This window comes from Tamandua tetradactyla, chromosome 13 (genome assembly GCF_023851605.1).
Source record: "Tamandua tetradactyla isolate mTamTet1 chromosome 13, mTamTet1.pri, whole genome shotgun sequence".
Taxonomy (NCBI): Eukaryota; Metazoa; Chordata; class Mammalia; order Pilosa; family Myrmecophagidae; genus Tamandua; species Tamandua tetradactyla.
Window position 1 is genome coordinate 24,287,690 of NC_135339.1, and position 423,397 is coordinate 24,711,086.

Consider the following 423,397-nt stretch of genomic DNA (forward strand, 5'->3'; position numbering starts at 1 on the left):
TCATAGGGTGATCTAATGGTTATGATATGTGGCTTAATACAGGAGGGGTAGAATGATTATAATATGAGAGTCCCAAATGAGTATATGCCATGAGAATGAATTAACAGGCCTGCATATATTTAGAATAATAGATTCATTTTTGCAGGACCTTTGTGCTGATATTCTGTACACTCTGTGGAACAGAACTCTCTATTTTCTTACCATATTTGATCATGTGTGTGAATTTATTAAACTATAGAAATGAAATGTATTGATAATATAAAAATCATGGAAATATTATTTTCATGAAGTTTCATAAATTAGCTTTAACTATCCATTTGCTATTTTGGAATAACGCAATCACTTTTCTCTTGAAAAATACTTCTTTCCACAAAAGCCCCCCTTAAGACTAAGAGAGAGAGGAGATTTTAGTTTTCCGAATTTTCTTACAAGAGAATGTAATTGCTGTTGTTTATTATTATGAGTTTGTTCATTCTCACACCTCCTTTTAAAATCTGGAGCAGGAAAACAGGATCATTTTAAATTTTGGGAAACCTTCTTGCACTTTTAGCTTAAATAATAAAGTTAAAACACACAAGCAATCTTAATGTATCATTTGATCTAATGATATTCTTTAAAGTTTGACTGATACGATACTTTGGGGCCAAGAATATCTAAATAATGAAATGGAGTTTTGAGTTTGTTTAATCCTTCCACACATGCCAGAGTAGTAAAATGATTGGCTTCTCCAGGTGAGACTATTATGCCGCTCACCCAAAAGGCATTTATTGCCCAACAGTGGAAACAGAGCTCAGGAATGAGACCCTCATTCAACAGCTGCACAGTCATCCTCTATTGGACATCTGTGACATTCCTGGAGCAGCTTCACGTACAATCATTTCCCATCCATCTATATTTATCCCAACTGCATTTTATTTATTTACCCATGCCATGCCATTTCCCCTTCCCTCCTGTCTCCTCCCTCCCACTTACTAGGATCACCATGGGTTTTTGTTTTGATTTTCATTTTCTGCACCCTAGCCAAATCATGCTGTGAATCAGGACTATATCCACCCACCCTCAGCTGCCCCTCCACCCCCCCCCCTCCATTGCCAACTCCACTTTATCCTTTGAGAAGTTTTACTGGAATTGCCTTTCCCCTATTTTTTCAAGTATGAAAGTTAGACATACATCCTTCAATACTGAAATTTAATCCTGTGCCTATCCGATAGAACCACAGTACATAGAAGGGGGAAAAAAGTGCACAAACCTGAAACAGGAGGGTTTGCCAAAGGCTTTCTTCCTACCTACTTGCCAAAATATATCATCTTTTTTCTACCAAGATGATATTACTGATGCGCCACAAGTGGACTATGTAATTTGAGGATCCACTGACTAAGATGGGTACTAATAATCCAGAGCTAACAATGAATCTACGAAAATGTCAATTATTTTCTCACAGAGAAAAACTTTTTCATGTCCCCAAAGGACACATCTCATAACAGTTGGTTGGCCAGGCCCCAAAAGGAGAGAAAGTATGGCTAGTTCAACAAAAAGTCATCTTCATACTTGAAAAAAAAAAAAGTATATATGATACACACACACACACAAACACACACACACACGAAGGAAACGAGCTAACATTCATTGTGTACCTGCTATATACCAGAGACTGTGCCAATCACTCTAGAGATATTACATTTATGAACGATGTCAAATTAGACTCAAAATACTTAAAAACATTGTTACTTTTGTGAATAAAAAGTTGAAGACACAGGCTTCAGTCAGATCTTGCAAATTGCCAGAGTATGCCAAGCCCCAATCAACAGTATACCCTCAGCTCTAAGACTCCATAAAAGTTTTACTTAATAAGTTTATTTTTTCAGAAACTTAAGGCTCCCAGATCGTTACTCTGTCAGATAAGCCCTGAAGCCCAGAAGTACCAATGTTTCCAAGGACATGAACCAGTTTCATTCCTCTATCCCGTTATGTCAACACCCCTTTCCAGTGCAAAGAAGCTGAAATGATCATTGCTCACATATCCCTGAAGATCGAGAGAATGATCAAATGAGAGAGAGGAGGTGTAACTGAGAAATTAGAATTTAACGAATGTTTATAAGTACTGCCTCATTATATAGATATTTATTTTTAGTTTCTACTGTATCAGAATAGCCAGAAGGAAATACCTGAAATTATTGAACTATAATCCAGTAGACTTGATCTTCGAAAATGATTGTATAACTGTATAGCTTTTCTCAAGTGACTATGTGACTGTAAAAGCCTTGTGACTGACAATCCCTTTATCCAGTGTATGGGGTTGGTGAGTAATAAAGACATGCATGAAAAAAAAAATAAAAATAGGTCTGGAATATGGGGAAAAATATCCCTACATAAATTATGGACAATAGTTATAGTACTACTTTATTAATTTTTCATCAGTTGTAACAAATGTAACTATTGTTTAAAAAGATAGTAGAATTACAACAAATGTGATCTCATCAATTAACAAGTTTTCCACACCAATGCAAGTATTGGTGGTAGGGCGGTGTATAGTAATCCTGTATTTTATGCATGATTGTTCTGTAAAACCACGACTACTCTAATAAAAAAAATTTTTTTCAGTTGAAGCCACAACCTAAATGGTTAAATAAACTAGAGACTAACCCTACAACAGAATATTATGCAATTATTTTTAAAATGAATTATCCTATCTGTACTTTTTCAAAGTAATAATGCAAATATATACTATAAATAATTTTTATATATAGGACAGATATAGCAATAGATGATGGAAATGGATGGATGGATTGATAGATTTCTGGAAGAATAAAGAAAAGTATTACCTATAGGAGGTTTTCAGGGATAGCTACCCTTTTAAGTGGATTACACTTTTTCCCTCCTGCATGTTATTTTTATATTTATAAAAACATGGTCAACTAAATAGGTCCAGAATTGTTTTCTGTGCTAATCTTTAAAAGTCAGTTTTTTGTTTTTGTTTTTGTTTTTTTAGCTAAAACTAATCAAAACAGATTCTCTAGAGCATGTAACCCTAACCATTTCCCTACTAAAAAGTGTCCTGAATTCAGCTCCCAAATATGCCTAAACTCAATAGAGTATTTGCCTAAATATTCCAGAATAACCAAGGTAGGTTGTGCATACAGTTCATAGACCTGAGCAAGAAGACATGAAATGACTCTGCTTAGAGATCTGGAAGCTGTGTTTCATGGTTCACTGATAATGTGAATTATTATTCAAGTTAGATCAGCAGTTCTTATATATCAGGAAAAAGTATATGAACAAGAAGGGCAAGAAGAAAAGGTTTAGCCCTCAAATATTTATCATAAGCCACCCCAAGACCTGTTTTCTGGCTATGTTGGCTTCACTATTTTAATGATGTTATTATTCCCACTGTAACCAGTGCCCTGCTGGTGATGGCGCTAAATGATCCCCGATCCAGGTTCGATAGTCTTGAGCTAAAAGAATTTAGAGACAAGAAGACAGTAGGAATAAGTAGTAAAGTTTGTTAAAAAGAGAACTTGATCAAAAGAAGAGAATGTACACGTTAAAGACGTTAACATGGACATGCCCAAGGGAGGGGCACACACTGAGTGGAGTGGGTTAGCTTGTTTTATAGAAAAGTTTGGTTGGTAGCAGGTTTCCATAGTAACCTCTGATTACTTAGTGTCTTCTTTGTTCTAGGAGAAGATAGCTAGCAAATTTTGTGGATGTTGTAACATACCTAAAATTTGTCTTTGGGCAAATGGTTAACAATCTTTATGACCCTATGCTTTCTATCATTAACTAAGAATTTCCTTTGGGCTTTTATGGTCTGGGGAGGATTCAATAGATTTCAAGGTTTGGGAGCTTTAGGGAAATGTTTGTGCCAGGAAGTTTGCAGCTAAAATTTGCAGTTTGCATTAGTTTCTTTGGAGCTAGATAAGAAACAAGGAACTTGCAGTTGTCTGTTAACTCTTTCAGAGCTGAATATGAAACCAAGGACTTAAAATTATCCTATTTTATCCTGCTTTGCCACATCTCTACACCTACCCATCTGCACACACTTTCCCATGACTTCCTAGTTTCAGTTATTTACATGTCTTTTTTCTATCAGTTTCTCTGGATCAGAAACGTTTCTAGTGAGTGTATGTGGACACAACTACTCTTTAACCCAACACATATCTTTTATATTTATCTTTATTCTCTCTTCATTAAACACACACACACATTTTTCCCTTCCTCATTTTTTTCTCTCCTTGCCTTCCCCCAGCATTCTCATCTCCCCTCTTCTAATAAAGACTGCACTTCCACTCTGGACCTTAGACAGACTTATATACTCCCTCTTAAAGTTTTTGTTTGATAGAGGGCTTTGTGTCCTGGTCTCCAAAGGATGACCGACCCTGTATTCATCTATAATTCGATGACCCTTACAATCTAGCATCCTTCTAGATCAAGAATATCCATTCTGCAAGTTTTTTTTTCAATCAAGAGCAGAGAGCACCAGGAAAATACTGAGCTGAGAAGGGCAAGTCTTGTCCAAATAGGACTGTCTTTGTTCATGTTTCTTAGGCTCTAAGAAGTTGGCAGAAAACTTTTAATGCTGTCCTTTCTGGGTTAAATTGCTTTGTGGCCTCCTATAAACTTCTACTCTTTACTAGGCCTTTGGAATGAGGAAGTCTTTTTTTCTTTAAAATGATTCAAAGGGGCAAGACACTAATTTTGCATTCAAACAAGCCATACCTCCTAAGTGCATAGGAATTCAGCTCCTATTCATATGGAACCCAGTATCTCTTCCAGAGTATTCAAAAGTGCCAAAAGATAATAGGAACTCTCTGATGGGGCTGAACTATAACAAAATTCCAAAAGGGTAAAGCTTGTCTTCACTCTTCTCTTATGTCACCTCAGTGCCTCCTCCCAGATACCTACTCTCTACACAATGAACCTTCCAACATCCAGTCTTTTGTCCTCCTGTCCCTATGGCCACTGTCCTACCCGCTTTTCAAAGACTAGTGCAGCCTCTTTTGAGAGTAAATGTCTAGGTAAAATTATATATTCCCTCTTCAGTAGTCTCATAATTTGTTGTTTGACTTTCTGTTCCAGCCTATTATGGTATTGAATGTGAGCAGATGAGACTGTCAAATCTGTCACACCCACAGATTACCAGATCTATATGATTAGGCTAATTTGGCTGGCTGGGCCACCAGTCCCTCTTCTTTTATCAGCATTCCACATGTATTTTTGTCCCAGAATTATTTATGTTATTATCTTTCCCCTACAGAGTTTTAGGTTAGAGTTGTCAATCTGACAAATTAATTTAAGTCATTAGAGGACAATTTTTCCTCTTCTACACAACATTTAATAGAAGCCTTCAATGCTGATATACAAAATTATGTCACAAAATGTGGCAAGACTAAAGAAAAAGTCATTTTGGGGTGAGATAATCCCCTAATAGTCTTTGAAAACCAATCACATGCATAACACATTTGTCTGCCTACTTCAAGGTCAGAGACATCTTTAAATTATGCTGGGGATTGCCCAAATTTCAGTTCCTCTGGTTAATTCACTGTCAAAATACTGTATTCATTCTTAATTCTGACCTAATGTGTATAAACTTCATCGCAAAAACAAATAATGAGTCTGCTCTATAAGTTGCACTTGGTGGGAGGCAGGGGGTGGAAGAAACCGTGGGTGAAAGACTGGTCATTGCCAGTTAACAACAGGTGTGAAGGCTGCTCTTTAAATTTAGCCATGTCACCTGACGTCTTTTCTCAGCCATCATTTATGGCAACCACTGCTGATTTGGAAAGGACCAAGGAAAGGATGACAGAAAGGGTCACATTTATTAAAAGGCAGAGAGAGAAAGAGTCTTGTTCTCTTTCATTTAATGCAAACTAGCCTAAGGAATTAAAAACAATATGAGACTTGGAAAGTTTAAAGCCAGCTTAAAAGAGTGAAAAGGGGGAGGAAAATTATTCAAAGAGATAATAATCATTAGCAAATAATTCTTAATTAGGCATTTAAGAAACTATTCCAGCTGCCAAAAGTCAGGGGAAAATTATTTAAAATGTGGGCGGAAGATCAGAAAATAACTGTGTCAGGCGATATATAGTAAGAGAAATTTTCCAAAAGTCACACTCCCTAGATTACTTCTTTCTTTCTCTTAAATGCTCATTTATCCATACTAACCTTGACCTTTAAATGGAACCAGTTCTTTACGTAACTTTGCAATCCAACATTTGCATATCACTCAAAACAAGGATGACTGCAAGATTTTGGAATTAACTCAGAGCATCAACATAAATTTAAAACACACTACCAATGCAATGATCACCCTTTTCAGTATTACTAAAAATACATGGAAACAAACTGTAGTTTCTTTGCTGTCAATGAGTACTAAGGTACATTTCGATTTAAATAATTTCTGTTTATTTACCTGGAGTATAAACTGAATTTCAGTCTCAGAAAATTATAAGAAGGCATCATCATGTTCCTTCCTTCATGCCCTGCTTTACTAAAGTGTATATGTTAGTCTGAAATGGGGCCCTTTGGTTTATCCAGCCTCACGGGGAATAATTCAATTAATAGGCCTGTTAAAATTTAACCAGGGTTCATTGCATCTATTGATGCTACTACTTTAACATCCTGAAGCAATTAGGCCTATTATCTATTCGATCAAAACATGTTGTTTATCATCAAGAAGATAACATTTTCATATAATTCCACTAGTTTATTAATTCAGAACAGTATGCAAAGGAGTCCTAACTCACAGTTCTTTGTTTGGAAATACTTTCCAAGATATAGAACTAATTTAAGAGGATTTGAGAATGACTGTAAAGATTTTATAGTTCTTCACAACCTACTTTTGCAGTCTTCTTATCAATTTTGTGTTTTGGAAGGTGAAATTAAATAAACGAAGACAAATAACTTCTTGTTCACCAACATGGATTCTTCTCCCAGAAATAGTCCTGGGAAATTAATGAATCCTGTTAAATTAAATATTATATATAGGCTAATAATGACTGCTCATTATTGGACAATTTTGAAAAGTAAAACCCCAGACAGTCATTTCTGGAATGTATTATTTAGGATGGTAATCCTCAATCTTTAACTAGCAACACAACAGAAAAAGATATAAAATGTCAATATAAAGAAAAGAAATAAAAGTAGTAGTAATAATAAAAAACAACAACAACAAACAAACCAACAAGCAAACAAAAACAAAAAAAAACCCTATAGCTCAGATGCAGCTTCATTCAGTATTTTAACATGATTACTTTACAATTAGGTATTATTGTGCTGTCCATTTTTGAGTTTTTGTATCTAGTCCTGTTGCACAATCTGTATCCCTTCAGCTTCAATTACCCATTGTCTTACCCTGTTTCTAACTCCTGCTGAACTCTGTTACCAATGACATATTTCAAGTTTATTCTCGAATGTCCGTTCACAACAGTGGGACCATACAGTATTTGTCCTTTAGTTTTTGGCTGGATTCACTCAGCATAATATTCTCTAGTCCATCCATGTTATTACATGGTTCACAAGTTTATCTTGTCTTAAAGCTGCATAATATTCCATCGTATGTATATACCACAGTTTGTTTAGCCACTCTTCTGTTGATGGAGATTTTGGCTGTTTCCATCTCTTTGCAATTGTAAATAACGCTGCTATAAACATTGGTGTGCAAATGTCCGTTTGTGTCTTTGCCCTTAAGTCCTTTGAGTAGATACCTAGCAATGGTATTGCTGGGTCGTATGGCAATTCTATATTCAGCTTTTTGAGGAACCGCCAAACTGCCTTCCACAGTGGTTGCACCCTTTGACATTCCCACCAACAGTGAATAAGTGTGCCTCTTTCTCCGCATCCTCTCCAGCACTTGTCATTTTCTGTTTTGTTGATAATGGCCATTCTGTGGGTGTGAGATGATATCTCATTGTGGTTTTGATTTGCATTTCTCTAATGGCCAGGGACATTGAGCATCTCTTCATGTGCCTCTTGGCCATCCGTATTTCTTCTTCTGGTAGGTGTCTGTTTAAGTCTTTTTCCCATTTTGTAATTGGGTTGGCTGTCTTTTTGTTGTTGAGTTGAATAATCTCTTTATAAATTCTGGATACTAGACCCTTATCTGATATGTCATTTCCAAATATTGTCTCCCATTGTGTAGGCTGTCTTTCTACTTTCTTGATGAAGTTCTCTGATGCACAAAAGTGTTTAATTTTGAGAAGCTCCCATTTATTTATTTCCTTCTTCAGTGTTCTTGCTTTAGGTTTAAGGTCCATAAAACCACCTCCAGTTGTAAGATCCATAAGATATCTCCCAACATTTTCCTCTAACTGTTTTATGGTCTTAGACCTAATGTTTAGATCTTTGATCCATTTTGAGTTAACTTTTGTATAGGGTGTGAGAGATGGGTCTTCTTTCATTCTTTTGCATATGGATATCCAGTTCTCTAGGCACCATTTATTGAAGAGACTGTTCTGTCCCAGGTGAGTTGGCTTGACTGCCTTATCAAAGATCAAATGTCCATAGATGAGAGGGTCTATATCTGAGCACTCTATTCGATTCCATTGGTCGATATATCTATCTTTATGCCAATACCATGCTGTTTTGACCACTGTGGCTTCATAATACGCCTTAAAGTCAGGCAGCGCGAGACCTCCAGCTTCGTTTTTTTTCCTCAAGATGTTTTTAGCAATTCGGGGTACCCTGCCCTTCCAGATAAATTTGCTTATTGGTTTTTCTATTTCTGAAAAATATGTTGTTGGGATTTTGATTGGTATTGCATTGAATCTGTAAATCAATTTAGGTAGGATTGACATCTTAACTATATTTAGTCTTCCAATCCATGAACACGGTACACCCTTCCATCTATTTAGGTCTTCTGTGATTTCTTTTAACAGTTTTTTGTAGTTTTCTTTATATAGGTTTTTTGTCTCTTTAGTTAAATTTATTCCTAGGTATTTTATTCTTTTAGTTGCGATTGTAAATGGGATTCGTTTCTTGATTTCTACCTCTCAGCTTGTTCATTACTAGTGTATAGAAAAGCTACAGATTTTTGAATGTTGATCTTGTAGCCTGCTACTTTGCTGTACTCATTTATTAGCTCTAGTAATTTTGTTGTGGATTTTTCTGGGTTTTCTACATATAGTATCATATCGTCTGCAAACAGTGATAGTTTTACTTCTTCCTTTCCAATTTTGATGCCTTGTATTTCTTTTTCTTGCCTAATTGCTCTGGCTAGAACTTCCAACACAATGTTGAATAATAGTGGTGATAGTGGACATCCTTGTCTTGTTCCTGATCTTAGGGGGGAAAGTTTTCAATTTTTCCCCATTGAGGATGATATTAGCTGTGGGTTTTTCATATATTCCCTCTATCATTTTAAGGAAGTTCCCTTGTATTCCTATCTTTTGAAGTGTTTTCAGCAGGAAAGGATGTTGAATCTTGTCAAATGCCTTCTCTGCATCAATTGAGATGATCATGTGATTTTTCTGCTTTGATTTGTTGATATGGTGTATTACATTAATTGATTTTCTTATGTTGAACCATCCTTGCATACCTGGGATGAATCCTACTTGGTCATGATGTATAATTCTTTTAATGTGTTGCTGGATACGATTTGCTAGAATTTTATTGAGGATTTTTGCATCTGTATTCATTAGAGAGATTGGTCTGTAGTTTTCTTTTTTTGTAATATCTTTGCCTGGTTTTGGTATGAGGGTGATGTTGGCTTCATAGAATGAATTAGGTAGTTTTCCCTCCACTTCGATTATGTTGAAGAGTTTGAGGAGAGTAGGTACTAATTCTTTCTGGAATGTTTGATAGAATTCACATGTGAAGCCGTCTGGTCCTGGACTTTTCTTTTTAGGGAGGTTTTGAATAACTAATTCAATCTCTTTACTTGTGATTGGTTTGTTGAGGTCGTCTATTTCTTCTTGAGTCAAAGTTGGTTGTTCATGTCTTTCCAGGAACCTGTCCATTTCTTCTAAATTGTTGTATTTATTAGCGTAAAGTTGTTCATAGTATCCTGTTATTACCTCCTTTATTTCTGTGAGGTCAGTAGTTATGTCTCCTCTTTCATTTCTAATCTTATTTATTTGCATCCTCTCTCTTCTTCTTTTTGTCAATCTTGCTAAGGGCCCATCAATCTTGTTGATTTTCTCATAGAACCAACTTCTGGTCTTATTGATTTTCTCTATTGTTTTCATGTTTTCAATTTCATTTATTTCTGCTCTAATCTTTGTTATTTCTTTCCTTTTGCTTGCTTTGGGATTAGTTTGCTGTTTTTCTCCAGTTCTTCCAAGTGGACAGTTAATTCCTGCATTTTTGCCTTTTCTTCTTTTCTGATAAAGGCATTTAGGGCAATAAATTTCCCTCTTAGCACTGCCTTTGCTGCGTCCCATAAGTTTTGATATGTTGTGTCTTCATTTTCATTTGCCTCTAGGTATTTACTAATTTCTCTTGCAATTTCTTCTTTGACCCACTTGTTGTTTAAGAGTGTGTTGTTGAGCCTCCATGTATTTATGAATTTTCTGGCACTCCGCCTATTATTGATTTCCAACTTCATTCCTTTATGATCCGAGAAAGTGTTGTGTATGATTTCAATCTTTTTAAATTTGTTAAGACTTGCTTTGTGACCCAGCATATGGTCTATCTTTGAGAATGATCCATGAGCACTTGAAAAAAAGGTGTATCCTGCTGTTGTGGGATGTAATGTCCTATAAATGTCTGTTAAGTCAAGTTCATTTATAGTAATATTCAGGTTCTCTATTTCTTTATTGATCCTCTGTGTAGATGTTCTGTCCATTGATGAGAGTGGTGAATTGAAGTCTCCAACTATTATGGTATATGTGTCTATTTCCCTTTTCAGTGTTTGCAGTGTATTCCTCACGTATTTTGGGGCATTCTGGTTCGGTGCGTAAATATTTATGATTGTTATGTCTTCTTGTTTAATTGTTCCTTTTATTAGTATATAGTGTCCTTCTTTGTCTCTTTTAACTGTTTTACATTTGAAGTCTAATTTGTTGGATATTAGTATAGCCACTCCTGCTCTTTTCTGGTTGTTGTTTGCATGAAATATCTTTTCCCAACCTTTCACTTTCAACCTATATTTATCTTTGGGTCTAAGATGTGTTTCCTGTAGACAGCATATAGAAGGATCCTGTTTTTTAATCCATTCTGCCAGTCTATGTCTTTTAATTGGGGAATTCAGTCCATTGACATTTAGAGTTATTACTGTTTGGATAATATTTTCCTCTACCATTTTGCCTTTTGTATTATATATATCATATCTGTCTTTCCTTCTTTCTACACTTTTCTCCATGTCTCTCTCTTCTGTCTTTTTGTATCTGACTCTAGTGCTTCCTTTAGTATTTCTTGCAAAGCTGGTCTCTTGGTCACAAATTCTCTTAGTGACTTTTTGTCTGAGAATGTTTTAAATTCTCCCTCATTTTTGAAGGACAATTTTGCTGGATATAGGAGTCTTGGCTGGCAGTTTTTCTCTTTTAGTAACTTAAATATATCATCCCACTGTCTTCTAGCTTCCATGGTTTCTGCTGAGAAATCTACACATAGTCTTATTGGGTTTCCCTTGTATGTGACGGATTGTTTTTCTCTCGCTGCCTTCAAGATCCTCTCTTTCTCTTTGACCTCTGACATTCTAACTAGTAAGTGTCTTGGGGAACGCCTATTTGTGTCTAATCTCTTTGGGGTGCGCTGCACTTCTTGGATCTGTAATTTTAGGTCTTTCATAAGAGTTGGGAAATTTTCAGTGATAATTTCTTCCATTAGTTTTTCTCCTCCTTTTCCCTTCTCTTCTCCTTCTGGGATACCCACTACACGTATATTTGTACGGTTCACATTGTCCTTGAGTTCCCTGATACCTTGTTCAAATTTTTCCATTCTTTTCCGGATAGTTTCTGTTTCTTTTTGGAGTTCAGATGTTTCATCCTCCAAATCACTAATTCTATCTTCTGTTTCTTTAAATCTGTCATTGTAGGTATCCATTGTTTTTTCCATCTTTTCTACTTTATCTTTCACTTCCATAAGTTCTGTGATTTGTTTTTTCAGTTTTTCTATTTCTTCTTTATGTTCAGCCCATGTCTTCTTCATGTCCTCCCTCAATTTATCGATTTCGTTTTTGAAGAGGTTTTCCATTTCTGTTCGTATATTCAGCATTAGTTGTTTCAGCTCCTGTATCTCATTTGAACTATTGGTTTCTTCGTTTGACTGGGCCATATGTTCAATTTTCTGAGCGTGATCCGTTATCTTCTGCTGGCGTCTGGGCATTTAGTCAGATTTCCCCGGGTGTTCGACCCACAGGTTGAAAGATTTTTCTGCGCAGTCTCTGGGTTCTGTTCTTCCTATCCTGCCCAGTAGGTGGCACTCGTGGCACACGCCTGTCTGTGGTTCCACCAGCGAAAGTTGCTGTGGGTCCCTCAACTCTGGAAAACTCTCGCCGTAGGGGAGGTTCGGCAACCGAAGCGTCTTGGAAGAATGCCAGCCGGCCCGGGGTTCCAAACGCGGGGAGGGTCGCCGGCTGTCGCAGCACAGGAGAGCGTCCGGCCAAATTAGCTAGTCGGCCCGGGGCACCAAGCGTGGCGGGAGGGCGCCAGCTGTCGCAGCCCGGGAGAGTGCACTGCTCCCAGCCGACGGGGGAGTCACGTGTTTGGAAGGGATCCCCCGGTCACTGTTCTCCGCAGTCTGGGGATTTCCGACCCAACTATCTCAGTTGTTCCGGGGGGCCTCGTGTGGTGGGGGCACCAGCCGCCGCGGCCTAAGGGGACCGCCTGTCCAATTCTACCAGCTGGCCTGGGAAGGTGGAAGGGAGGGACTCCGGTCGCTTGCTGTCCCACCCAGGAAAGCCCGTGCCCCTTGGTGATCTCACCGGAGCTGGTTCTCCCAGATAGTCAGCCGTTCCAGGATGGGGTACGCTGTCCCTTTGATTTCCCTCGTGGCTCCGGGAGCTGCTCTGTATTATCTCCACTCCCCCAGTAGTTGTTCTGGAGGAGGAAAGGTGAGGGCGGCAAGGCTGTCGAGGCTGGTGGCGGAGGAGCACGGTGAAGGCGGGGAAGAGGGCACCGTGTTGGTTGGAGAGCAGCCGGAGCAGGATTCCATCTTGGCAGATACATTTTTTCCTCTTCTTCTTTTATTTTTTATTCATATATATTATATATTCACATACCATATAATCATTCAAAGTGTACAATCGATGGTTCACAATATTATCAAATAGCTATGGATTTTTCACAATCAACTTTTTTCTTTTTTGTGAAAAATAACATATGTTCAAAAAAGCAATAAATTTCAAAGCACATCACAACAATTAGTTGTAGAACAGATTTCAGAGTTTGGTATGGATTACAGTTCCACAAGTTTTGCCTTCAGCTGCTCTAAGATACTGGAGACTAAAAGAAACATCAATATAATGATTTAGCAATTACTCATTTGTTAAACCCTACCTTCTAACTCCACCATCCCCTTTGATCTTTCTCCCATTCTTTTTTTACCTTTTAAGGGTAATTAGGCTATGCCAATTCTAGCATTTTCATGTTGGAAGGGGCTGTCAATAGTATGGGATGGGGGTACGAAACTAGTTGATGTTCTGGAGAGGCTGGCCCCTCTGCATTCAGGACTTATCTGTTCAGGGGACCCATCTGGAGGTTGTAGGTTCCTGAAATGTTACCCTAGTGCATGGAACCTTTGTGCAATTTTATATAATGCCCTAGGCATTCTTTAGGATTGGCAGGAATGGTTTTGTTTGGAGTTTGGCAAGCTATGATAGGTAGCAATGTCTACTGAAGTTTGCGTTAAGAGGGACCCCCAGAGTAGCATCTCGACTGTATTTAAACTTTCTCAGCCGCTAATCCTTTACTTGTTACACTTCTTTCCCCTCTTTTGGTCAGGATGGCATTGTGGATCCCATGGTGCCAGGACCAGGCTCATCCCTGGGAGTCATATCCCATGTCATCAGGGAGACTTTCACCCCTGGATGTCATGTCCCACTTAGTGGGGAGGGCAATGTTTTCACTTGCAGAGTTGGACTTAGAGAGAGTGAGGCCACATCTGAGCAACAAAAGAGGTCCTCTGGAGGTGACTCTTAGGCATACCTATAGGTAGGCTAAGCTTCTCCACTACATACATAAGCTTCACAAGAGCAAGCCTCAAGATCAAGGGCTTGGCCCATTAATTTGGTTGTCCCTAATGTTTGACACAGTATCCGGGGTTTCCACAGTGGTAAAGTTTAATAGTTCCATATTTTTCTCCCGTCCCTCAAGGAAATTTGCCACATCTTGGCAGATAAACTTTTAACACATGCTCATGACAAATGATAGCTCACTAAAAGGTGTTTGAATTAATAAGATGGACTTTGGTTAATGCACAATTCCAAGTGCTTTAGCTGTAATTGTATTTTGCCCTGAAATCTTCCTATCTTAAAAGATCTGAAATATATCTCACATGTAATAAAAGAGTTTCTTCTGCAACTGCAATAATGGCTACCCCTGAGTTCCAGGAAATTCATTATTGCAATAAACAATGCAACTTGTTGGTTGTGTTACCAAGTGTGCCAGTTTGAAACTGTTGTGTACCCCAGAAAAGCCATGTTTTTTAATCCTCATTCAAAATTGTTGGGTGGAATCTTTTCAATTAAGTTGTTTCCATGGAGATGTGACCAGCCAATTGTTAATGGGACCTTTTGATTAGATGGTTTCCATGGAGATATGTCTCTGCCCATTCAAGGTGGTGTGGCTTACTGGAGTCTTTTAAGAGGGAACCATTTTGTAAAGAGCTGACAGAGCCCACACAGCCAGAGGCCTTTGGAGACGCAGAAGGAAAATGCCCCCAGGGAAGTCCTTTGAAATAAGAACCCTCATGAACCTTCCCAGCTGACAGAGGTGTTCTGGACCTTGGTTTTTTTTTTATTCAAGATATCTTTTTCTGGATGCCTTAGCTTGGGCATTTTAATGGTTTTAGAACTGTAAACTTGTAACAATATATTCTCTGTAAAAGTCATTCCATTTCTGGTTTATTGCATTCTGGCAGCTTTAGCCAAACTAAAACACCAAGCTAAAAAAATAAAGTGTCTGGCCTCACCGAGCTTACCTTACAGTGATAAGAAAAGCATGAGGTACATGGGAGCCTTATAGGAGAGTATCTAACCCAAATTTGAGGTTCTGGGTAGTCTCATGGGAAGTAGCATTTTGAGAGACCTGAAAAATTAGGAGAAGTAAATGTCAGAAGGAAAGTAGTAAGATGTGGTATCAGAGAGACAACAGGGGCAAATTATATAGGATCTTTTAAACCATATTGAGGAATGTGGGTTTTACCCAAAGAGCAAAGCAGAGTATTCAAGGGTTTTAAATGGAAGAGATTAGAGGATATATTAGAGACTTGAAGAACTGAAAACAGGGAAAGGAATTAGGTGATCTAGGAAAGAAATATCAGTGGTATGGGTATGATATTTGCCATGAAAATGGAAAGAGAGAGTAATTTGGGAAACACTGTGGGCATGAAGTGGAATCAAAAGGTATTAGAGACTGAGAGGATTGGAGGGAAGTAAAAGAAAGAAAGGTATCAAGGAATATTTCTAGGTATCATGCTTAGCCAATGAGGTGGATACTGATAACATATCCTGTAAAAGAAACATAGGATAAAAAAAAGATTTGTTGGGGTAAGGTGATGAGTTCATTTGTTAAAATGTATGTCAGGTGTTTTGAGACATCCAAGTGGCACTATTCATCAGGCAGTTAGACATTTGAGGCTGAAGTTCCTGAAGGACATCTGGGCTATAGAAATAGATGTGGGAGTCATCAGCAGATAGATAGATGGTAATTGAAGCCATGGCAGTGGATGATATTACCCAGGGTGAGCATGCAGATGAAAAGAAGACCTAAGAAATTAGTTTCCATATAATGTGCTTTACATATAATACGTGCTTTAAAAGTATTTGATTTGGGTAAATGAATGAATGAACAAAAACTTGAGTCAATAAAAAATAGAAGACATTTTTAACACTTGCATAGGAATTTTTCAGGTTACTTATACTCATTGGCCTGAGACAGTTTATGGATAGGAATTGTTCTGGGTTTCTGAAGAGCTTTTTTTTTTTAAAATTCATCTGCAAGATTCTTATTTTATTACAATGACAATATGTGTAAAGTTCCTAAACTAAGTAGTAGTACTTTAGAAAGAAGCAAATTGGCATACCTGTAACAGTTCCTTGAACATACATAACTGATGCTCAATAAATATTTGTTCAATGATATTTTGGGAATGAATGACTAAGTACATGAGTAAAATACATATTCCTATCTTCTCACAATAGGGAAAGTTCCAGTACCTCTACTACACTACTCTTTTGTATGGTGAGGTATTATAAGAACATGGTAATTCAATCCCTTAGACCATTTGATCAAAGAAGTACATTCTGAACTAGTAAGGCTGCCTGGATATATTGACAGAGAGCTGGAGTGATGTACTGAACAAAGGACTCGTACCTAGAATTTATAAAGAACTCTTAGAAATCAATTAAAACAGCAGCACCCTAATTGGAAAATAGGCAAAAGATTTAAATATACTTGACAAATGAGGATATCCAGTAGTCAGTGAACAAATGGAAAGGTGCTTGATTTCATTACCCATTAATGAAATGCAAATTAAAAATCACAATGCAATGGTACTTCAAGCCCACCAAAATGGATAAAAAGGAAAATATGAAAAATGCCAAGTTTTGGCAACGATATGGAAAATTACAAACATCCTATGTTACTAGTGCGAGTACAAATTGATACAATCACTGTATCAGTCATAATCCAGTCAGGAGATAAAAACCAGACCAGACATTTGAATAGAAAGAATTTAATACAAATAATTGTTCATAGGGCCCCTTCTCTGTTTCCAAGTTTTAATCTTACCAATCTTTGTTTTCTCAGCCCTAGGGGTTATAGTAGCATCCTGCAGTTGCTACCTCCATGATTCATTAGAGCTTTCTTTTACGTTTTCAGCTACCTAGTCAACATCTTTATATCTAATAAATAGTTCTTTATAATAAATTACCTCTGTTCAAGCAACTGGTCTGGTTTTTGTCTCCTGACTGGTACAGAATTAATACTGGGAGTGATCCAGGAAGCAATATGGGACTTAAAGATTGTTTTTTAATTAAGTCTTTGAGCTTGAATGCAGTGCTGAGCTCCTTGCCAATAGCAAATGGGATGCTAATAATCAATGACATGCAGTATATATTTACATTTATATCAAATTATCACCCATGATTTAATATGACTAATGGCCTACTGAGGCATATGTCTTGGGGCCCTGAATGGCAGCTGTTATTAATGATGACTGCTAGACTCACCCTGTGGCCTGGGACGAAGATGTCTAAAGATGCAGGTTCTCATGTTACTGGGAGTGGAACTGGGCACCGGGAGTTTTAAGATTAAAATTGTGTGAGTCTTATCCTGGTAGCCAGCAGTGACCTTCCCCCACACAATAGTGGCAGGTCAGACCTGGAGATCTTTCTGGGAACCCTCTCTGTGTATATGACAGAGAAAAATGAGCTACTAGATTAAAAGCAAAAGTTTCTGTTAGAAACACAAAAATATAGAGATTTAAAGATGGAGACAGCACATTGGAATATTCTTTAATTGGACCTCGAAAATTTAAGAGGACCCAGAGAGGTTGATGATTTGGCCAGAATAACAAACTAATTTAGTTGCAGAGCTAGGATGAGTAAAGCCATCATCAAGTACTGAGGACTTACTAAGTTTCAGGCATTGTGCTGAGCTGAGTATTTTTATATGTATTTGTTCATTTAACCAATTTCCTCCTCTGACATAAGTTAATAATCCTCTTTTACAGATTAGGAAATTGAAGCTAAGTAATTTATCCAAATTCACTGTCCAAACCCAGGAATCAAGGACTCTAGCACTTACACTCTTAAGCATTAATGTCCTCTGCCATTCTAGAAGCCAGCATTCTTGAAATGCAGTCCAATAAAATACTTTTAAAGCTACAACTCAGCATCGATATTTCCCCCTAGGCATTTGGTTTGCAATGGAAAAGAAGCAACATAGAAGGTAAAAGGAAAAAAAATAACTTGGAGATTTCTCTAATTCAGTTGCTCAGTGCAGAGTGAGGATAGTTGAGGTCTAAGCAGGTAACCGATTTTCCCAAAACTACAAAGCTATTTAGTGGCAAAGGTAGGATCCAACTTACTAATTAGGAAGCAGTTCCTTTTCACTGTTATCAGAGAATCTGCCTCTCCCACATTCTTTCAGGGGTGGGTGCTGGTGTGAGGTCCAAAGTTCTTACCGACTCTTTAAGTGGACTGGCTGCCACCAGAACAAGCAGGATTGGTCATTCAATGTACACAACTTCTATTTCCTGGTCTGTATTCAGTACCACATCCCATTTTACACCTTAAGAGAATAGGCAGCTACTACGTCATACTGTGCTGAAAAATGGCCTCTATTTTCAAACTGCTTTGCCTTAATGTCTAAAGCACTCACACTGCATGCTCCTTTAGGTTGAACCATTGGAAACATCTGTCACAATGCCAATGGAAGTAAAATTGAAAGGAAATTCTTAATAACTTAGCTGGCGTTAGTTTCTGTAATTAGCACTCATCTCTTAGAAGAGTCCTGAAGGAGTAGGATTATAGAGAGATTAGGATTTTCATGGCAGGATCAAGTGGGATAGGATGACCTAAAAGGTGTGTGGTAGGTTAGGGTAGGAACTACAGTGAGTTGTCATGGCCATATGAAGGCATTGAGCAAATGGAGAAAGGAAGTGAAAGTCAGGAATTTGTACAGATGGGGGGGAGGGAATGGAGTACCTTTGTGAAAATTAGGAAAAGGGGCCCCTTCGGCACAGTCGGAGAGTGGAGCACAGACTAGATTTCTAGCCTCACTCCCCGTCTTGTACGTTGAACAACCATTTCTGGCAGCTTTGTGTAAATCACATACATCACAATTTCACTGCCCATCACCCCTGCTGTTTTCACTCCTTCTCCAAGATAGCCATGGAAGAAAAAAAAGAAAGGAACTATTCACAGTGCCTGGTTGCAAGCCCTCACAGAAGCCCCTACTCTGAGCCCCCTGCTCTGTGCAGTCACTGTCTTCAAGACATCTAACTCAATGAATTAGATAGTATTATTATGAATTAGATATTATTATTCCAATTTTACAAATGAGAAAAATTATGGGCCAAAGTCATTTCCTTAAGGCACACAATTAAGAAACCATTTCAAAGTGGCTAAGTACTGTGTACAGAGCTGAGACTCAAACTGAGATCTGACTCATGCTTATCCTCGTTTCGCTCTACTTCACTCCTTCATAGAAACTCCTTCCTAGAGTTTGTGGAGTTGCACACTCTCAGTTATGCCGACCCTATGCTTTACTACACTGCATTGACCTTCAATGGACTACTTTATCACAGGTAAGCTGTTGGCTGCTTGTTTGTAAGTGGGCCATCTGGCAGGCAGCAAAGATGCCCCTTTGACAAGGTCATGAAAAGGTTAAGTCTGGATTCAAAAGTATTTCTTTAAAATCCTCAAGAAAAAAAATACTATTTGTGATATTGAGTACTAGCTATCAGCAAGGTGTTATGCTGGATGCTATGTAAATATAACATTGTAACAGTATTTTATTTAATCCTCACAATATCCCTAGGAGGAAAATACTATTTTAGGCTGCATTTTTCAGATGAGAAAACTGTAACATTGAGAAGTAGCTTGCTAAAGATTTCCGAGCATGTAAGTAGTGGCGCCAAGATATGAGTCCAGGCTTTTTCACACCAAGATCCACATATTTAACAACATACTACACTACTTCCCATGGTATGGAACAATGTAGGACACCATGAAGATCTCAGAATATATCCTGTAGAACCTTAGATTATTAGTTGAAAGTAATCACTCTGAGCCCATAAGGGGTAACTTCAGGATAAAAATAGGAATTTTTTTTAAAAAGAGATTTTTTTTAATAACTTGATTTGTTGATTTTTTCAGGTATGATTTAGTGTACTAGATGGTCAACACCTTTGGGTTGTTGTCATATCTTTGATTTTTTGTTTCTTTCATTCATTCATTTATTGCTAAATAAATAATATTGACTTTCTACAATGGAGAAGGCACTGCAGTGCCTAACACTGAACTTGGTATATTATAAAATTTCCCAATAAATATTTATTAAATTATTGGTTAGAGAAGGCAGTAGCTTTATACCTGAAGTTCACTAGATATAGTCTTATAGAAATTAATCATTAATGCTTTTGATGATTTCATCACCAAATGCTAACTAAGACCATATTCCGATGGGTAGAGGGGGTTGGAATCTAGACTCAATAACCACTTGTGAATTTATAGTAGTCAACAAATGTTATTAACCTTTCTGGCAACTAAGTAAATTGAAGATAACGACTTGTGTTTGTTTTTTCTCTCAGACTTTAAAAGTTCTCTCTACTAAATGCAATAGGCTAAATGCAATTAAAAATTTGTAGCTCAGTTTATTCACTACTGTCCTCAACTCAGTTTTTAAAAAGTACAGGAAATCCTTTTAGATATAACAAGTCAACTCACAGTTTGCACTTTAGGATTCTTCTGTTACCATCGTGTTTGACTTAGAGTACCCTTGGTGAACTTAAACAAACATATGGTATCCAGACAGTTTTGAGGAAGTGCATTTCCAGCTCTCTGCAACAAAACCCACAATCTGATGTCTATAATGTCACCACTCTGCTGAAGAAATATATAATGAGAAAAGTAAGAAAACAAAATAATTATTCTGACATCCATTTCTCAAAAGCCCATAAAGGATGCTAAAGTCTATCTAGAAATTGTCTCAAAGGTAATAATCAAAATATTTCCATAGTCTTCTGTGACATAGTTGAAAGTATATCAGAAATGGTTTTGAAGACCTAGATTTTAAACCCAGATCTACTACTGTGCAATCTGTGTGCCCTTGGGCCAGTCTCTGAACCTCTCCTTCAACATCTGTAAAGTGAGAATACTCACCTCTCTGGGCTGTTCCAAAGGTTAAAAAAAAAAAAAAGGGAGAAGATAATGTACAAAAAGGTACGTAAAATTCTTTTTTAGTTAGCTAAAACAGGAAATATTATGTTAAAGATGCTTTAATATAAAGATGCTTTTTCATCTAATTTGTTTTTTTTTTAACTAAGAAAAGCATTATGAATACATAAGTTCTTTGTTCATTTGGTTCCCACCTTTCTGATTTGCTGATTTATATGAAGAGTTTCATCATTAAGCAAATTCAAGTATAAGTTGTACATCCCTTCTAGCAGAGCAAAATAGCCATTTCTTTGAAAATACATGTATGCCTGAGAAAGACCCATGTGTCAACTTCTATAATAAGAAATTGTATTGCATTGTAATGAGAATTGTATTGGATCTCTTAGAATCTTTTTCATATGGGTAAAAGCTTCTGGTCCTTTTATCCAACTATACATGGTTAAGCAACAGATGTCTTAAATGTAGAACAAACAATGGCCCCACTTTTGCTTCTATTTTCTCTTCTCCTCCCTTGATCTATTCTTAGAGCTTGGAATGGACTGTACCACCCCTAGATTGATACAATGGACAAACCAACCCACTGAAAAACTGAGTTCTCCAGCTTGCTGATTCACACCTTCTTTGAGCAAAGAAATGGTTGTTTTTAACTTGTAAGGTCTTTCTTTCCACTAGTAATGAGCTTCAGTCAACCAAGACCCTTTTTACATCAAATAAGTAAATACTTAAATAACTGAAAAATGACAAAGTCAGAAAAGAATTTTAGTTTTTTCCCTTAGGTAAGCCAATATAAGAATTAATCTGCCCATCTATAATAAAAAGTTAACCCAACTTACTGTTGGTTAGTTTCTAACAGCATTAGGCTGCCATTTTTTGATAAAGTTCAGTAATTTAGTCCTGCAGCTTAATGGCAGCAGGATCAATGGACAAGGAGTTAGAAAGCTTGGACTCTATTTTCACTTCTAGTTCTGGCTCATTACCATTACTTTGTCCTGACCATCTTCTATTATTGCTTGGAATCTCAATTCTATTAGGAATGCAGAATGATCTGGAAAAACCACTCTGTAAGCTAGCAACTTTAAGAGGATGCAGCAATCCTATTTCTGCATACCATTGTGGCCTTGGCAAGAAATTGCATAATTTGGTGGCTCTGAGTCTTTTTCTGTAAAAATATGATAAATTATTTGCTCCTCTTTCCCCCCAGTACACTCACAAAAAAGCAGTAATGAGGAAGGAAATTGTATCAATGCTATAAACAAATTTTGATTGACCTAGTCTGGTGCTATGTAAAGTGAAATTATCCATTTCATTATTTTTACTGTCATTTTTAGGTACTTAGTGCTCCCTGAATTTGAGCCAAATTAATTCTATTTGGAAAAGTTTACTAAGGATAAAACTGTTGTTCTTTGCAGACTCTTTGCAGACATAAAATAGGCTATGGAGAATGTTTTAAGGAAACAAAATTATTCCACAAAACGTGATTACTGACAGCTAAAAATTCTGGTTTCACGTTACCACTCCCAATCATTGTAACACAAGAGACAGCTTATTAATTCAGAGACTGTCTAGCACCATGTTGTCTAGGAAGGCGTGAGGAATGAAGATACCACTCAGTTGGTCCTAGCTATTATAGCACTTTTACAAAGTGGCTGTTAAAGATATATAGGTAGTGAGGGGTCTTAAAATGTAACAATGGTTGACAGACAGCTTCTAATCTGTTTTTACTCATCTATCTCAGGTGGATAATAGGAAGATAGATAGATAACAAATGATATTCTATCCAAGTGCTAAAGGACTTAGCATCCTTACAACGTCCACTTAAAATTCTGAAAATTGTGATGGTAATATATTTTGTTGTCAGTCTCTTTGCCATGTTGGAGTACCATCAGATCCAAAGTTTGGACAATGAAGGAAAACTTTCTCCATTCAAGATACAAAACGTTATTAATTCAAAGACAGGTTTGAAACTGAAAAATAAACTTATGGGGGATAAAAAATAAATGTATGGAGTAAAAGGAATAGAGAAACACAAGCACCACAAATCCTACCCAAGTAAAGACCTAAGATTGGATGGAACTGGGAACTGTTAGAGATCCTGGTAGGCAGGTCAGATCTGTAGATGTCTGGCAACAAGTACCAGGGGTTAGTCACTAGGAAACAGGAATCCAAATCAGGAAATCCAGTTACTTCAGTTAGAGATGACACCTATGGAAACCTGGAAACTTCTTAAGGATGCATCTTCATTCATTCATCTGACAAGTGTATAGGCCAGCATAGTTGGACAGAAGTAAGCAAGGGGAAGAGTAGTAAATGAGGTGACAGACGTAAGGGGAGAGACACCAGTTATATTGGGCCCTGTAGACCGTTATAAGGACTTTAGCTTCTACTTTGAGTGAGATGAGAAACTACTAGAGAGTACTGAGCAGATGAGAAGCACACATTGATTTCTGTTGTAAAGGATCTGTCAGATCATTGTTTTGAGACTAAGCTACAGGGATCAAGGATGGAAGCAAGACCAGTTAGGACACTATTACAACAATCCAATAAGAGAGAATGGTAGCTTAGACTGGTAGTAGTCAAGGCAGTGAGAAGTGAAAAAATGTGGTTATATTTTGATGGTAGCTCCAACAGGATGTGCTAAAAAGCTTGAAATAAGACATTAGAGAAAGAAAAGAGTCAAAGATGACACCCATTTGGTGTGACCTGAAGAACTATTAAAATGGCAATGCTGTTTATTAACATGGAGAAGACTGTAGGAGGAATCTTAATCTCCTTTGCAACCTCTTAGCCTAGTACATTTCCGGAGACATGGAAGTATTTGGCAAAAGTTGATAATCTAAGATGAAATCTAGTGTCTGTGTATTTGGGATCAGAGCTGTTCTAGACATAAGACTGACTTGATGGAGTTTCTAAAGTGGGGCTTGGTTCCAGAATCTAGAGCCAGGTGGTGTCCTAGAGCTGGCTCATATTAGCTAAAATTTTCAGGAATATTGCAAGCAAAGTATAAAACACATCCATTATGTAAAATTAAATTATGTAAACTTAGAGCTAGTAAGTTATTTTAAAAACAAGGTAAAAATAGTCAAAACTTATCATTTCCTAATTATTTTATTCTATTTTACTATTGTCTGTGCTTTTGAGGTTATTTACACTTACTGTTTCTATACAGTAGAAATACTATATAATGATGTGACTTCATGTATTTCTTCCCAACTTTGTGTTCTGTGCATTCAGTGATGTTGTCAGTAGCTTTAAATGGGCCATTGTTCTAGTGTGCTAGCTGCCAGGATGCAATATACCAAAACGGAATGGCTTTTAAAAAGGGGAATTTAATAAGTTGCTAGTTTTCAGTTCTAAGGCCGAGAAAATGTCCCAATTAAACCAAGTCTATAGAGATGTCCAATCAAAGGCATCCAGGGAAAGATACCTTGGTTCAAGAAGGCCAATGAAGTTCATAGTTTCTCTCTCAAGTGGAAGGGCACATGGCGAACAGAGTCAGAGTTTCTCTCATCTGGAAGGACACACGGCGAACACAGCGTCATCTGCTAGTTTTCTCTCCTGGCTTCCTGTTTCATGAAGCTCCCCAGGAGGCATTTTCCTTTTTCATCTCCGAAGGTCGCTGGCTGGTGGACTCTGCTTCTCATGGCTATGTCATTCTGCTCTGCCCTCTCTGAATTTCTCATTCTTCAAAATGTTTCCTCTTTTATAGGACTCCAGAAACTTATTAAGACCCACCCAAATGGGTGGAGACATGTCATCACCTAATCCAGTTTAACAACCACTCTTGATTAAATCACATCTCCAGGGAGATTATCTAATTAGAGAGTCAAACATACAATATTGAATAGGAATTATTCTGCCATTATGAAATGGAATTTTGATTAAAACATGGCTTTTCTACGGTCCATACATCCTTTCAAACCAGCACAGCCATGGTAGGAGTATTTGCACACAGAAATTGGCAAATTCTACAAATGAGTCTCCATCCCATTCCCAAAAAGCTAGCTGTTAATCATTTACCAGCATGTCACTGGTGAAATCTATAGATAGGAATATAGTGGCCCCTTTTGAAGGCAATGATGAGCAATGTAAGGAATGAGCAGCCTCTTACATATTTTGTAATTATATACAGGTATACATACCCCACTCAAGTATTTCAGAACAGTAATAGAAGAGGCCTTCCCTGTTCAGGGCAGAGAGGGTTGGGGACTGAGGAAATTGTAGTAGAACACAGACACGCACGGAATTCCACATAATGAAAGAAAGACCTTAATTATTTTATTTTTGTTTTTATTTTATTGTATTTTATTTTTGCATGGGCGGGCTCCAGGAATTGAACCTGGGTCTCTGGCATGGCAGGCAAGAACTCTGCCTGCTGAGCCACCGTGGCCTACCAGAACTTAATTACTGATCAATTTACGAATGTGGAATTACTGGGTCAAAGATAGGAACATTTTAATGATTTCTGGGTTTATCAAGCCAGTAGTGATGTATGAAAGCACCTGCTCATAATACTTTTGCTTATTTGATATGATTGTTATTTAATATGATTTACTAATTTCCTAAGTGAAAACTAAAACTTTATTATTGCTTTAGTTTATATTTCTTTGACTATTAGTGAAACTGAATATTGTTCCCTACATGTTTATTCAGTAAAATTATGCTATCTCTTTGAGGCATAGTGTACTCTTATCAATTTGTGTGATCTCTTTATATTAAAGAGATACTAAACCTTTATATTTAGTAATTTTTGCAGATATTTTCCCATTATGCTAATGTTTATTCATTTTGGTTATTTTTTTAATCTGTTCATATTTTCCTTTGACTTTTTTATTGTCTCTAAGTATAAAAATAATTTCCCTCCAGAGGCTTATTACATTCTCAATTCTAATTTCTTCTGATTTTTCCATAGTTTAATATTTTATACCCACTCTTTATTCTTCTGGAATTAAATATATATAATGACAAGATGATCTAAAGTATTTCTTTCCAAACTGATAACCATTTTGGAATAGTCCCTCCTTTGCCTACCATTTATGAAATCCCTTGTATCGCACATTAAATTCCTGTGTATAATGGGATTATTTACACAGTAGGTCATTTTTTAACTTGCACTACCCTGTTTTAATATAGCAGTTTTGATATATTATCTTACTCAATAGTTAGTACTTTTTCATAATTAAAAAACTCTCTTCTATTATTTGCATTCTAATATTCTCCCATATCAAATTTAAAAAATCACTAATCTAGTAAAAAGATTTTGATAGTAGCAAAAGTCCTTTGTTCTTTGATGGAATGATAGTTCTTTCCCCAATATTGCTAATTAGGTTAACAATGAGGAAAGAAGTGCAGAAAGTTGATTTCTGTTATTGAATCCTGCAATATTGTTTGAAACATTTCCAATGTCTCAGAGCCTGATGGAAAAATAATAGACTTAAAAGTGACATAAACATCTATGCACAGTTCTCCCTAGGAAGCTATTTTATGATTTGGAAGAAGAAATATTTCTCTTTGAAGTAAATAAATACAAAGAGTATTGAAAATATAAATTTACGTGCCTTTGACTATATTATATATCTTGCAATAAACCTTTCACAGTGCTCCTGAAACTTAAGTGAAGTATGGTGAACAATTTAATAATAGAGCTACTCACTCATTGTCTCATGTCAAGTTATTTTCCATATACATTAATTTGCCTAAGTATGACATAAACCCTCCCAGAAGTTAAGAAGAGGTCTTCTTTCTCAAATACATTTTTTCTTCAAAAATTATAAAATTGTTAGAAACCATTTATAATTTGAGAAAACTTAGGACTTTTTACAGTCTATTTATGGCAAATATTTCTTGGTTCTTTAAAAAGTGAAAATTAAATTCCAATTGTCATATGATAAACAACTGAGCTTTCAAGCATTTAGAAGGTTATCTACAGGACTCCACAATCTGTCATCTTCTCTTTAATATATGAGTATATATAACTCAGATGAAAGGTACCAGAAACACTCAATTTGAAATATTTTCTTGGGGTTCTATTGCAATGCTTTAGAGTCTCATCCACAGTTATCCCAAACAGTGTTAAAATTCTTTGTTATGTGACAAAGGCATTAGGTCTCCAAAAATAACCAGGAAACCATACTTGCCTGATAACAACAGAGCTATTCTTCAAAAATGGGAAGCCCAAGGTAGGGTGTTCTACATCTTTTTATCAAACGATTCTATCAAAGACATAAAGATATTTCATTATAGTCTTATTTTCCATTATAATTGGCTCCCAATTGAAAAGGAGGCAACCATGTTGGAAAAGAATGTCAAGAGTCTAAGAGCTATTAATTTATATGTTCCTGTTTGTATTTTATCAGTTTTTGAGCTGTAATTTCATTTTCTCTTTCTTTTTTGCATGGGCAGGCACCGGGAATTGAACCCAGGTCTCCTGGCATGGCAGGTAAGAACTCTGCCACAGCGCCACCATCCCCTGCCCTCTCATTTGCTTTTATAAACTCTTGCTTATAAGACATGTATCTTCCATTTTTGATTGTCATGCCTCTTTAAACTAAATTTTCATACATTTTCTGGATCTTTGTTAGAAATAAATTTTCTATTGCTGAGCCTTGCTTTTTTATCTTGCTTCCTCATAAATGGTGTCTGCTGTGGAATTAGGTTTACTCATGCAGTTGAGTAACCACACCCTCATAATTAGAAATGTGGGAGTCATTCAGGGAGTGGTACAGTCCGCACCAAGATATTATGCTACAGGCATTTATTTAAACACTGTTTTTGAATGAATCTGGAAACTAGCCAAGAGATTTTTCAAACACTAGAGGCGTGATGCATACTGTTCATCTCAATGACATTACTAAGATTGAATTTTGGTAAGAAATATGTCACGGCTACAAAAATACTACTGTCTGTTTTCAGCAGCTCTACAAAAGCCTATTTCCCCTCTCCCTGACCCTAACCAATAACTTGCAGTTGTTCAAATCATACAGGGAAAACTCAGAACAAGAGATTCTGAGGAGAAAGTGATAAAGATTCAGTCTACTTGGAGATTTATTGCATTTTTGGAAAACAATCAAGAGCTTTTAAGAGCTATATCCAACAACAGGGTGGTTAAATAATCTGTAATTAATCTACACAAAAAATAGTCATTTAAAATAATGGCATAAATCTATCTTTATTGACATGGAAAGATATTTATGATGCATAAATTGTTGAAAGGAAGTTACAAAACAAATGATCACACTTTTCTTTACAATGAGAAAAAAGAAAAATAGAGCTTGTGTGCATGCCAGGGAATACATATATCAAAAAGATAGTGTCTGGGTTTTGAACTCAAGGTAACTTTAATTTCCTTCATACTTTTTTTGTATTTCATGAATTTTTACAATGAGCATTCATTACTTTCATCACCTGAAGAAAAAACAAGAAGGATATTTCTATATAAAAAAATAATAATAATATGCCATGTTTGGTTATGAGAAAACAGACAGGCTCTCTCATTTGCTCCACCTTTCAGTTCTGCCTGTCTCTGATTGGCTAACCACTACATATAGGTTCTCTTCACCAGGTGGGAAACATGGTTGTCCCCAGTTCCAAGTCAAAAGTGTACCCAAAATGAACTCCAGTAGATAGAAACAATCTTTCCTATTAACTCCAATAGAAAAGTCATAGGGCAGACTGATGGCTTGACTTAGGTCAGGAACCAAAAGAGTGCCACCGTAGTGGGCAGGGGGAGATAGGGGAGGCAAACTTCTGATTGGACAAGTCTTGGTCACATGACATCCCTTATGGCCAGGGAGGAGAAAGAGACCACACTGAGTTGGTTCCCAATACAAAAGAGTAGATTTAACATCTGGAGAAGAGAGAAAGGGATGCTGGAAAGACTAAATAACAGATATCCATTACAGTATTTATTCTAACTCTCATAATGAGTATGACATTCTTAAAACAGTTCACTCAGCGTTTTTCAGTGTTTGGAAACTGGCAGTCACCGTTCAGTAGCTAAACCACAATACTTAATCGTTCATTCAATTACTATCCATCAAGTGCCTACTATGTGCCCAAAAAGCTATATTCTATTGGGATGAGCAGTGAACAAAAAACTCTGTCCTCATGGAGCTTACATTTTCAGACATCACTAACAACTCTAAAAAAAAAAAAATGAGAATGGAATTGGGCTCTGGCTGGAAATTTTGTTGGAGTAATTGCAATAAAAGAAAATACATGTTGGCTTTCATACAACCGTTTTCACTTGACCGTGAACAAAATAATGGGATCCTACTCTTGCAAGAAACCAAGCTGAGATGAGTCATGAAATTTAGAGACAAGTGAGAAGAGTACAATTTTGTGCCTTGATAGTAATGGAAAACGATATTTCCGGAGACACCCCAAATTGTTCTGCAGCATCCTTTAGCTTTAAACTTCTGTGTTACCAAACCTGACCTCATGGTGCTGCTGAGCAAACCAATCCTGTGGTCATGTTTTATTTGAAGCAAAACATATTTTTACAGTTGGCTCAGCAATGGGAAAACTTCCTGTTGCAGGTTAGTTAGTTAAGGTACATGGTTTGGAATAAGATAAGCATTTTGTGTCTTTTTTTAGTGCTATTTCCTTGATACAGCAAACACCTAACTCTGAATTTAGCAAGTTTTGGCAAATGCATCTTTATGCTGCTTCTTCTTCTTTTTAAATCTTTAAGCATATAGCAATTATAATTCCCTAATACAGTGACTCTCACCTTTGGCTGTATATTAGAATCATCTTTTAGAAAATACTGGTATGGGCATGGAGGGTAGGAGCTAAGCAATAAGATCCTTTAAAAAGCACCCTAGTTTATTTTAATATACAGCTAAGGCTGAGACCTGCCTAAAGAATAGGGTTATGTCCAGGAGAGGGAAAAGTAAAGATGAATATTTTGAGCCTAGAACACTTGAATATGTTCATTTCATTGCCAGTCTGATTGTCATCAGTGAGTTTCTTGAACTCTTACCGGTTTATCCACTTTTAAAAGAGGAACAAATGATCTTATGTCCACTTATCCATCCATCTTCCTTCCTTTCATTGCTTTTTTCGAAAGGGTTATAGTTATTATGAAGCAGGTATTTGCTCAAATTGAGGAAAATGCAATCAAAGGAGAACAAGGAGACTCAACATGAAGATAATTGATTAATCTAGGTGGAGAGGGAGAAAGGCAGATTTACACTTGTGAGATATTCAACCATTTAGCAGTCTCCATGAATGAATCATCATGGCCTAAGGAATACATTGCTACTAATAATTACTGAGTACTTATTTAAGCCAGGCACAATTAGTGATTTACAAACATTATTTCATTCAATCCTCACAACAACCCCATTTACTATGATTTTTCCCATTTTCCTGATGAGAAAAATGAAGCTCAGAAAATTTATGTACCTTGCCTAAGTAGCAGAGCTTTAAGTAGTGAGGCTGAGATTTGAACGCTGTGCTTTCCTTACTCTAAACCCACGTTCTTAATCATAATACAATCCACTGTCCTAATTTCCTATTAGAGATTATATAGCTATAGCCATCTGGTTAGGAGGCTTCAGTATTTTAAGTCTTCTGTACTTTTTTAAAAAGTACTTTTATTGATAAATCTTAACATACAAACATTCCACACGTGGTTTACAACCAGTGGCTCATATCATCACATAGCTGTGCATTCATCACCATAATCATTTTTCAGAATGTTTGCATCACTCCAGAAAAAGAAATAAAAAGAAAAAAGACTCATGCATACCATACCCCTTATCCCTCCATCTCTTTGGCCACTAGTATTTCCATCAACCCAAATTATTTTAACTTTTGTCCCCCCAATTATTTGTTCATTCTCCATCCATATTTTTTATTCATCTGTCCATACCCTAGACAAAAGGAGCATCAGACACAGGGTTTTCATAATCACACAGTCATATTTTAAAAGCCATATTGTTATACATTGTCTTCCAGAATCAAGGCTATTGGAACACAGCTCAACAGTTTTAGAGATTACATCCCTCTGGCCTCACCAATACACCATAATCAAAAAAAGGGATATCTAAATAATGTATAAGAATAACCTCCAGGATAGCTTCTTGACTATGTTTGAAATCTCTCAGCCAGTAAAATTTTATTTTGTCTCATTTCTCTCTTCCCCCTTTCTGTCAAGAGTGCTCTCTCAATTCCTTACACTGTGTCCTGGAGCATCCCAGGATTTTTGTGCCATGCTGCCAGGAAGATTTAAACCCCTGGGAGTCTTGTCCCATGGGGCGGGGGGTGGGAAGGGCAGTGAGCTCACTTGCTGTGTTAGCTTAGAGAGAGAGGCCACATCTGACCAACAAAAGAGGTTCTCTGGGGGTGACTCTTAGGCCCAATTTTAAGTAGGCTTAACTTATCCTTTGCAGGAATAAGTTTCATAGGGGCGAACCCTAAGATCAAGAGCTCTCTGCTTATTAACTTGGTTGTCTCTACTGCTTGCAAGAATATCAGAAATTCTCCAAATGGGGAAGTTGACACACTTCCTCCTTTCTCCTCAGTGCCCCAAGGTGACCTTGCAAATACTTTTATTTATACATTTAATCACCATCGTTGTCTACTCTAGGCATTCCTAAGTTATGCCATCTCAGCCTTTATCCTCTGTTTTACCTTCTGATATGTGCTCCCAGCCCTTCTCCCTCAACCATACACTCAACTTCCTTCAGTGTACTAACATTATTGTGCTACAATCAGGTAGTATTGCGCTATCCATTTCCGAATTTTTACAATCAGTCCTGTTGTGCAATCTGTATTCCTTTAACACCAATTGCCCAATCTCTACCTTATTTCTATCTCCTGATAACCCGTGTTCTTAACTTCAATTCTCCAAGTTGGCTCATGTTAGTTCACATTAGTGAGACCATATACAAATTGTCCTTTTGTTTCTGGCTATCTTCTGCACTTTTTGCAACTACTCTGGGCCTTTTGCAATGCATCTGTCACAGGTAATTTGCAAAACTCTAATGGTGATTCAGTGCCCTAGTAGGTAATTACAAATAGGAAGCAATTTGTAGCTGCTGAGTGTGTGTCAGAGAGTTAAGGGTTGGATCCTCTAGTATGGAATAAATGGGAAGCAGAAAGCAAAACCCATCAAGATAGAATGTGTAAATTAATTACAATTAAAACTATTGTCAAATTAATTGCTCTTATTTAAAATTAAAACATAAAAGTTAAAATAAAAAGTTATGCAATTTTAAAAGCTTCTTCTTTTGTATTGTGAAATAAATACACAATCCACTTCTAGGTATAAAGACAAAATTATTGGAAACAGGTATTCAAACCAAAATCTGTACATGGATGTTCATAGTAGCCCTATTCACGATAGCCCAAAGATGGGAACAACTCATCACCAGGAGAATAGATAAATAGATTATGTTAAATCTATTTATTCCATACAATGGAATAATATTCAGCCATAAAAAGAAATGGAATGCTGACACATGTTCCAACATGGATGAACATCAAAAGCATTATGCTAAGTGAAAGAAGCCAGACACAAAAGGTCATATATTATATGTTTTTATTTATATAAAATACCCAGAATAGGTAAATCCATAGAGACTGGAAACAAATTAATGATTGTCAGGAGCTAGGGGGAGGAAGGAGTGGGGAATAAATGCTTAAAAAGTACAGGGGGGGTAAGGGGTATGGTACGTATAGTTTTTTTTTTCTCTATTATCATTTTATTTCTTTTTCTGTTGTCCTTTTATTTCTTTTTCTAAATTGATGCAAATGTACTTAGAAATGATGAATATGCAACTATGTGATGATATTAAGAACTACTGATTGTATATGCAGAATGGAATGATATCTAAATGTTTTGTTTGTTAATTTTTTTTTAATTAATAAAAAAGTTAAAAAAAAAAGTACAGGGGTTTCCTTTTGAAGTGATAGGAACATTTCGGAACTAGATAGTGGTGATGGTTGTACAGCTTTGTGAGTTTACTAAATGCCACTGAATTGTACACGTTAAAATGGTTGATTTTATATTATGTGACTTTTACCTCGAAATAAAGTAAATGCACACACATACACACAGAAAATATGAAGATGGTCTAAGCATTGTTAGCTTAGTAGGGATGTCAGGTGTATTGAGCTTTAGGAGGAGATTCAATTTGTATGAGGGGAAAACTATACTATTATGTGATAGGGCAGTAATTGATTTTTAGGATTTTTTTTTTAATGAAATTTCTTCTGGTAATACCAACACTTTTCTGCATAGCACGTGGAATGAGGCGACTCCAGCAGGAGATGATAGTGAGTCAGTGAGACAGATTTGGCCCACAAAATATTTCCATAGCCTTTGAGAGCCTACATGCATCCAATGTAGGTGTCTATTCAACCTCTCGATTTAAAACTTTTCTCTGTTTAAAAATTCACCACCCATAACCTTGGAGTCAACATATTTCCATGATATTGAACTTCTGTACATATATTGGGAGGTTTAAAAAAAAATCAGTGATTCAGGAAAAAAGGAAAATAATTTCTGGTAATAAGCTTCAGGAGATACAAGTATGCAGATGTGGAACTTGCTTTGGTGACCTCTTGAAATGCATATACATGAATATTTTCAATAAATGTAGGAAACTTTAAACCAAGAGGACCATTGTCCTTAGTGGAATACTATGTAACAGTGCTGCCCACTGTGTCAGAAAACCCAGAGTCATACCCCCTAAACTGATACTGTCACTGCCCTTCCCTGTATTGTAGCTGAATCTAGCTATGGGGCTAAAAAGATATCACAGCATAACAGAAGCCTCTAGCAACTGCAACGGATGTAGAGCATTGCTTATCACCAGTAGGGTGCCCAAGAACCACCTGGAGAGCTTTTAAAGCACAGATTACTATCTCCCACCATACTTACCTGATTAAGAATCTCCCACCTTACTTACTCTAATAAATATAATATGTAAACCCATAGACATAAAATACAGAATATAAGTTACTAGGATATAGAATGAGGCTAAAGAATGGAGAGTGGCTGCTTAATATGTGCAGAATGTTTAACTAGGTCAAACTTAAATGTTTGGAAATGGATAGAGGTGATGGTAGCATGATATTGCGAGTAGAATTAACAGTACTGAATGATGTGTGCGTGTCATAGAAAGGGGAACTTTAGAGTCATGCATGTCACTAGAAGGAAAGTTGGAGGTTAAAACATGGGGATGCATAACAGTGAATCTTGTGGTGGACAATGACTGTGATTAACTGTACAAATGTAAAAAATTTCTTTCATGGACTAGAACAAATGTACAACACTATTACAATGATCTAATAATAGAGGGGTATATGGGAACAAATGTAACTATTGCAAACTATGGACTATAGTTAACAGTAGTATTTTGTTTTTTGTATACTGTGTGGCAGGGTCACATTTCATTATTTTTCCATGTGAGTAACCTGTTATCACAGCACCGGTTTTTGAAAATTTTTGTTTGTTTGTTTGTTTTTGTTGGTTTCCTTTGTTTGTTTGTTTTGGGAAGTGCATGGGCTCAGAATCGAACCCAGGTCTCCCACATGGCAGGCAAGAATACTACCACTGAACTACCCTTGCACCCCCAACAGTAATATCTTAATATTTTTTCATTAATAATAACAAATGTATCACACAAATACAATAGGTCAAAATTGGTGGGGGATGAAAGATGATAGACAGATTGGGGTTTATTTTTTAATTTTTATTTCTTTTCTGGAGTAATGAAAATGTTCTAAAATTGATCATGGTGATGTATGCACAAATATGTGACAATACTGTGAGCCAATGGTCATATACTTCAGATGGCTTATATGGTGTGTGAATGTCTCAATAAAATTGCATTAACAAATTTAATAGAAAATAGAATGGAAAAATTCTGAACTCTATCATAATAACACAGATCTGATAGCTATAGAAGATAGACTCTGGAGAAAATGAAAACTGGCAACTGGAGTATATCCTTGGTTGGACAGAAGCATGATTCTTAGAATAGTAAGAAGCTATAAAGCAGATTATGGGAAGATGGCAGAGTAGGAAGCTCTAGGACTCAGTCCTTCCACTAAAAACTATTAAACAGGTAAGAACTGTCTGAAACTACTATTTTGAAGCTCCAGAGGCCAGAATAACACTTTACAGTATCCAGGGAAGACAAGAGGAAGAGTTGGTAAGTTACAGTAAATTACTCTCTCTGCATGGTGTCTACCAGGGCCATCCCCCATTCCTGTGGCAGGCCACAGTGGAGTCCAGCCCCTTTCAAACTTTTTTTACCAGGACATTTTACAGCAGGACTCAGTAAATATAAACATATGTATAATGAAAAGAAGAGTTTCACAAAAAATACTTACACATGCGATACATCCTCTTTTCTATTTCATTAAAAAAATGCTGATCACAGAACCATTACATCAATATCATGATGGAATGGGCTGCAACTGCAACTAGTAAAACACTGCCCTGGATCAATTTCTCTACAACTTTAAAGTACATTTAAATCACCTGGGGAGCTGGTAAAAATACAGATTCTATTTCGTTGGACTGGGTTGGGGCTTGAGATTCTGCATTTCCAACAGGCACTCAAGGGTCACTATGCTACTGGTCAATGTACTACACTTCAAATAACAAGGTCTGGGTCATAAATTAGAGTGCAAATAGTTAATTACATATTCGATGTCTCTTCTTGTCCCAAACCTATCTCTCCTTATGATAGCGAACTTTAGAAGATATTGCAGCTACACTAGTGGCCCTGTCGAGATGTAGCGGACTGTGAATTGTCCTTAACATCACTGCTACAGTTTACAGAAATCCTGGTAAGACTTGGAGTTCAAACCATCAAACCTATATGGGTGCAATTACGCATCAATTCTCAACAGATTGTTAAAGATTAGTATATTCATGAGAACCCAAAAGAAATTTTTGCTTTTTTTCATCTACCTGACCTAATCCTGGATCAGGCTAGCCTTATTCGCTCCTGGTTAAATCCCAGAATCAAAAACAAAAAACAAAAAGACTAATTTAACTCATTTGGCTCTAGAAGAATGATATCTGTCTTGTATGACATGATTAAATAAGTGAGGAAGTTTAAAGAAGATGGTATAGGAGAGGTCAGGGTTTTGCCAACATGAAGTTGGCTGGTCCTGTTGGGTGATCATCGCCTCGGTGAATTCGTAGGTTAGGATCTGATCTTTAGTCTTGCAGGCTCGAAAACCTGGTAAGTCAGTGAAAAAATGGTATCAAGACTCTCAGAGAGCTGTCTCATGTTAATCTAGCTCATTGAAACTAATGTATAAAATCAGAATGCTGGATTACTTACTCTACAGTGAAAAGAGTAACTGCTGAGAGGAACGACAATTATGCCCTGTCTCTTTCTGTAGGAGCTTTACGTGGGAAGACAAATTATAACTACCAGGTTGCTTGGTGAGCATGGAATAAGAGAAAGAGAAGTTTGATAAATATGTCAAATGTTTATTCATCATCTCTGTAATAGGAACTTTACCTGCTTAAGGATATCTTTTACCTTGGCCAGCTTTTGGACGGGCCTTGCCAGTGCCTGAAGTCTCTAAGAGACTTCTGTAGTTGATCCATCCACACTCTGAATCTTTTTAACCATATTAGTATATTTAGTCAGAGCATCAGGTATTTTAAGCTTGTGGACATTCTGTGACTTTTAGGTATTTTTGCATATTTCCACTCTAATCCACAATTACATATTATTTATACAGTCTCTCAGAGGGTGTTTTGATTTGTCAAAGCTGCTGGAATGCAATACACCAAAAATGGGTTGGCTTTTTCAAGAGGGTTTTATTAGGTTACAAGTTTACAGTTCTAAGGCCATGAAAATGTCCAAATTAAGGCATGAAGAAAAAGATACCTTCTCTCAGGAAGGGCTGCTGGCATCCAGGGTTCCTCCATCCCCTGGGAAGGCACATGGCAATGTTTGCTGGTCCTTCTCTCCAAAATGTCTCTGAGCTTCTGTGGGCATTTTTCTTCTGGGTTCTGTTTTCAATGGCTGTCTCCAAATGTCTCTGGGCGTTTCTCTCTCAGTGTCTTTGAGTTTTCTGAGTTTCATGTGTCTTTTGCACTTTCATAAAGGACTCCAGCAAGGGGATTAAGACCCACCTTGAATGAGCTGGGTCACATTTCAATGGAAACAACCTAACAAAATGGCCCCACCCAACAACAGGCCTGTCTCCAAAGGGATGGATTAAGAGAACACTGCCTTTTATGGGGTACATAACAGCTTCAAACCAGCACAGAGGACAATTTATTTCCTTTTTTTTTTTTTTTTAAGGAAATCACATTTGCCCCCTTTAATCCCTTTAATAGTTTTAACCTATTGGGCTATTCGTGTTAAGGAAATAATCATTCTTTCCCTGTTCAATATAAATATTTTCCATTCTTTCAAAATTTTATTTTCACAAAACAAATACATTACTTTTTTATTGAAATTTTTTTTTTTAATTTTATTAGAGAAGATCTGGGTTTACAGAACAATGATGAATAAAATACAGGATTACCATACCCCACCACCCCACCACTAACACTTGTATTGATGTGGAAAGTTTGTTACGATTGATGGTAACACTTTTTAAAATAATTCTACAATTTTTTAACAGAAGTTATATTTGTTACAATTGATAAAAGCAGTACTATAACTATTGTCAATAGTTTATATAGAGGTATTTTTTCCTCCATATTCCCAATCTATTATTATTATTTTCATGCATGTCTTTATTACTCTTCTATCCATACACTGGATAAAGGGAGCATCAGTCACAAGACTGATGCCCTTTTTTTTTAAGTGTTCTTTACTGTGAAACACAACATATATCAAAGAAAAGAAAGAAAAAGCATGGATGGAGGTGGTTGAAGGATACATCGACTGAGAAGTAGAATGGTGAACTGTGATGCAGACAAATATTTGAATATTTTGCTGCTACAGAAAGGAACGAAGTCTGAGGTGAATGAACCTGGGGGACGTTATGTGATGCAAAATAAGCCAGAAATAAAAGAGCAAATATTGTATAGTTTCATTTAGAAAATACTTACAGGAAAATTGGGGCCTGGAATGTAAGCTCTCATAGCAGTAATATTTACTCTGGAACTGTAATTGTTATTTCTAGATTTTGAGAGGCTGTTGTATACATGTAATACCTGGTATTTTCCTGGAACTATGGGGTACCTGTGTGATGCCTAAGACTCAGAGCAGGAGTTCTACAGTCCTGAAGGTCAGCAAGTGTTAAAGAAATTGAAGAAGAATCTTCAGAGATAAGAATGAAACGATCGGATCAGGACTTAAGTAAATCAGAATATACAGGCAAGGAAGACATTGTCCTTATTTTAGAACTACATCTACTATATGAGATCAAAGGAAGAGAGGTTTGTTTTGTCCAGAACCTAAAATTTTGGTAGCACATAATCTAACTCAACCTGTCTGGATAGATCATTTAAACAACCCAAACACAAAGAGCCCAGAATGGGAATCAGGGCTTGTAATTCTCTATAATTTAATGTAATGCCCAGACACATCCCAGGGTATGTTGAGCAGATAACTAAAAAGTATTGGCAAAGTCCCATGAGGGATGGGAGAGAAAATATGGAACTATTAAACTTTACCACCAGGAAAACCCTGATATTGTCTCAGACATTAGGGACTCCCAAGTCAATAGACCAAACCCTTGACCTTAAGGCTTGCTCTTGTGAAGCTTATTTATGTAGCAGAGACACTTAGCCTACCTATAGGTGTGCCTAAGGGTTATTTCCAGAGGACCTCTTTTATTGCTTAAATATTGTCTCTCTCTCTCTTTAAGCCCAACTCTGCAAGTGAAATCATTACCCTCCCCCACACTATGTGGGACATGACATCCAGGAGTGAAACTCTCCCTGGCAACGTAGGATATGACTCCCAGGGATGAGCCTGACCCTGGCACTGTGGGATCGACAATGTGTTCCTGACCAAAAGAGGGAAAAGAATTTTAATAAATAAGGTATCAGTGGCTGAGAAAGTTCAAATAGAGTCAAGAGGCTACTCGCATGCAGGTTTCAGCTAGATATTGCTACTGTTATAGTTTGCCAAACACCAACCAAAACCATTTCTGCCAACCCTAAAAAACACTTAGGGCTTTTTCTGAGATCCTACAAAGGTCCATGCACTATGATTACTTTCCAGAAATCTATAAGCTCCAGGTGGGTTCCTAAGGCAGGTGAGTCCTGAAACCCAGATGGAACAGCCTCTCCAGAACATTAACTAGTTCCACCCCCCTATTCCATATTATTGACAGCCCTTTCCAACATGAAAAAATAAGAATGGGCATAACCCAAATACCCCTAAAGACTGGGAGAAAAATCAAAGGAGAAGTTAGGATTTAACAAATGAATATGACTGCTGAATCATTATATTGATATTTCTTTTAATCTCTACTGTATTGCAGCTAGAAGGAAAAACCAAAATTGTGGAATTGTAACACATAAACTCTGAAATCTGTTCTACAACCAATTGTTGGAGTGTACTTTGAAATGTATTGCTTTTTTGTATATATGTTATTTTTCACACACACACACAAAAGGCTTGGTAAAGTCCCTGGAGGGATGGGAGAAAACACTAAGCTTTAGCATTGGGGAAACCCCTGAAACTGTCTCAAACATTAGGGACTCCCAAGTCAATAGGCCAAGCCCTTGATTTTGAGGCTTGCTCTTGTTCAGCTTATTTATGTAGCTGTGCTGATTTGAATCTATTATGTTCCTCAGAAAAGCCATGTTTTAATCCTGACCCAATCTCGTGAGGGCAGCCATTTCTTTTAATCCTGGTTCAATACTGTAGCATGGAAACCTTTGATTAGATAATCTCCACAGAGATGTAGCAGGCCCATTGTGGGTGTGACCTTTTGATTAGATGGAGATATGCCCTCCCATTCCAGGTGGGTCTTGATTAGTTTATTGGAATCCTTTAAAAGAGGAAACATTTTGGAGAGAGACAGGAAAGACAGAAATTACAAAGCTGACAGAAACTTCAAAGCAGAGCTGGCACAGATGCCGACACTTGGAGAACAGTGTTTCTCCAACAGAAAAGAGACGCAATGTTTGGAGATAATTGGAGCCCAGCAGATGTCGCCATGAAATGTTAAGCAAGCCAGAACTTGGAGAGAGCCAAGGGAAGCCAAGAGATGAAAGCCAGCCCCCGAGAACCAAAGGGAGGAACCCCCACAGAAACAGAGGTGGAAAGCTACAGAGCCCAGAAGCAAAGGACCAGCAAGGGACCAGCATTGCCTTCCCAGCTGACAGAGGTGATCCAGACACATTGGCCTTTCTTGAATTGAGGTATCTTTCCTTGGATGCCTTAGTTTGGACATTTTCATAGGCTTAGTAAATGTGCAACTTCAGTGGCTAGGAGAGATTAAAAAAAATCATTTCTGATTTTGTTTATTTGCATCCTCTCTCTTTTTAGGGACATTTACATAGCTTTGTAAAGGTAAATAATACTAAAAGGATTGTAACAAGAAACAGTGAAACCCTGCCCATCCTCTCCCAATACTATCCCCACAACCAGCAGTACAGAGAAAGCCATTTTCAGGTTTAAAAATTATTTCTACTTATACTTACCTTCACCCATGTTTCTAAATAATATATTCATGCTGTTATTTCTTGAGTTTTCACTTTTAGACCTTATTTACTGTTGGAAGAGGATTTCTGTTTTTATAAAAAAGAAGGATTTAGAAATTTTATACCTAAACCTACGCATTTGCTTCTCCTTCTAAACTCTCAATTTAATTATATTATAATGATTTATTAGTGTTTATAGTTTTAGGATTTTATAAATTGTATTCATTGCCAAGCCATGAGGTATACTAGGAAAGCATTTGCTTTTTCTGTATAATTTCTTGGTTTTCCTGAAGATAATGATTGCCTTATTTTTTCTTTTTGTTAACTCTTTTTAAAAAAATAACCTTCAAGTGTTTGAACAGTTTTAGATGTACACAAAAATTACAAAGATAGTACAGAAAGTTCCCACATACTCCACACTCAGTTTTATTAGGTTAAGGTTTTACATTAGTATATTTGTTATAGTTAATGAAGTAATAGTGCTACACTATTATTAACTAAAGTTCATACTTTATTCAGATTCTCTTAGAGTTACCTACTGTCCTTTTTCTGTTCCAACATCTGATCCAGAATACCATATGACATTTAGTTGTCATGTGTCAGGCTGCTCTTGGCTATGATAGTTTCTCATACTTGTTTTTTGATAACCTTGACAGTTTTAAGGAGTTCTGGTCAGGTGTTTTGTAGAATGTCACTAAACTGGGATTTCTTTAATATTTTTCTCATTGCTAGGCTCTGCTTTGGGGAAAAAGACCACAAGAGGTAAATTGCAATTTTCATCATATCATATCAAATGCACATACTATCCACATGAATTGTCAGAGTTGACCTCAGCTTTGATCATTTTGCTGAGATAGTGTTTAAGTGTTTATCAGGTTTCTCCACTGTAAGTTACTCCTTGTTCCATCCCACCACCCATTCCATGCTGAACTCTTTGGAGGAAGTCACTGTGTGGATGCAGCCCACACCTAAGGAGAGTTAGGCCCTGCCTCCTTGAGAGTGTACTATCTACCTACATTATTAGGAATTCTTCTGCGCAGGAAATTTGCCTATTCTCCCATCTATTTATTTGATTATTTGTTTATATCAGTATGGATTCATGGATACTTATTTTATACTTTGAGTTATTGGTGGCCTTATTTTTCATTTGCTTAACTTTCTATGTATTTGTCTTTAATTCTTCCCCCCAAATCTGATAGAACTGTAAAACACCTCTAAATATGGTCATTACATTACTTTCAACGTAGCTGCTTTGTTTTGCTTTATCTCCCTTAAGGCATTCCTTCTAGAGCCCTATGCTCTTTTCCTATTTGGATTTAATGCTCTTTCTAGCCCCACTGTATGATTATTGCCTGGGATTTGCCTTTACAGTTTTCCTCGAGATTCTCTGTAGTTTCTTCTTCACAAGAGTTCTTATTTCTGGGATATTTTTTCTTCTTTATTGATTTCATTTTTCATTTTGAGAGAGGATATCCTCCAGTAGGTTCCTGAGAAAAGATATAGAGGAGATAAATTTTTTCAGTCCTTGAAGTCTGAAAATGTCATTATTCTACTGTTCCACTAGACCAATATTATTAATGATTTTTGTTACATTATTTATTTGGTAATTTCTTCCACTCCATTTTCTCTATTCTCTTCTAATCATATGTTGGACCTCCTGGATTGATTTTCTTATCTTTCTTCTCCTATTGTCCATCTCTTTCTTTTTGTATTACCTTCTAGGAAATTCTCTTACATCTTTAATTTATCATGTTTAATTTGCCAGAGTTATATTTATTGTTTTTCAAATGTTCCTTTTTTAAAGCATCCTGTTCTTATTTCATGAATAACTATCTTCTCTGTCCTGACTGATATTAATTTTTAAAAATTAATTAAAAATAAAATATTGATTAAAATTAAAATTAAATTAATATTAAAATTAAAATATTAATTAAAATTAATATTTAGTTTTTAAAATAAATATTTAAAAATATTAACTAAAATTTAACTAAAATAGTAATTAAAATTAATATTTAGTTTTTAAAATAAATATTTAAAAAATATTTTCTTTGACTCCCTGTACTATTTTTGTTTCTTCTAAATTCCTTTTCTCTGTGTCTTTGTCTTTCTTGTTAAACGTTAGACTTTCTTCAATTTTCTGGTGATCTTTTCTATCCATTCATATTTAATAGGAAGGGACTGAAAAACCTGATTACAAGTTTATCATACATGAGTGAGTCTTTTTACCTGGTAGGCTTTCCTATGAAGTGAGAGGTTGGGGAAGTCTTCAGACTGACTGTTAACATTCGGGGAGTTGATAGGGGAATGATGTCTCAGGAGTCAGGAAACTTTCACTTAATCCCTTTTAAAGTTCTATGCCTCATCTGTGCCCCCTGCCTTGCCTAATATCTCTGGGCTTACACCCTTAAGTTCACTTCCTCAAGGGGATATTGCTAAAATGGAGGAGGGGTAATCACTGACTCTGCCAGGGGGACAAAGGGGATCTGTGTATCTAACACTTTTTATATACAGGTTATCAACCTATCTACCTGTTCTTAGCTCCTCTTCACCCACAGATGTACTGGTACCTCCAATTACTAAGTCTTTTTCGCTTCTCCAGCACAATGAGCTTGCTTCTTTAGGCTCCTCTTTTGGCAATATGTAGATTTCAATTTCTCTTTCTCTGTTTTATCAAATTAGTGTCCACTCTTTCATCCACTTTGCATCAGCATGGACTCTCTCCTTTCCATCTTCATCCATATCTAATAGATCATCAGAACTTTTTTCTTTTTACTGACATAGATGTCCAAGATACATTACGTGAAAAAAGCAAATGGCAATATATATCATATGATCACATTTTTGTAAATATTTCAAAGAGATACATGCTTATATAAGCATTCTTAAATAAATTCACTTCTAAATTAATAGAAAACCTTTGGTTAATAATACTACCTTTTGTGTTACCTCTTGGGAGGCTGTGGTGGTAAAGGAAATTTGAAAGTTTATGACGGTTACTTTTGAAAAAGTTTTCATGTTCATGTACTACTCTTTAAAAATCAACTTTGAGTTATAATTTACATACAATAAAATTCACCCTTTCAAAGCATATAGTTCAGTATGTTTTGACAAATGTATATACCTGTATTATGAATGGTATAATAAAAACATAGAACATTTCTTAATATAATTTCCTTGTGCCTTTAAAGTCAATACCCCACCAGCACTCTCAGCACCAGGCACTCACTCACCTGCTCTCTCACTATAGTTTAATTTTGCCTGTTCTAGAACTTTATATAAATGTTATCATATAGTAGGTACTCTTTCATACCTGGCTTTTGTTGTTCAGTGTAACATTTTTAAAATTCATTCTTGCTGTTTCATACATCAGCAGTTCTTTCCTTTTAATTGCTGAGTACATCAGAACCTTTTGATTCCATCTCCTTAATAGCAATGAAATTCACCCCCATTCTCCATTCCCACTGTCGTTGATCTAGTATAGTATATCATTTCTCTCTTCAACGTTCCAACAAAAGTCTAGTGTTCCTCCCTGTTTCTAATCTTTATCTATCTCCACTGCTCTCCAAATTTTCTTTCTGAAACATAGAAATGAAATTTTCACTTCTCTGTATAAAATTACTTGAAGGGCATCCCATTATTTATGAGAGTTAATAAATTTCAAACTCTCCCATCACAATTTTATCCTCAAAATCTGGATCCCACATACATTTCCAGTCTCATTCCTTGCCATGATCCCCAATGCAGTACCATGGTCATGCAGCAAAGCAAACTACTAGTCATTTTCTGGACACATATTCAAGACTTTTCAGAACTCCTTTGCTTCTCCTAAATGGCTTTCCTTTTTCTTCTTTCTGGCAAAGTACTGCTTATCCATCCAAGCTCAAATCAAACATTGCCTCTAAAAAGCCTATCCTAATCCCAAGAATAAGTCATTCTATCCTCTATACTTCCATAGCACTTCCCACATATCTCTATTATAGTCTTTCATAGTGTGTTGTATTTGTTTATGAGTCTGTTTTTCAAAAGACTTGTTCTAGTCATCTTTGTATCCTCCTTTTCCCTACCTACCCTCCACCCCGCCATATACAGCATGAAACCTGGAACACAGTAACAGACAGCTAACATTTATTTAGCACTTAGGCTCTTAATAAATATTTATTGAAAAAATGAAGGCAACATAAGACCAATAGGAGGAAGTCCAAGAGAGTTTCTGCCTTTAGGGTATCCTGTAGTCCTAATTATAGGGTTTTACAAAGAAACATACTTGGAGGCCCATGGTGTGCATTTTCTTAATTGTGACTAATGACAAGACAGGCACATAAATTTCAGACAGCTATAAAACTTATGCTGGCTTCACTGCAAGGCATTTTGAAACTGGCCAGAATATTATTTCCAGAAAATAGGAATTTTATCTCTATCTCTCTATTTACGGTCCTATCCTTAGTGTCTGGTGCATAGTAAAGTGTTTGGATTAATCAGGGGTCCCAAAAGAAAACAGATGGCACATTCAAACTAGGATAATTTGAGGAAAAGTCATTTATAAAGATATAGATAGAGTATAGGGGAACCACAAATGATATTGACGTAACCTGGGGCTTATAACAGTGAGAAGATGTTAACAACCACCCTACATTTAAAGGGAAAGATTGCAGAGAGCAGACTACTTGCCTTGAAAAGAAAAATGGCTTTCAATCATGGCCACATGAGTGCTGCAATCATGGCCATCTGAGTGCTGGAATGGCTACCCCCTTGAGGGTACCCTCTGCCCAAAACACAATGTTCGGAGGGGTGTGAAAAACTCAGGCTAAAGTGAGTTGGCATTAATGTAGAAGGAATCAAATATAGTTTAGAGTCAAGAAGCAGGAGTCTCTGAGCCAAGCCTGGCAAATATGTGGCGGACATGGCCATTCATCCCTTCCACATTCCCCAACATGGCCCCCAAGGCAGACTTCATTATTGTTCTCTTTTCTAGAAAATACTCTATAATTTAATTTCTCGGCACAGTGTTCCCAGACAATCACTACCAGTAAATTTCTATTACCTGGTATGATACCAATTTGCCTCACTGGCTCTCATCAAATAAAGAATATAGTAGAGGGGCGGGCCGCGGTGGCTCAGCGGGCAAAGTGCTTGCCTGCCATGCCGGAGGACCTCGGTTCGATTCCCGGCCCCAGCCCATGTAAAAAACAAACAAACAAACAAAATACAATAAAACAAGAAAATGTTTAAAGATGTTTCCCTTTCTTCCTTCCTTCCTTCCTTCTCTCTGTCTTTCCTTCCCTTCCTCCCTAAAAAAAAAAAAAAAAAAAAAAAAAAAAAGAATATAGTAGAGTCTTTTCACTTTGAAGTAGGTCCCTAGCCATCATCTGGAAAATAAAGAGGTTGGATCATCTCCCAGGAAGAAGGGAATGCAGAGTGCCAGGCTAAGCAGAGTTTGGGGACCCCAGTGACCCAGGCTAGGGTTCAAGTTAAGATTCTGGTTTAAGGGAGGAAACAGGAATACAAATCAGCAATCAAGTAAAATTCTAAAGACTAACAAAATGTGAGTTGAGAGAAAGGAATATAGTAGACATATAGGACATGTTTATGAAAGCAAGATGATTTCAGACTCAACTGCTAGTGGAAATATTTCTTTTTTTTTTTAGGATCAGAAGTATAATTTTATTAATGTTACTTGTACATAATCCATTATAAGATAAACAAATAGATAAAAATTGTTTAACAGGAGTTAATTTTTTAATACCACTTTAAATTCAATTTACAATAGCATTGATAATATTGTGTTCTTTAAGGCCCATTTGTTCTCAGGATAGAAGAACATATTAAAGCTACTATCCATGTCATGGTTTCTTCTGTTTGTATCTTATTACAATAAAATTGGCACTTTACTCATAAATATTCATAAGCCTAATAATTATTAGTTGCCTTCCAATAGTTTAATCAACAAATTATTTTCAACTTGCTTTTATGACTAGTGAGAAAGCTTTTGCTCTGTGTGTTATGCAGCCTATGGAGTAGAAAATGAATAAAATCCAGTTTAGATTATTTGGGGAGCATTTTTCTCAGAAAATTGAATTTAATTCCAGACCTTTCCTCATTCGTGGTATTATGTGGAAATGACATTTCTAATATATTACTAGACATGGTATGTCTTGGCTCAGAAATTTAGTGTGAACAAACTACAACTGTTAGAAAATCTTAGGTACCTGCACCTGAGTAGGCCAAGGTAGGGAAAAGAGTAATAAGGTGCTTTGTTCTTAAAAAAAATTTCTAAATTAAGCCAAAAGATTTGCCTGTGAATGTTAAATTAAGACAAGCATACATTATCATAATAATAATACCATTTACTATTTACTATGCTCTATATTTTAAATATGTTCCCATTAATCTGTGTAACAACTCTTTAAGGTAGAAATAATTATAATTACTGCACAGATGAGGAAATGGAAGTTCAGAGTAATAAAGCAAATAAGCTTTATTGCAGGTTTAGGGTTTCAGTCCAAGTTTATTTGGCTCTAAAACCTGTACCATTTCTAATACTTCAGCTGCCTATGCTATTCTTTGAGACTGTGATTTCAACCAACCTCAAGTCTTGGATTCCTCAGGGTCATCAGAAATGATGAGACAAGCAAATTTAATATGGTAAGGCCATAGGAAGACAGTATTAGTATCTGTACGAAGAGTAGCATGGTTAGGACTAACCAGAATGTTTTATTCATCTTACATGCTTTCATGTCAATTATAGTGCCTGCCATACTCAAAGTACTTTCTAAGAGAAACTGCCACACTCACTAATGACAGAACAATCTATACATCATATTATGTTACTCTTCCACATTTCACCTCCTTAGTGATGTGGCCCAGGGTCAAGCATCTCTCTTAAGAGCTGCCAGTCCTTAGACTAGCTTAGGCTTCCCATGCAGACTGGTGTGAAAAACGAATTGAGCCATTGTCTACGATTTTCTCACTCAGTACTGGCAAACATAGACTCTCAGGTCAGGGTAGAATTGGAGCCATGGTGGATTATGGTGAACTGAAGTTGTAATGAAGCAGAACTATGAGATAAATTAGATAAACAAGTGTATAATTTGGACCTAACAAGAAATAGATGGCACATGCAAATTAAGACAAGTTGCAGAGGGTTTATCTATAAATAAATGAATTACTAATGTGAGGGCGAGGTGTTGTGGACCACAGATGAGGCATCAAGGAAGCTACTACCACCCCTAGATCTAAAGGGACGAGGGGGCGAGGGGAAGGAAAGGTTGGAAGTGGAAAATCATGTCAAAGGTGCCATCTTGGGAGGAGCAGTGCCTTTTGGATGATGGATACAGCCTGCTTACAGTGACCTTGCGGGGGGGGGGGGGGCAGGAGAACATGTGCATTGTCCTCATTCTGTTGATATAATCCATACAGGCCAGGCTTCTAGAAAAGTGAGCATGGCAGAGAAGGGTGAAGACTGGATCTCAAAGGGCAAACTAAAGATATTTTGGGCATAACAAGATAAAAAGAAAAATTAAAACAATGCATAGCGGGAGGAGAAAGAGTAGACAGGTAGAGAGAAAAAGGTGTTATGAGAAAGAGAACATGTTGCCCACAAATGAGACTGAACAGGTAGTTGATGCTGATTCCTAGAGCTGACTTGGATTCTGATGGCTTTCCAGCTTGAAATCCAGTTCCAGTTTTAGTCTCACTATAATCTTACAACAGACCCCTTCCTTAAAAATGGTTCATGAGTAAATTTCTGTTTCTTGCAACTTTAGAAGCCTAATAAAATGTTGGTACAATGAGAATAGGAATTCTGCAAATAAAGACATTTGAGACAGATAGGCCACTTACTGGGAAAAAAATTTTAACAGTCTCCTCACCTTTTAGTAAGGTGTCCAAATTTAAAAATAAAGGTGTCAGTGTCATGAAAACCACCTCTGTCAAAATTGAGAAATTATAAAACTGACCCAATTAAATGGGTTCTCATGGATTATGGAAAACACAGACTGCTCTTTCAGAAAGAATCACAGGCCATCCTGTAGAAAATTAAGACAATAGCACATTTTTCTTTAGTTATTCCCTCCCTTCCCTTGATCTTTTTATTGAGGTAAAATTTGTATACTAAAGTGCACATATTTAAAGTGTATAATTTGATCAGTTTTGACATATGCATTCATCTGTGAAATCATCATCACAATTAAGATAACAAATATTTCCCTACCCACAAAGGTTTCTCTGTAAATCTTCAACTACAAAGGAATTCTTTGTAATTTATCCATCCCTCTATGACCATCCCCAGGCAACCACTGAACTATTTCCTGTCACTATAGATAAATTTGCATTTCTGAGATTTTTATATAGATGGAATAAACAGTATGAATTTTTTTTGTCAAGGTTTTTCCACTCAGCATGACCATACTGAGATTAATGTACATTGTTGCACATATCAATAGTTCTTTCCTTTTTATGTTTGGGCCGTATTCCTTTATGAATATACCTCCATTTATTTCCCCATTCATGTACTGATGGACATTTGGGCTGTTTTCACTTTTGGCTATTATAGTCCTGTCAACTTTAAGGTAGGAATAGGAATAATTTTCTGGATGGCAAGAGATGTTAAAAACAAAGGCTTATAGGACCCGGGTTCGATTCCTGGTGCCTGCCCATGTTAAAAAGCAAAGGCTTTGGGGTGCATGGGGGCAGAGTGATAGAATGCTCACCTGCCATGCTGGAGATCCAGGCCCATGGACCTCCCCACTCCCCCAGCCCCCAAAAGCAATGGCTTTGATAAATGGAAACTCAAAGCACCAGACCTAGAGTCAGAGGATGTGAGTCAGTCATTTACTGACTGTGGGACTTAGGCCAATAACTGTAAACTTGCTGAGCCTTCATTCTCTCATCTATAAAAGAAGATTAATAATACCTGCCTCCCAGGATTGTTGTGAGGATTAAATAAGACAATTACACGAAGCACTGTCAGACATGTAACCTTTCATTCAAATAATAGGCTGTGAACATTGAGAAGTTAAGGAAGAATCCTTTTTACTTTTTGAGGCCTCTTTTATGAACCCTTGTAATAAAGCTTTGCCCAAATATAATGGTTTTAGACAAAAAAGGTAAAATATGTCAGTCATTAATGTCTCTTTGGGGTAAAAGCCTTCTTTGGGGCAAGATCCATTTCTTTTCCTATGCTTCCATATTATTATTGTTATTATGTTGTATGCTGTATGTGAGTATCCTATTATTGCAGCACCATTTGTTGAATTTTTGTTTGTTTGTTTTGCTTGTTTGTTTTTCGGGAAGTTCATGAACCAGGAATCGAACCTGGGTCTCCTGCATAGCAGGCTAGAATTCTACCACTGACCAACCCTTGCACTCCTCATATTATGTTTTAAATGCTTTTTTATTGTTAAATATATATATATACAAAGAAAAGAAAGTAAAAACAATGATTTTCAAAGTGTTTACAGAACAGATTTCCGAGTTTGTTATAGGCCATGATTACATTATTTCAGATTTTTCCTTCTAGCTGCTCCACAACACTGAGGCCTAAAAGAAATATAATAAAGTGATTCAGCAGTCATACTCATTTGTGAAATCCCATTTTCTCTGTTATACCTCCTCCTTCTCCTTTGATTCTTCTCCTAATCTCCCTGGCAACGTGGGATTGAGAAAGCCTTCTGGACCAAAAGGGCAAGAGAGAAATGAGACAAAATAAAGCTTCAGTGGCTGAGATGTTTCAAACAGAGTTGAGAGGTTATCCTGGAGTATATTCCTATTTATTCTGTAGATATCCCTTTTTAGTTTATGGTGTATTGGAGTGGCAGGAGTGAAGTACCTGAAATTCTTGAGCTGTGTTCCAGTAGCCTTGCTTCTTGAAGATGATTGTATATGATATAGCTTTTACAATATAATTATGTGATTGTGAAAACTTATGTCTGATGCTCCTTTTATCCAGGGCATGGACAGATAAGTGAAAAAATAAGGACAAAAATAAATAAATAATAGTGGGGGAAAGGGGTAAAAAAAAAAAAAAGTGGTGTTCTAGTTTGCAAGCTGCCAGAATATGATATATCAGGAAGAGAATGGCTTTTAGAAAGGGGAATTTATTAAGTTGCACATTTACAGTTCTAAGGCTGTGAAAATATCCAAATTAAAGCAAGTCTATAGAAATGTCCAATAGAAGGCATCCAGGGAAGGATACCTTGGTTCAAGAAGGCTGATGATGTTCAGGGTTTCTCTCTCAACTGGAAAAGCACATGGTGAACATGGCAGTGTCTTCTAGCCTTCTCTCTAGGCTTCTCGTTTCATGAAGCTCCTCCCGGGGCGTTTTCCTTTTTCATGTTCAAAGGTCTGTGGCTGCATAGTTTCTAAAGCTTTTTCCTAAATGGTTCCCTCTTAGAGAGCCCCAGTAAGCAAACCCCACCTTGAATGGGTGGAGACACATCTCCAGGGAAATCATCTAATCAAAAGTTACCACCAACAATTGGGTGGGTTACATGTCCATGGGAACAATCAAAAAGCTCTCGCCCAGCAATATTGAATGAGTATTAAAGGACACAGGTTTTCTGGGGTCCACAACACATTCAAACTGGCACAAGTGGGTAAATTGTGGTCAATGAGAGGGAGGGGTAAGGGGTATGGGATGTATAAGTTTTTTCTTTTTATTTCTTTTTCTGGAGTGATGCAAATGTTCTAAAAATAACCACGGTGTTGAATACAAAACTATGTAATGATATTGTGAGCCACTGATTGTATACTTTGGATGGACTGTATGTATGTGAAGATATCGCAATAAAAACAGTTTTTTTAAAAAGTTTTGGTAGAGGGTTCCTAGTCAGATAAATCCTGACTCTCAGAAGGACAAGCCTCTCCAGGATTATCAGTTAACTACATCCCCCTATCCTTTAGTGTGGGGACCCCTTTTCAACATGAGAAAGTCAGAATGGGCATTGCCCAAAGATCCCTACAGATGGGAGAAGGATTAAAGGAGAATGAAGTGTTATAAAAGAGAAAATGGGATCTAATAAACAAGTATTTTTTTTGTTAGATCAATATATTATTGAATATAATGATCTGAATCATTATATTATTATTCCTTTTAGCCTCCAGTGTTTTGGTGCAGCTAGAAGGGAAAATTTGAAATAGTGGAATGGTAGCTCATGACAAACTCTGGGATCTATTCCCTAGCTACTTGCTGAAGTGTGCTTTGAAAATTATTGCTTTTTTCCTGTCTCTGCTTTGTATATATGTTATATTTTACAATTAAAAAAACATTTACAAAATAACAATCTTGCAATCATTTAATTTGCTGAACCTTTTTTTTTTTTCTGTATGGGAAGGCACCCAGAATCGAAGCCGGGTCTCTGGCATGGCAGGCGAGAACTCTGCCTGCTGAGCCACCATGGCCCACACTAATTTGTTGAACTTTTAAATGAATCAATAGACAAAGAAAAGCCTAATTTTTTTCATTTAATGTTATAAATATAACCACTAGAAGAATTTAACAAGATAAATCAAAGGGAAATGGAGATAAGGGAAATCAAGAAGTAATTTGGGAGTGCTAAATTTCATATCTTTCATAGTTAGTAGCTAATAATATTGTCCAAAGATGATATATCAAGAAAATGGAGATATAAACGATTTTGTTGTTTTTTGTTTTTAAAATTTTATTAGAGAAGTTGTAGGTTTACAGAAAAATCATGCAAAAAATACAGAGTTCTTATATATTCCCTTTCACATAATGTTCCCTATTATTAAAATTTTGTATTAGTACGGTATCTTTATTACAATTAATGACAATTATTATAATTGTATTACAGCTATAGCCTCTAGTTTACATTAGGATTCATTGTTTATGTTGTACAGTCCTATGCCTCTATAAAAATTTATTCAGTTATTAGGACTTTGCTGCATATCATTTAATATTCATAAGAGAGAAACTATTAATAGTGCTTTCCTCTTAGGATGTGAGATCATGATAAACAGATGATTTTAATTTACTATATTAGCTTTAGATTTTTTAAATAAATAAAAAGTCCCAGATAAGTTAAAGCCCAGATCCTTCATTATTAACATATTTTTGTGTGTTTTTAAACTTTATATAACTAGCAATGTTTTACATGGACTTTTGAACTATACATTTTTAAAATACAATATTATGCTCCAGAGATTTATTCAAGTAGTTACATTTAGTGCTGTATACATATCTACTGTATGAATAAATCACAGTAGTTGTATTCTTTTGCTAGTGGGTATTAGCTATTTATACTATTATAGAAATACCATTTTTGCTATTGCAAAAAATACTGCAATGCACATGTGCTCGTTTTCTCTAAGAGATCTACATAGAAATGTCTTATCATGTAGTTTATATTAACTTTATGGGACAGTTTTTAATTTAAGCCTTTAATCTAGCTGGAATTTATTGTTGTGCATGCTGAAGGTAGGTATCTAATTTTACCTTTTTCCATACGGAAAAAAATATGAAAAATTTCCATCTTTTCCATATTAAACTGAAACATTTCAGATATGTATCTTTCTAACAAAGTACTTAAAAATATAAACACAGTGCCATCATCACACCTAACACATTAACTGTAATTCTTTAATATTATTTAATCCCTCATCCATGTTGAAAATTTCCCAAATGTATTTTTACAGTTCCTTTGTTCAAATCAGGATTCAAAGTCAACACTGCATTTGGTTGATACATCTCTAAACCTCAATCTATTACATTTCCTCCTCCCCCAACTTTTTTTTATTAGAGTTATAAGTCCACAGAAAAATCATGCAACGGTACAAAATTCCCATATACTTCCCTTTCACACCCACAGTTTTCCCTATTAAGACTAGCCCACTATTTATATTAGGGTTCACTCTCTGTTGTACAATTCTATGGTTTTTGTGAGTATGTGATTTTTTTATATGCAACTTAAGATTTTTTTTGTAATTTGTGTAAATTACATTTAAAAAGTTGTGCCTCTATTACCATCAACCATTACCAAAACTTTTCCATTACCCCAAACAGAAACTGTATACCAATTAAATATTAACTACCCATCCCTCACCCCTACGTGGACGCTGGTAACATGTATTCTAGTTCCTGACTTTATGAATTTACATATTCTGCTTATTTCAGATAAGTAAAGCCATGTAAAATTTGTCCATTTGTCTCTGGCTTCTTTCATTCAACATGATGTCTTCAAGCTTCATCCATGTCATAGCATGCATCAGAGCTTCATTCTTTTTTAGGTCCTAATAATATTCCATTGTATCAACATAGCACGTTTTGTTTATCCATTCATCTGTTAATGCACACTTGGGTTGCCTCTATCTCTTTTCAATTGTGAATAATGTCACTATGAACATCAGTGTGCAAATATATGGTCAGGTACCTGCTTTCAATTCTTTTGTTTATACACCTAGAAGTAGGGTTGCAGGGTGATTTGGTAATTCTATACTTAACTTTCTGAGGAACTGCCAAGCTGTCTTCCACAGTAACCTTACCATTTTACATTACTACCAACAAGGTATGAGGGTTCCTATTTCTCCCAATCCTCTTCAACACTTGTTATTTTCTGGGTTTTTTTTTTTTTTTATTTATAATTAAGGCATTTTTTAAAAAGTGAGGTTTTAACTGAAAAATCTTTACATGCCATTAAAAAAATATTTACATCTTTGGATGGTCTAAAAGAGCTAAACTGTCCACCCGAAGTCTATACAGCAGGGACCTGTTTTCAGCAGGTAAGCCTATTTACAAGTAAGAATCTCTTACTCTTGTAACATTGTCCATTTTTGTTTTAAGAGAATATAAATCCCTATCCCCCACAGAGTCTATTTGTAAGGCCTCTGTGACCCCATAGAAATATGAACCTATCTCTACTAGAGAACTAGTTATGTTGTACTCTAAACACACATATACACATTGCCTCCCATTAGGCTGTAAGTGTCTTGAGGGAAGGGGTTACGGCACATTCACTTTTGTCCACAGTGACGCACAGCAGGCATTCAGTAATTTTTTTGCATGGATGCTAAATGAAATGATTTTACAATATTGCTACTGTTTACATTTCAAACATTCCCACCATAAATTAAAAATTAAAATGTCAAATTGCTATTAAGTATGCTACGGTTTCTAAAATACTATAGTTTCCAAAAGCTTCTGGACTTTTAAAAATGTAAACAAACATTCTTGAGTTACTAGTTTTCAGAATAGTGAAACAAATACTGCGTTTTCCTGGGAATGGAAAATTTGTTTGGTAGTTACTTCATTCTTTTTCTCTTTTTCAAAAGTGCATCTTGTAAGGCCATCTGCTTTTCTCTGAAGGAACACTTATTTTTTGATTGTACATTCTGGCTATACCACATCATCATGAAGTTCTCCTGTCCTGTCTTTTCTTCTCTTTATTTGTGGAACGGGAAAATGGATTCATTTTGGTTTCCTTCCTCACAAAGTCTTTCTGGTCTGTCTTACCAGCCATTGCAGTTGCTAGTCTTGTCTCCCTGTGAGACTCTGGCTTTTTACCAAGGTGCTCAATGTCCCAAAGTGAAAGTAACTTGCCCCTGGGCTCCTCATCACTGTCTATTTCGATATATTTCCTCTTTTCAGCTTTCCCAGGGGCAGCACTGAGTTCTTTCCTCATTTGAGCCATGCGGATTTTCTGGAAGTCTTCCTGAGTTAAAACCTGACTAGTGCAGCTTTGGCTTTCCACTCTTCCACGGGCATGCTATTCAGCTTCTTGGAAATTTCTTGCCGTTTATTACAAGAGTGGTGCAAGTCCACCCATTCACCGTCAGCATCCTCCTTCTTACTGAGACTGGCACTTTCCCACTCATCTTCATCATTTTCAGCATTCTCTTCCTCTTTCTCAACTTTCAGAACTTCTGCTCCTGGAATGTAATCTTTAGCATCTAATTCTCCATATTCTTGCACCCTTGCTTCAACTGAGGCTTCTGTAGGCTTACCCTTGAATTTCTTTTGTAACATCTGAGGATTTAGTGTTCGGAAGAGCTGAATCAAAGTTCTAGCAGACATCATCACATTCTTATCTTTGTGTGTTTTATACTGGGCCAGGTCTGCATTCATGCAAGAGGACATCGAGCTGTTATCTCTTTTATAGCATTGATTCCTACTGTCATGACTTTGCCAGAGTTCTTGTTGGTAACAAAATTGTTGGTCACAGTCATGAGCAATGACTGAATGATGTCTGGGGGTACCAGGTGACGATATGCTTGTGCAGCAAACAGAAGGATCTTTGTTACTTCTCTGCACAAAGGGATAGAAGTTAAAGAGAAAAAGCTCATGAATTCCCACCAATCTCGAGATAAGGTTCATGAGCATCATCTTCACTTCAAACCTCTCCTTAGAGGTCTCTAGTTGCTTTAGTAATTTTTCTGCAAAATCTTGGGGCTCAGGAATCAAATGAATAGCCAAAAAGTTAAACACATTTGGCTTTTTCTTCTTCTTTTGTTTCATCACCTTTTCCAAACTTTTCTTGTGTTTGGAGCTTTTCTTCCCCGTGGCACACTGCACTAGCAGGTCTCTTGCTGTTGGTCCCTCATCTTTGGATTCTGAGTCACTGTCCTTTTTCACCTCTTCATCTTTCCCTAGGAAGAGTGTCAGAGCAGCAACTAATATCTTGGTGATTTTGGAGAAACATGCAGTTGTGATAACATTAACAGTTTTGGCATCATTCCAGAAGTTTCTTGTGTAGAGTTCAGTCATCACATCCAAAGATATTTTGGCTGCAGTTGCTTTGCTGTCTCTTAACATGGTGTACATGGAATTCTGCAATACTATATTCACTTTATTGTTCTTGTGTTTTGCATTTATATTCTTGATATCAGTCACAGTAGGAGTGTATAAAGTCTTTCACAGAAGTTTACCATGGCAACGCAGAAGTTCAAAGAAGAGTTCTAGTTGATGGATTGATGAGATTCTTATTTCTCAGTAAGATCAAAGCTTTGCAAAATGTCATTTGAAGATCTGGATCCAAGACAGTATCACTGTAAGAGAGCAGAGCTTTCAGATCTTGAGGAAAGTTACACAGATGTTCTAGGTAGCAGTGACCCATTTGTGCCATAAACATCACTAGTTCTGCCAGTTCTTTGCTGGGTTTATTTGGTTGTAATTTGAAAATCTCCACATTGGATTTGTAGTGATTACATAGCTGCAGAAACTCCTCGATGTAAGCCGGTGGGTCCCGCTTGATCAGATTTTGCAACTGCGGCAGATTATTGGGCAGCTTGTTGTTATTCTTGCTGGACATGTTGACTGCAGACTGGCTCAGCAGCGAGGTTTCTGTTGTTTTTTTTTTTCAATAGTAGTCATTCTAGTAGGTTTGAGATGGTCTCCCACTGGGCTTTTGCTTTGCATTTCCCAGATGGTTAATGATGTTGAGCATTTTTTCAAGTATTTATGGGCTATTTTGAGTAATGTGTATTCAAGTCTTTTCCCCATTTTTAATTGGGTTGTTTTTTTCTGTTATTGTGTTGTAGGAGTTCTTTATATTTCTGGATATTAAACTTCTCCGACATGTGGCTTCCAAATATTTTTTCCCATTCTGTAGGTTGCCTTTTTACCATCCTACAACTTTTTACACCACACACTTACTGAAAAAAAAACCTGGATCTTTTGTTTTATAAAACTTCCCACTTTCTGAATTTGGTTGAATGCATCCTTATGGCTTAACAGTCACCTATCCACCACATTTCCTATAACTAGCAACTTAACTTAATTGCTCTATTAGATTTAGGTTTAATCCTTCTGGGAAGAATACTTTTTATGTTGTTCTATGTACTTCCTATTTCATCACATTAGGAAGCACGTAATTTCAGGTTGTTTCATTTTAAAAAGTTAATAGATATTATTTTTTAGAACAGTTTTAGAATTGAGCTGATAGTATACAAAGTTCTCATATAGCCCCCCCATATCATCCACACAGTTTTCCCTATTATTAACATTTGACATTAGTGTACCATTATGTGGTACAGTTGTTATAATTAATAAATCAATCATTACTAGAGTCTATAGTTTATTAAATTTCCTTACTTTTTACCTAACATTCTTTTTCTATTCAAGGATCCCAGGATTGTCCCACTTCAAAAATTTTGACCAGTAGGTTCAAGTTTTTATAGGCAGATGGGTCCATTATAAAGTTCCCCATTGTGATGGTTAAGTTCATGTATCATCTTGGCTAGATCATGGTATCAAGCAAGTACAGGCCTGAGTGTTACTGTGAGTGTATTTCATGGATTAAATCATTAGTCAGTTGATTACATCTAGAGAACTGGTGATTTCAGCAGTCAGAAAGATGAATTTCTATCTATACTGCAGCCAGCCAGCTTCTCCAGGGAAATCACTGAAACCTTCATCAGAGTTCCCAGTTTGTGGTTTGCCCTACGTAATTCTAACCTGCCAATCTGCACAGTTATGTGGGTCTACTCCTATAATAAATCTCTTAATATTTACATACATCATTGTATATATCCTGTTGGTTCTGTTTCTCTGGAGAACCCTGACTACTCATCAACCTTTCTCTTAATAGTTTCAGTAACCATTAGTGATCATTACCCAGGTCCATTACGTCATTAGGAGGTGCAAAATCGTGATTCTTAAAATTCTATAATTTATTCTGCAATTATTAGCTGGAATTTTCCTATAAAGAACTTTCCCTTCCCAGCTATTTGGTCAGTTTGAAATACTGTACATTTAGCTTGCATAGATTTTAATGGTTCTAAATATTAATGATTCTAACATACCTATGTAGTATTGTGAAAAATTCCAATTACTTTTTTTCTTTTTTTAAAATTTTTTTATTAATTAAAAAAATTACAAGAAACACAAACATTCCCAACACATACACTCAGCAATTCACAATATCATCACATAGTTGCATATTCATCATCATGATCATTTCCCAGAACATTGCTTCAATTCAGAAAAAGAAATAAAAAGACAACAGAAAAATAAAACAAAAACAGAAAAAAAAATTTTTACATACCACATCTCTTACCGCTCCCTTTCATTGATCACTAGCATTTCAAACTAAATTTATTTTAACATTTGTTCCCCATATTATTTATTTTTATTCCATATGTTCTACTCATCTGTTGACAAGGTAGATAAAAGGAGCATCAGACACAAGGTTTTCACAATCACACAGTCACATTGTGAAAGCTATATCATTATACAATCATCATCAAGAAACATGGCTACTGGAATACAGCTCTATGTTTTCAGGCAGTTCCCTCCATCCTCTCCATTACACCTTGGATAACAAGGTGATATCTACTTAATGTGTAAGAATACAGCTGCATAATATTCCATCTTATGTAAATACCACAGTTTGTTTAGTCAACCATCTGTTGATGGACATTTTGGCTGCCTCCATCTTTTGGTAATTGTAAATAATGCTGCTATTAACATTGGTGTGTAAATGTCCATTTGTGTCCTTGCCCTCATGTCCTTTGAGTAGAGACAGCATACAGATGGGTCTTGTTTTTGAATCCATTCTGCCAGACTATGTCTTTTGATTGGAGAGTTTAATCCATTAACATTCAATGTTATTACTGCATGGGTAGTACTTTCTTCTACTATTTTGCCTTCTGGATTTTATATGTCATATCTAATTTTCCTTCTTTTTATCTTTACTAATAGTCTTCCTTTCTAAACTCTTCTCCACACCTCTCTCTTCTGTCTTTGTATCTGTCTCTAGTGCTCCCTTTAGTATTTCTTGCAGAGCTGGTCTCTTGGTCACAAATTCTCTCAGTGATTTTTTTGTCTGAAAATGTTTTAATTTCTCCCTCATTTTTGAAGGACAATTTTGCTGGATATAGAATTCTTGGTTGGCAGTTTTTCTCTTTTAATAATTTAAATATATTATCCCGCTGTCTTCTCGCCTCCATGGTTTCTGCTGAGAGATCTGCGCATAGTCTTATTGGGTTTCCGTTGTATGTGATGGATTGCTTTTCTCTTGCTGCTTTCAAGATTCTTTCTCTTTGACCTCTGACATCCTGATTGGTAAATGTCTTGGAGTATGTCTATTTGGATCTATTCTCTTTGGGGTATGCTGCACTTCTTGGATCTGTAATTTTAAGTCTTTCATACGAGTTGGGAAATTTTCAGTGATAATTTCCTCCATTAGTTTTTCTCCTCCTTTTCCCTTCTCTTCTCCTTCTGGGACACCCACAACACATATATTCATGCGCTTCATATTGTCTTTCAGTTCCCTGAGTCCCTGCTCATATTTTTCCATTTTTTCCCCTATATTTTCTTTTTCTTGCCGGATTTCAGATGTTCCATCCTCCAGTTCGGAAATCCTATGCTCTGTCTCTTGAAATCTACCATTGTAGGTTTCCATTTTCTTTTCAATCTCTTCTACCTTGCCTTTCATTCCCATAAGTTCTGTGATTTGTTTTTTCAGACTTTCAATTTCTTCTTTTTGTTCATTCCTTGTCTTCTTTATATCCTCCCTCAATTCATTGATTTCATTTTTGATGAGGTTTTCCATGTCTGTTTGTATATTCTGAATTAATTGTTTCAGCTCCTGTATGTCCTTTGAATTGAAAAATATGGAACACTTCACGAATTTGCGTGTCATCCTCGCACAGGGGCCATGCTAATCTTCTCTGTAGCATTCCAATTTTAGTATATGTGCTGCCGAAGTGAGCACTCCAATTACTTTTAACATTTCACAATAATACTAAGAGAATGTTTTTTATTCCTAGTCAAAATCAATTTCTGCCATCTATACACGCTGCCCAAAAACATGTTGAAAGGCTAATTAGAAAGTTATTTTAAAAGAAGACAACTAAATTATTTTGTATTGTGCCAAAAAATTCCAGGTACTTGACTGACATTAGTAGTTAGTCCTCACAGGTTTTTAAAACTTAGTTATAATAAATAGTGCAAGATATGGGAAAAAACACCATTACAGTTCATAGCTGAGAAAACAGACCCAGAGAGTTGAAGGAAGTGGCCTGAGGGAACTCAGCAATATAATTAAGCCTATTAATGAGAATTAGCAATAAAAATATGAGACAATAATTCCTTTTACAAAAGTATGACATGTTAGTTGATTTCCTTCTCCCATTTACAATCTACTTGTGTAAAACAAACTTAATTTTCTAAAAGTTAAAACATTGCATAATATTGGAACTGTAGAAAAAATGAATAAATAACTGGTAATCAGATAATCATGGTTAGTAGTCAAAAATTATTTCCAATAATATACAGTGGCCTCCTGGGATCTAATTAACAAAATATTCCCCATTATTCACTATCTATTTATTTTGCTTACAAATCTAAATAATATAATTGTTTAGAAATTAAGAGAACTGCACGATTTGAATTTTTAAAGAATCCTGTAAGATGGGGCCTTTGGCTCCTACTTAAGGGAACTTTTCACATTACCCACCAAATGGACATATACTAGAAAATATGGCTTTAAAATTGGAGCATATAGTCAGCTGAACGTTCTGGATTTACCTGATATGTGCTTATGAGCTGCTGAGGTAATAGCTGAGGGGAATTTAGAAGAGATTATGAGTACTGGTTGTAGCCTGAGACCAAATGCAAGAATGAGGAACTTCCTCTTCTAAGTTTCCCCTTAGGACAAAAAGTCCACGAAAACCTTGGGAAAACCATTTCCCAAACATGCATAGAGAAACAGATTAGCAACGAACTGTGGTAACCATAGAGGTGTCCCTCGCAGATGTCCCTTCACGGGAACCTGCTGCTAGGAGCATAGCTGATGGACAGCTGACATATTTTCAGCTCTAATGAGTTCACCTCTGGCCTTTCTTCCCCTGAGCTGCTACTAGCTAAAGACTCAGCACAGCAGAATTCCTTTTAATTGGCAGCTTTGGCTCAGAGACTTCCCATTGGACTGGTTGAGATTTTCTCAGGATAGCTCTGTGGTCTGAGGTTCTTTCTACCCAATCCTGACTGTCACAGGTATTAGACCTGCATCACTTCTCCCTGTTAATTCCTGCTCCCTATCCCTTTATTTTCATAAGCATTGCCTCCAATAAATCTCTTAGAGCAAATCCCATCTTGGTGTCTGTTTCTAGGCGGATACAAACCAACACAGAAATAAAAGTTTAGTGAGGACAATTTAACAGGAAGATGTAATAATTATAAATATATATGTACGTAACAGGAGAGCCCCCAAAGATATGAAAAAAATACTGACAGATTTGAAGGGAGAAACTCATGACTTTAACGTACCACTCTCAATAATGGATAGAATATCTAGTCAGAAGACCAATAAGGAAGTACAGGACTTGAATGATGTACTAATTCAACTAAAATTATCCAATATATGTAGAACACTCCACCCAACAAAAAGAGATTTTTTTTTATGAATTTAATGCAAAAATTCTCAAATTCACATGGTTCATTCTCCAGGATAGCTCATATAACGGTCTCAATAAATTAAAAAATATTGAAATCATACAATGTATATACTCTGACACAACACAATGAAGCTAAAAATCAATAACAGAGCAAGAAATGGAAAATTCACAAACATGTGGAAATCAAACAACATACTCTTTTTTTTTTCTGAGAAGTTTGCTTTAATAGAAGTGAACATTTAATTTTTTCCCCACAGTAATCAGAGCAAACATTTTATCACTGTTACCCTTGGTATATCAAACAGAATTCCAAGAATGTAAGAAAGTCTAACTTGGAAATATTACATGGAAAAAGGCTAAATTAATAAATACATTAACTTTCTTTTAGTTGTATTCTTACAAGTATACATTGACATCTACTTATCTGAGAACAGCACTACTGGTTTTAAGTTGCTTTTTTTTTCCTTCCAGAGGAAATACAGAATGGCAGGATTACCTTTGGAACAAATTAAGAAGATAATAAAAGAATAACTTCTACATATATTTTTAAAGGGCAATAAACAGATAAGTATATAATTGTGGAAAATATACTTTTATTTATTTATTTTTAATCAAAATATAATGCATTGTCACTACTATCTGTTCTGGGAAAAACAAACCCAAGGTTTCCATTTTCTCTTTCAACCATCAGAGTATTTTTAAAAGTAAACTTGGCTGGGGTGAGCTGTATGGGGGGAGGGGTTGCGAGTGTAGTTCAGTGGTAGAATTCTCGCCCGTTATGCAGGCAAGAATTCTACCACTGAACTACGGTTCGATTCCAGGCCCATACACTTCCCCAAACAAATGAGAAATCAAACCAAACAAAAAAATTCAACAAATGGTGCTACAGTACAGGGATACACACCTGGAAAAAGAATGAAATGTGACCCCCACGATACAGCATACAAAGCAAAAAAAAAAAAAAAAGTAAACATGGGTTGAGTTCAACAATGTATGCATATTCTGGGTTATTATCGAGACCCGCTAAATATTTAGTATCAAAGTTTTATATCAAAACAGGTTCTCTGATGATTTATCATGCTAGTTAGAAATCTGAAGGAGTAATAGATTGTATAACATAAACAGACATACAATATAAAAGGAAATAAATAATACATTTTGATCCTGGATATTTCCCTTAGAATAATTCCTTCCATAAATAAGGTGTTATTTATATATATATAATATATATATAGCCTCATTAACTGGTCTTGGATCATAGAGAAAGTTAAGGATATAGATGAAAAAAATCCAGATTACATTTTTTTTTAGTCTATTATCACCGTAGATTCCAAAAAAAAATTCTTCAAAAGGATGCTCAAAACAGATTAAGATGTTGTCATAGTCAGGGACATGTGTCAACTTGGCCAAGTTGTGGTACCTGTTTGTCTGGTTGGGCAAGTGCTGGCCTGTCTGTTGCAATGAGAACATTTCACAAAATTAGATCATGATCATGTCAGCTGCATCCAAAGCTGATTCCATTTGTAATCAGCCAAAGGGGAGTGTCTTCTGCAATGAGTGATGCTTAATCTAATCACAGGAAGCCTTTTAAGGAGGATTCAGAAGAGACAGGCTTCATTCCTGCTTCAGCTGGCGAGCCTTTCCTGTGGAGTTCATCCAGACCCTACATCGGAGTTGTCGGCTTCACAGCCTGCCCTGTGGATTTTGGACTCTGCATTCCCATGGTCACGTGAGACACTTGTATAAATTTTATATTTGCGAGTGTTCCCTGTTGATTCTGTTTCTCTAGAGAACCCTAACTAATTCAAATGTGTTTAAATACATACATTTACCAAGGCTTAGAATATAAATTACAAAATTATTTGCAGCAGCAATAGTCTTTTCAAAATGACTCAAACAAACTATTGAATATGAAACATCAAAAGGACTATTAAGGATCATTTTCAAAATTATATCTAGAAATACAGGAAAATGTGTTTTCCTCATAATAAAGTTCAATAAATATTCTTTCTGAATTCTATAAAGACTAAAAGATGTTATTGGTTTATTTGGTTCCCATAAGTTAAAATTTTGATTGCTTTTATGTAAATTCCTTCAAATACTTACCTATGCTCAAAGAAGTTTTTATTAAATATCTTTTCATTGGACTAAGAAAGTATATCATCTCTATTTTCTTTCCAGAAACGTGCTTTTTTGTTGGTTTTAATTAGTATACATAATTTTCTAGCAAATAAACATGACTTAAAATTTAAGGTTCAAAGTAATTCTAGAAAAAGGCAGATATAGAATGATCTGTTTCTCTAAATTCCCCTTATTTACAAGGTCTAGTCTCCACTTGTGGTTTCCTTTCTATACTCACTCACCACACTGTCAATAAAAAATAACCATGGTCCAGGTTTACCTATGTCGAAGACTTCAAAGTTTCAAAACACTACAAAGTCATTAATACCTGTTTTAGTTTGCTAGCTGCTGGGATGCAATATATCAGAAATGGAACGGCTTTTAAAAAGGGGAATTTAATAAGTTGTTAGTTTACAGTTCTAAGGCATGAAAATGTCCAAATTAAAGCAAGTCTATAAAAACATCCCAATTGATAGAAGGGGGCCAAGATGGCAGCTTAGCGAGGTGTGGGATTTAGCTCGTCCTCCAGAACAGCTAATTAATAGCCAGGAACAGTAAAGAACAACTTCTGGGGCCACGTCAGTGACTGGAGACACAGCGTACCCCAGTCTGGACCAGCTGGACTGGCTGCGAGCCCCCACAGAACTGTGAGTCCCCTGAGCCATGGCAGCTGGAGCCTCTTCCCCAGAGGCTGCTTCCCAGGGGGAAAGGAAAGAGCGTTTACCAGAAGCAGGGGCTGAACACAACCAAATGCCAATTTTGGAAATAATTAACAAATTCTGACTGCTAAAAATAGGCTCCCAGCTCAGCTGAACCTTGAGCAAAAGTGGAGGTTGCTAGTTTTTGCCCTGGCATGGAGGGGGCAGGGCTGATGGAAAAAAAGAAAAAAACAGAGTTTTTTTTGGATTTGAAAAGGTCTGGGCCTTGAAGGAAAGGAGGGGGCACATAGGACCTGGAGATACACAGAGCAACATACCAACTTAAGCTCTTGATTCACAAACTGGAGGAACAGGGCTCCTGCTGTGAAAAAGATTTTTCTCTTTCATTTTGGTGGCTGTGTTTCTACAGCTTGACTGCTCTTTGGATACAGCTGCAAGGCTTCTTAGGCTCCACTGCCTCAGGTATAGGCAGAATTAAGCTTGTTTGAGTGTTTATCTGGAGTCTGTGCCTTCTCCAGGAGAGGGGTGGGGCTGAGCTCAGGTGGAATCCCTCCCTCAAGGAGTTCAGACCCCAGGGTCTGGAAAAGTGAAGTGATTAAAACCAGACTACAACCTCTCCTCTGTCTCCACCATGCCCCCAGCAGGGAGAATCTGCTGAAGTTAAGCGTACCACATCACTTTATGCTGGTGGGACTTGCAGGCCGATAAGCACCACATACTGGGCAGGATAGGAAAAACGGAGAGCCCAGAGGTTTCATAGGAAAGCCTCTCAGGGCGGGCCACGGTGGCTCAGCAGGCAAGAATGCTTGCCTGCCATGCCTGAGGACCCGGGTTCGACTCCCAGTGCCTGCCCTTGTTTAAAAAAAAAACAAAAAAAACAAAGGAAAGCCTCTCAATCTGTTGGGTCTCACCCTCAGGGAAAACTAATGCAGGTGACTCTTTCCTCCTGACAGGAGGCCAGTTTGGTCTGGGAAAATGTGGCTGGAGTCTATAATACCTAGGTAGACCCTCCTAAGGGGGGAAAAAGGCACCATACAGGCAGGGTAAGAAACAAGAAAATAAGAGCTGAAAAATTCTGATCTGTTAAACAAAACCTAAGCTAGAGGTCCAGAAGAAGCTGAACTGAATGTCAACAGATAGACAGCAAAGTCATCCAGCGAGAAAATTCTAGGTAAAAAAAAGTTAAAACAATCTCCAGAATAAACTAATTAAGGCAATTAAATGCCTAGATGCCAGCAAAAAATAAAGAATCATATGAGGAAAATTGAAGGTAAGGCCCAAAGGAACAAACCAACAATTCAAATGAGATAAAGGAGTTGAAACAATTAATTCAGAATGTTTGAGCAGACCTGGAAAACCTCAACAAAAATAAAATCCGTGAATTGAGGGAGGATATAAAGAAGGCAAGGAATGAACAAAAAGAAGAAATCAACAGCCTGAAAAAACAAATCACAGAACATATGGAAATGAAAGGCACAGTAGAAGAAATGAAAAGCACAATGGAAACCTACAATGTCAGATTTCAAGAGGCAGAAGATGGGATTAGCGAACTGGAGGACAGGACATCTGAAATCCAACTAGCAAAAGAAAATAGAGGGAAAAGAATGGAAAAATATGAGCAGGGACTCAAAGAATTGAATGCCAACATGAAACACATGAATATACATATTGTTGGTGTCCCAGAAGGAGAAGAGAAGGGAAAAGGGGGAGATAAACCAATGGAGGAAATTATCACTGAAAATTTCCCAACTCTTATGAAAGACTTACAATTACAGATCGAAGAAGTGCAGCATACCCCAAGCAGAACTGATCCAAATAGACGTACTCCAAGACACTTACTAATCAGAATGTCAGATGTCAAAGAGAAAGAGAGAATCTAGAAAGCAGCAAGAGAAAAGCAATCCATCACATACAAGGGAAGCACAATAAGACTATACATAGATTTCTCAGCAGAAACCATGGAACTGAGGAGACAGTGGGATGATATATTTAAGATACTAAAAGAGAAAAACTGCCAACCAAGAATTCTATATCCAGTAAAATTGTCCTTAAAAATAAGGGGGAAATTAAAACATTTTCAGGTGAAAAAATCACTGAGAGAATTTGTGACCAGACACCAGCTCTGCAAGAAATACTAAAGGGAGCACTAGAGACAGATATGAAAGTCAGGAAACAGAGGTGTGGAGAATAATGTAGAAATGAAGACTATCAGTAAAGGTAAAAAGAAGAAAAATTAGATATTACATATAAAATCCAAAAGGCAAAATGGTAGAAGAAAGTACTGCCCTTACAGTAACAACACTAAATATTAATGGATTAATCTCCCCAGTCAAAAGACATAGACTGGCAGACTGGATTAAAAAACAGGACCTATCTATATGCTGTCTACAGGAAATGCATCTTAGACCCAAGGATAAACATAGGTTGAAAGTGATAGGTTGGGAAAAAATATTTTATGCAAATAACAATCAGAGAAGAGCAGGAGTAGCTATACTAATATCCAACAAATTAGACTTCAACTGTAAAACAGTTAAAAGAGACAAAGAAGGACATGATGTATTAATAGAAGAAATAATTCAACAAGAAGATATAATGATCATAAATATTTATGCACCAAGCCAGAATGCTCCAAAATACATGAGGCAAACACTGAAAAGAGAAATTGACACATCTACCATAATAGTTGGAGAGTTCAAACCCACACTCTCATCAATGAACAGAACATCTAGACAGAGTATCAATAAAGAAACAGAGAGTTTGAATAATACAATAAATGAGCTAAACTTAACAGACATTTTATAGAACATTACACCCCACAATAGCAGGATATACCTTTTTCTCAAATGTTCATAGATCATTCTCAAGGATAAACCATATGCTGGATCACAAAGCAAGTCTCAATAAATTTAAAAAGATTGAAATCTTGTATACAAAACACTTTCTCAGATCGTAAAGGAGTGACATTGGAAATCAATAATAGGCAGAGTGCCAGAAAATGCACAATATGTGGAGGCTCAGCAACACATTCTTAAACAACCTGTGGGTCAAGGAAGAAAATACAAGAGAAATCAGTAAATATCTCGAGGCAAATTAAAATGAAAACATGAGATATCAAAATTTATGGGATGCAGCAAAGGCAGTGCTAAGAGGGAAATTTATTGCCCTGAATGCCTATATCAAAAAAGAAAAAAGAGCAAAAATAAAGGAATTAACTCTCCACGTGGAAGAACTAGAGAAAGAACAGCAAAGTAACCCCAAAGCAAGCAAAAGGAAAGAAATAACAAAGATTAGAGCAGAAATAAATGAAATTGAGAACATGAAAACAATTGAGAAAATCAACAAAACCAGAAGTTAGTTCTATGAGAAAATCAATAAGATTGATGGATACTTAGTGAGGTTGACAAAAAGAAGAAGAGAGAGGATGCAAATAAGTAAAATTAGAAATGGAAGAGGAAACATAACCACTGACCCCACAGAAATAAAGGAAGTAATGAGAGGATACTATGAACAAGTTTATGCTAATAAACTCAACAATGTAGATGAAATGGACTACTTCCTAGAAAGGCATAAACAACTAACATTGATTCAAGAAGAATATAAGACCTCAACAAACCAATCACAAGCAAAGAAATTGAATCAGTCATTAAGAAGCTCCTGAAAAAGAAAAGTTCAGGACCAGGTGGCTTCACATGTAATTCTACCAAACATTCAAGAAAGAATTAGTACTTCCGGGCCAAGATGGTGGCTTAGCAATATGCGTGTTTTAGTTCGTTCTCCAGAACAACTACTAAATAACCAGAAACAATACAGAACAGCTCCTGGGGTCACATCAGTGACCGGACACACAGAGTACCCCAGTCTGGACCAGCTGGACCGGCTGCGAGCCCCACAGAACCGTGAGTTCCCTAAGCCATGGTGGCCAACGCCCCTCCCACACAGGCTGCTTCCCAGAGGGGAAAGGAAAGAGACTTTACCAGTAGCAGGGGCTGAGCCCAACCAAATGCCAATTATGGAATTAATTGACAAATTCTGACTACCAAAAATTGGCCCCCTATTTTTGCTCAGGTGAACCTGGTCAAAGCAAAAATGAGAGGTTGCTCATTTTTGCCAAGGAGGCAAAAAAATTTTGCCTAGCACCAAGGGGCAGGGATGACAGAAAAAGGAAAAAAAAAGGAAGCAGAGGTTTTTGTGCCTGTGTTTCTACAAGGCTTGACTGCCTTTGGAGACAGTGGCAGGACTTCTCAGGCTGCAACGGCCCCAGGCATAGGCAGAAACAAGCTTGTTTGAGGGCTTGTCTGGAGCCTGTGCCTTCCCCAGGGGAGGGGTGAAGCCCAACTCAGGTGGATTCCCTCCCTCAAGGAATTCAGACACCAGGACTTGGTAATTTGAAGCCATTAAAACCAGTCTACAACCTCTCCTCTGTCTCCACTACACCCCCAACAGGGAGAATCTGCCATAGTTAAAGGTACTGCATCATCTTATGGTGGTGGCACCTGCAGGCAGACAAGCACCACATACTGGGCAGGATAAGAAAAACAGAGCCCAGAGACTTCACAGGAAAGTCTGTCAACCTGCTGGGTCTCACCCTCAGGGAAAACCAACACAGGTGACTCTTTCCTCCTGATAGGAGGCCAGTTTGGTCTGGGAAAATCCGGCTGGGGTCTATAATACCTACACAGACCCTCCTGGGGGTGGGGGATGGGGGTGGGGAGGCACCATACAAGCAGGGCAAGAAACAAGAAAACAAGAACTGAAAAATTCTCCTCTGTTAAACAAAACCTAAGCTAGAGGTCCAGGATAAGTGGAACTGAATGTCAAAGAACAGAGAAACAACAAATTCATCCAGCAAGAAAATCCTAGGTAAAAGAAGTGAATGCAATCTCCAGAATAAACTAATTAAGGTAATTAAATGCCTAGACGCCAGCAAAAAATAACAAATCACACTAGGAAAATTGAAGATATGGCCCAGTCAAAGGAACAATCCAACAATTCAAATGAGATACAGGAGCTGAAACAATTAATTCAGAATATATGAACAGACATGGAAAACCTCATCAAAAATGAAATCAATGAATTGATGGAGGATATAAAGAAGGCAAGGAGTGAACAAAAAGAAGAAATTGAAAGTCTGAAAAAACAAATCACAGAACTTATGGGAATGAAAGGCACAGTAGAAGAGATGGAAAAAACAATGGAAACCTACAATGGTAGATTTTGAGGGGCAGAACATAGGATTAGTGAACTGGAGGACGGAACATCTGAAATCCAACAAGAAAAAGAAAATATAGGGGAAAAAAATGGAAAAATATGAGCAGGGATTCAAGGAATTGAAGGACAATATGTAGCACACGAATATATGTGTTGTGGGTGTCCCAGAAGGAGAAGAGAAGGGAAAAGGAGGAGAAAAACTAACAGAGGAAATTATCACTGAAAATTTCCCAACTCTTATGAAAGATTTAAAATTACAGATCCAAGAAATGCAGCGTACTCCAAAGACAATAGATCCAAATAGACGTACTCCAAGACATTTATTAATCAGAATGTCGGAAGTCAAAGAGAAAGAGAGAATCTTGAAAGCAGCAAGAGAAAAGCAATCCATCACATACAAGGGAATCCCAATAAGACTATGTGTAGATTTCTCAGCAGAAACCATGGAGGCGAGAAGACAGTGGGATGATATATTTAAATTATTAAAAGAGAAAAACTGCCAACCAAGAATTCTATATCCAGCAAAACTGTCCTTCAAAAATGAGGGAGAAATTAAAACATTTTCAGACAAAAAAATCACTGAGAGAATTTGTGACCAAGAGACCAGCTCTGCAAGAAATGCTAAAGGGAGCACTAGAGACAGATACGAAAAGACAGAAGAGAGAAGTGTGGAGAAGAATGTAAAAAGGAAGACTATGAGTAAAGGTAAAAAGAAGGAAAATTAGAAGGACATATAAAAGCCAAAAAGCAAAATCATAGAGGTGGGTACTACCCAGGCAGTAATAACAATGTATGTTGATGGATTAAGCTTCCTAATTGGGGGACATGGACTGGCAGAATGGATTAGGGAACGGGACACATCTATATGCTGTCTCTACTCAAAGGACATGCAGACAAGGACACAAATGGACATTTGCACTCCAATGTTTATAGCAGCATTATTTACAATTACCAAGAGATGGAAACAGCCAAAATGTCCATCAACAGATGGGTGGCTAAACAAACTGCAGTATATAGATACAATGGAATATTATGCAGCTGTAAGACAGCATAAAGTTATGAAGTATGTAACAACATGCATGGACCTTAAGGACATTATGCTGAGTGAGATTAGCCAGAAACAAAAGGACAAATACTGTATGGTCTCACTGATATGAACATCAGTTCATTAGTGAATAAACTTGGAGAATTTCATTGGTAGCAGAGAACATCAGGAGATAGAAATAGGGTGAGATATTGGGTATTTGGAGCTGAAGGGATGCAGATTGTGCAACAGGACTGAATGTAAAAACTCAGAAATGGACAGCACAATACTACCTAACTGTGATACAATTATGTTAAAACACTGAGTGAAGCTGAATGTGAGAATGATAGAGGGAGGAGGGCTGGGGGCACAAATGAAATCAGAAAGAAAGTTAGACGATAAAGATTGAGATGGTATAATCTAGGAGTGCCTAGAGTATATTATGACAGTGACTAAATGTACAAATTTTTAAAATGTTTTTTATCTGTTACTGAGTACTTTATTGTATTAAAATAGAAAAGCCTACATTGATATTTTCCTTTGAAATTCTAATAACAGGTTACCACCTAGTAGAAAACATAGACATAGGAGGGTTTGAATTATAATAAAATTTTCTGAGGATCTTTAAAACTTTTTTGTTTGTTTTAAGAAAAGTATGTTTGTAACCATGGCTTTAACATTTCTACATCTTACTGTTGGTTTATGTACTCTATATGAAAGGTGAATTGTTCCATACTTCCTTTCTTCTTGACAACTTTTAGTCCTTATTTCTAAAGATTTGGGTTAAGGTTTCAGTGCTATCCCTCAGATTTTGGCACCTTTTCTCACTACTGATGTTAAACTGTTAGATAATATAAGATTATAAATTATCTTCTTATTAATGGAAAATTATTTGGCATGACATGGGTTGATCTAACTTTCCCTATTTTTAAAACCACAAAATGTTAAATTTGTTTTAGTACTTTAAAATGTTTTTGCATGAGGAAGAACAAAGGAATGTCATTACTGCAGGGTGCTGAAAATAGATGGTAATTAATAGTTTAAAATTTCAACTTATGTGTGAGACTAAAGCAAAAAATGTTTATTTGGCACAAAATTTATATTTTGACTAGTGCATTTCCTAATATATCTTATGTGGATAGCTTGGCTGAACAACACAAGTACATGGAACCTTGCGTAGGACATGAGATTTTGTTGGTTTGTCCAGAGTGATGCCACGATGAATCCCAGTGATTTGATCAGTGAGCGGAAAAGTATTTGCAAAGTCCCCTTGAGGAAATGGTGAGAAGGGGGAAATTCAACTTCCCCAAGTGGAGAATTCTTGATATTGTCACAGGCAGTGGGGACAACCAAAGCAATAGGCCGAGCCCCCAGTCTTGGGGTTTGTTCATATGAAACTTAACCACACAAAGGATAGGTCAAGCCTACTTAAAATTAGGCCTAAGAGTCACCCCCAAGAGAACCTCTTTTGTTGCTCAGCTGTGGTGTCTCTCTCTCAGCCAACACGACAAGCAAATTCATTGCTCTCCCTGCCTCTACATGGGACATGACTCCCAGGCATGTGGACCTTCATGGTAACATGGGACAGATATCCTAGCATGAGCTGGGACTCAGCATTAAGGGTTTGAGAAAACCTTCTCGACTGAAAGGGGGAAGAGACAAATGAGACAAAATAAAGTGTCAATGGCTGAGAGATTCCGAACAGAGTTGAGAGGTTATCCTGTAGGTTATTCTTATGCATTATATAGATATCACCTTTTTAGTTAAGGTATAATGGAGAGGCTGTAGGGATCTCTGTAGTGCTGTGTTCCAGTAGTCATGTTTCTTGAAGATGATCATATAATGACATAGCTTTTGCAATGTGACTGTGTGATTGTGAAAACCTTGCATCTGATGCTTCTTTTATCTACCTTATGGACAAATAAGTAGAACATATAGATTAAAAACTAAATAAATAATAGGGGGAACAAGTGTTAAAATAAATTTAGTAAATTGAAATGCTAGTGATCAATGAAAGGGTGGGGTAAGGAGTATATAGTATGTTTGAATTTTTTTTTCTGTTTTCTTTTCATTTCTTTTTCTGAATTGATGCAAGTGTTCTAGGAAATGATCATGATAACGAATACACATCTATGTGATAAAAAAGAATGTTCATATTGTATGTTGATTGGTTTTATTAATAAAAATTTTTTAAAAGTTAAAAAAAAAAAATTAAAGCATCCAAATTAAGGCACCAAGAACACATTACCTTCATTATAAGAAAGGCCAGTGAAGTTCAGAATTTCTCTCTCAAATGAGAAGGGAGAAGGTGAACATGGTGACATCTACCAGCTTTCTCTCCAGGCTTTTTATTTCATGAAGTGCCCCTAGGAACCAGACATAGTCGTTCATCTCCAAAGGTCTCTGGTGGAGTGGGCTCTGGCTCTCATCATTTCATGGCTCTAAAAAAGGGACTCTCTCCAAAATGTTTCCCCTTTTAAAGGATTCCTGTAAACCAATTAAGATCCATGTGGAATGGGTGGAGTCACATCTCCTTCTATTCAAAAGTTCAGACCCATGATTGGGTAAGCCATATCTCTATGGAGATAATCTAATCAGGTTTCCAACCTATAGTGCTGGATAGGGATTAAAAGAAATATTACGCTCACAAGATTGGATCAGGATTAAAACATTGCTTTTCTAGGATACATAAATCCTTTCGATGTGGCACAATACCTGGTTTTAATAAGATATAAGTATTTGCACTATGTAACTTTTTCTATTGGAAAAGAAAAACACATTTTTATTTTACTATCTAAATCAAATCCAAGCTCCATTATGAATTCTTAATATTTAAAATATCTTTTTTTTTTTTTTTGGCATGAGTAGGCTCCAGGAATTGAACCTGGGTCTCCGGCATGGTAGGTGGGAAGTCTGCCCCTGAGCCACTGTTACCCACCTTAAATGGACATTCTTAAAGAAAGGTAAGGCTGTTTAAGGGCTGAACTAGTTTAATATACAATTAAGGGCTATTTATTCTGTTATTGTTTTTTTCTCTTTTTCTCCTTTTTAAATCCCCATGCTAAATCCCTGGTTTCTCATGGATTTGATCATAATTTAACATTTAAAAATTAATTTCTGAAACTTCTGTGCTAATATTTAGATTTCAGGAAGGAATCAGACAAAATCAATTACCTCCATTTATTGTTCGAACAGAAGATAAAATAGCTTACTAACTGATAATGTGTTATGAATGTCGCTATGGCACACAATTTGCTGTGATTTTCTTATTAGGCTACAAGTACAGTATTTTTTATGAATGACAACACAGCATTTCTGACTTGTAACATGAAATTCCAGCTCCAGAGAATATACTGTGTGACATAAAAAAGTCTGATTGTAACTGTAAAGTAACAACCTTTCCTCTGAAAAACATGAACGAAATCCATTGGGAAATCAGGGAGATGGGTTTTATCAGGTTTTCTTCCTTTCCTTCTGTGGTTTTGTTTCTCAAGACATACAGGTGGTTCCAAAAGAATCCAGCCCTTATTACAAAATGGCACAGCTATTTTTTCCTTTTCTTTTTCTCTCTCTTTTTCTCATGGTTCCTTTCATTCACGTTCACTATTCCCAGATTGTCATCCACTTGATAGAGAGGCTAGCGCTGGCTGGCCTTGCCAAGTCTGTGTTGAAGCAGAATCATGGGCATCTGCGGCTTGTTCCTGTTTCTGGTAATATTGAGAAGCCCTTCTATTCTCTTCCTCTTGGAGTTTCTTTGCTAGTTCCAAATCACTGATTCCTTCTGGGATTTGTTCCCAATTGATACCTTGGCTCTGCTGTTCTTGTTGTAGAGATAATACCATAAGATAGTCCTGATCTATCTGATCTTTTTGTCCTTTATATAGTTTCAGGATCTGAAGGAGGCTGCAGATGAAATTCTGAGTCACAGAAAATTCCATTACCATCTACATTGTGTAGACTTTCCCAAACAACTTTTTCTTTACTGAGAAATCCCTGGTCTTAAACAACATACTTTTAACTAATGGGTGAAAAAGGAAAGCAGAAGTGAAATTAGGAAATATCTTGAGGTAAATGAAAATGAAAATACAACATACCAAAATTTATGGGATGCAACAAAGGCCTTTCTGAGAAGTAAATTTATAGCAATAAATGCTTATATTAAAAAAGAAGACTGGGGATGAAAGGGTACTTCAATGGTAGAATTCTCGCCTGCCATGTGGTAGTCCTGGGTTCAATTCTCAGACTATGCATTTCCCCAAAAAACAAAAAAGAAGCAAGCAAACAACAACAACAACAACAAAAAATTCAACAAACGGTGCTGCAATAATGGCATGGGAAATGAATGAAATGTGACCCCACCATATAGCATACACACACACACACAGAAAAAAAAAGGAAGAGGACGACTTCAAATAAGAGACTTAACCTTGAAACTGGAAGAAATAGGGAAAAAAGAGAAAACTGAACCCAAAGCAACAAGAAAGAAGGAAATAACAAACATCAGAGGAGAAAAAAATGAAATAGAAAACAAAACAAAAAAACAAAAAACAGAGAGAATAAACAAAACCCAAAGTTGGTTCTTCGAAAAGATGAATAAAATTGACAAACCTTTAGCTAGACTGACAAAGAAAAAGAGAGGGAACAAATAACAAAAAGCAGAAATGAAAAGGGGGACATTACTACCAACCCCATTGAAATAAAAAAGATTTGTAAGAGGATATTCTGAACAACTGCACACCAATAAATTAGATAGCCTAGACTGAAATGGAGAAATTCTTAAAAACATATAAACTACTTCCATTGACTCAGAAAGAAATTGAATGTCTCAACAAAACAATTACTAGTAAGGAGATTAAAACCGAATTTAAAAACCTCCCAACAAAGAAAAGTTCAGGACCAGATGGTTCATAGGTGACTTCTACCAAACATTCCATGAAGACTTAACTCCAATTCTGCACAAAACCTCCAAAAAATTGAAGAGGAAGGAATGCTTCCTAACTCGTTCTACAAGGCCAAGATACACTGAAAACAAAACCAGATAAAGATACCACAGGAAAAGAAAACTACAGACCAATATCTCTCATGAATATAGTTATAAAAATCCTTACAAGATAAGAAAATCAATTAATGCAACATACCACATTAACCAAATGAAGAGGAAAAGACACATGATCATCTCAATTGATACAGAAAAGGCATGTGACAAAATACAGTAACTTTTCTTGCTAAAAACTCTTAGAACACTTGGAATAGAAGGAAACTTCGTCAACATGATAAAGGGCATATATGAAAAGCACACAGCTAAATTCTACTTTATAGTGAAAGACTGAAAACTTTCCCTCTAAGATCAGGAACCTGGCAAGGAGGTCCACTCAGTCACCACTGTATAACATTGTACTGGAAGTTCTTGCCAGAGCAATTAGGAAAGAAAAAGAAAATTTAAAAAGCATCCAAATTGGAAAGGAAGAAGAAAATTTTCCCCATTTCAGATGATATGTTTTTTATACAGGCTATCCTGAAAATCCACAACAAAACTCCTAGAGCTAATAAATGAATTCAGCAAAGTGGTGGGATACAAGATCAACATCCCCAGTCAGTAATGTTTCTAAACACAAGCAATGAACAATCAGAAGAAATCCAAAAAAGAACTCCATTCACAATGGCAACTAAAAGAATAAAATATTAGGAATATATCTAACCAAGGATGTAGAGGTCCTGTACACAGAAAGCTACAAAACATTGCTAAAAGAAATTAAAGAAGACCTAAATAAATGAAAGTAAATTCTATGTTCATGGATTGGAGACTAATATTGTCAGTTCTGCCCAAAGCAATTTATAGATTCATTGTAATCCCGATCAAAATACCAATAACTTTCTTTGCAGAAACAGAAAGGCCCTGAATAGCTAAACCCATCTTGAAAAATAAGAATGAAGTTGGAGGATTCACATTTCCCTATCTTAAAACTTATTACAAAGCCACAGTAACCAAACATTATGGTACTGGACAGATATGAAGAACAATGAATAAGATCTGAGAGCTCAGAAATCAACCCTAACATTTACAGCCAACTGATTTTTGACAGGGTGTCAAAAACCCTCAACTGGTAAAGAACAATCTTCAAAAAAATGATGTTGTGAAAACTGGCTCCCATTAGCATAAGAAAGAAAGAGTACCCCTACCTCACACCATATATAAAAATCAACTCAGAATGGATCAGAGACATAAATTTAAGGGCTAGAACTACCAAACTCCTAGAAGAAAAGATAGGGAAGCATCTCTAGGACCCTGTGTTAGTTAATGGTTTCTTAGACTTTATACTCAGAGCACAAGCAACAATTGAAAAAGTAGACATATGGAACCTCATCAAAATTACAATTTTTGTTCTTAAAAGAACTTTACCATGAAAGTAAAACAACAACCTACACAATGGGAGAAAGTATTTGGAAACCACATATCTGATAAAAGATTACTATCCAGAAATATATAAAGAAATCCTCCAACTCAACAACAAAAAGACAAATAACCTAATTTTAAAAATGGGCTAAGGACTTGAGCAGACATCTCTCCAAAGAAGATACACAAGTGGCTAGAAAGCATATGAAAAGATATTCATCATCATTAGCCAGCAGAGAAATACATATAAAAACCACAGAGATACCATTTCACACTCATTGGAATAGCTGCTATTAAAAAAACAAAAATGGAAAATAATAAATGTTGTAGAGGATGCAGAAAAAGAAGAACACTCATTCATTGCTGGTGGCAATGTAAAATGGTGCAGCCACAGTAGAAGACAGTTTGGCAGGTCCATAGAAAGCTAAGTATAAAATGACCATATGACCTGGCAATTCCACTTTTAGGTATATACCCAAAAGAATTGAAAGCAGGGACTTGAACAGATATTTGCCCACTGATGGTCATAGAGGCATTATTCACAATTTCCAAAAGATGGTAGCAACCCGAGTGTCGATCAACAGATGAAAGCATAAATAAAATGTAGTATACACATACAATAGAATATTATCCAGCCATAAGAAGGAATGAAGTCCTAATGTACATGACAACATGGATGAACCTTGAAGACATCATTTTCGGTGAAATAAGACAGAACCAAAAAACAAATATTTTATGATCTCACTCATTTGCAACACTTAGAACATGGAAACTCCTGGAGTCAGAATCTAGAATATAGGTGCGGTGGTGTTATGGGAATCCTGCATGAGAGTGCTGTAAATCCACAATTTATCTAATTAAAAAAATTAAATTAAAAAAGCTTAGCCTAATAGGCAAAACTCTCAACTGTTGATAGTAAATATAAACAAGAAGGCTCATCTACCCACTATGTAAGTAACATTGTTATTTTGAGTGTGATTATGTATGGAAAAGATTTCCTTCTAAAACTCATGTACTTGTTAGTAAAAAGGAATTAAGTATTCAAATTCTACTTTCCCACTTGTTCTTAGCTATTATGTTGGCTGGGAGATAGTAAGAATCCACTGTTTTTTTTTTTTGCACATGGGCAGGCACCAGGAATTGAACCTGGGTCTCTGGCTTGGCAGGCATGAACTCTGCTTGCTGAGCCACCATGGCCCACCCCAGAATCCACATTTTAATGTGTGGTTAATTCTATCAGAAGTAGAAGCAGGAAGTAAAAGAAGGAAGAAGTCATTCATAGGGTGAGGTTTACTAACATTTGTCCTTCAAACAGCAGCAATCCTATAACTTTGACATGTTTTCTTTTTAGTGCTAAGCACATATAAATGGAAACAACAAGTGTTGGACATCCCCAAAGCCAACTGATTACTGGGCCTAATTCACCCACCTAGTGACTCAAATATTATTCTATACCATGTTGAGAAAGCTGTGGATTTCTTGGGTATTTCTAAGAGAAAATATAAAGTCATTTTCACTTGGCTTTGTAAAAAATCATATGATAATCATCAAGAATAATGAAAGGAAGGTTTTTTAGGGTGAAAAAATAAGGGTTATCATTATATATTTTTGGCTTAATTTTATGTCTCTCACTGTCATGGTCAGGTTCATGTGTCAACTTGGCCAAGTGGTGGTACCTGTTTGTCTGCTTGGGCAAGTGCTGGCCTGCTCTGTTGCAATGAGGACATTTCATGGAATTAAATCATGATCACGTCAGCTGCATCCACAGCTGATTCCATTTGTAATCAGCCAAGGGGAGTGTCTTCTGCAATGAGTGATGCTTAATCTAATCACTGGAAGCCTTTTAAGGAGGATTAAGAAGAGACAGGCTCTCTTCCTTCCTACTTTGGCTGGCGACCCTCTCCTGTGGAGTTCGTCCAGACTCTCCATCGGAATTGTTGTCTTCACAGCCTGCCCTGTGGACTTTGAACTCTGCAACCACAGTCACTTTTATAAATTTTATATTTGCAAGCTTTCCCTGTTGATTCTGTTTCTCAAGAGAATGCTAACCAATACACTCACCTTGGAAAATATCCAAGACTTATTAGAAAACTTAATCTACATTACATTGTTGAAAATAATATTTTCATATCATAGGAAAATAGGTCCTCTTTAAAATTTTTAGATTTATATATGTTACTAGGATTAATTTTAAAAAAGGACTATTCAACAAAGTGAACCCTAATTAATTATTCTATAGATTACAGATTAATTCTAATAATTATCAACTGTAACAAAGTGTGCTGTTTAAAGGATTATGTGCCCTGGAAAAGCCATGCTTTAATCTTGATCCAATCATGTGGAGGCAAGCCTTTCTTTTAATCCCAATTCAGCACTTTAGTTTGGAGATTTGATTAGATTATCCCCATGGAGATGTGGCTTGCCTAATTGTGGGTATTAATTAGAGGGAGATGTGACTCCACCCATTCCACATGGGTCTTGATTAGCTTACTGGAGGAAACATTTTGGAGACAGCCCCTTTTTTAGAGCCATGAAAGTGATGAGAGCCCATGCCCTCAGAGACCTTTGGAGATGAAGAAGGACTACATCCTGGGGGAGGTTCATGAAACAAGAAGCCTGGAGAGAAAGCGAGCAGACATCACCATGCTTGCTATGTGCTTTTTCAGTTGAGAGAGAAACCCTGAATTTCATCAGTCTTTTTTGAGTGAAGGTAACCTCTTGTTGGTGCCTTAATTTGGACATTTCTATAGACTTGCTTTAATTGGGACATTTTCACTACTTTAGAACTGTAAACTTGCAACTTAATAAATTCCCCTTTTTAAAAGCTGTTCTGTTTCTGGTATGTTACATTCTGGTAGCTAGCAAACTAGAACAGATTTTGGTCCCAGAGAAGTGAGGTGCTGCTGCAATTTGCAAATACCAGACATGTTGGAACAGTTTTTTAAATGGATAAGGGGAAGGTTCTGAAAAAGTTGTGAGGAGCTTGATAAGAGTAGGCCTAAAATGCTTTGAAGAGACTGTTGGTAAAAATGTGGACTGTAGGGATGCCTCTGGCGAGCTCTAATCAGAAATGAGGCGTGTATATTGCAATCCAAAAGGTAGGCATTGTGTTTTCAAAAGCAGATTATCTGGCAAAACTGACTAGTAGCTTTGGGTGGAAGGCAGATTTTAAAAGCCATGAGCATGGACATTTAGCAGAAGAGGTTTCTGAATTAAATGTGGAAAGTGTTGTCTGGTTTTTTCTTCCAGCTTATAGTGAAATGCGACAGGAAAGAAATAAGCTAAGAACTGAACTCTTGGATACAAAGAAACTAGAAATTGATGTTCTGGAAAAACCTAAGCTTCCAGGAAGGGAGACCACAGAGAATAGTGCCTCACATGAGAATTTAACCAAATGTGGAATCAGTCAGCCATTTCAGAAAAAGCCAGGACTGGAAATGGAGTTATCCAGGAAATATTTGTGGAAACTCCTGCTGTCTGATGGACATGATCCTTGCTTATTACATAGAAAGCCAACAAGTGTGCTGTGGAACCTGTATAAAGAAAGCCACTGCCAGTCTGGTCTGGGGGGCTCAGAAAAGGGATAAGTGTAGGTAAAATAACTTCAGAGGCAGAACTATGGGAGCTAAAGTCTAAAGTCAAGAAACCTCTGGCTAGGAAAGGGAACTCACCAAGCAGTTGGAGAGGGTGAGTTTGCCCCAAAGAAAGAGGATGGGCCTTCCACTTCGTTGCAGTGGAACAATGGTTCTGCCTCAGGCCTTGTAGAGTATGGAACATGTTCCTAGGCAGAGAGCCTGGGATTAGAACTGATGTTTGGAGAGGGTGGAAGTGAGGAAAAGGTAGTTTCTCCAATGTCTCCTAAGCTTGCATTCAGAGAGAGGCGAGCCACTGAGTAGGCCCTTGGAAAAGGTGGGTTTGACACTTTCTAAAGCCTTGAAGATAAATGACTTTCAGACTTTGAAATCTAATGGAGTTTGCCCTACAGGTTTTCGAAACTGCTTAGGTCCAGTGGCCTCTGTTTTTCCTTATGTAAATGGGAATATGTATCCTTTGACAGTCCCTCCTTTGTATGTTGGCAGCAAATAACTTATTCTAAGTTTTACAGGTCCAGATCCAGAGAACAATTTCAACTTAGGATAGGCCATGCCTGTAACTAACTTTGAGACTTTGTGCTGGTTTAACCTGGTATTGTATTTCTATTGTTATTGAAATGGTTTAAGGATTTCTGATATTGTGATGGAATGAATGTTTTTTGTATAAGGGAAAAAAATATCTTTTTTAGGGTCCAGAGGGTGGAATGTGCTTGTTTGAAAGGATTATGTACCCTAGAAAAGCCATTTTTAATCCTGATCCAATTTTGTGGGAGCAACATTTTCTTTTAATCCCTATTCAATAATGTAGGTTGGAGACTGGGATTAGATTATCTCCATGGAGATGTGACTTACCCAATTGTGCGTATTAATTAGAGGGAGATGTGACTTCACCCATTCCAAGTAGGTCTTGATTAGTTTACTGGAATCCTTTAAAAGAGGAAGCATTTTGAAGAAAGCTTCAGAATGAAGAGAGCTGTGAGGAAAGCCAGTGCAGCCAGAGACCTTTGGAGATAAAGAAGGAAAATGCCCCTGGGGGAAGTTTCATGAAACAAGAAGTTGGGACAGAAAGCTAACAGATGCTGCCATGTTTGCCTTGTGCCTTTCCAGTTGAGAGAGAAATACTCAAGGTCTACAGCCTTCTTAAACCAAAATATCTTTCCCTGGATGCCTTAGATTGGACATTTCTATAGCCTTGCTTTAGTTGTGACATTTTCAGGGTGTTAGAACTGTGGACTTGTAACTTAATAAATTACCCCTTTTAAAAGCCGTTCTGTTAATTCTTGATATTCTCACAAGCAGTGGGAACAACCAAAGCAATAGGCTGGGCCCCCAAACTTGGGGTTTGTTCATATGAAACTTAACCCCACAAAGGATAGTCTAAGCCTATGTAAAATTAGGCCTACGAGAACTTCTTTTGTTACTCAGATGTGACCTCTCTCTCTCAGCTAACATGACAAGCAAACTCAGTGCCCTCCCCCTCTCTACGTGGGACATGACTCCCAGGGGTGTGGACCTTCCTGATAATGTGGGACAGAAATCCCAGAACGAGCTGGGACTCAGCATCAAGGGATTGAGAAAGCCTTGATCAAAAGGGGGAAGAGAGAAATGAGACAGAATAAAGTGTCAATGGCTAAGAAATTCCAAATAGAGTTGAGAGGTTATCCTGGAGGTTATTCTTATGCACTATATAGATATCACCATTTTAGTTAAGGTATAATGGAGAGGCTGGAGGGAAATGCCTGAAAATGTAGAGCTGTGTTCTAATAGCCATGTTTCTTGAAGATGATTTTGTAATGATATAGCTTTCACGATGTGACTGTTCTAGTTTGCTAGCTGCCAGAATGCAATATACCAGAAACAGAATGACTTTTTAAAAGGGGAATTTAATAAGTTGCTAGTTTACAGTTCTAAGGCTGAGAAAATGTCCCAATTAAAACAAGTCTGTAGAAATGTCCAATCAAAGGCATCTATCCAGGGAAAGATACCTTGGTTCAAGAAGGCCGATGAAGTTCAGGGTTTCTCTCCCAAGTGAGAAGGCACATGGTGAACACAGTCACAATTTCTTCCCTGGCTGGAAGGGCACATGGCGAACATGGTGTCATCTGCTAGCTTTCTCTCCTGGCTTCCTGTTTCATGCAGCTCCCCAGGAGGTGTTTTCCTTCTTCATCTTCAAAGGCCGCTGGCTGGTAGACTCTCTGCTTTTTGTGGCTATGACGTTCTGCTCTGTCAGAATCTCCTTCTTTCTCCAAACTGTTTCCTTTTGTAGGACTCCAGAAACTTATCAAGACCCACCCAAATGGGTGGAGACATGTTGTCACCTAATCCTGCTTAACAACCACTCTTGATTAAGTCACATCTCCAGGGAGATGATCTGATTACAGTTTCAAACATACAGTATTGAGTAGGGATTATTCTGCCTTTATGAAATGGGATTTAAATTAAAATATGGCTTTTCTAGGGGACTTACATCCTTTCAAACCAGCACAGTGACTGTGTGACTGTGAAAACCTTATATCTGACAGCCAACCCAATTACAAAATGGGAAAAAGACTTAAACAGACACCTACCAGAAGAAGAAATACGGATGGCCAAGAGGCACATGAAGAGATGCTCAATGTCCCTGGCCATTAGAGAAATGCAAATCAAAACCACAATGAGATATCATCTCACACCCACCAGAATGGCCATTATCAACAAAACAGAAAATGACAAGTGCTGGAGAGGATGCGGAGAAAGAGGCACACTTATCCACTGTTGGTGGGAATGTCAAAGGGTGCAACCACTGTGGAAGGCAGTTTGGCGGTTCCTCAAAAAGCTGAATATAGAATTGCCATACGACCCAGCAATACCATTGCTAGGTATCTACTCAAAGGACTTAAGGGCAAAGACACAAACGGACATTTGCACACCAATGTTTATAGCAGCGTTATTTACAATTGCAAAGAGATGGAAACAGCCAAAATGTCCATCAACAGAAGAGTGGCTAAACAAACTGTGGTATATACATACGATGGAATATTATGCAGCTTTAAGACAAGATAAACTTATGAACCATGTAATAACATGGATGGACCTAGAGAATATTATGCTGAGTGAATCCAGCCAAAAACTAAAGGACAAATACTGTATGGTCCCACTGATGTGAACGGACATTCGAGAATAAACTTGAAATATGTCATTGGTAACAGAGTTCAGCAGGAGTTAGAAACATGGTAAGACAATGGGTAATTGAAGCTGAAGGTATACAGACTGTGCAACAGGACTAGATACAAAAACTCAAAAATGGACAGCACAATAATACCTAATTGTAAAGTAATCATGTTAAAATACTGAATGAAGCTGCATCTGAGCTATAGGGTTTTTTTTGTTTTTGTTTGCTTGTTGGTTTGTTTGTTGTTGTTGTTTTTTACTATTACTACTACTTTTATTTCTTTTCTTTATATTAACATTTTATATCTTTTTCTGTTGTGTTGCTAGTTCCTCTAAACCGATGCAAATGTACTAAGAAACAATGATCATGCATCTATGTGATGATGTTAAGAATTACTGAGTGCATATGTAGAATGGTATGATTTCTAAATGTTGTGTTAATTTCTTTTTTTTTTCTTTCCGTTAATAAAAAAATTAAAAAAAAAGAAAACCTTATATCTGATGCTCCTTTTATCTACCTTATCAACAGACAAGTAAAAGATATGGATTAAAAATAAATAATAGGGGGAACAATTGTTAAAATAAATTTAGTAGATTGAAATGCTAATGATCAATGAAAGGAAGGGACAAGGGGTAAGGTATGTATGAATTTTTTTGTTTCTTTTTATTTCTTTTTCTGAATTGATGCAAATGTTCTAAGAAATGATCATGATGATGAATATACAACTATGTGATGATATTGTGAGTTACTGATTATATATCAAGAATGGAATGATTGTATGGTAAGAATGTTTATCTTTATATGTTGTTATGTTTGGTTAATTAATTAATAAAAAAGCTGTTCTTTTTCTGGTAAATTGCATTCTGGAAGTTGGCAAACTAGGACACAAACGTACCACACTAATGCAAAGTGCTAATAATAATAATAGGTATGTGAGGGGGGTATATGGGAACTCTGATTTTTATGTAAACTTATAATTGCTCTAATAAAAATAAATTAATTAAAAAATATATCTCCCCTTTCCCCAGAGTAACTGTGAATTGTGACTCTGGGTTGACAGAGAAGTAAATGTGACAAAAATATTAATGTTGGATCCTTAGTATTTTAAATGCATTAAGGGATAAAAATTAGTGAATTTCCAGAGATAATGCTGCCTGGGGTTTGTTATATTGGGAGGGTATGTGGTGAGAACATGTCAAATTGTCCTACTATAAAGAGTTCCTCTATATCACTAAAAAGAACTTAAAAAACAAAAGCAACGAAATAAACAAAAACCTATCAGTGCAACAGAAAAATGTGCAAAGGATATAAACAGACAGTTTGAGAAAAGAGTCTTAAACATATAAAAAGAAACTCGATTTCCCTCAAAATAAGAAACAAAAATTAAAACTACACTGAGATATCACTTTTCACTTAATTAGTTTGGTAAATATGCAGAGGTTGGTAATGTACTGATTTGATTTGCTAATGCTGCCAGAAAACAATATACCAGAAATGGATTGGCTTTTACAAAGGGGATTTATTAGGTTACAAATTTGCAGTTTTAAGGTGGTGAAAATGCCCAAACTAGGGCATCCAGATAAAGATAACCTTCACTCTGAAGAAAAGGCCAATGTCATCTGGGATTTCTCTGTCACATGCGAAGTCACATGATGACATCTGCTTTCCTTCTTTCCTGGTTTCTGGTTTCACATGGCTCTGATTCCAGGGGCCTTCTCTGCAAGTGACTATGGGTCCTCACTTAGCTTCTCTGGGACAATCTTAACTTAGCATCTCCAAACAACTGTCACTTGGTTCTATCTCTCTGTTCTGTGTTGGCTCTGAGTTCTTTCTCTCTCCACAAGTTCCTTTAAGGACTCCAGTAAACTAATTAAGAACCACCTTGAATGGGTGGGGTCACAAATCTATCTAGTAAAAGATTCCACCCACAACTGGGTGGGTCACATCTCCATGGAAACAACCTAATCAAAAAATTCCACCCAAACAATAGGTCTATCCCCATAAGATTGGATTTGGATTAAAAGAAGGTGGCTTTTTGAGTACATAACAGTTTCAAACCAGCACATACACTGTGCTGGGGAGGGTATGGGTAACCTGGCATTCTTATCCATTGCTGATGGGAGTATAATATAGTAATTTGGTAAAATCTATCAAAATCACAAAATATAGGTACCCTTTTAAGTTAAACATGGAGATGGGCCACCCTGATTTCCCTTCAAAGATCTTTGTTTTCCCAGTTGCTGGGAGTTGTTAGTAGACAGCCTTCAACTGTCAGCCCCTTTAGGTTTTGCCTCAGCTGCAAATCTGCCTCAACCAAGAACACACCACTCTGGGGCAGCCCATACCCGAAGACTTATGGACAAGGGAATTATCATGACCTGCCCATTCTCACCAATGGCCCCGCAGCTTTTCTAGGTTAGCTGAGGCTGCATGGTGCACTGCTCTTGATCTTCCTTCTCCCACTGCCTAATCTTGCATCTACCTTTTCCCTTCCACAAATGTTGAGCCCAAGGGCACTCCTTAAGAAAACATTCTGAGTTATACATTTCTGTTTCAGCACTTGTTTCCCAGAAAACACAATCTGTGGAACTTTTGTCCCCACAACATCACTTATGGGAATTTATCCCAGATTATTCACAAATAGATAAAATGATGTATATTCAAGTTTATTTGCTGCAGATTATCTGTAAGAGTAAAAACTGGAGACAACCTAAATGTCTGATTAAATAAAGTAACTGATTAAAGGCATAACTGTTTAACAGAATACCATGTAGGTATATAAAACTGAGGAAGCCCCTTACATAATGATATGAACACATCTCCAAAGTATATGTGTGTGTGTCTGCATGTGCAAGAAGGATGCACAAAAACTAATGTCATTTGGGTACCTCAGGGACAAAGGTGGAAGGGAGACTTCTCATTATATAAATCTTTGTACTTTCTGAATTTTAAACCATGTGGATATGTAACCAAATTATTAGAAAAAAATTTACTAGTTGAATTATTTGACTTTTAAAACTATATCTTAAAACTACATGTGCATATCTGTGATAAAATAAAAATTAAATTTAAAAAGGACTAATCAATTAATTTTAGAGGAACCTTTAGATGATGCTTATAGAAGATGAAAAACTAATTACCTGCAATAATTTAAAGAAACTGAAACGATACAAACATTACTTTTTCTCCTCTTTTAATCTTGACCCATCTGAATAATTGACTCAATTAGTAAGTTTCTAAAAATTTAGAATCAAAATTTAGAATCAAATATGAAAAGTTCCTGCAACTGGGATTAGGAAATATCTACTTTTCTTCTTAACGGCAATATAAACTCAGCTAAAATGATTAAAAATAACTATCACCTGACTCTAACAATGATAGTGGAAATAACATGACTAAAAACAATTAAAAGATTAATGATGAATGTTCTAACCCATTTTGGAAGGAAATATATATCGGGGACTCTTCTTTTTCTTTATTTATAAATACAATTTCAAACTTGCAGAAAAGTTACAAGATTAGTACAAAGAACTCCTGAATATAATTTATTCAGATTTACCAATTATTAGCATTTTGCTGCTTTGCTTAATATTTCTTTCTCTCTTTTTTGATATTCAGTTTTTTTGAACTTTTTTAGAGTTAGGTTGCTTACATCATGTCCCTTTACCTCTTCGTATTTCAGTGTGTATTTCCTAAGGAAAAAAAACATTCCTTTACCTAACCACCACACAGTTATTAAATGTAGATGATACTTTTATCTAATCTATTGTCCATATTCAAATTTTGTCAGTTGATCTAATAAATTATTTACAGCATTTCCTCACTCCAATATCAAATCATGTAGTGACTTCAGTTGTCAAATCTCCTTAGTTCCTTTTAATATGAAAGTTTCTCAGCTTGTTTTTTTTTTTTTTTGCCCTTCATGTCAGTTATTTCATAGTGTGTTCCTTATTATGGGTTTGTTGCTATTTCCTTAAGATTAGATTCAAGAGATTGTTGTGTCCTTCGCAGGGTATCAAATGTGGAGGCACATAGTCACATCATCACTAGATCAAAATGCTGACTCATTTCTCCACGGTGTAGCTTCATTTTCCTCTTGCGACTAATACACAGTCTGTGGAGAGGTACTTTTGAGAACATGAAAATATCCTGATTCTCATCAAACTTTCCCTCCTAGATTTAGCATTCACTAATGATGCTCGCCAAACCAATCTTTACAATGAAAGATGCAAAATGGTGCTTTCTCTAACTTCATCACTCTCTCCATATTTCTCAGTGAACATTATACTCTAAGGAACAACCTTCCCTTTCCTTCCATTTAACCACCCAATTTTCTATCCAACATTTATATATCTATCTATGTCTATCTATCTATATCTATCTGTTATGGTCTTCATCATCACTATCATCATCTATTTATCATTGGAATAGACTAATTTTACTCTATGGGTAATAATTTATAACTATTCTTACTTATTTTGAAACCCTATCCCAGATTTGGTCAGGGAGAGGTCCTTCAAGGTGGCTCCTTTTGAAATGCCCCTATTTTTTTTCTAAGCATATCTTTACATTCTGGCACAAGATATTTCAGGTCATCTTGTACGTTCCTGCCCCAGCGCTAAGTTCCGCCATTTATCTAAGAATTTTTGGTTCTATAAATCAAGATCTGAACAGGTTTTGTTTATTTTTGTAGCTAGTTTCAATCATAAAATAAGGAAGAATATATTTCAATTTTCTAAAATCATGATATTCACAGCTGATTTAACCATTTCCTTTTTTTCCCCCTTGTGGTAAGATAATGGAAAGAAAGCTTTAAGCTTTTTTTTTTTTTAATTCTTCTATTATACTTGAATATAATTAATTCTGGCCACAATCATTAGGAAAGAACACTCACTGCAACAGCAAGTATAGATCATAAGCCTCTAGATATTGAGAGACTAAATGTACAAATGGAGAGGGTGGTGTGATGGTGGCTCAGTGGCAGAATTCTCGCCTGCCATGCTGGAGACCCGGGTTTGATTCCTGCTGCCTGCCCATGGGGAAAAAAAAAAGTACAAATGGAGAATGACCAGGAAACTTTCACGCACTATCAGTGACAACCAGGCCGAACTTTCTGACCTACTACCTGCAATAATCAGTCCAGGAAGCAGGCCACTACTATCTACAGGAACCATCCCAGGAAGTCAAACCACAATTGCTGTAATTATATATCCAAAATAGTGAGGACTTGATCAATTACTGACAGCTTCCCTAATTTTTGCCTCTGCTTTCCTAAGGAAAAAAAGCCAGTAAAAGCCAAATATGTTTCCCTAACCAATCACATTCGATGCCCTGCTTCTAGTTCACCCTCCTCCAGCTTCCCCATACCAGAAGCCTCCAATCAGGGCATACTTGAAGTTTTCCCTTTTGTCCATCCAAAGCTTTCCAACTCCTCTACTTGTCTTTGAGTCTGCCAAATATAAGTGATGGTGGCTGACTCTTTTACTATAGCAGGCTCTCAATAAACAACTTTTGTTTGTTCTCGTTTGGGTATTCTTTATTTTCAGAATAGCTATTTGAGCATAATATATCCTGAGAAGAAATATGTGATAGAAGAATACATAGGTTTTGAAATATTATAAAGTAATATATGGACTTCTGGAGATAAGTATAATGAAACACAGGCCATCTCATTGAGTTCGTTTTAATGAAACTGAATCAAAGTTCTATAGAATGATACTTTTCACAGTCAGATGTTAGTTGAAAAAGATGTTTTGCTTTTCACAGCGGGTGTTATATGTTGGACACTGCTGAGGCTATTCCTCACATTACTATTTTTAGATGATAAAGGCAGATGAACTACAAATACACTTGAAATAAGCCCATTTCTATTTTAGCTGAATGAAACTAAATATGTACACTGTCTCTTGATAACACAGCACTTACAACAGTAATATACTCTTGAAATACTGAGGAAAAGTAAATAAAGGGACCACACTTTATGCATTATAGTCCTTGGAGCAAAGACGAAATCCATTTCTTTGTCGCATATAATTAGTACTCTCAAGCACATCTGTGCATGGGAATCACCTGAGATACCTTTTCAAAATCCAAATTCCGGGCAGGCAGTGGTGGCACAGTGGCAGAGTTCTTGCTGGGTTTGATTTCTGATACCTGCCCATGCAAAAAAAAAAGAAAAGAAAAAAAAAATCCGAATTCCAGAGCTCTGCTCCACTGAAATAGCTTATCTTATGATCCAAAAATCTGTATTTTTTAAATCTCTCTTGAAAATTCTGAGACATTTCATGATCACATTGTTTCAGAACTATTGAAAATGGCAGACCAAACATACATGTTGCTCAGGGCAGGAACTGTAAGTTATAAATTTTTAGTAGCCAGCACTTGCTATGAACTTGAATGTTGTAGGCATTCAATACATGCCTGTGAAAGGAATTTATATTCCAAATGTTACTGGTCACCAGGAGAGACTTAATGTTAACTTGTGCAGGGGATATAAACTCCCTGTTAATCATATTATACAGTCACGTGCCAGGGAGCCAATTTGTATAGGAGCCTGAAAGACTATACTGGATATGTAGACCAATTTCTAATATAGAATATAGCTGTGCTTGGTTATGACTCTTAATTCTGTTAATTTACTGTATCCTTGAAAAGTGAGGAAACCAATCTCACGTTTATAAGATTGGTCTAGTCTGTAATCTTCTCTGTTTTGTTCCTCTTTCCACTTAATGTTCTACTTGTGTGCCAAAATGGTTAGATAAAAAATACAATAGTAGTAATATTTGTATGATTTAAAATAGTGGTTCTTAAAGTATGGTCCAAGAACTCCTTCCTTGGGGTTCCATGAAACCTTTTCAGATGAGCCACAATGTTAACATTATTCTCCTAATAATGATAATCCATTATTTGCCTTTATCACTCTCATTCTTTTTTAATAGATATATTTTATTTACCTGTAAAATTATACATCAACTAGCCAAACTGCTGTATTACTATGATGCAAAAACAAAACTTTTATCTACAAGTATAGTAATGAACAAATTAGAGGTAGTGTAGAGAAATCAATGAAGCAGGGTCATGATAGCTTAGCCCTTCCATCTGAACAATTCAGTGAGGCCTCCCAAATCCCATGAGTACTCCAGCACACATCTTTATATTTTTCTTCCTATTCTTGAGGCTATATCCTAAAGATATACAAACTATTATATTCTATTTCTCTATAGTCAGACAGCTCATCTTTGATGTTGTCCAGAACAGCCAAGGCAATCTGGACTGTTACTGAGTTTTTGAAACCTCTGATTAGACTCAAAACACCTACAAGCATAACACCTTCCCCAATTACCCAAGGAAAACCAGGATAAAGTCAGATACACAGCTCTCAAGTCAGTTCTGGAAGGAAAAATGTAATGCAGCCTGTGCCAAAATTGAGATTGTATCATATACCCACCTTCACCCTTATCTTCAAACATCTTCAGGCTGGACATTAATGGAGTGATTTGGGAACAAATCCATGTTGTGTGGGGTATTGAAATATTTAAGTTTGCTGTATTGCGTTGTGGCTTTCCCCAGCACTCCCCAACGTGGCCTCCAAATCACTGGTGGGAGAATTTTGCTGGAATTGGATCTGGGGCTGCAGTGATTCCGCTCCGCTGTTCTGGAACTGATTGTTCCAGGCCTGGTTGTTTCAGGCTTGGTTATTATTCCAGGCTTGGGCGTACCACATCTGGCTGTTCCAGGAATGGTTGCTCCAAGACTGGCTGTTCCAGGAATAATAAGGCTGTTCCAAACAAACAAAAGTCAGTTTGTTCCAGGTCTGGTTTCTTCCACACTGGAAAGCTACCAGAAGTGTTTGCCAAGCACCCCTGGGGACAGGAAGAGTAGAATTCCAGATATTCTGTAGGTGCTGTGCCCTTCTGCGCCAAACTGCTGCCATTCTTTGACCAGTTGGTGTTTTTCTGCCACCTTTTACATTTCATTCTCTGGTTCTGAAACCAGGTCTTAACCTGTTTGTAGCTGAGGTCTAGAATGTTGAAAAGTTCTTGCATCTGCTGGAGGCTGAGGTATTTCTGTCTTTGAAATCTATCATTGAGTATACATAGCTGAGCCTGAGAGAACACGGTTCTGATCTTCTGTTACTTGACCTGGCCCTCATCTTCCTTCTTCCCTGGACTCTTCTCCTCAGAAGCAGGTAGTTCGACTCTGGGACTGGTGGAAGAGTCAGGGCTATCTTGAATAAGCAGAAGGAAGGAGGAGGAGATATGGTCTCTGACTGGTGCACCTTAGCAGATGACATTTGTAAGGATGCATAATTCTCTTCAGCCTCATAAATCTCAGGCATTGGTGAAGACTTGCTAGAATTGTCTGTTTCGGGGCAAGGAAAGCTTTGGGGAGAAGCTAGACCAATAGTCAAGGAGCCCAATGCAGCAGGAGTTCTCTCGTTCTTTCTTGAATGTACATATTTAATATGTTGTGATAGCATACTACATATAGTCTATAATAGACATGAAAATCTATTATAGAAAAGATACGAAAATCAGCTACCTTCTATTGCCAGACATTAAATAATTTTCAAGAACACAAAACCATGCTGCACTTTGAAATAGCTATTTTTCATAAAAATGACATTTGTGTCAATGTGCAATGGGTTTATTATTGTTAATTTTGAATGATTAAACATTTAAAAGTTTTCAGTTTAAATTCTGAATACACCAAATATTGATACATAAAACCCAAAATAAATAAAAGTTCTTTGGAGCCCTTAATAATTTTTTTAATTGCATATTATTTATTGACTAAAGAATCCTGTTTTGGCAGTTTAACAAACTTGTTTGTGCTCAAACTATAGCAGGTTGCTGGGTCACATTAAACCTAATGCTCTAATACTGACAGAGGTCTGGCTTACAAATATGCTTTTCTTGTTTGCTTTGTTTTGTTACTAACTGTTCATTTTATTTGATATTCTATTATTAATGGTAAGGTCTGTGATTATATTCATTTGTAAATTGCTTGATGGTAAAATAAATAATGAAGAAATATTTAACAAGGGATGTATTTAACAAAAAAACAATAGTGAATGGAAAGAATGTATGGATGGAAAAGAGATTCTAAGGTCATGGTGAGATGAATGCAGCACTTCCCCTTCATTCCTTCCTTCCTTCCCTCCTTCCCTCCCTCCCTCCCTTCTTCCTTCCCTCCTCTCTCTCTCTCTTTTTTTTAAACAGTTTTAGTCACACACCATACAATCCATCCTAAGCGTACAATCAATGGCTCTTAATATAATCACATAGTTATGCATTCACCACCACTGTCAATATGAGAATATTCTCATTTCTTCCCCCCAAAAAACCCTTACCCTTTACATCCTCCTATTATTGACATTTACTTTTGGTATAGTGCCTTTGTTATAATTAATAAAAGAATATGACAATGTTACTGTTAAATATAGACTTCAGTTTGCATTGTTTTTTTCCCTATATACCACTCTATTATTAACAATTTGTAATAGTGACATACCTTTGTTTTTACTTAGTTCATGTAAGAACTTTCTTATATTTGTGCAATTAACCATCATTCTAGGTTTTCCTAAGTTTCACAGTCCCAATTTTTATCCTCTAGCTTTCCTTCTGGTGATATATGTGATCCTAGCTTCCTCTTTCAACCATATTCAAATTCAAGCTTTTTTAATTACACATACAGTACTGTGCTACCATCACGCAGTATGTGCTATTTCCAAACATTTACAATCAACCTATTTATTAGTACTCCTAAAGCATCAATTGCCCAATCTCTGCCCTCTTTCTATCTCCTGATAACCTGTGTTCTCAAATTTAACTCTCAGAGTTTGCTCCCTTAATAATTTTTAAGAGTGTAAAGGGGTCCTGAGACCAGTTTGAGAACTGATGATTTATAAAATGTTTTTACGTGTTATTTAATAATTTGAATTATTGCTGTTTATTATTATATAGACAAATATTGCCTGAAATTAGGATTGAATTTCATCAATTCTTAAAAATTGGATTTTTGACCTAATTTGCTTTTTTGTTTTGAGAAACAGGTGACTTACCTACTATGTGAGGTTTTTTTAAGCCTCCAAAGTGTTCCATCGAAATCCATAACTTGAAATTCCCATCATCAGGGTGATGCTGCCTGGGAAGAACAACCTGTTAAGTGTCTATTAACACACAGAAGTTAGGTAATGTAATTTTTCATTCTTACACTGTTCTTATGTTAGCTGGGAGAATCCCCTGAGGAGAAATGGAGATAATAGTTGATTTCGTTTATTTCACAGTTTAACCCAGTACTAGTTTTGCCTGCCTTCTTCAGCTTCCATGCTGTAACCTTTTTTTTTTTCTAGTTTTACTAAGTAAATCCTTGAAGAAAATTTTATTTTAAAGTTCCCTGGCATGGTAATTTCATCCCATTTCCATAAGAGAAGAGAGGTTCCTTTCCATCCCACTTCTGATAGCAACGTCTGGGGAGGGGGGGGACTGTTATGAGGAGTTTAGAGACTCAACTCTCCAGTATTACTTTACAAATAAAGCGCTTGAAAAACACATATGGTAGAGGAAGTGGAGAGGAGAAAATTGGGAAATTTTACCAGAGGAAGCCTAAATTAACATAGACGCAGTTCTAACGAAACAGTTACCAAATGACTGTTCAGTGTTGTTTTCACTAATAAGGCTGTTAAAAGACTCATACCAGAAAGGGGACACCACAGGAAAAGCGAAGGACTTCTGGAAACTCTCACCTTCCCGCCGAACAGCCATGGGGGCGGAGCCTTGGAGGGGACGGGGCGAGGTAACTCCCCGCCCCTCCCGGCTCCCGTTTCTCAGTGCCCCTCCCACATGCTTTTCGCCACGATCCCGACAGGCTCAGCGACTAGGAGAGTCACGTGAGGGTGGGCGGTGGCGGTCGAGGCTTATCCCTGCAGTTGCTTACTCTCTGTGGTTATCAGAGCGGGGATCCTCTCAGTAGGAACCTACTGGATCTCGATCGCGGACGGGTGAGTCTTGGAGTCTGAAGGGTGGGAGGAGACAGCCGTTTAGGGAAAGAGAGAGAATGGGGAAACAGCTTCGGAGACCTCAGCTCCGGGGCCAGCTGTTTGTCCGTGATCCGGCGATTTCTCAGGTCCCGCGGGATGGCCGTCTCTCCTTAATGCGCGCAGCTCGGGAGTTGAGAAGAGTCCTCAGTCTTATCTGCTTTGCGTCCTCCACTTTTCTTCACCTCATCCTGCCTCTTCTCTGTGTCCAGGGAGAACTGCTCTCAGTGCCGAGTTCTCATCAGCAGGGTTCACTAAACGCCTACATCGGTCTGCTCACGGGTGACCAGCAGACAGGGGCATCCCTGACTCGGTCCCCCTAGGACTCGGTTGTTGGGGACTCTTTCCCCACAGAGGGGAAGGATGGGGTTGGAAGTGAGTGGGAGAGTTTACAGTTGGAGCTCTGATGGGGAGGAATATTAATCACTGAAACGAAAAGAGAAGTGGAAAATCAGTTAGGACCCGAAGGAACGATACTGAGGGCCGGCTTCTCGGACTGTTCAGGTTTTATCCTTACTAGCGCCTGCCGGTTCTCGTATTCCTTCCATCAAGTTTCCTTCTCACCATCTCATCCTGACCCACCATACGATGTTTTGAGAATAAATCAGGTTTATTGACTCATGTGAACGTTGGCAGAAAAGTTTAAAATGGGCTGTTCAAGTCGCCATCTCTGTAATCTTATGGCATGTGGTGTTTACCATATGCCATAAGATTGCCTAAAAAAATAATGTCGGTGTTAGTAAATGTAAGTACAATAAAGTGTTACAGCTATCGGACTAAATGTTTTATTCTTTCTGTGATGCCTGGAAAGACCCACTTTCTTTCTGTTCTTTTATGAATAGATGTTTCTGTTACACTCTGTTGGGTAGCTTCTTTATATTAAAATTGTGTGGAAGTGATCTAGCAGTATAAGAAGAGTTTGCAAATAAGGTGAAACAAGTTTGGTGTTGATAGCTGTAAGAGAGTTCAGGTTTCACTGAGCCATATGATAGATTAATAAAATGTCAGCATCTTGAGATATAGGTGTTTGTCAGGATGACCAATCCGCTCTTTCCGGTATGGATAAGGACAAGTAATGAGCTTGTTGAGTATTGCCTGAACCTAAAAACGTTTTAGAACCAACTGCCACTTCTCTGTGAGAAGGTAGCTTGGCCCTTACTCTTTGTCTCCCCCATTGCCCCCATAGGTCCCGGACCATATCTTCTACTTGAGGACATCACTTTGGCCACCTAATTATATCCAGAAAGTGTCATGGACTCTTTCAAATGTCTTTTCTGAATGTCATAAAACAAAGTAACATTAACAAAAAGCAAATACTAAGGAATGTGTTGTGTACTTGAAGGGAAAGGGGAAGAGTGATAGAAACTAATAAAGCAAGAGAACAGAAGCATGTGTTTCTGTGTTCCTTGATACTCTTTTGAGCATATACTACTTTCAGTAGACTATTGCCATCTCCAAGGGGTGCATCCTGAGACTGAATTTCCCAAATTTGAGAAAAGACAAAGTTTTGTAATTTCTTCCATAATAAAGTGTTATGTCAAATAATTGTAACTGAAAAATGTAGTTGACCTCTTCAGATCTTATATTATTCAGAACTATGGGACTAAAATAACTGATAAAGTTATTAACAAAATTTTTCCACTTTTAATCTTTAAAGTTGATTTTACCTCTTGAGCATTTTTACAGTAGCTGCAGCACTTGCCTGAACATTTACCTTTTTAAATTTCTGTATAGAGTAGAATTGTTTAATGTGTTCCTTTTTTGATGAGAACCAATTTTGAAAAAGGTTTACTCATAACTGTATTCCCTGCCCAAATGAAAATAGCTTTATTTTGTGTACCAAGGGGAAAAGTTCATTCTTTTAAGATAGATACTCTGTTTGCTCTGATAAATTATGGGAATATCATTAATTCTTTTAAGACATTAAATATTAATATCTGAGCATGTTTGAGAAGAAAAAGCGTAGTGTTTTAAAATGTTTTATTTTTTCTTTTGTAAAAGTAGTATTGCTTATTTTTGAAAAATGGAAACAGAAAATATAATATTGAAAATTGAAATCCAAATTTCTCTTTTCCTCTACCACCAGACAACCACTGGTTCCTCTGGCATATTTGGGAATCAGGTGGAAGATTAGTTAAGACTCTGTATTCGGACTCTCTGGGAAAGATGGCACTAATAGCATTAGGCTTTCTACTATCCCAGAAAACTAGTGTATGGGAGTCTTATTTATCCTGTTTTGGTTTATTGCCCATCTTATAAGGCATCTGTGGCCAGGGAGATGGAATAATTTGTTTAGCCACACTTGGATCTTGTACCCATCCTGGACTAGGGACTAAGGGATACAGTTTCAAACCACATGGATATAAGGGTGGGTGACATGTATGTCTAAAGAAAGATTTAGGTGTTATTTTCCAGAGAAGGAAGAATGGTTGCTGAACTGGTAACAACAACAGCTGTATACTAAAATAATTTTACATCTTTTTCTAACTGTCCTATAAATATGTGGGTATGATAAGGTAGAAAGTCATACTTTCAAATTTACAAGACAGTTACAAAAATAATACAAAATCCATTCAGAGAATTCCAGCATACTCCTACACCCCGATATTCAGATTCGCCAATTTTTAAAAAACATTTTTTACTTTATAATAAAGCATATATACAAAGCAAAGAAAGAAAAAAGCAATAGTTGTCAAAGCACTGTTCATCAAGTAGTTATAGGACAGATCCCAGAGTTTGTCATGGGCTACTATACCATCATCTCAGATTTTCCCTTCTAGATGCTGCCGAATATAGAAGGCTAGAAGAAATAAATATTTTTTGTGTGTGATCAGAATCAACTTTTTGTGAAAAATAACATATGTACAGAAAAGAAATAAATTTCAAAACACAGCACAACAATTAGTTATAGAACAGATTTCAGAGTTTGGTATGGGTTATAATTCCACAATTTTGGGGTTTTACTTCTAGCTGCCCTAAGATACTGGAGACTAAAAGATATCAATTTAGTGATTCAGCAGTCATATTCGTTTGTTAAACTCTACCTTCTCTGTATAACTCCACCATTACCTTTGATCTTTCTCCCATTCTTTAGGGGTATGTGGGCTGTGCCCATTCTAACTTTTCATATTGGAAGGATCTGTCAATAATACAGTATAATAGGGAGGTGGAACTAGCTGATGTTCTGGAGGGGCTGGCCACTTTAGATTGTAGGACTTAACTGGTCCAGGGACCCATGTGGAGGCTGTAGCTTTCTGGAAAGTTACCTTAGTTTATGGAACCTTTGTAGAATCTTATATTATTGCCCTTGATGTTCTTTAGGATTGGCTGAAAGGTTTTGGTTGGGGTTTGGCAAGTTGTCATAGGTAGCAATGTCTAACTGAAGTTTGCCTAAGAGCAACCTCCACAGTAGCCTCTCAACTCTTTTTGAACTCTTTCAGCCATTGATACCTTATTTATTATATTTCTTTTCCCCTTTTGGTCAGGATGGCATTGTTGATCCCACAGTGCCACGGCCAGACACATCCCTGGGTATCATCTCCCACGCTGCCAGGGAGACTTTCACCCCTGTAAGTAATGTCCCATATAGGGGGGAGGGCCATGATTTCACCTGCAGAGTTGGGCTTAGAGAGAGTGAGACCACATCTGAGCAACAAGAGAGTCCTCCAGGTATACCTAAAGGTAGATTAAGGTTTTCCGCTGCATACGTAAACTCCACAAGAGCAAGCCTCAAGATCGAGGGCTTGGCCTATTGATTTGGGTGTCCCTAATGTTTGCAACAGTGGCAGGTTCCCTGGTGTTAAAGTTTAATAGTTCCATATTTTTTCTCCCATCCCTCAAGGTACTTTGCCAATACTTTTGGATTACCTGCTTAATATATTCTGGGATATATCCAGCATTATATTAAACTATGCGGGATTAAAGGCCCTCAGTTTTATCCTGGGCTCCCTGTTTCAATTCTTTAAATGAGCTGTCTAGACAGATTGAGTTAGATTACGTTGTGCTGGTCTGAATCTGTGGTGGACCCCAGAAAAACCATGCCCTTTGATCCTCTTTCAGTATTGCTGAGTGGGAGCATTTTGATTGTTTCCATGAAAATGTGACCCACCCAATTGGGGGTGGTAACTTTTGATTAGATGATTTCCATGGAAGTGTGTCTCCACCACTGAAGGTGGAGTTGCTTGCTGGAATCCTTTAAAAGAGGAAACGTTTTGGAGAGAGTCCCTTTTGGTAGAGCCATGTGAAAGCCAGCAGATGCTGTCATGTTCGCCATGTTCCCTTCCAGCTGAGAGAGAAACGTTGAACATCGTTGGCCTTCTTGAACCAAGGTATCATTCCCCAGATGCCTTAAATTGGACATGTCTGTGGACTTGTTTTAATTGGGACATTTTTTCTCGGCCTTGGAACTGTAAACTAGCAACTCATTAAATTCCCCCTTTTAAAAGCCATTCTGTTTCTGGTATATTGCATTCTGGCAGCTAGCAAACTAGAACATAGGTGCTACAGAAAATGTAGGTTCTGAACAAAATAAACCTTTCTTCCTCTAGTCTCAAAGAGTAGGTGAGGTTCTAAAATATAGACAGATGTCTTCCTTACCCCTGTGTTCTGAATTCCTTCAGTCCCAACCTGACTTTGTTCTTATCTCTGAGTACCAGATTATGCATATATTTATATAACATTTTATACATACATAAAACAGCCTCTCACAATCCAGAAATAATAATTACCCCTCTGGACTTAATGTGACTGCTGTAAGAGCTTACAATCTAGGCCCCTGTTTTCTTATAAGCGTTTTCTAAAGGAGACCATTCAATAATTGCTCTTTTGTTTCTGGCTTATTTTGCCTCACCAAATGTGCCACAGGTTCATTCACAATGTTGCATGCCTCACAACTTTGTTTTTTTTTGTGGCAGCACAATATTTGATTATATGTATATGCCATGATTCGGTAATCTTCTCAGTCAGTGTCTTTTAGCCACCTGAATTCATTAGGCATCATGTGTAATGTCCAAAGTCCGTAGTCCATCAACACTGTCAGTTTTAGATAATTTCATTTTCCCAAGAGAAGGATAACCAATAAACACACCCTCACCAAAATAAGAAATCTAAACCTCCCCTTAACTCTTGACTCTCCCCGCATTATTTACCCCTGGTGTTGCTGTGGTACTGCTGATGTTTTCCTGTTAAACATAGCCCATAGCATGCAATAGCAGTGTTACCCGTATACCCTAAACTTAAACACTCTTTGTACAAGAATCATCCCTTTGAAGTAGTTCATGCAAGAACTTGTTCATATTTATATTTGGGGTGTTAATCAGTGGGACAAATAGGTCTATACAACCCCTTTCAATCATGTTCACCTTCAATATTGTAATATTACTTATAGACCCTCTGGTGAATGCCTTCACTTCTATCAATTTCCTCACATTTGAGTTTAACCTCATTAGCTAATTTTACCCATCTCTAGCTTTTATGTATCTCTAAGTCCTCTATATTCTGTATTATAAGCCTTCAATTTTACCTTTACTGTGATCATAAAAGTGGAGTCACACAGTATCTATCCTTTTGTATCTGGCTTATTTCACTCAGAATTGTGTCCTCAAGACTCATCCATTTTGTCATGTGCTTCAGGACATCATTTCATCTAACTGCTGCATAATATTCCATCAGATGTATATACCACATTTTGTTAATCCACTCGTCTGTTGCTGGGTTTTGCATTGTTTCCACTTTTTGGCAGTTGTGAATAATCTGCTAAGAACATCATTGTGCCAATGTCTGTTTGTGTCACTGCTTTCAGCTCTTCTGGGTATATACCAAGTAGTGCTATTGCCAGGTCATAGGGCAACTTAATATTTAGTTTAAGAAACTGCCGAACTGTCTTCCATAGTGGCTGTACAATCCCACCAGCAGTGCATAAGTATCCCAATTTTTCCACATCCTCTCCATCATTTGTAATTTTCTTTTTATTTCATCGCAGCCATTCTTATGAGATAAAATCTCATTGTAGTCTCCATCTGCATTTCCCTTTTAGCTAATGAGAATGAGCATCTCTTCATGTACTTTTGAACCATTGTATTTGCTCTTCAGAAAAATGCCTGTTCATATCTTTAGCCCATTTTATAATTGGGTTGTTTGTTCTTTTGTTGTTGAGTTGTGTGATTTCTTTTTGTATACAGGATATCAAACCTTTGTCTGATGTGTGATTTCCAAATATTTTCTCCCATTGAGTTGGCTGTTTCTTCACCTTTTTGACAAAGTATTTTGAGGTGCAGAAGCCTTTGATTTTGAGGAGTTCCCATTTATCTATTTTTTCTTTTGTTAATTGTGCTTTGGTGTAACGTTTAGGAAGCTACCTTCTGTTACTAGGTCTTGAAGATGTTTCCCTACATTTTCTTCTAGAAAGTTTATGGTTCTAGTTCTTATATTTAAGTGTTTGTTCCACTTTGAATTAATCTCTGTATAGGTTGTAAGGTAAGGGTCCTCTTTTATTCTTTTGGCTATTGATATCCAGTTCTCCCATGCCCGTTTATTGAAAAGACTATTTTGTTCCAGTTCAGTGTATTTGGGGACCTCAACAAAAATCAGTTGACCATAAACTTGGTCTATTTCTGCACTCTCAATTCTATTCCTTTGATCAATACTTCTTTCTTTGTGCCAGTACCATGCTATTTTGATCACTGGGGCTTTATAATAAGTTTTAAAATCAGGTAGTATTAATCCTTCCACTTCATTCTTTTTTAGGATACTTTTAGCTATTCGGTGTCTCTTTCCCTTCCAGGTGAATTTGTTAACTAGCTTTTCCGAATCTTCAAAGTAAGTTATTGGAATTTTGATTGGTACTGCATTGTATTTGTAGATCAATTTTGGTAGAATTGACATCTTAACTATATGTAACCTTCCTATCCATGAGCAAGGAACATTTTCCCACCTATTTAGATCTTCTTTGATTTTTTAAACAACATTATGTAGTTTTCTGTGTATAAGTCCTTTACATCCATAGTTAAGTTCATTCCTGGGTTTTTTATTCTTTTAGTTGCTATTTTAAATGGGATTTTTTCTTAACTGGGTCCTCAGTTAGGTCATTGCTTGTGTATAGAAATGTTACTGATTTTTGCACATTAATTTTATATCCCCACCTTGCTGAATTTGTCTGTTCGCTCAAGTAACTTTGTTGTAAATTTGTCAGGATTTTCCAAGTGTAGTATCATGTCATCTGCAAATAATGAAAGTTTTCCTTCCTCCTTTCCAATTTGGATGCCTTTTATTTCTTTTTCCTGCCCAATGGCTCTAGCTAGAACTTTTAGTACAATGTTGGTAGTAGTGGTGACAGAGGGCATCATTGTCTCATTTCCAGTCTTAGGGGGAAAGTGTTCAGTCTCTCTCGATTGAATATGATGCTTGCTATGGATTATCAGATACACCCTTTATCATATTGAGGAAGTTACCTTTGATTCCTATCTTTTGGAGTGTTTTTAGCAGAAAAGGATGTTGAATTTTGTCGGATGCTTTTTCAGCATCAGTTGATGATCATGTGATTTTTCCCTTTCAGTTTGTTAATGTGCTGTATTATATTAATTGTTTTTCTTGTGTTGAAACTTCCTTGCATTCCTGGTAAAAACCCTACTCGATTATCATGTATAATTCTTTTAATGTATTGCTGGATTTGATTTGCTAGTATTTTATTGAGAATTTTTGCATCTTGTCACATTTGTTGTATCATTCCTTCTGTCTTATGTGTTTATCAATTCATTTTCTGAATATATCAGGTTCCCTGAACACGTAATACTGCCATGTATATTTTCCAAGAAGAAGAATACTCACGTAAACCATCTTAAGTACAGTTCCCAAGTTCAAGAAACTTTACATTGATATAAAGCTTACTGTTTATCTTCCAATTTTTTCTTATGGGCCATCAGTGTGCTTTAGAGTCTTCTCTCTTTCCTATTAAATCCTATCCAGGATCATGTATTGCATTTATTTGTCATTGTCTGTTTAATTCTTTGTTTTTCAATTGTGGAAACATATAGATAGCATAAACTTTCCCATCTCAACCACTTTAATCACATTTACTATATTGCAATACATTCCACATCCCATTACTAAAACTCCTCCATTTCCCTAAACAGAAACACTGAACCATTATGCATTAACTCCCCATTCCCCCTGCTCCTCTCTTCTGGCAACCCTGTACTCTACTTTCTGTCTGTGTGAGTTTGCATATTCTCAAGTATTTTTTTTGTAATTACTATGGGGCTTCAATTTAGCATCCTTAGTCTATAATAATCTCATTTGCTTTGATACCAATTTAACTTCAATAGTATACACAATCTATTCTTATTTCCCTCTATACCTCCACCTTATCAAAATTCTTGACAAAGTTCTTGTCAAAATTACATATTTATATGAGTCCCAAACTACTGATTTCTGATTACATTTTATGCATTTGCCGTTTAGATCCTGTAGAAGTAAACGGTAGAATTACTAACCAAAAATACAATGCTACTGGAATTTATATTTATCCAATTTTGTTACCTTCACTGGGGAGCTTTATTTCTTCCTGCTTCAGTGTATTGTCTACTCTCTTTTCCTTTCAACCTGCAGACCAGTGTGTAGATTTCCTGTTTTTGTTTGTCTTGTAGTGTGACAGATTTCCTGTTTTTGTTTATGTGGGAATGTCTTAACCTCTCCCTCTTTTTTTTTGCATGGGATCTCCCTCATTTTTGATAGATAGTTTTGCTGGTACAGAATTCTTGGTTAGCAATTTTTTGTTTGAGTACTTTAAATATATCATCACACTGCCTTCTTGCCTCCATGGAGAAAGTGGCACTTAATCTTATTGAGGCTCCCTTGTATGTGACATTTTGCTTCTCTCTTGTGGCTTTTAGAATCCTCTATTTTTGCATTTGACAGTTTGATTATAACATGCCACAGTGTGGAACTATTTGGAGTGCTTTGAGCATCTCAGATGTGTATATTCATGTCTTTTGTTGAATTTAGAGTGTATTCAGTCGTTTCTTTGGTTAGTTTCTCTGCCACATTCTTCTATGATGTGTTTATTGGTATGCTTGACGGTGCCCCTCAGGTTTCTCAGACTCTGTTTACTTTTCTTCATTTGTTCTTACTTCTGCTCCTCAGACTGAATTAATTCAATCATCTTATCTTCATGTTCACTCTTTCTTCTGTCAGCTCCAATCTGCTGTTAAAGCCCTCTAGAGAATTTTAAATTTGTGTTACTGTGGTCTTCAGCTCTGTTTTATTCCTTTTAATAATTCGTATCTCTCTGTCAATATACTCTTTGTGTTCATCCATCATTTCCCTGAATTACTTTATTTGTCCATGTTTTAATATTTATTTTATTTTATTATTATTATCTTTTTGCACGGGCAGGCACCAGGAAACGAACCCGGGGTCTCCAGCATGACAGACAAGAACTCTGCCTGCTGAGCCACTGTGGCCTGCCCTATCCATGTTTTTCTTTAGCTCTTTGAGCATATTTTAAAAAGTCTTTGTCTGGTATGGTCCAGGTCTGACCCTCTTCATTGGTTGTTTCCACTGCTTTAATTTTCTTCTTTGCCTGGGTCATCACTTCCTATTTCTTTGTATATGTTGTAATCTTTTGTTAACTTTTGGACATTTTGATATTTTAATGTGTTATTGCTGCAATTTAGATTCTGGGGCATCTGTTCCTTCTTGTTTCCAGCTACTGTTATGACATAGCTTTCCCTGAAGGCCAGGAGCTAACAAAAAAAAAAAAGAAAACACCTTTCCCAGTCTTTGCAAATTAACCTATTCAAGTGCTCTCTTTCAGAGCTTATCTATACAATGAGTGTAGAGAACACCTTGAGGCCAAAGCATAAGAGACTACACTAATCCTTTCTACACATGTTCATGTCTCAGGCGTGCATATGTGGCCTTTGGAATTATCTCCATCCTCACCCCAGTCCCATTTATAAGATATAAATGTCTCTCTTTCCTTGGAAACAGTTTCCCCATGGTCCTAGACGCTGCGTTCTGTGTCCTACAGCCAGAAAGCCTTTGTTTCAGACAGCCACTTGACTTCTTTTTCCACAGCATTATGGAGAAAATAGAATGTTTTAAATATTTGAATATATGCAGTTGATATGATGAACTGGTTTGTTTTCTTAATTATTTAATGTTTAAACACATGTGAGTGTAAAAGCCACTCCATTTTGAGCATTGTATGAAAGTTATTCACTATAATTGTCACTAATTGCTGTTACTGGGTGTTAATTTTAAAACTATAGTCATCATTTTTGTCTGTTTTTTGTATCTTTATGGATTATTCTCATAGTTTGTTATATTTTAAGAAAAAATATGATCAAAATAATATATTGTTTGTTTCACTATTTTGCTTTCAATGAAAAGAAATGGTAGCTCAATTCAATGAACATTAGAATTTTCAGTTGCTAGCACTAGCAGTAGAGGCTTTAGTTTAGACAGTTCTCTGTTCTAAAACCCAACTCCATCACTTCTTGACCTTGAACAAGTTACTCAATCCCTCTGAATTTGAATTTATTCTGTTCACAAAATGGAAATGATAATGCCTTTTTAATGAGGGGGTCTTCTGAACTAATTAATGTATAAGGGCCTGATATGTAGTAGGTTCTAAATAAATGTAATTGTTAATAACAATAACAAAAATAATATCTAAAAGGAATTTATTTTCCCAATTTTAGAATGTTTAGCCTGGATGTTTAAAATATATAGCTGCCTGAGGAATTAACTAGATTGTTCTTCATTCAGTTTGTCCTGATTTTAGCAGACTTTAAAATTTTATGTTGAATATATATTAATAAACTAGAAAACTTTGTTTAGACTATGTATTTCTCAGTAGAATACCCAACTATTTGAAGAATGCTTAATCCAAATATAATAACTGCCAGCCTGGAAAAATGTATTTGAAGCAGTTTTATTTGAACCCTAAGCTCAGTAAACTTTAACAGTAAGTGGACCATAGTATGTTCCTTCACGTTCAAATCAGAATTCATGGTGACTTCTGGTACTAAACACAGCTTATCAAATAATGGACTTGTTTTTAATTGTAAGGGTAAGTTTAGGGTAATACTTATGTGACTGAGATGCAATGCTTTGAGAACACCATATGCTGTATACTTGTAGGTGGAAAAGATAGCAGTTCAGAATGGTATTTGGAAAAAAAAATTCCAAATTTTTTTTGGGATTGGACAACTGTGAGAAGTGGTTGACATTAAATATAATTTAGCACCTTACATTGAGAAGTTAAATATTACCACATTATGCTTAGTCTTGTTCATAAGAAAAGGAATAGCTAGAAATTTATTAATCTTTTGTTTCCCCCAAATTAACAGGATGGTAAGTTTTTTGCAAATTGTAAACTTGAACTAGCTAAATAGTGTTGTATTCAAGTTTGGCTTTACTAACTATAAGAATACTGAACTTTAATGTAAGCTTTGAGAAATATATTGTCATCCTTCATGTCAAGCATACAAATGCTTGCATTTCTCTCCAAAGCGATTGAATGTCAGTCATTTAAAACTTAAGTACCTAGCCTAGTAACCCTGTTTGTTCTGAATTGGTCAGTTACTTGTTGTCTGTTATAAACGTTATTGATAATTTAGGTTTTGCTTTTTGAGTTGCTCATTGTGTATGAAAATTCAATCAGCAAGTTATTTTTTTCTCCTTTTAAATACGAAATAAAAAGTCTTTGATTGCCTGTAATAGATACAATTGGCATTCTGTAACGTGGCACATAAAGAGTATTAGAATCTAGCTCTAATCTATCTGTTAAACCTTAATTTATCGATCTCTACCTTCTTTTTCATTCCTTCTCTCATGTTCTATTGTAATGCAAAAAGCTATGTCTTTTTAAATTTTCTCTTTTTATGCCTTTGGTTTACTTGGAATGCTTCTCAGCCATCCTTCTATCTTTCAACTATTGAGCTATTATTCATCTTTAAACTGTTTAATGAGTTATTGTTCAATTTGCAAAATCTCCCTCCATCCACAGGTGATTATTTTCCCTGGTGGTTCCCATAATAATTCATTTTTACTTTTTTGTTTGCTGTTTTTCTGACTTTGTGGAGCAGTTATATGTATCTTCTATGAGACTGAGTGATTCTTGAAGCCATAACTGGGTTTTATGTACAAGACACGGTGCCTGTCTTAGATACAAGTTCAGAGTGCCTCTAGTGAATGAATTAGTAAATAAGATATTTCATCTGTTGTAAAAGTAAGAGTAGAAAAATTATGTGATGCAATTAATATCAAGTCTATACTCTGTGTGTAACTTTTATCTGTCTGATGCCTTTAGAAATCTTGCCTGGACAATCTAGAAAATTCCGTACATGCATTCTGTATACACCAACAACATATTTCATGTGTCTAATGTGTACCAAGCTCTGTGTAAGGCATGGAAAGAGAGATGGAAAATATATACCATTCTTCAAAGGACTCTGTTCTAGTTTGCTAGCTGCCGGAATGCAACACACCAGAGATGGATTGGCTTTTAATAAAAGGGGATTTATTTTGTTGGTTCTTCAGAGGAAAGGCAGCTAACTTTCCACTGAGGTTCTTTCTTACGTGGAAGGCACAGAATGGTCTCTGCAGGTCTTCTCTCCAGGCCCCTGGGTTCCAACAACTTTCCCGGGGTGACTTCTTTCCGCATCTCCAAAGGTCTGGGCTGAGCTGCCAGTGCTGAGATGAGGAATGCCGAGCTGCTTAGCTGTGCTACATTGCTATCTCTCATTTACGCACCAGCCAATTAAGTCACACGTCACTCATTGCAGCAGACACGCCTCCTAGCCGACTGCAGATGTAATTAGCAACAGATGAGGTTCACGTATCATTGGCTTATGTCCCAGTAACAAGATTAGGTATGCTCACCTGGCCAAGTTGACAACTGAATCTAACTAACACAAACTCATAGTCTAGTGGTAGAGACAGACAAATGAATTGATGATTACAAATTAAATTTAAACTTACTAAAATTAAAATATTAAAAATTCTGTTCCTTGGTTTCATTAGACACATTTCAAGCGCTTACTAGCTACATATGGCTAGTGGCTACTCTATTAGACAACACAGATATAAAACATTTCCATTATCATAGAAAGTTCTATTTATAAAGCTGTTATAGACTATTATAAATAAACTTAAATCTGTATTCTGTGGTTCCAAATTGTGCTGGTTTGAAAGGATGTATGTCCCCTAGAAAAGCCATGTTTTAATTTAAATCCCATTTCATAAAGATAGAATCATCCTTATTCAATACTGAATGTTTGAAACTATAATCAGATCATCTTCCTGGAAATGTGATTTAATCAAGAGTGGTTGTTAAACTGGATTAGGTGATGACATGTGTCTTGCCCATTTGGTTGGGTCTTGATTAGTTTCTGAGGTCCTATAAAAGAGGAAACATGTTGGAGAATTAAGGAAATTCAGAGAGAGCAGAGCAGAACGACATAGCAGGAGAAGCAAAGTACACCAGCCAGCGACCTTTGAAGATGAAGAAGGAAAATACCTCTCGGGGAGCTTCATGAAACAGGAAGCCAGGAGAGGAAGCTAGCAGATGATGCCATGTTCACCATGTGCCCTTCCAGATGAGAGAGGAACCCTGACCATATTCACCATGTGCCTTTCCAGATGAGAGAGAAACTCTGACTGTGTTCGCCATGTACCTTCTCACTTGAGAGAGAAACCCTGAATTCATCAACCTTCTTAAACCAAGTTATCTTTCCCTGGATCCCTTTGATTGGACATTTCTATAGACTTGTAAGTGGGACATTTTCTCAGCCTTAGAACTGTAAACTAGCAACTTATTAAATTCCCCTCTTTAAAAGCCGTTCTGTTTCTGGTGTATTGCATTCTGGCAGCTAGCAGACTAGAACACATATGATGGTTAATTTTCATTTCAACCATGTTCCTTCCTTTTTATAATAAAGTTTAAATTAATCAGTTTCAGAATTTGATTTTCAACATCAGCATTGCTGGGCATAACTTGGGTATTTGATATCATCTAACTTTCTACCCTAGTAATTCCTGAAACGGTCATGAAACATAGAGGTTGAGAGCAGTAGGTTTAAGATCAGAGAAATTTGGTTCTGTCATACTGTTGGCTGGAGCCTTAGTCAAATTTTTTAAAAATTTGACTTTGATTTCTTTCTCAGTCAAATGGGAGTAATAAAAGGACTTATCTCAAAGGATTATTAAGAATTAAATAAGATAGTGGATATCAGGCACTTAGCATTTAAAGAGTTTAACAAATCAATTGTTAGGAAAAAAAAAATTTTGAGACAGTTGAGGAAATTTGAATATGGGCTGATATTATATCATATGAAGGAATTATTATTAAATTTGATAAGTGTTTTTCTCTCTTCCCCCTTTTGGTCAAGAAGTGGTTTTCAGTCTCATGATGCCTGGCTCAAGCCTGGCAATCATGCTTCACATTGCCAGGGAGATTTATACCTCTGGGATACATATTCCACTTAGTGGGGAGGGCAGTGAGTTCACCTGCTGAGTTGTGAGATGTGGAATTTAGTTCGTCCTCTGAGGCAGTTAGTAAAGAGCCAGGAACTGTATGGAACAACTGTTTGGGGGACTTCAGTGATGGGCACACATTGTGTACCAGCCTGGAACCAGTGGAATGGCTGAGATGCCACGCAGAACTGTAAGACTCCCAAGCTGTGGAGGCTGGTGCCCTTCCCCCACAGACATGGCAGGCTGGTTCCTGAGAGAAAAAGAAACAGATTTTACTAGTTGCAAGGAAGGTAGCTCATTGCAGCTTCAATTGCAGAATTAACAAATTTGAACTGTTGAAAACAAGCCCTGAGCACTGATAAACCTGGAGTAAGCACTAAAGGATCCAGGAGTTTTCGTCCTGGCAGAGAAGGGGTGGGGCTGGTGGAAAAAAAACAACGAAAAACAGTAGAGGCTTTTTGAGTTGAGCAAGCATAAAATACTGGAAAAGGACTGGGTCCCAAGAAAAGGGGAACACGTAGAGCCTGGGATCACATAGGGCTGTGTACTAATTCTGGCTCTAGATTAGCAAACTCTGGGGGCTGGGGTCTAGCTCTGAAAAGGCTTTTTTTTTTCTTTTTTACCTTTTAACTTAATTTTGTAGTTTAGCATAAATAGGGAGACATAGATAAATAGATATGTAAATATTGGCAAAATATTAATTGTTCAATCTGGTTAATGTGCATATGGTAGTCATAGTGATATTATTTGAATTTTTCTATGTACTTGAAAGCTTTAAAATACATGATAAAGGTTTGATTTTATTATTGTTCTTTTCTGGAAAAGAAATTATTGTTCTACTTTTAGTTTTAAAATTTCTCTCAATCATAAACACTTCTTGTTTAAATGTGAAACCAGATGCTGCATCTTTCCTATATTTTTAAAACTATTTTTATGTAATTAGTGGGCATTTTAAGAATTGATTTTTATGTCATCATGACCAATGGAATATGTGTTCTACATATATATATACACCTCAGTTCTGAAGGAGCAATTCAACTGTCAAAGCTTTGGCATGACTTCCATTATTCTTTTAGCCAAGAAGTATTAATTTCATGGTCTATGGGAAAATGGCTTCTAATTCATTAATAATTTCTTGACTGCATATATTCTTTAGACTCAGATGAAAGTTATTGATCAACTCCTAAGTACTATGTATACTGTATCAAGATTCAAGAAGTCCTATTTTTTGAATGAGAGGGTAGATTGCCGAATCTTTAGTGTTCCTTTGGGAAACTTGGGATTTTACTATAAAAAAATCAAACATCTTAAATTTATGCATCTGGACTTCCGGAGAAGATGGCGGCTTAGTAAGACGCACGGGTCTTAGTTCCTCCTCCAGAAAAGCAACTAAAGAAACAGAAACAATACGAAACAGCTCCCGGAGTCACGACAGAGACCAAAAAGACAGCGTACCCCATTCTGGAACGGCTGAACGGGCAGGGAGAATCTGCTGCGGTGAGATACCCAAGGGGCGCGCGTTTTCCCGGCCGGGGCGGCTGGCGACTGGGGTCCCCTCCACGCACGTGGCTCCCCGGTCTGACTGGGAACGTTGGATAGTGGGGCCCTCCCGTCACGCTTGGCGTCTCGGGTCAGCTGGGCAATTTGGACTGGCACTCCCCCAAGCCACGGCGGCCAGCGACCCCTGCCTCCACGTGCGGTTTCCCGGGCCGACTGCCCCGCAGACAGACGAGTGCCACAAGTGCCACCTACTGGGCAAGAAAAGAAAAACAGAGCCCAGAGATTCCACAGAAAAACCTTTCAACCAGCTGGGTCCCACACCCAGGGAAATCTGATCAAATGCCCAGACACCAGCAGAAAATAATGGATGACGCTCGGAAAATTGAAGATATGGCCCAGTCAAAGGAACAAACCAATAGTTCAAATGAGATACAAGAGCTGAGACAACTAATGCTGAATATAGGAACAGAAATGGAAAAACTCTTCAAAAACCAAATCAATAAATTGAGGGAGGACATGAAGAAGACATGGGCTGAACAAAAAGAAGAAATAGAAAATCTGAAAAAACAAATCACAGAACTTGTGGGAGTGAAGGACAAAGAAGAAAAAATGGAAAAAACAATGGATACCTACAATGGTAGATCTAAAGAGACAGAAGCTACAATTAGTGAACTGGAGGATGGAACATCTGAATTCCAAAAAGAAACAGAAACTATAGGGAAAAGAATGGAAAAACTTGAGCAGGGAATCAGGGAACTGAATGACAATATGAAGTGCACAAATATACGTGTTGTGGGTGTCCCAGAAGGAGAAGAGAAGGGAAAAGGAGGAGAAAAACTAATGGAAGAAATTATCACTGAAAATTTCCCAACTCTTATGAAAGACCTAAAATTACAGATCCAAGAAGTGCAGCGCACCCCAAAGAGATTAGACCCAAATAGGCATTCTCCAAGACACTTACTAGTTAGAATGTCAGAGGTCAAAGAGAAAGAGAGGATCTTGAAAGCAGCAAGAGAAAAACAATCTGTTACATACAAGGGAAACCCAATAAGACTATGTGTAGATTTCTCAGCAGAAACCATGGAAGCTAGAAGACACTGGGATGATATATTTAAATTACTAAAAGAGAAAAACTGCCAACCAAGACTCCTATATCCAGCAAAATTGTCCTTCAAAAATGAAGGAGAAATTAAAACATTTATAGACAAAAAGTCACTGAGAGAATTTGTGACCAAGAGACCAGCTCTGCAAGAAATACTAAAGGGAGCACTAGAGTCAGGTACGAAAAGACAGAAGAGAGAGGTATGGAGTAAAGTATAGAAAGAAGGAAAATCAGATATGATATATATAATACAAAAGCCAAAATGGTAGAGGAAAATATTATCCAAACAGTAATAACACTAAAAGTTAACGGACTGAATTTCCCAATCAAAAGACATAGAATGGCAGAATGGATTACGACCCAGCAATACCACTGCTAGGTATCTACTCAAAGGACTTAAGGGCAAAGACACAGACGGACATTTGCACACCAGTGTTTATAGCAGCATTATCTACAATTGCAAAGAGATGGAAACAGCCAAAATGTCCATCAACAGACGAGTGGCTAAACAAACTGTGGCGTATACCTACAATGGAATATTATGCAGCTTTAAGACAGACTAAACTTATGAAGCATGTAATAACATGGATGGACCTAGAGAACATTATGCTGAGTGAGTCTAGCCAAAAACTAAAGGACAAATACTGTATGGTCCCACTGATGTGAACCGACATTCGAGAATCAGCTTGGAATATATCATTGGTAACAGAGACCAGCAGGAGTTAGAAACAGGGTAAGATAATGGGTAATTGGAGCTGTTGGGATACAGACTGTGCAACAGGACTAGATACAAAAACTCAAAAATGGACAGCACAATAATACCTAAGTGTAATGTAACTAGGTTGGAACACTGAATGAAGCTGCACCTGAAATATGGTTTTTTGTTTGTTTGTTTGTTTGTGTGTTTGTATCTTTTGTTTTTGTTTTTTTCTTTTTCCTTTTTATATATATATATATTTTTTATTAGTATTATTATTTTAATTCTCTTCTGTATATTAACATTCTATATCTTTTTCTGCTGTTTTGCTAGTTCTTTTCCTAAATCGATGCAAATGTACTAAGAAATGATGATCATACATCTATGTGATGATACTAAGAATTACTGAGTGCATGTGTAGAATGGAATGATTTCTAAATGTTGTGTTAATTTCTTTTCTTTTTTTTGATTAATAAAAAAAAAATTTATGCATCTGGATTTTTTTTAACAGTTTTGTTCAAGCACCATATAATCCATCCAAAGTGGATAGTGAGTGGCTTTTGGTAAAATCACAGAGTTGTACATTTATCACCACAATCAATTTCAGAACGTTTTGAAGGCTCCAGAAACAAAAATCACATACCATTTATACCCCCATATTATTGACACTTAGTATTGGTATGGTACCTTTGTTACAATTTATGAAAGAATATTATAATATTACTGTTAACTACATTCCATATTTTGCATTAGTTGTAGTTTTTCCCCATATAGCACCCTATTATTTACACCTTGTAATAGTGACACACATTTGTTCTTGTTCATAGAAGAACATTATTATATTTGTACTATTAACTACAGTCATCATCCATAACAATTCACTGTGCTATACAGTCCCATGTTTTATCCTCTAACTTTCTTTCTGGTGATGTATACACTTTCAACCATAATCACAGCCGTAATTCAGTGTTGTAAATTACGTTCTCAATAGTGTGCTACCATCGCCTCTATTCATTTCCAAACACTTAAAATCAAGTTTATTAAAAATTCTGCACAAATTAAACATCAGCTCCCCATTCTCTACACTCATTCTATCTCCTGGTAACCTGTCCTCTAGATTTTTAACTCCATAAGGTAAAAGAACTAGCCACATAAGACAGTAAACATATTATAAGGTCTGTATATTTTAAAGAGTTGAGTACTCTGGTATTTGTGAATACATAAATAGACCAGTGAAATAGAATAGACAACCCACAAATAAACCCCAGTATGTGTACGGACATTTGATACCTGAAAGAAAATCACAGGGGCAAAATGGGCCTTTTAAATAACAGCTTTATTGAGATATAATTCACACACCATAAAATTCACTCTTTTAAAGACTGCAGAGAACCTTAAAGATAAAGAGAACCACTTTCAGAATGGTGGAATATGGACATCTGAAAATCAGTTCCTTTGTAAAAACAGTGAGAATGCTGGCAAAAAATGTCCAGATCAACCTGCCCCAATCCTATTCCCTTCTTCAGCTCCACAGTTGCCATAGAAACTGACAGTCTCACCACTGTGGGAGCTATAAAAATCAGCAGCCTCCCAGTCATTGGTAGAGACAGAACAGTTTTGGAGCTCCCCAAAATCCCATTCACTGATAATTGTTATTATATGATTTGTGTGGTAGCTAGTTGGAACACTCCATTCTCAGAGCTTGATTTTATTTAGCCTGCTTTAACACTCACTCTGTGTGAATATCCCTACCTCCAGGGCATTTCTGAAAACAATCAATGGCAATTGTTTTATATTATACATGCCTGAGGCAGTGTTACCAGTTGAGGCACATGAGATTGACCAAAACCATAAAAGGAAAAACTGGGGAAGAATAAGATACCCATCAGGAATTTTGATAAAGCTCCCAGCATATCGCTGGGAATGTAGAAGACCAGGCACATGTGCAGGGTTGCACAGATATCCAGAAAAACCTGAGAAGGTCCTGTATCTCATTTCTGGCTGACCTACAGACTGCAGAAACAGCAAGGGAAGACTAAGGCAGAGTTTGAAACTGCCTGCCTGAGCAATGAAGGTATGCCTAGTACATAACGCAAAGAATTCTTGACGAAGGATAGGATACTTATTGGTTCAAGGTATTTAAAGAAATTTCTGTCCAGTCATTACTCGACCACTAAATTAATCAAGCAGAGACTCCAGTAGCTACACATGACAAAAAATGGAAACTTTACAGAATTATTACAGGAGAATCCTAAAAAACAGACAGCAACAACAACAAGCAAACATGGGGGAGGGGTATGAAATCTAATTTACAGAGATGCCACATTGTGTATTTTTTTAATGTCCTGTTTTAAAGCAAAATTATGAAATATGCAAAGAAAAGGGAAAAGTGTGATCCATGCACAGGGAAAAAAGCATTCAATAGAAACTGTTCCTGAGGATGTCCAGATGTTGCACTAACTAAACAAAGCCTTTAATAAGTGATTACATTTATGTTTGAAGAACTAAAGGAAACCATGTCTAAAAAAATTAAAGGAATATTATATGAGAATGATACTTTCAAGTAAAGAATACCTATCAAGAGACAAATATTATAAAAAAGAACCAAAGAGAAATTCTGGAGTTGAAAAGTACAATAACAAATCAAAATTTCACTAGAGGGGCTCAACAACCTATTTGAACTGGCAAAGAATCACTGAATTAGGCCAGTCAGGTGAGATTAGGCAGTTTGGAAACAGAGAAACAGAAATCTGTGGGTTTCCATCAGACATTATGCATAATAGAAATCCCAGAAGGAGAGTAGAGAGAAAGGAGCAGAAGAAATAGTTGATGAAATAATGACTGAAATCTTCACAAATTTGATGAAAAACATTAACACATCCAAGAAGTGCAATGATTTACAAGTAAGATACACTCCAAGACTTCCATTTGTAGATACATCATTGTTGCACTTGTTAAAAGACAAAAAAATAATCCTAAAAGCTTCAAGAGAAGTGATTCATCACACATAAAGAACACTCAATATTAACAGCCAGTTTATCTTCAGAAACTATGGAAAGTAATGGGTTGAATACTCAAAGTACGATAAAAGACTGTCAACCAACATCTCTTTATCCAACAAAACAATACATCAAAAATAAAGGAGCAGTTAAGATAGTCAAATATAAACAAAAACTGAGAAAATCACTACCAAGAAATGTGTTGCCCGTACAGTAAGTGCTAAAGGAAGTTCTTGAGACTGATATGAAAGGACATTAGGCAATATCTCAAATCCACATGAAGAAATACAGAGCCATATTTAATTATGAAATTAAATTCATAAATTTAAAGACATTAAATATATTTTTGTTTGTTGCTCCTTTTCTTCTCTTTCTGCATAAAGAGACAACTGATTAAAGCAATAATTAACTGTGTTAATAAGCTTATAATGTATAAATATTATATTTTATGACAGTAGTACAAAAGAGGGAAGGATTGGAGCTATATGGAAGCAAAATTTTTGTGTAGTATCAAACTCAGTTTCTATTAATCTGAATAGATTGTAGAATCAATAAAATGATTCTTTTTTTAAAAAAATAGTTTTATTTAAGAAAACAAACAATATACTTAGAACCACCAAAAACTGATATTTTAGCTTAATCATAGGCATAATTAAATAAAGTATCCATATAATCATTGTAAAACCTGTGTTTGTGGAGTAAGTTTCACAAACCAATTTAAAATTAAGGCAACAAGGAAAAATCTACATACAGCATAAATTTCAGATAGGAAAGTTCTTTTTTTTAAAATTTTATTACATAATATAACATATATGCAAAGCAACGAAAGAGCAAAGCAAAGAAAGAAAAAAGTAGTAGTTTTCAAAGCACTGTTCAACAAGTAGTTACAGGACAGATCCCAGAGTTTATTATAGGCTACCATATCATCATCTCAGGTTTTTCCTTCGAGCTGCTCCAAAACATTGAAGGCTAGAAAGAATATTTTTTTATCATTACAATTGACTTTTTTTTTGTGTGTGTGAAAAAATATATACAAAAAAATCCCAATCAATTTCAAAGCACAGCACAACAAATAGTTGTAGGACAGAGTTCAGAGTTTGGTATGGGTTACAATTCCACAGTTTTGAGGTTTTTCTTTCTAGCTGCTCCAAGACACTGGAGTCTAAAATACCAATATGATGATTCAGCAATCATACTCAGTTGTTAAACCCTACCTTCTCTGTATGGTTCCACCATCACCTTTCATCTTTCTCCTAGTTCTTTAACGGTATTTGGGCTGTGCCCATTCTAGCTTTTTCATGTTGAAAGGGGTGTGGTTGAAAGAGGCTATTTGATCCACTTTGAGTTAATTTTGTATAGGGTGTAAGATAGGGGTCCTCTCATTCTCTTGTCTATTGGTATCCAGTTCTTCCATGACCAATTATTGAAAAGACTGTTTTGTCCCAGTTCAGAGGATTTCTGGACCTTGTCAAAAATCAGTTGATCATAGATTTGGTGGTCCATTTCTACACACTCAGTTTGATTCCATTGGTCAGTGCTTCTGTCTTTGTGCCAGTACCATGCTGTTTTGACCACTGTGGCTTTATAATAGGTTTTTTTTTTGTTTTTTTATATATATAATAGGTTTTAAAGTCAGGAAGTGTTAATCCTCCTACTTCATTCTTCTTTTTTAGTTCCCCGAACTTTTAGCTGTTTGGGGGTCTCTTTCCCTTCCAGATGAATTTGGCAACTTAGCTTTTCCAGATCTTCAAAGTACGTTGTTGGAATTTTGATTAGTGATGTGTTGAATCTGTAGATCAATTTGGGGAGAAGTGACATCTTAACTGTATTTAGCCTTCCTGTCCATGAGCAGTGAGTGTATTTCCACCTGTTTAGATCTCCTTTTAGATCTACTTTGATATCTTTTAGCAATGCTATGTAGTTTTCTGTGTACAAATCCTTTATGTCCCTAGTTAGGTTCGTTCCTAAGTATTTGATACTTTTAGCTGCTATTTTGAATGGATTTTTTTTTCCCTTTAACTGACTTCTCAGCTAGCTCATTGCTTGTGTATAGAAATGTGATTTCTGCACATTAATTTATATATCCCGCCACCTTGCTTTATTTGTTTATTAGCTCAAGTAACTTTGCTGTAGATTTCTCTCATAAACGGATACTCTGAGCTCAGGGAGGGTGGGGTGAGGCTGTGTGACACTACGAGAGGGAGGGTTGGGGGCAGGGGTAACCTAGGTATGGATGTTAGTGCCTGCCATCTTTATGCACTGGTAACAGCCTGCAGGAAACAAGGAGGGAGAGGTAGTGCTCGGGAGGGGTGCAGGAAAGGTGGGTTACGCTGCACTTGGGGTGGAGGGGTGGGGCTGGTATGTCACTGGAGGCTGGGAGGGGCTCCTGGAGCATGGGGAATTGGAGCGGGTGGGGGGTTCAGGTGCGTGGGGTGTGGGGTGAGTCGTCGGTCATGCAGTTATGCTGGTGAGCATAGCATGCCCAAGGAATGCGGCCTGGCTTGCTTCCTAGTTCCATGTACCTATCCGTGCCCTCCAGCGGGTTCCGCTCCTCCGTGCCTCCATGCCTCCACACCAGGTTCCAGCCCTCTGCCTCTTAGTTCCTTGGCCTCTGCAACCAGGGCTGCTGCATGTGGTGCAGAAGGCTCTCCCAGGTCAGCCGCACTTCCAAATTGCTTCCTCAGTCGCCCTTCTCTCCCTTCTCTAACTTTTCCGTGGAGCAGGGCTTATCTCAAGCTCTCTTCCTGATTCTTATGTGTTCTTTTCTCCTTGCTCCTGTGGCATACTGTGGAGTGCATGGAACACCCCATAGTCCTCAACCCCTGGGGAATTTTAGTGGCAACATTCCCACATGCAGTTTTCCAGTTAGTTCCATAATGCAGTATCTCCCCACAGACAGCTTCTCGTGGACCCCAAAGGTACCTTTCCAAAGAATTCTCCAAGTTTGGCACCTCCCTGTAGACTGTTTCTTTCCGTATCCCAGAGGACAGTGTAACAATTTCCACTGGCATGATACCTTAGCAGATTTCTCTGACATTTAGGGCTATGCCCTTACCATTGAGATCTGGATCTCCATCTTGATGAACTGGCCATCTTACAGATGTGTTCCTTTGTTGGTGCTCTACACTAGCCCTACAAGTTGTGGCTGTTTCCTAGATCTGCTCTGTCTCTATCCTTTAGTAGTTAGTCCCCTATAGTAATTAGTAATTCCTTATATTAAACTTTCTCTTTTCAAATTGCCATGTGGTTGCTGTCTCCTTAGGTTTAAAATTAGTACTGTCTTCATAAAGACTGTTGTGAGAATTAAGTGAATAATACATACAGTGTTTAAAATAGTATCTTCCATAGAGTAAGTACTTAGTGTTTGTTGGCGATGTTGATGTCATTATCGTTATCATCTTTATCACTGTTTCCACCACTAGCTAATAGTAACATTTCTACTTTTTGTCCACAGAATGTTTCGCCTTAAGTCACTTTCTTCATTGGCAGTACTGGCTTTGGAGTCTCGGTGGTTTCATGGAGGGTCACAGCCTACCCAGATCAGGCGACGATTAATGATGGCAGCTTTCCTGGGAGCTTCTGCAGTAACTGCAAGCACTGGTCTCCTGTGGAAGAGGTGAGTGTTACTGAGCATCTTATTCCTGCATGTACTTTTATTCTCCCAGTTGTCCCTTATCAGAAGGAGTTCGTGTCTGGCTTAACTTTGTCATCACCTTTTGTGTGTGTGTGTGTGAAAAATAACATATATACCAAGAAGCAATAAATTTCAAAGTACAGCACAACAATTATTTGTAGAACAGATTTCAGAATTTGGTATGGGTTGCAATTCCACAATTTTAGGTTTTTACTCCTAGCTGCTCTAAGATACTGAAAATTAAAGAAATATCAACATAATGATTCAGCAGTCATACTCACTTGTTAAACCCTGTCTTCTCTGTATAACTCCACCATCACCTTTGATCTTTCTCCCACTCTTTAGGGGTATTTGGGCTATACCCATTCTAACTTTTTCATGTTGCAATGGGCTGTTGATAATATGGGTTGGGGGATAGAACTAGTTGATACCCTGGAGAGGCTGGGCCCTTGAAATAGATTGTTAATTATAATTACTAGGGCATCCACAATTCGATTCCTTTGTTCAGTACTTCTATCTTTGTGCCAGTAACATGCTGTTTTGACCACTGTGGCTTTATAATAAGTTTTAAAGTCAGGAAGTGTTAATCCTCCCACTTTGTTCTTCTTTAGGATGCTTTTAGCTATTCAGGGTCTCTTTCACTTCCAGATAAACTTGGTAACTTGCTTTTCCAAGTCTTTAAAGTAGGTTGTTGTAATTTTGATTGGTGCTGCGTTGTATCTGTAAATCAATTTGGGTAGAAGTGACAACTATATTTAACCTTCCTGTTCATATGCAGGGAATGTCTTTCCACTTTTAGTTCTTCTTTGAGTTTTTTTAGTTCTGTGTACAAGTCCTTTATATCCCTAGTTGAGTTCATTCCTAGGTACTTGGTTCTTTTAGTAGCCATTTTGAATGTGGTTTTTTCCTTAACTGACTCCTCGGTGAAGTCATTGCTGTGTAGAGAGATGTTACTCATTTTTGCACATTAATTTTATATCCTGCCACCTTGCTGAATTTGTTTATTAGTTCAGGTAACTTTATTGTAGATTTTTCAGGATTTTCCAAGTGTAATAATCAGGTCATCTGCAAATAATGAAAATTTTACTTCCCCCTTTCCAATTTGGATGGCTTTTATTTCTTTGTCCTGCCTGGTGGCTCTAGCTAGAACATCTAGTACAATGCTGAATAATAGTGGTGACAGAGGGCATCCTTGTCTCGTTCCCGATCTTAGGGGGAAAGCTTTCAGTCTCTTTCCATTGAGTATGATGCTTGCTATGGGTTTGTCATATATGCCTTTTATCATATTGAGGAAGTTACCTTTGATTCCTATCTTTTGGAGTGTTTTTATCAGAAAAGGATGTTGAATTTTGTTGGATGCTTTTTCAGCATGAGTTGAGAAGATCATGTAATTTTTTCCGTTTTGATTTTTTAATGTGCTGTATTACATTGATTTTCTTGTCTTGAATCATCCTTGCATTCCTGGTATAAACCCCACTTGGTTGTGGTGTATAATTCTTTTAATGTGTTGTTGGATTCAATTTGCTACTATTTTGTTGAGAATTTTTGCATCTATGTCCATTAGAGAGACTGGCCTGTAGTTTTTGTTTCTTATAGCATCTTTACCCAGTTTTGGTATCAAAATGATGTTAGCTTCATAAAATGAGTTAGGTGGTATTCCTTTTTCTTCCGTGTTTTGGAAAAGTTTGAGCAGGATTGGTGTTAGTTCTTTTTGGAATGTTTGATGAAATTCCCCTGTGAAGCCACCTGGCCCTGGGCTTTTCTTTTCTTTTGATGACTATTTGAATCTCTTTATTTGTGATTGGTTTGTTGAGATCTTCTATTTCTTCCTGAATCAGTGTAGCTTATGTGTGTTCAGGAATTTGTCTATTTCATCTAAGTTGTCTATTTTGTTGGCATATAGTTGTTCATAGTATTGTCTTATCATTTCTTTTATTTCTTCAGGTCTGGTAACGACCCCCTTCTCATTTCTGATTTTGTTTATTTACATCCTCTCTCTTTTTTTTCTTTGTCAGCCTTGCTAGTGGCCCATTGATTTTCTCAAAGACCCAACTTTTGGTTTTATTGATTCTTCTATTCATTTAACTCTGCTTTAATGTTTGCTATTTCTCTTCTTCTATTTGCTTTGGGGTTAGTTTGCTGTTGTTTCTCAAATTCCTCCAGGTGAGCAGTTAAGTCCTCAATTTTTGCTCTTTCTTGTTTTTTAATATAGTCATTTAGGGCAATAAATTTCCCTCTCAGCACAGCCTTTGCCCCATCCCATAAGTTCTGATATATTGTATTCTTGTTTTAATTCATCTGCAGATAGCTACTGATTCCTTCAGCAATTTCTTTTTTGACCCACTGTTTGTTTAAGATTGTGTTATTTAATCTCCATATATTTGTGAATGTTCTTGTTCTTTGGTGGTTATTGATATCCAGCTTCATTCCATTGTGATCAAAGAAAGTGCTTTGAATAACTTCAATATTTTTAAAGACCAGTTTTGTGCCCCAGCATATGGTCTGTCCTGGAGGATATTCCATGACCACTAGAGAAGAATGTATATCCTGGTGTTTTGGGGTGCAATGACTTATATATGTCTGCTAGATCTAATTCATTTTTTGTTTAACTTCTCTATTTCTTATTAATCCTCTGTGTGGTTGTTCTGTGTATAGAAGAGAGTGGTTGTTCTAGTTTGCTAGCTGCCGGAATGCAATATACCAGAAACGGAACGGCTTTTAAAAGGAAAATTTAATGAGTTGCTAGTTTACAGTTCTAAGGCCGAGAAAATGTCCCAATTAAAACAAGTCTAAAGAAATGTCCAATCAAAGGCATCTAGGGAAAGATACCTTGGTTCAAGAAGGCCAATGAAGTTCACGGTTTCTCTCTCAAGTGAGATGGCACATGGCGAACACAGTCAGGGCTTCTCTCTCAGCTGGAAGGGCACATGGTGAACACGGCGTCATCTGCTAGCTTTCTCTCCTGGCTTCCTATTTCATGAAGCTCCCCGGGAGGCATCTTCCTTCTTCATCTCCAAAGGTCGCTGACTGGTGGACTCTCTGCTTTGTAGTGTTGCTCTCTCTGAGTCTCTCTGAATCTCCAAAATGTTTCCTCTTTTATAGGACTTCAGAAACTAATCAAGACCCACTCAAATGGGTGGAGACATGTCATCCCCTAATCCAGTTTAACAACCATTCTTAACTAAATCACATCAACCAGGGAAATGATCTCATTACAGTTTCAAATATACAGTATTGAATAGGGATTATTCTACCTTTAAGAAATGAGATTTATATTAAAACATGGCTTTTCTTAGGGGGCATACTTCCTTTCAAACCAGCACAGTGGTGTATTGAAGTCTTCTACTATCATTGTTGAACATCTATTGCTCCCTTCAGTTTTGCCAGTGTCTGTCTCATGTACTTTGTTTTTATTATTATTATTTTTTTTTAATTTTTAATTTAATTAATTTATTTATTACATGGGCAGGCACCGGGAATCGAACCCGGGTCCTCTGGTATCGCAGGCAAGCATTCCTACCTGCTGAGCCACCGTGGCCCGCCCTGTATCATGTACTTTGGATCTCCTTGAATGGGAGCATAAACATTTAAGATTGTTATTTCCTCTTGGTGAAGTGCCCTTTTATTAATATATAGTGTCCTTCTTTGTGTCTTTTGATGTGTTAACATCTAAAGTCTGTTTTGTCCGATATTAATATAGCAACTCCTGCTTTCTTTTTGTTACAACTTGTGTGCAACAGCTTTTCCATTCATTCATTTTCAATCTATTTGTTTCCTTGTGTCTAAGATAAGTCTCTTGTAAATTGCATATACTTGGATTATATTTCTTAATCCATTCTGACAATCTGTATATTTTAGCTGCCAAGTTTACTCTGTTAACATTCAAAGTTATTACTGAAAAGGCCTTTCTTGAATCTTCCATCTTATCCTTTGGCTGTATATCCAAATGAGTTTGAAATTACAATTATCTCAAAGTATACAGTAATTACCTATAAATGAAACACTGATAGAAGAACACGATATATATTTAAAGACTTTAACATAATAGGATTATCTTTTTCTAGCTTTTTAAACTATATATGTGTGTATAAAGCAGACGCATTTCTCAAAGTCAGCATAAGATGAAACAGTATACAGTATCCTTTCTGGATATAATTAAATTTTTAGAGGCAACCCAGTTCAAGAGGGAGTAAAAAGTTGATTTCCTCATGAAATAAACTAGATAAAGAAAAATTAAGACCAGTGCTAAAGATTTGTACTATACATTTGTTCTTTCCTATCCTTTAAAAAAAATTTTTTTAAGTACCAAAAAACACAAAGCAAATGCAAATATTCCTATTTTGATCATTCCATTCTACATATATAATCAGTAATTCATAATATCATCACATAGTTGCATATTCTTCATCATAATCATTTCTTGGAACATTAGCATCTATTCACAAAAATAAATAAAATGAAAACAGAAAAAAAATGTATGCATACCATACCCCTTACGCCTCCCTTTCATTGATCACTAGCATTTCAAACTAAATTTATTTTAACATTCATTCCCCCTATTATTTATTTTTATTCCGTATGTTCTACTCCTCTGTTGACAAGGTAGATAAAAGGAGCATCAGACACAAAGTTTTCACAATCACATAGTCACATTGTGAAAGCTCTATCATTATACAATCATCATCAAGAAACATGGCTACTGGAAGACAGCTCTACATTTTCGGGCAGTTCCCTCCGGCCTCTCCATTACATGTTGAATAACAAGGTGATATCTACTTAATGCATAAGAATACCCTCCAGGATAATCTCTTGACTCTGTTTGAATCTCTCAGCCATTGACACTTTGTCTCATTTCACTCTTCCCCCTTTTGGTTGAGAAGGTCTCCTCAATCCCTTGATGCTGAGTCTCAGCTCATTCTAGGATTTCTGTCCCACGTTGCCAGGAAGGTCCACATCCCTGGAAGTCATGTCCCATGTAGACAGGGGGAGGGTGGTGAGTCTGCTTGTTCTGTTGGCTGGAGAGAGAGGCCACATCTGAGCAAAAAAGTGGTTCTCTTGAGGGTGAGTCTTAGGCCTAATTTTGAGTAGGCTTGACCTATCCTTTGTGGGGTTAAGTTTCATATGAACAACCCCCAAGACTGGGGGCTCAGCCTATAGCTTTGGTTGTCCACACTGCTTGTGAGAATATCAAGGATTCAACTTGGGGAGGTTGAATTTGATAACTTAGCTTTTCCAGATCTTCAAAGTAGGTTGTTGGAATTTTGATTAGTAATGTGTTGAATCTGTAGATCAGTTTGGGGAGAAGTGACATCTTAACTATATTTAGCCTTCCTGTCCATGAGCAGTGAATGTATTTCCACCTGTTTAGATCTCCTTTTAGATCTACTTTGATATCTTTTAGCAATGTTATGTAGTTTTCTGTGTACAAATCCTTTACGTCCCTAGTTCTCACCATTCCCTGAAGGGGACTTTGAAAATACTTTTCCACTCACTGATCAAATCTCTGGGATTCATCAGGGCATCACTCTGGACAAACCAACAAAATCTCATGTCCTATCCAAGGTTCTGTGTACTTTTGTTGTTCAACCAACTATCTACATAAGTTATGTTAGGAAATGCACTAGTCAAAATATAAATTTTGTACCAAATAAACATTTTTTGCTTGAGCCTCACACATAAGTTGAAATTTTAAACTATTAATTACCATCTATTTTCAGCACCGTGCAGTAATGACATTCCTTTGTTCTTCCTTGTGCAAAAACATTTTTTATATTTGCACATTTGGTCACTATCATTATACACTCTAGGCATTCCTAGGTTATACCATCTCAATCTTTATCATCTATCTTTCTTTCTGATTTCACTTGTGCCCCCAACCCTCCTCCCTCTATCATTCTCACGTTCAGCTTCATTCAGTATTTTAACATAATTGTATTACAGTTAGGTAGTATTGTGCTGTCCATTTCTGAGTTTTTACATTCAGTCCTGTTGCACAATCTGTATCCCTTAGCTCCAATTACCCAATATCTTACCTATTTCTATCTCCTGATGGTCCGTATTACCAACAAAATATTCCAAGTTTATTCACCAATGTCAGTTCATATCAGTGACACCATCCAGTATTTGTCCTTTTGTTTTTGGTTAATCTCACTCAGTATAATGTCCTTAAGGTCCGTCCATGTTGTTACATACTTCATAACTTTATTCTGTCTTACAGCTGCATAATATTCCATTGTATGTATATGCCACAGTTTGTTTAGCCACCCGTCCATTGATGGACATTTTGGCTGTTTCCATTTCTTGGTAATTGCAAATAATGCTGCTATAAACACTGGAGTGCAAATGTTCATTTGTGTCCTTGCCCTCATGTCCTTTGAGTAGAGACAGCATATAGATGGATCCTATTTTTTAATCCATTCTGCCAGTCTATGTCTTTTGTTTGGGGAGTTTAATCCATTAACATTTCGTGTTATTACTGTATGGGTAGTACTTTCTTCTGCCATTTTGCCTTTTGGATTTTATATGTCATATCTAATTTTCCTTCTTGTTACCTTTACTCATAGTCTTCCTTTCTGCACTTTTCTCCACACCTCTCTCTTCTGTCTTTTTGTATCTGTCTCTAGTGCTTCCTTTAATACTTCTTGCAGAGCTGATCTCTTGGTCACAAATTCTCTCAGTGATTTTATGCCTGAAAATGTTTTAATTTCTCCCTTATTTTTGAAGGACAATTTTGCTGAATATAGAATTCTTGGTTGGCAGTTTTTCTCTTTGGTAATTTAAATGTATCATTCTACTGTCTTCTCGCCTCCATGGTTTCTGCTGAGAAGTCTTTGTATAGTCTTATTGGGTTCCCTTGTATGTAATGGATTGCTTTTCTCTTGCTCCTTTCAAGATTCTCTCTTTCTCTTTGACCTCTGACATTCTGATTAGTAAGTATCTTGGAGTACATCTATTTGGATCTGTTCTGTTTGGGGTATGCTGCACTTCTTGGATCTGTAATTTTAAGTCTTTCATAAGAGTTGGGAAATTTTCAGTGATAATTTCCTCCATTAGTTTTCCTCCTCCTTTTCCCTTCTCTTCTCCTTCTGGGACACCCACAACATGTATATTTGTGCACTTTATATTGTCATTCAGTTCCCTGAGTCCCTGCTCATATTTTTCCATTATTTTCCCTATATTTTTCTTTTTCTTGTCGGATTTCAGATGTACCGTCCTCCAGTCCACTAATCCTATGTTCTGCCTCTCGAAATCTACCATTCTACGTTTCCATTGTTTTTTTCGTCTCTTCTACGTGCCTTTCATTGCCATAAGTTCTGTGATTTGTTTTTTCAGACTTTCAATTTCTTCTTTTTGTCATTACTTGCCTTCTTTACAACCTCCCTCAATTCACTGATTTCATTTTTGATGAGGTTTTCCATGTCTGTTCGTATATTCTGAATTAATTGTTTCAGCTCCTGTATCTCATTTGAACTATTGGTTTGTTCCTTTGACTGGGCCATATCGTCAATTTTCCTAGTGTAATTTGTTATATTTTGCTGGCGTCTAGGCATTTAATTACCTTAATCAGTTTATTCTGGAGTTTGCATTCACTTCTTTTGCCTAGGGTTTTCTTGCTGGATGAATTTGTTATCTGTTCTTTGACATTCAGTTCAGCTTTTTCTGGACCTCTAGCTTAGGTTTTGTTTAACAGAGGATAATTTTTCAGTTCTTGTTTTCCTGTTTCTTGCCCTGCTTTTATGGTGCCTTTCCCCCCCCACCCTTAAGATGGTCTGCGTAGGTAGTATAGACCCCAGCCGGAAGTTCCCAGACCAAACTGGCCTCCTATCAGGAGGAAAGAGTTACCTGTGTTGGTTTTCCCTGAGGGTGAGACCCAGCAGGTTGACAGACTTTCCTGTGAAGTCTCTGGGCTCTGTTTTTCTTATCCTGCCCAGTATGTGGTGCTTGTCTGCCTGCAGGTCCCACCAACATAAAATGATGTGGTACCTTTAACGTTGGCAGACTCTCCCTGCTGGAGGAGTGGTGGAGACAGAAGAGAGGTTGTAGGTCATTTTAATGCCTTCAAATTACCAAGCCCTGGTGTCTGAATTCCTTAAAGGTGGGATTCCACCTGAGTTGGGCTTCATCGCTGCCCCAGGGAAGGCACAGGCTCCAGACAAGCCCTCAAAGGAGCTTGTTTCTGCCTATGCCTGGGGCAGTTGCAGCCTAAGAAGTCCTGCTGCTGTATTCAAAGGCAGTCAAGCCTTTATAGAAACACAGCCACAAAAACCTCTGTTCCTTTTTTTACCTTTTTCCTTCAGCCCTGCCCCTTTGGTGCTGGGGCAAAAATGAGCATCCTCTGCTTTGACCAGGTTCACCTGAGCTGGGGGCCTATTTTTAGTTGTCAGAATTTGTTAATTAATTCCACCACTGGCTTTTGGTTGGGCTCGGCCCCTGCTGCTGGTAAAGTGTCTTTCCTTTCCTGTGTGGGAAGCAGACTGTGGGGGAGGGCGCCGGCCTCCGTGGCTTGGAGAACTCGTGGTTCTGGGGAGGCTCGCAACTGGTCCAGCTGGTCTAGACTGGGGTATGCTGTGTGTGTGGTCACTGATGTGGCCCCGGGAGCCTTTCTGCACTCTTTCTGGTTATTTAGTAGTTGTTCTGGGGGACAAACTAAAATGCGCACATTGTAAGCCACCATCTTGGCCCGGGTCTTTTTCCTATCTTTTTAATGTATAATTTGAGTACTCTGGGTATATGTGAATCAAAATGCTTGCAATCAAGATTGTGAACGCCTATCTCTAGGGTAGTATGTAATTCAGTAGAAGACTAGCGTAAAAAAAGAGGTAGTATAGTTGAAGAGAAGACATTTGTCCATCAAGTTATACATATTGGCTTAATAAAAGGTACATTATTCAAAAGTCTCAGTGGGCCCAGATACTAACTTGAGCCTGAAAATGATGTTAAATTATTTATTACGATTATAGTTAAGCATGTTCAAGGGCTGTTACTGGATCGTACCTTAAGGTTAAACACTGAAAAGAAATGATTGTTACAAAACATGCAAAACACTGTATTTTGTAGAATATAAATACATATACACTATTTTTAGAGTTGGGGCAAGAGAAGCGGTCCAATTTGTGTAAGAGCACTTAATGTACCCCATTAGCTGTGTGAATCACAGATTTTTATTTATTCTTCTGCAAATACAACATTGATTTCCAGCTATAATTATTTTTTAAGGTAAACCATAAGTCAATTGAAAAAGAAGTCGTGGCCTTGAGCTATAAAGCATCATACTTCTAACACACTGATAGAAAAACCTAGAATATCACTGTAACGATATTAATCATTGTTGGCCTTCAGCAATAAATAGATTCAGCTTTTTTGTGACTACTCCAAATATGCTTTGCATCACCTAATGCACTGCTAGTACATAGTCTCAAAGTCCAAGTCATTCCCATAATAGGGATCTTCAATAATTAGTTGTTTTTGTGAATCATATCTCTCTGGTAGTTCAATTTTTGCTTTGCAGTTTTTGACTTCACTACCTTTTCTATTTAGATCTCTCAAGTTGCTATCATCCATGCGCAGTATGTAATCAAATGCGGCAAAGTCATCTTTGGTAACCTGTCTTGCTTTATCTGCTGTTTTTATGCCATGATTTCTTAGGCAGCTTACAGCTCTTGGATCTGGTAACCAGCCCACGTTCCAGGCAGAAACAGTACCACTGTCAGTGATCCTATTATCTGAAATATTTTGATCAGTTACAAGTTTTCTGAAAACCACTTCTACAATGGGTGACCTTCAGATATTACCCTGACATACAAACAACACTGACTTGGACAGCTCTTCTGCCATCTTCTGAGCCGCAAAGAGAGGCAGAGTCAGGCTTATATGCATTTATTCTATTTGGAGTTCGTTGGGCTTCTTTGACTTGCCTATTTATGTCCTTTTTAAGTATTGGGAAGTTTTCCCCTGTTATATCCTCAACTAATCTTCCTAGCCCATTACTCTTCTCTTCTCCTTCAGGGACACCAATGATTCTTATAGTTGTGCACTTTGTTTTGTCTATCATCTGCCTGAGATCCAATTCATATTTTTCCATCTTTTTTGCCATTTGCTGTTTTGAGTGTTCGAAATCAGTTGTTATGTCCTCTAGGTTATTTATTCTTTCTTCTGCCTCTTCAAATCTGCTGTTTTGTGTTCCAACTCTATTTTTATTTTGTCTACAGCATCTTTAATCTCTGTGATATCTGCTATTTTTCTATTTATTCTTTCATATTCCCCTTTATGCTCTTCTAGTATCTTCTTGATCTCCTTTATGTCATTAGCCATCACATGCATGTGTCATTAGCCATCACATGCATTTTATTTAGTAGAGTTATATGAACATCTTTGATTAGTTGTTTCAGAGTCTGTGTCTCCTCTGGTGTTTTAATTTGTTAGGCTGAAGACTATCTTTCTGTATCATGATACGCTTAGTGATCTTCTATTATCTTTGTGGCATGTAAATATCTTGATTGGTTTGCTTTGGAAGTTGAATTCCTTCAGTAGTCTAAAGCTTTGTATTTGTGGGATGGATGTGGAGTAGGATGCCAGGAACGGGGTGTGGCAGAACAGTAAAATTATGTATTGATATCAATAAGTCAGTGCATGAATACATGGGCACCCAGTGGCAGGGAGGCTGTGGCTCTGCAGGTGCATGGGTCTGGCGGCCCTGGTGTGCGCTGGTCTGGGGTGGGATCCCTATGTGAGTGTGTGCAGAGCTTGGGCAGTGAGTCAGGGTTACTTCTGTGTGGGCCGAGTGTGGGTGTGGCTCTGCTGCACAGGTCAGCACTTGCCTGGAGCAGGGGGGCGTGACTGTGGGCTACACACATGCCCGGATCTGGGAGGACTGTAAACCAATGTACCCATGTGCAGAGCCCAAAGGGGGCGGGGTGGGGTTGTTCAGCTCTGTGGGCTGGGGGGTGGGTGTAGTCTGGATTGAAAATGAGTGCCCATGGTCTTTATGCACTGGTGACAGCATGCAGGGGCCAGGGACAGGGAGGTGGATGTCGAGAGGAGCGGATCAAGACTCCACTTGCACTAGGAAGGTGGCTTGGGTTGGGGCAGGCTTGTGCGTGTTTGGGGTGGGGGTGTGGGGTAGGTACATGCTGGATGGTCTGCAGACGGGGCTGCTTGGAGCATAGGGAGGGAGTATGGATGATGTCAGTTAGGTATGTGAGGTGTAGGGGAAGTTGTGGGTTGTTGGGCTTTGCCAGTGATGGTAGCGTGTTCAATGGATGTGGCTTGGCTTACTTCCTAGTCCCTGTCTCCCAGTCCGAGCACTCCTGATGTCTCCTGTCTTCCGTTTGGAAAGGTGCGTGTTAGGCTGTTTGCACCACCTCGATAGTCTCCAGTTCTCTGCATCTCAATTCTTCAGGTTTTGCAACCAGGGCCTCCTTATGTGGTGTAGAAGACCCTCCCGCGTCATTTATACCCTGGAATTTTCATCTCAGTCGCTCAGTCCCTTCTCTAGCTGTTCCTTGGACCAAATGTGAAGTTAACCTATTGTATTCCTCCATCTTCCCAGAACTCTGTAGTAATTTTTCAAAGGTACAATAGTTGGTTGATGTTTTTTTAAATATGAATTGTCTGGTACAAGATTTATCTGAAAGTTTAAAAAAATATAAACAAACAATTCAGGACATAATGTTATAAAATGCTTTTTTTTCCTATACGTACGAAAAATGTGTCTAGTACTATCTCCTGTACAAAAAATGTGTCTACTACTGTCTCCTTTCAATTTTTAAAAAGTTCGCATTCAAAGGCAAAAATAGATGTTAAATTTAATTGTGAAAGCAGTAAACCCATTAGAATCTCTAGGTAACACCACCCAGATTGCAGGCTTGTTGGAGAAAGTAACTTAATTTTTTTCATCTTAAACTCTTGACATCTAAGTCATTGCCTTTTGCTTAGCAAAAGGCAATATGTATTTACTGCATCGACTTGACCAGGAGGAATTAGTGTGTTAATCCAGAATGGGACAGGATTGCTAAAAGTGGAATTGAAAGAAATATTCCTGTATTATTTGATCTCAGTTTCCTTTGCATTTTTCCTTTCTCTGTAGTGTAAAGAGGCTGGAGGTAATGTATGGTTTTCTAAGATTGGCATGTTAGTTAATTTCTTACTAATATTTTAATAATCCATATGGCTATGAATATGGCTGTATCCTTACAGTGTAATTTAGGGAATATTTGAAATATTTCCTTGAGCAAAAATTTATCTATTTTATAGTTGATTTTAGAAGGCTTCTAGAGCCTCTTAAAGTTTTATAGACAACGTAATGATTTGTATTTTAGAGAACAAATGGCAAGTAAATGATTTGTATGAAAATAGCAAAGAAGAAAGTTAGTGACAGAAGATAGAAAGGATTGGTGGAAAACATTATTAAATTTACTGCAAGCGAAATATTTATAGGCAGATACATAAAAAGACTATTCTGTTAAATCAGATGGATGCAGCATAGTTACAGAATAAGCAATTTAAATACCTTGCTCTTCATGTCTTTTTCTTCATACTGAGGTTATTAAACAAAATAAAAAGAAAAAAATCTTCCTATCCGGTGCATTAAGATGCTTGACAGCGTTCTTAGCCAGTACCACCCCCTAGTTGTGACAACCAAAAATGTATTCAGTCTTTGCCAAATGTACCTTGGATGGCAATATTAATTGCTATTGGGATGTTAGCATTTAAAGAAAAGTATAGTAACTACATGGTCTTTTGCTTTCCTTTGTGGTATATCCTGTATGAAACAAACTTTATGTGAACCTAGCCTTAAGAACTACAAAATTTCTATTTTTCTTCCAGTTGCTTTTTGGATTTTTGTCTTGAATATTTGCTTCTATATATATTTTCTTTTATAATGTATTATATCATAAATCATATTTCATTAAAAATGATGTTGCCATCTTGTTTTTAGCATTGGCCTATCTAGGAAGTACTTAGGCCTCATGTCATATATTGTTGTAATTTTAACTACTTTACCTTCTTCAGATATTTTTTTTCCTTTTGGCATTAGCTAAAAGTTTCAAATAATGTTAAATAATAATGGTTTAATGAACACTTTTGCAACACACTGGTTAAATGGCTTGGCATCAATATTTTACTATGTAACGATAAATTTGCTGTTGGCAAGTTGCCTGTCATGATTAAGTAATACCTTTTAGACCTGGCTTGCTTGTATTTTTATTGGAAATGACTGCTGAGTTTTCTCAGAAACCTTTTTAGTATCTGTAGATTTAATCTTAGAAGTTCTCTCCATTAATTTTTGGCATAATGATTTTTTTAATCGTTCTCTACTTTTGAGCTTTCCTTATATTCCTAGAATAAACTCTGCTAAATTGTGGTTTTATTTTTAATGTATGGCTAGATTATATATGTTAGTATTCTAATTAGAATTTTTGTGTCTGTATTCATTAATGAAATTAGTTTGTGGTTTTCTTGTTTCTGTATTAGATTTTAATATGGTTATACTAGCTTATTTTTTATGACATGGATTAATATAAATACATTAGCTGTTTGACCTTTAAAGTTTACATTGAATTTAGCTGTAATTTTACATAGATTTATAATTTATTCTCTGGTTTTTAGATAATTTCCAGTCTCTTCTATGATTATCAGTCTGTTTCTAGTTTCTTTCAAAGTTAATTGTCTTGTGCAAATAATTCATACCTCAGTTTTGAATTTCTTACCTTTTAGGGTTTTTTTGAGAATAAAGTGTGGTAAGTATGTAAAGTGTTCAGCACTTAGCAAGCATTCAAATGTTAGCTATTTTATTGGGAATATTTAGTGAATGAGAAAAAAAGGGGAGATTTTTAGGATATCAGACTAGAAAGGTTGGTTGAACCAGGCTTATAAACAACCCTTTATAGTGTACTGAAGGTTTTTACCTGTTCTTAAATAAATTTTGGTAATTGGCATTTGCTGAATGTTTTCATTTCACTCCTTAAATGTGTAAAAGCAACTTTTTATTGTTATCATTCTATAAAAATTAGCTGGCAGAAATGAAAACTCCTAATTTCTTAAAATTAGACTACCAGTAAGTAGCGTTAGATATGTTTCAAATCATGAAATTCCTCTCATACTGTTGCAATTCACATTATATTTTACTTCATATTAGTCTTCACCATTTAAAAGTGTATGTTGCTTATACAACATTTAAAGACTTTACTGTGCCATTTGTGCACTCTTTATGGAAAAAATATTTAAAAAGTAGAATGGTTTAAAGGCTAGAAGGAGGAAGAAGAAGAGAGAGCACAGCTGAAAATGTTTGAGAAACTCATTAATAAATCTCACAGGCCTTACCCAGGAACAGAAAGTTTTATTAATGGCTAATCTGATCCTAAATGATCCATTCGAGCCTGATCAGAAGCTTGCCTGGAGTTCCAGTTGTGAGCAGATTGAAAAAGAGACAGAAACTGGCTAGAGGGAATTCCTTTCACAGAGCATCCTTACAAGACGGTTCCTGCTAATAGGCAATTTTTCTCATTTCTGTTTTTTAGCACTCCAATGCTGACTTGGTTTTTGTTCCATTTCTAGCGTGGTTATGTGCCTTCCCGTCAATATTGTGAGCTCCCAACTCCCATTCTTCCTATAGATTGTATTTGCTTTTAAAACGTTACTGTTCTACTATAAGCTTTACATAATTTACAGTTGTTGTTCAGGGAAATAAGCTCCAAACAGCAGATACATCATTCACTCATGCATTTATTCGTTCAACTTGTATTAGATGCCGTGGACACTGCTTGTGTAAAACAAGATTTTCTTTAAAAGACAGTTTCTGCTCTCAAGAAATTCACTCTATATGGTATATTAAGCATTATGTTGATATTCATAGACTTTCTAAGGGACTTGAAAATTTGACAATGGAAGTGCATTTGAGTTGATTTTTAAGGATGAGCAAAAAATCACCAGTGGAGTAGAGAGAAAAAATATATAGTGAGATCTGAATGTGAAAGGCATAGAAGAGTGAGAGTATGATATATTTGGAAAAAGACATTTGGTTTGATATAGCATGAAACACAAGTGTGTGAAAAGAAGCAAGGTATTTAAACCTGTTTCCTCATTAGTAAAAAGGGACTGCTAATAGTATCTACCTTACACAGGCCTGACTTTATCATGCAGTATTCAAGGCACTTTACATTACCGACTCCACACTTTTTAAGAGTTACATATAGGTCTTATTACTATTACCATTTTACTATTTTCCTAGGCTGCTTAAAGCAGATACTGTGAAATGCATTGGCTTAAACATTGGGAATTTATTTGCTTAAGGTTAGAGTCTGGGAAAATGTCCAAATCAAGGCATCAGCAAGGCTGTGCCTTCTATCTGAAGACCGGCTGCCAGTGGTCCTTGGCTCCTCTGCCAGATGGCAAGGCGCATGATGGTGTGTGCTGATCTCTCCCTTCTACTCCAGGTTTTGTTTATTTCAGCTTTTTCCTTTGGTAACTTTTTCTTTCCATATTCATCCCATTTATAAAGGACTCCAGTAAAAGGATTAAGACACACCCTTGGCTATGCCTTAACTAAAGTAACTTCATCAAAAGATCCTACTTAGAATTGGTTTAAGCCCACAGGAATGGATTAGCTTTAAGAACATGATTTTCTGGGGCACGTGCAGTTCCAACCTACCACACTCAATCACGGATAGGTAAAGTAATTTGCCTTTTGCCATACCAAAAGTTTGGTCGACTTAGGAATGCTTTATGTGTGTTGGTGAGGTGGGGGGCTGTTTCTCATCTCTAAAGTGGGGATAATAATAGTATCTGTCTCGGAGTTGTTATGAAGATTATGAGTTAATATTTGTTAAATGTTTAAAACAGCACCTAGCACATAAGTTTACAAAATAAATTAAATCTTGTTTGAAAATGTTTGACATGTAATAGTTAACATTTACTGATAGCTAAGTAATATTGTGTATAATATTGGGGGGACTGTAGTGAGAGAGTATTTGGAGAAAAGACTGGTTTTCCAGAGAAATTGGGATCATCATATTAAAAAAACCTTACATACTATGCTGAGGAATTGAGATTTTAATCTCTAGGCTGTGGTGAGCCAAGAGATTCTTAAGCAAAAGAGTATAAATAGACACATTTTAAGAGAGATAAATATAGCAACAACCAGGGTGATAAACTAGAGTGGGAAGAAGCTTCTGGCAGAGACTAAAGTTGTACAGCTAGGGTAAGAGTAATCCAAGTTTGAGGAGAGTACAGGAATCTTAGAAAGAGTGAATAGGCTCAGAAAGAAATTCCTGTCAGATGGACAAGAAATGTGTGTGTGTGTGTGTGTGTGTGTGCACATGTGTGTGCATTTGATAGAGACAAAGACCCTAGACCATGGGGCTAAGAGAGAAGGAGGGAGGGAGAGAAGTAGGAAATTTGTCCTTGAACTTCGGTAAATAGTACATGCTTAGCAACTTCTTTAGGGATACTTTCCTACAATGGAATTACTGGGCCTCATTAGGTACATTTAGAATCACCTTTTTGCCTCATCTAACATCAAACAACAACAACAACAAACTACTTGAAGAAGTTAAGTTATTTGAAGGTTTGGATGTTTGAGACATTATCATACATTTTCTTCCCCAAAGTCTATTTGTTTATAAGATTCAAAGTCTATTTGTTTATAAGATTCAGCTTAAACATCAAATGAGCAGGTTAAGTTATTTTATTTTTCTTAATTTGTACTTTGTTGCGTTTTGAAATATTACCTCCAGAGAGCGATTAAGAAAATGGTTTGGAGTATTATGCAGGGGAAACAAATTCACATTTTTATTGGTACAGCATTTGAAGTTTTTGAATCTCATCCTCAGAGAGATCTAATTTGCTCAGATTCATCCGAAAACATGTTGACAGCATATCCCTAATATTGTAATTTTTCTAATGCACATGCTTTTTTTTTTTCTAATTTCATAACAAAAAAATATACCAACTTCCAGGATTTTAGTGCTGTAAGATTTTTAGTCTTATGCCTCTGGGGAAGTTATAATGAGATGAATTCTGATGATAATTGTTTCTCAAGTCTTGAAACAAAACAGAACACATTGAAATTTCTTATTCTTATCCAAAGATCAAGATCAATAGCAAAACTCCATAAAATAAAATGTGTTATCTTGTCATATATATATAGGGTTTGCCATTTAATTTATTATTATTATCTTAATGGTTCACAATATCATCATATAGCTGTGCATTTATCACCACAGTTGACTCTCTTTTATTTTCTGTGAAAAATAACATATTTATAAAAAAGCAAGAATTTTCAAAGCACATCACAACAGTTACTTGTAGAACAGATTTCAGAATTTGGTGTGGGTTGCAATTCCACAATTTTAGGTTTTTACTTCTAGCCATGTACCCTCTAATTGAATTCTTAAATAAGCAGTACAAAATTTTTTCCTAGGAAAGGATATTGGAAATTCTGTTGAAGTCGGGTACTATGTAATGTTTAATTTTTATATAATTACTTTAAAATTATCTAAATTAGAAAAAAGCAGAACCTTATTCTAAAAAAATCTTATAAGTAAAGTGAAAAATAGGATTCCCTCTTTTCCATTCTCAAGCCCTTATTTTTCATTCTTTCTTTTTTTTTTATTAATTAATGGAAAAAAAGAAATTAACCCAATATTTAGAAATCATACCATTCTACATATGCAATCAGTAATTCTTAACATCATCACATAGATGCATGATCATCGTTTCTTAGTACATTTGCATCGGTTTAGAAGAACTAGCAACACAATCGAAAAAGATATAGAATGTTAATATAGAGAAAAAAAATAAAAATAATAGTAAGAACAAAACAAAAACCTATAGCTCGGATTCAGCTTCATTCAGTATTTTAACATGATTACTTTACAATTAGGTATTATTGTGCTGTCCATTTTTGAGTTTTTGTATCTAGTCCTGTTGCACAGTCTGTATCCCATCAGCTCCAATTATCCATTATCTTACCTGGTTTCTAACTGCTGCTGAACTCTGTTACCAATGACATATTCCAAGTTTATTCTCGAGTGTCGATTCACATCATTGGGACCATACAGTATTTGTCTTTTAGTTTTTGGCTAGACTCACTCAGCATAATGTTCTCTAGGTCCATCCATGTTATTAAATGCTTCATAAGTTTATTCTGTCTTAAAGCTGCATAATATTCCATCGTATGTATATACCACAGTTTGTTTAGCCACTCTTCTGTTGATGGACATTTTGGCTGTTTCCATCTCTTTGCAATTGTAAATAACGCTGCTATAAACATTGGTGTGCAAATGTCCGTTTGAGTTTTTGCCCTTAATTCCTTTGAGTAGATTCCCAGCAATGGTATTGCTGGGTCGTATGGCAATTCTATATTCAGCTTTTTGAGGAACCGCCAAACTGCCTTCCACAGTGGTTGCACCATTTGACATTCCCACCAACGGTAGATAAGTGTGCCTCTTTCACCGCATCCTCTCCAGCACTTGTCATTTTCTGTTTTGTTGATAATGGCCATTCTGGTGGGTGTGAGATGATATCTCATTGTGGTTTTGATTTGCATTTCTCTAATGGCCAGGGACATTGAGCATCTCTTCATGTGCCTTTTGGCCATTTGTATTTCCTCCTCTGAGAGGTGTGTATTCAAGTCTTTTTCCCATTTTGTAATTGGGTTGGCTGTCTTTTTGTTGTTGAGTTGAACAATCTCTTTATAAATTCTGGATACTAGACCTTTATCTGATATATCGTTTCCAAATATTGTTTCCCATTGTGTAGGCTGTCTTTCTACTTTCTTGATGAAGTTCTTTGATGCACAAAAGTGTTTAATTTTGAGCAGTTCCCATTTATTTATTTCCTTCTTCAGTGCTCTTGCTTTAGGTTTATGGTCCATAAAACTGCCTCCAATTGTAAGATTCATAAGATATCTCCCTACATTTTCCTCTGTTTTATGGTCTTAGACCTAATGTTTAGATCTTTGATCCATTTTGAGTTAACTTTTGTGTAGGGTGTGAGAGATGGGTCTTCTTTCATTCTTTTGCATATGGATATCCAGTTCTCTAGGCACCATTTATTGAAGAGACTGTTCTGTCCCAGGTGAGTTGGCTTGACTGCCTTATCAAACATCAAATGTCCATAGATGAGAGGGTCTATATCTGAGCACTCTATTCGATTCCATTGGTCGATATATCTATCTTTATGCCAATACCATGCTGTTTTGACCACTGTGGCTTCATAATATGCCTTAAAGTCAGGCAGCGCGAGACCTCCAGCTTCGTTTTTTTTCCTCAAGATGTTTTTAGCAATTCGGGGCACCCTGCCCTTCCAGATAAATTTGCTTATTGGTTTTTCTATTTCTGAAAAATAAGTTGTTGGGATTTTGATTGGTATTGCATTGAATCTGTAAATCAATTTAGGTAGGATTGACATCTTAACTATATTTAGTCTTCCAATCCATGAACACGGTATGCCCTTCCATCTATTTAGGTCTTCTGTGATTTCTTTTAGCAGTTTTTTTTTTTTTTTTTATTAATTAAAAAAAGAATTAACAAAACAATTAGAAATCATTCCAATCTACATGTACAGTCAGTAATTCTTAATAACATCACATAGTTGCATATTCATCATTTCTTAGTACATTTGCATCGATTTAGAAAAAGAAATAAAAAGACAACAGAATAAGAATTAAAACAATAATAGAAAGAAAAAAAACAAAAAAAACAAAAACAAAAAACCTATACCTCACATGCAGCTTCATTCAGTGTTTTAACATAATTGCATTACAATTGGGTAGTATTGTGCTGTCCATTTCTGAGTTTTTATATCCAGTCCCGTTGTACAGTCTGTATCCCTTCATCTCCAATTATCCCTTCTCTTTTTTTTTTTTTTTTTAATTAACGGAAAAAAAGAAATTAACCCAACATTTAGAGATCATACCATTCTACACATGCAATCATTAATTCTTAACATCATCACATAGATGCATGATCATCATTTCTTAGTACATTTGCATTGGTTTAGAAGAACTAGCAACATAACCGAAAAAGATATAGAATGTTAATATAGAGAAAAAAATAAAAGTAATAATAGTAAAATCAAAACAAAACAAAACAAAACAAAACAAAACAAAAACCTATAGCTCAGATGCAGCTTTATTCAGTGTTTTAACATGATTACTTTACAATTAGGTATTATTGTGCTGTCCATTTTTGAGTTTTTGTATCTAGTCCTGTTGCACAGTCTGTATCCCTTCAGCTTCAATTACCCATTGTCTTACCCTGTTTCTAACTCCTGCTGAACTCTGTTACCAATGACATATTTCAAGTTTATTCTCGAATGTCCGTTCACATCAGTGGGACCATACAGTATTTGTCCTTTAGTTTTTGGCTGGATTCACTCAGCATAATATTCTCTAGGTCCATCCATGTTATTACATGGTTCATAAGTTTATCTTGTCTTAAAGCTGCATAATATTCCATCGTATGTATATACCACAGTTTGTTTAGCCACTCTTCTGTTGATGGAGATTTTGGCTGTTTCCATCTCTTTGCAATTGTAAATAATGCTGCTATAAACATTGGTGTGCAAATGTCCGTTTGTGTCTTTGCCCTTAAGTCCTTTGAGTAGATGCCTAGCAATGGTATTGCTGGGTCGTATGGCAATTCTATATTCAGCTTTTTGAGGAACCGCCAAACTGCCTTCCACAGTGGTTGCACCCTTTGACATTCCCACCAACAGTGGATAAGTGTGCCTCTTTCTCCGCATCCTCTCCAGCACTTGTCCTTTTCTGTTTTGTTGATAATGGCCATTCTGGTGGGTGTGAGATGATATCTCATTGTGGTTTTGATTTGCATTTCTCTAATGGCCAGGGACATTGAGCATCTCTTCATGTGCCTCTTGGCCATCCGTATTTCCTCTTCTGAGATGTGTCTGTTCAAGTCTTTTTCCCATTTTGTAATTGGGTTGGCTGTCTTTTTGTTGTTGAGATGAACAATCTCTTTATAAATTCTGGATACTAGACCTTTATCTGATATATCATTTCCAAATATTGTCTCCCATTGTGAAGGCTGTCTTTCTACTTTCTTGATGAAGTTCTTTGATGCACAAAAGTGTTTAATTTTGAGGAGTTCCCATTTATTTATTTCCTTCTTCAGTGCTCTTGCTTTAGGTTTAAGGTCCATAAAACCGCCTCCAGTTGTAAGATCCATAAGATATCTCCCAACATTTTCCTCTAACTGTTTTATGGTCTTAGACCTAATGTTTAGATCTTTGATCCATTTTGAGTTAACTTTTGTATAGGGTGTGAGAGATGGGTCTTCTTTCATTCTTTTGCATATGGATATCCAGTTCTCTAGGCACCATTTATTGAAGAGACTGCTCTGTCCCAGGTGAGTTGGCTTGACTGCCTTATCAAACATCAAATGTCCATAGATGAGAGGGTCTATATCTGAGCACTCTATTCGATTCCATTGGTCGATATATCTATCTTTATGCCAATACCATGCTGTTTTGACCACTGTGGCTTCATAATATGCCTTAAAGTCAGGCAGCGCGAGACCTCCAGCTTCGTTTTTTTTCCTCAAGATGTTTTTAGCAATTCGGGGCACCCTGCCCTTCCAGATAAATTTGCTTATTGGTTTTTCTATTTCTGAAAAATAAGTTGTTGGGATTTTGATTGGTATTGCATTGAATCTGTAAATCAATTTAGGTAGGATTGACATCTTAACTATATTTAGTCTTCCAATCCATGAACACGGTATGCCCTTCCATCTATTTAGGTCTTCTGTGATTTCTTTTAGCAGTTTTTTGTAGTTTTCTTTATATAGGTTTTTTGTCTCTTTAGTTAAATTTATTCCTAGGTATTTTATTCTTTTAGTTGCGATTGTAAATGGGATGCGTTTCTTGATTTCCCCCTCCACTTGTTCATTGCTAGTGTATAGAAATGCTACAGATTTTTGAATGTTGATCTTGTAACCTGCTACTTTGCTGTACTCATTTATTAGCTCCAGTAGTTTTGTTGTGGATTTTTCCGGGTTTTCGACGTATAGTATCATATCGTCTGCAAACAGTGATAGTTTTACTTCTTCCTTTCCAATTTTGATGCCTTGTATTTCTTTTTCTTGTCTAATTGCTCTGGCTAGAACCTCCAACACAATGTTGAATAATAGTGGTGATAGTGGACATCCTTGTCTTGTTCCTGATCTTAGGGGGAAAGTTTTCAATTTTTCCCCATTGAGGATGATATTAGCTGTGGGTTTTTCATATATTCCCTCTATCATTTTAAGGAAGTTCCCTTGTATTCCTATCCTTTGAAGTGTTTTCAATAGGAAAGGATGTTGAATCTTGTCAAATGCCTTCTCTGCATCAATTGAGATGATCATGTGATTTTTCTGCTTAGATTTGTTGATATGGTGTATTACATTAATTGATTTTCTTATGTTGAACCATCCTTATATACCTGGGATGAATCCTACTTGGTCATGATGTATAATTCTTTTAATGTGTTGTTGGAGACGATTTGCTAGAATTTTATTGAGGATTTTTTCATCTATATTCATTAGAGAGATTGGCCTGTAGTTTTCTTTTTTTGTAATATCTTTGCCTGGTTTTGGTATGAGGGTGATGTTGGCTTCATAGAATGAATTAGGTAGTTTTCCCTCCACTTCGATTTTTTTGAAGAGTTTGAGGAGAGTTGGTACTAATTCTTTCTGGAATGTTTGATAGAATTCAGATGTGAAGCCATCTGGTCCTGGACTTTTCTTTTTAGGAAGCTTTTGAATGACTAATTCAATTTCTTTACTTGTGATTGGTTTGTTGAGGTCATCTATGTCTTCTTGAGTCAAAGTTGGTTGTTCATATCTTTCCAGGAACCCGTCCATTTCCTCTAAATTGTTGTATTTATTAGCGTAAAGTTGTTCATAGTATCCTGTTATTACCTCCTTTATTTCTGTGAGGTCAGTAGTTATGTCTCCTCTTCCATTTCTGATCTTATTTATTTGCATCCTCTCTCTTCTTCTTTTTGTCAATCTTGCTAAGGGCCCATCAATCTTATTGATTTTCTCTTAGAACCAACTTCTGGCCTTATTGATTTTCTCTATTGTTTTCATGTTTTCAATTTCATTTATTTCTGCTCTAATCTTTGTTATTTCTTTCCTTTTGCTTGCTTTGGGATTAATTTGCTGTTCTTTCTCCAGTTCTTCCAAGTGGACGGTTAATTCCTGCATTTTACCTTTTCTTCTTTTCTGATATAGGCATTTAGGGCAATATTTCCCTCTTAGCACTGCCTTTGTTGCGTCCCGTAAGTTTTGATGTGTTGTGTTTTCATTTTCATTCGCCTCGAGGTATTTGCTAATTTCTCTAGCAATTTCTTCTTTGACCCAGTCGTTGTTTAAGAGTGTGTTGTTGAACCTCCACATATTTGTGAATTTTCTGGCACTCCGCCTATTATTGATTTCCAATTTCATTCCTTTATGATCTGAGAAAGTGTTGTGTATGATTTCAATCTTTTAAAATTTGTTAAGACTTGCTTTGTGACCCAGCATATGGTCTATCTTTGAGAATGATCCATGAGCACTTGAGAAAAAGGTGTATCCTGCTGTTGTGGGATGTAATGTCCTATAAATGTCTGTTAAGTCTAGCTCATTTATAGTAATATTCAGATTCTCTATTTCTTTATTGATCCTCTGTCTAGATGTTCTGTCCATTGATGAGAGTGGTGAATTGAAGTCTCCAACTATTATGGTATATGAATCTATTTCCCTTTTCAGTGTTTGCAGTGTATTCCTCACATATTTTGGGGCATTCTGGTTCGGTGCGTAAATATTTATGATTGTTATGTCTTCTTGTTTAATTGTTCCTTTTATTAGTAGATAGTGTCCTTCTTTGTCTCTTTTAACTGTTTTACATTTGAAGTCTAATTTGTTGGATATTAGTATAGCCACTCCTGCTCTTTTCTGGTTGTTATTTGCATGAAATATCTTTTCCCAACCTTTCACTTTCAACCTATGTTTATCTTTGGGTCTAAGATGTGTTTCCTGTAGACAGCATTTAGAAGGATCCTGTTTTTTAATCCATTCTGCCAATCTGTGTCTTTTGATTGGGGAATTCAGTCCATTAACATTTAGTGTTATTACTATTTGGATAATATTTTCCTCTACCATTTTGCCTTTTGTATTATGTACATCATAGCTGACTTTCCTTCTTTCTACACTCTTCTCCATGCCTCTCTTTTCTGTCTTTTTGTATCTGACTCTAGTGCTCCCTTTAGTATTTCCTGCAGAGCTAGTCTCTTGGTCACAAATTCTCTCAGTGACTTTTTGTCTGAGAATGTTTTAATTTCTCCATCATTTTTGAAGGATAATTTTGCTGGATATAGGAGTCTTGGTTGGCAGTTTTTCTCTTTTACTAATTTAAATATATCATCCCACTGTCTTCTAGTTTCCATGGTTTCTGCTGAGAAATCTACACATAGTCTTATTGGGTTTCCCTTGTATGTGATGGATTGTTTTTCTCTTGCTGCTTTCAAGATCCTCTCTTTCTCTTTGACCTCTGACATTCTAACTAGTAAGTGTCTTGGAGAACGCCTATTTGGGTCTTATCTCTTTGGGGTGTGCTGTACTTCTTGGAGCTGTCATTTTAGGTCTTTCATAAGAGTTGGGAAGTTTTCAGTGATAATTTCTTCCCTTAGTGTTTCTCTTCCTTTTCCCTTCTCTTCTCCTTCTGGAACACCCACAACACGTATATTTGTGCGGTTCATATTGTCCTTGAGTTCCCTGATACCCTGTTCAAATTTTTCCGTTCTGTTCCCGATAGTTTCTGTTTCTTTTTGGAATTCAGATGTTCCATCCTCCAAATCACTAATTCTATCTTCTGTCTCTTTAAATCTATCATTGTAGGTATCCATTGTTTTTTCCATCTTTTCTACTTTATCCTTCACTTCCATAAGTTCTGTGATTTGTTTTTTCAGTTTTTCTATTTCATCTTTTTGTTCAGCCCATGTCTTCTTCATGCCCTCCCTCAATTTATCGATTTCATTTTTGAAGAGGTTTTCCATTTCTGTTCGTATATTCAGCATTAGTTGTCTCAGCTCTTGTATCTCATTTGAACTATTGGTTTGTTCCTTTGACTGGGCCATATTCTCAATCTTCTGAGCGTGGACCGTTATCTTCTGCTGCTGGCGTCTGGGCATTTAGTCAGATTTCCCTGGGTGTCGGACCCAACAAGGTTATAAGATTTTTCTGTGAAATCTCTGGGTTCTGTTTTTCTTATCCTGCCCAGTAGGTGGCGCTCGTGGCACATGTTTGTCTCACGTGTTTGGATGGGATCCCCCTGGTCACCAATCTCCGCGGCCTGGGGATTTCCGATCCAATTCTCTCCGTTGGTTCGGGGGGCCGCGTGTGGTGGGGGCGTCAGCCGCCGCGGCTTGAGGGGACCCTGTGGCTGGTCGCCGGCCGCAGCGGGCCCGGGGAATTCGCCACCGGACCAGGAAGTCGCCCACGGGGGAGGGGCGTCGGTCATCGGCCGCTGCGGCCTGTGGAATTCCCCACCAGACCAGGAAGCCGTCCGCGGAGGAGGGTCACCGCGGCTAGGGTAGCCCTCTGATCCGAGACTCGTAGCCGGACCAGGAAGCCGCCCACAAAAGAGGGGCGCCGGCCTCCTCGGCTTGGGAAACTTGCCTCTCCGAGACTCTCAGCTGGCCCGGGAAGGAGGGAGGGAGGAGCTCCGGCCGCCACAGCTGCCGCTGCTCGGGAAATCGCGCACCGCTCAGGAATCCCACCGCAGCCGAGTCTCGCAGTCAGACTAGCCAGTCCAGACTGGGGTACGCTGTGTGTCCATTCCCTGTCGTGGCCCCGGGAGCTGTTCTGCACTGTTTCAGTTCACCTAGTAGTTGCTTTGGAGGAGGAACTAAGACGCACGTACCTTACTAAGCCACCATCTTGGCCCCCTCTCAAGCCCTTATTTTTAACAAATGATAAATACACATTTAGTGTGTGCCCTTGTAAACAGTTTTCACATATATGTACATATACATGTAGACCCTTTTGAAATGCATATTTGCCATGATGCTTTGGATGGACAGATAAACAAAATGTATAAATAAATGTCATTTTAATATATCTGTTAGAACTTTAACCACTTGAGAAATTATTTTGCAGCTTTTTGTTTGCAAGACTATCCAAAATTATACTAACTACACAAGTAATAGTAAATCAGTTCCTTTGAATCCCTTTCTGTATTAAGTGAACTTATTCCTTTTTCTTTAAGCACATACACGTGCACATACATCCAGATATACATACGTACATATAATTTTGGACATGAGTCATACCTTTATTTCAAAATGAATTCATTTACGGTACAAGTATTTATTGAGTACTTGCTATGTGCCAGGCACAGACCCCTCACTTACTTTCTCCATGTAAGGCGCTTGCGTTAGGCTTGGAGGTAAAAACATAGGATCTAGTACCTTGTTAATAACCTTATCTAGTATGAACCATAAGACATTGCTGATATTTGACAGCTTTTGATCTGTAACAGCAATGCCATTTTGTTCAGCCTAATATTTGGAGAGCAAGATAGATTTTAGTCAAACTTAAGTAAAAACTCTAAACTACTATTGTGGTTCAGACACTAAATGATATAGGACTTTGAAGAAGTAAAGGCATTACCCAGACTGAGGAAGTTGGGAGATTCTTCATAGAATATATGCCAGTTTCAATCTCTAATCAGCCAGATGCCTTTCGTGAACATTCAGTTTTTGCTTGCTCTGGATAACTGAGTGAACCTGGAAATCCCAGCAGATCAGTTGTCTTCAGGTAGAATTTTTGACAAGTTCAATTGCTGTTTGCAAGAGTGCTTATTTGGTTAAAATGATGGACTTTCATGATTAACCTAGATTTCTGTTTTGAATTTCCAGGGCCCATGCAGAATCTCCACCATCAGTAAACAACTTAAAGACTGAACTTGGTGATAAAGGGAAGACTAAAGATGAAGAAGTTTATAACCAAGAAAAAAAGCCTGCAGATACTTGTCTTGAGCCTTATCCAGAAGAGAAAAAGAAGAAACGTTCTGGATTCAGAGACAGAAAAGTATGAACACCATCTTAGAAGTTAATTAGAACCATAGTTAATCCTAAAGTAAAACAATTCTGTTGAGTCTTTTTTTAAAAAAATTTTTGTTATGAAATATAACTTATTCAAAAAAGTAATACATTTCAAAGTACATTGTAGCAAATAGTTATAGAACAGATTTTAGTCTGGTATGAGTTACTGTTCTGCAATTTAATGTTTTTCCTTCTAGCTGCTCCAAGGCACTGGAGACTAAAAGAAGTATCAATATAATGATTCAGCACTGATTCTCTTTTGTTAAATCCTAACTTCTCTGTTATAACTCCTCCTTCTCTTTTGATCCTTCTCCCAGTCTTTAGGGTTATTTGGGCTCTGCCCATTCTAAGTATTTTTTTCTTATTTGTGAAAAATAACATACATACAAAAATTTCAAAGCACATAGCAGCAGTTAGTTGTAGAACAAATTTCAGAGATTGGTATGGGTTATAATTCCACAGTTTTAGGTTTTTACTTCTAGCTGCTCTAAGATACTGGAGATTAAAAGAAATATCAATATAATGATTCAGCAATCATACTCATTTGTTAAACCTTATCTTCTCTGTATAACTCCACCACCACCTTTGAACTTTCTCTCACTCTTTGGTTAGTTGGGCTATGGCCATTCTAACCTTTTCGTGTTGGAAGGGGCTGTTGATAATATAAGATAGGGGATAGAACTAGTTGATGTTCTGGAGAGGCTGGCCCCTCTGCTCTTCAGGACTTACCTGGTGTGGGGACCCATCTGGAGGTTGTAGGGTTCTGAAAAGTTACCCTAGTGCATGGATCCTTTCTAGAATCTTATAGAACACCCTGAGTGTTCTTTATAATTGGTAGGAATGGTTTTGGTTGGGGGTTGGCAAGTTATGATAGGTAACAATGTCTTACTGAAGAGTGTGTAACCTGGTTACATGTGTTAACCAGGTTAGCCTCTATTTTATTTGAACTCTCTTAACCACTGATACCTTATTGGTTACACTTCTTTTCCCCCTTTTGGTCAGGATGGCGTTGTTGATCCCATGGTTCCAGGGCCAGGCTCATCCCTGAGAATCATTTCCCACATTGCCAGGGAGACTTTGACCCCTGGATGTTATGTCCCACATAGGTGGGAGGGCAGTGGTTTCATTTGCAGAATTAGGCTTAGAGAGAGAGGCCACATCTGAGCAACAAGAAAGGTCCTCCAGAAATAACTCTTAGGCATACCTATAGGTAGGCTAAGCTTCTCTGTTACATACATAAGCTTCACAAGAGCAAACCTCCAGATCAAAGGCTTGATCTGTTGACATGGGGTGTCCCTAATGTTTGTCATAGTATCAGGGGTTTCCCTAGAGGTAAAGTTCAATAGTTCCATAATTTTTCTCCCATCCCTCAAGGGACTTTGCCAATGCTTTTTGATTATCTGCTTAATATGCTCTGAGATGTATCCAGGCATTACATTAAGCTATACAGGATTAAAGGCCCTCATTCTTATTCTGGGCTCACTGTGTTTAGTCTCTTTAAATGATCTATCCAGATAGAGTTGAGTTAAATTATGCATCACAGAAAATTTAGGTTCTGGACAAAATAAACCTTTTTTCCTTTAGTCTCAAAGAGTAGATGAGGTTCTAAAATAGAGACAATATTAATATCTTCCTTATGCTGTAGTATGAATTTCCTTAATCCTGACCTGATCTTCATTCTTATCTCTAAATACCAGGCTATACATATATAAAGCAGACTCTTTTATCATGTATTTCAGATGGTCCATATTCATTTCCAAGTTATTAATCTCTTTGCTATTTTTCGTCATGTTCTAAACCAAAGATACTCTTTGCATGTGAAGTTAAAGGAGGTGGTTAAAGGGGCCTAGGATTGATAACCAAGATTAGCATATTCTTTCTTAGTTTTTTCAGTTCAACTGCCTAAAGTGATTCTTGCTTTCTGAATTTTTGCTATGCTAAATTTTATCATAAATGTTAAATTGAGTCTTTGTAGTATTTCTCATTTATGATACCAGGTTGTAAAGGAAGAATAAAATCTCTTTGGAAATATGAATAATAGTACAAACACATACTTTGACGACAGCATAAACTTAAATGATTGTCAAAACTTTATTCTTTAACACAATCTGCTGTTATGTAGCTTTACTTTAGAGAAGTTTCAATTCTACTATGATAATGCCTATGATATTGGGCATTTGAGTTCAGCAGACATAAGTAGTGAAAAATTAAAAGAATGAATTTTTTAGACAGTTTCTTGTTAAAGTTCAAATTCAGGAAATTGCTGACAGTTGCTCGACTATAGCTGAATGGTACACCAAGGTAATTCATTATTTTGGTGTTGTGTGTGTGTGGTGCACATTAGCAAGAAGAGTTCCTTTGGGAAATTTGAATCCTCTAAGGTTTTTTTGTCTGTTTCTATGAAGTTATTAATCTGTTTTCTCATTTCCCAAATCCATTGCTGATAAAGGTGAATTTAACAAAAGTTACGTATCTCAAATTAATCATTAACTGTCTCAATATTTCCTTCCATAAGGATACGTTTATTTATTCTTTTGCCCTGAGTTAATTAGAAGAGAGTGCAACTTTACCTTGTGCTAGCAGTTTCATTTACAGTCAAACTTTCTATTTTGCAAAGTATAGCAAAACTAACGGAAATTTAAACATTTATTTTTGAACCTACTTCCATTTTTTACACTTACCTCCTGCTCAGCAGATGACCATTCCTCATATTTCATAGGAAAAAAAAACTGTCAATGCAATTCCCTTCATTTTTAACCCCCATAGCTATAAAGCCTGTCAATGTCTATGTGTGAAATAATTCTTATTTCTTTCACTTAAGCACTTAAGTTTCAGAGGAAGAACAGTCTTCTTTCTGTTCAAGGATAACGATCCCACATGTCAATTCCATCTTGTCTCTTCAAGAACCGTGTTCCATCACATATTCTTTCTTTTTTTCTGTTTTACAATCACCTTCTCTCCCCCCTCCTTTCCTCCCTCCCTCTGTTTCATGTTGTTGGATCTTCACAACTTATCTTGCTTATCTCTTAACTGCTCATTCATTCCTTTTTTCTCATTAATTCTTTATGCTATATTCAGGGTTAATACTTCAGTTAACTATCTTCCAGTTCACAAATTACTTTTTAATGCATATATTCTAGAATTTATGCCATTTATTTTTTAGTTTTGGTAATAATATTTTTGATTTCCAGAATGTCTAGTTGGTTTTTGTTTTTCTTTATATTTTAATTTGTGCATGTGTGTGCATTGTTTTTCTTCCTTCAGATTTTTGAGAATTTGAATCATATTCATTTCAAAGTCATTTTTATGTTTGCCTCAGTATTTTGTTTATGTCAGAAGGGACTCCACCTCCTGCTTATTGACTTTGTGCTTATATAACATTTCCCCCTCAGATTTAGACTTTGAGTGTGCAGTCTCATTTTGTATGGGAGCTTGTTGGGTTTTTGTTTTGTTTTGCTTTGTTTTGTGCTTAGTTTTTCCTATTTTGGATTTTATGGCTGTTTTAATAACCCACTAGGTCTCCTTGTCCAGAATCAAATCTACTAATTAGAAGCTTTGGGCTTCTCTCTCATTATACTGCAGAATCAGTTGCTTAGTCTACAGGTAGTTTGGCCCAGATTCTGGTGGCTACACTATAGATGATTCATTTGACCGTATAGAATTTATATGAGCAATATCCCTAGGCAACAACTGGTTAAAACTTCTTTACCCTCCTTTTATAGTCAAGAAGAGCTCTTTGCTAGCTCCTGGTTTTATGGAGTGAACCTGGCTCTGGGTCCATGCTTCATTTGTATACTGGTTTGAAAGAATGTATGGACCCTCGAAAAGCCGTGTTTTAATCAAAATCCCATTTCGTAAAGGCAGAATAATCCCTATTCAATACTGTATGTTTGAAACTGTAATCAGACCGTCTCCCTGGAGGTGTGATTTAATCAAGAGTGGTTGTTAAGCTGGATGAGCTGACGACATGTTTCCCCATTTGGGTGGGTATTGATAAGTTTCTGGATTCCTATAAAAGAGGATACATTTTGGAGAATGAAGAGATTCAGTGAGAGCAGAGAATGCTGCAGCACCATTAAGCACAGAGTCCATCAGCCAGTGCTTTTGAGATGAAGAAGGAAGACACCTCCCAGGGAGCTTCATGAAACTGGAAGCCAGGAGAGAAAGCTAGCAGATGATGTTATGCTCGCCATGTGCCCTTCCAGCTGAGGGAAAAACCGTGGCTGTGTGAACTTCACCATGTGCCCTTCCAGATGAGAGAGGAACCCTGACCGTGTTCACCATGTGCCTTTCCAGATGAGAGAGAAATTCTGTGTTCACCATGTGTCCTTCCACTTGAGAGAGAAACCCTGAACTTCACTGGCCTTCTTGAACCAAGGTATCTTTCCCTGGATGCTGTAGGTTAGACATTTCTATAGACTTGCTTTAACTGGGACATTTTCTCAACCTTAGAACTGTTAACTAGGAACCTATTAAATTCCCCTTTTTAAAAGCCATTCCATTTCTGGTATATTGCATTCTGGCAGCAATATAGAACACACTATTGTGTGTGTGTGTGTGTGCACACTAGAACACTCATCATCCCTCAGACTATGAGCCCCTGAACTGCTTTCCCTATTTTCAGACTGGACCCTGCAGCCCCAAACTTCAATTCTTCCTACCACAGTACACTGCTATTCATTCTCTGAAAACAAAAATGGTTATCTTACTTGGAACTGATTTTGCTTTTTTAATTTTCCCAATTTATGTTTTGCCAATCATTTCTATATATTTGGAGTGCAGAAGGCATAACACAAAATTCTAACATGATTTGAAGCCTCACTGTCGTTTATCTAGTTTTCAGGTATAAAATTGTGCTTTAAATTGTGATATTCATTTACAGAAAAGTGTTGCTTCTTCTTAGACTCTTGCTCTGTACGGTTCTCCTTGTTCATTATTTTTATATTTCTGGTATTTTGCCTGCACTGTTGTTTCTGAGCTGTCAGTTTGTTTGAGATACCTTCATTTTAAAAAGCCAAATTATTTTATTTAATACAATTAAACAGAATGTTTAATTACTTTTCATTATTTCATTTTAAAAAGTCAAATTATGTGGTTCACTACAGTTGTAAATAATGTAATATGATTGATGAGAAGACATGAATACTGAAAGATATAAAACATGCTATATATATATAACATTACTGAGCATTTCCTATGTGCCAGATACCATATATATTTTCATCTAATCTTTATTTGACAGATGAGGACACTGAGGCTTGGAGCATTTAAGTCATTTGTATAATGTCATTCAGCTGGTTATCAATAAAGGGAGGATTCAAACTTAGATCTAACTCCAAAGCCCTTGCTCATTGCATTGCTACTTCTAATATGACATATTTTGATTACAAGGCTTTGCTCAAGGTATAGCCTAGGTGAGATAATATTATGCCATGTCAATGATTTAAAAAAATATATTTTTATTGAGAAATTTTCACACACATAAATTCCATACGTGGTGTACAGTCAGTGTCTCACAATATCTTCACATAGTTGTGATATCATGATATGTGTGATCATGATATCACAACTGTGATTAATCATGACAATTTTTAGAACATTTGCATTACTCCAGAAAAAGAAATAAAAAGAAAAGAGAGAAAGCTCATAAATCAATCCACCTTACTCCTCCCTCTCATTGACCACTGATATTTCCATTTACTGAATTTATTTTACCCTTTATCACCCCTATTATTTATTAATTTATCCATATTTTTTTACTCATCTGCCCATAGCTTGGATAAAAGGCACATCAGATACAAGGTTTTCACAATCACACTGTCACATTGTAAACGTTGGATCTTTATACAGTCATCTTCAAGAGTCAAGGCTGCTAGAGCACAGCTCAGCAGTTTCAGCTACTTCCCTCTATAAACAAAAAAAGGATATTTGTATAATGAATTAGTGTAAGCTCCAGGATAATCTGTTGACTCTGTTTGAAATTTTTCAGCCACTGAAACTTTATTTAGTATCATTTCTCCCTTCCCCCTTTTGGTCAAGAAGACTTTCTCAATCCCTTAATGCTGGGTCCTTGCTCATCCTAGGCTTTCTCTCCCACATTGCCAGGGAGATTTACACTCCTGGGAGTCATATCCCACATGGTGGGGAGGACAGTGGGTTCACCTGCTGAGTTGGCTTAGAAAGAGAGGCCACATTTGAGCAGCAAAAGAGGTTCTCTGGGAGTGAGTCTTAGGCCTAACATAGGTCTTATTCCTTTGCAGGAATAAGTTTCATAGGGATGAACCCCAAGATCAAGGGCTCAACCTGTTGATTTGGTTGTCCCCACTGCTTGGGAAAATATCAGGAATTCTCCAAATAGGAAAGTTGAATATTTCCTCCTTTCTCCCTCAGTTCCCCAAGGGGACTTTGTAAAAACTTCTTTATTCACTGCTCAAATTACTCTGGGATATATCAGGTCATCACATTAACCTGGATAAACTAAAAAAATCTCATGCCGTATTCAAGATTCCATGTACTTATAATATTCAACTAACCTGACCATACAAGTTAAATTAGGGAATACACTACCCAAAATATAGATTTTGCACCAAATAAACACTTCTCCCTTTATTCTCATACAGAAGTTGAAGTTTTAAAATATGGACAATATCATCCTTTATCCAGTCTTCTGATATACCTTAGTCCTGCCCAGATCAACTTCATTCATATCTCTACTCAAAGTCTCATCCCTTTATTAACTTTTTAAACAGTTCCTGTATGAGGTACTGCTGACTTTCATAGCTTCAGAGCTGTAACTCTGAATCTCATATATCATATAAATACCTGAAGTTTCTGGGAACTACCAGGTTATATACAGACAGCTTAGTATCTCAGCATCTTGGAATTTAGAATTAACAGTTATGCCTCCTGAATATATATGCATGCCAGTGATCTTAGAATTCCTAAATGTGCTCCTGAGCCCTGACTTATCACTTTTTCTGTTTTGGTAGAGATTACTAGCTGTCCACTGAATCTATGAGTGATTTGAGCCACTTCCAGGCCCAGCTCACCAGTCTTCCATGAGGAGTTTTCTGTCCCTTTCTCCCTTTACCTGAATGCTGGATTTCTGATGACTTAGAATTGACTTTGGAAGCAACATGTTGGCAAAGTTGTTTTTTTTTTTGTATGCTGTATTGCAGGGTCATATTTCATTCTTTTTCCATGTGAGTATCCCGTTATTGCAGCACCATTTGTTGAATTTTTGTTTGTTTGTTTTTGTTGGTTTCTTTTTTGTTTGTTTGGGAAGTGCATGGGCCGGAAATAGCTCCCACATGGCAGGCGAAAATTCTACCACTGAACTACCCTCACATCACCAGAGTTGCTTTTAACTTGGGTTCCTGAAAGACCTTATGACTTCTTGCCAACCTGGAACACCCACCCTGTACTGAATTTGAGCAAGAAATACACTTTCATTTTATTTGAGCCATTGCAATTTGGGGGCCTGTTTGTGATAGCGATGTACCCTAACAAACTTGTTTTAAAAGAGAGGCCAAGAATCAAGATGATTAAAGGATTTTTCAACATGGAAGAAATTTAGAAGAAATATTCAAAAACAGGCATTTACTATCAATGAGAGACTATAAATGGAAAAACATGTTCTTTAATTACATTGGGATTGAATTCATATGACATTTAAGAATGTCAGTATAGGAACTCTTGTTGTGTGTTATTAATTTCCCTGCCAAAAATTAATTTGCTTTTTACTTAAAGAGACCAGTATCATAGAACTTGGAATTACCTAGAACTCTAAGATGTCATTCTATGACAGATAGTCATTATTATGGATGACCACACATTGACTAGAGAAAAATGAGGAGTCCTCAATTTTCATGGAAGACGCTGTTTGATTATAGATAAAGCAATAAGACATACTCATTCTTCCCTCATCCTCTAGCCTATTTGTGTAGACCAACTGAATTAAACAATTAAAACATATGCTTTTGGAGCAGAGGTCTGCTCTTCATGGGTGCAGGGGACTAGAAAGCAGGTAGAAATACCAATTGCTCATCTCTTCTAGTCTCCCACCTTTCTTCAAATACTAGAATACTCCCTTGGGGAATTGTAATTGGAAATGGAAACAGTGGTAGTCACTCCTCTTGAACCATGGCATAACTGCTTCTGGGCCCAGAAAATCAGTAGCTCATCTAATGGGGATGCCAAGGAGTAGAGTGTTGAAGCACTGTCTTAGTAAAAGCAAGATTATCATCACAATCATTAACACAAACCTGAGTCTAGACTCAATCTTTTTATATTCTTTTCCCTTGCTCTGCCATTAAAAATGAGGAAGAGAGTTATCACTCAGTGCTTGTTCATTTCACCTAAGATTGTCAGATCACTTTTTTCAAATTCTGTTTTTCTTCCTAAAAAAGATTTTGTATAGTTGCAAAATTTTACTTTTCCTTCCTCAAACTCCTAAGTACAAAATAGGGTCTTACTTTCTTTTTTTTTTTACACATAAGTTAAAGTTTTAAAATACAAATTAGCATCTATTTTCACCACCTTGCAATATCGACATTCCTTTCTTCTTCCTCATGCAAAAACATATTTTAATTTGTACACTTAGCCACTATCAGTGTACATCTAGGCATTCCTAGTTTATACTATCTCAGTCTTTATCATCTATCTTTCCTTCTGATTTCGTTTGTGCCCCCAGCCCTCCTCCCACTATCATTCTCACATTCAGCTTCATTCAGTATACTGACATTATTGTATTGCATTAGATAGTATTGTGCTATCCATTTCTGAATTTTTGTAATCAGTCCTGTTGCGCAATCTGTATCCCGTCAGCTCCAATTACCCTATTTCTATCTCCTGATGGTCTCTGTTCTTAACTGAAATTCTCCAAGTTCATTCACTAATGTTAGTTCCTATCAGTGAGACCATACAGTATTTGTCCTTTTGTTTCTGGCTAATCTCACTCCGTGTAATGTTCTCAAGGTCCATCCATGTTGTTACATACTTCATAAATTTATTCTGTTTTATAGCTGCGTAATAGTCTGTCATTTGTCTATACCACAACTTGTTTAGCCACTTGTGTGTTGATGGATATTTTGGCTGTTTCCACCTCTTGGCAATTGTAAATAATGCTGCTATAAACATTGCTGTGCAAATGTCCATTTGTGTTCTTGCCTTCATGTCCCCTGAGTAGATACCTAGCAATGGTATTGCTGAATCATATGGCAATTCTATACTTAGCTTCCTGAGGAACCACCAAACTGCCTTCCACAGTGGTTGTACGATTTTACATTCCCATAAACAATGGATAAGTGTGCCTCTTTCTCCACAACCTCTAGTTACTTTTATTAGGTCTGCGACTTTGTTTTTGAAATAAAGTTGAGTAATAATTAAGTAAAAGATGAAAGCATTTGTTAAACACAAGATTTTGGCTTAGTTGCTTTATGAGTTTCACATCCCCTATTTCTTAGGTGAGATAATCATGACAAATTGATCTTTATACTATTGTTTTTTTTTTTATCTTCCACCTCCTATCATAGGTAACTGTCTGCCTTACAGGACAGTCTTTTTTCATTTTGGAATATTTTTACTATTAAAAGGTTTTCTTTATTTGGCAAAAATCTTGCCTGTATCTTTTACTCATGGGTCTAGTTCTATTCAGCATCATACAGAATTCCTGAAATTTTTAAAGAAATGTTTTATCATGAAATAAAACACAGATACAGAGAAATCGAGATATAGAAAGCTTAATGGATTATATGGAAACACCCTTGGTAATCTGAATCTCCTCCCTCCCCCCCCCAAAAAACCATAAAACTGATTTTTATAATAATCATCTTCTTTCATAGAAATTATCTCCTTTCATTTTTATATAATTTTGCCACAAAAAGAATCCTTGGATGCTGTTGTTTAATCTTGCCCATTTTTTTTTGATGACATGTCTTTAAGCTTCTTTTAATCTCTAGGTTTTGCCTCCATCACTTTGTTTTCCTTACAGTTTATTTGTCTAAAACCCAGGCCATTTAATCTTTAGAGTTTCCCACAGACTGTGTTTTACTGATGCATATGCTCAGTACAGTTCAGCATGTTCCTCTGTTCTTTGTATTTCCTACAAATTGTCAGCTAGATCCTGAAACTCTGTCAGACTCAGGTTTGATAACCTTTGGCAAGAGTATAGATGATTTGTATTATTTTTTCCATGAGGCACCTATGTCTAGTTGCCTTTCTTTGTATGATACTAGCAGCAATGAATGTTTAGTGCATAGATCTGTTAATTCAGGTTGCAGAATGGTAATATTCTAATTTTATCATATTGTTTTCATTTATTTATTAGAATACCTTATAAAGAAACACTTCCCCTCAGCTACTATTCGGCTATTCTTTGTACAGTTCATTTAGAAAAAATAATGTCTGAATTTTGATACAACTATAGTCTTATCAAAGGCAGCTATCTCAACATAATCATGTTTAATAAAACTATCTTAACATCAGGATGCCCAAGAAAGTTTTGTTAAGTAAATATTTGAATGATCTATCATGATTCCCTTCTGAGTAAATCTTTTTTTTTCTGTGCTATATATCCTCAAATTTTTCCCAGTTTTCTGTGTATCTTAGCTTTCAAATCTTTGTTACCTTGGTTGCTGTATTCTTGACCCTTTAACACTTTGTAAGTGTTCCTTTCAAATAAACCTCTAAAATGAGGCCACTTCATATCAATTGATATGGAATAATCTCCAGGGTACATCTATACTATAGATACACATTTTGATATATATCTATATATAGATATAGATATAGATATCTATAGTATAGATACCTATAGTATTTCTATACTAGATTATACCAGCATGGTAGTGCCATTAAGGCTGTTGCTTGTCTTGATCTTTTGTTTCAAACTTAAATTTTATAGCCATGTAAAGCCATGGTTATAGTAATGATATAGTAAAATGCACATATAATGGCTCAAATTGTGACCAAATTAATAATAATTCAGCAGCATGACTCAGTGACTCTCATAATAATCAAGGAATCTGATTTTCAGTCTTAAAAGTACTGACTTACCTATTTTTTTCTTGGATACAACTGACTTTCTTTTTAGTTCATAGTAGTTATGGTTTATACCTTAAAGGTTCTAAACTATATATTTTGTTGTTGTTCAGAGGAAGAGCAAGTATGCAGATGGCTTAAAGAAAGGTATTCTCCTGTAGCCAGTATTATCCAGCAGATAGTTCTAGTCTTATATAGAAGAATATCTTGAATTTAAAGCTTGTAGCTAAGACACAAGGTTGCTAAGGGGTTGAAGAGTGTTTACTACCTGCCAAATCTTTTGATGAAATCTCCTCTGAAATCAGGATTCAAATTACAATGCAAACTAGCATTGAAAAGATTATTCATTGTACATGCATAGTTACAAATTGCATTCCATTCTCACTTGCTAAAAGCACATCTGGTGGTGAGAGTGAGACCATTGATAAACACCTGTTGCCGATGACTTAAAAGTGACCATCTAGCTAGATCTGACAGTTATAATGATATCTTTGTTAATGTGGCAGATTAAAAACTTTGATAATCTTTTTTTATGTTTTAGTGAATTGCTTCACAGACATTGATAGGTTTTAGGTTTCATTAACTTGACCTGTTTCTGTTTACAATTTTCAATGAATTATTTATAAGACTCTTTATTTGGGAATGTCTCAACATAAAAAAATTCAGTATGAATGAAATCTTTTTCTCCAAAATAACATTTAGTTGTATCTTGTATATTCCATGCACATAATGGCGGCTTGGATGCCAGATAAAGGAATGAGATTTTCTATTAACCTGACAAAGTTTTAATTAAATGTGTACCATTTTTGCTTTTGCTGCTTGTTCTAGTTTGCTAGCTGCCGAAATGCAACACACCAGAGATGGATTGGCTTTTAATAAATGGGGATTTATTTTATTGGTTCTTCAGAGGAAAGGCAGCTAACTTTCCACTGAGGTTCTTTCTTACGTGGAAGGCACACGATGGTCTCTGCTGGTCTTCTCTCCAGGCCCCTGGGTTCCAACAACTTTCCCCGGGGTGATTTCTTTCTCCATTTCCAAAGGCCTGGGCTGAGCTGCAAGTGCTGAGATGAGGAATGCCAAGCTGCTAGCAGTGCTACCTTGCAATCTCCCATTTAAGCACCAGCCAATTAAGTCAGACGTCACTCATTGCAGCAGACATGCCTCCTAGCTGACTGCAGATGTAATTGGCAACAGATGAGGTTCACGCACCATTGGCTTATGTCCTCAGCAACAAGACTAGGTATGCTCACCTGGCCAAGTTGACAACTGAATCTAACTAACACACTGCTGTTCAAATATTTGCTAGTGTACTTTTCAACGCTACTTTTTAAAAAATTTGCTGTATGTAGAGGATCTCTGCAGTTTTCTAAATTTGATAATGTAAGGTAAAAGTTTTAGTGCTTCCCACCTGTTTTCATGATATGTGGTTTTATTTTTCATGCTGGTGTTTAATATGCTTTGTCTTTGAAGGACTACTGGCTATTCAGATAAATGAAATTGCATCTGTTTTGCTTTAGGATTTGGAAAGTTGCATAGACATAAGAACTATAAAGTCCCATTTAGAACTTGCTATTTAACGACCTGTAGGTTACAATATATATGGCTTTGCATCTGTCATAAGACCTTTTGAGGATTCTCTTATGGCATTTTTCAATTTTGCTGGCTTCGGTGATTTGAGAAATTGGAAAGCTCTTCAAAAAATTTTAAACTAAAGTTACATGAACATTGCCTTGAACGTGGCATATTGCAGAAAAGAGTCAACAACATTTGAAATTCAAATTTATTTTTATCAATTTTTTATTGTATAATATAATATATATACAAAGCAAAGAAAGAAAAAAGTAATAATTTTCAAAGCACATTTTAACAAGTAGTTGCAGAATAGATCCCAGAGTTTGACGTGGGCTACCATTCTGTCATCTCAGATTTTTTTCCTTCTAGCTGCTCCAAAACACTAGAGGCTAGAAGGAACTTTAATATAGTGGTTCAGCAGCCATACTTGTTTGTCAAATCCCATTTTCTCTGTTATACTGTCTCCTTCTCCTTTAATCTTTCTCCCAATCTATAGGGATCTTTGGAGAATGCCCGTTCTGACTTTTTCATGTTGAGAAGGGGTGCCTACACTACAGAATCGGGAGATGTAATGAATTGATAATCCTGAAGAGAGACTGGTCCCTCTGGGTTTCAGGATTTTTCTGACCTAGGATCCCTCTGGAAATTATATATTCCAGGAAGACAAACCTAGTGCGTGAAATCTTTCGAGCCCTGGTTGTTCTTAATAGTCAACAGGAGTGATGTTGATTGGGATGTAGCAAACCATGGCAATTAACACTGTCTAACCAAATCTTGTATAACAGCAGCTTCTAGAACAACCTCTTGACTCCATTTTCACCCCTGAATGGCTTGTACCAAATAGAGATAGAGGGGAGGGCAGCAATTTTCCTTGCAGGGTTTGGTTTAGAGAGAATGAGACCACATGTGAGCAGTAGTCAGGCTTCCTGGAAGCAGTTCTTTTATTTATTTATTTTTTACATGGGCAGGCACCAGGAATCGAACCTGTGTCCTTTGGTGTGGCAGGCAAGCGTTCTTGCCGCTTAGCCACTGTGGCCCTGGAAGCAATTCTTAAACCTCCTTATGGGTATTCTTAGCTTCTCCCCTACAGAAATAAGTTTCATAAAAGCAAGGCTCAAAATCCAGGGCTTGGTCTATTTTCTTGGTGTCCCCAGTGGTTGAGCAGGTACCTGTGATTTCCCAGATGAGAAAGTTTAATAGTTCCATAGATATTTTTACCCCTTCAGATCCTCAAGGGACTCTCCCAGTACTTTTTATCTATTTATTTTTATTTTAACATTTTACTTTGAAATACTTTCAAACTTATAGTACAATTACAAAAATAATACAAACCCCATACAGAGAACTCCAACATACCCCTGTCACCCCAGAAATCCAGATCCACCAATTTTAACATTTTGCCACATTGGCCATATCATTCTATATCTGTGTGTTTATCTGTCTTATCTATTTATGGGTCCTTTTTCTGAACACTTTAGGATAGGTTATATATATCATGTCCTTGAACACTTATATACTACTCTTCAGAAAAATGTCTGTTCATATTCTCTGCCCATTTTTTAGTCATAAATAATATGCTTTTTTAAAACATTTTTTAATTGGGAAATTTAACATATACAAAAAAGCAATAACTTTCCATTTTAACAAATAGTTATAGAAAAAATTTTAAAGTTTGGTATGGGTTACAGTTCTAAGATTTTTTTTTTTCTCTTCTAGCTGCTCCAAGACACTGGAGACCAAAAGAAATATCAATATAATGATTCAGCAAATCCTATCTTCTCTGTTATAAAATATATATGAAAAATAACATATACAAGTATAAAAATAAATTTCAAAGTACATTGCAACAACTAGTTGTAGAATTGATTTCACAGTTTGGTATGGATTATAATTCCACAGTTTTAGGTTTTTACTTCTAGCTGCTCTAAGATACTGGAAACTAAAAGAAATATCAATTTAATAATTCAGCAGTCATACTCATTTGTTAAACCCTATCTTTTCTGTTTAACTCCACCATCACCTTTGATCTTTCTCCCACTCTTTAAGGGTATTTGGGCTATGCTCATGATAACTTTTTCATGTTGGAAGGACCTGACAATAATATGGGATGGGAGGTGGAACTAGTTGATTTTCTAAAAAGACTGGCCCCTCTGCATTTCAGGACTTATCTAGTCCAGGGACCCACCTGGAGGTTGTAGGTTTCTGGAAAGTTACCCTAGTGCCTGGAACCTTTGTAGAATCTTTTATAATGCCCTAGGTATTCTTTAGGATTGGCAGGAATGGTTTTTGGTTGGTGTTTGGCAAACTAGGATAGGTATCAATGTCTAACTGAAGCTTGCATAATAGTGACCTCCAGAGTAGCCTCTTGACTCTATTTGAAGTCTCTCAACCATCAATACCTTATTTGTTGCACTTCTTTTCCCCCTTGTGGTCAGGATGGCATTGTTGATCCCACAGTGCTGGGGCCATGCTCATCCCTTGGAGTCATCTCCTATGCTGCCAGGGTGACTTTTACCCCAGGATGTCATGTCTCACATTGGGTGGGGAGGCAGTGAGTTTACTTGGAGAGCTTGGCTTAGAGAGAGAGAGAGGCCACAGCTGAGCAACAAAAGAAGTCCTCCAGATGTGACTTTAGGCATGCCTAATGGTAGGTTAAGCTTATCTGCTACATCCTTAAGTTTCATAAGAGCAAGCCTCAAGATCAAGGGCTTGGCCTATTGATTTGGGTGTCCCTGATGTTTGACACAGTATCCGGGGTTTCCACAGTGATAAAGTTTAATAGTTCCGTATTTTTTCTTCAAGGGCTTTGCCAATACTTTTTGATTATCTGCTTAATATACTCTGGGATGTATCCAGGCATTATATTAGGCTATACAGGATAAAAATCTCTCCTTCTTATTCTGCCTGCCCATTCTATAACTGGGTTGCTTTTTCTTTTGTTTTTGAGCTGTATATTTTCTTTATATATACAGAATATCAAGCTTTTATCTGATATGTGATTTCCAAATATTTTCTCTCACTGAATTGGCTGCTTCTTCACCTTTTAACAAAGTCTTTTGAGGCACAGAAGCTCTTGATCTTAAGGAGTTTCCATTTGTCTTTTTTTCTTTTGCTGCTTGTGCTTTTGGTGTAAAGTTTAAGAAGCTGCCTCCTATTACTAGATCTTGAGGATGTTTCCCTGCATTTTCTTCATTTTATGGTACTGTCTCTTACATAGGTCTTTAACCCATTTTGAATTAATTTTTGTATAGGGCATAAGATAAGAGTCCCCTTTCTTTCTTTTGGCTCTTGATACCCAATTCTCTTATGCCTGTTTATTTGAAAGACTATTCTGTCCCAGTTCATTGAATTTTGGGGTCTTATCGAACTTCAAGTGACCATAAATTTGGTGGTCTATCTCTGCAGTCTTGACTTTGTTCCACTGATTGTTACTTGTATCTTTGTGACAATACCATGGTGTTTTGACTACTGTGGCTTTATAGTAAGCTTTAAAGTCAGGACCTGATAGTCATCCCACTTCACTTTTCTTTTTTAGATTATCTTTAGCTATTCGGAGTCTCTTTCCCTTCCATATAAATTTGATAACCAGCTTTTCCAAGTTGTTAAAAAATGGATTTTGATTGGTATTGCATTGAAACTGTAGATCAATTTGAGTAGAATTGATATCTTAACAACATTCAACCTTCCTATCCATGAGCGTGGAATGTCTTGCCATCTGTTTAGGTCATTTTTTAGGCAAATTTTGGTAATTAGGCTTATTCCTAGATCCTGATTCTTCTGGTTGCTATTTTGAATGGAATTTTTTTTCTTAATTGTTGCCTCAGATAAGTCATTTCTTGTGTTTAGAGTTTAACACTAACAGTACTGATTTTTGTACATTAATCTTGTATCCTGCCACTTTGCTGAATTTATTAGCTTAGGTTGCTTTGCTGTACGTTTTTCAGGGCTTTCTAAGTATAGGAGCATGTCATTTCCAAATAATGAAAGTTTTACTTCTTCCTTTCCTATTTAGATGCCTTTTATTTCTTTCTCCTGTCTAATTGCTCCAGCTAGAGCTTCTAATCCAATGTTGAATAATAGTGATGACAATGAACATTCTTGTCTCATTCCCAGTCTTAGGGGGAATGCTTTCAGTTTTTCACCATTGAGTATGATGCTGGCTATGGGTTTTCCATATATGCCCTTTATGATATTGAGAAAGTTTTCTTTGACTCCTAACTTTTGAAGTGTTTTTATCAGGAAAGGATGTTGTATTTTGTCGAATGCTTTTTCATCATCAATCAGTATGATCATGTGATTTTTCCCTTTCTGTTTGTTAATGTGCTGTATTACGTTGATTGGTTTTCCTATGTTGGACCACCTTTGCATTCCTGGTATAAATCGAACTTAGTGATGATGTATAATTCTTTTAATGTATTGTTGGATTCATTTTGCTAGTGTATGTTTAAGAATTTAGCAGCTGTGTTCATTAGTTCATTGATCTGTAGTTTCCTTTCTTATAGCATCTTTATCCAATTTTGGTATTAGAGTGATGTTAACGTCATAAAACGAGTTAAGTAGCATTCCTTTTTCCTCAGTGTTTTAGAAGAATTTGAGCAGTATTGGTTTTAATTCTTTTTGGAATGTTTGATAAAATTCACCCATGAAGCCGTCTGGTCCTGGGCTTTTCTTTTTGGGAAGATTTTTGGTAACTGATTGAATCTCTCTACTTGTAATTGGTTTCTTGAGATCTTCTGTTTCTTTTCGAGTCAGTATAAGTAATTCACGTGTTTCCAGGAATTTGTTCATTTCATGTATGATATCTAGTTTGGTGGCAAGTAGTTGTTCATAATATTATCTTATGATTTTTAAAATTTCTTCATGATCTGTGGTAATGAGACCTATCTCATTTCTGATTTTATTTATTTGCATCATTTCTCTTTTTTTCTTTGTTAGTCTAGCTAGGGGTCCATCAATTTTTTTGATTTTCCTCAAAGAACCAACTTTTGATGGTGTTGATTCTTTCTATTATTTTATTGTTCTGCAGTTTGTTTCTGTTTTAATCTTTGTTATTTCTTTTCTCTTATTTACTTTGGGGTTAGTTTGCTACTCTTTCTCTGAATTTTCCAGGTAAGCAGTTGAATCCTCAAATTTTGTTAGTTCTTGTTTTTTAATATAGATATTTAGAGCAATAAATTTCCCTCTTGACATTGTCTTTGCTGCGTCCTGTAAGTTTTGATATGTTGTATTCTCATCACCATTTGTCTCTAGATATTCACCTATTTCTCTACCAAGTTCTTCCCTGAACCACTGATTATTTAAGAGTGTTTTGTTTACTCTCCATATATTTGTGAAAGCTCTGGTTCTTTGGTAACTGTTAATTTCCAGCTTTGTTCCATTGTGACCAGACAAAATGCTTTGGATCATTTCAATCTTTTTAAATTTATAAAGACTCTGTGTGTCCCAGCATATCATCTATCCTGGATCATATGTGTGTTAGAGAAGTATGTATATTCTGGTGTTTTAGGTTGTAATGATCTATATATGTCTTTTAGGTGTAATTCATTTGTTTTATGTTCTCTGTTTCCTTGTTGGTCCTGTCTGGTTGTTCTGTTTCTAATGGAGAGTAGTGTATTGAAGTCTCCCACTATTCCTGTTGATATGTCTAAAGCTCCCTTCGGCTCTTCCAGTGTTTTGCCTCATGTACTTTAGAGCTCCTTGATTGGGAGCATATACCTTTATGATTGCTATTTCCTCTTGGTGAATCTTCCCTTTTATTAATATGGAGTATCCTTCTTTTTCTATTATTATGTCTTTTCATTTAAAATCTATTTTGTCTGATATTAATATTGCTACTCCTGCTTTGTTTTGGTTACAACTTGTGTGGAACATTTGTTTCCATCTTTTAACTTTCAAGCTAATTGTGTCCTTGAGTCTAAGATGTGTCTCTTATAAACAGCATATAGATGGATTATGTTTTTTAATCCATTCTCCCAGTCTGTACCTTTTAATTGATGTGTTTAATCCATTAACATTCAAAGTAATTACTGTAAAAGCAGTTCTTGACTCTACCATCTTATCCTGTAGTTTTTATTTGTCGAATCTGTATATTCTTTTCCTTCTCTTTTTATCCTTTAAACTACTGTTAACTCGTATTCTTCAATTCTCTGCTTTCCTCCAGATCTACCTCTCCCGTCCTTTTTTTCAGCTGACAGGCCTCCCTTTAGTATTTCTTGTAGGTCAGGTCTCTTGTTGACTAGTTCCCTCAATTTTTGTTTGTTTTTGAAGATTTTAATCTCTCCCTCAATTTTAAAGGATAACTTGGATGAAGAATGCTTGGCTGAAGGTGCTTCTTGTTCAGAATCTTAAATATGTCATACCACCTGCCTTCTTGCTTCCATGGTACCTGTTGAGTAGCCTTAAGTCATTCTTATGTATTTTCCCTTTTATGTAGTAGATTGCTTTTCTTGTGTTACTTTCAGGACTTTCTCCTTCTCTTCAACATTTGACAGTTTGATTAGTATGTGTCTTGGAGCATGCCTATTTGGATTTATTCTATTTGGAGTTCATTGGTCCTCTTTGATTTGCATACTTATGTCTTTTATAAGGGTCAGGAAGTTTTTCCTTATTATGTATTCAACTAACTTTCTCAGTCCTTTACTCTTCTCTTCTTCTTGTACACCAATGATGGTTGTATTTGTGCGCCTCTTATTGTCCATCATTTCTCTAAGAGCCAGTTGCATTTCTTCCATCTTTCTTGTCATTTTTTCTTCCATGTGCTCTAGTTCAATTGTTCTGTCTTCTAGCTCACTTATTCTTCCTTCTGTTTCTTTAAATATGCTATCATGTATCTCTTGTATATTTCTGATTTGTTCTACTCTATCTTTTATTTCTGTGAGATCTGCCCTTTTTGTTTATTTGTCCAAAATTATTCTTTATGCTCTTCTAGTATCTTCCTAATGTCTATAAATACTCTTGAATAGTTCCACATTCTATGTCCCCTCTGAAGTTTTGATTTTATCATTTGGCTGGGCCATTTCTTGGATCTTAATGGACTTTATGATTTTCTGTTGTGTTTAAGGCATTTGGTTATCTTAATAAGGTTATGTTGCAGAATGGTTTCCTTTGCTGTTCTAAAGTTTTGTATTTACTAGGTTTTATGTTGAGGTTTTCCTTTTACACTTGGTTTGTAAGTAATTTCCCAACAAACCAAGGTCTGGAGTTCATGTAGAGGTGTAATTTTTGTTGATGGTCTATTAAAAACTAGGCTGAGGTACACAGGTACTTTAGTGGCCGAATGCCCCCCCACCATGCGGGAGACCCAGGTTTGACTCCTGACCCCATGCACCCCCCAAAAAAATTTAAGTTAATAAAAATATGAAAAAAATACCAACAACCACAAAACACACTTCACCAGTATTAGGTCCCAGTGTCAGAGGAAGACATGCCAAGATATATTGAAGATAAACTCAGCCTAGTGTCCACAGAAGGGAAAAAATTAAAATTAAAGAAAAAGTAAATAAATGCAATAAAATAAAATATAATTTAAAAATTAAAAATAATAAATAAAAAGAAGTCAATAATTTTAAATATATAAAATATATATAAGTAAAAAATAAAAAATAGCAATACTACTACTATTAAAGAATACATACATAGAAAAGATATATTGAGGGGTAAAAGAGAAAAAAGACAAAAGAATAAAGAGAATTAAAGACCTAGGGAGAAGGTGGGCCACAGTGTCTTAGCAGGCAGCATTCTTGCCTGCCATTCTGGAGACCCAGGTTTGATTCCCAGTGTCTGCCCATATTTAAAAAAAAAAAACTATGGAGATATGGAGTTGGCTTGCCTGCACTTACTGTATCCCTCCAGTAGGCAGCACTCCTGAGGCATCTCCTCTCTGCTGGGGAGGTGGCGTGTACAGCAGGAGACTACTCTGGCCACGGCAGCTGTATGGCTAGGCCCGTCATCTGGGTCACGGGACCCAACCAGCACCTGGGGTCAGGGGGAAGCAGCCGACCCACAGTACTACGCCCAATGGGACAGCTATTCGCTGTCCCCAGTAATGACCACACCCAGCACCTGAGGGCGCATCTTCATGCGGAGAACTGGCAGGCCTCTGCAATCCCTGTGAGTGTTGCTGGCTGTGGATCTGAACCAGGAGGCCTTCCCACCCAGCAGCTGGGGCAAGCTGGAGAAGGGAGGTCAGCCCCACCTGAACTGCACTTTCCTGTGTGCCACCACTGGCCCCTGCTGGGGGTCTCTGCCAGTATGCCCCATCCCGCACTCCCTGTCCCATTCCCCTGCCTCACTCCTCCCCAAATCCCCCTGAACACCCTGCCCAATCATTCACCCTCTAGGATGGCAGTCCTAGTCATTCTCTCCCTGTCCCCTATATAGTCCCATGGGGCAAAGGTGGCTTCCATCTGCCCAGCTCTGACATCTTCCTGGAAGTCTCCTCAAGTTTTTTTTTTTAATATTTAAAAAATCCCATTAGAGAAAAAAAAATGATACAATAAAATTCTACAAAAAAATAAGATGGGAAATAAATGACAATGAGCATTGCTTTGATGTAGTAATACTCTCTGCATTTCCAATTTTAGGTGATGGAATATGAGAATAGGATTCGTGCCTACTCCACACCAGATAAAATCTTCCGCTATTTTGCCACCTTGAAAGTAATCAATGAGCCTGGTGAAACTGAAGTTTTTATGACTCCACAAGATTTCGTACGATCCATAACACCCAATGAAAAACAACCAGAGAGTAAGTTGCTTAGGTGAAAAATGAGCTTGTGATACTTATTTTGTTATATGCTCCTTTGTTTCTTTCCGTTGTTTTGCCTGCGTGTTATAGGTCCATACAATAAATATATTCACTGTGTAGCTATTGAATGCCAGGCATTATGTTAGGCCATAGACATAAAAGAACAGAGCCTGCAGTCCCAAACGACAATCCTCAGTCAGGTTAAGAGGTTGAAAAGATTGTGCCCCTCTGGCTCAGAATCAGTACATATAGCAAGAATGTTCCTGAAGACAATGCATTATAAAAGTGACTACTATCAAGTTATTCTTTATTGGGGAGGGTAGAAAAATTAACAGGTGATTTCAAGAATGTAATCATTTGTAAAAGAATATTATGCAGAAGGTGCTATGGCAATACAAAGAAGAAGTACTTAGATCAATTTAGATTAGAGAATGCTTTCTAGAGATTACATCTAAGTGTGAGTAAACATTAGACAAGCAAAGATTAATGGGAAAGATGTCCCATGTAGAAAAACAACCTGAATAAACAAGGTATGTGGAAAGAAAATAAAGAGCTTAATATTACAAATTAAGGGTAACAATTTAAGAATGTATATGTACAGAAGCAGGAAATTAAGAAGGAACCAGTTCTTTCAGGATGTATAGGGAACCCTTTCCAGAGGAAGTGGCATTTGAGTTGAGTTTTGAAAAATGAATAGTAGTGCACCAGATATAGGAGAGTGTGCTGATTTGAAACTATTATGTACCCCAGTAAAACCGTGTTCTTTTAATCCTAATACAATTTTGTGGGGGCAGACTTTTTGTTTGAGTGGCATTTTTTTTTATTAAGTTGTTTTCCATGGAGATGTGACCCACCAAGTTGTGGGTGGGACCTTTTGATTAGATGGTTTATGTGGAGTTGTATCTCTGCTCATTCAAGGTGGGTCTTAATCCACTTATTGGAGTCCTTTAAGGGGAACCATTTTAGAAAAAGCTCAGAGACAACACAGACAGAAATGTTTGGATTTGCAGAAAGAAAATACCCCTGGGAAAGCCAAGAGAGAAAGCTAGCAGGCATCACCATATGCCTTCCCATGTTATAGAGAAACACCAAACGCCATCAGCCTTTTGGTCAGTCAAGGCATCCTTCTCTGGATCCTTAGTTTGGACATTTTTATGGCCTTAGAGCTATAAACTTGTAACTTAATAAATCTCCTTTATAATAGCCAGCCCATTTCTGGTATATTGCATTCTGGCACCTTTAGCAAACTAAAACAGAAGGAAAAGGCATTAGGCAGAGTGAGTAAATTATATGGTCAAAGATACAGACGCATGAAATACCACAGTTTAAGCTTTGGGAACAAAACAGGCCATTTTCTAACCAGGGAGTCTATAATGTTTTCCCCACATTTATTAGCCTTTAAATATTTCTAGGAGAAATAAAAATTCTAGGTAGTACCATTAATTATTCTAAATGTATGAAATTTGCTGTATATTTAAAAATTTTTGGCTATGGAAATTTTCAGCGATAAAATAGAGAAAATAATATAATCAATCTATATGTAGCCACCGCTCAGCTTCAACAGTTATCAACAGATGGCCAGTCTTAGTTCATCTGTATATGTTCCTACCCCAGATTATTTAAAATCAGTCCAAGACATTATATTTTGATCTTTAAATATTTCTGTTTGTCTCACTGAAAGGACTTAAGAAAAGCATTTCCAGAATACCATGGTTACAGTTTTTTAAAACGTGTCATATCTTAATATTGGAGATCCAGTCACTGTTCACATTTCCCTGTGTAAAAATTGTTTTTTCAAATCAACCTCCAAACATGGCCACTCATTACATTTGTTTGAGGTGATTTTTTTTTAAAAAAAACACTTTTATTGAGAAATCTTCACACACATACAGTCCATACATGGTGTATACTCAGTGGCTTACAGTGTCATCATATAGTTGTGTGTTCATCACCATTTTTAGAACACTTACATCATTCCAGAAAAAGAAATTAAAAAAAAGAAAAGAGAAAACTCATATATCCCATACCCCTTACCTCTCCCTCTCATTGACCACTAGTATTTCAATCTGCCCAATTTATTTTACCCCTTATTCCCCTTATTATTTATTTAGTTTTTAATCTATATGTTTTTACTCATCTGTCCATACCCTGAATAAAAGGAGCATCAGATAGAAGGTTTTCACAATCATATAGTCACACTGTAAAAACTATATTGTTATACAGTTGTCTTCAAGCATCAAGGCTACTTGAATACAGCTCAGCAATTTCAGGTACTTCCCTCCAGTTACTCCAATACACCAAGACTAAAAAGGGATGTCTATATAATGCATAAGAATAACATCCAGGGTAACAATCTCTTGACTCTGAAATCCCTCAGCCCCTGAAACTTTATTTTGTCTCATTTCTCTCTTCCCCCTTTTGGTCCAGAAGTCTTTCTAAATCCCATAATGAGGGTCTCAGCTCATCCTGGGAGTTCTCTCCTGTGTTGCCAGGGAGATTTACACCCGTGGACGTGATGTCCCATGTTTTGGGGAGGGCAGTGAGTTCGCCTACCAAATTGGCTTAGAGAGAGAGGCCACATCTGAGCAATAAAAGAGGTTTTCTGGGGTTGACTCTTAGACATAATAATAGGTAGGCTTAGCTTATTCTTTGCAGGAATAAGTTTCATAGGGGCGAAACCCAGAATCAAGGGCTCAGCCTGTTGATTTGGTTGTCCCCACTGCTTGAGAGAATATCAGGAATTCCCCAAATGGGGAACTTGAATATTTCCTTCTTTCTCCCTAGTCCTCCAAGGAGACTTTGGAAGTACTTTTTTATTCACTACCCACATTACTCTGGGATATATTGGGTCATCATACTAACCTGGACAAATCAACAAGATCTTATTTCCTATTCAAGATTCCATGTACTTATGGTGTTCAACTAAGCTGACCATACAAATTAAATTAGGTAATGCACTACACAAAATATAAATTTTGGGGGAGGCGGGGATGAGGGTTATTCAGTGGTAGAATTCTCGCCTGCCATGTGGGAGACCGCGGGGTTTTCTTTGTTTTTTGTTTTGGTTTTTTTTATTTATTTACATACCAATGTACAAACACATTCTTACCATATGATCATTCTATTCTGCATATATAATCAGTAACTCACAATATCATCACATAGTTGTATATTCATCATCATGATCATTTCTTAGAACATTTGCATCAATTCAGAAAAAGAAATAAAAAACAGAAAAATATTCATACATACCGTATCCCTTACCCCTCCCTTTCATTGATCACTAGCATTTCAATCTACTAAATTTAACATTTGTTCCCCCATTATTTATTTATTTTTAATCCATATATTTTACTCATCTGTAGATAAAAGGAGCATCAGACACAAGGTTTTCACAATTACGCAGTCACATTGCGAAAGCTATATCATTATATAATCATCTTCAAAGAACGTGGCTACTGGAACACAGCTCTACATTTTCAGGCAGTTCCCTCCAGCCTCTCCATTACACCTTAACTAAAAAGGTGATATCTATATTATGCATAAGAATAACCTTCAGGATAACCTTTCGACTCTGTTTGGAATGTCTCAGCCATTGACACTTTATTTCATCTCATTTCTCTCTTCTCCCTTTTGGTCGAGAAGGTTTTCTCAATCCCTTGATGCTGAGTCCCAGCTTATTCTAGGATTTCTGTTCCACATTGCCAGGAAGGTCTACACCCCTGGGAGTCATGTCCCACATAGAGAGAGGGAGGGCAGTGAGTTTGCTTGTCATGTTGGCTGAGAGAGAGAGGCCACATCTGAGCAACAAAAAAGGTTCTCTTGGGGGTGACTCTTAGGCCTAATTTTAAGTAGGCTTAGCCTATCCTTTGCAGGGTTGAGTTTTATATGAACAAACCCCAAGATTGGAGGCTGAGCCTGTTGCTTTGGTTGTCCCCATTGCTTGTGAGAATATCAAGAATTCTCCACTTGGGGAAGTTGAATTTTTCCCCTTTGGGAGACCCGGGTTTGATTCCTGGCCCATGAACTTCCCAAACCAACAAAAACTAACAAACAAAAATTTCAGCAAAATGGAGCTGCAATAATGGGATACTTACATGGAAAAGGAATGAAATGTGACCCTGCCATACAGCATACAAAAAAAAAAAATTATGTATGTATGTATGTATAAATTTTAAACCAAATAAACATCTCTCCCTTTGGTCTCACACAGAAGTTGAAGTTTTAAGATATGGACAATATCATCCTTCACCCTGTATTCTGATATACCTTAATCTTATCCAGATCAGTTTTATTCATATGTCTAGTTGAAGTCTGATCCCTTTTTCACCTTTTTAAACAGTTCCTATATGGGGTAATGTTGACTTTCCTAGCCTCAGAGTTCTAACTCTGAGTCTCAGGTGTCACATAAATACCCAAAGTTTCTGGGAACAACCAGGGTATGTACAAACAGCTCATTATCTCAGAATTTAGAAACAACAGTTGCAACTTGTGAATATATGTGACTGCTGTAAGAGCTTACAATCTAGGACCCTTTACAGTAGGCCCCAACCTGATAACCCATCCTCTTGACTTCAGTCACCAGATTTGTATATTCTAGTTAGTACCCGTGAGTGAGGCATGATAATATTGTCTTTTAGTTTCTGACATTTCATTCAACATGCAGTCCTTTAGGTTCATTCTCCTAGTTGTGCGCCTCACAACTTCATTCCTTCTTGCGGCTACTCAATAGTCCCTTGTATGTATACACTAAGGTTTCCTCTATCTTCCCTCAGTCATTGTACCCTTAGGCCACCTCCATCCATTGCAAATTGTGAACACTGCCGCCATAAACACCAGTGTTCAAATGTCCATTTGTGTCCCCACATTCAGTTCTTCCAGGTATATGGGGAGCAACTGGGTGGCAGGATTTCATGGTAGGCTCACTCCCAGTCTCCTGTGAAACCACCACACTGACTGCCTTCTGGAGGGGCTGCTCCTCTCAGTTTCCCTACCAACAGTGAATAGGTACACATCTTTCTCTGGATTTTCTCTAGTACTTATTTCTCTCTGTTCATTTTTTAAATGGTTTTGTTTGCACATCATACAATCCAACTTATATAAATAGACGTGCCTTCACTGCTATAATCTGTGTGAAGACATTTCCTTTTCTTTCACAAAGAATCCATGCCCCTTCTGCATGCCCCCCACCTGTTGACATTTAGTTTTGGCATAATGCCTTTGTTACATTCAGTGGAAGCATGCTGCAATGTTACTGTTGACTATAGACCTTAGCTTGCATTAATTGTACTTTATCCTGCTTACCATCCATTTTCAACACCTTGATCATTGACATTCATTTGTTCTCCCTCATACCAAAACGTTTTTTATATTTGTACATGTAATCACCATCATTGACCACTCTAGGCATTCCTAAGTTATACTGTCTCAGTCTTTATCTCTGTATTTCCTTCTGGTTTCATTCGTGCCCCTAGCCCTTCTTTCTTAATCATACTCACACTCAGGTTCATTCAGTGTACTTATATTATTGTGCTACCATCAGGTAGTATTGTGCTTTTCATTTCTGAATTTTTACAATCAGTCCTTTTGCATAATCTGTATCCCTTCAGCACCAAATGCCCAATCTCTACATTATTTCTATCTTCTGATACCTGTGTTCTTTTTTTTTTTCCAATGTTCTAATGATACCTGTGTTCTTAACTTCAGTTCTCACAGTCTACTCATTAATGTTAGTTCTTAACCATATAGTATTTGTCTTTTTGTTTCCGGTTAATTTCACTCAGCATATTGTCCTCAAGGTTCATCCGCGTTGTTACATGCTTCATGACTTTATTCTGTACAGTTGCTTAATATTCCATCGTGTACAGTTGCTTAATATTCCATACATATATATACCGTAGCTTGTTTAGCCACTCCTCCATTGAAGGACATATGTACTGTTTCTGTCTCTTGGCAGTCGTAAATAATGTTTCTATAAACATTGGTGTGCAAATGTCCATTTGTTTCCTTGCCTTCAGTTCCTCTGAGTATATATCTAGTAGTGGGATTGCTGAATCATATGGCAGTTCTATAGTTAGCTTCCTGAGAAACTGCCAAACTACCTTCCAGGGGTGCTGGCCTGTGCTGCTTGTGAGATTTACAATCCTGTGTGGGATCTCAGCTGTTCTACCTGGTCCAGACTGGTGTACAGTATCTCTCCATTCACTGATATCCCCCCAGCAGTTCCATACAGTTCCTGTCAATTTGCTGGCTTCTTTCTGAGATGATTCTTAAATTTTTCTTAATCAAAATAGTTTTTCTCTTTTTATTTTTCTTGCCATTTATACATGATACATATTAGGTCTCACATCTCTTAGCTGACCTTTAGGCTCAGGTTATTGCTTTACCAATTAGCTGTGCAAAAATGGAGCCTGGCAGGACCAAACTTCAGCTACACTATGTATTTCTTGCTCTCTGCTTTGGGGCATCTCTCCTGCTACAGCATGGGACACCTGCAGGAACTCACTCAGCCATGTTGCACATGTACACATTTAGAGGTACAAAGTAGTTAACACCCTTTTTTGGGAATTGGTGGGTGGATTCTCCTGTATGGACAATTCTAAGGCACATATACATGGTTTCTCAGTGGGTCCCAAGGGGAATGGAACCCCAGTTGTCTATAGTGGTTACCAGATCAGTAAGATACTTTGAACTGGCTTTCCCTCCTTCTCTGTTTCACTTTTCCCAGTCCTCCTATATTGTTTCCCTGCTTCTTTGGAAACCTAAACTAGACACCATTTATTTTTGGTGAGAATGTAGGTGATTTGTATTATGCAATCTCCTACATACTAGATTTAACTGATTGTGTTCCTATGGTGTTATTTAACATGTTCCTTTATCTTTTTTAATTAGCCCATGTAAAAAATACATAGAAAGTAACTGAAAGGAAATATACCAAAAAGTTCACTCTCTGAATATTGAAAGTATAAGCAACTAGTATATTTTCTTTTGTGCATTTCTTTGTATTCTAATAGACTTCATATCCTTTAAGTGTTCTGCGTTTGAGACCTGTTATCAGATATCTGATACTTATATCTGATATTGCAGATATCTTCTCCCAATCTGTGGCCTATCTTTTTTACTTTGTTTATGGTAATTTCTAATTTGTTGAGGATGTCAATATTAGTATTTTCAAATGTGTCAGTCTTCTCCTTGATAATTTATGCTGCTTCCTTTAATAGCTTTAAGAGGTATAATTAACATAAAATAAACAGCACATATTTGATGAGTTTTGACATATGTATATGCCAGTGAAAAATCACCACAATAAAGATTTCAAATAATTACATTATCCCCAAAAGTTTCTTTATACCCCTTTGCATCTCTCCTTCCACTTTTTCCTGCTGTGCAATTCCCAGAGAACCATTAATCTGCTTTCTGTCTTCCATATCTTTGATGAGTTTCTATCTTTTTCTTTATCAGTTTTGAAGAGAAGGTTGTTGAAATGTCTACCTGTAATTATAGATTTGTCTGTTCATCCTTTCAGTTCTATCAGTTTTTGCTTCATGTATTCTGAAGCTCTCTTAATAGGCGCATGCACAATTAGGATTATCCTGTCGTCTTAGGTGAATTGACCCTTTAATCATTAGGTAATTAATTGATCCACTTTATTCCATTATATTTTCTCCTCTGAAGTCTACATTGTTTAAATCCACATTTCTTTAGATTGGTTGATTTTCATATCTTTTTCCCCTCCTGTTACTTTTAACTTCCCTATATCATTATATTTAAAGCAGATTTCTTTTTTCTTTCCTTTAAATATTTTTATTGATAAATCATCACACATATACATTCCTTACAGGGTGCATAATTAGTGGCTTACAGTATCATCACATAGTTGTGTATCCATCACCATGATCATTTTTTTGAACATTTGCATCACACCAGAAAAAGAAATAAGAAAAAAGAAAAAACTCATACGTGCCATATCCCTTACCCCTCCCTCTCATTGACCACTAGTCTTCCATCTACCCAATTTATTTTACCCTTTGTCCCCCTATTATTTATTTATTTTATCCATATTTTTTTACTCATCTGTCCATATCCTGCATAAAAGGAGCATCAGACACAAGGTTTTCACAATCATATAGTCAAACTGTAAAAGCTGTATCTCTATAATTTCTTCAAGAATCAAGCAACAGTCTCAGCTACTTCCCTCCAGCCACTCCAATACACCATAAACTAAAGGGAATATGTATATAATGCAGAAGAATAACCTCCAGGATAACCTCTCGACTCTTTTTGAAATCCCTCAGCCTCTGAAACTTTAGTTTCATTTCTCTCTTCCCCCTTTTGGTCAAGAAGGATTTCTCAATCTCTTGATGCTGGTCCCAGCTCATCCTGGGATTTCTATCCCATGTTTCCAGGGAGATTTTCTCCCTTTTTTTTTGTATCCTGTATGGTGGGGGTCACATTTCATCTTTTTTCCATGTTACTATCCCATTGTTGCAGCACCATTTGTTGAATTTTTAGGGGCAGGTGGTAGTGCATGGGCCAGGAATCGAACCCGGGTCTCCCGCATGGCAGGTGAGAATTCTACCACTGAACCACCCTTGCACCTCCAATGCCAGGGAGATTTACACCCCTGGGAGTCATGTCCTACATAAGAGAGAGGGCAATGAGTTCACTTGCCAATTGGCTCAGAGAGAGAGGCCACATCTGAGCAACAAAAGAGGTTCTCTGACGGTGACTCTTAGGCCTAATTTTGAGTAGGCTTAGCCTATCCTTTGCAGGAATAAGTTTCACAGGGGTGAAACTCAAGATCCAGGGCTCAACCTATAAATTTGATTGTCCCTACCTCTTGAGAGAATATCAGGAATTCTCCAAATGGGGAAGTTGAATATTTCCTCCTTTCTCCCCAATCACCCAAGGGTCTTTGCAAATACTTTTTTATTCACTGCCCAAATTACTCTGAGATAAATCGGGGCATCACACCAACCTGGACCAACCAACAAAACTCTTGCCTTATTCAAGATTCCATGTACTTATAGTGTTTAACTAAACTGACCATACAAGTTAAATTAGGAACTGCAACCCAGAATATAAATTTTGCACCAAATAAACATCCTCCCTTTAGTCTCACACAGAAGTTGAAGTTTTAAAATATGGACGATATCATCCTTTACCCTTTAATCTGATTTATCTTAGTCCTATTGTTAGAACAAATTGGGGTGGTTCGGTCCAACACTCATAACCATGCGGCAAGCTGAGTTTGAAAGGGGTTTATTGTAAAGGAGGGAGGGGGACAGATGACGGGGAAGAGGATGTGGGGGGAGGAAAGGGTAAAGGAGCACTTTCTTCAAGAGCCTGAGGAAAATGTCCACCTACGTTGTGATGTGTTTCTACCATGCATGGAAGGCGAGCATTCTACCACAGAACCACCCGTGCACCCTTTTTTCTTTTTTTTTTGCTCTGTTCATTTTAAAACTGTTTTATTCACACATCATACAATCCACCCTGAGTATATAGACATGACTTCACCACCATAATTTATATGAAGAGTATTCCTTTTCTTCCACAAGGAATCCATACTCCTTCCCAATGCCCTCCCCCTGTTGACATTTAGTTTTAGCATAATACCTTTGTTATATTCAGTGGACCTTCTGGTTACATGCATGCCCCCCGCCCAGCCCTTCTCTCTCAATTATACTCATATTCAGCTTCATTCAGCATTAAAGTAGATTTCAGATTTCATGTGGCAACATACGTAGTTGAATTTTACTTTTTTTCAATATAATAGTTTCTAACTTTCAACTTGTATATTTTGATGATTTATGTGAAATGAAATTATTGATGTTTTGGATTTAGATCTACCATTTTATTGTTTGTTTTCTATTTCTTTCTGCTGTTTATCTTCTTCTTTTCCTTCTTTTGAATTATTTGAATCTTTTCACATTGCAATTAAATAAATTTTTAAAAGAAAAGTTGTAGGTTTACAGAAAAATCTGTCTAAAAACATTTAGTTCCATGTACCCCCTCAAACACACCATTTGACCTCTTACTACATCTTTATTTTTTTATTAAAGATGTTGTAGGTTTACAGAAAAATCATGCAGAAAATACAGAATTCCCAATACTACCCCCCACACGGTTTTCCCTCTTATTAACACTTTGCATTAGTGTAGTTCCTTTGTTAACAATTGATGAAAGAATATTATTATAATTGTAATATTAACTATAGTTCATAGTTTATGTTATGGTTTGTTGATGGTGTTGTACAGTCCTATGTTGTTGCTTTAAAAGATTTTTTTATTCTAGTAGCATATATACTACCAAAAATTTCTCCCATCCACAATCAAATCTATAATTTGATTATAATTAATGTGGTGTTAATTACATTTACAATGTTGTGCCACCATTATCACCTCCATTACCAAAACTTTTCCGTCTCCCCAAACAGAAATTCTGTACCTCTTAAGCTTTAACTGCCTGTTCCCTGTCCCCATCCTAGCCCCTGGTAACCTGTATTCTAGATTCTGACTCTATGAATTTGCTTATTCTAATTATTTAATGTCCATGAGATCATACAGTTTTTGTCCTTTTGTGTCTGACTTATTTCACCCAGTATGATGTCTTTATGGTTCATCCATGATGGCGCATGTATTAGAACTTCATTCTTTTTTGACGACTGAATAATATTCCATTTATGTGTATAACATTTTGTTTATCCATTTGGCAGCTAATGGGCATTTCAGTTGCATCCATCTTTTGACAATTGTGAATAATAACACTGTGAACATTGTTGTGCAAATATCTATTTGAGATCCTGCTTTCAGTTCGCTTGGGAATATCCCCAGGAATAGGATGACTGGGAATTCTTAGCATTCTGATTAACCACCAAACTATTTTCCAAAGCTGTTGCACCATTTTACATTCCCATCAAAAATGTATGAGTGCTCCTATTTATCCACATCTGCCCTAACACGTCTTATTTTGTTTTCTTTTTAATAATACCCATCCTGATGGGTTTGAAGGGTATCTCATCATTTTGATCTGCATTTTCCTGATGAATAATGATGTTGAGCATCTTTTCATGTATTTTTTGCCCTTTTGTGTATCTTCTTTGGAAAAAAAATCTATTCAAGTCTTTTCCCATTTGTTAATTGGGTTGTTTGTGTTTTTGTCTTTAAGTTATAGGATTTCTTTATATACTCTGGATACTAAACCCTTACTGGATATATGGTTATCAAATGTTTTCTCCTGTCTGTAAGTTGACTTTTTACTTTTGTGATGAAGTCCTACAGTGCACAGGGTTTTAATTTTCATGAGGTCCCATTAATCTATTTTTTTATTTCGTGCTGGTGCTTTTGGTATAAGGTCTAAAAAGCATTGCCTAAAACAAGGTCCTAAGATGCTTCTTTGTTTTTTTCTAGTAATTTTAGTGTTCTGATTCTTATATTTAGGTCTTTGATCCATTTTGAGTTGATTTTTTAATAGGGTATGAGGGTAGGGGTCCACCTTCATTCTTTTAAATATGGATCTCTAATTTCTCCAGCATCATTTGTTGAAGAAACTATTCTTCCCCCATTGGGTGGACTTATGAAAAATCAATTGACCATAGATGTAAGGGTTGATTTCTGAAGTCTAAGTTCTATTTCATTGGTCTATATATCTCTCCTTGTGCTAATACCAGGTTGTTTTGATTGCTTTAGCTTTCTACTAAGTTTTTTTTTTTTTTAACTTTTTTATTGTATAGTATAACATATATACAAAGCAAAGAAATAAAAAGCAATAGTTTTCAAAACACTCTTCAACAGGTAGTTACAGGACAGATCCCAGAGTTTGTTGTGGGCTACCATATGTTCCTCTCATATTTTTCCTTATACTTGCTCCAGAATGTAGGAAGCTAGAGGGCTTAAATATTTTTTTATCATCACAATAGACTTTTTTCCTTCTTTTTTGTTTTTTGTGAAAAATAACATATATACAAAGAAGCTATAGATTTCAAAGCACAGTACCACAATTAGTTGCAGCACAGTACCACAATTAGTTGCAGAACATATTTCAGGGTTTGACGTGGGTTATAACTCCACAATTTTAGGTTTTTACTTCTATCTGCTCTAAATTACTGGAGACTAAAAGAGATATCGATTTAATGATTCAGCATTCATATTCATTTGTTAAATCCTGTCTTCTCTGTATAACTCCACTCTCATCTTTGATCTTTCCATCCCTTTCTTTAGGAGTGTTTGGGTTATGACCATTCTAACGTTTTCATATCGAAAGGTTCTGTCACTAATATGGGGTAGGAAGATGGAACTACCTGATGCTCTGGAGAAGCTGGGCTAGGTTTCAGGACTTATCTGGACCAGGGACCCATCTGAAGTTTATAAGTTACTCTAGTGCCTGGAACCCTTATGAAATCTTAATATATTGCCCTAGGTGCTCTTTAGGATTGGCTGGAATGGTCCTGGTTAGGGGTTAGCAGGTTATGATAGGTAGCAAGGTCTACCTGAAGCTTGTGTAAGAGCAGCCTCCAGAGTAGCCTCTTGACTCTATTTGAACTCTCTCTGCCACTGATACTTTATTAATTATACTTCTTTTCCCCTTTTGGTCAGGAGGGAATTGTTGATCCCATGGTGCTAGGACTGGATTCATCCCTGGGAGTCCTCTCCCATGTCACCAGGGAGACTTTCACCCCTGGATGTCAATTGACCACGTAGAAGGGAGGACAGTGATTTCACTTGCAGAGTTGAGCTTAGAGAGACTGAGGCCACATCTGAGCCACAAAAGAGGTCCTTCAGAAGTCACTCTATAGGTAGTCTAAGCTTCTCCACTACTTACATAAGCGTCACAAGAGTAAGCCTGATGATCGAGGTCATGGCCTATTGATTTGGGTATCCCTAAAGTTTGACACAGTATCAGGGAATTCCCTGATGGTAAGGTTTAATAGTTCCATATTATTTCTTCCCTCCCTCATGGGACTTTGCCAATACTTTTTGATTATCTGCTTAATATACTGTAGGATGTTTCCAGGCATATCAATAATCTATACAGGATTAAAGGACATCTTTCTTATTCTGTGCTTCCTGTGTTTCATTTGTTCAAATGAGCTATACAGATAGATTGAATTAGATTATGCAGTACAGAAAATTTCAGTTCCAGATTAAATGAATCTTTGGGTAAAATTGATATTTATTAGCTCTGTAGCTTTGTTGTGGAAAATCCTGAAAAATTCACAACAAAGCTACCAGAGCTAATAAATGTGAGCTAGCCAAGTGGTGGTGTTCAAGATCCAACATTAAAAAATAAGTAATGTCTCTATATACTAGAAATGAACAATCTAAACAGGAATCAAGAATAAAATTCCATTTATAATATCAACTAAAAGAATCAAATATCTAAGAACAAATTTAAACGAGGATGTAAAGGACTTATAACTAGAAAACTACAAAACACTGCTGAAGGAAATCAAAGACGTAAATAAATGGAAGGACATCCTTTGTGCATGAATTGAAATACCACTGTTAACATATCAGTTCTACCCAGAGTGATCTGTAGAGTCAATGCAATCCCAGTTAAACTCCCAATAGCCTTCATTGCAGAAATGGAAAAGTCAATCATCAAATTTATATGAAAGGGCAAGGGGCCCTGAATAGACAAAATCATCATGAAAAAGAAGAACACATCTGGAAGATTCACACTTCCTGATTTAAAAACTTAGTAGCAACAATGTGAATGAACATGTGGGCCAAACGTGGTGAGACAAAATAAGCCAGAAACAAAAGAACAACAATGGTATGGTTACCTTTAGAAAATCCTTGTAAGAAAACAGGGGCCTAGATTGTAAGCTTTTAGAGCAGACACGTTAAGTCCGAGTGGTGATTATTATTTCTTGGTAAGGAAGACAGTGTCTATATTTTAGAACCACACATACTCTTTGAGACCAATGGAAGAAAAGTTCCTTTACATCCTTGGTTAAATTTCTTCTTAGATATTTGATTCTTTTAGTTGATATTGTAAATGGGATTTATTCTTTTTTTTTTTTATTAATTAACGGAAAAAAGAAAAAAAAGAAATTAACCCAACATTTAGAAATCATACCATTCTACATATGCAATCAGTAATTCTTAACATCATCACATAGATGCATGATCATCGTTTCTTAGTACATTTGCATCGGTTTAGAAGAACTAGCAACACAACAGAAAAAGATATAGAATGTTAATATAGAGAAAAAAATAAAAGTAATAATAATAGTAAAAAAAAAAAAGCAAAAAAAACCAATCAGACAGACAAAAACAAACAAAAAACAAAAAACACAACAACAACAACAACAAAAACCTATAGCTCAGATGCAGCTTCATTCAGTGTTTTAACGTGATTACTTTACAATTAGGTATTATTGTGTTGTCCATTTTAGTGTTTTTGTATCTAGTCCTGCTGCACAGTCTGTATCCCTTCAGCTCCAATTGCCCATTATCTTACCCTGTTTCTAACTCCTGCTGGACTCTGTTACCAATGACGTATTCCAAGTTTATTCTCGAATGTCGGTTCACATCAGTGGGACCATACAGTATTTGTCTTTTAGTTTTTGGCTAGACTCACTCAGCATAATGTTCTCTAGGTCCATCCATGTTATTACATGCTTCATAAGTTTATCCTGTCTTAAAGCTGCATAGTATTCCATCGTATGTATATACCACAGTTTGTTTAGCCACTCGTCTGTTGATGGACATTTTGGCTGTTTCCATCTCTTTGCAATTGTAAATAACGCTGCTATAAACATTGGTGTGCAAATGTCCGTTTGAGTTTTTGCCCTTAATTCCTTTGAGTATATTCCCAGCAATGGTATTGCTGGGTCGTATGGCAATTCTATATTCAGCTTTTTGAGGAACCGCCAAACTGCCTTCCACAGTGGTTGCACCATTTGACATTCCCACCAACAGTGGATAAGTGTGCCTCTTTCTCCGCGTCCTCTCCAGCACTTGTCATTTTCTGTTTTGTTGATAATGGCCGTTCTGGTGGGTGTGAGATGATATCTCATTGTGGTTTTGATTTGCATTTCTCTAATGGCGAGGGACATTGAGCATCTCTTCATGTGCCTTTTGGCTGTTTGTATTTCCTCTTCTGATAGGTGTCTGTTCAAGTCTTTTTCCCATTTTGTAATTGGGTTGGCTGTCTTTTTGTTGTTGAGTTGAACAATCTCTTTATAAATTCTGGATACTAGACCTTTATCTGATATGTCATTTCCAAATATTGTCTCCCATTGTGTATATAATCAGAAATGATTATATAAAATCTTTCTACTTTCTTTTTTTTTTTGGCCATATTTTTATTTACTACATATACTATAAACATATACAATACATGCTACCAAAAACAAAAAAAAAAGTCTTTTAAAATTTAACTGTCAAGAAAGTGTATACTGTTATAATACAATGGCACATGTTCAGATCTTATTTCAAACTGGTTTGCTTATCACCCATTTAAAACCATTAATAGTGAAATGTTACTTAAGGATAATTAAAGTTATCTATTTGCATTATTAACAATAAACAATTCCAACAAATTAATAAGAATTAATGATGTCAAATATTAGTATCCCAAAACTGGGTATTTGCAGAAATGATTATATAAAATATAGCAGCCAATTTCAGTTTACTTTGCTCTGTGACAATGTACATATGCACTTTTTTTTTATTAATTAAAAAAAGAATTAACAAATACAATCAGTAATTCTTAATAACATCACATAGTTGCATATTCATCATTTCCTAGTACATTTGCATCGATTTAGAAAAAGAAATAAAAAGACAACAGAATAAGAATTAAAACAATAATAGAAAGGACAAAAACAAACAAAAAACAAAAAACACAACAACAGCAACAAAAAAAACCTATACCTCACATGCAGCTTCATTCAGTGTTTTAACATAATTGCATTACAATTGGGTAGTATTGTGCTGTCCATTTCTGAGTTTTTATATCCAGTCCCGTTGTACAGTGTGTATCCCTTCAGCTCCAATTACCCGTTCTTTTTTTTTTTTTTAATTAACCCAACATTTAGAGATCATACCATTCTACATATGCAATCAGTAATTCTTAACAGCATCACATAGATGCATGATCATCATTTCTTAGTACATTTGCATTGGTTTAGAAGAACTAGCAACATAACCGAAAAAGATATAGAATGTTAGTATAGAGAAAAAAAATAAAAGTAATAATAGTAAAATCAAAACAAAACAAAACAAAACCTATAGCTCAGATGCAGCTTCATTCAGTGTTTTAACCTGATTACTTTACAATTAGGTATTATTGTGCTGTCCATTTTTGAGTTTTTGTATCTAGTCCTGTTACACCGTCTGTATCCCTTCAACTCCAATTGGCCATTATCTTACCCTGTTTCTACCTCCTGCTGGACTCTGATATCAAGGACATATTCCAAATTTATTCTCGAATGTCTGTTCACATCAGTGGGACCATACAGTATTTGTCCTTTAGTTTTTGGCTAGACTCACTCAGCATAATGTTCTCTAGGTCCATCCATGTTATTACATGCTTCATAAGTTTATCCTGTCTTAAAGCTGCATAGTATTCCATCGTATGTATATACCACAGTTTGTTTAACCACTCTTCTGTTGATGGAGATTTCGGCTGTTTCCATCTCTTTGCAATTGTAAATAACGCTGCTATAAACATTGGTGTGCAAATGTCCGTTTGTGTCTTTGCCCTTAAGTCCTTTGAGTATATTCCCAGCAATGGTATTGCTGGGTCGTATGGCAATTCTATATTCAGCTTTTTGAGGAACCGCCAAACTGCCTTCCACAGTGGTTGCACCATTTGACATTCCCACCAACAGTGGATAAGTGTGCCTCTTTCTCCGCATCCTCTCCAGCACTTGTCATTTTCTCATGTGTTTTGTTTCCTTCATTCCGTTAATGCGGTGTCATACATTAATTCATTTTGAACCACCCACCATATGTGTGATAAATCTCACTTGATTATGTGTATGATCTTTTTTTTAATATATTGTATGGTGGAGTCATATTTCATCATTTTTCCATGTGAGTATCCCGTTATTGCAGCACCATTTGTTGAATTTTTATTTTGTTTATTTTTTTTGCTTGTTTATTTGTTTGTTTTTTTAGGGGGGGGGGGCGTTCATAGACCAGGAATCAAACCCGGGTCTCCTGTATGGCAGGCGAGAATTCCACCACTTAACTACCCTTGCACCTCGTGTGATCTTTTTAACATGGTGTTAGAATTGATTTGCTAATATTTTGTTGAGGATTTTCCATCTATATTCATAAAGGACATTGGTCTGTGATTTTCTTTTCCTGTGGTACTTTATCTGGTTTGGTATTAAGGGGATGTTGCCCTCATGAAATAAGTTACAGAGTGTTCCCTTCTCTTCACTCTTTTGGAGAAGTTTGAGCAGGATTGGTGTTAATTATTGTTGGAAGGTTAAATTTACCTGTGAAGCCATCTGGTTATTTATTGGAAGATTTCAGTAATTCAGTTTTTTTACTTGTAATTGGTCTATTGATAGTTTCTATTTATTCTTGAATCAGTGTTGGTAGTTCGTATATTTCTAGGAATTTGTCCATTTCATCTGGGTTATCTAATTTGTTGGTGTATGGTTGTTCATAATATCCATTTCTAACCCTTTCTATTTCTGTGTGATCGATAGTAATAGCTCCCTTTTCATTTCAGGTTTTAGTTATTTGCATCATTTATTTATTTTTTTGGAAGTTGAGCTGAAGGTTTGTTCATTTTATTCAACTTTTCGTAGAACCAACTTTGTTTTTATTGCCTATTTTGTTTTTTATTTTCTGTTTAAGTTATCTCTGTTCTAATCTGTTAATTCTTTCCTTCTTCTCACCTTGGATTTAGTTTGCTTTCTTTTTCAAGATCCTCCAGTTGTAAGGTTAGGTCTCTGATTTGAGATCTTTATTCTTTTTTAATTTTAATTTATGATTTTTATTTTATTTTTTCTTTGTTGAAAGATCTTACATTTATTTAATAAGCCAAATATTCTCGAAGAACGATGTGGAGAAAATTGGCCCTCTGGCCTAACAGACAGTAAGGACATAGTATGAATCTATAACAATTTTAACAGTGGACTACCGGCGCAGGAATAAAGAAAATGGCTCGTAGAACAGGAAAGAGCTCAGAAACAGACCCAAACATATTCAGAAACATGGCATATAAAGATGGCATTACAGGTCATGGAGAACAGAAGGACTGTTCGATACATAAGCTTTGAATAACCAATTATTCATAAGGAAAAAACAATAAATTCCTACCTCATCTCTTGCACATACACATACCCCCCTCCCCCCAATTTACACACAATCAATTCTTGATGAATTAAACACTTAAATGTGAAAAGGCAACATTGTGAACAGTCACAAATCGGCTATTTTACAGTACAGGAACTTAATGATGAATAAACATGAAAAGTGAATGACTTGATCAGAGGTCAGGAAAATACCATTTTTACATATACTACATTGTTAAAAAATTTTTAAATCATGTAATACCAAATGTTGATAAAGACTTTAATGGAAAGATTGCTCAAACAAATGTCTTGTTGGGAAACAGCATGGTGTTATCTTGTAGCTAACTGTGTCCCAATAACTCTACTCCTATGAATCAAATCAGCACAAAAGTACTAGGGGACACAGTCAAGGTTATTCAAGGAAGTACTGTTTCTCTCAACAAAAGTTACAAACCAGATATTGACTGATGGGAAAATGGATATGTAAATATTGGTGTGCTCATAGTGGAAAGATGTACTGCAAGACCAATCATATAAGCAAACATGAAAATGAATGATAAACTTAAAAAAAACAAGTTGAATAAGATTTCTCATTGTCACTATATGTATAGAGCTTTAAAACTATAAAATAAAACTGTTATTTAGAGATCTATTCATGCGTTGTTAAAATAAAAGGCAAAATGACAGCAAACAAAATAATGGTGGGGTTGAGAGGAAAGGAGATAAGACAGAAGCGCATGTATATGTAATTGGTAACTTTCAAGGTCTTTAGTAGTAGTGGGTTTATGGAAGTTAATTTTTTTATGCTTCATACCTTGCATGTTCTATCCAATTATATATGAAGTATTTCCTAAGATTTAAAAAGCTCTTTGGAAGAGGCCTATCTTCTAGTGACTCAGTGAAAGGTGGGAAAAAAGCCATTTTCTTTAGTCTAAGGCAGAAGTCAGCAAACATTCTGTACAAGGCAGATAGTCACTACTTTCAGATTGAGAGCCAGGTAGTCTGTCTGTTACAACTACTCAACTCTGCCCTTGTACTCGACCCAATATATCAATGAATAGTGTGGTTGTGCTCCAATGAACTTTATTTACAAAACCATGCAGATGGCTGGATTGGTTTGCTCACACCTGAGCTAAGGTAATTTTTTAAACTTTAGGCTGCACTATTTGTGGTCCCACTTCTTAAACTTGAACAAGGTAGAGACTAAATGCAAGCTATTTATCAATTCAGTTTTATTTCCATTTTAGCAATGAGTATAGTCTCCTTGCCTTAGGAAAAGTCTCCACCAATTCTGTGTCTTCCCAAAATATAAACCTGTGAATATATTTAAGGCCAAGTAATTCAGACAGTTTTTTTTCCCGTCAAGTGCATTATTTAGATAGTTTCAAATAAAGTCTACTAAACTAAGTAGTCACCAGAGGATCAGAAGTGATTGGAATGAAATATAGCTGTGAAAAAACAATATCCATCTTTTAAAATCAGCAAAATAAAAAAGCCATTAGATATTTAGTTACCTCTTTGTAGTGTACAGGTCCGCAAAGATCCTGTATTCTGCTGGAGTAGAAACTATCATGCCCACCCGCCATGGTTCAGGACTAAGATCCTTTATATTCTTTACCTTGATTATGATTAAAAGCTTTCTTTTCTAATAATGTAATTTCTTGACTTTTTAATATGTAAAATTCCAGTGACCAAATCCCAAAATAAAAATAGATTTACCATCAATGAATTCAATTTTTTGTAAGTTTTAGCCTTTTGGAAAAACTTACAGAAGTAGATATAATAAAGTACTTTTTTTTGCCCAGTTAAGCTAATAATAACCATTTTGAAGTTTTATACAAATACCATTTGTATCTGAACATTTCTCCAAGTAGTTTAATACTAGTTCAAATCCAAAAGTCTTAAAAATCCATCTGAATTCATTTTAAACACAAAAGACCATTCCATATTTCCTACCAAAGGTAAGCTAGCAAATAATTTCATGGAACTTCATCTTATTTTTCATGATCAGTCTATTCCCTGTTTTGAAAAGTCTTTTAAAATGTTATCTGAGAATTTCTTTAGTTTATGATCACAGCTGTTTGTTCAGCTTATATACTGAAAATTCTGATAATCACTGAGAAACAAAATCTACAATTAGTGCAAAAAGGGTGGACTATATTTTAAGTCATTCCTCCTAACGAATGATAAATAGAACTAAGGCTACTAAATGCCAAATTTTATGTAAATATAATTTCCTACTTTGCTTTCTGAACGATAGCAGATACAAAAATAGTTTAACATTAGGTTAATGAGGTTTATAGCACATATCGTTAGTCATATTTTAACTGCAAAAATGTTTTAGCCACACTTAGAAAAGCATACTTAAATACAACTGTATCTTTCTAAAGGCACAATGCAAGGATATTTATTTTTTTCCTTGTAAGTAGAATCCATGCCCTAAGATTTAAGAAATGAATACATTTCAAAAATACTGGCTGATGCATGGGGAATTCCACTTTTGCCAATTTAGCAGAGCTTCATCCCCGCATAGAAGGCAGGGGGACAAGCTGCAGTACCTTCATGGCTTCTTCTTTGCCTTACTCTTCTCTGGTTTTCCTTTCTGCTTATCCTTTCCTGGCTCATCCTTCTCGCCAGCCATGTACACACTAGCTCCTTCTTCTTCATTTTTGCCCTGAGAACTGTCAGCTATTTTATAGTCCTCAAGGAGTGCATGTCCTGTTTGTTTTGCAGTCTTCTTCACCATTGCTTTGACACCGATGTATTGATATTATAGGCCGTCAAGCCGATATTGAAGGCAGAATCCACTACGTCATGTGTAGTTTCTCCTGCATTGTGCCCATATTTGTATGTGACAGTTTGTGCAGTTTCTGCAGAAACATTGTTAACGATGCGTTTGGCTGCACATTCCAATCCCTGTCAGACAGACCTTGAACACTACTTTCTGCCATGGCCGTTGCACCATCCAGGGGAGACTTCCCATCTTTGTCTATTTTAAGAGATAATGGAGCAAGTTTACTTCCATGCTTCTTGACGTGTGGCGCTTGTTATTTTTCAACACAATTTCCTACAGTGCAAACTCCATCAACCAGAAATTGACTGGCTTTTGGTTCTTCTCCTGTAGCCTGCTTTGCTAGATGAAGTTCCCTGGTCACAGCTGGACTAACTCCCACTGGCTTTTCTTCTGGTTAAATACATTCTCAGAGTTTAGAAGCACCTTTCTGGATTGCTTTGCCAGTAAATTCAGCACCTTTAACTAAACCCCAAGTTACCCAGGAAGCACCTGACAAAATGTTTTGAGCCTCTTTCTCACTCCATTCAGGTAATTCCTTTGCTTTTTCTTTTAACACTGGTTCACAGGGTACAACGTTATTCAGATTAGCTTCTTCATTTGAAGTGTTTTTAGCCTTTTTTCCCACGTTTTTCTTTAAGATGCACATCCTTACTGCCTAGGTCCAATGAAAGACCCAACTGTCTCACATCAGTGCCAGGTGCTTCCTGCTGTTGGTCAGAGTAGCATCATCTTGCTCCTCCAGGGATGTGGAATTTGCTTTCTCCTTCTGCCCTGTTCCAGTTGACCTGGAGCCTAAGGTTGACATTTGTCTTGAAAGATCCTCAAAGAGTTCTCTATCATCTTCAGGTAATTCAGATGACAAGACAACCCCCACAAAGCATCCTGATGCTTGTAACATTGTATCAGGAAACATGTAGGCTCCCACAGTACATTTCAGTACTGGAGACCTATCAGGAAGGAACTAGAGGGTACAACCAGTCACAAACCTGAAGAAATCCAGGAGGACAATTTAGAACTGTATCAAGAGAATTATCTAAGAACCTCACAATTTGAAGGTATCCAGGATATGATGGAGTGCAAAAAAAATCTGTACTCCATTTGGTATCAAAATCAACTCATCTGTATCTAGCCCCAGAGTCTCAAGAGGAGGTGGCTGGGAATGATTCCTAAAAGTCTTCCCCCACTGATGAATATTTGCCAGAATCTGTACCATAGAACCCAGTGTAGTGATCCCCAGCAGCCTGAGGCTTGTAAGCAGGAGGTGCTTCTGCTGAACAACTATGAGATGGTAAAGACAGAGGCCCAGGCCCAGGCCCCAACCCCCTACTTGTATTTGAAGTGCTTCCATTTACTTCAGAGTTCTGAGAAAGTGAACTGAAGGACTGAGATTCAGATAGCTTTTCTGACAATTTTCGGGGGAAATTTTGGATATAATTTGGGCACCTCCTGAAGATCATTCCATAGAGATGTGGCTGACCTTTCTCCAGAATCTCCAACCTGGTGCGCACATTCTGTAGTGTTTCCTTCATTTTCTGTTGCATCTGTCAAGCAGACTCCCACCCAGGTCCTGTGTGCTCAGGCTCCGTGGTAGAAATGCTGATTCCTCTGAGCAGGTGTCCTATTCCTTGCTTATAGTAGTTTTTTGCCTCTTCCTTCTGACCTGATTTGTCTATATTTAATCCTCTGTTAACAAATAAAAAGGCCTTCTGGTATGCCTCTCTCGTGATCTTAATTTCAGCGCCTTCTCCATTTTGTGGCATTTGCTCCATTTCGGTTCAGCTGCTGCTCTTGCCTAATTAATTTTTTTAAAGAGAAGTTAAGTTGCAGGTTTACAGGAAAATCACATAGAAAATACATTTCCAAGTATTCCTATCCCACACACAGTTTCTTTTTTTTAGAAATTTTTTTGTGGGTTTACAGAAAAATCATGCATAAAATACTAAGTTCCCATATCCTCCCTATTATTGACGCCTTGCATTATTGTGAAAACAGTTGTTACAATTCATGAAAGAATGTTTTTATAATGGTACTATTAACTACAGTCCATAATTTACAGTGGGGTTCACTCTTTGTGTTGCATTCTTCTATTTTTAATTTTTCTGTTTCAATTTTTATTCTAGTAACATATATACAACCTAAAATTTCTCCTTTTAACCACATTCACATATATAATTGATTGCTGTTACATTCACAATGTTGTGCTACTGTCACTACTATCCATTACCAAAACTTTATGATCCTGTGATAATCTATATTCTAGGTTTTGACTCTTGGAGTCTGTGTATTGTAATTATTTCATGTCAGTGAAATCATACAGTATTTGTCCTTTTGTTTGACTTATTTCACTCAACATGGTGTCTTCAAGGTTTATCTGTGTTGTTACAGGAAAAGGAACTTCATTCCTTTTTATGGCTGAATAACATTCCATTGTATGTATATATCACATATTATTTATCAGTTCATTGGTTGATGGGCACTTGGGTTCCTTCTATCTTATGGCAGTCATGAATATGCCGCTTTGTATATTGATGGACAAATATGTATTCGAGTCCCTGCTTTTAATTATTTTGGGTATATACCAAACTTTACCTTTCCATATATTTGTGAATTTTCCATATCTCTCTCTGTTATTGATTTCTATCTTCATAACATTATGGTCAGAGAAAATATATTGTATGATTTTGATATTTTTTAATTTATGAATACTTGTTTTGTGACTTGGCATATAGTCTATCCTAGAGAATGACCCGTGTGCACTAGAGAAGAGCGTGCATTCTTCTGCTGTTGAGTAAAGTATTCTATATATGTCTGTTAGGTCTAGCTGGTTTAGAGTGTCATTCAACTCTTATATTCCCTTATTGATCTTTTGTCTAGATATTCTATCCATTATTGAAAGTGGCATATTAAAATCTTCCATTATTAATGTAGAACTGTCTATTTCTCCCTTCATATCTGTCAATATTTGCTTCATATATTTTGGGACTCTGGTTTTAGTTGCATGTGTATAATTTTTATGTCTTCTCATTGAATTGACCTCTTTATCAGTATTTAGTATCCTCTTTGTCCCAGATAACATTATTTTACTTTATCTCCTAGCTTTCTTTTTGTTATTACCTTACTTGCATGGTATATTTTTTTCCATCCTTTCACTTTCATGCCTTTGAATTTAAGGTAAGTCTCTTATAAACAGCATATAGTTGGACTGAGCTTTTTTTATCCATTCTGCCAGTCTCTGCCTTTTGGCTGTGGAGTTTAAGCCATTTACATTTAAAGTAACTGATAATGCAGGACTTTCTTTGGCCATTTTGCTATTTTTTGTTTGTAAATCTTATATTTTTTGACCATCATTAATCTTTTAATGCCTACTTCTGTATTGATTTGGCTTTTTATATTGTACCATTTTGATACCCTTCTCATTTCTTTCTTGAAAATATTTTTCATGTATTTTCTTTTTCTTTATCATGCAGTTAAAATTTAACATCCTAAATCTATAGAAATCATATTTAATTTGATACCAACTTATCTTCAGTAATGTGCAGATGCACTGTTCCTATACCCCTACTTTTTTTTGCATTTGTTACAAATTATGTCTTTGTACATTATATGTTTTGAGCCTGAAATACATCATTACTTTTTATGCATTGGATTTTAGAACCTATAAGAAGTAAAAAGTGGAGTTAACATACAAAAAAATAGAATACAATGGTTCTGGCATTTAGAGTTACCCATATGTTACATTTATTAGAAGTCTTTGTTGTTTTTTTTTTTATGCCACTTTGATTCACTGTTTAGTATCCTTTCCGTTCAGTCTGAAGAACTCCTTTTAGTATTTCCTGTTGGGAGGTCTAATGGTGACACATTCCCTCAGCTTTTGTGTACCTGATATGTCTTAATCTCTTCCACCTTTTTGAAAGGTTTTCTTGCTGGAAATAAAATTCTTGGTTGGTATTTTGGTTTGCTAAAGCTGATGAGATACAATATACAGAAAAATGGTTGGCTTTTAATGATGGGGTTTTATTAACTTATACATTTACTGGTCTAGGGCCATAAAAATGACTCAATTAAGGCATCAACAGGACAATACTATCTCTGAAGACAGGCTGCTGGCATCTAAGATACCTCTGTCATGTGGGAAGGCACATGGTAATGTCTGCTGGTCCTCTACTTCTGAGTTTCCTTACTTCCAATTTCTGTCTTCTGTGGCTTCCTCTCTGAGCTCCTGTGCGTCTCCTTTTCTCTCAGCTTTTCTGGGCCCTTTTTCTGTAAGCTTCTCTTAATTTCATCTCTTTGCTTCTGTGTTTTACCCTCTTATAAAGGAATCCAGTAAGCGGATTAAGACCTACCTTGAATGAGGTGGGTCACATCTCAGTTGAAATAACCTAATCAAAAGGTCTTAACTACAATAGGTCTGCATCCACAGGAATGAATTAAAAGAACATGGCCTTTTCTGGGATACATAAGAGTTTCAGTCTACCACAGTTGGCAGTTTTACTTTCAGCACTTTAAATATCTTGTCCCAATGCCTTCTTACTTCCATGGTTTCTAATGAGAAATTCTGCTTAATCTTACTGAGACTTCCTTGTACATAACACATTGTTTTTCTCTTGCAGCTTTTAGAGCTCTCTCGTTTTCCCTAGTCTTCAACAATTTGACTACTGTATGTGTGGGCTCCCTTCAGAGTAGGGCCACAATGGGAGTACAGGTTGGCGTCACATTACCCTGCTGGGGGATGGGAGGGGTCCAGAAAGGGTGTCACAAGCTTCTCTTACCTTGTTTAAAGCTGAGTTTTCTTGACTCAGCACTTTCCCATTTACTTCAACCCGTTAACTGTTTTCTGGAATTTTGAAGAAAATGTCCATGATAGTTTTTTGCTAGTTGTTCAGTTCTGGGGACTGGCACCTTGTTGGCTGTAATGTTTTCCAACTTTTAATAGTGTTTTGGCCCTTCTTTGGCTTATATTTATTATAATATGCTCTATCCTATATTTCTTATCCCATCAACTTGCAACTGTATTTCTTCGCTCCTCTTATTTATTTATTTAATTTTCGGGTTCATGGTCCAGGAACTGAACCCAGGTCTCCTGCATGGAACACAGGCATTCTAACCACTGACCCACCCATGTACCCTTAGCTCCACATTTTGTAAGATGAAATTGTTGTTCTTAAATTTCCCTTTACTTCTCCATTTGCCGTCTGTTCTGTCTTTATGACCATAATATCTTCTTAAATATCTGCAAGGTTACAAATTACAATTGTTTTAAAATTTTCCAATTTTTCCCGAATTATCACTGCTTCTTTTGCTGTCAGTGGTTCAGTTTATTCCAGGCAGGCTTCTAGAAGATGAAGCACATTTCACAGGAAGGAGAATGTATAAACAAATGTATGGAGCAGAAGTACAAAAAGTCTCCTCTTAGAGCAATGATGATCTGACTTTTGTAATACTATGGGCATAATGAGATAAGGACCTAAACTAGCCTGAATACAGTGAGAACCGAAAGAAGAGAACTGAATAATTATACAAACAAAATACATATAATCGAGAACTAATTTCTCTGCTCTCAAAATTCCCGGAGCATACTCTTATTGAACTAATTGTATTCTCCATTCTCCCTTGTAATGTTAATTATCATAGCCATATGTCTTAAACTAAATTATAACTCCTTAAGGCAGAGACTGTGTCCTAATCCTTCATTCTTTTACTAAGATTTATTGATCAAACACTGTTCCAAGTAAGGGGGATAAAGCCGAGAACAGGGACAAATAAAAAAGAACCCTGCCCTCGAGGACACGTAATATATTTACTTAAGTATCTTTCACAGTGCTCAGAATTCAGGGCTCATTATTCCCAAGGTCAGTATTTATTATTTAACCCAACTTTAAAAGGTAGTATCAAGATGGGCTATTTGTTTCTGTTTAGTTGTGTTGCATAATTTCTTTTAGTATTGAACTCTTTTCACTTTAATTTGATGCAAAAAAATTATTATGCATTCAGATTAAACTAATATCTCTCCCTTTAGAGATTATAGTAGAGAACCTTGATGTAAAGAAAAGAGAACTCCAGGGGCTCTTCTGTTAACTAGTTGTGTAATTTGCACATGCAACTTTTACCTTCTTTATCCTCTTAGAGCTTCATTTTCTCATTTGTAAAATAAAAAGTTTGATATCTTTTAGCAGTGACATGTTGATTCTGAGAAGTGTGACAAAATTTTTGTTCTTGTGACCTTTGAATAAATGTTGTGGGGATACCATCTAGTAGAGTTAATTGAACAATTGGAAGCAAAACTGAGATCCTGCATTTTATACATTTCACTTAAGTTATGTTCAATAACTATATATTTGTTTCTTCTTTTACAGACTTGGGCCTGGATCAGTATATAATAAAACGCTTTGATGGAAAGGTGAGAGAAGTATGACATTTGTATATATATCCTGTTGTTAGCTAAGATTATTTAAAATTTCTCTAGAATTATATGTGAGAGATACCTGAATACCTTCTGTTTATCTTATCAAAAAAAGCATATTGTTTAGTGTGAAGAGGCCTGCCTATAGGTGCCTGCAAATGCTTTTAAAGAAAGAATCAGGCAGAAGATTCTTCTATATTTTTACATATAAGGTAATTCTTATGGGTTCCCAGCTCTGTATCTTAAGGGCTATTTCAGTGTATATTGACATTTGAATGTTATCTCAGAAAAACTGTGATAAAGCTTCCCAATATTACCTTTGAATTTCTTATAAAAACACCTGTCTAATTTGATCTTCCCCAGACTTTCTGATAGTATGTACCAGTAATCATAACTAGAAATTATAAAGGTCTTTATTAGGGCTTATGAAATAGTTGTGAAGACTACCCAGATTACATATGTTTGCTTATGATTCTTTATTTCATACTTGAATAAATCATGTAATATATCATTCTTAAGTATAGAAAATGAAACTTTGAACTTTATTATCTCATAAAGCAGTCAAACATGTTTTTCCATTTCAGGCTGAATTCTCCAAAAGGAAAAAGAAAATATTACACAGGGTCAGAAAGAAAAGTAAAGGGTCAATTTTAAAGACAAGAAAGAAAAAGCAACAGAAAGAAGAAAGAGTCAGGCATGACTCTCCAAAGTTTAAAAAGGAAATCAGAAGGAAAATCATGGAGTGGATGGAAAAGGCAGGATCACAAAAAGAGGGTCTGTTTGGGTAAAGGTCAGGGTTAGTGGTCACTGATTTTGCAGGAATGTGTCATTGCCTGCATCATTTCCTAAAACTACATATACGGGTAAAGTGAACAGATGTATGCTAAGATCTTTTACACAAGTGGAAGCATGAATAAGATTTGAGAGGTCACAGTCAAGGTTACCTGCTTAAATGTTACCTTTCCCATTCATTTGGAGCAGTGACTAAAATGCCTCCATTTGTGAGTATCCTCTTTTTAAAGTCACATATTCTAAAATAATTTTGAAAAAGAAAGGGCATTAGCCTAGATGTTAGGTTCACAGTCCAGACTTTGCTTTGGGTCAGCCGCCTCTTCTCTCTGATCTTTGGTGTTTCTGCTTTATATACTTTCAAAATACTATATCCACTTGAGAGGTTTACTCAGACACTAATGTCAGGGTCTGATTTCAGACTTTTTAGCAAGTCAGGCCCCTATTTTATCTTTGTGTCACTCAGAGAATAGCATAGGCCTGGCACACAGGAGTAACCAATAAATATTTGGTGACATGCAAGGAATCAGTCAACTAGTCAATCACATATTCCTTGGAAATATGACTCATTCAGTCAATAATATCTTACAGCGAAATCAGTTTAAAAATTATTGTTTGGAGAAGGATCCATAGTTAGCACTAGAATTAAGTCCTCTGCTGTATGTAGATAACCCGAAAATACATTAAAGAAGCTGAATATGTGCAAACTGAACAGCAGATTTACATGCTATAAAGGGAATTTCCATTCCTAGAGCTCTGCCAAATATAAACTCCCTAACAGCAACTCATCTTTCATACATACTTTTTATTTTTTTCCTGTTTTAGCCAAGTATCCACTTGATGCTAAAAATTCCCAGGTTTGGCATGACCAATGAATTCCATTTTTGCTTCAATTGCCTTAAATTTATGAGTGCTACCTTTCCTATTATTATTGCCATTTGTATTTTTAAGTTTTTGCTTTTTTTTATGAAACAGAAGCAGTTAAATGCAATAAAACATTAAAGAATTTGAGTACTACTTTGTGGAGACAACAATGGCAGTGTTTCTGTGTTTGGAAGGCGGAGGCTATAAATATTTATTTGTGCCCTCTGAGGCATAAAATTCTGAAATTGGAGTATGAAAGGCAATATTTAGGATATCAATGTATAGTGTTGAAAGTATAACTTATATAGAAGTCAGGCATATGAAAGTTGACTTTATGATAAGGAGAATAGGTTCTAAAAAGAGAGAAAATGAAATGGGGGTGGGCTCACATAGGAGGTATAGAATTGGACCATTGACATTGAGCCAGCTTGTCCCCTAGCAAGGAGTGAACAGTCCACATCTCCCTTTCATCCACATTATGATATGCATGTTGAATCTCTTAAGTAGGTTCTTCATCTAAATTCTATATAATTCCTATGAAATTCATTCTAGAGGTCTTGTTTTGGAGCTAAGGTTAGGCTTCTTAAAGAGAAGTTTTAAACTGAGTTCACTTCTGGTTTATGTCTTTATAAATTTTATGAAATAGGAAACTTCTTAGAATCTTAGATAATACCGTAGGTGTTCTTTAGGGTTGGTAGAAATGGTTTTGGTTGGGGTTTGGCAAATGATGATAAATAGCAATATCTAGCTGTAGCTTCCAGAGTAGCCTCTTGACTCTATTTTTTTTTTTTCAGGTCTTTTAAAAAAAATTTAATTTTTTTTGTTATCTTGGTTCTATTTGAACTCTCTCAGTCATTGATACCTTATTTGTTATCATTCTTTTCCCCTTTTGGTCAGGAAGGCATTGTTACTTGCACAGTGCCAGCGCCAAGGTCATCCCTGGGAGTCATATCCCCACATTGCCAGGGAATCTTTCACCCCAGGATATCCCATGTAGAGAGGGGAGTAATTGCTTTGATTTTTAAATAGATAATTTTCTGTTTTAAAATGTTTTTCCCCACTTGGAAGATAAAGTAGTTATGAACTGCTTAGAGAAAGAATTATTTACTTCTATCATCTTAGCCCCTATTGTTTCAATTTTTTGTTGTTGTTCTTTATTTAATCAAGGTGACATAAAAGTTTGAAATTAAATAAAGGAGTTAGCATGATTTTAAAAAGACAGTTTTTTTTAAGTGAGGGGGCATTGTCTAAAACAATATGGAAGGAGATGGTCAACATACATGTCAATAAATGTATTGGTCTGATAAGACATAAAATCTTTGTCATCTAGGCAGATTACACAGATGGTTAAAAAGCTTTTATAGCGTCTCACTAAGAGCAAACAAATGTTTCAATTTTTTTAACACATCATTTAACAAAGTCCATTTGACCAGAAGCAAATTCATAGATAACACTAGCTTATCTTATTGCCTTCCAGTTGAATTATACTTTTGCCTTTTTGTCATGCAAAGCAAGAACAAATGTAGACATAGTGTTACATTTTCCTGGAGTGTGTTTTCATTTGTATTTGAATTTCATAGAACCTCCAGCTGTAATGTAGGGGGAAAAATGGCCCAGCTAATATTGACAGATAATTGGCTAATTATTTTTTGCTTTGATACCTGTTATCTTTTCTCCTGTTTCTTTTAGCTGAGTAAAAAAATTCCCTTGAGAAGTAAAATAAATACTCCTATTGCACCTGACAGTGAAACTGAATTTGATTAAGTAGCTTTTGAGTTTTGGAGAGACATGTATTCTCCTTATGACTTGTTAAGCCATTTCATGAATTTTGGATTATTTCTTTAATGAAAACTGTATTTTTTCTGGATTTAATTTTTTATCATCTAGTAATTGTCGTATAAAACAAAGCAATAGATTCTAAGTGGAGCCTTTATCCTCCATAGTTATCAAATGTTTCTTTCATTTAATCATTTAGTTGCTGTCTTTTATTGATTGTGGTTTATCTCAGGTGGTTTGTATCCACCTTGATTATCCCATTTTCTCTTACCTGTTCTCTTTTCCTCAGCAAACAAAAGATAGAAATTGTTTTGTGTGTTCTGTTCTTATTGCATGTTATAGGTATTTTTTTCCAAATTAAAAACAAAAATGTGTACTTTAAAAGCCACAGTATAAAATACATAGTCGAAGTAAAATGTTTTATTAAGCAAGGAATATCAACCTGTAGAACTTCAGCATAATCTCATCTCTCTTCTAAAAACTTTGCAGTTCATACTGTATTTTTAAGTAAAAATGAATTGCTCATTGAAATAGTTGCCCATTATTATCATTCCACCATTTATTTCTTTTTCAGAGGATGGGTTTGTTAAACTTTCCTGCTATTGAATCACCCTTTCTCCCAATCTCTCTCTGAGGCTTTGGATTCTGTTTTTATGTTATTTGTAATTACAGTCCACTTAGACTCTTGATGATCACTCCAATTTGCAGAAAAGAATTAACATATATTTTTCTTTCCATCTCCTTTATGATTCTTACAGCAATATTTTATCACATGGAACAGGAAAACATATAACATATTATATCAAATGGAAATGAAATATTATTCATATTCAGGTGAAAAAGATAAGGGTATGGTCAAAACCTAGAAAGGGAAGTATTGATTATGGTGTTTATAATGGAAAAGATGATCAGAGAGGAAAATTATGAAATCCAAAATCAAAGCTTTAATAAATAACCAAAGGCTTTTAATTGCTTATCAGATAACAGTTCTTAAAAAAATTGATAAATGAATTTTAAAATTCTATTCTCTTTTGTGGAAAGGCTTGTTCCACCCAATGTGGGAACATTTTTCCTGTGATATAATAATGTCAGTGCTTTAGTCAACTTGTGTCTATTTATTTCATATCACAGATAAGATATGAAACTGGAATAAGATCAAATATAGTATTACTCATTGACTTGTGTAGTGAGCTGTGTGAGGGAGTCCCTGCCCTATGGGAGCAAAATGTGTTGCAGATCACGGAATTGTAAATTAGGACAGAAGAGACTGAAATTCTTATGGAGAAGGGGTTAATGAATCTCTGCCTTACTTGACCTGCTTAAATTCTGCTTAAATTTATATAGAAGATTTGATATCCTTATGATATGTAATTCTACATTGTTAATTAGGAACATATCTCTCTTTCTTTTGACTTTCAGAGACTTGAAACCAGACAAGTCCGAATTCTTGATTAATTAATATATTTATTCAGGTTTTTCTGTCAATGAATATGAATATATAGATAGAATTTTGTTATTTTTGCTTGTGACCCATGTTTTCATTTGTCCTTTCAGTCCCATTTTTAATGTAGGGTGTATGACCTGTGTTCTTTTTCTTTTACAATAAGGAAATTCTTCCTTTTTAAAAAGTATAGAAATTCCAAAAGAATGCATAAAGTATTTCAATTTCTTGAAGCCAGAAATTCTCACTATTTCATAGTTTTATGTTATTTTGGGGATGACAATTTAGTCCTTTTGAAAAGGCCCATTAATATGTTCACTCATTGATTGTTGTCAGTTTATTTTTCATGCTTAAAGTGAAATCGCTGAATGAAAAATACTTTCCCTGTTTGTCTCCTGAGAGAATTAGTACCACTAATAATGAAAAAAAAAAAAAAGTTGAGGCTTACTAAGTGCCTGGCACTCTTTTAACTGCTTACATATAATAGCTCATTTAATCCACACAGCCATTCTCTTAGGTTACTATTTTTATTGGCATTTTATAGATTAATAAACTAAGGTACAGAAAAGTTAATTAGCCAGTAAGTGGTAGAGCCAGGATTCCAAATTGGTAATTCGCTTCCTTGCTTCCAGGGTCTACACTCTTAACCACTGTGATACCTTTTATATACCCAAGATTTTTACCTATATGATCTATTTCTAAATTGAAATTTCTCTTGTCAGACAACTTTAATTTTACTACCTAATGCAGCCAAAAACTTGATGTTTCACTTTCTTTTAGGTAAGAGTTATTGAACTTGATTTTTTTTTGCTTTAATAAATTATAGCTAAAGCCCCATATATAAGAAGGATACACATTTTAATACCTGATTTTAGAATGTCAACAGCACTGTTATTCTCTCCATTATTTTCTCATGTACCATGAGCACCAATTGACATTTTGAAAAGAGCTGTCTTTTTTTTCCCTTTAAGGCATCACTCTTAAATCACTGTCCTATGTACTTGAAAAATTCTATGTTTGCTGAGTACAATCAGGGTAATAGAAAAACTGTCTTTTCTATTACAAATTAAACAATTTACTTTTTCAACTTGATTAATTTGTATGTTAAATGTATCAGTGTTTGAATGGAGCTATTCATTATAGTCATTCTTTATGTGAGCCAAAGTTTAGAATGTAATTAAATTACCAAGGTGAACTCAGTTACTGATTCAACATTTCAGGAAATCCTTTGACACTTTGCTGGAATTTTCTGTTTTTATTTTTAGTCTCAGATTTCCCCATCTTCCCTCTTTCCATTCCAAAGGTCTTTCAATTACTTCCACAGCATTTACTCATCCTTCTCTCTTCTTACAAATCAGTGGTTTTAGTTCTTTCTTACATATCATAACCCTAAGAAAATATGACTTAAATGCCTGAAATGTTTTCCAAAGACTTTTCATTTTGATCACTCAATATTTAACAGGATGTGAATAATTGGTAGATGTTATAAAGTATGCCAAATTGCATATGAAAAACACAACCCTGTAGATTGCTGTACTTCTTAGTGTATGATGGAACAAAATGAAAACTGTGGACTTCAGATATAGTCAAACCTATGTTCAAATATGGACTGTGCTGCATACTTGATGGGTACTCTTGAGCACCAGACTACATAACCATTCAGTTTCAATTACCTTCTCAGACAAATCGAGATAATAGGTAAAGTATGTGGCTCTATAAATTATATCTATTTTGTATGATTTTAGCCCTTTACTCAATTTATGAAAGGAGTTAGCTGCTATCATATATATTATTTTCTTTCTTGGTTTGTATAAAATGCTACAGAACAGTGTACTTCTGCCTAATTGCTTTCTGGTTTCCTTTCAGATTCAGTCAGCTATAAAAATTTCTGTGCTATCTCTATAATAAGCAATTAATTAGCTAGTCAGTTAACTGACGAGAGATCTCTGCTTTGATTTCTCATATCTGAGCTGTCCTGTGTTCATAGAGATTCACTCCTGTGCTGTCAGATCCTTTGGGCATCTGTCACATCAATCCTCGTAAATTACCAATAGCATATATATATATATTTTGTCAAGAACTTTTACCATATTATTAAACTTGGTTTGAGAAGGATGGTTTCAGGGCAGATTTTATGTCATAGTCAGTGAAGTTTATTTATTGGAAAAAAAAAGTAAAACCATCTAATATTTGAAGATATTTTGGAGTGGTACCTAGCTAAATTAGCTAACCTTAGCTGCTTCATCAAATACCGGCCTCCATGCTGGCTGGCCTTTTTTTACGAATAGGGATAGCACTTTATTTAGTGCAGTGTAATTTTGGAGGAGGCCTATTTCCAAATAGTCATTCTAAACTCTTCCTTAGAGCAGTTACTAGTCTTCTGACTTATTCCAAGTTTGTTTGCCGATATGTTAATATGGATGGTTAAGCAACTGATTTTCCATGGAGTTAAAAAAATTATAGTCATGAAATGATAGTAAGGGATATTATTTATAGGAAAGCTTCATTAAAGAACTTCTTTGACTACCCATGAAAAAATTGAAATGCCTTGTTTCCTTTTTCTTAATACACAAGTTTTGTTTTTACAGAAATATGACTTTTTCTATAACTGTATGTTTCATTTTGAGGAGGTTAGGAATTGAGTTCGTTTTTTGTTTTTACTGTGCCAAGTTGATAAAATCCAGAATTTTCTATATATTCTCATTTCCTATTTCCAAGTGTTTGCCAATTTTATTACAGGTCTTAATTAGTCCTTTATTTGTTTGTTGTAATGTTTTGTGATATGTGTATTTGATTTGGGGGGTTTTGTTCTTGTAATCAGACGATGTCAATTTTTTTTTCCTTTCTCTCATCTTCTGATCAGGATTTCTGGCAGGTACTGACTCAGCAGCATGTGCTTTAAATTAATTAATGCTCCAAAATCCATAGTAATGCTTCAGGGACAAAAGTTCAGTGCATGTTCTTGTTCTTCCCCTGCTCCCTTCAGAATGGTTCTGTTCCTGTCACTTTAAATTAACATACTTCATCTTTAATATGACAATTCAAACATTGCACAAGTCCTTGAGAATATAGTATCTGGCATAATTTAAAAGTAAGTTTTAAACATTAGAAGTTACACAAAAGGTCAAGAAACTTTATTTTAATCACTATGTTCTATAAAGGATATTCATTAATTGGTTGTTTAAATAGTCTTACTTGCATGCCATGCCTAGTTGAACTATAACAGCAATGATGAGACAACAGTAACTTCGATTGAAAAATCAATAGGTTTTTTCCTTTTGCAAGTTCTTACTCTGTCAATACAGATAAGCAATTGCTTATTTGCACTTTGCTCAATAATATGGCTTATGGGGAAACAAATGGGACATTTAGAAAGATTTTGTTAATTTGCTTTTTTGAGCTAATCAACAACTTTAACTGGGGAAAAAAGCAAACACATGGAGAAAATCATGAAAACAAACATAGAGGTTGTATACTGGCAAAGCAGAATTCCAAGGACACTCCTAAGAAGTACTTTTTAAGTTATCTTCGAAGGCTTGGACTCTTTAATTTTAGTTTATGAATTATTAAAACTTATTAATTAAAAAACATTACATTTCTGATGGTTGGCAGTTTTAATCCAAATATAAAACTGTATTATAGACATATTTTGGTTTAAAAGAATTTAATTAATGAAGATCAAAGTGCTCTTTATTTTTATCATTCTTTTTTTTCTGTTCCTTTTTTTTTTTAATGGGATGTATTTTTAGTAGTTCCCTTACCAAACAGGTTGCACAGAGAGGAAGGAAATGGCATATATATCGCTGAGTAAAATCACAATAGATTATCTTCCTAAATACTTTTACCTTCAATTGCATTCTGAAACAAAACCAACAGATACTTAAGCAATTATACCAAAATAATTTCTTGGTAATTCATTATCAGTGTTTCTAATCCTGGAGATTTTATTTTAGAATGTGGCACAACCAAAGAATGCTAAGGAGAGTAAATCAAATGGGATGTTAACATCTGTGATTGAGGGGGACCACTTCTAGTTCTCTATTGTAATCCTATGCATGAGGCAACAGAAAACTCTTGCTCTTTTGATAATTGTTTAAGGCTTAAAGAGTTAAAATGACTGGCCTTAGGTGGGTCCCCTTTACAGACAGGTGGAAATTGTTAAATGTTTAGAAGTCTCTGGCATCTGCTGTACAGCATTGAGTAATCAAACATATAGGTGACACGCTATTGAAGGTAGTATCCTTTGTTGATCAAGGATTCTGCATCAAGTTTTACTTGATATTCTTAAGGATATCTTGTGAATATGTCTTTTATATTAAAAAGAAATAAACTTTGTCCTTAGAATAGGTAGTGCAGGAATTGTTTATCTTTATTTTATATTATAAATATCAGTCGTTTTGTTGATGCCAGTGTGAATCCTTCATACTTCCAGAGGTCAGTAAATAGATACTTTCTAGAAGAGGACTTTCTTGCTTGCTTCCTTATAGTTATTTGTCCTTTGCATGCCAAGTTCCTATTGCCTGTGGAAAGTCTGGAATCATTTTGTTTTACTGGTAGCATAGAGTGCTGTTCTGCAGATACAGCTTCTTAATGGTGGCAAATACTTATCATATTGCTGTGAGGAGCATCCATAATGCCTCTTTCCAGTCCCTGAGTTCCACCACTTAGATGTCTGCTGATTTAAGTTTGATTATTCAAGTATGAAAAAAGAAATAATAATGTAATCAAGCATGCCAAAGGAGGGCATAGTTTCTTGGTTGTCCCAAGCATGCTGACTTGTATTAAGATATCTTTGAACACATTTTCATTTTAGATTTTGTTGAATTTAAATTTTGGTTCAACTGAACTATTTTGATTTATCTCTGTGGATTTGAAGACATAAACATTTTTTGTCTATCATAATGTCATAAACATTACATTTTTAACACCTTCATGTTTAGCATTTTCACCATAAAACAAGAGTTAGAATTCACTTTGACATGAGGACTTGGCTTCAGGCTAATTTCCTTATTATTCTAGCAAAAACACTCTGGCATGCTTTAAGGTTATAGAAATCAGGTTTTATGAAAGCTGCTCAAAATAATTTATTTCTCCTTTTTTTCTGTTAATTGGGTTCTCAACTTAGCCTAAATTTCTACTGATACCCTTGGCTTGCAGAGAATGTATGAGGACAGTTCTTGCTATGCATGTATCTCTTTGGCCTGATGTATTTTTTTAAATTCTAAACTTGAGTAATTGTCAGAGATTAGTCTAACACTTATTAAGAAGACTGTAAAGAACCATTAAATTCTTGAAGTGATGCCCTTTGAAAATTTTTAAAGTGTGCATTTGAACAAGTCAAGCCATTAAAAACAATTAGGTGTATTTTTTTATTGACTTCGACCTTCCTCTTCAACTGCAGATGAACTTACCTAATAGAAGCTAAGCCCCAAGGTTAATATTTTTAAATGGTGCGCTGTGTTTTCCTTTAAAAATATCAATTCCCTGCTAACATTTTTGAAAATTGTGAACAATATAGATACCGATTGTATTCTTCTACCTTTGATATAATTTAGCATATAATGGTTACTAGCATGGGCTCTGGAGTTCATGGCCTGGCCTGTGGCTTACTAGCACTGTCATCTTGAGCTACTTATTTAACTTCTCTAAACCTCAGTTTTCTCAAGTCTCAATTGCAGATATTACTTACCTCATGGAGTTGTAGTGAGGACTCTTATTAAAGAGAGATAATGCAAATGTAAAGCAGGAACAGTGCCTGCCATAAAATGTGCAAACTTTAATTTTTGCTATATCTTTAATTGTCATTAGCATTCAAGAAATACCTATAAATGTTTGATTTCATTGAGTAAAAAATTCTTTAAAGAATTTCCTAGGAGTTGACATTTACTATAACTGTAAATAAAGAGTGTGGACAGAGATTCTTAGGGAGAGGCTTTTATCTTTGGTCTTATGATGCATAGTTTTTCTTATAATAATGTTTTCCAAATGAAACAAGGTAAATTACTATTTTGCTATTTCTCAAAATTTATTCCTGAGGCTGTTTTTACGTTAAACTATAGGGAAGTCTGTTTTTATAAGCCCTGTGACTAAAACAAAGACCGTTGTTGCTAAACTTAGGGACAGTCTTTTCAGCACTGATCTGTTTGGGTGGCCAAAGCTCAAATTTAAATTCTTCGATTTAGGTAACAGATAATAACATTAATATAGAGACTCTGCCATAGTCCAGAGCTGCTTTGAAGCAAGTATGGAGGCGTAATTTGGTAGAAAATAATAGAGTTGAAGATTTCCCCCTCCTAGGATTTTGGTAATACCTCATCAGGTACTGAGGACTGAAAGAAATCATTTAAAAAGTTTTATCATTTCCTTGGAAGTTAATGCTATGCCAGTAAGTAGACGTTTGAATTTTTATTATTAGCTTTAATCACATCTTCTGCTATTCTATTTTGAGAGTTCAGCTTTAATTGAACACATTGCAAAAGGGATTTAGTCAAAAAGACCAAAGCCCATGTCATCATCAGACTCCTTGGATTCTTCTTTCTTTGCTCCACTCTCTTCTCCTCAGCTGGCGCAGCAGCAGTGGAGGGGGCAGGGCCTTCTGCTGTTGTAGCACTTGCTGCTGCTGGGGCAGGTCCACCCGCCCCTGTTTTGCAGATGAGGCTTCCATTGTTGACCTTGGCCAGGACATTTATAAACAAGCCAGGCCAGAAATTTCAACATTTAAACAGCTTTAATGACAGCATTGATGTTAGCCTCGTGACAGTGACATCATCATGGTAGAGGATAAAGACCAAGTAGATGCAGGTGAACTTGGAGACAGCGGAGTCCATGGTGTGGGCCAGTGCTGTACAGGTGGCTGCCGGAGGTGTTGACTAGTCACCAGATGATGTGAGAACCTTAGCGGCAGCTGAGGAAAATTACCTTTTTTTTTTTTAAAGCATTTTCATTTGTATCCATTTTATCTATAGCCATCTAGTTAATGAAATAGGGAAACATTTGCCTTCTAGGTGTTTGGAATTGTTCTCAGAACCTAAGGTGGTAAGAATTGGGACTGAAAAGAGAATTGCTTTCTAGCAGAGTGAACTGTATCGTATCTTAAGCATTCACCTTCCACAGTTTGTCTCACAGTAATTTATGTTTGTCTCAAATGTAGTTTACCTTCAAAAAGATTGAAAGAAAATCTAACTTAGAAGAGGAAATTATGAACTGCTCTAAGTTAAAAATATCTCAGTTTAATTTTTATCTGACATAACCCCAAATTCTACCTTTCAGGGTAGAATTGGGGTAGGAGTGGAAGGGTAACACACATTTTAAACTGTGCAACATTTGGTGTTTGATTGGGAGTAGTGTGAGTGTTTAAGATTGATCTTTCCAAGGCTTTGGTATCTATCTATGCACCAGCTACATAATGAATTGAGCATTAATTGCATGGGAAAATTGCTGAATTTTCTCTAACTCTCCTACACTCTGCCAAAACCCAGCCCTAGGTAGAAATATTGTTATTTGGAAATGATATGCCAAAATTGCAATTTCTGAAAGAAGCTTATTGTTTGTTATCATTAATTTGTTTTTGAAGTACAGTCTCAAATATTACTTGAGGAATTTAGGTTAACTTTGAAATCTATTTCAGCAATATAGAGACATTTTAATATTAATCCAATGATTTCAACCTTATAAAGGAGGACATCATAATTTAAATAGTAAATCTGTGTTCTTTATCAGATTTTCCATACCCCAGAGGTGTTTTGAGGTCTAGATGATATGCAAGCATCTATTTTATGGGCATATCCCATAAACTTCTATTAAATAGAAAAACTTTATTTAGAACTTTACAACTTGAAAAGTGGGTCAAAGATATAATGAGATTTCAGTCCTAGATGAATTGTTTCTCTTTGAATCCCAGTTGAGTCCCAGAAGACAAAAATATTGGCCCTATTTTGATCACGCTATAACTAGTTAGGATTCACTGTTGGAGCACAGTGAGTACTCATGAATTCTAATAATGTCTAGAAATTCCTTTCAGGGCTCCTGATGACACTTGCAACATTAGCAGGTTGTTTTATCAGTTTATGTAATTGGTCAAAAATCCAAGTATGGCTGCTTTAACGTAGAGCCATCCTGGTGAAACAATTCAGCTCTTAGACACATTGTGATGTGTCGCAATTACGTGTTTGTGTTTTGCTATGACAGGTTTACTTCTAAGTCTTTCTGCTTATCTAAAGAAGAAGATTCAGGATATGGTGCAGTTGATATAAATAGCAGAACCCTTATATACGTTTTATTTATTTGCCTTTATCTTGAGGTTAGTAATTTGAATGTCTTAGTGATATACTGAGTCTATACTGTGTTTTGAAATTTGAAATGATAAATATTTAAGACTAGATCATGTAGGTGGGTAATAAAACAATTATATTTTGTTCATTTAAGTCAGTTTACATTGCTCTGAAATATTTTGCATAGTTTCGTGCTTTAAGTGGGGTAACATTTCAGTATGTTGAATAGAAATGCTATTTAGATCTTTGATGGGCATTCTGTTTTAACACCCTTTACTTCAGAGATTCAACTGATTGGAATAAAGTTTGATGACATGTAACTTCAAAGCGGCATAAAATAGCATAATGCTCTGTAAGGTATCTGTAGTTATGATCTCTTTTTAAAATACCCAGTTCTGCTTTAATTTTCAGTGAAACAAGTATTGCTAGAGTCTTCTTATCTCAGTAAAACTTTAATATGAAACAATTTTCTTTGACGCTCTTGCCTTTTTTTTTTAACCTAGCCTCACATTATTTGCCCTTACAGTGGAATTGGAATGTATTTTCTTTCATGACTTGTCTATGCAGAAATTTATTTCTTATAGTTTATTATATTAAATTCTTGAATTAAATACAAATTTTTAGGACAGATTTGCTAGTAAAAATTATATAGTAATATGTGTTCATTATTAAAAAAAATAATGAACACCTCTGACACAGTGAGAGAAAATGAATATTATCATCTGTCTAATGAGGAAGATTATATTTTCCTTAGAACTTGCCTCTAGATCTTTCCTGAAGTATATAAATGGTGTTTACTTAGGGGAAAAAAAAAGACTTAAAATTTAGTTGAAGATTAAACATTATCCAAAAGATTAAGTGAAGTAATATTTTATTTCATATTTTTGATTTGCAAAATTAAACATTAGTAAAACTTTCAGAGTGAGAAAAAATACCAAAAAACTCCCCACTTTCCTTTCCTTCAGTCCTAATTGTCCATTTTTATCATGCTTTAGGGCTTTTTAAAATGTATTCATTATCAGACTAAATTTCCTTGTGTCCCATCATTAGTTGGTTTGAGAATATTGTATATGATATCAGGACTTTGATTTAAGTTTGATTAGTACTTAGACTTTTTTTATAGTATTTTCTTTAAAAAGCTCAAGTACTATGTCAGTATTGCAGGACAAAGTGCCAGCTAAGAGGCCTCCATAGAACACAAAAGAGTATTTCTAGTAACTAAAGTTCCCATTTGCTCCAAAATTTTTGCTTTTTTATTTGATTCTGCTTCTAGTTTAAATAATTTGAGATTATATTTGATGATTTTATGAAAACTTTGGTGCCTTTGTGATTTAATACATTTTTGAATTTTGTAAGAACCTTTTTGTGAGTTTTAGATACTCATAAACCCAGCCACAAACTGTTATAAATAGATGTATAATTCTAAATGTACCCAAACCATTCTGAAGTATCATGTTCTTAAGACCACTTTTAATAAGATGCCTCTGAAAACATACGATTGACATCTCTCCTTTTCTCCTCTTCTTAATCCCAACTCCAGAAGCATGGAGAAAAATTGTAGATCTTTACTAAAAATTCTAAAGCTACTTAAGGCTTGACTGCACAGAGCACATCACAAAGGAAGACATAATTAATGATAGTGATAACTAAGCCTAAATCATGACCCCAAATGTTCACCCTCACAACCTGCCTTTTAACCACTTATATAATTCTTTATTTACTTATACTTTAAAAAAAAAATCATATACCTTACTAGAAATCAAAAGACCTCGAGAGAAAAATGAGCTGTTAAAGGCAGAAAATACCATGGAGGATTATATCTACACTTACCTGGTCAATTGATTTTTAACAAAGGTGCCAAAATAATTCAATGGAAAGGAAAGTGTTTTCAAACAATGGTTTTGAAGCAACTGGATATATGTATATAATGAACCTCAAACTATATACAGAATTCTCTCAAAATGAATCATGGACCTAAATGTAAAATCTAAAACTATAATACTTCTAGAGAAAAAAATAAGATTATCTTCATGAACTGGAAATAGGCAAAGATTTATTAGACAACATAAGGATGGAATAACTGTAAAAGCAAAAGACAGTATTGACTTTATGAAAATTTAAAACTTCTGATTGTTAAAATAAAAAAGACAAGTCATAGGCTGACAGAAAATATTTTTAATACATATATTTTACTGTATTCTGTATTGCTGCTTAACAAATCCAAAGCTTATTGGCTTAAAACAACAATAATTATTTGTCGTCTCTTATGGTTTCTGTAGATCAGAAATTTCAGGAGTGGTTTGTCCAGATGGCTTCTGACTTAGCCTCATTCATGAGGTTGCAGTCAGATGTTGGCTGGGACCTCAGTCATCTAGCTTGACTGAGACTGAAGGGTTCAGTTCCAAGATGGTGTACTTAAATGACTGATGACGTAGTACTGGCAGATGATGGGAAACTTTGATCCTCTTCCTAGATGCCTTTCCACAGGCCTCCTTGATTGTTCTCTTCAAATAGCAGCTGGTTTCCAATGCCTTTTATGACCTAGCCTCAGAAATCTTATGCCAGCTCTTCAGGTGTATTTTACTGGTCACATAGACCAATGCTGATTCATTGTGGAAGGGGACTATATGAGGGTGTGACTACCAAGAGACAGGAATTATTGGGATCATCTTGGAGACTGGACATCGACAAAAACTTTATATCCAGAATATGTAATGAACTTGTACAGATCAATAATAAAAAGAAAAGCAACCCAATTAAAAATGGACAAAATAGGTTGACTTCCAGGAAGATAGCCGACTAGAACAGTTGAGATTAGCCCTGTTCCACGGAAAAGTTAGAGAAGGGACAGGAGGGTAACCAAGGCGGCAATTCAGGAGTGCAGCTGACCTAGGAGAGCCTTCTGCACCATGTGTGGCAGCCCTGCTTGCAGAGGCCGAGGAGCTGAGAGGCAGAAAGCTGGGGCCTGGCATGGAGGCATGGAGTGGCGGAGCCCGTGGGAGTGCACAGACTGGTACAAGGACTAGGAAGTAAGCCAGGCTGTGTTTCTTGGGTGCGCTATCCTCACCGGTGCACCTCTGAAACCAGAAACTCACCCCATGCCCTACGCACCTGAGCCCCCTCACCCACTCCCATTCTCTGCGCGCCAGCCACCTTCACCCCACCAACCCCCAGTGCATGTACCTGCCCCCCCCCACCCCAAGTGCAACCCAGCCCACCTCTCCAACACACCTACCAAGCACTACTTCCCCCTCCCTGTTCCCTGCACACTGTTACCAGTACATAAAGGTTCCGGGCACTAACCTCCATGCCTAGGCTACCCCTGTCCCCCCACCCATAGTGTTGCACAGCCTAACCCCTCTCTCCCTGAGCTCAGCGCATCCATTTATGGCACTCCCAGGCCCACGCATGTGCACAGGCCCCCAGTCACATCATTCAGCTCTGGGAACTGCACATTATAGCAGTCCTAGAACTGTGCATGCACACAGCCCTCAACCTCACTTCCCAGCTCTGAGAAAGTGCCCACCTACAAAGCTGATTCATTCTGCCCCCAATCCACAAAGGTGTAACACCAACCTGCTGCCTCATCTCTATGCATGTGCACAAAGAGCCCTGTGCCTTAGACCAGCGCATGTCAAGGTTATGTCCCCCAGCACCTGCACAGCTACATCCTCCCCAGCCACTGGGCGCCCATGTTCACAATCACCATCATAACATCCCCAACCTGCACCCATACCTGCCCTGAAACAAATGATGGAACTGAGCGTTCCATGCCATGCCCTACTCCCTGCTGTACCACCATCCTGCAAACACAAGGCCTTAGACTACTGAAAGAAATCAACTCCCAAAGAAATTCAATCAAGAAATCTACATGCAATGAAGGCAGCAGCAGATCACTAACCATATCACAATGCAGACAGATATAGCCCTACCTACTGACCAAATTAAAATACCTGAGGAGACACAAATGTTGGAACAACTAATCAAAGATGTTCATACCACTCTACTTAATAAAATAGGCAGGATAGCAAATGACATAAAGGAGATCAAGAAGACAGTAGCAGAGCACAAAAAGGAATTTGAAAGAATAAATAGAAAAATAGTGGAAATCACAGAGATTAAAGACTGTTAATCAAATAAAAAACATACTAGAGGCACACAACACCAGGTTTGAAGAGACAGAAGAAAGAATAAATGATATAGGGGACAGGATAATTGACTTTGAAGACTCAAAACAGCAAATGGCAAAAAAAAAAAAAAAAGGAAAAAACTGAATGGAAACTCAGGGAAATGAGAGACAAAACAAAGTGCACAAATAAAAGAATCATTGGTGTCCCTGAAGGAGAAGAGAGGAGTAAAAGGCTAGAAAGAGTAGTGGAGAATATAATGGGGGGAAACTTCCCAACCCTCATAAAGGACATAAATATACAAGGCAAAGAAACCCAAACAGCATAAATCCAAAAATAGGCCTTCCCCAAGGCACATACTAATCAGTCTGTCAAATGTTGAAGAGAGGCAAAATATCCTGAAAGCGGCAAGAAAAAAACAATCTACTACATACAAGGGAAACCAAATAAGCCTGAGTTCAGACTATTCAATTAGCACCCTGGAGGCAAGAAGGCAGTGGTATGATATATTCAAGATCCTGAAAGAGAAAGTCTTCCAGCAGGAATTCTGTACCCAGCCGAACTGTTCTTTAAAATTGAGGAAGAGATTAAAACTTTCATGGACAAAGAAGTCCTGAAAGAATTTGTCAACAAGAGACAGGCCCTACAAGAAATACTAAAGGGAGTTCTGCCAGCTGAAAAAAAAAGACAGGAGAAGGTGTCTGGAGGAGGCACAGAATTCAAGAGTACCACTAAGGGTAATTTAAAGAATACAAAGAGAAAGAGGGAAAAGAATATATAGATCTGACAAATAAAATAAAAATGATAAGATGGTGGAATCAAGATGTAACTTTTCAGTAATAACTTTGAATGTTAATGGACTAAACTTGCCAATTAAAAGATACAGACAGGCAGAATGGATTAAGAAGCATAATCCAGCTATATGCTGCTTACAAAAGACTCATCTTAGACACAAGGATACAAATAGATTAAAAGTGAAAGGATGGAAAAAGATTTTCCATGCAAGTTGTAACCAAAAGAAAGCAGGAATAGCTATACTAATATAAGACAAAATATTTAAATGTAAAGACATCAAGAGAGACAAGGACACTATATATTAACTAAAGGGTCAGTTCACCAAGAAGATATAACAATCATAAATGTTTATGATCTCAATGAAGGAGCTCCAAAGTACATGAGACAGACATTGGCAAAACTGAAGGGAGCAATAGATATTCCAACAATAATAGTAGGAGATTTCAATACACCACTCTCCTCTATAGATAGACCAACCAGACAGAACATCAACAAGAAAATAAAGAAGTTAAATAACTTGATAAATGAATTAGACCTAGCAGACATATATAGGTCATTGCAGCCCAAAGCACAAGGTTATACATTCTTCTCTAGTGCTCATGGAACATTCTCCAGGATAGATCATATGCTGGAGCACAAAACAGGTCTTTATAAATTTAAAAATATTGAAATTATTCAAAGCAGTTTCTCTGATCACAATGGGATGAAGCTAGATCTCAATAGCCACCAAAGAATGAGAACATTCACAAATATATGGAGATTAAATAACACAGTCTTAAATATCAGTGGGTCAAAGAAGAAATTGCTAGAGAAGTTAGCAGCTGTCTGGAGATTAATGAAAATGAGAATACAACTTATCAGAACTTATGGGATGCAGCAAAGACAGTGCTGAGAGGGAATAATATTGCCCTAAATGACTATATTAAAAAACAAGAAAGAGCAAAAATCAAGGACTTAATAGCAAACCTGGAGGAACTTGAGAAAGAACAAACAAACTAACCCCAAAGCAAACAGGAGAAGAGAAATAAAAAAGATTAAAGCAGAGATATATGAATGGGAGAACAAAAGAACAATAGAATCTATAAAACCAAAAGTTAGTTCTTTGAGAAAATCAATAAAATCAATGGGCCACTAGCAAGACTGACAAAGAAAATAGAGAGAGGACGCAAATAAACAAAATCAGAAATGAGAAGGGGTGTGTTATCACAGACCCTGAAGAAATAAAAGAAATCGTAAGAGAATATTTTGAACAACTAATTGCCAACAAACTAGGCAACTTAGATGAAATGGACAAGTTCCTGGAGACACACAAACAAGCTAAACTGACTCAGGAAGAAAATAGAAGATCTCAGTAGTCACAAGTAAAGAGATTCAATCAGTCATCAAAAATCTTCCTACAAAGAAAAGCCCAGGGCCAGATGACTTCACAGGGGAATTTTATCAAACATTCCAGAAAGAACTAACACCAGTCCTGCTCAAACCTTTCCAAAAAATTGAGGAAAAAGGAACTCTACCTAACTCATTTTATGAAGCTAATATCATTTTAATACCAAAACCAGGTAAAGATGCTTTAAGAAAGGAAAACTACAGCCCAATCTCCCTAATGAGCATAGATGCCAAAATTCTCAATAAAATATTAGCAAATCAAATCCAACAACACATTAAAAGAATTATGTACCATGACCAAGTAGGGTTTATACCAGGAATGAAAGGATAGTTCAACATGAAAAAATCAATGTTTACAGCACATTAACAAATCAACAGGGAAAAGTCACTTGATCATCACGATATATGTTGAAAAAACATTCGACAAACTTCACCACACTTTTCTGATTAAAAAAATAAAACAATCCAAAAGATAGGAATCAAAGATATCTACCTCAATATGATAAAGGGAATATATGAAAAAACAATAGCCAGTACCATACTCAATGGGAAGAGACTGACTGCGGATATCATCTGCAAATAATGATCATTTGCAGATGATATGATCCTATACTTTGAAGATCCTGAGAAATCTACAATAAAGTTACTTAAACTAATGAAGTCAGCAAAGTGGCAGGATATAAAATTGATGTTCAGAAATCAGTAACATTTCTATACACAAGCAATGAGCTAGCTGAGGAGTCAGTTAAGGTAAAAAGTCCATTCAAAATAGCAGCTAAAAGAATCAGATACTTAGGAATGAACCTAACTAGGGACATAAAGGATTTGTACACAGAAAACTATATAACGTTGCTAAAAGAAATCAAAAGAGATCTAAATAGGTGGAAAGACATTCGCTGCTCGTGGATAGGAAGGCCAAATATAGTTAAGATGTCACTTCTCCCCAAATTGATCTACGATTCAACACATTACTAATCAAAATTCCAACAACCTACTTTGAAGATTTGGAAAAGCTAAGTTACCACATTCATCTGGAAGGGAAAGAGGCCCCAAATTGCTAAAAGCATCCTAAAAAAGAAGAATGAAGTGGGAGGATTAACACTTTCTGACTTTAAAACGTATTATAAAACCACAGTGGTCAAAACAGCATGGTACTGGCACAAAGACAGAAGCACTGACCAGTGGAATCGAATCAAGAGTGAAGAAATAGACCACCAAATCTATGGCCGATTAATTTTTGGCAAGACCTCCAAATCCTCTGAACTGGGACAAAATAATCTTTTCAATAATTGGTCATGGAAGAACTGGATATCAATAGCCAAGAGAATGAAAGTGAACCCCTATCTTACACCTTACACAAAAATTAACTCAAAGTAGATCCAACACCTAAATTTAAGAACTAGCACCATAAAGCTTCTAGAAGAAAATGTAGGGAAATGTCTTGAAGACCTAGTAAGAGGAGGTAGCTTCCTAAATTTTACATCCAAAGCACAATCAACAAAAGAAAAAATAGATAAATGGTAACTCCTCAAAATCAAATGCTTCTGCTCCTCCAAAGACTTTGTCAAAAAGGTAAAGAGGCAGCCAACTCAATGGGAGAAAATATTTGGAAATCACATATCAGACAAAGGTTTGATTTCCTGTATATGCAAAGAAATCACACAACAACAAAAGAACAAACAATCCAATTGTAAAATGGGCTAAAGAAATGAATAGACATTTTTCTGAAGAGCAAATAAGATGACTCAAAAGCATATGAAGAGATATTTTCACTGGCTATAAGGGAAATGCAGATCAAGTCTATAATGAGATACCATCTCACACTTATAAGAATGGCTGCTATTAAACAATCACCATGTGCAGTGGTACAGCCAGTATGGAAGACTGTTTGGTGGTTCCTTGGGAAACTATTAAATATCAGGTTGCCCTATGACCCAGCAATCGCATTACTTGGTATGTACCCAGAAGAGCTGAAAACAATGACACCAACAGACATTTTAATACTAATGTTCATGGCAGCATTATTCACAGTCACCAAAAGATGGAAACAAACCAGATGCCCATTAACAGATGAGTGGATCAACAAAATGTGGTATATACATATGATGGAACATTATGCAGCAGTAAGACAAAATGACATCTTCAAGCACATGACAAAGTGGATGAGCCTTGAGGACATAATGCTGAGTGAAATTAGCCAAACGCAAAACTTTTATGACCAGCATAAAGACATAATCAGAGCCTTATAATACAGAATATTGGGGACTTAGAAATACATAGAAGCTAGAGATGAGTGAACCATTAGGTAACAAGTTTGAACTCCAATGTAAGGGAATAGATAGGAGCGAAGGTGATTCTCTAGTGGGTCTAGAAGTAGAAGATGAACAAGATTGAAAAGGATTATATAGACCATGGTGTCCCACTGACTCATACTAGAAATATGAATGAGTTCTTGTAAGAATTATCAAAGATATGATTCTTGTATTAAGAATGTTTATGTCGACAGTATGGGGGAAAACTGCTATTGCATGCAGTGAGCTGTGTTCAAAAGGAAACTATCAGCACTACCGCAGCAATCGCAGAGGTAAACAATGGGGTGAGAGGCAAGAGTTAAGAGGAGGTTTAGGTGTCCTATTAGGTGAGGGTGTGTTTATTGGTTTTCTGTCTCTTGGGAACAGTGAAGTTATCTAAAATTGAGAATGTTGATGACTGTGGACTTTGGAGCCTCTGCATGCTGCCAAATGAAAGCAGGTGGCTGAAGGACGCACTGATGGGAAAGTCAAATGGTGAACTATGGTGTATACTTATGAATGAAGACTGTGCTGCTGCAAAAAGGAACAATGTCGTGGGGCATGCACCGATTTGAATGAACATGGGACATTTGGTGAGACAAAATAAGCCAGAAACAAAAAACGAACAATGGTATGGTCACCTTTAGAAAATGCTTATAAGAAAACAGGGGCCTAGATTGTAAGCTTTTAGAGCAGACACATAAAGTCTGGAGTGGTGTTTATTATTTCTGGGTTTTGAGAGGCTGTTTTATATATATAGCCTAATATTTAGAAATGAGAATGAAACGGAAAATGTTGGGATTAACGTTATTCAGAACATAGGGATAAGGAAGACAGTGTTTATATTTTAGAGCCACACATACTTTTTGAGACCAATGGAAGAAAGGTTTATTTGATCTGGAACTGAAATTTTCTGTAGTGCATAGTATAATTCAACCTATCTGTATAGCTCATTTGAACAAAAAACACAGGAAGCACAGAATAAGAAAGAGGTCATTTAATCCTGTATATACTATTTTAATGCCTGGAAATATCCTAGAGTATATTAAGCTGATAATCAAAAAGTATTGGCAAAGTCCCCTGAGGGATGTGAGAAAGAATATAGAACTATTAAACCTTACCATCAGGGAATCCCCTGATACTGTGTCAAACTTTAGGAACACCCAGATCAATAAGCCATACCCTCGATCATGCGGCTTACTCTTGTGAAGCTTATTGTTCTCGTTTGCTAGCTGCCAGAAAGCAATATACCAGGAATGGCTTTTAAAAGGGAGGATTTAATGAGTTGCTAGTTTACAGTTCTAAGGCCCAGAAAATGTCCCGATTAAAACAAGTCTGTAGAAATGTCGAATCAAAGGCATCCATCCAGGGAAACACACCTTGGGTTCAAGAAGGCCGATGAAGTTCAGGGTTTCTCTCTCAAGTGAGAAGGCACATGGCAAACACAGTCAGGGCTTCTCATTCAGCTGGAAGAGCACATGGGAACACAGCGTCATCTGCTAGCTTTCTCTCCTGGCTTCTGGTTTCATCAAGCTCCCCAGGAGGCATTCCTTCTTCATCTCCAAAGGTCGCTGCCTCGTGGACTCTCTGCTTTGTAGTGCTGCAGCATTCACTGCTCTCTCTGAATCTCCTTTATTCTCCAAAATGTTTCCTCTTTTATAGGACTCCAGAAACTTATCAAGACCCACCCAAATGGGTAGAGTCATGTCGTCACCTAATCTAGTTTAACAACCACTCTTGATTAAACCACATCTCCAGGGAGATGATCTGGTTACAGTTTCAAACATACAAAATGGAATGGGGATTGTTCTACCTTTATGAAATGGGATTTTGATTAAAACATGGCTTTTCTAATGTACATGCATCCTTTCAAACCAGTGCACTTATGTAGGTAGCATAGAAGCTTAGACTACCTATAGGCATGCCTGAGAGTTACTTCTGGAGGACTTCTGTTGTTGCTCAGATGTGGCCTCAGTCTCTCTAAGCCCAACTCTGCAAGTAAAATCATTGCTCTTCCACTACGTGGGACATGACATCCAAGGGTGAAAGTCTCCCTGGCACCATGGGAGAGGACTCCCAGGGATGAATACAGACCTGGCACCATGGGATGAACAATTCCATCCTGACCAAAAGGAGGAATAGAAGTATAATTAATTAAGTATCAGTGGCAGAGAAAGTTCAGATAGAGTTGAGAGGCTACTCTGGAGGTTGCTCTTACACAAGCAAGACCTTGCTACCTGTCATAACCTGCCAACCCCCAACCAGGACCATTCCAGCCAATCCTAAAGAAGACCTAGGGCAATATAAGATTCCACAAGGGTTCCAGGCAGTAGAATAACTTTCAGAAACCTACAACCTCCAAATGGGTCCCTGGTCCAGATAAGTCTTGAAGCCTAGCCCAGCCTCTCTAGAACATCTGATAGTTCTATCTCCCTACCCCATATTAGTGACAGACCCTTCCAATATAAAAAATTTAGAATTGCCATAGCCCAAACAACCCTGAAGAGAGGTACAGAAGAATCAAAGGTGATGGTGGAATTATACATAGAAGATAGGACTTAGCAAATGAATATGAATGCTGAATCATTAAATTGACATCTCTTTTAGTCTCCAATATTTTAGAGCAGCTAGAAGTAAAAACCTAAAATTGTGAAATTGTGACCCATGCCGAACTCTGAAATATGTTCTACAACTAATTGTGGTGCTGTGCTTGGAAATTTTTAGCTTTTTTGCATATATGTTATTGTTCACAAAAACGAGAAAAAAGTCTATTGTGTTCATAAAAAAGTATTTAAGCTCTCTAGTCTCCTATATTCTGGAGCAGCTAGAAGGAAAGATATGGGAGGATCATATGGTAGCCCATGACAAACTCTGGAATCTAATCTGTAACCACTTTTTGAAGAGTGCTTTGAAAACTATTCTTTTTTATTGCTTTTCTTTGTATATATGTTATACTATAGAATAAAAAAAGTTTTAAAAAATCTGGTATAAGTCTATTATGATCAGACAAGATAGATTCTAATATCAAAACACTACTAGAGATAAAGAGGGTTTCTTCATAATGATAAAAGGTTAAATTCATCAGGAATGTATGTATGTATGTTTCCAATAACGTGACCTTAAAATATATAAATCAAAAATTGACAAAATTTCAAGAAAAAGAGGCGAATCCACAATCAGAGTGGGAAATTTTAATATTCTTCTTTCAATAATAGGTAAAATACAAACAAAAAAATCAGTAAAGTTATAAAAGATTTTAACAACATTTTTTGTTTCAAACATCCCAATGGACGTGTATAGAACACTATATCCAGCAGTTGCAGAATACATACTCTTTTTGAACACACATGGAACAATTACTAAAATTGACCAAAAGCTGGGACATAAAGCAAGTGTCCATTAACTGTAAAGAACTGAAATCATGCAGAGTATGCTTTCTAAAAACAACATATTGTAAATAAAACATCTCAAAACATGAAAAAAAAAAAAAAAACACCAGTGTGGTAGTGGTATAAGGATAGAAATATAATCAGTGAAATAGAATTGAGAAAGTCCAGAAATAAACCCATAAATCTATGATCAATCTATTTTTTCATAAGGAAAGAATAGTCTCTTCAACAAATGGAGCTGGAACAACTGGGTATTATTCTCATGCAAAAGAATAATTTGGTCTCTTACACCCTATGCAAACAACTCAGAATTGGATCAACTCCCTAAATATGAGCTAAAATCTTAAAACTCTTAGAAGAAACATAGGGATAAGTTTTCCTGATCTTCAATTTGGGGAAGATTTCTTAGGAACCCAGAAGAACACACAACAAAAGGAAAAATATAAAAATTGGACTTCATCAAAATTTAGGCTTTATGCATCAGAGGACACTTCAACAAAGTGAAAAGACAACCCAGAGAGTGGGAGAAAATATTTCCAATCATGTATCTAATAAGAGTATAGTATTCTAAACTGTTACAACTCAACAGCAAAAAGACAACCCAATTAAAAAATGGGCAAAGGCCTTGATTAGACATTTCTTCAAAGTTATACAAATGACCAACAAGCACATGAGAAGATGCTTAACATCATTAGTCAATAGGGAAATGCAAATCAAAACGATAATGAGTGACCACCTCACACCCATTAGGATGGCTACAATCAAATTAGTGTGCTCAAGTATGGAGAAATTGTAACCCTCATAAATTGCTGGTGGGAATGTAGCAGCTGTGGAAAACAGTTTGATGGTTCTTCAAATAGTTTAACTTAGAATTACCATATGACCCAGCAGTTCCACTCCTAGGCATATAGCCAAAAGAATTGAAAACAGGTGTTCAAACAGTAATTTGGACCCAAATGTTCATAGGAGTACTATTCACAATAGGCAAAATGTGGAAACAGCCATGAATGAATAAACAAAATATTGTACATGCATCCACTGAAATATTATTCAGTTCTACACAAGAGTGAAATGCTGACACATGCTACAATATGGATGAAGCTTAAAAACATTTTGCTACAGTGAAGGAAGCTAGACGCAGAAGACCACGTATTTTATGATTCCATTTATATTAAATATCCAGAATAGCAAATCCATAGAAACAGCAAATTAGCAATGACCAGAAGCTGGGGAGTGACTCTTAAAGGGTATGGGCTTTCTTTTTGGTGATGAAAATGTTCTAAAACTAGATAGTGATGATAGTTGCCCAATGCTGTGGATATACTGAATGCCATTGAATTGTACAATTGAAAATGGTTAAAGTGGCAGTTTTTTATGTGTGTTTTGCCACAATAAATAGTTACAACAATAATAAACCACAAAAGGAAAAGGAGGAGAAGGACAAAGAAAGGCTTTTCCAAATTACTGGACACCCAGGAAACATAAAAATTAAATGCAGTGTCTGATCGTGGATTAGCTCCTGTACTTGGGAAAGTGTAGCTAAAAAGAACATTTTTTGAATAGTTGACTAAATTTTAAAATGGATTGTAGATTAGGTAATAGTGTATCGGGGTTTTTGGTTTTGATTAATGTGTAGTATGTTATATGAGAGAATGTTTTTGGTCTTAGGAGATACCTACTGAAGTATTTATGTGTGAAGGAATATCATGTCTCCAACTTACTTTTTTTGTGTGTTTTTGGCATGGGCGGGCTCCGGGAATCGAACCCAGGTCTCCAGCATGGCAGGTGGGAATTCTGCCACTGAGCTACCATGCACCACCCTCCCACTTACTTTTAAAATGGTGCAGGAAGAATAAAAACATACATGAAGCAAATGGAGTAAATATGTAAACTATTGATGAATCTAGGTAAAAAGCATATGGGGGAATTTCTTATACTAATCTTTCAAATTTCTATGAGTTTGAAATTATATAAACATTAGAAGTTACAACAAAATTAGATTTGTCTTTTCATTATCTTATAAGCAGCAGCATGGTCCAGGTGATTGTTAGAAAAGTAATGTTAGGTTTTCTTCTTTGGCTTAGCTGCTCCATTTCACTCTGCCCTTAGATTTTTGTCTTTTATGCAAGTTCTGGCTCCCGATGTATTATTTATTTTAATTCCTTATAGCAATATTTCCATAATATCAGTTCATAATTATTAGGTAGTACTCAGCTTCTATACACAATTATTGTCTGGAAAATAATGGAGTGCATTAAGGGGTCTGTTCTCATTTTGTGTATTTTTCCTACTCACATTTATTTTTGTAGTATCTTGTATAATGTAAAAAAGCATATAATCATTTTTTTTATTTTCAGTAATTTAAATATTAGCTTCCCATTAAAAGGCTTTGCTGCTTTAGTCCTCATCCAGTAGTATTGGTTTTGTATGTTTAATCTCTTGGTAGAAGATCAAGTGTGATATGACGTCTAACCCTAATTAGAACATACTGGACTATGTGCTTATTTTTTGTTGTGCCTTCTGTCAGCCACAAATGAAGTGACAAAAGCCCTTTCCTAAGTAGATTCCACCATCAAAATCTAGTACTGCTTTGTTGACATTCAACTATGAACATCTGCCTGTCTAAGGTTACTATCATACAACTATCCAGCAGAGGTTGTGGGTTAACTAAGAAAACTATGCAAACTGCCCTCATGAGATTCCCTTGGTACTCGTGTTTTCAATTGGTTAACCAGTTTTCTTTCCTTTGTGGTATATGATGGGATCGCCACTAGACAGAGGTAACCTATTGGACAGTTGTGTACCTGGATGCTGGTGTGGTGATGCTTGTCAGTTTAGTTTTCATAAAATGACTCCTGAAGTTGTGCCTGCAATCTTGTCTCTTATTTTGTGCTTGCATGACATGATTACTTTGATTGCGCTTTGTTTATTTGGGTTCTTGAAACTTATTTCTTTACCCAGAATAATTCCTTGAATATCTTTGGTTGGGCCAGAACTTTTGAAATTCAGTTCCCAGTCTAACATTTGGTGGATCCTTTTTGGTTTTTTAAAATATCTTTGAGATCTCCACTAAATTTATGGTTTATCTAGGAATTCAAAAAACTAGATAAGTTTGCTTAAGCACCCAAGAAGAACCCAACTGCCAGACAGACCATTTCCAAAGCTGGGAATTAACTCTCTATGTAAGTTTTATGGATTAGAGGAAAGGAATAAATGTACTCACAGTAAAAGCTAAGTTTTGGGAGACAGTTTCTTCAAATGGCTGAAATTTAGGTGTCTCCACCAAGCCAATGGTAGATATGATTAAATTAAATCATGCCTCCAACTTGGCATGCAAGTCTGATTTGGAATTATATTTCAGATATACTGTTTACTCTGCATACTGTTCTGTGTTCCAAAATGAAGATTCTTAGGGACATAGGTAAAAATTAAAATTAGTATCTCAAAAATTAGTTTTCTAAGCTTTTTTTGGGACCTTGGAAATAGTAGCTTACCTCCTTTCTGATCACGAGCAATGTTTTTCTTGGGCGATTAGAATCGATTTCCTTTAGGTTTTTCTTTTTTTTTTTTTTTTAACTACTCTATGTGTCTCTATAGAAGAAGATGGATAGTTTTAAAATAATACCAAAAAAAGCAACCTAAAATAGACCTATATATAAGTGGTAACAGCTCATAAAATTGAAACTATTTTCCAATTTTTATATTAAACCAGTGCTTAAATAAAGTATTTTATAATTTTCATCACCTTGAAAACTTTAAAGGATCCATTGATTGGGAATGGCCCACTGAGAAATGCTTATGATGAATAGCATAAAACTGTCAGATAAATGATGGCTCATCACTTACTATTTATTTTCTAATTCAGTTATATCTTCTTTTTGTCTTTTGGTGGGACAACACATTTGATAGAAAATTTCCCAAGAACGAGAAAAATTTGCTGATGAAGGCAGTATATTCTACACCCTTGGAGAATGTGGGCTCATATCCTTTTCAGACTACATTTTTCTTACAACTGTTCTTTCTAGTGAGTATAAACTTTTCCTTTTATTTGTTTGTGGGAAAATAAGTTGATTGGAGGAAACAGGACAAGACATGTTGGTAGAACTATAGAGCTAATTGATTACAAATTACATAAAATTTCATTTGTTTTGAATTATTTTTAACATGTCTGGAACCACCTGAGAAGGAAGGAGTAAGAAAACTTAAAGTATCAAGGTAAAGTTTAAAAAAAACTCAACTATGAAGTTCCAGCTGTTTTTAACTGGAGCTTTGTCTTCTGTCAAGATGAATTATATAATGCCTGCTCTTGTAGCCTTCATTAATAATACTATTACTACTACTTCCCCAGCAAGTTGCATGTTGATCTAGTATTTTCTCCACTAATATTCATTCTTGAATCTTAGAGGAATATTTTTGAAATATCAAAATGAAAATTTGAGAAATTTTAGATCACTGATAAATTTCTGATTTTTTTAAAAGTTAAACAGCTGTGTTGATTAGTATACTACTGGTGTTTCTAAATTTTTTTTCACACTGAAGGGTGTAGCTTTTTTAACTATATAGAAAAAGAAAATAAAATAAATGTTAATAGCTCTCTGCAATCTGTTAAAAGATACCTTTTTTCTGTCTGGGCATATCAAACAAAGTGACCATCACTCTTTCCCTTCCACCAAATCAGTCATCTCTAAAGATAAAGATAAGACAGCTTATAAAAATGACATATACCGTTCCTGTCACAGCGGTGATCACAGCTGTAAGGATTGACAGGAAAATGAAGAAATAAAAACTAATAGGCCTTACCAAAGCTGTCTCTGGGGCAGTGTTTGAATAAATTTGTGTGGTACACCAGTGCTTTGGCAATATAAACATAAATTGATTTACTATGAGGACCCAAAATAGTAAACTAAGTTAAATCACACTTATGATCTTAAATAGTATATTGTTAGAATTAATTATTACTGTGTAGGGCATGGGTTTTTGAAACAGATTTTGGTTCAAATCCTGGCCCAACCACTTCTTAGCTTTGTGTTTTGAGGCAAGTTACTGAATTCTGTTCTTCTCTTTCATCCATAAAATGAAGATGGCACTGATATGAGATCATGCATATGAAGTACCTAATTCATTTAGTAGGTGTGCTGTTTATCTTGGATTTTGTTCTTGAAACTCTGTCAAAACATTTGATTTCATGTCTGATTTAAAAGATCTGTAACTCTCATCATAAAAAACATCAGAATTAGTGGGGATTTTTTAAATTTTATTGTGACTTAGATAGAATTTACATTAAATAAGCGTAATGTGGCAGAAAGAGTATGCATTTAAGTGAAGAGACCAGCTAGGACAACTGCAGTGATATATAATATATACTTTGGCAACAGTCCCAGTAAATGATGAACCGAAATGAAGTGTTAACCTGTTTCTATTACTTAGTCCTATTATCTTCGTAACTTTCTGAGTGCCAGAAGGACCAAACAAAACAGAACCTTTAGAATACCTGGCAAATTGTGCAGCTCTCTTAACTCAACCATTTAAAAATATGTTCAGAAAATGTCACATTGATATGTTGAGTTCTGGGAACCATTCCAAGCAACTCTGACGAACCAGGCACCTTTACTTCCTGGTGCTTAGCTTCTAGTTTGTAATGTGGTGAGTGGTTTATAAAAATGCTTAATTTTACTGCATCATTTACTTTATGTATTTGTCAGAAATGAAGAAAACAATAAGAATATGATTTGAAAATTTTCTTTTTATCATGATTTTGAGCATTCTGATTACAATATGCATTCAGTGTTTCTCAGCTTTGGCATTATTAATATTTGGGGCAGGATAATACATTGTTGTGGGGAACTGTCTTGTGTATCATAGAATGTTTAGCAATAGCCCTAGTTTCTATCCACTAGATACCATTTGCAACCCACCCCTACCCTACCGATTGTGACAACCAGAAATGTCCCCCAACTTTGACAGATGTCCCCAGGGGTATCCATGGGGGAAGGAAGTGCACAATCATCCCTGATTGAGACTCATTGTTATAATGTGGTTTTCAGTAGTGTTTCTTTTTTATATATGCTGTGCCTTGGTATCATTTTCTTCATGTTTCTTGTTTTAGGGTTTGTTGAGTTTCTTCAATCTATGGGCTTATAGCTTACATATAAGCTTGGTTCATTTTTAGCCATTATTTCTTTAAATATTTTTTCTGTGCTCCATCCTCCCTGCCTTCGAGCACTCAGATTATACAGCTATTGTATTTTCTTCACATCAGTCCTATCCTCTTTTTACTTTTGAGGAATTTGAGTAATACAGAGACTTAAAGAACTTTCCCAGAGTCCAATAACTAGTAAGCAGGTGATTCAGGATTAGAACCCCCAGGCAGACCCCAGCATCTGGACTCTTATTTCTTGGCTTTACTGCTGTGGTCAGATTTTTAGTAGTGATAAGCCATAACTTACTTTAGTAAGCCTCATCTTTCTAAGTCTGGGCTATGTGAAAGATGGTCATAAATTTTCCTATAGATAATAGGCAGTCAAGCATCCTTGCAATCTGAATGTTCCACACTAGATTGTGTGCTTTATCTAACAAGCCATGGGGAAAGATCCTACAGAAGTTACACTGACATCACTTCTTTTCCATCTCCAAGTTGCTGCTTGGACCACAGTAAACAAAATGTTTTGTGCATCTCCGTCCTTGTAGGTGCCAGAGATTATTACAGTCTAGGTGCACTAAATGGTTCATAAGTCATCCCACAAGAGGAAATACAATTCCCTAAGCATCAAAAGTTTTAACAAGGGTGGCCTGGCACCAAAAATTTACATATGCATATTCATTCATGTTCACTTTGGTGAACATCAGGGGCCATTCTTGAGATTTCAAACATTGAGCCAGAGCAATATAAACGGCATCTGAGGTTGTGTTTTCTTTCAAAGTTAATGGTCTCAGTGGTGGTCTAGAAATTGCCATGATTTTGAAGAAGCTCTTCCCTAATGGACAGACACTTAGAACCTCAAAGTACTTTAAAAACTCTACTGTGTTGTCTAAAATAAAATTTGACAACTATGTATAGTAAATTACTCATTTTCTTTCCAAATTTATAATTCTGTCTCTTGAAAATAAAATTAAGAAACTCTGCTTTTCTTATTCAACTTCGTTATTTGGAGAATTTCTGATATTCTCTCAAGTAGTGGGGACAAGCAAATCAATAGGCTGAGCCCTTGATCTTGAGGTTCGCTCCTGTGAAACATTCCTGCAACAGATAGACTGAGCCTACTTAAAATTATGCCTAAGAGTCACCCCCAGAGAACCTCTTTTGCTTCTCAGATGTGGCCTCTCTCTCTAAGCCAAATTGGTAGGTGAACTCACTGCCCTCCCCACTATATGGAACATGATTCCCAGGGGTGTAAATCTCCCTGGCAATATGGGACAGAACTCCCAGCATGAGCCAGAACCTAGCATCATGGGATTGAAAAATCCTTGACCAAAAGGGGGAAGAGAGAAATGAGACAAAATAAAAATAAAAATAAAAATAAAAATAAAAAATCGGTTGATTTTAAACAGTGTCCAGAGGTTATCCTGGAGGTTATTCTTATGCATTATATAGATATCCCTTTTTAATTTATGGTGTATTGGAGTGGCTGAAGGAAAGTACCTGAAACTGTTCAGCTGTGTTCCAGTAGCCTTGATTCTTGAAGACGATTGTATAACAATATAGCTTTTACAATGCAACTGTGTGATTGTGAAAACCTTATGTCTCATGCTTCTTTTATCCGGGAATTGGACAGATGGTAAAAAGTGTATGGACAAAAAAATACTAATAGGGAAGATAAGCAGTAAAGTAAATTGGGTAGATTGAAATATTAGTGGTCAATGATAGGGGAGGAGCAAGGGGTATGGGATATATGAGTTTTTTATTTTTTATTTTTATTTCTTTTTCTGGAATGATGCAAATGTTCTAAAAAAATTGTCGTGGTGATGAATACACAACTATGTGATATTTTGAGCCATTGATTGTACACCATGTATGGACTGTATGTGTGTGAAGATTTGTCAATAAAAAAATTTTTTTAAATGCTGCTTTTCTAAAGAAAGTATATTATGCAATATAGTTTCTCCTGTTAGAGTTAATTCTTCCTATTTGAACTTTTTGGAAGTTTGAATTTTAGTGGAACAAATGTTTATTAGGCACATATTGAGAATAACAAATTTGGCAGAAATATCTTTGCTTACAATAAGCGGTGGCATAATTTCCTCATCTTCTCTGTACCTGTGGACATAGCCTCTAATTTAAATAATGGGGGCTGTCGTGGTCAGATTCATGTGTCATCTTGGCCAGGTGGTGGTATGCAGTTGTCTGGTTGGGCAAGTGCTGGCCTGTCTGTTGCTATGAGGACATTTCATGGACTTAAATCATGATCACGTTGGCTGCATCCATAGCTAATTGCATTTGTAATCAGCTAAAGGGAGTGTCCGCTGCAATGAGCGATACTTAATCTAATCATCAGAAAGCTTTTAAGGAGGATTCAGAAACGACAGTTACTCTTCCTACTTCAGCCAGCCAGCCTCTTCTGTGGAGTACGTCCAGACCCTTTATCAGAGCTGCCAGCTTCCCAGCCTGCCCTGTGAATTTTGAACTCTACATTCCCACTGTATGTGTATATATATATGAGACAGCTTTATAAATTTTATATCTACAGATATCTCCTGTTGATTCTGTTTCTCTAGAGAACCCTAGCTAATACACAGGCCTTCCTTGGCCAACCTAAAATTTTAAATATATTTTATCCCTTCTTCCACATACATACACACTTCTAAATCCCTTTCCTGCCTTTTTTATTTGCTCCTTTGTACTTATTCCTGTTTACTTTTCTATATAATTTATTTATCTTGTTTATCTTGTTTATCTGTCTCCCCACCTAGAATGTAAACAACATGAACAGTGATCATGAGTTCATGATGATATTGACTATAGATATTTACTGTATATAAGACATAGGCCAGTGTAACAAAGCAAGAATATAATATGTATTTTCTTTCATCTTCTCCAAGAGAAAGTTTAGCAAACATAAGATTTGACTTTGCTACTTAGATTCTAAATTAAGATCAGTTCTTGTAGCTATTGATTTTTTCTGTCTACAGACAGTACAAGTGGAGCATAACATCTGATTTAAGTAGAATATCAGATATTAATAAAGTTTGGGGGCAGATCTAATTAACTCTGGCATAATTCAGTGTATTCTCGTTTGATTCCTTCTAGATTTGGAGGAATCAGTGGAGAAATTGAATTACGTAGATTTTCACTATAGCTGCATTTGGTTATACTGAAATTAAATCATGTCCTCATTGTGGTATATTTTCCTCACAAATATACAAAACCTCTTGAGAAATTATAAAAGCATGAGAGTGGAAGCTTAACATTTTTTTTCTACCTTACTAAGGTCAAGAGCCAGTCACAAAGAATGTGACTTGAGAATGATGCTGATCAATAATATTCCTTCCAGTGAAAATGTTATAGAAGTTATAAATAAAAATAATTTTTCAGGTTGAGTGATCTATTGAAAAAGATGGTATATCTTCTTGACAGATTTAAGGCAGTTATAAATCTTTTTTAACTGGAACATCAGAATTGGGGATTCTGATTACAGAGAATTTTTGGCTTTACAGATATGTAAATTTATAAAATTTACAAATTTTACAGAGAAAATTTGGTTTAAATTTAGCTTTTAAACCAATATATTAATATATATATATTAAGGCTACGAATATATATTCTTATATTCGTAGCCTTATCTTGGCTATCTATATTGAAAGGATGGAGCTCCAGAAACTGTGTGCTCCTAACTAGATTTCTATAACATTTTAAGTCAATATTCTCAGAATTTAAAAAAACTGAAAATGGATCTATTCAAATAAAACACAAGTATTAAAAGGCCAATAACAGAAATTCATTCCCTTACAGGTATAAAATTATGAAATTTTCCTGAATATAACATATAAAATATATATAAAAATAATATATATATTTCATGTTTGAAGAATATCTGCCATTGCTAAATTGACATTGTAAAGAGAAAGACAACCGGATGAAAGGCTAATCTTTTCCAGTGTTATTCTTGAGTCTAAGACCTGCTTAGAATTTTGGAAATATTCATTTGCATGCTATGTATATATATATCATTGTGTTGTTTACTAGGAACTTCCTTCTCTAGAATAACCTGTTTTTATAGTAAAGTCATTGTTTATTTTTATTAAAAATTCATATTTTTTAAAGTAATGGTTTTAAATGAAAGTATTTATAGATGATATTAAATTCAATTTTCAGCAAGATGAATTTGAAACACAATTCCTTTTCAGTAGCCACAGCTGTTATACTAAGTTGAAGCATTTAAATCTTTGTTTCAATAACCACACAAGAATTTTAGTCCAAATGAGCAAAAAACAAGTGATAATGGCATTTAAACTTGGTTAAATCTGCTTGTGACTACACTGGAAGTGTCAAATATTTTCTTTCTCTGCAAAAGGAAATTTCTCCTTTGGCAACACTTGCTTGGGATTAATTCTGAGGATTAGTAAGGCCAGGGAGAGAAAAGAGGCTCGATAGGCAAATTGTGGTTTTTAAAGAAAATAAGATCTGGGGTGGTGTGAAAGTGGCTCAGTGGCAGAATTCTTGCCTGCTACGCTGGAGACCCAAGTTCGATTCCTGGTGCCAGCCCATGAAAAAAAAATAATAGTAAGATCCAAATGTATTGTGACTGTTATATTCAGGAAAATTTCGTAATTTTATACCTGTAAGAGAATGAGTTTCTGTTATTGGCCTTTTAATACTTGTGTTTTATTTGAATAGATCCATTTTCAGGTTTTTTTAAATTTTGATTGAACTGTGGTGCCCCATAGCAGTTCCAGATACATTTGCATGAAAATGCTTGCTAATTCAAAAGATTCTCAAATTGATGAATGTTGAGGCAATAGATATGGAATCACTAGATAATATCTTGAGGGTAGGAAGTAGGAACTATGTCATATGGCTTTGTATCCCCAAAGTACCTCACACTGTATCCTGCTAATGGTAGTCATTCTAAAAATATTTAAATGAAAGGATGGGGCCTCTCTGAGTCCTTATTATGTAGAAAAGAGATACAGCCACCTAGGCATCTCTGTAGCCCTGATTACACTGTCGGGTGAACCTTGGTATACTTTTCTGCCAAACTTAGCCTTCCCTTCATTTCCCTAGAACAGATTGTAGAAATTTCCCTGATCCCAGCCCCTTACAAGTCTTCTAACTTCTTTCCTACCTATTTCAGGCTTTACCCTGTCCTGATTTGGTTCTGCTAACTGTTGAGATGGCTCTGTAGAAATTTAACCCTTAATAGTTGTTTGATGATGATGATGCTTATGATGTGTGGGCATCTGTGTATCTATGATACAAGTATCCTCAGCATCTTGACTTGTATTTAAAATTAATTTACAGTGATAGTTATTCTATATATATATATATATATAAAGAATATATATATATATATACACACACATGCACAGAGACATGACAAAAGCTAGAAAATTAATTAGAATAGCTAAAATTTTCTGTTTGGACACAGTTGAAAATCCAGATAGATTTTGGGTGAATGTCAAACCCTGTCACATATAAAGAAGGACCTTCAAATTAGTACAGGGAATTATAGTTAGTAATATAGTTATAAAAAATGTGTTATCATCATCATTTAAACAATCCAAACACAAGGAGTCCAGAAAACGAAGGAGAGCCATTAATCCTGTATAGCTTAATGTAATACCTGGATACATTCCAGAGTATATTAAGCAGATAATCAAAAAGTACTGACAAAGTCCCTTGAGGGATGGGAGAAAAAATTTGGAGCAATTAAACTTCATCACTGGGGAAACCCCAGATACTGTGTCAAACTTTAGGGACACCCAAATCAATAGGCCAAGCACTTAATCTTGAGGTGTGCTCTTGTGAAGCTTATGCATGTAGCAGAGAAACTTAGCCTGCCTATAGGTATGTTCTAAGAGTCATGTCCAAAGGACCTTTTTTGTTGCTCAGTTGTGGCCTCTCTCTAAGCCCAACTCTGCAAGTGAAACCTATATGCAATGATAATAAGGCCATAGTAACTGTTTCATATAGTTTTATTGTTAAGTGATTTTCAAGTATAAGCAAGACTGGGTCAGTATGACTTTTAAGATTGCTCTGAGAACATATATTACATTTGTAGGTGTTTTTCTTCCTTCTCAGAATTTGTTAGAGTAGAAGCATGGTTCTTCTATACAGATTCTTCCAGTAAGTGCTGCAAGAATAGCAATCTAACTGCCCCCTCCCCAGCAGTCCTATTTTAATGGAGTTCTGGCTCCCCTATGACTAACTGTAGACCAGTAAGTTATAGATTTTTCATGGGTTTTTCTAGGAGCTTTACAAAATGTAAACATCATGGTGATACCTTGCATCCTGGACAGCTATACCCCTGGCCTACTATAAAGTTAAAATGGTCTAGACATGGGCTCAGTCCCTGAAATAACAAGAGATGGTCTTTCCTCATAAAGGTCTGAAGGACTCATATAGGATATAGTTGATTACCTCTTTGAAAAAGCAATTTGTTGTTCCTCTCTCATTTGACTTCTGAATTCGTAGTATTTCTAAAACCATCTGTACAGTCAGAATTAACTATTAAAATTGACATTTAGATTTACTTGACTGTTTAGTATTGGTGAGAGCATAAATTATTGACACCATCTTTCTAGAATCTGTATTTGTTTCTGCTCACCCTACATTCAAAAAAAAAAAATCAATATTACCTTTCACATAACACAACAAAATTAGGTAAAAAATGAAAACTCCTTAGTGGAAATAAGTTCATACTAAATTATGACTGACCTATAGGTTTCCTTATTAATCCTAGAAATATTTTCAAGAAGATCCTTGTAAATCAAGAAAAGTCCTTATGTGGTAGCGGTTTATGCAGTAGAAGTGGTTACACTATGATTAAATCCTTGAAAATATGAATATGATATATTTTGAATCCTCAGAATCATTTAAAAAATTGATGGACAAAGGGCTTGATATTGAGTACCTTTATAAATTGCTTACTAAAACTTAATTTCCTCTGCCATTTTTTTTTCTTTTCCTCTACTATTTTTTTATGCTGTAGTTCACATCGAAATCACGAGTCCAAAGAGAAACTTTTGGGATGAAACTGATGTCTTTTCCTTTGGCTCTTTCACTTCCATCCTGTCCAGGAAGTAATGTATACATACACACATAGATAGATAGACATATATGGGCATGTATTCACACACTCACTGTGTGCAGAGCAGCTGCAGTCTATGCCTTCTAAGAAGTGGAAGGCATATAAATAGTGTTTTAAAATATATCTTAAATCATATATATAAAGGAGTATTTTCCCCCTCAAAATAGTCCCCTTCCCTTCCCATTATTTGGTTCTTCACTAACACACATATACACACAATTTAGTCAAGGATTGCATAGTAAAGCAAAAGAAAAGAAGTCAACTTTCTTCAGCTTCCAAAATTGTTCCAACCAATCATTGGCTTATGAGTTTTTTATAAGAGATTTCGAAAAGACTTCCCAATTCTGTTTATGTACTCAGTGTCTCTAAGGATGCTCCCAAATGTGGCTGAAATTTCTCAATAAAGCCATTTGTCTTCCTGTTCATCCATCTTCCTGCCTTTTACCTATAGTATTGAGGACTTCGCATTTACTTCAAATTATTAGGGATTGGTAGTTACATGGAAGGGGCTGGATGAAAGCTATGAAAAATGTGCCTGGAAGTAGAACCAGAAATGAGGGAGAGACTGATGGGTTTTAAATTAAGAATGACTTTTATGTTCTAGAGACTTAAGTTGGGAAATTTGTGAACTATATAGATCCTCTTGACCTAAATAGGAAAAAAAGGCCTAGAGAAAATAATTTATCCCCAGCCTCACTAACCCACAAATATGGCTAAAGACATCGAACATTCTTAACAACCAGTGCTTTTACAAAAAGGAAAAAGAGTGCTGTTTATTGGGTACAGTGGATGAAAAAGAGAGTGACGTAAACTGCCTTATTCCTCCTTTCTTCCACCTGTGGTCTTAGGCATTATAAACTTGTGATCCAGGTTCTTTAACCTGATAGTGAAGATTTGGCTAGTGATGGTTATTAATAGTGTTTTCTCTTGAACCATGACTTTAATTCTGCTGGGTTTCTATTAGCAGATGCCTTTTCAAAAGTGAAAGTCATAGGATCAAGTTGGGCTACTGAATTATCCATTCAATAGAGTGCATGCCACAGCAATCCCACCTCAGGACCTAGGTTCACTGCTCTGATGGGATTTGTCCTGGGGTAACTTTCCCCAGAAAACAGACTCTGAAATGGGAATTTGTATATAGGATGTTTATTGGGAAGTGCTGTCAGTCAGGAACAACATTGTGAAGGGGCAAAGGAAGCAGGATTCAGAAGAGACAAGTGAATTATCATGCAGTTATAACCAAGACTCAGCTAGATCCCATGGGAACTCTGGAGAGGGATATCACCATTGAGGCAGGAGGGCTACTGTCACCTCTATCCATTTCCAAATGTTTAAGTTTGACCTTCTTAAAAATCTGCACATATTAAGCAACCACTCCCCATTCTCTAGCCTTATTCTATATCCTGGTCTATGAGTCTATATCTATGTCTACGAGTTTACATATTACATTAGTTCATATCAGTGAAATCATACAATATTTGACCTTTTGAAATATTTGATTTCAGACAATATTTGAAATCATACAACATACAACACAAAAGGTCATATGTCCTCAAGGGTCATCCATGTTGTTGCATGCTTCAGGACTTCATTCCTTCTTACTGCTGAATAATATTCCATCCTATGTGTATATCACATTTTATTTATCCATTTATCGTTTGATCCATCATTTGGCAGTTGTGAGAAATGCTGCTTTTAACATCATGTACAAATGTCTGTTCACATCCTTGTGTTCAGATCTACTGGCTATATGCCAAGTAGCAGGATTGCTGGGTCATAAGGCAACTCTATTCTTAGCTTTCTGAGGACCTGCCAAATAATCCTCCCCAGTGCCTATGTCATTTTATATTCTCACCAGCAGTGAATAAGTGTTCCTCTTTCTCCATATCCTCTCTTGCACTTGTAGTTTTCTGGGTTTTGTTGTTGTTGTTGTTGTCTTATAATGCCCATTCTAATAGGTATGAATTGATAACTTATGGTGGTTTTGATTTACATTTCTCTAGTAACTAGTGAAGCTGAGCATCTTTTCATGTGCTGTTTAGCCATTTGTATTTTCTATCTGGAAAACTATTCATATTTTTTGCCCATTTTTTTAATTGGATTGTTGGTCTTTTTATTGTTGAGTTGTAGAATTTCTTTAAATATTCTCAATATCGAACCGTTATCAAATTTGTGGTTTCCCAATATTTTTTCCCATTGGATTGGCTGCCTTTTCACCCTTTTGACAAAGGCCTTTGAAGCACAGAAGTATTTAGTTTTGAAAAGGTCCCATATATCTATTTTTTTCTTTCCTTGCTTATCCTTTGGATGTAGAGTCTAAGAAACCATTACCTATCACAAGATCTGAAGATGCTTCTCTACATTTTTCTAGGAGTTTTATAGTACTGGCTTTTATATTTAGGTGTTTGATCCATTTTTTTTTATAAAGAAGTAAAATCTTTATTTAAAGTACATTTCTCATGCTTGCTTCGGCAGCACATATACTAAAATTGGAACGATACAGAGATTAGCATGGCCCCTGCACGAGGATGACATGCAAATTCGTGAAGCCTTCCATATTTAAAAAAAAAGAAAAGAAAAAGAAAAAAATAATAAAGTACGTTTCTCTGGTGCATAAAAATTGTTTCTCTAAAGTGCAAAGTGCCCTTTATTCACCTCTTGCAAAATAATTCAATTTTACAAAACTAAAAGGCTATTTCTCTTTATACATTTACTTTTTTCTTAGAAAAACAATCCAATGCTGCTATAAACTGACTTTAATCATTATAAGGTGTAACTCTGTCTCTCTCTTGGTAAGATAACTATAAACATGAATAAAAGAGGCAAGGAATTTTAAATCATTAACTTTCTTTATATATTGTTAACTGACAAAAGAAGTCTGATGTAGGATAGTTGTCTTCCACGTAACTTTTTTGTTTAAGATAATCAGAATTTACCAAAAAATAATTAAAAGATCCAGTTCCGAGGACTCAGTAACCTCTTATGACATTAAGAAGTAATTTTCTTTTTGAGGATTTATTTAAAATATTAACAATTCTAGTACCTAATTGAACAAGATGATATTGGCCCCATAGCTGACCTATGACGTCTATTGAAAGCTCTAATAGGCTTTGTGCCTTTCATTAAGAAACCTCATATTCTGAACATAGGCATGCTTTAATTTAAGTAAACATTAATATTTAGTCTGAAATCTGAGAACCAAGCCATGAAATAAAAGTCACAATAGGATTTTCTTCTTTTCCAATGATCCACTATATTAATTCCTCCTTATTAAACATACCTTCCAGACAGGTAAAATTATATTTGCTAAAATCCAGAACAAAACTATATAATACTTTCAAAACTCATATTTGAAAAGCAGGTCAGACCTTCCTAGCAACGTGGGAAAGAAATCCTAGAATGAGCTGGAACTCAGCATCAAGGGATTGAGAAAACCTTCTTGACCAAAAGGGGGAAGAGTGAAATGTGACAAAATAAAGTGTCAGTGGCTGAGAGATTCCAAACAGAGTCCAGAGGTTATCCTGGAGGTTATTCTTACGCATTAAATAGATATCACCTGTTTAGTGAATGTGTAATGGAGAACTGCCTGAAAATGTGAGCTGTGCTCCGGTGGCCATGTTTCTTGAAGATAATTGTATGATGATATGGCTGTCGCAGTGTGACTGTGTGGTTGTGAGAACTATGTGTCTAATGCTCCTTTTGTCTACCTTATTGATGGACAAATAAAACATATGGATTAAAAATAAATAATGGGGGAACAAATGTTAAAATAAATTTAGTAGATTGAAATGCTGGTGATTGGTGAAGGGGAGGGGTAACGGATATGGTATGTATGAATTTTTTTCCGTTTTTTTTTTTATTTCTTTTTCTGAATTGATGCAGATGTTCTAAGAAATGATCATGATGATGAATATACAACTATGTGATGATAGTGTGAGTTATTGATTATATAACAAGAACGGAATGATCATATGATAAGATTGTTTATGTTTGTATGTGGTTATATATCATAAATAAAAAATAAATTAATTAAAAAAAAAAGAAAAGCAAGTCACAATGTTGTATCTAAGTTTCATAGAAGACCCCAATGATCATTAGGAAACTTGCCACCATCCAGTTTTTCTAACCCAAGTAGATCCAAACTTAGGGGAATAATGTGGCTCCGTTCTGCTGCTGCTCTGAAAATACTTGATCAAAACAAAGCTTAAAGTGGCAGGTATTCCAAGATAAGAGTTCATTTGTATATCCCGTATATACTGGCAATGCTCGGGTTTTCCCAGAAATTCCCATACATCTAAAATGTTGGGTAAACCACCACATTTGGTCATTCTTGATCCCTTAAATTTTTATCTCCTGCAAATATAACTGTAGCTAACTCGAGTCTCTTGTATTTTCTTTAAATCCACTTTTAACTAATTGATTAATTCCTTAGCATACCCTCTGGTGCTCTCTGAATGTGAAGTCATAAGGCAAAGTTCATTTCCTGACAAACATGCACACACAGAAGGTTTCTCATCATTTTGATCCTTGGAAAAGGAATAATCTCTTGACTTTTTAATATCACATATAAGTTTTTCAACACTATAGCTATGAAATATCCTTCTTCATGACCTGTAATAATCTCATAACTTCTTGCTCTCTTCTTTAAGTAGCTATAGTATGGAGGAATACCTTCCTGTAGAATTATCACATATGGGCTGTACAAAGTTAAATAAGAACACACCCCTTTAGCCTTCTCTTGCAGGTTGTTTAGATCCAATCCATCAGTAATCCAGGTGATTAAAGAGAACATACTGCCATCTTCTTGGTGAATATTTTCAGATGATCTGATCTTAGAATGAATGGATTCAGTTGTATCTTCATTGATCAGGTCAACACAATCTCGAGCTCAGAGGGGTTCTGAGAATGGCTTTCCAAGGCACTCTTAGCCACACAAGATTCAAAGAAAGTGTTCAGTGCTTTCCAAAAAACAAAGCCACAGGAATGGGGTTTGTGCTCCACTAATAAAGATAAGGAGCAGGAAATGAGAGAAAGCAAAACTGTACTTCCACCTCCCAGTCATTCTCTGACTGGTAGCACTGAGCCACTGCCATGTTGCACCTTGCGACAGAGACAAGCTCTGCAAGCAAGAGTTACTGTTTCTTCACTCTGGGCTCTTTCACTATTGCACGGCTTCAGATCCAGCCTCCAAATTGCTACCTGACTCCCCTTTGATCCATTTTGACTTAACTTTTATATAGGGTATGAGACAGGGGTCCTCTCTCTCTTTTTTTTTTTCTTTCTTTGTGTGTGTGTGTGTGTGTGTGTGTGTGTGTATCCAGTTCTCCCAACACCATTAATTGAAGAGACTGCTTTGTCCCATTGAGTGGACTTGGGAGTCTTGTCAAAAATCAATTGAGAGAGGAGGTAGGGCCAAGATGGCGGCTTAGTAAGGTACATGCGTCTTAGTTCCTCCTCCAAGGCAACTACTAGGTGAACAGAAACAGTGCAGAACAGCTCCCGGAGCCACGGCAGGGAATGGACACACAGCGTACCCCAGTCTGGACTGGCTAGTCTGACTGCGAGACTCGGCTGCGGTGAGATCCCCGAGCGGCGCGCGACCCCCCGAGCAGCGGCACCTGTGGCGGCCGGAGCTCCTCCCTCCCTCCTTCCCAGGCCGGCTGAGAGTCTCGGAGAGGCAAGTTTCCCAAGCCGCGGCGGCCGACACCCCTCTTTTGAGGGCGGCTTCCTGGTCCGGCTACGAGTCTCGGATCAGAGGTCTACCCAAGCCGTGGTGGCCCTCCCCTGCGGACGGCTTTCTGGTCCGATGGCGAATTCCCCAGGCCGCGGCGGCCTGCGACCGACGCCCCTCCCCCGCAGGCGGCTTCCTGGTCCAGTAGTGAATTCCCCGGGCCCGCTGCGGCCGGCGACCGACACCCCTGTGGGGAGAGGAGGGAATTTCCGACCGTGGCAGGGACTGGGTCCAACCAAACACCAATAGGCAAATTAATAAAAGAACCACAGGATCCCCTCAAGCCGCGGCGGCTGACGCCCCCACCATGCGCGGCCCCCCGAACCAACGGAGAGAATTGGATCGGAAATCCCCAGGCCGCGGAGAACGGTGACCGGGGGGATCCCTTCCAAACACGTGAGACAAACGTGTGCTATGAGCGCCACCTACTGGACAGGATAAGAAAATCAGAACCCAGAGATTTCACAGAAAAATCTTACAACCTTGTTGGGTCCGACACCCAGGGAAATCTGACTAAATGCCCAGACGCCAGCAGCAGAAGATAACGGTCCACGCTCAGAAGATTGAGAATATGGCCCAGTCAAAGGAACAAACCAATAGTTCAAATGAGATACAAGAGTTGAGACAACTAATGCTGAATATACGAACAGAAATGGAAAACCTCTTCAAAAAGGAAATCGAGAAATTGAGGGAGGACATGAAGAAGACATGGGCTGAACAAAAAGAAGAAATAGAAAAACTGAAAAAACAAATCACAGAACTTATGGAAGTGAAGGATAAAGTAGAAAAGATGGAAAAAACAATGGATACCTACAATGATAGATTTAAAGAGACAGAAGATAGAATTAGTGATTTGGAGGATGGAACATCTGAATTCCAAAAAGAAACAGAAACTATCGGGAAAAGAATGGAAAAATTTGAACAGGGTATCAGGGAACTCAAGGACAATATGAACCGCACAAATACACGTGTTGTGGGTGTTCCAGAAGGAGAAGAGAAGGGAAAAGGAGGAGAAAAACTAATGGAAGAAATTATCACTGAAAACTTCCCAACTCTTATGAAAGACCTAAAATTACAGATCCAAGAAGTGCAGTGCACCCCAAAGAGATTAGACCCAAATAGGCGTTCTCCAAGACACTTACTAGTTAGAATGTCAGAGGTCAAAGAGAAAGAGAGGATCTTGAAAGCAGCAAGAGAACAACAATCCATCACATACAAGGGAAACCCAATAAGACTATGTGTAGATTTCTCAGCAGAAACCATGGAAGCTAAAAGACAGTGGGATGATATATTTAAATTAGTAAAAGAGAAAAACTGCCAACCAAGACTCCTATATCCAGCAAAATTATCCTTCAAAAATGAGGGAGAAATTAAAACATTTACAGACAAAAAGTCACTGAGAGAATTTGTGACCAAGAGACCAGCTCTGCAAGAAATACTAAAGGGAGCACTAGAGTCAGATACAAAAAGACAGAAGAGAGAGGTATGGAGAAGAATGTAGAAAGAAGGAAAATCAGATATGATATATATAATACAAAAGGCAAAATGTTAGAGGAAAATATTATCCAATCAGTAATAACACTAAATGTTAATGGACTGAATTCCCCAATCAAAACACATAGATTGGCAGAATGGATTAAAAAACAGGATCCTTCTATATACTGTCTACAGGAAACACATCTTAGACCCAAAGATAAAGTTAGGTTGAAAGTGAAAGGTTGGGAAAAGATATTTCATGCAAATAACAATCAGAAAAGAGCAAGAGTGGCTATACTAATATCCAACAAATTAGACTTCAAATGTAAAACAGTTAAAAGGGACAAAGAAGGACACTATCTACTAATAAAAGGAACAATTAAACAAGAAGACATAACAATCATAAATACTTACGCACCGAACCAGAATGCCCCAAAATATGTGAGGAATACACTGCAAACACTGAAAAGGGAAATAGACTCATATACCATAATAGTTGGAGACTTCAATTCACCACTCTCATCAATGGACAGAACATCTAGACAGAGGATCAATAAAGAAATAGAGAATCTGAATATTACTATAAATGAGCTAGACTTAACAGACTTTTATAGGACATTACATCCCACATCAGCAGGATACACCTTTTTCTCAAGTGCTCATGGATCATTCTCAAAGATAGACCATATGCTGGGTCACAAAGCAAGTCTTAACAAATTTAAAAAGATTGAAATCATACACAACACTTTCTCGGATCATAAAGGAATGAAGTTGCAAATCAATAATAGGCGGAGTGCCAGAAAATTCACAAATACCTGGAGGCTCAACAACACACTCTTAAACAACGACTGGGTCAAAGAAGAAATTGCTAGAGAAATTAGCAAATACCTCGAGGCGAATGAAAATGAAAACACAACATTTCAAAACTTATGGGATGCAGCAAAGGCAGTGCTAAGAGGGAAATTTATTGCCCTAAATGCCTATATCAGAAAAGAAGAAAAGGCAAAAATGCAGGAATTAACTGCCCACTTGGAAGAAGTGGAGAAAGAACAGCAAACTAATCCCAAAGCAAGCAAAAGGAAAGAAATAACAAAGATTAGAGGAGAAATAAATGAAATTGAAAACATGAAAACAATAGAGAAAATCAATAAGGCCAGAAGTTGGTTCTGTGAGAAAAACAATAAGATTGATGGGCCCTTAGCAAGACTGACAAAAAGAAGAAGAGAGAGGATGCAAATAAATAAGATCAGAAATGGAAGAGGAGACATAACTACTGACCTCACAGAAATAAAGGAGGTAATAACAGGATACTATGAACAACTTTACGCTAATAAATACAACAATTTAGAGGAAATGGACGGGTTCCTGGAAAGATATGAACAACCAACTTTGACTCAAGAAGACATAGATGACCTCAAAAAACCAATCACAAGTAAAGAAATTGAATTAGTCATTTAAAAGCTTCCTAAAAAGAAAAGTCTAGGACCAGACGCTTCACATGTGAATTCTATCAAACATTCCAGAAAGAATTAGTACCAACTCTCCTCAAACTCTTCAAAAAAATCGAAGCGGAGGGAAGACTACCTAATTCATTCTATGAAGCCAACATCACCCTCATACCAAAACCAGGCAAAGATATTACAAAAAAAGAAAACTACAGGCCAATCTCTCTAATGAATATAGATGAAAAAATCCTCAATAAAATTCTAGCAAATCGTATCTACAACACATTAAAAGAATTATACATCACGACCAAGTAGGATTCATCCCAGGTATGCAAGGATGGTTCAACATAAGAAAATCAATTAATGTAATACACCATATCAACAAATCAAAGCAGAAAAATCACATGATCATCTCAATTGATGCAGAGAAGGCATTTGACAAGATTCAGCATCCTTTCCTATTGAAAACACTTCAAAAGATAGGAATACAAGGGAACTTCCTTAAAATGATAGAGGGAATATATGAAAAACCCACAGCTAATATCATCCTCAATGGGGAAAAATTGAAAACTTTCCCCCTAAGATCAGGAACAAGACAAGGATGTCCACTATCACCACTATTATTCAACATTGTGTTGGAGGTTCTAGCCAGAGCAATTAGACAAGAAAAAGAAATACAAGGCATCAAAATTGGAAAGGAAGAAGTAAAACTATCACTGTTTGCAGACGATGTGATACTATACGTCGAAAACCCGGAAAAATCCACAACAAAACTACTAGAGCTAATAAATGAGTACAGCAAAGTAGCAGGTTACAAGATCAACATTCAAAAATCTGTAGCATTTCTATACACTAGCAATGAACAAGTGGAGGGGGAAATCAAGAAATGAATCCCATTTACAATTGCAACTAAAAGAATAAAATACCTAGGAATAAATTTAACTAAAGAGACAAAAAACCTATATAAAGAAAACTACAAAAAAACTGCTAAAAGAATCACAGAAAACCTAAATAGATGGAAGGGCATACCGTGTTCATGGATTGGAAGACTAAATATAGTTAAGATGTCAATCCTAGCTAAATTGATTTACAGATTCAATGCAATACCAATCAAAATCCCAACAACTTATTTTTCAGAAATAGAAAAACCAATAAGCAAATTTATCTGGAAGGGCAGGGTGCCCCGAATTGCTAAAAACATCTTGAGGGAAAAAAACGAAGCTGGAGGTCTTGCACTGCCTGACTTTAAGGCATATTATCAAGCCACAGTGGTCAAAACAGCATGGTATTGGCATAAAGATAGATATATTGACCAATGGAATCGAATAGAGTGCTCAGATATAGACCCTCTCATCTACGGACATTTGATCTTTGATAAGGCAGTCAAGCCAACTCACCTGGGACAGAACAGTCTCTTCAATAAATGGTGCCTAGAGAACTGGATATCCATATGCGAAAGAATGAAAGAAGACCCATATCTCACACCCTACACAAAAGTTAACTCAAAATGGATCAAAGATCTAAACATTAGGTCTGAGACCATAAAGCAGTTAGAGGAAAATGTAGGGAGATATCTTATGAATCTTACAATTGGAGGCGGTTTTATGGACCTTAAACCTAAAGCAAGAGCACTGAAGAAGGAAATAAATAAATGGGAACTCCTCAAAATTAAACACTTTTGTGCATAGAAGAACTTCATCAAGAAAGTAGAAAGACAGCCTACACAATGGGAGACAATATTTGGAAATGACATATCAGATAAAGGTCTAGTATCCAGAATTTATAAAGAGATTGTTCAACTCAACAACAAAAAGACAGCCAACCCAATTACAAAATGGGAAAAAGACTTGAATAGACACCTCTCAGAAGTGGAAATGCAAATGGCCAAAAGGCACATGAAGAGATGCTCAATGTCCCTGGCCATTAGAGAAATGCAAATCAAAACCACAATGAGATATCATCTCACACCCACCAGAATGGCCATTATCAACAAAACAGAAAATGACAAGTGCTGGAGAGGATGCGGAGAAAGAGGCACACTTATCCACTGTTGGTGGGAATGTCAAATGGTGCAACCACTTTGGAAGGCAGTTTGGCGGTTCCTCAGAAAACTGAATATAGAATTGCCATACGACCCAGCAATACCATTGCTGGGAATCTACTCAAAGGAATTGAGGGCAAAAACTCAAACGGACATTTGCACACCAATGTTTATAGCAGCGTTATTTACAATTGCAAAGAGATGGAAACAGCCAAAATGTCCATCAACAGACGAGTGGCTAAACAAACTGTGGTATATACATACGATGGAATATTATGCAGCTTTAAGACAGGATAAACTTATGAAGCATGTAATAACATGGATGGACCTAGAGAACATTATGCTGAGTGAGTCTAGCCAAAAACTAAAAGACAAATACTGTATGGTCCCAATGATGTGAATCGACATTCGAGAATAAACTTGGAATATGTCATTGGTAACAGAGTCCAGCAGGAGTTAGAAACAGGGTAAGATAATGGGTAATTGGAGCTGTTGGGATACAGACTGTGCAACAGGACTAGATACAAAAACTCAAAAATGGACAGCACAATAATACCTAATTGTAAAGTAATCATGTTAAAACACTGAATGAAGCTGCATCCGAGCTATAGGTTTCTGTTTTGTTTTGTTTTGTTTTGTTTTGTTCTGTTTTTACTATTATTACTTTTATTTTTTTCTCTATATTAACATTCTATATCTTTTTCGGTTGTGTTGCTAGTTCTTCTAAACCAATGGAAAGGTACTAAGAAACGATGATCATGCATCTATGTGATGATGTTAAGAATTACTGATTGCATATATAGAATGGTATGATTTCTAAATGTTGGGTTAATTTCTTTTTTTCCATTAATTAATTAAAAAAAAATCAATTGACCATAGATCTGAGGGTGCATTTCTAAACTTACTTCAATTCCATTGAGCAGTATTCTATCTTTATACTGGTACCATACTGTTTTGACCACTGTGGCTTTATAATATGCTTCAAAGTCAGGAAATGTGATTGTTTCCACTTCATTCTTCTTTTTCAAGATGTTTTTGGCTATTCGAGATTCCTTACCTTTACAAATAAATTTAATAATTAGCTTTTCCATTTCTTCAAAGTAAGCTATTGGAATTTTTATGGCATTGAATCTGTAGATCAATTTGGGTAGAATTGACATCTTAACAACATTTAGCTTCCTAATCCATGGACACAGAATGTTCTTCCATTTATTTAAGTTTTCTTTGTTTCTATTAGCAATGTTTATAATTTTCTGTGACAAGTCCTTTACATCCTTGGTTAAGTTTATTACTAGATATTTGATTAATTTAGTTGCCATTGTAAATGGGATTTTTTTCTGGATTTTTTCCTCAGATAGCTCATTGCTAATGTATAGAAACACCACTGATTTTTACATGCTCATCTTATATCCTGCTACTTGTTGAACTTGTTTATTAGCTAAGTTACTTTGTCATGTTTTTTTTCAGGTTTTTCTAAATATAGGATCATGCCTTTTGCAAATAGTGAAAGTTTTTCTTCTTCCTTTCCAACTTGGATGCCTTCTATTTCTTTTTCTTCCCTAATTACTCTAGCTAGAACGTCTAGCACAATGCTGAATAATAGTAGTGGTCGTGGGCATCTATATCTTCTTCCCAGTCTTTAAAGGGGGAAAAGTTTCCTCTCTCACTGTGAAATATGATGTTAACTGAAAATTTTTCCTGTATACTCTTTATCATATTGAGGAAATATCCTTCTATTTCTGTCTTTCAAAGAGCTTTTATCAAGAAAGGATGGTGGATTTTGTCAAATGCCTTTTCTGTGTCAATCAAAATGATCATGTGAGTTTTTCCCTTTTGTTTGGTGGTTTTTTTTAAAATGTTTTTTCCCTTTTGATTTGTTAATGTAGTATATTACATTAATTGGTTTACTTGTGTTGAACCACTCTTGTATGCCTGAAATAAAACCCACTTGGTCATGATGTATGGATTCTACTTGCAAGTATTTTGTTGAGGATTTTTGTGTCTATATTCATTAGAGAGATTCGTCTGTAATTTTCTCTTCTTGTAATATTTTTAACAGGCTTTGGTGTTATGGTAATATTGGCTTTATAGAATACGTAAGATAGCGTTCCCTCCTCCTCTTCAATTGTTTGAAAGAGTCTGAGCAGGAAAGGTATTAATTCTTCTTGGAATATTTGGTAAAATTCACACATAAACCCATCCAGTCCTGGGCTTTTCCTTTTTGAGAGCTTTTTGATGACTGATTCAAACTCTGTACTTGTGATTAATTTGTCAAGGTCTTCTGTTTCTTCTCTAGTCAGTGTAGATTGTTTGTGTGGTTCTAGGAAGTTGTCCATTTCATCTAAGTTGTCTAGTTTATTAGCATACAGTTGTTCATAGTATCCTCATGATCTTTTTTACTTCTCTCATTTCTGATTTTATTTGCATCTTCTCTCTTTTTGTCTTTGTCAGTCTAGCTAAGGGTTTATTGATTTTCTTGATTCTCTGTTTCTTTATTCTCCATTTCATTTATTTCCACTATTATCCTTTTTATTTCTTTCCTCATGCTTGCTTTGGGTTAGTTGGCTGTTCTTTCTCTAATTTCTCCAGTTGTTTGGTTAGGTCATTGGTTTTAGCTCTTTATTCCTTTTTAATGCAGACATTTCCCTCTCATCATTGCATTCACTGCATCCCAAAAGTTTTGATATGTTATGTTCTTGCTTTCATTTGTCTAGAAATATTTACAGACTTCCATTGCAGTTCCTTCTTTTGTCAACTGATTGCTTAAGAGTGTATTGTTTGACCTCCATATATTTGTGAAATTTCTGATTCTTTAGTTTTTATTGATTTCCAGCTTCAATGCCATTATGATCAGAGAAGATACTTTGTGTAATTTCAGTCCTTTTAAAATTAAGACCTTTTGTATCCCAGTATGTATATGGTCTATCCTGGAGAATGTTCCATGAGCACTTGAGAAGAATGATGTCCTGCTGTTTTGGGATGTTATGTTATATTAATAATACCAGTGTCAGAGGTGGTTGGGAAGTTAAAATAATTCTGATAAATTATGTCTACTGCCATTATTATGGTATTAATAATGATTATTTAAGCTTAGGCCTTTTTACTGCCATTTCTTAGTTTACCTCATTTTCTCTGCCTTTATTTTGACTGATTTTTGTGCTGTTGCCTGAAGAACTTCCTCCATCAGGGGTTGGCACATTTTTCTTAAAGGGACAGATAAATATTTTAGGCTTACAAGCCTTAAAGTCTCTGTCACAACTACTCGACTCTGCCTTTATACCCCCAAAACAGCCATAGACAATTCATCTGTTCCAGTAAAACTTCATTTACACAAACAGGTAGCCAGCCAGCAGGCCAAGTACCAACTCTTGCTCAGTAATTTCACTGTTTCTTGTAGAATTTTATTAGGAAGGGTATGTTGCTTATGCAGTTTCAAAGTTCTTACATGTCTGATAGTATTTCTTGCTACTGTTGTAGGCAGTTACTTCATTTTGTATGGAACAATTACAATTGTTCCTCTTAAGACTCAAGAGAACTTGCTCTGTGGTATTCAGATGTTGCAGGCAATATTGATACAACTTAATATTTTCTTTGTGATAATTTTTTTCCTGTATGAATGGCAGAAGGATTTTTTTCTTTATCCTTGAAATTCTGCATTTCCCCAGGGGAACTTTTTTCTATTCTGCTATGTTACAGGAACAAGACTGAGAATAACTAGATGAATGCATTTTCACTTCATGAATTTTAATACGGATTATCTCAATGTCTTATTTACCCACTAAAGAAATTTTCTAGATACCATATTCCAAAAGTTAGTGATAACAGTTTCTTAGCATTTTATCATTTCAGATTGCCTATCATATAGAATACTAGATAAAGAACTATTTTAAATGGCAGAATGCTGATCATTATGCAGTTTGGACCCTCTAAGTAGAGTTAATGAGAGTATACAGCTGCACAGCCACAGAAACTTATTTAGGAAGCAGTCTCATTTACCCTGACATGCACATACTGAATCACTAAATGGCAAGAAACTAAAACTTACTTTATAGTAAAAAAATATATGGGAACATTGTACCTCTTACATAATGTTTCTGTAAACCTTCAACTGCTCTAATTTTTAAAAAATTTTTAAAGTAATTAAAGTGTTTTTCATTGGAATTCTAATGCAGCCAACAGAAATAATCTTAATTTTTAAGTTTATTTCTTAATACTTCTATAACCAATTGAATTTTTCCCATTTGCCGCTCCTGAGCTTGCATTTCAGGAATAGGTATTTACCTGACTTCAGGGGTGAGTGCCAAAGTTATTCTCATCATTAGTGTTGACTTTAGGTGCCAAACACCAATGGTGAGTATTTTAGCCAATAGACAGTTCTATAAAACAAAGATGAGGCCATGCCTGAAGATAGGACTTCTGATTTGCAGCCCAAAGTACAATAGTCACTGAGCTACTGTTAATTCACCTTTGCTTTGCAGTTATCTGCATATAAAAACTAAATATAAAATATATAGATTTATAAAATGAAATATTTCCTGACTTGTGATTATCTTTTATCATTCCTTAAGACTTTTTGTTTTTCAAATATTTTGCAGCCAAATATTAGCCTGTTTATTATCATGGCATTTATTGTAAAACTATTGGAAAATGCTAAAAAGGAAAAATAGACTTTCAAACGGTATCTGTAAAATAGTTACTAATAGAAATGAAGTCAGACTTCAATAAGACAGCTAGGTAAATGAAAAGTAATTCAGTCTGCTGTTTTTATGTGTGTTTAAAATAATTCTTAATATATTTTCACCTTGTGTAACTCCCTTCTCTGAAGTAAAATCCTCCCAAGAAAATGTACTTCAACTACATTGTCTAGAACCAGGGAAATTTTTTTCCCTTCTATGTGAAGGACAGTTTTTTTCCTAACCACCATACCTTAAAACATTCAGAAGAATTAACGGAGGGGCATTTTTTGACGTGTAGTCTGTAGGTTTTTCCTCCCCTTCCCCCAAGAATAATGTTATAGAAAACAAGGCACTAGGCCCTCATATAGGAATAATGCTATTCCATTAGTCTGTTCCTTCATGAATTATAAGAAATGTACCATACTAATGTGAGGTGTTAATAATAGAGAGGAGGGTATATGGAAATGCATGATTTTTCTCTAAACCTTAAACTTCTCTAATTTAAAAAAAAAAAAAAAGTAGTCTTCTTATGTCTAGAAAATAAATCATGTCCAAAATTGCCTATACTTAGGATAGGCATTGACCATCTAAAGGTGAGGACCCCATAGGATGGCTATTGATTTTATGTTGAAGTTTTAGAAGTAAGTTCTGAGAAAACTTAAGAGAGACATCATATATGTGAAGAAGCAGGTGTATTTCCATTTCTCTAGAAAATAAAACCGGGACAGTTTATGGGAGTTACATAGAAATAGAATTTTGGCTCTGCGTGAGAAAAAATCTCAATTAATATGGCCAAAAATATATTAGGCTTCAAAAGTGGTGATCTTCCTCTCATTAGAAATAATCAAACAGAGTTCTGTGGTCATCCTTCAAATTCAGTAGGAGGTTCATCATGGAAGAGAAGATCATATTCTAAAGTCCTTTTAAGAGTTCTCTGATATTATATCATAATTTCCTCATTTGTCCTACAGCATCGTTTTCAAACAAGAATGATACAGATAGAAATTCTTTAACAGGAGAACAAAGCCAACAGAAATAAGAAAATTGTTTAGAATCCAGTGTTCATTTTTTTTTCATTCATTCATCAATACTACTAGAAAATACTACTACTATAAAATACAGCAAATGACTCATTATACTGTTGGAAGAGCCAAAAATAGAGCCCTCATCTTGTGCATTTTCTCTTAAAGAATAAAATGTGAAATACCCCATGAAAGTCTCAAGACAGCTAGTATTGTTGCTGTTTGATTGATTTACTTATTACACCTAGAAAAGATACCTTTCTGTAACCACTAAAGCAAAGTAGAAAAGTCTGCCATGCCTCGGAAAACAGTCTAGTGTTGTAATTGTTTGTATTATTAATGTTAGAATATTAGAAAAATGGATTCTTAACCAGAACAGACTAAATGTAGCTTCATTTCCTAGTACAAAAGATTGCCATGGAAATCTATGTAAAATATATATATTAATGTATCTTTGTTTAGAATCTCATGGTTGTTTAATCAGTTCCAACATATGTTAAGATCATTTTTGGAATCATTACATAAAAGGTAAATGATGCTATTTTCAGCTAGGGGAAAAGCCTCACTGTTCACTCTATAAGTAGCCTAGAATTCAAAAGAATTCTTTCAGATGGATTTGTGCTTTGAATGGAAATAGGTTTTGAGTTAGTATAAACTCAGAGGAGTAAGTTGTCTATCTCTAAGGATGCCGTAAAACTTTCTAGAACAAAAAGATTCAGAAATTACACTGAAGCCTCCATTTAAGAGGAGACAGGGAAGTTTTCAAGAGAATTACCTGGCAGCATATTCCAGTGTTTCCCTTAAAGCAAGCTGATTTTCTGTTTGTTGGCATGCTCGTTTGTTTGACATCTTCTGACATGATCAACAGATAAGATTGAATAAGTTGAAAGAGCTGCTTTTGGAAGGACCTGCCAAGGCCTAAATGAGAATGTACAAGGCTGCCACCCTGACTTGCCTCATCAGTGACCAGAATATAGGAGTTCAGGCTCTAGAATGTCAGTACATATAATTTTGTAGACACTCTGAATAGCTCCACATAAAACAAATATTCTACTTGAAAGTAACTAAGCCAGATTAGAAGAAGGTATAGAAACCTCAAGAAGTACAGGGTATGTTTTGTTTGGTAAAATGAATTCAGTCGTAGTTATAGAAGGAAATATTAAACATGATTTCCATGAGTAATTCTTTCAGTCATTTAAATGTTCTAGACATGCGCCTTCAAGAAACTCACAGGACAGGAAGAATATAAGATCTGAAACCAGAAGGAAAGATAAAGGACACTAAGACTGAGATGGTATAATTTAGGAATGCCTAGAGTGCACAATGATGATGATTAAATGTACAAATTTAAAAATGTTTTTGCATGAGGAAGAACAAATGAATGTCAGTATTGCAGGGTGTTGAAAATAGATGGTATATAGGAAAAAGTACGATCAATATATGCTAGGGTCTGTAGTCAACAGTAACATTGTAATATGCTTCCACTGAATGTAACTACATGTCAATAGGCAGGGGGATTAGAAAAGGGATGTGGATTCTTTGTGAAAGAAAAGGAAATGTCTTCAGATAGTATATGGTGGCAAAGGCATGTCTATGCACTTAGGCTGGATTGTATGATGTGTGATAAAACCATTTAAAAATGAACAGAGAGAAACGAGTGCTACAGAAAATGCAGAGAAAGAGATGTTCCTATTCACTGTTGGTAGGGAAATGAGAAGTACAAGTATCCCTTGCAGTGTGGTGGTTCCACAGGAGGCTAGGGGTGGGTTTGCCATATAATCCTGAAACCTGGTTACTCAGTATGTACCTGGAGGAGCTGAGTGTGGGGACAGGAATTGACATTTGCACACTGGTGTTTCTGGCAGCAGTGTCTGTGATCCACAGTGAATGGAGGTGGCCTAAAGGTACAATGACCATGTAAAGAGAGGGAACTATGGTATATATATACAATGGACTACTGAGCAGCAGCAAGAAGGAATGAGGTTGTGAGGCATGCAACTAGGTGAATGAACCTTAAGAGCTGTATGTTGAATGAAATGTCAGGAACAGAAAGATAAATATGATCATGTCTCATCATATTGACTAACTGTAATATAAAAATTTGGTGAAGTCAAGTCAAGAGCATGGGATATCAGGTTGGGGCATATTGTAAAGGATCCTAGATTGTAAGCTCTTACAACAGTCACATGTTCAGGAGGTGTAACTGTTAATTCTAAATTCTGAAATACTGAGTTGTTGTATATAACATGGTCTTTCCCAGAGACTTGTGGTATTTATGTGACACCTGAGACTCAGAGTTAGAGCTCTGAAGCTGTGAAAGTCAGCAGTACCCCATACAAGAACTGTTTAAAAAGTTGAAAAAGTGATCAGACATCGAGTAGAGATATGAATGAAGCTGATCTAGGTAAGACCAAGGTATATCAGAAGACTGGGTAAAGGATGATATCATCGATATTTTAAAAATTCGACTTATGTGTGATACTAAAAGGAAAGCTGTTTATTTGGTGCACAGTTTGTACTTTGAGTGCATTTCCTAATTTATCTTGTATGGTCAGTTTAGTTGAACACTATAAGTACATGGAATCTTGAATAGGGCATGAGATTTTGTTGATTTGTCCAGATTAGTGTGATGCCCTAATAAATACCAAAGTGATTTGGACACTGAATAAAGAAGTTTTTGCAAAGTCTCCTTGGGGGAATGGGAAGAAGGGGAGAAATATTCAGTTTCCCCATTTGGAGAATTTCAGATATTCTTCCAATTAGCGGGGACAACCACATCAACAGGCCGAGCCCTCATCTTGGGGTTCACTCCTATGAAACTTATTCCTGCAAGGGATAGGCTAAGCCTACTTAAAACTAGGCCTAAGAGTCACCCCCAGAGAACCTTCTTTGTTGCTCAAATGAGCAACTTGGGACTCTCAGCTTTTACAGGAATGACACAACCAGTGAGTCGTGTTTTGTTGTTATTTCTAGGTTAAAACATATCAGAATAAAGAGTATATTTTTGTTATTAAAAGTACCTCATTACTCACATTGGGCCGTGTAGCATAGTAAAAATCTGGAGGGCTCTGGAGACCTAGGTTCACTTCCCAGTTCTGCCACATATCAGCTGTGTGAACTAGACATTTAACTGCTTTGAATCCCAATTTCCTCTTCTATTCAAAAAATAAAGAAACAAAAACCTTTAGGAATGAGTACAAAATCAGTTAATATATAATTCTAAATTATCTAGCTTACTTGCTTAGCATATAATAACTTCTCAGTAAAAGATAGCATTCAAATAGGAAAAATTTTAGAATGACGACTATACAAAAATCTAATCCTAGTTGTATCCCTTCCCAACAATTGTAGCTATGGCCTAAATATAAGCAAACCCATTGAAAGCCAGTATCAAAGGTGGTAGACATTGGAACAGACAGGCATATGATTCACCCAGACACCTAAAAGCCAGGATTTACAGCCTAGCTGCTTAGCCAGCAGAAAATGAAAGGAAAGCCCAGAAGATGTTGCTATTGAACACGCATGAACAAGATGGCAGTGTGGACTCTTTAATTATGCCACGCACACAAAGCCCATTTTCATTCTTTTACCTACATATAATCTGTAATTTTTTGGTAAGAATTGCACTAACTGAAAATTTAATTCAGTGGTATTAGGATATATAGTATATTTTATTTTGATTTATATTTGAGAACTATATAAATTTGAAGTACCAAAGAAAGGAAGGCGATAATGATGTAGTTGACTTTACCAGAAACATTCAGCATAGTAAGGAAGGGGCTGCTAAGTTTATCCCATTGTACCACATTAGTTATATTTTAATTGATCTAAGAGCATTGAAGAAGTCCTGAAGAGCTTTCAGCATTCACCAAAAGGAAAGAAAATATACTGGATTGTCAAGCTTTGCATTTTTCCATTCATTTTTAAATGTCAGCTTAATTTTGACATTTAAGTGTACTTTGCTTAGTAATTCGTGAACCTAACTGACATGGCTGAAATAGGCTAGGAGAGAGCTTTGGAAGCATTCTATAATTAGTTAGCACTATGCTTTTCTAACTTACCGCAGAACTATAGTGGTCATGAATAAACTAGTATGATATAATAATCTATTGGCAAAATGATGTCCAGAGAACTCCTGATTGTGCTTACATTGGAGAAACTAGAAAGAAGAAAGTAGAAAGCTAGCTTTTTTTAAGACAAGACAGAGACTTAGGTTTTCCATTTTCTTATTTTCCAACAATACAGCTCACCTCAGAAAGAATTTCTTGTCCAGATAAATAATATAATATTGAAGCAACAAGGCAACAGTATTAATATTACATAGCTAAGAGGTTGTCTTAAAAAAGCAAACCTGGGGTGCTTAAGAAAGAAATAGACAAGTGCTATCTATACTGGCCACAATTAAATTCTCTGTTGGTTTTAAAGAATACTGCTAAAAGGTTTTGTAACTTTGATATTATAGTGTTTAACCATCTGTTTCCTTTAAATTTTTGTAAGAATCTTTTTTTGCTTTTTGCCAATGCATTCTAAATATTTTTCTCCTCTCTCCTTTCCTTCCTCCCTTCCTCCTTCCCTCCCTCTTTTCCTTCCTCCCTTCTTTCTACTTGCAGCTCCTCAGAGAAATTTTGAAATTGCCTTCAAGATGTTTGACTTGAATGGCGATGGAGAAGTAGACATGGAGGAGTTTGAACAGGTAAGTTATCCTGGGGAGTACCTTTAAACTTAAACATTAATATTGGACATGTTGTCATTTGCCTTGGTTTGGGTCAATAAACTTATAATCTTTCCATATTTTTGAAACATCTAATGTATCATCTTTCAAAATTATCCTCACTTTCAACAGGCGGGTATTTTTTTTTCACTCTGAAAATAGGAATTGTTTGAGCAAATGATTAAAATCAAGGTTTCTCTGATTCCCCAACATAAATTAGACTATTATGCCTCCAGCTGGGAGGCTAAGTTATAGCTATTATACCTATATGACTATATATTCATTGAATATTTATCACACAGCTCTTATGTGCCAGGCAGTTTCAGGATATAATGATGAATGGCATATACTCTTAAAAGCATTTCTATAAAAGAAGGAAAAATGGTACCGCACTTTTAACTGTAATATGTTCCAGCCATGCATGTATAATGCTTCTTCTGAATCCTAGAAAGAAATTACATTATTAAAAGACTTCTATAAAAGAAGGAGAAATGGTACTACAATTTTGACTGTGGTAGGTTCCAGTCATTCATGTATAATGCTGCTTTTGAATCTTAGAAAGAGATTACATTCTTAAAGGGATTTCTATAAAAGAAGGAAAAATGGTACTGCATCTTTGACTGTAGTAAGTTCCAGCCATGCATGTATAATGCTTCTTCTAAATCCTAGGAAGTGATTACATTTCCATAGAACTTCTGCCATTGAGGGGGCCATGGTACTCCAGATATAATTCCTATGTTTGCCAGAAGTAGTTTCAAAACAGGAAAAAAAAATTTATGTAAAATAAAGAATTTTTCTATTCCCAAAATGAGCAAAGGCACAAGTATTCCAGGAAATGGGAAAAAATACTAGGTATAATATACCTATAAAATAAGTAACTGCACACAGACAAGTTTTTCAGAATACTTATAGACATTTATTCATATGTGCACCCTGAATCTATCTAATAGCTTCACTTTGCGATGATCCTACATTTTACTGTATCACCAGGCAGCCTCAGATGACTGTAAATAGAACTAATTTATTCTGCTATTTTTGTTACATTTGCTTTACCTTCAGTCTTTCACAGTCCATTTTAGTTATAAAGAAAGATTTGAACTAGGGCAGTCCTGTTTATAGCCCTGGAATGAGAAGAATTATCACCTTAGGTTTGTCAAATTTTGAAAAACAGAGCATTTCCCCATTGAGTTCCTTTCTTTGGCTCATGCATTCTTCTGAGAACACTTTTTTTTTTGTCTTCCTTTCAATTTGTCTGAGTAATTGTTCAGTCTACCACATTAGACCTAGACAGTAACTCCAGTCTAAAAGTACTTATCGGTATTTTTAAGAAGTGTGTGTTTCCCCTAAGTTGTCTAATGTATTGGCATAATGTTGTTAAAAATATTCCCCTATTAATTCTTTTAATGATTGCAGTCTGTAATGAAATCCCCTCTTGATAAATTGTGTTCTTTCTCTTTTTTCTCTCCCACAGATTTGATTTGTTGTATTTTCATTATCATTCTGTTTGAAATATTTCCTATTTTCCCATGTGATTTTCTTTGTGATCCATGGATTATTTAGGAATATATTGTTAAATTTCCAAATATTTGGGATTTTTTTCAGATATCTTATTGCTATTCATTTCTTATTAAATTCCATTGTGCTCAGAAAACATGTTCTGCATGATTTTAATTCTTTTAAATTTATTGAGACTGGTTTTATTGGCCAGAATATAATCTATGTTGATAAACATATGTCTTTATAAACAGCGTGTATTCTGCCATTGTTGAGCGTAGTATTCTATAAATGTCAAGTAGGTTTTATTGACCAAGTAAGTTGGTGATAGTGTTGTTCAGATAGTCTGTGTTCCTCCTGATTTCCTTTAACTTAGTTGTCCCTGCAATTATTGAAAGAGGGGTTGTTAAAATCCCCAGCTATGATTAAGGAATTTTCCCCTTTATGTCTATCTTCATGTATTATTGTTCCACTAATTCTTATTGGTTCTGATAAAGGATACTGAGTGTTTGAATCATTGTTCCCAAATATATTTTGTATTGTTTTTATTTGTCTGCTTTCAAAATTTTTTCTTTGTCTTTGGTTTTCAGAAGTTTGATTATGATATGCCTCAGTGTGGTTTCTTTTTATGCTTCTTGGGATTTGATGAGCTGCTGAAGTCTATGCATTTATATTTTCTATCAAATTTGAAGAATTTTGGCCACTATTCAAAAACATTGTTGTCCCGTTCTCTCTCACTTCTCTTTCTGGAACTCCAGTACCACAAATATTAGACCCTCTGATATTGTCTCACAAGTCCCTGAGATCTGTTCTTCCCACTCCCCACCCCAAATCTTTTTTCTCCCTGTCTTTCAGGCCGTATAATTGCTGTTGATTTTTTCTCATTTTTACTGACTCTTTCTTCAGCCATATCCACTCTGCTGTTAAGCTCGTCCAGTGAATTTTATTTTAGATATTGCCTTTTTCAGTTCTTAAAACTTCCATTTAGTTTTTTAAACAGTTTTCTTTCTCTTCTGAAATTCCTCTTTTCCTTCTTTTAAGCATGTTTTATGTACTCAAGCAAATGCTTTCAACTTCTTATCTACTAAATCCAACCTCTGAATAATCTCAGAATTGGTCTTCATTGATTGTGTTTTCTCCTGAGAATGACACATATTGCCCATTTCTTCATATGTGAAGTAGTTTGGAATATAATCTGAATATTGTGAGGACATGCTGTAGAAACTCTGGATTTTGTTATATTCATCTGAAGAGTATTGTTTTTTTATATTAAAATACATAAAACAACTTTACTAATAATTACTTATTAAATAATTTTAAATATCTTATAACTGACAAAAACAAAGCAAAACTTGGGTTAAAATTCTCAACTATTATTTATTATTGTTATTATAGCAGTTATTTAAACAGTTGAGAATTTTTTTCAACCTGATTTCCTATATTAATGTAAATTCATAAATATCATTCCCTAAACAAAGCAAGTACTGCCTTGGACTGGAAAGCCTGTATTTTACAGATAACACACATATTTCTGAACATTTTAGTGCAGAAATATTAAATAATGGTGATGCAAAATTAAACACCTCTGTCCCTTCTTTAGCCCAGATTGGCTTCAGTACCCTCAGCTGATCATGCTATTTTCAAATTCATCTCTTTAAAATATGATTCTAGTTAATTTAAATCAATATAGATGAGAAAAAATTGCTTATGCTTTACCACAAGTTGACTTTTTCAGTTGGAATGGTGAGATTTTTCTGAAAAACATAACTCCTCTCTTCACTTTCACTGCTAGTGTTTCAACACTCAGCTGGGATTTGTGACATGAGGTGGAGGCATTTGTTACCAAACCTGTTACCCACCAAAATAGTTTGTGTTAGTTTTTCTTTTTAAACAAACTCATGGCTGTTCAAAAAGAAAATGTAAATTGTGACCTTTCAGATGTAGGGTTCTTTTCCTTTTTATTTTTATTTTTGACTTCTGCAATGTAATTTCACCAAGTTTTTTAAGTTACTAACTTTATTAACCAGTAATAATCCTTATTTTAAAGTAGAAAATAAAAATTCTCCCAATGGGCAAGAAGCATGGCTTACGTTGCTCAAAATTATCTCTGACAGTGCTAAAATTTAACTATTTTGAGTCAGTGTCAACAGAAATACAACTCAAATTATTAACTTAATATATAGTGGTAAATATTTTGAAAAAAGCAGAATGGTTTTGTAGTTATGATTTTTAGAAATATTCTCTCCTTCTTCATATATTTCCCTGCCATGATAGTGTTAAAATATATCTAAATTCTCTTCAAACATCAAGGATTAAGAGCAAAACATTCCACTAGAATTCAGATATTTTTTCACATGGCCAATATACTTTTTCTAAGGTACTCTAAAAACTTAGGAAGACACTAAAAGAAAAAATTTTTTCTTGCATACTAATCTTTTAGGCATACTTCCCCTCAAACTTTTCTAAATTAAATATTATTGGAAGTGGTTTTACTAAAATTCATTTTCCATGGTATGGTCCTTAGGTTATTTTTCTTTTTTTGAGCCACTCCTTTATTTTCAACTTGCAGAGCAGGCAAACATCTGCTTTTGGTTTCTATGGAAAATGGATTCCTGCAGCTGTGGTTAGACATTCTTGTTCCACCAACCTTTTATGGTGTTGTAGTACAGTGATTTAGGTGAGAAAGAACAAGGTATTCTTCCATGATGGATCTGGTATGGTAATAAGAAACTGGGATCTAAAGGGACCCAGGGAATTGAAAGACTGGAAGGTACACCAGGAGTAATATAGTGTGTTTTGTACAAATTATATGCTGTCCTACTGACTTTTTTCCATCAGAGCTCTTGTAGATCAACAGGAAGAATCTTCTACTGCATGAGACAAGTAGGAACCGTCCTACAAACTACTTTAATTGCTTCAGGATGTGTTGGAGGATGTTAAATAAACTTGAAATCTTGACAGCTGAAAGGTTTTCTTTTCATTCTTCTGAGCTAATTTCCTCAAGTAGAAATAGCTTTGAAGTAAATGCATCAATATGCCCAACATAAAATGAGAAGCTGGAATGTAGTGAACTTTCAGTCCATAAGTGACAAAGTTTACTTTCAGTCAGAGCTCCAACTCCATAACAAGCTTGATATTCCACTTTTGATAAAACATAAACTGGAAATTGTCTTCTGATTTTCATCCTTTTTTTGGAGCACAAGCAAAAATAGATCTTGCAAGCTAAATAACTTATAAACAAAATTTGCTTCCTGAGGAGCTAGATATTCTTATGTAGCTTCAACACAGTCTTGAAATTCATATGACAATCATCCTTTTGGTTTCTGAAACACAGAAAGCCATGCAGACTATGGCCATCTACAGGCATCTAAAGGAACAGAGGATTGCTTGGAAGCAGGAGGCTATTTAGAATTTTCTAAATTCATTAAGAGTAAGTCAGGTGCTTTTCTGGAAATTACTATAAACTATGGACAAAACGCAATTACTTAAAGATGCTAGAGAATATTTAGAGATACGCGAGAGTGATCAAGGGCAGATAGTGCAGGGGAATTGAGACTTGGAAGAAGGGAGTGACATTGGATGAGTTTCCACTCTATAGAGCTTTTATCCTAAAGTGAGTCCCATTCTGCACTGTAAGGACTGGTTAAAACTCTAACAGAAAACCCTCAATTTTTCTGACTTAAAAAACCAGAGCACAGAATATCAGACAATTAGAGTCACTGGGAAGTCAGAAGGTAATGGAGTGCAGGGGGAGGGGAGGTAAGCCCCAAAAGGAGAGAAACTGAGAGGGGGAGCCCCAAATTCAATTTATAAATTCCAGCTAAGTACAGTCAACCTAATCACCTACTAAAACAAAAACAATACTTGGCCTTTCCAGGGCCTACATGTCTTTATGAGGAGTAGGGTGAAGTGTTGGGGCTGCAGCCCTGGCTGGATCGACTGCGGACCATGAGGTAAGTGTAGATTCTGGAGGGAATCTGCTTCAGCTGGAGCCTATACTGCCAGGCAGCAGCATTGTGAGCTAGAATGAAGCAGAAACCAGAAAGCAGCCCCAAGATGGTCATGGGTGAACTAAGACTGAACTGAGATGTTTCAAGAAAAAGGCCTTAAGACATTTTTCTCTCAAGAAAATTATAAAGATTATTCCATGGCTCCAAGAACTATGTATTTTATGTAACAGACATATAGGAGAAAATTTGAATGCCTCGGGCAAGTACTGTGAAAAACGAGCTTGCAGTTAGTTCAGCAGGTCAAGCAAAGGAAAAAGTTAAAACCACATTTGAAATGGTTCTTCTTTCAAAACCAAGAGTTCTCTATTCTCATTTCTCACAGAGAGAACAGAGAAATTATGTAGGCATGTTGGTTATGTATGTAAAAATTACTGCAAATTCCAAAGTTGTTGGAATAAATAAAAATGACTGCAGTACTTGAATATGAAAAACATGTGAATGAAGAAGTTACTGAATTCCTAAAGTGTTTGCAGAATTCTGCTAAGAATTGTGCACGAAATTTTAATATGCTTTCTGATAATGCTGGCCTCTTCACAGAGCAAATTTTAAGAGCTTGTATTGAAAAAGTAAAAAAAAATTCAGAATATCTTCCCAGAAGTTTCCAGCATAATAGGAATCTTCCCATTTAAGATTCAGTGCTGCTGCCTGGCAGTATAGGCTCCGGCTGAAGCAGATGCCGTCCAGAATCTACACTTAACTCATGGTCCGCAGTCGATCCAGCCAGGGCTGCAGCCCCAACACTTCACCCTACTCCTCATAAAGACATGCAGGCCCTGGAAAGGCCAAGTATTGTTTTTGTTTTAGTAGGTGAAACAAAATGGGAAGAAATGGTATTAAAATTAGATAAAATTCTTCTTGCATTGAGCAACATAAAATACTGAAAACGGTATTTCCCTCAATGCCTGCAAAGTTGCAACTCTGAAAGATAATATATCTACCTTGAAACACCAGAACAAACAGCTGCAGCTATGCATGATTAATTTAGTAAAATCCAAATCCAGAGAAGCTTGTTTTAAGATAGCCCCCTTAGATACCTCTAGCTAGTCATTCTTTTTTTTTATTTTTTTATTTTTTTTAATTTTTTTTATTAATCAAAAAAAAAGAAAAGAAATTAACACAACATTTAGAAATCATTCCATTCTACAAATGCACTCAGTAATTCTTAGTATCATCACATAGATGTATGATCATCATTTCTTAGTATATTTGAATCGATTTAGGAAAAGAACTAGCAAAACAGCAGAAAAAGATATAGAATGTTAATATAGAGAAGAGAATTAAAATAATAATACTAATAAATATATATATATATAAAAAGGAAAAAGAAAAAAAAACAAAAACAAAAGATACAAACAAACAAACAAACAAAAAACTATATTTCAGGTGCAGCTTCATTCAGTGTTCCAACATAGTTACATTACACTTAGGTATTATTGTGCTGTCCATTTTTGAGTTTTTGTATCTAGTCCTGTTGCACAGTCTGTATCCCATCAGCTCCAATTACCCATTATCTTACCCTGTTTCTAACTCCTGCTGGTCTCTGTTACCAATGATATATTCCAAGCTGATTCTCGAATGTCGGTTCACATCAGTGGGACCATACAGTATTTGTCCTTTAGTTTTTGGCTAGACTCACTCAGCATAATGTTCTCTAGGTCCATCCATGTTATTACATGCTTCATAAGTTTAGTCTGTCTTAAAGCTGCATAATATTCCATCGTAGGTATACGCCACAGTTTGTTTAGCCACTCGTCTGTTGATGGACATTTTGGCTGTTTCCGTCTCTTTGCAATTGTAGATAATGCTGCTATAAACACTGGTGTGCAAATGTCCGTCTGTGTCTTTGCCCTTAAGTCCTTTGAGTAGATACCTAGCAGTGGTATTGCTGGGTCGTAATCCATTCTGCCAGTCTATGTCTTTTGATTGGGAAATTCAGTCCATTAACTTTTAGTGTTATTACTTTTGGATAATATTTTCCTCTACCATTTTGGCTTTTGTATTATATATATCATATCTGATTTTCCCACTTTCTACACTTTACTCCATACCTCTCTCTTCTGTCTTTTCGTATCTGACTCTAGTGCTCCCTTTAGTATTTCTTGCAGAGCTGGTCTCTTGGTCACAAATTCTCTCAGTGACTTTTTGTCTATAAATGTTTTAATTTCTCCTTCATTTTTGAAGGACAATTTTGCTGGATATAGAAGTCTTGGTTGGCAGTTTTTCTCTTTTAGTAATTTAAATATATCATCCCAGTGTCTTCTAGCTTCCATGGTTTCTGCTGAGAAATCTACACATAGTCTTATTGGGTTTCCCTTGTATGTGACAGATTGTTTTTCTCTTGCTGCTTTCAAGATCCTCTCTTTCTCTTTGACCTCTGACATTCTAACTAGTAAGTGTCTTGGAGAACGCCTATTTGGGTCTATTCTCTTTGGGGTGCGCTGCACTTCTTGGATCTGTAAATTTAGGTCTTTCATAAGAGTTGGGAAATTTTCAGTGATAATTTCTTCCATTAGTTTTTCTCCTCCTTTTCCTTTCTCTTCTCCTTCTGGGACACCCACAACACGTATATTTGTGCGCTTCATATTGTCATTCAGTTCCCTGATCCCCTGCTCAAGTTTTTCCATTCTTTTCCTTATAGTTTCTGTTTCTTTTTGGAATTCAGATGTTCCATCCTCCAGTTCACTAATTGTAGCTTCTGTCTCTTTAGATCTACCATTGTAGGTATCCATTGTTTTTTCCATTTTTTCTTCTTTGTCCTTCACTCCCATAAGTTCTGTGATTTGTTTTTTCAGATTTTCTATTTCTTCTTTTTGTTCAGCCCATGTCTTCTTCATGTCCTCCCTCAATTTATTGATTTGGTTTTTGAAGAGTTTTTCCATTTCTGTTCGTATATTCAGCATTAGTTGTCTCAGCTCCTGTATCTCATTTGAACTATTGGTTTGTTCCTTTGACTGGGCCATATCTTCAATTTTCCGAGTGTCATCCATTATTTTCTGCTGGTGTCTGGGCATTTGATCAGATTTCCCTGGGTGTGGGACCCGGCTGGTTGAAAGGTTTTTCTGTGAAATCTCTGGGCTCTGTTTTTCTTTTCCTGCCCAGTAGGTGGCGCTCGTCTGTCTGCGGGTCCCACCAGTAAAAGATGCTGTGGCTCCTTTAACTTGCCAATCCGAATCTCGCAGTCGGCCCGGGAAACCGCGCGTGGAGGGGGGGTCGCCGGCCGCCGCGGCTTGGGGGAGTGCTGGTCCAAATTGCCCAGCTGGCCCGAGACGCCAAGCATGGCAGGAGGGCCCCGCTATCCAATGTTCCCAGTCAGACCGGGGAGCCACGTGCGTGGAGGGGACCCCAGTCGCCAGCCGCCCCGGCCGGGAAAACGCACGCTCCTCGGGTATCTCACCGCAGCGGATTCTCCCTGCCCGTTCAGCCGTTCCAGAATGGGGTACGCTGTCTTTTTGGTCTCTGTCGTGGCTCCGGGAGCTGTTTCGTATTGTTTCTGTTTCTTTAGTTGCTGTTCTGGAGGTGGAACTAAGACCCGCGCGTCTTACTAAGCCGCCATCTTCTCCGGAAGTCTTCCTCATCTAAATTTTTATAGTGAATCTATATCACTTCTGGCCTGCATGCGGGGCTGGGCCTGGCCCCAACTGCCCCACGCCGCCCCAGCCCGCAGAGCACGAGGGTCCAGGGCTAGCTCATCCTGGTCAATCCGGGCGCCACCTGCTCGCCTGCGCACTCAGTCATTCTTTACCTTATTAAATAATCATAGACGAGGCTATGAGGAACCAGTAAGAAAGCTATAGATTTTCAAACATTCAAACTTTGCTCTGATTTCTAAACAATTTTTTTCTCAGGTGGAATTGCAGTATATTTATCAAGATGATTAAAGAAATTTAATTAGAATCAGTACAAGAATCTCACACATCATCACATATCTTCAAAGTTAATATAGCATAAAGCAAACTAACAAGTAATACTACTCTTTCAATTTTCTTTTTTCAAATTACTTTGCTAAAAACTATTAATCAGCTCTAAATAGTATGTTTTCTCTGACCTTTCTATCACACAGATCCTTTTCCTTAATCCATTTTATAGCAGATCATAAAACAGAACTAATCTAGCAAATGGAATTTTTTAAAATATGTATCTTATAACCATTTGGGCTACTTTCACCCAAGACCATGACAGAAATCCTTTTTAGTTTCAAAGTAGGAGAAGTCATAGCTATCAATTGTGAGAAGAAAAAAAATGAAATTTTGAGACCATGTATTTATATATTTTTCTTTTGGTTTTCTCCACAGCACATAGTAGGCATTCAAATGACTTGTTGAATTAATGTTTTGATTCAATCTTATGTCACATCCTTAACAACAGTTATCTAAATAAAAAGGTTTTAAGAAAATATTTTCTAACTGAAAGATTCTTAACAGTCAGCTCTTAAAACAGTCACATCTGTTCCCAAGTTGTAGCTGTTATTTCTAAATTCTGAGATACTAAGCTTTTTATATATAACCTAGTCATTTCATGAAACTTTGGGTATTTGTGTGATACCTGAGAAACAGAGCTAGAATTCTGTTGCTATGAAAGTCAGCATTACCCATAAAGCAACTTTTAAAACTACTGAAAAAAGTAATCAGACATAAATTAGATATATGAATGAAGCTGACCTGGGTAGAACTCAGGTAAATCAGACTAAAGGGTAAAGGATTATTACTCTATTTTAAAACTTCAACTTCTGTATAAGACCAAAGAAGTGATGTTTAATTCAGTGCAAAATTTATATTTTTGGTATCACACTGTCTAATTTAACTTGCATGGTCATCTTATTCAAACACCGTAATTACAGGGAGCCATGAATAGGGAGTGAAATCTTGTTTGTATGGTTTGCTGTAATGCCCCAATACATCCCAGAGTAATCAGGGCAGAAGATTAAAAAGTATTTACACTATGCGATGATATTGAGAATTACTGATTATATATGTAGAACAGAATGATACGTTAATGTTTTTGTTTGTTTGTTCTTAATTTTTTTAATTAATAAATAAAAAGAAAAGAAAAGAAAAGAAAAAAAGTATTTGCAGAGTCCCTTTGGGAGACTGGGGGAAAAGGTGGAAATATTAAGTTTCCCCACCTGGGGAAGACCTGATATTCTCACAAGCATTGGGGACTGCCAATTTGATAGGACAAGCCCTCAACCTTGGAGATTGTCCTGATGAAACTTATTCCTGCAAAAGAGAAGCTAAGCCTATTTATGATTATGCGTAAGAGTCACCCCAGAAAACCTCTTTTGTTGCTCAGATGCGGCACCTCTCTCTAAGCCAATTCCACAAATGAACTTACTGCCCTTCTCTTTACATAGGACATGACTCCCAGGACTGTAAATCTTCCTAGAAAAGTGGGACATGACTCCTGGGAATCAGCCTGACCCTGGCATAATGGGAATGAAAAAGTCCCCTTGACCAAAAAACGGAAGACAAATGAAACAAAATAAAGTTTCAGTGGCTGAGAGATTGAAAGAGTCAAAAGGTCTTTCTGGAGGTTACTCATATGTAATATATAGATATCCCTTTTCAGCTTTTGGTGTATTAGAGTAACTAGAGGAAAATATCTGAAACTATTGCACTGTAATCCAATAGCCTTGATTCTTTTTTTTTTTCTTTTTAATATTTATTGACAGATTTTCACACACAAGCAGTCCATACATAGTATACAATCAGCGGCTCACGGTATCATCAAATTCATATATTCATCACCATGATCATTTTCAGAACGTTTGCATCACTTCAAAAAAATAAATAACTCATACTTCCCATACCCCTTACCCCCTTCTCACTGACCAGGGGTATTTCAATCTACTCAATTTATTTTACCCCTTATACCTCCTATTATTTATTTATTTTTATCCAAATTTTTTTACTCATCTGTCTATACCCTACATAAAAGGAGCATCACACACAAGGTTTTCACAATCACACAGTCACATTGTAAAATCTATATGGTTATCAATCATATTTAAGAATCAAGGCTACTGAAACACAGCTCAACAGTTTCAAGTACTTCCCTCAGTTGCTCCAATACACCATAAGATTAAAAAGGGTATCTATATAATGCATAAGAATAACCTCCAGGATAACCTCTTGACTCTGTTTTGATTCTCTCAGCCACTGAAACTTTATTTTGTCTCATTTCTCTCTTCCCCCTTTTGGTCAAGAAGGCTTTCTTAATCCCATGATGCTAGGTCCCAGCTTTGCAAATACTTCTTTTCTCACTATCCAAATTACTCTGGAATATATCAGGGCATCACACTAACCTAGACAAACCAACGAGATCTTATGCCCTATTCAAGACTCCGTGTACTTATGGTGTTCAACTAAGCTGACCATGCAAGTTAAATTAGGTAATGCACCACCCGAAATATAAATTTTATACCAAATAAACATCTCTCTCTTTGGTCTCACACAGAAGTTGAAGTTTTAAAGTATGGACAAAATCATCCTTTACCCAGTCTTCTGACCTACCCCAGTCCTATCCAGATCAGCTTCATTCATATCTTTAGTCAAAGTCTGATCACTTTTTCAACTTTTTAAATAATTTTTTTTAAAAAAAATCCTATATGGGGTACTGCTGATTTTCATATCTTCAGAGCTCTAACTCTGAGTTTCAGGTGTCATGTAAGTACCCGAAGCTCTAGAAAGGACCTGGTTATATATACACACAGCTCAGTATCTCAGAATTTACAAATAGCAGTTAACTCCTGAATATATGTGACTGCTGTAAAAGCTTACAATCTGAGACTCTTCACAATAAGCCCCAACCTGATAACCCATGCTCCCGACTTCAACTCACGGAGTTTGTATGTTATAGTTTGTATGAGTGAGGCATGATAATATTTGTCTTTTTGTTTCTGACATTTCATTCAGCACGCAGTCCTTAAGATTCAGTCACGTAGTTGCATGCCTCACAACTTCATGCCTTCTTGGGCCGCTCAGTAATCCATTGTGCATATATACCACATTCCCCTTTCCTTTCCTCAGCCTCCTGTGGAACCACCACACTGCCTTCCAAGGGGCTGCACCTCTCAGTTTCCCACCAACAATGAATAATGACATCTCTTTCTTTGCATTTTCTCTAAAACTTGTTTTGCTCTGTCATTTTTGTACAGTTTTATTCACATATCATACAATCCAGCCTAAGTAAATAGACATACCTTGCCACAATAATCTATATATGAAGACATTTCTTTTTCTTCCACAAAAAATCCATATCCCTCCCCCATCTTCCCCCCAACCCCCACCTGTTGACATTTAGTTTTGGCATGATGCCCTTGTTACATTCAGTGGAAGCATATTACAATGTTACTGTTGACTATAAAACCTAGTTTGCATTGATTGTGCTTTTTCCTGTATACCATTCCATTTTCAACACCTTGCAACGTTGAGATTCATTTGTTCTCCCTCATGCAAAAACGTTTTTATATTTGTATATTTAATCACCATCATTGTCCACTCTAGTCATTCCTAAGTTATGCCATATCAGTCTTTATCCTCTGTCTTTCCTTCTAGTTTCATACGTGCCCCCCAGCCCTTCTCCTTCAATCATAATTCACATTCAGCTTCATTCAGCGTACTTACATTATTGTGCTACAATCAGGTTGTATTGTTCAATAGCCTTTGTTCTTGAAAATGATTGAATAACTGTAGAGCTTTTAAGGTGTGAACATGTGAGTGTGAAAACCTTACGACTGATACTCCCTTTATCCAGTATATGGACAGATGAGTAAGAAAATAAAAGACAAAAAGATAAATAAGCAATAGTGGGATATGGACATTGTTGGATATTTTGGATGTTCTTTTTTACTTTTATTTTTATTTTCATTCTTTATTGTTTTTGGTGTAATGAAAATGTTAAAAAAAATCTGTAACGATAAATTCACAGCTTTATAATGATACTGTGAGTCACTGATGTACACTTTACATTATTATATCTCATTTTAGAATAAGCATTGAGAGAAAAAGAATAGGAGAATAGTGTAAATATTGGAAAAGAAAATAAAGAATTTGGGAAATTTTCCCCTTAAAAAAAGCTCAATCACACCCACATGCATACACAAAAATCTGGTGGTATATACTTAAAAAGAGCTTGTAATGAAAGAACATGAGTGGTTAATAATAGTGTACACTTAAATGGGACAGTATTTAGACAGTACTGTTGGTAATCATTAATGAAGATGTGCTAACATTAATTTTTCTTAAAAGCACTCCTTTTTCCCCAATCATTTACATACATACTTACTGTCAGCATCAAACTTTTGCTGCTAACATGCACAATTCCAAGGAAGAAAAAATTTTAATGCTATCATAGGAAGGATATAAGTTATAATATTTATAACCACATGCAAAATCTAAGTTATGGCAGATCCTAATGCTGATGCCCAATACTGGTTCACCAGTGTTGGAAAATTCTTGAGTTTTCACACTCTGACAGGCAAAATAAATTGTGTATTGCCTTCAAATAGAAGCATTGTTCTCATTATCTTATATTTCAAGTCTAAAAAACTTCAAACTTAAAGTAACTTAAAAATCCAATGCATATCTTATCTTTCATCCCTCCATATTCTTGAGAAATAGATGTCCACTAATCTTGTTTATGATAAAACATGAGCCCTGGGTGTGGAGGCAGGAAAGAAAACATAGCTACAAAATTTATGATCTTATCCTAGAGACATTTGAGATAGGAGGAGACAATGTACTTGAACCTTAAATTTTTCCAATGAGAAAATTAAGGCCCAAAGAGGATTAAGTGACTTACCTAAATTCTTTTACTGCAGATTAGCAAAGTCAGACCCCATTTTTCCTAACTTTTCATCTAATGTCTTTCCATTGTACTGTTCCATCATGTAGAGAGCTTTGAAGACATAACATTTCCTCTTCATAATGCACACTATTTGACCAATAGATTAAATGGCTTAAGAATAACTGAATACTAAACAAGCTGTGGTATATACACACGATGGAACATTATGCAGCTGTAAAACAGAATAAAGTTATGAACTGTGTAACATGGATGGACCTTAAGGACATTATGCTGAGTTAGATTACCCAGAAACAAAAGGGCTAATACTGTACCGTCTCACTGATATGAACTAACATTAATGAATGAACTTGGATAATTTCAGCTAAGAACAGAGGTCATCAGAAGATAGAAATAGGGTAGATATTGGGTAATTGGAACTGAAGGGATACAAATTGTGCAACGGGACTGATTTTAAAAATTCGGAAAAGGATAGCACAATACTACCTAACTGTAATACAATATGTTAGAACACTGAATGAAGCTGAATGTGAGAATGATAGAGGGAGGAAGCCTTGGGGCACAAATGAAATCAGAAGGAAAGATAGACAATAAAGGCTGAGATGGTATGATCTAGGAATGCCTAGAGTGTGTAATGATAGTGACTAAACGTGCGAATTTTTAAATGTTTTGCATGAGGAAGAATAAAGGAATATCAATAATGCAGGGTGTTGAAAACATATGGTAATATTTTAAAACTTTAACTTATGTGTGAGACTTTAGCAAAAAATGTTTATTTGTACAAAATTTACATTTTGACTACTGCATTTCCTAATATGACTTATGTGGACAGCTTAATTGAACACCATAAGTACATGGAACCTTGAGTAGGACATGAGATTTTGTAGGTTTGTCCAGAGTGATGCCTCGATAAATCCCAGAAGGATTTGAACAGTGAATAAAAAAGTATTTGTAAAGTCCCCATGAGGTAATAGTGAGAAGGGAGGAAAATTCACCTTCCCCAAGTGGAGAATTCTTGATATTGTCACAAGCAGTGGGGACAACCAAAGCAATAGGCTGAGCCCCCAATCTTGGGGTTTGTTCATGTGAAACTTAGCCTTGCAAAGGATAGGCTAAGCCTACTTAAAATTAGGCCTAAGAGTCACCCCCAAGAGAACCTCTTTTGTTACTCAGATGTGGCCTCTCTCTCTCAGCCAACACGGCAAGCAAACTCAGTGCTCTCCCCGCCTCTACATGGGACATGACTCCCAGGGGTGTAGACTCCTGGCAACGTGGGACAGAAATCCTAGAATGAGCTGAGACTCAGCACCAAGGGATTGAGAAAACTTTCTCAACTGAGAGAGGGAAGAGCAAAATGAGACAAAATTAAGTGTCAATGGCTGGGAAATTCCAAACAGAGTTAAGAGGTTATCCTGGAGGTTATTCTTACGCATTAAGTAGATATCACCTTGTTATTCAAGATGTAGAGGAGAGGCTGGAGGGAACTGCCTGAAAATGTAGAGCTGTGTTCCAGTAGCCGTGTTTCTTGAAGATGATTGTATAGTGATATAGCTTCGTAATGTGACTGTGTGATTGTAAAAACCTTGTGTCTGATGCTTCTTTTACCTACCTTGTGAACAGATGAGTAAAACATATGGATTAAAAATAAATAAATAAAACTGGGGAACAAATGTTAAAATTAATTTAGTAGATTGAAATGCTAGTGATCAATGAAAGGGAGGGGTAAGAGGTATGGTATGTATGAAATTTTCCTGTTTTCTTTTTATTTCTTTTTCTGAATTGATGCCATTGTTCTAAGAAATGATCATGGTGATGAATATACAACTATGTGATGAAAGAAAAAAAAGAATGTTCATATTGTATGTTTATTGGTTTTATTAATAAAAATTTAAAAAAAAGAATAACTGAATAGCTGCTACAAGAGATAATGTGTTCTTGTTGAAGCATAGTTAATTCTCTGATAATAGCTCCGGTGAATTATCCATTGCAAAGTCATCATCTCTCATTTTTTTCATCTTTGAGACTACAAAACCCACATTCATTCCTCTATACTTTACTGCTTTCTGTAGAACTTTTTACTATTAGAGTACTTATCTCAAAATGACATATTATTGTCATCTAAATGCAAATATGTGTTTATTAATAGATAGTGTTTCCTTGAGGACAGAACTAAGTAATTCTTTTTTGTATTCCTTAGTGAGTGACGCATAGTTTATAATTGGTATATATTTGTCAAATTGGATTTTTTTAAGGATAAATAGATTTTGTAAGTTTTATCAAAACTTTGAATTGTATTTTGAAATATCTATTTCATTGTTCTCTTTTAGTTCATAATAATTGATGTAATATGCATGTGTAGAGAAAAATTAAATTCTTTGCATGTCGATATAATATACTATTTGTCTTCACCAAACTAATCTCAGCCTTACTTATTTTAATTCTGAAAAGATGACAGATTTATTTTTTAATCAATATGATGGCATAATTAATCATATTATAATAGCTACCACCTGTTGAATGCTCTTTCTTTGGAAAACTCTTCACTCGAGAAACATTTGTATACATTATCTCCTATCCTCACCACAACCCTGTAAATATGAGTAATATTGTCCCCATTTTGCATAAAGAAACTGAGACTCAGAGAGGTCGAATAACTTGCTCAAGTAGACATAGCTAGTAAGTAGTGGATTAGAACAGATCTTTCCTGACTTGAAAGCTTTGGTTCTTTCTACTTCATCCAGTATTGGGTTGAAACATTGCCCAGTAAGTTACAAATATATAAAAATTTTGTGTCAAAGTACATTTTGCAGTTTTTGGTTAAACCACTTTCATAAATATTTTTGGCATTTCAGGGACTTAACAAAATAGGAGTTCATTTTGTTAGCCACATAAACTCTAAAATCGGAGATCAATAGTCAGTTCTCCTCCAAGCATTGATTCAGGTATTCAACCTTTTTACGTCTTGTGACCCTGCCAGATTAGTCATGTGGTTTCCAAGGTAGCCACAGAAGGAGAAATAATGTGGAGGATTTTACTTGGGAGATTTTTTTTTATGGTCTAGACCTGAAGTGACACATATTACCTCAACTTGCATTCTGTTCATTAAACTTCAGTTCTGTGGTCATAGGTAATTGCAAGGAAGGGCAGGTAATAGAATCTAGTTGGTGTCCAGGAAGAAGAAATGATGTTGACAACTAGCTAACTAGTCTCTGACACGGAATACTTAATATAGAAAGAAATACTGTATATCAGTAAGAAAAAGAGATCTTCCCCTGTCCCTGTAGAAAATTGGCAAAGGTACTACACAAAAGAATAAATAGAAATGACTAATAATCATGTGAAAAGACACTTCATTTAGAAAAAAATAAATCAAAGAACTGCAAATTAAAAACAGTGAAATATCAGTATTGATTTATCTGATTGGCCCATTCAAAGATAATGGCAAGTGCTAGCTAGAGTCTGGGAAAATAGGCACACTCATAAATTGTTGGATATGTAAATTGGTTCAACCTCTCTAGGGAGTTATTTGGGAATATATATCACTGTTTTAAATGTGCATATCCTTTGATCTACCAATTCTTCTAAAAGTTTATTCTAAGGAAATAAGTGGACAAGAACACAAAGAAGTGTAAATTTAGATGTCTGTTACAACTTTGTTAATAATACTAAAATATAGGAAACAAATTAAATGTCCTTCAGTTAAAGATTGATTAAGTCCCATGCAATAGAATTACTATGCAGCCATTAAAGAATACAAAGTGTGTGTGTGTGTGTGTGTGTGTGTGTGTGTATAAAGATTGAAAGAAGTCACATGGTTAAGTGAAAAAAATGGGTTACAAAGTAAAACCCTTTTATCTAAAATGCCTGTGCTTCCGTACATACATACATATAAATGAACATATTTTTTACATATAGATAAACAAGGCTGAAATTATATGAAGTGCTATCAATTATCTGGAGGGTGGGATTGTGGAAAGTTATCACTTCCTATGTTTGCCTTTTTATTATAATAAACAGGTTAATTTTTTTTAACTTTTTTATGAAATATAACATATACATAAAAACAATAAATTTCAAAGTACATTGTAACAAGCAGTTATAGAACAGATTTCAGAGTTTGGTATGGGTTATAGTTCCACAATTTTAGGTTTTTCCTCTAGCTGTTCCAAGACACTGGAGACTAAAAGAAATATCTATATAATGATTCAGCAGTCATACTCCTTTGTTGAATCCTATCTTCTCTAACTCCTCCTTCTCCTTTAATACTTCTCCAGATATTTAGGGGTATTTGAGCTCTGCCCATTCTAATTTTCTCAATATTAGCTGATTAATTTTTATTATTAAAAAATTGCTATCTTATAAAAATAAATCCCTTTAAATTTTCTTAAACCTTTTTTATGGTTCCCGTAAATAAACCAGTAAATAAAACATTTAATTAAGGTAAATCGATTGTTACAAATCTTAAGTTTTTAAGGTTTTTTAAATTTGGCACTTAAAAATCATCTCTCACAAAGATATATGTATTGTCCTTTAATACTTATCCTTAGGTGTGCTAATTTAAATTATTCTCAATAGTTTTTCTTAGCCTGGTAAACAGGTAGAAATGACAACAGAAACTAGTTATTAAAAAAAAACGACAGCAATCATAGACTTGCCTCAAAAAGTTCAGTTATATAGTTAGACCACTGTTGCTAGTCCCAAAAATTATCCTTTCTGAAAATTCACTTCAAATACACTCAGAGATTGAACTAATTCCCCATCTTTTCTTGGAGAATTATTTCATGGTAACGTTGCATTTAATGTATCATTCTAATAAATGTGTTACATCAGTTAAATGTCAGGTATTTACCTAGAGCATCTCTTAAATATCAGGTATTTGCCTAGAGCTGTGCTGCCCCTCTTGTTCCAACTGGAGAGTCAGTAGTGAGAAATATGAAAAATTTTAATGCTTCATGAGATATGGAAGATAATGTTGTGCAGTTCTCCTAGTTGGGTGAGAGTGGTTTTGAATCTCAAAAACAAAAGCATAAAATTTTATATTTTGGGTAACACGTTACCTAATTTAACTTGTATGGTCAGTTTAGTTGAACACCATAAGTACATGGAATCTTGAATAGGGCATGAGATTTTGTTGGTTTGTCCAACTTAGTGTGATGCCCCAATATATCCCAAAGTGATTTGGGCAGTGAATAAAGAAATATTTACAAAGTGCCCTTGGGAGACTGGGGAGAAAGAAGGAAATATTCAACTTCCCCATTTAAAGAATTTCTTATATTCTCAAAAGCATTGGGGACAACCAAATCAATAAGTTGAGCCCTCAATTTTGGGATTCGCTCCTATGAAGCTTATTCCTGCAATGGATAGGCTAAACCTACTCAAAATTATGCATAATAGTCACCCCCAGAGAACTTCTTCCATTGCTCAGATGTGGCCTTTCTCTCTAAGCCAACTCAGCAGGTGAACTCACTACCCTCCCCTACTATGTGGGACATGATTCCCAGGAGTGTAAATCTCCCTGGCAACATGGGACAGAACTCCCCAGGTGAGCCAGGACCTGGTATCATGAGATTGAGAAGGTGTTCTTGACCAAAAGGGGGACGAGAGAAACGAAACAAAATAAAGTTTCAGTGGCTGAGAGATTTCAAACAGAGTCAAGAGGTTATCCTGGAGGTTATTCTTTTGCATTGTTTAGATATCCCTTTTTAGTTTGTGGTGTATTGGAGTGGCTGGAGGAAAGTACCTGAAACTGCTGAGCTGTGTTCCAATAGCCTTGATTCTTGAAGATGATTGTGTAACTGTGTAGCTTTTACAGTGTCACTGTGTGTTTGTGATTGTGTCTGATGCTCCTTTTATCGAGAGTATGGACAGATGATTAAAAAAATGTGGATAAAAAGAAATGAATGATGGGGATAAGGGGTAAAGTAAATGCAGTAGATTGAAACACTAGTGGGCTGTAAGAGGGAGGGGTAAGAGGTATGGGACGTATGAATTTTTCTTTTTATTTTTTTTCCTGGAGTGATGCAAATGTTTTAAAAAATGATCATGATGATAAATGCACAACTATGATGATATTGTGAGTCACTGTTTGAACACCATGTATGGGCTGTATGTGTGTGAAGAATTTTAAAAAACAAAACATAAAAGCAAATGCATACTCTCTTTTGATGAGCATCCCAATTATAAAGTTGTTAGGTTGCCTGTGTTAGATTGTGGTTCTATTACTTGCTAGCCCCATGTTCTTCAGCAAGTTACTTAACTCTGTGTGCCTCAGTCTCCTCATCTGTAAAATGAGAAAAATAACAGAAGTTACCTCACAGGATTGTTGTGACCATTAAAGGAGATCATTGTAGCACAGTAGAGGTAGATAGTAAACCGTCCATAAAGTCAATTATTCTTCCTTTGCTGTATTTTCTCACTTCGTAATTTTTTTTAACTTTGTGGGGTTTGCTTCTGCATTAGGTTCAGAGCATAATTCGTTCCCAGACCAGCATGGGTATGCGTCACAGAGATCGTTCTACTACTGGGAACACACTCAAGTCTGGCCTGTGTTCAGCCTTAACAACCTACTTTTTTGGAGCTGATCTCAAGGGGAAGCTGACAATCAAAAACTTCCTAGAATTTCAGCGTAAACTCCAGCATGATGTTCTGAAACTAGAAGTAAGTATTTCTTGCACATAGAGCCATAGGGTAGGAGAGACTGTTTCTATAGGCATTATTTCAGTTTATCTCCAACTATGGAAACTGATTGATTTGAACCTTATCTGTGATCTGTAATCTGACAGCGGGTAGGAAATAACATGTTCTGTGAAAATGTCATGAAGTAAGGTGATTCTAGAACTGAAAGCCAAAAAAGTCTAAATTGAAAATCTTAGTTCTCTTTGAATATTCAGCCTGGGGAGGAAGAAATTGAAATGTCAGAGCTCCTCTCAACCTGAGCATGTTTCTGCAGTTTTATGTATGTGGTATGGAAAGTGCCTGGAAGTGGAGGTTCGGGGGTTCATAGGTCATTTCTGTGAAATTTTACAAAGGCAGTAGCAGCTGGAAACACAAAATGTCAGAACAAATGAATGAATAAAGAAATAAGGTCCGTCAGAGTTGCAAAGCTATCTTATCTTACCATGTTTGGAGATGTGTAAGTTTTCTTTTCCACTTAAAGTTCATACTGTCAATCTATTCAGTCCTTGGGCACAATTCTCTAAAAACATAACAGTTTTCTATATATGTATCTATTGAATTAGATGTATTTTGGGTTAACTGGCCACTGAGTCTGTTCTATTCAAAACATTTATCCAGCACCTTATGTGCACTTTGATATAGAGACAGATTATGGAGTCTCTAATTTCATGAATTTAAAAAAAAATACATCCCCTACTTTAATATCACTTGAAATTTCAAAACATTAACTACTGTGACAAAATGCACAAGAAAATATTAGAGGAGCAGTGGTTTATTTTCAAACTATATATTGAAACTTCTGTATTCCCTGTCTTTCTCCAAAATTCTGCTGTACTACTCCCACCTCTTCTGCCCACCTAACCCAGCTAAGACAGTTTGAAATGCCACAACTAAATTCCAGTCATTGATAAGAATACTATTTAATATTTATATGCTAGGAGAGGAACAGAAGTATAGATAATACTAAAAAATCAGATCAGACTTTGAAGTATGCTTTTGTACTTGTTTTTGGACTTGATGTAATTAATATTCAGAGAATTTACCTCAAAAAACAAAGTACTGAATCTCTGTAATTAATCTCCACAATTAATCCAAACTCCTTGAATAGGCCTCTAACTCCCATAATAAGTAGCATTTTATATACAGTAAAAGTTCAGTAAATGCTTAATAAATTGAAAAGTGTTACTGTTTCCCTATTCCAACTCCAGCAAGTACTGTTGGATAGATAGCTCTCTCTTTCTAGTAGAGCACAAAGCTAAGCATCAGGGAAGTTGCTTACAGAAAGGTGGTTAAGAGTTTGGATTTCAAAGGTTTTCTCTACCACATATTAAATAATATGAAATAGTGATACATCAACCTAGCAGATCACCTAGAAAGATTTTAAACAACAACTAAGCAAAAGAGATTATCTGGGCAACTATCAGTTAACAAAAAAATTGGCCTTAAGTTAATCATAACATCTCAGTTTCTAAATATTCTAGTTAGCGGAAGTTTTGCTTTTGTCTAGTTGTCCATAGAAGGCTTTATCTTCACCATACCCATGGTACTCTGGTTCTTGTCACTCACCTTACCACAGTAAACTGTTGTAGGTAATAAGAGTTCAAGATAAAACCTCACAGAATGGAATCCAAAATTAAGACTTAGAGTTCTAGAGTTTTATTTGGAAATGCTTTTGTTACTATTTTCACTCAATAAAAAGCAGATACTTCTCAGGCACTGAACGTCACTTTGTTCACTGCTTTGTGTTCGCTAATTTGAATTGTTTGTTTTTTATATTTAAAATACACTAGAGATACTACAAAAGAATAGAAAATTGTGTAGCTCTTACCTTTGTGAAGTTTGCATTCTTAAAGGACTATTCAGATATACTCCAAGAAGAAGGAAGTAGATATCATCCAACAATTTTTGTGTAGGAATTTGCAGTAGTATTCAAGACAGATACATTGAATACAAGCTTGCATACCTGGAATGGTCCTGTCTGGAAACACTGTAACATAATTTGGGAATGTAAATTATTTTATTATATAATTACAATTCAACACAGAGTATAGAGTCATAAATTATAGTTAAAGAATGAAGCACAAGATAGGGTGTACTTTTATAAACTTTGAACAATACAGGATCATCCAGAGGACTGAGCAGGTGACAGCCTAACACTGATTAATGGAAAAACAAGAGGGAGTCTTGAGAGACAGAGGCATTTGTCTTCTATCCTGAGATATTATACAGCTGAAAGTCTGCTAAGCATATTTAATATATTGTCAATGAGATAGAAAAATATAATGCAGGTTAGAGATTTCATGCATGTGTGCCTGCATATAACCTATACCCAAATACAAAAGAAAAAAGATGTAAAAGGCATTTCTGTGTAAGATACTTATTCTAGAAAGCCTTCCTGGTTTTTTTTTTTTAATTTTTATTGAGAAATCTTCATGTGCAATACAGTCCATACATGATGTACAATCAGTGGCTTACAATATCATCACATATTTGGGTATTCATCACCATGATCATATTTTAGAACATATTCCAGAAAAAACTCACACATCCCATACCCCTTACCCCTCCCTTTCATTGACCAGTAGTATTTCAGTTTACCCATTTTTTTTGCTCCTTATCCCCCCCCATCATTTATTTGTTTTTATCCATATCTTTAAACTTATCCATCCATACCCTGGATAAAAGGAGCATCAGACTCAAGGTTTTCACAATCACACAGTCACATTGCAAAAGGTGTATCATTATACAATCATCTTCAAGAATCAAGACTACTGGAACACAGTTCAACAGTTTCAGGTACTTCCCTCTTGCCACCAATACACCATAAACTAAAAAGGAAAACTGTATAATGCGTAAGAATAACTTCCCAGATAACTTTCCACTCTGTTGGAAATCTCTCAGCCATTGAAACTTTATTTTGTCTCATTTCTCTCTTCCTCCTTTTGGTCAAGAAGGCTCTCTCATTGCCACGATGCCAGGTCTCGGCTCAGCCCAAGAATCCTGTACCATGTTGCCAGGGAGATTTACACCCCTGGGAGTCATGTACCACATAGAGGGAAGGGCAGTAAGTTCACCTGCTAAGTTGGCTTAGAGAGAAAGGCCACATGTGAGCAACAAAAAAGGTTCTCCAGGGGTGACTCTTAGACATAATTTTAAGTAGGCTTAGCCTATCCTTTGCAAGAATAAGTTTCATATGGGCAAATCCAGGATCAAGGGCTCAGCCTATTGAATTGATTGTTCCCACTACTTGCAAGAGTATCAGGAATTCCCTGGATGGGGAAGTTTAATATTTCTTCCTTTCTCCCCAGTCCCCCAAGGCGACTTTACAAGTACTTTTTTATTCTCTGCCAGAGAATAAAAATTTCTCTGGGAAGTATAGAGCCCTCCTGTTTTTGATAGTGACTTAGGATCATCTATAGGCTTTGGGCCAAGATGTGCCAAGAGTATTTCTGTGAGCCAGTCAAAAACTGAACTATTTGGAGATAGATAACTCTTCGTGTAGACTCCTTTATGAAAGAACCCAGTTTAACATGTAAAAAGTATTATGTAAATTAAATTTTTATTAACCCTGAATCTGGTCTTCCCCAGAGAATGACCAGGTCCAGTGAATAAGGGCCTTCTTATTGATAACTCTTATTTTTTAAGTTTCATCAATCAGTTCTGTGTATTCACAGCCAGATTTGTAGTTCTTTGAGGAAGTGTGGATAGTGGAAAGAACATAGCTTTGGTGCTGATGAGGCCTTGGTTAAAATTTTTGTTTCACCACTTACTGACTTTGTGACATAAGATGAGTTATTTAGCCTCTTGGAGCTTGGTTCCTCATTTGTAAAATAGGGTGATGATTAATTGACATATTATATGCCTAACACCTCAGAATATTACTCCTTTAATAAGTGTTTGTTTTAGTTTCCTGGGTTGCTTAAAGCATATACTATGAATCAGGTTGCCTTTAAACAATGGAAATGTATTAGCTTACACTTTTGAGACTGAGAAAAATGTCCACTTCGAGGTGATGCTTTCTTTCGGAAGACTGGCTGCTGACAATCTTTGACTCCTCTGCCACATGGCAAGGCACATGGTAGCATCTGTTGGTCTCTCCCTTCTCTTTGGGTTTCATTGCTTTTAGCTTCATCCCTCTATGGCTTTCTCTCTTTCTCTGAATTTCATTCTCTTATAAAGGACTCCAGAATGAGGATTAAAACCCACCCTGGGCCATGCTTTCACAGAAATAACTTCATCAAAAGGTCCTACTTACAATAGGTTTATACTCGCAGGAATGGGTTAGCTTTAAGAATATGACTTTCTGGGGTACATACAATTCCAAACCACAGTGTTTTTTACATCTCCTCTCATATGCCCACTCACCTGGTATGGTGATAGGCACACAGTAGGCAACAAAACGGGTCATCTCAGATGAATTATTGAAATGCCTTACTTTCATTTTGAAATAGTTTTCTGATAAAATATTGTGAAAGTGGCAGCAACTTTTCTTTGTATAAAACTCTTTTAATTTCACTTTTCAAAGTTAAGTAATTTCTCCCCTCACTGAGCATGAAATATAATCTCATCATCACGGCCAGGATTGAAAATGATTAATATTATCATAATAACTTTCCTATGAGTTTTATATTCCATCATTCTTTCTATCTCTCTCTTATTAGTTTTATTTCATTACTTAGTTATCTGTTTTAAAATTTCAGATCAAGGAGATTTATTGTTCCATTTAGGTGTTTCTATCTTTCTTCTCATCACAATAGCTTTGAAAGTAAATTGAATGCTATTTAGCTGTCAGGTTTAATTTCTAGAGAGTGCAGAGAAGAGGGAGAAATCCTACTATGCGCCAGGCACTTTACCTTTATTAAGTGCTGCCTTTATTTTCATTCTTGCCAATTCTGTAGGGTTTGGCAGAATTATACCCATATTAGAGCTGTAGAAACTGAAATCCAAAGAGATAAAAGTCACTTGCTCCAAGTCACAGAGCTATCAAATATCAGAGCCAGGATTCCAACTCAGGTCTGCTACATATTGCCTTTCAGACTGACTTATTTCTACTAAGTTATTATTTGTAGTCTGAGATGAAGTTTCTGTGCCTGCTTTATTTGGGACTCCAAAGAAAAATAGAATTTTCTGAATTTAGGGAAAGGAAAATATCAAACACCTTGAATATGTTGTCTTCCTTTCTCAGAACCACCTTTTCCCAGTCCCTTTACCACTTAAGTTGAGGTTTATAACTGTGCAAAGAAATACCTAGACTAGCAATTTAATTTCTTCTCTTGAAAAATCACTAGCTAGTTAGATTAAAAAAAATAATAATGCCCCCCCAAATCACTAGCTAGTTAGATTTAAAAAAATAATAATGCCCCTAATTGTGGTCAGATTTTTTTTATTCTACCTTTTCTCTCTATTTGGGAACTCAAAAAAAAAACCATGGATTTGAAGGAATGACTTAAGAATGGTTTTAAAACTCTCTTTTGAGATTATTAAAAATTCCATCTAAGGCTACCAATAATTACTGAGCTGAGTTCCTTGGAGACAGGTGCCAAGTCTAATTCCAGTTACATATTCATTGATTTCTTGACGGCAAGTAGGATGTCAGTCAAAAATGAAAGGTGATAGAGAATCTTTGGAAGATTATGGTTAATTTTAATTTGGGGGAGAAGAAAAAAAAGACCTGTTATTATAGCAAAGAAAAGTAAAACTACTTTATGCAAGAAGGAAGAATCCAACTCCAAAATATACAACAAGGAAATTGAAACAGTATCATCTAATAGAATTCTAATCCATAGCATGATCCTCTTTATACGTTTTGGGGTTGACATTCTTATTGCATATCACATTTTAAGAAGGTATCAGTATCAGTTATCTGCAGGCAAGTAACATGTGGTTCAACGAATAACGAATGAGTCTTTATATTCCCAAGTAAAAAATATTATAGTTAACAAAATTAATTCAGTCAGGTCGAAAGATACAAGGAAGACATAAAGAGCCATGCTACTTATTCTCATCTGTTAATAAGAGAAAAGCAAAAAAGTAAGACATTTAAGCTTATAATAGTGTTAATTAAAGTTAAATATTAAACAACTTTGAATAGAATTATAACTATAACTAGATTAAAAATTACTAGGGAGATTCTAGAATCACCTACGCTGTAAATATTAAAGCTGGCAACTTTGTACCCCTCTGTAATGGATTGAATTGTGTACCCTAGTTTGGACATGTTCTTCATCTTAGTCTGTATTCTGGTACGTATGAACCCATTGTAAATAAAATCTTGGCAAGGTGTTATTTCAGTTAAAGTGAGACTCAACTGAATCACACTGGGCTTTAATCCAGATTACTTGGAGTTGTTTATAAAGATTGTAAATCAAACAGAGAGAAGCCACAGGAGCAGCCAGAAGTTAGAAGTCAACAGAACCAGTAGGAAAAAGGAGAAGACATTGCCATGTTATTGCCACATGACAGAAAATCCAGAAGCCCCAAAGATTACTGGCCAGCCAAAGGTACGGACCCCAGGAGGAAACAGGCCTTCTAGCTTCTGAAACCTTGAGGCAGTAAATTCTTGTTGTTAAGTCAGCCCATTGTATGACATTTGTTTGAGCAGCTAGTAAACTAAAATACCTGCTGTCATGGTTTGAACTTATATGTACCCTAGAAAAACATGTTTTAAAATTTAACCCATGCCTGTGAGGGTGAACCTATGTAAGTAATACCTTTTGAAGAATTTACTTCAAGAAAGGGGTGTTTGGCCCAGCCCAATCAGGATGAGTCTTAATCTTTTTACTGGAGTCCTTTATAAGTGAAATAAAAACAGATATCAAAACGAGAAAGCCACAGGAATTAAAAAGCTAATATCAGCAAAACCCAGTAAAGAAGGAAGAAACCAGAAGAGACTACCTTGTGCCAGAGGAGCCAAAGATTACCAGCAGTCAGCCCCAGAATGCCATAGTCTTCAGAGAGAAAGCATAGCCTTAATAATGTCTTGATTTGGACTTTCTTTTAGCCTCAAAATCATAAGCTTAAGTCCCATTGTTTAATCCATTTCATGGCATTTGCTTAAGCAGCCTAGGAAACTAAAAAATCTAATAAATAAAAGTAGTAGCCAACATTTCTTGTGAGCTTACCATGTGCCAGGCACTATTCTCAGTGCTTTATGTCCATTATTTTATTTAATCTTCACAACTCTATGAGGTTGATATAATAAATATTCACATTTAACAAATGAGAAACTGAGGGACAAAGAAGTTAAATAACTAGCCCAAAGTCTCAGTCATAACAGATGAGCAAATGGTGGAGCTGAGATTTTATTCCAGGCAGTCTCACTCTAAAGTCTACTCATAATTACTAACTTAACTTACACTAGCTTTCCAGGAGCTGTGCTAAGTACTTGTAATACAAAAATTAATGAAACATTTTCCCTGCTCCCAAGGAGCTTATAAAAATGAAATGCATGAACCAGAAATTCTTGCTGTAAGTCTATACTAGAGATATGTATATGGTGGCATGACAGTATACAGGAAAAATGTAATCATCAGGCTGATGTTGGAGGGCAAGGGACTGTTCAGGGAAATTTTCCCAAAGGAGGCAACATTTCAGTCAACTCTTAACTCTGAAATTCATTCTGTCTAGAGAATAAGGTGGTTAATATTCATTTGATCTTTGTTCTGGTGGTAGAAGAGATAAGAAGTGGCCAGGGAACACTGAGAGACACTGGGACTAGAGCCAGGAGAGGGGTGACAGAGAAAGTGACCTTTCTTATTGGGTTTATCCCAAACCACCCTTAAATTGACATGGCTTTTAAAGTTTTTTTGTTGGTAACATAACCCAAAGGTGGGTCTACAGAGATCATTAGGAAACAGGAACAGCAGGGGGAGATAAGAGAAAACAAAATTTCTCTGTGTTTCTCTAAGACCTGTTAGGCATATTGGCAGATCACATTTAGACTCTGAAGGCTTATAATCAGGGAGGTTAGGCTAAATAATATCTGGGATATCATCGAGGTTCCATGTAAATAGGGTTTTTCATTTTTATCCCCTCTTATATCCATCTTTAGCTGCAGATGCCTTTTAGAGTTACAGTCTTGGGAATTTATGGAAGTTTTTACAAAAAGAATTAGGGCTAATCACGACTCTGCTAATGGTAGACAGAAACTTTTTATTTTCTTATTTCCCTTCTTTTAACTAATTTGGTTTCAAGTCTATTAGATACCATTTTTTTTCTTTCTTAGAGGAAAAGGAGATGTTTAAAAATTAGCTTTAGCTTCTTAGCTTGCCATACAGCCTTAGAGGAGTCTAGACAGTGTCTTATGAACAGAGCCAGCTTGCAGTAATTTGTGAATAAATAATACATTGCAGCCTTGAATCAAACTCTGAACAAATACCATTTTAGAGTCTCAGTTATTACCCTCTGAATTCAGTTAACAGCACAAAATAATTATTTTTCAAGACTTTTTCATTTCTCATTATTTTTCTTGCTAGTAAATACCTTTCTCTTCCCACCCAACCTCTCCATAGTTGCTTTGTATCAATCTAACAATATTAGCAGTAATGATTTTTTTATTGATGCTACTTGGACTAATGAAATATGAACTACTGCAATCATTTCTTTAAAAAAAGCTTCCTCAAAAAAGTAGTACTAAAAAGTCTCTTTGGGTTACCCCTTTTCTTTACCAGTGTTTCCTTGAGATCTGGTAGCCAATTTTACTTCACAGAAAAATATGCAAAAATAAAAAATTAAACTACTAGTCATTTATCCCATAAAAATTATTGAATGTTTCTAAAGACAATGTGCCAGGCATTGTCTTTAATGTTAAAAAAATTAGTAAGCCCTTGTACAGACATTAGGGATATCCAAATCAAAAGGGTAAGCCCTTGATCTTGAGGCTTGCTCTTGTGAAGCTTATGTATGTAGCAGAGAAGCTTAGCCTACCTAGAGGTATGGCTAAGAGTTACTTCTGGAGGACCTCTTTTGTTGCTTAGATGTGGCCTCTCTCTAAGCCCAACTCTGCAAGTGAAGTCATTACCCTCCCCACTACATGGTAAGTGACATCTGGGGGTGAAAGTCTCCCTGGTGCTGTAGAAGGTGACTCCCAGGGATGAGCCTGGCCCTGACACCATGGGATCAACAATGCCATCCTGACCAAAAGGGGGGAAACAAGTGTGACAAATAAGGTATCAGTGGCTGAGAGAGTTCAAATAGAGTTGAGAGGCTACTCTGGAGGTCACTCTTATGCATGCTTAGACATTGCTACCTGTCATAGCTTGCCAACCCCCAACCAAAACTATTCCTGCCAATCCTAAAGAACACCAGGGGTGTTATATAAGATCCTACAAAGGTTCCATGCATTAGGGTAACATTACAGAAACCTACAACATCCTGATGGTTCCCCGAACCAGATAAGTCCTGAAATGCAGAGGGGCCAGCCCTTCTGGTACATCAACTAATTCCATCTTCCCCCGCCATCCCATATTATTGACAGCCCCTTCCAACTTGAAAAAGTTAGAATGACCATAGCCCAAATACTCCTTAAAAGTGGGAGAAAGATCAAAGGTGATGGTAGAGTTAATACAGAGAAGGTAGGGTTCAACAAATGAGTATGATTGCTGAATCATTATATTGATATTTCTTTTAGTCTCCAGTATCTTAGAGTAGCTAGAAGTAAAAATCTAAAATCGTGGAATTGTAACCCATACCAAACTATGAAATCTGTTCTACAGCTAATTGTTGCAGTGTGCTTTGAAATTTATTGATTTTTGAATATATTATTTTTCACAAAAAAGAAAAAAGTCACTTGTGATGATAAATACACAGTTAAATGATGATATTGTGAACCATTAAAAATAATAATAATTTAAAAATTAGTAAACCCTTCTTCCTGAAATTGACGTATAATCAGGCTGAGAAATTAGACAACTATTACAGTATAGGAAGAAAAGTACAATGATAGAGGTATGCACAGATTGCTCTGGTAATAACAAAATACATGGGAGGGGCAATCAAACCTGGGATGGGAGAGACTTTCTGAGGGAGATAGGAAGGAGAAAGTCAAGGAAGAATTTCCAAAGGCATTGTGTTAGCAGATGCTAGAGTCTTGAAACAGAAGAAGGAGATATCTGTGCAAAATGGAAACAAAAATGCATTCTAGGGAAAGAGAGCAGCAAGTGCAAAGAAGAGAAGAAAAAAAGAACAATGGTGCTTCCTGGGAAACAAAAACAGTTTGGAATGACTGAAGCATAAGGTTCTAGTAGAAGGCAGTAACCATGTCATGAAGTGCTTTGAATGCCATAGGGGAGAACTTGGACACTTTATCCTAAAAAGGATCCAATGAAAGTTTTAAAGAAGGAAGTGGTATGATCAGATTTACATTTTTAGAAAGACCACTTTAGCAGCACTGTATAGTATAGATTAGCAAAGAGGAAAAGCCTAGAAGATAGTTAATAAAGTTGTCAAAGTAGAAAATAATGGGGAAAGCTTAGGAAATGGAAGAGAAAGAAAGGAGAAAGTTTGAAAGGCTTAAACAGGATTTAGCAATTGGTGAAAAAAAAAAAAAAAGTTCCAGGTAATGCTCTTCACTGAGATAGAGAACACTGGAAGAGAAATAGTAGGATTGCAGTAAAAAATGTTGACTTCCCTTTGGACATCTTGGTAGCTTTGTCCAAAAGAAACTGGATATATGGAATTCAAGACTGGTGATATAGTTGAAGATATGCATATGGGGCTTTCAGCACTTAGGGGTCTGTTGATGTAGTGTGAAGTGATGAGCTCACTCAAAGAAAGTGTGCGTTTATAGGAAGAAGAAAAGAAAGCCAGGGACAGATTAGAGTAAGAGGATCCCATCAAGGAGTCTTGAGAGGGATGACCCTGAGAGGCTCCACCAGATCACCCTCATATCCAAGTAGAGAAGAGTCTAACACAAGAACAAGGAAACTAGGTGGGCCATGGTGGCTCAACAGGCAGAGTTCTTGCCTGCCATGCCAGAGACCCAGGTTCGATTCCCTGTGCCTGCCCATGCAAAAAAAAAAAAAAAAGAGTAAGGGAACCGAGGGTATTCGTGGGGTTAAGTTTTGGAGAGACAGCTATTTAAAAAGAGGTCCTTCTATTCACCTTTTGTGATGAAGAAGATTCCTCTTAATTTCTAGGATTCTTTTTTTTTTTTTTCAGGGAGTGGGTTTGATCCGTTTTATGCTATGCTCCATGATTTATTGCTGCCACCAGTGGCAGAAGTATTGGGCATGTTAAACATCATTTTACAGCCAAAACAATGTGTTGTGTTTTAGTTTCCATGCTTGTAATCTGTTCCTTCAGTTTGAGGAAAATGTCTTTTAAGATCACTTTGAAATTTGGTATGTATTATTTCTTGTAGTTTTTTCTGTGATATTTTGTAATCAACCTAGGAAATTTCCTCTATAACATAATAGTGTGTTAAAACATAACAGATTTACTTTTTTACTCCAGATTTAAGGTATTTTACTCACAGTATGGCACTATCTAAAAACACTTGAATAATGCATCACTTATTGACAGTCCTCTCTCTGGATATCTGAAATGTGATTTTTTTTTTTTTTGCCTAATTTTGAACCTTTTAGGAGAAACTAGTTGCTGTTTGGTTATCCTCACATGATTTCCAATTATTCACTTAGGTTTAAACTCTTATCCATTTGATTCTAACCAACGAAATGAGAAACTCTGCTGTTCATCAGGAATTCCCTTATCAGCTTAAATTTAATTAGATTTTGCAGAGAACTTCTAGCAGTTCTCATTAAGTAAATGTGTATTAAATTGAATCATTGACTGAGGCTGGTTTTAAAATTTGGATCTACCGTTAGGCTGGGAGTCCTCCTCCAGATTGTTCCAGTGCTCAGGAAATTCTGTACCTCTTTGTTTACAGATCTTATGTTATTCTGGCTTCAAGAGCCCTTGAGTGATTTTGCTTTCCTCCACCAGGAAAGGTTAACTAAAATTCGCCTTGTATCATATCTCCACAGCTTGTCTTAAAGATTATTATGAAATATTCTGTACTAACTATGGATTTGAATTGTTTTATATAGTTCATTTTTAATATATATCTTTATGCTCTGACAGGGTTATGATAGCTGGGGAAACAGTCTCTCAATTTTCTCTCTTCTAAGTACGTGTAACCTCACATGTTATAAGTGTGGTTTTGCATTCAGTTTTTGCCACAAGAGAATAAATTGTTGGGCTGGTTGGGCTGGTGAGTGTACCAAGTCCATTTATTTGAACCTGCCCTGCAATCATTAATTCACCAAAGCTAATCAGATTTACGTATACATTCTCAACTGTGCCCAGGAGCCTACTCTGTCTGGTAAAACATATTATCAAACTTGCATAATAGGGTATAATGGGGCCTTCCAGTCCTCTTTAAACTTGCTTTACAGGGGTCATCCAGAAAAGCTCACCTTCCCACTGAGGTTTTTCTGTCATCATCAGGACCATCTGTCAGAGGGTCTTATAGAGCAGATCCTCTGAGCAGAGTAAAATTATGTGATTTTAGTAAATGAATACCGGTGGGCCATAATTAGTTTATGTCAAACCCTAATTACTAGATAGCCTCAAATAGTTGAAATACCTACCTCTCTTTGCCAGTGTTAGCTGGTGCGTTTTTCCTCATTTTGTATTACACAGCTGCATGATTTTAACATGTTCAATTGGTTGGTTCTGATCTAAGCATAATGATTAACTTCCTCTCCACCACCAAACTTAATACAGTGCTATAATTTTGGCCTCATGTTTATGTGGCAATCTTCTCTGATATTGCAAAGCCATGAATAACATGTATCCTCCTTCGGTCATTTGAGGCTCATTATTACCTCCCAGCTACGTGACAGCCAGAAGGATAAAGGTGGGTTTTTAAATTGTAGTAAAGATATGGAATTGAGAATGGCCAACTATTATTAATAACTTCTCTTTCTATGTGAAATATAGCTCCCCAAATAAAATACCCTTGAAAGTAGGGGATCTCTGCTGTGTTTGGGAGCTACAGGAAACTCTGGGAGCAACTTCTTTAAAGTTGCACTGCTCTGTTACATTGGCTATTCAAACTGATGTATTAACTGTTCTAAGTCCCCAGAAGGGAAGGCATCAAAAGCAATTTAAGGATTTATGGAAGTATAATTTCAAACATAACAAGAGCCTGCTAGCCCACAGCAACAGACAGACTTGCCAGACAGAAATAAGGAATTGGCTGAATTTCTTTCATTAAAAGCTTAGTGTAAGTAGTGTGAAAGCCACATAACCACAGGCTTTGCAAGTAGTTATAGTCACATTCAGATAAATGTTTATGTAACAGGAAAAGACCTGGTTAGGCACTGGTAGCTTCAGTTGTTCCCCATTCCTGCAATCATTGTCAGTGTCATCATCTCATCTGACCCACCTCCACCACCATTCCAGCCTAAGTTACAGTTATCTTTTGCCCTGGACTACTTCAGACTTCTAACTAATCTCGCTAGACCACTTCTGCCTTCCCCATTATTCTTAGAATAAAGACTTTAATCCATACCAGAGGCTCTGAATCATTTAGCCCCTACTTCCTTCTCCAGATTCATCTCATACCCTAATGGCTTGCCATTATGTTCTAGTACCTACCTCAGCACCTGGCACAAACCATGTGTTCAGGAAATAGTGCTGAATAAATAAATGATTCATCAGATATGGATGAAAGCCTGACAGATAGCCCTGTTTATGCTCACTGCCTCTCTCCCTCTGTGGCATCATTATAGAGACCCTTTGGATATCTGCCCAACTTCCAACAGTTTCCTCTTATCCAGGACTTTTCCCATGCTACCTCCCAAACATGGGTGTGGGCTCCTGTGAGCCATGTTTGTACATTGTGACTCAGTCCCATTTTCCCCTTTACCCCCTTCAACTAATTGGACCAGGAGTAGATTCCCAACCCAGGTTGGACCAGTTGCAATCTCTGCACAAGAAATTTGAAATTGGTCTTCTGGTAGTTGAACCTATATAACATGTGAACTCCAGAACTCCGAGATAACTATCTTCTGCCTTGTGTGTAGACCCAAGAAACATAGGAGAAGAAAGGCTAACGAAAAACAAGGACCGAAATACCTCTCCTATCTCTAGGCTGCCTTCATCTCCTCATGTTCCTAAATTCCTTTTTTGCTTAAATCAGCTTGAGTTGGTTTCTATTATGTGCAACCAAAAAGAAAGTGTACTACAGCTAGAGAAATGAAAAATGACCTCAAAACATGTCCAGACTATATGGAAGAAGACCCCGTGGTCACCGAACACAAAGTGAATATGAGCTCACTTCAGCTGATTTTCAGGTGCCTTATAGTCTATCCTAGTCAATTTAGATTATTCTGATTAACTGCCATGTTGAGGAACTTGTGTGCTAAAGCTTGAAACATTACCAAATAGCTATTTCAAAAACTAGGAAGGTACCACAAAATAGAAAAAAGATACTTTCAATGGCTCAAGTTGCTCTAAAGGCTAAAGAAGAAAACTAATGTTTAAGAAAATATATTATATATATTAGTCTGGTAACTTAAGAACAAAACAAAATGTCAGTGCTGAGGGATTTAACACATGCCTGATTTCATTGTTTCTATTTGGTATGCTACAAACTCTAAATGGCCAGCCAGGGACAGTTGAACCTATTGTTAACTTGGAATACAAAAGAAATCCTGCAAGTTCTCTTTCTGGCTATTTTTTACCACCCTTATCATAAATAGATTTGATGACCTTTCTCTGTTTTCCTGTTCTCACGGGGGAAAAATCTCTTTATATAGGAAGAATGATATTGAAGCAGACTTAACGTTAGATTACCTTTCAATCAACTATGCTTACTCACCATTTCATCCTACTTTCTCCATTGAAGCTTCAGTTCTGTGGGTTCTTATATCATGACGCATATGTTTCTAAGCCTCAGTCTCCCAATCTTTCTTGCATTTTTTTTTACAGTTTGTCAGCCAACTTAATCTGAAACCTAAATTCTATATATTAAGTTTGATTGTCTAACTCTCCATTTCCTGTTCCTTAAAAAATGGCAGTTTCCAATATAATGTTTAGTGTATTGAAAATATTAATCCTTCCATAGTACCTTATGAGCATAATTCATTGCCTGCTCAAAGGCTTTCTGAATGTTCACAAGAAAAATGAGTGATAAGACTAGGCCAGTCAAAGAAGGGGTTAGTGATTGCAAGATTTGAGGTCTGGAGAGAGAGAATATAATGTGTTACTAATTTTCACATAGTACCCCAAAACTGTAGTTTATTTGTTTTTAGTGTTTTCCAGGTAAGTTAGAAGTTTGAGAATATACAACTTAATACTTAGCTCAGCCCACAGGTAAAGGAGGATATATAACCTTAACTATTTTATTCTAGTATCTAGTTTTTCTCAAACTATTCAGCTTTTGTGGACCATAGAAAGTGTTGTCATGATGGATTCCTTGAACACAGCCTTTTTTCTACCTGAGCCACAACTGATTTTTTCGTATCTTTTATCTATGACCTTGTCCCTATAGAAAACTTCAAGCAACTATTTTAATGATGCTATCTCCTCCTACTAACAGTTGAATTTATAATTACTGCTTTTCTTTTTGTGTGTGTGTTTTTAGGAATATGTATACTTATGTACATACGTGATCTTAATGAAGTCAGCTTCTAATCCTGGACTTGATAAATGCTTCACAGTGTCTCAGAATTTTTATCATGGCTGTAATCATGCCTCTAAAGAGAGAGAGAGAGAAATTTAAAAATCCAACAGACTGTGTTGTGGTCTTGGCTTTTGCGAATTCACTCTTCAGATTTCAGGTTCCTCTTATGTAAATGGAGGCAATAGCTATTCTATCTCATTCAAAGGTTATTATGAGGCTCACGTGAGAGAATACAAAGCATTTTGTATCATTATCCTTCAACCTTTTTGTTATTTGTTGTCCATATTTGGTAATTGCAAATTTATAGTTTATTCTTACAGCTCGTATTTCCATAAATGTTTGTAGACATTTAGTTTCTATAGAAAAAGGGAGTGTATAATTCAACTTTCCATGACCTAAGTATAGTTCCACACTTATTCATCTCTTTTCCTTCTCTTTTCATAAACATGAAAAATGTTCATCTGAAGAATGAAAAAGAGAGGGTTAAGAGAATAACTGAGTTGTAATTTTTCTTTCCTTTCTCAATTTTTATTCTATTTTGACTTTGTAGAAGACAGAAAGTGTTTCTCTTAAAATGGACTTAACAGAAGCAAGTATAACCCCCAAATTATTATTATTTATGGCTAGTATTTATTGATATTAGTAATATCATTATTCATAGCAGCTAGCATTTATTGAGTTCTTAGTATGTGCCAGGCATTGTACTACCATTTTCCATTGAATCCAAAACACTGACATTGGTAAGATGCATCATTATTTTATATACCACTAAGAAAGTAAAAAAAAAAAATGCTGTCAAGTAAACCATGACAAAAATGCTTTCTTTCCTGGAAAATATGTAATTAATACCTATTAAAAGATATCCTTTAGGCTTAGATTTTTATTATATATAATTCTTGTTCATACATAAAAGGATAGTAAAGAAAGGCTAAATAAATTAGTTTAAGTAATTCTGAAGCTACTTCACATTCTGAGTCCAACTCTTCTGAATTGCTGTTTGATTCAGAATCATATGTCTGTGTTTTTCCATAAAATGTCCTCTGGGCCATTGAGAGCATTGGCCTTGCACCATTTCTTAAAACAATACTCCAGTTGTGTCTAGGATTTTTCCTCCAAGTCACTGACATCCATTTTGCAAGTTTTGACATGCTTACATAGGCAATGACAACAATGTCACAATTGCTACCTAGCCTATAGAAGTTGTAAAAAATATACCTGTTTTAGAGATCTTAAAATGCAAAAAAAGAATAAATAAGTACATCTTAGAGAAGTTAATTAGTTGATTGTTTCACAGGTATTATGCAATTTAACCCTCACAGTAATCCCAAGAGGCATGCACTGTTATCATGCCCACTTTATAGATGAGGAGACCAAGGCTCAGAGAGGTTAGACCAATGCCCAGGAGTATATAGTTGGTTAGTGATCAAGAAAAAAAACCGAGCTCAGGTCTATCTGACTGCAAATGCTATGTTCTTGCCACTATTCTATACTGGCTTCCTTTATAGTCTCAGAATAAGATACGGATGCAGGAAGAATATTCTGTCATTCCAGAGAGCCAGGAGGAGTATCTAGAGCAGATAAAAAGTATTTCCCAGAGCTGTAGAAAGAAATTCCAGGGAAGTTCCAGGACTTACTCCATCCACCAAAACAGCTATTAAACAGGTGGGAACTGTCTGAAACAACTATTCTGGGGCTCAAGAATCCAGAATAACACTATACATGATCCAAAGTAGAACAGGAGGAAGAGGCTGATAAACTATGGTAAAGAGCAGTAAGTTGCTCTCTCTAAGCAGCAAGCCACCTTGCGGTCCAGAATGTAAAGGGCTTGTACACAGGAGACTACAAATTATTGCTAAAACAAATTAAAGAAAACCTAAATAAATGTAAGGATATTCCATGTTCATGGATTGGAAAACGAAATATTGTTAAGATGTCAGTTCTACCCAAACTAATTTACAGATACAACATAATCCCAATCAAAATTCAACAGCCTGAAAGAAGATCCATATCTCACACCCTATACAAAAATTAACTCAAAATGGATCAAAGAAAAAGAAAAAAAATTAAAAAAAAAAAATAAAAAAATAAAAAAAAAATGGATCAAAGACCTAAACATTAGATCTAAGACCAAAAACATTTTAGAAGAAAATGCAGGGAAATATCTTATCAGTCTTACAATAGGAGGCGGTTTCCTAGAAACCTTACACCCAAAGCACGAGCATTGAAGAAAGAAAAAAAGAAATGGGAACTCCTCGAAATTAAACACTTTTGTGCATCAAAGATCTTCATCAAGAAAGTAAAAAGATAGCCTACACAATGGAAGACAATATTTGGAAATGATATATCAGATAAAGGTCTAGTACCCAAAATATATAAAGAGATTGTTCAATTCAACAACAAAAAGACAACTCAATTACAAAATGGGCAAAAGACATGAACAGACACTTCTCAAAAGAGCACATACAGATAGCCAAAAGGCACATGAAAAGATGCTTAACTTCCCTGGCTATTAGGGAAATGCAAATCAAAACCACAATGAGATATCATCTCACACCCACCAGAATGGCCATTATCAACAAAACAGAAAATGACAAGTGCTGGAGAGGATGTGGAGAAAGAGGCACCCTTATCCACTGTTGGTGGGAATGTCAAATGGTACAACTGCTGTGCAAGACAGTGTGGTGGTTCCTCAGGAAGCTAAGTATAGAATTGCCATATGATCCAGCAATACCATTGCTAGATATCTACTCAGAGAACATGAGGGCAAGAACACAAACGGACATTTGCATACCAGTGTTTACAGCAGCATTATTTACAATTGCTGTAAATTGTAAATAGAGATGGAAAAAAAAAAGATGGAAACAGCGTAAATGTCCATCAACAGACAAGTGGCTAAGCAAGCTGTGGTATATACATATGATGGAATATTATGCAGTTGTAAGATAGAATAAAGTCATGAAGAATGTAACAACGTGGATGGACCTTAAGGACATTATGCTGAGTGAGATTAGCCAGAAACAAAAGGACAAACACGGCATGGGCTCACTGATATGAGCTGACATTAGCGAATGAACTTGGAAAATTTCAGTTGGTAACAGAGACCATCAGGAGATAGAAATACAGTAGATATTGGGTAATTGGAGTTGAAGGGATACAGATTGTGCAACAGGACTGATTTTAAAAATTCAGAAATGGATAGCACAGTACTACCTAACTGGAATGCAATAATGTTAGAACATTGAATGAAGCTGAATGTGAGAATCATAGTGGAAGGAGGCCTGGGGGCACAAATGAATCAGAAGGAAAGATAGACAATAAAGGCTGAGATGGTATAACCTAGGAATGCCTAGAGTGTATAATGGTAGTGACTAAAATGTGCAAATTTAAAAATGTTTCTGCATGAGGAAGAACAAAGGAATGTCAATAATGCAGGGTGTTGAAAATAGATGGTAATTAATATTCTAAAACTTTGTGTGTGTGAGGTAAGCAAAAAATGTTTACTTGTTACAAAGTTTATATTTTGACTACTGCATTTCCTAATATAACTTATGTGAACACCTTAATCGAACACCATAGTACTTGGAACCTTGTGTAGGGCATGAGATTTTGTAAGTTTGTCCAGAGTGATGTCCAGATAAATCCCAGAGTGATTTGAACGGTGAATAGGGAAGTATTTGCAGAGTCCCCTTAGGGGAATGGTGAGAAAGGGGGTCAATTCAACTTCCTCAAGTGGAGTATTCTTGATACTCTTGCAGGCAGTGGGGACAGCCAAAGCAATAGACCGAGCCTCCAATCTTGGGGTTTGTTCATATGAAACTTAATCCTGCAAAGGATAGGCTGAGCCTTCTTAAAATTAGGCCTAGGAGTCACCCCCAAGAGAACCTCTTCTGTTACTCAGATGTGGCCTCTCTCTTTTGGCCGACACAGCATAGGCCTAAGAGTCACCCCCAAGAGAACCTCTTCTGTTACTCAGATGTAGCCTCTCTCTTTCGGCCAACACAGCAAGCAAACTCATGTTTGAGTCCCTCTCTATGTGGGACATGACTCCCAGGGGTGTAGACCTTCCTGGCAATGTGGGATAGAAAAATCCTATAATGAGCTGGAACTCAGCATCAAGGGACTGAGAAAATCGTCTTGACCAAAAGGGGAAAGAGCGAAATGAGACAAAATAAAGTGTCAGTGGCTGAGAGATTCTAAACAGAGTCTAAAGGTCATCCTGGAGGTTATTCTTACGCATTAAATAGATATCCCCTTGTTAGTCAAGATGTAATGGAGAGGCTGTAGGGAACTGCCTGAAAATGTGGAGCTGTGCTCTGGTAGCCATGTTTCTTGAAAATAATTGTATGATGATATGGCTGTCGCAGTGTGACTGTGTGGTTGTGAGAGCCTTGTGTCTGATGCTCCTTTGGTCTACCTTATCGATGGACAAGTAAAACATATGGATTAAAAATAAATAAATAATGGGGGAAGAAATGTTGAAATAAATTTACTAGACTGAAATGCTGGTGATCGGTGGAGGGGAGGGGTAAGGGGTATGGTATGTATGAAGCAGATTTCATCAGTAATAAACCAAAATTATTTCCTGAGCACATGCTATGTTCCCAGCTCTGTATATGGCCGTAAAAAACACAAGGCATAGGCTCCACCTTCAAGAAGTATGTAATGTTGTGAAACAGATGTAGGCACTTTAAAAAAATAGAGGACAATGTAAGGCACACTCTTCTGTTAGGTCTAGACCTTACCTAAGATAAGCACTCAGAAGACTGAGGAAAGTTGAGTGCGTTTTGGAATAATCTGTAGATTCATGACAAGAAATTAAGTTCAAGGAAGAACAGGATTTGTACAGGTAGATAAAAAGGAAAACATCTCAGGCAGGGAAAATACATAAAGAAAAACCCACATACTTAGGAGAAACTCTGTCTTCCACTGTAACCGTGGTTATACCAAGTTCTGTCACAGCTGATGAAAGCCTTCTTTGGGACACAGAATTGATTGGATTTCCCTTGCTGTAGAAAGACTTTTGTGTTTATATTTTATTGCTATGAGAAAAGTATTGGGTATATGATCAACAGAGCCTGGGGGAGTTTATGTTGCATATTTTAGTGAGTTGATGGCTAATTTGCATCTTGCTCGGGAGTCCACTAATAAAAATGCATGCCCTCTTTGCCTCTGTTAGGCAAGTTTTGATATTCTGATAATTTGCCAATGATTACTGACTCAGAGAATTTTCTCCCATTGTCAATAATAGTGACAGATGAAGAAATAGGTTTTGTTTTGGTTTAGTTTTTTTATGGAAGCATATGGCAGATGGAAGCATATGGCAGATGGAACTTCTGACAGCACAGTCATGAGTGAAGTGTTGCTTGAGGGATAACTATGCTTTGTTGTTTTAAGCTGCTGAGATCTTCCGGTTGCTTATTACCACAGCATAACCTGTCCTGTTCTAGCTAGTAGACCAGGGAAAGATACTTGTATTTCTGGCTCAGGTAATATGCCTATCCTTGATGTACTCCCTGTGACCAGAGAGGTAGTATGCTGTGGGTGACCGGTCTGAGTCAGTTTACCAACCCTTTGGCCAGATTTGAGACAATTGGCATGCCCTTCCCAGAACTGCATTGAGTAGAAGACAGACAGTTCCCAAAGGAAATGATGGTGACAGGCAAATACCTACCAAAGTTAGAAGCCCTGCATACTCTTAGTTAGTACTGAACGTCTTTCCCTAATCAGAGATTGTAATTATATATTTGTATTTGGGATTATTTGATTAATATCTGCCTCACCATGAGAATATCAGCTCCAGGAGGGCAGGGATACAATTATATGCCTAGCACAGAATAAGAAATATTTGCCTGTCTTTATAGTATTGCTTTTAAAAATATTTGACTTGGTTTTTAACTTCTTGACTTTTGTTTTTTTATTGTCACTCACTATAAGAAAGCAATCATCTATGAATACACCAAGTGCAAATTCAATTATGTATCTTAATCATAATCATTTCTTTTCAACAACTTTTCATATTGGCTGCTGCCTGCCACAATTTGCCACACCTTTAGGTAAAATCAGCTCATCAACTTTAGTATAGGAGTGATTAGGTGCCAACTAATAATAAACGAGTTAAATCTCCAGCTGTCTTTTGAATGGTGACATGTTCTAGCAATGCTATAACAAAAGAAGTTTGGAAATCTGTTGTATTTTCATCTAGACCGTAGACCCAAGAGAGCTCTCTACAGCAGTGATGAAGTCAGAGGAAAGCAAACTGATACTTAGGTGAGAGAAAGTAGCACTTTGCTTTTCTACTACTATTAGTCCTTGATTCTTATCTCCCTGAAATTGGAGCTTTTTATGCTTTTTTTCCAACAGACAGTTTTTTGTTTCCAAAACTCTTGTGATGCTCATATGAAAGTGTCCTTGAACTCTGAATAATGTTAGACCTCTTAAATGTCAGAGGAATATGTAGTGCAAGGCTAGAGTTTTTTCCATGTTGCTGTGACTTGGAAGAAAAAGGATATTGAAAGAAACTGAATATAAGATCAACTGCTTGCAGAAAGAGTTCTCTTAAAGGAAAGATAGCTTGAAATTCCACACTTCCATGTGGAAACATTAATTTCATAGATTGGTTGGAATTTTAAATTGCAGTTACTTTTGCCAAAGTTTAAGGCTTATTCATATTGATCAAGGTCTTAGGGAAAGATAACCACACAAATTTTGTGTAATTCACAATGTATGGAGAGCATATATAAGTGTTTGCTGCTACGAATGATGGAGTATGGATTGTTCTTTAATACCCTAGAGAGTTTTTCCAAATGAGGTTAATTAATAGTCCTTTTAGGCCTTCTTTTCTTTGGAACTGAATTATTTTTTTTCCTGTTGTATCTCTCCATAGCCGATAAAATACAGTTAAACAAAAAGAAAGTTAACTGGATTGAATTTACTTGAGATTATTCCCTCAATAAAGTTAATCTGATTGATTAAGTGACCCTTGTTTTAGCCTGAATTCCCAAACATTCAAACTGAAAAGTCAGTGGGCTGGAGAACTTTTTAAAACAAACTTAGTTGATGATTTGGAATTTTGTTCTGATGATTTCATCATCACCATTGATTGGTATTGAAGAATATATTTTATTTTATTTTTTAATTTTTATCATATACAACAAAATCTCCCATTTTAACTACTTTCAAGTTTATAATTCAGTGGTATTAATTACCTTCACAGTATTGTGCTATCATCACCATCATCTATTACCCAAACTTTTTCAACTCTCCAAACAGAGACTCTGTATCAATTAAGTAATAATTCCCCAGGCTATCCCTCTCACCCTACCCTGGTAATGTGTCATCTAATTTCTATTTCTATAAATTTACATATTCTAGGTATTTTATATGAGTAATCATAATATTTGTCCTTTTGTATCTAGCGTGTTTCATTCAACATGATATCTTCAAGTTTCATCCTTGTACCATGTGTTAGAACTTCGCTTTTTTTATAGCAAAAAAATGTTCCACTGTATGTTTATATCATACTTTGTTTATCCATTCATGGTGATGAATGCTTGGGTTGCTTCCACCTTTTGGCTGTTGTGAATAATACCTCTATGAACATGAGTGTACTGAGGAATATGTTTTAATATTTTGTTATGTTTACTTTTTTAATGAATAAAATATAGACCAATGTTTATTTAGCTTCTCCTCTTAAAAGGAAAGAGTTCATGTATATAAAATCATTGAAAGAAGTCACAATGAGAAAGATCCATACATTTGACTGTAAAATTTAAAACTTTTGTACATAAAACAGACTTAAACAAAATTAAAAGATAGGCAAACTGGGCAAAAATATTTTAAACATATTAACAAAGGGCAAATATCTTTAATCTTATAAGTCAAAGAGATAATTATCACCTCTGTATTTAAAAAAATAGGTATCAAGTACATGAACAAAACAATTCAGAGAGAAAGAAATATAAATGGCCTGTGTACATGTTAGGTTGACTAGAGAACAGCCTTACCTTATCATATAAATATTAATTAAAATGAGTTACCAATTTTACTCTATCAAAACAGTAGAGATTGTTTTTCTGTCATCATACTTTATTGTCAAGGGTATGGTGAAATAGATACTTTCATATACTATTGGGATTCTAAATTGATATGTCTTTCCAGAAATTAATCTGGGAATATAAATCTATTGTGGAGTGAAAATGAAAGAAGCCTAGTTAAATTTATCAAAATAGATGAATCTTAGAAATATAATGTTGGTTGATAAAGGAAAGTTGCAGAAGAATATATCCAGTATGGTAGCTGTTCTAGTTTGCTAGCTGCTGGAATGCAATATTCCATGGACGGAATGGCTTCTTAAAAGGGGAATTTAATAAGTTGCTAGTTTACAGTTCTAAGGCCGAGAAAATGTCCCAATTAAAGCAAGTCTATAGAAATGTCCAATCAGAAGCATCCAGAGAAAGATACCTTGGTTGAAGAAGGCCAATGATGTTCAGGGTTTCTCTCTCAAGTGGAAGGGCACATGACAATCACAGTCAGAGTTTCTCTCTCATCAGGAAAGGCACATGGTGAACGCGGTCAGGGTTCCTCTCTCATCTGGAAGGGCACATGGCAAACACAGCATCATCTGCTAGCTTATTCTCCTGACTTCCTGTTTCATGAAGCTTCCCAGGAGGCATTTTCCTTCTTCATCCCCAAAGGTCGCTGGCTGGTGGACTCTGCTTCTTGTGGCTATGTCATTCTGCTCTGCTCTCTCTGAATTTCTCATTCTCCAAAATGTTTCCTCTTTTATAGGACTTCAGAAACTAATCAAGACCCACCCAAATGGGTGGAGACATGCCTCTACCTATTCCAGCTTAACAACCACTCTTGATTAAATCACATCTCCAGGGAGATGATCTAATTACAGTTTCAATCTAATTACAGTTTCAAGCATACAATATTGAATAGGGATTAGAAGAAATGGAGGCATTTACAAAATGGGATTAGGATAAAACATGGCTTTTCTAGGGTACATACATCATTTCAAACCAGCACAATAGCATTTTATAAAGTTCAAAAGCAAGCAAAAGTAAATAATACGTTGTTTAGAAAGACAAAGCAAAGCAATAGAAAAAGAAATCCCGATGGTGGTTACCTCTTAGGGAAAGCAGGGAGGTGAATTAGGCTAATGTTTCCTTTCTCAGGTTAAGTGGTAGCTTCATGATGTTTGTTTCATTATTATGCTTCATTATGTGTTATGTATATTACATACAATGTTATATATATTGCATATATTTATATGTATAAAAATTTCATAATAAAAACTTTTGAAGAGATTGTTTAAGTATAGAAAAAGTTTATCATAGTATTTATTGTAGCCAATATAGAAACAACCTGTCCAATTCCACTTATTTATATCCTGCCTATTTATTTATATCTCAAGAAAGGATTAAGTAATTTTTAAAAAATGCATTCAGTGAAGCAAAGTACATTAAAACTTCTTGAGAAAAGTTGAGACAAAGGGAAAAAAAAAAAAAAAAGGAAGGAAGGAAGAGAAAGCCAGGAGTTAGGTTAGTATGAAAAAATATGTTATAAGGTCCCTTATTCTTGTTAGAGGTGGGCCACAAACTTGACTCTAAGCTCAAGTAACCAGCATAAAAAATGAAATATGATTCATGGCACCTTTAAAATTAAGAACAAATCAACTATTCTAATGTTGAGACCAGAGAAAAACTTCTCCACAAATTAACTGTGAGGACAGGTTTCTTAACTTCCCTCTGCCTATATCTCCCTGCCAATAGAATAGAATAATAACAATACCTGTTTCAGAGTGTTCTGAGGATTACATAAGATAAGTGCTTAGGGCAGCACCTGACAGGTAATAATCACTCAAATATGTTACTTACTAGCTGTGTGGCATAATGAATGGTATTCTCAAGAGTAGCCTTCCAGAAATTTGTATCATTGTAGTAGATATTATTAAGAGAGAAACATAGAGGTGAAATCCTTCCTTCAGTTAGGAAGTCCTCCCAATGATAGGACTGAAGTGGAAAATTAATTTTCTGGTTTCCTGTCTATGTTCATTCAGTACATATTTATTGAACACCTACTTTGTGCCAAGTTTTCTGTCTGGTATTATATGGCCAGGGCATGGGCCTTAAGTTGGTGCTCTGCTTTAGCCAACTCTAAGCAGTTTAATTCAGAAATCATTCTAATTTGTTGAATAATAAACAATATTTATTTCATTAACTTTTTCTTTTCTTCAAATGGGAAGGTAGTATTCTATAAGAAAATCCTGGGCAAAAGCAGTTTTGAAAAGAAGGATGAGAAATAATAATTGTGCTTAGTTAACACCCACTAAGAACAGAATAATCAATGGAGTTAGACTCTTAGCTTCCCAGGACATAATCTCATGGTGATCAAAATATTAATTATTACCATTTTTTAATACTATTGTGCACCAAACTCTGTGCTAATTTCTTTACAAATATTTTCCCATTTAATACTTACAACAACACTTTAAGGTTATGGATATTATCTCCATTTTCAGGTGAGGAAATTTTGAAGCCCTAAGGGTTAAACCGCTTGCTTAAAATATAACCAGTAAGTATGGATTCAGGCCAAAATTTGAACCCAGGCCTTGCTGATTCTAAAGCCCATATTCAAAACTTAATAAAACTGTGAAACCCTTTATTAAAGATCTATAGTATTTTCCTCTGACAATCCTCAGTCAAATATGCCCTGATTTTTTATTATCCTGTAATAATAATTCATGTATCTGGTCTTATCTTCCTATCTTTGACTGTCAGACTGGAAGGTGACCTTTCCTACTCTATAATGATTGGAACTCATGTCATTTAGTAAGTTGATTTGATCACCAGCCTGAACCTCCTTAGTTTGGTAATCTGTAATCCATGGTCCCATACTCCAGTGGATTATTTTGGTCCCTTGCTAAGGACAGTGAACCCTACTGTCTCCATTCCAAATTATGGACCTATTCCTCAGCACAAGCCAGTCAGCCAAAAGACAAATAGTGTTAACAATAAAGATGCCCCTTATATTTAAAGATCAAGAAAATTGCCTCCTGGCAGTTTGACCTAGGGCTTTATGATGTCTTCTGCCAATTGCAAAAAAATGGATTTCACATTCTGACTATGAAATTTATACGTCATACTCACTGGTGAGTTTGCAGTAGAGAACTTTGTCTAGAATCATTTTTCCTTTTGATAAGCTCAACAGATAGTTATTCTGAGACTCCTGATAGTTGCAGTACTGTCATGGCTAAGATCTAAAAACCAACAACTGTCGGACTGAAGATATCTCAACTCAGTGGCTTGATATTAGTATGCATTACTTGCATTGTACAGTTCAGGATCTAGAAAAAGCCTAGCAGGATAGTTATCATTCTGAAATATTTTTATTAGGGGAAAATTTACTCTGTTTGAAGGATAAAGTGTCCTGAAAGATAACTGTATGGAGGAGAATAGGGTTGAAGTTTACATTTGTTGGACTATATTAATTAACCTTGGAATCCTTTAATACACAGAACTCATTTGCAGATATAGATTTCTTTTTCCTTTTACTGTTTTTTTTTTCATCTTGTTTTTGGCCTTTGTTCATAATGCATATTTTCTTCTCTTCCTGGCTTCCCATCTTTTCCCTTAGATCATTTATCTAGATATGTGTAGCCCATCTGTCATTCCAAAAAGGCTATTCCTTCTCTCAACAAGGGGCAAGGATGGAAACTAGAGATGCAGTGTGGACAGGAGGCCAAGAAAAATCTTGCTGACAGATTTTTGGCTTTTCTTAGGCCTCTCTTTGCCTGCCTTAAAGCCCCCTGGGGAACAACAGAGAGACAACAGCTTGTATCCATTTGGCAGTCAGTGGCTGCAGAGAAAAGATGCTAAGCTGTTCAGCTCTCCTAGACACAGAAAAACATTGCAAATTGAGGTGGGGGCAGGGCAGTATGGTGAAATGCATACTCTGTGCCAAGGGATCAAATAGAATAAAATTCCTTAATTGTCATTAAAGTGGAACATATGAGACTTTACCAACATTTGGCTAAGTAAAATACAAGCAAACGATTGGAATTGCATCCAATTAGAAGCTTTCTACTTTGTGATAATTTTGTAATAATCTGTGTCTTTTCCTGAAGACTATCCCATGACCTTAGAGATCACATGCATGACTGAGGTACAGCTCTCTGGGAGTGCACCCACAGGATAGTACAGGCTTAAAATATACACTGTACCATAGAGCCACGTGATGTCTAGCTGTTGCCCTTGAAAATTTAACCTTAATGTAGGTCCTTGAGCAGCTACCCTGAAAGCTCCTGAGCCTTAGCATAGTAGGTCTCAGTTAATAAATGTTGAATGAATAGCACTTCAGTTCAAGTTAGCTTCCATTAGCAGATTGTTTGGAGGAGAAATGGCTCTCTCCTACTCCCTCTAGCCCTTTTTAAGAGTTCAGAAATAAGGTATCAGAAGAGCCTAAAAACCTAAAAGGAGACGTGCTACCCAAAATCAAATTACAGAGGAAGTAGTAAACTTTGAAGTTGGGCATATACTACATGGATGAACTGAATTTTTAAGTTTTAAGCTCTTTCAGGTTCCACTCACTTAGTAATAATGATAAAACCCATTGCCTAAGATAAGTCTGAAGTTTAAAAAAACAATAGTAAACAAGCTAACTTGGAGTAATTGAAATTGTTAATTGGGGATCTCCAGTAGGAATTTTCTTTAAAGTCTTTAAAACATAACAGAAGAGAGTCTTAATGCCCACTGGAGAACAGAGGAATGAAGGCCTTTCATAAGCATTGAGCAAGCTGCAGCTGCTGCCAAAGTTAACAAGCAAGAAACAGTTCAACCATGAATCCATCTGGTGGGATAATGCTTAAAACTCATCTAATTCAAACATACGGAATTTCCCCAGAACTGAGAAATTAACCAGATAAGGGTAGAATGTTACGCTCTGGGTTGTTAAAGCCCAGCCTGGAGAGGAGGGATCACAGATTTGTCTATCTTGGCTTGAAGAAGCCCATAGATAAACTGTGCATCTCCAACTTTTGCCCAGATACCACATTTCACTGAAAATCTGATTTAAACATTGTAGAATGTTTGCCCATTTGCCAAATTTTATCAGTCTTCCATTTTGTTTCAGAAAATCAGATTGAACCATAAATCAAGTTTAAACTGAATCTGGAAAACCTTTGGTACTGTCAAAATCAATCAGCTCTGTAGAAGTGTTGGCGTAACAAACATGAAATATTGAGTGGCTGAGTTGAAAAAGAGACCTCAATATTGATGATGTTGATTTCTTTGAAAATAGTTTTACTTCCCACTTAAATATGACTAAGACCATGGCTGTTTAAGTTTATACAAAAGTGCTGTCCTGTAGGCTACATATACCCTACTGCTTAGAAGGAAGAAACAGTGTGATGTCAAAAGATAGTCTTTGGACACAGTCCAGGACTGAGTTTGAATCCCAGCTCTGTTACATGCAGCTGCATATTACCTCAGTTTTTTCTTAGGTAAAATGGAGCTAATAATATCTACTCATAGACTTGTTATAGTAATTAAATAATAGAATATATGGTTGAAGTGTCTGGCCTATAAAACATGCTCAGTAGATGTTTGTTGATTATTAAGACATAATCAACAACATAAATCAAGTTCTTTATGTCTTGCTTGCTGATACAGTCTCACTGGTAAAGAAACAGATCAAGGTGTCTATTTAACTTACCAAACTAACTGAGGACATGACAGTTGAAAGAGAATTTAACTCTTGACTTTACACTTCCTTATTTGTGTCTCATATGTAAATCTCTCCCTACTAGATGGTGAAGTCCTTAAGGACAGAAAATGAAGCTTCTACTTCTTTCCCCACATTGATTAACACAATGGTAGGGAACTAAAAGACATTTTCAGGAAATACTTGTTGACAGGACCTTACTTGGCAACAACTTAACATTCTTCTGAGAACAGGACTATGCCCTGCTGTGTAGGAATCTGAAAGTTTTCTGATTACCATTCTAATTCAATAAAACCATTGAACATTTTACCATCCTCAAATTGCTTTGCTTGCTAATTGGTTTCTGGGCCCTTCTTAAGCCAGTTTATTATTTATTCATTTCTACATGTCTTTAGTAGTTAGCAAAGTGGCAGGTACAAGATCAACATGCAAAAACTCAGTTGTGTTTCTAGACACTAGTAATGAACAAACTGAAGAGGAAATTAAGAAAAAAGTCCATTGTAATAGCAACTAAGAGAATTAAATATCTATCTAAGAATAAATTTAACCAAGGAAGTAAAGCACTTATACACAGAAAACTACAAAACATTGCTGAAAGAAGGCAAAGACCTAAATAAATGGGAGGAGATTCAGTGCTTATGGATGAGAAGACTAAATATTGTTAAGGTGTAAATTCTCCCAGAGTGACTTAGAGATTCAATGCAATCCCAATCAAAATTCCAATAGCCTTCTTTTCAGAAATGGAAAAGCCAATCATCAGATTTATTTAGAAGGATCAGGGGCCCCAGACTGCCAAAACCATTTTGAAAAAGAACAAAGTTGGAGGTCTCACAATTTCCTGGTTTTAAAATGGATTACAGAGGGCAGGCCATGGTGGCTCAGCAGGCAGAGTTCTCACCTGCCATGCCAGAGACCCGGGCTCAACTCCCAGTGCCTGCCCATGTGGGGAAAAAAAAATAAGGGATTACAGAGCTACAGTGGTCAGAATACCATGGTATTGGCACTAGGACAAATACATAGACCAATGGAATTCAACTGAGAGTTCAAACAGACCTCACATCTGTGACCACTTAATTTTTAACAAGGGTGCCAAGTACCCTCAATAGGTAAAGAATAGTCTCTTCAACAAATGATACTAGGAAAACTAGATATTCACATGCAAAAGAATGGAGGAGGACCCCTATCTTACAACATATACAAAAATTAACTCAAAAGGGGTTAAAGACCTAATATAAGAACCAGGACTGTAAAACTCCTAGAAGAAGATGTAGGAAAGCATCTTCAGGACTTTGCGTTAAGCAGTGGCTTTTTAGATGTTACACCAAAAGCACAAGCAACAACAACAACAAAAAATAAATAAATGGGACCCCATCAAAATTAAAAACATATCTGCATCATAAGGCTTTATCAAAACAGCAGAAAATATCTGGTATGGGTTACAATCCACAATTTTAGGTTTTTACTTTTAGCAGCTTCTAAGATACTGGAGACTAAAAGAAGTATCAGTATAATGATTCAGCAACCATACTCACTTGTTAAACTCTATCTTCTCTGTATAACTCCCATCACCTTTGATCTTTCTCTCTCTTTAGGGGTGTTTGGGCTATGGCCATTCTAACTTTTTCATGTTGGAAGGGTCAATAATATGAGGTAGGGAGATGGAACTCTCTCATGTTCTGGAGAGGCTGGGGCCTCTAGATTTCAGGACTTATCTGGACCAGGAGGATGTAGGCTTCTGGAAAGTTACACTAGTGCATGGAACCCTTGTGGAATCTTATATTGCCCTAGGATTGACTGGAATGGTCCTGATTGGGGGTTGGCAGGTTATGATAGGTAGCCAGGTCTAACTGAAGCATGCATAAGAGCAACCTCCAGAGTAGCTTCTCGACTCTATTTGAACTCTCTGCCACCAATACTTTATTAGTTATGCTTCTTTTCCCCCTTTTGGTCAGGATGGAATTGTTGTTCCCACGGTGCCAGAGTCAGACTCATCCCTGGGAGTCATCTCCCATGCTGCCGGGAAGACTTTCACCCCTGGATATCATGTCCCACTTAGTGGGGAGGACAGTGATTTCACTTGCAGAGTTGGGGCTTAGAGAGACCGAGGCCACATCTGAACAACAAAAGAGGCCTTCCAGAAGTAATTCTTAGGCATACCTGTAGGTAGGCTAAGCTTCTCTGCTACCTGCATAAGCTTCCCAAGAGTAAGCCTCAAGATCAATGACACGGCCTATTGATTTGGGAGTCCCTAAAGTTTGACACAGTATCAGGGGATTCCCTGATGGTAAAGTTTACTAGTTCCATATTTTTTCTCCCATCCCTCAAGGGACTTTGCCAATACTTTTTGATTATCTGCTTAATGTACTCTAGGATGTATCCAGGCATTACATTAAGCTATACAGGATTAAAGGATCTCTTTCTTATTCTGAGCTCCCTATGTATCACTTGATCAAATGAGCTATACTGATAGATTGAGTTAGATTACGTGCTACAGAAAATTTTGGTTCTAGACCAAATAAACCTTTCTTCCTTTGGTCTCAAAGAGTATGTGTTGTTCTAAAATATAGACAGTGTCTTCCTTACCCCTATAACCTAAAACTGCATTAATTAAAAAAAGGAAAAAAATTAAGTGTCATAAACAGCAATATCTGCAGGTAGGACTAGATAAGTCGCCCTTGTCCCTCTTCGTTTTTAAATGAAAATCTTAGTTTTTCTGATAATCATTTACATTAGCTAGAGGTCCTGTTTACTTAACCTTCCATCTGCATATTTAAATGTTAATGATATTTCATGGGCTTTATAGTGAGCAGGTCTAATTAAAACATGCTATGTTCTGTGCCTCTTTTTATTTTTTCAAAGCAAGAAAGAGCTTATTAGTAGGCACATAGTAGGAGAGCAGATGGCCTATCAGACCAAAATCTGTCTCTCCGAACTGCTGTAATTCTGATAATTTTATTAGAGAAAATATTGGCAGGTGCGCCGCTTTGAATCTGTAGTGGGCCCCAGAAAAGCCATGCCCTTTAATCTTCATTCAGTATTCCTGGGTGGGAGCATTTTGATTGTTTCCATGAAGATGTGACCCACCCAATTATGGGTGGTAACTTTTGATTAGATGATTTCCATAGAGTTGTGACTCCACCCACTGAAGGTGGAGTTGCTTACTGGAATCCTTTAAAAGAGGAAACGTTTGGGAGAGAGTCCCTTTTTGGTAGAGCCACGAGAAAATCAACAGACGCCGCCATGTTCCGCCATGTGCCCTTCCAGCTGAGAGAGAAACGTTGAATGTCGTCTGCCTTCTTGAACCAAGGTATCTTTCCCCGGATGCCTTAAATTGGACATTTCTATAGACTTGTTTTAATTGGGAATTTTCTCGGCCTTAGAACTGTAAACTAGCAACTTATTAAATTCCCCTTGTTAAAAGCCATTCCGTCTCTGGTATGTTACATTACGGCAGCTAGCAAAGTAGAACTGCAGGGCATAGTATAATGAGCACAGCTTAGGATAATGAGTGCAGTGGCCCCAGATGATGTAATTAGAGGTGATCTAATTATCAATAACATACTTAGTCACAGAACATGTCTATGCCTCTTTTTCAAGCTCTGTTGATGTCCTAGTATTTGGTTACCATGTTGAAAACTTGAAAATGCATTAACTTTTAAGAAATCCTGAAAGGTCTAGGTGAGTGTATAACATTGTTAATAAGTAAAGATAAGGAACAGATGTGACTTTACAAATGTGCAGTTGATCAAATTTATGATAGCTTTTGAATCTTCTCTGAGGAAGGACATGGATGATCCAGGCAGCACTTATCACTAATAATGGAATAAATGTGTGTGGACTTTTAAAATAGTTTTTATCCCCTCAAGGATGTTCATAATCTGTGAGCTGAATGAGCTGTTAAAGCAGCTCTGTTTTATTTGTAAGGAAATTGAGGTTATAAATTGTGGCAGATCTGGGATAAGAATCTGGATCTTCTGTTTTGAATAATTTTTTTCAGCTCTTACTGAGAAATTTAGTTCAAAAATACACTATAGCCATCAACTATTTTCTGCCCTCCAACAGAGTGGATCATTATATATTCCATGTCAAAATACTTTCCTGTCGATGCTGAGAACACTTTTATTGTTTCCCTTCCAGTTTGAGCGCCATGATCCTGTAGATGGGAGAATTACTGAGAGACAGTTTGGTGGCATGCTGCTGGCCTACAGTGGGGTGCAGTCCAAGAAGTTGACCACCATGCAGAAGCAGCTCAAGAAGCACTTCAAAGAGGGAAAGGTAAGTAGCTTTACCTAGAGGAAATAAAGGAACCGTGGGAACATACGGTAATGGCAGTAGTCCCAACATAATGATGCATGTGTATGATGTGCCAAGGGTTATGACTAATTCATCCTTGGTTCCTCAGATCCAAAAGAAGAAGAAAAGATGAGCAGTGGGTGAGGAAGAAGAGAGGGTCCAGAACGACTCCCACGTTTCTTGTTTGGTCAAAGGGTGGCACCATGAACTGAGACTAGGAATTTTAAAATTTAAAGAAGTTGATTTGGGGGGGGGGGTGAGATAAAGAGTTCAGTGGTGAATATGTTGAGTTTAAGATGCCTGTGGACTATACATGTAGAGATGACCAGCATCTTAGAGGGCTGCAGTCGATTTTGGAATTTTCAGCACACTACTAGCATTAGAACCATGAGAATAGGCGAAATTGTCCAAAGAAGATTTTATACAGAAAAGAACCAAGGACACAATCAAATGGGAGCAGACATTTAAGCAGCTCAGGAAGGAAATCTAGAAGAAGTAGAGAAATACCTAGCAAAAGTAGTGAAATCAAATTCAAGGAAGTAGAGGGTGCAGGAACTGAAGGTCTAGTGTCATACACTACAGAGAGCATTCAATAAAATAAAGATGATAAATGTCCAGTGGTTTTGGTAAGATGGTAATAATTGGTGACCTTTGGGAAGCTGTTTCATTAGAGTAGGATGTTTAGAAGGCACATCAGAATGAGAAGTAAGAAATAGAGAAAGAAGAGGAAGGCAGGAACAGAAGTAGAGGGAAGAGGAGGTTCTAGATAGAGAGTAATGTCATATGTAAAAACTCTGAGGCAGGAAAAACAAATCCAGAATGTGTGAGAAACTGAAAGGGGACCAGGGTGATGGCTGCATACCAAGCAAGGAGGAGGATGACCTGACACGAGATTGATCAGGGAGACCAGGGCCAGAACATGCAAGACCGTGTAAGCATGGAAGGAGTTTGGATTTTATTATCAGTGCAATGAGTTGTGAGCAGTGAAATGGCATGGTTATATTTCTGTTAAAGAGAACCCTGGCTGCTATATGGGAAATAGCTTGGAAGGAAGCAAACATAAGTGTAGAAAGACCAATACAAATGTTATTACGGAATTTAGGAAGAGATGATTGAGAGTTTTTGAGCTGCATTGATTGGAGATCAGGGGTTTGTGGTGACAATAATCAACACTGCTCTGTGACAACAGCACCTATACCTGGTACAGGAAAAAGAAAAGTCAGATGGTAGAATTGAATCAGCAGTTGCGTTTTGCCAGGAGGCTAGGTTGGATAAACTGAAGCAAATGGCCAGTTAAATGACTCCCTCCCTTCTTCTCCCTCTAACTCTCCCTCTCTCTCCCTCTCTCTCTTACTCACTTACACATAACACACACACACATATTTATAGAAAAGTGTTGGGGCTAGAACCCAGATCCCATCCCCAGCCCAGTACCCTTTCCCCTAGACAATGATGACTAGAAAACAAACTTGACACTAAAAACGTAGGTAATATATGAGATTGCCAAGATAATGTAATCTTAGACATAGAGCTAGATGGCTTGTGTTCAGGTCCTGCCTCGGTGATTTCCATGGACATTAGACAAATCACTGAACCTTATTGGCCTCATGAATTGAGAGGCTTGGCCCACATGCTTACTATAAGGGTCTTTCTAGGTTTAAAGACTCAATAATTGAAAATAAGAAATAGGATTGCCACTGTTTGTCTCAGCTTTCTTTGTGTTTGTGTAAAAAATCTTACACGAATAACATTGCCCCAAATTAGCAAAAAGCAATTATTGACTATTCTGGAAGCTACTCTTACTCAAGCTTCAGCTAGATAGTAATTACCACTGTTTACCAAACCCCAACCAAAACCATTCCTGTCAACCCCTAAAGAACACCTAGGGCTCTAGCTGAGATTTTACAAAAATTTCACTCACTAGGAATACTTTCTAGAAACCTACCACTTCCAGATGGTTGGTAGGCCAGATAAGTCCTGAAACCAGAGGGGCCAGACTCTCCAAGAACATCAGCTAGTTCCATGCCCCTATCCCATATTATCGACACCCCTTTCCAACATGAAAGAGTTAGAATGGGTATAGCTCCAATATCCCTAAGGATTGAGAAAAGAATGAAAGGAGAAGGAGGAGTTATAACAGAGAAGATAGGATTTAACAAATGAGTATGATGACTGCTGAATCATTACGTTGATATTTCTTTTAATCTCTGGTGTCTTGAAGCAGCCAGAAGGAAAAACTTAAAATTGTGAAACTGTAACCCATACCAAACTCTGAAATTTGTTCTATAACTACTTGCTACAGTGTACTTTGAAACGTATTGCTTTTTGTGTATATATTTCACAATTAAAACTGTTTTTTAAAAAACAAGAAGCAATTCTTAGCCACTTTTTTTCTCTTTGTCATGATGTTAAACAGCTCTGAAAGGACCTTTGAGTCAGGCTGTGAACTACAGTTGAGGGCAGGCTGGGATCTGAAAGAAAATATCAGCTACTCTAAATGAACTCAGTCCAGCCTATTCCCACATTCCCACAGCAGGTGTTCTGCTGGTGGGGAGAGAATGACACATCATTAACAGGGGAAAATACTTCACCCCCAGAGAGCACTTCTACAGAATACACAGCTCATATCTGTTGGCAATAATATTTTCAGAAAATGTATTACTAATGTTTAGGTGGATTTTAAAACACTATGCTGGTAACAGTGTTTGCGTTAGAAAACACATCTTTCTTTTGACCAGATTTATTTTTAAAGTTTGGTGCAGACACTCCAATTGACCTTAAATTATCTCTCATGATAGGCTTATTCATTATTTTATTATGAATTTATATTTAAAAGCAGTAAATTGAGTGTTGGAGACATCTGCCTTTAAAGAATAGAGTATTTTAACTTTGGCAGGAACTAATTTAGAACCTAAAGGGCTCTGAAGTGAAAGGATGCATTTTATTAGATGATGAAAATCTGGGGTGCTAAATTATTTCTGGCCCAAAATGTGTAGCCTGCTTTAGCAAGGGCACTGAGAATGATTGTCCTCTCATTTTGATTAAATAGTGAACATAGCAGTTAACTAAAATGAGAATTAATGAAGGGCCTTTGCTCCTAAAGTTACCAGTCCATCTGTCTAGGACCATTTCTCAGTAAAGGGAAATCACCATATGCTTTCTAATTGCATCTTTTATCCCATTTTGCATTTTATAACATGAAAATATAAGTTTTCTTTTGGCTCATTTTAATCAGTTTCTATGTGGGGTTCTATATGAAGATTTCAACCCAGACCTGAAAGATTGAAGGTCCTAGTGGTGCTATTAAATAAATATTTGCATAGTGTTTAATAACCATGCAGTGCTTCACAGTCATTTTTCGTTTTCTCTGTAACAGCCTTGTTAGCTCTCAATTTTGCATTTAAGAACATAGAGATGGAGAAAGAGAAATTAATGACCCACCAAGAGTCTGCACTAAAATCCAAGGCTTCCTATTTCTCATTTTGTCCTTTCAGTAGCAATGTGTTCTTTATCCTAATCAAACTCCTCTAGAGCAGTATATTTCTCAACCCTGACTCCATATGAGGATCCCTTGAGGAGTTTTTTTTTAATATGGTTGCCAGGAACCTCTTCAAACCAATTAAATCAGAAGTGCAGTGTGTGGGGTCCAGGCATCAATGTTTAATGAAAGGCCGCCCAGGGGCCTTTCTGATATGCTTATGAATTCCTGGTCTGGAGGTTCTGTGTCCCATCAATGTATCTAGCTGTTCTATCCCTTTTGAAGATTTGAGGAACCTATCAGTCCTGGAAAAGTTTCTGTTGCTTTGAATGATTGCCAGATTTCCTATTTAACAAAGGAAGAGTTTTCTGAGACTTCATAAAGTTAATACACAATAGTGGTCCGCTGTACTTAGGAGTGTTGAAGCTCCTAAACTTAGTAATTTCTAGATTTAAAAATGAAATCAAAAACTTACAATTCAGTTCAGTGGTAGACATTGCTATGTGCAAGACACTAAGCCGGATGCTGTGAGAAAAATAAAAAGTAAACAAAAACTAGCCCCTATCCTCAAGAAATGTATTCTCTAATAGTCTAATAAGAAAAAACTATGTATGCAAGGAACTATAATTTCATAAATATTTTTTGAGCACCCATTATGTGCCAGACTATTCTAGATACTGGAGATACAGTGATAAGTAAATCTCCACTCTTATAGAACTTAGATTCCTAGTGAAGGGAGACAGACATCAAACAAATATAACACAAAGCAACTTACTCCACTTTGAGCCCTTGGAAACAGTATCTTACTCATCTTTTCATGTCCTCAGTATGGTGAGTGTGTTAAAGGCAAATATTTGCAAATGTATTGATGAATGTGTTAAGTATTCTAATAAAGATATGAGATCTTCTAGGATCACCAATGAGAAGGATTAGAACCAAGTGAAGAGACTAAGATTTCCTGGAGGAGGTGAAATTTGAACTAGGCCTTACAGACAGAATAGGATTTTGGCAACCAAATATTTTGAAAGTACTTGCTTTTGCTCATTGTTTCTTCTCAAAACCCTATGCCTTACATCATTCTTTGTATAGCATTGTTCATTAACACCACCACTAGCCAATAAACAGGGTTAGTGCTTATCAGCAGTTCTTATAAACTATTATATGATTAACTTTTTTAAAAACTTTTTATTTTGAAATGCTTCCAAATTTTCAGGACAGTTACAAAAATCACATAAAGAACTCCAGCATACCCCTAACACCCAGATACCTAGATCCACCAATTCTAACATTTTCCCACATTTGCCTTATCATTCTATCTGTCCATCTATCTATCCTTCTATCTGTCCTTTTCTGAACAATTCTAAGTGTAAGTTGTATACCTCGTGCTCCATAAAACTTAATACTGCCATGTGACTATCCTAAGAGCAAGGATATACATTTACTTAAGTGAAGTTACAAGTTCAAGAAATTGAACAATGATATAAAGCTTAGAGTCCATAATCCATTTTTTTCTTGTGTCCCAATAATGTCTTTTTTTTAAATTGAGAAATCTTCACATACATACATTCTATACATGGTGTACAACTGATGGCTCACAATATCATCACATAGTTGTGTATCCATTACTATGATCATTTTTTAGAACATTTGCATCTCTCCAGAAAAATAAATAAAAAGAAAAACTCATACATGCCATACCCCTTACCCCTCCCTTTCATTGACCACTAGTGTTTCCATCTACCCAATTTATTTTACCCTTTGTCCCCCCTATTAATTTATTAATGTGTTTTTTTAATCCATATTTTTTACTCATCTGTCCATACCCCAGTTATAAGGAGCATCAGACCCAAGGTTCTCACAACCACATTATAAACTTTATATCTTTATACAATCATCTTCAAGAATCTAGGCTACTGGAACACAGCTCAACAGTTTAAGGTACTTCCCTCTAGCCACTCCAATACACCATAAACTAAAAAGGGATATCTATGTAATGCATAAGAATAACCTCCAGAATAAGCTCTCAACTCTGAAATCTCTCAGCCACTGAAACTTTATTTTGTCTCATTTCTCTTTCCCCCTTTTGGTCAAGAAGACTTTCTTAATCTCTCGATGCCAGGTCCCGGCTTTTCTCGGACTTTCTGTCCCATGTTGCCAGGGAGATTTTACACACCCCTGGGGGTCATGTCCCACATAAGAGGGAGGGCAGTGTTCACCTGCTGAGAGTGAACTTAGAGAGAAAGAGCACATCTGAGCAAGAAAAGAGGTTCTCTAGGGTTGAGTCTTAGGCCTAATTTTAAGTAGGCTTGAAGTTTTAAGTAGGCCTAATTTTAAGTAGGCGGTCCTTTGCAGGAATAAGTTTCATAGGGCAAACCCCAAGATCGAGGGCTAGACCTATTAATTTGGTTGTCCCCACTGTTTGCAAGAATATAAGAAATTCTCCCAATAGGAAAGTTGAATATTTCCTCCTTTCTTCCCATTCCTCCAAGGGAGAATACTTGGCAAATACTTCTTTATTCACTGCCCAGATCACTCTGGGAATTCTTGGGGCATCACACTAACCTGGACAAACCAACAAAATCTCATGTCCTAATCAAGGTTCCTTGTATTTATAGTGTTCAACTAAACTGACCATGCAAGTTAAATTAGAAAATGAACTACCCAAAATGTAAGCTTTGCACCAATTAAACATCCCTCCTTTTAGTCTCACACAGAAGTTGAAATTTTAAAATGTGGACGATATCATCCTTTACCCAGTCTTCTGATATACTTTAGTCCTATCCAGATCAGCTTCGTTCATATTTCTACTTGATGTCTGATCACTTTTTAAACTTTTTAAACAGTTCCTGTATGGAGTATTGCTGACTTTCATAGCTTCAGCGCTCTAACTCTGAGTCTCAGGTGTCAAATATACACCTGAATTTTCTGAGAAAGACCATGTTATATACAAACAGCCCGATATCTCAGAATTTAGAACTAACATTTACACCTCCTGAATATATGTGACTGCTAAGAGCTTGCAATCTAGGACCCTTTACAGTAAGCCCCAACCTGATAACCAATGCTCTTAACTTTAGTTCACCAAATTTTTAAATTACAGTTAGTCCATATGAGTGAGGCATAATACTATTTGTCTTTTTGTTACTGACATTTCATTCAACATACAGCTCTTGAGGCTCATTCACCTAGTCGCATGCCTCACAACTTCATTCCTTCTTATGACTGCTCAGTAGTCCATTTATGTATACACCCAGTAATGTCCTTTTGAGTCTTTTCTCCTCCCTTACTGGATCCTGTTCAGGATAATGTTTTGTATTTAATTGTCATTGTCTTTTAATTGCTCTTTCTTTTATTTTTTTTTTGATTGTGAGGATATATATATATATACAATATAGACTTTCCCATCACAACACTCCCAAACATACCATTCAGTAGGATTAATGATATCACAATATTGTGGTACCCTCAAAACCTTCCATTAATGACACTCTCCTATTTCCCAAAACAAACCCTACACCCATTATGCATTAACTCCCCATTCCCCCTTCCCCCATACCCTTGGCAATCTGTACTCTAAGTCCTGCCTCTGGGTTTGCATATTCTCTGATATTTTCTTTATAGTTACCTTAAGGCTTAAACTTAACATTCTAAATCTATAACAGTCTCAATGCCTTTGATATCAACTTAACTTCAATAGTCTATGCAAACTATGTTTTTATACCATCCATCCCCCACATTCATAGTTCTGGTCAAAAATTGCATGTTTATATATTATGAGTCCAAAACCCCTGGTTTGTCATTACATTTTACATATTTGCTTTTTAGATCCTGTAGGAAGTAAAAAGTAGAGTTACAAACTGAAAATACAATAGTATTGGCATTTATAATTATCTATGTTGTTACCCTTACAAGAAATCTTTATTTCTTCATGTGGCTTTGTTCTGTGTCAACTGTGCTTTCCTTTCAACCTTGAGACTGACCTCTGGAGCTCACCCTGTTGCCACCTGTGGCCACGTGGCCAAAATACTCAGAAGGAGCCCTGCTTCCTGTGGCAGGTGAAATGCTCCAGTTTAAACCTTCTGATGTCTCTCAAGCCACCTTAGTCAGTATGGCCAGAGATCTGCTATTTCACCATTTAATGAACATCACAACCAGAAACAAAAGGATTATCATAAAAATGGGATATTTGAAAAGCTGCGATAACTCAAGAATGTCCTCTGAATTCAGATTATTCTAATTTAAATTTAAAGCAATAGCTGTTCTGGAAACTCCCTACACAATTGGCTGGAAGGGATCAACTAGTCATTTACCCTTTACCTTTTGAGTTTAGAACTATCGAAGCACTCCTATGATACTGGATCAACACCCTCAGGGCAAAGGTAGCATTTTTCAGCTACTGATCCTTGAGACATTGGAAGCTTTAGTGGAGCCCCAAACATTCTGCATGTCTTACTACAAAATGGCAAAAAAGTCTATCAGTGTTAAAATCAGATATTAAAATTTTCAAAGAATCAATTTTGGAGATGTTGGATGAAGAGAAGTTCCTAGGAGACCTCTGACAAAATGGAGTGATCCACAAGTCTTTGAAAAGAGCAGCACTGGACCATGCAGAAGAGATGGAGATGCTGTTGGAAAGCTATTATCAGTTAGCTTTCCAATGCAGCTTGAGAACTCAGGGTACTGACTGACTAGTCACAAAGCGTTATTTTTATCAATCGGGACAACCACCATCATGTGATCATGAGGTAAAACCTACAGTTCACCATGGAAACTGTTCTAGTTTGCTAGCTGCCAGAATGCAACACACCAGAGATGGATTGGCTTTTAATAAAAGGGGATTTATTTCATTAGTTCTTCAGAGGAAAGGCAGCTAACTTTCAACTGAGGTTCTTTCTTACGTGGAAAAGCACAGGGTGATCTCTGCTGGCCTTCTCTCCAGGGCTCTGGGTTCCAACAACTTTCCCCAGGGTGATTTCTTTCCTGCATGTCCAAAGGCCTGGGCTAAGCTGTGAGTGCTGAGATGAGGTATGCTGAGCTGCTTGGGCTGTGCTACGTATAAGCACCAGCCTATTAAATCAAACATTCCTTGCAGCAAGCATATGCCTCCTAGCCGACTGCAGATGTAATCAGCAACAGATGAGGTTCACGTGCCATTGGCTCATGTCCACAGCAACCAAATTAGGTATCTTCACCTGGCCAAGTTGACAACCGAATCTAACTACCCCAGGAACCTTTTCTGTTTCGCTCTATAGACTAACGGGAGTTGCTTTGGAAACGAATTTGGAATCTTCTCTTGAAAGGAACATAGAGTGTTTTGGCAGAATGCAGGAATTATTTTTATGGGAAGAGGCCTAATGTGGAGGGGTTTACTTGCAACTAGAAGCTTCTTTGCCTCCTATGATGGCCTCTCTACCTAAAAAAATCCCTTCAGACAGACAAAAGGATGGAAATGAAAACCAGCCTTAGGCAAGATGGACTTGGATCAAGCAGGAATATCTGAACAAACCATTAGGAACAGCAACTGGGAACTGCATATTTTGTTAAAGTAGTCAGAGGAGACTTCTGATACACTTTTATTATTTCTTTTATATTTTCTAAGAGACTTGAAAAAAATCAGTGATATGTATATTATAACGTCCAATGGTAAAAACACATTATGGCAGTCGCAATACTAGAACTTAATTGCATTTTCAGAATTCTGAGTAAAGAAGCAAAGTGCTTGCTTTGTAAAAAGCAAAGATTCTACTTCCTACAAACTGTTTTTATAGACATGGCATGAATCTTGGAGAGATTAATTTAACACAAGAATAAACTATTTTATAGTTTTTATTTAATTTATACATATCAAGAAAAGTACAATTTTAATGCCAATTGAAGCCTATAAACTTGACAAACCCACTGTTAAGATATTAGGTAGCCCTAGTTTGTAGTCATTGGAGGGAACTGTGTTCGTGTGAATTTCCTTACTCTCAGGTGACTGAAAGCTGACAGAATTTTAAGCAGAATTAAAACAAGCTCTGGAAGTTTGTGCTTTAAAATTAATCATTGACATATTCTTTTCTTATATTTGCTCCCTTTTTATATAAGGCAAATAAAAATAAGGAAATGATTATTTAATATCAGCATTATAAGGATTCCAATTTGAGATTTTACTTTCTGAGCACCTGAATCTATTTTTCTTTGCTCAACTATAATTAAAGCCTTTTAAAGTAAAGTAGAAAGCAAATGTTTCCATTCCGTTACTGTTTTATAGCTGTTTTGTTCATTGCCTAGTTTTTAGAGCATATGGATGTGCCACCTCACTCTCAAACAGGAATATTTATGTAGCCCAGCCAATCTATATTGCTTACACCCCAAAGTTGACAGATGGGCTTCCTGAAAGCAAGAGGGTAGATAAATTTTAGAATTGTGAGAACATTTAGTTTCCACAATTAAAAGTTTGGATTTTTAAAAATGCTAATACTTGTAAAAAAAAAAAAAAGCAGCCATCGTATTTAACATCTTAACTGCCCTTCTAATATTTTCTGGACATTAAGTACAGTCATGCAGTAGAACATTATAGTAAAACTTGCCTCCAAAAGTAGCGTGCATGAAAGATTCCCTAGGTGTCCCCAAGCATCCAGAGCAGCTCTTATAGTAATAGCAGAATAAATATCCCTTTCCTGATGATGATGAGGATACCCTAACACATTATTTAAGGAAGTTTAGGGGTCCATTTACCAGGGGATTTGGTGATAGGAACAAAACCTACTATTCTAGTAGCTAATGTGGAAGAAAGCAGATGAAGTTTCAAGTAATGTCTCCCCACTCCCATGTGCAATTATGAGAAGACATTTTAGAGGGGAGCTACAGAAGGGCACGAGACAGACTGGCTTGTCTTGGAGCACTGAGGGGCCCACTTTTCACCTCACCATGGGTCTGGAACATGCTCTACGGTGTGGTTGTTGGAGTGTGAATATACAGCCCTTTCTAGCATTTTAAATGTTGGCAATTTTTTCATCAGTGTCTTAATAAAATCATACTTCGATTTCACAATGCACTCTTCTTTGGCTGACCTCAGAGCCCTCTGCTGCTATTCTGTTCTTATGTTATCACTGTAAAATAGGTAATAAATACTACTTAACTGTGAAATATGATTGCTTTGTCAGCTCACGGGGCAAAATTTGATTTGACTAAGCTCAGGCATAGATTAGAATTTTTCCTTGTAGCATTACTGAGTTGGTTAATGAACTTGGGTAAAATAAATTTTTTTTAGTCCCATCAATAAAAGGATAATAATATATAACTACCTCATAAATCTGATATTGGGAGTTACTAATGGTTTATAAAATTCTTGAAAGTGATTGGATCAAGTGTGGTTTCAAATGTCAACTAGTTCTGCTTTGGCAACTGCAAGATGCTTCTTGCATTAAATCTCCCTTAAGTAATAAAACAGAGCCTATGCCCCACCCAAAAAATTTATGAAGTTCAATAGTTTTAAATGTGAAATTAAAATAATATAGCACATTAACTACTATTTGAAAGTAAGGCAATAGAATTTCAAGCACTCAGTGATGTGAATAAGCAAACAATTATATTTCTCTTATTTAACATCTACAAATACAAGATATGATACTCATAACAGACGGTCTTTCTCTTTGGAAAGTTTTTAAGAAAATGTGGCAGAATAGTGTCATTTTAGGATATCATTTATGCTTGCTTTATTCTTGATAAAAATAGATTGTAAACACTAAACAATTTCATATTTTAAAAGTACTTATTTTGTTGAGTTATTCCAAGAATTGTGTATGGTTTCATTTTCTGGAATCACAATATTAAGCTCACACTTTTAATTTAAGATTTATTTTCATTACTTTCGTAGTAACTACAGAGGTAGTCTAACAGATGGTACATGGAATAGGGTATCTGGAGACCAAGTTCTATTCCATGCTCACTTCAAATTATATTTAGTCTCTTAGGTCTATGATATAAATGGCATAAATCCTTGAAGAGCATTATTCCATATACAAATAGCAAAGGGACAAAAGCTACAAATATATAAATGTCTTCTGATATATTGAAATAAAAGTAGTTTTGAATTTAAAAGAAAAAAGCTAAGCAGGAGATTGGGCAGGTGATAGATGATATGATTGATGAGAGGCATAAACTATAAGGAAGAAGGAAGAAGAGTATTGCATCTTTTCTGTGGGCCATGGAGGAAACTTAGGCAATTGAATTGATATCTGCCAGATGGAAATGCTATGACTGATTAAAAGGGCAAAGGAATCATTCTTTGTAGTCTGCATTTGCACTCATCCATGGCCTGTCAGCACTGAATACCTAGCTGTAGAGCTAACCCCAGTGGAGGCCAAACTTCTTCTCTTTACTCCTTATCTACTCCAGTTGCTTTTCATTCTTTAACATTTTATTGAAGTATAATTTTTATATTCATTTAAGTATATAATTCAATGGTTTTTAGTAAATTTACAGAGTTGTGTAAATCTATCACCTCAATCCAGCTTTTTCAACATATTTTATTGTGAAATATAACATATGTACAAAAAAACAATTTATTTCAGCTTACATTGTAACAAGATACATTGTAACAAATAGGACAGATTCCAGAGTTTGGTATGGGTTACAGTTCCACAATTTTAGGTTTTCCCTTCTAGGTGCTCCAAGACACCGAAGACTGAAATATCAATATAATGATTAAGTAGTCGTGCTCATTTGTTAAATCCTATCCTCTCTATTATAACTCCTCTTTCTCCTTTGATCCTTCTCCCAATCTTTAGAGGTATTTGGGTTATGCCCATTCTAATTTTTTCATGTTGGTAAGGGTTGTCAATAATATGGAATAGGGAAATAGAACTAGTTGATGTTCTTGGAGAGGCTGGCCCCTCTGGATTTCAGGATTCCGTGGTTCCTGGTTTAAGAACCCATCTGGAAGTTGAAGGTTTCTGGAAAGTAATAATAGTGCATGGAAACTTTGTAGAATCACAGATAAAGCCCTAGGTGTTCTTTAGGGTTGGCAGGAATGGTTTTGGTTGGGGGTTGGCAAACTATGGTAATTAGCAATATCTACCTGAAGCTAGCATAAGAGTAGCCTCCAGAATAGCCTCTTGACTCATTTGAGCTCTCTTAGCCACTGATACCTATTTTGTTATATTTTTCCCCCTTATGGTCAGGAAAGTCACTGTCGATCCCACGGTACCAGGGCAGGCTCATCCCTGGAAGTCATGTCCCACATTGCCAGGGAAACTTTCAACCCTGGATGTCATGTGCCACGTAGAGGGGAGGGCAATGATTTTACTTGCAGAGTTGGACTTAGAGAGAGAGAGAGGCCACATCTGAGAAACAAAAGAGGTTTTCTGGAAGTAATTCTTAGGTATAACTATAGGTGGACTTAGCTTCTCCACTACAGAAATAAGCTTCTACAAGAGCAAGCTACAAACATATGGAATAAAAATAAATAATAGGGGGAACAAATGTTAAAATAAATTTAGTTTGAAATCCTAGTGATCAATGAAAGCAAAGGGTAAGGGGTATGGTAGGTATAATCTTTTTTTTTTTCTGTTTTCGTTTTCTTTCTTTTTCTGTTGTCTTTTTATTTCTTTTTCTGAATTGATGCAAATGTTCTAAGAAATAATGAATATGCAACTATGTGATGATATTGAGAATTACCGATTATATATGTAGAACGGAATGATCGTATGTCAATGTTTTTGTTTGTTATTAGTTTTTTTAATTAAAAAAAAAAAAAAGAGCAAGCTACAAGATAAGGGCTTGGCCTATTGACTTCGGAGTCCCTGATGTTTGAGAAAGTATCAGGGGGTTCCCCAGTGGTAAAACTTAATAGTTTCATATTTTTTCCCCCACACCTCAAGGGATTTTGCCAGTACTTTTTTAATGATCTGCTCAACATACTCTGAGATGTATCCAGTTATTAAGTTATACAGAATTATAAGCCCTCATTCCCATTCTGGGCTCCATGTGTTTGGGTTGTCTTAATGAACTATCCAGACATGTGGTTAGATTATGAGCTACAGAAAATTTAGGTTTTAGACAAAATAAACCTCTCTTTCTTTGGTCTCATATAGTAGTTGAAGTTCTAAAATATTAGCAATGCCATCCATACCCCTGTATCCTGATTTACCTTAGTCTTGACCTGATCAGCTTTGTTCTTATCTCTAATTGAAGCCTGATCTCTTTTTTGGTTTCTTGGACAGTTTTTGAATGTGCAAAGCTGACTTTCAGAACTGCAGAAATCCAACTCTAAGTCTTAGGTGTCACACAGATAGCCAAATTTCCAGGGAGATGCCAGGTTATACATATGTAGCACAGCATCTCAAAATCTAAAAATAACAACAGCTCCGGACTAAATGTGACTGCTATAAAAGCTTACAATTTAGGCCCCAGTTTTCTTATAAGTATTTTCTAAGAGACCATAGAATATTTGTTCTTTAGTTTCTGGCTTGTTTTGCACCGCATAATATCCCCGAGGTTCATTCACCTCGTTGTATACCTCACAACTTTATTCCTTTCTGTAGCTGCACAATATTCCATCGTATGTATATACCACAGTTTGCCATTCTGCTTCTCAGTCAATGTATTCTTCAGCCAACTCTTTCCATTGGATGCAATCCAGTTTTGCATTTCTATTATACCAAAAATATTACTCATGCTAGTTTGCATTCAATTCCCATACCCCACCTAGCCCCAACCAACCACAAATCTGCTTTCTGTCCCTATAGATTTTTATTTTCTAGAATTTCATGTAAATGGAATCTATAATATATACGCTAAGAGAATGCCAAATCATTTTCCAAAATTACTGCACCATTCTGCATTTCCACAGCAACATGAGAGTTTCAGTTTCCTCCATTCTAATAGGTGTGTTATGCTAGTTCATTGTGGTTTTAGTCTTCATTTCTGTAATGACTAGTGACATTGAGCATAATTTCATGTCCTTATTAGCCATTCATATATCTTCTTTAGTAATATGCCTATTCTGATCTATTTTTAGTTGGGTTTTTGGTCTTCTCATATAAGAATTCTTTGTGTAATTCTTGATACATCGTATCAGATATATGATTTGCTAATATTTTCTCCAACTCTATAATTTGTTCTGTCATTTTCTCAGTGATGTCTTTTGAAGAACAATTTTTTTGATGAAGTCCAGTTTATCAATTTTTTTAATGAATTTTGCTATATGTGTCCTGCCTAATATTTTGCAAAACCCAAGGTCATGAAAATTTCTCCCATGTTCTCTTCTTCTTTTTTTCTTTTAATTTTTTTTATTTTTTGTAAATATAACAACATACAAACATGAACATTCTTACCATATGATCATTCCATTCTTGGTATATAATCAGTAACTCACAATGTCATCACATAGTTGTATATTCATCACCATGATCATTTCTTAGAACATTTGCATCAATTCAGAAAAGAAATAAATAGAAAAAAGGGAGAAAATTCATACATACCATAACCCTTACCCCTCCCTCTCAGTAATTGCTAGTATTTCCATCTACCCAATATATTTTAGCCTTTGTTTCCCCTATTTTTTTTCTATACCGCTTACCACTCCCTTTCATTGGTCACTGGCATTTCAATCTATTAAATTTATTCTAACATTTGTTTCTCCTACTATTTATTTATTTTTAATCCATATGTTTTACTCATCTGTCCAAACCATAGATAAAAGAAACATCAGACATAAGGTTTTCACAATCACACAGTCACATTGCAAAAGCTATATCAATATACAATCATCTTCAAGAAACATGGCTATTGGAATACAGCTCTACATTTTCAGGTACTTCCCTCCAGCCTCTCCAATATACCTTAACTGAAAAGGTGATGTCTATATAATATGTAAGAATAACCTCCAGCATAACCTCTTCACTCTGTTTGAAATCTCTTAGCCATTGACACTTTATTTTGTCTCATTTCACGCTTCCCCGTTTTGGTCGAGAAAGTTTTCTCAACCCCTTTATGCTGAGTCCCAGCTCATTCTAGGATTTCTGTCCCACATTACCAAGAAGGTTTACACCCCTGGGAGTCATGTCCCACTTAGAGAGAGGGAGGACAGTGAGTTTGCTTGTCGTTTTGGCTGAGAGAGAGAGAGGCCACATTTGAGCAACAAAGGAGGTTCTTTGGGGGTGACTCTTAGGCCTAACTTTGTGTAGGCTTAGCCTGTCTTTTGCAGGGATAAGTTTCATATGAACAAATCCCAAGATTGAGGGCTTGGCCTATTGATTTGGTTGTCCTCACTGCTTGTGAGAATATCAGGAATTCTCTACATGGAGAAGTTGAATTTTCCCCCTTTCTCGCCATTCCCCCAAGGGGACTTTGCAAATACTTTTTTATTCACTGTTCAAATCACTTGGATTTATCGGGGCATCACTCTGGACAAACCAACAAAATCTCATGCCCTACTCAAGGTTCCATTTACTTATGGTGTTCAATTAAACTGTCCACATACATTGTATTAGGAAATGCACTAGTCAAAATATAAATTTTGTACCAAATAAACATTTTTTGCTTTAGTCTCACACATAAGTTAAAGTTTTAAAATATGAATTACCATCTATTTTCAACACCCTGTAATATTGACATTCTTTTGTTCTTCCTCATGCAAAAACATTTTTTAATTTGTACATTTAGTCACTGTTCTAGTTTGCTAGCTGCTGGAATGCAATATACCAGAAACGGAATGACGTTTAAAAAGGGGGATTTAGTAAGTTTGCTTGTTTACAGTTCTAAGGCCGAGAAAATGTCCCAATTAAAACAAGTCTATAGAAATGTCCATCAAAGGCATCCAGGGAAAGATACCTTGGTTGAAGAAGGTCAATGAAGTTCAGGGTTTCTTTCTCATCTGGAAAGGCATGTGGCAAACACAGCATCGTTTGCTTGCTTTCTCTCCTGGCCTCCCTTCACAAAGCTCCTGGGAAGCGTTTTCCTTCTTCATCTCCAAGGGTCGCTGGCTAGTTGAGTCTGCTTCATGGTGCTGCAGCATTCTCTGCTCTCTCTGAATCTCCATTCTCCAAAATGTTTTCTCTTTTATAGGACTCCAGAAACTTCTCAAGACCCACCCAAATGAGTGGAGACATGTCATCACCTAATCCAGTTTAACAACCACTCTTGATTTAATCACATATCAGGGAGATGATCTGATTACAGTTTCAAACATACAATATTGAATAGGGATTATTCTGCCTTTACAAAATGGGATTTTGATTAAAACATGGCTTTTCTAGGGGACATACATCCTTTCAAGCCGGCACAGTCACTATCATTGTAATTCCAATGCAAAGTTATTTTCCTCACTGCATAGTGCTGAGTGGTTAGTAGTTCTCAATAAAAAATTTTTATTATATCTATGTTATGAAGGCAAAGTTTTCATGTTTGGATTTAATATTGGCAGATAATGTGACTTATATCCACTGTTTTTCTAAATCATCAGATGAATAAGTCTCTTAATTCAAATTGTTCTGTCTGCTCTCAAATAATTCTTAGGATGAGCACACTGGTCTTGAGCTATAGTATTTGAGGTTTCATAATAAATTGATTGATGAACATGAGAAATTGTTTATTAGAGTATGAAGCATTTCCTCTACCATGCGCTTTCAGTTATAGGAATTGTATGTTAACATTTTAGCCTCAAAAACCCTTTCAATAATTCAAAACCTGTCCCTATAGAAATCTTAAGCTTTAATGAGAAAAGTAGAAGAGTTAGCTTGTCTTTTGATGGATGGGAAGAAAGGTTGTGTCAGTGGCTCCATCCTCAAGCAGTAATCTTGTAGAACCTGTACTTCTGGTCTAGCAACTCTCCTCTCTAAGGATCATTCTTGCCTAGTGCTTACATTTAATAGCATAGTATGGCATCTTTGTAAGGAGTGAGTCCTACCCTCTGGATCCTCTAAATCAAACCAAGAGAATGGCCTCAAGTTAGGGAAAATTTATTTAATTCAGGCCTTCTATTCACTGTCAAAAATTATGGAGCTTGATACATAGTAGGTTTTCCATAAATGTTTGAATGAATGCTTAAATACAAATACTTCTCTGTTCATAATCATCAAAAACTAGAAACAACCCAAACAGCCATTAACAATAGAGTGGTTAACAAATTGTGGTGTACTCACACAGTGGAATACTTTATAGCAATAGAAATAAATGAACTTTAGATATATACAAAAACATGGGCAAATCTTATAGAGAATCCATACGCATAATAAATATGTCACAATTCCATTTATAAGATGCAAAAACAGACAAAATTAAACTACTGTTACTGTTTAAGGATACATAAATAGATAGTAATGCTATAAAGAAAAGCAGGGAAATGAATTCCTTGTCAAAATAGCGATTGCCCCTAGGCAGGAAGAGAGGCTTGATTAGGAAGGGGCACGTGGGGAGTGGGGACCTGACAGGATGCTGATAATGGTCTGTTTCTTGACCTGAATGAAAGTTCTATGGGTGCTCATTTTTTCCACAGTTAGTTAAGTTTTATATCCGTTTATTATGTGCCTTCTATATGATCATTATATTCCACAATATAAAGTGGGTTTTTTTTCATTCTTTGATTCTAAGGGAAAAAAGTGTAAAAGATCATATGACATCATGATATATACAATATTTCAGCTCTCTGTTTAACTGGTAAAATGAGTATACTGTTGATCCAGTTTGAAAAGAACTATAAATTGCATAAGATTTTAGATTGTCTGTTTTAAGGTTTCCTTATCGCTGCATTCCTGAACTCTGTAGTTTGTAGAAATGGAAGGAAGAGGAGCAGCACCAATCCAATTACATCTACATTCCTTTGAGGACCTGATGCTTCATCAGAAGGCATTAACCTAACCTCACTGTCTGGGGACATCCCCAATATTGTTCACTTCTTAAAAACTGTATTATTTTCATCCCAGCATGATGTGTGAGAAGTGGGAAATAAGCAAATGTTCTTCCCTGTAAAGGAACACCCCATAACCCCTGTTCTTACAACTATTCTCTCTTAAGCCCACATAGAAAATAGATTTAGAGAGAAGCAAATCTTTAACATGCTTTTGAAAATAATTACTTCATTCACAGAGTTTCATCAGACTGAAGTTAAGTGACAAATTGCTTAGTTAGTGCTATTAAATTGAGATAATGAGCAGCTTCCCCATGCTTGGGGTCTACTAAATACTGAAACTCTTCCCCTGTATATCACTGACTTTGGTGATGCCCTAATTAGCTTAAGCTGCAAAAAGTTTATCTGACCTGTGAACATATTAGTAAAATGGAAGTCCAGCCTCTGGTCTTCTTAAATTATATGACAGATCAAATGGCTATAGCTTATTTAGAAAGTGTCTTAATAGATATTTGTAGCTAATTGGAGAGCACCGTCAGAAATTTTTTCATTAAAGATAGCCAGCCATCACTGTAAGCAGCTCTATGTAAAATTTTCTATACAAAGGGAAGCACTTAACCAATTTACCTGTCCCAGGGTAATTTCTAGCATTTTTGTTCCCCTTTTATGTACAAATTTAACATTCCTTGACTGATTTATTGTGTCGGTTTTAGACGTAAGCACAAACTTTTGATTTACCGTTATGAATAACTGCCTAGTTTTCTGCATTTTACGCTGCTTTTTGTTACAGTTTCTGGCTTAACCTTGCTCTCTTTTAGGGCCTGACATTTCAGGAGGTGGAAAACTTCTTTACTTTCCTAAAGAATATTAATGATGTAGACACTGCACTGAGTTTTTATCATATGGCTGGGGCGTCTCTTGATAAAGGTAATGAAACCTAACATTTTTTTCTTGAAGGTATAAACATTGACTCTGTAATCTGTTGTGACTGTCCCTCAACAGTAATGTGAGTTTTTCTTGTTTTGTTTAGTTGACATTGCATAAGCCTTGCATTTCACCCTGAGATGCCAAACTCGACAAATATATTTTCTTGTGCTAAAGGCTATAGTTAAGGCCGAGGCCCATCTTTAAGTATTATTAGCCTGGGAAATATTCATCTGTGCTGAGGCACAGTGCATAAAACTGTGGAACTTCTCTCATCTGAGCCAGAGAGGTGACATACATAATGTGAAGCTGACATCATTAGCATTTTAATTCATGTCTTTGATGAAAAGGAATGTGGTCTGATTTATTTCTTGTGTTCAAGTATATTTCTTTAAAAAGAAAATCATGACTTTGGGAATAGCACCCCCTATTGGCTTACTTCATGCAAATCCAGTTTCCAGTTAGTTCAGGAAGCTTGTGGGAGCAGAGGAATTGAAAGCAAAACTTCCCCCCATTTTATTATGACAATTTTCAGACAGTTGAAATAATTATTTAAAGAATACCCATATGTCCAACTAAATTAACACTTTACTCTTTTTTCTTTATCTTATATCTATATATTCATCCCTTTAGCTCTTTATCAATCTCTTATTTTTTAATGCATCCAAAATAAGTTGCAGATATAAATACATTTCACTTCTAAACACTTCAGCATGAATATTATTAACTAAAATTCAGTATTTGTTTAAAATGTCATAGCCCCTTTCACAGTCAGTTTCTTCCCCCACCCATCCAGAGGCAAAAATTATTTTATTTTTTTCCCCACCATACGTTAATTTTGCTTCTTCTAGTACTTTTCGTAAAAGGAGTTATGCAATGTGTACTCTTTCTAAGGTTTCTCTCAGCGTAATGTTTTTGAGATCCATCTTTGTTGTTCATATGTCAGTGGTTTGTTCCTTTTTTTATGACAGGCAGTAATCTATTGTATGAATACACCGGTTTGCTTATCCATTCTTCTCTTGATGGACACCTTTGGCTGTTTCCAGCTTTATCATGAATAAAGTTGCTACACACTTTCTTGTGCAAGTCTTTTTTGAGGACATGTATTTTCATTTCTCTTAGGTAAATACCTAGGAATAGAATTGTTAGGTCCGAGGATAAGCTAGTATTTAGTTTATTAAAACACTGTTACACCCTTTTCCACAGTGTATCTTTTTACACTTCTGTCAACAGTGTACAACAGTTCTGTTTGTTTCACAAATTTGTCAACAACTGGAGGTGTCAGCCTATTTAATTTCAGTCGTTATGGTGTATGTTAAGGTATCTCATTGAGGATTTAGTTACTATTTCCCTGATGACTACTTTTATTAAGCATTTGTTTGTGTTCTTGTCATTCACATTTATTCTCTGGTGAAATATCTGTTCAAATCTTTTGATTTTTTAAAAATTAGATTGCTTGTCTTTTTATTATTGAAACATATATATATCCTAGAAACAAATCCTTTATCAAATATATACTTTGCAGCTATTTTCTTAATCTGGCTGGTCTGTTCACTTCCTTATTGGTGTCTTTAATGAGCAGAAAACTTTTAATTTTGATGTAGTCTAATTAATGTAAATTTTATTTTTTGATTATGGCTTTCAGGTTCCTGTCTAATAAACTTTATCTATTGGCAAACTGTGAAGATATCCTTCCATGTTTTCTCCTAGAAGCTTTGTTGTTTTCGTTTGATATTTGCATATATGATCCACCTTCAGTTCATTTCCAGATACGGTGTGAAGTGATGATCAAGATTGCTTTTTCTATATGGATATACAATTGTACCAGTACTATTTGTTCAAAAGGCCTTCCATTAATTGTATTTAGCGTCTTTGTCAAAAATCAAATGACCTTTTAAGTGTGACTCTATTTCTGGGCTCTCTGTTCTCTTATGTTTATGTTTGTGTCTATCCTTATGCCCATACCCATGACTTAAATACTATAGCTTTATATGAAGACTACCCTCCCAACTTGTTTGTTCTTTTTCAAGATTGCTTTGGTTATTCTAGGTCATTCCTTTAAATTTCCATATAAGTTTTTGTGGTTGTTGCACTCTAATATGTCAATATCCCATTTCAAAGTTTTCTAGAAATTTATCCTTTGCTACACATTTTTCTTGTGCATGTATACCTTTTTTATTCCCTCAGTTTCATCTTAGTATAGTTTTAGAAGGGATAAAGATAAACAAATATGTTAAATTACCACTTTTATCCAAAAATCTCCATGCACAAATGTTTTTTGTTTTAATTAGACAAATTGTGGGTTTACAGAACAATCATGCATAAAATACAGGGTTCCCATATATCCCCCCATTAGTAACACCTTGGCTTGGTGTGTGACATTTGTTACACTGATGAAAGCACATTTTTATAATTATACTCGTAACTATTGTCAATGTTTTATCTTAGGGCTTGCTATTTGTGTAGTAGGTTTTCATGGATTTTTAAAAATGTTTATTCTATTACCATGTACATAACCTAACATTTCCTCTCTTATCCACATTCAGATATATATTCCAGTGCTGTTAATTATGTTCACAATATTGTGCTGCTATTACCATCTGTTACCAAAACTTTTCCACCATTCCAAATAGGAACTCTGTACATTTTAAGCCTTAACTCTCTATTCATTCTTCTAGGTTCTTCCTTTGATTTCTATACATGTTTTTTAATCAGCTTATACCTTTTATCCAAAAGAGTGAGATTATGATTCAAATTATATTGAATATATAGATCAACTTGAGAAGAATTTGACGTCTTAATGATATCAAGTCTTCTAATTCATGAGCAAGATGTATCTCTTCATTTATTTAGATAGTCTGTAATTTCTCTCAGCAGTGTTTTTGTTTAAGTGTTTGCTAAGAACTTTATTTTTTGATGCTATCATATTTAGAATTTTTATTTCATTTTCTAGTTGCTTACTGTTAGTATTAAAATACTATTGATTTTTATATATTATCTTGTATTCTGAGCTCTTACTAAATTCCAAACTCTTCTAGTTGGTTTTTTTTATTTTCTATTATCAAACCAAAACAACATATAAACGTGAACATTCTTAACATACAAACATTCCGTGTATGGTGTACAATCAATGGCTCACAATATCATCACATAGTATATTCATCACATGATCTTTTTTTAGAACATTTGCATCACTCCAGAAAAAGGAATAAAAAGAAAAAACTCAACATACCATACCCCTAATCCCTTCCTCTCATTGACCACTAGTATTTCCATCTACTCAATAGATTTTAACCTTTGTTCCCCCTATTTTTTTTCTATACTCCTTACCACTTCCTTTCATTGTTCACTAGTATTTCAATCTACTCAATTTATTTTAACTTTTGTTCCCTCTATTATTTATTTATTTTTAATCCATATTTTTTACTCATCTGTCAATTTGAGTAATTGCGAAAGCTATGTCATTATACATTCATCTTCAAGAAACATGGTACTGGAACACAGCTCTACAGTTTCTGGCACATCCCTCTAGCCACTCTAATGCACCCTAAACTATAAAGGGGATATCTACAAAATGTGTAAGAATAACCTCCAGGATAACCTCTCAACTCTGTTTGAAATCTCTCAGCCATTGACACTTTATTTTGTCTCATTTCTCTCTTCCCCCTTTCGGTCGAGAAGGTTTTCTCTATCCGTTGTTGCTGAGTCCCAGCTCATTCTAGGACTTCTGTCCCACGTAATGAGGGGGAGGGCAGTGAGTTTGCTTGGTATGTTGGCTGAGAGAGAGGCCATATCTGAACAACAAAAGAGGTTTTCTGGGGGTGACTCTTAGGCCTAATTTTAAGTAGGCTTAGTCTGTCCTTTGCAGCGATAAGTTTCATATGAACAAACCTCAAATTGAGGGCTCGGCCTATTTATTTGGTTATCCCCACTGCTTGCGAGAATATCAGGAATTCTCCAAATTGGAGAGTTGAATTTTTCCCTTTCTCGCCGTTCCCCCAAGGGGACTTTGCAAATACTTTTTTTTTTTTTTAATTTTTTTATTAATCAAAAAAAAGAAAAGAAATTAACACAACATTTAGAAATCATTCCATTCTACAAATGCACTCAGTAATTCTTAGTATCATCACATAGATGTATGATCATCATTTCTTAGTACATTTGCATCGATCTGGGAAAAGAACTAGCAAAACAGCAGAAAAAGATATAGAATGTTAATATAGAGAAGAGAATTAAAATAATAATACTAATAATATATATATATATATAAAAAGGAAAAAGAAAAAAACAAAAACAAAAGATACAAACACACAAACAAACAAACAAAAAACCATATTTCAGGTGCAGCTTCATTCAGTGTTCCAACCTAGTTACATTACACCTAGGTATTATTGTGCTGTCCATTTTTGAGTTTTTGTATCTAGTCCTGTTGCACAGTCTGTATCCCTTCAGCTCCAATTGCCCATTATCTTACCCTGTTTCTAACTCCTGCTGGTCTCTGTTACCAATGATATATTCCAAGCTGATTCTCGAATGTCGGTTCACATCAGTGGGACCTTACATTATTTGTCCTTTAGTTTTGGGCTAGACTCACTCAGCATAATGTTCTCTAGGTCCATCCATGTTATTACATGCTTCATAAGTTTAGTCTGTCTTAAAGCTGCATAATATTCCATCGTAGGTATACGCCACAGTTTGTTTAGCCACTCGTCTGTTGATGAACATTTTGGCTGTTTCCATCTCTTTGCAATTGTAGATAATGCTGCTATAAACACTGGTGTGCAAATGTCCGTCTGTGTCTTTGCCCTTAAGTCCCTTGAGTAGATACCTAGCAGTGGTATTGCTGGGTCGTAATCCATTCTGCCATTCTATGTCTTTTGATTGGGAAATTCAGTCCATTAACTTTTAGTATTATTACTGTTTGGATAATATTTTCCTCTACCATTTTGGCTTTTGTATTATATATATCATATCTGATTTTCCTTCTTTCTACACTTTACTCCATACCTCTCTCTTCTGTCTTTTCGTATCTGACTCTAGTGCTCCCTTTAGTATTTCTTGCAGAGCTGGTCTCTTGGTCACAAATTCTCTCAGTGACTTTTTGTCTATAAATGTTTTAATTTCTCCTTCATTTTTGAAGGACAATTTTGCTGGATATAGGAATCTTGGTTGGCAGTTTTTCTCTTTTAGTAATTTAAATATATCATCCCACTGTCTTCTAGCTTCCATGGTTTCTGCTGAGAAATCTACACATAGTCTTATTGGATTTCCCTTGTATGTGACAGATTGTTTTTCTCTTGCTGCTTTCAAGATCCTCTCTTTCTCTTTGACCTCTGACATTCTAACTAGTAAGTGTCTTGGAGAACGCCTGTTTGGGTCTATTCTCTTTGGGGTGCTCTGCACTTCTTGGATCTGCAAATTTAGGTCTTTCATAAGAGTTGGGAAATTTTCAGTGATAATTTCTTCCATTAGTTTTTCTCCTCCTTTTCCCTTCTCTTCTCCTTCTGGGACACCCACAACATGTATATTTGTGCGCTTCATATTGTCATTCAGTTCCCTGATCCCCTGCTCAAGTTTTTCCATTCTTTTCCTTATAGTTTCTGTTTCTTTTTGGGATTCAGATGTTCCATCCTCCAGTTCACTAATTGTAGCTTCTGTCTCTTTAGATCTACCATTGTAGGTATCCATTGTTTTTTCCATTTTTTCTTCTTTGTCCTTCACTCCCATAAGTTCTGTGATTTGTTTTTTCAGATTTTCTATTTCTTCTTTTTGTTCAGCCCATGTCTTCTTCATGTCCTCCCTCAATTTATTGATTTGGTTTTTGAAGAATTTTTCCATTTCTGTTCGTATATTCAGCATTAGTTGTCTCAGCTCCTGTATCTCATTTGAACTATTGGTTTGTTCCTTTGACTGGGCCATATCTTCAATTTTCTGAGCGTCATCCATTATTTTCTGCTGGTGTCTGGGCATTTGATCAGATTTCCCTGGGTGTGGGACCCAGCTGGTTGAAAGCTTTTTCTGTGAAATCTCTGGGCTCTGTTTTTCTTTTCCTGCCCAGTAGGTGGTGCTCGTGGCGCTCGTCTGTCTGCACGGCAGTCGGCCTGGGAAACCGCGCGTGGAGGTGGGGGTCGCTGGCCGCCGCGGCTTGGGAGAGTGCCGGTCCCAATTGCCCAGCTGGCCCGAAACGCCAAGCGTGACGGGAGGGCCCCGCTATCCAACGTTCCCAGTCAGACCCGGGAGCCACGTGCGTGGAGGGGACCCCAGTCTCCAGCAGCCCCGGCCGGGAAAACGCGCGCCCCTCGGGTATCTCACCGCAGCAGATTCTCCCTGCCCGTTCAGCTGTTCCAGAATGGGGTACGCTGTCTTTTTGGTCTCTGTCGTGACTCCGGGAGCTGTTTCGTATTGTTTCTGTTTCTTTAGTTGCTTTTCTGGAGGAGGAACTAAGACCCGCGCGTCTTACTAAGCCGCCATCTTCTCCGGAAGTCTGCAAATACTTTTTTATTCATTGTTCAAATTACTCAGATTTATTGGGGCCTCACTCTGGACAAACCTACAAAATCTCCAGCCCTATTCAAGGTTCCATGTATTTATGGTGTCCAGTTAAACTGTCCATATAAGTTATATTAGGAAATGCAGTAGTCAAAATATAAATTTTGTACCAAACAAACATTTTTTGCTTTAGTCTCACATGTAAGTTAAAATTTTTAAATATGAGTTACCATTTTTTCAACACCCTGTAATATTGACATTCCTTTGTTCTTCCTTATACAAAAACGTTTTTTAATTTGTACATTTAGTCACTATCATTGTACACTCTAGGCATTCCTAGATTATACCATCTCAGTCTTTATCATCTGTCTTTCCTTCTGGTCTCCAGCCCTCCTCCCTCTGTCATTCTCACATTCAGCTTCATTCAGTGTACTAACATTATTGTGCCACAATTAGGTGGTATTGTGCTATCCATTTCTGAATTTTTACAATCAGTCTTGTTGATTGTATCCCTTCAGCTCCAATTACCCAGAATCTACCCTATTTCTGTCTCTTGATGGCCCCTTTTCTTAACTGAAATTCTCCAAGTTCATTCATTAATGTTAGTTCATAACAGTGAGACCCTGCACTGTCATTTTGTTTCAGGCTAATCTCACTCAGCTTAATGTCCTCAAGGTCCATCTATGTTGTTATATGCTTTATGACTTTATTCTGTCTTGCAGCTGCATAATATTCCGTCATATGTATATACCACAGTTTGTTTAGCCACCCGTCTGTTGATGGACATTTTGGCTGTTTCCATCTCTCTTTGCAGTTGTAAATAGTGCTGCTATAAACATTGGTGTGCAAATGCCCATTTGTGTCCTTGCCCTCATGTCCTCTGAGTAGATACCTAGCAATGGTATTGCCAGATTATATGGCAGTTCTATACTTAGCTTCCTGAGGAACTGCCAAACTGCCTTCCACAATGGTTGTACATTTTACATTCCCACCAACAGTGGATAAATGTGCCTGTTTCTCCACATCCTCTAAAGCACTTGTCATTTTCTGTTTTATTGATAATGGCCATTCTGGTGAGTGTGAGATGAAATTTCATTGTGGTTTTGATTTGCATTTCCCTAATAACCAGGGAAGTTGAGCATCTTTTCATGGCTTTTAGCCATTTGTATTTCCTCTTCTGAGAAGTGTCTGTTCATGTCTTTTGCCCATTTTCTTATTGGGTTGTTTGTCTTTTTGTTGTTGAGTTGAACAATCTCTTTATATATTCTAGATATTAGACCCTTATCCGATATGTCATTTCCAAATATTGTCTCCCATTGTTTAGGCTGTCTTTTTATTTTCTTGACAAAGTTCTTTGATGTACAAAAGAGTTTAGTTGAGGAGCTCCCATTTATTTCTTTCTTCAATGCTCGTACTTTGGGTGTAAGGTCTAGGAAACCACCTCCTATTATAAGATTTATAAGGTATTTCCCTACATTTTCTTCAAACAGTTTTATGATCTTAGAGCTAATGTTTAGGTCTTTGATCCATTTTGAGTTAAATTTTGTATAGGGTGTGAGATATGGATCCTTCTTCATTCTTTTGCATGTGGATATCCAGTTCTCCAGGCACCATTTATTGCAGAGACTATTCTGTCCCAGGTGAGTTGGCTTGACTGCCTTATCAAAGATCAATTGTCCATAGATGAGAGGGTGTATATCTGAACACTCTATTCGATTCCATTGGTTGGTATATGTATCTTTATGCTAGTACCATGCTGTTTTAATCACTGTAGCTTCGTAATATGCTTCGTAATACAGCTTCATAAAGTCAGGTAGTGTGAGACCTCCGACTTCATTTTTCTTTCTCAGGATATTTTTAGCTATTCAGGGAACCCTACCTTTCCAGATAAATTTGGTTATTGTTTTTTCTATTTCTGAAAAGTAACTTTTTGGGATTTTATTTGGTATTGCATTGACTCTATAAATCAATTTAGGTAGAATTAACATCTTAACTATATTTAGTCTTCCAATCCATGAACACAGTGTGCCCTTCCATTTATTTTGTTCTTCTGTGATTTCTTTTAGCAATTTCTTGTAGTTTTCTTTGTATAGGTCTTTTGTAACCTTAGTTAAATTTATTCCTAAATATGTTATTCTTTTGGTTACAATATTAAATGGATTTTTTTATTCCCCCCTCATTACTAGTGTATAGAAACACTACAGATTTTTGAGTAAACTTGTAACCTATCACTTTGTTGTACTCATTTATTAGCTCTAGTAGTTTTGCTATGGATTTTTCAGGGTTTTTGACATATAGTATCATATCATCTGCAAGAGTGATGATATGGAAATTCTTGGAATTTCTTCCTTTCCAATTTTGATGTCTTATATTTCTTTTTCTTGTCTAATTGCTCTGGCTAGAACTTCCAACACAATGTTGGATAACAATGGTGATAGTGGACATCCTTGTCTTGTTCCTGATCTTAGGGGGAAAGTTTTCAGTTTTTCCCATTGAAGATGATGCTAGCTGTGGGTTTTTCATATATTCTCCTTATTATTTTGAGGAACTTCCTTCTACTCCTATCCTTTGAAGTGTTTTCAACAAGATAGGATGTTGAATTTTGTCAAATGCCTTTTCTGTATCAATTGAGATGATCATGTGGTTTTTCTGCTTTGATTTGTTGATATGGTGTATTACATTAAATGATTTTTTTATGTTGAACCATCCTTGCATACCTGGGATGGATCCTACTTGGTCATGATGTATAATTCTTTTAATATGCTACTGGATTCGATTTGCTAGAATTTTGTTGAGAATTTTTGCATCTATATTCATTAGAGAAATTGGTATGTAATTTTCTTTTCTTGTAATATCTTTTTCTGGCTTGGTATGAGGGTGATGTTGACTTCATAGAATGAGTTAGGTAGCCTTCCCTCCTCTTCAATTTTTTTGAAGAGTTTGAGCAGGATTGGTACTAATTCTTTCTGGAATGTTTGGTAGAATTCACATGTGAAGCTGTCTGGTTCTGGACTTTTCTTTTTGAGGAGCTTCTTAATGACTAACTCAATTTCTTTACTTGTAATTGGTTTGTTGAGGTCGTCTATTTCTTCTCGAGTCAATGTTGGTTGTTCATGCATTTCTAGGAAGTTTTGCATTTCATCTACATTGTCTAGTTTTATTAGCATAAAGTTGTTCATACCTCTCATTACCTCCTTTATTTCTATATGGTCAGTGGTTATGTCTCCTCTTCCATTTCTGATTTTATTTATTTGCATACTCTCTCTTCTTTTTGTCATCTTTGCTAAGGGTCCATCAATCTTACTGATTTTCTCATAGAACCAACTTCTGGTTTTGTTGATTTTCTTGACTGTTTTCATGTTCTCAATTTCATTTATTTCTGTTCTAATCTCCATTAATTCTTTCCTTTTGCTTGCTTTGGGGTTAGTTTGCTGTTCTTTCTCTAGTTCTTCCAAGTGGAGAGTTAATTTCTCCATTTTTTCTCTTCCATCTTTTTTGATATAGGCATTTAGGGCACTAAATTTCCCTCTTAGCACTGCCTTTGCAGCATCCCATAAATTTTGATATGTTGTGTTTTCATTTTCATTTGCCTCGAGACATTTACTGATTTCTCTTGTAATTTCTTCCTTGACCTACTGGTTGTTTAAAAGTGTGGTATTAGGCCTCCATATATTAGTGAATTTTCTGGCCCTCTGCCTATTATTGATTTCCAAGTTCATTCTTTATGATCTGAGAAAGTGTTTTGTATTATTTCAGTCTTTTTAAATTTATTGAGACTTGCTTTGTGAGTGAGCATATGGTCTACCCTTAAGAATGATCCATGAGCCCTTGAAAAAAAGATGTATCCTATTGTTTGTGGTATAATGTTCTATGAATGTCTGCTAGGTCTAATTCCTTTATTGTATTATTCAAATTTTCTCTTTCTTAATTGATCCTCTGCCTAGATGTTCTGTCCATTGATGAGAGCAGGGAATTGAAGTCTCCTACTATTACGGTAGATGTGTCTATTTCTATTTTCAGTGTTTGCCTCATGTATTTTGGAACATTCTGGCTTGGTGCATATGTATTTTTGATTGTTAAGTCTTCTTGTTGAATTGTTCCTTTTATTAATACATAGTGTCCTCTTTGTGTTTTGTTTTACATTTGAACTCTAATTTCTTGGAAATTAGTATAGCTATTCCTATTCTTTCCTGATTGTTGTTTGCATGAAATATCTTTTCCCAACTGTGGTAGTCAGATTCAGTTGTCAACTTGGCCAGGTGAAGGCACCTAGTTCTGTTGCTGGTACATGAGCCAATGGTACTTGAACCTCATCTGTTGCTGATTACATCTGCAGTTGGCTAGGAGGCGTGCCTGCTGCAATGAATGACGGTTGAGTTAATTGGCTGGTGCTTAAATGAGAGAGCTCAATGTAGCACAGCCCAAGCAACTCAGCATACCTCATCTCAGCACTCGCAGCTCAGCCCAGGCCTTTGGAGATGCAGAAAGAAATCACCCTGGGGAAAGTTGTTGGAACCCAGTGGCCTGGAGAGAAGGCCAGCACAGACCATCCTGTGCCTTCCCACGTAAGAAAGAACCTCAGTGAAAAGTTAGCTGCCTTTCCTCTGAAGAACTAACAAAATATATCCCCTTTTATTAAAAGCCAGTCCCTCTCTGGTGTGTTGCATTCCAGCAGCTAGCAAACTAGAACACCAACCTTTCATTTTAGACCTGTGTTTATCCTTGGGTCTAAAATGCATCTCCTGTAGACAACATATAATGGATCCTGTCTTTAATTCATTCTGCCAGTATGTCTTTTGATTGGGGAGTTTAATCCATTAACATTTAGTGTTGTAACTGTAAGGGCAGTACTTTCTTCTACCATTTTGCCTTTTGGATTTTATATGTCATATCTAATTTTTCTTCTTTTTACCTTTACTGATAGACTTCATTTCTACACTCTTCTCCACACCTCTCTCTGCCGTCTTTTCCGATCTGTCTCTATGCTCCCTTTAATATTTCTTGTAGAGCCAGTCTCTTGGTCACAAATTCTCTTGGTGGTTTTTTTGACTGAAAATGTTTTAATTTCCCCCTCATTTTTGAAGGACAATTTTGCTGGATATAGAATTCTTGGTTGGCAGTTTTTCTCTTTTAGTATCTTAAGTATATCATACCACTGTCTTGCCTCCATGGTTTCTGCTGAGAAATCTGCATATAGTCTTATTGGGCTTCCCTTGCATGTGATGGATTGTTTTTCTCTTGCTGCTTTCAAGAGTCTCTCTTTCTCTTTGACAGCTGATTTGTAAGTGTCTTGGAGTATATCTATTTGAATCTATTCTGTTTGGGGTATGCTGCATTTTTTGGAACTTTAATATTAAGTCTTTTGTAAGAGTTGGGAAATTTTCAGTGATGATTTCCTCCATTAGTTTTTCTCCTCCTTTTCCCTTCTCCTCTCCTTCTTGGACACCCACAACACGTATATTCATGCACTTCATGCTGTCATTCAGTTCCCTGAGTCCCTGCTCATATTTTTCTATTCTTTTCTCTATATTTTCTTTTGCTTGTTGTATTTCAGATGTCCCATCCTCCAGGTTACTAATCCTTTCTTCTGCTTCTTGAAATCTAATATTGTAGGTTTCCATAGTTTTTTCATTTCTTCTAACTGTGCTTTTCATTCCCATAAGTCTGTGATTTGCTTTTTCAGACTTTCAGTTTCTTCTTGTTGTTCGTTCCTTGCCTTCTTTATATCCTCCCTCAATTAACTGAGTTGATTTTTGATGAAATTTTCCATTTCAGTTTGAATATCCTGAATTAACTGTTTCAACTCCTGTATCTCATTTGAATTGTTGGTTTGTTCCTTTGACTGGGTATCTTCAATTTTCCTAGTATGATATTATTTTTTGCTGGCGTCTAGACATTTAATTTCCTTAATTAGTTTATTCTGGAGATTGTCTTCACTTTTTTACTTAGGATTTTCTTGCTGGATGACTTTGTCATCTGTCTATTCTTTGACATTCAGTTCAGCTTATTCTAGACCTCTAGCCTATGTTTTGTTTAGCAGATCAGAATTTTTCAGTTCTTGTTTTCTAGTTTCTTGCCCTACCTGTATGGTGCCTTTTTTTTTTCCTTAGGAGGGTCTACTTAGGTATTATAGACCCCAGTCAGATTTTCCGATATCAGACTGGCCTCCCCTCAGGAGGAAAGAGTCACCTGCATCAGCTTACCCTGAGAGTGAGACCCAGCAGGTTGAAAGACTTTCCTATGAAGCCTGTAGACTCTGTTTTTCCCATCCTGCCCAGTATGTGGTGCTTGTGTGCCTGCAGTTCCCACCAGCATCAAGTGTTGCAGTACCTTTAACTTCAGCAGACTCTTCCTGCTGGGGCATGGTAGAGACAGAGGGGAGGTTGTAGTCTGGCTTTATCTGAATTCCTTGAACGAGGGATTCCACCTGAACTAGACCCCACCCCTTCCTGGGGAAGGCACAGCCTCCAGGGAATTACTTCCTTTCACTTGAGCAGCCTCTTTGCCTCTCAGACAAGCTTAATTTGGCCCTTGCCTGGGGCATTTGGAGCCTGAGAAGCCTTGCAGTTGTATGCAAAGAACAGTCAAGCCATAGAAACACAGCCACAAAAAAGAAAAGAAAAAAAATCATTTTCAGAGCAGGACCCCCATTTGTAGGGTTTGCCAATCAAAAGCTCAAGTTGGCACGTTGCTCTGTGTATCTCCAGGTGCTATGTGCCCCCTCCTTTCCTTCAGGGCCCAGACCTTTTCAAGTATTTTGATCTGAAAAAAACTTTTTTTTTCTTTTTTCATCAGCCTGCCCCCTCCATGGGGCAAAAACCAGCAACCTTAACTTTTACTGGAGGTTCAGCTGAGCTGGGGGTCTATTTTTAGTAGTCAGAATTTGTTAGTTAATTCCACAGTTGGAGCTTGGTTGCACTCAGCCCTTTGCTGTTAGTAAAGTCTCTTTCCTTTCTTCTCTGGGAAGCAGCCTCTGGGGGTGGAGCGCCAACCTCCATGGCTTAGGGGGCTCACAGTTCTGGGTGGGATTGCAGCTGGTCCAGCTTGTCCAGACTAGTGTATGCTGTGTGTCCCCCAGCAGTTGTTCTGTACTGTTCCTGACTATTTACTAGCTGCTCTGGAGGATGAACCTCACTAAGCCGCCATCTTAGACCCACCCTCTCTTCTAGTTGTTTTTTTATAGTTTCCTTAGTTTTTTTTGACATAGTCATCTGCAGACAGATAGAGTTTCAGTTCTTTTTTTTATATTTATGCCTTTATTTCTTGCTTTTTGCACTTACTTAAACTACCAGTACCATGAGAATAGTAGTGAAAATGGACTTCCTTGGCTTCTTCATTTTAGAGGGAACACATTCAATATTTGACCATTAAGTTTGATGTTAGATTTTCCAAAATGCCCTTTATCAGATTAAGGAAATTTTATTTCTGCTCCTAATTTGAAGAGGATTTTTATCATTGATAGGGGTTGAATTTTATTGAATACCTTTTCTGTATATGTTGAAAAGATCATATAGTTTTCTTCCTTCATTCTCTAAATACAGTAGATTATATTGCTAATCCCTCATAATCCTGGAATAAACCTAGCTTCACCATGATATATCAGACTTTATACATGTTGGTAGATTTGATTTACTAATATTTTGTTAAATAATGAGGGATATTGATCTGTAATTTTTTGTAATGTCTTTTCAGGTTTTGTATCAGAGTATGTAGGCCTCATAAAATGAGTTGTGATTTTTTTTTCTCCTGTTTTCAGGGAGAGTTTGTGGAGATTGTTCTTATTTCTTTCTGAATTGTTTGATAGGAGTCACTGGTGAACCCATTTGAGCTGCAGGGTTTTTTTGTGGGAAAGTTTTGATAATGAATTTAATTTCTTCAGGTATTTAGAGTTTCTGTTTTACCTTATATCAGTTTTTAAAATATTTAATTTTTAGTAAAGTTTTAGATTTACAAAATGATTGAGCAAGTAGTATTCCCACCTCTGCATGCTATTTTCCCTATTATTCCCATCTTGCATTAGTATGGTACATGTTACGACCAGTGAACCAATATTAATACATTATTATTCCTGTATATAGTCAATGATTTACATTAGGATTCACTCTTTACATTGTACAGGTCTATGGGTTTTGACAAATAATAATGATATCTTCCACCATTAACATATCATACTGTTCTAGTCTACCAAAGCTGCCAGAATGCAATACACCAGAGATGGATTGGCATTTAATAAAAGGGGATTTATTTACTTAAAAGTGAATAGTTCTTCGGGGAGAAATTTAACTTCCCCAAGTTGAATTCTTGATATTCTCACAAGTAGTGTGGACAACCAAAGCTATAGGCTGAGCCCCCAGTCTTGGGGTTTGTTCATATGAAACTTAACCCCACAAAGGATAGGTCAAGTCTACTTAAAATTTAGGCCTAAGATTCACCCCCAAGAGAGCCTCTTTTGTTGCTCAGATGTGGCCTCTCTCCAGTCAACACAACAAGCAATCTCACCACCCTCCCCCTGTCTACATGGGACATGACTCCCAGGAGTGTGGACCTTCCTGGCAATGTGGGACAGAAATCCTAGAATGAGCTGAGACTCAGCATCAAGGGATTGAGAAAAACCCTAGAATTCGCTGAGACTTAGCATCAAGGGATTGAGAAAACCTTCTCGACCAAAAGGGGGAAGAGTGAAATGAGACAAAGTGGCAATGGCTGAAAGATTCCAAACAGAGTTGAGAGGTTATCCTGGAGGTTATTCTTATGCATTAAGTATATATCACCTTATTATTCAAGATGTAATGGAGAGGCTGGAGGGAACTGCCTGAAAATGTAGAGCTGTGTTCCAGTAGCCATGTTTCTTGAGGATGGTTGAATAATGATATAGCTTTCACAATGTGACTGTGTGATTGTGAAAACCTTGTGTCTGATGCCCCTTTTATCTACCTTGTCAACAGACGAGTAGAACATACAGAGTAAAAATAAATAATAGGGGGAACAAATGTTAAAGTAAATTTAGTTTGAAATGCTAGTGATCAATGAAAGCGAGGGGTAAGGGGTATGGTGTATATATTCTTTTTTTTTCTGTTTTCATTTTATTTCTTTTTCTGTTGTCTTTTTATTTCTTTTTCTGAATTGATGCAAATGTTCTAAGAAATGATGAATATGCTACTATGTGATGATATTGAGAATTACTGATTATATATGTAGAACAAAATGATCATATGTTAATGTTTTTGTTTGTTGTTATTGTTTTCTAATTAATAAATGTTTTTAAAAATGTAAAAGAAAAAAATGTGAACAGTTTTTCAGAGGAAAGGCAGCTTACTTTCAACTAAGGTTCTTTCTTTCATGGGAAGGCACAGGGCGATCTCTGCTGGCGTTCTTTCCAGGCCTCTGGGTTCCAACAACTTTCTCCAGGGTGATCCCTTTCTGCATCTCCAAAGGCCTGGGCCCTGCTGCAAGTGCTGAGATGAGGTGTGCTGAGCTGCTTGGGCTGTGCTGCAGTTGAGCTCTCTCATTTAAGCATCCAGCCAATTAAATCAAACATCATTCATTGCAGCAGGCAGCCTCCTAGCCAACTGCAGGTGTAATTAGCAATAGATGAGGTTCACATGCCATTGGCTCCTGTTCACAGCAATAGAATTAGGCACCTTCACTTGGCCAAGTTGACACCTGAACCTAACTACCACACATTCAGAATAATTTCACCATCCTACAAACTCCCTGTGCTTCACTTATTTATCCCTCCCCCTGCTGTGTTTTTTGAGAAATTTGTCCATTTCTTCTAAATTGTTGAATTTGATATAAAGTGGTTCATAATATTCTCTCACTAGCCTTTTAATGTCTATAGAATCTGAAATCTCTTTCATTCCTGATACTGGAGAATAATAACTGCTCCCTCTCTCTCTCTCTTTTTTTTCTCCTATGCAGTCTTGTTAAAGGTTTGTCAATTTGTTGATCTTCCAAAAATAAAAACAACTTATGACTTAATTTCCTCTGTGGCTTAGTATCTATTACATTGATTTTTGGCTCCTGTCTGTTATTTCTTTCCTTCTACTTATTTTCAGTGTACATTACTTTGCTTTTTCTATCTTCTTAAGATGGACGTGTCTTCCTTTTCTAAAATAAGCTTTTTAAGCTATAAGTGTCTCGCAAAACACTGCTTTATTTATATCCCACAAATTTTTATATGTTACATTTTCATTATCATCTTGTTTGAAACATTTCTGATTTTCCCAGTGATTTCTTTGATGATCCATGGGTTACTTAAAGTGTGTTACTTAATTTCCATGTATTTTGTGTTTTTCTAAAATTATTATTATTGATAATCTGCTTTAATTTCATTGTATCTGAAAACATACTCTGTAAGATTTCAACTCTTTATAATTGAGACTTGCTTTGTTGTCCAGCCTATAATCAATCTTTTGATGAATGTTTCATACGCATTTCAGAGGAATGTGTATTCTGCAGTTTGGAGTATAGTGTTATATAAATGTCAATTAGGCAAAGGTGGTTGACAGTGTTATTCATATCTTCGTGTCCTTACTGACATTTTTGCCTGTTTGCTTTGTTATTAGTGAGAGAGGGGTATTAAAGTCTCCAGGTGTGATTACGTAGGTTTGCCGGTTTTGCCATGTGAATGATCTCTGTCTTTGCTTCATATATCTTGTGCTCTCATATTAAGTGTATTCACATTTATGATTATTATGCTTTCCTGGATGAATTGGTCATTTTATCACTGAAATATTACTCCTTTACCTTAGGTGTATTCCATTTCTTGAAGTCTATTTTGGCTGATATTAATAAAGATACTCCAGATTCCTTGTAATAATTATTTCCATGGTGTATCTTTTTTTATTCTTTTATGTTTGACCTATCTGTGCATTTTACTTAAAGTGTGTCTCTTTTAGACACCATATTGTTGTTTAGCGAGTGGCGTTTTAGGTATACTTCTTTGCATTATATAGTTCTCTAGAAATTACAATATAATTTTTCATGGTCTACTTAAAGTTAATATTTATATCACTTCAAGTGAAATACAAGAATATTGCAATCAGTATTATTCCATCTTCCACTACCCCATCTTTTATACTATATTTGTCATTAATATTTATTCTATGTATGTTGTAATCCCTGCCATACAATATTTTTATTTTTGTGTTTTTTTAAGAAGTTAAGAGAAAAAATAATACTTTATATTTACTCACATATTTTCATTTTGAGTATTTTCCATTTCTTCCTAAATATTTGTGTTTTTATCCACAACTTGCCTTAAGTCTGAAGAATTTCCTTTATAATTTCTTGCAGTGAAGATCTGCTAGCAGTTAATTCTCTTGGTTTTGGTTTATCTGAAAATGTCCTTATTTTACCATTGGGCGTTGTTATGTATGATTTTAAATATCTCCAAAGCACTGACTGAGGTTTTATAAACACAATCTTGCTTGTGATGATCCAAGAGACTGTCTCTAAGTCTAATTTTACTAAAAAAGTTGCCCAGCCAGTAGCCAAAATGAGGTCCTCCTGAAATGCTTTTGTTTAAAATAGCATTTGTGTGTTCAAAAAAAACCTCCTCTGACCTTTGTAGAATCCTTTAGGAAAAAAGTTAATGATTCTGTGGAGATTGCATGTGTTTGTGTAATGTGTGTGTGTGCGCGTGTGTGTATGTATGTGGCATCACAGGGATCTCCAGAATAACTCTGGCTATATTGCACTGTTTCATAAAACAAGATTTGACAGCATCTGTAAATCCAAAGATATGAGATTATAAATCATCATTTATTATAAAATAAAATTAATAAGCTTCCTTTTTATATTCGTACACCTTTTTTTTTTTAAGCCCAACTAAAGACAATAGATATAAGATGAGTCACTCTCTGTGTTAAAATTATAGTCTCTCGAACTACTAAATAACCAGAAATAGTAGAGAACAACTCCTGGGGCCACATCAGTGACCAGACACAGTGTACCTCCGTCTGGACCAGCTGGACCGGCTGCGAGCACCCCCCAGAACTGTGAGTCTCTAAAGCTGTGGCGGCCAGCGCCCCTCCCCCACAGGCCGCTTCCCAGACTGGAAAGGAAAGGACTTTACCAGCAGGAGGGACTGGGCACAATCAAACACCAATTGTGGAACAAATTAACAAATTCTGACTACTAAAAATAGGCCCCCAGCTTAGGTGAACCTGATCAAAGCAGAGGTTGCTCATTTTTGCCCCGGCGCCAAGAGGGCAGGACTGACAGAAAAAGGAGAAAAGAAAAAGAAGGAAACAGAGGTTTTTGTGGCTGTGTATCTACAAAGGCTTGACTGCCTCTGGATACAGCGGCAGGACTTTTCAGGCAGCAACTGCCCCAGGCTTAGGCAGAAGTGAGCTCTTTTGGGGGCTTGTCTGGAGCCTGTGCCTTCCCCAGGGGAGAGGTGAAGCCCCACCCAGGTGGAATCCCTCCATCAAGGAATTCAGACACCAGGGCTTGGTAATTTGAAGCCATTAAAAACAGCCTACAACCTCTCCTCTGTCTCCACCACACCCCAGCGGGAGAGTCTGCCAAAGTTAAAGGTACCACATCATCTTATGCTGGTGGGACCTGCAGGCAGACAAGCGCCACATACTGGGCAGGATAAGAAAAACAGAGTCCAGAGAATTCACAGGAAAGTCTTTCCAACCTGCTGGGTTTCACCCTCAGGGAAAACCGACGCAGGTGACTCTTTCCTCCTGATAGGAGGCCAGTTTGGTCTGGGAAAATCTGGCTGGGGTCTATAATATCTAAGTAGACCCTCCTAAGTGTGTGTGGGGGGAAGGCACCACACAAGCAGGGCAAGAAACAAGAAAACAAGAACTGAAAAATTCTCCTCTGTTAAACAAAACTTAAGTTAAAGGTCCAGATAAAGCTGAATGGAATGTCAAAGAACAGACAGACAACAAATTCATCCAGCAAGAAAACCCTAGATAAGAGAAGTGAAAGTAATCTCCAGAATAAACCAGTTAAGGTAATTAAATGCCTAGACGCCAGCAAAAAATAACAAATCACACTAGGAATGGCCCAGTCAAAGGAACAAACCAACAATTCAAATGACATACAGGAGCTGAAACAATTAATTCAGAATGTACAAACAGACATGGAAAACCTCATCAAAAACCAAATCAATGAATTGAGGGAGGATATAAAGAAGGCAAGGAAAAAACAAAAAGAAGAAACTGAAAGTCTGAAAAAACAAATCACAGAACTTATGGGAATGAAAGACACAGTAGAAGAGATGAAAAAAACAATGGAAACCTACAATGGTAGATTTCGAGAGACAGAACATAGGATTTCAAAACTGGAGGATGGAACATCTGAAATCCTACAAGAAACAGAAACTATAGGGAAAAAAATGGAAAAATATGAGCAGGGACTCAGAGAATTGAAAGACAATATGAAGCGCACGAATATACGTGTTGTGGGTGTCCCAGAAGGAGAAGAGAAGGGAAAAGGAGGAGAAAAACTAATGGAGGAAATTATCACTGAAAATTTCCCAACTCTTATGAAAGACTTAAAATTACAGATCCAAGAAGTGCAGCGTACCCCAAAGAGAATAGATCCAAATAGACATACTCCAAGACATTTAATAATCAGAATGTCAGAGTTCAAAGAGAAAGAGAGGATCTTGAAAGCAGCAAGGGAAAAGCAATCCATCACATACAAGGGAAGCCCAATAAGACTATGCGCAGATCTCTCAGCAGAAACCATGAAGGTGAGAGGACAGTGGGATAATATATTTAAATTACTAAAAGAGAAAAACTGCCAACCAAGAATTCTATATCCAGCAAAACTGTCCTTCAAACATGAGGGAGAAATTAAAACATTTTCAGACAAAAAATCACTGAGAGAATTTGTGACCAAGAGACCAGCTCTGCAAGAAATACTAAAGGAAACACTAGACACAGATATGAAGACAGAAGAGAGAGGTGTGGAGAAGAGTGTAGAAAGGAAGACTATGAGTAAAGGTAAAAAGAAGGAAAATTAGATATGACATATAAAATCCAGAAGGCAAAATAGTAGAAGAAAGTACTACCCATGCAGTAATAACACTGAATGGTAATGGATTAAACTCTCCAATCAAAAGACATAGTCTGGCAGAATGGATTAAAAAACAGGACCCATCTATATGCTGTCTCTACTCAAAGGACACGAGGCCAAGGACACAAATGGACATTTACACACCAATGTTTATAGCAGCATTATTGACAATTACCAAGAGATAGAAACAGCCAAAATGTCAATCAACAGACAGTTGACTAAACAAACGATGACATTTACATAAGATGGAATATTATGCAGCTGTAAGACAGAATAAAGTTATGAAGTATGTAACAACATGAATGGACCTTAAGGACATTATGCTGAGTGTGATTAGCCAGAAACAAAAGGACAAATACTGTATGGTCTCATTGATATGAACTGACATTAGTGAATAAACTTGGAATATTTCCTTGGTAACAGAGACCATCAGGAGATAGAAATAGGGTAAGATATTGGGTAATTGGAGCTGAAGGGATACAGATTGTGCAACAGGACTGAATATAAAAACTCAGAAATGGACAGCACAATACTACCTAACTGTAATGTAATTATGTTAAAATGCTGAATGAAGCTGCACGTGAGAATGATAGAGGGAGGAGGCTGGGGACATAAATGAAATCAGAAAGAAAGATATATGGTAAAGATCAAGATGGTATAATCTAGGAATGCCTACCATGTATAATAATAGTGAAATGTACAATGTATACATTTAAAAAAAAAATTATAGTCTCTCAAGAAAAGGGAATGATTCAGGGTACTGGTGGCAAAGGCAAGTGCAACCTAGTGATTAAAGAAATGAAAAAGTGTTTCTTTAAGTGACTTCAGGCCATTTCCTGATATGTTTAGACCCTATATAGTTCATGCCCCATCAGCCTTGGTAATAAACAGATTATACAGTCACATCTGATAATCACAAATATCTTTGGCTTTGAGATATATGATGTTTTGGGATTTGTTTTGACTTCTTTTTTTATCATTAGTTGTATAACTTTGGATTCCCTGAGTTCATTACAGTAGATAATCTAGAGGAAATTGGCCTAGATTTACGCCAAGTAACAGGGAGAAGCCAACCAAAAATTTTGTCATCCATGTGTAATCCACAAGGTAAATAAAGATTAATTTGCTGTGAGAATATTTGTATATGTCTGTTTAAAAAGCTGATTATCTGTTTTTTAAGAAACCTAAGTATACTCTTTACCTGAGTAACTTCTATTTATTTTTCAAGTCTCAATTCAAATATCACTTCCTCAGAGAGGCTTTCCCTAACTATTCAGTATAATTTTTTTTAAAAAAACTATATTGTCTATAGCTTTATAATTAAAAGAAAGAGAAGTTAATCTACAATCTTCTGTCGTCACTGTTGTCATCAGTTCCTATCTGTAAATTACGGACATTGCTGGAACTTCTACAAATGTGGTTAATCAGGTTGAGCAGAGAACATTGAGTACAATATTTGGTACATAAATAGTAGGCCCTCCGTAAATGCTTAGTAAATGAAAGATTCCCCATCTATCCAAGAGCTCAAACAAACAAACAAAAAAGTAGGCACCATTCTTGATTCCTTTCTCTCCCACCCCACAATTATTTCTTCAATAAATCCTATTGTTTCTACTCCCCAACATATTCTGATTCTGGCTCCTTTTCTCTCTCTCCCCTACTACAGCCCTAGGCTCTTTTTTTTTTTTTTTACATGGGCAGGCACCGGGAATCAAACCCGGGTCCTCTGGCATGGCAGGCAAGCATTCTTGCCTGCTGAGCCACCGTGGCCCACCCAGCCCTAGGCTCTTTACCTGGCTTTCAGGGCTCTGTGTGACATGATCATTGTATACTTTGTGAGCTTATCACGTCTCTTTCCTCCTAGTTCACTCACTTCACTTTGGCCTTCTGTTTGTACTGCAGATATACCACAACCATTTCCACCTTGGTGCCTTTGTTCTAGCTCTACCTCAAGTGCTCTTTGCTGGAATCCCCATGAACTAGCTCTTTGTAATTTAATTCTCAGTATAAGTGACATCCCAGAAAGACCTTCCCTGACTTCCCATTCTAAAGTAGCTTAGCCACCCTATATCAAGTGTATCCTAAATAGTTTTTATCACTATCTGATATTGACTCATGTATTTATCTGTCTCCCCTTATTAGAATGCTTTTATGTCGTGCTGTCAAATGTATTCCTTATGCCTTGAACAATACCTGGAACAAAGCAGACACTCAATAAATAGTTGATCAATAAATGAATGATTGAACATACTAATATATGTGAATAAGACACGGGATCCTAAACCAGCAAACCCTCACCCTTCTTAACAGACCCAGAGAACAAACTGTGTTCTGCTGAAACCCCTATCTTTGGACTTGACACATATTTCACCTTCTTCCATGCTTAAAAGGGTGACGATACCAGTTATGCTAACTTCATTTACCGGGGTGTGCACAATAAGAGTAGCACATATTCAGCTGTTCTTTCCAAGTATCTTAACTCTGCCAGGTGTGTTTATCTTTTGCAGGCTCCCCTGGCACTCTGCCTAGGGCTTTGCTTTTACTAGTTTTTCCTTTTCTTTTCCATGGGCAGGCACCAGGAATCGAACCTGGATCTCTGGCATGGCAAGCAAGAAGTCTGCCTGCTGAGCCACCGAACCCCCCACCCCACCCCAGGCCTTCGCTTTTAAACCTCTGTAGCCCTGACAGACTTACAGGTGGTTTTTCCATTGATTTGAGTCCTGTATGAGTTATAGACCTTTCCTTCTACCTACATAGAATTAAGGAATTTGTTCCTGGGATGAATCTTAAAAGAAGAAAGGAAGGAAAATGTGGTAGTTAAGAACATAGTCTCTGAAGTTGTACTGCCTGGATTTGAATCTTAGCTCCATCATTTACTAGCTGCACAGCTTTAGGCAAGTTCTGAATTTAGTTTCTATGTTTTTAAAATCAGGATAATAATACCCATCCTATAGGGTTGTTGTGAGGATAAATCTACACTAAAGCACTAACCTTACACCTGTCATATGGTGAATGTTTAGTAATGTCATATACATTATTAAGAAGTTGATGATGTAAAACAGATTTAGTGTGATTCATCCATTTATTCAGCCAGTAGCCCAGCCATCTGGGCACAGGGTTCTACTTTCAAGAAGGTCACACTCTAATGGAGAATACAATAAGTATATAAGCATTTCCAGTTTGGTATGAAAAGAGCTATGTAGGCATAAGGAGTTATAGGGGTTTAGAAGTGGAGGCCTGACCCATTTTAGGTGTGGGAAGGAGTGGAGAAGGAGAGAGACATGAATACATTTTGTCTGATTTTTGCTCTGATTCTTGGTTGCTCTTGGTCTCAACTGTCTTCATTTTCCCCCCAAAGATTAGGACCTTCAGAAATTGACACCGCTTAGAGGCCCTGGCCTCTCTCTTCTTTGGCTATTTTAGAGTTTATCAAACAGTTTTCAAACATAATTTAGCACAAAATTTCCCAAAATTGAGATACACTGGTATGCTGCAATATGATAATGATTCTGTGGGTTTATTACTAAAAAAGTATTTAATGGTTCAAATAAGTTTGGGAAATGCCAGGTTATATGGGATTTCTTCCTGCAGGACTACTCCTGTCAAATTTTTAATATGCCAATATGATTATTAATCTCCAAGAGGGGAATATATTTCCCAAACTTGATTAGCCCAAAAAATATTTTTTTAGCAACTTACAGAGCTAATGTTCCTCAAAACAATTTAAGAATCCCAGGCAGGAAGCCAGTGCAGATTTACCATATTACAGCGTGATCCAGTTCCTCCAGAGGAAAGCAGGCAAACTTCATTCATACTTTTCTTTAGTTCTACATGGCCCATGTGAGAATGACAACCTCAAGTAAGAACTGATGAATTCTGACCATTTGAAGAAAGAACCTTTCTCCAAAAAATATTGTTTCTGTCTCTTTTTTTTATCTCTTAATTGGAACTAGTTCTATTGCTCATTTGTACAAATACTAGGCATTAAATTGGGTATATAACCTCTCTAGGGCTGTCTGAATGATTTAAGTAGTCTGCTGAAGAAAGTAATAGGAAATTGCATATGACTCCTTCCCCAATGACTTCCTATGATGGAAAAATTGGAAATTACAAAAGTTGGAGTTCTGTATACCTTATTGTCTGAAAAGCTAGGAGAATAAATAGTAAAACCTGTGGTATAACTCTTACAAGGTGCTCTGCAATGTGAAATATTTTTTTCCGAATTATCAGTCGCATCATCAAATGATCTGTTTCATTTATCTCTGAAGTGTCACAGGTGGGTTAGATGACGTCCAAGAACTTTGTGGTTTTCTAATCCATTGAGTCTAGTAATTTTGGATGAGTAAAGGTGCCTCAGCCTTTTGACATTCAGGGCCCTACTGTGTTCTTAGGGAAGTGAGAAATTATTGATAGAGTAAGCAATTTCTAGCACATGACAAACTCTTATATTCTGAACAAACTGCTTTGAAAAGCCGCCACCCTTTCCTGAGCCTTAAGAATCCTGTAGTATTTCCCTATCAAGGACTATGAAAACACCACACATTTGAAAGACTAATAGAAAGTATCATTCCAAGCTCAATCCTAAATGCTTTATGTATATTACCTCACTTAATCCTTAAAATCTGAAAGTAAGTGGTATTATCCCCCATTTTACAAGTGAGGAAATATATAACGAAGCAGCTTACTCATGGTTACCCAGCTAAACAGTGATAGAGCCAAGGTTCGAACTCAACTCTGTCTCTTCCCTAAGTCTGTATTCTTTCCATCATGTTTCCTCTGATTATATCCCAAATTGCTGTAGAGTTTGAAAATCTTTGCTGAAGCATAATCCCAGAAACAATGAAGTTTACCCATTTTGAGCAATGCTTCTCAGTAGTTTAGGGAATACTAGGTTATTTCCCCACCCCCACTCCCTACCCTAGTTCCCTTTGGCTAGGAGTTGACCATTCTTAGGGTGAGAATAAAATTTGACTATGATGTCTTGGAAATAATACCCTTCTCTTGAATATAAATATGACATTTTCCCTTCCAGTTGTCTGTTCGGTTCATGAGCAGGTTCTAAAGCCCAGAAACACTCTGGTATCTGAAGTGCATAGTTTACTGTGCCACAGATTCTTAAAGTTGTCATCTAGCTTCCTGTCCCACGTAGGAACATCTTAACAGACACGTCTGTGTTTTTTCTAACCTCATTACTTTACAGTGAAGAAACCAAAATAGAAAGCTCTGAAGTCACTAGAATAAGGTCATATAGCAAAGAAATTTGGTATCCCTTTAAAGGTCACCCTTCCCACACAACAGAAAAGGACATAAGTATATCTAAGGTGTCAGTTTCTCAATATGGAAATACAGGACTTACAGATGTGCGCTGCTCAGCTCCTAATGATCAAGGTATTCATCACCGCCTCCACTCACTGGTGTAGCGATTCTTTGTTTCACTTTTATGTACTGTTCTAATATCTAGCATTTATTGAAAGTTAACTATATGCAAGAAACTGTGCAAAGGAAAATCATAAATTTTGGTTTCAAACCCAAGCCTGAGTCTGTGGCTTTGAACAAATAAATAACTTAAGTTCTCAAAGCCTCAGTTTCCTGACCCTTGGAATAGTGATCACTGAATATTTGTTTCAGGGTTACTATGAAAATTATAAGAGGTAGTACTAGATAGAAATTATAATTGTACTTATCCGCTTGGTCTAGTTTTCAAACTCTGGGTGCTAACTTGCCTCTGCCTGCTTATCTTATTAGGGAGCTAATAGGCTAGAAACATCCTATTCCAACATAAGAGCTTCACAAAAAGTAATGTAAAAAAAAGATCACCCTAGGAAGCTGTGTCTACTGCTTTTTCAATCACTTTTAAGATTTCTATTACTTTGGAAGTTGGAAGTTGTTTGTACTTATTAGTAAGGATTGAAATTTATAGACTTTATCATTCATCAAAGAATTTTGGGGGTCTTCATTGTCTAAAGAAGGCTTTATCATTAGTATGGTTCAGTATTTAAGTTCTCTGTCCCTAGGACTATCTAACCCCTGTTAATAATAGTATGTCTAATATCCTCAGAATTCAAGGAGGGAATTTTCTATTAGACTGTAAACCCCTCAAAAACATGAACCATATAGTACACATCTTCTTGTCCTCCTTGGAGCCCGAAGATGTTTGGTTGATATTGAATAATGAGTGAAGTAATTCTAACATGGACACATCCTGGAAAGGCTGATAAACTGCTCTAATAGGAGCCACGGGGTGGGGGTGGAGAATGATAGAAGAACTATGTCATCTTCTCATGTTGTTAATTTCCTTTGACACCATGGGCAAGTCATACCTTCCCCCGATCCTCAGGTTGGAGTTATATTAAATATCTGTCTCCAAGCGTTCTCCCAGACAGTCTATAACTGTAACTAAATTGCTGAATGTATTGATGTTTTAAGGGACAGGTTACAACCTAAAGTTATATCCAAATCTGTGTAAAAATGAAATTATAGTAATCAGATACATTTGAAATCAGAGTAAGGCTGCTGAATCCCCAAGAGAAAGTTGGCTGTCTAATTTATTTTCTTGTCACAGAATTTAAAACTTAATTAGACCTATGCTGGTACCTCTTCTAAGACCTAATTCTTGGAGCGGCTCCTGTGGTGTGGTGGCAGAAAATGACAGTTCTGTAAAATGTACCTCAAACAAATGCAAATATATCCAAAGTATGATTTGAGGAGCCCCAAAAGGACGTTCCCAACCATAAATACCTTGGCCGCTGGCCAGCTCTCTTGGCTTTCTCTTGCTGCATAACAAATTACTACAAATTTAACAACTTAAAACAACACTCATTTATTATCTCTCAGTTTCTATAGGTCAGAAGTCTGGGCGCAGCCTAGCGAGAGTCTTTGCTCAAGGCTGAAATCTAGTTCTTAGTGAGCCTGTGTTTCTCATCTGGAGCTCAGGGTTCTCTTCCAAGTTCATTCCGGTTGTTGACAGAACTCTGACCTTTCCATTCTCTGTCAGCCAGGGATTGCTCTTCAGCACATGTGGCATTCTTAAAGCCCCCACCCTCCCACAGGCCTCTCACAAGCCAGCCTCACAACCCAGCTATTCACAGCTTCAAAGTCCACAATTTCTCTTTAGGACATGGCATCCACTGTCAGTAGAAGGACCTAGAGAGTTAGGGGGGTTGATGCCTTTATCTGAAGGCAGAAATAGGGGAAAAGTCACAGCAAGAATGTAGAGAGAATGTTCCCTAGACAGCCAAGACCTAGCATGAAGGCAGGAGAGGTGTGGAAAAGAGACTGTGCAAGAAAAAAGGCTCCTATTTTATAAATCCTTTTAAGTTTGTGAGAAACAAATCCTGTGCTTCAGTTCATCATTGCATTTTATAGAAACATTTATATGAAGAGGTGTGTTGGCTGGGATTCCATTCATTTGAGACAGCCATCAATTTTTAAAGTAAAATTATTCATGAGATAGCAAGGAAGTTCAAATTCTGAAATAAATGTTTGCTTTATGAGGCATTTTTTTTTCTCCAGAGACCTAGTTTGTTTTTCCAAATTTAAAGTCATTTAGCAATTCTGAAGATTGGTTCTGGCTTAACTACATCATTTTGAATATATTGTGATTTAGTAAAATTATGTAAGTGCCCCAAGGAGAACAACTTTAGGGATTCATGATTGCTATTGGGGGAGGAAAGAGGAGGAGGGTAAGAGAAACTGCCAAAACATCCATATAAGTAGTTAGGTAAGGACAAAAATCAGCCAGCATTACATCCCGCTGTAGAAAGAATCAGAAAAGAATGGTGACAAGGTTTACACTGATACAGGGAACATGGGGATTTAATATTTATTGCAAACACTGTTTCTTCAAGAGCTTCCAGGTTACTACCCTCAAACCTGCTACGGTTTCAGAAGACAGCTTTAAAGGTGGACGCCACTTAGTCTTTTATAGGATTTCAGCAAACTGAATTTAAATACATCAATTGGTTTTCACTTTAGCCTCAGAGATTCAGACTATTGATGAAACTGACAACTTCCATCCCCCAAGGAATTAATTTTGTAAAGGAAAAATAAATGGTACTCTCTCCTCAAGATTGAGGTTAGAATAAATGAGGGTTAAATAAATTATGATGCAGTTGGCTGTGGAATACTACACTGATGTTAAAGAAAAAGAAGCTATTCATGTTCTTTAAGAAATTATCTCTAAGATACATTATTAAATAAGAAAATAAAAACGTCTTTCTAGTATACTATCATTTGTTTGGGAAAGGGGGCTAGGTGAAGAATACAAAAGCATTTGATTATATATATCCATAAAATATCTCTGCAGGAAACTGGTGAAATAGGTTGCCTCTGGACAACTAGGTGACCAGGGGATAAGGATAGGAAGAAGACTTCAACGTTTTATACCTTTTGAATTTTGAAACAGATGAATGGATTACCTAATCAAAAAACAATTTTCTCTAATTAAAATTAAGAGAATGAATATTTAAAGGATAGGAGAGGGGAAAAATAAATTAATATGGTAAATTGGTTCCCACATAAGACCTGGTTTTGTTATAAAGGTTTCATTTTAAGGACACTTGACGGGCTTACTGTGAAATCTACCCCAATGCACTTACCCCCCCCCTCCGACCCCCCACATCTCCTTTTCTAGCTCTCTAGTCAGGCTTTCACATCCCTTCCTGCTTTCAATACTTTATTTAAACTGACTCCTATATCCCCACCCCACAGTACCCACTACCTTGTATGCTCAAATCTAGAACAGTCTCTGTCTTTCATGCTTTAGAATCCAGATCCAAATGTACCTCCTACCAAATTATTCCATGTTACCCATATGTGTGTATTAATATATTCTCAATGTTAATGGTATATATGGTCTCCCCCCCAAACTGTGGTCACACTCTAGGTGTCAGCTCAAATCACTGACTGCCTAATGGAATGGGAGAAATGCTTGCCCTTTGTGGACAAGATGTGATGAGGATTTTTAATGAAACCAGATACAATACTGGATGATGGCAAGAAATCTTAACTGATAAATTTGTACCAGATTAAGCATGTAAACCCAGTCCCATTGAAGCCTTCATTTGTGATAATGTCCTGAGGTTCAGAAAATCTGAGGACAGATTTTCGCACTGGCATGTACTGGTATTTAGAAGCCAAGACTACCACCATCATTTCTGACTGAGCATGCAAAGGGGTCAACCTACCTGAAGGTTCAGAAGCATAGAACAGACTTCTGGGAAGATGGCCAAATAGAGTAGCTCAAGATTAGCCCTGCTCCACAGAAAAGTTAGAGAAGGGACAGGAAGGTGACTGAGGCGGTGATTCAGAGAGTGCGGCTGACCTGGGAGAGCCTTCTGCACCTCATTGGGCACCCTGGTTGCAGAGGCCAAGGAACTGAGAGGCAGAAAACTGGAACCTGGCACAGAGGCACAGAGCTTGCGGGAATGCGAGGACAGCAGCCAGGTACTAGGAAGTAAGCCAGGCTGAGTTTCTTGGGCACACTACCCTCACCAGCAACTCACCCACACACCCCACGCATCCAAACTAGGTCACCTGCTTCCATTCCCCACGCTCCAGGTGCCCCCACCCTACCAGCCCCCAGTGCACGTACCTGCCCCACACCCCCACCCCATGTGCAGCCCAACCCACCTCTCCTGCACTCCTCCCAAGCACTACCTCCCCCTCCCTGTTCCCTGCAGGCTGTTGCCAGAGCATAAAGGCTGCAGGCACTAACCTCCATACCCAAGCTACCCCTGCCCCCTTGCCCATAGTGTTGCACAGCCTCACCCCACCCCACCCTCTGCGGTCTGCGCATCCGTTTATGACAGTCCTAGGTCCATGCATTTGCACAGGCCCCCAATCACATTGTTCAGCTCTGGGAACCGCATTTTACAGCAGTCCAAGAACTGCGCATGCACACGGCCCTCAGCCTCACTTCCCAGCTCTGAGAAAGTGCTGACCCGCTCAGCCGGGTCACATCTGCCCCCAATCCAAGAACACGTATGCCGACCTGCTGCCACAGCTCTATGCATGCACACAAAGGGCCCTGTGCCTTAGACCAGTGCACATCAGGGTTATGCCCCCCAGATCACTGCACCTGCACAGCTGTATCCTCCATGGCCACTGGGTGCCCACGTTCACAAGCATCAGCATAACATCCCCAACCTGTGCCTATACCTGCCCTGAAACAAGTCACTGCACTGAGTGCTCCACCCATACCCTTCTCTCTGCTGTACAACTATCCCGCAAACACAAGGCCTTAGACTACTGAAAGAAATCATCTCCCAGAGTAAATAAATCAAGATATGTACATGCCATGAAGACAACAGAAGATCACTAAGCACATCACAATGCAGATATAGCCCTGCCTAATGACCAAATTAAAACACCAGAGGAGACACAGATGTTGGAACAACTAATCAAAGATGTTCATACAACTCTACTTAATAAAATAAGCTGGATAGCAAATGACATAAAGAAGATCAGGAAGACAGTAGAAGAGCACAAAGAGGAATTTGAAAAGAATAAATAGAAAAATAGTGGAAATCACAGAGATTAAAGACTCTGTCCTGAAAGAATTTGTCAACAAGAGACCAGCCCTACAAGAAATAATAAAAGGAGTTCTGCTGGCTGAAAAAAAAAGACAGGAGAAGGAGGTCTGGAGGAGGGCACAGAATTGAAGAGCACTACTAAGGGTAATTTAAAGAATACAAAGAGAAAAAGGGAAAAGAATATATATAGATCTGACAAATAAAATTAAAAAACATAAGATGGTGGATTCAAGAAACAAGTTTTCAGTAATAACTTTGAATGTTGATGAACTAAACTTACCAGTTAAAAGATACAGATTGGCAGAATGGGTTAAGAAACATAATCCAGCTGTATGCTGCTTACAAGAGACTCATCTTAGAGACAAGAATTCAAATAGATTGAAACTGAAAGTTTGGAAAAAGATTTTCCATGCAAGTTGTAACCAAAAGAAAGCAGGAGTAGTTATACAAATATTGGACAAAATAGACTTTAAATGTAGACATCATAAGAGACAAAGAAGGACACTATATACTAGTTAAAGGGTCATTTCACCAAGAAGATATAACAGTCATAAAAGTTTATGCTCCCAATTAAGGAGCACCAAAGTACATGAGACAGCCATTGGCAAAACTGAAGGGAGTGAGATAGAAGCCAAGATGGTGGCTTAGTGAGCAGCGGGATTTAGTTTGTCCTCCAAAGCAGCTAGTAAATAGCCAGGAACAGTACAGAACAACTGCTAGGGCCATGTCAGTGACCAGCACAAGAGCCTACCCCAGTCTGGACCAGCTGCAAGCTCACCCAGAATCATGAGTTCCCCAAGCTGCCACGGCCGGTGTCCCTCCCCTACAGGCTGCTTCCCAGAGGGGAAAGGAAAGAGACTTTACCAGCAGCAGGGGCTGAGCGCAACCAAGCTCCATTTGTGGAATTCACAAATTCTGACTACTAAAAATATGCCCCCAACTCAGCTGAACCTTGAGTAAAAGCTGAGGTTGCTGGGTTTTGCCCCTGTGCAGAGGGGGCAGGGCTGAAGGAAAAAGAAAGGAGAGGGGAAAAAAAAAAAAAAAAACAGGTTTTTGAATCAGACAGCACAAAATACTTGAAAGGGTCTGAGCCCTGAAGGAAAGGAGGGGGCACATAGGTCCAGGAGTTACACAGAGCAGTGTACCAACTTAAGCTTTTAATTGGCAAACCTGAGGAATGGGAGTCCTGCTCTGAAAAGGAATGTTTTTTCTTTTCTGTTTTGTGACTGTGTTTCTATGGCTTGACTGCACCTGCAGGGCTTCTCAGGCTCCAACTGCCCCAGGCATGGGCAGAATTAAGCTTCTTTGAGAGTTTGTCTGGAGGCTGTGCCTTCCCCAGGAGAGGAGTAGGGCCCAGCTCAGGTGGAATCCCTCCCTCAAGGAATTCAGACCCCTAGGTCTGGAAAATGGAAGCAGTTAAAGCCAGACTACAACCTCTCCTCTGTTTCAACCATGCCCCCAGCAGGGAGAGTATGCTGAAGTTAAAGGTACCAATCACCTTATACTGGTGGGACCCACAGGCAGACAAGAGCCTCTTACTGGGAAGAATAGGAAAAACAGAGTCCAGAGGTTTCATAGGAAAATCTTCAACCTTCTGGGTCTCACCCTAAGGGAAAGCTGGTGCAGATGACTCTTTCCTTCTGACAGGAGGCCAGTTTGGTCTAGGAAAATCTGACTGGGGTCTATAATACCTAAGTAGACACTCCTAAGGGGAAGAAAAAGAAAAAAGGCACCGTACAGGCAGGGCAAGAAACAAGAAAACAAGAACTGAAAAATTCTGATCTGTTAAACAAAACCTAAGCTATAGGTCTAGAATAAGCTGAACTGAATGTCAAAGAATAGACAGACAACAAAGTCATCCACCAAGAAGATCCTAGGTGAAAAAAAAAAAGTGAAAACAATCTCCAGAATAAACTAATTAAGGAAATTAAATACCTAGATGCCAGCAAAAAATAATGAATCATACTAGGAAAATTGAAGATACCCAGTCAAAGGAACAAACCAACAATTCAAATGAGATACAGGAGTTGAAACAATTAATTCAGAATGTTCGAACAGACATGGAAAACCTCATCAAAAATCAAATCAGTGAATTGAGGGAGGATATAAATAAGGCAAGGAACAAACAAAAGGAAGAAATTGAAAGTCTGAAAAAAAAAATCACAGAACTTAGGGGAATGAAAGACCAGTAGAAGAAATGAAAAAAACTATGGAAACCTACAATATAAGACTTCAAGAGGCAGAAGATAGGATTAGTGAACTGGAGGACAGGACATCTGAAATCTGACAAGCAAAAGAAAATATAGGGAAAAGAATGGGAAAATATGAGCAGGGATTCAGGGAACTGAATGACAACATGAAGTGCATGAATATACATGTTGTGGGTGTCCAAGAAAGAGAGGAGAAGGGAAAAGGAGGAGAAAAACTAATGGAGGAAATTATCACTGAAAATTTCCCAACTCTTACAAAAGACTTAATATTATAGTTCCAAGAAATGCAGCATACCCCAAACAGAATAGATTCAAATAGATATACCCCAAGACACTTACAAATCAGCTGTCAAAGAGAAAGAGAGACTCTTGAAAGCTGCAAGAGAAAAACAATCTATCACATGCAAGGGAAGCCCAATAAGACTATGTGTAGATTTCTCAGCAGAAACTATGGAGACAAGAATACAGTGCTACGATATATTTAAAATACTAAAAGAGAAAAACTACCAGTCAAGAATTCTATATCCAGCAAACTTGTCCTTCAAAAATGAGGGAGAATTAAAACATTTTCAGACAAAAAAATCACTGAGAGAATTTGTGACCAAGAGACTGGCCCTGCAAGAAATACTAAAGGGAGCACTAGATACAGAAAGGAAAAGATAGGAGAGAGAGGTATGGAAAAGAGTATAGAAATGAAGACTACCAGTAAAGGTAAAAAGAAGAAAAATTAGATATGACATTTAAAATCCAAAAGGCAAAATGGTAGAAGAAAGTACTGCCCTTACAGTAACAACACTAAATTTAATGGATTAAACTCCCCAATCAAAAGACATAGACTGGCAGAATGAATTAAAGAAACAGGACCCATCTACATGGTGTCTACAGGAAACGCATCTTTGACCCAAAGATAAACATAGGTTGAAAGTGAAAGGTTGGGAAAAGATATTCCATGCAAATAACAATCAGAAAAATGCAGGAGTAACTAACTATGCTAATATCCAATAAATTAGACTTCAAATGTAAAACAGTTAAAACAGACAAAGAAGGACACTATGTATTACTAAAAGGAACAATTCAGCAAGAACACATAACAATCATAAATATTTATGAACCAAGCCAGAATGCTCCAAAATACATGAGGCAAACACTGAAAAGAGGAATAGACACATCTACCATAATAGTTGGAAACTTCAATTCCACCCTCTCATCAACGGACAGAACATCTAGACAGAGGATCAATAAAGAAACAGAATTTGAATAATACCATAAATCAGCTAGACTTGGCAGACATTTATAAAGCATTACACCCCACAACAGCAGAATATACCTTTTTCACAAGTGCTCATGGACCATTCTCAAGAATAGACCATATGCTGGGTAACAAAGCAAGTCTAAATAAATTTTTTTATTATTAATTTTAAAAAATTAACTAACACAACATTTAGAAATCATTCCATTCTACATATGCAGTCAGTAATTCTTAATATCATCACATAGATGTATGATCATCATTTCTTAGTACATTTGCATCGATTTAGAAAAAGAAATAGCAAGACAACAGAAAAAGAAATAAAATGATAATATAGAGAAAAAATAAAAATAAAAAATAAAAAACATATATAAAAAATAAAAATAAATTTAAAAAACTATAGCTCAGATGCAGCTTCATTCAGTGTTTTAACATAATTACATTACAATTAGGTAACATTGTGCTGTCCATTTTTGAGTTTTTGTATCCAGACCTGTTGCACAGTCTGTATCCCTTCAGCTCCAATTACCCATTATCTTACCCTATTTCTAACTCCTGATGGTCTCTGTTACCAATGACATATTCCAAGTTTATTCTCTACTGTTGGTTCACATCAGTGGGACCATACAGTATTTGTCCTTTAGTTTTTGGCTAGTCTCACTCAGCATAATGTTCTCTAGGTCCATCCATGTTATTACATGCTTCATAAGTTTATTCTGTCTTAAAGCTGCATAATATTCCATCGTATGTATATACCACAGTTTGTTTAGCCACTCGTCTGTTGATGGACATTTTGGCTGTTTCCATCTCTTTGCAATTGTAAATAATGCTGCTATAAACATTGGTGTGCAAATGTCCGTTTGTGTCTTTGCCCTTAAGTCCTCTGAGTAGATACCTAGCAATGGTATTGCTGGGTCGTATGGCAATTCTATATTCAACTTTTTGAGGAACCGCCAAACTGCCTTCCACAGTGGTTGCACCATTTGACATTCCCACCAACAGTGCCTCTTTCTCCACATCCTCTCCAGCACTTGTCATTTTTTGTTTTGTTGATAATGGCCATTCTGGTGGGTGTGAGATGATATCTCATTGTGGTTTTGATTTGCATTTCTCTAATGGCCAGGGACATTGAGCATCTCTTCATGTGCCTTTTGGCCATTTGTATTTCCTCTTCTGGTAGGTGTCTGTTCAAGTCTTTTTCCCATTTTGTAATTGGGTTGGCTGTCTTTTTGTTGTTGAGTTGGACAATCTCTTTATAAATTCTGGATCCTAGACCTTTATCTGATATGTCGTTTCCAAATATTGTCTCCCATTGTGTAGGCTGTCTAGACTTTCTTGATGAAGTTCTTTGATGCACAAAAGTGTTTAATTTTGAGGAGCTCCCATTTATTTCTTTCTTCAGTGCTCTTGCTTTAGGTTTAAGGTCCATAAAATAAGTTTTAAAAGACTGAAATAATACAAAACATTTCTCAGATCATAAAGAATGAACTTGGAAATCAATAATAGGCAGAGGGCTAGAAAATTCACAAATATATGGAGGCTCAACACCACACTTTTAAACAACCAGTAGGTCAAGGAAGAAATTATGAGAGAAATATCTTGAGGCAAATGAAAATGTAAACACAGCATATCAGAATTTATGGGATGCTGCAAAGGCAGTGCTAAGAGGGAAATTTATTGCCCTAAATGCCTATATCAAAAAAGAAGAAAGAGCAAAAATGGAGGAATTAACTGTCCACTTGGAAGAACTAGAGAAAGAACAGCAAACTAACCCCAAAGCAAGCAAAAGGAAAGAAATAATGAAGAGTAGAGCAGAAATAAAAGAAATTGAGAACATCAAAACAGTCAAGAAAATCAACAAAACCAGAAGTTGGTTCTGTGAAAAAGTTGGTAAAACTGATGGACCCTTAGCGAGGTTGACAAAAAGGTGAAGAGAGAGGATGCAAATAAATAAATCAGAAATGGAAGAGGAGACATAAGCACTGACCCTGCAGAAATAAAGAAGGTAATGAGAGGATACTACGAACAACTTTATGCTAATAAACTAGACAATGTAGATGAAATGGACAACTTCATAGAATGGCATGAACAACCAACATTGACTCAAGAAGAAATAGATGACCTCAACAAACCAATCACAAGTAAAGAAATTGAATCAGTCATTAAGAAGCTCCCCAAAAAGAAAAGTCCAGGACCAGATGGCTTCACATGTGAATTCTACCAAACATTCCAGAAAGAATTAGTACCAATCCTGCTCAAACTCTTCAAAAAAATTGAAGAGGAGGGAAGGCTACCTAACTCATTCTATGAAGCCAACATCACCCTTGTACCAAAGCCAGACAAAGATATTACAAGAAAAGAAAACTACAGACCAATCTCTTATGAATACAGATGCAAAAATTCTCAACAAAATTCTAGCAAATCGAATCCAGCAGCATATTAAAAGAATTATACACCATGACCAAATAGGATTCATCCCAGGTATGCAAGGATGGTTCAACATAATAAAATCAATTAATGTAATACACTATATCAACAAATCAAAGCAGAAAAAACACACGATCATCTCAATTGATGCAGAAAAGGCATTTGACAAAATTCAACATCCTTTCCTGTTGAAAGCACTTCAAAGACCAGGGATAGAAGGGAAGTTCTTCAACATGATGAAGAGAATATATGAAAACCCCACAGCTAACATCATCCTCAACGGGGAAAAACTGAAAACTTTCCCCCTAAGATCAGGAACAAGACAACGATGTCCGCTGTCACCATTGTTATTTAACATTGTGTTGGAAGTTCTAGCCAGAAAATGAAAACAAGAAAAAGAAATTAGACAAGAAAAAAGAAATACAAAGCATCAAAATTGGAAAGGAAGAAATTCCAAGAATTTCCATATCATCACTCTTGCAGATGATATGATACTATATGTCGAAAACCCTGAAAAATCCACAGCAAAACTACTAGAGCTAATAAATGAGTACAGCAGAGTGGCAGGTTACAAGATCACTCAAAAATCTGTAGTGTTTCTATACACTAGTAATGAACTATCTGAGGGGGAAATCAAGAAAAAAAATCCATTTAATACTGCAACCAAAAGAATAAAATATATAGAGATCCAAGATGGTGGCTTAGTAAGGTACATGCGTCTTAGTTCCTCCGACTCCAAATCAACTAATAGGTGAACAGAAACAGTACAGAACAGCTCCCGGGGCTACAGCAGGGAATGGACACACAGCGTAACCCAGTCTGGACTGGCTAGTCTGACTGCGAAACTCAGCTGCGGTGAGATCCCCAAGCGGCGCATGATTTCCCGAGCAGCCGCAGCTGCAGCGGTCCGAGCTAATCCCTCCCTCCTTCCCGGGCTGGCTGAGAGACTCGGAGAGGCAAGCTTCCTAGCCAAGGCGGCCGGCGCCACACTTTTGCGGGCGGCTTCGAGTCTCGGCCTCGAGTCCGCGGCTACGAGTCTTGGATCAGAGGGCTATCCAAAGTCTGGGCTGGCTAGTCTGACTGCGAGACTCGGCTGCAGTGAGACCCCCGGCGGCGCGCGATTTCCTGAGCAGCCGCAGCTGCGGCGGTCCGAGCTACTCCCTCCCTCCTTCCCGGGCCAGCTGAGAGTATTGGGGAAGCAAGTTTCCCAGGCCGAGGCAGGCGGCACCCCTCTTTTGCGGGCGGCTTCGAGTCTCGGCTTTGAGTCCGTGGCTACGAATCTCGGATCAGAGGGCTATCCAAAGTCTGGGCTGGCTAGTCTGACTGCGAGACTCGGCTGCGGTGAGACCCCCTGCGGCGCACGATTTCCCAATCAGCGGCAGCTGCGGCGGTCCGAGCTACTCCCTCCCTCCTTCCCGGGCCGGCTGAGAGTCTCGGAGAGGCAAGTTTCCCAAGCCGTGACGGCCGGCGCCCCTCTTTTGCGGGCGGCTTCGAGTCCGCGGATACGAGTCTCGGATCGGAGGGCTATCCAAGCCGCGGTTGCCCCCCCCCCCCCCGCACGGGAGGCTTCCTGGTCCGGTGGGGAATCCCCCAGGCCAGCTGGGGCCCGCGACCAGCCACAGGGTCCCCTCAAGCCGCGGCAGCTGACGCCCCCACTACGCGCGGCCCCTGAACCAACGGAGAGAATTGGATCTGAAATTCCCAGGCCGCGGAGATCGGTGACTGGAGGAGACCCATTCCAAACACTTGAGACAAACATGTGCCACGTGCGCCACCTACTGGGCAAGATAAGAAAAACAGATCCCAGAGATTTCACAGAAAAATCTTACAACCTTGCTGGGTCCGACACCCAGAGAAAGCTGAATAAATGCCCAGACGCCAGCAGCAGAAGATAACTGTCCACGCTCAAAAGATTGAGAATATGGCCCAGTCAAAGGAACAAACCAATAGCTCAAATGAGATACAAGAGCTGAGACAACTAATGCTGAATATACGAACAGAAATGGAAAACCTCTTCAAAAATGAAATCGATAAATTGAGGGAGGACATGAAGAGGACATGGGCTGAACATAAAGAAGAAATAGAAAAACTGAAAAAACAAATCGCAGAACTTATGGAAGTGAAGGATAAAGTAGCAAACATAGAAAAAATAATGGATACCTACAATGATAGATTTAAAGAGACAGAAGATAGAATTAGTGATTTGGAGGATGGAACATCTGAATTCCAAAAAGAAAAAGAAACTATCGGGAAAAGAATGGAAAAATTTGAACAGGGTATCAGGGAACTCAAGGACAATATGAACCGCACAAATATACGTGTTGTGGGTGTCCCAGAAGGAGAAGAGAAGGGAAAAGGAGGAGAAAAACTAATGGAAGAAATTATCACTGAAAATTTCCCAACTCTTATGAAAGACCTAAAATTACAGATCCAAGAAGTGCAGCGCACCCCAAAGAGATTAGACCCAAATAGGCGTTCTCCAAGACACTTACTAGTTAGAATGTCAGAGGTCAAAGAGAAAGAGAGGATCTTGAAAGCAGCAAGAGAAAAACAATCCATCACATACAAGGGAAATCCAATAAGACTATGTGTAGATTTCTCAGCAGAAACCATGGAAGCTAGAAGACAGTGGGATGATATATTTAAAATACTAAAAGAGAAAAACTGCAAACCAAGACTCCTATATCCAGCAAAATTATCCTTCAAAAATGAGGGAGAAATTAAAACATTCTCAGACAAAAAGTCACTGAGAGAATTTGTGACCAAGAGACCAGCTCTGCAAGAAATACTAAAGGGAGCACTAGAGTCAGATACAAAAAGACAGAAGAGAGAGATATGGAAAAGAGTGTAGAAAAAAGGAAAATCAGATATGATATATATAATACAAAAGGCAAAATGGTAGAGGAAAATATTATCCAAACAGTAATAACACTAAATGTCAATGGACTGAATTCCCCAATCAAAAGACATAGATTGGCAGAATGGATTAAAAAACAGGATCCTTCTATATGCTGTCTACAGGAAACACACCTTAGACCCAAAGATAAACATAGGTTGAAAGTGAAAGGTTGGGAAAAGATATTTCATGCAAATAACAATCAGAAAAGAGCAGGAGTGGCTATACTAATATCCAACAAATTAGACTTCAAATGTAAAACAGTTAAAAGAGACAAAGAAGGACACTATATACTAATAAAAGGAACAATTAAACAAGAAGACATAACAATCATAAATATTTACGCACCGAACCAGAATGCCCAAAAATACGTGAGGAATACACTGCAAACACTGAAAAGGGAAATAGACTCATATACCATAGTAGTTGGAGACTTCAACTCACCACTCTCATCAATGGACAGAACATCTAGACAGAGGATCAACAAAGAAATAGAGAATCTGAATATTACTATAAATGAACTAGACTTAATAGACATTTATAGGACATTACATCCCACAACAGCAGGATACACCTTTTTCTCAAGTGCTCATGGATCATTCTCAAAGATAGAACATATGCTGGGTCACAAAGCAAATCTTAACAAATTTAAAAAGATTGAAATCATACACAACACTTTCTCAGACCATAAAGGAATGATGTTGGAAATCAATAATAGGCAGAGTGCCAGAAAATTCACAAATACGTGGATGAATCTTACAATTGGAGGCGGTTTTATGGACCTTACACCTAAAGTAAGAGCACTGAAGAAGGAAATAAATAAATGGGAGCTCCTCAAAATTAAACACTTTTGTGCATCAAAGAACTTCATCAAGAAAGTAGAAAGACAGCCTACACAATGGGAATCAATATTTGGAAACGACATATCAGATAAAGGTCTAGTATCCAGAATTTATAAAGAGATTGTCCAACTCAACAACAAAAAGACAGCCAACCCAATTACAAAACGGGAAAAAGACTTGAACAGACACCTCTCAGAGGAGGAAATACAAATGGCCAAAAGACACATGAAGAGATGCTCAATGTCCCTGGCCATTAGAGAAATGCAAACCAAAACCACAATGAAATATCATCTCACACCCACCAGAATGGCCATTATCAACAAAACAGAAAATGACAAGTGCTGGAGAGGATGCGGAGAAAGAGGCACACTTATCCACTGTTGGTGGGAATGTCAAATGGTGCAACCACTGTGGAAGGCAGTTTGGCGGTTCCTCAAAAAGCTGAATATAGAATTGCCATACGACCCAGCAATACCATTGCTGGGAATCTACTCAAAGGAATTAAGGGCAAAAACTCAAACAGACATTTGCACACCAATGTTTATAGCAGCGTTATTTACAATTGCAAAGAGATGGAAACAACCAAAATGTCCATCAACAGACGAGTGGCTAAACAAACTGTGGTATATACATACGATGGAATATTATGCAGCTTTAAGGCTGGATAAACTTATGAAGCATGTAATAACATGGATGGACCTAGAGAACATTAGGCTGAGTGAGTCTAGCCAAAAACTAAAAGACAAATACTGTATGGTCCCAATGATGTGAATCTACACTCGAGAATAAACTTGGAATATGTCATTGGTAACAGAGTTCAGCAGGAGTTAGAAACAGGGTAAGATGATGGGTAATTGGAGCTGATGGAATACAGACTGTGCAATAGGACTAGATACAAAAACTCAAAAAAGGACAGCACAATAATACCTAATTGTAAAGTAATCATGTTAAAATACTGAATGAAGCTGCATCCGAGCTATAGGTTTTTGTTTTGTTTTGTTTTGTTTGTTTTGTTCTTATTATTATTACTTTTATTTTTTTCTCTATATCAACATTCTATATCTTTTTCTGTTGTGTTGCTAGTTCTTCTAAACCGATGCAAATGTACTAAGAAACGATGATCATGCATCTATGTGATGATGTTAAGAATTACTGATTGCATATGTAGAATGGTATGATTTCTAAAAAAAAAAAAAAATGGTCAGCACAATACTGCCTAATTGTAATGTAATTATGTTGGAACACTGAATGAAGCTGCATCTGAGCTATAGTTTTTTTTGTTTGTTTGTTTGTTTTTTCTCTTATATATTTTTGTACTTTTTATTTTTAGTTTTGTTTTCTCTCTGTGTTATCACTTTATTTCTTTTTCTGTTGTCGTGCTATTTCTTTCTCTAAATCGATGCATATGTACTGAGAAAGGATGACCATACACCTATGTGATGATATTAAGAATTACTGATTGCATATGTAGAACGGAATGATTTCTAAATGTTGTGTTAGTTAATTTTTTTAATTAATAAAAAAATTTAAAAAAAAGAATAAAATATAGAAATAAATATAACTAAGGATACAAAAGACCTATATAAAGAAAACAACAAGAAATTGCTAAAAGAAATCACAGAAGACCTAAATAAATGGAAGGGCATACCATGTTCATGGATTGGAAGATTAAATATAGTTAAGATGTTAATTCTACCTAAATTGATTTATAGAGTCAATGCAATACCAATTAATATCCCAAAAACTTACTTTTCAGAATTAGAAAAACCAATAACCAAATTTATCTGGAAAGGCAGGGTGCCCTGAATAGCTGAAAATATCCTGAGAAAGAAAAATGAAGTCGGCGGTCAAACACTACCTGACTTTAAAGCATATTATGAAGCTACAGTGGTCAAAAAACAGCAGGGTTGTGGCATAATGATAGATGCACTGACCATCTTGCTACGTCAGTGTGGAGCCTTTTATTTTCAGATCCCAGAGAAAACCTCTTGTCATTTTCCCTTTCTCTGACATTTGCTCTTAAACATCAACAATCATGTGAGAATTGGGTTCTACTGAAAACAAGCCAGGCAGGACAAGGCAATTTCTACTGTCTTCTCTCCCATCTATCCTCAAACCTGATCACGCTACACCAATAAATTAGGTTTATTGTTACAGACACAATCTTAAGTGAGGTAAAACTCAGAAGAAAGAAAGGGGGTAATTTCTATTTATAAATCAACTAGCAATGAAGTGTTCTCTATAACATCAGATGAGATTCATTTGGAAGCAATGTGAACTTAAAAAAAAATAGAGTCAGCATGCCTTCTTTGCTTATCTCATTCCTATAACTTCATTTTCTGTTACCAGCCCTTCTTTTCATTTTATTCTGCACTTGATCTTTTTTTTTTTTTTTTTTTTGCCGTGAGAACAGCGAACCTTTAATAATTTCACTTGATCTTTTATATCACCTCCATTCAGTCATCACAGCACCTCCTAAGTCAGCAGATACAAAAACCAGAACAATGCAGAGGAGTGAGACAATGTAGGAAAAAAACTGTGTGTGGAGCCCCAAGATCTGAACTCTAGTCTTGGCTCCACCATCAGCTTGCTGTGTGACCCTGATGGAGTTGCTTCATCTCTTTAGGTTTAATTTTCTCATATTCAGATGAGGTAATGCTAAAAGGTAACTGCTGAGGAGGCTCAGTAGCACAAAGATGGTTTGTTGGTGTTTTCTAGAATCTGTGGTTAGCTGCTTTGACTGAGGAGTTGGGGAATCTATAAGACTGCAGAGTTCTAGGGTTTAGAACTTAGGCAAGCAGCTTTAGATACAGAAAACAAAAAATGCTGGAGAGGGTATGGAGAAAGAGACACTTATCCACTGTTGGTGGGAATGTCAAATGGTACAACCGCTGTGGAAGGCAGTTTGGCAGTTCCTCAGGAAGCTAAATACAGAATTGCCATATGACCTAGCAATGAATATGACCTAGCAATACCATTGCTAAGTATCTACTCAGAGGACATGAGGGCAAGGACACAAACAGACATTTGCACACCAATGTTTATAGCAGCATTATTTACAACTGCCCAGAGAGGGAAACAGCCAAAGTGTTCATTAGAACCCTCTTGATGTAGATGGAATGTAATCTGTAACTATTCTGTGAAGAGCACTTGTCGTTTTCTGTTTTATTGATAATGGCCATTCTGGTGGGTATCAGATGATATCTCATTGTAGTTTTGATTTGTATTTGCCCAATAGCCAGGGAAGTTGAGCATCTTTTCATGTGCCTTTTGGCCATTGTATTTCCTCTTCTGAGAAGTGTCTGTTCATGTCTTTTGCCCATTTTGTTATTGGGTTGTTTGTCTTTTTGTTGTTGAGTTGAACAATCTCTTTATAATACTAGATCTTTATGTGATATATCGTTTCCAAATATTGCCTCCCATTGTGTAGGCTGTCTTTTATACTGGCCAATGAAATCCAGTAGAGTGTTCAGATATAGACCCGCAGTCCAAAACTTGTGCACTGGGTCATGAGGAAGACGGCAGCCAGAAGTACTTAGCTGTAAATCAGTAACTGAAGAGTAAAGCCTTAGTGTACTTAAACTACAGACAAGTCTTTTCTTCCCATTTCCCATTCCTTTTGCTGCCTTTCTCCTTGACTTTTTGTTATCATGTTCTTTCCAGTTGGAGGGAAATGGCAAGAAGATAATGGTAATGTCGGGCATTCTATATTTCTGTATTATACCTCCTAAAGTTTGCAACAGTAGGAGAGAATGGAGCCTGAGGTGAAAAGAAAAAGGGGTTTGGGTAAAAATTAAATTCTCCTTTTCTTATGACTTTAACACTGTCAAAGACTGACTCGTGTAACTGAGCAATTTTATCCCCCCATTCAGGAAGAAAACAAAATGAAAGTCCCTCTGCTGTGCTAATTCAACAAATTTCTTCTTTCAGTGACCATGCAGCAGGTGGCCAGGACAGTGGCTAAAGTGGAACTCTCAGACCACGTGTGTGATGTAGTGTTTGCACTCTTTGACTGTGATGGTGAGTGGGGCCCTTGGGAATCAGTTAAGAAAACTGAGCCTTGCTGCTTTTGTCGTTTACATTGTTTTATGATAGAGCCTTGCAGACAGCTCAAAAGTTCTGGCCTAGACCTCTTCAAACTACCCCTTCCCCATATCAAGATATCAGCATCATGGCACTGAGAAATATAACCTCTGGTCCTACTTTGTGTTTTGCATTTCTTATCATTCCAGCTTGCCTTTAGGACTAAATTCTTTTGTGATGACCATACAGATCTTAAAAATGGAAACAAAAATATTTGGCCACACTTGCTGTTTAGTAGGTTAGGACCACGTGAATATTTTTGCATCTACAAAGAAGATAGTACTGCTGTCTCTATCTCCCAGAGGACATTTCAGTCATTCAAATTCCACCAACTTAGTATTCTAGTTCTACACAGTCTGGCCCATCTAAGAGATCCAAGTTCTGTACTGGCATCATTTCTCAGTTGTGCTGGCTGATACAGTAATAAAATACTAACATTAACAATGGAGACTCACATTTTTGTCATTGCTTACTTTGAGCCAGGTACTGTGCCAAGCTATTCGCTTAATCTTCTGATGTGGTTATTATTATTAATAACATTTTGAAGATGAGGAAGCTGAAATTCAGAGAGTTTAAGAAATTTTCCCAGGATCACAAAGGTAGTCCTAGTAGGTTTCAAAACCCAAGCTCTACTGCCTCCCTCTATACTATATAGTACCTCCACTGCTTGTCTTGCCATCAGCATTCATTATTCTCCGTCTAAGAAGTTAGGTAAATGGGATTCAAGAAAGAGCTCTAAAGCTCCAACCTTTAGGAAACCTCCCCTTTTGGGCCCAGCATAGTGAATCACTGTGGCCTTTTCATTCCTTAATTTGGCTCAATTTTTCTGTTAGTACATGTTATACTCTGTCTCTGTGTATAGTAACTTAACTTCCTTCCTAAGTTGTGAGCTTTTTAAGAGTAGTTGTAAGTCCCATTCACTTCGGACACTACCTAGGACCTTGAGTAGTACTTAGCATGTAACAGGTATCTACTGATGCATGTTGAATTTAAGTTATTTAAATCTCCAGCTTGCACTCACAAACCCAGGTGTGACTCAAAGGAAGCCCACGGGCTAGAATGAGGAGATGGCCTCATCCTTAGGTCAGGTGGGTTATTCTCTACAGCTGCCCTAGCCAAAACATGCCATTAGTCATGTACAGCTATTTAAGTTTAAATTACTTACAATTAAAAACTCAGTTCTTGGGTCCCTGTTTTCACATTTCAAGTGTTCATTAGTGGCTAGTGGATGCTGTATTGGAAAGCACAGATATAGACCATTTCCATCATTGCAAAGAATTCTAATGGAGAGCACTGCTGTGGAGGTTTTTAATTTTTCCAAGATTTTGTTTTTACTCTAATCACTTTTGGTGGTTTTAACTTTTTCCAAAAAATATTTTTATAATTTTTAAAGTAACATTGAGGTAACATCTAAGAGCTGGTCTGTGACATGATTATGAAATAAAGGCAACCACCTTCTCAGTTTCTCTCTTCTCCTAGGAAGTTCTGGAAAATGATGTTTCATTTTCAGCTTTTTAGAAGGAGGTTCTGTCAATAACTATTTGAATCACCTTACGAAAATCCTTTAACATCTCTGGATACCCTGTGATCCAACCTCACTTATCTGGTCAGAGAAATCTATCTAAAATGGAAATCTGCCTACACCTACTCCCACGTTTCTGTCCTTTCCTACTGCTCCACTGCCTAAAACATAAAATGTAAAACACTTTACTTGGAATACAGCTTTTTATTAAATACAAAGCTGTTGTTATTTCTACAAGTGCAGGATCTTAAGTCAAAATGCCAGAGTACAGAGACGACTTCTCTTCATACAGACTTGTTCGTCTTAGAATTGTAGAGTTGCCCTCACAGATCACGCATGCACATAAATGACATGCAACCACATATTGCTTCATAGCTAACAGAATCCATTCAGACTGGTCAGTTCTTAGCCAAACAGGAAGCAAATTCCATAGTAGTCTGAATGAAATGTTTTTTTCATTTTCAGACTTCTTTTTATACAAAGTATAGAAATTTTGTTTAGATATTTCTTTTCTCTTAATTACGTTCTGGATCATCTATCTTGTTAATTATTTTTCAGCCAAGCCAGGCTATTTTCTAACTTTCTATATTGAAGTATAATGTGCATACAGAAAAGTATAAATATCAAAGTGTACAGTTTGATGAATATTTAAAAATTGAACATGCCTGTGTAACTAGCATTAATCCACAGATAACACATTACCAAGATTATAAAGCTGCCTTCCATAGCTGCCTTTCTAAGGGTAGTCACTTTCCTAACTTTTAATACCAAAGATTAGTTTTACCTGTTTTTGTGCTTTATATAAATAAACCGAAGGTACTTTATTTTACATAAGGTATCCTAGCCCTGAGGCTGCCCATCCTCTGTCCAGCCAGAAAATGTGGGCTATTTTAGACTTTTAGGCACTCTCTACAGAAGTAAACCATCATTCATTCCCTCTTTCCACTCTCTTCATAGACAAATCATTAGGAGAGATACATTTGTTGGTTTCCTTGTGCCTGAATCTCATCTGAGAATGGCTGACATTGTTTTCTTCAGCAGACATTTACTCTTGAACTTTCTGATCAAAAGGTGACTGTTCCTCTGCTGTTGGAATGTTTACTGTTCCATGTGCTTGAGGTGGCTTTTGGTTAAACCAGATGCTCTCCAAGGTCTCTTCTAGTCCTGAGAGTCTGCAACTGAAGAGGGTGGAATGGCAGGTGCTGGAAAAATGGATTTAACCCAAGGACCAGATTTTTTTTTTAATGTTAGTCCATATGAGTCAGGCATGATAATATTTGTCTTTTTTATTCTGATATTTTATTCAACATACAGTCCTTAAGGTATATTCACCTAGTTGTATGCCTCACAACTTCATTCCTTCTGGTAGTTCATTATTTGTATATAACACAGTTCCCCCTTCCATTCCTCAGCTGTTGTACCTTTAGGCTGCCACCATCCATTGTGAATCAGAAACACTGCCAGATTTTGATTTTGGTTTTCTCCATGGAGACCCCTCATCATTTCTCACATGCACTATGGCATCAGCCTCCTAATTCCTAAACTGGCCCATGTTTTCTGGCTAGACAAGCATGGGCAGCCTCAGAGCTAGGATATCTCATGTAAAATAAAGTACCTTTGGGGATACGTCAAGTCTACTTAAAATTTAGGCCTAAGAGTCACCCCCAAGAGAGCCTCTTTTGTTGCTCAGATGTGGCCTCTCTCTCCAGCCAACACAATGAGCAGTCTCACCACCCTCCCCCTCTCTGCGTGGGACATGACTCCCAGGGGTGTGGACCTTCCTGGCAACGTGGGACAGAGATGCTGGAATGAGCTGAGACTCAGCATCAAGGGATTGAGAAAAACCCTAGAATGAGCTGAGGCTTAGCATCAAGGGATTGAGAAAACCTTCTCGACCAAAAGGGGGAAGAGTGAAATGAGACAAAGTGTCAATGGCTGAGAGATTCCAAACAGAATCGAGAGGTTATCCTGGAGGTTATTCTTACGCATTAAGTAGATATCACCTTGTTGTTCAAGATGTAGTGGAGAGGCTGGAGGGAACTGCCTAAAAATGTAGAGCTGTGTTCCAGTAGCCATGTTTCTTGATGATGATTGAGCAATGATATAGCTTTCACAATGTGACTCTGTGATTGTGAAAACCTTGTGTCTGATCCTCCTTTTATCTACCATATCAACAGACAAGTAGAACATATGGAATAAAAATAAATAATAGGGGGAACAAATGTTAAAATAAATTTAGTCTGAAGTGCTAGTGATAAATGAAAGCGAGGGGTAAGGGGTATGGTATGTATAATCTTTTTCTTTTCTGTTATTGTTTTATTTCTTTTTCTGTTGTCTTTTTATTTCTTTTTCTAAATCGATGCAGATGTTCTAAGAAATGATGAATATGCAACTATGTGATGATATTAAGAATTACTGATTATATATGTAGAATGGAATGATATGTTAATGTTTTTGTTTGTTGTTAATTTTTTTAGTTAATTAAAAAAAAGAGCTGCCACCAAAAAATAAATAAATAAAAATAAAGTACCTTTGGTTTATTTATATAAAGCACAAAAACAGGTAAAACTAATCTTTGGTGTTAAAAGTGAGGAAAGTGGCTACCCTTACCCTCCATTTCCAGGTGTGCCACCCTGTGATCCAGCCTCACTTATCTGGCCAGAGAAATCTAACTAAAATGGAAATCTGCCTACACCTACTCCCACACTTCTGTCTTTCCTAGTGTTCCATTGCCTAAAAAATAAAATGCCAAACACTTTACTGGGGATACAAGACCTGTCTCCTGCTAACCAATGCAGTTTATTTGCCATATTTCCACCTCTGTGTGTCCAGCAATACCTAAGTACTTGTTTCCAACACCCAGGCTGCTTCAGGCTTATACTTTTGCTTGTCCTACTGCCACTACCTGGAATAACTTCCCCATCCCATTCCCCTTTACATGGCCAATTCCTGATCATTGTTTGGGGTTCTACTCTAGAAAGCCTTTGATCTGTACTTGTACCTCCCCCATCCTGGGTTAGATAGTCTTCCAATGTGTTCTCATAGCATCCTCAGTTTACTCCCAGTATAGCATTTACACACTGTTGAAATAATTTCTCTCCCACAATCTGAGATTATTTAAAGTTCACAAAATCTTATTTATCTCTATTTCCAACACCTAACACAGAGCCTAACATATAGGTTGTTCTTATTCAACTTTTGTCACACTACACTGCAGTATTACTGAGTTCCAGTAATACAGAAACATCAAGGAAGGGGCAAACCAGTTAATTTTAAGCCAAAATAATTGAATTGGCTATAAGAGAGCACTGGGCTTTGAACCCACACTGTATGAACAATAGGATTTTCTCAGTGACTTTGTTCTAAGGCTTCCACTAACCCCTGTTATGTTTGCCTCTTCCTGTAGGAAATGGGGAGCTGAGCAATAAGGAATTTGTTTCCATCATGAAGCAACGGTTGATGAGAGGCCTGGAGAAGCCCAAAGACATGGGCTTCACCCGCCTCATGCAGGCCATGTGGAAGTGTGCACAAGAAACCGCATGGGACTTCGCTTTGCCCAAACAGTAATTCAAAATAGCAAGAGGCGGCCACCACCTCCAACCCAAGCACCCTAGACCCCTTTGACCAGAGCCTGGACGTAGCCCTTTCTGCTGCTGCTTCTGGAAGTAGTGTTTCCTTCCTCCGGAAAGGACCTCAGGATCTTACCAGTCTCCCTTCTTCATCCTTCCCCTCTCCCTCCTTTCTGCTAGGCTCTGATCTGCCCCATCATCATTCCCCTAGGTTCTCAACAACATGAGCAAGTCCTGAAAGCTCAGACCTTTGGCACCTTCAACAGCATGACCAATTCAGCACCCTATGGATAAAGAGTACAAGGATTCATCCACACAGCTGCCAACCCTGGAGAACGTTCAGTTCTTAAATTATTTTTGCTACGGATTTATATTAACAAAACGTTCTTTGCTTTTCCCTCCTGCTGGTGTTCTTAATTTATGAGTTGGGAACACCTCTGGTAGGCAAAGGAAGTCTGTGATGAATGAGAATGAGAATAACCCTGGCACCCTGAGCTGACAGGAAGCTGGGCCAGAGGAAATATCTGTGTCCCTCCCCAGGGTGGCTCTGTGGCCTGCTCCAGGAAGATGATGGGCTCAGTGGGAACCTGAACAAGATTTGGAATATAAAGCAGTTGCCCTGTGACTCTCTCCACTGTCATCTTTTCCTTTCAGGCTCCTTAAGAAGATTACTCCATGACTCTGTATTTAATGAACAGCAGTGATTGAGCCCATATTCCCTGCAAGTGCTATTTCCCTCTCGGAGTGCGCCTCTGAAGCTGAGGTCTGACTCAGAGCCTGTCTTCCCTCTGATTTAAACACTTATAAAAGATCACTTTAATTAGACCAGTTTGCAATAAATCCCCCCAAAGTCTCCTCTCTCCTTTATTTTAGAATCTCAGGCTGTTTTTATTCCACTTTTGCACTGGGTTTGAGATCCTGCCAGCAACAGACTTGTTTTCTTCCTAACAAGAGTCTGGTTCCTCCTGATGAAAGACAATTTTAGGCACAAACAAAAAGCGAGGGCCATTGGAGGGTGGTGGTGGCTTTATCCCAGCACAGCGTGGTTAGCATTTCATCCTGAGATAAGTTACACAGTCATTGGTTACTCATGAGGAGCTAAGATGGGGTGGGGAAGTATGTGAGGAATCCCCTAATATCCTTCCTAAGAGCAAATCAGATTATCTCCCAAAGGAGTTTGCCATTCACCTACCTCATGTAGGTGAATGACACACTCTCTAGGGGTGTCCCTGGTATCCAGGTATAGGCTTTGTCTTGCTCATTGCCCCAGGCCTGAGGTATCAGCAAAATGTTAGCTTTTGTTAGTTAATTTTTTTTAATAAATAAAAAAGAAAAAAAAAACGTTAGCTTTTCTTAAATTTCCCCCAGAATCTCTCTTTCCCTCAATCTTCCTTCTTTCTCCAGCCTAAAAGAGAAGCTCTATTCACAGCCTTTTTGAGACATTCATTCCCCTACAAGAGGAGATCTGCCGATTGGCCAGGATTTTCTGGAAGCTTAGAGTCAGAGCATAGCAAGGTAGAGAGTAAGGATCTTATTTCGGCATCTTAAAATCCAGGGGCAAGAGCACCTAACATAGGTACATGGAATTCCACCTAACTCACGTAGCTCCTAGGAATGCCTGAGGAATCGGACAAGGCCCAGGTCTTAAGATAGGATTGCCACACAGTTTTGGCCCAACAGGGTAAATGTAACAAGTGAGACGTACAAGCCAAGCCACCCAGAAGAGAGCAGCGTCCTCCAAGGAGTAGGCCAAGTAGGATTGTTGTAGGCAGAATTTGAGGGGGTGGGCTGGGAAGACTGGGAACAAACAAAGCTAATTCAAACTCTTTCTTCAACCTAAATAGAATAACCTTCCTCTCCTCTTTGGTGACTCAACTCAAACTGCCCCACCCCCACCCCTCCCTGACCGTCTCCCAGACAAAATTAGCAGCCCCTCCTCTGCCCCAAAGGACCACTTGCCCACCCGTAACCACACTACTGTAATTCCATATAGTTCTTATGAGATTTTCATCTACAAAATTTAGACCCAAAGCAGTTACATGATCAAAGAAAGAGTCTACCACCAAAATCTAATTTAAAAATAACTCTTGAACAATATGAAAGTGATACTAGCAGTGCCTCAATAAATTCCTCTCACACACCCAAAGCTGTCAAGCTTCTTTAAAATAAAGTCAAGAAACTCATCTCCAGTTCTAGCTCTTTGGCTTTTAACCACCCCCACTCCCACCCGCCACCTTTTGTTCCTCCAGATTCTGTATCATAAAAGCCCAAAAGAAAAGACAGATAACACTGTTTACAGAAGTTAGGGGAAGGAAAATAATTCCAAGGGGACCCAGGCTGCTGGGCTTCCTGGATCATCTCCAACAGGGAGTTATTAGGGAAAGGGGAATTTAAGAATGTGCATAATCTTTAAAAATCATTATTTTATTAACTTTTATTGCCATGCCTAGTTTTCACCCAGGGTGGAGCATGTACAGTAAAACCGAACCACGACTCTGAGCACCCAAGGACCATTCCTGCCACCAGACAGTCTGGTTCAGCTTTCAGGCTTCAGCTGCCACCTGCTGGCAGCAAGGTTCAGTGCAAGGACTTACTGGCCTGAAGAGAGGAGGCAGCCTGAGTCCAGCCTATGCTCTAGCCCTGAGAATAGTCCTTCTCAGAGGCCTGAATGGCTTGGAGCACAGAGATGGAACATAACCATGCAAAGACATTATGGGTATGAATATAATTGTGAGGAGGAAAGGAGCAATGTTCCTGAGTTCTCTGTGAGCCCAGGATGGGGAGTTTTTACCAGCATATGAAAGTCACTTGATTCATTCTACAACTTTTTTTCACCACATAAAATCTACTTTTTTTTTTTTAATGTGTAACACCAACACTTCTAAATCAATTTTGAAACAATTCTCTTTTGTGGACTATACATAGGTATTCAAACAGTTTAAAGAAATGTAACGGCTATCCACAAAAAAAAATAGTTTTGATTGTTGTATTCCCCCCATACTTAATGTGTCTGCACACTTAAAGAAAATGAAGTTCCTCAAACATTTTATATTCAGCGATTTTAAAAAGTCAAGTTTTCTACTGCTATTGTCTTTATAAAGAACTTGAACTTTCAAATAAAAAAATAATGTACAAGAATAAATTTGCTGTATCTTTAACAGCATTTTTATATAGAACAATTAGTTGGCATACTAGCAACTTCTCAGGTTGTCACATACAGGAAAAATTACACCCATTTTACAGAAAAAAATCCCAGTACATATACTGCAGTAAACTCAAGCTATGTTAAAAAGATCAGTGTGAATGGCACACAAAAATCACATTTTCATAAATGATTAACTGGAATTCCTGATCGTGAAGTAGGCACAGGGAGATCCAGTCCTTAGGGCTTCATTCTCTGGAAAAAAAAAAAAACACCTTTCAGCAGTTTTTAAAAACTTCGGCATCAGGCTGCTGAAGTGCTTGACAAAACTGGAGCTACTTGCAAGGAGGGCAGGTAGTGCTGAAGATTCTGAACACATTCTGGGCCCCGTTGAGATGAATTGTTTTCAGTGTCGCAGCACACTTAGATAAAAACAATACTGTTTGTGCATCTTCCAGGTCAAAAGTTTGCTTTAAAGGTGCTAGGAAACATGCAGGGATAATATGTTTTAACAAAATCAGCAAATCCCACTGATCCATCTTTACCTCCCAGAGTTCTATCAACTTTGAGAGGATAATAAAACACGTTTCTGTGCAATTGGATCTGGGAACTCAAATGCTTCTTGGATGACAATAACCAATACCTGTTCTTTTACATTCTCTGCACTTTGATTTGCTATGACTTCGTTCACTCTAATCCCTGTGACAGTTTGCAGGAAAGCAAAAGTTAACTTTTCTGCAACACTTGCTTTTCTAAAACAGCAGACTCGTCATTTTCTTCTGCTAGACGGAGCAACACTTCAAAAATTGCATGAAGGAGGGGCATGAACATTTGTTGTAAAAATGGGCAGATGGGATGTATGAAAGAATTTCTTCCTCTAGGCATATAACATGCGATGAAGGAAAGTACAAACTCCACTTCTGAGAATATCCTTTTGTAAGAGACAACTGAGGGCTGGCAAGAAAGTCTGTGAACAGTCCAGATAAACTTCCAAACAGCCACATTGCTTTAGTTTGCTTGTTGCTGAGAGCTTTGCTGGTTCAGCTGGCAAACCCAACAGCATGGTTGAAGCAGTCTGCTCGAGACCATGGTTGAGGCAGTCTGCTCGAGATGCCTGCCTTCATCTAGTGCCAGCATCAATTTTTCCAATTTTGAACTTTTCCATTAGTGGAGTCAAGAGACTCATTAATGCTTGCTTCCTTTCTGCTGGATATTCACTATTAACAATCAGTACTCCAGCTATCTCATAAATAAATAGCTTATCATTGCTGCTCAACAATTCTCAGGTGACAAAAGCTCTAGAAGTCTTGCATTCTATTCAGAATATCCTCAGTGAAAGGATTCATTCATTTATTGAGAGATCTGACAAATCTAGGAAATAGGTAAGTGATTCTGCTCTATAGTTTCGCACTAGAATGTTACAGACCTCTGATCTAAGAAAGCCATTAGTACATCTGGAATGTGTTGAGGTTCAACTGTGAAAACCTTTCATATTAAACAAGTTTCAAAGAACTCCAAAGTCACTGATGTGGGCTGATAGGAACTAACTCCTGATGTTACCAAAGTTTGCTTCACATCCTGCAAAGCGCTAGCTTTTGAAACATCACCGGAGAAGTGAGCACCATGAGATACTGGAAGAGCTTCTGCCCTATATACAACAATGTTATGGCTACTTCAATTTCCATAGACCATGTAGTCTTCTAGTTCTGCAGTGTTGAACTGAAAACTCTGTGAACAGAAGCCAGGAGTAACTTTGGTGAGACTTTAGCAAACCTGTCCAACAGTAACTTCAGCTGTTTTCTGTATTCTAAAAACATAACTTCATCTTTACCTTCATTTTCAAAGTTATATTCTTCATCAAGTCAATTTATTCATATGTCCAACATGATTACTTCTACATTAGCTTTTTGCTGATCCGAGAGCACTATAAACTGTTTCAAATTATGAAGATAATCAACAAAAAACAATCGTGTTAGAGGAGTTGTCCTCATCTTCATGAATTAGTAGCTGCAGCAGCAGTACTTCTTTGATTTGAATAGCTTGAAGTGTCTCTTGAGCATTCTTTTTTTAAACATTAAAAACTGAAGTCAGACTCTTTATTACATGATAACTTAATACAACTAATTTATTTTTTAATACAACTAATTTAAAACAATACAAAGATATTGAGTAAAATGTTTATACAATTTAATCAAATTTTAAATATCTTCATTGAAGCTATGTATTGTCAGCAAATACTGCATAAAAATATAAAGGTGAAATTTTGTTGAAGACAAAACAAAATTTTAAATGTTCTTCAAAAAAGATTGAAGCAAAGAGAAAAAAAGGGTTAAGCAAGAAAATGATAAACAGTATGCCTGTTTATTTGATACAATTTAATTTTCTGAAATTACTTTAGCCCTTCACAATTCATTTCCTACCATTAAAGGATTTTAGAATAACCCCTGTGTTTGCCAATTGTATTAGAAGAAAATAACACAGACTTTATTTAAGCATAAGCTTGCTGAGATTATTATTACTATAGTACCACTCCATTTACTACAACAATGAAACATAAGTGAACCCTAGCAATTTTAAAATTTTTTAGAAGCTAAAGTTAACTTCAGAAAAAATTCTTCACAGTTATTCCTTAAAGGTCTCCTGATGACCTGAAAGAATGTTTGTTCTTTTCAAAGCACTTAAAATACTACAAGAATGAAACTTAGGTTCTGTGGACAATCTGGCTTAATATTTACAACAAAGATTAATGAAAACAGCATCAAACTCCATTAAAATTGATAAAAGTTCTGCCTGAATATGGTTTACAAGTCAAAATTAAAATAAATAATGATTAGTTAATGCTACAAATAAAAATAAAATTACAGTGTTAATGTCTTTAAATATTTAAATAAATACAATCAAATAATGTTACTGTGGTAACCCATTATTGTTTTAATCAACAAAATAAAATGTTTTAAGTAATGAAAAATTATGCTCTAGAGAATTATAAAGCAGTAAAATACTTCAGGAAATTAGTAGTTCAAAAAAAAGTAAATTGTGTTGTACTTTGGGAAGATGAAAAACCTTTTAATGAGGAAGAATGTGCTGAGTTTTGATGCTGTTCAAATGAAAATGGAAAACTAAAATCATCTTTTCCAACTCCAAATGTGTGAGTTGAAGAATCTGATGGAAAAGAAAATGTAAAAGCATCTTCTTCAGGTTTCCCAAATAAGCTTCCTGCTGTTCAAAAACTATGCTGAGAATGCTCCCATCTCAAGCCTTTGCACCCTCTGTTTAGAACACTTTACCCAGTAGCTAGTATTCACACCTCCTTCAGGTCTCTGCAGAAATGCTGCCTTTTAGTAAAAAAGCTTGTGACACAGCAACCACCTTTCCAACCCAAGTATTCCCTATTGCCCTTATTCTTTACTTTTCACAGTGTTTAATGTTACCAATGTCTTGTGATGAGAGGGGATTTAAATTTCCTACAGAATAATGTTCACTAAACTGATCTGATGGGGTTTCTGAATCAAATATAGAAGGATCAAATAAATTCAATCCAGGTGATCGAGATGTATAATTCATAAGAAAAGAAAATCCAGGGGGTTTCTTTTGTGCTTGACCTTCAGGTACTGTATTCCTGTTTATTTCAAGTTTTGAGGGGGTTTGGGGGAACTGTAATTTCTCCGAAGTTTCAGGTGTTTTCACAACTTCAGGAGTTCTTAAAAATACAGAGATTTCAGGAGTTTCTGGAAAATTTTCAGGTTTTTCTTCAGCTTGTTCACTATTATTTTCTTTTGGCTTCTCAAAATTTTCTGTAAATATAGCCTGTGATGTACATTTTGACTCTCTTAATTGTCTTACTGTCCCTTTATTTCCACACTCAGCACCTGCCATCTCCTTTTTCAAACCGTTGACAGCAATTTGATTGTTTCTGTGGAGTTAAAAATCTGAGTTGCATAAAATTTTGTGAACTTTTAATAGCTGGAACATGTGAACATTTTAAATGGTTATTCACAGCAGTGTCACTAAATATATGTGTATAATTTTCTTTTTGTCAGAAGTCAATACAGACAAATCTTGACTGCTTCACAGAACCTTCTTTTTTATCTGTAACTCTTGGTTCTGAAGGATGCATTTTTACTGGTCTAACTTCTGAGATTCATAAGGATTCTTCCTTATGAAGAATCCTTCATAAGCAGCTGAGGGATAAGGGGGCCATATAGTGGCTTAGCGAGGTGTGGATTTAGTTTGCCCTCCGGAGAAGCTAATAAATAGCCAGGAACAGTACAGAACAGCTCCTGGGGCCACGTCAGTGACCGGACACACAGCATACCCCAGACTGGACCAGCTGGACCGGCTGCGAGCCCCCCCAGAACCATGAATTCCCCAAGCCGAGGTGGCCAGCGCCCCTCCCCCACAGGCTGCTTCCCAGAGGGGAAAGGAAAGAGAGTTTACCAGCAGCAGGGGCTGAGCGCAGCAAAACTCAAATTCTGACCACTAAAAATAGGCCCCTAACTCAGCTGAACCTCGAGTAAAAGCAGAGGTCACTGGTTTTTGCCCTGGTGCAGAGAGGGCAGGGCTGAAGGAAAAAGAAAGAAAAAAAAAACAGAGGGTTTTTTTGGCTCGGAAAAGGTCTGGGCCCTGGAGGAAAGGAAGGGGCACATAGGACCTGGAGATACTCAAGCAACGTACCAACTTAAGTTCTTGATTGGCAAACCCAAGGAATGGGGCTCCTGCTCTGAAAAGGATTTTTCTCTTTAGTTTTGGTGGCTGTGTTTCTATGGCTTGACTGCTCTTTGGATACAGCTGCAAGGCTTCTTAGGCTCCACTGCCCCAGACATAGGCAGAATTAAGCTTGTCTGAGTGTTTGTTTGGAGCCTGTGCCTTCCCCAGGAGAGCAGTGGGGCCCAGCTCAGATGGAATCCCTCCCTCAAGGAATTCAAACCCCAGGGTCTGGATAAGTGAAGGAATTAAAACCAGACTCCAACCTCTCCTCTGTCTTGACTCCAGCAGAGACAGTCAGCTGAAGTTAAAGGTACGGCATCACTTTATGCTGGTGAGACGCACAGCAGACAAATGCCACATATTAGGCAGTATAGGAAAAACACAGAGCCCAGAGGCTTCATAGGAAAGCCTTTCAATCTGCTGGTTCTCACCCTCAGGGAAAACTGACGCAGGTGACTCCTCCTGGCAGGAGGCCAGTTTGGTCTAAGAAAATCTGGCTGGGGTCTATAATACGAAGTACACCCTCCTAGGGGGAAAAAAGTCACCATACAGACAGGGCAAGAAACAAGAAAACAAGAACTGAAAACTTCTGATCTGTTAAACAAAACCTAAGCTATAGGTCTAGAATAAGCTGAACTGAATGTCAAAGAACAGACAGACAACAAAGTTATCCACCAAGAAAACCCTAGGTAAAAAAAAAGTGAAAACAATCTCCAGAATAAACTAATTAAGGTAATTAAATGCCTAGATGCCAGCAAAAAATAATGAATCATACTAGGAAAATTGAAGATATGGGCCAGTCAAAGGAACAAACCAACAATTCAAATGAGATATAGGAGTTGAAACAATTAATTCAGAATGTTCAAACAGACGTGGAAAACCTCATCAAAAATAAAATCAGTGAATTGAGGGAGGATATAAAGAAGGCAAGGATAGGAATGAACAAAAAGGAGAAATCAAAAGTCTAAAAAAACAAATCACAGAACTTAGGGGAATGAAAGGCACAGTAGAAAAGATGAAAAAAACAATGGAAACCTACAATGTCAGATTTCAAGAGGCAGAAGATAGGATTAGTGAACTGGAGGATGGGATATCAGAAATCCGACAAGCAAAAGAAAATATAGGGAAAAGAATGGAAAAATATGAGCAGGGACTCAGGGAATTGCGTAACAACATGAAGCCTATGAATATACATATTGTGAGTGTCCCAGAAGGAGAAGAGAAGGGAAAAGGAGGAGAACAACTAATGGAGGAAATTATCACTGAAAATTTCCCAACTCTTTTGAAAGACATAAAATCACAGATCCAAGAAGTGCAGCATACCCCAAACAGAACTGATCCAAACAGATGTACTCCAGGACACTTACTAATCAGAATGTCAGATGTCAAAGAGAAAAAGAGAATTTTGAAAGCAGCGAAAGAAAAGCAAGCCATCACATACAAGGGAAGCCCAATAAGTCTCTGTGTAGATTTCTCAGCAGAAACCATGGAGGCAAGAAGACAGTGGGATGATATATTTAAATTACTAAAAGAGAAAAACTACCAACCAAGAATTCTATATCCAGCAAAATTGTCCTTCAAAAATGAGGGGGAATTAAAACATTTTCAGACAAAAAATCACCAAGAGAATTTGTGACCAAGAGACTGGCCCTGCAAGAAATACTAAAGGGAGCACTAGATACAGAAAGGAAAAGACAGGAGAGAGAGGTGTGGAAAAGAGTATAGAAATGAAGACTACCAGTAAAGGTAAAAAGAAGAAAAATTAGATATGACATTTAAAATCCAAAAGGCAAAATGGTAGAAGAAAGTACTGCCCATGCAGTAATAACACTAAATGTTAATGGATTAAACTCCCCAGTCAAAAGACACAGACTGGCAGAATGGATAAAAAAAAGCAGGACCCATCTATATGCTGTCTACAGGAAATGCATCTTAGACCCAAGGATAACCATAGGCTGAAAGTGAAAGGTTGGGAAAAGATATTCCATGAAAATAGCAATCAGAAAAGAATAGGAGTAGCTATACTAATATCCAACAAATTAGACTTCAAATGTAAAACAGTTAAAAGAGACAAAGAAGGACACTATGTATTACTAAAAGGAACAATTCAGCAAGAAGACATAACAATCATAAATATTTATGAACCAAGCCAGAATGCTCCAAAATACATGAGGCAAACACTAAAAACACTGTAACACATCTACCATAATAGTTGAAAACTTCAATTCCACCCTCTCATCAATGGACAGAACATCTAGGCAGAGGATCAATAAAGAAACAGAGAATTTGAATAATAGAATAAATAAGCTAGACTTAACAGACATATAGAACATTACACCCCACAACAGCAGGCTATAACTTTTTCTCAAGTGCTCATGGATCATTCTCAAGGATAGACCATATGCTGGGTCACAAAGCAAGTCTTCATAAATTTTAAAAGATTGAAATCATACAAAACACTTTCTCAGATCACAAAGGGATGAAGTTGGAAATCAATAATAGGGAGAGTGCCAGGAAATTCACAAATATATGGAGGCTCAACAACACACTGTTAAACAACCAGTGGGTCAAGGAAGAAATTATGAGAGAAATCAGTAAATATCTTGAGGCAAATGAGAATGAAAACACGACATATCAAAATTTATGGGATGCAACAAAGGCAGTGCTAAGAGGGAAATTTATTGCCCTAAATGCCTATATCAAAAAAAGAAAAAAGCAAAATGGAGGATTTAACTGTCCACTTGGAAGAACTAGAGAAAGAACAGCAAACTAACCCCAAAGCAAGCAAAAGGAAAGAAATAATGAAGATTAGAGCAGAAATAAATGAAATTGAGAACATGAAAACAATCGAGAAAATCAACAAAACCAGAAGTTGGTTCTGTGAGAAAATCCATAAAATTGATGGACCCTTAGCAAGGTTGACAAAAAGAAGAAGAGAGAGGATGCAAATAAATAAATCAGAAATGGAAGAGGAGACATAACGACTGACCCCAAAGAAATAAAGGAAGTAAAAAGAGGATACTATGAACAACTTTATGCTAATAAACTCGAAAATGTAGATGAAATGGACAACTTCCTAGAAAGGCATGAACAACCAATATTGACTCAAGAAGAAACAGATGACCTCAATAAAACAATCACAAGTAAAGAAATTGAATCAGTCATTAAGAAGTTCCCCAAAAAGAAAAGTCCAGGACCAGATGGCTTCACATGTGAATTCTACCAAACATACCAGAAAGAATTAGTACCAATTCTACTCAAACTCTTCAAAAAAAATTGAAAAGGAGAGAAAGCTACATAACTCATTCTACAAAGCCAACATCACCCTCATACCAAAGCCAGACAAAGATATTACAAAAAAAGAAAACTACAGACCTATCTCTCTTGTGAAGATAGATGCAAAAATCCTCAACAAAATTCTTGCAAATCGGATCCAGCAGCATATTAAAAGAATTATATACCATGACCAAGTAGGATTCACCCCACGTATGCAAGGATGATTCAACATAAAAAAATCAATTAATGTAATACACCATATCAACAAAACAAAGCAGAAAAAACATATGATCATCTCAATTGATGCAGAAAAGGCATTTAACAAAATTCAACATCTTTCCTGTTGAAAATACTTCAAAGGATAGGAATAAAAGGGAACTTCCTCAACATGATGAAGAGAATATATGAAAAACCCACAGCTAACATCATCCTCAATGGGGAAAAACTGAAAACTTTCCTCCTAAGATCAGGAACAAGACAAGGATGTCCACTATCACCATTCTTATTCAGCATTGTGTTGGAAGTTCTAGCCAGAGCAATTAGACAAGAAAAGGATATACAAATGCATCAAAACTGGAAAGGAAGAAGTAAAACTCTCACTGTTTGCAGATGATATGATACTATATGTAGAAAATCCTGAAAAATCACAGCAAAACTGCTAGAGCTAATAAATGAGTACAGCAAAGTGGCATGTTAAAAGATCAACACTCACAAATCTGTAGTGTTTCTATACACTAGTAATGAACAATCTGAGGGTGAAATCAAGAAAAAAAATTCCATTTACAATTGTAACCAAAAGAATAAAATATTTAGGAATAAACTTAACTAAAGATAGAAAAGACCTATACAAAGAAACCTACAAGAAATTGTCAAAAGAAATCACAGAAGACCTAAATAAATGGAAGGGCATACAGTGTTCGTGGACTGGAAGACTAAATATAGTTAAGATGTCAATTCTACCTAAATTGATTTACAGATTCAATGCAGTACCAATTAATATCCCAAAAACTTACTTTTCAGAAATAGAAAAACCAATAAGCAAATTTATCTGGAAGGGCAGGGTGCCCTGAATAGCTAAAAATATCCTGAGAAGAAGAAGTGAAGTCAGAGGTCTCGCACTACCTGACTTTAAGGCATATTATGAAGCTACAGTGGTCAAAACAGCATGGTACAGGCATAAAGATAGATATACTGACCAATGGAACAGAATAGAGTGTTCAGATATAGACCCTCTCATCTATGGACAACTGATCTTTGATAAGGCAGTCAAGCCAACTCACCTGGGACAGAACAGTCTCTTCAATAAATGGTGCCTAGAGAACTGGATATCCATATGCAAAAGAATGAAAGAGGATCCATATCTCACACCCTACACATAAATTAACTCAAAATGGATCAAAGACCTAAACATTAGGTCTAAGACCATAAAACTGTTAGAAGAAAATGTAGGAAAATATCTTATAAATCTTAAAATAGAAGGTGGCTTCCTAGACCTGTTACACCCAAAGCACGAGCACTGAAGAAAGAAAGAAATGGGAACTCCTCAAAATTAAACACTTTTGTGCATCAAAGAACTACATCAAGAAAGTAGAAAGCCTACACAATGGGAGATGATATTTGGAAATGATATATCAGATAAAGGTCTAGTATTCAGAACATATTAAGAGATTTTTCAACTCAACAAAAAAAAAGGCAGCCAACCCAAACAAAATGGGCAAAAGACTTGAACAGACACTTCTCAGAAGAGGAAATACAAATGGCCAAAAGGTACATGAAAAGATGCTCAACTTCCTTGACTATTAGGGAAATGCAAATCAAAACCACAATGAGATATCATCTCACACTCACCAGAATGGCCATTATCAATAAAACAGAAAACAAGTGCTGGAGAGGATGTGGAGAAAGAGGCACATTTATCCACTGTTGGTGGGAATGTCAAATGGTACAACTGTTATGGAAGGCAGTTTGGCGGTTCATCAGGAAGCTAAGTATAGAATTGCCATATGACCCGGCAATACCATTGCTTGGTATTTACTCACAGGACATGAGGGCAAAAACACAAATGGACATTTGCACACCAATATTTATAGCAGCATTATTTATATTTGCCAAGAGATGGAAATAGCCCAAATGTCCATCAACAGATGAGTGACTAAACAAGCTGTGGTATATACATATGATGGAATATTATGCAGCTGTGAGATAGAATAAAGTTTTGAAGTATGTAACAACATGGATGGACCTTAAGGACATTATGCTGAGTAAGATTAGCCAGAAACAAAAGGACAAATACTGTATGGTCTCACTGATATGAACAGTAATGTATGAACTTGGATAATTCCAGTTAAGAACAGAGGTCATCAGGAGATAGAAATAGGGTAGATATTGGGTAATTGGAACTGAAGGGATACAAATTGTGCAACGGGACTGTTCTAGTTTGCTAGCTGCCAGAATGCAACACACCAGAGATGGATTGGCTTTTAATACAAGGGGATTTATTTCATTAGTTCTTTAGAGGAAAGGCAGCTAACTTTCAACTGAGGTTCTTTCTTAGGTGGGAAGGCACACGGTGATCTCTGCTGGCCTTCTCTCCAGGCCTCTGGGTTTCAACAACTTTCCCCAGGGTGATTTCTTTCTGCATCACCAAAGGCCTGGGCCAAGCTGTGAGTGTTGAGATGAGGTATGCTGAGCTGCTTGGGCTGTGCTGCGTTGCACTCTCTCATTTAAGCACCAGCCAATTAAGTCAAACATCATATATCCCATTCCATTTACCGGTTTAGAAAATCCTGGTCAATGCTGAAAAATCCAGCAGACTGTAATACTTGACACAAAGATTCTATAGTTCCATTTTATCAACAGGATCCATGCCTTTATTTATAATTTCAAATAAACAGTCACATGCTTCTTCCCATTCAACTTCTTTTGACATATGATGTAGCAGCATATTTATACACCTATCATTGGCTATAAGGGATAAGTCTTTCCAAGAGACATAAGCCCCAACTACATCAAGGCACTGACATCTCACTTCTGAATTAGTATGTTGATAATTTTACAAGGTTTAGTACCATGATTCTACCAGATCTGGAATGCACTGCTCCCTCAAGGTATCTTTGATTAGGGTTCTCCTACGAGCCTCCTCTGATGTATACGCCACGTCACGATCCACCAACTCTGAATGAATAGCCATGGGGATTCAGAGGTACAAACCCGTGCCCCTTGGACTTAGGTCCACTACTGAGAGAATGTCAAAAAAAGAACTTGGGCCATTTAGTGAGATATTCTGTAACAGAGCAAAGCAAAAACTTGGGCAGCTTTATTTCATATAAAAGCCTTCTCTAGTTGGGGATTCAGCATCTGAGCTTGAAGCCAAGTTATGGAGCATCTCCCAAATTAGCTGTTGTTGCCCAGTAGTTAGTTAGTTCTGAGTATTTGTATTTAACTTGACGTTCTAGTATGTGAAAGCAGGAAAACTTTATGTGGTCATCACTATTTGTCCTCTAGGCTAGAGCTTCTGCACAAACTGCCAGGGATCTGGGGAAATCTTTAACTGCTCAAAATTGGCCAGGCCCTTTGTCTAAAGTCTATCAGCATTTGGATTTAGCCCTAAAAGAGCCTGTTCATCCATCCCTGCTGTTATACCTGGATTTTTTTTTAATTATTATTACAATAGATCTAATCCCACAGAAGAATCCACAAACATCTTCCCTATCACTCCATCCCGCCTCCCTGCCTGCACTCCCGAGGGTTGGTCAGCAGAACAGAGTGACGCTGCACGCAGGGAGCCAGCAGGGTGGCCCTCGTCCTTGTTGCCGTGGCCGTCAGTGATCAAGTTGGCTGGGGTGTGTGCCTCTCTACGTTTTGCATCCCTTGGTACCTTGTCTTGGGTGGCACAGAGCAGGCAGCCAGCCAGTGGGCGGGTGGCGTTGGTGCCCCAGTAAAGGAAAGACTGTGACGGCCGGTTAATGCACTGTCCAAGACCAGCAGCCACGTGGAAAGCATGGAGCAGCCCGTGGGACAGTACCAGGGGCCTACAGCTACCCTCCTTCTACAACTGTTTATTGATTACTGACCACCTACTACGCACAAGGTACTGAGTGAGGTCTTCAAGTAGTTTACAATTCTAGTGAGGAAGACCAAAGGAAAGAAGCAATAGGGTAATTAAAGGATGCTGTGGGAACATTTAGAAAAGCTAAAAGGCCATCTAATCCAGACTTGGAAGTTTAAGGGGGCTTCCCAGAGGAAATTATTTATTTTTATTTTTTTATTAAAAAGAAACTGAGACCTGACAGTTGAGTAGGAGTTAGCAAAAGGTGATGAGAAGTGCCCAGGCAGAGGGCACTGAATGCACAAAAGTCCAGAGGCAAAGAGCATGTTTCATTCAGAGAGCTGAAGAGAGTACACATGGAGTGATGAAAGACGAAATAAGAGAAGTAAGCAAGAACCTGGGCCATTTACATGCAGGAAATCAAGAATTGAGATGGGCAATCATTCACAAAAAGATGGTAACTTTGAAAAATATGTTTGCGCATTTTTAAACATATTTACAAATAACTCAGGTTATATAGAAAAACTCATGATGGAAAACTGAAAATGCTGAGAAGTGAATAATGATAAAAATTCTACATATTAAAACTTGTGGGACACAGCTAAAAGGAAGCATATAAACTTATTACAACATTCCATACTTGTTTATAGAAGGTAGGCTGGCAATTGGCTTGGGAAAAGAGCAATGAAATAAAACCTAAAGAAAAAAAGAACAAAAAAAGAAAAAAAAAAACTATACCTCAGATGCAGCTTTCTTTTTTATTTTTTTTAAAATTTTTTTCTATTATCGTTTTATTTCTTTTTCTGTTGTCTTTCTATTTCTTTTTCTAAATCGATGCAAATGTACTAAGAAACGATGAATATGCATCTATGTGATGATATTAAGAATTACTGATTGTATATGTAGAATGGAATGATTTCTAAATGTTGTGTTAGTTAATTTTTTTAATTAATAATAATAAAAAAAAGAATAACGTTGAACATAAACAGAAGTAGGAAGAATAGTATAAATCAGAGATTGGCAAACTCTCTCTGGAAAGGGCCAGAGAGGAAATATTTTCAGCTCTGGGGGCCAGATGGACTCTGTTGAAACTGTTGGGTTCCATCTTTGTAGGGCAAAATCAGCCAGAGGCAATATGTTAACAACCTGTCTACATATTGGAACATTGCATAGCTGTGTTCTAATAAAACTTTATTTACAAAAACAGGCAGGGGGCTGGATTTGGCCTTGCAGGCCATAGCTTGATGACCCCTGATATATATGAATTCCTATGTACCTACGCCCAGACATTGATTTCATTTTTATGTCTTTTAGTTAAAAGTTGGGTTTTCCTGAAAAATGCTTTCTCCAGAGTATTTTTATTATAGCCTGAGAAACTCCTACCACGTGGATAGTAAAGCCCAAATTAGAGAGTCTTGGCCTAACAGTTAATCTTGTGTTAATTACTGGGCACACAAATGAAATATCGTCGCACAAATTCTCAACCACTTCCCTCCTGTCTCTTTAAGGCCCCAAGAGTTTAAAAAAAGAAAAATTCATCTGCTTTGTGACAGTTATCTCACTCCTAGAAATTCGTCCTATAAAATATCCAGAGATGCAGTCAAAGATGCTTCATCACGGATTTCAGGGCTGCATCATTTATAGTCATACAATATTAAAAATAGTCAAAACATTGAACCATAAAGAAATGATAGCCCAAACTGCAAAAAAAGAACAGTACAAACTGAATAATATTAGGAATTTTTAAATGCATATAACAGAAGCAGCAATAATTGAAAAAGTAATGCTCTGAATAACTTTATGTCAGGAAATTTGAAATGGATAGTGTTTTAGTTTGCTAAAGCTGCCAGAATGCAATATAACAGAAACAGAATGGCTTTTAAAAAGGGGGATTTACTAAATTGCAAGTTTACAGTTATAAGGCCATGAAAATGTCCAAACTAAGGTATCCAGGGAAAGACACCTTCATTCAAGAAAGGCCGATGACGTTTGGGGTTTCTCTCTCAGCTGGAAAGGCACATGGTGATTTCTGCTAGCTTTCTCTCCAGGCTTCTTCAATGGCTTCCCTGGGGGCATTTTCTTTATGCATCGCCAAAGTTCTCTGGCTGTGTGGGCTCTGTTGGCTCTATTTGAAAACCACATATCTGGTAAGGGATCAATATCCAAAATAGATAAAGAACACCTACAACTTGACAACAAAAAGACAGACAACCCAATTTAAAAATGGGCAAAGGACTTAAATAGACATTTCTCCAAAGAAGAGATACAAATGGCCAATAACCACATGAAAAGATGCTCAACTTCATTAGCCATTAGGGAAATGCAAATCAAAACCACAGCGAAATACCATTTCAATACATACCAGAATGGCTACTATTAAAAAAAATGGAAAAAATAAATGTGGGTGAGGATGTAGAGAAAATGAACACTCATTCACGCTTTAGTGGGAATGTAAAATGTTGCAGCCACTGTGGAAAACAGTTTGTCAGTTCTTCAGAAAGTATAGAATTACCATATGACCTTGTAATAGCATGTCTAGGCATATACCCAAAAGAATTAAGGCAGGAACTGGAACAGATATTAGCACACAGTTGTCTTTGACATCATTATTAATCATAACCAAAAGGTAGCAGCAATTCAAGTGTCCATGAACAGATGAATGGCTTAACTAAATGTGGTATGTATGTTCAATTGAATATTATCCAGCCATAAAAAGGAATGGAGTTTAATGCATGCAACAAAAGGACCAAACCTTGAAGATGCCATGTGAGTGAAACAAGTCAGACACAAAAGGAAAAATATGATCTCACTTTTATGAAATAATTAGAATATACAAATTTATAAAGTCAGAAATTAGAATGCAAGTTACCAGGGATAGGGTTAAGGAATGGGCAGTTTATGCTTAACTGGTACAGAGTTTCTATTTGTGGTGATGGAAAAGTTTTGGTACTGGATGGTGGTGATGGTGGCACAACATTGTGAATGTAATTAAAATCTCCATTATTTTTTTCTTCATCAGCCTTGTCTCCTCTCTGCTCTTCACCCTCCCCTCCTGCAGAAGATTAATAAATATGGCTGAATAAATATACACTGAATTGTATATTTGAAAGTAGTTACAATGGGAATTTATGTTGTATGTTTACCATAATAAATTTTTTTTTAATTCCACAAACATTTTTTTCTGGCCACCACTGCTACTGCTAGCCTATAAGGAGGATTCAGCAAAGGGAAGAAACAACAGCCACTATCTCGTTTGAGTGCTAGGCTTGGGGGAAGAGAGGGCAAGAGGGAGCAGGCTAGAGTGGGCAACTGGGATGCTGGGCTGAGTGCAAGCTGTAGGAGCAAGAGAGTGCAGGGAGCATGGCCTGAGAGAGGTGCCAGGGGTCGAGAAACAGGCAGAGGACCTGGGGTCCATGGGCTGAGAGGCAACCCCCAGCCCCACCCTGCCTGCACTCTCCCCCACTGAGCCTAAGAGATGGGGCAGTGTCGATGCCTAGGGGGTACTATTACACAATCCTGTGCCCATGGTGCCTTCACCTGCCATTGAAGGTGTCCCCAAGCAGAGCCCCAAGGGGACAGGCACTCCTGGCCCCTGGAAGCCAAGAGAGGGAGCTGTGGTGGCAGCCATATTTATTAATCTTCTGCAGGAGGGGAGGGTGAAGAGCAGAGAGGAGTCAAGGCTGATGAAGAAAAAAATAATGGAGATTTTTGGAGTCAGCTGAGCTCATAATACTGGAAAAGGGCTGTGCCCCAAATAAATGCAGCACACAGAGCCACGTACCAACTCTGGCTCTTGACCGGCAAACCTTGGGTGCTAGGGAGACTGGCTCTGAAAATGGATTTTATTTTCTCTTTTTTTTCCTTTTTAAAATATATTGTAAGTAGCTCATTAGAGGAAGCCTCAGGTATTTTCAATTGTCAGTGCTGATCTAGGCAAAGGCAGAGTTAAGATAGGTTTGAAAGAAAGTCAAGTGAAAAAGATAATTCCTTAAACTGCATTTCTTCCCCAAGAAAAGGGGGACAGGGCCCAGCTCAAGTGGCAGCCCTCCTTCAGAGAATTCAGGCCCCGGGGGCTGGAAATCAAAAACAGCTTAAGCTTGCCTTCCACTTCAGCCTCTATCTCAATCACACCCCTGTCAGGCTGAGAATTAAAGGCTCCACATCACTTTACGCTGGTGGGGAGACGAGGGCTGACAAGTGCCACCTGCTGGTCAGGAGAGGAAAAGCACAGAGTCTAGAGGGGCCACAGGAAAGTCAGGCAACCTGCTGGGTCTCAGCCTCATGGAAACTTGTTACTGATTAAACCCTGCTCCTGAGACCTAGGCCTGCCTTGTCTGGGAAAATCTGATTGGAGTAGATCATATCTGGGAAGACCCTCCTTCAAAAAGGTTCCATACATGCAGAGCAAGAACCAGAAAAACAAGAGCTAAAAAGTTCTGATCAGATAAACAGAAGCTATGCTAGAGGTCTAAAAATAAATTTAATGAATGCAAAGAACAGATGGAGAACAAAGTGAAGCTACAAGAAAACCCTAGGTAAAAGAGTGAAAATGACCTCCAAAATCATCATCATCATCATCATCATCATCATCATCATCATCATCATCAAGGAAATCAGATGCCTAGACACCAGGAAAAATTACAAGTCATACTAGGAAAAATGAAGACATGGTCCAGTCAAAGAAACAAACTAACATTTTAAACAAGATACAGGAGTTAAAACAACTAATTAAAGACATTCAAACAGGAATGCTAAAATAATTCAAAAATCAAATCAATGAGTCGAGGGAAGATATGGCAAAAGAGATGATGGATATAAAGAAGACACGGGGTGGGAGTCAGGATGAAGTGGAAAGGAAACCTTTTGGAGTTACATAAATGTTTTTGTAAGTTCTTCTACTCTCCTGAATCCATTCTTATCAGGCTCTCACCTATACCATCCCTCCATCCATCCACTGAAAGCAAACCCATCAAGGTCACCACCAGCTTCAAGGTGCCAGATCCACTGGTCATTCCTCAGTCCTCATAATGTTGGCTCTTTCCAGAGGACTTGGCAAAGTTTGAACCCTCTCTTGAAACAATTGCCTCACTTAGCTTCTGGAGTATCTCGTTTTCTTACCTCACAGGCTGCTTCTTCACATTCATCTTTCCTCAAGGCTCCTCCTCCTCCTCCAGACCTCTAAATATTGGGGTGTCACAGGGCTCAGTTAACACACTTTTACTCTTCTCTATCCATACTCACTTCCTTCATGTATCCTGTCCCATGGCTTTTTACATATACCAATAATTTTAAAATTACATTTCCAACCCCAGTTTCTTCCCTAAACCCCCCATTTATCCAACTTATATTCATCATCTGCACTTGATTCTAAAAAGCATCACAAACACAACTTGCCCTAACCCAAACACTTAATATTTCCCTTACCAGACTGCTCCTATTACAGCCTTCCTCCAGTTTCCCCAGTTTCAGTAAATGGAAACTGCTTCCAGTTATTTAGGCCAAAACTCTGAAACTATCCCTGAATCATCCTCTCTCACACATCCCACTTCAAATCCAACAGCAAAACCATTCCCAGAATTTTACTAATTCTCACCACCTCCACCACTTCCAACCTTATCTAAGTTCAATTAATTCTCACCTAGAATATAAAATAGCCTCCCAACTCCCAAAATAATCATCTGGATTATTTTTGTAACTTCCTGCCAAATCCCGTTGACAGGCCAAATAATAAAAGGACTAAGAAAGAAATGGCCAATGGATTTGATAACATTGTTCAAAGACCTTGAATGATGAAAGTCTGAGCAACTGAATTCCACTGCACAATAAATTCCTATATGCTCCTTTAGCTTATTCTCCTTTTTGATCTTGTAATAATTCACCAAGAAAATTCCCGTTTCAGGGCTTTACATTTGCTGATGAATTAGATCTGAATCAAGCTGCCTTCAGATACTCGCATCTGACTTACCTGCTATCTCTCCATTCAGGTTTTTTGTTAGAAGGCAGCCTCTAGGAGAGGATTTCTATCAAGTAATTTAAAATAGTACCTATCCCTTTATCTTGCTTTATTTTACTTCATAGCATTTATCATTATCTGACACTATCTTGTTATTATATATTTATTTTTAAATTTATTTTTGTATTGCACGTCTTCTCCCACCTCCTACACACACTATCAGGTAAGCTCCTTGAGGACTTTAGCTTACCACCGTATACCCAGCATAAAAGTGTCTGTCTGGCAAATAGCGAGGACTCAATAAATATTTTGTTTAATCACTAAATGACTTTCATCTCAAAGGCACAGAGATACACCAAGAACGTGCAGGCATACTTATTAACTGTGAGACCTCAGGACCATGAACCTTTGGACTCCAGAAATTTAGGCATACACCCTTATTAACGTCTGAGCCAGACGTCCCTCTCTTAGGAGACATACGGCAAGTTTCCGGCCTTGCTCAAACCTCGGAAAAGGAGGGGTGGGGGCTTGTGTCATCATCTTGCGCCGGCTTGCACCGCGACGCGACGCCAGCTGGCGTAGCCCTTCGCTCGCCCGGCCTTCCCCTCCCCGGTTCCGCGCTCTGGTTCCGCCATGGAATCCAACAAGGATGAAGCCGAGCGCTGTATTAGCATCGCTCTCAAGGCCATCCAGAGCAACCAACACAACCGGGCGCTCCGCTTCCTGGAGAAGGCGCAGCGGCTGTACCCGACGCCGCGGGTTCGTGGTGAGTGTGAGGTGGCAGAGAGGTAGAAGGGTACATTAGAACTGATGGGGGGAACACGGGAACGGACCGACTGGAGCAGTTGGAGGAGGGGGAGGGGTAGCGAGGCGCGGCTACGCCTGCGCAGTGGGGCGCGCGGTGGCTGCTGGGAGGTGTAGTCTGTCCTTCCCACGCCTCTTGGGGATGCTGGCCACTGGATGACAGTGGCAGCCGAGACTTCGGCTTTCGGGGTGCTTGCGGAACCCTCTTGGATTTGGAGTTCCAGAGGAAGCCAGGCGCTGACAGGGGTAGCGAAGAGAACCTACCTAGAAGCGAATTCGAACTACATTTCCCAAGAGGTCATTTGGTGGCCCAGGGCCAGTTGCCGGCCTGAGAAATATAGTTCAGGAAAATAAACATGACTCCTCTGAGGGAGTGAATGGGTTCCTGAAAGGAAAGGAAGACTTCTGATCTTCGGGCGCCCTGGGAAAGTGCCTCCATAGCCTCTTCACTATCTCGCAGTTCTCGGGGCAAGGGCCAAGGTCTACCCTCCCAAAATTAGCGTCTGCCTTTTTCTGTACCTTACACCACCTCGAAAGAGCGGGTTCCTCATTCCCACCTGGAGCCTCTTCACTCCCTTGTGAGATCAGGAACGGATGCCCTAGGAGATGTTCGGCTGCCCTCACACTAGTCTCCCCCCAAGAGTCCATCGGTGGCCAGCCATATGGATGGGTAGAAGGAACCAGACTGCTCAGTTTCCAAACCAGGGAGGGGATAGTGAGATTGTTTGTACTCATAATCTCCACTGTATTAAGAACCATTTTATTTTCTTCTTTTTTTCTGTCTTCCAAGAAGTTTTTCTCAAGGAAAGCTAGAGGGGAGAAAGAGGCAGTCCATTAAAGATACAAAATTTATACCTGCTATTCCCACTTAGTAAATTGGCTGACATATAACAAGCACTCCGAATTATCAGAAGGCCCAGGTTTTATCCTGATTTGCTACCATGTGACTTTTCTGAGTTTGCATTTCCTCATTTGGAAATTAGAGGGTTAGCTCCAATAATGTGAATTACAGTAATACCCATAGCGCTTTTCAGTTTAGAAGCCTCTTTCATATGCATTTACTCATTTCAGTTTACCTTGTTAGGGAGACAGAAGAAAGATCATTATTTTTGCTCTATAAAAAAGGAAAGATCTCAGAGGCAAGAGATTGCCCAATCTTGCCAACACAGCTAGAAGTTGAAAAGTCCTGTGATTCTATAAATATTTATGAAATGAATTACGTGAAATGGAAAAGCAGCAATCAGCCTTCTAAAGTACCTATGTACATTATGAAATTGAGAAGACAAAGGGAAACTGTGCCAGTGGCAGAAAAGGTGGCCTAGACCACCTGAACTTTCCTCCTTCCTGACTCTGCAGGTTGATCTTTGGCTTATTTGCCTGCTCTTGGAGAGTATTTCAGCCTATACCTGCCAGAACTCCTGAGGTAACCTGCTCAAAGAACCTCCATGTGAAATAGTCACACTCTCTAAGAGGGTACATGATATAGTGGGAGTACTCCAAAAGCTCATTGTCTGAGGCTTCTAGGGGCCCTGGAGCAGGCAGCCAAAAAATAAATGGTAACAGTTGGCTGTACATAGCTCATAGGGGTCTTCCTGTCAGCAGGCTTCCTGGGCCGATTCAGAAAACTGAATGATGTCTTCTCTGGGGCTCAGGCACTGAAATCTGCTCAGGCAGAAGAGTCATCTGCTGCGTACTTGTCATATTTGTGCTATTCTGGAAAGAGTATATGCCTCATGCCTCTCTATAATCATCACCTTGTGCCATCTGCAGCACTCTGCTGGAATTAATTTAGGAGGCCTGGGACATGGGAATCTTACTTAGAAAATATTAAGTGGTCTACATTGGATGTTTTGTATATGAGCTTATTTCCAGATGCTCATTCAATATAAGACGTGTTGAGAGTTTTGTTTTGTTTGTCTGCAAAATCCTCTGCTTTGCGCTAAGCAGGATAGAGGGGTTGGTAAGATGTTATCCCTCACTTCAAGGAGCTTACAATCAATTGAAGGAGACAAGAAAAATATCAGAAGATAATAAATGTGATTCAACAAAAATTAAGCGTGTTACTAGATGCCAAATACTTTAGGATGGATATGAAAAGTCCAGCCCCTGCCCTCCTTGGGTTCCTAGTCCAGTTGGGTGGAAGTGGGTGCTGGGGTGGTGAAAGACAGTCTCTGGTAGAGGAAAGACAGCAATGCAGTAAGCGCAATAGCAAGAATGTAAAAATAATGGTAAATTACAGTGAGGGGGGTTCCTGGGGAGAAGACCAGAAACAGCATTTGAACTGGGCTTAAGACCCAGAAGGAAGGTAGGAGACTTGGGGAAGGGCATATTGGGAAAAGGCATGGAATCCAGAAGCTGTAAGAGGTTGGAGGGGGAGGGGATTGAGTGTAGCAAGATTTGGAAGCAAAGGTGGTGGTAGTTTGTGTAGAGAGAGGATTAAGGCTGGAAAGTAGGATGGGGCCAGATTGTGAAAATCCTTCCCCACCAGGCCAAGATATTTTCATTTTGTTCTGTAGTTGGTAAGAAAACCATTCAAGTTTTTCAAAGCAGGAACAAGATAAGGGTACAGTTCTTAAATGAAACCAGCATGAGAGGTTAATGAGAGGGAAGAGAGACACTAGGCCTGGAAGCCAACTAAGAGACAGTTGCATTAAGTAGGTTAGAAGTTATGAGGACCTGATATAAAGCAATATGACTAAGGATAAGGTCATTGGAGAGGAGGATGCCAAGCTTTAGTAGGAGAGAGAGGAACTGAGAAGAAATAGGGAATGAGGATTCAAGCCTGTGTGAGCAGGAGGAAACCAAGGCTGAAGAACTGAGATGGAAGAGTGGGTGGGGAGAGATGGCCAGTGTGGGAGGTGCCCATTGGGCCTTCCAGACAAACTCTCAGTCTCAGGAGAGAGATCCAGGTTCCACATGCAAGTCTGGCATCATCAGTGTGGGGAGCTTTATTGGAGCTGTGGGTGGTTGAGGTCACTGTGGGAAATAATGGAGCATGCAGAGAAGGTTGCTGCAGGCAGACTATGCCTTTCCTTAACCGATGAACAGGAAGAATAGAATGAGATGGAGCAATGAGAGGAAGAGGCAATCTCAGGGGAGGACAGTAGCCAGGTAGTTGTGGAGAAGTGTGCCAAGGAGGTGATAAGTAGCGTTGTCAAGTAGCATCACTTTTTATAGAGCCCTCCTAGATGCTGCAGAGGCCCAGAGGGGAAAGGACCAAGTTAGGGCATAGTTAGTAGGTTTGACACTCATTGCTAACCTTGGCCAAGCATTTTCAGCAGGGTAGAGAGAGAGAAGGAAAGGTGTGTGTGTGTCAGGGAGTTAAGCCAGGCCCCAATAGATTGAGGAAAGAATAGAAGGTGAAAATGGAGGTTGAGTGTGAAGGACTCTTGTGGCATGTTTAGTGGTACAGAAGAGAAGAATAGCAATGGGCCAGGAAAGTGATCAGGAGGCACCACAGAAAGGCAAAGCTTGAAGAGGGAGTCAGCAAAGAGAAATGAAGAAATGAAAAGGGAAGGATTGAGAGCATGCATGGAGGGGTAGTCTTGGTGAAATGGAGGGACAGACAGAGGGAGGAAGGAGTAAGGAGTGAGAGAAGGCTCAGAATGGCCTTGAAGGGTCAGGAACTCCAGAGTGTTGACATTCTTGGTGAAATAGGATGTGAGGGGGACTTGAAACTCCTGCTGCAGGAGGTAGGACAGGGAGGCATTGAGGGCTGTGCAGCCATGTTGGGGTCCCAAGCTAGAAGGCCACAGGGCAGTGGTGGTGGACCCAGTCAGTCCCTTTCTGGCATTTTCCACCTAGTCCCTGATAGCTGACTTTGCCTGAGGCTGAGCAATGATGTTGTAAGGTCCCATGTTTTCCAGGAGCGAATGAGAACATTTATACGTGTCAGTTTCACCAGCAGATCAAATAAGCATTGGCCTGGATGATTTCCAAGGGTCCTTGCAGCTCAGGCTGTCAGGGAATCTATGAAATGGCTGGCTCTGGGTCCAGGCTTGGTCAGGAAGGTCGAGCTGGGAAGGCCGTTGTGTGGGAGAGGGGAGGATTGGTTTCCAAGGGATTTTGGCCTTCAGGGTTGAAAGTGGGAGATATTCTAGTACTGGTAAGTTTCAAGGTGCACTCACCCTTTCCATTCCCTGTCACTGAGTCTTCTTTACCCCTGTGAGGTGAAGATCCTGTCTTCACTGGGAAATTAGATATCTTGACAGGATCACACAGCTAGTTAGCAAAGGAACCAGAACCATCTGTCTCCAACCCCAAGCTGTTTCCCTGCTCTAACCTCCATTTCCTGACTCACTTCGAGCCAAGCAAGTACAGAGAGAACCTGGAAACTTAATGACTTAACCTAATAGCAAAAGTGATAATAATAGAGAACGCTAGATATTTGCTAGGCAAATATGTATTCACTTGCTTACTCTTTCAGTCCTCATGAAGGAGATACAGTTATGCATGGAAAAGGTGAGTAACTTGGCCAATCTTATAATGCTCAGCAAGTGGTAGAGCAAGGTTTGAACCAGACAATCTGGCTGTCAAATCTGTGCTTGAGAAACAGTAGCCCCTGGTGACTCTGGCCATAGAAACCCTCTCACTTTGGCCTCAACTGCTGCTTTTTCCACCCCCAGCTTTGGTTTCTGCTCCCTATTTCCCTTCTTTTAAATGTCTTACAGCTTTACTGGGAAATCCCTCTAGAAACAAGGAGCCTCTGCTGCCTAGGCTTTGTCTCTTCTGCCTACCAAGATTGTAACCTCTTGCCTAGAATATGTTCCAACCTACCCACTGGCCTGGGAAGGATGAGCATGTCCCCTCCCTTGTTCTTAACTGCTTGCTTAGGGCCAAGAGTCAAGGCAAGCCCTATTTCCTGCGCTGGGCTTTGAGGAGCAGAACTAGCTCCCCCTCAGTCAGGGTAGTGGTAACAGGTTGACTGATTGCGTGGAATGCTTTGGAAAAGCAGCAGCGATGATGCAGAATCCAAGAGATTTTATTACAGACGTGCCAATAGTGTGGTTTCTGGCACAGATAATGAAAATAATAGCAACCATCACTGTTTACACAGTCGTCCTGGCTCAGGCTGTATTGCATGCTTTGTGCACATTCTCTCATTCACTCTTCTCAGTTATACAAGGAGATAAAGCCATTCCAATTATTCTACAGTTGAGGAAAGTTCGTCTCAGAGAGGTTAAGTAACTTGCCAAAGGTCCCACAGGCAAGAAGGGGTAGAGCCAGAATTTGAACCCAGCCTAGTCTCTCCGACTCCAGAACCACATTATTACATGGTTCTTTGTCTTACTCTTCTGTGACTGTACCTATCAGCCGCTGTGCCGTGAGGGATGTTACATGAGTCAGGATGAGGCCATCACATCCCACGGGCCTACCAGAGGGGTTGCCCAGGCCACAAGAGAGACCTACACACCAGCAACCAGAAATCCTTAATTTCCAACTCATGCAGAGATCTTCTTTGTGACCCAGAGCACATCCATCCCCCTATGGGCTTTCTTTCTGCAATTCAGAGAAAGTAGTGTGGTTGACTCCATGTTACCTCCCAAAAAGCTTCCAGAGTTTTCCCATAGAGGTACTAAAGAAAAACCCAGCCATCTCCTGGGTGCTACTCCTGCATGCCTGTGACAGGTAGATGGTTGATCATATTGTCCTTAGTGCCTGAACCACTGGAGCTTCCAGAGAAACTGTAACAAACAACTTCTTTAAAAGCCCTAGGAAACCAGCCTCCTTCCCTCTCTCCCTTCTTAACCAGCATCTCTTCATCTGTGGTGTCTCCCTTTGCCATGCCCTTGTTGGCCAATGCAGGCTTGGTTTTGGGACAGCCTAAAATCTCATGGTTATAACTGGGTCCAAATCCTCCTGAGTGCACAGGCCACGGTGGCTCAGCAGGCAGAGTTCTCGCCTGCCATGCTGAAGACCTGGGTTCAATTCCCGGTGCCTGCCCATGCAAAAAGAAAAAAAAAAAGCCTTCTGAGTATGTGCGCTTTGTCTCCTAAACCTTGGTGCTCCCAGACTCCTTGCCCCCATAGCCCATCACCTCAGCTTCCCTCACCTCCCTGGCCAGCCTGTTCCCAGTGCACGGCCACTTCATGGGCCCATGATATAATATGAGAAGCTACTTATTTTGAACTTTTATTCCATTAGGCCTTATGCTGAATACTTTCATACATTATCTATTTCATCCTCCTGTCACCATTGTGAGGAAAAAGAGAGTCAGAGAAATATCATAGGTCATCTAAGGTCATACTGCCAGTAAGAGGCAGAGGTGAGATTTGAACCTGGATCTTTGTGAATTTAACCTCTCTTCTCTACTTGAAATGACTGTCAGACTCACATGGTCCGGGATAGCAACATAGTTAAGAGCCGGAGCTTGGAGCAGGACTTGCTGGGGTTCAAATGCCAGTTTCCCCACCAAACCAGCTGCATAAACATGGGCAAGTTGTTTAAGTAGTCTTTGCCACAGTCTCTTCTTCACAATGGGGATTATCCCTCCTTTGTAAGGTTGTAAGTCATGTAAAGCACTAGTGGCGAGCACTTTTGCTCCTCTCAGAGCACCCTTTCGGGGCTCACTTCGGGAACCCCTCCACCTTCCTCAGGTTGGCGAGCTCGGCCATCAGTTCTGTGTTTGGATTTCCCAACTGCTGACTCCGTGCAACCAGGCGAGGTTGCTACAGCCAAGGCAGGGCACAGAGTTCCCATTTGAGCCCCAGTGCACTCTCCTCAGCAACCCGGTCTGGGCCCCTTGGGTGAGACTCAGGTGTGTCTCGGTAGAAGGGTGTCTGACACCCAGCCCAGTGCCTTGAGCCCAGCTGGGACCTGGATGCTGGGGACACGCCTGGGCTGTGCAGCCACCCTTTCTCAGCAGAAGTGTCCTGGCGCCTGGTTTCCTGGGAGCCTGTCAGAGGCTTTGGGATTTTACCACCCAGTACATCGTGCCACAGGCATGATGAGGGGGTTTCTGAGAACTGTCCTGTGCCTGGAATAAATTGGGGACATGCAGGAGACTTCTGCCGGAGATGTGAGTCCGTCCTCACTGTGTCAACAGGAACCAAATGCTTGGATTTGAATAACTGTGACCCTGTGTGAGGTGACAACTAGTGTCTGCGTAGACCCCAACATTGGAGTAGGACAGCAAAAATAGCAAGTTGTGAGAAAAGCAGATGTTTTTCCTGAGTCTCATTCCAACCCTGGTCCTCTGGAGCAAATAATTTTCCCTGCTCCTCTTCATGGCTAGGCAGAGCCCTCAAGGAAGGCTTCTTAGCCAATCCTGGCTTAATGTAGGGAAGCTAAGTGGGGCTCCCAGGTGGAGCATTTCACCCACTGCACACTCACCTGCGCAGGTCTGTTGAGCACACACCGCTCTGAGATTTAAGAAATCTGAAGGGTTTATGGTTGGTTTTCATGCTGCCTTTAAAAATGACCTATATGCTGTCTGCTCCTAAAGGCTATGGATCCTAAGTGAGCAGGGACTCTCCCATGGCAAAGAAGAAGGTAGTGTTTTGCTGGAAGGAGCTACTGGGGTGGGGGAGGGCCTTGGCCTTGGCCTGTGAGCTTGTGTAGCAGGGGCCCTGAATGGTTTCCTTGCCTTCCACAGCCCTCATCGAGTCCCTCAACCAGAAACCACAGTCTGCTGGTGATCAGCCCCAACCCACAGATACAACCCACGCAACTCATAGGAAAGCAGGTGGAGCCGATGCCCCCTCAGCCAACGGAGAAGCTGGAGGCGGTGGAGAGAGCACCAAAGGCTACACTGCAGAACAAGTAGCAGCTGTCAAGAGGTAGCGGCATGTCAGGCGGGCAGGGGTCCAGAGCCCCTGGTGGGGGAGGGGCGCTGGTTTCAAGTCTAGAGAAAGCTTCCCTCCCCGAGATGCCTGCAGTCTTGAGTTGGGAGGGCCGTAGAGGATGGAGGCGGTCCAGGTGGTACAGATGAGTTCACCAGACCACGTTTTGTTTCCTGCAAAACCCTGAGATATAGTGTGGAAACCATGGGACCACTGTCCCCTCTCACCAAGACAAGCCACAGAAGAGGCTGGAAATGCTGACACTGCCACTGGCTGTGCTTGCCCAGGCCTCTTTACACAGCTCTGTTTGTCAGACAGAGATGGGGCCTGGTCTCCCCCTCCGCATTCTCCCCAACCCACACCCCAGCCCAGACAAGGCCCTTTCAGACGAAGAACCTGTGTAGGGTAGAATAGAGCAGGAGATGGGAAGCTGTGGGGCCCAGTGCAGCCCAGTCACAGTATCTCAGGAGTCGATAGTCCTGCCCCCGCCATCAGCCTCAGGAATTCCACTGAGGTGCTTCTTGGATACGAGTGAGGATGCTAGCAGCTCCCGTCCCTGGGGTTCAGACCTGTGTGTGACCTCATGTGACTGTAGTTTGCCATAAAAGCATAAACCAAATTTGTTTCTCTTTCTTTGTTTACCAAATTTATTTCTCTTTGACCAGGCAGGGTTCTTCAGTTGTGGACAATAGAAACGTACAGGTTGTTGGGAAGGCCTTTAAAAGGCCAAGAACCAGGGTGTCTCCTGGGACCCAAGGACTAGAATTGATGAAAGAAAACCAGGGTCTCTTCAGGGCCGTGTGGTCAGAGTGAGCAGACACCTTCATTCTGGCTTTTATGCTACCCATTCGCGATTCAGATTGCAGGAGAGTCTGGTTAGCCTAACCCCTCCCCTTTGGCAGAGTCCCTGATTGGCCGGCGCTGACAGCCCTTCTAAGATTGCATCCAGTAAGAGTAAGCAGACTGGAAATGGATGCTGACCTGGCAAAAGCAGCAGCTGACTCTTAAGTCCTACATGTATTCCTGAGATTTCTGCTGGGCCTTTCCCTACTCCGCATCCCAGGCAGCACTCATCACAGCTGCCTTGTCCCAGCTCTGACAACTCACCTGGACGGGTCATCATCCAGTCCCTCCTGCTCCCTTAACGGATGGCCTGCTCAGAGCTGTGTGCCCCACGCCGGGCCTGGGCCTTTGGGAACACCCCTCTACCGCACTCCTCTCCCTGCCCAGGGTCAAGCAGTGTAGAGATTACTACGAGATCCTGGGAGTGAGCAGAGGGGCCTCAGATGAGGACCTGAAGAAGGCTTACCGCAGACTGGCCCTCAAATTCCACCCAGACAAGAACCATGCACCAGGTGCCACTGAAGCTTTCAAAGGTAAGCTGACTCCGGTTTCCTAACATTTTGGTATTTTTATCTCCTATCCCCAGGAGGGAATACAGGGCCAAGAGAGATTTCCTGTGAAGTGGGGGGGGCAGAGGGAAGTGTCTCTGGGTCCAAGCCCCACAGGCTCAGGAGCAGCTTCCTGGGAAGAAAGTCCTAGTAGCCACGTCTAGCCTTACAGAGTCTGCCAGAGCGTTGCGTACTCTTGCCTCCCCCTTTCTCCTTATTCTCCAGGGTTAGTGGAGGGGAGCTGAGTGCAAGAGAGGACTAGAGGACTAATCCCACAGCGAACAGGGGGAGAGCCAGACCTCCCGACTCACCTGCGTGCACTTGTGTCTCGGAGTCTCATGGCTGCCCCTTCTGGGTGACAGTGTCCCCGTGCTGAGAGCAGGGCAGCCCCAAATCAGGGCCTTCTGGCCTGGTGGCCTCCTCAGCACCAGCAGCACCAGCCTTCCCTAACACCTACACATTCACATTCGCACACATCTAGGACCTGCAGGGGAACACTGCAATCTGTCTGGTCCCAGGGCCCATTGTTTCTGAGATGGGGGGTCCAATTCTGACTAAAATCTTAAGCTGCCTTCATTCATTTAAAATTCTGTTTAGCATCTCAGGCACGTGTGCAGGCTGGCTGTGTGCCAGCACTGCGTTGCCAAGCACTGCTATTTCACTGCTCCCTCAGACCTCTCTTCCCTCTCTCATCCTACCTGGTCCTCCTGGGGACCCCCTGGGAGAGCATGGGTGATTAGCCCCACCGAGCCTGGCTGGGTTGGTGGGGAGGGGGGTGTGGTACTGTGTGGTGCCAGGGGAGTGGGGGTAGGGGCTGTGACCAGACCTTAGGCAGACCCCAGGAACCTGGTGCCCTGTCTCCTAGAGTCCTGCCCCAGGAGTGCCATCTTGGGGTTGGTCCCTGCATCTCCCTCTGCTGCCGGACTGCCAGTCCTAATGAGAATTAGGAGGGAATGTAGCTATGTTAGCCTTGGGACCTTAACAGAATGGGAGGAGAGGTTCCATCTTCCTTTTTCCCAGGAGTTGCAGATTCTGAAGCAGTTGTAACTTTGATCCACTCTTCTGAGAGAGTGGACTTGGGGAGAAAGAGCACAAGGCTGAGAAGGGCCCATAACTAGGGTCCTTTCGGGCACAAGTTTCCTGCTTGGGAAGCTCTGGTGGGTAGGGCCCAGAGAGGGAATTTGCCGGGTCATACCACCAGCAGTGTAGGAGTCTTGACTGGAACCCAGGGAAGTTGGCTCCCAGTGTGGGCCCTTCCCAGCAGTTCCTCCTGTTTTCCAGTTTACAAAGACATCATGTGTCTGGCCTATATGTTGCACCATAGCATCAAGATTGCATAACCTTCCATCATGTACGTTGAGAGAGAGCAGTATGAAGAGGGAGTTTTTGTTCTTGGTGGTTTTCATGAAGTCAGAGAGCAAACCTGAGGCAGGACGACCTGGGTGTGATTCTTTGTTCTATATTATCAGAGCTCTGTGAGCTTAGACAAGTCACTTCACCTCTCTGAACCTGTCTTTTCATTGATAAAGTGAAGATAGGGTGACTGTCAGGAATAATGAGATGATGCCCATAAAGGACCCGGCATGTGGAAAAGGCTCAGCTTTGGGCATGAAGTAGAAAGACAGGGGCCTGAGTGTGAATTCCCTACCCAGCCCAGCCTGCCCAGATTCAGTTAGGGGTATTTCTGCAACCCCTTTCCCCACACTCACCCAACAGCCAAACTTCCTACTTGCCCCAGGGACTCCGGCTTCCTAAAGCGCCTTCAAGTACCTGAAGGAAGTGAGCTCTTGGCTGCCATGGGAACCTCCACCACTCCCCCAGCACCCCAGGCCTGACCTTTCTGCCTCTGTTCCAGCTATTGGCACAGCATATGCAGTACTTAGCAACCCTGAGAAAAGGAAGCAGTATGACCAATTTGGTGATGACAAAAGCCAGGCAGCCCGGCACGGTCATGGGCATGGGGACTTCCATCGTGGCTTCGAGGCTGACATCTCCCCTGAAGACCTCTTCAACATGTTCTTCGGTGGTGGCTTTCCTTCTAGTAAGTCTCCCTGCCCTCCTCAGATCTCCCAGGGGTGATGATGGGGAACAGATGGCCGTTTTTCCATGTCCCAGCAGCCCCAGCTCCTGACTCCATCCCTCTGACCCCCAGGTAATGTCCATGTCTACAGCAACGGCCGCATGCGCTATACCTATCAGCAACGGCAGGACCGCAGGGAGAACCAGGGTGACGTGAGTGAGGAGGGCTCTGGGGAGAGCAGAGGGAGGGCAGCCCAGGGTGTGTGGCCTGCCAGAGGGAGTTACAGCCCAAGCTCTCAATTTGGGACCAGCATGGCCCCACAACTCTAAGCAAGAAGCCATCTGGCCCCCCTCACCATCTCCTGCGTGACACCAGAGGGCGCCACACTCCGCAGTTCCCACAGGAATTGAGGTTTGATGGCCTCTGCTGGGAAATGTAACTTGCAGAAACTTCACAGACAGGCTTTTGTGCAGTCCGTTTGTTTGAAAAGGCCAAAATGACATTTTCCAAGCTACCAAAGGTTTTAAGGCAAGAGAAAATTAAATTTCATGAGGGAATTGTAAAGGATGACAAATTATGGACTAACCCTTCTTGTCTCTTGTCCCTTAAAAAATGTGTGCAAAAGATGTAACAAGACAATGCTTCAAACACATGCATGCCACAGAATAAAGAACAGCTGAGTGGCCACAATTAAAATAATGCAGACAATTGCAGAGCATTAAAAATTCTGGCAGGCAGAGGGGTTCCCTTTTGCTCTGATAATGTGGCCTTGTTTTTATTCATTCGTGTTTTAAACTTTTTCAGTTTGATGTGTATTTAACATACAGAGAAAGTTTTTAAACCAAAAATTATTACACAGTAAGTGTATTCCTTTTCATTTCTAATTTTTAATTAGTAATTCTAAAATTAGTAATATATTCATTCATAGTGCTCAGAATTCAGAAAGGTATACATAGTGAAAGTCTCCCTCCAGCCCTGCCTCTCATTCTCCTGGAAGAAGCCACTTGTGCTGATTTTTGGGTATTTTTCCTCAAGTAAATGGGGGTGTTTGCCCTCCTCCCTCCTTTATTTAACACCAATTACAACTCTCTTTTTATCGGGGAAACTGGAAGGTGGAGGAGCTTCTGCATTGAGGGAGGGGGTGCTGTGAGAGGGAGAGGGAGAATAGTGTCGTGGCCTGTGTGTGGGTCACCCAGCTCCTGCTCCCTGGGCTCCATTGTGGCAGGTCTGGCTGGGTGACCCTCGGTTTCTCCCTCCAGGGCGGGCTGGGAGTGTTCGTCCAACTGATGCCCATCCTCATCCTGATCCTAGTGTCAGCGCTCAGCCAGCTCATGGTCTCCAGTCCCCCCTACAGCCTGAGCCCGAGGCCGTGAGTACCTGCAGCTGGGAGAGGAGCCTGGGGCGGTGGGCAGAGAGAGGGCTTTGGAGTCTCAGCCCCCATCAGGGGACTGGTTTAGAATCAAGAAAATACATTTTCTCCGTTGAGTTGAGGTTCTCGATGTTTATAGAATCACAGTCCCCTAAGAAAATGCAATGAAAGCTACAAGCCTTTTCCTAGAACAACTCACATGCACACGACTGTGCATATGATTTCAGAGGCTTCTGTGATCCACACCTCCCGTTCACCTCACAAGTTATGTGTACAACTTAAATTAAGAATTTCTTCTCTTAAGTTCTGGCTGAGGGCCCTGGATCCATGGGAAGAACACAGACTCAAAAGTGAGAATTGGGGTGACTTTGAATCCCAGCCCCTCCACTAACTGAGCACCCATGTGGCCCTGCCCACCCCCACAAAGACTCAAGTAACACAAGTTACTTGAGTTCTCTGAGCCTTGGTTCCCTCATCTATAAAATGGGACTATCAACACCCACCTGGTGTGAAAATTAAATGAGTAATGTACATAAAATGCCTGGCTCATTAGAAATGTTCACCAACATTTGTTGAATGAATACATGGTCTCGACTGCCAGGAGTGAATTTGGGTAAGATATTTTACCATTTAGGGCATCAGCTTGCCTCATGTATCTCCAGCACCAGCACCAGACAGACTCTCTGATCCATAGTGGGTGCTCTTTTTGTAGAAGCCTTCTGCTCCTACCAAGCAGCCTGGCTCTGGCTGGGAGCCTGGCAGTATGCTGCTCAGCCAGCAGGGGCAGGGTTGGTACACCAGACCCACGCCAGCCCTTGCCACCCCTTTCCTTTTCCTTGCAGCTGGAGGGATGAGAGAGGCAGTCTTCATGGGAGTGGGGAGGCCCTGTCCTTCCTGGAGCATGGACTCCTGTCTGGGTTTTCAGGCTTTTTCTATAGCCACAGAGCCTATAATTGGAGCTGAAAGATAAAATCCCAAAGTTAGAAAGATATTGTTTTTGGAGCCTTTCTTGTCATTTTGTTCCGAAGGCGTTTAACTCTAGAATGGGAGCTCCTGGGTAGGCAACCAGGCTCTCAGCAACTATTGACTTAGAGGGTGAATGAGGTAATAGAGGCACAGGAGCTCAGGTGACAGCCCACCAGAGGCAGAGCGACACTCTCCCATATCCCCTGCTCCTTGACCAGGGCCTCTCCTCAGAGAGAGCTCCCCGTGATCAACAGTGTAGTAAGCAGAGACTGAAGGAAGGTATTGCCATGCTCTGGGCCACTTGTAAGTGAAGGACACCCTGATTTTGCTCAGACCCTCACTTTGGGTGGTGTGCAAGTTCCTGCTGTAGTTCAGGAGGGAATCCGCTACCATTGTGGCCTCTGTGGCATCTCTATTATGGGGCCCTACCATCTCTAGAGCTGCCCTGAACCTAGGGGCCTGTGCCCACTTGTGCCTGGTCTGTTTCTGGCCAGGTCGGTAGGCCATGTCCACAAGCGAGTCACTGACCACCTGAGTGTCGTCTACTATGTGGCAGACTCCTTTTCTGAGGAGTACACCGGCTCCAGCCTCAAAACGGTGGAACGAAATGTGGAAGATGATTATATCGCCAACCTCCGAAATAACTGCTGGAAGGAGAAGCAGCAAAGTAAGTGTGGGTGGGGGTGGAGCAAGGCTTAAGAGAAAGCTCTACTCCCCAATGTTTTGTGGGCCCAGCACCTTGTGCTGCTCTGTCCCAGCTACTGGCTAGATTCCACTCTTGTGTTTTCCTGAGGCTAGGAGCCAAGGGCCACCTGGAGATTTCCTCTAGGTTCCTGCAAGCCACTGTAGTCAACCTACCGTTTTGGCTGCCAGAAGTGAGCTTGTGGAGGCAGATGGGAGCAGATCTGGCCACCCGCTGATTGGGCAACTAGATTTATCTGTGGGCATTGTTCTGAGCAGGATGACACGTTCTCACCTGGGCTGGTGACCTACATTCTATAGAAAGGGGCCTCTATCCCTCTCCCAAATTGGAAGCATAATCTTTGCTCCTCCAGAGTCTTCCTTGATGGAAGGCCAGCTCTGTCCAAATTCCTGGCCCCATAACAGCCTTCCCAACTTCCCACCAGTCCCAGACAAGCTTCCTAGCAGCTTCCGGGAGGTACCAACTATGCCCTAACCCTGCCCTGTTGTTTTGCAGAGGAAGGTTTGCTGTACCGGGCCCGCTACTTCGGCGACACAGATATGTACCACAAAGCACAGAGGATGGGCACCCCAAGCTGTAACCGACTGTCAGAGGTGCAGGCCTCCCTGCATGGATAGTCCTGGGCCAGCCACACCACCAAGGTCCAAGTATGAGCCAGGGCCTCCTCTGCCCTGGAACTCCCAACAACTTCGGCCTTGGTCATGAGGCAGAAGAGGGAGAGGGGAGAGAGGGAGGGAGGGAGCCCATGGTTATGGCACAGGCTCTATGTCCCCAGCCTGACCGCCATTCTCAGAGAAGGAGAAGTTCTGTGTCCCTACTTGGAAACTGAGGTCAGTGTTGGCCCTCTGATGCTGCTTTCCCACTCCCACCCTATATCCTGACCCTGAGGGTGCTGAGTGCCCAGGAGTGAGGCAGAGTGGGGAGCCCAAGGCTGTTGCTGAGGACTCCACGTGGCTCCTGTCTGTTCCAGCCACCACGCCACCACTGCCCATTCCCAAGCACAGCATACTATTTTCTGAGCTCTGGTATTTCGGCCACCAAATATTCCTGACACAGGAAGAACCTGTGGGCACAGGTGGGCCAAGAGCCCTTCCTCTTCCTCTCTGCCTTTCTAGGCAGGAGGAAATAAATGAGATGAAAGAGCAGCCGGGTAACAGGCAGGGGAGGGAGATGATAGGCTCTGCTGCCAAACAGGCCTGGGCACCCTGCTGGCCCCCCTCCCTCAGGGATCAGGCACTTCTGTGAATGCCTTCTGTACCTGGAAACTGCAGGCATCCAGCCCCACCCAAGCATCTCACCTGTGGTCTGAGGAAGGGAACAGAAGGTCATAAGTTCAGGTTTGAACTCAGAGCCATTTGGGTGGGGAAAAGATGAAAGTTGCTGGCACCAGGCTCCCCCCACAACCCCTACCCTATCTTCACCCCTCCACGTGGACTCTGTTCCCAGCATTTGCCAGAGGGGGCACCTTGGACCAAGACCAGAGGCGTGTGGGCAGAGTCACTGAGGGTTCTTTTCTCTGTTGGCCTCTGCCTACCTCCTTCTTTGCCTGTGTCCCCTAGGCATGGATACAACTAGAAATTCTATGCTGTGAGGCCATTTGTTGTCTCCAGGAGAATGACACTGCAGGAGGGGGTTCAGGGCAGGGGTGGGGTGAGCAGGACAGCCACAAGGAGGCTTGCTCCTGGGGGTTAAGCTAGAGGCACCCAGTGCTGCATGACAGCTGAGCTAACCATTACCACTCTCCTCCCCAGACTATGAAATCCCTGGAGAATTTTTGGTGACATGCACTGAGCCAAGGTGATGAACTGTATATTTAAGAAAAGACATAAAAAGAAAAAAATTAAAATGGAATTGGAGGCTGAACATCACACAGCTGCCCTCTTTCTCACCAAGTAAATGCGAAAGCTCTTAGGACAGACAGGAAAACCGGCCACGGGGCTGCTTTCCTTCCTTCCAGGGCTGGCAGAGGCTCAGACTCCACAATGGCTCTCTCCTAGGATACAGAAACCATGGCAACGAAAGTAGAATGTAAAACTTGCAGCAAGTGTCTGTGGGAAGGGCAGGGGGAGGGGGCGCCCAGCAGCCTTTCCTCCCCCTCCCAGGAGCCACCACCGGTCACCTCAGTAGAAGACAGCCGGAGGCGTCGGCCAAAGGTGGAGAGGAGAAAAGAGGCTTCTCCTTGGAATGTAATTTATAGATGCGTGTATGTGTATATATATATCTATTTGTATATAAATAGTCATATATAAAGATAGATATATATATATATAGTTGACTTTTTAAACTATGTTGGGATTTGGTTATGTTGTATAGCTGATCTCTTCCCTGTTTTAGAAAACGAGGCCTGTTTGGGGATGGTAACCTGGTCCTTCAAAACAAATCAACCATAGCTGACAGCATAAGAAAGTTAGGACACATGTTGTTAATATCTGTTTCCCCCACCACCCTGGCCTGCTTTTGGTGGCAGGAATAATCATGACAGTATAAATTTGTAGGCAGCTTTTGAAAGCTGCCAGATTTGTGTTCAAGCTGGAGGAGAGCAGGCTGTGGGGAGGGAGAGAGGTGCCCCTAGGGACAGGTACCAGGTCAGTATTGAGGCATGACGGGAACCACAGACAGGAGCTGCTGGGCTAAGACCACCCACCCCACGCTGACCATCGCCACCAGCGCACAGCAGAATTTGCAAAGGAGCAGCAGGTTCTGCCTGGCCACCTCCCACCCCCAGGCCCTAAGTAGGTTTGCCTTACAGGTGCCGCAGGGCACAACCCATCGTTGCCACAGGTTTTTCTAAATGGCACATCAAGGACTCCAGAAGGCTGTGCCTCCAAGAGTCAGCCAGATGGGCCCAGGACTGGGACAGCCACCGAATCCTGAAGAAAAGTCAATGCCTGTGGGCGCCACTGTTTTCGCCCTCCACAGATGTGACCCCTCTGGGTCTTCACTTGCACTTTGGACGAAGGATACAACAGGGTTTTCTTAGCCTCACTTTCCAATGAGGATTTTTCTCAAAACAGCTGTTGCTACCAGGGGAAGGGAGGGAGGTTTGATTTATTCCCACAGTTTGTACCAGGCCTTTTGGAACTGTTGTTTTTCCTGACTTTTTCTCTGGCAATGGGGTGTCGCTGAGCCTCCCATCTTCTAAAGCCTTATGTCCCCTGGCTGCCAGCCAGGTGGTGATAACTACCCTCCCAGGGTTTCTCTTGGCTTTTATTTCTTAAATTCCCCCACAAACAGGATTCTTGATGGGAAAAGACGCTTAGTAAAGAGATGTCAAATATTTTTTTTTAAAACAAGGCCCTACCTTGTGATGAAATGGCCACCCTGGCCCGGGGAGATGATAAGAACTAGATGTGGGCATGAGTGCCCCCCATGGCGGCCCTGGTGCTCTGCCCCCACCGCCCCAACTGTCTGTTCTCAGTAGATGTCCCTTGATGGGCTGAGCCATGTGCAATAAGAACAAAAACCCTAAAAGATCCCCTGAGAAGCTGTAACTCTCGAATTAGAATTCTGAAATTGTACATCTATAAATATATGTTTATTATGTGATTGGCCATAGTGGGTCTGCATTGAACGGTGGGGGGCGGGGGTAGGGGGGAACAAGCACCTGTTGGTTCGACACTGTCCAGCCCATGCCACAAGGAACTTTGGGCGACAAGCCCAAATTCTCCCTCACTCCTTGTTCCTGCCAACAGCCCCCTTGGGTCTCGAATGCTGTTCTAGGGCTGGCTTCATCCAGGCAGAGTAAGGGGCTCTGTGGACCAAAGGGGTACAGAACCCCACGACCACCACCCTTCCCTTATTCCTATTGCCTTCGGCCCTCTCATTCCATCATGCCTACTGTGTGCCTGAGGAGCCAGTGGTGAGCAAAACCGATTCAGAATCTTTCCCTCTCCAGCTGCTCCAGAGAGGCCCAGGGTCTACCATATGGGCCAACTGGACCCAAAGCAAGGGAAAGTTCCCCCTGATTTTTTTTTCCATCACTGGCTATACAGTTTCCCAGTCATCCCTCCCACAAGGCTCCTGTAGCTGGTCGCCTCCCCCGGGAGGGTAGAAAAGTTGAAACTGTGGCAGCCAAGCAGGGCTTCTCTTGAATGGAGCAGCAGATCTGCCCCAGGCTCCCAGAGACAGAGCCCAGCAGCCCTGACTGGCTGCCCGAGGTCCCTCCCACCCCACGCCAGCCAAAGACAGGCAGGCTGCCCAGTGGTGCCACCTCAGCCTGGGAGCTCATTGGCTGCCCCTACCTGGGTCACAGCAGCCAGCCCTAGTTGGAGGGGAGGGCGCGCGCCGCCACTTGTTAACTGCGGTTGGCAGAGGCGCTTCCAGTAGCGCCCCATTCTCCCACCCCACCCCTGTTTCTCCTCACAGCTCTGGGAGTCAGGAGGGGAGGGACAGATTCCGTCTGTTTGCGGCGAGAAAGAGCTTTAACCAGTATCCCCCACCCATTGTCAGGTGGCAAAAACAAGCCACCGTTCCAAGCCAGCTCCCTGGGATCTGCCAGCTTATCTCATCCCTGCAGCTCCCACGTCTAGAGGTGGAACTGCTCCAAGGGGCAAGGAACACACACCTTGGCCCTGCTGTAACCCTATCCCCGCCCCAAGTCGCCCAGGCAAAGTCACCTGGCTGTCTGGGGTGGGCACATCAGCCAGCAGTACCAAGATTCAGGTAAATAGACTGACTGTGGGTTCTAGAGCAACTTGGAATCCTTGCCAGATGCCACACACCATGTGACTTGGGCGAGTTAGTCCGTTAATCAGCACAGGAAACTGAGGCTTGGGGGAGGGAAGGTGATGCCCAAGCTTCTCTGGCAAGCTGTGTGTGTCTTTGGGGCCTATATGGCAAATCAGTCATCCTGCAAACATTAATTGAGGACCCAAGGACAGGGGAAACTACAGGGAAGTGGGAGGCTCTGGGGGAATAACAAAAGCAAGGGAATCTGAATCGTATTCAAGGAGATCTGCAGCCACCTGTGGCAACCACAGGAGCTCTGAGTCCAGGAGGGTGGGAAAAACCATATTAAAGGAAATGGGCCTTAATCTGAGGTGCTTGCGCTGGAGAGGAGGGCCCATCCCAGCAGTGCACCTTCCCTCCAGACAATGACAAAAGGGGTCCACCCACTGTGCAGGCCAACTCCCTTCGAGAAGCTTCACCCCCAGAAGGCAGCACAGCAGAAGGGTTGTGAGTATCAGTGCAGACATTGGAGCCCAGGTCTCTGGGTTATAATTCCGGCTGGGTGACCTTGGGCACGTCACCCAACCTCCCTCTTCCTTGACATCCTCATCTGCAAAACAGGAATAACAAAAAAAAAACCACCTACCTCATTTGAGTTGTGAGGATTAAAAGAATTGGCCCCTTTAAAGCACTTAAAAATGCCTAGTACAGAGTAAGCACTATATAAGTGACATTATTTGCAGTCAGTTAATGAAGATTAACCGAGCACCATCGGACTGGGTGGCATCCCAGGTGGTGAAACCACAAAGTTCACTGAGACACGCACTGCCCTTGAGGAACTCCACAGGGGTGAAGGGTGGGAGAGTAGAAGAGTGGGTGTTCATCAGACCCCGTGATAGAAGCCCTGGGAGTGTGGACAGGTGTGAGCGACTCTGGCTGGGGAGGCTTGATAAAGGAGCTGGGATCTATAAGGGAGCTGGGGCTGGGGTGGGGAATCCAGCCAGAGGGAGCGGTGTGAGCAAAGGCCTGGAGTGGGAAAGTGTAGATGTGAACACATTCAGGAAACAATATGTAGGCTGGTCCCTAATCTAGAATTGTCCAATCTTGCCAATCACATCCAGTGGCCACTGGGCAGGGAAAGAACTTCACCAGGGATGAATGAACACGAGATCCTGAGCCTCCCGAATTCTTGGCTGTACCTTCACCACTTATTAATTTGGGAAGCATTCCTGAGCTTTTCTTGGTGCTAGGTCCTGCCCTATAACGCTAGGGGTCATGGGGCTCTCCTGGCAGGGAGGGGCCTCCAGAGAGGCACCAGAGCCCCAGACAAGATGAAAGATTTGGCCAAGAGCATCCATTCTGGTCGCACCTGAGGCCTGGCGTGGGGGCAGACAGGGCTGGTAAGTGGAGGTCTAGGCTGTGGCATCTGGCTGTCCCCTCCCCCCAAACTCTCAAAGAGGGAAGTTTCCCGGGGACACAGCATCCACAGCCAGTGGGTAGGAAACAAAAGGTCCAGGGTGAAGGCTGAACAAGGGGTGGTGGGATCAGGGCTCTCAGACCCCAAAGTCAAGCTGCCCTCCCAGAGCCCTAGAGTTGGTTTGGCTGCTGCAGCTTATACACTGGCTACCACCTACCCCCACCCTCCCCTCTCCCAGCTCAGTCTAAATAAAGTCCCATAAATGGCAGGGCTACCTTTTGTAGCTCAGTCAATGGGCTTTGTCTTGGGCAGGGCAGGTTGCAGTCCCCAAGTGGAGCTGGGGCTGGTGAAGGCAAGAGGTGGGTGGAGCTCAGGGCTTTTGGGGTCCCTAGCTGGCAGTCCCACTACCATCCCTGGGTTGTGTCATTTTTCTGGTGGGCACAACTGAAGAGGCCCAGGAGACAGGTGTCTGGGCAGCACAGGGAGGAGACTGATAGTCTTCTTTTACAGAGGGGGGGAAAGGGGAGGCCAGAGAGACGGAGAGAGGGCCCTACTCGGGCCAGACCTCGTTTCTTCACGCAGCTGGAGAGCTGCCCCAGATGCTTGCCTGGTCACGTCAGCCCTGGAGCTGTCCTTTCCTGGCTCCTTGTGGCCTGCAGGGCCCTCGTGCTCTAACCCTGCTGGAGTCTCCTCCACCCACCCTTGCCTGTCACTGCTCCCTGCGTTCCCTGCCCACAGGCCTCCCTGCCAGCAATTCTGATGCCAACTAAACTCCTCTACTCTTCAGGGCCCAGCCTCCTGCCAACCCCTTGATGAGACCTGACCTGCCCTCCCCAAGCCAGGGTAAGCCACACACACCCCTCCCACTGCCATGTGCCCCCAGCCCAGCCTGGTCCTTCAGGGCACCTCCCAGTGTAATTCTGGAGGTATTCCTACAGTTCTTGAAGGAAGGCCTCTCCCCCTGTGAGGGTCAGGGCCTGCCTGTCGGGTTCACACTGCAGCCCAGGGCCCGGGACCAGTGGGGCCTCCACGAGCACGGCTGAAGGAAGGAGGGGCGTCTCGGCACCGAATGCTCATTGGGTGACCCCTCTGGGCTGGCCCTGGGCAGTTCCCTCAGCCTCGCCAAGGTTTGCCCTGTGACACCTTTGCAGCCATAAAGCCACACACCCAAACAGGGACACTTCTCCCAGCCCTGAAAGGCTCAGACCCAGGCCGGGCCAGGCTGAGTGGTACCCAGATGGAGGGATGGGGGAGTGTTTTAGTCTCCTCGCTGCTCAAACAAATACCACACGAGGGGTTGGTCCAACAACAGGGATGTATTGGCTTATGGTTTCAGAGGTTAAAAGTTCTGCTTCCTCCAAAGGTCGGATTCCGGCTGTCTTTAGGGTTCCTAGGTTTTTCCATCACCTGACGATGACCTCTCCTTTCCTCTGGTTCCGCTGACTTCCATTTCCGGCTACTCGCTATGGCTTCTCTCTAACTTTCCCTCTGCTTACAGAGAACTCCAGTCATCCAGAGCGGAGCCCACCTGACTCAGTGGGCCCACACCGTCTCTTCCTGTGACAACTGGAAGAGATTTTATTTACAACGGGCCTGAATGTGGACCAAAACTGAGAACATGTCCAAACGGGCCCACAGTTCTGTCCACCACCAGGTCAGCCGCCCCTTGAGGGCCTGGTGCCATCCTTTCCCTCGGCCCCACCTCCTGGAGGAAGTGGAATCCTGCTGGAATTGCCCCCAGTGGCCTAAGGCAGGGGGTCCAGGGGGAGTACTGGTCCCGACCCAAAGCAGTTTCCGCCCCAAGGGGTAGAAGCGTGTGCTTTCTCCAACGCTCAGGCCTGTGCCCGGGGGCACCACCCACTCCCAGATTCAGAGTCCAGTCCTGCTCTTGGCTGCCCCAGCCCTGTCCCTACATACCACCTCTGGCAGGCTTTGCCACCTCCTGGCTGCCAGCCAACAGCCCCAGAGCTAAGGATGGCATTCCAGACCTTAAGTCCCACCTCTAGCCATATGGCAGGCCAGCTGCCCACCCTTGACCACGAGCGCCGTGCGGGCAGCAGTTGTGTCCGTTGTCTGTGGTATTCGTGCTGCGAACCGCGGGCTCGCAGAGCATGCAGGTGGGGCTTTGGAGAGCCACGGACCTCAGGTCCCTCCTCGGTACTGAAGCGCTGGACAGAGGGTCTAGAGATCAGGGTTTATGCCTCAACTCTAAAAGACATGCCATATAAGGAAGCACTTTATATTTTATTATTATGTGGAAATGTTTGTTGTAATTATTAACATCAATCCACAGACCTCCCAGCTTAGTTAACCTCAGCCTCTGTCCACCTCTGAGTCTTTGGGCTTCGAGGCTGCCCAGGTCCTGGGCTGCTAGTTGGGCACAGATCAGCTTTATTCAAACAGGGGTCACTCCAGACCCAGCTGCACCCCAGTTCTGTTCTCAGGACCCCAAATCCAGTGTCCTTATCCCCTCCCCAGCTCACTGCCAGCTTAGAATTCATGGGTCAGAGTGGGA

General features: G+C 37.5%; 2 protein-coding genes, 1 long non-coding RNA gene, 2 other non-coding genes and 12 pseudogenes across 12 annotated transcripts; 5 read left to right on the top strand and 12 right to left on the bottom strand.

Annotated features, from left to right (window-relative positions):
• Window positions 1-14,994: 14,994 nt before the first annotated feature.
• Window positions 14,995-30,147, bottom strand: LOC143653049 (uncharacterized). The gene is made up of 3 exons (XR_013161053.1): window positions 29,979-30,147; window positions 20,549-20,707; window positions 14,995-15,182 (listed from the first exon to the last, which is right to left on the bottom strand). It is a non-coding gene; the product is annotated as an uncharacterized LOC143653049 (long non-coding RNA).
• A 24,427-nt stretch (window positions 30,148-54,574) lies between these two features.
• On the bottom strand, window positions 54,575-57,493 carry LOC143653050 (protein SDA1 homolog pseudogene; annotated as a pseudogene).
• A 2,659-nt stretch (window positions 57,494-60,152) lies between these two features.
• Window positions 60,153-60,259, bottom strand: LOC143654724 (U6 spliceosomal RNA). The gene has a single exon (XR_013161915.1). It is a non-coding gene; the product is annotated as a U6 spliceosomal RNA (small nuclear RNA).
• A 30,031-nt stretch (window positions 60,260-90,290) lies between these two features.
• On the bottom strand, window positions 90,291-94,929 carry LOC143653743 (homeobox protein NANOG-like; annotated as a pseudogene). Its single transcript, XR_013161507.1, has 3 exons — window positions 94,792-94,929; window positions 94,157-94,235; window positions 90,291-92,584 (listed from the first exon to the last, which is right to left on the bottom strand). The product of XR_013161507.1 is annotated as a homeobox protein NANOG-like (transcript).
• A 31-nt stretch (window positions 94,930-94,960) lies between these two features.
• MICU1 (mitochondrial calcium uptake 1) lies at window positions 94,961-379,504 on the top strand. Of its 5 annotated transcripts, XM_077124976.1 has the most exons (13): window positions 94,961-95,095; window positions 119,362-119,523; window positions 146,438-146,609; window positions 167,818-167,980; window positions 195,393-195,436; window positions 196,024-196,194; window positions 224,477-224,591; window positions 254,813-254,895; window positions 275,679-275,876; window positions 309,385-309,522; window positions 328,670-328,778; window positions 373,394-373,483; window positions 378,475-379,504. In XM_077124976.1, the coding sequence occupies exons 2-13, from the start codon at window positions 119,363-119,365 to the stop codon at window positions 378,633-378,635; spliced, it is 1,605 nt and encodes a 534-aa protein (XP_076981091.1). In that variant the 5' UTR covers window positions 94,961-95,095; window position 119,362; the 3' UTR covers window positions 378,636-379,504. The 5 variants fall into 5 exon arrangements, with proteins under 5 accessions (XP_076981091.1, XP_076981093.1, XP_076981092.1 ...); XM_077124978.1 differs by lacking the exon at window positions 275,679-275,876; XM_077124977.1 differs by lacking the exon at window positions 196,024-196,194.
• On the bottom strand, window positions 128,908-129,375 carry LOC143653051 (low molecular weight phosphotyrosine protein phosphatase pseudogene; annotated as a pseudogene).
• Window positions 188,402-190,820, bottom strand: LOC143653741 (spartin pseudogene; annotated as a pseudogene).
• Window positions 206,793-207,152, bottom strand: LOC143653746 (large ribosomal subunit protein P1 pseudogene; annotated as a pseudogene).
• LOC143654641 (U6 spliceosomal RNA) lies at window positions 236,271-236,374 on the top strand. Its single transcript, XR_013161847.1, has one exon. It is a non-coding gene; the product is annotated as a U6 spliceosomal RNA (small nuclear RNA).
• LOC143654517 (tyrosyl-DNA phosphodiesterase 2 pseudogene) lies at window positions 237,884-250,987 on the bottom strand (annotated as a pseudogene).
• LOC143654518 (little elongation complex subunit 2 pseudogene) lies at window positions 260,434-261,074 on the top strand (annotated as a pseudogene).
• LOC143654519 (magnesium transporter MRS2 homolog, mitochondrial pseudogene) lies at window positions 310,460-324,103 on the top strand (annotated as a pseudogene).
• A 2,523-nt stretch (window positions 379,505-382,027) lies between the features above and the next one.
• Window positions 382,028-383,298, bottom strand: LOC143653345 (exportin-T pseudogene; annotated as a pseudogene).
• On the bottom strand, window positions 382,908-384,538 carry LOC143653346 (exportin-T pseudogene; annotated as a pseudogene).
• A 260-nt stretch (window positions 384,539-384,798) lies between these two features.
• Window positions 384,799-392,123, bottom strand: LOC143653347 (protein SIX6OS1-like; annotated as a pseudogene).
• Window positions 392,124-392,454: 331 nt separating this feature from the next.
• LOC143653745 (exportin-T pseudogene) lies at window positions 392,455-393,496 on the bottom strand (annotated as a pseudogene).
• Window positions 393,497-400,300: 6,804 nt separating this feature from the next.
• On the top strand, window positions 400,301-418,343 carry DNAJB12 (DnaJ heat shock protein family (Hsp40) member B12). Of its 3 annotated transcripts, none has more exons than XM_077124985.1 (9): window positions 400,301-400,529; window positions 408,162-408,345; window positions 409,579-409,724; window positions 411,595-411,780; window positions 411,892-411,971; window positions 413,019-413,128; window positions 414,589-414,761; window positions 415,293-415,444; window positions 416,549-418,343. In XM_077124985.1, exons 1-8 carry the CDS (start codon window positions 400,397-400,399, stop codon window positions 415,412-415,414), a joined length of 1,134 nt encoding a protein of 377 aa, XP_076981100.1. In that variant the 5' UTR covers window positions 400,301-400,396; the 3' UTR covers window positions 415,415-415,444; window positions 416,549-418,343. The 3 variants fall into 3 exon arrangements, with proteins under 3 accessions (XP_076981100.1, XP_076981101.1, XP_076981099.1); XM_077124986.1 differs by having other exon boundaries at window positions 415,293-415,438; XM_077124984.1 differs by having other exon boundaries at window positions 415,293-415,390.
• The last annotated feature ends 5,054 nt before the right edge of the window (window positions 418,344-423,397 follow it).

Coding starts and splice junctions, on each gene's coding strand:
- MICU1 (XM_077124976.1), top strand. CDS start 119,363: ATGTTTCGCCTTAAGTCACTTTCTTCATTGGCAGTACTGGCTTTGGAG. Junction 119,524..146,437: donor ACTGGTCTCCTGTGGAAGAG/GTGAGTGTTACT, acceptor TTGAATTTCCAG/GGCCCATGCAGAATCTCCAC. Junction 309,523..328,669: donor AGCACTTCAAAGAGGGAAAG/GTAAGTAGCTTT, acceptor GCTCTCTTTTAG/GGCCTGACATTTCAGGAGGT.
- DNAJB12 (XM_077124984.1), top strand. CDS start 400,397: ATGGAATCCAACAAGGATGAAGCCGAGCGCTGTATTAGCATCGCTCTC. Junction 411,972..413,018: donor GCAGGGAGAACCAGGGTGAC/GTGAGTGAGGAG, acceptor TTCTCCCTCCAG/GGCGGGCTGGGAGTGTTCGT. Junction 413,129..414,588: donor TACAGCCTGAGCCCGAGGCC/GTGAGTACCTGC, acceptor GTTTCTGGCCAG/GTCGGTAGGCCATGTCCACA.